Raw genomic sequence first — 536,331 nt, 5'->3', positions numbered from 1 at the left:
GCCTCCGGGGTGGCGGGGTGGTGGGGGGGGGGGGATAACGGGGCGATAAAGGGTTTTCGCCCCGGGCACGGCGGCCAGAGCGCCCCCTCCCCCCCAGAATTGCCCCCGGGGTTCCGCCAGCGAAAAGTGATTTGCACTGCGCCCATAACGCCATGCACGCTGACCCCTTGTCACTATGCGCTGAGCCCTTTGCACCCCGCGAGTGGTGATGCCGCCGACAGTTTCTCGGTGGTGACAGTGGCGCCCCGGCCTCCCTTAAAGGGGAGGTGGTAGCGCGGTGGCTGCCATCTTTCTTACGGTCGGCCGACTTTGCCAACATGCAGCCCGACACCCCCTCTTGGGTGCCAGGCCGCTGGCCCAGCCGACACCCACCCTGGTGGCCCAATGGACACCACTAAAGTGGCTGCAAAGTTCGCAGCAACCCTCCCCTTTAAAAGAAGGGGAGGGACATTGTGAGGCATCAGCACGATGCAGGGCGAACGCTCCGTTACCACCAACAACATTTCTTTTTACTAAAAGAGTCCAATTCCGTGCCGGCGCAAAGAAAATCCAACACATCGAATTGACTGCCCCAAATTGCAGCCGGTTAATCAATGTTCTCAAGTTACCAACCCTCCCAGTGCAAACATTTCTCCCTATCTACACTATCAAAACAATTCATAATTTTGAACATCTATATTACATTTGTCCTTCACCTTCTCTGCTCTAAGGAGAGCCTTCTCAGCTTCTCCAGTCTCTTCACATAACTGAAGTCCCTCATCCCTAGTACCATTCTTGCAAATCTCCCCCGCACCCTCAAGGCTTTGACATCTTTCGTAAAGTGTCCAGAATTGGACACAATACTCCGGCTCGGGCCTAGCCAGTGATTTAGAAATGTTTAGCATAACTTCCTTGCTTTTGTACTCTATACCTCAATTTATAAAGCCAAGGATCCATATGCTTTTTTAATAACCTTATCAACTCATCCTGTCACATTGAAACCCCCAGGTCTCTCCGCTCCTGCGCCCCCTTGTACCGTTTACTTTATATTGCCTCTCGACATGAGGAAAAACATTTCTATGCAGCGAGTGGTTAGGATCTGGAATGCACTGCCTAAAAGGGTGTTGGAGGCAGACTCAATTGTGGCACTCAAAAGGGAATTGGATAAGTACCTGAAATAATAAAAATTTGCAGGGCTACGGGGAGAGGTCGGGGGAGTGGGACTAGGTGAAGTGCTCTTACAGAGAGCTGGCATGGGCTGGATGGGCCGAATGGCCTCCTTCTGTGCTGTAACCATTTCAGTGATTCTATGATTTCTCATTCTTTCTTCGAAAATGCATCACTTCACCCTTCTCTGCATTAAATTTGTACTGGCTTCTGTGAGAGTGTAGTTTGAGGCAAGCAATTACTCTAATTCCACCAGCTAGTGTCTACCACAACACAAAGAAATATGGTCAAAGGTCAGGGCTTCGGTTTCCAAATCCTTTATTATGCGCGGTGGACTGTATGAATACAAAACAAGGAAAACAACACTCGGTTTCTTGCAGTACACCATCAGGAGCGATACAATAATCCAAGAACAATCCGATAAAGCGGCAATAAAGAGAAAAATACTTACTTAACTGTGGTTCTGGAAGGGTCACATTAACAGGGGTCTGGCCCCTAAATTAACAATAAAGTGAACCTCGGGAGTAAAATGTCTGCTCTCCCATGTGTCTGCCACTGTCCCCCGAATCCAAAGGGTTCTGTGGCGGTAAAAGGTAAACCAAACTACGGTGTCTCAGAGAGACCACCACAAAATTTCATCTGCCACGTGTCAAGCTAGAGGTTTGGAGTGTTGCAAATGTTTGCCCCCTGCAGCAGGAAGTGAGATTTGGAAGGGGATTGTGGGTAGGACAGTTTACATGGAGGGGGAGGTTTAGGAAGGACAGGAGGGCAGTGAATCCGGAGGGAGGGCATGGGGAGCTGAGAGTAGAAACTGAGGATGAGGAGTCTCTCAGTACAGATGAGTTTTATTCTCGGTGCGAAGTGAAACCGGGTGCTGGAAATGTGAACTAAAGGCAGCAATGGGAAAGCACACATTCTGAAACAGAACGATAGATTAGTATTTCAGGTGGGACCGAAACATTCTCTGTTCTCATGGATTGTCTCATTAGCATAACTTTTGTATCCCTTGTGGGGTGGGGGAAGAAATGCACAGGCCTGTGTGTGTAGCTAAATCATAAACACATTCTTTTTGAATTTGTGTGTGATGTTGTTACACTGAGCAACCAGAGGAAATCTTCCTCCAGCACAGCCTCTGTTGATCAGTGTGATATAGTTCACAGAAGGAGCAGTAGAGGGCACTCTTTACCATCATGTTCCTTAACAACTGTAATACGATTATTATAAGCAGATACACTTCATCAAAAGACACTGTCCTGAATGGGATGACATTATGATAAACATGCTGTTGACTATAGAATGTCAATGCCAAGTCTGATAAACATAAGTTTTAAAAGCTAATCAGCACAGATGTATGGAATCGAAACATTCTGATAGCAGTTATCAGGAAAAGGTTAGAGGCCGTTGATTTATTGGAAAAATGTTATTAAATACTAGTGCCGGGAATTTCCTCAGGGCTTCTCCAGCTCTTCCGCCATAGCTTTGGCACATGTTTGCCAGAAACCCTACTGATGGGTGTAAACAGGGATTCTGCCGAAATCATGGCAGCAAAGCGGGAGAAGTCCTGAAAAAAACTCTCAGCGCAGTTGAATCTCAGTGAATTTTGACCCTGGATAATTGTGAGATTTGCGAGCTGACTGTGCTTGGTTCGGGCACTCTGTAGATCAGGGCCAGTGTTCTCAGTCTGGCGTGATGATTGGAGCCTTGTGTTGCCAGCAATAACATGTAACCACGGGAGAAATTGGACAGAGTTCGCTCCAGTTCCGTATTAATAGCATCGCTTGTTGGATAACACGTGTGCCATGCAAGTGGGCGTACGGGGCAGGAGAGAAGCACTCAGCACTTTTTGTGCACACAGAACTGAAAGCCTTGTTGGTGTGGTAGCTGCTGAGATCTCGGCACTTGGAACTGCTGCTAGCACCAGGAATGTATGCTCTCCTGCCCCCCCACAACAGGGTCGAGGGTGATGGAGATATAAAAAACATGGACAGCCAGATGTTTCCTATTTGCTGTATGCATAATATCTTATTGGCACTGACTCGAACAGGATGAACGAGGAACAGCAAAGTTGAGCTTCTGTGCAGTTCTGACAATGTTACATGTTAATTATACTGGAGTGCCACTAATGGTCTATTGGATATGTGCAACAATTGTTTTGGTACTAAGCCACGTGGAGCAGTAAGCTTCCTGCTTCAGAATGTGGTGGGTTAAAGCCCCATTGCAGGCCTCCAGCAACATAAGCTGGGCTGACACTCTAGTGCAGTACTGAGGGAGCATGGCACTGCCCATGAGACATTGAAGTGAGACCTGATCTGCCCTCTCAGGTGGGAAGTAGTAAAAGATCCCACGGCACTATTCAAAGAAGAGCAGGGGGGGATATGCGCAACATCCTGGTCAACATTTCATCATCATCATAGGTAGTCCCTCAGAATCGAGGAAGACTTGCTTCCACTCCTGAAGTAAGTTCTTTGGTGGCTGAACCGTCCAATACGAGAGCCACAGACTCTGTCACAGGTGGGACAGCCGTTGAGGGAAGGGGTGGGTGGGACTGGTTTGCCGCACGCTCTTTCCGCTGCCTGCGCTTTATTTCTGCATGCTCTCGGCATTGACACTTGTTGAGACATTTATCACCCAGCCAAATACTGCCAAAAACAGATGCACTGGTCACTTATCCTATTGCTGCTTGTGGGACCTTGCTGTGTGCAAGTTGGCTGTTGTGTTTGTATCTACATCACACCACAGTGGTTACACTTCAAAAATAATGCATTGGCTGTGAGACGCTTTAAGATGTCCAGAGGATGTGAAAGGGGAGATATAAATGCAATTTCTTTCTTTTGTTTCTTCCCAATCACCCGTCTATACTAAGTTCGCAAAACACAGCCTGTGGGGCAGTAGGCACATTACAATCGGCTCCATTCCTCTGCTACTAAAGAGAAAAAACATGAACTCCATTTTCCTCTCAGTATCCCACTCAGTCCATGTCTGCTCAGTAGCTCGCAACGACAAGTAAAGAAAGTAAAAAAGAGAGACCTTCACTTACCATTCAGCTTGAGCAACAGATTAAGCCCCTCCCCGATACAAAAAATAATCAAAAAGGCTGTTGGAATATTGGCCATTATCTAATATGGTTGGAATGCCAAAGTGAGGATGTGATGTTTCAGTTATACAGAGCGTTGGTCAGAGCGTAGAGCATGAAACGAAAGAAAGACTTGCATTTATATAGCACCTTTCATGACCTCAGGACATCCCAAAGTGCTTCGCAGCCAATGAAGTAATTTTGAACTGTAGGCACTGTTGTAATGTCGGAAACGCAGCAGCCAATTTGCACACAACAAGGTCCCACAAACATCAATGCGATAATGATCAGATAATCTGTTTGTAAGGTGTTGATTGAGGGGTAAATATTGGACAGGACACTGGGGGGTTACTCTCCTGCTCTTCTTCGAAATAGTGCCACGGGATTTTTTACATCCACTTGAGAGGGCGGACGGGATCTCGGTTTAATGCCTCATCGCAAAGCCAGCACCTCCAATGGTCCAGCACTTCCTCAGTACAGCTCTGAAGCGTCAGCCCAGATTCTGCGCTCAAGTCCCTGGAATGAGACTTGAACCCCCCAAGCTTCTGACTCGGAGGCGAGAACTGAGCCATGGCTGACAAAAATAAGGCAAATTTGATGTCGAGTGCACTTAATAGAACACAAATCAGATGAAGTGATACTGCACCTCATCCTCATCTGGATGCCCTGGTCAACATTTATCACTCAACCAAACACTACCAAAAACAGATGCATTGGTCACATATCTCATTGTTGTTTGTGGGACCTTGCTATTGCAAGCTGGCTGCTGTGATTGTCTACGTCACCAGTTCAATATCACTTCAAATCATCATCATCGTAGGCAGTCCCTCGAAACGAGGATGACTTGCTTCCACGACAAAAAAGGTTGAGTTCACAGGTGTTTCAATGAAGGACCCGAACTACATCCTGAAGGGTGGAAGATGCCTGTGTGTGTGGTGGCCGTTGCACACCAGCCACCACACGGGCTTGACAAAGCAAGGTCTTGGTTCAATGGCAAGGATTACCCAGGACGACTGGAGACCAGCTCTGCTGCACGGAGCTAGTGCACACACACATCGCAGTGTGGGCTGGCCTGTACTGCCCCTGGGTCCCTGGCCCCGAACTCACGCCTCCCCTGGGCCCCGATCACCATCCCTCTATATAATTCATCTGGAGTACTGTGTGCAGTTCTGGTCACCATATCACATCAAGGACATCATTGCACTAGAAAAGGTACAGCAGAAAGGGCTAGCCATCTGACAGCCGGTATCAGGCCCCTGAGCTACAAGGAGAGACTGCAGAAGCTGAGTATGTTGCACGAGAGAGGACTGTGAGGAGACTTTATTGAAGCTTTCAAGGTCTTTATGGTATCAAGCTGAAGCCTGAGACATTGAGCCCTGTGAATTACAGAGAGTATGGTGCTCAGAAGGAAGGTAGATGGACAGAGCAGTTATAGCCATTTCACACAGAGGGAGAATGAAGTGTGTATTCAGTTTTTGAACTTTGGGGCTGGGCCCGATGCACCAAAGTGGCAAACTGTTATCCTGTACACTCCTATATATAGTCAATATCCAGTATGTTAGTTCGCTCTCCTTTCCATTGATCCCGTGTTTGAATTTAGTGACATGCAGTGAGAAGGGAAGTATACCCTAATATAGTGGTCAGTCTAACCCGGGCCTGCAAGAACCAGACATGCTCCTCATTAACATACTTTACAACAGACATTGAAGGGAAACTTCCTGCTAAAAACGAAGTCAATCCTGAGGATTTTTAGCAATGAAAGAAAAAGCAAATGGCCTAATATATTTACCTTTCGTAAATGAGCAACACTGTAGTATAGAGTAATTATGCATACAACTAAAAGCATATAAAGAACATTTCAAAGAGATTAGCTTTAATGAGCTGCTTAATCTGTTTTATAGAGGAAGCTCATTTAAAAGCTTGTGGGGATGCATTCCAAGAGATAACTATTATACCCTAATGAAGACTTTGGAAATGTGTTTTTCATTAAGGCAGTTCAAGATTCAAAGTATCTAGTTTCCCATCTGATTTTTTTCCGGCCATATCCTCCTCGAACCACCAGCAGAGAGCTGCCTGGTCTTTGCTTGGTACATACAGCCTGACTGGGTGTGACTGAACCAGGGATTATCTGCACCGCAGTACTCCACAACACTGTGCTGGTGTTCCAGTGCTGCGGTGTCGTGTATCCGCACACTGCCCTCGATTGAGAAGTTGACTTAAAGGCCTAGAAATTTGTCTCGGGCGGTGGTGCTGAACGGGCTTATCGATTGGCCGCCCGTTACACGCAGCGTCTGATCATGACTGCGCTGGAACTGAATATCAGGCACTCTGTGCAACGGACGGCCAATGTGATACCGCTGGTGTGGCGCCACCGACCTAGACAGAATTCTACCACAAAAACTTTACAGATTTCTTCAAATTAAGGCAGTTTACACACATTAATAGTCAATGAGCCTGTGGAAAATCTACATTGAATAGAAAGTAATATAGGGGCCAAAATTGATCAACTTACCACCCACTGCCGCTGACATTTCTCTGCAAGATCCGCCCAGTGCCACTTTCGAGGTGGCCTCGAGCAGGCAGGAGGGGAGAACCGCCTGCTGATGTCAGCGGACGGCCGAGTGGCGCAACTGAGCTCCCGCCCGCTGAGCTCCCATATTGATGCGATGGGAGTTGGCAGGGGTCGGTGGCAGAACGGGGGTGGACCGCTGCGAGGAGGCTGGTCCCTCCCCAACGGTAAGTCTGAAGATCCTGAAAAAAAGGTTCGTGAACATTTTTTTTTCCCCCCACAGCGACTTACCCGGATGGGGTCCCCTGAAGGTATTCCGACAGTTGTAAAAAATTTTTCCTGATGATTTTTATTTTCAGCTGTCCTACCCTCCGTGGGCCCGGCTCCATTCTCGGTGGCACTTGGGCGGCAAGCGCCTCTGCCACTGAGAATGGGAGCTCCCGCCCGCTGCCACCCAGATTGGCATCGTACAGCGTTCATTTGCCGCCCGCTGACCTTCGAGGGACCTCGACACTGAAAACCCTGCTGAAAGTACTGTCCGGTACCTCGGCAGCCATCGGCAGCACTTTGGGCGGCACTTGGGCGTGTGGAGGCCTTGACCAAATTCGGCTCCATAGAAACAATGGACGACCATGAAGATATATTGTCAATGTTCCTTCTGGGAGGCTACATTTCACAGGACTCTGAATATGGGCGATGACATTTCAGAAACCATCATTTGTACAAAGCTCAGGAGCAATACCATTTAAGTGATGGCAGCGTTGAGGAGGTGCGTGGAGAGGCAGTCAGGACTTCGGCGAGAGGCCTATAAAAGGCACAGCAGGGAGTCCGGGGCCCAGCGTCGAGGAGGTGCGTGGAGAGGCAGTCGGGACTTCGGCGAGAGGCCTATAAAAGGCACAGCAGGGAGTCCGGGGAGCAGCATCGAGGAGGTGCGTGGAGAGGCCCAGCTTGTACAGCTACAGGGAGAAGGCAAAAAAGAAATAGAAAGAAAACGAAAGGTGACGTCACAGCCAAGGGGGTAAGTGATTGGCTGGTGATTGGTAAGTCGTTTTTCTTTTTCTTTTTCTTCTATATCAGTAAGTAAACTTTTAACATTGTTGTTGCCAATTTAAGTGTATCTAAGGGTTAAGTCATGGCAGGAGAGCACGGACACGTGTTATGCTCCTCCTGTACTATGTGGGAACTCAGGTACACTTCCAGTGTCCCTGATGACTACGTGTGCAGGAAATGTATCCGCCTGCAGATCCTGACAGACCGCATTGCGGCACTGGAGCTGCGGGTGGATTCACTCTGGAGCATCCACGACGCTGAGAATGACATGAATAGCACGTTTAGTGAGTTGGTCACACCGCAGGTAAAAGGTATACAGCCAGATAGGGAATGGGTGACCAGCAGGAAGAGCAGTGCAAGGAAGGTAGTGCAGGAGTCCCCTGCGGTCATCCCCCTGCAAAACAGATACACCGCTTTGAGTAGTTGAGGGGGATGACTCATCAGGGGAGAGCAGCAGCAGCCAAGTTCATGGCACCATGGCTGGCTCTGCTGCACAGGAGGGCAGGAGAAAGAGTGGGAGAGCAATAGTGATAGGGGATTCATTTGTAAAGGGAATAGATAGGCGTTTCTGCAGCCGCAACCGAGACTCCAGGATGGTATGTTGCCTCCCTGGTGCAAGGGTCAAGGATGATTCGGAGCGGGTGCAGGACATTCTGAAAAGGGAGGGTGAACAGCCAGTTGTCGTGGTGCACATTGGTACCAAAGATATAGGTAAAAAACGGGATGAGGTCCTACAAGGCGAATTTATGGAGCTAGGAGCTAAATTAAAAAGTAGGACCTCAAAAGTAGTAATCTCAGGATTGCTACCAGTGCCACGTGCTAGTCAGAGTAGGAATAGCAGGATAGCTCAGATGAATACGTGGCTTGAGGAGTGGTGCAGAAGGGAGGGATTCAAATTCCTGGGACATTGGAACCGGTTCTGGGGGAGGTGGAACCAGTACAAACCGGACGGTCTGCACCTGGGCAGGACAAGAACCAATGTCTTTGGGGGAGTGTTTGCTAGTGCTGTTGGGGAGGAGTTAAACTAATATGGCAGGGGGATGGGAACCTATGCAGGGAGACAGAGGGAAATAAAATGGAGTCAGAAGCAAAATATAGAAAGGAGAATAGTAAAAGTGGAGGGCAGAGAAACCCAAGGCAAAAAACAAAAAGGGCCACATTACAGCAAAATTCTAAAGGGGCAAGGTGTGTTAAAAAAACAAGCCTGAAGGCTCTGTACCGCAATGCGAGGAGTATTCGGAATAAGGTGGATGAATTAACTGTGCAGATAGCAGTTAACGGATACGATGTGATTGGCATCACGGAGACATGGCTCCAGGGGAACCAAGGCTGGGAACTCAACATCCAAGGGTATTCAGCATTTAGGAAGGATAGACAGAAAGGAAAAGAAGGCGGGGTGGCGTTGCTGGTTAAAGATGAATTCAATGCAATTGTAAGGAAGAACATTAGCTTGGATGGGTGGAGCTGCAGAATTTCAAAGGGCAGAAAACGCTAGTGGGAGTTGTGTATAGACCACCAAATAGTAGTAGTGAGGTTGGGGGCAGCATCAAACAAGAAATAAGGGATGTGTGCAATAAAGGTACAGCAGTAATCATGGGCAACTTTAATCTACACATTGATTGGGCTAACCTAACTGGTAGCAATGCGGTGCAGGAGGATATCCTGCAGTGTATTAGGGATGGTTTTCTCGACCAATATGTCGAGGAACCAACCAGGGAGCTGGCCATCCTAGACTGAGTGATGTGTAATGAGAAGGGACTAATTAGCAATCTTGTTGTGCGAGGCCCCTTGTGGAAAAGTGACCATAATATGGTAGAATTCCTTATTAAGATGGAGAGTGACAAAGTTAATTCAGAAACTAGGGTCCTGAACTTAAGGAAAGGTAACTTCGATGGTATGAGGCGTGAATTGGTTAGAATAGACTGGCAAACGATACTCAAAGGGTTGACGGTGGATAAGCAATGGCAAATACTTAAAGATCACATGGATGAACTTCAGCAAATGTACATCTCTGGAGTAAAAATAAAACGGGGAAGGTGGCTCAACCATGGCTAACAAAGGAAATTAAGGATAGTGTTAAAGCCAAGGAAGAGGCATATAAATTGGCTAGAAAAAGCAACAAACCTGAGGAGTGGGAGAAATTGAGAATTCAACAGAGGAGGACTAAGGGTTTAATTGAGAGGGGGAAAATAAAGTACGAGAGGAAGCTTGCAGGGAATATAAAAATTGACTGGAAAAGCTTCTATAAATATGTGAAGAGAAAAAGATTAGTAAAGACAAACGTAGGTCCCTTGCAGTTGGATTCAGAGGAATTTATAATGGGGAACAAAGAAATGGAGACCAATTGAACCAATACTTCGGTTCTGTCTTCACGAAGGAAAATACAAATAACCTTCCGAAGCTACCAGGAGACAGTGGGTCTAGTGAGGAGGAACTGAAGGATATCCTCATTAGGCAGGAAATTGTGTTAGGAAAATTGATGGGATTGAAGGCCGATAAATTCCCGGGGCTTGATAGTCTGCATCCCAGAGTGCTCAAGGAAGTGGCCCTAGAAATAGTGGGTGGATTGGTGATCATTTTCCAACAGTCTATCGACTCTGGATCTGTTCCCATGGACTGGAGGGTAGCTAATGTCACACCACTTTTTAAAAAAGGAGGGAGAGAGAAAACGGGTAATTCGAGATCGGTTAGCTTGACATCAGTAGTGGGGAAAATGTTGGAATCAATCACGAAGGATGAAATAGCAGCGCATTTGGAAAGCAGTGACAGGATCAGACCAAGTCAGCGTGGATTTATGAAAGGGAAATCATGCTTGATGAATCTTCTGGAATTTTTTGAAGATGTAACTAGCAGAGTGGACAGAGTAGAACCAGTGGATGTGGTGTATTTGGACTTTCAAAAGGCTTTTGACAAGGTCCCGCACAAGAGATTGTTGTACAAAATCAAAGCACATGGTATTGGGGGTAATATACTGACGTGGATAGAGAACTGGTTGGCAGACAGGATGCAGAGAGTCGGGATAAACGGGTCCTTTTCAGAATGGTAGGCAGTGACTAGTGGAGTGCCGCAGGGCTCAGTGCTGGGACCTCAACTCTTTACAATATACATTAACGATTTGGATGAAGGAATAGAGTGTAATATCTCAAAGATTGCAGATAACACTAAACTGGGTGGCATTGTGAGCTGTGAGGAGGCCGCTAAGAGGCTGCAGCATGTCTTGGACAGGTTAGCTGAGTGGGCAAATGCATGGCAGATGCAGTATAATGTGAATAAATGTGAGGTTATCCATTTTGGGGGCAAAAACACGGAGGCAGAATATTATCTGAATGGCGGCAGATTAGGAAAAGGGGAGGTGCAACGAGACCTGGGTGTCATGGTTCATCAGTCACTGAAAGTGGGCACACAGGTACAGCAGGTGGTGAAGAAGGCAAATGGTATGTTGGCCTTCATAGCTAGGGGATTTGAATATAGAAGCAGGGAGGTCTTACTGCAGTTGTACAGGGCCTTAGTGAGGCCTCACCTGGAATATTGTGTTCAGTTTTGGTCTCCTAATCTGAGGAAGGATGTTCTTGCTATTGAGGGAGTGCAGCGAAGGTTCACCAGACTGATTCCAGGGATGGCAAGACTGTCATATGAGGAGAGACTGGATCAACTGGGCCTTTATTCACTGGAGTTTAGAAAGATGAGAGGGGATCTCATAGAAACGTATAAGATTCTGACGGGACTGGACAGGTTAGATGCGGGAAGAATGTTCCCAATGTTGGGGAAGTCCAGAACCAGGGGACATAGTCTTAGGATAAGGGGTAGGCCATTTAGGACTGAGATGAGGGGAAACTTCTTCACTCAAGAGTTGTTAACCTGTGGAATTCCCTGCTGCAGAGAGTTGTTGATTCCAGTTCACTGGATATATTCAAGAGGGAGTTAGATATGGCTCTTACGTTTAAGGGGATCAAGGGGTATGGAAAGAAAGCAGGAAAGGGGTACTGAAGGAATGATCAGCCATGATCTTATCGAATGGCGGTGCAGGCTCGAAGGGCCGAATGGCCTACTCCTGCACCTATTTTCTATGTTTCTATGTTTCTATGTTTCTATGTTTCTGTACCCGTTTAATGTTTATCTTTTTCAGATATTAATCTTCTTCCCATTTTAAAAAACTATTATAGATTCTGTGTCCACCATTGCTTGTTGTCGGGGATTTCATACTAGAACAGTCATCTGTGGGAAAGAAAATTCAACTAATCCTTCTCTTCATATATAAAGAAACAAAAAATGCTAGAAAAATAGAGTTAACATTTCAGGTCGATGACCCTTCGTCAGAACTGGTGAATGTTCGAAATGAACAGATTCTTAAGGAGCACTGAAAAGGGGGAAGGGAGGAAAGAATACAAGGGAAGGTCTGTGATAGGGTGGAAGGCAGGCGAGATTAAAGAGACAAAAGGGATAATGGGCCGATTTGAGATGGTTTCATTTCGAACATTCGCCAGTTCTGATGAAGGGTCATCGACTGAAACTGGAGGGTTGGCATCCTGAGGACATAGATCTAAGATAACTATATAAAGAACTGGGAGGTGGGGGTTGGGGGGCGGGGAGAGAACGAATGAATTGGATTTATATAGCGTTTTCATGACCATCAGACGTCTCAAAGCGTTTTACAGCCAATGAAGTACTTTTGGAGTGTAGTCACTGTTGTAATATGGGAAAGGATTTTGTATCTGTGAAAGGGTGGAGGAAGCAGTTTCAATAGTAAATTTCCAAAGGAAATTGGATGTATATTTGAAAAGGAAAGATTTGCAGGGTCATAGGAAAAGGGCAGGGGAGTGGGACTAATTGGAGAGCTCTTTCAAAGAGCACAATGGGCCAAATGGCCTCCTTCCGTGTGGTATCATTCAATAATTCTATGTTCTAGGTACAATACTTCTGTCACTGACTATCTGCCTCCTCTGCCCACCCATGGAGACAGCTCACCTTGATGGGGCTAAAATTCCAGCCTCTCCGGGTCCGTACAAAGGCCTTGTAAAAGCTGGTTTTCAGTGCGCAATGCACATACACCGAAAAACGGCTTTTCCATTCTGTCAAGATATCTCTTCACCAATCCTCCATATCCCTGCAAGGAAGAGATTGGGTTATTTGCCCATCTCTTGCCCAGCGAATGTCCTTCAAACACTTATGCCTGGTGAAAGCAGGTGCACAGCCTACTTTTACTAGCATAAGAGTTTTAAAACATATAAAAATTAAATTAAAAAAAACATGTTTATGTTAAAAACCCTGTACAGTAAGGTAAGTTTATTTTAAACCGTATCAAAACACATTAAAAATTCAAAAATATTTTTTTTTTCTAAAAAACTTAAATTTCAATTAATTTTAAATATGTGAAGTGTTTTATTTATTTATTATGTTGTGTTTCTTGTCTTGGGGTTTATTCTCATTGATAGTAATGGGAACTTGGAGAAATAGAATTCCTATTATTATCAATGAGAATACTGCTGAGTGATTGGTGGTCCAGGACCATGTGACTCCAACTTTTTCGTGCGTACGAGGAAGTCCTCTCCCCGTACGCTACACATTGCATGAAGGCCTCCGACCGCAATCGAAGGTGCCGCTGGGATCACCAGCTACTTTCGCGAAAAATGTTTGGGTTGGAGGCGTTCGTCCGAAGGAAGACTCCAACCTGAATTTTAGCCCCGATATCTTTCTGCTGTCTGGTGGATAGAAGGTGTTCCTCCTCCTACCAACCTCCTCCACTAATACCTTTAATGCAGTGCCAGAAAATTGGAGAGACCGTACAGTACCTATTATTGTCTACCACCTTCAAAAGAAAGTTGGCTGCAGCCAATGTGCACCGCCCCTTTAAGAGATTCAGGCTGCCTTTAAATAGAAACATAGAAAATAGGCCGTTTGGCCCTTCGAGCCTGCACCGCCATTCAATCAGTTCATGGCTGAACATGCAACTTCAGTACCCCATTCCTGCTTTCTCGCCATACCCCTTGATCCCCCTAGTAGTAAGGACTACATCTAACTCCTTTTTGAATATATTTAGTGAATTGGCCTCAACAACTTTCCGTGGTAGAGAATTTCACAGGTTCACCACTCTCTGGGTGAAGAAGTTTCTCCTCATCTCGGTCCTAAATGGCTTACCCCTTATCCTTATGCATGATATTGACACCACCATTCGATGAGTTGTTAATATACAGCCCAAATAGCACCAGCAATCCCCCCTATTTTATTTTAATTAATCAGGGGGACCAATTTAGGGGTTTAGTTGCTTCCATGTGATCGGGCGGGCTCTCTGAGCATGGTGCCCATTCTGTGCACAGAAATGGACTTAAACCAATTTCTACCCCATGGAATTTGAAAGAAGGCAGAAACAGAGATAGCAAAAAAATTAGCTCCAAACCTTTGTGCAATTTGATAAGAATTCCCCATTCAGTGCGTTTTTGATATAGAAAGTTTGGGGCACTTGATTGTGAAAGAGCATAAATTCAACTGATGCTGCACAAGTTTATACATTAATAACGACAGTTAATACAAATTAATGTTCTCAAGCGACTTGTTCTCTCACCCCTGAAAGGCACTGGTGACCAAACTTGCAGAGCCTTCTAATATTACTGTGCAGATATGGAACTAAAGGCAGCATGAAGTTCTCTCTTTAATTCCAGGATACTATGATGCTTGCCACAGAGCGTTACGCTCAGCATATGGCCCATCAATGCACTTCATCTGTAGTGTTGCTGGTGTTTTCTCAGCACTGGAAGAAATCTCTTCACAATGTGCTCAGCATGATCCATTGACAGTTCCGACAGGGATGTTGAGGAAAGTCATTATTTACAAAACTTATCACTGCTAAGAAACTATTTTGTGAACAATAAATGTACTTTTGTGCTAAAAAATGTAATAAGCAACCTGGGGGCAGTGGCATATCTCAAAATTATACAGCTTATGACACCCAAAGCCCAAAAGGCACAAGCCATTGTTTGCACATTACTTCCTCTTACTGACCAATGTTCCACCAATCCCCATCAGCTATTTTATTGCTCATTCAATTACAACACCTAAAATATTCTATTAATTAGAATTAATCTTTCTTCAATTGATGAAGAAAACATTGTTCTTGTATTTGATTTATCAATTAAAAAAAAATCCATAAGCAATGACTTGGGCAGATTTACTTTCTATATCTATTCTATATTAACTGTCTTGCAGGGAAGTTTTGCTACAGTTATACAGGCCACACCTGGAATACTGCGTGCAGTTTTGGTTTCCATATTTACGAAAGGATATACTTGCTTTGAACGCAGTTCAGAGAAGGTTCACTAGGTTGATTCTGGAGATGAGGGGGTTGACTTATGAGGAAAGATTGAGTAGGTTGAGCCCCTACTCATTGGAATTCAGAAGAATGAGAGGTGATCTTATCGAAACATATAAGGATATGAGGGGGTTTGATAAGGTGGGTGTAGAAAGGATGTTTCCATTGATTGGGGAGACTAGAACTAGAGGGCTTAATTTTAGAATAAGGGGCCGCCCATTTAAAACTGAGATGAGGAGAAATGTCTTCTCTCAGAGGGTTGTAAATCTGTGGAATTTGCTGCCTCAGAGAGCTGTGGAAGCTGGGACAGTGAATAAATTTAAGACAGAAATAAACAGTTTCTTAAACGATAAGAGAATAAGGGGTTATGGGGATTGGGCGGGGAAGTGCACTTGAGTCCATGATCGGATCAGCCATGATCATATTAAATGGCGGAGCAGGCTCAAGGGGCCGTATGGTCTACTCCTGCTCCTATTTCTTATATTCTTATGTTCTTATATGTTCTACTGTTTCAGCTTTACGGTTCAACATCCTGTTGGTTTTGCTTATGCTGCTTTGCGTTGATTGGACATACTGAGACTTCGCGGTCGCTTTGGCCTCCATCTGTAGCTATTTCAACACCACTCATGGAGTACTTGTGTCACTTATTTTTTTCTTGCTACCTGCAAAACTGTACATTTGTCTGGCATTGCTCTGCCTCGGTTAATAAGGCCATTAAAAAAGCAAATCAAGCGGTGAGGTTCATTTCTAGAGGGATTGAATTGAGAACCAGGGAAATTAAGTTAAATTTATATCGAACCTTGGTTAGACCATACTTGGAGTGCTGTGCACAGTTCTGGCCTGTATATTATGAGAAGGATATAGAGACACTGGAGAAGATGCAAAACTATTCACAAGCATGATGGCAGAACTGAGAGGTTATAACTATCAGGAAAGGCTGAACAGGCGGGGGCTCTCCAGAAAAAGCAAGGCTGAGGGGTGACCTGATAGAGGTCCTTAAGATAAAGAAAGTGTTTGATTGGTCGACAAAGAGAAAATGTTTCCACTTCTGGGGAAGTCCAAAACTCGAGGTCATAAATATAAATTCATACGGGAATTCAGGAGAAACTTCTTTACCCAGAGTGGTAAGAATGTGGAACTCACTACCACAAGGAGTAGTTGAGGTGAATAGCATTGATACATTTAAGGGGAAGCTAAATAAATATATTGGGGAGAAAGGAATGTTGATTGGCTGAGATGAAGTAGTGTTGGAGGAGGATCTTGTGGAGCATAAACACTGGCACAGACCAGTTGGGCCGAATAGTCTGTTTCTGTGATGTACACTCAATGTAACTCAATATGCTACTTCCTGTAGCACACTTTGGGCTTGATTTTCGGGTCATTTGCGACCAGTTTAGCGCCTGGGCGATGCGCTAAAATGACTTTCTTTGGTGCTAAATGAGGTGCAAAAGATTTCTGCCCGGGCAGAACTTTCAGCAGTGGTTTTGTGGCAGCACTAAAATTTAGCACCCGCCCGATGTTTTCACCATTTGGATGACGTCAATCGTCGTGCAACGCCAGCACCCTGGGCAAAACTTTTGAGAATATTGCCCGATTTAGCGTTCGCCTGGGGACCAGTCACACCCAGATCGGACCCAGGGTGCACCTGGCATTAATGGTGCCATCTTGAAAACGGAGCAGAAGTTCAGTGCATAAAAGGGTTGGGAGAAGAAGGCTGCGTTTTTTCACAGTGGACTTTTATGTGAGTTTTAATGCGTTTTAAAGAAGATTTAAGGACTTTTTAAAAGATGGGGGCTATATTATGTCAGTCATTATTCCTGGCTGCTGTATTTATGTGACGTCGAGCTACAAAAAGGTTTATTGCTGATCAGTTTCAACATAATCGAAGAGGTAGCAGATGTATGGGGAGGAGGCCTTACCCCCAATATGTTTACAGGGAAACTCGCTTATACCTCCAGCTCTCTGAGGCACAGTGCGTTAGAAGGCTGTGCTTTCAAAAAGAGGTGGATATATGCCAACCTCATATCACGGAGTTATGCCAACTCATAAAGGCAGACCTACAGTCTACCAGCGGCAACATGACTGCACTGCCCATCAAGGTGAAGGTGACTGTGGCACTTGCCTTCTATGCCTCCGGCTCCTTTCAGGCACCAGCGGGGGACATAAGCTCCATCTCGCAGCACGCTACACATTGCAGCATTTGCCAGGTGACTCACTTTTAGAATGGAAGCACGTCTTCCTTGATTTCGAGGGACTACCTATGATGATGATGACTGTACTGTACGCACGCAGGATGGACTTCATAAAGGTATCAATGACCAAGGAGACCCAGAATGAGAGCGCTGTAGATTTTGGACAATTTGCTGGCTTCCCCAAGGTTCAGGGTGCCATTGACTGTATGCACATCACCCTGCGAGCACCTTTACTCAATCCAGAGGTTTACCAAAACCGAAAGGGATTCCACTCCCTGAACGTACAGATTGTCTGTGACCATACTCAGCGCACCCTGGGAATCAATGCCCAATATCCAAGGAGCATCCATGATGCTTTCATCTTGCATGAGAGCACTGTCTCAGGCATGTTCCAGCGTCAACCACAAGGCTAGAGCTGGATGCTGGGGGACAAAGGTTACGGCCTCGTCACCTGGCTCATGACCCCCCTCCAGAACCTTCAGACAAAAGCCGAGCATCACTATAACGAGAGCCATGCAGCCACACACAACATCATTGAACAGACAATTGGAGTGCTCAAGCAGTGCTTCTAATGCCTGGGTCACTCTAGAGGCTGCCTACAATAGTCCCCTCAGCAGTTCATTGTGGTGTGCTGCATGCTACACAACTTAGCCATCATGAGGGTACAGGATTTGAAACTGGGGACTGCAGGAGTACCTCAGACGAGAGGGGAGGAGGAGGAGGAGGAGGAGCCTGGTGAGGAACCCATGCAATCATTACCCCCCCACCACAACCAAAGGGGAAGCATCGTGCAGCTTTTGCCACTGCAAAAGCCTTGTGTCAGCAGTTCATAATTGAAAGCTTTGCTTGAAGAGTGAATGGCAGGTTTAACCATTGCCTGGATACTCTATCCCACCATGTTGACTATTCCCTCTCTTATTCTGCAAATGAGACACCACACAGGAATGGTTAAGGTGAACAAAAAATTTATCAAACATTGCAAGCTTGTTAAACGTAATTTTGAAACAAATAAAATTTATTAAACATTGTGAACTTTAACAGAATTTGTAAACTTTGGAAATATTCATAAAATAACAAAAAAACAACAACCCCTGCCCCAACTGTGTTTTACCACTGGCTCTTCCCCCCTTCACCCTTATCCCCCTCCCTCGCATAATGCCCCTACCCAAGGTGGCACCAAGAGTTCGTGCAGCAAGGCGGCCAGAGTCCTGCTATACTGGGGGGAGAGATATTGCAGACGCCATGTGGGGATTAACTGGAGAAGCTCGGGGTATGGAAGGCCCGGCTTCTGACTGGCGAGTCTCTTGCTCGGCCTCGCCAGTCACGGGTGGTGTGGGTCTTGGTGTAACACTGAGGACTCCAGTGTCACTGGTGGTGTGGGTCTTGGTGTGACACTGAGGACAGTGTCACTGGTGGTGTGGGTCTGGATCGGATACTGGGGACAGTGTCACTGGAGGTGTGAGTCTGGGTGTGACACTGCGGACAGTGTCACTGGAGGTGTGGGGCTGGGTGTGACACTGCGGACAGTGTCACTGGAGGTGTGGGGCTGGGTGTGATACTCGGGACAGTGTCACTGGAGGTGTGAGTCTGGTTCTGATACTGGGGACAGTGTCACTGGTGGTGTGGGTCTAGGTCTGATACTGGGGACAGTGTCACTGGTGGTGTGGGTCTGGGTGTGTCACTGGGGACTCCAGTGTCACTGGTGGCGTTGGTCTGGGTGTGATACTGGGGACAGTGTCACTGGTGGTGTTGGTCTGGGTGTGATACTGGGGACAGTGTCACTGGTGGTGTGGGTCTGGGTGTATTACTGGGGACTCCAGTGTCACTGGTGGTGTTGGTCTGGGTGTGATACTGGGGACAGTGTCACTGGAGATGTGGGTCTGGTTCTGATACTGGGGTCAGTGTCACTGGTGGTGTGGGTCTCGGTCTGATACTGGGGACAGTGTCACTGGAGGTGTGGGTCTGGGTGTGATACTGAGGACAGTGTCACTGGAGGTGTGGGTCTGGGTGTGATACTGAGGACAGTGTCACTGGAGGTGTGGGTCTGGTTCTGATACTGGGGTCAGTGTCACTGGTGGTGTGGGTCTGGGTGTGATACTGGGAACTGCAGTGTCACTGATGGATGCCATCAGTAGCACGTGGGCATTGACAGCCTCGCAGTTCGCACGGACAATCTGCAACCCGACCTCCATTATGCTCGCAGTGAGTGTATCGATACTCGCGGGTCTAGCAAACCAAGACCTAGCTCTGTCAAGCCCGTGTGGTGGCTGATGTGCAACGGCCACCATGTGTTAAAAAAATCCTCGCACAGGCATCTTCCACCCTTCAAGATGTAATTTGGGATTGGGAATATTAGATCCTTCATTGAAACACCTGTAAACTTATCCCTTTTTAGCGTGGAAGCAAGTCATCCTCATTTCGAGGGACTGCCTATGATGATGATGACTCGTGGGAATCCTACCCAGGACATCAAGGAGCTATCATGTGAGCTGGACGCTCTCCCTGGACAGTGCCATCATGTCCAGTTGGATGTCTGCTTGTCTGTCAGCTGACCGACTTTGCCGACTCACCCCCCAGAGAGACGGCATATAGGATTCGACCCCAGAACTGCGTTTCTGCAAGCCATGAGACCCAGGAGCCTCAGAGGTCTCAAAGCCCGGGGATGTTTGATCATCGGACAAGGTGTTGAACAGTGATAAAAGAGGTGTCGACTGCATCTGCCTCTACATGACAAATTTCTGCATGCCAGATTCCAGTTCCAGCCGTTTCCCTCCCCATTTCCTATTCTTATGGATTCGTGATGGGGCCTTATGCCTACCACCTTAGACCTTATGCCTCCTCACCCCCAGAGTTGAGATGCACAACGTCACAATCCCTACTTTATGAACCCTGACCTTGCACACACCTGTGACACCACACCATGTGATCCTTGCCCCCTGACAACTCCACCCTTATTCCCTGCCCACTTACCTGTTACAGCTCCTTTTCCAAGGTATCGTTCTTCCCGCCAACTGTTCTTCATGTTGGCTAAACCACCGTGGAATTGTTAAACAACAAAAATTCTTTACAAGCACTTAGACTCATTGTAAAATCCTGATGACCTCCTATTCCCCAGGAACCAACCAAGAAAACCTGTCTCCGAGCACATCGCTCACAAGCTTCTTTCCAAATCATTTCAACAGCCTTGTGCATCTGTCCCTCACGTAAGAACACCCCCCACTCACCCACACACGTCTGCCAAGAGTATCAAGACTGATCACCTGGGTATGCAGCCTGTAATGCCTTTCAAGTCTGAGAAATGGCCATATATGACTACTCTCAGTTGTCCCGTTTTTAACCCAATTTTCCATCTCGTGCCACACTTTACCTCCAATCCCACGACTCCTTATCGTAGCCATTAATCGCCAATGTTGAATCTTGTCAGAAGCTTTCTGAAAATCCAGCACAGCTTAGTTCAATCTGATCCACCCGTACTAATTGCTTTAATTGGTGCTTCACTTATTATGCCCTAATCCGTTACAGCTGGGTTAAATTCCATGAGGTAAAAGTGGACGTCGAGTAATTATCATAAAGATTGCCCTTTCACTAATGGAAACATATTGCAGTGAGCACTAAATATGCGGTAAGATCTCTGCACAAAAAATAATCCAGCAATAATTTTTTCCACGTTTGAAGTAACTGGAAGTTCTATAATTTTTTTGCATGATTTATATGTTAGTTACTTATTCGGTAATTTCTAACACAAGTTGTTTCCAGATGATATCCACTGAATATGAGATTTATCTAACAGATAGGCTAAATGTCAAATGCATTCACAGTTTCATTGCTCAGATCAGCCCATTAAAGAAGTATTGTATCCAGCAGGTTCCCAAAATGTACTCTGGTAAATCAGCATAAATTACATTGCCAACCCCAAATGAACTAAACTTTTAGTTGTTGATTACTTAGCATTCTTGTGTGGGTGAGGGTTGGGGAGTTTACCACAACTGTATATACGAGCAGCCAGAGTACCCAATTGAGAAACCACAACGCAGCATATCTTTCAACCGAATATATTTCAGGCACTCAATCCAACAGTATGCAATTACACAGTAATAATCTTAAGGCACTGATTAGTGAGGAATGTTTTGAGGATTATGCACCACACCCAAAATTTGTAGTCTGAGTTTTTCGGTTTGTTTTAGGATGCACCATGGTCAACATTCTAAGCAACATAGTCATGGGTCCCATCTCCCGAAAGAAAAATACAAAGTAGACATTTCAAAATCTTTTTTTGAAATCTCTGTTCTGACTAACCAATTTCCTCTCATCCGCTGCAAAGACACTTACAGCACTTACCATGCAGCACACAGCTGGCACATGTAGCATCAGTATGGTCAATTTAGCATGAAACTTGGCTGCACATCCTTGCAGGCATGCTGCAATGCTGAGCTACGAGGACGATACTGTAGAGTGACAGCTTCCTTCCTCATGCAGCACCAACTTCATTTTACCCCCATGAGCAACGGGTTAGCTGTTGACCTACTCCAGTACTAGTCCTCAGAGTTATGCTGGCATCTAGGGTTCTCTTTCTCTTCAATTTTGCCTGCCTCTTAATCCTATGCTGCTTAAACCCTGGCAAAGACTGTTAAAGAATGCTGTTTGGGACCCACCAAAGACTTTCAGCATTTTGCCTCCTTTCTGTGACACTCCTTTTAATTGGCCTCACCCTTTAAATTCGACCTTCGCACAAGTTTCCTATCGTCCTTTCTGCCTCCTCAACTCATCTGAGTTTGCAACTGTTGCTGTGAATAATTATGCAAATGACCATACATTGTAGAATTGAGTGCTATTAACACTTAGGTGGAGAAATTCGGCAGCTTAGCACCTCCCATTAGCGCCTGCTGGGAGAGGTAACGGGTCGCTAAGGGATTACCGGGCACAGTGAATTCACCAACATCTGCGAACTTCCCTAACGGTTGTGTGCCGGTGCTACAACTTGCCACCTCGCTCTCTTGTGCCCCGTAGATCGTGACGTAATTCGGTGTGCAGCACCCCGGTTGTGATATTCGCTCCCGTCCCCTGCTGCATCGCCGGGCGTCAACAATGGCAGCTGCAGGAGGCGTTGTCACCTCGGCTGGTTGCCTGGGGAACGATATTTAAAGGCAGCTGTGGTCAGATAGGGCAAACTTTATTCTTCGCAGCAGTCTAGTGCCAGCTGAATGTTTTTGATGGCTGAGTGCTGTGCAATTCCTCAGCCCTTCACTCTCTTAGAGTGCTTGGGGGTGTAATGGAAGTCGCGCAGGTCCCGTTACCCCTCAGAAATAAAAAGCAGACTGTTGCAACCCATCATTGCCCTTCCCTTTAAGCGAGGGAAGGAGCCTCGATTCCAGCAGCACTGCACATTGCTCTGCGCTCTGCCACTACCACCCTTCTCACACACTTTAGCACTCTTAGACAAGTGGTAGCGCTCGATTTAGAGCTCCACCTCCCTCTTGGAGCGCTAAAGCTGAGGGTTCCCGGGATGGAAAAAGGATTATCGTCTAACGATTCTTCTCTTACTTTTCAAAAGTTAGCGCCCCAAACGGAATTTCTAACCCTTAATATTTCATTCGTTGGAGACCACTTTGGAAAATGGGGCTGCCTCGAGAGTAGCATGTGCTGAGCCTGCTCTGCTCAGGGTCCCTGGTGTGGATGAGACCTTCCAAGCGGCCGCCAACAAATAGGTAAGCAAACTTGCTTTTTTTCAAAGCTTGATGTGGATCCAGGAGGAGCAGGAGTACCGCTGCCAGGCCACAATTGGTCCCCTTCCCATTCTCCTTCACCCACCGCCCCATCACCACCGAGACTTACTTGAGGGCCGTCTGCCTCGCCAGCAAGGCAGGCATCCCAAATTGGAAGGGTTGGAATGGCAAGCTGCCCCTGGAGGTGAGACAGACACCGACAACTCACTCAAATGATTCAAATCAGTTTCGGGCGAGACGGTTGGGATGTCGATTGTGCGCCCAAAAACGTGTTATTACCAATCTTTACCCCATTCTGAACCATTTAGAAATGACTTCCGCCTGTACACTGAAATCAGCCCCACATGTCTGGACTGATTAGGCAGTATTATCGTAACACTTTCTCCACGGTTTAATTGCCTCCTGCATGTTCCGTAACCTCACCCTGAAAAGAGATCTCACTCTGCATCTCAGCGACCAGGATGGCAAAGCTGTGAAGTGGTACCAAGAATGGTGCAAGGGAGGCTGGTAGATCAAGCACTAATTTAAGACACTTTCCAATGAGTAAAACAGCTACATAAGGCAAATCGTATCTGCTAGGTAATTGTGCTCAAACCACCTTGGTCTACAAGTTTTATACTCAATTCTTCAAATATCATCTATTGCTATCTTATCCTCGACCCCTGTTATTTTGTAACCAATGACACTCAGCACAATTTCCAAGTCAAGGTAAAGCATTTATTTCCTAGATTGTGTTGTGTGTGAATGTTGGCACTTTGAGTTGGTATGGTAATGTCTTGATGCAAATACTGTATTTCACATTTTAGACATCTAGCTCACTGCTACTTTTAAGTGCTTCTCTTATGGAAGCAATGAGTGAGTTGGCTGGCTGCGGGGTCTCTCTGACAGTCTATCGACATTCTGGTGTCCCCAGCCTCCCTGGGCTACTCATTTCTACTTTCCTGCATTCGCGTCCACTGCATCTGGGATTGTGATGCTGATTGGCATTGACTGACAAGGTACTTCATTGCATGCTTGTGCACCCAAGACTTCTGGTGGGGGGTGCGGGTGGAATGGCTATCAGCAGGGATGTCATTTTTCTTGCAGGGGCCCCCGTTCAAAGGTTCAGTCTGGGGACCGGATCCGCTCGGGCCCCTGACTATGCAATGGCATAGGTTGCACGACTCTAACGCCCCTGACTGCTTCCCGTGCCTCCCCCCGGCCCCACCACCGTGATTTCACCGATGGTGGGAAAGGTCCATACTGATCAGTCATGCAGAAACAGAGTAACTTAGGCTGAGAGCTCAGCAAGCCGGGAGTGACCTTGGTTTACAAGATGTCAGTTACACCTCAGTTAGAATACTGTGTCCAGTTGTGGTCTGCTCAAATGGTGGGTGATACGGAGACTTTGGAAAGGATGGAGCGAAGAGCCACTAGATTAATTCCCACTTGAAAGCATCTTAGTTACCAAAATAAGAGCTGGGACTCTACATTTTAGAGAAGCATAGACTTAGGGATGATTTGATCAAGGTTCATAAGATGATCAAGGAGCTAGAATAGTGGATTATTATTAAAGATGTAATAGCAGCGCATTTGGAAAGCAGTGACAGGATCGCTCCAAGTCAACATGGATTTATGAAAGGGAAATCATGCTTGACAAATCTTCTAGAATTTTTTGAGGATGTAACTAGTAGAGTGGACAAGGGAGAACCAGTGGATGTGGTGTATTTGGACTTTCAAAAGGCTTTTGATAAGGTCCCACACAAGAGATTAGTGCGCAAAATTAAAGGGCATGGTATTGGGGGTAATGTTTTGATATGGATCGAGAATTGGTTGGCAGTCAGAAAGCAAAGAGTAGGAATAAAAAGGTCCTTTTCAGAATGGCAGGCAGTGACTAGTTGGGTACCGCAAGGTTCAGTGCTGGGAACCCAGCTATTTACAATATATATTCATGATTTAAACGAAGGAATTGAATGTAATATCTCCAAGTGTGCAGATGACACTAAGCTGGGTGGCAGTGTGAGCTGTGAGGAGGATGCTAGGAGGCTGCAGGGTGTCTTGGACAGGTTAGTTGCGTGGGCAAATGCATGGCAGATGCAGTATAATGTAGATAAATGTGAGGTTATCCACTTTGGTGACAAAAACAGGAAGGCAGAATATTATCTGAATGGTGACAGATTAGGAAAAGGGGAGGTGCAACGAGATCTGGGTGTCATGGTACATCAGTCATTGAAAGTTGGCATGCAGGTACAGCAGGCGGTGAAGAAGACAAATGGCATGTTGACCTTCATAGCGAGAGGAATTGAATATAGGAGCAGGGAGGTCTTACTGCAGTTGTATAGAGCCTTGGTGAGGCCACACCTTGAATACTGTGTCCTAATCTGAGGAAGGACATTCTTGCTATTGAGAGAGTGCAGCGAAGGTTCACCAGACTGATTCCCGAGATGGCAGGACTGACATATGAAGAAAGTCTGGATCGACTAGGCTTTTATTCACTGGAATTTAGAAGAATGAGAGGGGATCTCATGGAAACATATAAAATTCTGACGGGATTGGACAGGTTAGATGCAGGAAGAATGTTCCCAATGTTGGGGAAGTCCAGAACCAAGGGTCACAGTCTAAGGATAAGGGGCAATCCATTTAGGACCGAGATGAGGAAAAACTTCTTCACTCAGAGAGTTGTTAACCTGTGCAATTCTCTACCACAGAAAGTTGTTGAGACAAGTTCGTTAGATATATTCAAAAGGGAGTTAGATGTGGCCCTTACAGCTAAAGGGATCAAGGGGTATGGAGAGAAAGCAGGAATTGGATACTGAAGTTGCATGATCAGTCATGATCATATTGAATGGTGGTGCAGGCTCGAAGAGCTGAATGGCCTACTCCTGCACCTATCTTCTATGTTTCTATGTTTCTATGGACATGTTGAACAGATTGCTGGCTCATGCAGTGAATTCCTTCAAGCAAGAGCAGGACCTGTTACTGACTGGGGAAGAGGTCACCTTGTACAAGAGGAAGGTATCATGTAACCTTGATCAGGGTCAGGGTGGTTTATGGACTATTTTGATCACTTAAGGAGGACAGGCAGAAATGTTCCAGATTTTTCTCACTCCAAGTTAGCTTGGGTTGTTTTTCATCTCACCTGAGCGGTCACATGACTCGGGAGTGTATATATTGTGATACACTAAGCATCACAACTGGAAAAGCCACTAGGTCTTCTCCTCCCTTCCATTTTCTGTATGTTTGTATGACCAATGCTACCAATGCTGGCAGGTTACATGGACTGGATGCGCCCGAGTTAATTGCACAGGTTGCATGGCCCTAACACCACCACTGGACATCAGTATCTTTAAGTGTGTGCCTCTTCTATCTGAACACTTGCAATTTATCCTGCAACTTCAGGCCAAACAAAATAGCTGCTTTAAAGCAGTGATACCCAAACTACAGCAATTTGGTGAGTGATCGGCCGGCCGTGCCTATGCAGTGCGATTTCAAGTGTTCCTGATTATAGTGATCCCTTCTCCTATAGTTTTTCCCACAGGCTGAAGTAACAATATACTGAGTAAACCAGCTGAAGTACATTCTCCCAGAAACCTTTAGGAATCCATTGTTTGCCCGTGTTAAATACACAAACAGCAATTTCCAGGCTATTATCTTGTTTAATTATCGTGTTTTACAACCGAAGCTTGACAGATAGAGCCATGAAGAGTAAAAGAAAGAACTTACATTTATATAGTGCCTTTCATGACCTCAGGATGTCCCAAAGCGCTTCACAGTAGTACTTTTGAAGTGTACTCGCTATCGTAATGTAGGAAATAGCACAATTTATAAAATTGCCAAACTATTCAATTGTTCTTAACAGAAACAAAAGTAAAATTCTACATCAATATTACATCAGCAAAAGAGAGATTGGGCCTCGAAATTCGATTGCGCCCAGTATTGCGTGCACAGAGGCACAGCGAGGACAGCGCACACCAATTAATGTGCATACAGGTAGCATAAAATATTCATGCTGCCTGCTGATTTTAGTGCGCAGGGGATGTCAGTGCTACCCATAGTACTGCACGCCTATTGGGGTTGGGGACAGGCATAGATATTGGGTGTCTATGACACCAGCAAGCACCTCTTAAAGAAGAAGGAATAGGTTGATTAACAAATTGCTGACGGATGGAGTGAGTGGGCAGCAATGTTATCTGATACTTCAATGGAGGCCTTGTGCAGGAAGTGGAGAAGAGGAAGGACATCCGCTTTCCCCTAGGGAGCAGGAAGACTTACAGGCACCCTCTTCACAGATGCCAGGAGCAACAAGGATATAGCCATAATGCCGTAACAAAATCAATGATGTAACTAGAGATGTTAAGGTGAGAAGACTGTTCTCATGCTTTCTAATCTCATCCACATCACTCACAGCCTCATTAATCACAACACTCACAACGCTGCCATTCCCCACTACCCTGCACTGTCCTGCAATCACCGCACCACACGTCACTGAACCTCCTTCTCCTCATGCTCAACATACTCCCCACTATTACACCCCTCACGTACCCACAACTCACATCCCATATACACACACTGTCAGCTATTCCACCATGACAGCCACATTCTCCAAACTCCTCAAGGACTCTCACTCACACACTTCACTCTTTCTTGCAGGAGAAAATTGCAAACAACACCAGAGGAGGAAGAGCCCATCAGCACACCCTCTCCCCTCTTGAAGAGAGCTGCCAGGTCATCGTGGAAAGGGGCAGAGCAGAGGTCAGAGCCACTGGCGATGCTGAAGGAGACTCCGTGCAGGGTTTCTCTTTGTCTCTTCTGACTTCTCCCCCATCCACCCCACACACAAGCTGCAGGTCCTTTCAGCACCCACTTCTCTCTCTCTGCTCTCACTCACATCACAAGCTAACCCTTCTCACTCTCTTTCATCTCAGCTGCTGACAATGTCGATGCCCCTCCGTCCATGGAGGAAGGGGTGCACTGTGCACCGTCACTGTGTCTGACCTCCGCAAGCACCAGCTCACATACTGACACCACACTGACTTTAGAGGCTGGATTAGAGGAGGGATCAGCATGTGGTGACTTACCGGGCACAAGTGCGTAGGAGCCTGGGCGGGGGTGGGGGATAGGTCAGCACAGGTGCCAGCTCACTGGAGGACGTTGTTGTACACTAGTTCTGCTGCAGAGGACTTAGATGCTGACGTTGAGGGCCCAGGCTACTGAAGAAGGCTCATGGAAATACATTGGCAAATGGTTAGTGCGCTGGACAACACGCCAGAGAGCTTGTGCATAATGTCGTGGAACATGGAGGTGTCCAGCTCCAACAATGTCGCAGAGCTTTGCGCCGAGCATGGAGATCATTCTGTTCATGTGGTCAGTTCCAATAACAAACTGCTTCCTTGAACGCTGAAACAGTTACCAGCTTTGCTTTGGTGGCTCACTATTAACAGGTTATCACATCACTCCTGAGCTGTATTCTGCAGTGGAGCCCAAGGAATCCTGGAGGTGCCATCCAAAGAGTGGCCTTGCCTCCTTGGGAGAGGATCATGCTGTCCACTCTCAGGATGACAGTGCCTGCACCTTGTCCACCCACTCCCCCAGTGCCCTTGCAGTTGCCTGTCAGCCAGCAGGTTCAGAATGCCACGGCCCAGATCAAGAGGCTGCTATCTGAAGCTGGGCCCTCCAGGCCCAGAGCGGCTTGAGGTCGCCCACCACAGCCATGGAAGTCTCCTTAATGGAAGTTCAGCAGCCTTCCATCTCCTAAACTAGGGAGACATCTCGTAGGAACACTAGGATAGGAAAACGATCACACAAGACAGGCATTAAGGGCCTGATTAATGATTATTTTAACAATGCTGACCCAATTTGACAATATTATTTTGATAAATTTGTTTTTTCTTCTGGCTTTGTTGTTTCTGTTTGTCTTTGTAGTGAAGTAAGGGCAAGTCCCATAACTCCGGAGGGTTGGAAAGCAAACAGATGCTGGTTGTAAGGAAAGTGGTAAGGACAGTCGGAATGCTGGGGAATGCGGAATGGGAGGGATGATTTAGGTGAAGTGCTCCTTGATGAGCTGGTCTCTGAGAGCTCGGGCAAATAGGGTGGTCGCTGCCTCTCCTCCTCCCCCTCCTCCACCATCTTCTGCAATTGTTGCTGCCCGGGTGGTGCTAAGGGTTGCTCCCTCATGATGGTGAAGTTATGGATCATGCAACAGAAAATGGCAAATCTGGGTACTCACTCAGGGGTGTACTGCAAAGCTCCTCTGGAACAGTTCTGCCAGTGGAGGCGTTACTTGACCATGCTGATGGTTTGCTCAATTATGTTCCTTGTGGCAACATGGCTCTCATTGTAGACCAGCTCTGCAGCTATGCATGGGTAGTTGAAAATAGCTATGCCAAACTGGTGAAGCTGCAACACAGAACTAATAGTTATGCCAATCTGGTGAAGCTACAACACAGGACTACATACATGCTAAACAGCGGAAGCAGCATGCTATAGACAAAGCTAAGAGATCCCAGAACCAACGGATCAGATCAAAGCTCTGCAGTTCTGCCTCATCCAGTCGTGAATGGTGGTGGACTATTAAACAACTAACGGGAGAAGGAGGCTCCATGAACAGCCCCATCCTCAATGATGGCAGAGCCCAGGATATGAGTATAAAAGACAAGGCTGAAGAGTGCGCAATCATCTTCAGCCAGGAGTGTCAAGTGGATGACCCATTTCAATCTCTTCCTGAGGTCCCCACCATCACAGAAGCCAGTCTTCAGCCAATTCGATTCACTCCATGTGATATTATCAATTGGCAGAGCGCACTGGATACAGCAAAGGCTATGGGCCCCAAAAACATCCCGGCTGTTGTGCTAAAGACTTGTGCTCCAGAACCAGGCCGTGCCTCTAGCCAAGCTGTTCCATTACAGCTACAACACTGGCATCTACCCGACAATGTGTAAATCTGCTCAGGTATGACCTGCCCACAAAAAGTTGGACAAATCCAATCCGGCCAATTACCGCCCTATCAGTCTACACTCAATTATCAACAAAGTAATGGAAAATGTCATCGACAGTGCTATAAGGTGACACTTACTCACCAATTACCTGCTCATCGAAGCTCAGTTTGGGTTCTGCCAGGACTACTCAGTTCCAGACCTCATTACAGCCTTGATTCAAACATGGACAAATAATCTGAATTCCAGAGGTAAGGCGAGAGTGACTGCCCTTGATATCAAGGCAACATTTGACTGAGCATGACATCAAGGAACCCTAGTAAAATTGAAGTCAATGGGAATCAGGGGGAAACTCTCCACTAGTTGGAGTCATACCTAGCACGAAGAAAGATAGTTGTGCTTATTGGAGGCTATTCATCTCAGCCCCAGGATATCGCAGTAGGAGTTCCTCAGGGCAGTGTCCTCGGCCGGACCATCTTCATCTGCTTCATCAATGACCTTCCCTCCAACATAAGATCAGAAGTTTGGATGTTCGCTGATGACTGCACAGTGTTCAGTGCCATTTGCAAATCCTCAGATAATGAAGCAGTCCATGCCCACATGCAGCAAGACCTGGATGACATTCAGGCTTGGGGTGATAAGTGACATGTGGCAGGCAATGATTATCTGCAGCAAGAGAGAGTCTAACCATTGCTCCTTGACATTCAACAGCATTACCATCTCCGAATCCCCCACTATCAATATCTTGGGGGTCACCATTGACCAGAACTTCATTTGACCAGCCACATAAATACTGTGGCAACAAGAGCAGGTCAGAGGCTGGGTATTCTGCAGCGAGTGTCTCACCTCTTGACTCCCCAAAACCTCTCCACCATCTATAAGGCACAAGTTAGGAGTGTGATGGAATACTCTCCACTTGCCTGGATGAGTGCAGCTCCAACAACACTCAAGAAGCTCAACACCATCGAGGACAAAACAATCCGCTTGATTGGCACTCCATCCTCCACGGTAAACATTCATTCCTCCTACCACCGGCATATCATGGTTGCAGTGTGTACCATCTACACGATGCATTGCAGCAATTCGCCGAGGTTTCTTCGGCAGCATCTCCCAAACCTGCGCCCTCTACCACCTAGAAGGACAAGGGCAGCAGGCGCATGGAAACACCATCACCTCCACGTTACCCTCCAAGTCACACACCATCCTGACTTGGAAGTATATAGTCGTTCCTTCATCGTCGCTGGGTCAAAATCCTGGAACTCTCTCTCTAACTGTGGGAGCACCTTCACTGCAGCGGTTCAAGTCAGCTGCTCATCACCATCTACTTAAGGGCATTTAGGGATGGGCAATAAATGCTGCCCTTGCCAGCAACGCCCACATCCCAGGAATTAATAATAAAAAGAACTGCAAAAAGGTAATAATAGAAAAAACGTGAGTAATATCAAGGCCAACACTAAAGGTGTTTACCTGTCTATTAAGAAAAAGAGAGCGGCTAAAAGTAATGTGGGCCTTTTAAAGGCAAACACAAGGGACATTGTAATTGAAAATCAGGAAATGGCAGACTTGCTAAATACTTACCTTGTATCAGTCTTCACTGTAGAGGATGAGGATCAATACCAGAGATACGAGGCAAAGAAAATGTAAACCAAATGGACGAATTTATTAGATTTAAAAGAAGAAAAAAATTGGTACTGGAGAAAATAATGAGACTAAAGAATAACAAATCCCCAGGACTTGATGGTTTCCACCCCAAGGAATTTTTAAAAAGTAGGAGAGTAAAATGTAGATACTTTAGTCATGATCTTCCAAAATGCTCTGGATTCAGGAATTTTCCCCTTGGATTGGAAAATTGCCAAAATCACTCCATTATAAGTTGGACAGGAGAGATGGACTAAAAAATTTTAAGCCTCTAGGTTTACCATCTGTTGTGGGAAACTTACTAGAATCTGCTATTAGGAACTGAGCACTTAGACAAACATGAACTGATTAGAGAGAGCCAGCATGGATTTGTAAAGGTAAGTCACGTCTCGCAAAATAGTTGCATTTTTTGAGGAGGACATTAAAGTGCGGAACCTTATTGAATGCCTGTCTATGGATGTTATTTATAAGGACTTCCAGAAGCGATTCAATAAGGTTCCACATAAGAGACTGTTAACAAAAATGAGAGCATGTGGGATTGGAGGCAACCTATTAACATTTGTAGGAAATTGGTAAGGAGGTAGCAGACAGAGTAGAATGCATTCAAATTGGCAGGATGTGACTCGTGGTGTTCCCCAGGGAGCTGTACTGGGGTCCCAGCTTTTCACTATATTTATAAATGACTTAGATAAAGGAATAGTGAGCCATCTATATAAATTTGCTGATGACACTAAGTTAGGTAGCAAAGTAACGAGTTTAGATGGGACATTGATAGATTAAGTGAGTGGGCAAAACTGTGGCAGATGGAGTTCAAAATGGCTAAGTGTGAGGTCATCCACTTTGGACCTATGAAATATAGATCAGAATATTTTCGAAATGGTGAGAAGTGAGGAACTGTGGAGGAACAGAGAGCTTTAGGAGTCCATGTAGAGAAATCACTAAAAGCTAGTGGATAGGTACAAAAAATAATTTAAAAGGCTGATGGAATGTTGGCTTTTATCTCAAGGGGGCTGGAATACAAAGGGTGTGAAGGTATGATGCAGTTGTATAAAGCTCTGGTTAGACCCCATCTTCCTGCCCACCCTATTGTGGGCTTTGTAGGCTGGGTATCGTCCGAATAATGAGCGCTACTCGACTGAATTGATCGTCGATTCTCTGAAAATTGAATTTTTCTTAAGCTTTGATTTAGAACAGACAAGCTCTACACAGGGAACAAAAGGCTAAATCTCACTCAGAGGTCACAAGGATGAATAATGTGGGAACGGTAAATGTCCCACCAGTACAGTTGGGACCACAGTGCTAGGGCTGCACAGAAGGCATGTTACCTTGCATGCAACCTGAGCACAATTGACTTCATTAGCTTGATGAGCACGAGTGAGATGGAAAAATGTTTCATTCCTTAGCAGTCAACTTGAGCAAAAGATTGAGCCCCTTCCCCAATTTAAAAAAGTAATTCAAAAAGTTAATGAATAATGGCCATTGTCTAATAGGGCTCATAGAATAGTACAGCACAGAAGGACGCCATTCGGCCCATCGAGACTGTGCCGACTCTTTCAAAGAGCAATCCAGTCAGTCTCACTCCCCTGCTCTTTTCCCATATCCTTGCAATTTTTTTCTACTTCAAGTTTTTTCAAATTTCCTTTTGAGGACGACTATTGGATCTGTATCCACCATGCTATCAGCAGTGCATTCCAAATCCTAACCACTCATTGCGTAAAAAAACATTTTTCCTGATGTCGTCTCTGGTTCTTTTGCCAATCACCTTAAATCTGTACCCTCTAGTTATCGACCGTTCAGCCATTGGAACAGTTTTTCTTTATTTACTCTATCTAAATCCTTCATGGTTTTAAACATCTTTATTAAATTTCCTCTTAGCCTTCTCTGCTCTAAGGGGAATAACCTCAACATCTCCAGTCTATCCATGTAACTGTAATCCCTCATCCCTGGAACCGTTCTAGTAAATCTCTTCTGTACCCTCTCCAAAGCCTTCACATCCTTCCTAAACTGTGGTGCCCAGAATTACACAAAACTCCAGCTGGGGCCGAACTAGTGGTTGGAATACAACAGTGAGGAAGTGATGCTTCAGCTATACAGAGCCTTGGTCAGACTTCAACTGAAGTACTAAAAGGCATGAAAAGAAGGAAAGACTTGCATTTCAGAGAAACCCAAAGTGCTTTACAGCCAATGAAATAATTTTTCAAGTTAGTCACTGTTCTAACATAGGAAACGTGGTAGCCAATTTGCACACACCAAGGGCTCAAGTTTCGGACTCCCGCTAGAATGGCGCACATCGGAGAGTCCCGCCTAATTTATAGAACAAAAACAGGAGCTGCTGGGGGCGGAGCTACAGCCCTGCGCCAAAAACAGTGTCGGCAGCTGCGTGCGTGCGCAGTAGCTCCCGGCCCTCCCAGCGCGTCCTATCTCCGGGCAACGACCCGATCCCAGGCCGAAAGGACGTCGCCCCTATCCCCAGCTGAGTGGCCTAACACTACTTACCTCGTCGTTGGCGGGGCCCGCCCGCCCGGCCTCTCGCAGAGGGCGGGCCCCGGCCGAAGAGTCGGCAGGGCCCATTCAGCTTCTTCTCTCCTCCCCTTTAGCTTCTTCTGTTCCCCCCCCATTCATCTTCCCCCCTCCCCCTCATCTCCACCCCCCAGTCATCTCCCCCCCACCCCCGTTCAGCTTTTTCTCTCCCCCCTGTTCATCTTCCCCCCTCCACCCCATTTATCTTCCCCCCCGTTCATCTTCCCCCCTCCCCCCATTCATCTTCCCCCTCCCCCCCATTTATCTTCTCCCTCCCACCCCTCTCTCTTCTCTCTGCCCCCCTTGCCTCTTCTCCCCGGTGCTGCAGTAGGTGAGTAGAATTATTTTTTTATTTATTGAGTGATTTATTATTTTTAATTTTTTTTTATGTTTTTACTTTTTTTGATTGATTTATTGGTTGATTCATTGATTTATTTATCATTATTATTGATGATGGCTCTTTATTTGTAAAAGTGAAGTGTTTAATGTTTGTAAACCCCCCCACCCCATCTCTCGATCCTGATTTATAAGTGTAGGCAAGGTTTTTCTGAGGGTACAAAAATCTACACTTACTCCATTCTAAGTTAGTTTGGAGTAAGTTTTCGCTGCCTAAACTTGCAAAACAGGCGTAAGTGGCTGGACACGCCCCCTTTTGAAAAAAATCTATTCTAAAATGAAACTATTCTAACTGACTAGAACTGGAGCAAACTAAATGCTGAGAATTGCAATTTCTAAGATGCTCCATTCTAAACTAGTTGCTCCAAAAATATAGGAGCAACTCAGGCCAAAACTTAAGCCAGGTGATCATTTTAGTGATGTTGGTTGAAGAATAAATATTGGCCTGGACACCGGGGAGAACTCTCATACTTTTCTTTAATATTGCCATGTGATTGTTTACATCCACCTCAGATAGCAAATGTTTAACTTCTCATCCAAAAGAGGTTGACTTTTGGGCACCAAGCCTCAGAAGGATATATTGACCTGTGAAGGGGGTGCAGCGCAGATTCAACATAATGATACCAGGCTTAATGGTTTAAATTATGAGGACAGATTCTATAAACTTGGCTTGTATTCCCTCGAGTTTCAATGATTAAGGCATAACCTAATCAAGGTCTTTAAAATGAGAAGAGGTTGAAATACAGTAAACAAAAACTATTACCTCTGGTGAGGGAATCCAGAACAAGGGGACATACTCTTAAAATTAGAGCTAGGCTATTTAGGATTGAAATCAAGGAGGTACTTTTTTGAACAAAGTTTGTTAGAAATCTAGATTGTGCTCTGTCAAAAGCTGTGGATGCTTGAAATTTTCAAGGCTGAGATCCACAGATTTTTATTTGGTAAGGGTATCAAAGGAATATGGAACAAAGGCAGGTAAGTGGAATTGAGGTACAGATCAGCCATGATCTAAGTGAATGGTGCAACAGGTTCAAGGGGCTGAATAGCCTAATCCTGTTCCTAATTTAATAAAAACAGATGGATATTCATAAAGGATAAAAACAACTCTTTGATTGGATTGCATTTGGATAATTTTCCCTGCTGTCCAATATGCTCCACATAAATTGTAGGGGGGTGATTTCTCATCATCATCATAAGCAGTCCCTCAGAATCGAGGAAAACTTGCTTCCACTCTTAAAATGAGTCCTTAGGTGGCTGAACAGTCCAATACAAGAGCCACAGTCCCTGTCACAGGTGGAACAGATAGTCATTCAGGGAAAGGGAGGGTGGGACAGATTTGCTGCACGCTCTTTTCGCTGCCTGCGCTTGGTTTCTACATGCTCTCGGCAATGAGACTCGAGGAGCTCATCACCCTCCCGATGCACTTCCTCCACTTAGGGCGGTCTTTGGCCAGGGACTCCCAGGTGTCAGTGGGGATGTTGCACTTTATCAGGGAGGCTTTGAGGGTGTCCTTGTAACGTTTCCTCTGCCCACCTTTGGCTCGTTTGCCGTGAAGGAGTTCTGTGTAGAGCGCTTGCTTGGGAGTCTCGTGTCTGGCATGCGGACAATGTGGCCTGCCCAGCGGAGCTGATCAAGTGTGGTCAGTGCTTCAATTTCTACAGGGGTACCCGAGCATATCTGTTGTAACTCCAGTGGAAGAGTCATGGAAACTCCCGGAAAAATGGTATAAACGATGCTCACATTTTGTTTCCAGGGTTTCCACGGCTCTTATGCTGAAGTTACGGTTGACTTTTGGCAGAAGCCATGCATAAATTCACCCCCTGTGTGTTACTACCCATATAACCTGAAGAGTATGCAAAGCTTTTTGTGCTACCTTTTTCTGTGAGTTTTGAATCCATCCTCTTCACCTGAAGGCCTTGGACTCCTTGCCAAGCTTTGGCTCCACAGACACTGGCTGCCTTCTCGCTGAAATAGCCACTTTCATGTGTGAGTCTGTAGAGTGAGTGCCAATTACTTGGGGCATCACAGCTAATCCTGACCTCGAGCCCAGCTTATAAATTTCCAGCAGGGATGAGTGGGTAGCAACCAAGAGCAGGAGCCCTGGCCTCCCACAGCCAGCATTACAAGGCCAGTTGTAGTAAACCTACCACCACAACAACATATTTAGCACAGACCAGAACGTTGATTTTTGTCTCCAGAACAGATAAGGCAGGCAATGGGTGGGCCTCCGCTCTGCCCTGTCCAATAACATTGGCCCAATCAATTTTAGTGGGTGCGGACTCATTTCGATACAAACCAACGCTAATTGTGCTGCTTATAACTCGCTAATTGGGAGAGTGGGAAATTCGGCAGGTCTGTCACCACTTAAAGTAAGCCTGCAGATTTTAAAGGGGAGGTGTACTTTTCACTGGTAGTCAGTGGACAGCGTGTTACTGGGACAGCAAGCAGCAATATATCAGAGCACCCCAACTCTTTGATACAGCCATGGAGGTGCACTTGGAATCTGAGGAATAGGCAGTCAGTCCTCTTCCCTTCAAATGAGCACTGGAAATAGGCATGTCAGTGCAGCAGAATAGTTCCTAAGATCTGACTACAGTCAGAAAGAAATTTATTGACCATACCAGGATTATCACGGTAAAACCCCTCTTCACATCTCTCTCACACTCGACACAGCCTTGCAACGCCATACTTTAGCCCAGCACTAATAATCCTTCCCCTTCCCCCGTCCCACTGTCAAAGCACAACGGGGCATTTCAATGCATCTCCTTCTGCTGGAACTCACTACTTCCCCCTCTTTCGCCACCGCCCCCACCCCCCCCCCCCCCCCAGCTGCTTCTTCCCTCAGCATTCAAACTATGTTAGGCCACCTCATACATTTTCAAGACCGTTCCACGGGGCCACCCTTACTCCTACTCTTCTTTCAGGAGAAGCTGGCACACAATCAAATGGAGACTTCAGGAACTGGAGGAGGTCTCATTGCATTGCAAACTCTGACACCAAATGGGGACACAGCCATTGACATTACTGGCAGAGGCAGGACACACAGCATTGGAGAGAGCGAGCCTGAGGGCCTTGCTCAGTAAGGTGTTTGGCATTTATCCTTCCTTTAGTCCTTTAACTTAACACGTATGCACACATGTGTGCAACTCAGACCCTGCTGCTGCACGGCCCAAGCCGTTACCCTTCCAAGCACAAGAACACAAATCAGCCCCCCACATAGTATAGATAGTGAATTATAGGGGTCCCTATAATGCTATATCACTGTGAATAGGGTGATTCACAGAGCACGTGAGCTGGAGTAGGTGCACGGGGAAAGGACCACCATGAAATGACTCATCAGAAGGCAACCTCACGTCTTAGCTCTGCTGAAAAGGACAGAGGTGCAGACATTAGGAGTCCAGCGATTCCCTGCACCGGCGATTGCAAAATGTATTGGACCGCCTGCCGGAGAGCTACTGCAGCACGTTAGACAGTGTGTAGGAGTCCACTACCAACCTTTGTGGGGTTCTTGAGCATTGGAACATGAGTGTATCACTACGTGCCCTGTACCTAGTCAAATATAGTGATGTCCAGAGTCGAACAGAGAACCCTTGTCACTGTATTGCACTTTACTGGAATATATCTTGGGCCACCACATGATCGCCTTGATTTTGGAAGATGGAAGTATGTACACTGTATCAGATCGTGGCTCAGGTTGCAAACCAGCTGACAAATGTATTTAAGATTAAACAGGTAAGTAAACAGTACTCAGCACAAGCAGTATATTTACACTAAATACCAACTTTAATATGCTCCTTGAAATGTCAAAACAACAAAAATACTTCTGCACGAACACTTGCCATAAAATTGATTCTTAAAACATGGATTCTCACTTACGACATGGTGGAACATTGACATAGATTGTTTGACAGCTGTGTACCCCGAACAGCCTCTGATTGACCATTGACTAGGAGCAGGTCAGCCAAAGATTTGCTATTCAAAATCGTTTGAAGATATATTGAAACAGCTAATACTAAAAATGTATTTCTCTCAACTACACTAAATTGACAGCCATTCACAGGTTGTCAATGACATATAAATGTTGAATTAAATAGAATGGTTTGCTTATTGATCTGCGGCAAACGCTTTAAATGATCTTTTATATGGATCGGCATGCAAGTACAATGATAGCAATCATTTATTCATAACCGAAGCCTCACTGAGTTATGTCATTTGCCAAGTTTTGAGTTTGGATTATTTTACCACAAAAGAAAATTGTAAAGGAGGTTAATTTATACATAGGGGTTTTAAAACAAAGGCCCGGTTCACATCAGCTGCAAGGCCTGCCCATTTGCCGCCCAAAAGACTGCCGATGGTCACCAAGAGACCGGGTGGTACATTGCCTGAAAGATTCCTCAAAAAGAGGTGGCAGTACTGCCCGATAGCCAAAGAAAAGTTTACGCCGTCAATCTGGGCGGGAGTTCTCAAAGTCGGTGGCAAATGAGCTTGTCGCCCAAGTGCCGCCAAGGATGGTGTCGGGCCCAGGGAGGGGGGAACTCTGAAAAGTAAAAAACATTACCAAAAAAAACACCGGAACACCTTCAGGGTACCCCTTCCAGGTAAGTCGCTGTAAAAAAATAATTTCAAAGATGTTCGCTAACCTTTTCTTTCAAATCTTCATACCTACCATCAGGGTAAGAACAGCCTCCACATAGCGGTCCTTCCCCCTGCTGGCGCCGACTCCCGCCGACTCCCACCGCACCAATCTGGCAGCTCAGCGGGCGGGAGGCCACTTACGCGACTTGGCTGTCAGAGGTCGTCAGCGGGCGGTTCCCTCTCGCCCGCTCCAGACCAAGTGGAAACTGGGAGAGAGAGGAAAACGGCAGCAAAACTCGGCAGCAGTCGGCGGCAGCAGGAGGCAGTGGGCGGTAAGGCCACCAATATCGGAGCCATAGTGTATTCACAGAAGTGTAAAAGAAAAAGCACTGAGATGATAGATGAGTACAATGTTAATGAATTAGACATTAAAGTTGTTTCCACTGTCTCAGTAATTGGTAAACACTTCACACCCATTGGGCTAGATTTTCAGATTGCGGCAAAAACAGTAATTTTTCGCCAAAATTACCTTTTTCACTGCGCTACTGTTTTTTGGCTCAAATTTCGCATTGGTAAAGTCAGTGTTGCACGAGGATTCACAATGCAAAACGTGAGTTTCGGCAACTTTAGCACTGCGAGAGAGGCCTTGGGAGGAGGGAAAAACAAAAACAAAAAAATTGCAAAAAAAACATTCACAAAACATTCACAACACCCTTACCTATTAAATCACTGAAAAAGAATTAAAAAATAAAAATTTTAACTTACCTTTTTTGCAGGTCTTCATACTTACCGCTGCTGGCAAGGCTTGGCCCTGTCCGTATTCTGGGAGAGGCGTACAGCTCCGGAGAGAGCCGAAAGTACGACGGTAACGAAATCCGCGGCGTTGCACGTTGTTTCACGCCGGCGCTCCTCTCCCTGGCGGTACGTGGAAGCGCCACTGCAAAAAGGTGCCGAAGATCCCATCGAAGCCGCAGAGGGTCAAATCGCAGCGAAACCCAGTCGCAAAGTCATCGAAAATCTAGCCCATTGTGTTGAGAGGTCCCTGGTCCCGTGTGCTTGGCATAAACCCTCCCTTCTGCTTGTGAACATCAGGAGATATAAATAGGGCGAGAAACATACACCAACAGTCAACTTTTTAATCGGGAAGCTGCTAAGGCAGGCCTTTGCCCAGATTCAGACAGTTAGAATGCAGAAATTATTTTGTTTCAGTTAAGCAAGATGACATGGGGGAGCCTATTGTGTTCGTTAAGCACCAGTCATGGCTCAGTGGTAGCCCTCTCTCCTCTGAGTCAGAAGGTTATAAGTTCCAAGTCAGAGACTGGAGCATTAAATCTACACTGACAATCCACTGCAGTTCTGAGGGAGTGCTACACTGTCAGAGGTGCCGTTTTTGCAGATGAGACATTAAACCAAGGTCCTCTCAAGTGGACATAAAACTTTCCATGGCAGTACTTCAAAGAAGAGTAGGGGAGTTCTGCCCCGTGTCCAAGCCAATATTTTCTCTCAACCAACATTACTAAAAAACAGATTATCTGGTCATTATCACATCACTTTTTGTGTGACATTTCTCTGTACAACTTGGCTGCTACATGTCCTACATTACAACAATGACTACACTTCGAAAGTACTTAATTCACTGTAAAGGACTGCAAACCTGAGGTAGTGAAATGTTCTATATAAAACCGTCTTTCTTTTCAGTTATTTTGTGTTACGACACAAAGGCAAGTTGCACTGATTGAATTAAATAAGTCTGTTGTTCTATCTGTCCACTTGCTATCTGAGAAATAAAACAGCATAATGATTCGTACCTGGCCTCCTCTTACCCAGTCTGCCATCCACCTTCAAAAAAAATTGGGGGAATGCATTTGGATGCACGTACAAAAGACACGAGTATCCAGTTCAGTCAGAAGGGAATCCTACTGTTACACCCCTAGGTTATGCTATCATATAGTTAGACTGCTGTAACTGAGAAAATATCTAAGGCAAGACCCAAATTTGTAGCAATGGGGGGAGATTTGAACTGTTGGGGGGGCCGACCAATCACCCATACCGGGAGCAATGCGGTCAGGGCTATTTCAAAGCCCAAGCGGGATTTAAACAGAACTGGCAAACTATGGGTGCCAAAGAGCATTCAGATACCGTTCACCAGATTGAGCCCATCATTATTTCAGGCTGTTCCAATATCGGCCCATGGCAATATTGGGCCATCACAATATTGGCCAATCATAATATTGTCACGTCACAATATTGGGCCATCAGAATATTGGCCCATCGCAATATCTGCCCGTTGCAATAATGGCCATCATAATAGAGGGTTATTGCTATAATGGGCCATCGCAATATCAGGCTGTCACAATATCGGGCCGTCACAATACTGGCTATTATTCGAACATTATTTGAACTCTTCAATGAGATTATTGCATTGTAATCACTACCAGCTATGCGTTATCCTTTAAAGAACGTTGTCATTTTCACAATACGGTCAACTTACCAACATTATCAGTAAAGTTACAGCATCAAAATATAAGGTAAGAAATGTAACAGAAGAACATAAGAAATAGGAACAGGAGTAGGCCATACGGCCCCTCGAGCCTGCTCCGCCATTCAATAAGATCATGGCTGATCTGATCAAGGACTCAGCTCCACTTCCCTGCCCGCTCACCATAACCCCTTATCCCCTTATCGATTAAGAAACCATCTATTTCTGTCTTAAATTTATTCAATATCCCAGCTTCCACAGCTCTCTGAGGCAGCGAATTCTACAGATTCACAACCCTCAGAGAGAAAACATTTCTCCTCATCTCTTTTTTAAATGGGTGGCCCATTATTCTAAGATCATGCCCTCTAGTTCGAGTCTCCCCCATAAGAGGAAACAGCCTCCCTGCATACACCCTGTCAAGCCCCCTCATAATCTTATACGTCTCGATAAGGTCACCTGAATTCCAATGAGTAGAGGCGCAACCTACTCAACCTTTCCTCATAATCAACCTCCTCATCCCCGGAATCAACCTAGTGAACCTTCTCTGAACTGCCTCCAAAGCAAGTATATCCTTTCGTAAATATGAAAACTAAAACTGCACGCATTCCAGATGTGGCTTCACCAATACCTTATATAGCTGTAGTAAGACTTCCCTGCTTTTATACTCCATCCCCTTTGCAATAAAGGCCAAGTTACCATTGGCCTTCCTGATCACTTGCTGTACCTGCAGACTAACCTTTTGTGTTTCATGCAGAAGTACCCTCAGGTCCCGCTGTACTGTGGCACTTTGCAATCTTTCTCCATCTAAATAATAACTTGCTCTTTGATTTTTTTTTTTGCCAAAGTGCATGACCTCACACTTTCCAATAATCCATCTGCCAAATTTTGCCCACTCACTTAGTCTGTCTATGTCCTTTTGCAGATTTTTTGTGTCCTCACACATTGCTTTTCCTCCCATCTTTGTATCATCAGAAAACTTGGCTACATTACACTCAGTCCCTGCTTCCAAGTCGTTAATATAGATTGTAACTAGTTGGGGTCCCAGCACTGGTCCCTGCGGCACCCCACTAGTTACTGGTTGCCAACCAGAGAATGAACCATTTATCCCAACTCTCTGTTCTCTGTTAGTTAGCTAATCCTATATCCATGCTAATATGTTACCCCCAACTCTGTGAACTTTTATCTTGTGAATTAACCTTTTATGTGGCACCTTGTCAAATGCCTTCTAGAAGTCCAAATACACCACATCCGCTGGTTCCCCTTTATCCACCCTGTTCGTTACATCCTCAAAGAACTCCAGCAAATTTGTCAAACATGGCTTCTCCTTCATAAATCCATGCTGACTCTGCCTGACCAAATTTTGCTTTTCCAAATGTCCTGCTACTGCTTCTTTAATAATGGACTCCAATATTTTCCCAACCACAGATGTTAGGCTAAACTGGTCTATATTTTCCTGCTTTTTGTTTGCCTCCTTTTTTAAATAGGGGCATTACATTTTCAGTTTTCCAATCTGCTGGAACCTCCCAAGAATCCAGGAAAATTTGGTAAATTACAACCAACGTTTTCACAATCCCTGCTTCTACTTCTCTTAAGACCCTAGGATGCAAGCCATCAGGTCCAGGGGATTTATCTGCCTTTAGTCCCATTATCTTACTGAGTACTACCTCCTTAGTGATTGTGATTGTGTTAAGTTCCTCCCCCGCTATAGCCCCTCGACTATCCTCTGTCAGAATATTGTTAGTGTCCTCTACCATAAAGACTGAAACAAAATACTTGTTCAGAGTTTCTGCCATCTCCATGTTCCCCATACTAGTTCCCCGGTCTTGTCCTCTAAGCAACCAACATTTACTTTAGCCACCATTTTCCTTTTTATATACCTGTAGAAACTCTTGCTATCTGTTTTTATATTTTACGCTAGTTTACTTTCATAGTCTATCTTCCCTTTCTTAATCATTTTTTTTAGTCGTTCTTTGCTGGCTTTTAAAGGCTTCCCAGTCTTCTGTCCTCCCACTAGTTTTGGCCACTTTGTATGCCCTTGTTTTTAATTGGATACCATCCTTTATTTCTTTATGGCTATATTTTCTCTTACACTCTTTTCTCCTCACTGGAATATATTTTTCCTGAGAGTTGTGAAATATCTCCTTAAATATTCACCACAGTTCATCAACCATCCTACACTTTAATCTATTTTCCCAATCCACTTTACCGAACTCTGCCCACATACCTTCATAGTCTCCTTTATTTAAGCTTAGTACGCTGGTTAGAGATCCAACTTTCTCACCTTCCATCTGAATTTGAAATTCAATCATGTTATGATCACTCATTCCAAGGGAATCCTTTACTAGGAGATTGTTTATTAATCCTGTCTCATTATGTAGGACCAGATCTAAGATAGTCTGCCCCCTGTTTGGTTCCGTTACAAAATGCTCAAGGAACCCATCCCTTATGCAATCTATGAACTCCTCCTCAAGGCTACCCTGACCAATTTGATTTGTCCAATCAATATGGAGTTCAAAATCACCCAATTATTGCTGTTCCCTTTTTACAAATCTCCACTATTTCCTGGTTTATACTCTGGCCAACAGAGTTGCTACTGTTAGGGAGCCTATAGACTACACCCACCAGTGACTTTTTCCCCTTATTGTTCCTTATCTCCACTCAAACTGTTTCGACACCCTTATCATTTGAGCCAATATTGTTGCTTGCTACAGCGGTGATTCCATCCTTTATTAATAGAGCTACCCCACCTTCTTTTCCTTTCTGTCTGTCCTTCCGGATTGTCAAGTACACCTGAATATTTAATTCCCAGTCCTGGTCACCTTACAACCACATCTCTGTAATGGCTATCAGATCATACCCATTTGTCTCAATTTGTGCCGTCAATTCCCTCTATTTTGTTACAAATGCTATGTGCATTTAGACAAAATGCCTTTAAGTTTGTTTTTTTACCCTTTTTTCTTGCTTGTTTCCTCTCTCCTTCAAACTCACTTTCTTTATTTTTGCTTTCTAATTCCCTCTTTACTCCCTTCCCAACTGAATCGAGTTTCAGGTTCCCGTCCTTTGCCGAGCTAGTTTAAATGAGTTAGATGAAGTCCTTACTACTAGGGGGATCAAGGGGTATGGTGAGAAAGCAGGAATGGGGTCCTGAAGTTGCATGTTCAGCCATGAACTCATTGAATGGCGGTGCAGGCTAGAAGGGCCGAATGGCCTACTCCTGCACCTGTTTTCTATGTTTCTATGTTTCTAAACCCTCCCCAACAGCACTAGCTAACCCCCCCATGAGGATATTGGTCCCGGCTCTGTTGAGGTGCGACCCATCCGGCTTGTACAGGTCCCACCTCCCCCAGAAGCGGTCCCAATGCCTAAGTCCCTCCCACCATCTCTCCAGCCACGTATTCATCTGCTCTATCCTCCTATTTCTGTACTCACTAGCCGGAGATTACTACCTTTGAGGTCCTGCTTTTTAATCTTTCTCCGAGCTCCCTAAATTCTGCCTGCAGGACCTCATCCCTCTTCCTACCTATGTCATTGGTACCGATGTGCACCACAACCTCTGGCTGCTCACCCTCTCCCCCCAGAATGCCCTGCAACCGCTCAGTGACATCCTTGGCCCTGGCACCAGGGAGGCAACATATCATCCTGGAGTCACGTCTGCGGCCGCAGAAGAGCCTGTCTGCTCCCCTGACTATTGAATCCCCTACCACTATAGCTCTTCCATTCTTCTTCCTCCACCCCTGTGCACCCATGGTGCTGTGGACTTGGTTCTGGCTGCGCTCCCCAAAGCCACCATCGCCCCCACCGGCACTCAGAACAGTGTACCGGTTGGAGAGCAAGATGGACTCAGGGGACTTCTGCACTACCTGCCCAATCCTCCTCTTCCATCTGGTGGTCACCCACTCCCTCTCTGCCTGCACACTCTTAAGCTGTGGGGTGACCGCATCTATAAACGTGCTATCCATGTTGCTCTGTCTCGCGGATGCACCGCAGTGACTCCAGCTGCCGCTCAAGCTCCAAAACATGGAGCTCGAGTTGGTGCAGCTGGAGACACATCCTGCACACATTGTCGTCCCGGCTGCGCGAAGCATCCGGGACTTCCCACATGCCACAGGATGTGCAATCCACGGGACTGAACTGCCCTGCCATCCCTCTGTTACACTCGCAACTATCGAGCAGAACTAAATTCTAAACCTTAGCACAACACATCCAGCCGCTACTCAGCAAACAGCCGATTTAATTAACTGGCTCTCCTTAGAAACAAAGATCACATTTATTTACTGGCAGATGCTACTTACAACAATGCCAAAGTTTTCCTATGAAGGGAAAAAGAAAAATACTCACCAATCCACCAGCCAATCACTTACCCGTTTGGCTGTGAAGTCACACTTCGATTTTGATTTATTTAAAACTTTTTGTCCCTGCACCAGCTGGCTCCTCCGACTGCTGCTCCTCCCGATCTGCCGCTGGCCTTTTATAGGCCTCGATCCTCCCGCTCCCGCTGGCTCCCTCGACTGCACAGGTTGCAAGGCAGGAGCACAAAGGAGTTCAGACTGTAGTGTAAACAATGAGTTTACTTTGAAACACATTCCAGAGAGTGTTAACTATATAATTAATCAACAACAACAACTTCCATTTATATAGTGCCTGTACCATCCCAGCATCCCAAGCTGCTTCACAGCAGCAATTATCAACAGAACATCTTAAAGGAGGAAAGAGAGGCAGAGAGATGGAGAGGTTTAGAATTCCAGAGCTACTGGCTTCAGCGGCTGAAGGCACAGACACAAATGGTGGAGCAAAGAAAATCGAGGATGCACAAGAGGCCAGAATTGGAGGAGCGCAGAGACATCGGAGGGTTGTAGGGCTGGAGGAGATTGTAGAGCTAGGGAGGTGCAGGGTCATGGACGGATTTGAAAACAAGGCTGAGAATTTTAAAATCGAGACGTTGCCAGATCTGGAGCCAATATAGGTCAGCGAGCACAGGGGTGATGGGTGAATGAGATTTGGTGCAAGTTAGAATACGGGCTGCAAAGTTTTGGATGAGCTCAACGGAGGCCAGCCAGGAGTGCATTGGAATAGTCAAGTCTAGAGACAACAAAGGTATGCTTGAGGGTTTCAGCAGCAGATGAGCTGAGACACGGGTGGAGATGGGTAATGTTATGGAGCTGGAAGTAGACGATCTTGGTGATGGAGCTGATATGGGATCAGAAGCTCAGCTCAGGGTCAACTAGGACACCAAGGTTATGCATAGTCTGGTTCAGCCTCAGATAATGGCCAGGGAGAGGAACGGATTTGTTGGCTAAGGAACAGAATTTGTGGTTGGGGCCAAATGGGTTTTGTCTTCCCAATATTTAATGGAGCAAATTTCAGCTCATCTAATACTAGATGTCGGACAAGCAGTATGGCAAATCAAAGGCAGTGAAGGGGTCGAGAGAGGTGGTGGTAAGGTAGAGCTGGTGTTATCAGCGTACATGTGGAACCTGACATGTTTTTGAATGATGTTGAGGGGCAACATGAGAAATAGGAAGGAGCCAAGTGTAGAGCCTTGGGGCTCCTGCAGATGCAACTGTATAGGAGCAGGAAGGGAAGCCATTACCAGTGATTCCCTGGCTACGACTGGATAGGTAGGAATGGAATAAGATGAGGGCAGTTCCACCCAGCTGGACAATGGAGGAGAGATGTTGGAGAGGGAATGCTGTGGTTAACTGAAACAAAGGCTGCAGACAGGTCAAGAAGGATGAAGAGGGATAGGTTACCATGGTCACAGTCACATAGGATGTAATTTTGATAAGGGCCATTTTAGTTCTGTGGCATGGGCAGAAATCTGATTGAAGATGTTCAAATATGGAGTTGTAGGATAAATGTGCATGGATTCCATTCCATTCCCCTCCCTGGCCATTCTCTGGCTGAACCAGATTGTTTGCAACCTTAGTGTCCTATGCATGCCTGAGCTGAGCTTCTGACCCTATAATGCTCTCCATGATAAAGACCAGCTTCTTTCACCTTTGTAATATTATTCTTCCAATACTCTGCTTCTTGTATCCTGCCAAGTTTTGCCCACCCATCACCCCTGCCCCGCTGACTTGCATTGGCCCCTGGTCCTGCAGCACCTCAAATTTAAAATTCTCATCCTTGTGTTTAAATCCCTTCATGGTCTTACCCACCCTATCTCTATAACCTCCTCAAGCCCCACAACCTCTCCCCCATTCCATTGACTGTGGCCTTTTATGCATCACTTTTCCCTTCATCTCGCCATTGGTGGCCATGTCTTCAGCCACCTAGACCCCATGTTTTGGAATTCCCTCCTTAAACTTGTTCATCTCTCCACTTCCCTCTCCTTATTTAAGATCTTCCTTAAAGTCCACCGTTTGCTCACCGCTCCTACCATCTCCTTTGGCTCGGCATCCAGTTTTAGATTTTGCAAAGTGCCTTGTGATGTTTCCCTTTGTTAAAGGCGCTATATAAATGCAACTTGTGGTTCTGTGCTACTTGAAATTGGATGCACGTTTTAAATCATTAATACAGTGAGTGGAGTCCACTGAATTTCTCAGCACTTTAGTAACCTTTTGTCAGGGGTAGTGGTCCTCCCTATTAACCTACCTGTAAATGATATCCATATGTGCCTATGGTACTATCCCAATGCCTTGCACTATCAATTCCCCTGCCCACTGATTTCGTCTTTCAGTGATGACCAGGTGAATTGTATAGATGTTCGTGCAGATACCTTGGGATTATCAATGTTCACTTCAGTCCCTGACAGTAAGGTATGACGAGCTATTGACGAGCTGTGTGTATGTAAGTGTAGTCCTGATGCCCTGGAATTGTCATGTGTTAGTTCTGACCATTCTCTATAAACTTGCCTACAAGCAAGTGATGTCCGGCTGGGATGCAGTGTGGAGTGCAGTGAAACTGACGTCAGTGTCCAATTGCCTTTGCTCTTGCAGGATCAGAGCTGTCCACTCTGGGAGTACTGAAATCTCAAATCAGCCGTCTCCACTCAGCAATCTGACAGGACCATCAACACCTTCGCAGAAAGACTTCTTTTCTGCAACGATCACATCTCCGTGTAGCACAGCCATGAGATGCACATTCTTGCTCGGTGAGTGAGGTCAAATGTATAATGTCACTGGTCGTACTCTTACTGTCAGTTACCGGAGCATGAACCGAGGCAGGGGGGCGTTTAGCAAATAGACAGGTCTCCAGAAGTGTACTAGATAAAAGTTTATTTAATAGTTATTTAATGACAGGAACGCCTGGGTTTCGGATATGACAAAGTGCGTTAAATTTCGAGCACTGAAACATTCATTTCCCTATTTCAAGATATTGCCTTTAATACTTCAGCGACTCTAATAGTCTTATTTGAGCTGCGATTTCAGCGTTTAGCTCTGATTCAGACTATTCTTGCTATCTCGTACATTGGATTACTATAGGTTCCTTAAACCATGTTCCGAAGGGATTGAAGGAAGCCTTCATTGAAACAATACAACTTCCTCGACCTTTCCATCGAAATTGAACAACTTTTAATAGGAAGAAGATTGACGCTTATCCTGGTATTAAATGATTGGAGAACAGTCCCTATAAGTGCATTTTTTTAAAAACTTGAATTTATATAGCGCTTGTCACGACCTCGACAGTTACAAAGCGTTTTACAGCCAATGAAGTACTTTTGAAGTGTGGTCACTGTTGTAATGTGGGAAACGCGGCAGCTAACTGATGCACAGCAAGCTCCCACAAACCACAATGTGACAATGACGGGATAATCTGTTGTAGCGATGTCGGTTATATTTATACTAAAATACATGCAGTGAGCTATTAAGATGAAGGAATGTATTTCCAAATATGCTATTTCCCGCGGACACATCCAATTTAAGCAAAGTGTTGAAGGGCCGCAAGAGCTGGGGCAGCTGTTTTGTGTCGTATTGGTGTAAAGTGGTGTCAGTGATGCTGTTAAATGGATTCATTACAAAATGGAACATCCCTTTTAGTAAATTAAACATTCTGCCGTGATTGAATTAAAATGAGATGTTTGTGTCTAAACAAATATCCCCATGGTTATTCAGGGCAATCATATAGTGCAATAGAAACGCGCAAAAGACAGAGGTAACTTTCTGCAATGGGCAGCTCCCATTAGTCAACCTCACTTAGTAAAGGGCAGATCACATTAGGTGCTGGATGGAATATTTCAGGGAGAACAGCCATTAAAAAAATAACTACGTTTCCCCAATCATAAACCAACCAAGAAAATACCCTGAAGGTTTAATCAGGCAATGGAGACATGCACGTGACTTTTCTCATAATCAAATGTGTCTGGAACTGAGGGAAGTCTTGAACTGGAATTAAATTTTGACTGTGTAATTACTTGAGTTAAATTGGGCTATGCAACATTAGCGGCAATTATATTAACACTTTGCCTAAAATTCCTCTGCCCAATATTTTAATGAAGACCTTATCTGCTCGTTTTAAATGAATTGATATCTTCAGTGAAAGCAGACAAAGGAATTTCATATGTATGCATTGACATATCTGTTACTAATGCTAACACACAGAGTGATTGTAACATAATGGTTTGTGTCAGGAACACCCATTTATAAGTGGCCGCTGTAAAGTGCGGGCTGTTTGGATGTACGGTTCCTTCAGGGTTAAGGTAAGGTGCCGTTCACCTCAGTCAGCTTCTATAGTCGCAAGTGGACATAAACGGCACATCTTCAGGCACACGATTCAAAACTTCTAAGGAATAATGCAAAGAACCCTCTCCCCTCTCCTTAAATTGGTATTTATTTTTGCAAGACTAAAATTGTAGTAAGAACAAGTTAAATTAACAAATTGCAAAAACACTTAAGTGTCTGTTGGGAGAAGAGCATGTTACATTAAGAGAAATTAGTGCATTGTAAATAAATGATTTGATGGCCAGGAGAAAGAAAGTGAACATTAGTGAGCTGTAATAGCTTGCCTTCCCAGAACTACCATAGCTGATCAAAATCAGCACTATGTGAGTGCTTAAACTGCCACCACCGGCTTATCTCTGCTTTGTCCTGTCCACTAATGGTTAGAATGAATATTCCAACAGGCTTTATGCTGGAACAGGCAGACTCCAACTCATTAAACCTGGTTGCAAGAAGTCTCCTAAAATACAACTGCAATATTCGTAGACATAATAGTGGATCATTTATTACAATAATTGAAACCAGAAGTAAACAATTTGACTGCAGAAGTTCTGAAAGAAACAAAATGTGCTGGAAATACACAGCAGTTCAATCAGTGTCAAAAGAAAAAAGAAAAAGTGGTTTCATTTTCTGGTCTCAACGTGTGTCTATTCAGATGTGGACTGACCTGCTGTGTTTTCCCACTATCCACTGTTACTTCATGCAATGTAACCAACTAGCTGCTGAGCACTAATTAAGTAACAATGGTTGATCTCTTGTACTGTGCCAGAAATTCAGTCAATGGTTTGAATGGTGATATTTGTGGTTCTTGCACTCAGGACAGCTGTCGAGATTTATTTCTGTACAAAAGAGGAAGGTGACTTGAAACTGGTCGAATTTAGCATCTAATTTGTTATCTCCATAAAATATTTATTGGAGATGATGGCGTTACATGCTCTATCCTGGCCCTGTTTTTCTGTCAACAGTTAATTTGAAGAAAATATTGAAAGCATAAACACTTCGAACCCAAGTTAAAAAGCAATGGGTTAATTAGCAATCACAGGTTTTGTGTCATTGCAGGAAGTCTATGCAAATACAGTGCAACAATAAACCTGTTTTTTTACCACCTGAAAAAAAAATAGGCAGGTCACATTGCTAAAAATGTTTCTCAGTCAGCCTGCCATCCTTTTGTGGTTGCTACAATGTTCTGAATGCATTTTCAAGGTGCTGAGCCTTTCCCACAGGACATGCATGTTAAGAACATAGATAGTGGGCCATTCAGTCCCTCAAACCTGTTCCACCATTCAATTAGGTCATGCTTGATCTGTTTCTTTACTCCCTCTACCCATTCGGTAACCCTTAATACACTTGCCTAACAAAAATCTATCAATCTCAGTTTTGAAAATTTTTAGTCTTTGAAACCTGCCCTCATAATTTAATCCTTTGAGCCCCGATATCAAGACATTTGGCCATGTCGGATTTATTATTGTCATGATCATCATTGTTATTTGATCAGTGTTTCTGCTATTGTTTCAGCCACCACTTTGTCTTTTGTTTTGTTTTGACAGCTGTCAGAAGTCACTGAGTCGACTTCGATGGCAGTGGAAGCGCTTCCTTGCTGTCATTGCCTTTGTTATAGTTATGGGACAGGTAAAAGCGAGGCATACAAAACAATGCACCTCATTTTTAAGCCATACTCTCGCCAGTCAATGGTGTTCTCTGAAACGCAGAATGCCGCTCCACATGTACAAAGAGATATGCTCTGCATTGTGTGCAGCAGGCATGTGTCTTCGCAGACAAGTGGCACCCCTGGTTTTGAAACATTCTTGATCTCACCCAGCTGCACACACATTCAATCTACATATTGGTGAGAGCAGCATTGGAGGAAAGGTGAAGCAGTTGGATTGGACAGTCTTAATGCAAATGTATATGCTATGATACCATGGACAACACTATTGTTTCAACTGAAGTTTTCATGGTAGAGCTGCCACAGCCTGAACCACCCAGTGAGAGGTGTGACAGCAAAATCTGCAAGTCATTTAACTGAAACATTTTAAAATTGAACTCATGCAACTGTAGATATAAATTTAGCCCAAAGAATCCTGGCACAACAGAAGTACTGGAGCCACAAACCTCAATTGGATTTGTCTAAATATATCACACCAGCTAATTGGAACATGGGATTCTCAGGCATTGTGACTGAGTTCCAAGTTGTAAGTACTTTGAACAAATTTCAAAGGCATTCCTTTACTTGCACACGAGTCTAGTCAAGTTGCTTATGCCCAGCGTGTAAAAACACACGAGGCTGGATTTTCGGTTCTGCTCATTTCGGGGAGGTAATAGCAGCAGGGTAGTAAAGTTTGCACCCGGGAACAATTTGCACCTCAGTCAGCAAATTTAATCAGTTGGGTCCTGAGTGCGGGGCAGAGCGCTAACGGAGATGTTATACATCGCCCTTAGGCCACCTGAGCAACTAAAAATCCCGAACTAAACAGCCGGCCTCGAAGTGCTGTAAGAGAGTCCTGGGGGGGGGGGGGGGGAAACAACTGCAAAAAACCCCACCGAAAACAGTCCCAATAAATAACTCATGCCACCACACCATAACTCGCAAAAAAAACAATCACACTTACCTGAGGTCGACATTACTTACCTCAGTGCAGCCGCTACAGCTCGGACTGCCAGCTTTCACAGGCGGTTCCAGCAGGGCGCTCTACAGAGTGCTATGGATCAGGGCGAGAGCCAAAAATCGAGCCAGTGTCACAACCTGGGGCATTGCACACTGGCTCGTCTCTTCCGGGCGGTAATGCTCTGTGCCCCATCGAAACTGGCCCTGAAAGTCCCGGCACGGCACTGGAAGCTGGCAACCCGCCCGGAAGTACTAAACACCGCTGGGGGGCACTAAGAGTGACGGCAGAAGACCGAAAATCCAGCCCATGGGCTTTATTCTGGAAAAGGGAAATTCAAGCTTAATAAAAGATTCCTATCCCCATCATAGTACTGAAATGGTGGCTATGATTTTCCTTACCTCAGCGGGTCCGTGGCAAGCGACGTGGGTGGTGGGTCCCAACCCTGTGGCTGGCTCCGTCCCGCTCTGGAAAATTATTTTACGTTGATCGGGCTTGTTAAGCTTGCCCAGCACGTTTCCCAGGCCAATTAGTGGAAGTAGGTCTGGTGACCTCATTTGATGACATGTCATCAGTCGGTTTCCTTAAAGGGACCATGGCAACTTTCTTTTAACATTTGTGCTGTCAGTGTTCCACAGCATTGAGGTGCTGCAAACACTGACACTGCAAAAGGCAGAGGGCTGAACCCAGGCTCTCCCATGACTCCCTCTATATGAGCAGGCAAGGAGGTCCTCTTCCCTTCCCATGGGTGGAAGATACCTCCCCAGGAGAGCAACACAGCCTGGTTGCACATTACACAGGAGGGCACAAGCAGAGATGACCGGGGTGCAGTGCCACTAACCGTTCAACGATCTCAGTAGATCATGAAGCGTTGCTACAAAGCCACACTCACCTTCATCCTGCTGTGCCTCTCATTACATTCTCATCACTCTGCCTTCCCTACCCTACTCTGCACATCCTTACTCACACCAACTTACCATGTACCTCCACCCATATCTCTCTATCTATATTATCACAACCCCATCTCACCAGCCACCCTTCATACTCACCCTCATCCTAATCCAATCATACCAACTAGCAACACACAAGGGTAGGCAGTTGGATGTTTTATCCAATGTTCATATAAAGTTTCTGTTAATGTGCTGTCACAGACTCTGAAACATTTATTTTCAACACTTTGCATTCTTGGACAGATTTGTGTGCACTTTTGGAAGTGGCTTATTGAGTTCCAGTGAATGGTGAGATATAACGGTAACCCCCGCAATGGTGGTGAGTGTGAAAGGAATGGCTTGGGCATTGTAGGGATGCTTTATGGTGTTGGTGTGGGTTGGTGTCAACCTAGCGCATCATGTGGCAGCCAGGGTGTACAGAATCAAGTGAAGTAAATCTGGCCAGGGTGAGGCCATCCCTGGCCTCCCAGGCAGTAATGTGATCGAGTGCTGATGTCCTGTGTCATGTGCAGCATCATGTGCTTGCAGAGAGGGTTGTTTTTGTTGGTGCTGCTGGAGTGCCTGGTGATATTGGTGTTGGGGCTGATGGTGGTCTGATTCTGAGGACCAAGGTGAGACAGTATAAAGGGCACCCATGTTGATGGAATAGAAATAATTCTGTCAATAGTGAGAGAGTTCTTCCAATGATGTAAGTGTGGATGGAGAGTAGAAAGTGGAGAGCCTGCAGAATCGAAATGGACTGAGAAACAGCTTGTGGCTGAGGAAAGTGAAGATCTGTCAGGTGGGAGCTTTTACTGTACATTTGAAGCTGTCAAGTAATCAGCTGGAGCAATGGCCACTGAACTCCCGCCTCAGGTCGACAGCCACGGTCGCCGAATAACATGGCTCCCATGGCGAAGAAGTTATAGTGCAACGGTAAGTTTAAAAAGCCTGTTGATGATCTGTCAGCTAGATGTTAATGAGTTTAATTGGGTCACCCGCCGCTGCTTGTTGGGTCAGCTCAACGCTGACAGACCCGACATTGTGAAAGGTGTGTTGTAGTAGGTTGACAGTAAGGTCCTGACCCACTGTCAAAAAATTAAATTTCCCACCCGACCCGCCACCGATTCCGTCCAATGACACCCCGGAAAATTTTGACTGGTGTGTTCCAATGTTATTGCCACAACATTAACAGCAGGAGCTCTCTTGCCTTTTTCTCTAGCGTTCTCACAGTGTGTCCTGCATTCCAAGTGCACCTGGTTGTTGCTGTACATAACAAATTACTGTTGCCTGGATCCATTCAGATCGCATTTTCTGAGAGCAAACATATAGTCACAAATTGATTAAAGCAATGTCAATAGCTTCAAAGCAAAAAGACTCTCCAAGTGTTACCTTCTTATTGTAAACATTGCAGCAGAGCTCACTAAAGTGCAAATTTGATAGGGTTGTTAATATGATTTCATACAACAAGAACAACAACTTGTGTTTAATAAATACATTTTACATTGTCCCAAGGCACTTCACAGGTGTATCTGTATTATAAAACAAGATTTGACACCGAGCTATATAAGGAAAAATTAGGGCAGATGACCAAAAGCTTGGTCAAAGAGGTAGGTTTCAAGGAGCATCTTAAAGGAGGAATGAGAGGTAGAGAGGCAGAGAGGTTCAGGAAGGGAGGTCCAGAGCTTAGGGCCCAGGCAGCAGAAGGCATGGCCACCAATGGTTGAGGGATGCTCAAGAGGCCAGAAGTGGAGGAGCACAGATATCTCGGGGGCGGGGGGGCTGGGGGGTGGTTGGCTGAAGGAGATTACAGGGATAGGGAGGGGATTTGAAAATTGGATGAGAATTTTAAAATCGAGACATTGCTTAATGGGAAGCCAATGTAAGTCAGCTAGCACAGGAGTGATGGGTGAGCGGGACTTGGTGCAAGTTAAAACACGGACAGCCACGTTTTGGATGACCTCAAGTTTACGTAGAGTAGAATGTGGAAGGCCAGCCAGGAGTGCATTGGAATAGTCAAGTCTAGAGGTAACAAAGGCATGGATTAGGGTTTCAGCAGCAGATGAGCTGAGGCAGGGGCAGAGACGGGTGATGTTAGGGAGGTGAAAATAGGCGGTCTTAATTATGGTGCGGATATATGGTCGGAAGTTCATTTCAGGATCAAATATGACACCAAGATTGCTACAGTCTGGTTCAGCCTCAGACAGGGAGAGGAATGAAGTCGGTAGCTGAGAACGGAGTTTGTGGCATAAACCAAATGGCTCCGGTCTTCCCAATATTTTATTGGGGGATATTTCTGTTCAATTCAGTACTGGATGTCGGACAAGCAGTCTGACAAGTTAGGGACAGTGGAGGGGTCGAGAGAAGTGGTGGTGAGGTAGAGCTGGGTGTCGTTCGTGTACATGTGAAAATTGATGCTATGTTTTCATATGATGTTGCTGAGGGGTGAAATGGAGATGAAAAACAAGACATACAGTACATTGTAAATTATTGTGGATACAATCACCTGAATTAGATAAAATCCAGCTGTAGATTAACTTTCCAGCCATAACTTTAGCCTGGGATCATTTAAAATCAATGTTTCGCCTTCCTTCCCATTTAATGTTAGTTTTGTTCTGACGACATATTAAAAGCCTTATTGAAAGATGCGTGTGCTTTTGTTGTAGTTGAATGTATCCAGTAAGTGCCCTATCTGATATTAATTCGTAAAGTCATAATGGTGGAGAAATTGCATAGTGCCCCATTTGGGACACTAACCTTTGTGGTAGCGCAAAAATATCGGCGGGCATGATGCAAGTGAAACCGACGCGAACTTCCGGTTTAGCGCTCTGGGAAGGAAGTGGAGTGCTAAATCAAGTGCTACCACTGCCCTTGGAGCGCTAAAGCCAGCAAGAGGGGCAGTAGTGGTGTAGCGCTGCACAATGTCGAATGCACGCTGCCAGGAATGGAGGCTCCTTCCCTACCTTAAAGGGAAGGACCATCGCTGCAGACACTGCATGGAAACGATGTCCTTCCTCGCCGACAGCAGCCGCGATCCATGACAATCAGCACCAAGCACTCTAACAGAGTGCAGGGCTGAACAGTATTAGCCGAAGAACATGGTGAAAAATGTAATTAAGGGCACGAAAGAAATTTTTACCTTACGCAAGCGGCATTACCTTTAATTGCACTCCCCAAGTGGCCAGCCTCCTCACAACGCCTCCTGCAGCTGTTGACACCCTGCGATGCAGCAGGGGCCGCAACCGAAGTTCGTATCCGGGGCACAACTGGGGCGCTGCACAACCGGATGATGTCACCATGTCCGGGGTGCAGGAGATCACGGCTCTCAGGGTTACCGCCACCGCAAATCCCCACGGCAGGTTCGCGGGCGCCGGTACTCTCCCCGCACCCGGTCACAGAGCCGGTAGCGCCTCATTATCGCCCCCTGGAGTTGCTAGCAGCAGGCGCAAAGGAGGCCAATGTCTAATCTTTTAGGTTTTTCTCGTGACAGAATGCATGAGTTAAATTAAAAAGTAAATTCCGACATATATTGAGACAAATTTGTTCATCCTACAGATTGAGATTCCTTTAAACAGGCTTTGTTTGCTCGAAGATAGTTGGATACTTTGTACTGATTATTTCTTTCAGCCAAGTACCACAATTAACAACTGGACTAATTAAACGACCGTAGATTCAAGTCTCAAGGATATTCATGAGTTTCATGAGTATTTAGCTGAAGAATGGTGAGGGAGTCATGTATTGCTGACTTGCCCAGTTTTCTCCACTTCGTCATGCCTCCTGCCAACCTCAGATGGAGTGGCAGTGAAGGTAACCATGACGATTCTGCACTCTGCCCGTCCCGCTCTCCTGAAAAAGATGGTGGTGAGAGTCGCAGAAGGGAAAAAAATGTGATCTACCAACGGAGAAGCAAATAAACTTTTGAAATGTATTCGGTTTTTAATATATACTTATGCCTTTATTATAGGATTACAGACTAACATAAAGTTAATGTATATGTTAAAAAAGAAAGACCAGATAATATGGACTGGAAATTCCACAACCTTGCGGCGGGTTTCTTGGCGGTATTCCGCCGTTTTTGGCGGAAAACGGTGCGATGAGACATTGCCTGAAGCCTTGCGCCGGCGGTTTTGAAATACTGCTGGGGAGCGGACTGCCAGCGTGCAAGACTGGAAAAAGCACATTCATCAAAAATTTGGCTCAGCGGTGATCCGTAGATAGGACCAAACAAACCGTCAGGGGAAAAACCTGCATTGCAGCCCTTGGAACGGCGGAAGGTATGAAGACCTGCAAAAAAGGTAAGTTAAAGTTTTTATTTTTGAATTCTTTTGCAGCGATTCGATAAAAAAAAGGGGTCTTGTGAATGTTTTGCGATTTTAAAAAATGTTTTGTTTTTTGGAATTTTTTGGGGGTGTTTTCCCCCCTCCCTAGACCCAACTCGCAGCGGTATCGGCCTCGGAGAAAAGTTGCAGAAAATTTGCGGTTTGCACCACAAATCCTCGTGCAATGCCGATTTTTACCGCTGACCGCAGTTTTTTACCGAATGTTAGGCCTCTAAATCAGTTTGGGCAGCATCAGTCCAGTTGGCGGAAAAATACTGCTATGACCAAAAATGGAATTCCTTGCCCTATAAATCTTATTTAGAGGTCAAATAAAGAGAAGTACTTACGTACTTTTCCAATATTTATAAAAAGTAAAGTATGACTAAACAGAACATTTGTTTGAATAGCTTGATCTGGAATTATCAATGTTACATATCCAATTGTTATATGAAGGCTAAGTAAGAGACAATTCGAGCAACAGTGAGGTAGCTTTATGTGATTAACGATTAATGCAATCAGTGCTTTGGGATCAGTCTATAACAGATACTGATATGCAGTATATATTGAGCGTTCATACATTTTAGTGTCCATCTCATGTGAAAAAAGCCTTCTTTTCTTATCCAGGATGTAGTTATCTGTGGATTGATACCTCATATTTTGGATAACTATATAATGCTCTTGGACATTTCTTTGATTGAGTTTCATGTAACAGAGCTTAGATTCTTCAGAAGAGACAGCATACATAATTAGTTAAGAGGAGCAGCATTGCTAGACAGAATTTGAGACTCACTTATTAGCAGAGATTCTCAGAAGGGAAATGTGGACCAGTAAGGAAAAATAGTGAATAATAGGGAATGGCTATAGTCTGATATAGGGCCAAAATATGCAAGGATATGGAATTCTTCCAACAAGGAGTGTTTCTGGTAAATTGAAAACAGGGTTAATTTTAACCTAATCAGCCGGGCAGGAAACTGAAGTGATCAGATCAACCCTCCATTTTACGCAGCACCCAATTTTACTTTCCATTGAAGATTAACTGGTCATTCACCTCAATTATTGTTTGTGGGATTTGCCTATGTAACACTTCACTTCAAAGTAATGAATTGTACGTGATGCTGAGAGATTGCTCAGAGACATGATAAGGTGTTACAACAATGCAAGTCATTTCCTTCCACTGGTGACATTTCCATTTTTCATGTCGGCCCTTCTCATGGCTTCTGTTGTGATCTTGCTATCTGCGCAAAATGGCCAATTCAGAGGCAGTCCGGTAATGTGCGGTAGTGTCGACCACGAACTGGACTGATGCTGCCCAAACTGATTTTGTGTAGGATCTCTACACCCTGCAGACAGGAAACACACTCCTCCTATTAATCTGGATGAATTTGAACTGAGGTAAAAGAAAGAAACAAAGAACTTGCATTAATATTAATCTTCCTGCTATATTTAAGAAGACCATTTGGCCCATCGTGCCTGTGGTGGCTCTTTGAAAGAGCTGTCCAATTAGTCCCACTCGCCTGTTCTTTCCTCACAGCCTTGCAAACTGTTCCTTTTCAAGCATATATCTAACGCCCTTTTGAAAGTTACTATTGAATCTGCTTCCACCACCCTTTGAGACAGTGCATTCCAGATCATAACAACTCACTGCGACAAAGAATTCTACTCATCTCGCCCCCAGTTCATTTGCCAATCACCTTAATTCTGTGTCTTCTGGTTATCAACCCTCCTGCCAGTGGAAACCATTTCTCCTTATTTATTCGATCAAAACCCTTCATAATTTTGAACAATTCTATTAAATATCCCCTTAACCTTCTCTGCTCCAAAGAGAACAATCCCAGCTTCTCTAGTCTCTCCACGTAACAGTCCCTCATCCTTGGTATCATTCTGGTAAATCTCCTCTGAGGCCTCTCCAAAGCCTTGACATCCTTTCTAAAGTGTGGTGTCCCAGAACTGGACACACTTTGCACATGCAATGTGCCTAATGCCAGTTTCAGGCTGGAGCCATAAACAAAATGATGGACGGCGCACTTCTGGCGAGGAATGAGCGTACACACAACTTTCACTATATTGGACCCTTGGGCAACTGTTTCACGTCTGTAAAACAGGTGATCCAATTTCTGAGTACATTCACAGCAGGAAAACATAAATAAACAAACATGACCTCCTCTAAATCAAACAGGTGAAATAGAAGGAGTTTTAAATTATTTGTTCTCTGCAGTGTGCACTGTAGGAGTCAGCAATATTTACAATCTTGTCACCAAATTTTGTGGAAATAGATCAGAGATGATCATGAAAATAATGCCATGTAATTGGCATGAAAAAATTAGAGCAAACTTAGATGTATTGAGACTAGATAATGTGCAGTTGTGAGCATTAAATTAAATGAAGGCGGGAGTAGAGGCTGCCCTAGTGAAAATAGAATTGGAGAACAGCTAATGTGATTGCAATCTTCAAAAAAGGTCGCAGGGAATGATCTCCGTAATTATAGACCAGTTAGCTAGGTCATAATAGTGGCAAACATATTGGCGTCTCCTATAAAGAAAGCAATTAAGGGTCATCTCGAGAGATTGAAGGTAATTAAGCAAAGCCTACAGAAGTGAATGGCAGCCTGTGCTTTAAACTTTTATGAGGATCATTTGAGGATGTAATTAACTTACTGGATTAAGGTAATATTGGTGATATTATATTTTGATTTTTATAAAAAAGATGAAAGCTTTTGGCATTAAGGAGCACAACACAAATTGGACAGAGAATCGACTAGACAATTTGCAGCAAAGATGCATTTTAAATGAGTATATTGTTCCAAATGCTACTGGTGTCATGGAGACTTCCACAGGAGCCAGTCAGGTATGTATAAAGGCTTTAAAATACACGTGAAATGACTTGGCTAACAATATACTCCAGTTCTTGAAGTTTATTTACTCCCCATTGTCTTTACTGATGTCTTTCGTCCTCAACCAGGATTTCAAATGAATGGGTAGCCTGGACCTGATGTCTATTGGCATTTTGAGGAGGCCTGTAAGAGTCCAATCTGGAGGCCTGACGTGTCCTGCTATCCTGCAAAACAACAGCTTGGTGTCAGTCGACTCCTGCTGTAAGACTTGGCAACTGGGCACAGGCGAATCTCACGGTTCTCCACAGATCCTGACAGCTCAGGAAGAGAGTGTCCCCCAAGTGAATCATAGAATCATAGAATGGTTCCAACACGGGAGGAGGCCATTCGGCCCATCAAATCCATGCTGGCTCTCTGCAAGAGCACCTCAGCCTGTCCCACATCCCCGCCCTTTCCCCGTAGCACTGCAAATTTTTAAATTTCAGGTATTTATCCAATTCCCTTTGGAAAGCCACGATTGAGTCTGCCGTCACCACCCTTTCAGGCATTGCATTCCAGATCCTAACCACTCGCTATGTAAAAGAGTTTTTTCTTATGTTGCCTTTGGCGTCGAGTCCGGTGGCGCGCGGAGCAGGCCAGTGCGACGCGGATGCTCCATGTAGCGCTGCCACACTGCAACGCCCCTCCCCTTAAAGGGGAGGGGCGCTGTGCACCCTGCAAGCCCTTTGGTGGCCCCACACGATTGACTGGGCCAGCAGCTCGGCACACACGACAGAGTGCCGGCTGCACGATGGCGGCCCAGTCGACGCGAAGGCTGCCATTGTCGGCCGACTCTTATAAAGATGGCGGCCCGGGGACACCAAAGGCCTCCTCTTTAAGGGGCGTCCCAGCGGCGGATGTCCATCAGCTTTGCAACTTGCAAAGTTGCCGTTGGCATCCGCCTGTAAGCTTTTGTAACTGCTTTCTCAACCTGCCCGGTCACCTTCAACGATTTGTGTACATATACCCCTAGGTTTCTCTGTTCATGCACCCACTTTAGGATTTTATCCTTTAATTTATATTTCCTCTCCTGACACTTTCTACCAAAATGTATCACATCATACTTTTCTGCGTTAAATTTCATCTGCCACGTGTCCACCCATTCCACCAACCTATGTTTTCTTGAATTCTATCACTGTCCTCTTTACTGTTCACTATACTTCCAAGTTTTGTGTCAAAGGCATAAAAGGCAGCATGCAGGGCTCTCTCAAGCCTGTCCTCCTGGGCATTCAGGGCTGCAGTCTATGCAATAATAAGGAGGAGGCACCAACTAGTTTTCAGACACTGTTCTGGCAGGGGACTCCAATGAGGCTGCTATCTACACAATTGATCTCTGCAATGAGGACAAAGTTTTCCTAAGCTTGTTGAATATGAGGCCAGTGGACCAAGTCAACCATGCCATTTGCCAAACTGCCTTCAGACCTTGTACAAAGGCTTGATGTCCGTCAAACATTCTTTTTATTCTAGGACATAGAAACATAGAAAATAGGAGCAGTAGTAGGCCATTCGGCCCTTCGAGTCTGCACCGCCATTCAATATGATCATGGCTGATTCTGTATCTCAACACCATATTCCCACTTTCTCCCCATACCTCTTGATGCCTTTTGTATCTAGAAATCTATCTATCTCCTTCTTAAATATATTCAGTGACTTGGCCTCCACAGCCTTCTGTGGTAGAGAAGTCCACAGGTTCTGAGGACTCATGAGATTTGAGCCCACTGCTTCCTCAGCCAACGGAAGGCATCTCTTCACCTCTGCTGGGGAATGGCTGAGTTATAATCCTCCTCCAGCTATGTATCGCCATGTGAGTTAGCTGCTGTAATATTTCCAACAACCCAGGTGAATGAGAGGTGATAAAAGTGGTGTAATAGAGGGAGAGGGGGAATGCGTGCCGGGGTACAAGGGGCGGGATTGGCCTCATCATCATCACCCTCCTCCTTCATTTTCCACCTCCCCTATTGCTGTGCAGGAGTGATGGAAACAGAGAGCCTGAGGTAAGTGTGGGTGTTTAGTACCCAGAGCATGTGATGAGATACAGATAGCCTGCATTTCTGTCGGTGTTTGGTCCTGTAAATGCTTGTAGCAGCAACAGGTTCTGTTTAGCACCCATTCACCTGCACTAGCCCACTGACCTCACATCGCCAATGCCAGGGCCGTTTGCCCCCACTCCACCCCCATAGCTGCTCGATAGTGTGTTCCTCAAAATCTGACGGCTCCCTTGTGTATCTCACCAATAGTCTGCCTTTGAGTGACAGTTTCTCCTGCTTTAACTATGTGTTAGTGATATCGTTAAGATAGCAGGAAAAATTCCTCTGGTTACCATGGCCTGGAAATTGGGCTGTGACCATTTGTGGGTACGCGAGGGGATGTCGTACATGCTCCCTGCGTCTGAATGGTGAGACCCGCGGCTCTCCATATTTTGGTCCTCGGGCCTCATTGTGAAGGGCCGCCAGTGAAGAGGACTCTGAGTTTGGACCATTGCTAAAGTCGCAGTGGCCCTCAGGTAAGTGTTATCGGGGATCAGTGCTTGAGTCGGGGATTGGGATGGGGGCATGGGTTGGGGATCTGGGCCTAGGTCAGAAATCGTTGGGGTCGGTGTCGGGGATTACAAGTGTCGAGTCGAGAGCAGAGGGAAGATTGGTGTTGGCGATCGGATCAGGAACAGTTGACGGGGGGCAGGGGGAGTGATTGGGTCCCTTTATGTGGGGTCAGGAGGAGCTCTCCTGCTCCTGCTGGCTCCATATTCAGGTAGGTTACGTACCTTCTTTGTTATAGGCAATCCCTAGAGTTGGTTTCCCTAAGTACAGCCAGCACAATTGTGGGTTGCCTCAAGGCAAGCCAATGATACAGATGGGGGTCTCAAATAGTCCCATTATTTACACTTGCAAAGGGCCTAATGCCTGCTTCAGGCATGTGTAAAGGACGCCTCTTGTTTGTCCTTACTCAATATGATAGGCGATGCACTTCCAGTTGGAAATGTGTGCACACTTCCTGGCCGCCATATTGGGCCTTATTAGTCCGAGCAGTGCCCGAAAAATAGACGCTACTCAGACCAATTTCTAGACTTATGTATTTTTGAAATCAAACATGGCAGGAAGATTTACTCTGGTTATTCTATTTTAGGAAATCTGTTTATTTCAGTTAGTTAATGTTTTTCCCTTCATTCAATCTTTACTTTTTAAAAATTTTACACATTTCTGATTACATTTTAAATTCTTCCTAGAACTGTTGTATATTTAAGTGAATTAATGCTATTCTTTTCATTCAATCATTTTATTTCTTTTATTGCACTGATCTGTAGTGCTTTTAATCATTTTTCCATTTTAACAACTTGCATTTATATCATGCATTCAACATAGAAAATGTCCCGAGACGCTTCAGAAAAACATAATCAGACAAAAATCGATGCCAAGCCAAAGAAGGTGATATTAGTATGGATTACTAATGACTTTTAAAGAGAATCTCAAAGGAGGAGTGAGAGGTGGATAGATTTAGGGAGAAAATGCCAGGGAGTAAGGCTTAGATGGCAGAAGCCAGAGTCGCCAATGGTGGGGTCAATGTGAGGGAATGCACAAGAGGCCAGAGTTGGAGCAGTTGTTAATGCTGAAGAGAGGCCAAGTGCTAGAAGCAACCTGTACCATGAAGGAACCTGCCAAACCTGTGATCTCTATCTCCTAGAAGGACAAAGGCAGCAGGCGCATGGGAAAACCTCCACAGGTACCCCTCCAAGTCACAGACCATGCTGACTTGGAAATATATCGCCATTCCTTCAGCATCGCTGGGTCAAAATCCTGGAACTCCCTCCCTAACAGCACTGTGGGAGTACCTTCACCACATGGACTGCAACGGTTCAAGAAGACGGCTCACCTTCTCAAGGGCAATTAGGAATGGGCAATAAATGCTAACCTCATCAGCGACGCCCACATCCTGTAAATTAATAAGTATTTAAATAAATAAATGACATTGTAAGGGCTTGTATGCAAGAAAGTGTTATGATTGTAATTGCAAACATTAGCCCCAGGTGGAAGATTTACAGAACCTCTGAACCATAATACATTGTGAATAAAGACCTTAGACTAGAACCTCCACTTTTTTGCATGCTTAACGCCCACTTAACGCCCATTTTACCGCTGAAATGATGCATAACGCCCAGATATCGCCCAAAATGGAAACTGACAGGCATTTTTTGGAAACTTATCACCGAGCGTTACTTTCCCCATGTGCTTAACGCAGGGAAAAAATATAACCGCCCACCCACTTTTTTTGGGCGGAATCATCAGACTGGGCGAATTCAACGCCCATAATATTGCCCAGTGTTACTTTCTGCACGGATTTAACGCCGAGATTCAATATTAACACTCCTGCCCACTTTTTTTTGTCATAAAGAGCATATTTACAGAAACTAGCGGCCATGAGATCGCCCAGTTTCAATTTCACCACCTCGCACACATATCGCCCACAATATCGCTCGCCCAAAAAAACGTCAAGAAAAAGTGGAACTAACCGGAATTAATCACAGCGTTATGGACGCCATGTTATAGATCACATGTCACATTCTTTAAAAGGCTGCTGTGCTTCAACCTCGCCGGAGTTCGGATGTTCTCTGCAGATCGTTGGGTTTGATGTGAACATCTCTAAAAACATCTTGGCCATACTGTGACCGATTGCAATTGAATAGGTGTCTTCGTCGGAACATTCCTTGTTTGTGACCAATCGGTGGAAAACAGAGAGCTACTGTAATGGGGCCTGTCCTTTCTCACCCTCTCTTGGTAACCAATTACATGCAGCAGACTCGACATCATCTAAGGAACACTCCACTGCATTATGTGCCCAACGTAAGACGTGACAGACTGATCAGGAGGACCAGACGTTACACCCACCGCTAGCATTCTTACCGCAATTTGCCCGACACCACCTGCCTTCGGAGACTGCGCTTCCACAAAGAGGTTATCACTGAGGTATGCCAGCTGATAAGAGCAGATCTGCAGCCTGCCAGCACCATCAGTATTGCACTGTCCGTCGAGGTCAAAGTCACCGCAGCACTGTCGTTCTACGCCTCGGGTTCTTTTCAGGCCACAGCTGGAGACATTTGCGGACTTTCTCAGCATGCCACATATTGCTGCATTAGACAGGTCACTGAAGCCTTGTATGCACGCAGGAGGGACTTGAACAGCTTCCCTATGGCCAGGGAGGCACAGAGTGCGAGGGCTCTAGGATTCTCCAGAATTTCAAACTTCCTCAAGGTGCAGAGGGCAATCGACTGTACGCACATCGCGATGTGGGCACCTTTTCAGGATGCAGAGGTTTTTAGGAACCGCAAGGGATTCCATTTCCTGAATGTCCAACTGGTTGTCGACCACCAGCAAATTATACTGGCAGTGAATGCTCAATTTCCGGGCAGCATCCATGATGCTCACATCCTGTGTGAGAGCACTGTGTCTGACTTGTTTAACAATCAGCCACAATGTCAATGCTGGATGCTTGGTGACAAAGGATATGGCCTCACCACCTGGCTGATGACACTCCTGCGTGACACCCACACCGAAGCCGAGAGGTGGTACAATGAGAGCCACAGAGCAACTCGCAATATCGTGGAGAAAACTATTGGAGTGCTGAAGTAGCACTTTAGATGCCTGGACCACTCAGGAGTCAAGCTCCAATACCACCCTGAGCCGATAGCTACATTCGTGGTGGTGTGCTCCATGCTGCAAACCTTGGCTATCAGGAGGGGACAAGAATTGCCTGATGAGTTGACAGTCCACCTCACCAGAGAGAGGAAGAGGAGGATGAGGAAGCCCAGACAATTAGGCTGATGCTGAAGCCATGCCCCCGCTCCCCCTGTAGACCGCATGAAAGGGCCCATGGTGGCATGATAGCTACAAGAGCCTTACATCTGGAACTCATCAATGAGTGCTTTGCCTGAAAGAATGTTGGTATTATTTACAAGGCTGACACACTGCTGGTTGTGCAGGCCATACATCAATGGTGGACATCACCTTGGTGACAGTTGAAGTTTAAGTTGATTGAAGTTAAGTGTGATTATACTCTTTGATGTTAAGGAATCACCAGTGTGCAACGGTGCAGCTATCTGAGTTAATGTGCTACAAGGTTTTGTTAAATAAAAAACATTTAAACTGAACATTAGTCTGAAATCATCAGTATTTCTGTACAAACCAACCCTCCCCCCACCAACCCCCAACCCCGCCCCCCCCTCCGGCTTCTCCTCCCCACCACCACCCCTTCCCCTTCCACTCGTGACTCTAAGTCGCCTGGCCGAGGAGGTCCTCAGGCACTGCTTCATTGGGGGGGGGGGGCGCGGGGGGGGGGGTGTGTGTGGCTGCTTGGACAGATATGGGAGAGGATGGTCCTGAGGTGGGAACATGCTCCGAGCCAGAAGTAAGATGTTGCTGCTGGTTCTCATGTGTGGTTGGCAATGGGGGTGCGGCACCTTGGGGTGCAGTGCGGTGCTCCGGGACCACTGGGAAACCCTCTGCCACCAGTGTTCCTGGCTACCAGCTCCAGGGCCTCCTCCATCCCTTCCATGTTTTATCTTATATGTTGGACTAAAACTAGGTGCTAACTATGTTCTTGGTGCTTAGTAGGCTTTTTGCTACTGGTGAATCTCTCACATGCCTCCCACAACAGCCAGACAAGCACACACCACACCCACACATGCTTTCAGTGCCTCTGAGCTCCCTCTCTCTCTGTCTCCTCTTCTGCCCATGTCATGATGACCCTTGACCTCCTGAATCGCGGGAATTGAGCGTTGTCATGCCGTTGCTAAAGACGGCCACACTTTACGGCAGAAGGTCAAAAAAATGTTACGCTACCGCCCATTTCATATCACTCACGCTAACGCGCAATTTCAAAATGGAGACTAGGTGTCTTTCTCTGTGAGCCCAACAGAAGGTCTTTCCTTTGGTTGGTCTCATCCAGAAGGATCTGTAGATTGGTGTCTGAAATGTAATGGGCTCACTTCCTTCTGCCACCTACTGAGGCCTCACCGTGATCCGCAAGTGTGTGAAGTTGAAGCCATGGCAAAGTCTTGAAAAATTCATAAATTTGGTAAGAAATCACTGCGGTGAGACATTCTGACAAAATGTTGGAGGAGAAAACGCACCACTTACCTGCAATGGCTCCAAGAATCTGCTGCCATCTTAATTTGGTGCAGGTCTTTAAATCTTCCAGCACCGGTTTCCTCAACACTCCTACACACCACACCCCCCCCAGCAGCGCTTTACCCCCGTGGTGGTCCTGCCTGTTGCATCGGAGTGATCAGTACTCCGTGAATAATGGCTCGATACTCACGAGTCAGATCAATTTGGCCTAAATTTTATGGACGGCTCATATGAGTAATACAAGCATGAGATACATTATTCACTCATTGGGGGCTAGGAGCTCACTAATCGAAGTAATCCTAACGTACAGTTCTCATACGAAGATAAGAATTAGGAGCAGGAGTAAACCATACGGCCCTTTGAGCCTGTTCCGCCATTCAGTAAGATCATGGCTGATCTTTGACCTCAGCTCCACTTTCCTGCCCAATCCCCATATCCTTTGATTCCCCTAGAGTCCAAAAATCTATCGATCTCAGCCTTGAATATGCTCAACAACTGAGCATCCACAGCCCTTTAGGGTAGACTATTCCAAAGAAGGTTCCTCCTGACAGAAGGTGTCATTAAATATTTATGCCTCTCTAGAAACATACCAACTTGCACTGTTTCTGTGAGTTAACTTGGATAATCCCTGAAAACTGGTACGGGGATCATGGCACGCAATCTTTTTCTCGAAGAGATCACCAGGATTGCCGAGGTGTGACCACGGGAGTGTAGCAGTGGCTCCATGGAAGAGGAACCTACTGTCCTCGCTCAGAATGACAGTGTTCCTGCTTTTGTCCCTCCCACTTCGCCAGTGCCCTTGCCTGTCAGCCAGCCATCCCAGACTGCTGCAGCGCAGGCCGAGATGGTGCAGTCTGAAGCCGGGACCTCGAGGCCCAGAGCAGCTTGAGGTCGCTCCCCAAGGCCATCTGCGGACCCCACCATTGAGGCTCAGCTGCCTTTCTCCTCCCTAGCTCCAGCCACTGGGGAGGCAACTCATAGGAGCACCAGAATAGGGAAAGCTACACAAAAGACAGGCGCTAAGAGAATGCAAAAGTTTCATCTTGTTAGGTCGTGAAAGTGGATTTATTCCCATGGTCACTGTCAGCTGAGTCCATGATCAGATCAGCCGTGATCTTATTGAATGGTGGAGCAGGCTCGAGGGGCCAAATGGCCTACTCTTGCTCCTATTTCTTATGTTCTTGTGTATAAAGTGTTGTTAGTCCTGCGACAATCACTCGACATGATTCTAGCCGGGGTAGTTTCAAACAACCAGCTTTAGTATATACTGATATATACAAGGTCAAGTGGAGAATGTTACAATTGGAGAGCGTCTCGGGAATAGTGATCATATTATCGTAAGGTTTAGATTAGTTATGAAGAGGGACAAGCAGACATCTAGAATAAAAATACTTAACTGGAGGAGAGTTAATTTTAGCAAATTGAGGAGGGATCTGGCCCAGGCAAATTGGAGTCAAGGAAATGTAATGGAGCAATGAGCGGCCTTTAAACAGGAGATGGTTCGGGTACAGTCTAGGTACATTCCTACGAGGGGAAAAGGGAGGGCAGCCAAAGCCAGAGTTCCCTGGATGACGAAGGAGCTGGAGAGTAGGATGAAGCAGAAAAAGGGAGAGTATGACAGATATCAGCTTGATATACAAAGGAGGATCAGGCTAAATATAAAAAGTACAGAGGAGAAGTGAATAAGGAAATAAGAGGGACAAAGGGACAGTACGAGAATAGATTGGCCGCTAACATAAAACAGAATTTAAAGGTCTTCTATAGGTATATTAACAGTAAAAGGTTTGTCAGAGGAGTGGTGGGGCTGATTAGGGACCAAAATGGAGAACTATTGGTGGGGGCAGAAGACGCAGCTGAGATACTAAATGAGTACTTTGCATCGGTGTTTACCAAGGAACAGAACTTTGCCAAAGCTATGGTAAACACGGAGGTTGCTGGGATATTGGATGAGATAAAAATTGACAAAGAGGGGATATTGGAAATGCTGGCCAGTCTGGTTTGGATGCATGCTAGGTTGCTGAGGGAAGTAAGGGGAGAAATTGTGGAGGTGTTAGCCACAATCTTCGAATCTTCCTCAGATACAGGAGTTCTGCCGAAGGACTGGAGGATTGCCAATGTTACACCCTTATTCAAAAAAGAAGGATAAACCTGGCAATTACAGGCCAGTCAGTTTAACGTCGGTGGTAGGGAAACTTTCAGAACCAGTAATCTAGGAGAAAATTAAAAGCCACTTGGACAAGCATGGACTAATAAACGAGAGCCAGCACGGATTTATTAAGGGCAATTCGTGTTTGACGAACTTGATTGAGTTTTATGATCACGTAACAGAGGGTGGATGAGAGCAGTGCAGTTGATGTTTGGGATATAGACTTTCAAAAGACGTTTGATAAAGTACCACCTATTCAGCTTCTTAGCAAAATTGAAGCCCATGGAAGAAAAAGAACAGTAGCAGCAGGGATACACAATTGGCTAAGGGATAGAAAACAAAGGCTGAAAAACTCAGCGGCAGTAGTTTTGGCCGGTTTTGAATAAAAAATCGCGGTACCCTCGGTTCCGCCCACTTTTGGCATGGCCCGCGCTGAACACCATCTTGGTAAGGGCGATAGCGCAGGCGGTACGTGTGTGTGCGGCATTATGTAGAGTAGGCAGATCATGACATCAGTCAGTGTGTAACGAGGGAACCCCCCACTAGCACTACTTAAAGGGATGCATCCAACTTAGATTAGTTGCTTATTGATATGCATTGGCACTTACAGAGTTTATAGGAGTACTGGGTTGCTGGAAGAGATTTGCAAACTTATTAAAGTGTACAGAGAGTACTGCTGGAAGTTGGGAAGGCGTTGGCTGCTATTGGACGGCCTCCGGTATAACATTTGCTCCCAGTCATGTGGGCTCTAGTCCCCCTTGTGCTGCAGTATGACAGGGAGATGGATCAGAGGCAGCAAAGAAGGCAAACTGCTCACTGCGGGAGGAGGCGGAGGTGGAGGAGGGCTCTCAACAGGAGTTCTTACCCACCTAGAGTCTTCACGGAGCACTTCTCCCTCCTGCATCTAAGCCAGGAGCAGTGTGTTCGACAGCTCTGCTTCACCAACGAGGTGGTCACAGAATTTTGACTCCTCTTGGAACCAGACCTGCAGCCTCAGAGAGCAGGGTGTCAATGACGCTGCCAATGGTCCTCAAACCAACCGTAGCCCTTAATATTTTTACCAGACTTGAATAGGCAACTTAGCAAACATCTCGCAGTTCACCACCCATCCATCACTTCATCCGAGTGGACATAGAGGCTTTGTATGCTAGGAGAGGAACCTTCAGCAGGAGGAGGCCACACGTGGCTTTACCTGGATATTGGGCTTCCCCGTAGAGCAGGGCGCCATCGACTACACGCACGTGGCTTTGCGGGCACCACATCTCAATGGTGATACGTACTGTAGCTGTAAAGGCTACCACTCACTTAATGTGCTGTTGGTGTGCGACCACGCCCAGTACATCATTCTGGTGAATGCCCGCTATCCTGGCAGCAGTCATGATGCCTTCATCCTGCACCAGTCTGCTGTGCCAACAATCTGCCTGTCACCATGTCGAACCCGAGGGTGGCTGCTCGGCGATAAGGGCTATCCACTGTACACCTGGCTGATAATGCCCCTCCCCAACCCCACCAATCGTGGCCAGCATTCATATAATGAGAGCCTTGCTGCCATGAGGAATGTCATCAAGCAGACCACCGGGGCACTCAAGCAGCAGCTCAGTTGCCTTGACCACTCTGGAGGAGCCCTCCAGTACTCGCAGGAGCGGGTGTCCCAATTCGTGGTGGTCTGCTGCATTCTCCACAACTTGGCCATCGTGAGGGCACAGCCCTTGCCACCATGGGTTCCACGACCACCTCAGGTGGAGGAGGAGGAGGAGGAAGGGAGGAGGCAGCCTACAAATTCACGTTCTGGATGGGGCACCTGTGAACGCATCATCAGACTCCAGTTCAACACAAAAACAAAATACTGCGTTTGCTGGAATCTGGAATAAAAACAGAAAATGCTGGAAATCTCAGCGGGTCAGACAGCATCTGTGAAGAAGAAGCAGAGTTAACATTTCGAGTCGATAACCCTTCATCAGAACTGGAGTGTGTTTGGGAAGAACAGATTCTTAACGAGCACTAAAAGGGGGAAGGGAAGAAAGAAGAAAAGGGAAGGTCTGTGATAGATTGGAAGACAGGAGAGATTTGAGAGACAAACGGGATGGTGGCCCAAATTCAAATGGTAATGCCAGGAGTTAGAAAAACATTAGTCAAGATAGGGTGTGAATGGCGGGCTAATGACCAACTGCCATTAGAGACAAGGAGAAGGGTGGGGTGGGGGAAAGGGAGCGGTTACGCTCTGAAATTTTTGAACTCGATGTTGAGTCCAGAAGGCTGTAAAGTGCCTAAACGAAAGGTGAGGTGCTGTTCCTTGAGCTTGCGTTGAGCTTCGTTGGCACAGTTGGAGACCGAGGACAGAGAGGTCAGAGTGGGAGTGGAGTGGAGAATTAAAGTGACAGGCGACCGACAGCAGGTTCATCATCCACAGAGCCACTGCCACTCCGCCAGGCGGCACCTCAGCAATCCTCGTCATCAGTTGGAGGACAGACTGCTGGACTGCTGTCACACCCTGCAAGCCCCTTTCCAGACTCATAATCTCACCCGCAAGGGCAGCAGTCTGAGCTTGTGTGGCAGCAATCTGATCCTGAATGAGAGCAGTCTGAGCTTGCATGACAGAAGTCTGAGCTTCTACTGCAGCACTCAGATGGTGAGTGGTTCCTGCTTGTGTTACAGTGGAAGCTGAGACATCGGCCATCAGACCCTGCATGATGGTTGGGTCCACAAGTGCCCTACTGGAGTTGTCCATCATTTCCATCCTGGAGATCATAAGCTCAAGCTCTGCGCAGAGCCCACTGCAAAGTTGGTGCCGGACTCCTCCATGCTCATCAACAATGACAACACAGTCTCTGGCAGGCCTGCCAATGCACCAAGCATTTCATTGTGCACAACCTTCTTCTGTAGGTCGTCCCATCGAAGTCCTCATCTGAATCCTGTGCAGCAGCACTCGAGTGTGACTTCAGCCTCCGGCGAGCTGGCAGCTGTGCTACCCTTTCTCCCTGTCCTGGCTGAAGCCCACTCATGCCCGGTGACTCACCAGATGCAGATCTCGCCTCTAAACTACCCTCTAACCTCCGAGCAGTGCCAGTAACTGAGCTGTGGTGGCTGCGAGTGTCAGATCGAGTGAAGGTGTTTCTTCTACGTCGTTACCCACCTCTTCCTCTTCCTCTTGCATCACTGGCTGACCATGTTGCATTAGGTCTCTGAAATGAGAAAGGAACAAGGGTAGGGTTGTGGTGAGGAGGGGGCGGAAAGCAAGACATGCACACTTACACCATCTGCAGCTTGTAAATCAGAAGAGATAGTTGGATGAGGGGGAAGTGGGATGTGAGATGGAGGATTATGTATGAGCATATCGACATCTTCAACACTTTGAGGGCCGCCACTGGCCACGGCCTCAGTCACAGCCACGCCAATTAGGCCGAGGAGCATCTCCTCGACCAGGGTCAGGATATGGATTTGTGCCTGTCCCCCTCTGATTAGCTGCTGTTGCCTACGATTGTGTGCCACCATGTCCAACAAGAGAGAGGGAAGTGTGACAGTGAGTGTGGTTCACTGTGTTTGACTGATGTGGCTGTGATGGTTGAATAGCTGGCAGTTTGTACAAGCTGTGGGATGTGGGTGTGAGGCTTGCAGCAGTGCTAACTGCGTAAGGGTGAGATGGAGCATATGAATGTGAGGTATGAGTTGTGATTGACAGAGATTGCTGGTAGATGAGTAACGCGGGTGTGGTACATTGAGCAGTGTGTGAGGCTAGTGATACAGTTTGTGGGATATGGCATTTGAAGATGAATTCACTGATGTTGACCATTCATGTGAAGTCATTAAACTTCTTCCTGCACTGCATCCAGGTCCTCGGGGCTACATTGCTAGTGTTGACAATGATGGCTATCTGCTCCCATTCCCTTCGCAGTATCTGTCTGGTGGCTCTCCTGTGGATACAGGGCATCTCTTCTCCTGTCCACCTCCGGCACCAGGGCCCCAAATGCTGCATCTGAAAATCTGGGAAGCCTCTCTCTGCCATGTTGTGCTATCTTCACTCTTCATGCATCGCGCTGCCCCTGTTCAGGAGTTATCCAATTTTCAGCCCTATGATTCTATGATTCCAACTGACTTATTTGTAGCTACCTCAGTCTGTACTTTCTAGGAATGCATGTAAGACTATGTTATCAAAGCATTAGTTATTTTATACCCATCAAGTCTGGTACACTCATAACAAAGGATGAAACTGAGTACTGTGTACAATGAGCAAGTGTGACCTTGGCTCATTTAATAAGACTCCAGAGTGCAGATACCTTGTGGGTGTCCTGTTTATATACCGTGCTCCCAAGGGATGCTGGGATCCCTTGGGACTCCAACAGAAGGGCTCTCTGGTGGTCAGGTGTCATACAGGTTACAAGGGGTTAAATACATAACATCACTCCCCCATGAAATCAACAGTACACTTATTTACAAGGTGAGACAATCTGGGGCTTTATGCTCCCTTGTCGATCGTCTTGATGCAAATACGGGTGTGGGTGAGTTGCTCAGTTCTTCACTGGGCTGTTGGGCAGCTGGCCTTGCCGGGCTGCTGGGAATGGTGAGTTTGGCTTCGTGGTCAACCATGATGTCAGTTGCCACTTGTGTGTGTGTTGGAGGGTCAAAGTTTGGATTGTTCGTAGCTGTTGGTGAACCGCAATTTGATTTGGTCCAAATGTTTTCTGTACGTTTGCCCATTGGCCAATTTGACCTGAAACACCCTACTCGCCTCTTTGGCTATGACCGTGCCAGTGAGTCATTTGGGACCATGTCCATAATTGAGCAAAAACACAGGATCATTGATCTCAATAACGCGTGGCAAATTTGCGCGGTCATGGTACACACTTTGTTGATGCCGTTTGCCCTCCACGTGATCATGGAGATCAGGGTGGACAAGAGAGAGCCATGTTTTTAGCGCCCTTTTCATGAGCAGCTCGGCTGGGGGAACCCCAGTGAGTGAGTGGGGTCTGGGGCGGTAGCTGAGCAGCACTCGGGACAGCCGGGTCTGCAGGGAGCCTTCCGACACTCGTTTCAAGCTTTGCTTGATGGTCTGAAATGCCCGTTCTGCCTGGCCGTTGGATGCGGGCTTGAACGGGGCAGATGTGACGTGTTTGATCCCATTGTGGGTCATGAATTCCTTGAATTCAGCACTGGTGAAGCACGGCCCATTGACTAGGACATCAGGCAAGCTGTGCGTGGCAAACATGGCTTGTAGGCTTTCAATAGTGGCTATGGATGCGCTTACAGACATTATTGCACATTCAATCCATTTTGAGTAAGTGTCCACGACAACTAAAAACATTTTGCCTAGAAATGGGCCAGCATAGTCCACGTGGATCCTCGACCACGGTTTGGAGGGCTACGACCACAAACAGCGGCGCCTCTCTGGGTGCATTGCTCAGCTGAGAGCAAGTGTTGCAATGGCACATGCATAAATCTGAGTTGATGCCGGGCCACCACACATGGGATCTGGCTATGGCTTTCATCATTACAATGCCTGGGTGAGTGCTGTGCAGTTCACATATGAACATAAATCTGCCTTTCTTGGGCAAGACCACGCGATTGCCCCACAATAGACAGTCCGTCTGCAGGGACAACTCGTCTTTGCGTCTGTGGAACAGCTTAATCGCATTTTGCATCTCCGCTGGGATGCTGGACCAGCTCCCATGGAGGACACAGTTTTTTACCAAGGACAGTAAAGGATCCTGGCTGGTCCAGGTCCTAATCTGGCGGGCCGTAACAGGGGACTTCTCGTTCTCGAATGCCTCCATGACCATGAGCAAGTCCGCTGGCTGTGCCATTTCCACCCCGATGATGGGCAATGGCAGCCGACTGAGAGCAGCTGTGCAGTTCTCTGTGCCCAGTCTGTGGCGGATTACATAGTTGTATGCCGACAGCGTGAGCGCCCATCTTTGGATGCGGGCAGAGGCATTGGTATTAATTCCTTTGCTCTCAGAGAACAGCGATATGAGCGGCTTGTGGTCAGTTTCAAGCTCAAACTTGAGGCCAAATAAGTACTGGTGCATTTTTTTCACCCTGTAAGTGCACCCCAGGGCCTCTTTTCAATCAAGCTGTAGGCCCTTTTGGCCTTGGACAAACTCCTGGACACATAACCGACTGGATGCAAAATCCCTGATTCGTTAACCTGTTGTATCACACACCCGACCCCGTATGATGACGCATCGCAAGCTAGCACTAATTGTTTACAAGGACAAGCAGTTTGTTTGAACACAACAGATTTCTGGCTTTCTTAAAGGCAGCCTTTTGTGAATTTCCCCATACCCAGTCATCTCCCTTGCACATTAGCACATGTAGGGGTTCTAGTAGGGTGCTTAACCCAGGTAGGAAATTACCGAAATAGTTAAGGAATCCCAGAAACGACCACAGCTCTGTCATGTTCTGTGGTCTCGGCGCGTTCTTGATGGCCTCTGTCTTGGCATCAGTGGTCTGATGCTGTCTGCCGCGATTCTTCTTCCCAAGGACTCGATGTCCTGCGCCAGGAAAGCACACTTCGAGCATTTCAACCTGAACCCCATGCGATCCAACCAACTAAGAACCTCTTCCAGATTCTTCAAGTGCTCAGTGGTGTCCCGACCTGTAACCAGTATGTCATCCTGGAAAACCACAGTGCAAGGAACCGACTTTAGCAGGCTCTCCATGTTCCGATGGAAAATAGCTGCGGCCGACCGAATCCCGAACAGGCACCGGTTATAGATGACCAGACCTTTGAGTGTGCAGGAGAGGCCTTTCAAAGACTCCACCAACTCCTGCGTCATGTCGGCCGAGGTCAGGTCCAGCTTGGTGAACGTCTTCCCTCCAGCCAGGGTCGTAAATAGGTCGTCTGCCTTGGGTAGCGGGTAATGGTCCTACAGCGAAAATCATTACTTTATAGTCCCCACAAGTTCTAACCGTGCCGTCCTCTTTAAGTACCGGGACATTCGGACTAGCTCAGTCGTTGAATTCCACCGGCGCGACGATGCCTTCTTGCTGCAGCCTGTCCAGCTCAATTTCCACTTTTTCACGCATCATATACGGTACCGCCCGTGCCTTGTGGTGGATGGGTCGCGTACCGGGAATCAAATGGATCTGCACTTTCGCCCCCGAGAAGCTTCCAATGCCTGGCTCGAGCAACGATGGGAACTTGCTCAGAACCTGGGCACATGAGGCGTCGTCGACGGACGAAAGCGCTCGGATATCGTCCCAGTTCCAGCAGATTTTTCCCAGCCAGCTTCTGCCAAACAACTCTCCCGGCACAATCCACAGCGGGAGTTCGTGTACTGGTCTGTCATAGGAGACTTTGACTTCTGCACTGCCAATTACAGGGATTAGTTCCTTGGTGTAAGTCCTTAGTTTGGTGTGAATGGGGCTGAGCTTGGGCCTGTGTGCCTTTTTGCCCCTCAGCCTGTCAAAGGTCTTTTTACTCATTATGGACTGTCTTGCACCCGTGTCCAGTTCCATAGATACTGGAATACCATCCAGTTCAACTTTCAACATTATTGGTGGACATTTCGTAGTGAATGTGTGTACCCCGTACACTTCTGCCTCCTTGGTATGAGTCTCCAATTCAGCCTGATCCACAATGGATCGATCTTCCTCTGCAACGTGGTGGTTTGCAGGGTTTTCAGGGTTTGCAGCTCACCTGCACATTCGCTGGAGGTGTCCCATTGTTCTGCAACCGTTGCACGCATAGTGCTTGAAGTGGCATTGATGGGGCCGATGATCACCTCCACAGCGCCAACAGGGTGTTAACTGCCTCGCATTAATGATTGATGGCGGACTCTGGTTCATCTGAGGTTGTGCAGCAGCAGCCGGAGTGAACGTTCTGCCATGTACATTTCTGCTTGAAACCGACGTTACTTTATGCACAGTACTGGCCGAAACTTCTTTACTCTGTGAAATCTGTTTTGTGTTGTCGCTGGTGGACATAAATGCCTGGGCTATCGTTATGGCTTTACTTAGATTCAGAGTTTCTACAGTCAACAGTTTGCGAAGGATTGTCTCATGTCCAATGCCCAGTACAAAAAAGTCTCTGAGCATTTGTTCTAGGAATCCCTCAAACTCACAATGTCCTGCGAGGCGCCTTAGTTCGGCGACATAGCTCACCACTTCCTGGCCCTCTGATCGTTGACACGTGTAGAACCGATATCTCGCCATCAAAATGCTTTCCTTAGGATTTAGGTGCTCCTGGACCAGCGTATACAATTCTTTGTAGGATTTCTCTGTTGGTTTTGCCGGAGCCATCAGATTCTTCATGAGACAGTTAGGAGGATCGCCCTTCACTTGGTAGTGTTCTCGTCCCCTTCCAGCTTGTTGGCCACGCGGTATTGGTCGAGTCTCTCCACAAAGGCCTCCCAATCGTCCCCTTCTGAGAACTTCTCCAAGATATCGACTGTTCTTTGCATTTTCACATGGTTGTTCGTTACCTTGTTGCCAATTGGTACACTCATAATAAAGAATGAAACTGAGTACTATGTACAATGAGCAAATGTGACCTTGGCTCCTTTAACATGACTCCAGAGTGTAGGCACCTCGTGAGGGCCTGTTTATATACTGTGCTCCCAAGGGATGCTGAGATCCCTTGGGACTCGAACAGGTGGGCCCTCTGGTGGTCAGGTGTCATACAGGTTACAAGGGGTTAAATATATAACAAAGTCAAACAAGCGAGTGCACTTATACAAAAGCAAAATACTGCGGATTCTGTAAATCTGATATAAAAGCAGAAAATGCTGGGAAAATTCAACAGGTCAGGCAGCATTTGTGGAGAGAGAAACAGAGTAAGCGTTTCAGGTTGGTCTTTGGTCAGAACTGGATAAAGTTAGAGATGTAACAGATTTTAAGTCAGGACAGAGGCTGGTAAAGGGGGGAGGGGAGGAAAGAACAAAAGGGAAGGTCTGTGATAGGTTGGAGGGCAGGAGAGATGAAATGAGAAAAGGGATGATGGTGCGAGGCAAGAGGAGATGGTAATAGGACAAGTAAAGAAAGAAAAGATGGGCCTAGAGGAGGTGTAACTGGGAATAGCAGAATCAGCAGTTTCAGCTTCCGCATGTAAGAATGGGGGGAGAGGCTATGATCTGAAAATGTTGAACTCACTGTTCTGTCCAGAACGCTGTAAAGTGCCTAATCGAAAGATGAGGTTCTGTTCTTCGAGCTTACATTGAACTTCGTTGGAGCAGTTTAGAAGGCCGCGAACTGAGAGGTCAGACTGGGAGCGGTGATCGTCGAGGGTGGTGTAGGTAGGATTGTGCTCGGGGAGGATGGTAATCGGGGGATGGTGATCAGCGAGGGAGGTATAGGGGAGGGTGATGACTGGGGATGGTGGTGATCGGGGAGGGTGGTGATCGGGGAGGGTGGTGATCGGGGCGATGGTGATCAGGGAGGGTGGTGATCGGGGAGGGTGATGATCGGGGAGATGGTGATCGGGGAGGGTGGTGATCGGGGAGGGTGGTGATCGGGAGAGTGGTGATCGGGGAGGGTGGCGATCGGGGAGGGTGGCGATCGGGGAGGGTGATGATCGGAGAGGGTGGTGATCGGGGCGATGGTGATCGGGGAGGGTGGTGATCGGGGAGGGTGGTGATCGGAGCGATAGTGATCGGGGAGGGTGGTGATCGGGGAGGGTGGTGATCGGGGAGGGTGGTGATCGGGGAGATGGTGATCGGGTAGGGTGGTGATCGGGGAGGGTGGTGATCGGGGAGATGGTGATCGGGGCAATGGTGATCGGGGAGGGTGGTGATCGGGGAGGGTGGTGATCGGAGCGATGGTGATCGGGGAGGGTGGTGATCGGGGAGATGGTGATCGGGGCGATGGTGATCGGGGAGGGTGGTGATCGGGGAGGGTGGTGATCGGGGAGGTTGGTGATCGGGGAGGGTGGCGATCGGGGAGGTTGGTGAGCGGGGAGATGGTGATCGGGGAGGGTGGTGATCGGGGCAATGGTGATCGGGGAGAGTGGTGATCGGGGCGATGGTGATCGGGGAGGGTGGTGATCGGGGAGATGGTGATCGGGGCGATGGTGATCGGGGAGGGTGGTGATCGGGGAGGGTGGTGATCGGGGCGATCGTGATCGGGGAGGGTGGCGATCGGGGAGGTTGGTGAGCGGGGAGGGTGGCGATCGGGGAGGTTGGTGAGCGGGGAGATGGTGATCGGGGAGGGTGGTGATCGGGGAAGGTGGTGATTGGGGAGAGTAGTGATCAGGGAGGGTGGCGATCGGGGAGGGTGGCGATCGGGGAGGGGGGTGATCGGTGGGGGTGGTGATCGGGGCGATGGTGATCGGGGAGGGTGATGATCAGGGAGGGTGGTGATTGGGCAGGGTAGTGATTGGGGAGGGTAGTGATCGGGGAGGGTGGCGATCGGGGAGGGGGGTGATCGGGGGGTGTGGTGATCGGGGCGATGGTGATCGGGGAGGGTGGTGATCGGGGAGGGTGGTGATTGGGGAGGGTAGTGATCGGGGACGGTGTTGATCGGGGTCGGTGTTGATTGTAGAGTGTGGTGTAGGGGAGGGTGGTGTAGGGGATGGAGGTGCAGCCTCCTGTTTATTTCAGTACTTTGACTCGGTTTCCCCTGATGATATTTTCTCCTAGTTCTGAGCGAATGTAAATCACGAGATTTTTTTCGGATTATATAGCCACAATTTGCAGTAGTTTCTTCATAAGTCATGTTGCTTCCAGAATTAATTATTAATGCGGCATATTTAAATATTTAATATTAAGTTGATGGTGTAGTAGATAATATTGGAATCACCAACAAAATACCCGGGGAGCTCGGAGAAGGGAGGTTTTCTCTATTTGCTATTAGTAGTGATATTACAAATGGAAAGATGAAGAACATATTCTGTTTTTGCAACCAGAGGAAGTCTTCCTGGCTGGGTTTATTTGATACAGTAACTTGATACTGTAAGAAACACACAGAGATGTACATAATCAGGCACTGAAACAAGAGAGATGAAATCATGTGCAGATGAGAGACAGTGAGTCCTAACCACTGATTTCTCGTTCTTTCCTTCTTTGGTCATGTCACTGTTATTTGGAAAAGCACCTACATGAACGTTGATGCTCTGTATCTGATACACGCTCTGTTGGAAAGTCTTCTTTAATTTGTCGTGGAGTCGCCCTCTTTCTTCTTCTCATCCTCCTCATAATTCCCTTCAGAAGTTCTCACTCGGCTTTCAGACCGCTGCAAAGTTGTGCATGTGATCTTGTTTCCATTTGCCCTCATGGAACAACATGTCGCTTTCAGAATCCCAAGGTATCTATGGCAGAATATGATAGACCAATGATATCGCTGCACCTTATGTACATTTACAGAGGCACCACCTGCCCTCTCATGTGGACCTAAAAGATACAATGGCACAATTGATAAAAAAGACAGGGCAGGTGTCCTGGCCATCATTTATCGCTCAATCACCATCTCTGAAACAGATTATATATTCATCCATCTCTTTGCTGTGTGTGGGATCTTGCTCTGTTTAAATTGGCTCCTGGCTTTGCCTATATTTCAATGTCAAAATTTCTTCATTGGCTGTAAAGTCCTTAGCGACACCCTAAGGACATGTAAGGCTTTCTATAAAATACAAGTTCTTTCTTTCTTTATTCTTGCTTTTGTCCATATTTTGTCCTCTATGTCCCAAATTACCCTTCCCATGTTTGTTCACCACTCTCACCCAGATAACGTCAGCCAGGTGAGCTCGTGAGTGGATTTCAGTGGAACCATCATCGAATCATAGAAATTTACAGCATGGAAGAAGGTCATTTTGGCCCAATGTGGCCGCGCCGGCCAATGAAGAGCTATCCAGCCTAATCCCACTTTCCAGCCCTGTAGGTTATAGCACTTCATGTGCACATCCAAGTACTTCATAAATGTGGTGAGGGTTTCTGCCTCCACCACCCTTTCAGGCACTGAGTTCTAGGCCCCCACCACCCTCTAGGTGAAGAAATTTCCTCTCAAATCCCCTCTTACCCAATTACTTTAAATCTATGCCCGCTTGTTGTTGACCTCTCTGCTAAGGGAAATAGGTCCTTCCTATCCACTCTATCTAGGCTCCTCATAATTTTATACACCTCAATTAGGTTTCCCCTCAGCCTCCTCTGTTCCAATCTTTCCTCATAACTAAAATTCTCCAGTCCACGCAACGTCCTCATAAAATTGCTCTGTACCCTCTCGAGTGCAATCACATCTTTCCTGTAATGTGGTGACCAAAACTGCACGCAGTACTGGAGCTGTGGCCTAACCAGTGTTTTATACAGTTCAAGCATAACCCTCCTACTCTTGTATTCTATGCCTCGGCTAATAAAAATCAATGCTGTTTCCTCCATGGGAGGTACACTTATGAGACGAGATGCAATGAGATACCCTGCCTAGACACTGGGCTTCAAGGGGCCGAATTTGGTCCAAAATGCCGTCGATGGCCGCTGAGCTACCGGACGGTACTTTGAGCGGGAAATTCATGAAGGAGGTCCCACGAAGGTCGCTGGGTGGCAAATCAGGGACTTCCACCGCCAATCTGGGTGGCAGCGGGCGGGAACTCTCATTCCCAGCGGCAGAGGCCTTGCCGCCCAAGTGCTGCCGAGAATGGAGTCGGGCCAACGGAGGGTCGAAGACCTGAAAAAAAAATCATTAACAAAAAATTAAAAAACATTCGGAAGGCCTTCAGGGGATCCCATCAAGGTAAGTTGCTGTGGAAAACCCAATTGAAAAATGTTCACTAACCTTTTTTCAATGATCTTCATACTTACCATCGGGGACAGACCAGCCTCCTTACAGCGGTCCATCCCTGTTCTGGCGCCGATTCCTGCCCACACCAATCTTGCATCTCATCTGGCAGGAGTCTACTTACGCCAGTCGGCCGTCCGCTGACGTCAGTGGGCGGTTCCCGGCGGCTCTCCCCTCCCGCCCACTCCAGGCCACGTCAAAAGTGGCATTGGGCAGTTCGAGCAGAGGAATGTCTGCGGCAGTGGGTGGTAAGTTGATCAAATTCGGGCCCCATGAGTATAACTTATATGAATCAATGGACTGGACTTTCCTTGTGATTCCACTCAAAATTGAGTGGAGTCACAGCAGAAAATGGGACAGTGAAGCCTACCGGCAGCTATCCACCCTAACTTGGATTTCTCTATCTCTACCCCGACCAGGATCACCACTTGTGGCCTCTTACTTGCTCGCCGCAGGTAAATGCTGATGTGGTGGTGGTAGGGACAGAGGGATGGGCGGAGTGGAGCTTGGGTTCCCATTTGATCTCCATGCCTTCTACCCATTGCCACCACTCTCCACGACCTGCCGGTCGAAAGTGGCAGTAGGCCTGGGGTAGTAGTGGTTAAGGGCCCATAGTCTTTTGTTGGATGGAGAGAGGGCCGAGTTGAGGCTGCTGTTGCCTCGCCATTTCGCTCTGAGCACCTACTTTTGCCTCACCTGAAACTCTTTGTCAAGGCTCTTCTGCCCCTTTAACTGTTGTCCACCACTTTGGTGCTGCAGTGATGGGCCCGCTCAGGCCCAGTGTTTCTCCTTGGCACTGCTGAGCTCCCTCCTGGCAGCAGGAATCCCACCGGATGTGTGGCTTTGCACAAGGGGAAAAATTCAGCCCGATATCCCTTAATGGAACATTGAGCCTTGCAGCAACAATCAATGCCTAGCCAGTATGCCAATTATCATTTGCAAAGATAATTGCTGTAACATGATTGGAAACAGATCGAACTTATGTTGGTAATAATGCTTTTTCAATATTCTCATTTGCAGCAATTTTAATATCTCAAGTCGCCATTAGCACTGGCATCAAGACCACTGATTGTCTCCAGGTAAAGGAATGGTGCATCTCTGACACAAATGGCTGTAAAGGTGTATGGGACTTAATCAAAGAAGTCTGTAACATGACAGGTAATTATTACATGAAAGCTATATTGTAAACATGTTTGTTCTTAATGCTGAGGCTGTAATTTAATAAAGGGGCTTAAATTTTTTATGGGTGTCTTATAATGATGGGATCATATTACAAAGCCTGCAATTTTGCTTATTGCAATTTCCTGACTTACTAAAGTCTGTAATTTCTCCCCAACTTTTATGATCTATATATACCAAAGCTGACTTTAATTTTAAATGGAACACATTTATCATCAGAGTTGGGCTGTGGGATTTGCTGAATCAAAAACAAGTGTCCAAGATTACATAATTGTCACGTGAATTACAGGAGTTAGAAAACAGGGTGTTATTCTACCTTTATAATATTAAATACAAAAATACAAATTACATTAAAAGCCTATCATATAGTATTGCAAATATAACGATTTTATTTTACATTGTTCTGTAAAATCCGTCAATAGTACTGTAAACAGACACTGATTATTCATCAAGTTTAATCCATTAGTAAAATTAGCAGTTTAATAATTCACTTAGCCCCCTGCCTTGCACCAACATCCTTTAAATGTTTTCCTTTCTCAAATCATTTTTTTTTCCCTTTTAAAAGGGTTTATAGATTGTGCTTCCATTACAATTTCTGACAGGTTAATTCTATATTACAGCAATGCTCTGTTTAAAACAAATCACCTAATCTCTCCCTTTGTTCTTTCGGTGCTGATTTTAAATGTATGTCCTCTAATTACCGACACACTGATCTGTGGAAAAATCTTCTTCCTATCCACGACATCTCTTTATAAAGGCTTAAATTAGCACCTTATTGTATTAACACAGCACTGAAATGTTTATAACTACCTCACTAGGTTCATTGAGTAGGTAGTCCTGAGACTGAAAGTGTATAATGACACGCATCAGAGGTAACCCTGAATCTAAGGTGGGATAGAGGGAAAAGAAGTATACTGTCCATTTTGAATCCAGTCCAGAAAGGGCGAGTCCATACCTCTCATTGAAGGCTTTCGAATGTTTTGAGTGAAATGACTGCTGTTGGGCTCAGTGCTGACTACAAATCTGTCCTTACTACAATCTGACAGCTTTTCCCTCGTGGCTCAGTCAGTTAACATATCACTCAGTGGGCAACTGAGGCACACTTCCTCAGGGCTGCTCTCACTCCGCCAATGTAACTCTGGCGGATGTTTGGTGGAAACCTTGTTTGATGCACATGAACCGGTTGTCTGTCAAACCTCCAGCAATGTTCCAGCGGAGGACGTCAGCCAATAGCAACTCAACAGCCAGAGTAAGGATCTGAGCCACCTGCCTCTACTTCTGCTGAAGCGACAGGAGTTGCACCACGTTGATGTGTGAGGAAAAGGAAGAGTAAAGATCTGTAGTTGCACAAGGATATGCACATGAGTGTGTTAGACATTGTTACATTGTGAAGTTTCAGTTGTGTAGTTGATATACATAAATATTATTCTTCTGCACCACTTTCCTGGCTTGCCCATTCTTGGATGCTGGCTGGCAAGTGGCCTTGTCCGTTGTTCTATGATGAATGGGATGACATGAATTTTATTCACAGCCCCAATGCGGGGCTATGAATGGGATGCTTAGTTGTTTGGAGGACTGCTTTGTGTTTGTGGCATGGTGCGGAAGGAGCACAAGTGAATTTTGCATCTGGTTGTTAAATGGGTGAACTGGTGGAACCTAAGTGAACCTTGCAATATTGAGGGCATCCTGGGCAGCAATGTGCACCGCTGGTGGTGCATTGCCTGCATCACCTTCCAGCTCCCGGTCTTCCTCCTCCTCCTCATCTTCATCCTCCTTCTGCTCCCCCTCCTTCTTCTCCGAAGAGGCTCTGTGATCTGCGCCTTGGCCCTCCTGCAGGTCCAAACCTCACTGCTGTGCAATGTTGTGCAGAGCGCAGCGAACCACAACCGTTCTGGTGACACGGCCACATGGCGCAGTCGAATGTCTCGCCAATTCGGAGTCGAATGGCCGTCGCTCGCAAAATTCTCCAAGGTGCTTTTTCCAGCGGTCCCCACTTCCACCCCGCTGCTGCCAACCCCTCCGAAGTGCATCATCAAACTGCGCACCGCCGATCTCCCGCAGCTCAACCTAAAGTCAGGGGGGAAAATCTTCGGGCCGCCGAGCGTTGCCCCTGACAGTTTTTTTCTGTCGGCGCACTGCTGTGGCCACAATTTTATTTTATTTGTCGGCCGACTGCCAGGTCGGCCCGACAATTATGCCCCCGGGTTTGGCTGGGCTGCCAACAGTGCCCGGAAGTTGGCGGGTTGGAGACGGCTTCCCGACACGCTGTCAACTTTACCGGTTTTAGCCACTCACCTGCTCCCAAATGTGCCCCTGCACTTTAAAATCCAGTCCCAGGTCATTGAGTTGGTCACCTGTGGGATGATAAAGATGCAAGTATTATGGCTCACTGGTGTAACTTGTGTACTAATGTATGGAGCAGTGGGATGGAATGATGCCTAAAATTGTTAGGACAAAAAACTGCAGTCACTTGTAGCTTTTAATAGCAGTCACAGAGTCGTATCAATAAGTACTCGGAGAGGATAATCTCGGCCTTCTTTTCCAGAAAATGATCACTGACCAACTAGAAAACCTTAAGAAGAATTTTTTTAAAGTTGCTAAAAATAGAGGGGCTGACTAATAAAAAATAAGGAACAAAATCCACAGTATTTTGCTTTTGTATTGGTGTTTAATTCACTGCCACTTCTCTTCTAGGAATGCCCACCTTGAAAAAGTTTATTTCTTCTCTCCGACGGGATTTCCGTTTGTCTCTTTTACCTTGTTCATCTTCATTGCTTTCTGTTTCCCTTCCATGTTTGATTAGGTATCTACCAAAACTCGCTTTCACAGCCACATCTCTTTCCTCAGCAACTGTCTCTGCCTCCGAGTTAATCCACATGCATTCCAACTGAGATTCCACCCTTCATGCTTTGGATCCACCCAGGATTATGGATATCTCCGAGATATTCAGCGTTCCTCGAACCACTGCTCTTGACCATTTTGAGATCTACACTCAAAGCTATGTGCCGCTACATGCACTCTCTCTAGCTCTCTCTTCTGCGGCACCGGCTCACTCTATCTGAAAGCTGTCCTGGTCCGCAGTTCCATTTCATCCTTCACCTCATCTGGTGCTTTAACAAACAACCTTTTTTCTTCTTTTCAGGTGTCAAGGATCGCAAGCTTCAACAACTCTTGTACACCAATGCCCCACTGGAACCTTCTTCCCTTTCACTTTCCTCTGACCCCATTCCCTTCTTCCAATATCACCTCCCGCCATGTTTTCACCTTCCCCTCTGACCTTACCCTCTCTGACCCCAAACGACCAGTCCTCAGCAAAGACTTGAGCTTTACCCCCTTACGCCCTCACCTCAATTAATTTTGAGCTCGGTACGACGCTGACCTCTTTTTCTGTCGCCCTTGTCTCCGTGCCCACTTGTTCAGCCAGGTGTCTACCCCCCCTGCGCCCCCCCCCCCCCCCAATCGCCCCGCACCTCGCACAGCTGATCCTTTCTCCCGTATTCAGAATTCTCGTTCTACCTGGAGCCTTTAACCCTCTGGTCTCTGATCCTCCCTCGATCTTTTCATTGCGAACTGCCGGCCACATCAATTTCCCTGCTTCCCTCACTCACTCCAACCCAACTCCCTCTGAACTTGCAGCACTCCGCTCGCTCAGATCCAATCCTAACACGGTCACTAAACCTGCTGACAAGAGTAGTGCTGTTGTTGTTTGGCAAACTGACCTCTACCTTGTGGAAGCTGAATGACAACTCTCTACCTACCTCCTCCTACTTCCCCCTGGACTATGACCCCACTACTGAACATCAAGCCATCGTTTTCAAAACTGTCACTGATCTCATCTCCTCTGGAAACCTTCCCTCCACAGCCGCCAACCTCATAGTTCCCCAACCTCACACAGCCCACTTCTACCTCCTTCCCAAAATCCACAAACAGGACTACCCTGGTAGACCCGTCGTTTCAGCCTGTTCTTGCCCCATGGAACTGATTTACATAAGAACATAAGAACATAAGAAATAGGAGCAGGAGTAGGCCATACGTCCTCTCGAGCCTGATCCGCCATTTAATACGATCATGGCTGATCTGATCATGGACTCAGCTCCACTTCCCCGGCCGCTCTCCATAACCCCTTATTCCCTTATCATTTAAGAAACTGTCTACTTCTGTCTTAAATTTATTCATTGTCCCAGCTTCCACAGCTCTCTGAGGCAGCGAATTCCACAGATCCACAACCCCATGATGCTCTGAGAGAAGAAATTTCTCCTCATCTCAGTTTTAAATGGGCGGCCCCTTCTAAGATTATGCCCTCTAGTTGTAGTCTCCCCCATCAGTGGAAACATCCCCTCTGTATCCACCTTGTCAAGCCCCCTCATAACCTTATATACTTTGATAAGATCACCTCTCATTCTTCTGAATTCCAATGAGTAGAGGCCCAACCTACTCAACCTTTCCTCATAAGTCAACCCCCTCATCTCTTCTTCCTATCTCAATTCTATTTTTTCTCCCCTTTTCCAGTCTCTTCCCACCTGCATTTGTGTCTCTTCCGATACCCTCCGTCACTTTAACAGTTTCAAATTTGCTGGCCCCAACCAAGTCCTTTTCACTATGGACGTCCAGTCCCTCTACACCCCCATCCACCACCACCCTCCTCCGTCTGGCTGAACTTGTTCTCACTTTGAGCAACTACTCCTTTGACTCCATTTACTTCTGCAAAATTAAACATGTTGCTATGGGAACCCGCATGGGCCCTAGCTATGCTTACCTTTTCGTGGGTATATGTGCAACATTCTTTGTTCCAGTCCTACTCGTATCCCCTCCCCCACCTCTTTTTCCGGTACATTGATGAATGTATCAGCACCGTTTCCTGCTCTCGCCCTGAACTGCACAATTTCATTCACTTTGCTTCCATTTTCCACCCTTCCCTCACTTTCACATGGTCCATCTCCGACTCTTCCCTTCCCTTCCCTTCCTCAACTTCTCTGTCTCCATTTCTGGGGATAGGCAATCGACAAACATCCATTATAAGCGCACTGACTCCCACAGATACCTGGACTACACTTCCTCCCACCCCGCTTCCTGTAAGGACTCCACTCCATTCTCCCAGTTTCTCCGTCGCATCTGTTCTGACAATGCCATCTTCTATACTAGTGCTTCCGATAGGTCTTCCTTTTTCCTCAGCCAATAATTCCCCTCTACCATGGTTGGCATGGTCCTCAACCATGTCCGTTCCATTTCCCAAACTTCTGCTCTCAAACCTTCCCCTCCCTCCCAGAATCACAATAGGGTTCCCCTTGTCCTCACCTTTCACCCCACCAGCCTCCACATTCAACGGATCATCCTGCACCATTTCCACCATCTCCAGCGTGATCCCACCACCAATCACATCTTCCCCTTCCCTCCCCTCTCAACATTTCGAAGAGACCGCTCGATCCGTGACACCCTCCTCAATCACCTCCAACACCTCCTCCCATTGCCACGGCACTTTCCCGTGTAAGCGCAGGAGATGCAACACCTGCCCTTTTACTTCCTCCCTTCCCACTGCCTAGGGCACCAAACATTCCTTCCAGGTGAATCAGCAATTTACGTATACTTCTTGCAATTAAGTACAGTATACTATATTCGCTACTCACAATGCGGTCTCCTCTATTTGGGGAGATCAAATGCAGATTGGGTGACCGCTTTGTGGAACTCCTCTGTTCAGTCCATAAGCATGACCCCGAGCTTCCGGTTGCCTGTCACTTTAATTCTCCACTCCCACTCTGATCTCTCTGGCCTTGGCTTCTTACACTGTTCCAACAACGCTCAATGTAAACTCGAGGAACAGCAGCTCATCCTTCAATTAGGCACTTTACAGCCTGCTGGACTCAACATCGAGTTCAACAATTTCAGACCAGAACCTCTACCATTATTTTTTCACATGGCAGCTGTTGATGAGTCTGCTATTCCCAATTACACGTCTTCTAGATTCATCTCTTTACTTGTCCAATTACTATCTCCTTTTGCGATGTACTGTCATACCTTTTATCATTTAATCTCTTCTGCCTTTTATCCTATTACAGCCCTTCCCTTTTGTTCTTTCCTCCCCTCCCCGATTTCCCTGTACTTGCATTTGCTTAAAATCTGTTGCTTAAAATCTAACTTTTTCCAGTTCTGACGAAGGGTCATCAGCCTGAAATGTTATCTCTGTTTTTCTCTCTCTGCAGCTGCTGCCTGACCCGCTGAGTATTTCCAGCATTTTCTGTTTTTATTAAAGAAAATGAGCCATTGGCCATAAAAAGTTCTAAAATTCTGTGAAATGCTGTATTCTCTATCTACTATTCTCTATCAGCACAGACCACAGCCATAACATCACATGTGCATGAGTCAAACTGCACAGTGAATGGGACCTAAACACAGAGCGACCCCACAGAGCAAGTGTACTCCCAAGGATTGAGCTAAATAGAGCAGCCAGATACAGAACATTATTGGGAAAGGCCTTGAGAACCTTTTCAGCTGGGAAACATCATGAAATGTAGAAGCCTCAAAGGGGAACAAAATAACCAAAAAATAGAGAGGAAGGAATATGTTCCATCCATTAGCTGAAAACAACACTATAGTCCAGCAATAGTCTCTGACTGAAGAGGCACGCAATCAAAATCAAGCAAAGCTTGATCATTATAAACCTCACACCAGAACAAATGTCACGCATGGATCCAGCTGACGTTCTGTTGCAGTCGGCAGAGGACCTCAGATACTGCTAAGGTGGATTGCTGATCAAAAGAACTAGATTTGCAGTCCCTCTGAATTTGTTGGCATGTGAATTTGACTGGAACTAAATTAGTGACAGGATGGGGAAATGCATCTCCTTTTATTCGGTTTGTTCTTGATTTCATAGACGGAAAAAAATAAGGAAACGATAAAATAAGAAAGTCATAGAACCTTTTCCAAAAAGAGAGATTTCATATGGAAAGACTCTTCTGAAGGCAACTTCACAGAAACGGTAAAAATTGAAAACATGGGCCAGGCTGAGTCATTTCCAATCGCGGTAATTTGAACCATGGTTACTTGGATAATTCAGACTGTACTAAATCATCCACATTCTGGCAAATCTAGCAAATACATTCAAATATAATATTAGTTTAATGCATTGCAGGTGAAGCTTGCACAGTAAAGAATCTCAGCAGCTGTAATATAACCATCCAGTACTTAACTGACAGTTACTCGGCATTTCGGGAGTGTAACTGTCTTGAAGATAAATCATGCGATTTGCTCAGAGAACTTGGGACATAGTGCACCAACCAAGGTAATGCAACACCCAGACGTGTATAATGAGGTGGAATCAATGAATTTGCAAACAGCCTGATGTTCTATCATTTTTAGTAACTGTCAGTGGAAAAATAAGCTGCAAGGCTTACCCAGGATTAACACCTGCTTAAAAATTAGGGGGATTTAGTGCAAACATGTGTTTATACAGGAACAGCACCAATCAAAAAATACACCCCACAATTTAAAACTGTGCAAATTAGGAGTAAACAGGGAATTCAGTTCAGACTATTTCACAGAGTAATAAATAAACATATGGAACAAATTATCAGGAAAGGTCATTGTAATGAGTTAAAGGGACAAGTGCATATGTTTTGGAGAAAGTACGGGTTGAGTATATACTGAAAAGGTTAAAAAAAAGCAGAGTTGAGATTAACTAAAAACAGGTTGGCTTGTTAGGCCAAATGTCCTTTTCCTGTTCCTAAAATTTCCTAGATTTCTATAAAAACGTGACGAAGAGTTTGGCTTTGAAATTGGTCTTTAGAGGTGGCGCAGAACAAGCTGTCTGGGATCGGCCCGTAGTCAATAGCACTGAATATCAGACGCTGTGTATAATGGGCGGCCAATCCCATATCGCCGAGAAAGATTTCTCGGCCTTTGTCTTTTAGAGGGAAAAGTCAAATTAAAACTTTGCAGTCAATTTTGTTAAGGGCTTAAACAGTTGCATCAAAGTTACTGCTGAAATGTATCAATCTATTTTAGCTAACTTTCTAAATGGTGTTTGACATTTGAGCATTTACTCTCCATTTTGTGCAGAGTTCTCCAGGACAGCTCCCATTCATCGAGAGATACAGCCTGACTGGAGTCAACATTTAAGACTGACGACAGTAAATAAACACTTAAGGAAGGACAATGATTGTTCAATAGCTAGGTATCACTGCCTAAAATCCACAAATTGCAGTTCAGTGTATGCAAAATTTAAGAAGATGTGCAAGAACAAGAAAGATAACTGCAGCATCCCGTCTGTGGGACAACAGTGCCTAACTGCATGGCAAGCATTACAGCACACAAAGCTGGCTAACTGTGTCTGTTCAAGACAGGGAAGACTAAAATGTCTGAGAATACGGACCAGCCTTTCCAACAATGCGTGTGTACAAATTGCACACGAAAATCTAAGTACAAGCAGTGACGAAGGAAGGAAAGCGAATAATCCTGGTGGGGGCAGCAGTACGTTAACATCAGTGCCTTCTAACAATTTGAACACAGATCCTTTCATGTTTAGAATCTACTGTTGATTTCTCGGCCAAATTTATGGACATAGTGTTTTCACTGTTCTTTCTATTGCAGGTACAGCTGACTTCATGGAGAGCGGAAAATCAACAACAGAGTCCACTGCTCTTGCCAGATATGATAATGAAAGTAAGAGACAAAAGGGTCTTTCCCATCAGGAGCATATATTGGCTAATTGGCCCTAAAAGATGCAATTTTACACATCCTCATAATCAATAAAGGAAAATTCCACTAGTTACTCCTAATTTTCCTTTGCTGGAATGTAACGTTAAGCCTGGATAGCCATTAGTATGTGTCTCCGCCTAACATAGCTATTTTTCCTGATGGATGCCATGCAGATGAACTCAAGGGGACAGTTATACCACAATTGCTCAGTGCACAGCTGGCACCCCTGAGTTATATTGTTGGCTCCCTCGTTGCTGACCAGGGATCACAGCACTTCATACAGAATTCTATTCACCAGCCTCCAATTGCCAGAGTGAGATTCGAATGTTAAGAGAGAGTTGATGGACTGAATGTACGATGCTAACGTTAAAAATGTAGAAAATTAGGTTTAAACTGTTCCCAGATGGTTCTTTGGACTCCCTGGGAACCTTTTAAACTTGGCTTCAAACTGGAGTGCAGTTATTGAGCATTTGGCTTCAAACCCAACTGGTATAAGACTACCCCTTGGAGAGTCAGGAGCTCACCCTTTTACTATAATACAGTTGGAATAGCAACCTGGCTTCCAAGTTATACTGCTGCCTCCAAAACTATGGCTGCAAATCAGTAAATACTATTCAACTTGGCAAGTGTTGTGTATTCGCTGCTAATGATTTTCTCTACCAGTGTATTCTGTTTACTCTTGAAAACAAAGGTTATATTTGACACCCAAAAATATCTGATCTGATTGTTTCTGCAAAGCTCTTCCTGCTAGCAAAGCAAATTGAACAAATTTGTAGAAAATCATTCTAAGGTTACACCCCACATGTCCTAGCGCAATTTTCTTTCTCTCGTTACAATTCCGGGGACTTCTGAGGCTTAGGCCCCATCACATAGCATCTAATCATTGCTATCTTTGCTCATCCTTATAAATCTCTATTCTACCCAATCATATATTCATCCAGGTTCCTTTGAAGGGTAACAGATGGCACAGCAGCAACTGTGTTATCTGGCCATGTCCTTCACAAACCCGTCACTCTGACAAAAACACTATATAGGATTGCATAGGATATATGGCACAGAAACAGGCCATTCAGCCCAACCAGTCCGTGCTGGCATTTCTGCTCCCGTCTTTCCTCATCTAAATCTATCAGCATACCCTCTATTCCCTTCTCCCTCATGTGCTTGTCCAGCTTCCCCTTAAATGCATCTATACTATTTGCTTCAACCACTCCCTGTGGTAGCGAGTTCCACATTCTCACCTCTCTCCTGGGTAAAGAGATTTCTTCTGAATTCCCTAATTGATTTCTTGTTGACTATCTTTATTGATGGCCTCTAGTTTTGCTCTTCCCCACAAGTGGAAACATTCTCTCTGTTTCCACTCTATCAAAACCTTTCAGAATTTTAAAGACCTCTATTAGGTCACTCCTCAGCCTTTTTTCAAGAGAAAAGAGACCCAGCCTGTTCATCCTTTCCTGATACGTATATCCTCGCATTTCTGGTATCATGCTTTGTAAATCATCTCTGCACTCTCTCCAGTGCCTGTATATCATTTTTATAATATGATGATATCCATTGATAATATGGTGATATCCTTTTTATAATTTGGTGCAATTACTATGATTTTGGAAAGACTGAAAGTGGATTAAACCAAAAAACTTGAATGCCAGACTGGTAAAGGGCGGTTCAATACATCCACTTTATTCCATGGTTTTCTTGCACATACAGCACTTTGGTTGATACAACACCAATGCTCCTCTCATATTGGTTGCAGGTTTTTGCTCATGTTTCTATATATTATTTTCATTTATGCAACCTGAAAATCTCAGGATAATCTTTCAGAGTTACATTATAAATTGATGCAGCATTTTAGTATTCCTTGCTGCTTTTTTTTAGTATTGTGATCTCCAAAAATTATCATTTTAAAAAACTAATAAGAGTTACTTCGGTGATGAAACGATGGAAGCTGTGTAATACAGCATCACTCGGCACATCAACATGGACAATGAATTAGGAAAGGCACACTGCTCTGCTGCAAAATGTATTAAGTGTTAGAAATGAGATTGTTTTCCACCATGTGGTGTAAATATTGCAAATGCTCTTGTAATCCTGGAGATCCCCAAACAAATGCATACACATAACAGTGAACATAAACCTGACACACATAAAATGAAGAGGCACACATGACACATCAAACACTGATGCACATGTAGCCTCTCTTTGAAAAAAATATAACAAACATTTCAGTATTACTACCTCCGGTTTCAAATGGTGATTAATTTTTATTTTGCATCTTGACCTTTGATGTGAAATTTCCAGCACAGAAGCTTCAAAGATGCATCTGATCCTGGTTACAAAGCACCCATCGAGTGCACTTACACTGTGGTGACTGGTCTAAAATGGGGAACTGCAGTTCAGGCTCCAGCCAGGCAGAACCATGTTTATGTTGCCTGGCTGCTACTTGGCTCAACTTTAACTATCTTGCTCAGGAGAAAGCTGTGTGCTGCTGAGATAAAAGACTGTGTAGAGCTCTCTTTCTCTCACAGTAGTTAAAATTTTAAAGGTTTAGAAAGTGAGAGGAATCCAACAGACCCCATTAGCACTTTTGTGAAGCAGGTTTGAGATTGCTCTGGATTTATACTCCGTGGTGTCAAATCAAAGTGGTGTGACACCACCTCCCTCTGGGGAGTTTCACAGGGGTTTTCTAAGGAGTGAGATTCTGCCCTGACCCCAGACTTGCACTACCAGTTGTGCACTGGTACAAAGCCAAAACCATTTTGCACAGATGTTAACCTGCGCTGTAAGAGATGTAATTGAGAAAATGTGCAGGGCTATGGGGGAAAGAGTAATTGGAGAGCTCTTTAAAAGAGTCGACACAGGCACGATGGGCTGAACGGCCTCCTTCTGTGCAGTATGATGCTATGATGGGCCGCGAGACCCAAAAACAAGATTACAGGGAACACTGGTCAAGATCGCAAGGATGCCGGGGACCAAATGGAATGGACCCTGGCATAAAGTTGGCACCGGGCTGGGTCTTTGGCAGCCGCTGCCAGTGCCGGCAAGGAGAGGCAAGGCCACGGCTGGGGAAGCAGGGCTCGGGGGAGCACTCGTGACCCACAAGGATTCCTTAGAAAACTTTAATTTTTTAAGTTACATAAGAACATAACATAAGAACATAAGAATTAGGAGCAGCATTAGGCCATCTGGCCCTTCGAGCCTGCTCTGCCATTCAATAAAATCATGGCTGATCTGATCTTGGCCTCAACTCCACTTTCCTGCCCGCTCCCCATAATCCTTGACTTCCCTATAGTTCAAAAATCTGTCTATTTCCACCTTAAATATATTCAATGACCCAGCCTCCACAGCTCTCTGGGGTAGAGAATTCTAAAGATTCACAATCCTCTGAGAGAAGAAATTCCTCCTCATTTCCATTTTAAGTGGGCGACCCCTTATTCTGAGACTATGCTCTCTAGTTCTAGATTCCCCCATGAGTGGAAACATCCTCTCTGCATCCAACCTGTCAAGTACTCTCATAATCTTATACATTTCAATAAGATCACCTCTCAGTCTTCTAAACTCCAGTGAGTATAGGCCCAACCTGTTCAATCTTTCTTCATATGACAACCACTTCATCTCAGGAATCAACCTCGTGAACCTTCTCTGAACTGCCTCCAATGCAAGTATATCCTTACTTAAATAAGGAGACCAATGCTGTATGCAGTACTCTGGGGGCCAGATTTTCAACTTTTGTTTTTTTTTGTCGAAAATGGTAGTGATACGTGAAAGTTACCATTTACGTTGTGCTATCGTTTTTAGGCCGAACTTTCGGCCTTTAAGCATGGGTTAGGGAGGTGTTCCACAACTATTCACGGCGCAAAATGTGAGTTTCGGCAACTTTAGTCCGGGGTCGTTTGTGCTGCGAGAGAGGCCTTGGGAGGGGGGGGGGGGAAATTCAACAAAACATTGGAAAAACATTTGCAAAACCCTTAGCTACCAAATTGCTGATAAAAAAAAATAAAAAATAAAAACTACCATAAAAAATAATTCTAGAGCCCCCTGGATGTCTAGGGAGGATTAAGAAAAAAAGGGGCGCTTATGTCCTATATCAATGGCTAACTACTATAGAATCTTTAGAGGAATATAGAAAGTTAAGAGGCAAAATTAAAAAGGATATTAGGAATGCTAAGTGAGAGCATGAGAAATTCTTGGCCTGTAAAATTAAGAAAAACCCCAAGATGTTTGATAAATATATTGAGAGTAAGAGGGTAACTAAAGAAAGGGTAGGGCCTATTAGAGACCATGAGGGTAATCTTTGTGTGGAGGTGGAAGATGTTGGGAGGGTTCTTAATGAATACTTTGCATCTGTTTTCACAAAGGAAAGGGGCAATGCAGATAGTGCTATCGAGGAGGAGTGTGATATTCTGGATGAAATAAATATAGTGAGAGAGGAAGTATTAAGGGGTTTAGCAGCTTTGAAAATAGGTACGTCTCCAGGCCCAGATGAAATGCATCCCAGGCTGTTGAGCAAAGTAAAAGAGGAAATAGCAGAGGCCTTGACTATCATTTTCCAGTCCTCTTTGGATCTGGGCATGGTGCCGCAGGATTGGAGGACTGCTAATGTAGTACCCTTGTTTAAGAGGGGAGAAAGGGATAGGCTGAGTAATTACAGGCCTGTCAGCCTAACTTCAGTGGTGGGAAAATTATTGGAAAAAATCCTGAAAGACATGATAAATCTGCATTTGGAAAGGCAAGGAGTAATTATGGACAGTCAGCACGGATTTGTTAAGGGAAGATCGTGTCTGACTAATCTGATTGAATTTTTTGAGGAGATAATCAAGAGGGTCGATGAGGGTAGTGCATACGATGCAGTATATATGGACTTCAGCAAAGTTTTTGATAAGGTCCCACATGGTAGACTGGTCACGAAGGTTAAAGCCCATGGTATACATGGCAAAGTGTCAAGTTGGATCCAAAATTGGCTTGATGGTAGGAAGCAAAGGGTAATGATTGATGGATGTTTTTGTGACTGGAAGGATGTTTCCAGTGGAGTTCTGCAGGGTTCAGTACTGGCACCCTTGCTTTTTGTGGTACATATCAATGATTTAGATTTGAATATAGGGAGTATGATTAAGAAGTCTGCAGACGAAACTAATATTGGCTGTGTGGTTGATAATGAAGAGGAAAGTCATGGGCTGCAGGAGGATATCAATCAACTGGTCAGGTGGGCAGAGCAGTGGCAAATGGAATTTAATTCAGAGAAGTGTGAGGTGATGCACTTTGGGAGGGCTAATAAGGAAAAGTATACACATTAAGTGGTAGGTCACTTAATAGTGTAGATGAACAAAGGGACCTTGCAGTGCTCGTCTACAGAACTCTTTTTGGGAGGAAACTGAAACATTAAATCGTGGCCCCCTGATCTGGGGGATGCACCAAACATTTACAAGGCCCTTTTTTTTTGTTTTTTGGGGGGTTTTTTGTGTTTTTATTTTAGTTTTTTTTTGGGGCATTAAAATCATATTTTTTTTCTCCAAGTGCTCCCTATAAAAGGGGAGGGGTACACTAAAAACCGGCAATTAAAACAAATTAACTTTTAAAATATAAGATCAAATTAAAATTTGGTTGCCGGGCGTGATGATGCACTCCAGTCCCTCCGGTGCCCACACCTCGCGGAAGGCCGCGAGCGTACCGGTGGACACCATGTGCTCCATCTCTAAGGACACCCTGGCCCGGATGTATGCGCGGAAGAGAGGCAGGCAGTCAGGCTGAACGACCCCCTCGACCGCCCGCTGCCTGGACCGGCTGATGGCACCCTTGGCCGTGCCCAGGAGCAGTCCTACGAGGAGGCCCTCGGACCTACCAGCTCCCCTCCGCACAGGGTGCCCAAAGATCAGGAGTGTGGGACTGAAGTGCAGCCAGAATTTCATGAGCAGCCCCTTTAAATAACAAAACAGGGGCTGCAACCTCGTGTATTCGGTAAAAACATGGAACACGGACTCTTCCAGGCCGCAGAAATTGCAGGCGGCCTGGGAGGCCGTGAACCGGCTTAAAAATTTATTGCACGGCACTGCTCCGTGCACCACCCACCAGGCCAAGTCTCCGATAAATAGTGGGAAGACTCCCGCGTAGAGTGCGCTCCATCGGGGACCCCCGCCTCCTTCGCACGGCAAGATGGTACGCCATGGAGTGTCCGGACGGCAGGCGAGGATGGCAAAGTTGAGAGTGTGCAGGAGCAGCCCGTACAGGAAACTCCTCCGCGCGGAACTGAAAGGCACGGAGGGGATTTCCTCGAGGCGGCTCAAGTTGTGAGGCGCTGGCTCCCGAGGGAGGTTCCGGGGTTTGGCGCCGATGAGGAATTCCGTCCAGACGGTGGTCAGTTCGGACGGGATTTCCCCACGTGCTTGAGCCTCCTCGACACACCTAACGGAGCCGGGGCCCAGAGCTGTTTTTAGCGACTCGATGGCATCGGCCGCGCGGTGGACGTTGGCAGAATTTAGGCGCCGCGCCAGCATGTCTGGCGCCATCCAGCCCGCTCCTCCACCATCGAGCAGGTCCCTGACCCTGGTCACCTCACCAGCCACAGCCCTCTCATCCGACCGCCACATAAAACCTCGGTCGTGGAGGTACGGATTCCAGAGCAGCGGCTCCTGCAGGACAGCCGACACTCCAGCCGGTGGAGAGCTGCGCTTGGTGGAGACTTTGTTCCAGACCCTGATGAGTTCCTTGTAAAAGACAGGCAGCTGCTGGAAGGCGGTCCTGACGCCTCCCGAGCTCACAAACAGGAGCTGCGTGTCGTAGTTGAGGCCGTGCTGCTGGCGGAAGAAATACGTCGCCAGAGCACGCCACTTGGGAGGGGGCTCGACGTAAAGGTATCTCTGCAGGGTCTGAAGACGGAAAGTCGCGAGCTGGGCGCTGACGCACACCAACGACTGACCGCCTTCCTCAAGCGGGAGACTCAAGACCACGGCAGAGACCCAGTGCTTCCTGTTGTTCCAGAAGAAGTCCACCAGCTTCTTCTGTATCTTGGTGACAAATGCAGGGGGAGGGGTCAAAGTGACCAGCCGGTACCACAATATGGCGGCCACCAGCTGGTTTATGACTAGTGCTCGACCCCTGTAGGACAGCACTCGGAGCAGTCCTGTCCAGCGCCCTAGTCGAGCGGCGACCTTGGCCTCCAGCTCTTGCCAGTTCGCCGGCCAGGCTTCCTCGTCGGGGCTAAGGTAGACTCCCAGATAGAGGAGATGGGTCGTGCTCCAGGAAAAAGGCCTGAGCTCCTCCGGCAGGGAGTCCACCCACCACTGACCCACCAGGAGTCCGGAACATTTCTCCCAGTTGATCCTGGCAGAGGATGCGGCTGAGTAAATCTCCTGGCACTCACGCATTCTCCGCAGGTCAGCGGGATCCTCTACTGCGAGGAGCACGTCATCGGCGTAAGCCGAGAGGACGACCTCCATGCCCGGCCCTTGCAGAGCCAGTCCCGTCAACCTCGTCCGCAGGAGGCGCAGGAAAGGCTCCACGCAGATGGCATATAACTGGCCAGACATGGGGCATCCCTGGCGCACCCCTCTCCCAAAGCGAAGGGGCGCCGTTAAGGACCCGTTAACCTTTATCAGACACTCCGTGGTGACGTACAAAAGTCGGATCCGGGCGACGAAATGCGTCCCGAACCCGAAAGCGCGCACAGTTCCGAACAGATAGTCGTGATCCACCCTGTCGAACGCTTCTCTTGGTCGAGAGATAGGAAGACGACCGACAGACCAGCCTCCTGGGAATGATGGATGAGGTCCCGGACCAGAAGGATGTTATCGTGGATTGTCCGGCCCGGGACCGTGTAGGACTGGTCGGGGTGGATCATGTGGTCCAGCACGGCGCCAAGGCGAGCAGACATCGCCCTGGCGAAGATTTTGTAGTCTGTGCTGAGGAGGGAGACCGGGCGCCAGTTCTTGAGGCGGAGATCGTCCTTCTTAGGCAGCAGGACGATGACTGCCCTGCGCCAAGAGAGGGGCATCTCCCCGGTCGCCAGACTTTCCCCCAGGACCCGCGCGTAGTTGCCCCCCAGGACGTCCCAGAACGCCCTGTGGAACTCCACGGTCAGCCGTCCAGCCCCGGGGCTTTTCCCCTCGAGAGCCGGTCGAGAGCACCGGTCAGCTCCGCCAGGCTTAGCGGAGCTTCCAGATTTTCGGCGCCCTCCGGGCTGACCTTCGGCAGGTCCTCCCACAAAACTCTACGCGCTTCCTCACTGGACGGCTCCGGAGAGAACAGAGCCCCGTAATATTCACGGGCCCTGTTGTTGACGGCCTCCGGATCCGAGACGAGAGAGCCATTGTCGGCCAGCAGCGTCAAGAGCTGCTTACGGACACTCTGTCTTTTTTCCAGCGAGTAGAAGAAGGGGAGCCGCGGTCCAGATCCCGCAGGAACCGGATCCGCAACCTCACGAATGCGCCTCGGGACCCGGCGAGCTGCAGGTCCTTCAGCGCGGCCTTCTTCACTTCGTACGCCATCCGCAGGGCCAGGTCCTCGACAACTTGACCGAGACGGGCTTCCAGGTCGAGCAGCTCTTTTTCTAGGCGCCCGATCCTGGCCGCCCGCCTCTTGGTCGACCCCTTCACGTACTCTTGACAGAAGACGCGGACGTGAGCCTTGCCCACGTCCCACCATAGCCTCAAGGAGGGGAAGCCCCCCTGCTTCCTTCTTCAGTCGGACCAGAATCGACGGAACGAGTCCTGGAACCGCACGTCCTCCAGCAGCCGGTTGTTAAAGTGCCAGTATGCGGACCCCGTCCTCGCGCGGAGCGAAGCGAGCTCCGCCCACACCAGGTGGTGGTCCGAACACGGCACCGGCCGCATGGAGGCCGCCGGGACGCAGGAAACGTACGCCCGAGACACGTAAAGGCGGTCGACTCTAGACCATCCTAGTCCAGGCCTCACCCAAGTAAAGGCGCTGGAGTCGGGGTGGAGATTTCGCCAGACGTCCACCAAGTCGCAGGACCCGACCAGGTCCCTCAACTTCTCCATCGCCGTCATGCACTGCGGGGCACCGGAGCGGTCCCTCGCCTCGAGGGTACAGTTAAAATCCCCCCCGAGGACAATGCAGTCGCCAACGTCGACGGAGCCAAGAAGAGCGGACACTTCTTCGAAGAAGCGCGTTTGCTGCGGGCCGGGCTGAGGGGCGTACACGTTCACGAGATGGAGCGGCACGTCCCCCAGGCGAACCGTGACGTGCAGCAAGCGGCCTGGCACGGGCTCCTCGACCCCCAAGATCTCCGGCTGAAAATGCGGGGCCAACAAGATGGCCACCCCACTAGAAGTGGTCGTGAGGTGGCTCATGCGGACCTCTCCTTGCCATTCCAGGAGCCACGTGGCTTCGTCTCCCAGAACGGTGTGGGTTTCTTGCAGGAAGCACACCGCATATTTCCCCTCCCGCAGGAGCGAAAAATTGTTAAATCTACGGCGTGCCTCTCTGTCGCCATTGATGTTGAGGCTGGCGATGGTTATCTTCATGACAAAAGCATAGTGCAACCTCTACCTTAACCTATTGTGGGGGGGGAGTGGAGTCGTTTGTTGACCTCCACTCCTTCAGCAGCCCAGCGAGGAAACTTTTGAGCCGGCGCAGCTCAAGGCCTTGCGCCCTTTGATAAGGGCCCGCCCGCGGCCATGGTTTTAGCGGCGGCGCGGACGGACGCAATGAGCAGCCCCCGGCTCGGACCATCTTTCCCGGGCCAGATGGGCTCGGTTGCAGCGACCCTGGCTCTGGACCAAAAAGTCCATGAGTTCCTTTGCAGGAATGAGGGGGGACTCAGCGGCGGGCACGAGGACAATGGACTCGAGATCTTCTCCCTCGTCCTCCACCGAGTCCCTGTCCCCCTCCAGGAGGTCGCCGCCAGCAGCCGGCCCGTCGACCGCACGAGGTACGGCAAACGGCCCGGCCGCTCCATCCAGCCCTGGCTCTGCCCCGATCCCACCCCCAGGATCGTCGGCAGAGGAGTCCCCACTGGGCTCTTTTAAAAGCGGTGCTGGGTCAGGAAGCGACAGCGGAAGGGGTTCATCCTCCGCCCCAGGAGCCGGGGAACACGGAGAGACCTGGCCAAAGAAATTCTCCAGGTCCTCCAAGTACCCCAGCTCCAAAGTAGGGGGCGAGGGTTGTTGTTCTTCCCCCTCCCCGCCGCCACCCCCCGGCCCAGCGTGTACAGAATCATTAAAATTGTTAACATTTTTTGTTTCTTCCGGGCCGAGCGACTCCCGGGGGAAGTTGGTTAATAGCTGGGCGGGCTCAGGTTCGGCCTTTTCGGCCCCGCCCGCCTCAGTCCCCGGGGCGCCCGAGAGGGTCCACCGGCAGGAACGTCCCGCCCACCGTGAGCCCCTTTTCAGGGGCCAGGGACACCGCCCGCTCCAACCCCAGGAAGAACACGGCCTTCCCAGACATCTTGGAGGCTGCGACAATGGCCGAGGGGCCGATTACCCCAGCCATCGCCCGCACGCACTCCTCAATGCTCATTGTGGGGTGAGTGTAGCTCTTGACCCCGTGTTTCTCTGTTATTATTCTGAAAGGTGGCAGGGCAGCAGGAGGCGCAGTGGATGTGGACGCCGCCTGCGCATATGTCTTTGCTGACCCCGCCACCGGCGTGGATGGGGTCGCCATCACGGGGTCCCTTAAAGGGCCACACCCACCCCAAAGTCACAGGCCTTAATGGTCTTAAATGGCCTCGTTGGTGTTTGAACAGAGGGAGCTCGAAAAGAGGCACACCTCTCCCCTAGTTGACAATTGGGGAGTGGCCTTGCTCCCTCTGCTCAGTTGTCTTAATTGTTTTTTTCAATTAGGAGAAAAGGTCTCTCAGAGAGAGAGGGGAGAGACAGAGAGAGTGACAGAGAAAGAGAGAAGTGGGGGTGGGAAAGAGGAAGCTGCGAGGTCAGGTCTCCCCTCACAGCGATGGGTGGGTGTTTTTTGGGGTGCACCCCCGAGATGGCAAAAAACAGTCTTTGTAGATGGTCTTCGGGTGGGGGGAGAAGATGTCTTCACCTGGGGTAGCTGGAGTCAACCAGGCAAACACTCCCAACGATGTTAAATAGGGTAATTAATCAGTCTTCAGCCAGGTAGCTCCAGCTATCCCAGGCTAGGCAATGGGGGAGGGGAGCTTCAGTGGTGTGTGGGGCCTAGTTATTTAGCAACACCCCCACACACACTTCCACACACACACACACCCCCGCGATGTTCCGGCCCTCGAAATGGTCTTCTTTCCTCCCCCCACCGATACAACAAAGTCTTTAGGGGAATGCACCAAAACACACCCACCTTTGATTGATGAAGTTTCTCCCTCCTTCCACACTGGATAGTTGTTGTTCTTTTTCCCCCTCTCTCCAACTCTCTGTAGATGTAATAAAGTTGTTGAATTTTCAGCTCTCCTCCTCTCCCTCTGGATGAATTGGAATTGTAGAAAGCCCCTTCCTCCTCTTCCTGGGCTGTTTCACAGGGCTCACTCCAGGCTTTCCAGGCAGGAGCAACAGCAGGGAGTTCCTTCTCTCACTGCTCCAGGCTCCAAGTGATCAGGCCACGCCTCCAAAGCTCCACCATTGGTCCACAGAACACTTTTTGGGAGGAAACATCATTAAATCGTGTCCCACAAATCTGGGGGGGCACACCAAACATTTCCAAGGCCCTTTTTTTTTGTTTTTTTTTGTGTTTTTGTTTTTTTTTAAAGTTTTTTTTTGGGCACTAAAATCATATATTTTTTTTCTCCAAGTGTCCCCTATAAAAGGGGAGGGGGGCACTAAAAAACCCCAGCAATTAAAACAAATTAAACTTTAAAACATAAAATCAAATTAAAATTTGGTTGCCGGGCATGATGATGCACTCCAGTCCCTCCGGTGCCCACCTCTCGCGGAAGGCCGCGAACGTACTGGTGGACACTGCGTGCTCCATCTCCAAGGACACCCTGGCGCGGATGTACGCGCGGAAGAGAGGCAGGCAGTCAGGTTGAACGACCCCCTCGACCGCCCGCTGCCTGGACCGGCTGATGGCACCCTTGGCCGTGCCCAGGAGCAGTCCTACGAGGAGGCCCTCAGACCTACCCGCTCCCCTCCGCACAGGGTGCCCAAAGATCAGGAGTGTGGGACTGAAGTGCAGCCAGAATTTAAATAATAAAACAGGGGCTGCAACCTCGTGCATTCAATAAAAGCATGGAACACGGACTCTTCCAGACCGCAGAAATTGCAGGCATCCTGGGAGCCCATGAACTGGCTTAAAAATTTATTGCACAGCACTGCTCCGTGCACCACCCTCCAGGCCAAGTCCCCGATAAATAGTGGGAGGACTCCCGCGTAGAGTGCCCTCCATCAGGGACCCCCGCCTCCTCCGGACGACAAGATGGTACGCCATGGCGTGTCCGGACGGTAGGCGAGGATGGCAAAGTTGAGAGTGTGCAGGAGCAGCCCGTACAGGAAACCCCTCCGCGCGGAACTGAATGGCATGGAGGGGATTTCCTCGAGGCGGCTCAAGTTGTGAGGCACCAGCTCCCGAGGGAGGTTCCGGGGTTTGGCGCCGATGAGGAATTCCATCCGGACGGGGGTCAGTTCAGACGGGATGTCCCCACGTGCTTGAGCCTCCTCGACACACCTAACGGAGTCGGGGCCCAGAGCTGTTTTTAGCGACTCGATGGCATCGGCCGCGCAGCGGACGTTGGCAGAATTTAGGCACCGCGCCAGCATGTCTGGCGCCATCCAGCCTGCTCCTCCTCCATCGAGCAGGTCCCTGACCCTGGTCACCTCACCAGCCACAGCCCTCTTGTCCGACCGCCACCTAAAACCTCGGTCGTGGAGGTACGGATTCCCGAGCAGCGGCTCCTGCAGGACAGCCACCACTCCAGCCGGTGGAGAGCTGCCTTAGTGGAGACTTTGTTCCAGACCCTGATGAGTTCCTTGTAAAAGACAGGCAGCTCCTGGTAGGCGGTCCTGACGCCCCCCAAGCTCACAAACAGGAGCTGCGTGTTGTAGTTGAGGCCATGCTGCTGGCGGAAGAAATACGTCGCCAGAGCACAACACCTGGAAGGGGGCTCGATGTAAAGGTATTTCTGCAGGGTCTGAAGATGGAAAGTCGCAAGTTTCTTCTGTATCTTGGTGACAAACGCAGGGGGAGGGGTCAAAGTGACCAGCCGGTACCACAACATGGCGGCCACCAGCTGGTTTATGACTAGCGCTCGACCCCTGTAGGACAGCACTCGGAGCAGTCCTGTCCAGCACCCTAGACGAGCGGCGACCTTGGCCTTCAGCTCCTGCCAGTTCGCCGGCCAGGCTTCCTCGTCGGGGCTGAGGTAGACTCCCAGATAGAGGAGATGGGTCGTGCTCCAGGCAAAAGGCCCGAGTTCCTCCGGCAGTAGAGTGCACCCGCCACTGACCCACCAGGAGTCCAGAAAATTTCTCCCAGTTGATCCTGGCAGAGGATGCGGCCGAGTAAATCTCCTGGCACTCACGCATCCTCCGCAGGTCAGCGGGATCCTCTACCGCGAGGAGCACGTCATCGGCGTAAGCCGAGAGGACGAACTCCACGCCCGGCCCTTGCAGAACCAGTCCCGTCAACCTCGTCTGCAGGAGGCGCAGGAAAGGCTCCACGCAGATGACATATAACTGGCCGGACATGGGGCATCCCTGGTGCACCCCTCTCCCAAAGCGAAGGGGCGCCGTCAAGGACCCGTTAACCTTTATCAGACACTCCACGGCGGCATACAAAAGTCGGATCCGGGCGACGAAATGCGTCCCGAACCCGAAAGCGCGCAGAGTTCCGAACAGATAGTCGTGATCCACCCTGTCGAACGCCTTCTCTTGGTCGAGGGATAGGAAGGCGACCGACAGACAAGCCTCCTGGGAATGATGGATGAGGTCCCGGACCAGAAGGATGTTATCGTGGATTGTCTGCCCCGGGACCGTGTAGGACTGGTCAGGGTGGATCATGTGGTCCAGCACGGCGCCAAGGTGAGCAGACATCGCCCTGGCGAAGATTTTGTAGTCCGTGCTGAGGAGGGAGACCGTGCGCCAGTTCTTAAGGAGGCGGAGATCGCCCTTCTTAGGCAGCAGGATGATGACTGCCCTGCGCCAAGAGAGGGGCATCTCCACGGTTGCCAGACTTTCCCCCAGGACCCGCGCGTAGTCACCCCCCAGGACGTCCCAGAATGCCCTGTGGAACTCCACGGTCAGCCCGTCCAGCCCCGGGGATTTTCCCCTCGAGAGCCGGGCGAGGGCACCGGTCAGCTCCGCCAGGCTTAGCGGAGCTTCCAGATTTTCGGCGCCCTCCGGGCCGACCTTCGGCAGGTCCTCCCACAAAACTCTACGCGCTTCCTCACTGGACGGCTCCAGAGAGAACAGAGCCCCGTAATATTTATGGGTCCTGTTGTTGACGCCCTCCGGATCCGAGACGAGAGAGCCGTCGTCGGCCAGCAGCGTCAAGAGCTGCTTACGGACACTCTGTCTTTTTTCCAGCGAGTAGAAGAAGGGGGAGCCGTGGTCCAGATCCCGCAGGAACCGGATCCGCAACCTCACGAACGCGCCTCGGGACCCGACGAGCTGCAGGTCCTTCAGCGCGGCCTTCTTCGCTTCGTACACCGTCCGCAGAGCCGGGTCCTGGACGACTTGACCGAGACGGGCTTCCAGGTCGAGCACCTCTTTTTCTAGGCGCCCGACCCTGGCCGCCCGCCTCTTGGTCGACCCCCTCGCGTACTCTTGACAGAAGACGCGGACGTGAGCCTTGCCCACATCCCACCATAGCCTCAAGGAGGGGAAGCTCCCCTGCTTCCTTCTCCAGTCGGCCCAGAAACGACGGAACGAGTCCTGGAACCGCACGTCCTCCAGCAGCCGGTTGTTAAAGTGCCAGTACGCGGACCCCGTCCTCGCGCGGAGCGAAGCAAGCTCCGCCCACACCACGTGGTGGTCCGAACACGGCACCGGCCGCATGGAGGCCGCCGAGACGCAGGAAACGTACGCCCGAGGCACGTAAAGGCGGTCGACTCTGGACCATCCTACTCCAGGCCTCACCCAAGTAAAGGCGCTGGAGTCGGGGTGGAGATTTCGCCAGACGTCCACCAAGTCGAAGGACCCGACCAGGTCCCTCAACTTCTCCATCGCCGTCATGCACTGCGGGGCACTGGAGCGGTCCCTCGCCTCGAGGGTGCAGTTAAAATCCCCCCCAAGGACAATGCAGTCGCCGACGTCGACGGAGCCAAGAAGAGCGGACACTTCTTCGAAGAAGCGCGTTTGCTGCGGGCCGGGCTGAGGGGCGTACACGTTCACGAGATGGAGCGGCACGTCCCCCAGGTGAACCGTGACGTGCAGCAAGCGGCCTGGCACGGGCTCCTCGACCCCCAAGATCTCCGGCTGAAAATGCAGGGCCAACAAGATGGCCACCCCACTAGAAGTGGTCGTGAGGTGGTTCATGCGGACCTCTCCTTGCCATTCCAGGAGCCACGTGGCTTTGTCTCCCGGAACGGTGTGGGTTTCTTGCAGGAAGCACACCGCATATTTTCCCTCCTGCAGGAGCGAAAAATTTGTTAAATCTACGGCGTGCCTCTCTGCCGCCGTTGATGTTGAGGCTGGCTATGGTTATCTTCATGACAAAAGCATAGTGCAACCTCTACCTTAACCTATTGTGGGGGAGGGAGTGGAGTCGTTTGTTGACCTCCACTCCTTCAGCAGCCCAGCAAGGAACCTTTTGAGCCGGCGCAGCTCAAGGCCTTGCGCCTTTGATAAGGGCCCGCCCGCGGCCTTGGTTTTAGCGGCGGCGCGGACGGACGCAATGAGCAGCCCCCGGCTCGGACCATCTTTCCCGGGCCAGATGGGCTCGGTTGCGGCGACCCTGGCTCTGGGCCAAAAAGTCCCGGAGTTCCTTTGCAGGAATGACGGGGGACTCAGCGGCGGGCATGGGGAGATCCACCGCCTCACTGGCAATGGACTCAAGATCTTCTCCCTCGTCCCCCACCGAGTCCCCGTCCCCCTCCGGGAGGTCGCCGCCAGCAGCCGGCCCGTCGACCGCACGAGGTACGGCAAACGGCCCGGCCGCTCCATCCGGCCCTGGCTCTGCCCCGATCCCACCCCCAGGATCGTCGGCAGAGGAGTCCCCACTGGGCTCTTTTAAAAGCGGTGCTGGGTCAGGAAGCGACAGCGGAAGGGGTTCCTCCTCCGCCCCAGGAACCGGGGAACATGGAGAGACCTGTCAAAGAAAAGTTCCAGGTCCTCCAAGTACCCCAGCTCTAAAGTAGGGGGGCGAGGGTTGGTTTTCTTCCCCCTCCCCGCCGCCACCCCCCGGCCCAGCGTGTGAATGTATATTAAAATTTTTTACATTTTCATTTCTGCCGAGTCGTGCAAGTCCCGGGGGTAGTTGGATAAAGGCTGGGCGGGCTCAGGTTCGGCCTTTTCGGCCCCACCCGCCTCAGTCCCCGGGACGCTCGACCCGGCGGCAACGCATTCCTCCGCTGGCCCCACGCCCCCCACGACAGGCAGATCTTTCACGCCATCACCGGGAGGCAGAGGCTGGGCAGCCTCGACTGTCTCACCCTCCCCGGGGACAGATTCCTCTCGTCTACGGCGCAGTTTGGGGGCGCTGGTGCGGGACGCGGGACTCGTGGCGGGCACCGACTCCTCCACGGAGGGATGTTGTTCCCCCTCCGCCTTATTGGAGCGGCGCCTCCTTTTGTTCCTGGGGGGGCGCGGAGGCAGGGAGACCTCCATGTCTGCCGAGGCCTCCCGCTCCACTCACCCCTTTTTCTTATCTTGTCCGCGCCCGAGCCCCTCTGTGATATTGGTCAAGGGCTCGGGCACGGGCTCAGGGCACCCCGCACTCGTCGGTGACAGGGTTGGGCTGAGCGCGGTGATCAAATTGTCTGGCGCACTGAGGGGACCCGCCTCGAGATGTTTCGCCTTCCTCCGCGCCTTCTTTCCGATCAGATGCTCTCCCTCCCCTCCGCCGGAAGCCATGAAATCAAAGGCCCCCGACGATGCCCGCGCACCCACAGCTCCCGGCACGCGGACGCTACTAGGGGGAGGGGTGGCGGCTGCGCCAGCCTTGGCCGCCCTCGGTGGTTTGGCGGCCTTGGAGGCGGGGCAGTTCTTACGAACATGCCCCATCTCCCTACAGGCATGGCACCGCACGCCGTCCGACGTCCAGAAGACGCGGTAGGCAGTCCCCTCCTCCACCACATTAAAACTACCCTCCGTCGTCTCCTCCCACGCCAGCCGGACAAAGAGCTGGCGGCGGAAGGAGAACACATGGCGCAGGCTGTTCTCCCTGAGGCCGAGCGGTATGGGGTTGATCCCCGACCTTAACTCCCCCAGTTAGTGTAGGTGAGGGAGGAGGAGCCCAGCGGGAACAAAGGGCGGGACGTTAGAAAGGATGACCCTCTGCTCGGTGGCTTCGAGAGGGTCCACCGGCAGGAACGTCCCGCCCACCGTGAGCCCCTTTTCAAGGGCCAGGGACACCGCCCGCTCCGACCCCAGGAAGAATACAGCCTTCCCAGACATCTTGGAGGCTGCGACAATGGCCGAGGGGCCGACTACCCCAGCCATCGCCCGCACGCACTCCTCGATGCTCATTGTGGGGTGAGTGTAGCTCTTGACCCCGTGTCTCTTTGTTATTAGTCTGAAAGGTGGCAGGGCAGCAGGAGGCGCTGGAGGCGCCGTGGATGTAGACGCCGCCTGCGCATATGTCTTTGCTGGTTCCGCCACCGGCGTGGATGGGGTCGCCATCACGGCGTCCCTTTAAGGGCTACACCCACCCCAAAGTCACAGGCCTTAATGTTCTTAAATTGGCCTCGTTTAAGTGTATGAGCAGAGGAGCTCTCAATAAGGCACACCTCTCCCCTAGTTGACAATTGGGGAGGGGCCTTGCTCCCTCTGCTCAGTTGTCTTAATTGTTTTTTCAATTAGGAGGAAAGGGCTCTCAGAGAGAGAGGGGAGAGACAGAGAGAGAAAGAAAGAGAAAGGTGGGGTGGGAAAGAGGGAAGCTGCGAGGGCAGGTCTCCCCTCACAGCGATGGGTGGGTGTTTCTTGGGGTGCACTCCCCAGATGGCAAAAAACAGAGTCTTTGTAGATGGTCTTCAGGTGGGGGGAGAAGATGTCTTCACCTGGGGTAGCTGGAGCCACCCAGGCACACACTCCCAACGATGTTAAATAGGGTAATTAATCAGTCTTCAGCCATGTAGCTCCAGCTATCCCAGGCTAGGCAATGGGTGCTTCAGTGGTGTGTGGGGCCTAGTTATTTAGCAAGACTCCCACACACACTTCCACACATACACACCCCCCACGATGTTCCGGCCCTCGAAATGGTCTTCTTTCCTCCCCTCACCGATACAACAAAGTCTTTAGGGGAATGCACCAAAACACACCCACCTTTGGTTGATGAAGTTTCTCCCTCCTTCCACACTGGATAGTTGTTGTTCTTTTCCCCCCTCTCTCCAACTCTCTGCAGCAGTATTAAAGGTTGTTGAATTTTCAGCTCTCCTCCTCTCCCTCTGGATGTTGAATTGTAGTAAGCCCTTTCCTCCTCTTCCTGGGCTGTTTCACAGGTCTCACAAAGGCTTTCCAGGCAGGAGCAACAGCAGGTAGCTCCTTCTCTCACTGCTCCAGGCTCCAAGTGACTAGGCCACGCCTCCAAAGCTCCACCTGGTCCACAGATCCCCTGAAAGTAGCAGGCCAGGTGGATGGGGTGGTAAAGAAGGTATCTGGAATGCTTGCCTTTATTGGCCGAGGCATAGAATATAAGAGCAGGGAGGTTATGCTTAAGTTGCATAATACTTTGGTTAGGCCACAGCTGGAGTATGGCGTGCAGATCTGGTTGCTGTATTATAGGAAGGACATGATTGCACTAGAGAGGGTGCAGAGGAGATTTACTAGGATGCTGCCTGGAATGGAGAATCTTAGTTATGAGGACAGATGGGATAGGCTGGGTTAGTTCTCATTGGAACAGAGGAGGTTGAGAGGAGACCTCATCGAGGTGTACAAAATATTGAGGAGCCTGGACATAGTGGATAGTAAGGGTCTATTTCCATTGGTGGAAGGGGTTATTACGAGAGGGCATAGTTTTTGTGGAAGATTTAGAGGGGATTTGAGGGGGTGCTTCTTTATGCAGAGGGTTGTGGGGATCTGGAACTTGCTGCCTGGAAGAGTGGTGGATGCAGAAACCCTCACCACTTTTAAGAGATGGTTGGATGGGCACTTAAAGTGCCGTAACCTGCAGGGTTACGGACCTAGAGCTGGTAATTGGGATTAGACTGGATGACTTTTTGTTGGACGGAGCAGATATAATGGTATAGAATACAGCCAGGGTGATCTCCTGGACTAGTTTCGATTGCCTGGATGGGTCGGAGAGGAATTTTCCCAGATTTTTTCGCCCTAAATTGGCCTGGGTTTTTATCTGTTTTTTGCCTCTCCCAGGAGATCACATGGCTCCAGTTGGGGTGGAGTGTAGATGTTTTTAGTATAAAGGGTGCCGCAGTTGTGTGAGGTGGACTGGTTGGGCTGGATGCTCTTTGCCTTTCCGTCATTGTTCATAGGCTTATATGTAACTTTCAGGGCTGCTGACCAAGGGCCGTGTGGCTCTTTGTTGGCTGGTGCGGACATGATGGGCCGGAATGGCCTCCTTCTGCGCTGTAAATTTCTATGTTTCTATGTTTAACATACCTTTTTCGCAGGTTTTCTTACTTACCGCTGCTGGCAGGGCTGCACCGACAGTTTTGACCTGTTGCTATTCTGGACGTGGTGTACGGGTCTGGAGAGTACCGAATGTACGACGGTAATGCAATCCATGATGTTGCATGTCGCCGTTCCTCTACCCAGTGGTATGTCCCATCCCCGCCGCAAACATCGAGCCCAGGATCACGCCCAGGCTTTGCGACCGGGTTTTCGCCGTGGAGGGTCAAATCGCGACGCAAACCCGATCGCAAAGTCCTCGAAAATCCGGCCCCAAGTGTGTTCTCACCCATGCCCTGTACAGTTGCAGCAGGACTTCCTTACTTTTATACTCCATCCCCCTTGTAATAAAGGGCAACATTCCATTTGCCTTCCTAATTACTTGCTGTACCTGCATACTAACTTTTTGTGTTTCATGTACAAGGACCTTCAGATCCCTCTGTACTGGAGCATTTTGTAATCTCTCCCCATTTAAATAATAATTTACTTTTTTACATTTCCTACCCAGGTGGATAACCTCACATCTTCCCACATTCTACTCCATCTGCCAATTTTTTGCCTACTCACTGAGCCTATCTAGATCCCTTTGAAGATTCTTTGAGTCCTCCTCACAACTTGCTTCCCCACCCACCTTTGTATCCTCAGGAAACTTGGCTACGTTGCACTCGGTCCCTTCGCCTCTTCTGACCACTCCATCACTTCCACCATGGGTTCTGCTGTTGGAGTTCACCCCGTGTGAGCTTCCCGAATTCAAAGTTAAGATGCTGTCACTACTTCAAAGATATCATTGGGTCACGACTTTTCAATGCAGAATACCTGCTGTACTGTCTCTAATATTAGGTTACTGGACCTTGAATAGCAACAACAACAACAACTTGCGTTTGTGGCTTTAACACATTTAACCTTCCCTAGTCACTAGACAGGAGTGATTATCAAATAAAATTTGACACCGAGCCACATAAGGAGATATTATGACAGGTAACAAAAAGCTTAATCAAAAGGTAGGTTTTAAGGAGCATCTTAAAGGAGGAGAGAGCAAGATAGAGAGGTGGAGAGGTTTAGGGAAGAAATTCCAAAGCATCGGGCTTAGGCAGCTGAGAGCAAGGCAATCAATGGGAGCCATGAAAATTGGAGATGCATAAGAGGCCAGAATGGAAGGTGTGCAGAGATCTCAGAGGGTTTTCGGGCTGGAGGAAGTTACAGAGTTTGGGAGCAACTTCCAACACATTGCATTTTGTTACACATTATCAGACATTTGATAAAATAATACCAAGCATCAAATTGTAATGAAGGTGAAGTATATAATGGCCCTGAAATTCCGGTTGGAGGCTTCTTTCGACCGAAGAATTTTTACGAATTTACCTGGTGGTCCCGGGAGTGCCTGGGATTCCGGTGGGGAGGGCTTCTCTGCCTCCGCTGCGATGTGCGCTCCTGTCCTCCAGGTTCAGACGCAGACGGTGCAGTCACGTGTGACTGCTCAGCCAATCAGGTACAGTATTCCACAGCTTTCTCATTAATAACAATGAGAACTCCATATCTACGAGTTCTCATTGCTATTAATGAGAAAAAAAAACAAACACACTAAACACCACACTAAAAAATAAAAAGCACACCTCGCATAATTAAAATTAATTGAAATTAAAGTTAATAATTGTCTTAGAAAAAAAAAGTTCTGATTTAAAAAAAAAAGTTTTTTTAATTATGGTTTAAAATAAACTTACCATAGTGGACAGGGTTTTTTAATTTAATTGTATTATGTTTTTGTGTGTTTTAAAATTCTTATGCCTGTAACAGTAGGCTATGCGCCTGCTTTTATCAGGCGCAAGATTTTTCAGGACATTTGCTGGGCAAGATATGGGTAAATACCGCAATCTTGCCCTTGCGAATGTCCTCGCTCCCAATATGCGGAGGACCTGTCAAGCTGGAGCTTGACAGATCGGAAAAAATGGTTTTCAGCGCATGCGCATTGTGCGCTGAAAATTGGCTTTTGAGATGCCTTCCCGGGTCCGTACATACTCCGTACGGACCCAGGGAGGCTGGGATTTCTGGGCCAATGTATATTTATTTATATAATCTTGAATTTTCTATTGAAATAAAATTAGTCACAGATGAAATGAGTAAAGACCCTGCTATTCCTGGGCCTGAGAGCGTGCTGTGGCAGTGTATACCAGGTGGGCAGGCCAGACTCTGGGTGGGATCTGCTTCCACCAAGTCTGTGCTCCCTTTTTTAATGTAGAAAGCATTCCACCAGAAGGGGGGACGGTACATCATCTGTCCAATCCCATCCCCCATATCCATGAAGAGGAGATGCTACTGGCAGGACGATGGCACCTATCAGAAATCCCAGCATTTAGCCTCCTTTTCTCCCCAAAGCAAAATGCAGCTGCACGATGCAGGCATACATTGGAAAGAAAGGACTTCAGTAAAGGTGAACAGGCTGTGGAAACAGTTTGGATCGGGCTACGGTATAGTAAAGGATGTAAGACTCTAGTGGGAGTTGTCTACAAACCTTCTGACAGGAGTCATGTAGTAGGGGGGGGGATGTATAAATTTGGAGATCAGAGAAACAATGGGGTAGAAATTCCGACGTCCCGGGTAAGTACATAGTTTCTACGGACCCGGGAAAGCATCGGAAAAGCCGGTTTTTGGCGCGCAATGCGTATGCGCTGAAAACCGGCTTTTCCGAATTGTCAAGCTAGAGCTAGACAAATCGTAGCCATCTCAGGAGCGAGGACATTTGTACGGGCAAGATTGCAGGATTTATGCATATCTTGCCCGGCAAATGTCCTCAAAAATCTTGCGCCTGAAAAAGCAGGCGCATAGCTTACTTTTACAGGTATAAGAGTTTAAAAACCTATAAAAAACATGATTAAAATAACATTTTTAAAAACATATTTATGTTAAAATCCTGCCCACTCAGGTAATGTTATTTTAAACCCTAACCCTAACTATTTTTAAAAATCGTCAATTTTTTTTCTTTAAAAAACATGTATAACAACTTTAATTTCTAATAGTATATTGCGTGAGATGTTTTTTAAATGTTTTATGTAGTGTTTGTGCATTTTGGGGTTTTTCTCATTCATAGTAATAGGAGATTCATAACTTACAAATCTTCTATTTCTAAGAATGATAAAATACTTACCTGTGATTGGGTTTCCGGGTACACGTGACTCCTGTGCACGTCCCTACGAGCACGCGCTGCAATGTGCAGGGAGAGGAGGCCTGTGGAGCGGGATCTCAATCAGGCACAGCAGCTTCAGGTAAGTGCACATTTTATGTCTATTATTTAGTGCTTTGCCCGCAGGAAATCCTCGAGAGGAATTTTTAATGTTTGGAATTGAAAAAATGTACCAAAAATAATAATGGTATGGTCATCTTTGTAGCTAAAATTGAGAGATGTGCTTCATTGACAACGCAACTGGCTCTATATTTAGCGTGAGGTAGCAGGGCAGGACAGGGCAAAGTGAGTTAAAGGATCTCAGTATAAGCTGCAGAGAGCAAAGCATGAGCCAAAGTGATTCTCAGCAAGTCAGCTTCCTTCATTCTAAACATGCTACAAGCTGCACAATAACTTTCATGGCTTTAGAAGCAGCTAACATAGACTAATATGATGACATTTTCTCTAATTTTTGTGGTATAATACTCAGATTTGTAATACAAAGCGGGAGGACTCACGGTCACTAACTCATGCCTTCTTACTGCAAGGCACACCATAATTGAGCACTGATAGATTTTTGTTAGGCAAGGGTAGTCCGGGTTACGGAAACAAGTTGAATAGATGGAGCTAAGATACAGATCAGCCATGATCTAATTGAACAGGCAGAACAGGCTCGAGGAGCTGAATGGCTTACTCCTGGTCCTATGTTCCAACATAGAGAAAACTCGGCTGCCCGTGTCCTAACTCACATCAAGTCCCACTCACCCATCACCCCTGTGCTTGCTGGCCTACATTGGCTTCTGGTTAAGCAACGCCTCGATTTCAAAATTCTCATCCTTGTTTTCAAAGAACTCCATGGCCTCACCCCTCCCTATCTTTGTAATCTCCTCCAGCCCCACAACTCCCCCAACATGTCTGCGTTCCTCTAATTCTGCCCTCTTGAGCATCCCTGATTATAATCGCTCAACCATTGGTGTCCGTGCCTGCTGTTGCCTGGGCTCCAAGCTCTGGAACACCCTGCCTAAACCTCTCCGCCTCTCTACCTCTTTTTCCTACTTCAAGACGCTCCCTAAAACATACCTCTTTGAACAAGCTTTTGGTCACCTGCGTTAATTTCTACTTATGCGGCTCAGTGTCAGACTTTTTATCTCGTAATGCTCCTGTGAAGCGCCTTGAGATGTTTCACTACATTAAGGGTGCTATATAAAGCAACACGTTGTTGCTGTTGTTGTTCCAGGGCTGCAGATGTAGCTTTATTGTCTTAAACGGTGCCTTTTTCGTAGTGTGCTAGCTTTCTGACTGTATTCTGTTTGCATTTAGAGCGGAAGCATCCCATGTCTTGCTTGAAAGTAACCGAGCAATGCATTAAGGATCAAAACGTGTGCAACAGGCACTTAACTCCACAGAAGAAGGCTTGTCCACACGCTCGTAAGCATTGCAATCTCAACCATTGTCACAGTGCAATTCGATCCTTTTACACAAAAATCTCATCAGACCTTGCTGAGAGGTTAGTGTTCTGTGGCTGCCATCCATCTGATGAACTTTGTCTACAAGCCAAGGAAATCCTTCACAACAATTCCTGTGCCAATCACATGGACACAAAGCCCACATGTCTACATCTGAGAGAAAAGTGCCTCAGCGAAGATGTATGCAGGTTAGTGCATTATTTAACATATCAAGTATCTGAACAGATCCTCTCAGAATAATGTCAGGCTGTCTCAACTCAACACCGATTGTGCTTGGGTCCAAAGCACAAAACTACCTGTTTCTCACTCCACAATTGCTGCCTGACCTGTTAAGTATTTCCAGCATTTTCTGTTTTTATTTCAGATTTCCAGCTTCAGCAGTAGTTTGCTTTTGTGGTACAAAACTAGCTCTGACTGAGATCGATATAATTGTTGTTGGGTAAGGGTATCAAGGGATTATGGAGCAAAAGCAGATACATGAAGTTGAGTTACAGATTAGCCACAATCTAATTGAATGGTGGAACAGGCCCGAATGGCTGAATGGCCGAATCCTATTCCTATGATTTGACACTAATTGGTTGCCTCGTTCAGAGAAACCATTAGACGACTGATGTGGGAAGTGGACAAATGTCACACTGGCGTAGTCGGCTACGCTTTACTGAGGTTCTGGCTGAGACACAGGCAATGTGAAATTGTTGATCGATGCAGTGCAGACAACTTAAATCACGCGATCCAGATTTCCAAATTGATTGCAAGGCTATTTTTCCCGAAGTGCCAACTGTGGCACTGTGGGTAGCACTCTCGTCTCTGAGCCACAAGGTTGTGGGTTCAAGTCCCACTCAAGCACAAAAATCTAGGCTGACACTCCAGTGTAGTGATGAGGGATATGCCGTCTTTAAACCAGGGCCCTGACTGCTCTCTCAAGTGGATGTAAAAGACCCCATGGCACTATTTTGAAGAAGAGCAGGGTAGTTATCCCTAGTGTCCTGGCCAATGTTCATCCCTCAATCAATACCCCTAAAATGATTATCTGGTCATTATCACATTGCTGTTTGGGGGAGCTTGCTAAGTGCTAATTGGCTGCTGCATTTCCCACATTACAAAAGTGACTACACTCCAAATAGTACCTAATTGGCTGCAAAGCGCTTTGAGATGTCCGGTGGTCATGAAAGGTGATATTTAAATACAAGTACTTCCTTTCTTCCCAGGTGCTATAGTGAAACCTCATTCATTTTTGGGACATCTCCATAAGGCAGCTTTCTAACATAGACTAAAAACCATTCATTTATATGTGTGGCCAATACAGATCAGGGTAGACAACACTTTTTTTATAAAAGGCTGTGTAACAGAGAAACTCATATGAAACTGCACTATTGTGCAGGCATATGTGCACGTGCTAATGGTCCACTTTCACATTGATATCAGATTATTCAGCCCCGTTCATATTATTTGCATGAAAACAGCTAATTTCGGGCTCCACAAGGTTGCTCCATTAAGCACCGTGGCTTATCACTTGTTTGCATGCAAAATGTTTCAAATATCAGCTGTTTTTGCAGCCTCCAGAGCCAAACCCATGGTTGACATATATGGAACAAGTAAGTGCCTTCTCCTTCGAGGCTTGGTTTTAGAGCAAGGTTAGAGCCTGTATCATCTCATAGGCAGTCCCTCGAAATGAGGATGACTTGCTTCCACGCCAAAAACGGATAAGTTCACAGGTGTTCCAATGAAGGAACTAAAATTTCAGGTCCTGAACTACATCCTGAAGTGTGTAAGATGCCTGTGCGTGCATTTTTTTAAACGTGTGGTGGCCATTGCACCCCGGCCACCACACGGGCTTGACAGAGCTAGGTCTTGGTCCAGTGCCAAGGATTACCCAAAACGAATGGAGACCTGCTCTGCTGCACGGATCTAGTGTGCACACATATCGCAGTGTGGGCTGACCTGTGCTGCCCCTGGGCCCCCCTGGCCCCGAACTCGCACCACTCCTGGGCCCTGATCACATCCCTCCACAATCTCTCGCTGCTCCATCACGCCAACCTCGCCACTGCTGCTGTATCTGTTTGGTATTTTAGATAACAATACTGTGTGGGTGAAGAGGTATGCCATGAAATCAGATGCGGGGCACGGACTGCCCAGGGCAGTTACTATCAAAAGCAAAATACTGTGGAGGCTGGAAATATGAAATAAAAACAGAAAATGGTAGAAACACTCAGCAGGTCAGGCAGCAACTGTGGAGAGAGAAACAGAGTTAACGTTTCAGTTAGATGATTTTTCATCAGAACTGGAAAAAAGTTAGAGATGCAAATGGTTTTAAGCAAGTACAGAAGCTGGGAAAAGTGGGAGGGGAGGAAAGAACAAAATGGAAGGTCTGTGATAGGGTGGAAGGCAGGAGAGATTAAATGAGAAAAGAGATGATGTTGCCAGGGAAAAGGGGGTGGTAATGGAGTTGAGGTGCAGATCAGCCATGATGTAATTGAATGGGGAAGCAGGCTCGATAGGCTGAATGGCCTACTCCTGTTCCTAATGTTCCCATGTTCCTAAATCAGATAATAAGTCCGAGATTGTCATGCTGAAGCTGTACAATGCTCAGGTCAGTCTGTGTCTTGAATACTTCATCGAATTCTGACCAGCGACCCACACAAAATGGTATGAGGTAGTCACATCATTTTCTTGTGCTTGATCTTGACCAAAGAGTTACATTGATTAAAAGTTTACATTACTTTTAGGTGTTCAATACAGCCAAAGCTAGAGTAGAGTAGGAGCATAAAAGAAGTTTAATTTCTATCAGTATGGCCTTAAGATTAAAGCAATTTAATATTTGTGTCTTCAGGTCAAGATATGAATTGCTTCAAGCAAAGTGTTGGGGCCATATGACAAGAATATGCCACCAAGAATATGATAAAGACTGCCTTTCAGGACTCAGTTGGGAGGACTGGACCTGCACAGCCGATGCAGAGTGTATGGCAGCGTACATCAGTACCCGTGGCACTCTTCTTCAGGTGGAATGCACATGCAGCGGTGTTGCTAACGATGACCAACCCCTTTGTGAATTGTTCCAGCACATGCTAAACTATCAAGTGTGTTTCAGTAAGTCATGCCATAATTTATTGTTAAGTCCCCCCCCCCCCCGCTCCCCCCATTATTCCCTCTTCTCCTGAAAGTGCTTGGCCTTGGTGGGGTTTGATTTCACGGCTTCATCCTATGAAAAGTGTTGTTAAAATGTTTGAGGAAAGCAGCATCAGGGCGAAAGGGCAGGCAGGGTCTGTTGCCCAAATAAGAGTTCTGTGCAATAATGCACGTGACATAAGGAATAAAACAAATGAATTTTACATGTAAGTTCAGCTTAAAGGGTGTGATGGAGTGGCCATCACTGAGACCTGACCACAAGCTGGGCATTCCTGGGAGATAAATACCAGGTATTAAGGTCTTTAAAAAGGACTTATAAATTGGAAAAAGAGGAGGAGTAGCAATATTGCTGAAGGACACTAGCAGCGTTAGAAAGAGGGTCTATCAGTCAGGCAGTAGGAGTGGGCAGTAGGAACTCTTTGGGTAGAATTGAGGAATAGAAAAAGATGTAAGACTTTGGTGGGCATTGTCTACGGAAATCCAGATAGCTGTGATAAAGTAGGACGATGTATACACACAGAGATCTTGTTGCAAAAACAGAATGGTTATAATGGGAGACTTTCATTTTCACATAAACTTGGAGAAGCAGAACAGCTCAAGTTCCAAATGCAGTGAGGGTGCACTGCCTCGGCCGCTATGTTATTTTTCTTGTCGACCGACTGCCAGGTCAGCTCGACCATTATGCCCCAGGGTTCGGCCGGACGGCCAGCAGGCCGCCTGGCACTCCCAATTGGCCCTGCTGAAACCCTCCCTGGTGGCCCGGTGGACCTAACTAAAATATTTGCAGAGCTCGCAGCGGCCCTCCCCTTTAAGTGAAGGGGAGAGACGTTGTGATGCACCACCGCGATGATGTCATCAGCACAGCGCTGATGACTGACAACTGCCGACATTCCATCCTGCCCCCATTTCCACCCCGCTAGTGACGGCCACCGTGCTCCGCTCCCACTTCTGCCCCCATGATGATCCACTTCCGCTCCGCTGGAAAAAATGGATGCAGCAGCGAGAACACTTCACGAAGGGTAGGTGCGCCCTGTTTCCGGTGGAGAACAATTTCCACCCCATGTATTTGGTAGAATACAAGACCTGTACGTACCCCTAAAGGGCAAGAGCTCTACTTGTGTAATTAAACAACCTTGGTCAACAAGAGAAGTGAGAGATAGTATGAAACTAAAAGAAGAGTTTATATGAATGCAAAGAAGAGTAGAGATCCCGCGGACTGGGAGAGATATAAGGAACAGCAAAAGGATAGAAAGAAAGCAGTGAGAGCTGCAAAAAGGGAATTCGAGATAAGATTTATGAGAGATAGTAAGGACAACACTGAAGGGTATTACAAGTATATTATGAGAAACAGGGTGGCCAAGAGTAATCTGGGCCCCTTAAAGACAGGCGCGGATGATTTTCTAATTGAAAATTAGGAAATGGCGGATTTGCTAAATGCTTACCTTGCCTCGGTCTTCACAGTAGAGGAAGGGGATAAAGTACCGGAGATACGAGGAAAAATAAAAATAAATCAAGGAGAGGAACTTACTCGATTTAATATAAGTTTTTAAAAAATGGTAATGGAGAAAATCATGAAATTAAAGCTAGACAAATCCCCAGGGTCTGATGGTTTCCACCTCAGGATATGAAAAGAAGTGGGAGAGGAAATTGTAGATGCTCTTTGAAAACTCTCGATTTCCTCTCTTGATGCTGGGTCAATTGATAATTTCAAAACTGAGATCGATAGGTTTTTGTTAGCAGCGGTATTAAGGGTTATGGAACCAAAGTGGGTGGATGGAGTTAAGATACAGATTATCCATGATCTGATTGAATGGCACAACAGGCTCGAGGGGGTGAATGCCCTACCCCTGTTTCTATGTTCCTATTTGCCTTCCAACACCTCACCTAAATGGTAATTCTTCATGCTGAACCTAGACAGTGAGCATTGGCAGAGTATTTGTCCATGGAGACATAATGTTCCACCCCGATGCTAAGTTCCTTCAACATCTATATATGTGCACTTTCTCATAGGAGGCACTGGATAACAATCAGAAGTGCGAACCTATGCTGATTATTTCCCCTCCATCGCCCATGAGCACAGATATTAGCAAGCTCTCACACATTGGCTGAAATTAGATAACGTAGAACAAATCAATAATCAAACGTGTGACATTCCTCGTGTACAGAGTTCAATTCCATACAACACTACCTATTACCAGGTAATTTTCTGACCCCTCATTAGCAGTTAGGAGCCTCACATGCTGGAAGGAAGTATCAGAAATCTGGGCATATTTAGCGTTCCTCAAGAAATTGCGGGCCTACTGCCCTTGATTTTCCATCCATTAAAATCCATTGATAGAGATTTATGTGCAACTTTCCATGCACTGTTGACATTAACAACTGACTAAGTGGACAATTTTTGGGACATTTTTATTTGATTTATGAATATTGCTTTTTTGTTGTAGGTTGGTACAAAATGAGTTCCCTACTTCATTCTCCCAAGGGAAATTAGTATTCACTTGTGGTCTACTCTAGCGGGAACTATACTAATGGTGACGTGTAATTAATGGGGCTGGGAGGTCCAGTGCTGACATTTAAAATAAATGGGTTAATGTCCCCATCATCTTTACCCTAGATTCACACTGTGAGTTAAAGAACTTGCATTTATATAGCACCTTTCACAACCTCAGGACATCCCACATTAATGCACAGTCACTGAAATACTTTTTGAAATGGAGGAATAAACCATTTTCATTCAGTGTTTTGCAGTTAGTGCATCAAGCAGCCCCGGGTCAACGGTTGCCCAGGTTAGATCAGCTGCTGCGGCTCAAAGACGTGATTTAACAGAGAGGAGTGCTTCATAATGCAGTTGTGTGATTATTCCATTTCCCAAACCAATTACCCTTATCACAACAGATCAAAATTGAAACTATAGCAGCAGTTAACAAAACACGATGAGCATTTTGGGGCTGGATTTTCGACTTTGAAGTTTTTGGGACGGTAATGGCGGCGGGGCGGGAAAGTTAGCGCACTCAGTAAGTAACATTGGGCAGCTGGGCCCTGCGTCAGGGGGCGGTGTGCTAAGGGAGACGTTGTACACCTCTCTTGGGCACTAGCATGGGAAACCGCTGAGCTAAAGAGCTGGGCAGGGAACACTCCGAGAGATGCCTGGGGCGGGCGGGGGTGGTGGGGAAACTAAAAGAAATCCCACAAAACTTTTCCCAAAAGATTGCCCACGCCACTACAACACAAATCGCAAAAAGAATTAAATGAAAAAACAATCACACTTATCTTAGGAGTCCATTATTTACCTCTTCACCGATGGGATGGTTGGACCATCTGACTTCTCAGGCGTTCACTGCGAAGTGCGTTTTGGGGCGGACGGGTCGGGCCAGAATCAAAACTCGCGCCGGTGTTGCAACCGGGGGCATTGCACACCGGCGCAGCTCTTCCGGGCGATTCTGATCCACGCCACCACAAAACCAGACCCGAGGATCGCTGTGGGGCACTGGAGACTGACCGCCTGCCCAGAACACCTCACCGCCGCCATTGCCACCGCTGTGGGGCGAAATGTAGTGTGAAGATCCGAACATCCTTTATATTGTAGACAGTAAGAACTGAAGTTTCCCCAAGTTTTTTTTTAAATTTCAAAATATACTTTATTCATAAAAAAATCTGTACAGTACATTCAAAGGCATTTCAGTACATTTAGCTGCGGTCAGCAATCCCATACACTATATTTGGGTGCTGACGGCAGTTCCGTTCGTTACATTTCCTTGTTTTCCAGTTCAAGTGCAATTCGGTACAATACGGGATACATTGTAGTACATTTGAACAAATTACATTTCATCTGTTGCAATACAGTACACGGAATGGGTGACGGTACATTTACCTTTTCAGTTGTTTCATCTGAAACCATTAATCATGAGAGAGAGGAAACTCATTCCATCCAAACTGAATTTTCTAATCCACTGGTTAGGCCTCAGCTGGAGTATTGTGGTGTCCAATTCTGGGCACCACATTTCAGGAAGGATGTCAAGACCTTGGAGAGGGTACAGAGGAGATTTACTAGAATGGTACCAGGGATGAGGAACATCAGTTACGTAGACAGACTAGAGAATCTGGGATCATTCTCCTTAGCGAGAGAAAGTTAGGGGAGATTTAATAGAGGTGTTCAAAATTATGAGGGGTTTTGATAGAATAAATAAGGAAAAACTGTTTCTACTGGCAGGAGGTTCCAGATTTAATGTAATTCGCAAAGGGTCCGGGGGTTTGGGGGGGGGGGGGAGATGAGGAGACTTTTGTTACTCTGCGAGTTGCTCTGATTTAGAATAGCAAAAGGATGGTGCAGGCAGATTCAATAGAAACTTTCAAAAGGGAATTGGATATACAGTATACATAAAAAGGAAAAACTTGCAAGGGTTACTGTGAGTTACTGTGCCACCCAGTCTTTTTGACATTTATTTATGACTGTGTTTCTTTATATCAACGTTCTGAAGTAGTATAATTTGGCAGGATTCTGTGCCAAACCAGCAAAACTATTTTTAATGTATCTTTGATCAATATCACTTGTTGTTATTTTACATTAGGCATTTTAAGACATATTATTACATAGAATTTTTTTTTAAGAAGGGACATAATTCAATTTTGCTGTTAATAAAATTCTACCGAACCATCAAGCACTCGCAAAAATCAAGGATTAGGCTTCTGTAAACATTTTCATTTCACGTGTCTGACACTTCAGTTGTTCATTTAGTGGCATGATTCTAAAATCTTTATATTAAAAAATTAGGGAAATTTAATAGATTAGAAAATAACATGGCTACAAAACTGTCAGACAACCATAGATCGTATTCAGATAAGTACTGCAGTACAATTTAGAAAATAAATCTGAAATTTCTTTTATTGCCTCAGGAAAAGATGATTAAAACTTCCTAGCTGCACTTTCCAGCTTTCCTTGAAACCAAAATATAAAGAATTGCATAAATGTTAGCACCAACGCAAGATATTCAGCCCATCGTACCAGTGCTAGCTTTACATTGGAACTGTCTGCTTTAATCGCTGTACTTTTAATATTTTTATTATTTGATAGTTTCCACAGCTCCTTGTAAAATAATATGGTGGTGAATTCCTGCAGGGGTTCTCCCAATCGTTTGCTGTAACGTGGGCGGAGGAGATGTGGAAAACCCAGAGGATTATCACATACTAAATGATTAAACATAAATAGGCAAGGACAATACGGTATTATAGATTGGTGTCAGCTTTGGTTCACTGGTAGCATTCTCACCTCTGAGTCATGAACGCCAATAGGTTCAAGTCCCACTCCACAATCCAATCTAGACTGACACTTCAGTGCAGTACTGAGAGAGTCATCCAGATAAACTGAGGTCCCATCTGCCCTTTCTGGCATTATTAGAGCAGGGGAGTTCTCCCGGTGGCCTGGCTAATATTTATCCCTCAAACAACAACTAAAACAGATTATCTGGTCATTATCATATTGTTATTAGTGGGACCTTGCTGTGTGCAAATTGGCTATCGCGTTTCCTACTTTACAAGACTCACCACTTCAAAAGAACTTAATTGGTTGCAAAGCCATTTAGAACATCCTGAGGTTGTGAAAGATGCTGGTGGGGGAGCACCGACCCCTTACTGCTCAGCGGTGACCCCTTGTCAACCCCGCGAGAGCGCGGCCGCTGCCTGTTGGTGCCCCCGACAGCTTAAAGGGGAGGGCACACCGCCGCGGCTGCCATTTTGTTTTAATTGTCAGCCGACTCCTGAGTCGGTCTAACAATGGCGGCCGCTGGTTCGGCTGGCCTGCCAGCACGCAGCCTGGCACCCCCCTCTTGGATGCTGGCCACTAGCCCGGCCAAACTCCTTCCCGGTGGCTCAGTTGGCTCCACGGCAGCCTCACTAGTCCTCACAGCATCACTCCCCTTTAAGTGAAGAGAGAGACGTTGTGCCGTGTCACACTGATGTCATCACCGCCACGCTAACGTGGCTAATGCTGCGGTAATGGATACCACCCCAATACCGCCTCCAACAGCTCCCAAAATAGCTGGGAGGCAGTTTCTTGAACGAACAGTTGAATTCCCCACCTCTTCCTGCCAGCTCTAAATTTACGGTGAATTCAAAAGTGCCCTCCCCAATTTCTTGCCGAGGGCAATTTCGACCCCGCTATATAAATGCAGGCTATTTCTTTCTCTGTAATAATATTTATTTTTAAGTTTTTAAAATGAGCACACAGATACACAAATTGAGTTAAGAGAAGGGGAACTGAAATGATAATGGCGATGATTTAGCAAAAAATATCATCTAGACATTATGATAACAATCGTTAGCTACTGTTTCATAGGAACACATAACTGTTGACATTTTTGACACTGGCAAAGATAACTATTTTGCCAACACTTGTGCCTGGAGTGGAATTGGGCACATTTGTCTTAAATGTGATTAAGGGTCCAAGGTCCATAACGTGGGACACCACAAGGTTAAAGTGAGGAGGCGAGAAGATAAAATACATAAGAAATTGTGGTTAGAGGATATTAGACATGAATTTTTAAAGAAAGAAAAAAGGAACAGAAGAAGGTTCTTGCCTGGATATAGCACCCTTCCTAACCTCAAGTCGTCCCAAAATGCTTTAGAGCCAATGAGGCACTTTTTTTAAAGTGTAGTTACAATTGTAAATTAGGAAAACAAGCAGTCAATTTGCACACAGCAAGGCCCCACAAACAGCAATGAAATAATGATGAAACAATCTGTTATAGATTGTAATAAAAGAGAAAGACTGAGTGAGGTTAAAAAGTTCTGCAAAGATAAAGGGGGCAAAATTGCTCCGTGCCTGGATCGGGATGCATAATTTGAATTAAATAAAAGTGTATCACCCAGCAGGAAGAAAGGTTACAGACCTGGAATTTGGGTCTTCAACTGAGAAACGTTGTCGGGGCGGTAGCAGGTTGAGAGAGGGGCGGAAGCACGGTGATGTTACTCAGTGCCACGCTGACGCGTCACAATGTCCTTCCCCTTCTCTTAAAGGGAAGGCGGGTGCAAACTCTGCAGCCGCTTCCGTGGCACCCACTGGGCCACCAGGGAGGGTTTCGGCCGGGCGAAAGGTCTGGCACCCAAGAGGCTGCCATTGTCGTGTCGACTGCAAAGTCGGCCAACAAAAAAAAAGATTGCGGCCATGGTGCAAGTCCCTACCCTTTAAGGGCAGAGGCCCCGCCCTATCCACCACAGTTATGTGACCCGCAAAGCTGTCGGTGGCATCGCTCCGCGCCAACCTCGCTCCCGCTCGACAATTTCCGCTGCAGGGCGTAAAGGGCTCGGCGTGGAGCGATAAGCGGTTGACGCTCACGGCGGTGACGTCATCGCAGTGTGTGCCGCTGTCCGGGGTGAAAAGTAAGGGACACAGCGCAAACCTGGTTTCCCCACCGCCATCCTGGGGGAAATTCCGGGTGGGTTGCTTCTGCCACCTGCCCCCCCCAGCCAAATAGTCCTCATCGCCTTTCCGCCCCAAAAGGTTTTATAGGTTTAAAGCCCTGAGAAATAATCAGTTCAGAATTAGATCTGTGCACTTAGTCATTTCTACAGAATTATAGTCCAAACATGGTGAACTCTGCAGTGTGTGACATGTCACCTTGATATGACATTGCCAGGAAGAGAAATCTGAGGCTATGAGAAAACACTTCCAAAATTTCACATAACTCAATCATTATTATGCGATAGAGAGGGAGCAGCATTTAAATATTGGGATATGATGGATTCAAAAAAACAGGTAAAATTGATGAAGTATTTTTGTATTGGAAAGTATTGGATGGTACAGTCAGTTAGCTGAGAATATTGGCTGGGACAGTCTGATAGCTGAGAATAAAAGATGGAATCCCATGAGCTCGGGGTTACAAGGCCCAGAATATGACATGTACCAGATGTCGAAAAACAACTGTTAAATTATTTGGAAGATAATTTTTTCTCCAATTTCTATTGAACCCTTAGCATGCCGTAGGTGTGTTTACTCATCTGGCCATAGTCTTGGTCAATGATGAGTTTACTTATCCATTGACAACCCCTTCATGTCTGGATATGGACTTCCTGACCGTGTCTGTGTTGAAATCTTTGACCTGGAAAGTTGCTCCATTGAAAGTTTTCAAAACTGCTCTCCTCTCCCAAAATGAACAGTGGGAGCAAGGTGGCAGAGAAAAATCGGTAAGAGAAAGATTAAAATTTTAATGGCCCAGATTTTGCTGAAGCGGGGCTTCTCAGGGCATAGCCCGTTAGTTAGATTTGTTCGTGCAGGTTTAGGCTTAACATTTTTTTGCCAACAATGTTGCAGCAAATACAAGTTGATAATACTGCAGGGAGGGCAACATATGTGCTATGGTAGCATAGTAATCCAGAGGCCTGGACTAATAACCCGGGGGCATGAGTTCAAATCGCACCACCGCAACTGGGGAATTTAAATTCAGTTAATTAAATGGTGACCATGAAACTACCAGATTGTCATAAAAGCTCATCTGGTTCCCGAATGCCCTTTAGTGAAAGAAATCTGCCGTCTTTATCTGGTCTGGCCTATATGTGACTCCAAACCACATAGCAATGTGCCCTCTGAAATGGCCTAGCAAACCACTCAATTGTACCAAACCACTACCGCAGAAGGACAAGAAGGTGGCTCACATCACTTTCTCAAGGTAAATTAGGGGTGGCCAATAAACGCTGGCCTTGCCAGCGACACCTAGATCCCATGAACGAATAAAAAAAAGAGAGCCACAAAGGAATAGTAAGAACAAAAAATTAACATTTGAAATTTTTTAAATCTCCAGAAAAATTCACAACCTGAGGGAATGAGGCTTCACACCTGTAATTGTTCACTTTTTGGGCAAGAGAGGTTGCTTGGCAGTCATTAACAATTATCGCGTTAGTTAAACGTGTACTTACACTGTTAATTACTAGACTTAACTGTCTGTGGTGAGTTTAATAGGGAATTTGTGTGCAAATGCAGCAATTTCATGTAAGTCACAGGGAGATTAAACGTGAGATGTCGTTTTGGCAGAGCGGCATCAATCAGCCAGCAACTGTGGCGATTTGCATATCACGGGTTGTCTCTTCCTCCTCATTAGTTGCTGTCCGATTCGCGCATTAATAACAGCGTGCGTCATTCAGGTGCCGTTATTTTTTCAGATAATTCTGGCCTGATATTTGTTAAACGTTTGAATAGATAGGAAAGAACACATCAGTTTGGAAAAGCATGGTTAGTGTTGCAATATAAACACAGGATAGCTAGAGAACAGGGAATAAAGAGAACCAGCAGCTGGAAGGGATAATAGGCAATCATGTGCTTTTACATATTTATTTTGAATATTGTTGATACTACAGTAATAAAGCTATTCCTGTTGATGAAATGTTTTTTTACTATAATACATGTGTTATTTCCAGTGTCACATTGTATGAGCTGGAAACTTGCAAAAGAAGTCAGCTCAGGGAGTTAGCGACTTGTATGGAACGGCTGGCAGGCCAAGGGTTGGAGGAGCACTTATATTAACTGTGACATCCTCTCAGGAATGGTCAACGTATCAGCATTGTAATTATGTCATTAGACCCTTGTGCAATATCATATCTTTGATGACTCAAGGATAATTACAGTTTCTATTACTTTAGTCTGAATAAATCATTGGCACTGTGGGCCTATGACAACCAATTTATTTCACTGAAAACAAAAGTAAATGTTAATTTGATTATTAACATTTGCCCCCGTTACTTGTGCCTTTATCTTTTCGTTGCAGCTCAGGTTCCTAGTCCAGCTGTTGAAGCTGACAAGAGTCAAGTAGAAGAAGAAGTGATTGTAACAAGGTCCCCGATGATGATAAGTGGTATGTGGATTCATCAAAAATTTCTCCTGACTATAACACATATGGAACTTACTATTGAACATAAGAACAAAAGAAATAGAAGCAGGAGTAGGCCATTTTGGCCCCTCAAGCCTGCTCCACCATTTAATAAGATCAGGGCTGATCTGATCATGGACTTAGCTCCCCTTCCCTGCCCGCTCCCCATAACCCTTATCGCTCAAAAATCTGTCTCTGCCTTAAATATATTCAATAACCCAGCCTCCACAGCTCTCTGGGGCAGAGAATTCCATAGATTTACAACCCTCTGAGAGAAGAAATTCCTCCTCATCTCAGTTTTAAATGGGCGGCCCCTTATTCTATGGGCCCAAATTTCCCCAACTCCTTTTTCTGGCGCATTCACCTGAGGTGCGCCACTTTTGTCCGCCTCCAAGCGCGCCGAAAATCTTCCTCCCAATTCTGGCTGCTCCCCAGCCTCTCCTCGGTGGTGGTGTAGCGTGACCAATGGATTGGGGGCGGAGCCAGGTCCCGGCATTGAAAACAGTGCCAAGACCTCTGCACAGGCGCACTAGAGTGTGCGCGCATGTGCATTAGCTCCTGGCAGCCCGAATCTGTGCGACATTCTGCAGGCTGTGTGGGAGGGGCCCGAAGCACGCCGTCCCTAGCCCTGGCCGAATGGGCTCCCTCAGCGACGGCCCACTGCGTTCCCTAAGGTAGGACTACTATTTTTTATTTGTTATTTATTGATTGATTGCTTATTACTTTGGTCTTGGTGCTTTAGGTGTAGGGTTCCTTCTGTTTTTTATTTGTTAATTAATTGCTTATTACTTTTTGTGCTTTGTTTAGTGCTTGGTGCAAATGTACTGCTTTGTTTAGTGCTTGGTGCTTTAAATGTATTTATGCTTCTTTAATGTTGTTATGAAGGTGTTTAGTGCTTAGCAAGGTCCCCTTTGCCCCCTATCTCTGGCTGCCTGCGCTGATTTCTTAATTCACCGCAGGGTTTTTCAGAACGTACACTTACGCTGGCCTAAGTTAGTTTGGAGTAAGTTTTAGCTGGCTAAATTTGCTTACATGGCCAAAACAGACATAAGTGGCTGGTAACGCCCTCTTTTGGAAAAAAAACTAAACTTAAAAGAAAACCTAACTAACTCACTTATACTGGAGCAACTTAAATGGGGAGAATTGCGATTTTTAAGTTACTCCAAAAAAATCTAGTTGCTCCAAAAAAAACGGAGCAACTCCTGGGGAAACTTGGGCACGTACGTCCCCTAGTTTTAGTTTCCCCATTGCATTATTAAACTAAGCTATGTTGACCATTGTAGCTGCAAGATTTTATTTATGATAAGGTGAAGGATGCCACAGGCACCAGCTCTCCAGTTCTGCTGCAGAGGACTCAGATGTTGACTTCGAGGACCTAACCCACCGAAGAAGGCAGATGGACATACACCGGGAAATGTTAGGTGCACTGGGCAGCCTGCCAGCGAGCTTGAGCATAATGTCACAGAACATGGAGAAGTGCGGCATAGAAACTCAGCAGCTATCAACAGCCCAAGCTGTAACTATTGGGGAAAGACTTTGTGGGAGCACCAAGATAGGGAAACGATCACACAAGACAGGCACTAATGGCTTGTACAAGAGTGATTAGGCAATATGATTTACTAACGCTGACAGGATTTGTTTTTTAAATTTGCTTTTTGATCTGGATTTGGTGTTGGTATTTGTCCTTGTATTGAAGTGAGAGCATGACCGATAGATTTGATGTGAAAGAAAGCAGTTGGATGGCTGTTGTAAGAAGAGAAGTAAAGATTGTGGGACTGCTGGGGAATGGGAAATGGGAGAGCTGGTTTAGTTGAAGCTCTTCTCGATGAATTTCTCTCTGAGGAGCTCTGGTGGTCTCTGCCTCTCCTCCTCCTTCTCCTGCACTTGTTGTTGCCCAGATGGTTTAAAGTCTCATCCTTCATGATGATGAAGTATGCAGCAGATGACCTGATATCTGCTCAGGGCTGTACTACAAAACTCATTCAGATTGGTCCAGGCAGCGGACGTTTTGCTTGAGCGCGCCGATTGTTTGCTCGATGTTGCTCCTTGTGGCAGCATGGCTCTTGTTCTAGGCTAGCTCTGCATCTGTGCACAGGTTCCTGACAGGTCTCACGAGCCATGGCCCGGAGGGAATAGCCTTTGTCGCCCAACAGCCAACCTGTAACTTGGTGGGCTGGCTGGAATAAAGGAGGCAGAGTGGAAGGCACAGGATGAAAGAGTTCTGACTGCTGCCAAGACACTGGGCACAGACCTGCATGATGCACGGCCTGTGGTCGCAAACCAACTGGACCTTGATGGAGTGGAATCCCTTTTCAATAATAAAGGTGCCAAGCTGGAGAATGCAATTTCTTATTGCCCAATAGCCAGCCTGTAACTTGGTAGTGTGCTTGGAATAAAGGTGGCACAGAGGGCTGGCGCTGAAGGACAAAGTCATGACTGGGGCCAGGATAGCGGGCATAGGCCTGCATGATGCCCGAATCGGATCCTGGTGTGGCACACGTTGCATGCATCGAATAAAGCCGCTGGCTTTGACAGCCACAGGCAGTGCTGTCCATGTCATGGTGTGAGGCTCGAAGTGTGGTTGCAGCAGCTGACATAGCTCGGTGACAGCCTCCTACGTGAAGCAAAGACGCCTCACACACATTGGTCCTCAGTAAAGTTCACGCAGGTGAAGTGCTCCCTGAATATCCACTGTGGATATGGCCTCCTGTTCATTGCCCTCTTCCTGTCCCTCCCACCTGTCATCTCTGTGGTGTCTTCTCTGCAGCTCCCCCTCATCCACCAGCCCCATAAGGCAGCCCTATGGGCAGTCCTCTCTGTTGCCAGACTATTTGTGAGGCAAAGAGCAACAACAGCACAGAAGCATAAAAACCTCGCTCTGTACAGACCGAGTGAACTTTGCAGAGTGATACAACACACCAAAAACATTGCAAAATAAAGCACCAGCCAGAAGTAATTAACCAGCAACTAACCTGTAAGTACCACACATGAGCCCTTTAAATAGCGTTGGTGAGTGGGGGGGTCTCACCGCCACTTAGTGCTGCGTTGTGCTGAGTGAGGTCAGCACGTGGCGAGTAAAGTGCTGTGGCGATCAAAAAATGGAAAACGGGTCCTGCCAGAAACACAGGACCCTAATTCACATAAATTATTGGAGAGCTTAGAATGTGTGTACTCCTGCCGCCAGCACAACCTCCTCTACCAATATGGCAGGCGCCGCACCTCCGGCTGGAAGTGTGTGTGAGCTTTCTGCCCGCCATATTGGGGGCTTAGTACGTCGCTCAGTTCCCGAAAAACAGGCGTTGCGCAGCCGAATATCTGGGCCAGTATGCCTACAACAACAACCTGCATTAATATAGCGCCTTTAACGTAGTGAAACGTCCCAAGGCACTTCACAGGATTATGATAAGATTTTAAAAAATTTGATATCGAGGTCGCATAAGTAGAAATTAAGGCAGGTGACCAAAAGCTTGGTCAAAGAGGTAGGTTTTAAGGAGTATCTTGAAGGAGGAAAGAGAGGTGGAGAGGTTTAGGCAGGGAGTTCCAGAGCTTAGGGCCTAGGCAAAAGAAGGCACAGCCACCAATGGTTGATTATAATGAGGGATGCTCAAGAGGGTAGAATTAGAGAAGCGCAGACATCTCGGGAGGTTGTGGGGCTGGAGGAGATTATCAAGATGCCTACAGCGATAATGCATTACCATTTTAGGATGGGAAATGCCAGTATCATGGCTCAATTTCTTAGTATTGGCTGTTAGACAAAAATATAATAGTACTCAGATTAAAATAGGAAATACTATATTGCAAGCAAATAATACATTGACCATAAATAAATGAATTTGAGCATTCATGCTTATTAAGTTACAGAGCCATTTGCAAAACAATTGCAGCAATCTAAAATGCCATTAACAATTGCCTTGTCTCATCGATTTAATACATTTATACTCGTATAAACTGGAGCGATAATTAGCAATTTGCTATCATACATTTGCAGTGGATAGAAAATAATGATTATATGGAAATGATTACATGAATGTAATCTCATTGTGAGGTTCAAATAATGTCATAAAGCATCAGAGTAATTTATATCTGTTAACCTGAACCCCTCAGGGAGATTGCAACCCTGAAATCACTCCAAATTTCTTTTTTTTTAAAATAGTATAGTTGTTGCCGTGTGGTTCCCACAGGTAGCCTGGGGTCCAGAGTACAGGTTGTGATTTTAGCTGCAAATCTGTCCTACCCCCTTAAGGTACAGCTCAAGTCTCCGTGTGAGGAAGTGATCTAAGTAACCAGATGCAGGTAACTTGAGCTGCTGGTAAACTCCAGGGGTGCTTTAGAGGTCATCGTAGCTGCTTGTACGTTTCAGGGGCCAGTTCAGAAGAATTCCGCATTAAATGACTGGCACAAAGTGTGACACTTGAAGGTGTAACAACTGGATTGCGATGGATGTGAAATACTTTTATATGTATGGATTTATGTTGGATAGTTGATTATGAGATTTATTCCATTCTGCGTCTGTTGCTTTGACTGTCACAGTAGTGGGCATTGTAGCAGATGACCGCCAGTATGTTCTACCCTGTTGATCCATGATTGCACCCACACTGAAGGATTAGCAATACCTCTGCTTCTCCATGACCACGTCCTCCTAGTACCGAGCCGGCCCACCATCATCCCTCTCATTCAGGGCTCCCCTAACCCCAGTCCCACCCAATATCAATCTGTAACTGGTCTTCCATCTCTCTAAAGCTCTCAACAGGCTCATCCCCTCCATGAATAAAAATTTAGCGCCCAGCGAGATAGTCAGCTAAATATCCCGGAATTGAGGCCTTTGAATCCAAAACATCTGCGGGGTGGTATCGGAGCCATAATTCACCTCCGCGGGGTGATAGCGGGATGGTAGAGGGGGCGAAAGCGCAGCGTGTCGCAGATGGCGTCAGTGCAACATGGATGTGCCGCGTTGCGCTGACGCATCACATCGTCCCTCCCCTTTTAAAGGGGAGAGCCACTGCGAACTCTGCATCCGCTTTCCTGGCGCCCACTGGGCCGCCCATGAGGGGGTACCGGGCTGCATGTTGGTGGCCCGGCAGAAGCAACGGCCGCCGTTGTCATGCCGGCTGCAAAGTGGGCCAATAAAAAAAAAGCAACAAACGCAGAATGGAATAAATCTCATAATCAACTATCCAACATAAATCCATACATATAAAAAAAAAGATGGCGGCAGTGGCGCAAGGCCCTCCCATTTACGGGCGGCCGGGGCGCCCCAGCCACACCACAGCTTTGAGACCCGCAAAACTGCCGGTGGAATCGTCCCGCGCCAACCTCGCTCCTGTGAGGCAATTTCCGCCGCGGGGCGCAAAGGGGTCGGCGTGGAGCGATAAGGGGTCGGCGCGCACGGCAATGATGTCATCGCTGTGTGTGCCACCGCCCGGGGAAAAAACTATGGGGTGCGGCTCAAAGCCGTTTTCGCCACAGCCGTCCCCGGGGGCAATTCCGGGCGGGTCGCTTCCGCTGCCTGCCCCGGGCCAGAAATTCCTTGTCGCCCTGTTAGTGCCACCCAGTGCCTACCTAAGTTCCAACTCATCCAAAACTCCATTACGCGCACCTTGTCTTGCACTAAATACCACTTGCCTGTTGTCACTTCCCTGGCTGACAAGCACTGGCCCCCGGTCTCTCGTTGCATTAATTTCAAATTCCTCCTTGTTTTAAGATGCTCCCCCTGTCTTTTCCCCAATTACCCCTGCTGTGCCCTCTGGCACCAAATCCCAGCTTACACTCTCCACTCTTCTGTTCCTTTGCTACACAAAGGCACTTCAGTGACAGTAACCTCAGCAGTCCTGGTGGCCGAAATTCAGGCACGCCAGAAAGCTGGCGCACCTATGATTTTTTAACCTGGTTTTTCCGCCGGGAGCGATGAGGCGGCCGTCCGATTGATTTTCAGGAATTGGAAGATTTTTTAACATTGGACCGGAAGTTGGTCATAATGGGGGCACAAGTGCGGCGGTATGTCAGGCTGAGGGGCAGAAGTTGGGACGGGATTGAGACACCGCCATTGTCAATCAGCGGCGGAGCGGTGGTGACATCACTGCGCGTGTGCGTCACCACGCTCTCTCCCCTCCGTTAAATGGGAGAGAATCGGGGATTTTTTAACTTCGGCCACTGGGCCACCAGCGAGAGTTTCAGCCAGGCCAGCGGCCTAGCACCCAATAGAGGGTACCAGACTGCCTGTTGGCAGCCCGGCCAAACTCGCGGGAACAATAGTCTGGTCGACATGGAAGTCGGCCGGCAAAAAAAAATAAGATGGCGGCCGCGGCATTTGGCCCGCACCCTTAATGGCTGCCACACCGCCAGGGAAGAGAGAGAGAGCAAACAAGGTGCACTGACAGAAAAAGTTGTCGGGGGCACCGTTCAGTGGCTCGTGGATTATTTTCAGCAAATTCGGGGTGGATTGAAATGGAGATGCGGGATAGCAGCGGTGCGTGCTTTGATGATGTGCTTGTGGCAGTTGGCAGCAACGGGGCGGAATTGGGGACAAGGCCGAAAAATCACCAAGCTGAATTTGGGTCGAGGTGGCCAATGGACTGGACAGCGGAGGCCACTCGATTCCGCCGCATGGCCTCCGCAAAACGTCGGTAACAGGCCTTATATGGACCCTGAATTTTGGCCCCCTGGTCTTAAACACAAGACCCATCCCCCAAACCTTTATTTTTTTTCTATTCAAAAGCATTCTTGAAATATATTGCTCCAATCATTCCTCCAAACGTCTCTCCAAATTCTTTTTTATCTCTTTATCCTCTGGGAAGAACATGGAATGTTTACCATTTGATGGGCACAATATAAATGCACTAAAGCTATTAACAACTGAAACTTTGGGCTGATTGTAATTTTCGGTGGTGGTGGATTGTCCGCCTGGTTTATACCCCGCCCAATTTTCCTTTCCATTAAAGTCACAGGGAGATAAATTAACCACCTTTGCGTATCCCTTGAGCACCTCAAGGGGGCGATAACGGGGCGCCAAGTGCTTACCGACCAGGCACGGTGAAATTACCCACTTCCATGGCGGGTTAGCGCGGGTGCTAATACTTACCGCCTCGATCTCTTGCGCCCCGTTATCGCCCAGGATGTAAAATTTGCTTCTGCCCCCACAGTTTCGCCGGGCGTCAACAACGGCAGCTGCAGGAGGCGTAGTCACCTCGGCTGGCTGCTTGGAGAGCGCTAATTAAAGGCAGTGGTCATCAGGTAGGCCAAAATGTAATAATGTCCCCAGTGTGCTGTATTTGGATTGTTTTCCAGCCCGCGATAGATCAGCCCTGCACTCTCTTAGAGTACTTGAGGCTGCTCTGCACGTATTGCAGGTGCTGTCGAGGACCATTCCCAGCCTTGGCGTTCACTGACCTTTAAGGGAGGGAAGGAACCTATAAAACCAACAACACTGCACGGAACATTGTGCAGCGCTCTGCCGCTACCACCCCTCTCGTTCCCTTTAGCGCTCTTAGTCAAGTAGTAGCGCTTGATTTAGCGCGCCATTCCCTCTTGGAGAGCTAAACTAAACAGAATCAGTTGTGTAGTGCCTGGTGATACTTACCGCTCCCGCAAAAGTTATCGCCCCATACACAATATCTAGCCCATAGTATCTACCACCGCCAAAAGTTTAAATCTGCCCTATACTCACTGTAAGCTTGTTCAGGGATTGTGAAATATCACAGTCAATATCCATTGTACCAACTTAAAATACCAGACTGAGGTAACTTCCTCAAATTATACAAACTGGGTTGTATTCCCTAGAATTTAGAGGGTCATGTGGTGCTTTGATCGAAGTTTTCAAGATATTAAGGGGAACAGATAGAGTAGATAGAGAGAAACTATTTCTGCTGGTCGGGAGTCTAGGATTAGGGAGCAGAGTCTAAAAGTTAGAGCCAGACCATTCAGGAGTTAAATTAGGAAACACCTCCACACACAAAGGTGGTGGAAGTTTAGAATATCTTCCACAAATGACAATTGATGCTGGATCAACTGTTAATTTTAAATCTGAGATTGACAGCTGTTTGTTAACCAAAGGTATTAAGGGATATGGGCCAAAGGTGAGTATATGGAGTTAGGTCAAAGATTAACCATGATCTGATTGAATGGCGGAACAGGCTCGAGGGATTGAATGGTCTACTCCTGTTCCTAAATTTCTCTGTTCCTAATTCACAGCCTTAATGCACAATTGCAGGACAGCAAAATTATAAGTGGAGATGTCCTGTGGCACAGAGGAAAGTTCAAAGAGAAGCTACAAACTTCAGAAACGCTCTCAAGAATCATGTTGTACCTTTTATGGTCTATTTTAAAATGTATCAATTTTATCCGGATATCAACTTTGAAAATAATTCACATGCAATGCCAAGCAGTGAGAAACAACATCACATAATACCTATCATTATATTTAATCAAAATGACAGCCAATCACTCTCATGCAAGTTACAACTTGGAATCGTGGCTCTCAAATGAAAGCTAGTGAGTACCTCTGGCTCGGATGTTTAAGTGGTAGCATATAACCTACAATTAATTTGTCTGCAAATCACAATCTCTGCTTTAAGGGCACTTGTGCCATTTAAATAGCACTAGATGCTGTCACTCTCCCTCACTGAATGGTAATACCAATAATACTACAGCTGACAATTGCTTTCTTTTTTATTCGTTCACTGGATGTGGGCGTCGCTGGCAAGGCCAGTATTTATTGCCCATCACTAATTGCCCTTGAGAAGATGGTGGTGAGCCACCTTCTTGAACTGCTGCAATCTGTATCGTGAAGGTACTCCCACAGTGCTGTTAGGGAGTTAGTTCCAGGATTTTGACCCAGTGACGATGAAGGAACAACGATATACTTCCAAGTCAGGATGGTGTGTGACTTGGAGGTGATATGTCCTTACTATACAGTATAAATGCACACGAGGTCCATACTTGAGAGAAGATCACTCTGTGACCAGTTACCTTTATTACCAAGAACTCAAGAGACAGACGTTGGGTGGAGCTTCCCCTTTTATACCGGAAAGTCCAGGTTAGGAGTGTCTCCCACAAGTTCACCCCCTGTGGTCAGTGTTCTCAAGGTGTACAACTTAGGTCAGCTTATACATGGGTTACAATGTCAGTTGAATACATGACAGGAGAGAAACGTGGAGATGGTGGTGTTCCCATGTGCCTGCTGCCCTTGTCCTTCTAGGTGGTAGAGGTCACGGCTTTGGGAGTTGCTGCCAAACAGGCCTTGGCGAGTTGCTGCAGTGCATCTTGTAGATGGTACACACTGCAGCCACGGTGCACCAGTGATGCAGGGAGTAAATGTTTAAGGTGGTGGATGGGGTGCCAATCAAGCGGGTTGCTTTTTCCTGGATGGTGTTGATCTTCTTGAGTGTTGTTGGAGCTACACTCATCCAGGCAAGTGGAGAGTATTCCATCACAATTCTGACTTGTGCCTTGTAGATGGTGGAAAGGCTTTGGGGAGTCAGGAGATGAGACACTCGCCGCAGTATACCCAGCCTCTGACCTGCTCTTGTTGCCACAGTATTTATGTGGCTGGTCCAGTTATGTTTCTGGTCGATGATGACCCCCAGGATGTTGATGGTGGGGGATTCGATGATGTTAATGTCAAGGGGCGATGGTTAGACTCTAGCTTGTTGGAGATAGTCATTGCCTGGCACTTGTGTGGTATGAATGTTACTTGCCACTTATCAGCCCAAGCCTGAATGTCGTCCAGGTTTTGCTGCATGCGGGCATGGACTGCTCCATTATCTGGGGAGTTGCGAATGGAATTGAACACTGTCCAATCATCAGTGAACATCCCCACTTCTGATCTTATGATGGAGGGAAGGTCATTGATGAAGCAGTTGAAGATGGTTGGGCCGAAGACACTGCCCTGAGGAACTCCTGCAGCGATGTCCTGGGGCTGTGATGATTGACCTCCAATCACCACAACCATCTTCCTATTGGCACAAAAGCAAAATACTGTTGATGCTGGAAATCTGAAATAAAAATATTAAATGCTGGAAATACTCAGCAGGTTAGGCAGCATTTGTGGAGCGAGAAACAGAGTTAACGTTTCAGGTCAATGAGTTCTGATTAAAGATCATCGACCTGAAACGTTTAACTCTGTTTCACTCTCCAATGATGCTGCCTGATCGGTTGAGTATTTACAATACCTATTAGCAATTGGATAATGTGTTTTCAGAACAGTAAACATTGATTTTCATTGGTCAATAATTCTACAACTTTACTTCAATTCATGGAGCAATTCATCAAAGTTCAGGCTGTCAAAGGACATGATCGAGGACAGGCAGTGACAAAGGCGACAATGGTTAATCAAATACAGTAAGTACAGAGAAGTACATAGAAGTTACAACACAGAAACAGGTCATTCAACCAACCATCCTGTGCTGACATTTACCCTTCACACGAATAAATAGTCCTAATCACATTCACCTGGCCTGTTCCCATCTCCCTTTATCGTCTTTTCCTTCATCCTATCCAGACTAACCTTGAATTTTGCCATAGTTTCTGCCACAATTACTCACCTTGGAAGTGAATTCTAGTCACACAACTCTCTGTGTGAAGACGTTTCTCTTGTTCTCTGTTCTAAATCTCCTACATTTCAGGTCGATGTCTTTAATCGGAACTCATTGACCTGAAAAGTTAACTCTGTTTCTCGCTCCACAAATGCTGCCTAACCTGCTGAGTATTTCCAGCATTTTATATTTTTATTTCAGATTTCCAGCATCAACAGTATTTTGCTTTTGTGCCAATACGAAGGTGGTTGTGGTGATTGGAGGTCAATCATCACAGCCCCAGGACATCGCTGCAGGAGCTCCTCAGGGCAGTGTCCTAGGCCCAACCATCTTCAGCTGCTTCATCAATGACCTACCCGCCATCATTTCAGAAGTGGGGATGTTTGCTGATGATTGGACATTGTTCAGTTCCATTCAATGGTACCTCGGTCTGGACCAGCCCCACTCCTCCCCTCAACTACTGTTGAAAGGTGGAGCCTGTTTCTAGCCACCCTGTCCCATCTTTTCATAATTTTAAACACTTTTGTCAACTCTCTTGTCATATTTGTATTTCCTCATAGCAAGCAGTAATCCTAGTGATTCTGCATTGTCAATTTGAAATCATGTTGTGGCCATGTGTTGAAATAGACTCTTTGAGCTTGAAGAAACTTTCCCACAAGCCAGAAATGAACCGACATTTGCTGAAGGAGGATCTCAGACAGAAGAAATATCCTGGCAAGGGGAACATATTTATTTCTAAGTCAAGATCAGGACGTGCCAATGTGGCAATGAGGAATATGTTATTTTTACATTACACAGAACATTGTGAGGCTCAAAAAAATGCAATGTGTTTTTCTTTTAAATGCATTATTACCAGAAGAGTTGACCAGAAATGTCAGACCCACACAGGGCATGGGGAGGGGGAAGGCACTCGGGAAATGGCACCCACAGGAAGTGCTGAAGGACTGGATTCCATACTCTGCAGGGCATCACCACAATTAGCACATACAAGAACCAGCAGTCTCCACGTAGAAGCCTAGAATCAGCAGCTGGACATTTGCTGACTAAAATGTTTTCCTTTCCAAGCAATTGTTTTCTAAAGATGAATGGCAAACCTTAACAGGAAGTCCAGAGTGATCCGAAGTGTGCCAAAATTTAGAGATTGTAACATCTGAATCTTGCGAGTCAATTTCAGTCATTCTAATCTGAGAAGAAATCTTTTCCTTTCAAATAAACAGAAGAAGAATTTGCCATTTTTCGAAGTCATAAAACTTTGTTTACTTTGCTGCAGTTAGCAACTTCCTTAAACTATAAGAACTAGGGGGCGTAGTCTCAGGATAAAGGGTCAGCCATTTAAAACTGAGATGGGGAGGAATTTCTTCACTCAGAGGGTGGTGAATCTTTGGAATTCTCTACCCCACAGGGCTGTGGATGCTGAGTCGTTGAGCAAATTCAAGGCTGAGATAGATAGATTTTTGGACCCGAGGGGAATCAAGGGATATGGAGATCAGGTGGGAAAGTGGTTTTGGGGTTGAAGATCAGCCATGATCTTATTGAATGGCGGAGCAGTCTTGAGGGGCCAAATGGCCTACCCCTGCTCCTATTTCTTTTGTACTTACGTTGTTAGCAATAGCTAAATGTTGCCACTTCCAGTGACTAAAGTCACTTACAAGTAATGCAGATAAATGGAATTTAATAACTAGATGCATTAAATAATTCATATTGATGCTATGATAGCACATTGAGGGGTGTTTCATTAAGGGACATTAGGGGCAAATTTATTTGTGCCCCCAAGCTGAGTGTGATTTTAGTATCCGCTCAACCTTTACCCCTACATTGGTTCCTGGTCCACCAACACCTCAATTTTTAAAATTCTCCCCTCAGATTCAAATCCCTCCATGAGCGCACCCCTCCCTATCTCTGTAAATACTCCCGTGTACAACCCTTCACGAACTCTGTGTTCCTCCAACTCTTGACTCTTGTGCATTTCCCACTCCCTTCGTCCACCATCGGCGGCCGTGCCTTCAACCATCTAGCTCCTAAGCTCTGGAATTCCCTCCCTAAACCTCTTCATCTCCCCACCTGCATATCCTACTTTAAGACCCTCTTTGATTGAGCTTTTAGTCACCAGTCCTGATATCTCCTTTTTTGCCTGGTTCAATTTTTGTCTTATTTTACTCCAGTGACCTACAGTACAGATGCTATATAAATGCAAGTTGTTGTTGTTGTTTAAATTGCTCCACCTGAGCCACCCTATCTCTGCACTCTCCTCTAGCCCTATAGCCTCCTACAAACTCTCTGTTCCTCTGACTCCAGCCGCTTGTGCATCCTGCCCGGATTTCTCCCTACCGGTGAAAGCTGAGCCTTCAGCTGCCTGGATCCCACTCTCCAGAATTCTCTCCATGAACCCCTCTGCCTTTCTACTTCTCTATCCTCCTTTAAAAAAATCTCCTCAAAACTTTGACCAAGCTATTCATCACATCTCATAATCTTTCCTTTCCTATGGTGTTTCTTTCCCATATGCTTTCTATAAAGTGCCTTGCAACGTTTTTTACGTTAAAGGGGGCTATATAAATGGAAGTTGTTAGATCTTTTCTGAAGAGAATGGCTGTCCTCTTATTCGTCAGCCTTTATTACAGATGAGCAGCTTCAGGCCATTTTGTGCAGTCTAAAGCCAATTTCTAATCCTAACCATGTTTTCTAAATTGGTTCAGCTCTCCAAAGCCAAATTTTGGATCATTAAAATCAGAAAGATAAAGTATTTGAATCTGACCACCCAGACCACATCTGAAGCAGAAACCAACGCCAAAGATCTGAAACGGAATCCCAGCATTTTTATATCCTGTATTCCTTGAACATTAGGGTCTCCACACGATGAACGTAGACATATACCCAAGGGATAACTTGAACCAACTTTAATGTATATGGAAAAGTCAGCTTAACTGTTGAACTACAATTAGCTTTCTTAAAGCTCTTTACTCTCCCTGCTTCATCGCATCACAGAGAGTTGCATCCCTTCTAACCAGCTGCTCACAGCACAGATTGGCCTCAGGTACTGCTCCACAGTTACATCTCGTTTCCGTTGGAGCAAAATAGTGGCAACGATGGCTGTCAGGTTATTAAAAGAGTTCTAGAAAGTCTGATGAGATATTGTAGTCCTGTTCAGCAGGTCCCAGGGGACAGACCTTCTTGCTCCAGGACTCAGTACAGTTCAAAACCATACAGACCAATGGAGTTCATGATACTGCCTTGTTTCACGCTAGTTTTTTTTACATATTGTAGCATTTAAGAGAGGCGGCCCAATCTCACTCTTCCATGAGGTTATCTCTGTAGTGGCACAAGAGTGGCCAAGCTTTCATAGCTGCACTGGGAACATGAGCTGCAAGAGCAGCAACTCAATATTCCCAGTCAATTCAAAGAGCTGGAATAGAATGCTGGCAGTGAGGGCTTGAAGAAGGAAGAGGAAAAAAGAACTTGTATTAATAAAGCACTTCTCATGAACGAAAAAAGAAAGACTTGCATTTATACAACGCCTTTCACGACCACTGTACGTCCCAAAGTGCTTTACAGACAATGAAATACTTTTGAAGTGTAGTCACTGTTGGAATGTAGGAAGCTCAGCAGCCAGTTTGCACTCAGCAAGCTCCCACAAACAGCAATGTGATAATGACCAGTTAATTTATTTTAGTGATGTTGGTTGAAGGACAAATGTTGGCCGGGACAGCGGGAGAACTCACCGGCTCGTCTTCAAAATGTGCCACAAAAGCTTGTACGTCCACCAGAGAGGGCAAACGTGACTTTGCTTTAATGTCTAATCCGAACGGTCAATGCTGTGAAAAGGCCTTTCTGGCCAATCCTCCAGTACATAGCGAAGATTCACACACCACTTGTCCTAGATAATGCCATTGTCTGCACTCTGTTCCTAGTCTGCAGGTAAGTTTTAGCACAGAGCTAACCAATACTTGTTAAGCCATGCTGCTAGATCTCTTGTCCGTTTGTGTTGTAGTTTGGTTGACCAGCTTTTACCATGTCCGCAGAGGGCAGAAGACAGCATAAGACCATGACTTTAATTCTGAGATTTCCTTTGCTAGTGATTTAAAAAATAAATACCTCAGTAACCAATGCTTTAACATCATGAGATGACAGAAGTAAATGAACCTCTGTTTTAAAAACCAACAGGTTGGTAGCAGTTTACATTCTCAGATCGCTCACTCACAAAACTAAGTTGTCTAAGCCAAAACTGAATGGATGACATCGCTAGCCATAGGGTTTTATTTTTGATTTTCTGTGTGCTAGCAGCTACCAAGGTCAAGTATTTTTCTTATACTCAGCTGTATGTTCTTACAATCCCAAAAGGAAATAATAGAGCTATGTATTCATTAAAGTCCCTCGAGACAAACATTAATGTTAAGGTCTCCATTTTACCTTGTTGCATAGGGCAAATTCTATTTACCAACAAACAAATGCAGTTTAATCTTAGTGGAAACTCAAAACTATGATTGCCATGTTTTCATCTTTCACCCTCCCCCCACCTGTAATGTAAGCACCTGTGAGTATGCTCAGAGTTTGTAGAGCTGTTGACTTTGGGCACCCTGTGTGGAGGGGAGCAGGTAGGTCCGAAGGCCTCCTTGTAGGACTGCTCCTGGGCACGGCCAAGGGTGCCATCAGCCGGTCCAGGCAGCGGGCGGTCGAGGGGGTCGTTCAGCCCGACTGCCTGCCTCTCTTCCGCGCTTACATCCGGGCCAGGGTGTCCTTGGAGATGGAGCACGCGGTGTCCACCGGTATGCTCGTGGCCTTCCGCGAGAGGTGGGCGCCGAAGGGACTGGAGTTCATCGTCACCCCCGGCAACCAAATTTTAATTTGATTTTATATGTTTTAAAGTTTAATTTGTTTTAATTGCCGGTTTTAGTATCCCCCTCCCCTTTTAGAGGGGGCACTTGTAAATTCATGGTTTTGGTGCCCAAAAAACCCCCCAAAAAACACAACAAAATCAACAAAAAACCCCACAAAAAACCCCCAAAAAAGGGCACTTGTTTGAAAGTGTTTGGAGTGTCCCCCAGATCAGGGGGCACTTGAGTTAATGTTTATTTTTCTCCAATCAAAAGAGTTGTAGAGCTGTTGAGTTGTAAGTGGCTCAGCCAGTCACGTGATGTTCAGAAGGCTCAATAAAACCCCAGCCAGTTGGGTTCGGGAGATCCACAATGAGGCAGGTGGTTGTAAGCCTGGCGAATGAACTGGTAATGTAGTTGTTAAACCTTTGCTAATAAACCAACTAGTTCTTAATAGCAATGTGTTGCTATGAATTCTTAAGCAAAGAACCCATGAAGCAAATACAGTGCACTGCCATTGATTTTCACTCAGCAAAAGTACACACACAACCGTGTAAATATAATTCACCTGAAGTGACAATTACCTGTTTACCTGAGTTTGTCTTTTTCAAAGGAAGAAAACCTTCTGTTTATGACATTAAATGGAAATGTCCGTTAAGTCTTGTTAAAAATGAAAGCAGGGAACCATGACTATCAATTTTTTTATTCAGGTAATTTTAAAGTTGATATTTCCCCTCCACAACTAAAGGATAAAAATGTTCAAATTTTGCTAAAGACACAAATCCTGTCCCTGCGCATCTGAGGCATATGTCTGTCCTTGCTCATGGGAAAAGGAAAATACAGCTTTTAGAATTTAATCAAGATTGTTGCAACCATCATTTCTTTAATGAACTTTTGATTATTAACTGCATATGAAAATCTAATAAAAACCTGTAATGAAAAAAGAAGGCCTATCAGAAGTCCTGTACAGGGGTTAGAAAAAGTTAAACCAGGTGTTGGTTATTTTCGCACAAGTCTGTAAACTATGAAATAAACTGACTCTGTGGCAACCTGCCCAACCTCTATCACTTAGGAGAAGGGACTCTTTGTTAAAGACAGCAGTCTTACATATAGCAAATTGAAACATGTTCAAGATAAATCATTGCGCTTTTTACTTTGAACCTAATATTGTTCCATCTTCCTTTCAGTTTTACTACCATTTAAATAATTATTTTCTGAAAATTTATTATCTTTATAAAGCATTCTTGCTTTAAGTGGATTGCGTTGCCTGAAGGTAACTGGAAAAGGTCAAAAGGTGACAGCATATGATATGTATTCAGTATGCCAAAGTAACAGACAGTTCCACTGTCTTCATTATGGATAGACCAAGGGATTGAGAGGCCGTTGAACTCATGGAACTGGATTTCACATTGCTTCTTGGTAATAGGTTTTCCTGTGTTGGTGCTAATTTCATTATCTTTCCCTCACAATGAAAAAGAACATTGCTGGGGTTAAGAAAACAGTTTCACAGCCTGCAGTCAATGGCATCCCACATGTGGATACGCAAAAGATATTTCCAAAAGTTTTTGCTGAAGTAGAACATCAAGCAATGAATGGTAAATGACGACATCTCATCAGTGGCGTAACGTGCTTATGATTCATATTCAGATCCATGTAAGAACTTTGGTTAGCTTCAGAGGGGATAGTAAGAGCATTATATCAAAAGGCAATGACAATCGGCAAAACTAGTTTATAAATCTAACCACAATAAAAATTCACCATTCACCTTGTGTTTTAATACCAGATGAAATGCAAAATTGATTCAGTATCTTTTTTTTCCCAGGTATAATGATATGTGCGATTACTTATGTCTGTGGAGTCACACTCGTCATTGGAATTGTCGTTATTGTCATTTTGTGCAAAACAAGGTGAGCAACTATTACCGTTCTATAGTCTGAAAGTAGTACTTCTATCTGCACTGAAAGCTGGTACGAGTATTCGATGCTCGCCGCTATTGTTGGTTTAAGCTATTTTCACCACCTGTTATGTGTACAACACATGTACATGTACAAAATAAAACATGGATATACAATTACTGTTAGATTTATCAAGCCGATCTCAGTTAAGCCTTTTATGTCAATTATTGTCAAGTTAATCAACGTAGTGTGATACATGGCTGAATCTGTTAATCTCTAAACATTTTTATTTATGATCTGCCCATCATTTCCATCATTGTCTCAAGAATGATTTGGGGGAGATGCTTATTATGCCAAATATATTTAGATATTAATGTTTACAGACACTTTTGGAATAAAACATTACAGATGGTCCCTTAATGCTTCAAGGAAAGTTACACGATTATCACTGTGCTGTTAGTAGAACTTGTTAGATATGACTGAGCATAAGATTGATTGCTACACTCTGCAAGCCTCATGCAATTGCTGTGCTTGCAGTACACTAACTAATTTACCCATGAACATGATTGCAACCATTGATTGCTTAGGCTAGAAATTGCAGTGCTGAATAGCTAAAGAATGGAGGGTGAAAAATTCAATGCATTTGCATCTCCCATTAGCACCCCGTGGGGGCACTAACGAGGTGCAAATGCATTACCGCCCGGGCACGGCGCTGACAATGACTCCTGCCATGTTGGGCGGGAGTTTAGCGGGGGTGCTACGGCGTTGCACCCCAATCTCCTGCGCCCGGAGATCATGACATCATCGGCACGCGCATCACCCCATTAGCGGCCTGGCTCTGAAATTGAGTTTAACCCTCTGCAGCAGCGTCGGGCAAAAAACACCGGCAGCTGCAGGAGGCGTGGATCGGGCGGCTGGCTGCTACCAGGGCGATAGTTAAAGGCGAATGGCTGTGGTAAGTAAAAACAAAACTGACCTTCATTCTCGTGGTTTTCACCCTTTTCTTCGTAGGGTCCTGGCCGCGATCGTTCAGCCCAGCGCTCCAACCCCGCTCCCTAGGTGGTGCAGTTGGGTGCTTTTTAATTTGCAGAGCCTGCAGCGTGGGCCCTTCCCTTTAAGGGAGCAAAGGGCCCTTTGTACCCGGCAGAACTGCCGGCCCATTGTGCAGCACTGCTGATGCTCCAAGATGGAAGTGGAGCGCTTGATTTCAATTCGGACTCCCAATTAAGACTGTAGGAGCCCAAATTAAATATGTTATTAAGTGCCCCGCCTCTCCACGGTGGGACACTCGGCTGCCCCGATATTCTCCGCTGGTTGATATCCGAGAATTTCACATTTTCATCCGACGCGCTCCTGCCGGTTGTGTGGGTATTCATATCCTTCCGGGAGCGCTAATCCAAAATTTTGAGAGGGAGGAAACTTTAGCGCCTGGTGCTAAGTTTCCCACCTCTCATATGTTATGAATTTCTCCCTCAAATAGTTTTCATCATTTCTTACGAATGTCCATCTACAGACAATTCTCCATTGGTGACATAAACAGGAAACGGAGCAGCGAGTACCATGAACCAACATCAGCAAATTACATCCTCTGTAGAATGGTTGAAAAGGTTTGAGGATGTTTCAGTACGATGTGTTGTGAGCTGTAAACATTAATAATCTCAGCTCCAGAGCACATCCCTGCCATTAGTTGCTGCTAGGATATATTGGCAACAATATTAATACCTCCACGACTGGTGGGAGAGAGTTGGATGAAAATCTGAAATTCGCAGATATCGACAGGCGGAGAATATCGGAGCATCCGAGTATCCTACCATGAAGAGGCGGGACACTTAATAACAATTTAATTCGGGCTCCTACCGTAATTGGGAATCCGAATTGAAATGAACTACTCCAGCAGGGGTTTCCCGGGGGGGGGCACGGGAGAAAGTGACTAGTGAAATGGAGGCAAGCTTGCTCGTCAGTTTCTCGGTGTGGTTAAAGGTCAGGAGGCCTGGTGCCAATAAGGGCTCAGAACTCACAGCTGCTTTCTCAGTTCTCTCTGGGACATGGTTTGGTGAGAGTACTTGGTGTGAGAAAGTGATTTGGTGAGATTGGAGTTGTTCATACAGAGAAGTTCATGGTGAGTGACACCATGGCTTCGGACAAGGTAGAGAACGAGCAGCAGCAGCAGCAAGGGTTTGCTGTGGAGGGAGCTGCGGCTGGCCAGTGGAGAAGGGAGCAATACTTATGAAAAAAACACCTTGAGTGACAACCTCATGTCTGCCGAGGTTTCTGCAAGTCTCAGCGGAGGTGAGAATGGCTGAAAAATGCCATCACAGTTATGATTACTGAGAATAACTTGGAGTAATTTGAAACAAATTATAAGTGTAAACCTGGTATCTATTGCAACCAGTAGGTTTGTCACTCCCCAGTTTTCACCTGAATACAACAGGATAGGTTTGGATTCTGTGGGACGTCTTACCCTTTTCATATTGGGCCTGCGATTTTATGCACATTAAATTTAAGTGGAGTGGAAAATCTTCTGCGCAGTTGTCAGACCTGCCAGGTTACTTGTTTTTCAGTCTTTGCTTAACACCAGCTTGAATAGGAAATGATAAATAATTTTTTTTAAAGAAAACTGATTTACGAACTTATTATTTATTATACTTAAAACTATGTATTGTATTTATGATAAAAGTCACTGTCACAGTTGCCACTGAAGAACGAGCAAAAATAATTTTCATTATAATATAATGTGCAAGGGATGCAATGCTGCTGCCATCCAGCAATACTTTTGGATCTGAATTATAGCCTTGTCATATTCATGGGAATGGTGACATAGTGGTTATCTTACTGGACTAGTAATCCAGAGGCCTGGACTAATAGCAACAACTTGTATTTATATAGCGCCTTTAAAGTAGTGAAACGTTCCAAGGCACTTCACAGGAGTATTATGTGATAAAGATTTGACACCGAGCCACATAAGTAGAAATTAATGCAGGTAACCAAAAGCTTGGTCAAAGAAGTATGTTTTTTTAAGGAGCATCTTGAAAGAGGAAAGAGAAGTAGAGAGACGGAGAGGTTTAGGCAGGGAGTTCCAGAGCTTGGGGCCCAGGCAACAGAAGTCACGGCCACCAATGGTTGAGCGATTATAATCAGGGATGCTCAAGAGGGCAGAATTAGAGGAGCGCAGACTTCTCGGGCTGGGGGGGGGGGGGGTGCTGGGGGGCTGGAGGAGATTACAGAGATAAGAAGAGGCGAGACCATGGAGAGATTTGAAAATAAGGATGAGAATTTTGAAATCGAGGTGTTGCTTAATATAGGTCAGCGAGCACAGGGTTGATGGGTGAGCAGGACTTGGTGCAAGTTAGGACATGGGCAGCTAAGTTTTGATCAACTATAGTTTCCATAGGGTGGAATGTGGGAGGCCAGCCAGGAAGGAATGTGTTGGAATAGTCTAGTCTAGAGGTAAATAAAAGCATGGTTGAGGGCTTCATCAGCTCTCAATCTGGTTAATGATCCGGAGATGTGAGTTCACATCCCACCATGGCAGCTGGGAAATTTAAATTCAGTTAATAAATAAATCTGGAATTAAAAGCTAGTATTTGTAATGCTGATCATGTGACTACTAGCTTGTTGTTAAAAACCCAACTGGTTCACTAATGTCCTTTTAGGGAAAGAAATCTGCCACCATTACCCAGTCTGGCCTATATATGACTCCAGACCCACAGCAATGTGGTTGACTCGTAACAGCCCTCTGAAATGGCCGGGCAAGCCACTCAGTTAAGGCCAATTAGGGATGGGCAATAAATGCTGGCCTTGCCAGCGACACTCACATCCAGTGAATGAATAAAGGAAAAAAAAGTTTGACCAACACTCTTGTGTATCAGTGGTGCTGCTCATTCAAAGCTTTGTGTAGAGCCTTGGTTAAAAAGCAATATCATGTTTTGTTTAAACATAAGAACATAAGAATTGGGAGCAGGAGTAGGTAATTCGGCACCTCGAGCCTGCTCCGCCATTCAATAAGATCATGGCTGATCTTTGACCTCAACTCCACTATCCACACATCCCTTGATTCCCTTAATATCCAAAATTCTATCGATCTCTGCCTTGAATCAAAGACTGAGCCTTCACAGCCCTCTGGGATAGAGAATTTCAAAGATTCACCACCATCTGAGTGAAGTAGTTTCTCCTCATCTCTGTCCTAAAGCCGACCCCTTATTCTGAGACTGTGATCCCTGGTTCTAGACTCCCCAGCCAGGGGAAAGATCCTCACTGCATCAAGCCCTGTAAAAATTTATATGTTTCAATATTATCTCTCATTCTTCTAAATTCTAGAGAATATAGGCCTAGTCTACTCAATCTCTCCTCATAGGACAATCCCCCATCCCAGGAATCAGTCTGGTGAACCTTTGTTGCACTCCCTCAATGGCAAGTATATCCTTCCTTCGGTCTCACCAGGGCCCTATATTGCAGTAACACGTCTTTACTCTTATACTCAAATCCTCTTGTAATAAAGGCCAACATTCCATTTGCTTTCTTAATTGCTTGCTTTACCTGCATGTTAACATTCTGTGATTCGTGTACAAGGACACCCAGGTCCCTCTGAACACCAACATTTCCCAATCTCTCACCATTTGAAAAATACTCTGCTTTTCTATTTTTCCTACCAAAGTGGATAACTTCACATTTCTCCACATAATATTCCATTTGCCATGTTCTTTCCCACTCACTTAGCCCGTCCAAATCCCCTTGAAGTCTCTTTGCATCCTCTTCACAACTTACATTCCCACCTGGCTTTGTATCATCAGCAAACTTGGATATGTTACATTTGGTCTCCTCATCCAAATCATTGATATAGAACAAATAGTTTATTTGTTGTTTGCACACTTTTAGCAGAGTCAAGGAGACTGTAAAATGAGCTGTTGTACAAGAATACCTCCCAGAAGACCAACTGAGTTGGTGAGCCCTCTCTTAGAGGTCAATTTTGGCCAGGAGTTACTCCGTTTCTTTTGGAGCAACTTGATTTTTCTGGAGTATCTTAAAAATCCTAATTTTGCACATTCAGTTTGCGCCAGTGTAAGTGAGTTAGTTAGGATGTTTTAAGTTTCATTTTTTTCCTCAAAAGGGGGCATTACCAGCCACCTACACCAGTTTTGGCCATTTAGGCCACTTTGGCTCGATAATAGTTACTCCAAATCTATTTAGGCCAGCGTATGTGGCCCCTTCAGAAAACCCTTGCGGAGAGTTAAGAAATCAGCGCAGGTAGTTACATCGAAGGCCAACAGAACTTAATGACTTGACTAAAGAATGTGAATAGGATCAAACAGCTATACAGGACATCATATGACAAACTTCGCAAAGTTAATTTACTATACAAAAGAAGCATTCATGGAAGCTTAAACTACAAAAATAAAAGAAGTAAAAGATGGTTGAATTAAATTGCCCTAGTCTCACAACTAATGTAAACAACTATTTGTTTGCAATGATTATACTGGGCCAAAATTGAGCCCATATTATCTAAATAAAGTCTACTTCAATAAATAAGATATTCTCTCAGAGTTCCTCATTCATTTATGTTCTTCTTTCACAATAGCACCAGGTGAATAGGCTTGACAAATGGTCACCGCTATACACAAGAGACAAAACATATTTACATAATTTTTTCCAAATATTCACAAGTCCAGGAAAATGACAAGCCATTAAGAAAGTTCAAAAATAGCTACAGTGCATAAAGTTTCAAACCTGAGGTTGATTGCACCGGGAGGCCACTCGGCCAGGGCTGCGGCGGACAATTCGGGTCCCACACACACAGCAGCTGCAGCACGCACACAGAGAGGCTGGGGGCGAGGAGCTACTGCACATGCGCGGACAGTCCACTGCACATGTGCAGACGTCCCTGTTTGCAGCGCAGGACGCTGGCTCTGCCCCCGACCCGACTGGCCACGCTGCGCGAAGACTGAGGAGAGGCTGGACAGCGGCCAAAGTGGGGAACGGTTTTTTTCGGCGCACTTATCAACGGAGAAAGGCGGCACATCTCTGGTAAATGCACTGAAAAAATGGGTGAGCCAAATTTGAGCCCTTAATATGTCGTGGTATCTACCATCAAAACACAACATTTATCCCCTGAACAGGTTGTTCCGTTTTCAACAGCTGGTCAATGTATCTGATTGGCTGTAGTCATTTCCCACTTGGTGCACTCACTGACAAAATGCCATTCGATTGCTGAGTATCCGGTCCAATACTCGCTAACTTCAGCACCGAACTGGGTGCTGAATGACCATCACATTACATCACAGCAAGCAATAAGTGAGGTAGGCAGTAGAGTACGACTGCAGATAACAAAGGCAAACTGCTGTTATTTGTTCTTTGCTGGATCTCTACTTCTACATCTCCAGCTAAAATGATAAGTGATGCCGTGAGAATGCAGGGTGCCAAGTCCAGGAATTCTGACCCCAGTGCTGAGCCAAGCACTCAGTAACATCGGCGCTTTATTAGTGTGCTATATTTTTCTCTCAACAGCTATCACTTCATACCTGTTATGAGATGAAGAGTGTAAGAGGGCAACTCACCTGGGAGGACAGCTTGGTGGAGCTTCTGTGGTTGACTGGCTGCTACAAGGCTATCTCCCTCCACTAGGGGAAGTCTGGGCCTTTCCCACCACTTCCTAGGATCTTTAGCCACATTCCAAACAGTGACCTCGGGAAACGACGTTAAGTGCGGAGGAAAGAAAGTAAATCCGCCAGGAGTCCAGGCCTTATCCCTGTTGGCATTTGTATGTAGCGGGGGGGGGGGGGGGGGGGAAGGAGCAGCCAACAGTGATCCAACATTGCTGGGGCACAAATAACGGAAAATGTGGCATTTAGCAAATCAATCAAAATGTTGGGATGTGTGAAAAGGTCAACACTGAGCCGAAATAGTGAGATAACCCTGCCACTTGATCAAATCATTGATGCGACCACACTTAGAATACTGTGTACATCTCTGGTCACCCCAGAACAAAATGGATATTCCAGTTATTGAAAGGATACAGAAGAGGGAAATAAGAATAATTTAGGGGATATAGGGATTGGATTACAAGGAGCAATTACGTAAATTGGGTATGTTCTCACTGGAAAAGAGAAGGTTGAGAGATGATCTGGTTCTAAAGGAACTAAATAATGTAGACCATGACAAGCTGTTCCACATTGTCTAGAACAGGAGACCCAGAAAATACCACCTGCACAATGGCATAAATTGAAAATTAATCTACGGAAATTTTGGGCTCGAATTTGATGAAGGCCTCTGCCCGCCCAAGTGCCTCCCAAAGGACCGCGATGGCCGGCGAGGTCCCTGACGGTTCTTTGGGCGGAGTTTTCATGGACCAGGTCCTTCGAAGGTTGGCGGGTGGCAAAGCAGCAACATACGCCGCCAATCTGGGCGGGAGTCGGCAGGAGGTCTCATTCTCGGCAGCAAATGCGCTTGCCGCCCAAGTGCCGCCGAGGATGGAGTCGGGCCCAGGGAGGGTCAAACACACAAAAAATAAAAAGCATCAAAAAAACAAACATCTGACGACCTTCCGGGGACCCCATATAGGTAAGTCCCTGTAAAAAAAAAAATGTAAATAATGTCACTAACCTGTTTTACCCCATCTTGACACTTACCGTTGAGGACAGAGCAGCTTCCATGCAGCGGTCCACCGCTGACCTGCCGCTGAGTTCAGCCAATTCCCGCCCGCACCGATCTGGCATCTCGGCGGGAAGGAGTGTACTTGCGCGCATCGCCCGTCCGCTGACGTTGGCAGGCGCATCCCGGTGGCTCTCCCCTCCCGCCCGCTCTAGGCCATGTCGAAAGTGGCACTGGGCAGTTTGAGCAGAGGAATGTGGGTGGCAGTTGGTGGTGAGTATGTCAATTTTGGCCCCAGGGAAGCAGAAAGTGTTGATTCATTCAGATGGAAATGAGAGAGATTTCTTTCAGAAAGTAACATTTTAGGTTACAGTATTTGAGTAATTTGAGACCTGACATGTGGTCAGTGTAGCATGCCTGGAAGGAACAGATGACTTTGGATTTACGGTTCCCAAAGTTTTCCACACTGGGATTTTTCTCGCCTCATGTCTGGGTCTGTTATAGACTCATTGACCAGATATTGATTACTATGATTAGACAACAACTTCAGTATCAGGCTTTTGATAAGGTCCCACATGGCAGACTGGTTATGAAAGTAAAAGCCCATGGGATCCAGGGCAAAGTGGCAAGTTGGATCCAAAATTGGCTCAAAGGCAATGGTTGATGGGTGTTTTTGTGACTGGAAGGCTGTTTCCAGTGGGGTTCCACAGGGCTCAATACTGGGTCCCTTGCTTTCTGTGGTATATATCAATGATCTTGATTTGAATACAGTGGGTATGATTAAGAAGTTTGCAGATGATACTAAAATTGGTTATGTGGTTGATAATGAAGAAGAAAGCTGTAGACTGCAGGAAGATATCAATGTACTGGTCAGGTGAGAAGAACAGTGACAAATGGAATTTAATCCAGAGAAGTGTGAGGTAATGCATTTGGGGAGGGCTAACAAGGAAAGAGAATACACATTAAATGGTAGGACACAGAGAAGTGTAGAGGAACAAAGGGACCTTGGAGTGCTTGCCCATAGATCCCTGAAGGTAGCAGGCCAGGTAGTTAAGGTGGTTAAGAAGGCATACGGAATGCTTGCCTTTAATAGCTGAGGCATAGACTACAAGAGCAGGGGGGTTATGCTTGAACGGTTTAAAACACTAGTTAGGCCACAAGTAGAGTACTGCGTGCAGTTCTGGTCACCGCATTACAGGAAAGATGTGATTGCACTGGAGAGGGTACAGAGGAGATTGAAGAGGATGTTGCTGGAAGTGGAGAATCTTAACTATGAGGACAAATTGGATAGGCTGGATTTGTTTTTCTTGGAACAGAGGAGGCTGAGGGAAGATCTTATTGAGTTATATAAAATTATGAGGGGCCTAGATATAGTGGATATAAAGGGCCTTAGCAGAGGGGTCAACAACAAGGGGCATAAATTTAAAGTAATTCATAGAAGGTTTCGAGGGGATTTAAGGGGAAACGTCTTCACCCAGAGGGTGGTGGGGGTTTGGAACTCACTGCCTGAAAGGGTGGTAGAGGCAAAAACCCTCACAACATTTAAAAAATACTTGGATGTGCACTTGAAGTGCCGTAACCTGCAGGGTTACGGACCTAGAGCTGGAAAGTGAGATAGGCTGGATAGCTTCTTGTTTGCCGGCACAGGCACAATGGGCCGAAATGACCTCCTTCCGTGCTGTAAATTTCTATGATTCTATGATTCTATGATCATTGTATCATGCGAATTCCAGGATGGCAGAAGAACTAGATGGAGCTTGGTCTTTCCTCATCTAGCAATTCCTATGTTCCTATGATGTTGTCCTGTTATTTGCAACCCATTATATTGCACCCGGCAATATTTGGTTGGAAGTATCAGACACCTAGAAATACTTCTGGAAGAATATCCTGGAAATGGTGTGGGTGGCAGGGAGCTAACAATAAGTTTCCTTGCCTAATTTTGCTCTCTCGCTCACCCAAAGGTGGGGCCCATATCTCTACCTACATCGTAAAATTGGAAACTTATTAGGCAGCCTATTAGATTGTATCATTCCTTTCTAGTCACTATCTCCTAGTGTAGAGGCAGGGAGGAACGCTGTATCTGCAAACAGCTTCCAACAATATCAACCAGTCTATTGGAACTAGATGAAAAGTGGTAATACACACGCACACACACTCACACATGCACATATGCACACACTCAGCAGTACACAAATATTGGTTGCCTTTGTGAATGTTGATCACTTTAACACTGTAGCTGTACTTACTCGAGGTGTACTTACTGCTGATTGGGTTTCAAGCTTTAGTTCGATTTTTTCTGACCATTGAGAGCTCTAAAGAGATAAAGATGAAATATCTTCAATTTCTCTCTCTGAGGTACATTACTCGGAAGTTGTAATGGCTTATCTTTACATAAACCACACACAGAAATAAATCAGGGTTCCTACTCCAGCTAATATTGTTCAGTTAGGAAGCCTCCAATTAAGTATTTTAATTCACTGACAATGATTGTCAAACACTTCAGCCAAGGTCCTGCTCCCTGATCCTACCTGAAATCGGCCTTAGAGAGGGTGATTCCAGGCATGAGGGACTTCAGTTACATTGATAATCTGGAGAAGTTGGGGTTATTCTCCTTAGAGCAGAGAAGGCTGAGAGGAGATTTGACAGAGGTGTTCAAAATCATGAGGGATCTAGACAGAGTAGATAGAGAGAAACTGTTCTCATTGGCAGAAGGGTCGAGAACCAGAGGACACAGATTTAAGGTGATTGGCAGAAGCACCAAAGACGACATGAGGAAAAATGTTTTTATGCAGCGAGTGGTTAGGATCTAGAATTCAGTGCCTGAAAGGATGGTGGAGTCAGATTCAATCATGGCTTTAAAAAGTGAATTGCATAAGTATGGGAAGGAAAATAATTTGCAGGGCTATGGGGAAAGGGCAGGGGAGTGGGACAAGCTGAAGTGCTCTTGCAGAGAGCCGGCATGGGCTCGATGGACCAAATGGCCTCCTTTTGTGCTGTAACCATTCTATGATTCTATGAATGGATCCTCATACCTCCACTTTTTAATGCAAGAAGGTGGCCAGCGGAGGAATACTGGGACCCACACATATCCATTTCCAGAGGTGCACAAACCTGGCTTGAGTCAAAGGATTAGTACATGTGAACAGATGGCACGTGTAAGATATATACATTCCTAACGAACAAAAATATCAGATAATTCCTCAGAAGCACCGCAAAAACCGTGGGGTTGAAATTACCCCTTTTTGCGATGCCCGTTAGCACCTACGGGGCGTGCTAATAGAGTGCAAAACAGTTTTCGCCCAGGGCGGGCGGGCGGGCGGGGGAGGGGGTGGGAGGCGCTACCGGATCCCGAGCAATTGCGAGGGAGTTAGCGGAGGCATTACCACGGTAGTATCACGCCCCGCTGGTGGCGCTCTGGGCTGCCACGCAACTGGCAATAACGTCATCGCTGTGCGCAGCGATATCTTAGCGCCAGAAAACTGCTTTCAGGCATGCTGCAGTGATGGCCTATGGGAACGGTGCCTTTTAGTGACACTGAGGGCCATCCTCATTGAAGCCGCCCTGTGAACAACCAGCTGCCCTTCAGCAGCCAGCAAACTGAGCATCAAGTGTTGGGGTGCACCGTCACCAAAGTCTTGGGTTTCCCTTCCCTTCACTTTCTTCCTGGTATATCTACATCTGCTCTTCCCTGTGCTCTTGGGTTGAAATTTCTTGATAGCTTTTCCTAAAGCATAAGAATTGTCCCGTCTACTCTGACATTTCCCTTTCTCTGTATCCCTTTAAATGAACCTAAATGCAATTTTCCGCTCGAACCATTGATGTGGATACATCCAAACCTACGCTTGAGGCTATGTCTAATTATGATAATGAGCTGACCACAGAAAGCAGTCTCTTCACTTTGGGTCAGCTGCTTCAGAGCATTCAGCTGAAAACTGCCCCCACCCACCCGCTTCACTCTCGGCCCACAACGTCAGCTCTCGGCAACCCCCGCAGCAGCCGGCACCATGTTGGAATGTGCTGGCGCATGCACGAAGCCGCCCTTCCCGGGCTCGGCTCGGACCGTGTGAGCGAGGCTGCGGGACAGGGTGTCCTCGCTGCTGCTGCTTGCTGCTGTACTGCTGTGGGTGCAAGGGTAACCTCATTCCCCCCGAGCTCGCTGCTAAAATGCAACCGCCAATTACTTTCTCAGGCAGCAGACTGAAGAGGATTTTTTCAAAGCCTGCCCAACAAATCAAAAAAAGTATCACCCAGTCTGTGCTTGCATTTATATATTGCCTTTCACCTCAACCTGTACAACATTATACCCCTTATCTTGCTATCTTTTTACTTGCATGCCTATAAAGCATGCCTATTAAAGCGGGAGATCGTGGCGGAGGTGCGGTGAGTGTTTTTGTGGCGGAGGAGCGGCGAGAGATCGTGGCGGAGGTGCGGCGAATGAGGGTACGGGGCCCAGAAGAGCCGAGGGCCCAGGGGCAGCACGGCCCAGCACACACTGCGATATGTGTGCGCACTAGGTCCGTGCCGCAGAGCAGGTCTCCAGTCGTCCTGGTTAACCCTTGCCACTGGATAAAGGCCTAGTTCTGTCAAGCCCGTGTGGTGGCTGATGTGCAACGGTCACCACATGTTAAAAAATCCACGCACAGGCATCTTCCACCCCCTCAATAGGAGTTCAGAACCTGGAACATCCTGGGTCCTTCATTGAAATATCTGTGAACTCTTGTGGAAGCAAGTCAACCTCGTTTGAGGGACCACCTAAGATGATGCACTGGTAGATGGTTTCGAGGAAAGCATGAATGTTCTTCTTGAGGTTGTTTCACAGCACTTTGATCTCAGTTTCTTTTCTCAGTATAATTAGCTGCCCTGTTCCCATCCCCATGAATCTCTAAAACAAAAGCTAAATACTGCAGATGCTGGAATCTGAAATAAAAACAGAAAATGCTGGAAATACTCAGCAGGTCAGTCAGCATCTGTGGAGAGAGAAACAGAATTAACATTTCGGGTCGATGACAGACCTGAAACGTTAACTCTGCTTTCTCTCCACAGATGCTGCCTGACCTGCTGAGATTTCCAGCATCCTCTGCTTTTATCCCATGAATCTCTGTATCACTTAGTAGCCCCTACTTTTTTGTGGCCAGGTACTGCTACTTCCGTTTACTATGTTTAATCCATTTTGCATACATAGTCCTTTCACAGGAGCTTATAGTCTTATTATCCTTTGGAAGCTGCCAGAGTCTTAATTGCAAGTGCTTCAAAGCCTGTTGTGCTTACAAACAGTTTGTGATTCCAGGTCCATTGTTACTTTGGAGCTTTGAGTGCTTTCTGGTTAATGTGTGCATCAAAGTGATTAATTATGTGCCTATTCCACTGCTGCGTCTTCAGTTTTGGTGGGACGATGGGGGGGGTGCGGGGGGTGGAGAGATGGTGGTTTAACCCATCTGCCCAGCAGGGGGGCAGTTAAAATGGAGCAGGCCACTTACCCATTGGATGCCCACTCTGATCCTGCCAACAGCAATTTTAAATTGCAGGCACCAAGGAAACCAGCCAAAGACTTGTTTAAATCTACAGATTGGGTCCTAATGCCATCATCAGGACCTGATTATTAACCCTCGGCCTGCACGGAGAAACCCCTGTGGTTTCCTCACAAGACCAAACCTGCCGGCAGCCAGCTTTTAGCTTCCTTGCAGGCCAGGAGGAACAGCAGTGCTTCCCTCCCCATCTCCCGATTGCCTACGCACCCCTCCCCTCACCCCACTTACCCGAGCCTGCAGCAAACCAGACTCCCCACTCACCCTTTCCTCCAACAACTGTCTGTTCCACCTGTGACAGAGACTGTAGTTCTCGTATTGGACTGTGCAGCCACCTGAGAACTCACTTTTAGAGTGGAAGCAAGTCTTCCTCGATTTTGAGGGACTGCCTGTGATGATGATGTTGGGGTCCGTTCCCTTGGATCCTCCTGCCCGCCACTCACCTTATTATTGCCCCCCGGGTTCAAGCAGCAGTCCATTCTGGAGAACGTAAATGAGGCCCGGACATTAAAATAGGCAGGGCCTCCCCTCTACCACTCCCGGATGGACCATCCGCTTGCTAGGCCGCATTCCCATCCAAGAGTTAAAATCGACCCCGTGGATTAAATCCTGATTACCAATGTTAGAAATACATGAATATTACTTCCAACCACATGTTATTACCTATAGTAGGATATTATATCAGTATTCTTGCTTTGCTCCTACTCTGCCTCAACTCTTGACACTGCAATTCTGCCATGCACTGAAGGGAAAATTAGTTCGGGTTGGAGCAGGTATTCACGTAGCATTAAGCAAAACAACCCACTAAAAATACCTGCGACGTGTCATTTTATTTTAGCGCCTGTGCAAATATCTGATTTAGGCGCTCGTGAATAATGCAATTGTGCTTCTTTGCAGAATGTGCCAGATATCTGAACAGACTGTGAAAAACTCTGGTTGTTAAATGAACATGAATATCCTGAAGTTTTGGCAATGTTGGAGGAAACATTTTGGTGAAGAACATCTCGTCTCATGACATTGTGTTTATCCCAAATCTGTACGGTATGCATGTGTGAAACTGTACTTGGCTGTCAAGATTTCCAAGTACACTGACATAGCTTGTTTGATAAACTGAATTTGCATTTGATGTAAGGGATGGCTTAATGGATTAAATTGAGTGATCCAGAGCTCCTAGCAGAGAGCCTTGCTTGACAGGTCAGGAGTTGGAGAATCGGTGTGACATGCTACCTACCTCCGACCCATACTCCCATTGAGAAGACTCCTCACTGTGAGCGCGGGATCACTGAATTGACTCCGATGTGTACAAAAAAGTTCAGTAGATGTACCATTACTCTATTGTTTTTTTGTAAAATACAGCATTAGTACTGAGAAGTAAGTAATTTATTGATAACTCCAAAATAATTCTAATAAATATGCTTTAAACCAAACGGCAATATATGTTTGTGATGTCACAGAAGCATTTCTGAGTCACATTTGGGTCACATTAATTTTGACTTCGCCTGCTAAAGACATCAGCCGACAAATTCAGCCGCGGACTGCTCACTTTTCAGGCGCTAAATGGCCTACTAAGTCCCCAATATGGCAGGCAGGAAGCTCAGGCAGTCTTCCAGCTGGAAGTGTGCCTCCCGCCATATTGGTATAGAAGGTCATGCTAGAGGAGGAGCGTACACCAGCAGCATTACAAGCTCTCAATGATTTATGTAAATTAGGGTCCTGAGCGTCATTTCCCATTTTTGATCGCCCCAGCACTTCAATTGCCATCTGCTGGCCTCGCTCAGCACAACGTGGCACTAATCAATGGGAAGGACCCCTCACCAGCGCTATTTAAAGGGTTCATGTGGTATTTACAGCTTAGTTGCTGTTTTATTATTTTGGCTGATGTTTTTGGTGTGTTGTATAAGTTCACTTTGTCTAAACAGAGTGAGGTTTTACTGGTCTTGCACTGTTGTTGCTCTTTGCCTCACAAATAAAAGCCACCACAAAGCAAACTTCCCAATCCAACCTTATACATCTGTCCATCCAATATGACATCAAGAAATCAACTCATCACCCTTATACATTCTCTTCGTGACTGTCTTGTGTGTACCTTTGCCTATCTTACTGATATGGCTGCAGCATGGCAGGTGGAAGGCTGCTGACTTTCAGTGGGGGACACTATAAATGGCCTTGCTGGTCGACCTTGAGGAGTTGGTGGCTGGGAGTGGGAAATCAATCTTCTTCTTCTTCGTCTTCACTCTTCTCTCCCTCTTCTTGGTCAACCACTGGCTGGGCAGGCTGAATTTCTTTGGTGTGTGAAATGAAGAAGGCATAAAGGTGGAGTTGTGCTGAGGGGAGGGCGGGAAAGCAAGAGGTGCATCCCAGAAGGAGGATAACGTATACGTATACCCGCATCTTTTATCCTTTTTGCACCGCTGCTGGCCAAGGACTCAGCCATGCCCCTGCCAAGAATGGCCTGCACCATCTCCTCCAAGGGGATGAGGTCAGGCTAGAATGTGAGATGTGCCTAGTGATTGGTGCAGATTGTTGGTAGGTTAGTGATTGGGGGGAGGGGGAGTCGTGCATTGAGCAGTGTGTGAGGCTAGTTGTGCAGTTGTTTTTAAGGGACAACTTTTGAAGATGCATTCACTGACCTTGATTACTAGTCCGAGGTCATGAAGTTTCTTTGGGCACTGGAGTCAGGTCGTGGGGGAGACACAGCTGATAGTGACGGCCTCGATGATCTGGTCCCACATCCTTCTTTTTAGAGGGCATCCTGGCCCCTGTGGGTAGAGGACCTCTCTTATAGTGTTGACCCCCTGCACAAAGCGGGAGTGCTGTGTGCGAGACCCTGGGTGCCCCTTCCCTGGCTTGCTCAGCCATTTGTGTTAGAGCTGAAGCACTTTTCCCAGTTATTGCGGTTCGTAAAATAATTCAGCTTTATGAGCTGAATAATCTCATTTGGGACTTCTTTTTAATGTTAAACTTTTTTTGAAAGGTATTGCCCCTTTAATTCATAGCCCTTTTAAGTACCCACAATTCCTTGCGGGCTCCACAGCCTTACTCCCAGAAGCTGTGGGAAGCTCAACTGACACTTCAAGACCGGAACTTCGCCTCGGAGCTCTCCACTAATGCCACCAGGAGGGCGTTGCACACAAGGTTAGCACTGCATCATCATTCTCCAGCCCCTCAGACGAATTCACTTAGTTTAGTGTGGCGGCCATTAACTCCAACTTTCGTGGCTAACACCAATTTTTAGCCCTTTCTCTTTCTAGCACTGTAACATTCTCCTTAATCAAAACTGCTACCCCTCCTTTTTTTTCTTTCCCATCTTTCCTGAATACCTTGTAGCCAGAAATATTAAGCCTCCAATCCTCCCCTTTTTTGAATCAGGTCTCAGTTATCGCCACTACATCATATTCCTATGTGGCTATTTGTACCTGCAGCTCACCAACCTTATTAACCACACTTTGTGCATTTACACACATGCACTCCAAACCTAATTTAGACCTCTTTGTATTTTCCATGATCTCACCTAATTCTGTATTATTTCTGGCTTTAACTGTCTCTCCCAGTCCTCTTGAGCCGTGTTTCTACTTTTTAGTACTACATCTTGCTGCCCCACTCCCTGCCGAATTAGTTTAAACCCAACCCCACAGCACTTGTCCCAGCTCGGTTCAGGATATTGCTCCCAGCTCTGTTCAGGTGCAACCCGTCCGATGTGAACACGTCGCTCCTGCCGCAGAACTGGTTCCAATGTCCCAGGAATCCGAAGCTCTTCCTCCTGCACCATGTCTCTAGCCACGCATGAACCTGTCATATCTTCCTATTTCTACTCTGACTAGCGCGTGGCACTGGGAGTAGTCCAGAGATTACTACATTTGAGGTTCTCCTTTTTACCTTCCTCCTTAGCTCCTTAAACTCTGACTGCAGGACCTCAACCCTATTCCTCCCTATGTCGTTGGTCCTGACATGGACCATGACTTCTGGCTCTTTCCAGATAGAAACATAGAAAATAGGTGCAAGAGTAGGCCTTTCGGCCCTTCGAGCCTGCACCACCATTCAATGAGTTCATGGCTGAACATTCACCTCAGTACCCCTTCCCTGCTTTCTCTCCATACCCCTTGATCCCTTTAGCCGTAAGGACTATATCTAACTCCCGCTTGAATATATCTAACGAACTGGCATCAACAACTCTCTGCGGTAGAGAATTCCACAGGTTAACAACTCTCTGAGTAAAGAAATTTCTCCTCATCTTGGTCCTAAATGGCTTACCCCTTATCCTTAGACTGTGACCCCTGGTTCTGGACTTCCCCAACATCGGGAACATTCTTCCTGCATCTAGCCTGTCCAGTCCCGTCAGAATTTTATATGTTTCTATGAGATCCCCTCTCATTCTTCTAAACTCCAGTGAATACAGGCCCAGTCGATTTAGTCTCTCCTCATATGTCAGTCCTGCTATCCCGGGAATCAGTCTGATGAACCTTCGCTGCACTCTCTCAATAGCAAGAACATCCGTCCTTAGATTGGGAGACCAAAACTGAACACAATATTCCAAATGAGGCCCTGTACAACTGCAGTAAGATCTCCCTACTCCTATACTCAAATCCCCTAGCTATGAAGGCCAACATGCCATTTGTCTTCTTCACTGCCTGCTGTACCTGCATGCCAACCTTCAGTGACTGATGTATCATGACACCCAGGTCTCGTTGCACCTCCCCTTTTCCTAATCTGCCACTATTCAGATAATATTCTGCCTTCATGTTTTTGCCCCCAAAGTGGATAACCTCACATTTATCCACATTATACTGCATCTGCCATGCATTTGCCCACTCACCTAACCTGTCCAAGTCACCCTGCAGCCTCTTAGCATCCTCCTCATAGCTCCTCACAGCTCACACCACCTTAAGATGAAATGTTAAGCTGAGGCCTGGTCTGCTCTCTCAGGTGGATGTAAAATATCCCATGGCTCTAATTCGAAGAGGAGCCAGGGGCGTTCTCCCCAGTGTCCAGCCAATATCTTCCCCTTGTGTGTCAGCCAGTGGCTCAGTGGGTAGCACACTCACCTCTGAGTTAAAAGGTTGTGGATTAGTCAAATAGTCCCACTCCCGAGACTTGAGCACAGAAATCTAGACTGACACTTCAGTGCAGTACTGAGGGAGTGCTGCACTGTTGGAGGTGCCATCTTTCAGATGAGGCCCCGTTCTGCTCTCTCAGGTGGTTTTAAAAGATTCCATGGCCACTTCGAAGAAGAGCAGGCGAGTTGTCCCCGGTGTCCGGGCCAATATTTATCTCTCAATCAACATCAATAAAATAGATGATTTGGTCATTATCACATTGCTGTTTGTGGGACCTTGCTGTGCGCAATTTGGCTGCCATGGTTTCTACATTACGCAGTGACTAGACTTCAAAAATGTACTTCATTGGCTGTAAAGCACTTTGGGACATCTGCTGGTCATGGAATGCACTATATAAATGCAAGTCTTTTCTTTCTCAATTAACACATACAAATAGATTATCTGGTCATTATTACATTGCTGTTTGTGGGATCGTGCTGTGTGCAAATTGGCAGCTACGTTACAACAGTGACTACAGTTGACTGTAAAGCTCTTTGGGACTTCCTGCAGTACAATATAAATACAAGTCTTTCTTTTATTTTTCTTTATTGCAGAAAGAAACCTTAAGCAGTTAAGATCAAATAGTCTTAGAAGTCTAACTGACAGCACTGCACATGATTTAATAATAAACCACGTAAATTAGGAATAATGTTTGTTTTTAAAATTTCCTCCTTCTCTCCTGAGGGCAACGTTTAATGTTGGGCAATACCTCAGTGCCTCACCCAAATGGCATGTGTGAGCCTTAATGGACTCTGTGTGTGTGTGTGTGTGTGTGTGTGTGTGTATAATGGGAATGGGGAGAGGAATTGATTGTCTTCACAGACATTCATTTTGTAACAAGAGTCACTGAACAGTGATCAGGAGCAGGAACCCGAACCGATTTCCCCAACCTAACGGGGTATGGTAACATAAGAGATTATGTTACTGGATGAGTAATCCAGAGGCCTGGACTAATGATCTGGTGACATGAGTTCAAATCCCGCCACGGCAGCTGGGGAATTTAAATTCATTTAAATAAATCTGGAATAAAAAGCTAGTATCAGAGTGATGGTGACCATGAAACTACTGGATTGTTGTAAAAAAACCCGTCTGGTTCACTAATGTCCTTTAGGGAAGGAAACCTGCCATCCTTACCCGGTCTGGCCTATATGTGACTCCAGACCCACAGCAATATGGTTGACTCTTAATTGCTCTCTGAAACTGCCCAGCAAGCCACTCAGTTATATTGAAGAAGGTGGCTCACCACCACCTTCTTGAGGGCAATTAGAGGTGGGCAATAAATACTGGTCTTGCCAGCGACGCCCACATCCCATGAATGAATTTAAAAAAAAATCTACCCAGGGCAGGTATGCCCACTGATTTCCCCAGAAACACCAGCTACCTCAGAATCAACTAAACCTATAACCTGGAGCCTTCTCCGAGCACCTTTTGACATCTGTGGCAAGAGGCTTTTGCCATTTTGTCAATTTTCAAAAGAAGCTCATTTATTATTTTACTGACATAATTTGTCTAATAGTGCTTCAAAACAGCAGAAACATTTGTTTGATTGTGCTTGAATGACATGTTATCGTATCAGATGACTAACAGTTTTAGTGCAGGGTAATAACGGTAAAAGTGATGTGTAGCTATGGTGACTGAGCACTGCCGCATTATCCACACAATTTTTTTCCATATAGCCAGATTAGAAATCTCGATAAAAGCTAAATAATCATTCTCAAATGGTTTTAAATGAATACGTCGAACAAAGTCAACCCCGCAATACAAAGACAGACGAACACATGATTCTGTTTACTGATGCTTTCAATATGGCTTGGTACGATCTATTGAGTACAGCAAACACTGAGGGAATAAAATGTTCCCCTTTGTGATCATGGAAAAAAGTCTCACATTACACTTTAATGCTTAATATGTTTCTCAATACCTCAGGAATACTGGAATTGATCTGTTAGGCTGATCTCTGGTTTGTGTTATACTTGATGCCCGGTATGTAGATTGGCCAGCAGTGTTTTACAGATGGTGGTTTATGACTATCATGTGCTACTGCTGAAACAACAAGCTCCTCATATCATCTGCTTAACATTGTACGCACATTACCTGACCACAGACCCATTCTACCTCATCTAGCTTACAATTCATTTTGACATTCACATGTTCCAAATAATTCCCAAGAAAAACACCATTTTAACGGCATGCTCAACAGGGAACAACCATTACATGAATAATAAACTGCTTTCTGCATTGGACAGTAAAACTCATACATGACTGCATTAATAGGTTTGCAAGTAAACACTGCACAAGTCACATTCATTGCCACCGCTTTCTGACAGTTCCAGTGCCAGTTACTGCTGCTTTATATTTTTTTAATGTCATCTCATTGCACACACCATTTCCTGGTTGAAGGAGTATATAAGAACATGCCCCCAAGCCTCAACCAGTGTTGCTTTTCATCCCGTTGTTAAGGGAGGCGGGGGAAAAGAAGGAAGAGAGTAGCTAAAGTAAACATTGGTCCCCTAGAGGATGAGACTAGGGAATTAATAATGGGAAACAAGGAAATGACAGAGACTTTGAACAAATATTTTGTATCAGTCTTCATGGTAGAAGACACTAAAAACATCCCAATATTGGATAATCAAGGGGCTATCGGGAGAGAGGAACTTAAAACAATCACTATCACTAAAGAAAAAGTACTCGCTAAAATTATGGGACTAAAGGTGGACAAGTCCCCTGGATCTGATGGTCTTAAAAGAAGTGGCTGCAGAGATAGTGGATGCATTGGTTGTAATCTACCAAAATTCCCTGGATTCTGGTGAGGTCCCAGTGGATTGGAAAACCGCAAATGTAACGTCCTTATTTTAAAAAAGGAGGCAGGCAGAAAGCAGGAAACTATAGACCGTTGGGAAAATGCTGGAGTCCATTATTATGGAAGCAGCAGCAGGACATTTGGAAAAGCATAATACAGTCAAGCAGAGACAGCATGGTTTTATGATAGGGAAATCATGTTTGGCAAATTTGCTGGTGTTCTTTGAGGATGTAACAAGCAGGGTGGATAAGGGGAAACCAGTGAATGTGGTGTATTTGGATTTCTAGAAGGCATTCGATAAGGTGCCACATAAAGGGTTACTGCACAAGATAGAAGTTCACGGGGTTGTGGGTAATATATTAGCATGGATAGAGGATTGGCTAACTAACAGAAAACAGAGAGTTGCGATAAATGAATAATTTTCCTGTTGGCAAATGGTAACTAGTGGGGTACCACAGGGATCGGTGCTGGGTCCACAACTATTTACAAGCTATATTAATGACTTGGATGAAGGGACCAAGTGAAATGTAGCTAAGTTTTCTGATGATACAAAGATGAGTGGGAAAGCAAGTTGTGAGGAAGATACACAAAATCTGCAAAGGGATATAGATAGGCTAAGTGAGTGGGAAAAAATTTGGCAGATGGAGTATAATGTGGGAAACTGTGAGGTGATCCAATTTGGCAGGAAAAATATAAAAACAAATTATTATTTAAATGGAGAGAACTTACAGTACCTGGGGGTCCTTGTACATGAAACACAAACAGTTAGCATGCAGGTACTGCAAGTAATCAGGAAGGCAAATGGAATGTTGGCCTTTATTGTAAAGGGGATGCAGTATAAAAGCAGAGAAGAACTGCTACAACTATAGAGGGTATTGGTGAGGCCACACCTAGAGTACTGCATACAGTTTTGGTCTCCTTATTTAAGGAGGAATATACTTGCATTGGAGACAATTCAGATAAGGTTCACTAGGTTGATTCCTGAGATGAAGATGTTGACTTATGAAGAAAGGTTGAGTATACTCATTGGAGTTTAGAAGAATGAGAGGTGATCTTATTGGAACATATGTTACTGAGGGGGCTCGACAAGGTATATGCAGAGAGGATGTTTCCCCTCATGGGGGAATCCAGAACTAGGGGGCATAGTTTCAAAATAAGCGGTGGCCCATCTTATTAAAATGTATAAGATTATGAGAGTACTTGACAGGTTGGATGCAGAGAGGATGTTTCCACTCATGGGGGAATCTAGAACTTGAGAGCATAGTCTCAGAATAAGGGGTCGCCTACTTAAAATGGAAATGAGGAGGAATTTCTTCTCTCAGAGGGTTGTGAATCTTTGGAATTCTCTATCCCAGAGAGCTGTGGAGGCTGGGTTATTGAATATATTTAAGTTGGAGATAGACAGAATTTTGAGCGACAAGGGAGTGAAGGGTTATGGGGAGCGGGCAGAGAAGTGGAGCTGAGTCCATGATCAAATCAGCCATGACCTTATTAAATGTCAGAGCAGGATCGAGGGGCCAAATTGCCTACTCCTGCTCCTATTTCTTATGTTCTGATGTAAGAGAAGGTGGAGTGAAAGAAAAGATATTTCTGGGTGATTCTCACTTTGATTTCTCCTCCATTCTGTGCCTTCCTGGTTAGTACAATTAAACTCAACAACTTACTAGGGTAGATCTTGAAGTCAATGGAAATAAAATTCGGGAGAGATTTAAAACTGGCTGCCGATTCGCTATCGCCCATTTTGTACGAAGTCAAGATCCGCCCCTCTGTGTGACGAATCAGAGCAGCACTTTGTGCCATAGTTCAACAACGCATCAATGTTCTGTGGTCAAGTATATTTTTTGCTTATGAACAGTAGCACTACTCAGCTCAGTGGTGCCACTGAACTACTGAATTCTTTGGTAATGCTTCCAGAGCTATTACCAGGATTTGTTCAGTTGTGACAGGGATAGTGGTCACACAACGCTCAGCAAGTACAGACACTGTTCATCTACAAGTCATTTAAAATATATATATACATGTATATATATATATATATTTTCTGGCCTCCAAATACTTGCAAACTGGGTATTGAAGTTTTGGTTACAATCTCTGACAATCTTTTCTATAAAAATGTAAAGACAGTGGCCCTGAAATTCAGCAAGGGTTCTGCTCATCTCCCGCTGTAACTTGGGCAGAAACCTCAGCAAGATGGCCATTTTAGCCTGAACTGTCCAGCGGTAGGTGGGTGGCCAGTTAAAATGCCTCCGGTCACTTAGCCGCCAGAATTCCACTCGAATCTCAGCATTTTCTATTTTAACGGAGGCTTCCGCACAAGCAGCTAAGCCGCTCGGCCAAAGTCGGTGGGGTCCGAATTGACACATGCTAGTAGTGGTCTGATCATGATTTCGGACCCCGACCACGTTTTTAACTGCGGGGAAAGCCGGCATGAAGAGGATCGGGAAGCTGAAGCGGTTCAACAGATAAGCTTTTTACTTTCCTTTGTGGGGCCAGGAGAAGCAGGAAAGCTCCTTCGGACCCCATGAGGAAAGTTTCAGCTTTACTTGCATTGGACTTTTCCCCTTTCCCAATGGAATGCCAATCCTCACACTTATCTGAGTGTTAGTGGGCTACCAAGGTCACTCAATTTTCCATAAGCTGCCACCCATGTTAGTGGGCCCGTGGTTAAAATGGCCATGGGGCAGGTAAGAAACTAACGGAAATGGAAGCTGGCTGGTGGTTAAAATCATAGAATCAGAGAATGATACAGCACAGAAGGAGGCCATTCAGCCCCATCGTGTCTGTGCTGGCTCTTTGAAATAGCTATCCAATAATCCTACTCCCCTGCTCTTTCCCCACAGCCCTGCAATTTTTCTACTTTAAGAGCCGAAATTCCTCTGTTGTTCGCCTCCGAGGGGGCGCTAATGGGGTGCGGAAATGTTTTCACCGGGATGGGGAGAGAGAGGAGGGGGGGATGCTACTGGCTCCCACGAAATTGCATGGGAGTTAGCGGAGACGCGAATGCAGTGGCGTCACGCCCCACTGGTAGCAATCCGGGCTACCGCGTCGGCGATGATGACATCATTAGCGTGCACGATGACCTATTTCCTCCCCGCTGCGGGAATTGGCCAGCACCCCTTGAGGCCGCCGTGGGCGATGCCTGCGCCAGAATCGCGGGTCGCGAACCAGGGCGCGCACCCATCGCGGGGCGAAAGGAGAGATGCGCTGCACCACGGCACCCCTCAGCCCCGATGGTCCAACGGAGACCATCAAAGGGTCTGCAAAGCTCGCAGCATCCCTCCCCTTTCACAGAAGGGGAGGGGCCTTGAAACATGTCAGCAGTACATGGAGAGACCGTGTAGCGCACCGCGATGCGCCCGGGTGGCGCCCCCCCTCCCCCGATCCTGCCCCAAAAGGAAGCGGAACGCACGACATTGCGCTTCACTTCCTGTGAGGGGCAGTAACCCAAATTTCGCTTCCGGGGCGGGACGTCTGCACCAGGAGCAGAATGTCCGGCCCCAGAGAAGTTACCGCCCCCAACCGGGGCAATAGCCAATTTTGCCCCCAAAGTATTTACCCAATTTCCTTTTGAAAGTTATTATTGAATCTGCTTCCACGGTCCCTTCAGACAGAGCATTACCAGTCATAACAACTCTCTAAATAAAAAAACAATTCTACTCATCTCCCTCTGGTTCTTTTACCAAGTACCCTGTAAACAGCCATTTTCAGCCGCTCTGCCCATTTCACTCGGGCTTTGGCCAATCTCCCATCAGAGTTACGGCAGGAAACTGGTAGAATCCCTGCAGAGTCTCGGGGGTGGCATTTTCTTCCATGACTTGGCACTGCAGCCCACCTTGAAAAACATGGTCTAAGCTGTGGTGGATAGGACTGGTGGACCTGATTTAAAGCCTGATTTTATCTCGGGCCAGATACCGTGCATGCGGGGTATGGGTGGGAAGAAAGCCCCCATGACGGTGTCGGCGTGAGGCCCAGGCCATTTTAACTTCTGGGCCTCATAAACATTTGAAGGATGGGCTGCCCTTCCGATCGCCTGCAGAATCACGCAGCTCGCCCGCATGACCCAAATAATTTCCGGCGCATTCCCCAACTCTACTTAAAGCAAGAATGCACCTCTTAAAGCCAGGTCTTGTATCCCTTGCTGGCATATTTAATTGAACAACTGTTGAAAACTTGTGGGCTGCAGAGATCAGTCAAAGGGCTGCCTTGCAGTTTCATGATGTATGCCTGGAGGTCCTTGTGTAGAAAGTGAGTGTCAGGAGGGAAGTACTGTTCCCAGTGGCCATTGGCACATCCCCAAGACCACTGCCAAACATGCCTAGACAGAGGTGGCTGAGACTGTCAATGCCAACAACATCAACCCCTGGACATGGATTAGCAACATAGGAAGGAGTGAGCCATTCAGCCATTTCAAGCCTGTTTGTACTTCAACTGCACTTGCTCGCCTTAGCTCCATATCCCTCCATACCATTACCTAACAAAAATCTACCGACCTCAGCTTGGAAAGCTCCAGCATCCACAGCCCTCTGGGGGAGAGAATTCCAAATTTCTACTACGCTTTGTGTAAAAAAGTGCTTCCTGATTTCTCTCCTAAATGGCCTAATCTCACTTTAAGATTATGCGACCAAAATTGTCCACCGCCCCAAACGAGTCGCACCTACCGTTTTCCAACGGTTCATCCGCCCCAATGCATGGGACGGACAATCCGGAAAAATTCAGGTGTTGATGCTTTTTTTTTTAAGCAGGGTGGAAGTGGCCTCTTCGTGGGGGCGGGGCAGAATAGCCGACAATCGAAGTCATCAGCACCGCGCTGATGATGTCATCATGCTGGCGCGTCACAACGTCCCTCCCCATCAGTTAAAGGGGAGGGCCGCTGTGAACTCTGCAGCCACTTTAGTGGCAAACACTGGGCCACCAGAGAAGGATCCGGCCGGGCCAACAGCCTGGCGCTCAAGAGGCTGCCTCTTGGCGGCCCGGCCAAACCCGCGGCCATTATTGTCGGCCCCGCCTGGCAGTCGGTCGCCAAAAAAGAAATAACATGACGTCACCGGCAGCGCCACCTCCCCTTTAAGGGTGGCCAAGCCACAACAAAAGGGACCGACAGCAAAAGCTGTCAGTGGCACTAACCAGTGGCAACGCCGCTCCCACGGGGCATTTCCGGGAAAGGGACAATTTCCCGCGCGGCAATTTCGGGAAGGGGTTGCTGCTGGTCGGTAAGGGGGCGACGCGTGCACGCCGCGGGGGGAAACAGGCGGGAGCGGTCCCCTACACCGCTCCAAACCTGAGGAAGAGCAATTTTTAAAACGGTGGCCCCTCCGTGGAGACTCAGCGGCCATTCGGCACCTACCCGTGTCTGCTGCTTTCAGGCGGCCACTGGCTTTATAGAAAGAGGCACATTTGGCCCCGATGTTCCCTCATTTTTGATTCCTCCATCAGAGGAAATAGTTTCTCCGTATCTACCCTGTTGAATCCTTTTAACATCTTAAACACTTCGGTCAGGTTACCCCTCCATCATCTATGCTCAAGGGAATGCAATCCAAAGTTATACAACCTCTTCTGATTATTTAACCCTCTAAGCCGCAGTATTATTCTTGTGAATCTGAGCTGCGCCCCCTCTGAGGCCAATATATCCTTCCTGAGGCACGGTGCCTAAACCTGAACACCTTACTCCAGGTGGGGTTCAGTGACCTCACAAGCAGCAAGGATAAGTCTTGATCCCTCTCGACATCATCTGACAACACATCTCTCACCCCCTCCCCCACTACTCTCAACTATTGCCTCCCCTCCACCACATGCCTCTCTTACTCATTCCATACACACTCACCTCTTGCTTTCCTCTCGTCACACCACACAGCAGCGTCATTCTCAGCTCACATACTACCACTTGCACAGCCCCCAGCTACGCCCATCACTCCTTCCACACTTCACATCACATCTATTTCCCTTTAAGCTCATCACCTCCCCATCCTCATTCCATCTTGCTTCTTCAACACATCCGCTATGTGCAAATGGCCCGCGCACCTCCACTTATCTTCTCAACACACACTCACTCTCGCCCTCTCTTTTTGTGGGACACGACAGCGTATAGTGCCACCGAGAGGAACAGGATGGATGGAGGAGTCCCCAAGATCATCGCACTCACACAGGCAGAGCAAGAGGCTGTGGGGATCATTGGCTCTAGCAGGGTCATGGACATCAAGCCTGGAGAAGCTGGTGGTGGACCCAAGCAGGGAGTCTGCGCATTACTGTATCCCTTCATTGAGCTAAGCACAGATGCTGCAAGCTTGGCAACTTCAACCTGCTTTCTCCAGACTGTTACCTGATCCTGTGCTGCTTCTCGCTGACATCCTACCCTCACTCATCTCTTCATCCTACCAGCCTGTTGCTACCTCCTCTCAGTTTTCTCTTCCTTCAAGCATCTTCTCAACACCAAGAGGCTCCTGCAGAAGAATAGGCCTTGGAGGAGGACAGACACCCCTCACCACCTCTCCCCCTGCCTCCGCACCACACACCACCCCACCCCCCCCCACCCCCCGGCACTACCTCAGGCATTGGCACTCTGCGTGAGCTAGATAGTGAGCTCAAGTGTTGGTACATGATGAAACCCCCAATACCAGTGGGCAGGAGCAACCAGTGGCAGTGACAGTCCAGGAGAGACCTCATGAGAGCAAAGCCCTCTCCTAGCTCTGCTGAGCCAGATGGAGATGAGGCCTTCTAGGGCCTATCCATGAGAAGAAAACTGCTGGCCTCACACAGACAGCGGTACGAGGTATTGTAAGGCGTGCCAAGGAGTTTCCCCTCTATAGCTGGAGGAGTCAGCATCCTGCCTCTGTGGTGTCAATTTGGATGGTATCACCACTCTACAGTCTACCCTGGATAGTGTGGTCACATCTAGGGATGTTGCAGATGGGTCCACATAGCAGGAATGCAAGCTAACACGATTTGCATCTTTGGTGGAATTTGAAGGGCTGGTGATCTTGTGCAATCAGCTGTTCCACCGACTCTCTGTGGAAGTAATGAGCCCCAAGGGAGTGGCAGTGGGGCGATGGGAGCAGTACGTGATGTTCTCTCTCAGGATGTCAGCACTTCTGCACATTCACCTTACCATCAGCAATACCCGCTATGGTGTCCACCAGTCAGCAGGGCCCGATTACTACAGCAATATCCGAGGTGCAACCGCCTGCAGCTGGACTCTCTTGGGCTTGAGCACCTAGGAGTCATTGGCCAAGAGTAACACAAGAGGCCCCACATAAGGAAGAGTAGCCTTTCACCAACTCTGCTCAGACCAGTGGGGGAGCACCTCATACAAGTTGGAAACCTTCTTTAAAGAAAAGCACTTGATCACCAGTGTTAGAAATGAATGGAAGGCAATTGTTATACTTTCCATTAGATTAACTGCATTTATTGCTTTTGGAACTATGGTCTGCAGAGTGGTTTCACAGCAGCTTTGTCGATATGTGATTTGTATAGAAGTTGTCTGAATGGTTCTTCAATGCAGGATGTGGGAAGTGGTGAAGGACTGCTATGCAGAGGGGCTCCATAAGTTTTCAAGGCAGGCGTGTGAGAATCTCTGACACCTCTGGCTGTATGGCAGTGATATTCTCCATCTTCTCCTACTTCCTCACCATCCCCCAGATCTTCCTCATCGAGTGACAACTGCTGCTCTTCCTCCTCCAGATGCAGGGTTCTCTGTAAGGGAGCACTGCACTGTCGGCAGTGCCATCTTTCAGATGAGACGTTAAACCGAGGCCCCGTCTGCTCTCTCAAGTGGATGTAAAAGATCCCATGGCACTATTTCGAAGAAGAACAGGGGAGTTTTCCCTGGTGTCCTAGCCAATATTTATCCCTCAATCCACATTGTTGTGTTCCTAACACAGATGAGACTGCACACAGGGAGGTTAAAGTAACAGTGACCTGAGTCTTTATTAAGTCACTCCAGAGTGAGTAGCAGGCGTTAGGGACCAGCTTATATACAGTGCTCCCAAGGGATGCTGGGATCTCTTGGGACTTCAGGGGATGCGCACCCTGGTGTGCTGTGGAGATCCGAGATGAATGTCTCCCTGCCTTTTTTGGGCAGCACTATGCGGTTACCCCACAACAGGCAGTCTGCCTGAATGGACTGCTCGTCCTTTCGCCGCTGGAACAGCTTGATGAGCTCTTACATTTCAACGGGGATGCTGGCCCAGCTCCCATGCAATACACAGTTTTTTACTAGGGACAGCAGAGACTGGTCCAAATCCTAATCTGGCGGGCCGTGACAGGTGATTTATCATTTTCAAACGCTTCCATGACGATCAACAAGTCTGCGGACTGTGCCACCATCAACAAGTTTGCAGGCTGCGCCATTTTCACACCCGTGGTGGGCAATGGTAGCCAACTGAGAGCATCCGCACAGTTCTCGTGCCTGGCCTGTGGCGGATGGTATAGTTATAGGTTGATAGCGTGAGTGCCCACCTTTGTATGCGGGCTGAGGCATTAGTATTTATCCCCTTGTTTTCAGCGAACAGGGATATGAGGGGCTTGTGATCAGTTTCCAGCTCAAATTTCAGGCCAAACAGGTACTGATGCATTTGCTTTACCCTGAACACACATGCTAATGCCTTTGTCAATTATGCTGTAGGCCCTCTCGGCCTTAGACAAGTTCCTGGAAGCATAGGCGACAGGTTGCAACTTCCCCGCAACGTTAGCTTGTTGTAATACACACCCTCCTCTGTACGACGATGCATCACATGCTAGCACGAGTCTTTTACACAGATTATACAATACAAGCAGCTTGTTGGAGCATAAAATGTTTCTGGCTTTCTCAAAAGCAATTACTTGTTTTTTTTTCCCCATACCCAGTTCTCAACTTTATGCAATAACACATTTAGGGGCTCTAAGAGGGTGCTTAACCCCGGTAGGAAGTTACCAAAATAGTTGAAGAGTCCCAGGAACGACCGCAGCTCCGTGATGTTCTGTGGCCTGGGCATGTGCCTGATAGCCTCTGTCTTGGCGTCTGTGGGCCAAATGCCGTCCGCCGCAATCTTTCTCCCCAAAACCTCCACTTCTGTTGCCATGAAGACGCATTTTGAACTCTTCAACCGCAGCCCTATGGATTCCAGTCGCTGGAGGACCTCCTGCAGATTTTGTAGGTGCTTGACAGTGTCCCGACCTATGACTAATATGTCGTCCTGAAAAACAACCGTGCGTGGTACCGACTTGAGTAGGCTCTCCATGTTTCTCTGGAAGATCGCTGCAGCTGACCGATTTCCAAACGGGCATCTGTTGTAGATGAACAGTCCCTTGTGCGTGTTGATGCAGGTGAGGCCCTTTGAAGACTCCTCCAGCTCCTGCATCATGTAGGCTGAAGTCAGGCCGAGCTTGGTGAACGTCTTGCCCCCTGCCAGCGTCGCAAATAGGTCGTCTGCCTTAGGTAGCGGGTATTGGTCCTGTAGCGAGAAATGATTAATAGTTACTTTATAATAGCCGCAAATCCTGACCATGCCATCACTTTTGAGTATTGGAACAATTGGGTTGGCCCACTCGCTGAATTCCACTGGGGAGATGATGCCGTCGCGTTGCAGCATGTCTAGCTTGATGTCCACTCTCTCCCTCATCATGTGAGGTACCGCTCGCGCCTTGTGGTGATAGAGTCATGTCTCTGGGACCAAGTGGATATGCACCTTTGTCCTGGAACAGTTTCCAATGCCTGGCTCAAAAAGGGAAGGAAATTTGTTAAGAACCTGGGTACATGAGGCCTCATCGACATGTGATAGTGCTCGGATGTCATCCCAGTTCCAGCTGATTTTGCCCAGCCAGCTCCTTCCAAGCAATGTGGGGCCATCGCCCTGGACAATCCAGAGTGGCAGTTCGTGCACCGTGCCCTCGTAGGTGACCTTCACCATGGCACTTCCCAGGACAGTGATGAGCTCTTTGGTGTATGTTCTCAGTTTCGTGTGGATGGGGATCCGGGCTGGTCTAAGTGCCTTGTTGCACCACAATCTCTCAAACATCTTTTTACTCATGATGGATTGGTTAGCACCAGTGTCCAGTTCCATGGCTACGAGTAAGCCATTCAATTTTATGTTTAGCATTATAGGTGGACATTTCATCGAAAATGTGTGCATCCCATGTGCTTCAGCATCTGCCTCCTCTCTCTGAGGCTCAAAATTGCTTTGGTCCACCATAGACCGATCTTCCTCTGCCACGTGGTGGTTAGCAGGTTTTGCAGAGCTTACAGCTCATCTGCAAGCTCGTTGGAGGTGCCACATTGTTCCACAGCTCTTGCAAACATACCCTTTGAAGCAGCATGAATAGGCTGAATGGAAGCCTCCACAATGCCAACAAGGTGTGAAATGCCTTGCATTCATCCTTTGTTGCGGGCTCTGAGTCATCTGGGTCACCTGAGACCTGCTGGCAGTTGCAAACTCGTGGTTTCTGCCCTGTACATTTCTGCTCGCGAACACAGTTCCAGTTAATTTATGAACATTGCTAGCACTTGTGTGCTGAGAGATTTGTTTGTGTTATCACTGGTGGACATAAACGTCTGTGCTATCGCAATGGCCTTACTGAGGCTCGGTGTCTCTACAGTCAAAGGTTTTCGTAGGATGGTCTCGGGGGCAATGCCCAGTACAAAAAAGTCTCTGAGCATTTGCTCCAGGTAGCCATCAAACTCACATTGTCCTGCAAGTCACCTTAGCTCGGCAACGTAGCTCGCCACTTCCTGACCTTCAAATCGCTGGTACGTATGGAACTGATACCACGCCATCAGCACGCTCTCCCTCGGGTTAAGATGCTCCCGAACCAGTGTACATAGCTCCTCATACGACTCATTTGTGGGTTTCACCGGAGCCAGAAGATTCTTCATGAGGCTGTAGGTCGGTGCCCCACAGACTGTGAGGAGGAATGCTCTCCTTTTTGCAGCGCTTCCTTCTCCATCCAGCTCGTTGGCTACAAAGTACTGGTCTAACCATTTGACATAGGCTTCCCAGTCCTCACCCTCCGAGAACTTCTCCAGGATGCCCACAGTTTGCTGCATCTTTGCGTTGGATTCGTGTACTCGTCGCCAGTTGTTGTGTTCCTAACACAGATGAGACTGCACACAGGGAGGTTAAAGTAACAGTGACCTCAGTCTTTAATAAGACACTCCAGAGTGAATAACAGGCCTTAGGGGCTGTCTTATATACAGTGCTCCCAAGGGATGCTGGGATCCCTTGGGACTTCAGATGATGCGCTCCCTGGTGGTTGTCTGTGGGACCTTGCATGTGTGCAAATTGGCTGCAGCATTTCCCACATTACAACAGTGACTACACTCCAAAAATGATTTGAGATGTCTGGTGGTCGTGAAAGGCGCTATATAAATCCAAGTCTTTCTTTTCTACTTGAGCAGTCCTATTATGTGCTCTATAAGGATCAAGGTGGTGCTCTGGCTTTGATTGTATCTGTGCTGCCTGGGGGTATTTGGGTTGCTCAGCTAGATCTGCTGGGGTATCTCTTGTCTCCCAGCAGCCATCCTGTCACAGTTCTCCCAGGGTCAAAATGCAATGGGATCAGAGAATAAAAGCATCATGACAGCTCCGTGGGTATAGAAACATTGGGCTAGACTTTCCACTTCACATCGCCCATCTATGGCCCATCTATGGCCCAAAACGGATCTCTATCGCCCATTTTGAGCAAAAAGTGGAAACTAGGCCCAAAATATCACCGGAAAAACAGGTGTCTAAGTGTCCACTTTGATCGCTGAGAAGATCGCCGCAATTATAGCCCACACAAGGCCCATATCAAGTTTCAGCACCCAGCATGCACTTCGCTGGGCCGATGCAAGGCCCAAAAGAGTGCTGAGAAATAGTTGCTTTTTCTAGGCCTAAGAGAAGGATAATGGGCACTACGGACGCCATTTTGACTTCAGAGGAAGGGTGGAGGAGTCGTTTAGAGAGTTAATTTAAAGATAATTGTACTCAGAATATTGGAATATTGGAACAGGGAATAAAAAGTGGTATTATCCAGTTATTTTTGGAAAAACGCTTTTATATATTTTGGAAATAGCTTTTACATAGTCAAGTTATTTACTGATATTGTTGGGGCCTATCAAACTGACTGGTATAGAGGGTACAGAGAGTGCAGAGTACAGTGATTAGATATTGTTGAGAGATACACACTGCTGCTTTTGACCGATGACTGAAGCTCTTTACGCTCGTGGAGGGACTTCATAAGCTTCACAATGACCAGGGAGACACAGACCGAGAGAACTTTGGGTATCTCGAGAATAACAGACTTCCCCAAGGTGCAGGGAGCAATAGACTGTATGCACATGGCCCTCAAAACACCCTTAAAGAACGCGGAGGTCTTTCGTAACAGAAAGGGGTTCCACACGCTAAATGAGGAGATTCAGATGTTGATTTACAGTTGGGGTTAATCAAAAGTTTCATTTGCGTGGGGTTTCCTTGTGGTCTTGCCTGCACTGGCCTATCATCGGAATTTATGCTAAGTTTAAATATAAAATTTAGTGTAAGTAAAGTACTTGTATAGTAAAAGAATAAACAAATATGGATTAACAACTGTATAGTTGATAACTAATGTAACTAAGAAAGAAGCCACACACAATTTATTGAATTAAAGAAATTTTTTTTATTAACAAATATAAAAAAATGAATTTTTAATAAACTTTAATAAACTTTTTAATTATACCCACCTTCCAACCCCTCGCCCCCTGCACCAAACCACCTCAAATCCGCAAAATCTTAACAATTAACAATTAACAAAACAAGAACAATTGAACAATTGAACATTGAATGAATAAACTTTTAGAAACACTCCCCCCTCCCTACCTGCGGCCACGTTTCCCTCCAGGTCCTGTCCCACCTCGTGTTCGTACCCCACCCATCTGTTTTGGTCTACGCAAACTGACGCCAAGACGTCGTGCAGAGTGGGACGGCAAGACTTCCTGCCGTGGTGGAGGTGACGGAGCGGAAGCGGAAGCCTGAGGCTCCACTTCCGAGTCCGGAGGAACTGTGTCCTCCGTACTCGCTTGTGTGCTCGGGGTCTCACTGCGAGCAGACACGACACCTTGGGGTGCAACGCCATGTCTAGCCAGCAACGCATGCCGTAGGGTATTGGTTGCGGCTTTCTGCTGCCGAATGGCCTCCAATGTCTCCCTTGCAGTCTGTGCTTGCTCGGACGACCAGTTGGAGAAGTTCGTGCAGAACTCGCTCCAGGTTGCTGGAAATTGGCTCCAGTTCGCGGAGAACTGGCTCCAGTTTGTAAAGAATCCCGCGAAACCCTGGATAAGGTTGCGACCAATCGTGACCGTCTCCTTGCACAGGGATAATAAGCTCTCAGTCTGGCCCTCCATGGTAGGCGATTGCTCACCCCGCTAACCGGACCTCCATGGGGTTGGCGTTTGCAAAATTATGCACCTTGGCATCGCCACCTGCACACCGCTTGGTCCCGGTGCATCAACCAGCTCAATCGAGATGGCCACAGGTTGTTCCCCCACCACAAAAACAATCTCATCTTCTTCCTCCTTCTCCTCCTCCTCCTCTTCTTGCTCCAGCTCAAATTGTGTTATGACTTGAGTAGTAACATCCTCCTCCTCTGTCTCTTCCTCCTGCGAGCTGTTGGAAGGGTTGGTATTTGCGGATGTCTCCGCTAAATCAACAGGCTCAACGGACACTTGACTTTAGAAAGATGAATGAAATTTCTAAACAACTTATAAAAATACATTTCAATACATATCAATATTTCAATAACCCAAAACATTGCAATACTTTTCAAAACCCCATATGCACAAGGGTTCACCAGGGCTAACATGGCCTCATTCGTAGATCAAGAGTACTTCAAAATTATTGAATTATAATTGCACAACATTACATGCGTAACTACGATATTTTTAGTATGTATTTAGTAATGTTTGACACATTGCACAGTTCCCATTACTCAAGACTCAAGGGTGGGCTCGGCCACACCACGGGTCGTGACCGAACTGCTTTCAGGCCCCACCAAGGCCACCGCAAGCTCCTCGTATTGAGTTAATACGTGCACTGTAGCGGAGCCGCCACCCATCCCCCTTTGCTCCGTACGGTTGATAGTTATCTTCTTCTGTAAATGATAAGATAACATTGCACGACATAAGCTAATGGACTTGACAATAAACATTTAAGACTGACAGATTACAATGTTCAATTATTAATTAACATTGCAGTGCATATGAATAATTTTCATTCTATAAGATTCAACTTAGTGTTAGGGTGAATAAATTTATTTATAATTTAATTATTTTATATTATAAAAAAATGACATTGAAGATTCTAATTAAAATTTATAAACATCAAGTAAATAATACATATGTATGATTTTAAATATGACTTTTAAATATGATTTTAAATATAGAATATAAAATGCAACTTACTCTGGCTGCTGCCAGCAGGCTGTTCCATCTCTTACGGCACTGGTCAGCAGTCCGCACTTCATTAGATGCCGATGTTACAACAAAATCTCGATCCATATTTTGCAATATGCATGGGGTGGAGTTTTCCCATGCCCACCCCGTGTCATGTCCTCCCACCTAGTAATTACTACATTTACAAGAGCCTCGTTGGCCTCCTCGCTAAAGGCTTTGGCCCTTCTCCTTTCACTCTCTCTTTCTCTTTCTCCCTGCTTCGACATTGTTTTAAGATATTAGATTTGTCAGATATGTCAGATTTGTAAGATTTGTAAGATTTCTCAGTTTTTATCCTTCAAAGATACCTTCTAAGCACAGAGCAAACACACAATCCTCTCTCCTTCTCTCTCTCCCACTCTCTCTGACCCTCCCTGTGCTTCTGAGTATGTGCGATGATCCCTGACCTCTCCCAACGAGGCAAAAAAAATCAACCAAAAAAAAACAACCCACACATGCGCACAATAGCATTGCTAGGGAAGCTTTTTTTTTCTATGACTTCCGTTTTCTTTGGGCGATCGTAGATCGCCGAAAAATCAGATTGCCCATTTGACACCGCCAGGGTAAGGCCGAGTGGAAAATCGCAAAAAAATGGGTGATGTTCCGGCGATCAGCTCGGCCGAGACATCGCTGGAACATGGCCCATTTTTTTGGGCCTTGGCCACCTAGTGGAACGTCTAGCCCATTGAATCATGCAGCACTGACGGAGGCCATTCAGTCTATCAGGCTGTGCTGGCTCTTTTAAAGAGCAATTCAATGAGTTCTGCTCCCGCTGTTCTTTCCCTATTGCCCTATAAAAAACTAGCAAGGAACCAATCTGCTGCTGTAAGACTGACCTCCACGAAGACAGCACCAACAGCAGCTTTGTAAAAATGTCCTTAAGATCATCCATCCCACAATCTCAGGTAACAATGGGCACAGGTTAGTCATCAACAGCTTTATAACCACTGTTATCGGAAAATAATATTTTGCTTTTGTTTTCATTCTTTAAGTCCTTGAAAATGTGTAATAATATATTGATTCACAATGTAAACACTAAGATTAGTTAAATGGATAAAATTGATTCTAAAATGATTTTTTAGACACAGATGTACACAGTCAGAGTTAATTACTTAGTTAATTAATCTAGGATCTGCCCATCACAAAATATGGTGTGCAATCTGATTGGGAATGAGTCAAAGGCTAGGATTTTAATTTGGAGGCGGGAAGGGAGCAAGGTAGCAGGCGGGGGCTGGAAAGTAGTCGGGTAACCCGGGAGCACGGGATTCCCGCAGGCCCTGTCAAATTTAACGGAGATGGAGATGCTGGCTGGCCGTCAAGTGGGTAAGCCTGTGGCACCAGGCTGCAGTAACAAGGGAGGGAGAATCGGGGGAGGGTGATCGGAGGCCGGAGGAGGATCGGGGCCGAAGGTGTATCAGAGCCGCAGGAGGGGTGAAGCCGGAACAGGTTTGGGTCAGGAGGATCAGGGCCAGAGAGGGGAGGTCAGAAGGCCAGAGGGGAGATCAGAGTTCAGAGGCTTCATGGGGGTCGGCGGGGGGGGGGCAGGGGTCGGAGGTCTTGGGGGGTTGGAAGCTTTGGAGGGAGATCGGATCTGAGGCAGATCGGAGGCCTCAGAGGCCAGTCTAAGTCCTTGGGGGGAGATCGGAAGGGCTGTGAGGGTGTACGATCTTGGGGATTTGAGAGCCAGGGTGCTAGATCCAGCAGGTAAGTGGAAAGGCGCTTATTGCCTGGATCCAGCAGTCCTCGCCTCCTTTTCGCTGGCAGGTTTCGCGAGGCCTGAGAAACCCGGACAGCCAGAGATAAATTTGAAATGGTGGATCACCTTGAGGCATGGAGCCACATTATAATATTTAAAAGGACAACCCGCCTCCTGGGAGAAGTTTGGCTGCCCACCATTGTCCCGCCTCTTCTAAAACCGGGGGTTGGCGGCAGGTTAGGGTCGGGATTCAGTTTATTAATTCTTCAACAACCTCCCGACCCCAACCCACCTGTGTTTTGGGTGTTAAAATTCCCTCCAAAATGTGGGTAGACTTGCTGGCCCCAAATATTAAACTCTCCATCTGGTTCAACACTGTGGTAAATATTACAGGAACTCGAAATATAACAGTTGGTCTCATCTACAAAATGTTAGTCAACAGCCGAAAGAAAGTTCACAGAGACCAAACTTTATCGAGGAATAGGGATTATTTTGCAGTTTGTGAACCTTTATTAAAGGGACACTGAACAGTTGAAGTGGTAAGGAAGCCAGACATCTTGGGAACTGAAAGCCATATAGGTGAGTGCCAACAAGATGGAAAGAAAGAACTTGCATTTATGTTGTACCTTTCAAGACACCCCAAAGCACTTTTCAACCAATAAAATACTCTTAAAGTGCAGCCACTGTTGCAATGTCGGAAATGTGACAGCCAATTTTCACAAAGCAAGCTCCCACAAACAGCAATGAGACAATGACCAGTGAATCTGTTTTTTAAGTGATGTTATTTGGGGGATAAATATTGTCCAAGACACCAGGGAGCACTCCCCTGCACTTTTTCGAAATATGGCCATGGGATTGTTTAGAGAGGGCAGACACATACTGGGATTAACATCTCATTGAAAAGAGTCCCTTAGTCCTGCACTGTAGTGTCAGCCTAGATTATGTGCTCTCTGAAATGGGACAAGTAGGATTAAAGAGAAAACAGTCTTTGGATTTCCAGCACAAGAAGTAAAAGAATGTCAAGATTGCTCATGTTATATTATGGAAATAACAAGAGTAAATCTCAATGGAAAGAATAGCAGTAATCTTGCAACATATCAAAGTAAATTTTGGAAGACCCAATGTTGCCAGTCAATATAAATCGGAAATTCATGTGTATGCTTCCTGTGATTTTCCGACAATTAGAATGAAGGGATAGCAAAACATAGGTAGGTACCCGTGAATTTCCAATCCATGTCTGCAGGCATGTGGTGCAAAGTCTTTTGCAAAATTTTCTCCCTGAAATCAGAGAGCAGCAGCTGTTTCAGGAACAAAGATCGGAGTAAGAATGATGAAGTGGAGGATAAATCTGACATGGACTGTGTGTTAATGTCTATGTGTTTCTATGTGTCCTAACTCCTAAGTCACCATCACCCATAGTCCCTGTGTTCGCTGACTTACATTGGCTCCCAGTTAAACAATGCCTCGATTTCAAAATTCTCATTCTTGTTGACAAATCATTCCATGGGCTCGCCCCTTCCAATCTCTGTAATCTTTTTCAGCTTCACAATCCCACAAGATGTCTGCGCTCCTCAAATTCTTGACCATCCCTCATTATAACTGCTCAACCATCGATGGCCATGTCTTCAGCTGCCTGGGCCCGAAGCTCTGGAACTCCCTCCCTAAACCTCACCGCCTCTCTACCTCTCTTTCCTCCTTTAAGACGCTCCTTAGAACCTACCTCTTTGACAAAGCTTTTTTCTTTGTGACCCGGTGTCAAATGTATCTGTTTTATCTTGTAACACTGCTGTGAAGCGCCTTAGGATGTTTTAGTACATTAAAGGCATCATATAAATAAAGTTATTATTAGTTAATTATTATATTTAAGGGTAGTTATAATGTTGATGGCAAAGAAAGTGGTGGCAGAAACTGGGAGAAATGCTGAACAGTCTTCAATTGAATCGAGAGGGCAAAATGAACTGTGTACTGTAATTATTTTCAGTAGGTAATGCACATTTTTCTCTGTCACACAATAAAATGTCATGGGGGTAGAAATTGGTATGAGCGGCACCCGCTTTCTGAACATAAAATGGGTGCAAAGTTTACAAGTTTGGTAGTGGGACAGTCTGTGCCCAATCTCCGCAGGATTTGGTCCCACTGCTGCATACATTCGCCGGGACCATTTTTTAGGAGTTACTAATGTCTGCTGAAGAACTCATTGCTGAAACTAGTCCCACTTAGGATTCCTTAGCGACCCCTGTGGCCACCAACATAAGATAGGTTTCAGAATACTTTTTTCAAAAAAAGCCTTCCTGTGAAGCTCGGAGAAGCTGGAGTGACTCCCCCCCCCCCCCATCCCCGACTTTCAAAAATGTTTGTGTACATATACTGTAAAATAGTGTGCATTACATCAAAAAAAACAATGGTAATCGTGAATGATTCACCCACCAGATTGAACTAGATTAAGTTTGCAAATGTTCTCCATAGAATTGAAGCAATTGCTTCAGATTGAGCTATAGCTGGTGTTCATATATGACATGTGCATAATACTATATTGTCACAGATATACTATGTGGTGTAATATATTGTAATAGTATGGTATGTGCTTTTAGATTGTCTAAAACTGCATTCATGAAACTTGGTAGAGTGTATATATGAGGATAGATATGCTGCCAAATGCTCAGGTTAGAAATATGTGGGAGAAATTGGCCTGGTTTGTGTCGTGAGATAATGTATATCGCCCTCTAGCTAGGAGGTATCGATATAATGTATAGCGCCCTCTAGCTAGGAGGTATAGGGAGCTGTATTGAGAGAGCATCTGTGAAGGAACGCCATCTTAAAGCTCCACATGACTGTCTGAGATCTCCCAAATAAATAGAGTTAAGTTGAACCATAAGTGTTCAAGAGTGTTCAAGAGACTATAAAATACAGTTTGTGCCTCTCGTTAGCTCCTGCGAGGGGCGGTAACAGGGCGCTAAGGGGTTACCGACCAGGCACAGCGAATTCACCGACGCCTGCGAACTTCCCTGGCAGTTTTGTGCTGATGCTAACACTTACCGCCTCGCTCTGTAGCGCCCGTAGATCGTGACATCAATGCGCAGGGCCCCATTCCCGCGCCAGATGCAATGTTCGTTCCTGCCCCCTACAGCATCTCCGAGAGTCAACAACGGCAGCTGCAGGAGGCATTGTCACCTCAGCTGGCTGCTTGGGGAGCGCTAACTAAAGGCAGCTGTGGTCAGGTAGAGCAAAATTTATTAATCTTTTGCTTTTCTTGGACTCGGCGATTCATTAGCCCTGCAGCTTCTTAGAGAGCGTGGGATGTTATGCAGGTCGCACAGGTCCCGTGGCCCCACAGAGATAGGATGAAGATTGAATCAAACCAACATTGGTCCTTTCCTTTAAGTGAGGGAAGGAGCCTGTACAGAGGGCAGCGCTGTACTGAACATTGCTCAGCACTCTGCCGATACCATCCCTCTCACTGACTTTAGTGCTCTAAGGGAAGGGATAATGCTCGATTTAGTGCTCCACTTCCCTCTTGGAGTGCTAAAGCGGAAGTTCCAGCGAACAAAAAATCTTTTCTGCCTGGCGCTACTTTTGCGCACCCTGAAAAGTTATCGGGGCCGTAATGGACCCTTTCTATAAAGCCCGTGGCCACCAAGTTGCCGCGGAGGCCGCCATTTTGAACATTGCCCGCCTTTACATTTGGAGCGGTGTAAGGGACCACTCTTCCTGTTTTCCCGCTGCTTCGTGCATGTGCCGACCCCTATCCGACTGGCGACGACCCCTTCTTGGAATAGTCCTGCGGGAAATTGCCCCTCTCCGGAATTGCCCCACTTATGGATGAGAAATAGGAAGGGGCCAAGGATGTATTCTTGGGGAAGCCCCGCAATAACGATACAGGAGTGGGAAGAGAAGCCATTGCAGGGGATTCTCTGGCGACGATTAGATAGGCACGAATGGAACCAGGCGAGTGCAGTTCCACCCAGCTGGACGATGGTGGAGAGGCTTTGGGAGGGGGATGGAGTGGTCAACCGTGTCAAAGGCTGCAGACAGGTTGAGAAGGACGAGGAGAGACAGTTTACCTTTGTCACAGTCACAAAGGATGTCATTTGTGACTTTGATAAGAGAGCCGTTTCGGTACTGTGGCAGGGGCGAAAACCTGATTGGACGGATTCAAACGTGGTGTTCCGGTAAAGTTGGGTACGGATTTGGGAGGCGACAGCACGTTCAAGGACATTTGGAGAGGAAAGGGAGGTTAGAGGTGGGGTGGGAGCTTGCAAGGACTTCGGGATCAAAGGGTTGGCTTTTTGAGGAGAGGGATGATAACGGCAGATTTGAAGGAGAATGGTACAGTACCTGAGGAGAGAGAACCGTTAATAATGTCAGCTAACGTGACAGCCAGAAAAGGAAGTTGGATGGTCAGCAGTTTAGTGGGAATAGGGTCGAGGGACCGGGAAGTGAGTCTTATGGACAATATGAGTGTGGAGAGGTCATGAGGGGAGATCAGAGAGAAACTGAAGAAAGATGCGAGTTCAGGGCTAGGGCAGGGGGAACCTTAGAGGCAGTGTGGCTTGGTGGGCTTGTGGAAGGAAGGGAAGTGGCAGAGGCAGCTGATCGGATGGTCTCATTCTTTGAGACAAAGAAGTCCATGAGCTCCTCACACTTGTTATCAGAGCTGAATCGAGGAGACAGGGGAGAAGGGTTTAAGAAGATGGTTAGCAGTAGGGAATAGTAGCTGGGGGTTATTAGCCGAGGCATATAATATAAGAGCAGGAAGGTTATGCTTGATCTGTATAAAACACTAGTTAGGCCACAGCTAGAGTACTGCTTACAGTTCTGGTCACAACATTACAGGAAAGATGTGATTGCACTAGAGAGTGTACAGAGATTTATGAGGATGTTGCCTGGAATGGAGATTATTAGCTATGAGGAAAGATTGGATAGGCTGCGTTTGTTTTCCTTGGGACAGAGGAGGTTGAGGGGAAACCTAATTGAGGTATTTAGAGAATGAAGTGAGAGAGTCAAGCAGTGTTTCTCTCTTACCCGTTCCCCCCAGTCCGATACTGAAGCACAGGCTGACCTGCCTTTTGAAAGCCTACACAGAACTTCCCTGGTCATTCAACTGCTTTATGCCAATGATAATGCAAATACACAGACCCAGGAAACTCGAGTACCTGCCTCTAGAAGTCACCGGCAGTAGTAACATGGTTTTTAAATGGGCTCATTTCAGGGTATATCTCATTACAAGGAAATTCTAAGCCATTGGGGTGGATTTTACGGCTCCTCTCCGCTCCGTTTTTCGCCTCGGAGTGGCGGGAATGGGGCCGGTGAGGTGTTCTGACTGGGCGGTCAGCCCCGCAGCGATCCTCGGGTTCGGTTTGGCATTGGCATTGAGCAGCACCGCCTGGAAGAGCTGCGCCCGGTGTGCAACGCCCCTGGTTGCAACAGAGGGGCGAGTTTGGACTATTGCCTGACCCGTACGCCGCAAAACACGCTTCACACTGACCACCACATAAATCAGGGCGGTCCAACCATCCTGACAGTGGAGAGATAGGTAATGGACTCCTAAGGTGAGTGTGATTGTTGTTTCTTTGGAGTCTTTTTGCGATTTGTGTTTTGGGTTTTATTGATTTTTTTTTACCACCCAGGCGTCTATTGGAGCGCTCCTAGACCGCTCTTTAGTTCGAGACTTTCCCATCCTAAAGCCCTAAGAGAGGTGTACAATGCCTCCCTTAGCGATCTGCCCCACACTCAGCTGCCCAAACTTACATACTGGGGCGCAAACTTTTCCCGAGCACAAACTTTCCCGCCCCAACACCATTAATGTCCCAAAAACATCAAAGCCAAAAATCCAGTCCAAATCTATCAAGGTTGCCTCGGCACTTCCAGTTAAAGTTTTTAAAAAAACATTCAACTTGACACTTGAACCTATGAAATCGCTCTGTGATTGATTGCACAAGCTCTCCAGCTTGTTAATACCATGGCCCCACCACAACCGTGGCGATGCTGGATGCTGGGATGAACAGGTGGGAAATTGGAGTCTCTAAAAAATTAGCTGGGACCTGACAGAACAAATCTCTGACCCATTCTTCACACCTGACCAACTCTGTTCCATCAAACAAATGGTGGCGAGAGGGATAAAAATTGTGGCTCCCATATCCAAAATGGCCCTCCAATGTTGGCTCCTGCTGAAGTCCATTCTTTTGTCTTGTCATCTCGGGGGGCTGTGCCCCCCTCAACTGATGGGAGATCACGAGCTGAGGAGGTTCACAATTTCCCGGCGTGCATTCCTGACATGTGACAGGAAAACCAAAGCATTCTTAATGGAACTGGTTTCAGTTAAGGCCAGAGGGATTCGTTCCTTCGAGATTGATAGATACTGTTCATCAGCAGGGCCATTTCTCAGACTATGTGGCTTTGCAGCGGAACTACTTGATTCTTGCTTAGGTCCAACCCCACTTTAAAATATATAAATCAACAAAAGCTAATGCGTAAAGCAGTTATACTAGTTTGTTAACTATTACCAAAATGTGCATATGGATGACATTATTTAATAATAATGGACATGCATTTCTTCGACTCCCATGTGAGAATATTGCATTTCAAAGTTGACTGTGATCTTGGCATACTGGGAGAAGAATATTATCTAGTTGAAGAATCTAATGTAACACATGTGTTGTATGGATGTTTATTGATTTAACTTGAGAATTGTAACTCTTAACCTAGCTTAAGGTTTAATTGATAAAAAGTACTTCAACAACTTGATGGCATGTTGGCAAAAAGCAATTGTCTTGATTTGAAAGACCTGCATTATTCTTTCTAATTGATCAGTAAATACTACACAATAAAATTTGTTGGTATTCATTACTCATAATTATTCAGCGAATGATATAGTTCCCCTGACTTTGTGCCTTCGGCAGGGTTTAGCCCTCTGCACCGCACAGAAATATATTCCAGAATGTCTCTTTAAAAACATTCAGAGCAATGCATCTCTTCATTACTTTCTCATCGAGTGTACAAGGGTTCAGATCTATGAACTCATTCATCACTTCCACTTCCTCACTATCAGTGCCCATGTTGTTCCACTTAATTCATCTTTCTGTGGTCTTTGTCACACAGTAAGCATCATTTTGAAGTTTGAAAAGCTGAGTCACCTGTTACAAAAGCAAAATGCTGCGAACGCTGGAAATCTGAAATAAAAACAGAAAATACTGGAAATACTCGACAGTTCAGGCAGCATCTGCGGAGAGAGAAACAAAGTTATCGGACTGAATTTTAGCACACAAAAATGGATTTGGGTCACATGATAACATTTAAAAAATCTGAACACCGAACCCCAACCTACCCACTTCTGGGTTTTACGGAGGCGGAACAAAGGGTAGACAGCCAACCTGCTCCCAGGAGGTGGGTTGGCAATTTAAATATTGGATGTCGTTATTTGCACTAGAATATTGCTCTGATTGGGTCTTCGTGATCACATGACCTGTTTGCTGATTGGTCCCCTTGGAGGATAAGACACACCCAGCAGTTCCTCTGGAACGTGTATTAGAACCGCCCAGCCCAAGTTGCCAGTGACTTTGCAAAGTGTAATTTGAGTCATTCTGACTGCCGACTCCAGACAGGATAGAGCTCTTCCCTGCCCACCCAAGTTCCTACCCCACCCCAGCTTGCTGACACCCCTGTGATATATTTGCTTCATGGGTTCTTTGCTTAAGAACTCATAGCAACACATTGCTATTAGGAACTAATTGGTTTATTTGCAAAGCTTTAACAATCACACTACACATTGCCAGTTCATCCACCAGGCTCACAACCACCTGCCTCATTGTGGATCCCCTGAACCCAACTGGCTGGGGTTTTATTGAGTTTATGAACACCACATGACTGGCTAAGCCACTCCCAACTCAACGGCTCTACAAATCAGTGAGCATACTCACAGATGCATATATTACAACTCCCAGCCCAAGTTCGCGACTCTACCAACCCAAATTCATGCCCCCCCAGCCCAAGTTCATGCCTGCCCGGCCCAATTTCATGCCCCCCCAGCACAGGTTCATGCCCCCCCAGCCCAAGCACCTGCCCCATCACAGTCCAAGTTCCTGACTACCCCCAGCCCAAGTTCCTGCTCCCCCCAGCCCAAGTTCAAGTCCCCAGTCAAAGTTCCTGGCACCCCCTCCAACCCAAGTTCATGCACCCACAGCCAAAGTTCCTGACCCCCCAGCCCAAGTTAATGTCCTATCCCAGCCAAAGTTCCTGACCTTACACTCATCCCTAGTGTTGTCACTTTTGGATTTAATCCATTCCAATTATGTCTCTTATCTCACCCTTTCCCACATTCCCCCTCTTCCCCCAGTCTCTCTCCATCACCCCAGTCACTCTCTCTCTCTCTCTGACCCACTCTCTCTCTCTGCCCCACTCTCTCACTGTTCCCCAGTCTCTCTCACTCTCTCCATGTCTCTCTCTCCCTCCCCCAAGTCTCTCTTTCTTTCTCTCCTCCTCCCCCCCCGCCCCAGTCTCTCGCTCACCCTCCCTCCAGTCTCTCTCTCTTGCTCTCCCCCCCAGTTTGTCTTTCTTTCTCTCCCCCCCAGTCTCTCTCTCTCCCCAGTCCCTCTCTCTCCCACCTCCAGTGTTTTCTCTCCCACAAAAGGCTGCAAAAATATCCGTGTAGATAATCACAGCAATATTCTCGGCAAAAGACCTGAAGAAAGTCCAAAAGCCCGAGAAACAGCTCAAGTGATTCAGCTGCATTTCCAGCGTCCCCGTATGTCACACTGCGCATGCGCGACCGAATCGAGTGCCCATGCGCAAAAAGGGGGCGGGGTCCAATGCGTGCATGTGCAGAAGGACACACAAAAAACGACTGCAAATAATCTCTCTGTTAAATCTTTTAATGAGGCGGGTATCCTCTGATTTCCCCAGCTTAGCAGGTTTTACAGTGGGCCTCGGGAAACCCGACAGCTGAAGTGAGGCGAGCACAGCTTCGGAGTGAAGGTATGTGCCTTCACAGCACTACTTTTGGGCCAGGAGGAGCAGGAGTGCAATCCCCGGCCCACCAAGCTCCCCCCATTAGACCACCCCCCCCATACAAAGGCCCCCAAGGTCGGGGATCGGATACCCATGGTAACAGTCACCCCCCCCACCCATCCCTCCCCCACAGGTTTGGGGATCAGACGCTTCTCATCTCGGAAACAGATCCCTGCACCAACCCCACAGGGTCGGGGATCATACCCTCCCCCCTGAGTTTGGCTCCACCCCCTCCCCACCCCCCCGGGGATCATGAATTGGATCTACCAGGTCCTGCGGCCTGCTCCAGAATTTTCTTTTTCAAACAATTGGTGGTAAGAATAATTAAAATATTAAAAAGCAAGTAATTGGAAAAGGCATTTTGATACATCCAATCCACTTCTTCCATGTTCCAGCTACTCCATCATGTACTATATTCCACCCATTTAATCTCTTGAGGAAAGTTCAACGTAAATACTCACAGATTCCCCAAGCTAATGACCTAAAACGGAGTGCTCCTCGTCTGACTGGAAGCCAGGCCTATCAATCAGGCTGACACCCGAGTGGGGAACAGTGTGGCTTCCCATTCCAAGCTCTGCCCCCCCCTCCCCACCAACCCCCACCCAACCCCAGCTTCAAACCCACCCCTGTTAATATCCAGGCCACCATTTCAGGTCGGTGACCTTTTTCATCAGAACCAAATCACCTATTGTTGCCTTCAACAACCAAATTGTTATTTATCATCATCAGAACAAAACATTCACTATGAATAGCAACAGGAACTTGGTGCATTTATACAGCAAATGAATTAATTCAGTTCAGCTGCTCCCAGAAAACTTCTGGCCTAACCGTGTCATTAGCAGAGTTCTGGGATTAAATCGCATACCATCTGATCTGTGCCATGGAATAAGGTATGTTGAGCGAACAAAAACATTCAAGAAATAAAATAATGTTTTAAAACTGAAATGAAATAAGAAGCTTGCTCCTGTGCTTTACCATGAAGTGCGAGCAATCTACCTTAATTCATTAATTCATTGCATAGGATTCTGAGAAAAACAGTAAGGTGATTCAATAACTTGGAGCTTTAATTTAAGAAGAAAGATTAACAGAACTGGATTTGTTTTCTTTAGGGAAAGAAAGATTCAGAGGAGATGTAATCCAACATTTTAAATGATTAGGTATGGACAACATTTCAATTGGTTCCATTGGTAGCACTCCCATTTCCGAGTCGGAAGGCTGTGAGTCCAAAGTCTGAGCACATAATTTTGTCTGATAATCCAGTGCTGTACTGCCAGAGGTACTATCCTTTGGATGAGACATCGAACCAAAGTACAGTCTATCTGTTCAGGCAATCATCAAAGACCTCAAAGTGCGATTTGGAAATGCAGGCAGGAATTCTGACCAACATTCCTGCCGCAATCGACACCACTAAAAAAACAGACCAACTGGTCCTAAAAACATGGGGGACAAGTTTTGGGGGATCCTGATACAGAGTTTTGCATGCCAGGAACACACTTTGGGAATTCAAACATGTGCTTGATTCCTTATATGCAATCACAGTGCGCAAATTTGTATTGGCAGAACAAAAGACAAAACTTACTCCCATTGTGGCTTTCAGGACTTTGCCATATTCAAAATGGCTCCCACATTTGCTTCCATAAAAACAGTCAGTACAGTTCAAAGTAATTCATGTGAAGTGTTGGGACGTTTCCAACAGATGTGAGAAGGTGCCAAATAAATGTAAGTGTTTCTAATTTGTAACGATAGAGCAGCATTGGAGAAGTTATAATTACAAAACTAAGAAAATAGGTTTTAAGATTGTTATATCTTCAGTGCAACTCATAAACACACACAACCTGTAAGATGGCTGCTAACATCAGGGACCCCGAGGCAGTTGACCTGTTCCCTCTTTATTGTTGTAAACAGCACTGGCTGCAGTGTCATAGTGGTCCACCAGATGGAGTTATATATATTACTCTTCTCCCTCCTTAATGAAGAAGTAATCATAACAAAATAATCATCATACAGAACTTGCATGGTTATACATAACAAAAGAAATGGACTTATTTTGCCATATTTGCAAATCACACTTAACCACTTGTTTTCTGTTTTGAAGATGAAACCTTCGCTCTCGAACAGAACCTTCCAAACATGGTGTCAAATTTAGACTCATTCGAGGCTGATCCTGAGGAAAGTTTTCCTCCAAGGGATGCCCTTGATTTCCATTTGAACTCTTTCTAATTTCAGACTGTTTATCTGCCTGACTCGGACTCAGACTTAAATTCTGACTTCTTCTTAGATTTGTTTCCAGTACATTGGATGTAGGATATGCTACTGGTGTATCAAAACTATCTGATGAGTCAGAAATAATTGAATCATTTCCACCTTCAACTACTTTCACATCTGTAGGTAAAATATGATAAATATGAATAAACCTAACCTGTCCATGATCAAATATCTTGACCAAATATGTGCAGGGGCCACATATCTTCACCAGTAGTCCTGGTAACCACTTTAACTATTTATGGTGATGGTTCTTCACTCTCACCTTCTGGTTTAATTTCACACTTCTCTCTTTTACTCTACCTCTATCATGATTCTCTTTCTGTCTAATTGTGTCTCTTCTACGGACTGTGCCAAGTTTGGTTTTAACAACTAGAATCTGATTCGTGGCTGTTGTTTGAGCAACAACTCTGCTGGTGTTCTACCAATAGTTATATGAGTAGTATTACGATACGTAATTAGAAAATCAGCCAATTTGTGATCCAATGACAACTGTCGTTTCTTGAGGGTATATTTTACAATTTGTACTGTGCGCTCTGCTGCACCATTTGAAGCAGGGTGGTACAGTGGAACCTTGGTATGTTTCACACCATTTTTGCTTGTGAACTGTGCAAATTCTTCCAAACAAAATTGTGGTCCATTTATCAGAAACAATTTCTTCTGGGAGGCCAAATGAAGAAAATAATCTTTGTAAGATGTCTTATGTTTTACTTGTTATTTTCCACATTGGAAACACCTCGACCCACTTCAAATGGCTATGAATCACAGTGAATAAATGTTGTCCTTCTAGCTCAGAAAAATTGGTATGTAGCCTTCGCCACACCCTGGGAGGCCATTTCCATGGCTGTAATGGTACTGATGGTGGTTTTTTGCTTACCAATTAACATGTCGTACACGGACTGATGATGTACTCTATATCTTTATCTAGACCTGGCCACCATAAGTAACTGCGTGCAATACTCTTGGTCAAGCACATTCCCAGATGCTGGTCATGGAGGTCTCCTAATAATTTCGACCTTAATTTATTTGGTATAACCAATTTTGCACCCCACATGATACAATCTTTATCGACTGATAACTCATTCCTACAAATGAAGAATGGATGAATATCTTTGTCTGTTACCTGATTTGGCCAGCCATTTGCAATATAATCATACACCTTTGACATAACTGAGTCATTTTTGGTTGCTCTACCAATCTCATCAATGTATGAAAAATAGAACACTTCTACCTTATCGGGTGTAACTTGTGATGGGGAAGGCAATCTAGATATAGCATCAGCAAATTTTTCAGGGTTTCATACAGCTCGGGCCCTGCTTCAGTTAAGAAAATAGCCCGTTGTCGTTCCAACACCACCCAGTTATGGTTTTCATCATTGGGGACTTTGATGATATTATTTGCGATGAAAAACATTTCTTGCCGCTCCACATACGCTCCAATACTTTCACGGTCACGTTGAAACTCCCCCAAATGCCCTATTATTCTCATAGGTACAGCCATCTGCACTCTGGTAGTTTAGACAAGTGTGCTTGTAACTTACCTTGGATTTGCAGCTGTTAATCAAAACAGAGAAGCTCTCAAAGTCTCTCTGTTGGTTGGCTGAATCATCCACCAACAAAAATTGCAGCTTTGTTTTCCGATTATCCCATTCTCATTGCCATTTGTTATATCTTCAGTACAACTCTCAAACACACACATCAGGGAACCCTAGTCAGGTGACCTGTTCCCTCTTTATTGTTGTAAATAGCACTGGGATCTCTTCACAGGAGTCCTCCCCTTATTTATTGGAGACTTGGCCTGGAGGGTGGTGCACGGAGCAGTCCCGTGCAACAAGTTTTTAAGTCAGTTCACGGGCTCCCAGGCCGCCTGTCATTGTTGCGGTCTAGAGGAATCCACGTTCCATGTTTTTATAGAGTGTGCGAGGTTGCAGCCCCTCTTCAAATATCTGAAGGGGCTGCTCCTCAAATTCTGGTTGCACTTCAGTCCCACACTCCTAATCTTTGGGCACCCTATGCGGAGGGGAGCGGGCAGGTCGGAAGGCCTGCTCCTGGGCACGGCCAAGGGTGCCATCAGCCGGTCCAGGCAGCGGGCGGTCGAGGGGGTCGTTCAGCCCGACTGCCTGCCTCTCTTCTGCAGTTACATCCGAGCCAGGGTGCCCCTGGAGATGGAGCACGCGGTGTCCACCGGTACGCTCGCGGCCTTCCACGAGAAGTGGGCGCCAGAGGGACTGGAGTGCATCATCACCCCCGGCAATCAAATTTTAATCTGATCTTAATGTCTAAAGTTTAATTTATTTAAGTTGTCGGTTTTAGTGCCCCCCACCCCCTTTTAGCCAGGGGGCACTTGTTTAATTTTTGTTTTTAGTGCCCTCAAAAAAAAAACAAGTGGGCACTTGAAAAGTTTTTGGGGTGTGCCCCCGCCCTCCCCCCGCTCCTCCGCCTTTAATCAGGGGGGCACTTGATTACTGATACAACTAAAATAGTTGTAAACAGCACTGGCTGCAGTGCCACAGTAGTCCACCAGATGGAGCTATATATATTACAAAGATCAGCAAAGTATTTTCTCTACAGGTTTTGGATGTGTGGAATAGATTCCAAGATAAAACAGTTAATTCTGAGATAATTAACCTTTTAGAAAACACAAGTTGCACAAATATCTAATTCATGGATAGACAGTGATAAGGATAAATACAGGCAGAGAAAATTGAACACTGTGTGAAACATGAGCTAATGAAAATGCCAAGCCAAGAAAGACAACTGGTCTGGGATGTATGATGTGGGATGTATGGCCGGACAGGTATTATGGAGTTTTAATTGTTTAACCTTCGAGGCAGGGAGAATCAACTTAGCAGCTCCTTTCCTAATGAGGTGAATTAGATTGCTCAGCATCCAAGATAAAGTGTGCTGTATTCACCAGGATGGAACGAATGGTCTTTTCTTTCTCCACACTTTTTATGGTTTTTGAAAAGTTACAAAGGACAATACGAGGTTAATATTAGTATAAGCTTAACCCGATGACAGATGCAGAATGACTTTGAGTTGTTTCTGGAGTTCCGCCCAATAAAACCTCTGTTCCATAAAGCCAATTAGAACCAATGGTGAAGTGAGCTTGACTGAGCTTTAGATAATTGCCAACTTGTCTTTAGAAGCACATTTGACTATAATCTACACCGGTATGCTTTCAACCACCTTACTTTCAGTTACTTTCAGGGTTGTATGCAAACCTCCTCTTTCCCAGTAGATGCATCATTAGCCTTCGGACTTTTGACTGGCACTCAATAATAGTTGATGATATTTTCCAATATCTGCTGTGAGCTTCTTTATCAGAAAATAGTTCCTTTCTGAGCTTCTCTTTTTATTTGGATCCTTTTCTCTTTTTTTTCTTTCAGCAATAAATAATGTGTGGATCTGGTCATTTGAATCTCCTTGGTACCACTGCACAATTGCGTTCTCAATTCTGGCCTCATGGGGCAAAATTGTGCGAATGAAATCTGCACACAGGCACAGGGAAAATTTTATGTAAAATTGCAAAATGTGAGTAATGGCCCATGGCTTTGAACAGGGACTTTTGTTTCGATACAGTGAGAACCTTGGACTGTGACTCTGCAGGATGTTGCATTCTAACATCAATGTTATTTTAAAACCATCTTGGACAATGGAAAAGTAATAGTTATAAAAATCTAAGTACAGCCAATACTATCAGAATGATTACCACTTAAAGCATCAATGTCATTGAACATAAGGTTGTCCAGCAGATAGCCCTATCTTCCAGTGCATGCAGTTGTAATTTCTAAATAGAGAAATCTAACAGTTCTTGTAGGAAATTCAAATATTCAGAGCACCTCCTCACTGGCTGAGTATGGTGTAGTATTGAGTCATATAGATATGCCCAAATCCCTAATCTGTGCTGAGCTACTTGAACTCATCTGACACCACGGGTGTCTTCACAAACATTGGTCTCAGTCCTCCAAGCTGAACTTGGATGAGAAAAGGCCAGGATTCCTGCTACCAATTATTTTGTTATTGCCAGGATATGTGTCACAGACAAGGCCGACAATTTATTGTGAAGCTGGAAGCGGGCCTTGTTCGTGAACCAGGAGCAGGCTCGAGGGGCTAGATGGCCTACTCCTGTTCCTAATTCTTATGTGAACCACTGCAATCCTGGTGGTGAAGGTTCTCCCACAATGCTGTTAGATATGGAGTTCATGGATTTTGACTCAATTGCTATCCAATAACTCTTTATGGAAGCTTGTATATATGTGGACATAAGTTTAAGACAAGGAAAGAATGTGATGCACCCAATTTGCAGACACTCCGGAGTGGGAATTCGGTTGAGCCTCTGTTACGGCGTTAATCCGGGCGAAGCGGTAATTTTTTCACCGGGAAATGGTTTGTGTCTCCAGCTGCAAAATTCACCTGCTGGGCCCTGAGTGTGCAGCGGAGTGCTAAGGGAGGCATTCCACACCTCTCTTAGGGCGCTAAGCTGGTCAAGCAACTGAAAATACCGAGGTAAACAGCCGGCCTCGGAGCTCCCTAAGAGAGCCTTCCATTGGAAAATAAATCTGAAAAAAACTATCCAAAAATATTCCCAATACATCACTGATGCCGCCTCAACATTAATCGCAAAAATAAAAAAAATAAAAAATAATTATACTTACCTCAGGTTGACATTCCTTCCCTCACTGCCGCGCCATTCAGCTGGAACCGCCCGCTGTCACGGCCGGTCCCATTAGGGCGCGCTGTGGGGCGCTACGGATCGGGCGCGAACCAAATATCGAGCAGGTGTCACAACCAGGTGCATTGCACACCGGCTCGCCTCTCCCGGGCAGTACTGCTCCGCAACCCGGCCCCGAATGTCCCGGCAGGGCGCTGGAAGCCGGCCGCCCGCCCGGAAATGCTTACGGCTGCCATTACCACCCCGGAGGTGGCAACAAGCGGAAACTCCAGCTCTCGGTGTCTCAAATCACATGTGAAATTTGCAGATACTTGGAACCCCAACTGCTTGGGGCACAATCCTGGCAGTTACACAAGGATTGCACCCACAAGCACCCTCCAGTGCTGACCCTGCCAGAGTATGGGGGGAGCTTAAGAAATATGCATGGGGAACTCACCCACCCATCAGCAGACACAGGCCAGTAAACAAACACGGAAATTGCTGCAAACCAGCAGCATCTGCGGAGAGAAAAGTGATCACGAGTCAGGTGTGAACATCTGGTTACCTGAGGCTGTTCCGGGAGAGGTGGGCTGCCTGATTTCTCCCAAAGGGAATTTTGTGGTTCTTTCAGCTGCCCTTGTAAGGGGAGCTGCTTTGGATATCCAGGCCACATCCCAAGCCCAGACTTTCCTCCTAACCTGGTAGGCACCACTTGCACCCTTCAGGAGGCTGGTGTGATTCATGCTGCTCAGCATACCACTGTCCACACCCCTGTATATATATACACGCTTAGGTCCTTTCGAGGCAAAAGAGGCAGAAATTCTCAACGTAGGGACTCCCCGCCCTCAGCCCCGCTCCAGTGCTCTTCTTTGCTCCAAACAAACTCATTGGAAATTCTGCCACTTGATAATGGCCGTTCTACCAGATTCCTGTCACAGTTGCCGAGGGAATCTGCTGAAACAGCTGAGCAATTTCATGGCCTCACTGTCTACATTCACATGGAAAGAATAGGTGACCTACCCGAGCCTGCAGCACCTGTGACAATGTATGGCCCACTGGAAAAGATAGGAGAAAATTGGAGGAACATTCTAATATTTATTATTCATGTACATTGATTAAAGGATTTGAATCCTGTATGTTAATATTCAATTTAAATGAAATATTTATTTTTTGAGTTACTCATCAGTAGCTATTAGCATATTAATAATTCAAGTCTGCTGTCTTTCAGTGTTATTTATCAAAATGATAATTACTTACCTCAGATGTCTCAGACTGCCCATCTGACCTCAAGTCAGATGAACTTACTCAAATTGAACATTGAGAAAACTGAATTTATCTATTTACCATCACCAAAATGTTCCCGAGCCTGGCCCAGACTCGATACCCATCCCTGCAAGTTCCTTGGGCTGAACAAGACGTCACAAAACCTTTGCGCCTTGATTGTCCCCTAAGCTGAACTGTAAACCCCGCACAGCGTATCCATCATCAAGACTTAATTCCAAATTCCGTGGCATTGCTGGCCTCCACTGAGACCCTTATCTATGTTATTTTGTCAACTGAAGACTGACTAGGGCAGAGTTTCCTTCATGTTGTGCCTGGAGAACACTCAGTACTCAGGAACATTGAGAGGAAATGGCGGGCAGCCAATCATCACATAAGAACATAATAAGAACAGAAGAATTAGGAACAGGAGTAGGCCATCTAGCCCCTCGAGCCTGCTCCATCATTCAACAAGATCATGGCTGATCTGGCCGTGGACTCAGCTCCACTTACCCGCCCACTCCCCATAATCCTTAATTCCCTTATTGGTTAAAAATCTATCTATCTGTGACTTGAATACATTCAATGAGCTAGCCTCAACTGCTTCCTTGGGCAGAGAATTCCACAGATTCACAACCCTCTGGAAGAAAAAGTTCCTCCTCAACTCGGTTTTAAATTGGCTCCCCCATATTTTGAGGCTGTGCCCCCTAGTTCTAGTCTCCCCGACCAGTGGAAACAACCTCTCTGCCTCTATCTTGTCGATCCCTTTCATGATTTTAAATGTTTCTATAAGATCACCCCTCATCCTTCTGAACTCCAACGAGTAAAGACCCAGTCTACTCAATCTATCATCATAAGGTAACCCCCTCATCTCCGGAATCAGCCTAGTGAATCGTCTCTGTACCCCCTCCAAAGCTAGTATATCCTTCCTTAAATAAGGTGAACAAAATTGCACGCAGTACTCCAGGTGCGGCCTCACCAATACCCTATACAGTTGCAGAAGGACCTCCCTGCTTTTGTACTCCATCCCTCTCGCAATGAAGGCCAACATTCCATTCGCCTTCCTGATTACCTGTTGCACCTGCAAACTAACTTTTTGGGATTCATGCACAAGGACCCCCAGGTCCCTCTGCACCGCAGCATGTTGTAATTTCTCCCCATTCAAATAATATTCCCTTTTACTGTTTTTCTTCCCAAGGTGGATGACCTCACACTTTCCGACATTGTATTCCATCTGCCAAACCTTAGCCCATTCGCTTAACCTATCTAAATCTCTTTGCAGCCTCTCTGTGTCCTCTACACAACCTGCTTTCCCACTAATCTTTGCGTCATCTGCAAATTTTGTTACATTACACTCTGTCCCCTCTTCCAGGTCATCTATGTATATTGTAAATAGTTGTGGTCCCAGCACCAATCCCTGTGGCACACCACTAACCACCGATTTCCAACCCGAAAAGGACCCATTTATCCCGACTCTCTGCTTTCTGTTAACCAGCCAATTCTCTATCCATGCTAATATACTTCCACTGACTCCGCGTACCTTTATCTTCTGCAGTAACCTTTTGTGTGGCACCTTATCGAATGCCTTTTGAAAATCTAAATACATCACATTCATCGGTACACCTCTATCCACCATGCTCGTTATATCCTCAAAGAATTCCAGTAAATTAGTTAAACATGATTTCCCCTTCATGAATCCATGCTGCGTCTGCTTGATTGCACTATTCCAATCTAGATGTCCCGCTATTTCTTCCTCAATGATAGTTTCAAGCATTTTCCCCACTACAGATGTTAAACTAACCGGCCTATAGTTACCTGCCTTTTGTCTGCCCCCTTTTTTAAACAGAGGCGTTACATTAGCTGCTTTCCAATCCGCTGGTACCTCCCCAGAGTCCAGAGAATTTTGGTAGATTATAACGAATGCATCTGCTATAACTTCCGCCATCTCTTTTAATACCCTGGGATGCATTTCATCAGGACCAGGGGACTTGTCTACCTGAGTCCCATTAGCCTGTCCAGCACTACCCCCTAGTGATAGTGATTGTCTCAAGGTCCTCCCTTCCCACATTCCTGTGAAGACCAAAGCAAAATAATTGTTTAACGTCTCAGCCATTTCCACATTTCCCATTATTAAATCCCCCTTCTCATCCTCTAAGGGACCAACATTTACTTTAGTCACTCTTTTCCGTTTTATATATCTGTAAAAGCTTTTATTATCCGTTTTTATGTTTTGCGCAAGTTTACCTTCGTAATCTACCTTTCCTTTCTTTATTGCTTTCTTCGTCATTCTTTGCTGTCGTTTGAAATTTTCCCAATCTTCTATTTTCCCACTAACCTTGGCCACCTTATATGCATTGGTTCTTAATTTGATAGTCTCCTTTATTTCCTTGGTTATCGACGGCTGGTTATCCCTTCTCTTACCGCCCTTCTTTTTCACTGGAATATATTTTTGTTGAGCACTATGAAAGAGCTCCTTAAAAGTCCTCCACTGTTCCTCAATTGTGCCACCATTTAGTCTGTGTTTCCAGTCTACTTTAGCCAACTCTGCCCTCATCCCATTGTAGTCCTCTTTGTTTAAGCATAGTATGCTCGTTTGAGACACTACTTCCTCACCCTCAATCTGTATTACAAATTCAACCATACTGTGATCACTCATTCCGAGAGGATCTTTTACCAGGAGATCATTTATTATTCCTGTCTCATTACACAGGACCAGATCTAAGACAGCTTGCTCCCTTGTAGGTTCTGTAACATACTGTTCTAAGAAACAATCCCGTATGCATTCTATGAATTCCTCCTCCAGGCTACCCCGTGTGATTTGATTTGACCAATCGATATGTAGGTTAAAATCCCCCATGATTACTGCCATTCCTTTTTCGCATACCTCCATTATTCCCTTGATTATTGCCCGCCCCACCGTGAAGTTATTATTTGGGGGCCTATAAACTACGCCTACCAGTAACTTTCTCCCCTTACTATCTCTAATCTCCACCCACAATGATTCAACATTTTGTTCATTAGAGCCAATATCGTTTCTCACAACTGCCCTGATATCATCCTTTATTAACAGAGCTACCCCACCTCCTTTCCCTTCTTGTCTATCTTTCCGAATCGTCAGATACCCCTGTATGTTTAATTCCCAGTCTTGGCCACCCTGCAACCACGTTTCTGTAATGGCCACCAAATCATACCCATTTGTAATGATTTGTGCCGTCAACTCATTTACTTTATTTCGAATGCTGCGTGCGTTTAGGTAGAGTGTTTTAATACTAGTTTTTAAACCATGATTTTTAGTTTTGATCCCTCCTGCAGCCCCTTTACATTCAATGGCCCATTTTGTTTTTTGCCTTGGGTTTCTCTGCCCTCCACTTTTACTCATCTCCTTTTTGTTTCCCTCTGTCTCCCTGCATTGGTTCCCATCCCCCTGCCATATTAGTTTAACTCCTCCCCAACAGCACCAGCAAACACTCCCCCTAGGACATTGGTTCTGGTCCTGCCTAGGTGCAGACCATCCGGTTTGTACTGGTCCCACCTCCCCCAGAACCGGTTCTAATGCCCCAGGAATTTGAATCCCTCTCTGCTGCACCACTGCTCAAGCCACGTATTCATCTGAGCTATCCTGCGATTCCTACTCTGACTAGCACGTGGCACTGGTAGCAATCCTGAGATTACTACTTTTGATGTCCTACGTTTTAATTTAGCTCCTAGCTCCTTAAATTCATCTCATAGGACCTCATCCCTTTTTGTTACCTATATCGTTGGTACCAATGTGCACCACGACAACTGGCTGTTCACCCTCCCTTTCAGAATGTCCTTCACCCGCTCCGAGACATCCTTGACCCTTGCACCAGGGAGGCAACATACCATCCTGGAGTCTCGGTTGCAGCCGCAGAAACGCCTATCTGTTCCCCTTACAATCGAATCCCGTATCACTATCGCTCTCCCACTCTTTTTCCTGCCATCCTGTGCAGCAGAGCCAGCCACGGTGCCATGAACTTGGCTGCTGCTGCCCTCCCCTGATGAGTCATCCCCCTCAACAGTACTCAAAACAGTGTATCTGTTTTGCAGGGGGATGACCGCAGGGGACCCCTGCACTACCTTCCTTGCAATGCTCTTCCTGCTGGTCTTCCATTCCCTAGCTGGCTGTGGACCCTTCACCTGCGGTAAGACGAATTCACTAAACGTGCTATTCACGTCATTCTCAGCATCGTGGATGCTCCAGAGTGAATCCACTCTCAGCTCCAATTCCTCTACGCGGTCTGTCAGGAGCTGGAGGCGGATACACTTCCCACACACGTAGTCGTCAGGGACGAGTTCCCACATGGTACAGGAGGAGCATAACACATGACCGAGCTCTCCTGCCATGACTTAACCCTTAGATACACTTAAATTGGCAACAACAATGCTAAAGTTTACTCACTGTTATAGAAGAGAAAAAAGAAAAACTACTCACCAATCACCAGCCAATCACTTATCCCCTTAGCTGTGACGTCACCTTTCTGTTTCTTTCTACTTCTTTTTTGCCTTCTCCCTGTAGCTGCACAAGTACGCCTCTCGCCGACCCCAGACTCGCGCTGCTCCGAGCTCCCGCCTCCTCGACTGACTGCTCGAAATGCCTGACTCCCGCAGGCCTTTATAGGCCTCTCATCGACCCCGGACTCGCGCTGCTCCGAGCTCCCGCCTCCTCGACTGACTGCTCGAACTGCCTGACTCCCAGTGGCCTTTATAGGCCTCTCGCCGACCCCGGACTCGCGCTGCTCCGAGCTCCCGCCTCCTTGACTGACTGCTCCTAGCTCCTTAAATTCATCTCGTAGGACCTCATCCTTTACAACAGGTCTTTCCCTCTATGATAATAAAAGCAGAAAATGCTGAAAATCTCAGTGGGTCAGGCAGCATCTATGGAGAGAAAGCTGAGTTAACATTTCAAGTTGATGACCTTTTGTCAGAACTGGAGAGTGTTCGGAAAGAATAGATTCTTAACAAGCACTGAAAGGGGGAGGGGAAGAAAGAACAAAAGGGAAGGTATGTGGTAGGGTGGAAGACAGGAGAGATTAGAGAGACAAATGGGATGATGGCTCAAATTCAAATGGTAATGCCAGGAGTTAGAAACACATTAGTCAAGAGAGGATGTGAATGGTGGGATAATGACCAGCTGCCAGTAGTGACAAGGAGAAAAAAAGAAACAAGCTCTGAGGGGGGAAAGAGAGCCAAAGATTGGCAGCGACTACACTCTGAAATTGTTGAACTTGATGTTGAGTCCAGAAGGCTGTAAAATGCCTAAACGAAAGATGAGGTGCTGTTCCTCGAGCTTGCGTTGAGCTTCGTTGGAACAGTGTAGGAGACCAAGGACAGAGAGGTCAGAGTGGGAGTGGAGTGGAGAATTAAAGTGACAGGCGACTGGAAGCTCAGGGTCACACGTGCGGACTGAATGGAGGTGCTCCGCAAAGCGGTCACCCAATCTACGCTTGGTCTCCCCAATCTAGAGGAGACGACACCGTGAGCAGTGAATACAGTATACTAAATTGAAAGAAGTACAAGTAAATTGCTGTTTCACCTGAAAGGAGTATTTGGGGCCCTGGATAGTGGGAAGGGAGGAGGTAAAAGGGCAGGTGTTGCATCTCCTGTGCTTGCACAGAAAGGTGCCGTGGGAAGGGGAGGGGGTGCTGGGGGTGACTGCGAAATGGACCAGGCTGTCGTGGAGGGAGCGGTCCCTTCGAAATGCTGAGAGGGGAGGGGAGGGGAAGATGTGATTGGTGGTGGGATCACGCTGGAGGTGGTGGAAATGGCGAAGGATGATCCGTTGAATGTGGAGGCTGGTGGAGTGAAAGGTGAGGACAAGGGGAGCCCTGCCATGGTTCTGTGAGGGAGGGGAAGGGGTGAGAGCAGAGGTGTGGGTAATAGAACGGACATGGTCGAGAGCCACGTTAACTCTACTACACTACTCTGGGTGTTCTGCTGCTTCCCCAATGCAACGTAAGTGGATCTGTGTCCGTTTTAGGTGCAGTCCCAGTGTAACCACTGTAATACGGCTCAAGGTGGCATTCCCAGCCTCCTGCCTTACTTTCCTCTCCCTTCGCCCATTGGGTGCCCAAGAGAAGCAGTGCCCAGAAAGCCTGGCCACGGAGCTTGAGCTAATTAGTTATTCAATGAGTCAGTACCAAATTTCTCCCCCAATGACTCGGCATCCACAGCCCTATGGGGTAGAGAATTCCAAAGATTCACCACTCTGAGCGAAGAAACTGCTCCTCATCTCAGCCCTAAATGGGTGACCCCTTACCTGAGACTGCCCCTTAGTTCTAGACTCTCCAGCCAGGGAAAACAGCCTCTCGGCATCTACCCTGTCAAGCCCTGTAAGAATTTAATACATTTCAATGAGATCACCTCGCATTCTTCTAAACTCCAGAGAGTATAGACCCAATCTACTGAATCTCTCCTCATAGGACAACCCTCTCATTCCAGGAATCAATCTAGTGAACATTCATTGCACCCACTCTAAGGCAAGTATATCCTTCCTTAGGAAAGGAGACCAAAGCTATACACAGTACTCCAGGTGTGGTCTCACTAAAGCCATATATAATTGTCAAAATTAAAAAATTTACTCATAATTCTTTGCTGGTTCCTATTTAAGGGGGAAAGGGGGGTTCGACACTCAAACAACGTGTTTGAAAGACCAAAAGCAATGATCAAAGATAAAAGTGGACAGCTGACCAGGCCTGGCACTTCCTGACTCCTGTACTCCATCCTCCTTGCAATAAAGGCTAGCATACTATTTGCCTTCCTAATTGCTTGCTGTACCTGCATGCTAGCTTTCTGTGATTCGTGCACATGGACACCCAAATCTCTCTGAATCCCAACATTTACTGGTATCTCATCATTTTAAAAAATATTCTGCTTTTCGATTCTTCCCACCAATTTGGATAATTTCATATTTCCCCACATTATACTCCATCTGCCACTTTCTTGCCCAATCACTTAACCACTCTATATCCCTTTGCACCTCTTCACAGCTTATTTTCCCACCTAGCTTTCTATCATCAGCAAACTTGGATTTATTAGATTCGGTCCCCTCATCTAAATCATTGGGCCAGAAATTGCAGTCGGAGGCTTCCCGCGGGGAGGTGCCTCCGACCGCAAAAAAATTAAGAAAGTACCTGGTGGTCCCGGAGGAACGAACACTTGCGTTCCGAGGCCTAGATGCGCAGCTCAGCGCAGAGGTCCATGCATTTCAGGAGCGTATGCGCATCACTGGGATCACGTGGGTCTGGACCACAAATACACATGGAGTATTCTCATTGATAGCAATGGTGTGTTGCGCTTGTATGGAGCTCCCATTACTATGAATGGGCATACCCCAAAAATACAGCAATACAATACATAAATTTAACAAAACACCTCACTTAGTTAAAATTAATTTTATTTTTTGGAAATTGTTTTAATATGTTTTAATAGTGTTAAAAATAAACTTACTTTAATGGACAGGGTTTTTAATATAAAAATTAGGCATAACATTTATTTTTTCTATCTTTTAAAACTCTTAAGCTGGTAAAAGCAGGCATCAGAGTTTTAAGGACATTCGCTAGGCAGGAGTTGGGAAAATAGCCCAATAAATAGCCCGCAAAGGCCCTTCTCCCGGGGATGCATGTGATTTGACAGATCACAAGTGCCGGGTTTAGGCGCATGCGCAGTGCACCCCTAAACCCAGAACTTGCAGGGCCTCTTTGGTCGCATGTGCACATCGCACGTGCCTGGAGAAGCCACAATTTCCAGCCCATTGATATAGATTGCAACACTCCACCAGTTACACCCTGCCATCCTGAAAATGTTCCATTTATTCCTATTCTCTGTTTTCTGTGCGTTAACCAATTCTCAATCCATGATAATATATTACCCCCAATCCCATGAGCTCTAATCTTGTTTAATAACCTCTTGTGTGATACCTTATCGAATGCCTTCTGAAAATTCAAATACACTACATCCACTGGTTCCCCTTATTTACCCTGCTAGTTACACTCTCAAAAAACTCTAATAGATTTGTCAAACATTTTTCTCTTTCTTAAAATTGTGTTGACTCAGCCTAATATTGTGATTTTCCAAGTGCCCTTTTACCATGTCCCTAATAATAGATTTTAGCATTTTCCCTATTACTGATGTCAGGCTAACTGGCCTATAACTCCATGCTTTCTCTCTCCCTCCTTTCTTGAACAGCGGAGTTACATTTGCTACCTTCCAATCCACAGGGACCACTCTAGAATCTGGGGAAGTCTGGAAGATCAAAACCAATGCAACCACTATCTTTGCAGCCATCTCTTTAAAAACCCTAAGGTGTAGACCATCAGATCCAGGGGATTTGTCGGCTTTTAGTCCCATTAATTTCTCCAGTACATTTCCTGTACTAATATTAATTACGTTTAGTTCCTCACTTTCATTAGATCCTTGGTTCCCTACACTTTACTGATGTGGAACCAAAATAAAGGCTCAACACATGTCTGATAAAGAATCAAAAATATGTTTATTTGCAAATACCTAAAGCTTGGCCAAGGGAGAACAGCTAGAGTTCCTCAACTCTTCACCAGCTGACTCATCCCTTGACTACCGGTGTACAGTATTTAAAGCTGAAACCCCCAGTCCATGTGAGTCACCTGTTCCATTACATTGGGGACTTTACATTTTTCAGCTACAAAGCAACAAGCCAGGTTTCCTGCTAGTCAACACCTAGCCTAACCGCAAGTTAGCATCCTATGCCTATCTTTGTTAAGCTTGCCACCACATCCTCTTGCAGTTGGCCTACCATTTTAATAGGTCTAGCTAGTTGTTGCTGGGAAAATGCAACTTGACATACTTGCTTGTCCATTTCTGAACACATTTCCCAGACTGCAACTCTATATTACTACGATGGGCTTCTAAAAGTCCCACTTCAATCTCCCCTTTGGTCCCTGGCTAACCCCAGCCCATGAGACCACTAGAGCTAAACTAGCTAATGCTTTAGACTTCCTGCCCTGCTTGTGGTGATATCTGCCGCCATTTGGGAGGTCTATCATTTAACCGGGGTTTAAATTCCCCATGTATCAACAGTCTATCTTTCTCTTGCATACGAGTGATTGCTTTAGCTTGCTGCCTATGTCTACGCTTCCTACAAGCTGCACATGTCATTATCAGCCAGCACAGTGCCAAAATCAGTTGAACTGCTGCCAATATGTGAGAAATGATACGTATTCATGGATGGATATTCACATTCAGTCCCCAGTTCCATGCCTTCTCATACCAGGGGGTACGTTGAATGTCTTTTGCAATGTCCTTGCCCAGTTCATGCAACTCCTGTTTGAGCACGTGATATCATTTTATGCTTGCCAGCAGAGGATCCTTTATATCTCTCAGGTCCTTGGGCAGGTGAGGTATTGGTGCAGCCAGTTCACTTTCATATTGGTACAAATCTTGTTTAATTTCATCAGTCAGGTTCAAGGTAATAGTTTCTCAAGCATGGATATATATCATTCATGCTCTTCCAATTGTTACAGGTAGCCTTGGGTGAAGCAGAAGTTGGGGTTAGTGACATTACATTGATAAATACCATAGTCATAAGTTGGTTGGTTGGTTACCACACAGTATTCCCCCTTTCCGCGGTAGGCTGAATGGGTGTATTCGGATTCTGATGGGCTTATTTCTAAGACACATCCAATGGTCTGATTAAATCCGCACCCATCCTCGCTTCCCCAGCCTACTGGATGTGGACATATAGTTAGGCTTCCTATCCTGCGGCACCCTGATAATGAGACCCCTCTCATGGTTCTGTTCCGTTTGATCGCATATTGATCCATTGGGTAGTACCGCATGTAGTTCTCACCCCGGATTAGCCCCAAGTTTTCTACCTCAAACTGGTGGTGTGGTCCGGACTCCCCCTTTGCCATTACCGGAATCATTAGGACCATCCCCACCAGGGCAGAATATAAATCTGTGCATCCGCCTGTCACCGGAAAGACTCTTGTCATTCCTTTCATGGTGCACGTGTCCAGTGACCCTGGGTACTGTGTTAGGTGGAACAGGTGGGTGCTGTTAATCCATTCCGGGACTTCGCCCCTGTGTATTTGGTCCATGGTCTCCCTGACCTGCCCAATCATCCATCCCCCGTAAGCATGGCAGAGGTCTCATTGAACCTCTGCTTTTTCCGCATTGAATTCTCGGTCAATCAAGTGATTAATGGTGGCAGCATGGCCCTCCAGGACTGTAATCCCTTTGACTAAGCTCCTGCTGCCCCATCGCCTTCCCGCGCAGCCCCTTTGGCTGCGTCTGTCTGCCTCTGCAGCAATTTCCTGGCTGTGTCTTTCCGATTATTAGACCACATTCAATTCATAAGGTCCTATTGTACTGCATCGCGACGCCTAATAATGTGGGTTGGGTTCCCTTACCCCGCAAAAGTTTTTGTCTGGTCCGAGGGGAGTCTCGGCACTCTCTTGCCAGAATATACCAGTCAGGTAGACTCCATTTCTTTTGATAGTCCGGGTCTTCATAATTCGGGTGCAGCTCATCACCTTCAGCCCCATGATTTGAATTCTGGCTGATCATCCGGCCCCGCGCTGGTTGCCACAGGGGCGAGTGCCAAAGTATAATCAGTATCCTGTAAAATCAAACTTCCCCCTAGATTGGGTATTCTGTTAGAGTCATTTTAGCTGGGACCAGTGTTTCCACCATCCTACTCCATTCATATTCACACATGCACACGTGTCGCCACTGATCAATATCTCGTATGGTCTCGACCACCGCGGCGCGAATCTGGTTCTTCCCGGTAGCCCCTTAACCATTACTTTCTCCCCCACTTGGGGAAGACCTACCGGGGACTCTAACTCTTCTTGCTCGTTGTGGCCTGCTTGTCGTTCTCTGACTTCCTGTCTCATATCCTTAAGTTGCTGACTTAACTCCATTACATATCTCCTAATCTGATCCCGCAATGGGCCCACATCGGACTCTCCTGTGATTATACCTTCAGGTAATCGCATTGCCCGACCAATCATGAGTTCATATGGAGTTATTCCTGTTGTCCAGTTAGGGGTTGCCTATTGTCTCATCAGGATTGCAGGCAGCAGCTCAGCCCAAGCCTGTCCGGTTTCTTGGATGGCTTTTGACAGGGCTGTCTTTATTGTCCAATTCATCTGTTCCAGCATCCCCAAATTCTGCATGTGGTAGGGGATGTGAAATTTTTGTTTAATGCCCAATGTGGTGCATAATAATTTTACCACCTGCCCTGTGAAGTGGGTTCCCTGATTGGAGTCTATTTGGGTGGGGATGCCTCAGCGGGGAATCACCTCCTTGGCTAAGAGATGAGCTATTGTGGTTGCAGTACAGTTTCGGATAGCAAAAGCTTCCACACACCGTGTAAACAAAGCCGTTATTACTAGACAGTACTTCTTTCCTCTAGAGCTTGGCAGTGGTCCCGTGAAATCAATTTGTATATTCTTCCATGGCCCTCGCGGCCGTGGTTGATGGGCCATTCTGATTTTAATGGCCTTTCCTGGATTATGTTGGGCACATGTAATACATTGCTGGCGATATTTAGCAATGTCTCGTCCCATGCCTGGCCACCACCAATCTCTAGAGACACTACTGATCATGGCATTTCGCCCGGCAAGTTTAATGCCGTGGTGCAGTTCCATGAGCATCTTTCTTGTACAAGTGGGGGCTGCCACCTTACCGTCCTTTCTCCACACTGCGTCTGGATTTGGTGCCCCTCCCTGTCTTTTCCATTCTGTCTTTTCTTCATCACTTACATCTGCATGTAATTTTATAATGTCAGTATCTTCTTTAGTAATCATACTACTTACTGATTCCTCCCTCACTTCGGACAAAACTGCTGCCTCCTGTTCCACCTTATCCGCAGCCTCATTACCTCTCTGGATATCATCCACCACTTGATGGTGGGCTTTGACCTTTATTACCGCCATCGTGGTGGGTTTACTAGCTGCGTCTAATAGCAGACTAATTCGGCCTTGATGTTTGATGGCCTCCCCGCCTGAAGTGACGAACCCCTGCCTCCTCCAGGCGGTCATGTAGTCATGGACTACTCCAAAAGCATGGCGGCTGTCTGTGTCGATATTTGCCCGCTTGCCTTTAGGTAATAGGAGGGCTTCTGTCAGGGCAGTGAGTTCTGCCACTTGTGCGGAAAGTCCTCTGTCCAGTTCTCCACTTAGGACAGTGTCAAGTGCTCCATTGACCACCACCCATCCTGTATGTGGGGTCCCTTGGATATATTTGCGGGACCCGTCCACATAAAGGGTTAAATCGGAGTCCTCGAGTGGGATCTCACTTATATTTACGGGTGAGTCTTTCCACTCTCGGGCGTGGCACTCCTAGGGTTCACCTGTGGCCAGGAGACCCTCTGCACGGTTCTCCACTGTGTCTCTGACTATGTTCACGCACTCATCATGGGGGAGTAAAACTGCCTCCCATTTAGCCCTGCGTACATTGGACGCGGATCTTAGTTTCCTGGTGTTGAGCATTTCTACCAGAGCGTGTTTCGTGTGCAGTACAATCTCCCCGGTTATCACTACCGGTTCACTGACTTTCACTGCCCACATTGCACAGTCCAGAGCCGCCACATACCGGGACAGACCGGCCACCACTGGTGACTGTTGGGTCGAATAATAGGCTACAGGATGCATCCTGTCCCCTTGCATCTGAGTGACCACTGCCCCATAGAATCCTTCCTCATTTTCGCAGTAAATGTGGAAAGGTATGTCCATGTTTGGAAGTCGCAGGCCGGGTGCAGACATTAAGGCTTCCTTCAGCTTACCATATGCTGTTTCCTGCTCCAGGCCCCACTCTGCACTTTCTAGAGAGAGTTTCCCCCCTTTCACCAGTTTCTGTATTGGTTCTGCAATTGCTGCGAAGTTGGCTATAAAGTTTCTGCAGTAATTAAAGAGTCCCAGTACTTTCCATACCCCTCAGACTGTCTTTGGGCGGGGCATGATTCTGATAGCTTCCTTCCTATCTTGAGACATTGTTCTAGTCCCTTGTGATATCTCATGTCCCAAATATTGTACCACTGGCTGTCCGATTTGGGCTTTCTTGGGATTGGCTTTAAATCTCACCCTTTGTAGGGTTTCTAATATTTCTATGAGAGCGCCCGTGTCACCGTTCATCCTCCGAGGCAATCAGCAGATCATCCACATACTGGAGGACTGTGTTTCTGTAAGGAGTTAGGTTCACCTTTTCTAGGGCTCGACTCATAGTCTGGTGAAATTTTGCCGGGCCACTGTGGAATCCCTGTGGCACCCATGTCCAGGTATACTGGCAGTCCCCTACAGTAAAGGCAAACTTGTTCTGTGATTCCCAAGCCAGAGGTATGGACCAAAATCCATTGGCAATGTCAAGCACTGTGAATATCTTGTGTTCGGGTTTCAATCTGTTAAAGATTGTGTCTGGGCTGGCTACAATGGGGTGCTGACGAGGTGTCACTTTATTCAGAGCCGTGTAATCTATAGTCAGCTGGTATGAGTCGTCTGACTTCTTTACCGGCCACACAGGTGAATAAGTGGTGCTCTCAGCTTCCCGGAGTATGCCACTGTCCTGCAGATCTTGTACAATTTGTTTGACTGCTTCCCTGGCTTCAGGCTTGATTGGATATTGTTTATGAGGGGGGTGTTTGGGTCCCGGGACAATGATTGGGTCGGTTTCTACCAGTCCACAATCTTGTTTGGACCATGCCCACACTCCATCAATCTGCAGACACATGGGATCATACCCTTTTAATGCATCCCAATCCCTGGTGAGAAGTTGTATGCTCCCCACCTTTGCATGGCTGTCCAATTTATTTTGGTCCCCGAAGGTCGTAGTTTTGTGCCCATTTGGACTTCTCCAAACTATTTTCTTCCCCTGGGGATCAATCAACGCTCCTAATTGTTCTCGGAGGTTGATTCCTAATATTGTACCCTCATTATTGAGACATATAGAAAATTGCATGGGGATTAGAATCCCTGCCACGTCCAATAATATTACTTTGCTTGGGTGTGCTCTTGTGGCAGATCCCCCAACCCCTGTGATTAAAGCTGTCTGTTTGGTTGTGGGTAGGGGAATATCTGTCATTGAGACAGAGGCGCCTGTATCCACTAATATGTCACATAACCGGCCCACGAATATAGAAACAATGCTGTAATGTGGATGCGAGGATCGCCCTCGTTCTGCGCGGGGGCCGCTAACTTTCAGTCCCCTGCCAGCTCCTTAAGGGCCTGGAGAGACTGATCCTAAAATTCCTTCTACCCCAGGAACAAATATTCTCTTCAAATTAAGAAAATCTCCAGTATTCAAAAGGTATCGCCCACTGAATTAAAACAGAGTTCACAGCTGCCTGTGAAAGAATTAACTTCCTTTGTTTCGAAAGCCGACAAACACAGACACCATCAATCAATGTCAACTTTCAGTGCAAAGTTTGTAGCCTTTTTAGTTTAACCTCTCTGCTTTTACACTTAAAGAAAAATATAATCTTCCCTTTTCTCCTTTTCATTGAGTCATAACTATCCATTATTCACAATACGTGCGAGTCACTAAAATGAGGACTTTCTCCTCTTTGTTTCTTTTCTAACTCCCACCACTTCCTTTGTGCCGTGGGTGAGTCATCTGGTCTCAAATTTTGTTTAATCATTATTTTTTTTTTATCTACTAGGTACCATGTCAGAGATACCTCTGGTCCCAACTCAAGTTTCTCACTTCCCATGACGATATGTTGTCAGCGGTATGTCCCTTACTTACTCGCCCTGAGTGAGACCGATACTTGCAACATATACCAATTATCAATTTAAAAAACTGTCGTACTATAATTATACCGGCTTTCTTGCCTCTCTTAGTTTTCTCTTTTTGCCACCAAACGTTTTGCTCGGCTGGTTCTTGTGACGGGTCCCACCCGTCCTTTAACATTTTGTCGATTAACCCCTTCATTATAGAACCTAGTAAGCGACCTGTCCGGGCCCCAATCTAGTTCTTTAACTGTTGCCATTATATGGTCTGACCGTCTACGTCATTTGTCTACAGTATTTAAAGCCAAAACTCGCAGTCCATGTGCATCACCTGTTCCATTACAGTGGGAACTCTACATTTTTCAGCTACGAAGCAACAAGCCAGGTTTCCTGTTATTCAACACTGAGCCTAACCGCAAGTCAGCACCCTGTTATTCTATGTCTATCTTTGTTACGCTTGCCACCGCATCCTCTTGCAGGTGGCCTACTATCTGATTGGTTCAGCTAGTTGTTGCTGGACCAATGCAACTTGACATACTTGCTTGTCCATTTCTGAACACATTTCCCAGACTGCAACTCTATATTACTACGGTGGGCTTCTAAAAGTCCCACTTCATTATGACATGTTCTTCTACTGTCAAGTCAGGTGCACAATAGTTTTGTTTAATATCTCTGCCATTTCTTTATTCCCCATTATAATTTCCCCTGCCTCTGCCTCAAAGAGAACCACACTTACTTTTGCTAATCTCTTCCTTTTTACATACTTGTAAAAGCTCTTATAATCTGTTTTTACATTTCTTGCTCGATCATTTTCATATTCTATTTTCTTCCTCTCTAACACTTTCTTGGTCATCCTTTCCTGATTTTTAAAATGCTCCCATTCCTCAGGCTTAGTACTCTTTTGGCAACATTGTAAGCCTCTTTTACTCTAATACTATCCTTAACATACTGATGATGAAGGTTTTCCTGTACACAATTCATGAATTGCTCCCCCCCATCCTTTCCCATTAAACTGCTTTTTACCCAGTTTATATTAGATTATCACGATATTGTTTTCACATCTTTTAGAATTTTGCTTGCAGATAAGTCCTCCATTGCCTTCCCATTATTTGCTGTGCTATAGTGTACGCCCATTAGCATAACAGCATCTCTTCTGCTCCTTTACTCTAATCAACTAAATTGTGTCCTTGGACCCTCAAGCCCATCCCTTACTTTGATCTATACCGCAGATCCGCCTCTTTTTTACTTCCCTATTCCTCCTGAATATATTAGAGCCAGGACTGTTAAGTTCCCATTCCTGGCTCACCCTTTATTGCCAATATATCATAATCCCTGTGGCACCTTGTGAATATAGCTTACCAACATTATTTTATCACACTCTGTGCTTTATGTGCATGCACTCCAACCCTACTTTACTCTACTCACTTGTCTGATCCCTCCTATTTCAAGACTACTCTTTATTCTAATGTTGTTTGTCTCTCCTAGTCCTCTAAGTACCTTGTTTCACCTCTCTGATGCTTCATTCTGGTTCTCCTTCCCTTGTCAAATTAGTTTAAACCCTTCCCCACAGCACCAGTTAAACTCCCTGCAAAGACATTGGGGGTGAAATTGCCCCTTGTTAAAGTCCCGTTAGCACCTCCAGGGGGGCACAAACGGGGTGGAGGAGAATTTTTGTCTGGGGGATGGGGGCTCGACTGCCTCCCGGGGAATTGCCCTGGAGTTTGTGGAGGCACTTGGCAGCGCCTTGCCCCATGATTAGTGTCCCCGGGCCGCCGTGCAACCGCCGATGATGTCATTGCCGCGCACGGCGACCCCTCACCACCCCTCACCGACCCCTGACCGCCCCGTGCGAGAAATTGCCCCGCGGGCTGTGGGACTGGTGCAAACGAATGTCAATGCCAGTTTTGCGGGTCACGAAGCTGGTGGACATCCACTCGCGGGACTAGTAAAAGGGGAGAGCACCAGCGGCTCTCGGGTCAGCTCCATGATGGCGGCCCTAGCATGGTCTGGAGCATCCATGTAGTGCGTTACTCACCGTCCCAGTAGCGTCCCAGGAACTGCTCCCAAAGGAAGTGGAGCGCGCGAGATTGCGCTCCGCTTCCTTTGAGGGTGGTAAGTCGAATTCAGTGGCGGGGACGGGAATTAGTATGGAGAACATGTGGGACTGTATCAGTCTTTACAGTAGAGGACATTAAAAATATCCCAATAGTGGATAGTCAAGGGGCTATGGGGGGGAGGAACTTAACACAATCACAATCACTAAGGAGGTGGTACTCAGTAAGATAATGGGACAAAAGGCGAATAAATCCCCTGCACCTGATGGTTTGCATCCTAAGGTCTTAAGAGAAGTAGTGGCAGGGATAGTGGGGCGTTGGTTGTAATTTCCCAAAATTCCCTGGACTTTGGGGAGGTCCCAGCGGATTGGAAAACTGCAAATGTAATGCCCCTATTTAAAAAAGGAGGCAGACAAAAAGCAGGAAACTATAGACCAGTTAGCCTGACATCTGTGGTTGGGAAAAATGTTGGAGACCATTATTAAAGAAGCAGTAGCAGGACATTTGGAAAAGCAAAATTCGGTCAGGCAGAGTCAGCATGAATTTATGAAGGGGAAGTCATGTTTGACAAATTTGCTGGTATTCTTTGAGGATGTAACGAACAGGGTGAATAAAGAGGAACAGTGGATGTGGTGTATTTGGGCTTCCAGAAGGCATTTGACAAGGTGCCATTTTAAAGGTTACTGCACAAGATAAAAGTTTACGGGGTTGGGGGTAATATATTAGCATGGATAGATGATTGGCTAACTAACAGAAAACAAAGAGTTGGGATAAATGGTTCATTCTTAGTTTGGCAATCAGTAACTAGTGGGGTGTCACAGGGATCAGTGATGGGAGCCCAACTATTTATAATCTAGATCAACGACTTGGATGAAGGGACTGAGTGTAACATAGCCAAGTTTGCTGACGATACAAAGATGGGAGGAAAAGCAATGTGTGGGGAGGACACAAAAAACCTGCAAAAGGACATAGACAGGCTTTAAGTGGAAAAAAATTGGCAGTTGGAGTATAATGTTCGAAAATGTGAGGTTATGCACTTTGGCAGGAAAAAATCGAAGAGCAAGTTATTATTCAAATGCAGAAAAATTGCAAAGTGCTGCAGTACAGTGGGACCTGGGGGTACTTGTGCATGAAACACAATAGCTTAGTATGCAGGTACAGCGAGTGATCAGGAAGGTCAATGGAATCTTGGCCTTTATTGCAATAGGGATGGAGTATAAAAGCAGGGAAGTCTTGCTGCAGTTATACAGGGTATTGGTACGCCACAACTAGAATACTGCGTATAGTTTTAATTTCCATATTAAAGAAAGTATATACTTGCTTTGGAGGCAGTTCAGAGAAGGTTCACTAGGTTGATTCCGGAGATGAGGGAGTTGACGTATGAGGAAAGTTTGAGTAGGTTGGGCCTCTACTCATTGGAATTCAGAAGAATGAGAGGTGATCTTATCGAAACATATAAGATTATGAGGGGGCTTGACAAGGTGGATGCAGAGAGGATGTTTCCACTGATAAGGGAGACTAGAACGCGGGGGTATAATCTTAGAATAAGGGGCCGCCCATTTAAAATAGAGATGAGGAAGAATATCTTACCTCAGAGGGTTGTAAATCTATGCAAATCGCTGCCTCAGAGCTGTGGAAGCTGGGTCATTGAATAAATTTAGAAACATAGAAACACAGAAAATAGGTGCAGGAGTAGGCCATTCGGCCCTTCGAGCCTACACCGCCATTCAATCAGTTCATGGCTGAACATGGGCAGTACCCCATTCCTGCTTTCTCGCCATACCCCTTGATCCCCCTAGTAGAAAGGACTACATCTAACTCCTTTTTGATTATATTTAGTGAATTGGCCTCAACAACTTTCTGTGGTAGAGAATTCCACAGGTTCACCACTCTCTGGATGAAGAAGTTTCTCCTCATCTCGGTTCTAAATGGCTTACCTCTTATCCTTAGTCTGTGACCTCTGGTTCTGGACTTCCCCAACATTGGGAACATTCTTCCTGCATCTAATCTGTCTAAACCCGTCAGAATTTTAAACGTTTCTATGAGATCCCCTCTCATTCTTCTGAACTCCAGTGAATACAAGCCCAGTTGATCCAGTCTTTCTTGATATGTCAGTCCCGCCATCCCGGGAATCAGTCTGGTGAACCTTCACTGTACTCCCTCAATAGCAAGAATGTCCTTCCTCAAGTTAGGAGACCAAAACTGCACACAATACTACAGGTGTGGCCTCACCAAGGCCCTGTACAACTGTAGTAACACCTCCCTGCCCCTGTACTCAAATCCCCTTGCTATGAAGGCCAACATGCCATTTGCTTTCTTAACCGCCTGCTGTACCTGCATGCCAACCTTCAATGAATGATGTACCATGACACCCAGGTCTCGTTGCACCTCCCTTTTTCCTAATCTGTCACCATTCAGATTGTCTCTCTGTTTTTACCACCAAAGTGGATAACCTCACATTTATCCACATTATACTTCATCTGCCATGCATTTGCCCACTCACCTAACCTATCCAAGTCACTCTGCAACCTCATAGCATCCTCCTCGCAGCTCACACTGCCACCCAACTTAGTGTCATCCACAAATTTGGAGATACTACATTTAATCCCCTCATCCAAATCATTAATGTACAATGTAAACAGCTGGTGCCCCAGCACAGAACCTTGCAGTACCCCACTAGTCACTGCCTGCCATTCTGAAAAGTACCAATTTACTCATACCCTTTGCTTCCTGTCTGCCAACCAGTTCTCAATCCACGTCAGTACACTACCCCCAATCCCATGTGCTTTAAATTTGCACATTAATCTCTTGTGTGGGACCTTGTCGAAAGCCTTCTGAAAGTCCAAATACACCACATCAACTGGTTCTCCCTTGTCCACTCTACTGGAAAATTCCTCAAAAAATTCCAGAAGATTTGTCAAGTATGATTTCCCTTTCACAAATCCATGCTGACTTGGACCTATCATGTCACCTCTTTCCAAATGCGCTGCTATGACATCCTTAATAATTGATTCCATAAGACAGAGATAGACAGTTTCTTAACCGACTAGGAAATAAGGGGTTATGGGGAACGGGCAGGGAAGTGGACCTGAGTCCATGATCGGATCAGCCATGATCGTATTAAATGGCGGAGCAGACTCGAGAGGCTGTATGGACTATTCCTGCTCCTATTTCTTCTGTTCTTAGCTGGGTGCAGGAAGTCCCGGCCCCAGCTGGTTACCGGCCCTAATCGGGGCGCATGGCAATTTCACCCCCATTGGTTCCAAGCACATGACATTGGTTGTAATCCTGCATTACTAGCTTTGAGGTCCTGCTCTTTAGCTTTCACCTGAAACGCTGTCTGTGGGACCTCAATCCTTTTCTACCTCTGTCAGTGGTTCCAACATGGACTATGACTTCTGCTGCTATTTTGTAGCTGTCTTTATTTTTTAAATGGTCATTGTTTGTACTGCATGTACAGTACTGTAGTTTTAGCCTACTTGTCCAAAGATAGTATCAGTTGGCCAAGTAAGCTTGTTAATGTGGTACTTAGCTAATTGATTAATTTGGACACATGGGCTTTTGACACCAGTTCCGTCAGATTCAGCTGCACGAATGTGGGAAAACAATGTGTTTTAGCCCTTACGGGAGACAATTAACTGGATCTTGGACATCATGGAAAAGACTTCTTGGAATGAGGGAATTTCCACACTTGTGGCGTCGGATGCTTGCTCCTTTTTTAGGTCATCGCTGATATTGTCACAGGCTATGGCACTTGGGCGGGTGTAGGCATCAATGAAATCTTGCGACTCAGTGAGGGATTCAACAATAGAAAAATGAAAGCAAAATCACGAAATATCAGAACTGGTCAGACCTGAAACGTTAACTCTGATTCTCTCTCCACAGATGATACCTGACCTGTTGAGTATTTCCAGCATTTTCTGTTTTTATTCCTTAATCGGAAGTTAATAGAAACATAGAAAATAGGAGGAGGAGTAGGCCATTCGGCCCTTCGAGCCTGCACCACCATTCAATAAGATCATGGCTGATCATTCCCTCAGTACCCCTTTCCTGCTTTCTCTCCATACCCCTTGATCCCTTTAGCCGTAAGGGCCATATCTAACTCCCTCTTGAATATATCCAATAAACTGGCATCAACAACTCTGCGATAAGGAATTCCACAAGTTAACAACTCTCTGAGTGAAGAAGTTTCTCCTCATCTCAGTCCTAAATGGCTTACCCCTTATACTTAGACTGTGTCCCCTGGTTCTGTACTTCCCCAGCATCGGGAACATTCTAACGGCATCTAACCTGTCCAGTCCCGTCAGAATCTTGTAAGTTTCTATGAGATCCCCTCTCATCCTTCTAAACTCCAGTGTATAAAGGCCCAGTTGGTCCAGTCTCTCCTCATATGTCAGTCCGCCATCCCAGGAATGAGTCTGGTGAACCTTCGCTGCACTCCCTCAATAGCAAGAACGTCCTTCCTCAGATTAGGAGACCAAAACTGAATACAATATTCCAGGTGAGGCCTCACTAAGGCCCTGTACAACTGCAGTAAGACCTCCCTGCTTCTATACTCAAATCCCCTAGCTATGAAGGCCAACATAGCATGTGCCTTCTTCACCGCCTGCTGTACCTGCATGCCAACTTTAAACGTCTGATGAATCATGACATCCAGGTCTCGTTGCACCTCCCCCTTTCCTAATCTGCCGCCATTCAGATAATATTCTGCCTTCGTGTTTTTGCCCCCAAAGTGGATAACCTCACATTTATCCACATTATACTACATCTGCCATGCATTTGCCCACTCACCTAACCTGTCCAAGTCACCCTGCAGCCTCTTAGCGTCCTCCTCACAGCTCACACCGCCACCCAGTTTAGCGTCATCTGCAAACTTGGAGATACTACATTCAATTCCTTCATTTAAATCATTAATGCATATTGTAAAGAGCTGGGGTCCCAGCACTGAGCCCTGTGGCACTCCACTAGTCACTGCCTGCCATTCTGAAAAGGACCCGTTTGTCCCGACTCTCTGCTTCCTGGCTGCCAACCAGTTCTCGATCTACATCAGTACATTACGCCCAATACCATGTGTTTTGATTTTGCACAACAATCTCTTGTTTGGGACCTTGTCAAAAGTCTTTTGAAAGTCCAAATACACCACATCCACTGGTTCTCACTTGTCCATTCTACTAGTTACATCCTCAAAAAATTCCAGAAGATTTGTCAAGCATGATTTCCCTTTCATAAATCCATGCTGACTTGGACCGATCCTGTCATTGCTTTCCAAATGCGCTGCTATTTCATCTTTAATAATTGATTCCAACATTTTCCCCACTACTGATGTCAGGCTAACCCGTCGATAATTATCCGTTTTCTCTCTCCCTCTTTTTTTAAACAGTGGTGTTACATTAGCTACCCTCCAGTCCATAGGGACTGATCCAGAGTCGATAGATTGTTGGAAAATGATCACCAATGCATTCACTATTTCTATGGCCAGTTTCTTAATTACTCTGGGATGCAGACTATCAGGCCCCGGGGATTTATCGGCCTTCAATCTCATCAATTTCCAAACACAATTTCCCGCTTTATAAGGATATCCTTCAGTTCCTCCTTCTCACTAGACCCTCGGTCCCCTTGTATTTCCGAAAGGTAATTTGTGTCTTCCTTCGTGAAAACAGAACCAAAGTATTTCTTTAACTGGTCCGCCATTTCTTTGTTCCCCATTATAAATTCACTTGAATCTGACTGCAAGGGACCTACGTTTGTTTTCACTAATCTTTTTCTTTTCACATATCTGTAGAAGCTTTTGCAGTCAGTTTTTATGTTCCCAGCAAGCTTCCTCTCATACTCTATTTCCCCCCCCTAATTAAACCCTTTGTCCTCATCTGCTGTATTACAAAATTCTCCCAGTCCTCAGGTTTGCTGCTTTTTCTGGCCAATTCATATGCCTCTTCCTTGGATTTAACACTAGCTTTAATTTTCCTTGTTAGCCACGGTTGAGCCACCTTCCCCATTTTATTTTTACTCCAGACAGGGAGGTACAATTGTTGAAGTTTATCCAAACTCTTTAAATTTTTACCATTGCCTATCCACCTTCAACCCTTTAAGTATCACTCGCCAGTCTATTCGAGCCAATTCATGTCCCATACCATTGAAGTTACCTTTCCCCAATTTCAGGACCCTAGTCTCTGAATTAACTGTGTCACTCTCCATCTTAATAAAGAATTCTACCATATTATGGTCACTCTTCCCCAAGGGGCCTCGCACAACAAGATTGTTAATTAGTCCTTTCTCATTACACATCACCCAGTCGAGGATGGCCAGCCCTCTAGTTGGTTCCTCGACATATTGGTCTCGAAAACATCCCTAATACACTCCAGGAAATCCTCCTCCACTGCATTGCAACCAGTTTGGTTAGCCCAGTCAATAGGTAGATTAAAGTCGCCCATGATAACTGCTGTACCTTTATTGCACGTTTCCCTAATTTCTTGTTTGATGCTGTCCCCATCCTCATTACTACTGTTTGGTGGTCTGTACACAACTCCCAATCGCATTTTCTGCCCTCTGGTATTCCGTATCTCCACCCATACAGATTCCACATCATCCAAGCTGATGTCCTTCCTTACTATTGCATTAATTTCCTCTTTAACCAGCAACGCCACCCCACCTCCTTTTCCTTTCTGTCTATCCTTTCTAATTGTTGAATACCTCTGGATGTTGAGTTCCCAGCCTCGGTCACCCTGGAGCCATGTCTCAGTGATGCCAATTACACTATATCCGTTAACTGCTATCTGCACAGTTAATTCGTCCACCTTATTCTGAATACTCCTCGCATTGAGGCAAAGAGACTTCAGGCTTGTTTTTTTAACACACTTTGCCCCTTTAGGATTTTGCTGTAATGTGGCCCTTTCTGCTTTTTGCCTTGGGTTTCTCTGCCCTCCACTTTTACTTTTCTTTTTTCTATCTTTTGCTTCTGCCCCCATTCTACTTCCCTCTGTCTCCCTGCATAGGTTCTCATCCCCCTGCCATATTAGTTTAACCCCTCCCCAACAGCACAAGCAAACACTCCCCCTGGGACATTGGTTCCGGTCCTGCCCAGGTGCAGACCGTTCGGTTTGTACTGGTCCCACCTCCCCCAGAACCGGTTCCAATGTCCCAGGAATTTGAATCCCTCTCTTCTGCACCACTCCTCAAGCCACATATTCATCTGAGCTATCCTGTGATTCCTGCTCTAACTAGCACGTGGCACTGGTAGCAATCCTGAGATTACTACTTTTGAGGTCCTACTTTTAATTTAGCTCCTAGCTCCCTAAATTCATCTTGTAGGACCTCATCCCATTTTTTACCACTATTGTTGGTACCTATATGTGCCACGACAACTGGCTGTTTACCCTCCCCCTTCAAAATGTCCTGCATCCGCTCCACGACATCCTTGACCCTTGCACCAGGGATGCAACATACCATCCTGGAGTCTCGGTTGCGGCCGCAGAAACGTCTATCTATTCCCCTTACAATAGAATCCCCTACCACTATAGCTCTCCCACTCTTTTTCCTGCTCTCCTGTGCAGCAGAGCCACCCATGGTGCCATGGACTTGGCTGCTGCTGCCCTCCCCTGATGAGTCATCCCCCTCAACAGTATCCAAAGCGGTGTATCTGTTTTGCAGGGGGATGACCGCAGGGGACCGCTGCACTACCTTCCTTCCACTGTTCTTCCTGTTGGTCACCCATCCCCTATCTGGCAGTGTAACCTTTACCTGCGGTAAGACCAACTCACTTAACATGCTATTCACGTCATTCTCAGAATCTTGGATGCTCCAGAGTGAATCCACCCGCAGCTCCAGTGCCACAATGCGGTCTGTCAGGTGCTGCAGTTGGATACACTTCCCGCATATGTAGTCGTCAGGGACACTGGAAGCTTCCCTGACTTCCCACATAGTACAGGAGGAGCATAACATGTGCCCGAACTCTCCTGCTATGACTTAACCCCTAGATTAACTTAATTTGGTAACAGTAATGCTAACAGTTACTTGCCGATAAAGAAAAGAAAAAGAAAAAACTACTCACCAATCACTAGCCAATCACTTACCCCCTTGGTTGTGACATCACCTTTCGATTTCTTTCTACTTTTTTGCCTTTTCTCCCTTATGCAGCTGCACCAGCTGGGCCTTTATAGGCCGCTCCGATGTCCCACAACTTACGCCTCGCCGACCTCCGCAGCCTCTCGACTGCCACTGGGCCTTTATAGGCCGCTCCGCCGTCCCACAACTTACGCCTCTCCGACCTCCGCAGCCTCTCGACTGCCACTGGGCCTTTATAGGCCGCTCCGCCGTCCCACAACTTACGCCTCTCTGACCTCCGCAACCTCTCGACTGCCACTGGGCCTTTATAGGCCGCTCTGACATCCCCGAACCTCTTGCTGGGACGTCATACTTCGTTTTCTTTTCTTTCCAGTTTGGGGAGTCAGCACTGGTGGGGAAAACAAGACAAAGCAACACCTCCCACTCCCACTTACCAAACTTTTACCTGTGCACTTTGACCTGCCACTGCACTCCGAGCAAGACGGCACCAAGCCCCCTCTTTTTATACTGTTCCAGGCTGACTCACCACTGGCCTGTTTAGGGAACCAGTTTTTGCTAGCTGTCCAATTAACTAAGCTAGCTTGCTTGTTTATCTCTGCTTAAACCTACAAGAATCCTATCTGTTTAATATTGCAGTTTTACTTAAACTTGTAATATTATTTTACCTTTAGAAGCTACTAGAAACTGTCACTAGTAATTTACACCAACCTTGAAATGGTTTAAAAGGGATTAACCCTTAAAGTTCTCCCACTTACAAAACTCGTACCTTTGCACTCTGACCTGTCGCTGCACTCCGAAGGAGACAAGCCCCTGCTGAAATGGGGGTGAGCAGGGCGAGGGAGGACAGCAGGGGAGAGGGGGCAGCTATGGCAGGCGGCTCCCCGCTTCCTTCTAGACTTTTTGACAGTGGACAGCTTGATTTGCTGTAATGCACAGGCAATCCAGCGGCAAGTGTCCAGCACATTGACTTGGCAGGTGATTTCACTGGCAGATGATGAGGGTTACGAGGTGGATGGTGGCAACAGAGTTGAGTAGATGCTGGCGGTAGTGGGTCTTGATGGTTTTTAATATATCTCTACTTATCTGTACTTATCCACGAGTCCTAGTGCTGTGCTTGAACTGCTGTGACCTTAGTCTCTTTATTCTAACTCAGAGTGAGGCAGCAATGTGGTGCCCAGCCTTTTATACAGCTCCTGCCTGGACCTCCCACAGTTGCACCCTCTAGTGGTATCAGCATAGTATATACAGAGTATACATATATGGCAGTTTTGATCATGCCGTGGTTAAGGGGTTTTAGAATGGAGATGTTGCTGGGTGGGAAGAGCACAAGCTTGACATTGGAAAGACGGGGATCAGCAAGATAAGTGGGGGCATTGTGCACAAACAGAATGACTGTGTGTTTTTGGCAGAGTATTTGACTGTTGAAGTCCTTAACCCAGGAAGTGAAGATCGCACTAGTCACTGAGGCCTTATTGTTGTGCTCCCAGATGACTGGAAGGGTGGATTAAGTCCTGGCTATGAAAACACCTGGGCTTAGCAGTACAGCTGTTGACCAGAGGCTCGGTAAACTCCCCCATCACTTTGCAGACGAGGCCGGCTGTGATGTCGACTTTACACTATTCAGCAGAGATGCTGAGGGTTTTGTCAGGCAGGGCCCGGATAAAGAGATAAACATGCCAGTCTCGTCCATGTATTACAGATGTCCTTTGGTTCATATGATTTGACCATGGACACAAGGTGCAGCTTCCAGTCACTGACAACATTGGGATCGATGCTGGCCCTCTTGCCCACAATGACATGGAAGGAGATGAAGTGACGGTGGTAGAATGACTCTAACTACGCATTGAAGGCTTTGAACATGATGGTATCGAGGGACTGCACGTACGGGAAGGATTTTTGTTGAAGGAATGGACCGGAGATGGGATTTGATTTTGATCGAGCACAGGGGAACCATTCCCACACCATGGTATTCACTGTTGATGGGTCAGATCTGCAGCAGGGTGTTTTCTGACAGTAGAGCAGGGGTATTCCTATGCATCAAAAAGCTCATATTTACGCTTCAGGATGCTGGACCCTTGAGTTTTTCCACATGAGAAGGTTTTTGCCAACACATGGGGGCTTTGGCTGGAGTTAGATATTTTGAAAGGCTTACATTTATATAGTGCCTTTTATGACCTCACGATGTCCCAAAGCGCTTTATAGCCAATGAAGTACTTTTGGAGACAAAAGCAAAATATTGCCGATGCCTAAATCTGAAATAAAAACAGAAAATGCTGGAAATCTCAGTGGGTCAGGCAGCATCTTTTGAGAGAAAAACAGAGTTAACGTTTCAGGTCAATGACCCTTCATCAGAACTGGCGAATGATCGGAATGGAGTACTGAAGTTACATGTTCAGCCATGAACTCATTGAGTGGCGGTGCAGGCTCGAAGGGCCGAATGGCCTACTCCTGCACCTATTTTCTATGTTTCTATGAATCTTAAGGAGCACTGAAAAGGGGAGGGGAGGAAAGAACAAAAGGGAAGGTCTGTGATAGGGTGGAAGACAGGAGAGATTGGAGAGGTGATGGGCCGACTTGAGATGGTAATGGCAGAAGTTAGAAAAGGATTAGTCCAGATAGGGTGTGAATGGCAGAATAATTACCAGCTACCATGGGAATCGGAGAGAAACAAATTAGACAAGATCGAGGGGGTAAGGCCGTTTTTTTAAAAAAAAGGGAGGAAAGGGAGCAAAATATGGGCAGGGGTTATGGTCGAAATTGTTGAACTCAATGTTGAGTATTTTTGGAGTGCAGTCACTGTTGTAATGTAGGAAACGTGGCAGCCAGTTTTGCGCACAGCAAGCTCCCACAAACAGCACTGTGATAATGACCAGATAATCTGTTTTAGTGATATTGATTAAAGGATAAATATTGGCCAGGACACCCGGAATAACTCTCCTGCTCTTCTTTGAAATAATGCCATGGGATATTTTACATCCACCTGAGAGAGCAGATGGGGACTCAATTTAATGTCTCATCCGAAAAACGGCACCTCCAACAGTGCAGCACTCCTTCAGCACTGCAATGGAGTGTCAGCCGAGATTTATATGCTCAAGTCTCTGGAATAACCACAATCTTCTGATTCGGAGACGACAATGCTACCAACTCAGCCACAGCTGACGTTTTTGGTCCAGTGATCATTCATTATGCTTGGTTTAGCAGCCACTTTCTCAAATCTTTCTGCTAAATATTTTCCCAACAATCTTGAAGAGCCAGCTGTGATTAAAATCAGCACCTAATCAGATGCAATAATGCTAAGAACTTAAGTGTGGAAGCAGATATAACAATAAAACTCTATCTGCACAGTGAAACCTGTTCCTAACACTCTCTCAGATGATCGACAAAAGTATTGCGTGAGATCGGGTGTGTGCGCATCTTTGGGTCCGCGTGGGATCAGATATATGCATGTCTTCTGACGTGTGTTGTCAACAAGGTTGAATTCGAAAGCAGGGACAGTGGGTGTGGGATATTCAAACGCTGGGACTGGCAGGGACAATAGGTGTGGGGTATTGGAATCCCCGGGGATAGGCAGGGACACAGAGGAATCCAGTAACAATCCATCGTTTATCACAATCTTAAGACTCAAATATCGTACGCTCTTTGAATATTTTAAAGTGTGACATCAGGTTGTTATTAGTGGAAACGGGCTTGGTACATTGATGGCCATCCGTAAGTCGTAATTTGCGAGTGTCATGGTTTCAGTGCCTCTTGTATCTTTTGCAATGCAAGTTACTTGGGACTCTCATTTTTTGGGCATGTCCGTTTATACAGGTTTCACTATACATCATTCAGTCCCACATAAATTCTTTTAGGTTTCTCCTCTAGTTGTAACAGTCTTCTCTAGTTCCCTGTTCCCACAAAATGGATACAATTTATGTTGTAAATGTAATTAGTCAACATTTCGCCCTCCTCTTTTTCACAGCCTTCACAATGATTGTAACCAATCATTATCACATAAAATACATACGTCGGTACCCTACCCTGTGACAGGTTTAATGATATTACAAATAACAGTCATCACCCAAAGTGGCAGATTAAATAAGTTGATGCCTTTATTAGAAAGCATACATTAGATCATACATTCAATGCCACTCAAACACAATTGTTTTAAATATTTAATTTAAATCTTACACATAATTGCAAAAGTTTAAAGCTTTCACATCAAATGGATTAACGCTCAAAGTTTTAAGGCCTAGATTTATACATTTGAAGATTCTGACCCAAATGACATTGATCTCACAGGAACTATTCCACTGAACAAAGCAATGAGTTGATCAAGTAGTGTAGGAAGCATGGCGGTCATTCAGCACATGGCAGCAGTGTTGGAACAATGCCCTGAGAGTAGGGTTAATGACAAGAACGTGAAAATAGGTGGTTCACATTTAGGGCACTGTCCTTAGAAAAAGTGTTTGGCAAATCTTCTTTTGTTTGTTTAAAAACATCTGACCTAACAGCACAAATTTGCATTGAAATGTATAATTATGTCACTTGCGTAAACTATTAAATATTTTGCATGACTCAGGTTATAAGTGCAATACTCCAAAACAGAGAACATGTCGCTAACCCTTTGCAGCAATCAGAAACCCAATAATTCTGAGGGACAGGATAAATTTTCATTTAGAAATACACAGATTAATCAAGGACAGTCAGCATGGATATGTTTAGAGAAGGTTGTATTTTTTGGAAGAGGTAACAAGGAGGGTCAGTGATGATAGTGCATTTGATGTAGTGTATATGGATTTTAGGAAGACTTTTGATAAGGTCCCACATGGCAGACTGGTCATGAAAGTAAAAGCCCATGGTATCCAGGGCAAAGTGGCAAGTTGGATCCAAAATTGGCTCAGAGGCAGGAATCAAAGGTTAATGGTTGATGGGTGTTTTTGTGGCTAGAAGGCTGTTTCCAGTGAGGTTCTGCAGGGCTCAGTACTAGGTCCCTTGTTTTTTGTGATATATATCAATGATTTAGACTTGAATGTAGAGGATGTGATTAAGAAGTTTTCAGATGATACAAAAATTGGCCATGTGGTTGGTAATGAAGAAGAAAGCTGCAGACTACAGGAAGACATCAATGAGCTGGTCAGGTGGGCAGAACAGTGGCAAATGGAATTCAGTCTGGAGACGTGTGAGGTAATGCATTTGGGGATGGCTAATAAGGCAAAGGAATATACATTAAAAGGTAAGACACTGAGAAGTGTAGAGGAACAAAGGGACCTTGGAGTGCACGTCCACAGATCCCTGAAGGTAGCAGGTTAGGTAGATAAGGTGTTTAAGAAAGCAAACAGGATACTTGCTTCTATCAGCCGAGGCATAGAATACAAGAGCAGGGAGGTTATGCTTCAACTGTATAAAACACTAGTTAGGCCACAGCTAGAGTGCAGCGTGCAGTTCTAGTCACCACATTACACGAAAGGTGTGATTGCACTAGAGCGGGTACAGAGGAGATTGCCTGGACTGGAGAATTTTAGCTATGAGGAAAGAGTGGATAGACTGAGGTTGTTTTCTTGGGAACAGAGGAGGCCGAGGGGAGACCTTATTGAGGGGCCTAGATAGAGTGGATAGGAAGGACCTATTTCCCTTAGCAGAAGGGTCAACAACCAGGGGCAGAGATTTAAAGTAATTGGTAGGAGGTTTAGAGGGGACTTGAGGGGAAATATTTTCACCCAGAGGGTGGTGGGAGTCTGGAACTCACTGCCTGAAAGAGTGGTAGAGGCATAAACCCTCACCACATTTAAAAAGTACTTAGATATCCAATTGAAGTGCCATAACCTACAAGGCTACGGACAAAGAGCTGGAAAGTGGAATTAGGCTGGATAAGTCTTTGTCGGCTGGCACAGACATGATGGACCGAAATGGCCTCCTTCTGTGCTTTAAATTTCTCTGGTTCTTTAATTGGTTGTAACAATAACTCATCTGGTTTCAGTGCCATATATGATAGCTACGGTTTGCCTCCTAAGGGTTGAAACTGATACTTTTCAGTTGCCCAATCTCCTGGTGACTCCTATAAGGTGGAGGCGCACAGCACTTACTCTATTTAGGTGAAGTCCTCAGAGAATTTCCAGAATAAATGTTGCTGGAGTATTGGTGAAGTCTTGACAAAGTGTCCCAGAAAGTCTCCCGATGTGTTTCAGAGATCCTCTTCACAGCTCCAGCAGCAAGTGAATATGAAATGGTGAGTATCCCTTTAATTAGAGCTTGAAATCGACATCAACACCGTGTTTACTCCCAAACCACTGATCGCTGTTAGGAGAGGTCGTTAGGACAAGTGATAGCCATCAAAGTGCTGTGCAGATGCTTCAATGAGTGCTAGCGGGCAATTTAAGTGGCAATCAGCTCCTTAGCGAGCCTCTGGGCAGCCGTTCCTCGTACAGGTTCCAACTCCTTTACCAGCATTGGCTAAACCAGCATTTCAGCTCAAGACCCCATCTTAGCCCCCATAGATTTCCCATTGTTTTCCCCTCATGCAGTTGGTGAAACACAGAATCATAATTATTTCAGCCAGAATAATGGTCAATGCAAAGCACCTATGATAATATCAGTTTTACACCACTCAAGCATCTGATGAGCTAGTTAAGTAGTATGAACCTCGGGACAGGCTTGAACAGGCAACTGTGCTTAATAGAAATTTGCATCATCCAGGATAACAGAGCAGCACGTTTGTAAAGCCCATTTTGTCTGGTGGAAGCAATCTTGGAAAAGGCAGCAATTTTACAGCTCTCTTGGTTTACGACCACTGTGGACTAAGGGCCTGAAAGCAAGTAGCAGGCAGAGGTAAAGCAGTCTCCACTACCTCAAGGATATGAAATAAAATGAGGAAGAAGCTTAATGACGTCAAGAAGGCAACCAAGCTTTAGTAAGATGAGCGCATCAATCCATCTTACAAGGACAGTAATTAAAAGGAAATCCAGCTCTGTTCTCACACCTTCTAGTGTATGGCCCAGAAATTTGGGTCCGCCCATTTCATGCTGGGGTGGGGACAGATGTTATGGCCCATGTGCCTGAATGGAGGCTCCGCCAATATTGGGCCTCAATAAAGCCGGCGAGGCGAGACGAGCCCGACGGCAAAGAGGATTGCAAGATTGGTCCATGGCTAGCGTCACAGCGGCCTTCAGGTAAAACGGTCGCAGGGCTGGGTTGGAAATCGGGGACAGGCATTGGGGTCGGGTTGGGGTTTGAGGACGGTGCTGGAATTAAGGCCTTGGGTTGGAGTCGTGATTGGGATCGGGGGCAGGGCAGGCAGCCAGGGGTCAGGTCCGGGGTCACAGCCAGCGAACTTCCATGGCGATTTTGCTCTGGCGCTCACAATTACCGCCTCGCTCTGTAGCGCCTTGTAGATCGTGACCTCATCCGGTGCGCGGTGCCCCGTTACCGTCCCGGATGCAATATTCGCTTCCGTCTCCTGCAGCATCGCCGGGCGTCAACACCGGCAGCTGCAGGTGGTGTTGTCACCTCCGTTGGCCGCTTGGGGAGCGATACTTAAAGGCAGCGGTGATCAGGTAGGGAAAAATATATTAATCTCCCCAATCTGGTGTCATATGCTTTGTTTGGACTCTGCAATTTGTCAGCTCTGCAATCTCTTAGAGAGCTTGGGGCTGTTATGTATGTGGCGCAGGTCCCATGGCCCCACAGAGATATGATGAAGTTTGAACTAAACCAACATTTGCCCTTCATGTTAAGCAAGGGGAGGAGCCTCCAAAGTCAGCAACACTGCACGGAACATTGTGCAGTGCTCTAATGATACCACCCCTCTCACTCCCTTTAGCGCTCTAAGGGAAGTGATAACACTTGATTAAGCAGTCCACTTCCCTCTTGGAGCGTGAAAGCATAAGTTCCCGTCAGCTGCACTCCCGCAAAATTTATGGTCCCAAATGGGGCGCTACGCAATTTCTAGCCCAACGTTAATAAAATGAAAGACTGATTGACAGTTTTATCTCCAAGAACTGCAGAGGAACTCAGTGGTGAAGAACGATCCTCACAGAGTGCATCAGGCAGAAAAATCATTAACATGGTATATTTAGAGAAGAAGCTTCCTTCAATAGCAAATACAGGAGGAATACTGGAGGGGTAAACAATAAAGAGAAACTCTTCTTATGTGGGAAAACTGCATGGTCACCCTGACAGACCACTACTGGGCAGAGCGGATGCTGAGCCTAGCGGCCTGCCACCACATAATGGTGTGTGCATGATATACAATGCGATCGGTGTTACTTTAGTATATGTGCAGATAACAATGAGTATATCATGACCATTCATAATGCATTCAGAGACGTGTGCACAATCATACCATTTCTGAAAAGTGGATGTTGCTCTTTTTATGAGGATGTCTCGGGTGCTCTCTTTATAAGTGAGGGGCGAATAGCTACAGGTGACTTGGCAGCCCAAGAGCAACCTGCTCCACAAAAGCTGCTTTCATCACTACCACAGGCATATTATCACACACATTACATAGGTATGAAAGCCACCTCCAAGTGAAGTTCTGACCCTGGTAGTGAAGCGGTGACGGGGTTAGAGGTGCTGGAGAGTTAAGCATGTTTTCAGCAGAGGCTTAGCATGCCTATTGGTACTCGTGTGGTGTGGAGGGATACTGAACGCCTTCCAGGTCTTTGAATAAAGAATGCAGCAATGCAGGGAGCGTGTTTGGGTCCCTGCTTCAGTCAGTTGTAAAATGTATGGTAGATTTGCAGGAGTGCAACAACCAAATGGCTACCCCATTGCGGAAAGGTTGTTCAGACTGCAAACTACCATGGGGTATGTGCCAGTGACTGCGGCATCCGAACTTGGGCCTTACTGCTGCAAACTAGTGGTGGCTGAGCGCAGGACTTTGGTGGATGGTTTGGGGATAATGATGATATTGATGAAGAGAGAGATGGCTTTGTCTGAAGCCCAACCAGAAGTTGCACCTGGAGACCTCATGATCCACGTTCCTCCACCCCAGCCTTCTGTAACTAACCCCCCACATCACTGACTTCCTCATTCCTAGACACCAGCTCAGATGCTTTCACCTGGAGGCAATTAGATAGTGACTACGTGATAACTGTGATTCACAGAGCACAAGAGCACTGGAGGAGTGAGAAGTTTGTGAGCATGTGCCACCTTCACAGCAAAGGCTGAGGAGAAGGTTGCCTATGGCTTCAAAGTTGGGCACTGCAAACTCATGCCTGCCAGGAGCAACCTGCTATGACCTGAGGGCCACTTCGGTCTTGTGACTCTCTGGCAGAGCATGAGCAGCCAACCACCTCTTACGATCCTGGCCCTCAGGTTGAGCCGAGGAGAGGAGTAGAATTAGTGAAAGCAAGACATGTGTCAGCAACCAGTGAAGCATTGTGGTAATAATGGTTAGCTTGGTTACACTTTGGAATTCCTTGTATCACAATATAATGTGCTCTGACATGGCACATGTTATTCATGGAGGTTAGAGTCATAAAGGAAAGGAGGCACTTACTTAGTACTGATCTATTCATTCAGCTGATGAAGGGGAAAAAGAGGGCTCATGCAGGGGAAAAGAGAGCTGATGTGTTGTCACGTTGTAGGGTGGATATTGGATTGAAGGAATGTCTCTTGATTGGAAAGTGGTGGAGAAGTTGATAAGGTATCAATGGTGGACTGTGTTACACAGAAGAGCAGGCTTAAGTGATGATGTTGTTGAAGCCGTCACTGAGGGGTCCGCTGAGTGCAGGTCATCGTAACGCTCTTCTCCAAGTAGATCGAGCAGCATCAATCCTTGAATGGTGAAGATATGAAGGGCATAACTGTTCATGACACAGGATCTGGAACAGACTGCAGAGTCCCTGCTGACCTGCCCAGCCAGTGAAAATGTGCCTTTAAGAGATCATCCTTTTCCTGACCAATCTTGAAGAGCCATGTGCCTCATTGACGTACCCCTCCACTGCTGTTCATGCCAATCTTACAACAACAACAACTTGTATTTATATAGTGCCTTTAACGTAGTCAAACATCCCAAGGCGCATCACAGGAGCTTTATCAAACAAAATGTTACACCGAGCCACATAAAGAGATATTAGGACAGCAGGAGGTAGGTTTTAAAGAGCTTCTAAAAGGAGGAGAGTGAGGGAGAGAGGTGGAGAGGTTTAGGGAGGGAATTCCAGAGCTTGAGGCCTAGACAGTTGAAGGCACGGTCACCAATGGTGTAACGATGAAAATTGGGGATGCACAAGAGGCCAGAATTGGAGGGCAGAGTTCTCTGGGGGGGTTGCAGGGCCAGAGGAGGTTACAAAGATAGAGAAGGGTGAGACCATGAAGGGATTTTCAAACAAGGATGATAATTTGAGATGTAATTTTCTTCCCTGAAGAGGACAGGGAGGTCTGAATTTCAAAGGATTAAAGCATCGTTATAATTTCTAGCATATTGGTCATTGACATATAGGCTCCTCTGCATGCTGTCACAAAAGTGTTTACATTGATTGAAGTGGTGGAAGGGGGTTTTCTGTGGGAGCTCATAAAGCAACATGAGTGCTATTTATTGCATCCTGGAAGCTGCAACCTCATAACAATGGATTGTCTTCTCTCACTGCTGCCATGTGATGTGAAAGGTGATGAATATACCATCTCGACTGCAAAATGCATCAGTCACCTGGACAAAGGTATGTCCATTCTGCACCATATTACAGAGATCTCTCATGGCTGCCTGAAATAAACCTGTGCCATAAAGGTTGAGCGTGGTGGTCACCTTCATAGCCACAGAGCGCACTGCCGGCTGAAGGTTGTCATGCAGTAGGTAGCAAATCAGAAATCGGGGTCATCCTCATAAACTTTAGATGCTACTAAAAAATGTCCATTCCTACAATCTTGTTATTGCCTGACAGAGTGCCCTCGTAATGTGTCCAAAGCAAAGGAGATTGTATTCCCAAGGTGGCTGCCAGCAAAGAAGGCACCCCTGCATGGCTCGCTCAGTGTCTACTCTGGAGCTTTCCCCATAGGAGCACTCCACAGTCAACAGAACATGCTGGATACTAAATGTTCGCTGTCAGATATCAGTCAAGAGGCTTGGCAAAGCTAGGAAACTTCCTAAATCAAAAGTGTGCAGAGAACAAAACCAAATCAGGGGGTGGCAACTTTGTGAATCAGTAGTGATGTAGAGCGATTAGGAGATTCTGACATGAAAACTTTATAGCCTTCAACAACAACAACTTTTATTTATATAGTGCCTTTAACGTAGTAAAATATCCCAAGGCGCTTCTCAACAGTGTTACAAGACAAAACACATAAATTTGACACCAAGCCACATACGAAGAAATTATGACAGATGACCAAAAGCTTGGTTAAAGTGGTAGGTTTTAAGAAGCGTCTTAAAGGAGGAAAGAGAGGTGGCGAGGCGGAGGGGTTTAGGCATGGAGTTCCAGAGCTTAGGGCCCAAGCAGCTGAAGGCGCGGCCACCAATGGTTGAGCAGTTATAATCAGGGATGCTCAAGAGAACAGAATTTGAGGAGCGCAGACATCTTGGGGGGTTGCGAGGCTGACAAATGACACCATAAAATAATCGGCAACCATGTGATGAGGCCCAGCTCCCAGATCTGAGCTTCCATCAAATGAGGCTCTGCACCAGGGGTGGAACCTCCCAACGTTGACTGTAATATTCGCAGAGTGTCATTTCAAAGATGCATGTTCTCATTCTGTTACTAATCTGTTTGCATCAAAGCTCTGTAGGCCAGAGAGTACTGCACAGTGTTAAAGTCTGAGTGTGAGGCTAGGGAAAGGTGTTTGTGTGCCTGTGTGTTCCTCTACACAGAGTTGGTGAGTAAATGGAATGTAGCATAAGATTGTTAGCCCGATGCAAAAAGCTATCTGGAGGAAGGGTCATTTAGTTACTGGACACAACTTTTTCTGGCTTTGTTACTTAAATTTCAGACTCGGTCTTTGACCCTTGATTGTATAGATTTGTTATTATAGAAGCTATACTGTCAGAAGGATGCTATATTACAATAGTTGGATGTTGACTGCTGACACCAAATATTAGTGGTTCGTGTAGCCATGTTTCATCTGACTATGCTCACACAAAATGCAAAACACGAGGCATCGTACCACGTTATTTCAAGTGCTCCAGTGCAACACTGAATTTAATATTAACATTAAATCATATGGCTTAAGTACTTGCAGCTTGGAATGTCTGTTGAGCTCCATATCATGAGTCCGTATCATGGCTTGTAACAGGCTTGTGCCACTTTTGAGTTGGTCTTCCTGTTCAGTGCTTTACAGATAAAGTGACCAGCTTCCATTAACTTGCATAAATCTATTCCCTAGAGTCAAATAAAGGAACAAAACGCATTTAAAAATTGGCACAAACAATAAAAATGTACAACTTTTCCACTGGCAGTCATTTACCTGAAAATAGATACAAAAATCAATATGGAAACTAAACTGCAAAGAAATATTAACAGAAAGGAAACTGGAAGGTCAGGACTTTTGTCAGTTCATCAAATACAGGACTGCATTTGAGCTTTACAGCCCTGAATTTCTGAGGGTTGTCCCAATCTCCTGTTCCAACTTCAATGAGCGAAACCCCTGGAGAAACGGTATAATTGGTTATCTTTAGTTGTTAATGCATGGCTTCTGCAGAAATTATGTTTTTTAAGTTCAATTAAATATTTCTACATTTTTTACCGTTTTTTTTCAAGATTTAGGGTTGCGGACTGGGCTTTAGAAACCTGCAGTGTTTTCCTTAAGCCTCTCCTGTTTCTCTGCTTTGAAGACAAAGGAGGAGTGAATCAAAAGGTCAATCACAAGTAAGCTCGGCTGAACAAACTCTAGCCTCTGGCGGCTACCCACTCATAACCACACCTTCCTGTTTGCAAATCCTTACAAAGCAGTAAGTTAGTTGTGCCAATTGCCAGGCAGTGTGGAGACAGTTCATTGGGGAGAGCGATCCAAGCCCATTGCCAAATGAGTCTTGCCATCATAGCTCCCTTGGGCAAAAAACTCAACTCAGCCACTTTCTGGCATTTAAATGTCCTCTGCAGCTACACAGGCTCAAACTCTGCTATTCCATTTCACTGGCATTTCCCAACCTTGTCCAAATCATTGCACACACATAACATAACATAAGAATATAAGAATTAGGAACAGGAGTAGGCCATCTAGCCCCTCGAGCCTGCTCCGCCATTCAACAAGATCATGGCTGATCTGGCCGTGGACTCAGCTCCACTTACCCGCCCGCTCCCCGTAACCCTTAATTCCCTTATTGGTTAAAAATCTATCTATCTGTGATTTGAATACATTCAATGAGCTAGCCTCAACTGCTTCCTTGGGCAGAGAATTCCACAGATTCACAACCCTCTGGGAGAAGAAATTCCTTCTAACTTGGCTTTAAATTGGCTCCCCCGTATTTTGAGGCTGTGTCCCCTAGTTCTAGTCTCCTGACCAGTGGAAACAACCTCTCTGCCTCTATCTTGTCTATCCCTTTCATTATTTTAAATGTTTCTATAAGATCACCCTCATCCTTCTGAACTCTAACGAGTAAAGACCCAGTCTACTCAATCTATCATCATAAGGTAACCCCCTCATCTCCGGGATCAGCCTAGTGAATCGTCTCTGTACCCCCTCCAAAGCTAGTATATCCTTCCTTAAGTAAGGTGACCAAAACTGCACGCAGTACTCCAGGTGCGGCCTCACCAATACCCTGTACAGTTGCAGCAGGACCTCCCTGCTTTTGTACTCCATCCCTCTCGCAATAAAGGCCAACATTCCATTTGCCTTCCTGATTACCTGCTGCACCTGCAAACTAACTTTTTGGGATTCATGCACAAGGACCCTCAGGTCCCTCTGCACCGCAGCATGTTGTAATTTCTCCCCATTCAAATAATATTCCCTTTTACTGTTTTTTTTCAAGGTGGATGACCTCACATTTTCCGACATTTTATTCCATCTGCCAAACCTTAGCCTATTCGCTTAACCTATCTAAATCTCTTTGCAGCCTCTCAGTGCCCTCTACACAACCCGCTTTCCCACTAATCTTTGTGTCATCTGCAAATTTTGTTACACTACACTCTGTCCGCTCTTCCAGGTCATCTATGTATACTGTAAACAGTTGTGGTCCCAGCACCGATCCCTGTGACACACCACTAACCACTGATTTCCAACCCGAAAAGGACCCATTTATCCCAACTCTCTGCTTTCTGTTAGCCAGCCAATTCTCTATCCATGCTAACACATTTCCTCTGACTCCGCGTACCTTTATCTTCTGCAGTAACCTTTTGTGTGGCACCTTATCAAATGCCGTTTGGAAATCTAAATACACCACATCCATCGGTACACTTCTATCCACCATGCTTGCTATATCCTCAAAGAATTCCAGTAAATTAGTTAAACATGATTTCCCCTTCATGAATCCATGTTGCGTCTGCTTGATTGCACTATTCCTATCTAGATGTCCCGCTATTTTTTCCTTAATGATAGCTTCAAGCATTTTCCCCACTACAGATGTTAAACTAACCGGCCTATAGTTACCTGCCTTTTATCTGCCCCATTTTGTAAACAGAGGTGTTACATTAGCTGCTTTCCAATCCGCTGGTACCTCCCCAGAGTCCAGAAAGCTTTGGTAGATTATAACGAATGCATCTGCTATAACTTCCGCCATCTCTTTTAATACCCTGGGATGCATTTCATCAGGACCAGGGGACTTGTCTACCTTGAGTCCCATTAGCCTGTCCAGCACTACCCCCCTAGTGATAGTGATTGTCTCAAGGACCTCCCTTCCCACATTCCCGTGACCAGCAATTTTTGGCATGGTTTTTGTGACTTCCACTGTGAAGACCGAAGCAAAATAATTGTTTAAGGTCTCAGCCATTTCCACATTTCCCATTATTATATCCCCCTTCTCATCTTCTAAGGGACCAACATTTACTTTAGTCACTCTTTTCCGTTTTATATATCAGTAAAAGCTTTTACTATCTATTTTTATGTTTTGCGCAAGTTTACTTTCGTAATCTATCTTTCCTTTCTTTATTGCTTTCTTAGTCATTCTTTGCTGCCGTTTAAAATTTTCCCAATCTTCTAGTTTCCCACTAACCTTGGCCACCTTATACGCATTGGTTTTTAATTTGATACTCTCCCAACAGTGACGATAAAATCTGACAATCCTCTTATCACCAAGCTTCCCTTTCGTGCATGCTATTATGTGCCCTTTTAATCCTACTTCTCTTACAGTGGTAGCATAGAATCATAGAATAGTTACATCACAGAGGGAGGTCCATTGAGCTCGAGCCAGCTCTCTGCAAGAGCACCGCAGCTAGTCCCACTCCGCTGCCCTTTCCCCATAGCAATTTTCTTTTCCTTCAGGTGTTTATCGAATTCCATTTTTAAAGCCTCGATTCAATCTGCCTGCAACACCCTTTCAGGCAGTGCATTCCAGAATCTAACCACTCGCTGCGTAAAAAAGTTTTTCCTCATGTCGCCTTTGGTTGTTTTGCCAATCATCTTAAATTTGTGTCTTCTGCTTCTCAACACTTTCACCAATGGAAATAGTTTCTCTCTGTCTACTCTGTCTTGACCCATCATCGTTTTGAACACTTCTATAAAGTCTCCTTTCTACCTTCTCTGCTCCAAGGAGAACAACTCCAGCTTCTCCAGTCTATCCAAGTAACTGAAGTCCCTCATCCCTGGAAACAATCTCATAAATCTTTTTTGCACCTCTCTAAGGCCTTCACATCCACAGAGTCTCCCTTTAGGATGTACTGTTTAGATTATATTGCCTCTCCTCATTCTTCCTACCAAAATGTATCACTTCTCACTTTTCTGCATTAAATTTCATCTGCCACGTCTCCGCCCTTTCCATCAGTCTGTCTATGTCCTCTTGAAGTCTATCACTATCCTCCTCACTGTTCACTAAACTTCCAAGTTTTGTGCCAATGGCAAATTTTGAAATTGTGCCCTGTACACCCACATCCAAGTCATTAATATATATCAAGAAAAGCAGTGGTCCTCGAACCGACCCCTGGGGAACACCACTGTATACCTTCCTCCAGTCCGAAAAACAACTGTTCACCACTACTCTCTGGTTCCTGTCACTTAGCCAATTCCGCACCCATGCTGCCACTGTCCCTTTTATTCCATGGTAGGAGGTTCTGAGGTAGCTGGCTGATGATTTCCATCAGAAACCTTGAGGTTTTGGGGTGGTACCTTCATGTGTTGGGTTGTGGTCTCCTTCCCCTTTAAGAAGAAAGCAAGCCAGAATTCAGCAGACATGAGGGTGAGAGCCTTCATTTAAGACTTTGCTTTAAACAGCCAGCAAACAGGATCAGCGAGGCCGGAGACCGTCTGGCTGCCACTGCCATTTGTCTGAGGTAGGACGCCCACTTTTGGCCCCGGCTGATCTTCCTGCTCTCTTCACCTGGCAGGAAATCCACAGCAGTTTCTCCCTTAGGTCACCAGTTAAAATTGCAGTTGGGTCCTGATGACATCATCAAGAACCAATATGCTTACGTATAGAAGGATCTTGGCAGCTGTGGGTAGGTGTCCTGGCTGCTTGCTCAGTAGAGCAGGTTAAAATTTGGAATGATGAGTTGCTAGCATCTAAGTAACATGGGTGATTTTTAACTGCTTTCCGGCAGGCAGGTAGGGTTAAAATGACCTCTATTGTGATATTTGGTAAGCAAATGTGACAGTCAGTTTGCAGACAACAGGGGCTTATAAATAGCAATGAGATCAATAAATAGGGCTAGATTTTCCATTATTTTTGCATGCATAACGCCCACTTAACGTCCACTTTACTGCTGAAATGACGTGTAACATCCAGGTATTGCCCATTTAGCCACAAAATGGAAACTGACACCAATTTTTCGGACACTTATTGCTGAGCGTCACTTTCCCCATATGCGTAACGCCGGGAAAAAATAATACCGCCCGCCCACGTTTTTGGGCGGAATCATCAGAATGGGTGAAACCAACGCCCATAATATCACCCAGCAATAGTTTCCGCACGTAATTAACGCCTAGATTCAATAATACCGACCGGCCCACTTTATTTTGTTGGAAAGATCACATTTGCCAAAATGAACACCCAGGAGATCGCCCAGCATCACTTTCACCACTTGGCACACATTTTGCCCACAATATCGCTCGCCCAAAAAAGCGCCCAGGAAAAGTGGAACTGTTCTGAATGAATCACAGCGGTGTGGGCGCCATTTTTGAAATCGCAGGTCGCTTCATTGAAAACGCTGCTTCAACTTCAGGGGAGTTTGGATTTACTCTGGAGTTCTTCTCAGGTGAAGTGACCATCTCAAGAGACATCATTTCAGACTCTGGACGATTGGGTTTTACCGTAGGTGCCTTTTAGTGTGGAAATTATTACTTCTGATCAATTGCTATTATACTTTCATTGGAATGGGGCCAGCCATTTCTCAGATGCATCGATTAATTCGCAGATGCTGCAGAATGCAAATGGCACAACGTCTAATGAACACCATTATGTGCCCAGTCTAACACATGCCAGAATGAGGAGGAGGTCCAGACCATACACACCGCACACTCACTGGGAGAAGAGGTCTTACCTCGACGTGTTCGAGCACAAGGTGGTGATCACTGAAATATGTGAGCTCATCAGGCCAACTATGCAGCCTGCCATCAGGACATCACTGTCGGTCGAGGTCAAGGTTACCGCGGCACTGTCTTTCTATGCATCCGGTTCCTTTCGGGCCTCCGCGCTCGACATTTCCCCTCTGTCTCAACGTGCCACCCATCGCTGCATTAGACAGGTCACAGAAGCCCTGTACGCGCTTAGGATGGACTTTATCAGTTTCCTCATGACCACGGAGGCTCAGACTGACAGGGCTGGAGCATTCTACCGCATTGCTAAGTTCCCCAGGGTGCAGGGAGCACTACAGTGCACTCACATCACCATGCGGGCACCTTCTCAATACCCAGAGTTTTTTCATAACAGAAAAAGATTTCACTCCCTGAAGGTCCACCTAGTTGCTGACCATAATCGGATAATAATGGCAGTGAATGCCAAATGACTGGGCAGCTACGATGAGGCTCACATCCTGTGTGAGAGCGCTGTCTCTGACATGTTTAAGAGTCAGCCACAAGGACAATGTTGGATGCTTGTTGACAACCGATATGGTCTTGCCACCTGGCTGATAACCTCCCGCCCCCCCCGCGTGACACCCACACCGAGGCCGAGAAGCGATACAACAAGAGTCACAGAGACACACGCAATGTGATCCAAAAAACAATAATTGTGCTTAAGCAGCGCTTTAGATGCCTGGAGCACTCAGGAGGGGAGCTAAAATACAAGCCTGAGCAAGTAGCTAAATTCGTAGTTGTGTGCTCCATGCTGCACAACCTGGCTATCAGGAAAGGATAAGACTTGCCATTTAGGACGGAGATGAGGAGAAACTTCTTCACCCAGAGAGTGGTGAACCTGTGGAATTCTCTACCACAGAAAGTTGTTGAGGCCAAATACACTAAATATATTCAAAAAGGAGTTAGATGTAGTCCTTACTACTAGGGAGATCAAGGGGTATGGCGAGAAAGCAGGAATGGGGTACTGAAGTTGCATGTTCAGCCATGAACTCATTGAATGGCGGTGCAGGCTCGAAGGGCCGAATGGCCTACTCCTGCACCTATTTTTTATGTTATTTTCTAAGGGACTGATGGTCCACCTCAGGAGAGAGAGGAAGCGATGACGAGGGGCTGGACGCTGACCTAGGGCCAGACAATCAGGCTGACTATGCAACCATGCCCACACCCTCCTCCAGACCGCAGGAAAGGGCCCGTGGTGGCTACATAGCTGCAAGACTCTTACGTCAGGAGCTCATAACTAACGATTCACCTGAAAGAACGTTGCTGAGATTGACAATGCTGACACACTGCAGTGTGTGTGCAGCTCTGACATCAATGGTGGGCATCACCTTGGTGCCAGTTAAAGTTTAAGTTGATTCAAGTTAAGTTTTATTTAACCCTTTCATGTTAAGGAATCACCAGTGTGTAATGGTCCAGCTATCTGAGACAATGTGCAACAAGGTTATGTTGAATAAAAAACATTTTATACGATCATTGGTCTGAACTCATAAGTATCAGAGACAAAAACACCCCACTTTTTCGACCATTGACATCAATCAAATGGTCAACATATCGAGCAAGACGGAATACAAATGCAAAGCAGGAGGGTGGTCCCCTCCCCCTTACATTACAACAAATTGCATACACCTGCGGATATGCACCTCACTTTCCTTACCCCCTCCCCTTCTTCTCCCCACCTCTACCCCTTCCCCTCCTCGCTCCACGCCGCTTGGCCGAAGAGCTCCTCAGGCGGTGCCTCATTCGGGGAGATGAAAGCAGAGGCGGTGGTTGCACGGGTACAGGAGCGGGGGGTGCAGAGGGGGCAACATTCTCTGATGCAGAATTAGGATCTTGGTTCTTGCTCTCATCTGTCGTTGGCACTGGTGGTGCGGAACCTGGGGTAGAGTGCTGCGCTCCGGGACCAGTGGGAGGCCTATGCCAGCAGTGTTCCTGGCTATCATCTCCAGGGCCTCCGCTATCCGCAGAATGTACTCAGTCATGGTGGCCAGCTGTCGGGATATGCCCCCCAATGCATCGAGGATCTGGTCACCAATGTCTACATTCCTCCTGGACAACTGTACCATCTCTCCGCTCTCATGTGGACCAGACCTGCCGCATCCACGAAACCTCCGCGGGGTCGGCACCATCCTGGGGACAAATGGGGTGCTCTGTGGCGAGGTGCTTCGGCCTGGTACCTCCAGAGTGGAGGCGGGAATGGCCGGAGGAGCACTAGATGGCCTCGGGGTGGTATGCCTTTGGGAGCCCTGCGATGCAGGTTCCTCATAGTCCGCGCTCTCAACCGTAGAGAACAGAACCAGCAGATTGATGGGTGAGAATCGGACCTCCTTAGCAGCAGATGTAGGATCGTCCGGTGAGTCCGGCTCCGCCTCCACCTTCTAGCCTCTATGGTCTTGCCTGGGGCCGTACTGCTGGCTGAGCTGCAAAACACAAATGAGGTTATTAGAGGAGAAGGAGGTGCTAGGGTCACAAGGTGAGTCCAGCGCTACACACAGCATGTGCACGACAAAAGCACCATCGCTATCAAAATCATCACAGACATCACATTTCATGACCATCAACACATTCTGCATTGCAATGATTCTCATGAGGCCAGCATTATTTATAGGACAATTTTAGAACTCATCTATCATATATTATTGTTCGGATATGAGTGGATGTGGCATCTATTGACTTTACATCATGCAATGGTGTAAACGTTACTCACGTGGCATCACTTCAAGGTCTGCAGCTCCTTGCGTGGCCGTGTGAGCACCTGCTCCTCCATGTCAGTGAAGTCGCTGGGGACTGGTGGCCCCCCACCCGTTCACCTCTGCACGGACCTCATCATCGATAGCTTCTTCTGTAAAGGGTGACAGGACGACATGGCATGAGATGATTGCATGATATCATTGCTAGGTACTGTCACAGAAACTGATACAACACATAACCGACAGATGTAATCAAGATTATTATGATAATTATAATTTTTTACCTAAATACGTGTACCGTGACCAGAGGCTTTGAGTACAACATTCCCGGTAAAAGTGAAAGACCTCACATCTGATGATAGTCACTCATGACTCGTACAAATCAAATTATATAAATACATAAGTACATGTAAATAAATATAATACTTACTCTTGTGGATCCGACAAAGTCGTTCCATCGTTTGCGGCATTGGTTGCCCTCTCGCACCTCGTGGGTCGCTGATGAGACCATCTCTTCTAACTTGGCCCATATCTTCTGGTAGGCCTTTGGGATGGGCTTCCCATGCCCTCCCTGAGTCAAATCATCCCAGTGTGACTCAACCTCCTGCAGGAGGGAGGCATTTGCCTTGTCCAAGAACCTCCTCGCTCTTTTGCACCCACCAATGTGCTCCTCTCCCAGCTCACTGCTCTCGCCAGCGTCGGTCTCCACAGTGTGCTGTGTTGCCTCCTCCTCTCCCTCCATTATAGGCACCAAATTCGGGCAAATATCTGGCTGGTAACAGCTAATTTTTGTTTCACAATTTGCTCTAAAGCTCGAAACTCTCCCTCCTTCTTCCCAAAGCAGCCACACCACAGCCACACATGCCTTCAGTCCCTCTCAGCAAACTCTCTCTCTGTTTCCTCTTATGCGCATGTCATGATGACCCTTCACCTCCTGAATTGCGGGAATCGAGCATTGCCATACCGTTGCTAAGGACGGCGACACTTTACGGCAGAAGGTCAGAGAGATTTAACGCTACCACCCATTTCATATCGCTCTCGGTAACGCCCAATTTCAAAACTGAAGATTAAGGGCTTTGAGAATGGGCGACAAGCCGGCGATCTGAAAACCCATTTTTACCACCAACGCCGGAAATAATGTCCATTTTTGGGCGATCTGCACAAAAGTATAAAATCTAGCCCATGATTTAAAAAAAAAATTCATTATTGGGTTGTGGGAATCGCTGGCATTTATTGCCCATACCTAGTTGCCCTTGAGAAGGTGGTGGTGAACTGCCTGCTTGAACCACTGCAGTCTGTGAGGTGAAGGTGTTCCCACAGTGCTGTTAGGGAGGGAGTTCCCGGATTTTGACTCAGCGACGATGAAGGAACAACGTTATATGTTCAAGTCAGGATGATGTGTGGTTTTGAGGGGAATTTGGATATGCACACTGCCTTTGTTCTTCTAGATGGTGAATGTGCTGCCTTGGCCATCCTGCAGATAGTACACACTGCAGCCATGATACACTGGTGGTGGAGGGAGTAGATGTTTAAGCCAGTGGATAGGGTGCTGATCAAGTGGACTACTTTGTCCTAGATAGTGTTGAGCTTCCTGAGTGTTGTTGGAGCTACACCCATCCAGGCAAGTGAAGAATATTCCATCACACTCCTACCTTGTTCCTGGTAGGTGGTAAAGAAGGCTTTGGGGAATCAGGAGGTGAGTCACTCACTGTAGAATAGTCAACTTTGACCCGCTCTAGTAGGCACGTGATTTATGTGACTGGGCCAGTTCAGTTTCTGGTCAATGGTGACCCCAGAATGTTGATGGTGGGAGACTCAGTAATGGTAATGCCATTGAATGTAAAGTGGAGGTGGTAATGCTCTCTCTTGTTGGAGATGATCATTGCCTGACACTTGTGTGGTTTGAATGTTACTTACCACTTATGAGCCCAAACATGAATGTCATCTGGGTCTTGCTGCATGCGGGCATGGACTGCTTCATTATCTGAGGAATTAGAATGGAACTGAACACTGAGCAATTATCCCCATTTCTGACCTTATGATGGAGGGAAGGTTATTGATGAAGCAGCTGAAGATAGTCAGGGCTAAGACGCTGTCCTGATGAACTCCTGCAGCGAATACCTGGGCTGAGATGTTTGGCCACCATTGTCATTTTTGCCAAGTATGACTCCAGACACTGGAGAGCTTTCCCCTGATTCCCATTGACTTCAATTCATATTAGGTGTTAAGCTCATAATAAAGTCATGTAACTGAGTACTGTAGACAATGAGTAAGTATGACCTTAGCTCCTTTATTTAAACTCCAGAGTGCCAGTATAGCATGGTAGGCCTGCTTATATACAGTGCTCCCAAGGGATGCTGGGATCCATTGGGATTACAACAGGTAAGTGTTATCTATTGAGAAAGAGTCAGACTAAACACTGTGACCTCAAAGTAAAGTGTGACCGTAGTCCTTTATTGCAGGTCTCCAAGGAGCCTCTCCATCCTGTGAAGCCTCCTTAAATACCTGTGCTCCCAAGGGATTATGCGATCCCTTGGGACTCCAGGGGATGAGCCCTCTGGTGGTTGTACAGAGTATATAGAAGTTTACATATATAACAACACTCCCCCCTGCCTCTCCCCAAAGTCAATAGTGTAACTATTTAGAATGTGAGTCGATCTGGGGCCCTTCTTGCCCTGGTTGATCGTCTCAGTGTGAAAGCTGGTATTGGTGAGTCATTTGTTGGTCCCTCGCTGGGCTGCTGTGCAGCTGGCCTTGCTGGGCAGCCTGGTGTGGTGGGTCCTGCTGGGCTGCTGTGGATGGTGGGTCTGCTTTGTGGCCAACCGTGGTGCCGGTTGCCCCTGGTGTGTATGTTGGGGGGTCAAAGAAGGTAGGGTCCAAAGTGGGTTGCTCAGGATTGTCCGTGAATCTGAGTTTGATTTGGTCCAAGTGTTTCCAGTGAATGAGTCCATTTGAAAGTTTGACCCGAAACACCCTGCTCCCCTCTTTGTTCACGACAGTGCCGGGAAGCCACTTGGGACCTTGTCCATAATTCAATACAAATACAGGATCATTGATTTCAATCTCGTGTGACACATTGCATGCATGTTATGCACTTTGTTGAAGCCGCCTGCTCTCTACCTGTTCATGTAGATCAGGGTGAACTAACGAGAGCCTTGTCTTAACTGCTCTTTTCATGAGCAGTTCAGCAGGTGGGATCCCCGTGAGCGAGCGGGGTCTCGTGCGGTAGCTAAGGAGGACTCGGGATAGGCGAGTCTGCAGTGAGCCTTCCGTTACCCTCTTCAAGCCCTGCACTGCTCTCTCTGCCTGACCATTGGATGCTAGTTTAAATGCGGCAGATGTGTCATGTTTGATCCCGTTGCGGATCATGAATTCTTTGAACTCAGCATTGGTAAAACATGGCCCATTGTCGCTCACCAGGATATCGGGTAGGCCGTGTGTGGCAAACATGGTCCTCAGACTTTCAGTAGTGGCAGCGGACGTGCTAGCTGACATTATATCACATTCAATCCATTTGGAGTACGCATCTACAACCACAAGGAACATTTTATCCAAGAACGAACCTGCATAGTCGACATGCACTCTAGACGAAGGTTTGGAGGGCCAAGACCATAAACTTAGCGGCGCCTCCCTGGGTACATTGCTTAACTGCGAGCAAGCATTACGTCTGTGCATGCAGGACTCTAAGTCCGCATCGATACCGGGCCACCACACATGGGATCTGGCTATCGCTTTCATCATTACGATGCCTGGGTGGGTACTATGGAGGTCACTGATGAAGGTGTCTCTGCCCTTCTTGGGTACTACTACTCGATTGCCCCACAGAAGGCAGTCTGCCTGTATAGACATTTCATCTTTGCACCGCTGGAACGGCTTTATCTCTTCCTGTATTTCCACTGGGACACTGGACCAGCTCCCATGAAGTTTTTGACTAGGAACAATAAGGGGTCCTGGCTCATCCAGGTTTTGATCTGCCGGGCAGTGATGGGTGATTGCTCACTCTCAAATGCTTCCATAATTATGGCTAAATCTGCGGGCTGTGCCATTTCCAAACATGTGGTGGGCAATGGCAGCCTACTGAGAGCATCGGCGCAGTTTTCTGTGCCTGGCCTGTGGCGGATGGCATAGTTGTATGCAAACAATGTGAGCACCCATCTCTGGATGCGGGCCGATGCATTGATATTTATCCATTTACTCTCGGAAAACAGGGATATAAGTGGCTTATGGTCAGTTTCCAATTCGAATTTTAGCCCAAACAGATATTGATGCATTTTCTTTACCCCATAGACACACGCTAACGCTTCTTTTTCCATCATGCTGTAGGCTCTCTCAGCCTTAGACAGACTCCTGGATGCGTAAGCAACCGGTTGCAGTCTCGCAAAATCATTAGTTTGTTGTAATACACACCCAACGCCATATGATGACGCATCACATTCTGGTACCAAACGATAACATGAATCATACAACACAAGCAATTTGTTTGAGCATAACAATTTTCTAGCTTTTACAAAGGCATTTTCTTGGCTTTTATCCCATGCCCATTCATCCCCTTTACGCAGTTAAGATGTGCAGTGGTTCTAACAGTGTGCTGAGATCCAGTAAGAAGTTACCAAAGTAGTTCAGGAGTCCTAGAAACGAACGCAGCTCCATCACGTTCTGTGGCCTCGGTGCGTTCTCGATTGCCTCCGTCCTAGAATCGGTGGGCCTGATGCAGTCCGCCGCGATCCTCTTCCCCAAGAACTCCACTTCAGGCACCAGGAAAACACACTTCGAGCGTTTTAACCTGAGCCCCACATGGTTGAGTCGACTAAGAACCTCCTCCAGGTTCTGCAGATACTCGACTGTGTCCCGACTTGTGACCAAGATCTCATCCTGGAAGATCACGGTGCGCGGGACCAACTTCAGTAAGCTTTCCATGTTTCTCTGGAATATCGCTGCCGCTGATCGAATTCCAAACGGGCACCTGTTATAAATGAAAAGACCGTTGTGCATGTTGATGCAGGTGAGGCCCTTCAATGATTCCTCCAGTTCCTGCGTTATGTAGGCTGAACTCAAATCCAGCTTCGTGAACGTCTTTCTTCCCGCCAGCGATGCAAAGGGGTTGTCGGCCTTTGGTAATGGGTATTGGTCCTGCAGGGAGAAACGATTGATAGTTACTTTTTAATCGCCACAGATTCTGATGGTGCTGTCTCCTTTGAGGACTGGGACAATAGGACTGGCCCACTCGTTGAACTCGATCGGTGAAATTATGCCCTCTTGTTGCAGCCGGTCTAGCTCGATCTCAACCCTTTCTCTCATGTACGGTACTACTCTCGCCTTGTGATGGATGGCTCGCGCCCCCGGAATTAGGTGGATCTGCACTTTTGCTCATTGGAATTTCCCGATGTCTGGTCCAAACAGTGAAGGGTACTTGTTTAAGACCTGGGCACATGAAGTGTCGTCAGCGGGCGACAGTGCTCAGACGTCGTCCCAGTTTCAGCGTACCTTTCCCAGCCAGCTCCTGCCGAGCAGCGTGGGACCATCACCCGGTACCACCCAGAGTGGTAGCCTGCGCACCGCTCCATCATAGGAGACCTTTACGGTAGCACTGCTGATTACAGGAATCAGTTCTATTGTGTAAATTCTTAGTTTTGTACGAACTGGAGTTAAGACTGGCCTTGAGACCTTGCTGCACCACAATCTTTTGAAAGTCTTTTTGCCCATGATGGACTGGCTCGCACCCATGTCCAGCTCCATTGACAACGGGAGTCCATTTAGTTCAACATTCAGCATTATCGGGGGATACTTTGTGGTGAATGTGTGCAGCCCATGTACCTCTGCCTCCTCGGTCTGAGGCTCTGGTTCATCGTGATCCTCCATGGATCTGTCCTCCTCTGCAACATGATGGTTTGCAGGATTAACAGGATTTGCAGCTCGCCTGGAGGTGCCCCATTGTTCCATAGCCCTTGCAAACGTACCCTTTGAAGCGGCATGAATGGAAACGCTGATTACCCCCGCAGCGTCAACGAGATCTTAATGGCCTTGCATTCATCACCCATTGATAGTGGACTCTGAGACATCTGCGGACGTGCAGCTGCAGGCATGTGTGACCTGCCCTGTACATTGCGATTTGAAAACAACATCACTTTGTTCATAGTACTTGTAGCAGCACTTGTGTGCTGAGAGATTTGCTTCATATTGTCACTGGTGGTAATGAACGCCTGGGCTATCGCTATGGCCTTACTCAACGTAGGGGTCTCTTCAGTCAGAAGTTTGCGAAGTATGGTTTTGTGGCCAATGCCAAGTACGAAAAGGTCTCTGAGCATGTGCTCCAACTGTCCTTCAAATTCGCAATGTCCTGCAAGGCGTCTTAGCTCGGCGACATAACTCACCACTTCCTGGCCTTCGGACCTCTTGTAGGTGTAGAACTGGTACCTTGCCATCAGAACACTTGCCTTCGGGTTCAAATGCTCCCGGACCAGTGTACACAAATCATCGTACGATTTCTCCATGAGTTTCGCTGGAGTAAGCAGATTTTTAATGAGTCCATACTTTGGTGCCCCACAGACGGCGAGGAGGATTTCCCTTCGTTTGGCAGCATTCTCTTCTCCATCCAGCTCATTGGCTATGAAGCATTGGTCGAGTCGCTCCACAAAGGTTTCCCAATCATCTCCCTGCCGAGAATTTCTACAGGATGCCCACTGTTCTCTGCATCTTTGGGTTCGTTATCTGTATCTCGTCGCCAGTTGTTATGTATGGAGAAAGAGTCGGACTGAACACTGTGAGCTCAAAGTAAAGTGTGACCTTAGTCCTTTATTGCAATTCTCCAGAGTGCCTCTCCAACCTGTGAGGCCTCCTTAAATACCTTGACTTCCAAAGGATTATGGGACCCCTTGGGACTCGAGGGCATGAGCCCTCTGGTGGCTGTACAGAGTATATACAAGTTTACATGTATAACAGTAAGCCCTCTGGTGGCAGTATGATGCAGGTTGCTTCGGGTTGCATACATAACATCACTCCCTCCCAAAGTCAATAGTACACTTATTTACAGGGTGAGACGACATGGGACTTTTCGCTCCCTCCTCGATTGTCTCGGTACAAATGCGGGTGTGGGTGAGTTGTTTGGTTCTTCGCTGGGCTGCTGGGCAGCTGGCCTTGCTGGGCTGCTGGGGATGTTGAGTTCAGCTTCGTGGTCAACCGTGATGTCGGTTTCCACTTGTGTGTGTGTGTTGGAGAGTCAAAGTTAGTGGTGTCCTCTTCGAGTTGCTCATGGCTGTTTGTGAATCGTAGTTTGGTTTGGTCCAAATGCTTTCTGCAAGTTTGTCCATTGGCAAGTTTGACCTGAAACACCCTACTCCCTTCTTTGGCTATGATGGTGCTAGCAAGCCATTTGGGATCATGTCCATAGTTGTGTACAAATACAGGGTCATTGACTTCAATATCGCGTGACAAGTTTGCGCGATCATGGTACATGCTTTGTTGATGCCGCCTGCCCTCGATATGATCATGGAGATCGGGGGGGGACAAGAGAGAGCCTTGTTTTGAGTGCCCTTTTCATGAGTAGCTCGGCTGGGGGAACCCCGGTGAGCGAGTGGGGTCTGGTGCGGTAGCTGAGCAGGACTTGGGACAGGCGGGTCTGCAGGGAGCCTTCTGACACACGTTTCAAGCTTTGCTTGATGATTTGGACTACCTGTTCTGCCTGGCCATTGGATGCGAGCTTGAATGGGGCAGATGTGACGTGCTTGATCCCATTGCGGGTCATGAATTCCTTGAATTCAGCACTGCTGAAGCACGGCCCATTGGCGCTGACAAGGACATCAGGCAGGCCGTGTGTGGCAAACATGGCTCGTCGGCTTTCGATGGTGGCAGTGGACGTGCTTACAGACATTATTACACACTCAATCCATTTTGAATAAGCATTCACGATAACCAAAAACATTTTGCCTAGAAACGGGCCTGCAAAGGATCCTAGACCACGGTTTGGAGGGCCATGACCACAAACTTAGTGGTGCCTCCCTGGGTGCCTTGCTCAGTTGAGAGCAAGTGTTGCATTGGCGCACGCAGGACTCCAAATCTGAGTCGATGCCGGGCTACCGCACATGGGATCTGGCTATAGCTTTCATCATTACTATGCCTGGGTGGGTACCGCGTAAAACCATATGATTACCCCACAAAAGACAGTCCGCTTGTATGGACATTTCATCTTTGCGCTGCTGGAACGGCTTGATCTCTTTATGCATCTCCGCTGGGACGCTGGACCAGCTCCCATGGAGGACACAGTTTTTTACCAGGGATAGTAAAGGATCCTGGCTGTTCCAGATCCTGATCTGACGGACCATAATGAGTGACTTTTCATTTTCAAATGCATCCATCACCAAGAGCAAGTCTGTTGGCTGTGCCATTTCCACCCCGGTGATGGGCAATGGTAGCCGACTGAGAGCATCAGCGCAGTTCTCTGTGCCTGCTCTGTGGCGGATTACATAGTTGTATGCAGACAGCGTGAGTGCCCATCTTTGGATGCGGGCAGAGGCATTGGTATTAATCCCTTTGCTCCCTGAGAATAGCGATAAGAGCGGCTTATGGTCAGTTTCTAACTCAAACTTAAGACCAAACAGATACTGGTGCATTTTTTTCACCCCGTAAATGCATGCCAGAGCTTCTTTTTCAATCTTGCTGTCGGCCCTTTCGGCCTTGGACAAACTCTTGGATGCATAGGCGACTGGTTGCAATGTTCCCGATTCGTTAGCTTGTTGTAACACACACCCGACCCCGTATGCAGACGCATCGCAAGTTAGCACTAAACGGTTACATGGGTTATACAGAACAAGCAGTTTGTTGGAATGTAACAGATTTCTGGCTTTCTCAAAAGCAGCCTCTTGTGATTCCATACCCAGCCTCCATACCCAGTCGTCTCCCTTGCGTAGCAGCATATGTAGGGGTTCTAGTACGGTGCTTAACGCGGGTAGGAAATTACCTAAATAGTTGAGGAGTCCCAGGAACGACCGCAGCTCCGTCACGTTCTATGGTCACGGCGCGTTCTTGATGGTCTCTGTCTTGGCGTCGGTGGGTCTGATGCCATCTGCCGCGATTCTTCTCCCTAAGAACTCGACCTCTGGCACCAGGAAAACACACTTCGAGCGTTTCAACCTGAGTCCCACGCGATCCAGCCGACTTAGAACCTCTTCCAGGTTCTTCAAGTGTTCGATGGTGTCCCAACATGTGACCAGTATGTCTTCCTGGAAAACCACGGTGCGCGGAACCAATTTTAGCAGGCTCTCCATGTTCCTTTGGAAAATTGCCGCGGCTGATTGAATCCCAAATGGGCATGTATTGTAGCTGAAAAGACCTTTGTGTGTGTTGATGCAGGTGAGGCCTTTCGAAGATTCCGCCAGCTCCTGCGTCATGTAGGCCGAGGTCAAGTCCAATTTGGCGAACGTCTTTCCTGCAGCCAGGGTCGCAAATAGGTCATCTGCCTTGGGTAGCGGATATTGGCCCTAAAGCAAAAAACGGTTAATCATTACTTTATAGTCCCTACAAATTCTGACCGTGCCGTCGCCTTTGAGAACTGGAACAATCGGACTGGCCCACTCATTGAACTCCACCGGCACGATGATGCCCTTTCATTGCAGCCTGTCCAGCTCAATTTCCACTTTCTCTTGCATTATGTACGGCACCACGCGTGCCTTGTGGTGGATGCGTCGTGTACTGGGAACCAAGTGGAACTGTACCTTTGCCCCCGAGAAACTTCTGATGCCTGGCTCAAACAACAACGGGAACTTGCTCAGAACCTGGGCACACGAGGCGTGGTTGTCGTCCCAGTTCCAGCGGATTTTTCCCAGCCAGCTTCTGCCGAACAGTGTGGGGCCATCTCCTGGTACAATCCATAGTGGTAGTTCATGCACTACTCCATCATCAGAGACTTTTACTGCTGCACTGCCAATAACAGGGATCAGCTCTTTGGTGTAAGTTCTTAGCTTGGCATGAATGGGGCTAAGCTTGGGCCTGTGTGCCTTGTTGCACCACAGCCTGTCGAAGGCCTTTTTGCTGATGATAGTCTGACTCGCACCCGTGTCCAGTTCGACTTTTAGCATGATCGGTGGACATGTCGTGGTGAAGATGTGTACCCCATACACTTCTGCCTTCTTGGTTCGAGTCTCGTTCAGTCTGATCCGCCATGAATCTGCTCTCCTCTGCAAGGTGGTGGTTTGCAGCTCGTCTGCACATTTGCTGGAGGTGTCCCATTGTTCCACAGCCTTTGCACACACAGTGTTTGAAGGGGCATTGATGGGCTCGATGATCACCTCCGCAGCGTCAACAAGGTGTTAACTGCCTCGCATTCACACTTGATGGCGGACTCTGAGTCATCTGAGGTCATGCAGCTGCAGGCGTGTACGTTCTGCCATATGCATTCCTGCCTGAAAACGACGTTACTTTGTGTACAGTACTGGCCGAAACCTCTTTATGCTGCGAAATTTGTTTGGTGTTATCGCTGGTGGACATAAATGCCTGGGCTATCGTTATGTCTTTGCTCAGGTTCGGTGTTTCAACAGTCAATAGTTTGCGAAGGATAACCTCATGGCAATGCCAAGCATATAAAAGTCTCTTAACATTTGCTCAATGAATCCATCGAATTTGCAATGTCCTGCGAGGTGCCTTAGTTCGGCGACATAGCTCGCCACTTCCCGGCCTTCAGACTGTTGACACGTGTAGAATCGATACCTTGCCACCAAAACGCTTTCCTTTGGATTTAGGTGCTCCCAGACCAGCATACACAGTTCTTCATATGATTTGGTTGTTGGTTTCATCGGAGCTATAAGATTCTTCATGAGGCCATAGGTTGTTGCCACACAGACGGTGAAGAGGATCACCCTTCACTTGGCAGCGTTCTCGTCCCCTTCCAGCTCGTTGGACACGAAGTATTGGTCGAGTCGCTTCACAAAGGACTCCCAATCGTCCTCTTCAGAGAATTTCTCCAGGATACCAACAGTTCTCTGCATTTTCACGTGGTTGTTCGTTATCTGGTCGCCAGTTGATAAGCTCATAATAAAGTCATGCAACTGAGTACTGTAGACAATGAGTAAGTGTGACCTTAGCTCCTTTATTTAAACTCCAGAGTGCCAGTACAGCATGGAGGCCTGCTTATATACAGTGCTTCCAAGGGCTGCTGGGATCCCTTGGGACTCCAACAGGTAAACCCTCTGGTGGCGGTATGATGTAGGTTGCCTAGGATTGCATACATAACATTAGAACTCCTTGGTGTCACACTTGGTTAAATATTGCCTTGATGTCAAGGGAAATCACTCTCACCTTACTGCTGGAATTAAGCACTTTTGTGCATGTTTGTACCAAGGCTGTAATTAAGTCTGGAGCCAAGTGGTGCTGGTGGAATCCAAACTGAGCATTGATTTTGGTGGAGTTGGTTGAGTGAAAAATGTTGGTTAGGACATCAGGAGAATTCCGCTAATCTTCTTTGATCAGTGCAATGGTATATTTTACATCCATGAATAGGTATGTGGAGCCTTAGTTTAAAATTTCATCCAAAAGACAGCACCTCCAACAATGCAGCACTCCCTCAGTACCCCTGATTGGTTCCCTTCTCATGGAGCTTTAATTCTGCATACATTTCTGAAGTTATAACAGGAAATTACGATGAGACTTAAGATGATGGCGTCTTGTGTCCTATTTCCCGGTGCAAGCAAAAGTTCTCATCTTTGTTTTCAAATCACTCCATGGCCTCACCCCTCCCATCTCTGTAACTTCCTCCAGTCCTACAACAATGCCCCCAAAAGTTCGTCGCTATCCTCCACCTGCTCCACGACGACATGCAGGCTGTGATCCTTACCAACAGACCCAATCCACGTCCAGACCGAGGTCAAACAGGGCTGCGTCATCACCCCAACCCTCTTCTCAATCTTCCTCGCTGCCATGCTCCACCTCACAGTCAACAAGCTCCCCACTGAAGTGGAACTAAACTACAGAACCAGTGGGAACCTGTTCAACCTTCGCCATCTCCAGACCAGGTCCAAGACCATCCCAACCTCTGTCGTCGAGCTACAGTACGTGGACAGACGACACCTGCGTCTGTGCACATACAGAGGCTAAGCTCCAGGACATTGTTGATGTATTTACTGAGGTGTACGAAAGCATGGGCCTTATGCTAAACATCCGTAAGACAAAGGTCCTCCACCAGCCTGTCCTCACCGCACAGCACTGCCCCCCAGTCATCAAGATCCAAAGCGTGGCCCTGGACAACGTGGCCACTTCCCATACCTCGGGAGCCTCTTATCAACAAGAGCAGGCATTGATGATGAGATTCAACACCGCCTCCAGTGCACCAGTGCAGCTTTTGGCTGCCTGAGGAAAAGAGTGTTTGAAGACCAGGCCCTCAAAACTGCCACCAAGCTCATGGTCTACAGGGCTGTAGTAATACCTGCCCTCCTGTATGGCTCAGAGACATGGACCATGTACAGGAGACACCTCAAGTCGCTGGAGAAATACCACCAATGATGCCTCCGCAAGATCGTACAAATCCCCTGGGAGGACAGACGCACCAACATTAGCATCCTCGACCAGGCCAATATCCCCAGGATTGAAGCACTGGCCACACTTGATCAGTTCCGCTGGGCAGGCCACATCGTTCACATGCCAGACACGAGACTCCCAAAGCAAGCATTCTAGTTGGAACTCTTTCATCTCAAACGAGCCAAAGGCGGGCAGAGGAAACGTTACAGGGGCACCCTCAAAAAGTGCAACATCCCCACTGACACCTGGGAGTCCCTGGCCAAAGATCACCCTAAGTGGAGGAAGTGCATTGGGAGGGCGCTGAGCGCCTCGAGTCTCATCGCCAGAAGCATGCAGAAATCAAGCGCAGGAAGCGGAAAGAGAGTGCGGCAAATCTGTCCCACCCTCCCTTACCCTCAACGATTATCTGTCCCACCTGTGACAGAGACTGTGGTTGTCGTATTGGACTGTACAACCACCTAAGAACTCATGCTAAGAGTGGAAGCAAGTCTTCCTCGATTCCGAGGGGCTGCCTATGATGATGACAACAATTGACATCTCTGCGCTCCTCCAATTCTGGTCTCTTGTGCCTCCCCGATTTTCATTGCTCCACCGTTGGCAGCCGTGCCTTCAGCTGCCGAGGCCCTGAGCTCTGGAATTCCCTCCCTAAACCTTTCCGTCTCGTTCCCTCTCTCTCTTCCTTTTAGATGATCCTTAAAGCCTACCTCTTTGACCAAGCTTTTGGTCACCTGTTCTAATAGCTTCTTATGTGGCTTAGTGTCAAATCTTGTTTTATAATGCGCCTGTGAAGTGCCATGGGATGTTTTAGTACATTAAAGGCGCCATATAAATGCAATTTGTTGAAGAATTTACCCATTGTCCCCATATACTTGTAATTGCTTCATACTAGTGCATAGCTACAACTGTGACACTAATCTGGCATATATAAGTGAATCTTCAGCACCCGCTGTGTGAAATAGTTGTATCTGATCTGCCCATAAGAGGGAGACGCTCCCTGAATGCCACCTACATGCTCACATTCCAGTCGGCAATGTATACTAAAGAATTTGCTGCAAATTCTAGGCATTGAGTATGCTAGAAGATGCATTTTTGACAAAGAACGGTAACTTATGGTCACAATAATGAGGGAGAGAATGAGATCAGAACTTTAAATTTAATCGCACAATCAGATAGATGTGTGAGTGAACTATCGGGGGGAGCAGTTCCACTCGTGCTGTAATCGAGAACAACATGAATAGATACGGTGAAGCTCAGAAACGGGAGGGTGAATAGACAGATCAGATACAACTATTTCACACCGTGGGTGGTGAATATTTGGAATCGACTCTCCAGGGAGGCAATCACACTCAGAACATCAGTTAATTTAAGAGGGAGCTGAAATGGGGAATAAGTGAAATATTTACTCTGTTTTTGAACTCTGGGGCTAGCCTGATGGATGGAATATATCTTTTCAGTTTTGTTCTGTTCCTATTTTACTGCTGATCATTTTTGTGCTTCTGATACTGCCTATGAATTACTGACACACCGATCTGTAACTTGGAAAGTTTATAGACAGCAAGGCTGTAATTCTCCTTACCTTGGTGGGTCTGGTGCGGGAGGCCGCCATGTCGGGTCCCGACCCTGTTACTACCTTCATCTCGCTCCACAAAATGACTTTCCAATAATGGGGCTTGTAAAGCCCACCCAGGACGTTGCCTGGTCTAATTAAATGGAGCAGGTCTGGTGACGTCATCGATGAGGCATTTTCAGACAGGATATTTAAAGGGACCATGGCCACATTGTATTTGACAGTTCATCTAGGAGTGTGCAGTCAGTACAATCGCTTTTCACTGCTGTACACAGGGCAGAAATGACCGCATAGAGGCAGAGGGCTGCACCCAGGTTCTCTGATGACTCCCTCCAGGGAGTCAGAGCATACAAGGAGGTCCTCTTGCCTTCTAATTTGCGGAAAAGACCGCCCCAGCAAACAAAAGGAGTCTGGCTCCAGATAGCCAAGGAGGTGAGCCGCAGGGACATCATGCGGAGGACCTGAGTGCACTGTCGTAAATGCTTCAACAGTCTTGTGAGAAAGGTGAGTACAAAGCCACACTCACCTTCATCCAGCTGTGCCTCTCATCACATCCCCATCATTCTGCCTTCCCTAACCTACTCCTGCACATCCTTACTCACACCAACTTACCTTGCATCTCCACCCATGCCTCTCTCTCTATCTACATTATTGCATCCCCATCTAACTAGTCACCCCTCACACTCACCCTCATCCTAGTTCAATCATGCCAACTAACAAAACACAAGGAGGCCACTTAGCATTGCCAACCCACTCCATCATGATCTCCCTCTACAGATGTAACCCATTCATTCCTTACACTCATTCCATCACTCTAGCTTAACTTTCTCTTCTTTCCCTTCTTGCAGGAAAAGAGAGCCCACTATAAGAGGGAGAGGGAGAGAACTGGTGCACGACCAGCATCACTCACACCCTGACCACTGCAGAGGAGGTGCGTTGGAACTGTCGGGAGTGTCGGAGCAGCTGGAGGTGGGGGACAGAGAGAGGGGGACATCTCAGCAACCTGGTGACAGAATCACTTTTCATACAGATACATGGCATACATGAGTCACTCATATAGGGACTGATGTCATCAGCCATTAAATAGTCATTATATGCATAATGGTATCTGTTCCCAATGTACATATGACATATCTAACTCACCTCTCTATTGTCCCACAGGTCTATCAAGAGCCCCATTGCCACTGTCCAGGAGGAAGAGGAAGATGATTCCTCAGAGGAATCTCCAGCCTCTGAAGGTGCACCGTCACCAGACATAAGCGCACCCAGCACCAGCACAGATACACACACCTCGGTGGGTCCCTAGTGTAGTGTTGTCACCTGGTGTCTCACAACTCACAAGTGAGTAAGAGCAGATGGTGAAGACAGGGACAACAATGGAGACGCATCGTCGGAGGGCACAGGACACTCCCAGCTCTGCTCAGCTGCATGCAAACTCTGAGCCTCGGGTGCCATCCAGAAAGAGGGCGATCCTGGAGCTGCTGGAACAAGTGCAGGGGACTCGGACAGGTTTTGCAAGTGCGATGACTGCCAGTGTTCCGAGAATGGAGGAGTCCTCCTCTAACATGAGCACCACCGTGTTGCAGGCAATGGCGATTGTAGGCTCTTCCATGGATAGGATGGCCACCAGCATGGAGCAGCTAATGTGCCAATTGCAGGAGCACATGATGTCTATGCAAAATAGATGGGTATCTAAGGAGAATAGATGGCTATCTATGGAGAATAGATGGCTATCTATGGAGAATTGATGGGTATCTATGGAGAATAGATGACTATCTATGGAGAATAGGTCTCGATCTACGGAGAATACTTGGGTATCTATAGAGAATAAATGACTATCTGTGGAGAATAGATAACTATCTATTGAGAATAGATGACTATCTGCGGAGAATAGATGGCTATTTATATAGAATATATGTGTATCTATGGAGAATAGATGGGTATCTATGGAGAATAGATGGGTATCTATGGAGAATATATGGCTATCTATGGAGAATATACGGGTATCTATGGAGAATATACGGATATCTATGGAGAATAAATGACTATGGAGAATAGATGACTATGGAGAATAGATGTGTATCTATGGAGAATATACAGTATCTATGGAGAATAGATGGCTATCTATGAATAGATGGCAGAGACTCATAGACATCCTCTCTAGGAAGGATGTCAGTGTAGACCTGGGTCCTCATGGCCCCACTGCTGTGCAGCAAAGTGCTCTCCAGCACCTTGCTAGCAGGGAACTGCGGGTGACCCATGAGAGAGGGATGATGGTGAGAGGGTACATGCAAATGGGGCTCCTCTCCAAGTGCTCACACTTCTCCCCCATTGTACCCCCCCCCCCCACCGCCCAACCCCTCAGTCAGAGCCCCAGATGCCTCCCCGGACAGCGATGGTTGAGTCTGCCATTGCACAGTCGCAGGAGGAGCAGACTTTGGCGGGGCCCTCACAGGCTCCAAAATCCTGAGGACGAGCGCCAAAAGGGTCTAAACAGGTGCAGCAGGGAAGTAAGGAGGCTGCCTCTCCCTCTGCTGAAGCCACAGAGATAGCATCACATGTGAGAGAAAGATGCCACACAAGTAGGTTCACAAGGGTAGTTACATGGGTGTTTTGTTCAATGATATTGTGAACTTTCTGTTAGTTTAATGTTTATCATAAATTTCTTTATTTTCAAAACTTTCTGGTCTTGGACACATTTGTGTGCACAATGGGAAGTGGCTTAGTTAGTTGGAGTGATGCGTCAGACCTAACTTTGCCTCCAGCAATAATGATGACTGTGAAAGGAATGGATTGCCCATTGCAGGGATGCTTTATGGTCTAGCTGTGGATGTTGCCAACCTGGCCAGGCATGTGACAGCCATATAGGTGTACTGCATAAAGTTAAGTAAATCTGGCCATGATGAGGCCAGTCCTGGCCTCACAGGCAACAATGTGCTTGCGTGCTAGTGCCATATGCTTATATGGTTCCTCCAGCTCTTCTTCCTCTTCGTTTTCCACCTGATGCTCCTCCTCCTCCTCTTCTGAGGAGACTGTGTGCTCAGTACATTGCTCCTCATGCAGTGCTAATAACCGCTGCTGCACTATGTTGTCTATGTTGCATACTCGGCCTCAGTACTTGGCCTCCTCAAGGGTGCCATAAGCCACGTCTTCAGTGGATAGTCCGTGTCTCTAAGATTCAGCCGGAAAGTCTACTTGGAGATGCAAACAGCTGAGGGAGAATGGACTGGCGCAGTACGAAAGAGTCACAACAGGTACCAGGGAATTTGGCACACACATGCACGATGTTCTTCCTTTGGTTGCAGATGTGCTGCACATTTAGAGATTGGAAGCCCCTGTGGTTGACAAACACTCCTGGGTTATGACGAGGTGTTCTGATGGCCACATGTGTGCAGTCAATGATGCCCTGCACCCGTGGAAAGCGAGCCACAGCAGTGACTACAAGAACATAAGAAATAGGAGCAAGAGTAGGCCATTTGGCTCCTCGAGCCTGCTCCGCCATTCAATAAGATCATGGCTGATCCGCTCCCGGCCTCAACGCCACTTCCCTGCCTGCTCCCCTGCCGAGCAAATCCTCAGTAACTCTGGCTTCATCGGTGGCAAAGTTGACATAATTGGCTGACTTATCAAAGAGGGCATCACAATCTGTGTGATGCATCTGTGGGCGGCCGACTGCAAGATGTCGCAAATGTCTGCTGCAGATCCCAGGAAGGAGCCTGAGGCGAAAAAATTGAGGGCCCTGCTGACTTTGACAGCCACTGATAAGGCATGCCCACCCGCTCCTCTGGGCTGCAGGTCTTGGTCCAGCAATGTGCAAATGTCTGTGGTGACCTTGTTCCCGACCTGCTGCCAAAAAAAAACAACTTTCCCACCCAACCCGCCACTAATCACATCCGCTATTAGCACAGAAAATTCAGCCCCAAGAGAGGGGTATTCACCAATTTCTCATAAACAAGATACTACTTTCCTAATTAAATGAAATGGACAGAAAATCAGAGGGACGAATCACTTGAATTTCCATTATCCACTTACAAGATGCGAAGCTCTGTGCCAGGAGCACTTAAGATGAAAATGTACCACAAACAACCCACAGGTAATTAGATTTAGCAATGCATTTTACTGGACCTTGAAAAATTCGCCCCCTCCCCCCACCCACCTCCCATTCAGCAAGATTGTTTCCTGGAGATTGTTAATGCAATATGATTCATATGTGCCTCCCCACTAGTGGAGCCCAGGTGATTCCCCAAAGGGAGGAAAGTGAAATGAAAAGCTTACTGAAGGCTGCCGTCATGCACTTCTTAGCAACGGGTTACAGAGCAGCACCTGCAGAGGCCCTGGGAGAAGATTATCTGGCAGACCTTGTTGTATAAGAAAGCTATGTAACAGAGCGATCAGAGGAAAGGCAAAGGGAGCAATGTATAAATATTGTGCCTGAAAGTGAGTTCAACCCTCAAAAACTGAAGTATCTAATTTGATTCAAGTCCTTTCAATGAGTCATCCAAATGGGCATTTAAGTAGAGTTAATTCATGTTCGTGTTCGGATCTTTGTACGATTATACCAGCACAATATGCCTGCACGAGATCTGCACGAACTACTCCTATTCAGCTGCACCTTATGGGTGTAAATCGGAAATTAAATTAAGTTATTAAATTAAGTCAAAATAGGATTGAGACTTAATTTGTCAATGCAAGTGTAAGTGTAGCTAACGTGATCTCAGAAAGCCTATTTTGTGTCACATTTATTTCTTGATTTCAGGAGTACAAAATAAAATTTAATTTTACTAACTTTCTACATTTTCTTGATTTGAAGAATCTGTGCAATAGGTGGAGTGCAATTAGATGCTGAAAGCCAGTTTCCATTGTATCCACACCGATAAGATCACATATCAAATTAAATATTATAACTATAAAATAACCAAGATAAAAGACAATGGTTACAAAATCATGTGTAGTGCCTGCCCAAATTTCTGATATGACTTCTGATGGGTGATGTTACATATGCAGACTATAAATATACTCTCTGTGTAGTCACTGGCACCACTAGAGGGTGCAACTGGTGGAGACCGGGGTTTCCTGCCCCTGTGGCAGAGACTGTTCACTAGAGGGCACTGCGGTGGGAGACATGAGGGTCACCTGCATAGGTGTGCAGGGCCCAGTATAAAAGGCTGCCCACCATGCTTGTGCCTCACTCTGGAGTTACGAATAAAGGACCAAGGTTTGAGTACAACACACTGTCTCGTGGAGTCATTCATAAGTGCATTACAGACATAACAGGTGAGTTCCCTGTCAGAACAGAGAAGTTGGAAAATTACCCCTGTAAATCCAACTTGTAACAAGGTAGGCAAGGAATATCAAGGAATGCCAAGTTCAAGTATTCTAAATCAAACAAGCAGTGAGCCTCTCAATAACATGCAATCAGGTCAGAGCATGGTTAGAATGATCTGTCTGAAACTTTGATATAGAGAGCCCTTTTGCAACTATTCAATGAAGCTCATCATTTAGTGCTAGTTATTCCATGGGCTGCTGCGAAAGATATTGGCTTGGACCTTCGCCATAAGTGCCTCACAAGTTTGGGGTTAACGCATGGACTGCGCATGTGCGAACTATCTGGAAATGTCAAGAATCTTCTTAACAGATCCTCTGCCAGCATAGGAAATGGACCTCCGCTGGCAGAGAGTATGGACTATTTACCCAAATCTTGCCCAGCGAATGCCTGTGAAAATCTTACACCTGGTAACAGCAGGAGTAAGGCCATCTTGTACTAGCGTAAGGGTGGAAATAAATATTAAAATTATTTTTTTAAATCATTTTAACATTCATAAATCTGTAAAATAGGTTATTTTTGTGTTATTTTTGGCCCCTTAAAAAATGTTTACATTTATTTTTCAAAGAATTAAAGCTTTGTTTGAAATGTTGAATTAAATTGTATTTTAATTAATTTTAAACGTAATGTTTTTTTTTGTTTCAGTGTTGCTAAAGTGTATTTTTTGGGTGATTCCTATTAAGCTTATGGGGATTCTGTACGTAAATGGAATCCCCATATGCATAATGGGATTCCTCTTCCTGATTGGTTGGGCCGGCCCAAGTGATCCCTGGGACGCTTGCGAACCACCTACCAGGAGTGTGAGTCTCTGTGTATCCAGGATCATCAGGTAGGTTTGTAGATTTATTGCGGTTCGGAGGCATTCACCCGTGGGAAGCCTCCGACGGCAAACTCAGGCCCATTATAATGCTTGTCACAGGGCATCTTGATAGATGGAAGCACATGATTTTGTGAAAAAAATGACTGTGATCTGTAATTTGACACTGCTAAAGTTAATGCAATGTATTTTGTAAGCTTCTAATAATGAAAGAAAAGTAACAGAATGAAAATATTCAGCTCATCGAAGTTCCTAAGTCTAGTACCCTAACTCTTCCATTATATAATCCAGCTGTGTTTTAAATCACCTAGACCCAGAATTTGGGCACTGGATTCTTTCCCTGTGCCGGGATGGTAAAGGCCAAGGCTCCACAGATATAATGGAGCCAATGCGGAGTTTTTAGTCCGCTAGTAGGGTGCAAGATGCGGCCACAGATAGCATTGCATCAGCCCTTTGGGTCTAAGCTTGGGGCCAGGGCAGGGTTCGATGCCAAGGCCAAGGCCGGGGCTTGAGGCCAGGATCTGGGGTCGGGGCTGCAAATCGCAGGGGGCGGGCGGCGGGGAAGCATGAGCGTCGGCTGGCCAAGGAAGTGAGATCAGGCGGCCGGGTGTCGGGGCTGCAAGACGGGGAGATCGATGACGGATCTGGGAATTATGAGGGCCAGGGATCGGGGTTGGGAGTGGAGGGAGATCAAGGGTCGGGGGGGAGAAGACCAGTGGTCAAGGCAGGATCGGGGGATAAATTGCAGGGGGAACCAATTGCGATGGGGTGTGGGGAGGAGGAGAGCGGCGATGATCGGTTCCTTTAATTTGGGGTTGGGAGGAGCTCTCCTGCTTGACATTCAGGTAAGTTACTTACCTTCTATATTGCAGGTAATCCCTAAGCCTCAGGACAAACCAATCTTGGAGAGGGCCTTCAAATAGGCATGAGGCCCCCTATGAAGAAAGGTTGAGCAGGTTGGGTCTAAAATCATTGGGGTTTAGAAGACTAAGAGGTGATCTTATTGAAACATATAAGATTCTGAGGGGCCTTGACAGGTTGGATGAGGAGAGGATGTTACCTCTTGTGGGGGAATCTCGAACTAGGGGGCATAGTTTTAGAATAAGGGGTCACCTATTTAAAATGGAGATGAGGAGGAATTTCTTCCCTCAGAGGGTCGTGAATCTTTGAAATTCTCTGCCCCAGAGAGCTGTGGAGGCTGGGTCATTGAATCTATTTAAGGTGGAGACAGATAGATTTTTGAAGGATAAGAGAGTCAAGGATTATGGCGAGTGGGCAGGGAAGTGGAGTTGAGTCCATGATCAGATTAGCCAGGATCTTATTGAATGGCGGAGCAGGCTCGAGGGGCCAAATGGCTGACCCCTGCTCCTATTTCTTATGTTCTTATGTCATCTGCACATGCAAAGGGTTTAAAAGGTGCATATTATACCTTGTATCGCGGGTGATACACTTCCAACTGCAAATGTGCACCGCTTCCTACCCACCATATTGGTCGTCTGATTACTGGCACTGTGTAGACCAATTTCTAGGCCTTATGCTTTTGTCTTTACTCCCCAGTCTAACGGATTGTTCCAAACATATATAATTTCTTTCTGACCCCTTCTGGCATGCTAGATTTCTGTTCCCTTCTTCCTGATATTTATACCCAGGGAAGTTGGTGTTCCCATGGCAATAATCATGAAAACTGATCTCATAAATCACTGAAGAGTTGTGTTTCTCTCCATAGATATATATCCTTAAAAAAAAATTATAGAAATAAAATTTGCACCGTTTAAATATTTTAGGAAGAAGTCCAAGGGCCGTTTATTTTATAAATATTATACAGGACTAATTTGAAAATCAACTTACCGTACGAATACCCAAACCACTCAGCATGTACACAACATCTTCGGTGGAAACGTTCCCTGAAGCACCATGAGCATAAGGGCAACCGCCAAGTCCAGCAACGGAGCAATCCACTACACTGATCCCCATCTGTAAAAGAGCAGAATATAATTGTATGCATTGCATTGCATTTTGGTTTTGAAACTTCATTCTCTGGATGTGGGAATCATTGGCAAGGCCAGTATTTATTGTCCATTGGCCCAAGATTACGCCTCTCGGTCTCCCGCCACAGCTGTTGCTCAAATGGGGGCTTCCGTGTCAGCTGTGGCTCAGTTGGTAGCATTCTTGTCTCTGTCAGATGGTTGTGGGTTCAAATCCCACTCCAGAGACTTGAGAACAAAAATCTGCTCTCAGGTGGATGTAAAAGATCCTCTGGTACTATTTCAAAGAAGAGCAGGGGAGTTATCGCTGGTGTCCGGCCAATATTTATCAGCATCACAAAAAACAAGTTATCTGGTCATTATCACATTGTTGTGTGTGGGAGCTTGCTGTGCACAAATTGACAGCCGCATTTCCTACATTACAAAAGTGACTACACTCCAAAAGTACTTCATTGGCTGTAAAGCATTTTGAGACATCCGGTGGCCGTGAAAGGCGCCATATGAATGCAAGTCTTTCTTTACTTTTATTTCACACCCAATTTTCCTATATGGACTCCACCCATGTGATGCTCTACACCCAAGAGTAAGACATCGTCTTGATATCTCAGGTAATCATCAGAATCAGACTCTAGTATCATCAGTAGACATATTTTTCTTTCAGATATTAACTACAATAATCAAGCAGACAATACATACTGGAATAACCCACCCCTCCAGTTCTTACCTCTAGTCTAGGTATGTCAAGCTGCTCAATGTCTCTACCAAGCCTCGTCCTTATATATCCTTACATAAACTGCAAATCCACTGGGAGGATAGACGCATCAATGTCAGTGTTCTCCCTCAGGCCAACATACCCAGCATCGAGGCACTGACCACGCTCGATCAGCTCCATTGGGCGGGCCACATCGTCCGCATGCCCGATACGAGACACCCTAAGCAAGCGCTCTACACGGAACTCCTACACGGCAAGCGTGCCCCAGGTGGGCAGAGGAAACATTGCAGGGACACCCCCAGAGCCTCCTTGATAAAGTGCAACATCCCCACTGGCACCTGCGAATCCCTGGCCCAAGACTGTCCAAAATGAAGGAAGAGCATCCGGGAGGGTGCTGAGTACCTCGAGTCTCGTCGCCGAGAGCATGCAGAAACCAAACACAGACAGCGGAAGGAACGTGCGGCAAACCAGGCTCCCCACCCACCCTTTCCTTCAATCCCTGTCTGCCCCACCTGTGATAGAGACTATAATTCCCGCAGTGGACTGTACAGCCACCTGAGAACTCGTTTTCAGAGTTGAAGCAAATCTTCCTCAATTTTAAGGGACTGCCTATGATGATGATAAACTGCTTCCTTCTCGTTTCATCATTCTTGGCTAATTTAGGCAAATGTGCGGGTCAGCACATCACCCCCCCCCAAAAAAGAACCCTGGCCACTCGTGATCTATTAGCAAAGCCAGACATATCAGGTACATATTTCTAACAGAACCATACAGTTTGGGAAAGACAGGATAGAAGCAGAGGTCGTCAGACAGTTCACAAAGGAAGATAGTGTTTGAAGCAGATGATCTAGTTAGTGGTTAATTGCATCAGATGCTCGTACCAAAAAGAGACAAGGAGGGGGGAATTTTTTCAGACATGAACGAGTGGCTTGGAAGCAGATGGGTAGATAAATTTGGCAAAAAAAAAAATCAGGTCTACAACTTGCTGACTTCTGGGTTTTACTGCAGTGCGTTTGGCTCATACGAGCAACCTGATGGCTGAAGTTGGCGTGATCAATATCGCCAGCAGGTGGCCAATGAAGACATCATTAAGCTGATAATTGGATGCAAATGAGGGCCTTTTCACAGGAATTCAAATTTCCATTGGATTTAACGCCTCCAGCACGGGTGTCAGGTGCACTTCATGGGGGTCTTTCAACTTCGGATAGCCCCAACTGAGCAAATGCTCAGTTCTGCCAGCAGTTTTGTCAGTTCTCTTTGGCGAATGTTTAGCAGAGAGTTCTTGTCACCATGCAGGTATTGGTGAACATTGGAGGCTTTCAAACCGACACCAGTCGGGTAGGAGGCGGCTTTAATGTTCATGGCAGCACATCAGAAGGGAAAGACCATCACCATACACGGTGGCGACGAGGTGCTTTGGTCCAAGGTAAATAGGGACACGGGAGGGAGGGGCGCGGGAGGGAGGGGTGCGGAAGAGAGACCGAGATTACTTCAAATTTGGCTCATGACACGTGTGAGGAACCCCACCATTGAGGCATAGCAGTGATACAACGAGAGCCACATGACCACCAGGTGTGCCATAGAGGAAGCCATCTGAATCTCCTCCAATGTCTAGCTGGATGGGACTGCACATGCCTTATCCTTTCTCATCTATCCAGTCGGAGCCAGATAATCATCTGCAATGGCTTCTTTTCGCGCCCCTGCGCCATTACCTCCGCAGTCCCCCAAGGATCTATCCTTGGCCCCCTCCTATTTCTCATCTACATGCTGCCCCTCAGTGACCTCATCTGAAAACGTAACGTCAGGTTCCACATGCACGCTGATGACACTTCGCTCTCTCAACCCCTCCACTGTCTCTGATTTGTCACCATGCTTGTCTGACATCCGTACCGGATGAGTCGAAATTTCCTCCAACTAAACATTGGGATAACTGAAGCCATTGTCCTAAGACCCTACTATATACTCCATTCCCTAGCCACTGACTCCATCCCTCTCTTTGGCAAGTCTCTGAGGCTGAACGAGACTGTATTTGGCACCAAAATGAGCTTTCAACCACAAATCTGTGTCATCGCTAAGACCACCTATTTCCACCTCCGTAACATCATTCTACTCCGCCCCTGCCTTAGCTCATCCACTGCTGAAACCCTCATTGATGCCTTTGTTACGTCTAGACTTGACTATTCCAATGCACTCCTGGCCGGAATCCCATTTTCCACCCTACATAAACTGGAACTCATCCAAAACTATGCTGGTCGTATGCTAACTAGATACCAATGCTCATTCATCCATCAGCCCTGACCTACATTATTTTTGGATGGTGTCTGGCAATGACCCAATTTTAAAATTATTATCCTGGTTTCAAATCCCTCCATGGCCTCGTCCCTCCCTCTCTCTGTAATCTCCTTCAGCTCTATAAGCCTTTGATGTTCTCCTCCAATTCTGGACTCTTGCACTTGCCCGATTTTAATCACTCCACCATTGGCATCCGTGCCTTCAGCTGCCTTGGTCCTAAGCTACGAATTCCCTCCCTAAAACTTACCACCTCACGACCTCTCTCTTCTCCTTTAAGTCGCTCCTTAAAACATACCTCTTCAGTCCTGATATCTCCTTATGTGTCAAATTTTGCTCGTGAAGCGCCTTGCGACATTTTACTATCTTAAAGGAGCTATATAAATGCAAGACGTAGTTGTTGTTTTTGAAGCTGTGCTTCAGTTACTTCGATAGATCTGGAAACGTCCTACAGAATTCACCAAGGAGGGTGTCCAGTGTAATAGTGGTGTGCTGCATGCTGGACAGCATTGTGCAGCAGAGGGAAATACAGATGGATGGAGGAGAACATTAAAGAGGAGGAGGAGGAGGAATATGAAGATGGGGCATCCATTGCCAAACTAGTCATGTATGTTGCTGCCCCGAATGCCAAGGATTCTGTAATAGCCCAAAGATTCAGCTGTGGTGACTCACACAGGAAAACATCACAAATTAAATCCTACGCTCTGGTCCCCCACCCTGCCTGTTGCACTAAACAATTCTTCAAACATGCATCCATCCATTGCACATCCTTGGGTCCTGCCATGTGTTGGGTGATGAAGCAGTTTGTCGGGTACTGACTGAGAGGAGGCAAAGAGTGAGAAGTGGAAGCTCTTTGAGTTGAGTTCCCACTTCCAAGTCCACTTTCGCCATCATCCCTCTCCTGAGCCAGCACCACATCACTCCCACCACTCTGCTGCAGACCAGCTTGGTGAAGATCATTTGAGCTTTGTAAGGTGACGGATAAGGTATCTGTCATTCTGATTAAAGTGGCAGAAATGTTGGCATCCAAAATCTACATGGCTGTACAGTATACCTCTTGCATTGTACTTCTCAATGATAGACCCCGGGGCTCAGCATCTCTGCTCACCTGAGCAGAGCTTGGAGAGGATTGTGCTCCCTAATGCAGACTCTCCATAGCTGTCCCTACCATCAGAGTCTGCTCATGCTCACTTGTGGGTTGTGAATCACCAGGTGAAAACTCATCGAACTGTGTAAGTGGACCCACTGAAATGCGAGTATCTGCGTTGATGCATGGCTGTACATCCTGTGACAGTGCACTCTCAGGAGGAATGAGGTCCTCTGAGGAATTATCCTCATGCATGTCCAGTGACACTTGCTGTATGTGTGAAGGTCCGGGAAGACAAAAGAAAGGGATATGAATTAGCTATGGCAAAGTCATGATCTTGACAATCACCATATTCAATCTTCTCATAGTTCAGTCATCAATGAAATGAAATATGTGTGTCAGAGATATTTGTAATTCTGTCCTCAGCTATCTGACAGATGCCTGTCTCTTCATTTCCAATGGAGAGGGACACAGATGTGCTACTTATCTCCAGGATGTTCTCCTCTGCATCTGTGAGCTGGACTATTTGTGGCAGGCCATCTCAGTCATCTTCTACTTCACTGCAGTTTGCTATCTCTTCTGCAAAGGGCGAAAAAGCATACCTTTGTATGAGTGAAGGTCAGGTACTCACCCGAGGGATGCAGTGAAGTTGTGGATTCAAGTCTCACTCCAGAGACATTTTATTCAAAAATATAGGCTTGCAGTTCTGAGGGAGTGCTGCACTGTCTTTCGGATGAGATGTTAAACCAAGGGATCCGTCTGCTCTCTCAGGTGGACGTAAAAGACACCAAGAAATTATTTCGAAGAAGAGCAGGGGAGTGATCCCCGGTGTCCTGGCCAATATTTATCCCTCAATCAACATAACAAACTCAGATTATCTGGTCATTATCATCACATTGCTGTTTGTGGGAGCTTGCTGTGCACAAATTGGCTGCCACATTTCCTACATCACAACAGTGACTACACTTTAAAATAGTACTTCATCGGCTGGAATGCACTTTGGAATGTCTGGTGGTTATGAAAGGTGCTATATAAATGCAAGACTTTCTTTCTTTCACTATTTGACCTTAACACTCGCTAATTAACCTTTTCCATAACCCTCCACACTGCAGATATTTTCAGAAAACTTCTCCTAAAACCTGGTCTACCTGAAAACAAGTGTATCCCCAATGATCTCTTTTCAGCATGCACTAAATCCCCTTGGTCCTCCTTACTCTCAAATTCTACCATGCACCATGTCCCGAGATGTTTCTCCTTTCTCCATACTACTCAACATGTACTTAAACACTGGCAACGCACCAGCTTCCAAGTACAGCTAGTCATTTTCAAAAAGGTTTCTCTTTGATTTCCATGACCTAATAAATCTGAAGTTTGAATTATTATTGACCCTTCCTCCATTTGAAAGGCTTACCAAGGCTACTGCTGGAATTGATTTATTCCCTCAGCAATTTCTTGTGGCACTCTATAGACTCCATTTGCAAATCACTTCCGATTCATGGCTACTTAAAATCACAGAATCATACAGAACAGAAGTAGGACATTCAGCTCATTGTGCCTGTAGTTTATGTAGACACCTTTCGTAATGACTCCACGAGGCAGGGTATGGTGCTTTAACTGTGCAGACCTGCAGTCCTTTATTAGTAGCTCTTGAGTGTTGACAACAAGATGTGTGTTCCTTTTTATACTGGGTTACCTGCCATGTGCAGGTAACCCCTGGGTCTCCAGCAACAGCACTCTCTCTCTAGTGTACCGGTAAGGTGTGTACAGTACAAGGGTACATTCAATGTTGCATGACAGTGTTACAGACATCGCACAGTGAACAGGCATGCCTACACAACAATACACCCCCCTGAGCATTTTTCATATCCTAGTTGTCGTGACCAGAGGAGGTGATCAGTGGTGGGCTATGGGGGGTTGTGGTGAGGGTTGTGTGGTTGCCAGGTGTGACCCCTGAGCTTGAGGCTGGCCTTGTACATTTCCCCTCCCTCACACACAGACCTCGGGGAGGTAGCCATGGCAGCAGTGGGTGGTGTGTATACACTGTGATGTGGGTAGTTGTGGGGTGGTGGGCAGGGCCACAAGACTGGGTGGGCTCCTTGTCCACCAATGGGGATGAGGGTCAGGTCATCCCAGGGTTTGCCAGGGAAGCTGCAGGGTATTGGCCTCATGCTCCTGGTGTTGGCCCTGGTGGCCAGGGGCTGTAGGGCTGGTCTGGTGCCGGTTGCCATTGGTGGTGGCTGGGCTGCCCATTGACCACTGTCCCTGTAGTGGGTCTGCTCCCACTGCATGTGTGTGTGTCCTGCAAGGGACATCACATTTGTTCCAAAGATCCAAGCTACATGGTCAGGTAGTCTGCTGGACCTGGGAGCCTCCCACAGGGGGATTCCATTGGCATTAGCATGGTCCCTGTAGGATCCAATGTCCTTTGGCAGTGTCCTACCGGTATACATGGCACCTTGGCTCTGATCACACATAGGCGAGCCTGTATTACACATTCTAGCACTCGCATTACTTTTGGATGTCCTGGTTTCAACAGACATGGTTACATTAGGCATTTCACAATCTCTATCTTTATTGTTACGCATAATAAACGTGTTCTTAACCTTACTGACACCTGCATTCATCTCATTAGTCACATTAGTTAAACCAGCATCACAATCCATAGTTACATTGCATATATTTTCATACTTGCACCCTTTAATTGCATCTTTAGCTTTAAAGTCCGTATGCTCAAATAGTTGGAACTTCCCCTTTAAATATTTTTGGTTACTTGTCACCTTTAAGGGAGCTTTCAAATCCGATTAGCCGCTTGATGTCACATGATGCTCCTCCATGTTGACTCGTGGCATGGAGGAGGCCATTTTGAATGCAGGTCTGCTGCTTGGTGTGCTGCAGCCATTTTGTGGTGCTCTTTTCTTCCACGTTCTTGTGGTGCTGCAGCCATTTTGTGGTCTTGCTGCAAGCAGGCTGTGGTGCTCTTTTCTTCCACATGCTTGTGGTGCTGCAGTCATTCTGTGGTCTTGCTGCAGGCAGGCTGTGGTGCTCTTTTCTTCCACAGCACCACTTTGCCTGATGTGGACCCGGTTCATCCAATTCCTGCCCAGCAGCGTGGGACCATTGCCGCTACAATCCACAGGGGGAGTTTGTGCAACACGCCGCCCAGGGAGACCTGGACGTCTACACTGCCAATGATTTGGATTTTACCTTTGGTGTAGGTGAGCAGCTTTGCCTGGACAGGAGACAGTTTTGGTCGAGTGGCAGGATTCCTCCAAATTTTTTCAAAGGTCTTTTGGCTCATCACAGACTGGCTCGCCCCATGTCGATTTCCATGGAGACTGGGACTGCGTCGATGTCCACTTCCATCATCCACGGAGAACTTACGATGGAGCTGGTAAAGATTCCATTCTCCTTTCCCAGGGTTAGAGCAGCTTCATCTCCATCTGTGTCGGAGCCCCGGTGATTAGCCAACTCATCAGAGACAGTGAATACAGCCTTTTCTGCACATTCTCTGAAGGTGCCCTTTTTCTTTGCAGCCTTTGCATGCATAGTCTTAGTAGCAGCACTGGTGGGCCCTGTGGTTTCCTCCACAGCGCCAGCACGGGGCCATCCGGTTTGCCCCATGTGGCGGACTCAGGGTTGCGGGACTCGGGGCAGCATTTCTGCCTTTAGAAGTGTCCATGCGCTGCACTGTGCTCACCGGTTTAGAGGCCTGGGGTCGCTGGCCGAAACCATGTAGGCCTGGCTCACTTGAATTGCTTTCTGCAAGGTGACAGTGATGTCAGCCGAGAGCAATTTGTGTAGGAGGCCTTCGTGGCTGATTCCGATGACAAATATGTCTCTTAGTGCTTAATTAAGGTGGTTGCCAAACTCACACGGTGCAGCTAGTCTTAAGTGTGCAGCATACTTGGCAATTTCTTGGCCCTCAGGTCGTCGGTAAGTGTAGAACCGGTGCCTGGCTGTGAGGATACGTCCTTTAGTTGTTCCTGTATGATTGTTACAAGTTCCTCATAGCTCTTGGTGGTTGTCTTCTCTGGGGCTAGTAAGTCCCTGACGAGACCGTAGATGGTGGGCCCACAACTGCTAAGCAGGATAGCCCTGTGTTTGTTCAGTAGTGTGTCCCCGTCCAGATTGTTGGCTATAAAGAAGTGTTCCAATCTTTCCACAAAGACATCCCAATCTTCCCCCTCTGTAAAATGCTGAAACTTGCTAAGGTTAGACATGTTGAGCGTGTAGTTCGTGATCTCGTATTCCCGTCGCCAGTTGTAGTGTATGTAGGCACCTTTAGTAATGACTCCACGAGGTAAGGTATGGTGCTTTAACCAGCAGACCTGCAGTCCTTTATTAGCAGCTCCTGAGTGCTGACAACAAGCTGTGTGTTCCTTTTTATACTGGGTTACCTGCCGTGTGCAGGCAACCCCTGGGTCTCCAGCAACAGCACCCTCTAGTGTACCGGTAAGGTATGTACAGTACAAGGGTACATTCAATGTTGCATGACAGTGTTACAGACATGCCTACACAACAGTGCCTGTGCCTGTTATTTGAAAGAGTTATCCAATTAGTCCCACTTCACTGATCTTTCCCGTAGCTCTGAAAATGTTTCCTTTTCAAGTGTGTGTGTCTACACATATATATCCACTTCCCTTTTGAAAGTTACTGTTGAATCCGCTTCCACCATTCTTCCAGATCACAATGGCCCAGAAATTCCTCTCGAGGTCTTCCCGCGGGCAAAGCACTAAAGAATGGACAGAAAATGTGCACTTACCTGAAGTTGTTGGGCCCGCTCGAGAGGCCTCTCGTGACTATGCGTCGCAGCGCGTTCACATTGGGAGGTCCGTGGGAGTCACGTGGGCCTGGACACCCAATCACAGGTAAGTATTTTCTCATTCATAGTAACAGGAGATTCGTAAGGCCGAATCTCCTATTACTATGAATGAGAAACACCGTAAAACACACAAACACGACATAAAACATTAAAAAAAAACACCTCACATAAATACACTAATAGAAATTAAAGTTGTTATAAATATTTTTTAAAGAAATAAAATTTGCCGATTTAAAAAAAAAAATTAATTCTGTTTCAAAATAAATGTAATGTATTGGCCAGAGTTTTTTAAAAATATGTTTTTTTAATTTAATTTTTTATGTTTTAAGTGTGTTCTAAAACTCTTACTCCTGTAAAAGTAGGCTATCAGGTGCAAGAGTTTTGAGGACATTTACTGGGCAAGATATGGGCAAACCCCGCAATCTTGCCCGTACAACTGTCCTCACTCCCGATCTGTCTAGCTCCAGCTTGACAGATCGGAAAAGCCGGTTTTCAGCACATGCTCATTGCGCACTGAAAACCAGCTTTTCCGATGCCTTCCCAGGTCTGTAGATACTTCGTATGGGCCCGGGACATTGGAATTTCTGGGTCAATAACTCGCTGAGTAAAAAGAAATTCTCGTCATCTCACCCCTACCTCTTTTGCCAATTTGTGTCCGCTGGTTACCGACCCTCCTGCCAGTTCTTCCCTATCTACTCTATCAAAATCCTTTATAATTTTGAACATCTCTATTACATCTGCCCTTAATCTCTCTGCTCTGAGGATAGCAAACCCAGCTTCTTATAATACAACTAAATGTAATTTAAATCTTGCAAGCAATTGGTAAATTGGCAGATGGAATATAATGTGAGAAAATGTGAGGTTATCCACTTTGGCAGAAATAATAGAAAAGCAAATTATAATTTAAATGGAGAAAAATTACAAAGTGCTGCAGTACAGAGGGACCTGGGGGTCCTTGTGCATGAAACACAAAAAGTTAGTATGCAGGTACAGCAAGTAATCAAGAAGGCAAATGGAATGTTGGCCTTTATTGCAAGGGAGATAAAGTATAAAAGCAGAGAAGTCCTGCTACAACTATACAGAGTATTGGTGAGGCCACACCTAGAGTACTGAGCACAGTTTTGGTCTCTGTATTTAAGGAAGGATATACTTGCATTGGAGGCTGTTCAGAGAAGTTCACTAGGTTGATTCCGGAGATAAGGAGGTTGACTTAAGAGGATAGGTTGAGTAGGTTGGGCCTATATACATTGGAGTTCAGAAGAATGAGAGATGATCTTATTGAAACTTATAAGATAATGAGGGGGCTAGGCAAGGTGGACGCAGAGAGGATATTTCCACTCATGGGGGATACTAAAACTAGGGGACATATTCTTAGAATAAGGGGCCGCCCATTTAAAACTGAGACGAGGAGAAATTTCTTCACTCAGAGGATTGTAAATCTATGGAATTCTCTACCCCAGAGAGCTGTGGAGGCTGGGTCATTGAATATATTTAAGGCGGAGATAAACAGATTTTTGAGCGATAAGGGAGCAAAAGGTTATGGGGAGCGGGCAGGGAAGTGGAGCTGAGTCCATGATCAGATCAACCATGATCTTATTGAATGGCGGTGCAGGCTCGAGGGGCCAAATGGCATACTCCTGCTCCTATTTCTGATGCATAGGCATCATATAATTTCCTATAATTTCCTACATAGGCATCAATGAAATGTGCAATGGATCAACATTTTCAAACAAAAAATATAAAGTGTATCAATGCCTAAATAGGCTCTTTGCCTCACACATGGGACACTACAAATGCAAGTTTAGCTCAATGCGGTTAGTGCCTTTCTTCATTAAAACTGGTTAATTATTTCATGAATTAATTAAGCTATATAGAAAATACAACCTGTAGATTGAATTAAAACTGGAATCGCTCATTTGTTGTGCCCCCCCCCCCTTTAATCAGGGGGCACTTGTTTAAAGTATTGTAACTAAAATAGTTGTAAGTCATGACCGGTTACAAGCTTTGAAGGAATTGGGGACTCCATTACATTTTCAATTGGTGCATGTGTGATGCAGAAAGAAACAGCAGATGGCAGTGTTAATTAACTACAAAGTTCCTGTGAACTAGGTCAGTGTAACAAATGCGCTTGTGATTCAAAAGCAGTTTTAAAACATCTTATTTGCATTAAACTATGTTTCTACCTATGCAAATTTTTTTATTGCAAGAATTGCACTGAAGGATCATGGTAGATTCAATTTCCTCATCTCTTCATAACAGAGTAGCTACCAAAATGTTACATGTACCAGGTTCAACCACCCAAAGAAGTACTAATTCTTAGGAGATTTATAAGGCAGGATTGTTCTCCCATCACCACCTTCATTTTTGATGGCAACTGGGCAGCCAGAATTAGGACATTAGACAAAGTGCTGCACATGGTTTATGTCCCAGTGCATTTCCCGGTGGGCGTAATCTCGTACAAGGACACCGGACGTGGAATGCGACCTGGTATTCCCCAGGGATCTATCTGTACTGGAGCCTCAGCTTTTCCCCTTATGTAGCAATAACTTGGATGAGGAAATAGAGAGTTGCATATCCACATTTGCAGATGATAAGTCAGGAGGCAGAGTAAGTTGTGTAGATGGGGAGCGGAAGTCACCAAAGGTCATAGACAGATTAAGCGAGTGGGCAAAACTGTGGCAGATGGAGTTCAATTGGATGAAAATGTCACTTTGGATCCTAGAAGAACAAATTGGAATATTTTCTAAATGTTGAGACTAGAAGCTGGGGAGGAGCAAAGGAGTATTTGTATCCAGATACACAAATCACTAAAAGCGAGTGCACAGCTACAAAAAGTAATCAAAAAGGTTAATGGAAGTTTGGCCTTTATCGGAAGGGGTTGAAATACAAAGGGAAGGCAGTTATGCTTCAGGTTTGCAGAGCCCAGTTCAGATCCCATCTGGAGTATTGCATTCAGTTCTGGGCACTGCCCCTCAGGATGTATATATTGGCCTGAGAGGGATTACAGCGCAGATTTACCAAATTTATACAAGAGTTTAAAGGGTAAAATTATGAGGACAGGTTACAATGTTGTATTTCCTTGTGTTTAGAAGGTTGAGGGGTGATCTAATTGAGATGTTCAAAGTTATAAAATAATTTCATAAAGTAGATACAGAGAAGTTATATCCTCTGGTGGGTGAATCCAAAATAAGGGTGCATAATATTACAATTACAGCTAGGCCATTCAGGAGCAAAATCAGAAAGCAGTTTTTCACACAATGGGTAGTGGAAATTCTATTCCCCGATATATCAGCATCTCTTGAGGTGCAGATCAACCATGATCTAATTAAATGGTGGAACAGGCGCAATAGGTTAAATGGCCTACTCCTTTTCCTATTTTCCCATCCTGCAACATAGTGCGATACTCTAGGGGCCTGAAATTCACTGTCCCCGGAGGGACAGCTACCGCGGAGTTTGGGCGTTGGATCAAAAAAAACGATCGGCCAGCGCGGTCAGGTACTTCTCCCTCCCTGAGCCACATTCAGCTCGGGGAGGATTTGAGCGGTGTTCACTTCCGCTGGAAACGGCGCGGTGAAGCCGCTGTAAAGGTGAGCTCCCAGCGGAGAGGGAAGCAGTGTGCGGGTCGCTGAAAAGCCACCAGGACAGCAAAATTCACCGAGGAAAAGGTAGGACTTTTCCTGGCAGTGCCCCCGGCGAGGTTTTCAATGCGGTGCTCGAACGCGACACCACTGGGACCCTTTTGATAAGTAAATAGTTTGATTACTTATTAGTGTTTTTATTTCATTTTCCAGCATGCATCCACAGTATTTATCTTTTTGATCTAATTTTATTAATTATTGGTGCTTTTATTTCATTTTTCAGCAGCCGCAGTGTTTATCTTTTCATATAGTTCTATTAATTGTTTTGGCTCCATTAAACCTGCTGAGTGCTGCTCAGAGGTTTGCACATACCCCTGTACTTTTATACAACTTTCGGGTCTGACTCTTTAGTGGAGTCCTGTGGGCTGCAGAGACCTGCTTGGCAGGGTCCACCCTGAGGATGGGAGGAGTGTTGGGAGGGAGACACCTGGTACACCTGCTCAGAAGCAAGGAGGAGAAGGCGTCGCCATCAGCACCGTGCAGAGAGGCAGCGGGCAAAGGAGGCAGCAGCCACGATTCGTTCATTCTGCACCGGACCAGAGTGTCCTCCGTCTTCACTGGCCCGAATCAGGATTGCGGTTGGCTGCTTGGGATCAAGGGATATTCTCTGTACTTGGCTGCTCGCTCCACTGCGGAACCCCAGGACAGTGCCAGAGCATGCATACAATGACGCTCATTGTGCCACCAGGTGCATCATCGAGCAGTGAACAGGCATCCTTGAGCAGAGGTTCCGGTGCTCTGGTGGCACTTTGCAGTACTCTCCTCAACAGGTCTCCATAATCATCGTGGTCTGCTGCACAACCTGGCCATCATCAGGGGACAGCCGCTGGAGGTCCAGCCAGCAGTACCACCTGAGGAGGAGGAGGAGGAGGAGGTGCAGGAGGAGGAGGATCCCTGTCACCCCAGAGCTAGGAGGCGTCAACCCATCGTCACTCTGGAAGGGCCGGCTGCAGACTGGCCAGCACCCTCCTGGGAGGATCGTCCTCACATATACGGAGGTGCCTGACACCTCCCCTGCAATCCCCCTCCATGCATTATGTACTGGTGGTCTGCCAGGTCTCCCCACATCAGGAAACCGTATTCTTCTTCTGACTTCCACACCGTCCACCAGTGTCTCCAGCTCCATATCAGTGAATCTGTTGGCTCTCCTTGCACCTCTTACACCAGCTATCCTTCCAACCTCCTTCCAAAAAGGCCAGGGAGCAGCTGGCTCATTAGAAACCCTTACCTGCATGCTGAATTTCTCAGTGGTGATAACGCTCAAATTAAGACAGCCACACCACTGAAAAATCCACATTGGAAGGGTTCCTTGGTGTTGGAACCCATTTGTTCTCTTTTGGAGCTGAATATGGGGTGGCCCAGCCACGAAAAGATTTTGGCGCTAATGGTCCCAAAAAGATGGGGGGAGCACCAGATTTCCAACAGTCCTGAATTTCGGGCCCTAGAGCTCCACCAGATTTATCCAGGCGCCTTAAGAGAGACTTCAGAATGCCTATAGTTTGGTCTAACACCACTACTTGTAGCGACATGGACCTCATTATACAGGTTGAGCGCCCAGATTCCGGGTACTTCTGGATTTTGGAACGTCTTTGCCTGGGTCGAGGTAAGTGGGGTCTGGCAGCCGAGGGGAGGGGGGAGCCGGGGCCGGGGGGAGAATGGGGGGAGTCAGGGCCGGGGGCAACATGACCTCACCCTGTCAAGGGCCGGGGCAGGCGAAGTCACAGCGAAGTCGGACCGGAGATCGAGCCACAGAGGGCTGGGGAGAGGTCAGGCCGCTGAGGGCCGGGGCGAGGTGGGGCTGGGGCGAGGTCAGGCCATCGAGGGCTGGGGCGAGGTCGGGCCACCAAGGGCCAGGGCGAGGTCGGGCCAGGGTGAGGGTGAGCCACCGAGGGCTGGAGCAAGGTCGGGCCGGGGCGAGGTCGGGCTGCCGAGGGCCGGGGCAAGGTCAGGGCGGCCGAGGGCCGGGGCGAGGTCAGGGCGGGCGAAGTCGGGTCGCTGAGGCGGGGGGGGTCCGGATTTCGGAACATTTTCCGGTTTGCAGATGACCCCACCACGGATCGGCCCGGTGTCCGGATTCTGGAAAACATTCCAAATTTTGGAACTCCAGATTTCGGATGCTCAACCTGTATCTGTTGACCTCCTCCTTCCATGAAAGGCTTAGTGGAGTCATGATTGCAGAGGGTAGCCCTGATCATCAATCAACCATGCTCATACTTGGCTCCATGTCATGAAGACTGCTATTTGGGTATCTGGCATTCACACGCTAGATAAGGTAATTATTGCAGGCTAGTAGCTCATTAATCAAATCATAGAATTATAGAATCATATAGCACAGGCCCATCATGCCTGTGTCTGCTCTCTGAAAGAGCTACCAATTAGTCCCACTCCCCCGCTCTTTCCCCAGATTCCTTTCTTTTCATCTTTTATTAAGTTTATATCCAAATCCCTTTTGAAAGTTACAATTGAATCTGCTTCCACCACTTTCAAATGGTGCATTCCAGATCATCATATCTTGCTGAGTTAAAAAAATTCTCCTCATCGCCCCTCTGGCTTTTTTTACCAATTATCTTAAATCTGTGCCCTCTGCTTGCTGACCCTACTGCCAGTGGAATCAATTCCCCCCTATTTACTCTATCAAAACCCCTCATAATTTTGAATAACTCTATTAAATGTCCCTTTTTCCTTCTTTGTTCCAAGGAGAACAATCTTAGCTTCTCTAATCTCCCCAACCAACTGAATTCCCTCATCCCTGGTTCCATTCCAGTAAATCTCCTCTGCACCCTCTCTAAGGCCATCCTTTCTAAAGTGTGGTGCGCAGAATTGGACACAATACTTAGAGCTAAGATCCAACCAGTGATTTATAAAGATTTACTACAATATCCTTGTTTTTGTATTCTGCCTCTATTTATAAAGACAAGGATCCCATATGCGTTTTAACAGCTCTATCAACTTGTCCTGGCACTTTCAAAGATTTGTGTATGTACACCCCCAGGTCTCGCTGTTCATGCACCTAAAATTATACCATTTAATTTATATTGCCTCTCCTCCATCTTCTTTCCAAAATGCATCACTTCACACTTCCCTGCATTAAATTTTATCTGCCATGTGTCTTCCCATTTCACTAGTCTGTCTATGTCCTTCTGAAACCTGTTACTATCCTCCTCACTGTTTACATTTCCAAGCTTTGTGTCATCTGCAAACTTTTAAATTATGTCCCCCATATTCCCAAGTGCAGGTCATTAATATATATCAAAATGAGCAGTGGTCCTCATATCAATCCCTGGGGAACCCCACAGGATACTTCCCTCTTGTCTGAAAAAGAACCGCTTACCACTACTCTCTGCTTTCTGTCCCTTAACCAATTTCAGATCCAGGCAGCCACTGCTCCTTTAATCCCATGGGCTTCAATTTTGCTAACAAATCCATTATGTGGTACTTGATCAAACGCCTTTTCAAAGTCCATAAACACAAGATCAACCACACTAGCCTCAGCAATCCTCTCCGTTACATCATTTAAGATCTCAATCAAGTTGTCAGACATGATTGCCTTTTCAAATCCATATTGGCTTGCATTTATTAAAGCATGTTTCCAAGCGACAATTAATTTCGTCTTGGTTTATGGTGTCGAAGTTCCCCCACCACCGATGTTAGGCTAACTGGCCTTAGTTAACTGATTTATCTCTCCCCTTTTTTGAACAAGGTTGTAACATTTGAAATCCTTCCGTCCTCTGGCACCACTCCTATATGCAAGTAGGAGTGAAAGATTGTGGCCAAAGCCTCTGCTGTTTTCACTCTTACTTCCCTCAGCAACCGAAGATGCATCCTATCTGGACCGGATGACATTTCTGCATTGAGCGCTGCCAACCGTTTAAGTGTTTTCTCTATTTTTATCCTATCTAACTTCCTTACTCGCTCCTCCTTTAGTGTGACATTGTCAGCATCCTCTTCTTTTGTGTAGACAAGCGCAAAGTATTCATTTAATACTTCCTTCCATGTCCTCTGCCATCACAAGAAGATTTATTTTTGATCCTGAATCGGCCCATCCTTCCCTTGACTATCCTTTTACTCTTTATAGGTTTATAAAGGACTACAGTATTCTGTATTATGCTTGATTCTCCAATGTTTTATCAACCTGACATTTAGCATAAGCTGATGGAAGGTCATCGACCTGAAATGTTAACTCTGTTTCTCTCTCCACAGATGCTGCCTGACCTGCTGAGTATTTCCAGCATTTTCTGTTTTTATTTCAGATTTCCAGCATCCGCAGTATTTTGTTAGTGTTTAATTCACTGCCACTTCTCTTCTGGGAATGCCCACCTTGAAGTTCTGCTCTTCCCTCAGATGGGATTTCCGTTTGTCTGTTTTACCTTGTTCATCTTCATTGCTTTCGGTTTCCCTTCTCGTGTTTGATTAAGCAAAACTCTCTTTCGCAGCCACATCTCTTCCCTCAGTAACAGTCTCCGGCTCCGACATATTCCACGTGGATTCCAACTGAAATTCCACCCTTTGTGCTTTGGATCCGCCGAGGATTACAGATATCTCCGAGATATTCAGCGTTCCTCGAACCACTGCTCTCGTATCCTGAGATCCACACTCAACGCTATACCCGCCACATGCAAACTCTCGACCTCTCTCTTCAGCAGCACCGACTCACTCTATCTCTAAGTTGTCCTAGTCCACAGTTCCATTTCATCCTTCGCCTCATCCGGCATGGTAACAAAAAACGTTTTTCCTTCCTTTCAGGTGTCAAGGATCGTAAGCTTCAGCAACTCTTGGACACCAACGCCCCTTCAGAACCTTCTTCCCCTTCACTTCTCTCTGATCCCATCCCTTCTTCCAATCTCACCCCCTGCCGTGTTTTCACTTTCCCCTCTGACCTTCCCCTCTCTGACCCCAAACGATCAGTCCTCACCAAAGGCCTGAGCTTCATCCCCTTATGCCTCCACCTCAATGAATTTTGTGCTCGGCACAATGCTGAGCTCTTTTTCCGCTGCCTTCGCCTCCGTATCCACTCAACATAAGAACATAAGAAATAGGAACAGGAGTAGGCCATATGGCCCCTTGAGCCTGCTCCGCCATTCATTAAGATCATGACTGATCTGACCATGGACTCAGCTCCACTTCCCCGCCCGCTCTCCCTAACCCCTTATCCTCTTATCGTTTAAGAAACTGTCTATTTCTTTCTTAAATTTGTTCAATGTCCCAGCATCCACAGCTCTCTGAGGCAGCGAATTCCACAGATCCACAAACCTCTGAGAAGAAATTTCTCCTCATCTCTGTTTTAAATGGGCGGCCCCTTATTTTAAGATCATGCCCTCTAGTTCTAGTCTCCCCCATCAGTGGAAACATTCTCTTTGCATCCACCTTGTCAAGCCTTCTCATAATCTTGTACGTTTCGATAAGACCACCTCTCATTCTCCTGAATTCCAATGAGTAGAGGCCCAACCTACTCCACCTTTCCTAATAAGTCAAACCCCTCATCCCCGGAATCAACCTAGTGAACCTTCTCTGAACTGCCTCCGAAGCAAGTATATAGAAACATAGAAAGTTACAGCGCAGAAGGAGGCCATTTCGGCCCATCGTGTCTGCGCCGGCCGAGAAAGAGCCGCACGGCCCTTCGTCAGCAGCCCTAAAGGTTACATACAAACTCATGATCAATGACGGAAAGGCAAAGAGCACCCAGCCCAACCAGTCCACCCCACACCACTGCAACATCCCTTATACTAAAAACATCTACACTCCACCCCAACTGGAGCCATGTGATCTCCTTGGAGAGGCAAAAATTAGATAAAAACCCAAGCCAATTTAGGGAGAAAAAATCTGGGAAAATTTCTCTCCGACCCATCCAGGCGATCGAAACTAGTCCAGGAGATCACCCTGGCCGTATTCTATTCCCTGCAGTACTTACCATTATATCTACACCGACCAACAAAAGGTCATCCAGTCTAATCCCAATTACTAGCTCTAGGTCAGTAACCCTGCAGGTTACGGCACTTTAAGTGCCCATCCAACCATCTCTTAAAAGTGGTGAGGGTTTCTGCATCCACCACTCTTCCAGGCAGCGAGTTTCAGATCCCCACAACCCTCTGCGTAAAGAAGCCCCCCTTCAAATCCCCTCTAAACCTTCCACCAACCACCTTAAAACTATGCCCTCTCGTAATAGCCCCCTCCACCAATGGAAATAGACCCTTACTATCCACTATATCCAGGCCCCTCAATATTTTGTACACCTCGATGAGGTCTCCTCTCAACCTCCTCTGTTCCAATGATAACAAACCCAACCTATCCAATCTGTCCTCATAACTAAGATTCTCCATTCCAGGCAGCATCCTAGTAAATCTCCTCTGCACCCTCTCTAGTGCAATATCCTTTTGTAAATATGGAAACTAAAACTGCATGCAGTATTCCAGGTGTGGCCTCACCAATACCTTGTATAGCTGCAGCAAGACTTAAATGCTTTTTTTATACTCCATCCCCTTTGCAATAAAGGCCAAGATACCATTGGCCTTCCTGATCACTTGATGTACCTGCATACTATCCTTTTGTATTTCATGCACATGTACCCCCAGATCCCGCTGTACTGCAGCACTTTGCAATCTTTCTCCATTTAAATAATAACTTGCTCTTTGATTTCTTTTTCTGCTAAGGTGCATGACCTCACACTTTCCAATATTATACTCCATCTGCCAAATTTTTGCCCACTCACTTAGCCTGTCTATGTCCTTTTGCAGATTTTTTGTGTCCCCCTCACACATTGCTTTTCCTCCCATCTTTGTATTGTCAGCAAACTTGGCTACGTTACACTCAGTCCCTTCTTCCAAGTCGTTAATTTCGATTGTAAATAGCTGGGGTCCCAGCACTGATCCCTGCGGCACCCCACTAGTTACTGGTTGCCAACCAGAGAATGAACCATTTATCCCGACTCTCTGTTCCCTGTTAGTTAGTCAATCCTCTATCCATGCTAATATATTACCCCCCAACCTCGTGAACTTTTATCTTGTGCAGTAACCTTTTTTGTGGCATCTTGTCAAATGCCTTCTGGAAGTCCAAATACACCACATCCACTGGTTCCCCTTGCTATTGAGGGATTGCAGCGAAGGTTCACCAGACTGATTCCTGGGATGGTAGGACTGACATATGAGGAGAGACTGGATCGACTGGCCCTGTATTCACTGGAGTTTAGAAGGATGAGAGGGGATTTCATAGAAACATATAACATTCTAATGGGACTGGACAGGTTAGATGCAGGAAGAATGTTCCCGATGTTGGGGAAGGTCAAAACCAGTGGACATGGTCTTAAGGATAAGTGGTAAGCCATTTAGGACTGAGATGAGGAGAAACTTCTTCACTCAGAGAGTTGTTAACCTGTGGAATTCTCTACCGCAGAGAGTTGTTGATGCCAGTTCAGTGGATATATTCAAGAGGGAGTTAGATGTGGCCCTTACTGTTATGTATTTTATTGTTATTATCCTCGTTGCCAATAATATGCCTTTACTATATGGCACAAATGTATACGAGGCCCATACTGGAGAGAAGGTGACTAGTCACCTTTATTCCAGTACTGAAGTGATGAAGGTGGTTGGAGCTTCCCCTTTTATACCTGAAAGTCCAGGTTAGGAGTGTCTCCCACAAGTTCACCACCTAGTGGTCAGTGTTCTCACGGTGTACAACTAGGTCAGTTTATACATGGATTACAATGACAGTATAATACATGACACTTGCGGCTAAAGGGATCAAGAGGTATGGAGAGAAAGCTGGAAAGTGGTACTGAGGTGAATGATCAGCCATTATCTTATTGAATGGTGGTGCAGGCTCGAAAGGCCAAATGGCTTACTCCTGCACCTATTTTCTATGTTTCTATGTTTATCCACCCTGTTCGTTACATCCTTAAAGAACTCCAGAAAATTGGTCAAACATGACTTCCCCTTCATAAATCCATGCTGACTCTGCCTGACCGAATTTTGCTTTTCCAAATGTCCTGCTACTGCTTCTTTAAAAATGGTCTCCAACATTTTCCCAGCCACAGATGTTAGGCTAACTGGTCTATAGTTTCCTGCTTTTGGTCTGTTTTCTTTTTTAAATAGGGGCATTACATTTGCAGCTTTCTAATCTGCTGGGACCTCCCCAGAATCCAGGAAATTTTGGTAAATTACAACCAATGCATCCACAATTCCTACCGCTACTTTTCTTAAGATCCTAGGATGCAAGCCATCAGGTCCAGGGGATTTATCTGCCTTTAGTCCCATTATCTTACTGAGTAACATCTCCTTAGTGATTGTGATTGTATTAAGTTCCTCCCCTCCTATAGCCCCTTGACTATTCACTGTTGGAATATTGTTAGTGTCCTCTACCATAAAGGCTGATACAAAATATTTGTTAAGAGGCTTCTCTGGCCAGGCGTCTTCCCCCCTCACACAGCTGACCCTTTCTCCCGTTTTCAGAATTCTCGCTCTACCTGGACCCCTCTCTCCGGCCTCTTATCCTTGCTAGATCTTTTCATTGTGAACCGCTGATGGGACATCAGCCGTCTCAATTTCTCTGCTCCCCTCACTCATTCCAACCTACCTCCCTCTGAACTTGCAGCATTCCGCTCTCTCAGATCCATTCCCAACATTGTCATTAAACCTGCTGACAAGAGTGCCGCTGTTGTTGTTTGGCGAACCGACCTCTACATTGCGGAGGCTGAACGCCAACGCTCTGACATCTCCTCCTACCTCCCCTACCATGACCCCACTACCGAATATCAATCCATCATTTCCAAGACTGTCACTGACCTCAAGGCTGTAGTAATACCCGCCTCCTGTATGGCTCAGAGACAAGGACCATGCACAGCAGACACCTCAAGTTGCTGGAGAAATATCGCCAACGATGTCTCTGCAAGATCCTACAAATCCCCTGGGAGGACAGGCACACCAACATCAGCATCCTCGTCCAGGCTAATATCCCCAGCATTGAAGCACTGATCACTCTCGATCAGCTCCGCTGGGCAGGCCACATAGTTCGCATGCCAGACATGAGACTCCCAAAGCAAGTGCTCTACTCGGAGCTCCTTCACGGCAAACGAGCCAAAGGTGGGCAGCGGAAATGCTACAAGGACACCCTCAAAGCCTCCCTGATAAAGTGCAACACCTCCACTGACACCTGGGAGTCCCTGGCCCAAGATCGCCCTAAGTGAAGGAAGTGCATCCGAGAGGACGCTGAGCACCTCGAGTCTCAACGCCGGCAGAAATCAAGCGCAGGTAGCAGCAAGAGCATGCGGCAAACCAGTCCGACCCACCCCTTCCCTCAACGACTATCTGTCCCACCTGTGACAGAGTCTGTGGCTCTCGTATTGGACTGTTCAGCTACCAAAGAACTCACTTCAGGAATGGAAGCAAGTCCTCCTCGATTCTGAAGGACTGCCTATGATATGATGTTGATGACTGACCTCATCTCCTCTGGAGATCTTCCCTCTACAACCATCAACCTCATAGTTCCCCAATCCCGCACAGCCCACTTCCACCTCCTTCCCAAGAGCCACAAACAGGACTGCCCTGGTAGACCCATCGTTTCAGCCTGTTCTTGCCCCACAGAACTTATTTCTTTCTTTCTTGACTCTTTTTTGTTTTCTCCCCTTGTCCACTCTCTTCCCATCTATTTCCGCGACTCCTCCGATGCCCTCTGTCACTTGAACAGTTTCCAGTTTCCCGGCCCCAACGGTCTCCTTTTCACCATGGACGTCCAATCCCTCTACACTTCCATCACCCACCAGGAAGGCCTGAGGGCGCTCCGCTTCTTCCTCGAGCAGAGACCCAACCAGTGCCCATCCCCCACCCTCCTCCGCCTGGCCGAACTTGTTCTCACATTGAACAACTTCTCCTTTAACTCCATTCACTTTCTCCAAATTAAAGGTGCTGCTATGGGAACCCACATGGGTCCTAGCTAAGCCTGCCTTTTCATGGGATATGTGGAACATTATTTGTTCCAGTCCTATGCAGGTCCCCTCCCTCATCTCTTTTTCCGGTACATTTGATGACTGTATCGATGACGTTTCCTGCTCTCGCCCTGAACTAGAAAATGTCATTCACTTTGCATCCAATTTCCACCCTTCCCTCACTTTCACATTGTCCGTCTCTGACTATTCCCTTCCCTTCCTTGACTTCTCTGTCTCCATTTCTTCTGATAGGTTATCGACAAACATCCACTTAAAGCCCACTGACTCCCACAGCTACCTGAACTACAATTTCTCCCACCCCGCTTCCTGTAAGGACTCTATTCCATTCTCCCAGTTTCTCCATTTCCGTTGCATCTGTTCTAACGATGCTACCTTCCATACTAGTGCTTCCGATATGTCGTCCTTTTTCCTCAACCGAGGATTCCTCTCTACCCTGATTGACATGGCCCTCGACCTTGTCCATTCCATTTCCCGGACTTCTGCTCTCACTCCTTCCCCTCCCTCCCAGAACCACGAAAGGGTTCCCCTTGTACTTGCCTTTCACCCCACCAATCTCCACATTCAACGGATCATCCTCTGCCATTTCCGCCATCTCCAGCGTAATCCCAGCACAAAACACCTCTTCCCCTTTCTTCCTAGCATTTCAAAGGGATCGTTCCCTCCGCATCACCCTGGTCCACTCCTCAATCACCCCCAACACCCCTCCCCTTCCCACAGCATCTTCCCGTGCAAGCGCAGGAGATGCAACAGCTGCCCTTTTACCTCTTCCCTTCCCATTGTCCAGGGCCCGAAAAACCCCTTCCAGGTGAAACAGCGATTTAATTGTACTTCTTTCAATTTAGTATATTGTATTCGCTGCTCACGATGTGGTCTCCTCTACACTGGTGCGAGGAAACACAGATTGGGTGACTGCTTTGCGGAATACCTCCATTGAGTCCGTAAGCGTGACCCTGACCTTCCAGTCGCCTGTCATTTCAATTCTCCGCTCTGCTATCACTCTGATCTCTCCTTCCTTGGCCTCTTACACTGTTCCAACAAAGCCTAACGTAAGCACCAGGAACAGCCTTTTCGTGAGATATGTGGAACATTCTTTGATTAGGCACTTTACAGCCTTCTGGACTCAAAACCGAGTTCAACAATTTCAGATCATAACCTCTGCCTCTATTTTTTCACATGATAGCTGTTGATGCTTTTCCTATTTCCATTTACGCTTCTTCTGGACTCATGTTTTGTTTCTTTATTTGTCCCATTACCATCTCTCTCTGCTTTGAACAATCATAGCATTTGCCATTTAATCAATCCTGCCTTCCATCCAATCACAGGCAGGAGAGGGGGAAACAGTGGCATTTGACAGCATAAGAATGTGGTGTTTCATGGCACAGGGAGAATACAGGATTTGGCAGCATGGGGAGGAAATGGGATCTTGCAGTATTGGGTGGGGAACGTGGGACTTGGCAGTAATTGGTCCAATGTTTAGAGAATTAGTCAGTTTGACAGTATGGGGAAATGTCAGGTTTGGGAACACAAGGAATGAACAATAGGGTCTGGCAACGTGGGGGAGGAGCATGGGGTGTGACAGCAAAGGGTAGTGAGGGAGTACCAATAGCACTGGGTAACAGTAACTGATTACATACCCACACCACACACAGTAACAAAATAAAAAAATAACTCTGCCCTTCAGATGCCTCAGGTGTTCAAGGCCAGCAGCATTCAAGGCCCGCCCACAGCAACACGCTACCCGCCGACAGTAACACGCTACCTGCCGGCAGTAACCCACAGTAAATAGTTACCCGCCCAGAGTACTATATTTGACTGATCTCAGGCATCGGTAGAAATTGGACCTGGAGCTTGCAGAAACATTATAATAAGCTTGCCTGAGCCCAGGAAGTGTGCTGGGGTCAGTGGTCATAGGTCAGAGCTGGCCAGGATACCATTAAACTATAAAATTCCAGCTCACAAGTACATTGTGGGCTACATATTATAATCTTGTAAAATCCCGCAGTAAAATCAGTGGGCCTGAGGCATACTGGATGCCCATTTACTTTAAGTATCAGGATATGTTCTGGTTCATGTGAGCCACTGGAAGATGTCTCTTCGAATGAGTATGAGTTAAGAGTGTTGGAAGACAGCCCAACGTGTTTATCTATTAAAGATCTATGATTTAAAAAAACAGATTACATACAACAACTAAATAGTGTGTGCCTGAATTGTCACAAGGTGAAACGGCAGAAGCTTGACTAAGAACAGCCATTTTTCTAGGGGCTCCACTGATTTGCTGTTGAACATTCAGCAGGAGGTCAGGAATAGGCTGTGGAACTCAGAACCTAGATACCTGACTGCCTGTGTTGTACCCCTCTAATTTTTTGCTCACTCCGTATTGTAATTTCAAGTTCAGGAAAAACAGTCCTCTATGCCAGTGTCATTTTCTGCATTCTCATTGTTGAGGCTTTCCGGAGCTGCGTTTGATTAACTGAATTGCTTAATTCATGTTACCTTGTGCTAGATGGTAAGGGTCTCTGGAAAACTCATTTTCATTATCATTATATCCTGATGTTTAATATAGAGCACATATGTAGCCAGAAACTTTATAATTGAAAGCAGCTTCTTGCCACGATTTCTTTCTCAATAGCATATTCCAGACATAACTGCCAGTGGATGGCAGATGGGAAGTTACTGGAAGTTCTCCAGACCTCTCACTTGCTCTTACATATCACAGTACACCACATATTCAAAGATGCAGCAGCCTTCCCCCAACAAGAATGAGCTGGTTTGCTCTAGTTATTACTCATATATATTTGTGCTGAACTCTGCGGCCTAGAAATTGAAGGTGTTAGCGCCGGCCATTAAGGCCAGTCTTGATTTTAAAAATGGCTGGTGCTGCACTTCCACCTGCTACCACTTGGTATCATGGAGGCCACCATTTTTGGCTGGGTGGCAGCGTGGCGATGTCCGAGCTTGCTGGGAATATGCAGATTGTGACGTCAGTGAGTGTGCAATGCTCACCTGATGCCCGATCTGCCAATTTCGATTTTGGATTTAGAAGGATGAGAGGGGATCTCATAGAAACATATAAAATTCTGATGGGATTGGACATGTTAGATGCAGGAAGAATGTTCCCGATGTTGGTGAAGTCCAGAACCAGGGGTCACAGTCTAAGGGTAAGGGGTAAGCCATTTAGGAGCGGGATGCGGAGAAACTGCTTCACTCAGAGAGTTGTGAGCATGTTGAATTTTCTTCCACAAAATGTTGTTGAGGCCAGTTCATTAGATATATTCAAAAGGGAGTTAGATGTGGCCCTTGCGGCTAAAGGGATCAAGGGGTGTGGAGAGAAAGCAAGAATGGGGTACTGAGGTGCATGATCAGCCATGATCATATTGAATGGCGGTGCAGGCTCGAAGGGCAGAATGGCCTACTCCTGCACCTATTTTCTATGTTTCTATGTTAATGACGACCAGCTGTCAAGTTTTCACAAGCAGGAAGGAGAATCCAGCAGCGTTATTTAAAGGGATCATCAGCAACAACTTGCAGCTGATATGCGTTCTCAGTTTGACTGGCTCTGAGTAACTTTCTGTAACTCTAGCAACTTTCTAAAAGTTGTTTCAAGTTCCTAAGGCGACAGGGCATGTTGGAGCAGGTAGAGAAGCCTTAATACTTATTTAAAGGCTTCTGCTCACACCACTTGCTCACAGTCATAGGAGCTCTACTTGCAGTCACCCTCGCGCTCGAGTGTCTTCGGGAGAGGGAGCGGAGGCAGCAAAGAGGAGATTCACACAGAGGGAGGAGAAAGGGGGGTGCCAGGAGGGCTCTCAGCAGGAGGCCTTAACCACCTAGGGTAACACACTTTCATCCTGCATCAGTCTGGTGTGCCAGCAATCTTCCATTCACCACGTTAAACCCAAGGGTGGCTGCTTGGAGACAAGGGCTATCCGCTCTGCACCTAGCTCATGACTCCCCTCCATAACCCCAACACTCCTCTCCAGCACTCATATAATGGGAGCCAAGCGGTCACCAGGAACATCATCATGCAGACCATTGGGCTGCTAAAGCAACGGTTCCACTGCCTTGACAGCTCGGGAGGAGCTATCCAGTACTCACCGGAGCAGGTGACCCATTTTGTGGTGGTCTGCTGCATTCTCCACAACTTAACTATCATGAGGGTGCAGCTCTTGCCAGCAGGATGAGGGAGAGGAGGAGGAGGAAAGGACGAGGCAGGCAGCAAATCCTCCTTCCGCACGGGTTGCCCATGAACATCTCATCTGATTCCAATTCGAGTAAATGGAACCCCAGATCCCAATTGCTTACCACATCCCCATCATACCATCCCTCTGTAATGGATCATCACAGCATCCTCCTGGACACTGGTTGACAGGCAGTGGGAAGGGCAATGGCAGAATGGTTGTAGTCTGCTCCACAGACCTACTGCCACACCTCAGAATTCCTCGCTATCTGTAGGAGGACTTTTGCAACCTCTGGCCAGCCCCTTTCGAGACAAGTGGCTCTCTGGCAGGCCCACCTAAGATTTCGGCGTGCATGCCTATCACCCTTCTTCTGAAGGCTGCCCCATCGAGGTCACCATCTGAGTCATGTGCAGCAGAACCCGTAAGCGAACTCGCCCTCCGGGGAGCTGGCCCCTGAGCTACCCTTTCCCCCAGCCTGGCTGCAGCCTCACTGTGTGCAGATCCCGCATCCAAACCACCCTCTACATTCCGCGCGGTGCCAATTTCTGAGCTGGTGCCTGCCAGTGTCAGATGTAGTGACGGTGTGTCTTCTTTTCCATCCCCACTCTCCTCCATGACTTCGGAGACAGGCTGGCCTGCTGGCAGTTCTTGGATATCTGAAAGCAGAAAGGCACAAGAGTCGAGTTACGGTGACGGGAAGGGGTGGTGGGGAGCAAGATATCCATGCATACAACATCAGCAGCTTGTCGGTAAGAGTGATTGTGGATAGCAGGGGGGGTGGGATGTGAAAAAAAGTATCAGGAATAACCACACCGTCATTGTCCGCAAGGGCTTTATCTTTGCCCGTGGCCAGGCCTCGGTAGCTTCCCCTCCAATGATGTTGAGCACCATTTCCTCCGGGCCTGTAATGTAACTTGGCGCCCCTCCCATCTGCTGTGCACCACCTTGGCCTGAAAGAGAAAGAGAAGTGTGTGAGTGTGTGTAGTGCAATGTGTTTGGATGATGTGCCGGCCATAGCTGTCAGTGTGAGCAAGGTGTGGGTGTGAGTGTTGCAGCTGTGGTAGGTTGTGAGGGTGAAGTGAAGCCATGATTGTGAGGTATGAGTGGTGATTGCAAGAAATTGTTGGTAGGTGAGTGATGGAGGTGTGATGCATCGAGCAGTGTGTGAGGCTTGTGGTGCAGATGGTGGGATATGGCACTTGTTGAACTCACCTTGACCACGCGTGTGAGGTCATTAAACTTCTTTCGGCACTGGATCCAGATCCGCGGAACGACACTGTTGGCCGTGACATGGGCAGCTATCTCTTGCCAGAACCTTCTGCAAGTGGGTTTCGATGGCTTCCTGCCACCCTGCGGGAACAGGACACACCGCCTTCTCTCTACTGCCACGACTAAAGCCTCGCAGGCCACATCCGAGAACCTTGTAGCTCTTTCTCTGTGCTGCTGCTGAGCCATGTCTTCAGACTCCAATGACAATGAGGTGCTGCTGCATCAAAGCACCTCCCCTTTAAGTCGTGGAGAGAGACTAAACCAAACTTTACTGGCCATTAGACTGCACCCGATATTGACCTGTTGAGCGCTAAGCCAATCATCGGCACTGAGATCAGCACTCCAATCATGTAAATGAGCAGGCGGCACGAATTTTGAGTGCTGCTTGCACCACTTTGAACAGGCGCAGCCAAATAGCGATGGCCCATGACACTGCCCATTTCCTGGTCATATCCAATTTCTAGGCCTGCATTTCCTTTCTTTCATGTGCAGAAATGCATCTAATACTAAAAACATTAAAAATATTTTGTCCAAAGCCCATAGATAAAATCAAAATATTGGTATTGGCATATGAGGTACAGTAACAGAAGATAAAGATCATTAATCAGATACCCCTAGTTTAAAGATAATTCATAGGGTGCTCATCTTTTTACAATTGAGTAAACAAAAAGGAGAAAATATTGCCATAAATTCATTCACTGAAATATTTTCACAGAATTTGCTGCTAAATATCTCAACATGATCCTTAAACCACATATGTCAGGAAGTGGGAGAATACTCCAAACTTCCGCTAGCTTGTCAAATACATAAACAGGATTTAACATTGCAGAGGAGGTAATATTTCTTTCAATGTCACAGGCGCGAATACAGACATCCCAACAGAGGAACACACCTCACTGACCAAAGCAATACCCCACAGAGTTCACATTCCCCTGCACTGCAGAGTCATTAGCAGGGATTGCCTTACAAAAAATGGTGGGCATTCAAACCATTAACATTCATGGGAAAAAAAATCACAATCCTCGGCCTGCGATTGTGGGCTCTGCTCTCGCTGGAAGGACAAGATTGGCACCATACACTGGGGCCAAAATTGCTCCCCTACTAAAAGTAGGTGCACCTACCATTTTGCAGTTGTTTCACCACCCCAATCCGGGAGAGTAGAGCGATTTTCAGCACTTTCTTTATTTTTGTCCTTCCGGCTGGTGTTGAGGGGCGGAAGTGGTGCTGCAGTGGGGTGGACGTTGGGAGTTGTCATCAGCGTTGGCGGACGTGCCGCGTCGCAGTGACACATCCCAACGGCCCTCCCCGGGCTGTCTGTTGGCTGCCCGGCCGACCCCATGGCCACCATTGTCGGCCCGACCTCACAGTCGGACGACAATTTAAATAAAATGGCGACCACGGCAGTCCACCCTCCCCTTAATGGGCAGATGCGCCACCCAGCCACAGGCAGCTTCCCGCAGGGGAACGCTGTCGGGGGCAGCGAGCGACGGCCGATCCGCTCCCGCAGGGCAACTTCCCACGGGGCAACTTCCCACGGGGCAATTTCCCACGGGGCAACTTCCCACGGGGCAACTTCCCACGGGGCAATTTCCCACGGGGCAACTTCCCACGGGGCAACTTCCCACGGGGCAACTTCCCATGGGGCAACTTCCACGGGGCAACTTCCCATGGGGCAACTTCCCACGGGGCAACTTCCCATGGGGCAATTTCCCGCGTGAGGTGAAAAGGGGTCACCGCCGGTCCTGGGGGTCGGCGTGTGAGTGATGGGGCGGGAACACACATGGCGCGGTGACAAGCACCGCTGGGAATTAAATGGTGGGCAATTTCTCAAATGTCGGTGACTCCGCGACGACTAGCTGGAGAGTCATTACCGACCCGTGGCCGCCTCTTTGAGGAGGTCACAGCTCTTAAAGTAAGGGGCAATTTCAGCCCCACTGAATTTACAAAACAAACATCTACTTTTCACATGATGCAGATCTTTGCAACATTTGGTTTTCGGTTATTTCCTGAACAGCAATAACCATTATGAACAAATCAATATTTAGCATAATTTGTCTGTATTTCCTACTCCTTGAAAACACCATCAGAGAATTTATTCTCATCGTGGCTAAAAGCTGGCACAGACGCAGAGATGACGTATATATGTGAATATTTTTATAGCGCCATTAACAGCATCAAATCCACAATTATAGTCACAAAGGAGGCAGACATACACAAGCACCTCCACTTCTTCGGTACTGGTACAAAGACAATGCAATTGTTTCAAGAAATTGCCACCAGAATGCAAATACTGATAAATATTGAATCATGTTTATAACCTATTGAAACAGAATCCATATCATACAGATTAGTTGGAGCTCAGGGGTCAATGCACTGCACGGTAACCCTAACATACAGACAAAGGTGATCTCTTGTTTGAACCCGAGTCTGTGCTGTTAGCTGATCTCTGCCAGATCAGCCAGGGATCCCACCCCTGGTCCCTTTCCAATGGTACCTTACAGGATGGCAGTTGGATGAAGGCAGTATTCTGATGCATTCCTCCGCTTAAAACAAGAAGCTAGTTTGTTAACACCCAGAAGCCGAAAACCCTCAGTACCGATGGTGTGTCTGAGTTGGAAGTCGGGCACGGGAGGTCCAACACAGAGGCAAATTCTGGCTGGACCCAAAAATGCTACATCTGCACCCAGAATGCAGTGTACTGCCGTATCTGACTGGAAATGGAACCTCTGAGCTTGAGCTATAATATGATGTTCAGCTCATTGCCACGATGTCTTGGTGCTCCCATTGCATAACAAATCAAACGCTAGAGGTAGACATTTGTCTCGTGCGCTAGTACAAAATGGTCACTGTCACCTCGACCGCCCGTTATACGGCCCCGACTGATATTGAGTTCCACTGACTTCACTGGAGCTGGCTATCTGACGGAGTTTAGCACTGCTGCCCAAGGTGAATCTCTACCCTGGGAGCTCGAGGGGTGGGTTATCTGGGCCCAGCAGCTCTCAAAGGGCTTTCAATTGTCTTTAAAGCTCTCCTGATACTATGGGAGACATGGTTGCAGCAAAGCAACAAATGAGAACTGCTGAATTTAACAAAGAAGTGTGGGGGCCGGCGGGGGTGTGGGGGGAGACCACCAGAGAAGCCTGGTTGGAGATGGCTCAGAGTCAATAATAAAACAGAAAATGCTGGAAATATTCAGCAGGTCAGGCAGCATCTGCTTCATCAATGCTGTTTCATTTGTACATCAAACCTGAGAGCAGGCGAGAAATAAAACTGCTAGTTTCAGAAAGGTTGCCAAGGTAAATGTTCTCATATTTTGTTTAATTTACAAGGTTACTTTATAATACACCTAACAGCACTTCATTGTACGCTTGGTGGAGTTTGACAGTGGGAGAATTCATAGCATGGTGACAACTGTTTCCAAATACACAGGCATGCCCATGTTTTAGGGCAGTAAGTGTGCTGCCATATCAGTACATTTGCTGAGTTACCCATTACATGTGGTAAGCACCAAACATCAAGCGGTTGCTCAGACAAATTACCTCCATGCTGCATGGTCACAAAGTCATGTAAGGTTGTGCTGAGTTCAACAGTTGGATGGCGGACATCTCCTTTCATATTCTTCACTCCAATATATGTTCCTGTTTTGAAGTGGATGCAGGAGAAGACCACACATGACAGGCAACAGCTAAAGCAACGTAGAAGAGGACCCCCCACATCTAAGGCCACAGACTCCTTATGGTAAGTGCGCTCTGGAGATTCCGAGTTTACAGACCATAGAGGGAGTGGGGGTGAGGAGGGGGGGGGGGGGGCAGGGGGTGAGGTTGGCAATCTCACCAAGCTCGTGTCTAGTATCATCATTTAATTTTCATCCGTGATCTCTTAATCACTTACTCATCCAATTGCTGGCATACAGTGCTGCAGCATAGCACCTAGAATATCATAAGAACATAAGAAATAGGAGCCGGAGTAGGCCATACGGCCCCTCAAGCCTGCTCCGCCATTCAATGAGATCATGGCTAATCTGATCATGGGCTCAGCTCCACTTCCCTGCCAGCTCCCCATAACCTCATATCCTCTTATCTTTTTAGAAACTGTCTATTTATTTAATGTCCCAACTTCCACAGCTCTCTGAGGCAATGAATTCCACAGATTTACAACCCTCTGAGAGAAGAAATTTCTCCTCATCTCAGTTTTAAATGGGCGGCCCCTTATTCTAAGATCATGCCCTCTAGTTCTAGTCTCCCCCACCAGTGGAAACATCCTCTCTGCATCGACCTTGTCAAGCCCCCTCATAATCTTATACGTTTCTGTAAGATCACCTCTCATTCTTCTGAATTCCAATGAGTAGAGGCCCAACCTACTCAACCTTTCCTCATAAGTCAACCCACTCATCTCTGGAATCAACATAGTGAACCTTCTCTGAACTGCCTCCAAAGCAAGTATATACTTTCGTAAATATGGAAACCAAAACTGCACGCAGTATTCCAGGTGTGGCCTCACCAATACCTTATGTAGCTGTAGCAAGACTTCCCTGCTTTTATACTCCATCCCCTTTGCAATAAAGGCCAAGATACCATTGGCCTTCCTGATCACTTGCTGTACCTGCATACTATCCTTTTGTGTTTCATGCACAAGTACCCCCAGGTCCCGCTGTACCGCAGTACTTTGCAATCTTTCTCCATTTAAATAATAACTTGCTCTTTGATTTTTTTTCTGCCAAAGTGCATGACCTCACATTTTCCAACATTATACTTCATCTGCCAAATTCTTGCCCACTCACTTAGCCTGTCTATGCCCTCCTGCAGCCTCTTTATGTCCTCCTCACACATTACCCTTCCTCCCATCATTGTATCGTCAGCAAACTTGGCTACGTTACACTCAGTCTCTTCTTCCAAGTTGTTAATATAGATTGTAAATAGTTGGTGTCTCAGCACTGATCCCTATAGCACCCCACTCATTACTGATTGATTCATTCTCTGGTTGGCATTTATCCCGACTCTCTGTTTTCTGTTTATCAGCCAATCCTCTATCCATGCTACTATATCTTGTGCAGTAACCTTTTGTGTAGCACCTTGTCAAATGCCTTCTGGAAGTCCAAATAAACCACATCCACTGGTTCCCCTTTATCCACTCTGTTCGTTACATCCTCAAAGAATTCCAGCAAATTTGTCAAACATGACTTCCCCTTCATAATATCATGCTAGGTACATTCAGTTTCAAGAAGTGTCTTACTGCCAGCATTCGAAAATATGTTCTTCGCGTCAGTCAGTGAGCTGAAGAGGCAAGCTTCTATTTTGCCAGCGTGCTGAGCACATGTGCAAATGATTGTAGTGCCTTTGAAGATACAAATACTTCAGTAAAAAAATGTTTTACTGCAACCTGCCTTAAGATTTCTTGCCATGTTTTAGAATTTTTTGATCATTTTTCCACAGAAAGGACTTGGAAACAGCAGTTATTTTTAAGCATTTGGTTTTAAAACAAACTGGATTTGCTCAGATTTAAAAAGGAAGGTCTTATGCTTCAGGCGTTTGACAAACGTTTATTAAAGCCAGAAGTTGATGCTGCAAACTAGGCTGATCAGGAACAGTAGGGGAACGGTTATCTTGTCCCAGCGATTTCCAACAAATATTCACACCTAGGGGGATGGAATGAGCTTGGAATGATATTAGTTTCAAAGGCAGGGGGGCCTGGCAGCAACTTTGATTAGCAACTCCTCTGGACAAGAGATGCGGTCAGCAACCCAGCTCCAACTTCATTGGAGGATGGACAATAGGGTAACAATGATCCACACATGCACAGCAGCTATATAGCAGGCCTCAGAACCTGGTAACATGGGTTGGTCTATACCTGGCGCATATCAACAGCATGGGCACTGAGTTTTGCATTATTCCATGTCGATGTCGAAATGTCTGAGTTCCTGGGCAATGATAGTAGTACGATATTCCAGTCTGTTGCTTTTGGGGTTCTCCATGAGGGTCCTAATGTTCCAGGTCCCGAACTGCATTTTAAAGAGTGGAAGATGCCTGTGCATGAATTCTTTTAACGTGGGGTGGCCATTGCACACCGGCTACCACATGAACTTGACAGAGCAAGGCCTTGATCCAACGGCAAGGGGATCCAAGACGATTGTAGACCAGGCTGTGCTGCATGGGCCTAGCACACACACATACACTTGTTCCTACTGACCCCCTCCCTCCCTCTCTCCCTCAGGTCCTCTCTCCCTGGTTTTCAGAGGTCGCAGTGTAGGTGAGCGCATTAATCTCGGAACAGCTTGCGAATTTGTCCATAGAATACTGACACTGTACCCTGGGCCCCCCGGGCTCCAGCTCCAGCGCGCTGTTCTCCTACACTTCTCTGCTCTCTCTCCGGCCGCTCACGCTTTGGTCATTGGTTCTTTACGACAGACCATGCGTATTCTGCCCTCGTGTCCTGACCTCGCCGCTGGCCTTGACCTCCTGACCCCACCGCTGACCTCGCCGCTGGTCGCGACCTCCTGACCTCACCGCTGGCCTCGACCTCCTGACCTCGCTGCTGGCCTCGACCTCCTGACCTCGCCGCTGGCCTCGACCTCCCAACTTCCCTGTTGGTCCATACTGTACCTTCACTGGGTTCTGACCTCCTTTGGTCCCGGCCTCACTGCTGGTCTGTACTGTACCTTCCCTGGGTTCTGACCTCCTTTGGTCCCGGCCTCATTGCTGGTCTGTGCTGTACCTTCCCTCGGTCCCAGCCTCACTGCTGGTTTCTCCAACTCAGCGATTCGGCTCCGATTCTTAGTCCGACGGCATCGGGCGGCGAGCATCGGTGACATTTTATAACCAGCGTAGGAGGAAACAGTGAAAATAATCCCGGGAACCAGGAGAGGGAGCGGGAGCGGTCGTTTCCATGGCCGCCAGCTGAGTCCACCTTTACTCTTATACTTCAACATCATCGTCCTGAGCGAGACATGGCGGGCAGGAGAAGGTCAGCTCAAGGAACAAGCTGATGGATACACCTTCTTCTGGAAAGGCAAACCAGAGGAAAAATGTTGTCTCCATGGGGTTGGCTTCACCATCAAAAATGAGCTTCTTTGGCATCTTAGAGATTCCCCCTCTGGGATAAACGAACGCCTCATGACCCTTCGGCTCACTCTAACCCGGAACCAGGCACTACGGTCATCAGTGTGTATGTCCCAACCATGGAAGCTATGGACAAGGCCGAAGAGCAAGGCCGCACTCCAGCCTTGAACAATTCCTGTCCCGAGTCCCAACGAGCGATAAGCTGATTCTCCTTGGCGACTTTAATGCCAGAGTTGAAAAGGACACAGACTTATGGAGGGGTGATTGGCAGGGATGGCATAAGGAAATCCAACTCCAATGGTATCCTCCTCCTGACAAAATGCTCAGAACATGGTCTTGTCATAACCAACACCTTGTTCCATCAGAGAGACAAGTACAAGGCCTCATGGCAACACCGTCGCTCCAAGCACTGGCATCTGCTAGACTACGTCATTGCCCGAGCGAGGGATCGCAGGGACATCCGCATAACTCACGCCATGACAGGAGCTGATGACTACTGGACTGACCACCGCCTAATCCGTTCTGTTATCTCCATCAACGTTGCCTCAAAATGGCGGTGACAACAGAAACGCTGCCGCAGAAAAATCAACAATGAAGCACTCAAAGACTCTGCAAAGAAAGCCCTATTCCGCCAGCGCCTCACAGCCAACCTGACGACCTCCAATGAACCAGAGCCGCAGAGTGTCCATAGTGCCTGGTCTGCCCTCAAGTCCACCATAATTAGTACCCGTGAAGAAACTCTTGGCCACTCTACCAGAAAACATCAAGAATGGTTCGATGAGAACGACCAGGAGATCCAGGAGCTAATAAACTGCAAACGCAAGGCATTTTTGAATTGGAAACAACACCACAGCTCAAGTGAAAGAAAGCTGAAGGCCGAGGTCCAACAAAAAACTCGTGACCTAAAGAACAGATGATGGGTGGAAAAAGCGCAGGAGATCCAGAAACTAGCCGACAATCACGACGTGCGTGGATTTTTTCGCGCAGTCAAGACCATCTACAGTCCAAGCACTCAAGGTCCTATTTCACTGAGAGCTAAGAACGGAAAGGTTCATCAAGGACAGAGAGGCAGTCAATGCCCACTGGAAGGAGCATTTTGAAGATCTCCTAAACCAAGTTTCTATCTTTGATGAGACCATCCTTGACTCCATCCCACAGCATGCTAACCGTCACCACCTTGGCACAATCCCAGCCCGGCATGAGGTTTAAAAGACCATCCACCAACTGAAAAACAACAAGGCCTCAGGAGCAGATGGAATCCCCGCCGACGTACTAAAGCATGGCGGGGAAGTACTCTTAGCGCGAATCCATGACCTCATCTCTCTCATCTGGAAGTAGGAGAGCATGCCAGGGGATCTCAGAGATGCTGTAATTGTGACCATCTTCAAGAAAGATGAAAATCCGTTTGCGGTAATTACAGAGGAGTTTCCGTGCTGTCTGCCACAGGGAAAATCATCGCAAGATTTCTCCTCAATAGTCTCCTCCCAGTGGCTGAAGAGCTCCTTCCAGTGTCGCAATGCGGATTCAATCCACTAAGGAGCAACGGATATGATTTTCACCACGTGACAAATCCAAGAAAAATGTAGGTAGCAGCATCAACCTCTACAGATGGCCTTCTCTGACCTCACAAAGACCTACAACTCTGTCAACCACGAGGGATTATGGAGCGTCCTTCTCAAATTCGGCTGTCCTCAAAAATTTGTCGCCATCCTCCGCCTGCTTCATGATAACATGCAAGCCGTGATCCTTACCAACGGATCCACCACAGACCCAATACACGTGCAGACCGAGGTCAAGCAAGGCTGCGTCATTGCACCAATGCTCTTCTCAATCTTCCTCACTGCAATGCTTCATCTCACTTTTAACAAGCTCCCCACTGGAGTGGAGTTAATTTATAGGACAAATGGCAAATTGTTCAACCTCCGTCACCTCCAGTCCAGATCCAAGGTTGTTCCAACCTCTGTCATTGAATTACAATATGCAGATGACGCTTGCTTTTGTGCGCAGTCGGAGGCTGAACTCCAAACTATCGTTGACACCTTCACTGAAGCCAATGAGAGTCTGGGCCTTACATTAAACATCCTTAAGACAAAAGTTCTCTAATAACCTGCCCCCGCCACACAGTATTGCTCCCCAATTATCAAGATCCATAATGAGACCATGGACAATGTGGACCACTTCCCATACCTTGGGAGCCTACTATCAGCAAGGGCAGACATCGATAACGAAGTCCAACATCGCCTTCAGTGCGCCAATGCAGCCTTCGGTCTCCTGAGGAAAAGAGTGTTCGAAGACTAGGATCTCAAACCCGGCACCAAGCCCATGGTCTACAGAGCAGTAGTGATACCCACCCCCCTATATGCTTCAGAGACATATACTATGTACAGTAGGTACCTCAAAGTACTGGAGAAGTACCACCAATGCGGCCTCCGCAAAATCCTGCAAATTTATTGGCAGGATAGACGCACCAATGTCAGCATTCTCTCTCAGGCCAACATCCCCAGCATCGAGGCACTGACCACGTTCAATCAGCTCCAATGGACGGGCCACATTGTCTGCATGCCCGATACTAGACTCCCGAAACAAGCGCTCTACTCGGAGCTCTGACACGGCAAGCGAGCCCCAGAAGGGCAGAGAATGTGCTTCAAGGACATCCTCAAACTCTCCTTGAAAAAATGTCACATCCCCATCGACACCTGGGAATCCTTGGCCCAAGACCACTCAAAGTGGAGGAGAAGCATCCGGGAAGGCACCGAACACTTTGAGTCTCTTCATCAGGAGCACACGAAAGCCAAGTACAAACAGCGGAAGGAGCGTACGACAAATGAAGCACCCCACCCACCCGCCCCTCCAACCACCACCTGCCCCACCTGTAACAGCGACTGAAGACCCACATTGGTCTCATCAGTCACCTTAGAACTCATTTTATTGCGGAAGAAAGTCATCCTCGACTCCAGGGGACTGCCTAAGAAGAAGAATATCAGCTCAATGAGAAGACGAAACTACCAAAACATGTCAAGCCAAGCCAATGCACCTCACAGATCACATTTAAGTCCAGGTGGCTTCTACATCCTGGGGCCAAAATTGCCTCTGCACTCACCGGTGTGGTCATTTTTTCTCGGCCCCAATTTTGGGGCGGAGACGCGAGCAACATTCAGCTCTTAGTTGATTTTTTTTGGTCGGGGCACTGTTGCTGTTGTCAGCGGTGCGGAAATGCTGATGAGTCAGAGCGGCCGTCGCTCTGAGTCTTCAGAGCTGCGCTGATGATATCACAATATCCCTCCCCTTCGGTTAAAGGGGAGGGCCGCTGCCAAATCTGCAGCCATTTTAGTGGCAAACACCGGGCCACCAGGGAGGGTTTTGGCTGGGCCAGTGGCCCGTTACCCAAGAGGGGGTGCTGGGCTGCCTGTTGGTGGCCTGACCGAATCCATGGGCACCATTGTCGGATTGGCCTGGCAGTGGGCCGACAATTAAAATAAGACGGCAACCACGGCAGGGCGTCCTTCCCTTTAAGGGCGCACACAGCTTCCTGCCAGCAAAAGCTGTCGGGGGCACCGACCGGCAGCGGTGCCGCTGCAACCGGCGGTGACACCGCTCCTGCACGGCAATTTCCTGCGGGGGTCAGAAAGGGGGTCGGTGTGGGGTCGGCATGTGCCCGATGGGGCAGCTGCACAGGCGGTGCGGAAACCCGTTCCCGCCACTCCCGGCCCAGGGACAATTTCGGATGGGTCGGTGAGGCCTATCTGCTCCATTACCGCCCCATGGAGCGGAAATAGAGCTTAAAGAGGGGGGCCAAACTACATCCTAGGCACTGGAAGAATTTATGGCCAATGATTCATGTGCACCAACATTTCCGACTGAAAGCTATTGTTGCTGAGGTCTTTGACATACAATCTGAAAAACAGCTGATAAACAGCACCTCTCACATTTGCACAACATACCACGGACATAAATACACCTGAACACCATCATCATTTTGCAGCAGCCCATAGAAAGCAGAAAAAACTGCTGAAAAAAAAACAGTAACTACAACACAGTCCTGCAAATGGGGCTCTCCAGATGACCGTCTAAAACTCTCATTTGCGGAAACATCAGGGAAGCTTTGCTTTGTTACAGGCACCAGTGCAGTGAGTGGCAGCTTCACTGGAGACTGCAGCAGATTCTCATCTGAGAATCAGCCAGGGCCTTCACCTCCACAGGAGCAGAGACTGCAGCAATAGGGGAGACAATATATGAGTTTTGGGCCTCTCTGAAGACTTCTCCAAACTTTGCAGCTGCTTGCCAGTCTCAAATAACCATGAAATGCAGCTGTTGAGCTATCAAACCCCATTTGTAGGCAGGCCCTGTCAGATCTGAATCCCTACATTTAACTGCTGAAGGAATGTCGAGTTGGCTTCCTGGCCAACAGATCATAGCTTCTGCAATGCTCTCTCCACTTACTATACGTCAATCATGCAGATTAATACACCAAGTGTTCCCTCCTGCAACTCATCAAGTTAATCACCCAACCACCACCCCCCACCACCACTCCCAAAGTAGATACATCTATGTTGCTGCTTGGCACTGTAGGAATGATAGAAATATAGGGACATAAGAGCAGGAGCAGGCCAGTCAGCCCCTCAAGTGCTGCTCCACCATTTAATTAGATTATGGCTGACCTGTACCTCAGCTCCATTTACCCATCTTTGTTCCATATCCCTTGATAGCCTTACCGAATAAAAATCTATCCATCTCTTGTTTTGGATTCCCCCACCAGAGGAAAGTGTTTCCTCACTAAATCAGGTGATCTGGTCATTATCACATTGCTGTTTGTGGGACCTTACTGTGCGCAAATTGGCTGCCACGATTCCTGCATTGTAACATTGACTACATTCCAATAAGTACTTAAAAGCGCTTTAGGATGTCCTGAGGTCATGAAAGGCACAGTATAAATGCAAGTCCTTTCTTTCTTCACTTCCTCACTTTTATATTCCAATCCCCTTGTGATGAAGACTAACATTCCATTAGTCCATTTGATTATGGTAAGTACTGCAGGGAATAGAATACGGCCAGGGTGATCTCCTGGACTAGTTTCGATCGCCTGGATGGGTCGGAGAGGAATTTTCCCAGATTTTCCCTCCCTAAATTGGCCTGGGTTTTTATCTGGTTTTTGCCTCTCCCAGGAGATCACATGGCTCCGATTGGGGAGGAGTGTAGAATGTTTCAGTATAAGATGTGTCACAGTTGTGGTGAGGCGGATTGGTTGGGCTGGGTGCTCTTTGCCTTTCCGTCATTGTACATATGTAACCTTTAGGGCTGCTGACCAAGGGCCGTGTGGCTCTTTGTCGGCCGGCGTGGACACGATGGGCCGGAATGGCCTCCTTCTGCTCTGTAAATTTCTATGATTTGTTTTTGCACCTCTGCACTAGCTTTTAGTGATTAATGTACATGGTCACCTAAATCCCGTTGTTCTTCAACAGCTCCTAGTCTCTCACCATTAGGAAAATATTCCGATTTGTCTTTCACCGATCTGTAGAGTTTGACCTCACACCTCACATTTTGCGAGTGCTTTTGATCGTTGTACGTGCTTTACTTCCTTGGTTACTGCTTATTGTTTATCTACTAAAATGGTGTGTAACACGGGTGAAAACGCCAGACGTCAGCACCATGGAAACACCAGTAACATTGTATGGAAAGGGACGCTGTTGCCATGGTCAGCTCAACCAATCGCAATAACTGCTCCAGATCAGCAGAAGTAAGCAATCCCAACCAATAATGAGCAGCTCCAACAGAGCACATCACGGCAAGAGTGAAGCAGCATCCAACCGTGTCCTAGATGGAAAGCAGGAACGGCTTCATTGTGCAAATCAACATTCTCAGCAATCACTCCGATTAAGTCAAAGTACTGCTCTCAATTACTGTACAGAAACCTAGAAGCTGCACTAAGATGTGCTGTGTCTGATAAATTCATACCATCATTTCAAACTTTGGTGACAGAGAAAGGCTGCAAAGTTTTTCACTAAATGCTGGTAAATGTTTGTTAAGTAAATATACATGTGAAGTACATTTAACTATATTGGGTGAAGGTGGGATCTACTAAAATTAATGTATGTGTCTAAAACAGTGTTGCAGTAGCCATGTTTGTGGCCAGTGAGCGATTTCAATTGAACAACGCTGATTTAGAGAGGGTTCTTGGTCTGGAAGGGAAACTGGTAGTGAAGTTGTAAGAGCACAGAATAACTTGCCAGTGTTACAATGCAAAGGCTTACATAGAATTATATAGAATATACAACAGTCTGTTTGGCTCAACTGTAAGAAATGTGTTAATACTGATTTATTTTATATTGGGGGAAAATTGCGATGGGAGACTTCCTTCGTACGAAAGCCTCCGACCCGAACAAAATCTACGAAAGTACCTCATAGACCTGGAGGAACGTAGGATTCCGGTCGGAGGCCGAGATTTGCAGCACAGCGCACAGTGCGATGTCTTTCAGATACATACATACATACATGCTGGAGTCACATGGGCCTGGACCACCAATCACGGTGCAGTATTCTCATTGATAAAAATGGGAACTCCGTTTGTACGAGTTCCCATTACTGTCAAAGAAAAAAACCCCTAAAATACCGAAACACAGCATAATAAATAAATAAAACACCTCATATATTTTAAATTAATTGAAATTAAATGTAATTAAATGTTTTAGAAAAAATATATTATTTTTTGGAATTTTTATTAACGTGTCTTAATAGGGTTAAGAATAAACTACCTTAATGGACAGGGCTTTTAATATAAAAATGAGTGTTTACATTTAATTTTTATATGTTTTAAAACACTTATGCTGGTAACCATGCGTAAAAGTTTGAAGGACATTTGCTGGGCATGAGATGGGCAAATAGCCCAATCTCCCGCGTGGATGTCCTTCTCCTGAAGAGGATCTGTCAATACAAATACTTTGCAGATCAGAAAAGCCAGTTTTTGGCGCATGAACATCGCGCCCCGAAAACCGGATTTTGCGAGGCCTCGCTGGGTCCATGTGCACTTCGTACGGACCCATCAAGGCCAGAATTTTCGGCAAATTAATTTCTTTAATTTCTGGCTTTTGCGGTTTCTGTTCGAAGTCCGGAAATGTCAGTTTTGTTTCCAGTGAAATGTTCAGTGGGAATTAAAAGTTCCTAGCCCATAGACATCTCCGCTGTCCTCCTAGGGATTAACTCCTTCAAGGACAGAGATGTGCAAGGAAAGTGATAACTCGATGTAGGAGCGTCTTGGGTCCCTGTAATTGTTTTCCATTGAATGATTCTTGGTTAAAACGGAAGTACAGCTAATTGGATGAGGGAATCCAAATTCTATCAGCCTGCTTTGTCTCCATGCCCTCCCATTCCTCCTCTCTGCAATCATCCACTCAACCCACTCTTGAGTGCTGCCACGGTCTCTGGCCTAACCTCCAATTCCGGCCAAGCACTCCACAGCCCTCCACAGAATGCTGTGATGGAAGATGATGTGCGGTTCTCAATTCAGGGCAGACTCCACCTCTTCATCTTGGGCATCCAGAGGATCAGAAGAACATGTGCTGGACCTTGTCTCCATATGATTGCACCTGTTATGTGTGGCCTACTCCTGCAAGTAAATAGAAAAGGGCCAAATGTTGGAACTCTTTAAAAAAAATCATACCTGGGATGTGGATAACAGGATCATATTTGTTGTCCATCTTTAGTTGTCCTAAGAAGATGGTGGTGGACCTTCTGTTTGAGCTGCTGTGGTCACCGTGGTGATGGTGCTCCCACAATGGTGTTATGGGTAGAGAATTCCAGATATTTGACCCAGTGACAATGAAGGAATAGTGATATAGTCCAAGCTATAAGACTTGGAGGGAAACCCGGAGGTGAGATGTTTCCACAGCATTTCTCTTCTTGTCCTTCTCAGTGGTAAAGGTTGCAGGACAAAGAAGTGCTGGCAAAGTACCTCTATGTTTAGGATCTCTTGCATAGGATAGTTTCAATATTCCTGGCCCCTCTCTGTCCTGAAGTGTATTGCGCCTGCATCCAATTCTGGTGTCCCAGACCTAGCACCCAGCAGTGGAGGATACTGGAGAACATCAGGTAGAAGGTACCAAAGGTCAAAAATGCCTGTAAGTTATTAAAGGAAGCCCTTATATATTCAGGCCCATCTTTGGCTTGCTGCCAGGCTCCCTCAGACACCCAAATCTGACGAGGGTCCAAGCACTTTAAGAGGCACCCATGTATTTGGGTACCCCATGGCTGTACAATTGGGAAATTGAGATGAGAGAGCTTGAGTGCCTCCTCCTGTCTTATTTGTATGTGCTTGATGGGCCTCTTCCTAGTGCAGGCACAGTCTCAGCTTCCCTTCCATTCTTAGGGCAGCCCCTGAAATCCTAGGGCAATATAAAGGGTTGAATAGTTTGTAGTCATTTAGATAATGAGTTGTATTATTGTGGAATCCACACATTAAAAATAAAGCCTGTCCTCATGGGGATTAACGTATGTGGAGTGTTTCATTGAATGTCTCGAACTAAATTAGAAATAGCATAAAAGCTAATAAAGGTAAGGAACATGACCCCCCCAATAGCTTTAAGGGCAAGCCGGAGCCTTTCAAGTGTTTTATGTGCCAGGTCTCCCACGCCTCAATCCCAGTCCGCAAATTATCAGATAGATGCAGGGAGCACTTTGGTATTAGGTTAATGAGGTGAGTTTATTTGCAGCAGAAGTCAGCCAACAACACTGCAGGCACACACAGCACTGAAACAGTACTGGTCCTGTCACCACTTGGCCAGGACCGTAATACCTGCCCAATGACTTTTCCTTTACCGTAGCAGCTCTGTTCCACTCTTAAAAATATGAAACCTCAACACTTAGCAAAGCTACTTCCCTAACATAACATCAATGAAAGAAAGTCACTCTTCCTTTGAATGTTTTTCTGAACCTAGAAATGAGCACTGTAGTACTATTTAGGAGAAATTTCTCATATCTGTAATCTCCTTTGGGCTGATTTGGCAATTTAGCCTTGCTACAATTTGAACTTTTGATCACTCAGCAGATCATTTATTTTATGCGCAACATGAAAGTTAGCTGCCATAGACAAACACTCTCACTCGCTCCGAACTCAAGCGTGACCTAATGTGTTAAATAATCGGGCATACAATGGAGCAGAAATTCGACAGCGCCACCTTTGGGGCGTTAATTTTTTAAAGCTGGAAAAATTAGGGCCAGGCGCTAATTATTTTCAGCTTTCTGTAGATTCAGTGTTAGCGCTCTAGAAAGGAAGTGGAGCACTAAATCAAGTGCTCCACTTCCTTCCTGTAGCGCAAAGGAAGCAGGCGGGGCGGTTGTGGTGCAGCGCTGCACAATGTCCCGTGCAACGCTGTTGCGTTCCGAGGCTCCTTCCCTCCCCTAAAGGGAAGGCCATCGCTGCAGGCTCTGCATTGGGACTAGTGAGCTGGCCCCCGATGGCTTTCGTGATTCGGCCCAATCAGCCCCATGCACTGCAGCTAACCGATCAGGGCCAAAGAGGAATCGAAAAAAATTGAAAATAATAATTTGAACAATTTTTGGACTTACCTCGGCAACCTCCCCTTTAATTTTCCCGAAGCGCCCGGCCTCCCAACTATCGTCCCCTGCAGCTGCCGGTGTTTTCGCCCGCCGATACTGCAGGGGGCAGAACCAAAGTTTGGGTCCGGGGTGCTACCAAGGCGATGCGCAAGGCAATGATGTCACAATCTCCGGGCGCAGGAGATCGGGGCGCAGCGTCATACTGCCGCCGCAAACTTCCCGCCCAAGTTAGCGGGAGTCATTCATCTCGTCATGCCCGGTCGGTAAGTGGTTAGTGCCCCGCTATTGCCCCCCGGAGGCGACACTGGGAGGTACTAAGGAGGCCAATTTCTAGGTCAATAAAACCAGTTTGTCTCTGGATTTATGTGTAAGAAATCTACCATCCAGCCACATCACATAAGAGAATGATTAATATCAGTCCTGCCAGACACTACCAAACAGTTTTTAGTTAGAGTCACATGCAGTAGCTACAGTTACTCCAGTTGTGAGCTGGTACCGAACCATACTGTACAGTATCGAAGCGGCTCTCATCAAAGTCACAAATTACATCCTTTGTGACTGTGACAAAGGTAAACTATTCCTCCCTGTCCTTCTCGACCTGTCTGCAGCCTTTTACATGGTTGACCACTCCATCCTCTATCAACGCCTCTCCACCATCGTCCAACTGGGTGGGACTGCACTCGCCTGGTTCCATTCCTACCTATCGAATTGTAGCCAGAAAATCACCTGCAATGGCTTCTCTTCCCACTCTCACATCGTTACCTCTGGTGACCCCAAGGATCTATCCTTGGCCCCCTCCTATTTCTCAGCTACATGTTGCCCCTTGACGACATCATCCAAAAACACAGTGTCAGTTTCCACATGTACGCTGACGACAACCAGCTCCACCTCACCAACACTTCTCTTGACCCCTCCACTGTCTCTAAATTGTCAGATTGCTTGTCCGACATCCAATATTGGATGAGCACAAATGTTCTCCAATTAAATATTTTGAAGACCAAAAGCATTGTCTTTGACAATGGCTTTGGTCTCCACCACAATCTGCGTTCCCTAGCCACCAACTCTATCCATCTCCCTAGCATCTGTCTGAGGCTGAACTAGACTGTTCATAACTTAGCTGTCATATTTGACCCTGAAATGTGCTTCTGGCCATATATCCACAGCATAACTAAAACCGCCTATTTCCATCTTTGTAACATTGCCCGACTCCGCCTCTGCCTCAGCTCTTCTGCTGCTGAAACCCTCACCCATGCCTTTGTTACCTCTCGACTTGACTACTCCAAACACACTCCCGGCTGGCCTCCCACATTCAACTCCACGTAAACTTGAGGTCAACAAAACTTGGCAGCCCGTGTCCTAACTCGCACCAAGTTGCATTCACCCATCACCCCTGTGCTTGCTGACCAACATTGGCTCTCAGTTGAGCAATGCCTCGATTTCAAAATTCTCTTTCTTATTTGCAAATCCCTCCATAGCCTCGCCCATTCCTATCTCTGTAATCTGCTTCATTCTCACAACCACCCCCCCTCCCCGAGATGTCTGCACTCCTCTTATTCTGTCCTCTTGAACATTCCTGATTATAATCGCTCAACCATTGGTGGCTGTGCCTTCTGTTGCCTAGGCCTCAAACTCTGGAACTCCCTGCCTAAACCTCTCTGCCTCCCTACCTCTCTTTCCTGCTTCAAGACGCTGCTTAAAACCTACCTCTTTGACCAAGCTTTTGGTCACATGCCCTAATTTCTTCTTGTGTGGCTCAATGTGAATTTTATTTTTGTCTTATAACACTCCTATGAAGTGCCTTGGGATGTTTTACTACGTTAAAGGTGCTATACAAATACAAGTTGTTGTTGTTAGTGACAGCTCAAATAACACAATAGCTTTGAACCAGTACACAAGATGGTTCAACAGAAAAAACAGTTCGTTGAGTTCCTTTGAGTAGCTTTCCATGTGCAACGTTCAAGTTATAGATAGTGGAATAATTCTCAGCAGTTTAGTAGCAATCTGATCCTTCCCCATTGCAGTCTTCCTTGGAATTCCACAGGCATTCCTGTACCCTGTATATGGAATTTGCATCTTACCTCTACATCCATTGTAGCTATTTCAAACCCCAAAACTAACCAGTGTATCAAGATTTCAGTTCTGAAGAATGGCCTGCACCCAAAAATTACCTTGTCTGTTCTTTTCGCATTACCTTGTCTGTTCTTTTCGCATTACCTTGTCTGTTCTTTTTCACATGTTTCCAGCATTTTCAGTATTTGTGTCACGTTTGCAGTAACTGTGCTCTTCTAAACTTCTTGATATACAGTCTTGACTTTGAGAAGCTGATCTGTGAGACCAAGGCATTTCATTGCACAATGAACAACCTACTTCATAACACATACATAAATGTATGGCTGTGAAAAAGAATGAAAATAAAGAACTTGTATTTATATAGCATTATTTACAACCTCAGGATGTCCTAAAGCACTTTACAGCCGATTAAATACTTTTGAAGTGTAGTCACTGTTGTAATGTAAGGAAATGCAGCAGCCAATCTGCGCACAGCAAGTTTCCTCAAACAGCAATGAAATAAATGACCAGAACATCTGTTTTAGTAATGTTGATTGAGGGACTCCTTCCCTGCTTTTCTTCAAATAGTGCAAGGGGACCTTTTACCCCATTGGTTAAATGTCTCATCCAAAATGCAGCACCTCCAACACTGCTGCACTTTCTCAGTACTGCACTGGAGTGTCAGCCAAGACTATGTGCTCAAGTTTCTGAAGAGAAGCTTGAACACAATGGAAGGAATTTTTCGGGGGAGGGGGGGAGGTTGGGTGGTCAGTAGGCAGGTTTGGTGGCAGGTCAGAGGGAATTTATTTTTGGCAACTGGGCAGGAACCCACTGTCAACTCGCCACCATGTTACTTTCCCATATGTCAGGTCTGTCAGATCAGACTCGACATGAAGCAGTGAAGGAGGAATGTAGGTCATTATGACCTGGTTAACAGCCCTTTAAACAATATTTTAATCTCACCATACCATTTTACCAGGTTGTCCACGGGTTCTCCAGTGCTCGGGGATCACGTCAGGAGTTGTGAGACCATGAATTCATTTCTTTACTTGACAGCTGCGAATGTGCTATAAAAGCTTCCACCTTACAGCTGTTCACTTTCCAAGATCAAATGTTGTTGCTTACTGTGATTGGAAGGCATTATGCAGGTTGCAAGTGTTTGGAGCAAACTCTCTATCCACAGTCACCTCATTGGAACAATCTCTCCCAACATTGACAGATCGCGTCTGTCATCTCAAGTTCACCTGCCATCTATTACATTACCATGAGTGCCCTTGAAACTATCTCACCTTGGTCCTCGGAATACCATCACGATCAGCCCCAACACCAGCAGCACCAGGCACACCAGCAGCACCAACAACAATAGCAACCGCCTCTGCAATCACTTGATGCTGCTCAGGACACTGGGCATCAGTATCTGACCACATTGTTGCCTGGGAAGCCAAGGATGGCCACACCATGGGCAGATTTACTTCACTTGACACTGTACATGATACAGCAGGTTGGCACCACCCCACACCAACACCATAAAGCATCCCTACAATGCCCAAGCCATTCCATTCACACTCATTACCATTGCAGGGATACTGTTATGTCTCACCATTCACTGCAACTCACTAAGCCACTTCCAAAGGTGCACACAAATCTGTCCAAGAAGGCAAAGTGTTGAAAATAAAGGTTTCAATGTTTGACTGCACATTAACGGAAACTTTACATGAACATTGGTGAAAACACCCATGTGCCTACCCTTGTGTGTTGTTAGTTGGTATGATTGGATTAGGATGAGGGTGAGTGTGAGGGGTGGCTAGTGAGATGGGGAAGTAATAATGTAGATAGAGAGGGATGAGTGGAGGTACAAGGTAAGTTGGTGTAAGGATGTGCAGGAATATCATAGAATCATAGGCCCCAAGTTTCCACATGATTTGCTCCTGATTTTTAGGAGCAACTGGTAGAGAACGGACTATCTTAGAAATCGCAATTCTCCACATTTTTTTTTCTGCAGTTCTAGTCAGTTAGAACAGTTTCACTTTGGAACAGAATTTTTTCTTGAAAAGGGGGCGTGTCCGGCCACTGACGCCTGATTTGAAAGTTTCCACAGTGAAGTTAAAGCACATGGGATTGGGGGTAGTGTGCTGACATGGATTGAGAACTAGTTGTCAGACAGGAAGCAAAGAGTAGGAGTAAATGGGGACTTTTCAGAATGGCAGGCAGTGACTAGTGGGGTACCGCAAGGTTCTATGCTGGGGCCCCAGCTGTTTACACTGCACATTAATGATTTAGACGAGGGGATTAAATGTAGTATCTCCAAATTTGCGGATGACACTAAGTTGGGTGGCAGTGTGAGCTGCGAGGAGGATGCTATGAGGCTGCAGAGCGACTTGGATAGGTTAGGTGAGTGGGCAAATGCATGGCAGATGAAGTATAATGTGGATAAATGTGAGGTTATCCACTTTGGTGGTAAAAACAGAGAGACAGACTATTATCTGAATGGTGACAGATTAGGAAAAGGGCAGGTGCAAAGAGACCTGGGTGTCATGGTACATCAGTCATTGAAGGTTGGCATGCAGGTACAGCAGGCGGTTAAGAAAGCAAATGGCATGTTGGCCTTCATAGCGAGGGGATTTGAGTACAAGGGCAGGGAGGTGTTGCTACAATTGTACAGGGCCTTGGTGAGGCCACACCTGGAGTATTGTGTACAGTTTTGGTCTCCTAACCTGAGGAAGGACATTCTTGCTATTGAGGGAGTGCAGCGAAGGTTCACCAGACTGATTCCCGGGATGGCGGGACTGACCTATCAAGAAAGACTGGATCAACTGGGCTTGTATTCACTGGAGTTCAGAAGAATGAGAGGGGACCTCATAGAAACGTTTAAAATTCTGACGGGGTTAGACAGGTTAGATGCAGGAAGAATGTTCCCAATGTTGGGGAAGTCCAGAACCAGGGGACACAGTCTAAGGATAAGGGGGAAGCCATTTAGGACCGAGATGAGGAGGAATTTCTTCACCCAGAGAGTGGTGAACCTGTGGAATTCTCTACCACAGAAAGTTGTTGAGGCCAATTCACTAAATATATTCAAAAAGGAGTTAGATGAAGTCCTTACTACCAGGGGGATCAAGGGGTATGGCGAGAAAGCAGGAATGGGGTACTGAAGTTGCATGTTCAGCCATGAACTCATTGAATGGCGGTGCAGGCTAGAAGGGCCGAATAGCCTACTCCTGCACCTATTTTCTATGTTTCTATGTTTCTAAAACGTACTCCAAACTAACTTAGAATGGAGTAAGTGAAGATTTTTGTAGGCCTGAAAAAACCTTGTCTTCACATTAAAAAATCAGGCGCAGGTTACAAATTAGGCGTCCGGAACGAAGTGGGGGGGGGGGGGAAGGCATTAAATTCTACAATAAATCCTTATTTATACTTATACCAATATTATACAAATAAATCCAACCTGAATAAAAATTTATAAGCAAAGAAAAGATTAAATAAACCATCTTCCTACCTGTGTGAAAGTGCTTCAGGCAGGGAGAATGCTGCAGGAAGCCTCACAAGTTGAGGCAGCCGTTCCCGACGGCAGCGGGGGGGGAGGGAGTGAGGGCCCGACTGACCGCAGCGGGGGGGAGGCAGGGAGGAGGCAGCCGTCCCCGACGGCAGTGGGGGGAGGCCGTCGGGAAACGGCTGCCTCAACTTCTGAGGCTTCCTGCAGCCTTCTCACTGCTGCAAGAAGCCTCAGTGCTGATCATGGAAGGGCAATGTGCTTTTATTAAAAAATCTTCAAAATCAAACAGCTACGAAGAACTACAAAAATGGCCGAGTGCCAATGTTTCCTTCACACTGCGCGTGCGCGAACGCTCCAACGCGCACACGCAGCGTTGCCGGCACGAAAAAAACTAATTTAAGTGGTACCCGCCCCCTCCCACTTACAAAATCGGTGCGAGTGGTGGGCTCCGCCCCCTGGGCACCACGCCAAGCTGCCATGGATCTGCAGGGCGCTCCAGAATCGCGCGTTTTTTTTCAGGCGCCGTTTTCGGCGCGAAAAACGGGCGCCCAGCTTGGAGGGGCGCCCGTTTTGTAGCGTGTGGAAACTTGGGGCCATAGAAATTTTCAGCATGAAAAGAGGCCATTTTTGCCCATCGTGTCTGCACTGGCCAACAAAGAAAGAGCTATCCAGCCTAATCTCACTTTCCAGCTCTTGGTTCATAGCCCCGCATGTTACAGCACTCCAACTGCACATCCAAGTACTTTTTAAATGTGGTGAGGGTTTCTGCCTCTACCACCCTTTCAGGCAGTGAGTTCCAGACCCCCACCACCCTCTGAGTGAAGACATTTCTCCGCATAGCCCCTCTAAGCCTTCTACCAATTACTTTAAATCTATACCCCCTGGTTGTTGACTCCTCTGCTAAGGGAAATAAGTACGTCCTATTCACTTTATCTAGGCCCCTCATAATTTTATACACCTCAATAAGGTCTCCCTCAGCCTCCTCTGTCCAAAGAAAACAAACACAGCCTATCTAATCTTTTCTCAGAGCTAATATTCTCCAGTCCAGGCAATATCCTCATAAATCTCCTCTGTACCCTCTCCAGTGCAATCACATCTTTCCTGTAATGTGGTGACCAGAACTGCATGCAGTACTCTAGCTGTGGGCTAACCAATGTTTTATACAGTTGAAGCATAACCGCCCTGCTCTTGTTTTCTATGCCTCGACTATTAAAGGCGTATTCCGTATGGCTTCTTAACCATTTATCTACTAACCACCTTATCTACCTGCATGCTACCATCAGAGATCTGTGGACATGCACTCTGTACTCCCAGGTCCCTTTGTTCTTTTACACTTCTCAGTGTCCTACCATTTAATGTGTATCCCCTTGCCTTGTGAGCTTTCCCCAAATGCATTACCTCACACTTCTCGGGAAGATTCCATTTGCCACTGTTCTGCCCACCTGACCAGTTAATTGATATCTTCCTGCAGTCTACAGCTTTCTTCTTCAATATCAACCACAATGCCGATTTTAGTATCATCAGCAAACTTCTTAATCGTACCCGCTACATTCAAGTCTAAGGGCTAGATTTTACACTTTTGTGCAGATTGCCCAAAAATGGGCATTATTTCCGGCGTGGGCGGTAAACATGAGTTTTCATATCGCCGGATTGTCGCCCATTTTCAAAGCCCGTAGTCTCCATTTTGAAAAGTGAGCAGTACCGCGAGCAATCTGAAATAGGCGGTAGCGTTAAATCTCTCTGACCTTCTGCCGTAAAGTGTCACCGTCCTTAGCAACGGCATGACAATGCTCGTTTCCTGTGATTCAGGAAGTCAAGGGTCATCATTACATGCGCATGAGGAGACAAAGAGAGAGGGAGCAGAGAGGGAGTGAAGGTGCGTGTGGGTGTAGTCCGGGTGCTTGTTTGGCTGCTTTGGGAGGTAGGAGGGAGAGTTTCGAGCTTTATAGCAAATTGTGCGAAAAAAGTTAGCTGTTACCAGACAGATATTTTCACGAATTTGGTGCCTACAATGGAGGAAGTGCAGGAGGCGATACAGCACGCTGTGGAGACTGATGTTGGTGAGAGCAGTGAGCTGGGAGAAGAACAATTGGGAGGACGAAAGAGAGCAAGGAGGTTCTCGGACAAGGCAAATGCCTCCCTCCTGAAGGAGGTCGAGTCACGCTGGGGTGATTTGACCCAGGGAGGGCGTGGGAAGCCCATCCCAAAGGCCTACCAGAAGATATGGGCCGAGATAGCAGAGGTGGTCTCGTCAGTGACCAATGAGGAGCGTGAAGGCAACCAATGCCGAAAGCGAAGGAACGACCTTGTCGGATCCGCAAGAGTAAGTATTACATTTATTTACATGTACTTATATATTTAAATAATTTGATTTGTAAGAGTCATGAGTGACTATAATCAGATGTGAGGTCTTTCACTTTTACCGGGAATGTTGTACTCAAAGCCTGCGATCATGGTGCACGTCTTTCGATAAAGAATGATAATTATCATAATAATCATGATTACGTCAGTCGGTTATGTGTTGTATCAGTCTTTGTGACCATACCTAGCAATGATATCACGCAATCATCTCATGCCATGTCATCCTGTTACCTTTTACAGAAGAAGCTATCGAGGAATAGGGCCGAGCAGAGGCGAACGGGTGGGGGGCCACCAGTCACCAGTGACATCATTGGCATGGAGGAGCGGGTGCTCTCACTCGTGCGGACCTCCCGGACAGCCAAGCAGGCAGCTGCAGACCCTGAGTGATGCCACGTGAGTAAAGTATACACCGTTGCATGATGTAAAGTCAATAGATGCCACACCCACTCGTATCTGAACAATCATATATGATAGATGATTTCTATAAATAATGCTGGCCTCATGAGAATCATTGCAATGCAAATGTGCTGATGGTCATGAAATGTGATGTCTGTGATGATTTTGATAACAGTGGTGCTTTTGTCGTGCATATGCTGTGTGTAGCGCTGGACTCACCTTGTGACCCTAGCACCTCCTTCTCCTCTAATAGCCTCATTTGTGTTTTGCAGCTCAGCCAGCAGCGTGGCCCAAGGCAAGACCACAGAGGCCAGAAGGTGGGGGCGCGGGGCCCGACTCTCCGGACGATCCTACATCTGGTGCTGAGGAGCTCCGATTCTCGCCCATCAATCTGCTGGGTCCGTTCTCAATGGATGAGAGCGCAGACTTTGAGATCGCCAGGCTGCAGAAGGCATTCGACCCCAAGGCCATCTGGTGCTCCTCCGGCCATTCCCACCTCCATTCTGGAGGTACCAGCCCCAAGCACCTCGCCAGAGGGCACCCCAGGTGTCCCCGGGATGGCATCGACCCCGCGGAAGTTTCATGGATGCAGCAGGTCTGCTCCACGAGCGCCAAATGAGAGGGACGATATGGTAGAGTTGTCTAGGAGGACCGTAGACATAGGTGACCAGATCCTACAGGCATTGGGGGGTATATCTCGACAGCATCTCCGGCACCATGACTGAGTACGTTCCACGGATGGTGGAGGCCCTGGAGGCGATAGCCAGGAACACTGCTGGCACAAGCCTCCCAGTGGTCCCGGAGCGCAGCACTCCACCCTTAGGCTCTGCAACCCCAGTGCCAACGACACATGAGAGGCAGGAGCAAGATCCTTCATCTGGATCCGAGAATGTTCCCACCTCGGTACCCCTGCTCCCAAATCCGTGCAACCACCGGCTCTGCCTTCATCCCCCCCAATGAGGCACCGCCTGAGGAGCGCCTCAGCCAGGTGGTGTGGAGCGAGGAGCGGAGAAGAAGGGGAGGGGGGAAGGAAAGTGGGGTGCATGTCCGCAGGTGATGGCTGTGTTATATCTTCATCTCGGTGTATGCAATTTGTTGTAAGGTATGGGGGGAGGGGGACACCCTGTTGGTTTGCATTTGTGTTCTGTGTTGCTGGACATGTTGACCATTTGATTGATGTCAATGTTCTAAAAAGTGGGTTGGGGGGTGGGGTGTTTTTGCCCATGATACTTATGATTTCAGACCAATGGTCGTATTAAATGTTTTTTATTTAACATAACCTTGTTGCGCATTGTCTCAGATAGCTGGACCGTTACACACTGGTGATTCCTTAACATGAAAGGGTATAATTAAACTTAACTTCAATCAACTTAAACTTTAACTGGCACCAAGGTGATGCCCAGCATTGATGTCTCAGCTGCACATGCAGCATTGTGTCAGCTTTGTCAATAACAGTAATGTTCTTTCAGGCAAAGCGCTGATTTATGAGCTGCTGATGTAAGAGACTTGCAACTATGTAGCCACCACGGGCCCTTTCCTGCGGTCTGGAGTGGGGTGTGGCCATGGTTGCATAGTCAGTCTGATTGTCCGGCCCTAGTTCAGCGTCCAGCCCCTCGTCCTCCTCTTCCTCTCTCCTGAGGTGGACCATCAGTCCCTTCTGGCAATTCGTGTCCCCTCCTGATAATCAAGTTGTGCAGCTTGGAGCACACAACCATGAATTGAGCTACCGGATCAGGGTTGTATTGTATCACCCCTCCTGAGTGCTCCAGGCATCTGAAGCGCTGCTAAAGCACACTAATTGTTTTCTGGACCACATTGCGGGTGGCTCTGTGGCTCTCGTTGTATCGCTTCTCGGCTGTGGTTTGGGTGTCACGCAGTGGGGTATCAGCCAGGTGGCTAGGCCATATCGTTTGTCACCAAGCATCCAGCATTGTCCTTGTGGCTGACTGTTAAACATGTCAGATACAGTACTTTCATGTAGGATGTGAGCCTCATCGAAGCTGCCCGGAAATTTGGCATTCACTGCCATAATTATCTGGTTGTGGTCGACAACTGGTTGGACCTTCAGGGAGTGAAATCCTTTTCAGGTGCGAAAAACCTCTGTGTCCTGAGAAGGTGCCCGCATGGCGATGTGCATATAGTCGATTGCTCCCTGCACCTTGGGGAAGTTAGCAATTCAGTAGAATCCTAGAGCCCTCTCAGTCTGAGCCTCCTTGGTCATAGGGAAGTTGATAAAGTCCATCTTATGCGCGTACAGGGCTTCAGTGACCTGTCTAATGCAGCAATGTGTGGCATGCTGAGCTATAGCGCAAATGTCGACCGCGGAGCCCTAAAAGGTACGGGACGCATATAACAACAGTGCCGCGGTGACCTTGACCTCGACGGACAGTGATGTCCTGAAGGTGCTGGCAGGCCGCAGATCTGCCCTGATGAGCTGGCATATCTCACTGATAGCCACTTTGTGGAACCGCAGTCTCCGAAGGCAGGTTTTCTCGGATAAGTCGAGGTAAGACCGCTTCGCCCTGTAAGTGTTGGGGGTGTATGGTCTGCACTTCCTCATCAGTCTGGCACTTCTTAGATTGGGCACATAATGCTGTGGATTAGACGTTGTGCCATTTGCACTCTGCAGCATCTGCGCCCATTCAATAAAAGTATAATGCCGATTGTTCATAAGCAATAAATGTCCCCAGTAAGACACCTACAGTAAAATCCCATCATCCACAGTATGATAAGATGTCTGTTCAGATGGTCACATCACCTGAGAAGAACTCCAGAGTACATCCAAACTCCCCCGAAGTTGAAGCAGCCTTTTCCATGAAGCGACCTGCGATTTACAAAATGGCGCCCACACCACTGTGATTAGTTCAGATCAGTTCAACTTTTTCACAGCGTTTTTTTTCGGCGAGTGAGATTGTGGATGAGATGTGTGCGAGATGTTGAAAGTGACACTGAGCGATATACCGGGCGATAGTTTCGGCAAATGTGATCTTTACGACAAAAAAAAGTGGCCGGTCGGTATTATTGAATCTCGCCGTTAATTATGTGCCGAAAGTAATGCTGGGTGATATTATGGGCGTTGGGTTCGCCCATTCTGATGATTCCGCCCAAAAAAAGTGGACGGGCGGTATTATTTTTTACATGCCGAAAGTAACGCTCGGTGATAAGTGTCCGAGAAACGGGCGCCAATTTCCATTTTGTGCCTAAATGGGCGACATATGGGCGTTACACCTCATTTCAGCTTTAAAATAGACGTTAAGTGGGCGGTATGCATGCAAAAATAATGGAAAATCTAGCCCTAAATCATTGATATATACCACAAAAAGCAAGGGACCTAGTACTGAGCCCTGCAGAACCCCACTGGAAATAACATTCCAGTCACAAAAACACCCATCAACCATTACCTTTTGCTTCCTGCCTCTGAGCCAATTTTCGATCCAACTTGCCACTTTGCCCTGGATTCCATGGGCTTTTACTTTCATGACTAGTCTACCATGTGGGATCTTATCAATAACCCTGCTAAAATCCATATACACTGCATCAAACGCCCTACTCTCATCGACCCTCCATGTTACCGCCTCAAAAAATTCAATCAAGTTAGTCAGACACGACCGTCCCTTAACAAATCCATGCTGATTGTCCTTGATTAATCCGTGTCTTTCTAAATGAAGATTTATTCTGTCCCTCAGAAATTTTTCCAATAATTTTCCCACCACCTTGGTTAGGCTGACTGGCCTGTAATTACTTGGTCTACCCCATTCTTCCTTTTTAAACAAAGCACGAAAGCAGTCCTCCAGTCCTCCAGCATCACACCTGTAGCCAGAGAGGATTAGAAAATGATGGTCGGAGCCTCCGCTATTTCCTCTTTTGCTTCTCTTAACTGCCTGGGCCTAGAGATTTATCCACTTTCATCCGGGCCTGGGGATTTATCCACTTTCAAAACTGCTAAATCCCTTAATACTTCCTCTCTCACAATGTTTATCTAATTTAATAAATAGTATCCACCATTCCTCCTCCCTGATTGCAATGTCTGCATCCCCCTCTCTTTTGTGAAAACAGACGCAAAGTATTCATTAGGAACCATACCCACGTCTTCCGCCTCCACAAACAGATTACCTTTATTATCTCTTATCGGCTCTACTCTTTCTTTAGTTATCCTCTTACTCTTAATGTATTCTTAAAACACCTTTGTGTTTTCCTTGATGTTACTTGCCAAAATGTTTTCATGCTTTCTCTTTGCTTTCCTAAATTCCTTTTTAATTTCACCCCTGCACTTTCTATACTCGTTTAGGTTATCTGCAGTATTTAGTCCTCGGTATCCGTCATAAGCTTCCCTTTTTTTCTTTATCCTACCCTATGTGTCCCTTGACATCCAGGGGCTCTAGATTTGTTAGTCCCACACTTTTTCTTTAAGGGAACATACTTGCATTGAACCCTCCGGATCTCCTCCTTGAATGCCTCCCACTGCTCTGATACTGATTTACCTTCCAGTAGCTGTTTCCAGTCCACTTTGGCTAAATCACATCTCAGCTTAGTAAAATTGGCTTTTTTACCAATTGAAAACTTTTATTCCTGGTCTATCTTTGTCCTTTTCCATAACTATCCCAAATCTAACGGAATTATAATCACTAGCACCAAAATGCTCTCCCACAGATACCCCTTCCACCTTACCAGCTTCATTCCCTAAAACTCAGTCCAGAACCGCCCTTTCCTTTGTTGGGCTTGCTACATACTGGCTAAAAATGTTCCCCTAAATGCATTTTCGGAATACCGCACCGTCAATACCTTTCACACTAATTTTGGCCCCAATTTTGCCCAGCACTGGGCACCGTTTTCTCAGTGCTGAAGCTCAGTTAAAAGATTCCCCAGTGTCGGGGCACCGACGTCTACTACCAGCGGCAGAATGTTTTGCGGCAAATATTCTGCCGCTGATGTACTTGTAAAAGAAGGTTGCGCGCCATTTCTGGGCATAAGGCAAACTTTCCCATGAACGAAATTTTTCAAACCGGCGCAGAGAACCTAGAAGCACCATAGGAAAAAAACCTTACCTGCAGTTAGAGAATCCGCACTAGGAGCACTCCTATCCCCGGCCTAAGGGACTCCCTGTAACTTATAAATAAACTTTTAAGGAATTTAAAAAGCAAACACGAACTATATGCAAGTATAAAAAAAAAATAAATGTAAACTTACCAATAATGCTGTTCCTGCCGAAGGTTCTCCACCCATGCGGCCCATTGCTATCCCAGGCCGAAGGTCTACAAACAGTTTTTTTTTTCCCCACATGCGTGTTGCGCATGTGCAATTAGTTAGCCGTTTTTTGGGGGGCCGGTTTTGGAACACATGCGCTGTGCATTTCAGATTGACTCGGGTAGCGCCGGCGTCAGTACGCTGGAAGAAAACTTTGGATTTTTATTTTCAGTGCCGAGGGGCCAAAACAAAACTGTCACCTGGTGAGTGAGCACCATCATTTTTAATTCAGGAAACTTGGGCCCTTTATCCCAGTTAAGATTAGGATAGTTGAAATCCCCTAGTATTACTGCTCTATTGTTTTTGCACTTCTCAGAAATTTCCCTATATATTTGCTCTTCGACCTCCCTCCGACTGTTTGGGGGTCGACAGTACACGCCCAGCAGTGTAATCGCCTCTTTTTTGTTCTTCAATTTGACCCTTATGGCCTCATTTGATGACCCCGCTCACATATCATCCCTCCTCATAGCTGTAATTGTTTCATTAATCAATTCTGCGACTCCCTCCTTTTTTACCCACTCTTTCCCATCTGAAAACCCTGTAACCAGGAATGTTGAGCTGCCATTCCTATCCTTCTTTCAGCCCTGTCTCAGTAATAGCTATATCATACTCCCATGACTCCATCTGTGCCCTCAGCTCATCTGCCTTATTCCCTATACTCCTTGCATTGAAGTATATATCATTTAGCACTGCCAAACATCCTTGTTGTCTATTTTCTAGCCCTTGTTTCCTCTGTCTTCCAAATTCATTTTCTATTTTTTACTTTCCAATTCCAACTGGGGAGTGGAACCTTGGTATGTTTCACACCATTTTTGCTCATGAGTGGTGCAAATTCTTCTGAACAAAATTGTGGTCCATTATCAGACACAATTTCTCCTGGGAGGCCATATGAAGAAAATAATCTTCGCAAAATGTCTAATGTTTTACTTGTTGTTATTTTCTGCATTGGCAACACCTCTACCCACTTCGAATGGCTATCAGTAACAATGAATAATTGCTTTCCTTCTAGCGCAGCAAAATCTATATGTAACCTTTGCCATACCCTGGGAGGCCATTTCCATGGTTGTAACAGTACTGATGGTGGTTTCTTGCTAACTGATTGACATGTTGTACATTGACTAACGATGCACTCTATATCTTTATCTAGACCTGGCCACCATAAGTAACTGTGTGCAAAATTCTTGGTCACGATATAGTTGCAATTACAGAGACATGGTTGCAGGGTGACCAGGGTTGGGAACTGAATACCCAAGGATATTTGATATTTAGGAAGGACAGGCAAAAAGGAAGAGGGGGTGGTGTGGCGTTGTTAGTAAAGGATGAAATCAGAGCAATAGTGAGAAAGGATATTGGCTCAGAAAATCAAGATGTAGAGTCAGTCTGGGTGGAGCTAAGGAGCACCAAGGGGCAGAAAACATTGGTGGGAGTTGTCTATAGGCCTCCAAACAGTAGTGGTAGCATAGGGGATGGCATCAAACAGGAAATTAGAGATGCATGTAGCAAGGGTACTACAGTAAATGTAGGTGACTTTAATCTACATATAGACTGGCCAAACCAAATTAGTAATAATACTGTGGCAGATGAATTCCTGGAGTGTGTACGAGATGGTTTTTTTAGACCAGTATGTTGAGGAGCCTACTAGGGAACAGGCTATCCTAGATTGGGTATTGTGTAATGAGAAGGGTTTAATTAACAGTCTTGTTGTGCGGGGTCCTTTAGGGAAGAGTGACCATAACATGATTGAATTCTTTATTAAGATGGAAAGTGAAGTAGTCCAATATAAAACTTGAGTCCTAAATTTAAACAAAGGAAACTACAAAGGTATGAGGAATGAATTGGATATGATAGATTGGGAAGATTCATTAAAAGGCATGACGGTAGATAGGCAATGGCTAATATTTAAGGAACGAATGCATGAATTGCAACAGTTATAGATTCCTTTCTGGCGTAAAAACACAAAAGGAAAAGTGGCCCAACTATGGCTAACAGAAGAAATTAGGGATAGTATTCGATCCAAAGAGGAGTTTTAAAACGTTACCAGAAAAAGTATCAAGCCTGAGGATTGGGAGCAATTTAGAATTCAGCAAAAAAGGATCAAGAGATTGATCAAGAGGGGAAATAGAGTATGAGAGTAAACATAAACAAGGAACATAAAAACTCACTGCAAAAGTTTCTACAAGGATGTAAAAAGAAAAAGATTAGTGAAGACAATTGTAGATCCTTTACAGACAGAAACGGGAGAATTTGTAATGGGGAACAAGGAAATGGCAGAACAATTAAATAAATACTTGGGTTCTGTTTTCACGAAAGAGGACACAAATAAGGTCCCAGAAATGCTAGGGAACCAAGGGTCTAGTGAGCAAGGAATTAAAGAAAATGATTACTAATAAGAAAATAGCGCTGTTGAAACTAATGGGACTGAAGGCCAATAAATCCCCAGGGCCTGATGATCTGCATCCTAGAGTACTAAAAGAGGTAGCCATGGAAATAGTATATGCATTGCTCTCTCAGGTGGACGTAAAAGATCCCATGGCACTCACGTCATCCTGAGACACGCAGCGCCAGCTGCTCCGTCTCCCTCTCCCCTCCCGCCGCGGCCAGGCCCTGCTTGGGCTCACACACTTCGCGCACGAGCTGCTCCTCTGTCCGCCTGTCAGCGCGCTCAGTTACCATCAGCAGCCCGGGGCTATTGGAGGGAGCAGCGTGCAGCAGCCCAGCCCAGAAATTGGCGCGGTCCCGGCCTGCAAGATCATCAGCAGGTGGGCCATTGGAGGGAGCAGCGTGTGGCAGCATACCACTGCAGGGAGCAGAACATACTGCTGCAGGAGGGTGACGGCTACGAAGTCAGGTCACTGATTTCAGTGCAGGCAGGCACAGCAGGAGGAGCAAAGGAGCGGCACGAGTCCATAGAGAGAAGTGACCGGGGCCCAGGAGAGGTGTGAATCTGGGGCCCAGAAGAGGCGAGGGTCCAGGGGCAGCACGGGCCAGCCCACACTGTGATATGTGTGCGTGCTCGGTCTGTGCAGCAGAGCTGGTCTCCAGTTAGTCTTGGGTAATCCTTGCCACTGGACCAAGACCTAGCTCTGTCAAACCCGTATGGTGGCTGGAGAGCAATGGTCACCACACATTTAAAAAATCCAAGCACAGGCATCTTCCACCCTTCCCGATGTAGTTCGGGATCTGGAATATTTTAGTCTTTCATTGAAACACCTGTGAACTCATCCCTTTTTGATGTGGAAGCAAGGCATCCTCACTTCGAGGGACTGCCTATGATGATGATGAGATGTATTGGTTGTCATCTTTCAAAATTCTATAGATTATGGAACAGTTCCTGCAGATTGGAGGGTGGCAAATGTAACCCCACTATTTAAAAAAGTAGGGAGAGAGAAAACGGAGAACTACAGACCGGTTAGCCTGACATCAGTAGTAGGGAAAATGCTGGAGTCGATTATAAAGGATGTGATAACGGCACACTTAGATAATATCAACAGGATTAAACAAAGTCAACATGGATTTATGAAAGGAAAATCATGTTTGACAAACCTACTGCAATTTTTTGAGGATGTAACTGATAGAACAGATAAGGGAGAACCGGTGGATGTAGTGTATTTGGATTTTCAGAAGGCCTTTGATAAAGTCCCACATAGGAGGTTAGTATGCAAAATTAAAGCACATAGGATTGGGGGTAATGTATTGGAATGGATTGAAAATTGGTTAACTAACAGGAAACAGAGAGTAGGAATAAACCGATCTTTTTCGGGGTGGCAAGCAGTGACTAGTGGGGTATCGTAGGTATCAGTGCTTGGGCCCCAGTTATTCACAATATATATAAATGATTTGGATGAGGGAACTAAATGTAATATTTCCAAGTTTGCTGATGACACAAAACTAGGTGGGATTGTGAGTTGTGAGGAGGATGCAAAGACGCTTGCAAGGCGATTTAGATAGGTTGGGTGAGTGGGCAAACACATGGCAGATGCGGTATAACGTGGATAAATGTGAAGTTATCCACTTTGGTAGGAAAAACATAAGGACAAAGTATTATTTAAATGGTGATGGCTTGGGAAGTGTTGATATACAGAGGGACCTGGGTGTCCTTGTACACCAGTCATTGAAAGCAAACATGCAGATGCAGCAAGCAGTTAGGAGGCAAATGGTATGTTGGCCTTCATTGCAAGAGGATTTGAGTACAGGAGCAAGGATGTCTTACGACAGTAATACAAGGCCTTGGTGAGACCGCACCTGGAGTATTGGTCTCCTTAACTAAGAAAGGATATACTTGCCATAGAGGGAGTGCAGCGAAGGTTCACCAGACTGATTCCTGGGATGGCAGGACTGTCGTATGAGGAGAGATTGGGCCAATTAGGCCTGTATTCACTAGAGTTTAGAAGAATGAGAGGGGATCTCATTGAAATGTATAAAATTCTGACTGGGTTGAATAGACTGGATGTGGGGAGGATGGTTTCCCCTGGCTGGAAAGTCTAGAACAAGGGGTCACAGTTTCAGGATACAGGGTAGGAAATTTAGGACCGAGATGAAGAGAAATGTTTTCACTCAGAGGGTAATGAACCTGTGGAATTCTCTACAACAGAAGGCTGCAGATGCCAAGTCACTGAATATATTTAAGATGAGATGGATAGATTTCTAGAAACAAAAGGCATCAAGGGGTATGGGGAAAAAGCGGGAATATGGTGTTGAGATAGAGGTTCAGCCATGATCATAGTGAATAGCGGTGCAGACTCGAAGGGCCAAATGGCCTAATCCTGCTCCTATTTTCTATGTTTCTAAGCACATCCCCAGGTGCTAGTCATGAAGATCTCCTAAAAGTTTGGATCTGAATTTATTTGATATAACCACTCTTGCACTCCATATAATGCAATCTTTATCATGGACAATTAATTCCTATGAATAAAGTATGGATGAATATCTTTCTCTGTTACCTGGTTTGGCCTGCCATTTGTGATGTAATCATACACTTTTGATATAACTGGGTCATGTCTTAGCTCTACCAATCTCTTCAGCTATGACTGGCAGTTCATCAATATATGAAAAATAGAAAACTTCTTCCCTATTAGATGTAACTTGTGATTGGGATGGCAATCTAGACATAGCATCAGCATTACTGTACTCAATTTCACATGTATATACTGACAAAATTAAAGGCCATCTCTGCATTCGGGCTGCAGCTAATGTTGGAAGTGGGGCTTTAGATGGAGGATTGCTGTCAGGGGCTTATGGTCTGTAATGATGGTAAACTTACGACCATACAAGTATTTGTGGAACTTCTTGACCCCAAAAATTAATACCAATGCTTCCCTTTCGATTTGTGCATAATTACGCTCACTGGCACTGAGTGCGTGAAGCAAAAGCAATTGGTCTCTCCTCCCCACTATGTCATGATCATAGGCAGTCCCTCGGAATCGAGGAAGACTTGCTTCCACTCCTGAAGTGAGTTCTTTGGTGGATGAACAGTCCAATACGAGAGCCACAGACTCTGTCACAGGTGGGACAGGTAGTCGTTGAGGGTGGGACTGGTTCGCCACACGCTCTTTCCGCTGCCTGCGCTTGATTTCTGCATGCTCTCGGCGTTGAGACTCGAGGTGCTCAGCGCCCTCTCGGATGCACTTCCTCCACTTAGGGTGGTCTTGGGCCAGGGACTCCCAGGTGTCAGTGGGGATGTTGCACTTTATCAGGGAGGCTTTGAGGGTATCCTTGTAGCATTTCCGTTGCCCACCTTTGGCTCGTTTGCTGTGGAGGAGCTCTGAGTAGAGCACTTGCTTTGGGAGTCTCGTGTCTAGCATGCGGACTATGTGGCCTGCCCAGCGGAGCTGATCGAGTGTGGTCAGTGCTTCAGTGCTGGGGATGTTAGCCTGAGTGAGGACGCTGATGTTGGTGTGCCTGTCCTCCCAGGTTTTTGTAGGATCTTGCAGCGACATCGTTGGTGATATTTCTCCAGCAACTTGAGGTGTCTACTGTACATGGTCCATGTCTCTGAGCCATACAGGAGGGCAGGTATTACTACAGCTCTGTAGACCATGAGCTTTGTGGCAGTTTGGAGGACCTGGTCTTCAAACACTCTCTTCCTCAGGCGACCGAAGGCTGCACTGGCGCCCTCGAGGCGGTGTTGGATCTCATCGTTGATGCCTGCTCTTGTTGATGGGAGGCTCCCGAGATATGGGAAGTGGTCCACGGTGTCCAGGGCAGCGCCGTGGATCTTGATGACTGGGGGGGGGCAGTGCTGTGCGGTAAGGACAGGCTGGTGGAGAACCTTTGTCTTACGGATGTTTAGCGTAAGACCCATGCTTTCGTACGCCTTAGTAAATACGTCGACGATGTCCTGGAATGCGCCCTTTGTATGTGCGCAGACGCAGGCGTCATCCGCGTACTGTAGCTCGACGACAAAGGTTGGGGTGGTCTTGGATCTGGCCTGGAGATGGTGCAGGTTGAATAGGTTCCCACTGGTTCTGTAGTTTAGTTCCAATCCAGCGGGGAGCTTGTTGACTGTGAGGTGGAGCATGGCGGCGAGAAAAATTGAGAAGAGGGTTGGGGCTCTCCCCACTATGCAGTACATGAGCGATCACTGCCCCAAATCCATACGGCAAGACATCACATGCTAGCTTGATCTCCTTAGATACATCATAACAAGGTGCTCTCTACCAACTGGCTTTTACACTCCTTGAATGCTGCGTCACATTCTTCTGACCACTTCCAATGGACTTGTTTTTTTCAACAGCTCATTCAGTGAATGTAACACTGTAGCCAATTTGGTAGGAACTTCCCATAATAGTTCAAAAGACCCAAAAATGATTGAAACTCAGTGACATTATTGGGAGTGGGTACATTTCTAATTGCATCCAGCTTTCCCTTGGTTTGCGACCGGGTTTTCGCCACAGAGGGTCAAATCCGGCGTTTTACATGTTAACTAAATTGATCAGAGTAAACAATGAAAATTACATGGCTGCTACCAAATATAATGAATTATACAATCAGCCAATTAATCATGTCTATTGTCTTGAATTATCTTTTCTTGACATGCATGTGCTTAAAGTAAAAATGGAAATGGTAGAAATACAGACAGCAATGTGGAATGTGTACACAAGAATGTGACTGATGACTACATTTAGACATTCAAAGTTCTGTCTGACAAGCTTTGAGAGATCATTGTTTTGATTGTCACTTGCTTCTAATATCTGTCAATAAATTTACTCATAATCTTCACTTTTTTTGCATTGGCTTTCATTTTATATTTATTATGACGACTATGGCAGAATTTATTTGTGGAAGTACTTCTAAGGAAACAAAGAAACGCATAGGGGCTGAACTTGCCCCTCTCCTTAAGACCTGTTACCACCGCAAATCGGCAGCCACGCTGCGGAGTGGAGTGGCTGCTGACTTCTCATGGAATGGCCGCTGCTAACGCAATTGCCCTTCCGAGTTTTCCCGGCGGTGCCCAGATCCCACCTCCCCTTACTGCTTCGCTGCTACCGATCCATCTTAAACGCATCATCACCGTGCACACCGCCGATCTGCCCCACACCCGCCACCGACGGCGACATTCTCCTCCGAAAATCTTGGGCCTGCCCGGTGGTGCCAGCACAACTTTTTTCCTCGTGATCCAGTGAGGCTGTGGCCTTCTGCAGTGGCGGGGCGGCTTCCCTTAAAGGGGAGGGCTCACTGCCGCTGCCGCCATGTTTTTTTTGTCGGCCGACTGCCATGTCGGCCCGACAAATATGCCCCCGGGTTCGGCCGGGCTGCCAACAGGCAGCCTGGCATCCCCTCTTGGGTGCCAGGCCGCTGGCCCGGCTGAAACCCTCCGTAGTGGCTCAGTGGGCCGAAGTTTTAAGGTCACGGAGACTCTCCCCTTTAAGTGAAGGGGAGAGCCGTGGTGATGCGGCGCCACGATGATGACATCACGGTGGTGATTCCGCTCCGCCCCCAACTTCCGCCCCCCAGTTGCTGTCACCGCCATGTCTTTGCCCCTCATGTGTAGTCACTGCCCCCATTTACACCAACTTCCGGATCAAGACAAAAAAAAACAAAGTGCTGAATGTCGCACAAGAGTCGACCTAAACCGGAGCTGCGGTAAAAAAACACCGAAACGGAGGGCGGCGGGGGGGGAGCGCCCCGTTTCGGACCGGGGGGTGGGGGCAATTTCTACCCCATACTCTTTAATTTCTGCAGCAGTTCTTTGCAGGGTGTTTAAACAAACTAAGGCTATTTGTACCACAATCTCTTTATAAAGTTACAATGATACATGTTCATATAACACAGATGTTCATTTTATTTCCACTTTTTGACAAGGAAGACCGTTCAGCACAAAATTTTCTATCTGCTTTTAATAATGTTAGATTCACGACGATTGCTCATAATAAGAGCCTTCATTTTCATGATTATATTCATTTCCAACAATGCATGACAATCTATAACTAAAGGATTTGTTGAGAGCCCAGTTATAAAATATCTGCAGTAAAAATGCAACTCACCCTACAAAGCAGCAGGGTAATTTTGACAGTGCAAGTAACCATTAACTATAAAAATTTGATACTCAGGCACTTATTTCTTTTCCTACTTCAAACCATGCTCGAGAAATACAAATAATTAATTTTATGCCATTCCCAGCGGATTATTTACAATGAGATACAAGGCTTCATATATTTCACAGTAAACATTATCTACCCAAAAGGATTTTTTTTTACCCCTGGAATCTTCAAAGATTAAACAATCTACACATCAGTATGTTTACCACATGTCCATTTTATTACCATGAGACTGTTCGAGATGATTTCCAAGTTCTTTTACTGAGCCAGATGTCACAGATCCTAGAGTGAAATGAAATTAACGCAGTAGCCTTCAAATGACCTCAACTCTATGTTTGTTTTATCAACCATCAGTGTTAAAGTATACAGGGCAGTTCTTGCTGAATATCCTCATTCTAAGGCCACTTTGCCAGCAATTACCAAAACTGCTGACTTTGTTGAACTGTCCCTCAGCAGCAGAACCTCATGTGATTTCTCTCACTCTGGGCTTTTAATTGCTGTTTGCATTGGCAAAGAAAATGCACCAGGTCTGGTTTGTGCTCTGTACTTCCGGTCCTTCCTTTCACTAACATCAGCATAGGATATTGTACTCGGCACAAGTTGTGTTGTGTAAATATAAACCGGTAATTTATCCTGTCACTCTACAAAAGTTCAAGCTGTAATTGCATGAGGTTGGGCGACTGAGACGAACTGTTCTCTGAAATACTTTCAACTGTTACACTCTAGAATTATTTATTTTTCTGTGAAATTCCGACGTGAAATGAATGAACCACAGCAGAAATTGTGGTTGGATTAATGAAATGAAATATATATATTTTTTAAAATAGCAACTATAGTAAAGTACCTTGCTGCCAAAGGACGGTTTATCTATGTGAAAATACTACTCAGATCACAAAACGCTGGCGTCCTCTAGTTTACATTAACCTTTATCTCAAACTGCAGGCACCCTTTTGCCAATGGCTTCAACACAAATGCACAGTTTACATTATATTTTCCATTCTGGATTGCGATAATTATACTTTGTAGTTAATGATGAACAGTTGCAATTCTGTTTTAACTCCCTGAATGTGGGTGGTACAGCTGGATACCCAGAACGCTCAGTTCCACATATACATAAATAGCACCCCATGCAGAGCAAATAATCTTTGCAAGGCGATCACTGGTTGTATATATAATTTTACATACTTACTTCTTTAATTACATGGTCGCCACAAGTACAGTGGCCACAGATCTAGCTTCTGCTTACTGACAAACTCAAGCCTCCTCATTACAAACTTGTGGGACACAGTAAAATGGTTCTTGTTTAAGGATTTATTAAGGGCTGATGTTTGAGGTCCCATTTTGACTTTAATTGAGACCATGAAAAAGTTGCCAAGTTTCTGAATAACAGAGTGCGTTTTGATGAGGTTTCACTCTTTTTTTTTTCTTTCCATTCCAATCCAACACAGGGCAAGCCATGATCTTGTCACAGGAGAGTTTACATCAAAACTTTCCTCCTCTCCCCTCCCCACCTCTTCTTAAGGTGTTTTACTTGTTGCTGGGGTCACGTTCCAGGAGCACCCAGGGCACTTTGGTATCTGACGGAGATGGCTCTGCTTCATCAGGGGGATGTTTTAACTCTTCGCCTCCCCTTCACCTCCCCCCCCCCGAGCCCCCACACGCACAACAGGTCAGCGGGGGGGGGGATAAATTGATAAAAATGTGAAGCACGACCCTAACTCACTCCGAAAGAGTCTACATGCAGTTTAAACGTGGCAGGATTGGGGCGTCCGAGTAACCCCCCTCTGGAGAGGCGGGTCAGTGACTATAATGTTTAAACGCAGATATGTTTCTCGGTTTCTGGGAGCCCATCCAGGGCTGCGGCCTGGATTTCCCAGGGCTCGGGAAACATGTCAGCTGAATGGAGGCAGGAGCTGCCAGATCCAGCAGGTAAGTGCTTTTCCTGCACGGCTTGTGGGCCAGAAGGAGCAGGAGTGTTTCTCCCCCTCCTTCGCCCCCCTCCGGCCCCTCAAGCAAACCCTATGCTGCGATCTCTCCCTCCACAAACTCTCCCAGCCACGAACTCTCTCCCTCCCCGCTGCCACACTCCCAGCCCCTCCCACCAACCCTCAATTTTCTCCGATTGCCGCAGGTCACCCCCAAACAGAGCAGCAAAATTCTAATGAGGTCCTGCCATTAAATTAGGCAGACCCTCCGCCTTCCCGCTATTTCCAGGTTTCCCTGCCACAGACACGAGTCCCCGCTCCCTTCTGCCTCCCCATAAGTATTGGAGTGGGGGGGAACACTGTGTGTTTATTGTGTAATCCACCACTAGTCAACGGCCATGCTTAAAGAAAGAAAGACTTGAATTTCTAAAGCACCTTTCATGAACATCAGATGTCTCAAAGCACTTCACAGCCAATTAAGTACTTTTGGAGTGCAGTCACTGTTGTAATGTAGGAAACGCATCAGCCAATTTGTGCACAGCAAGCTCCCACAAACAGCAATGTGATCATGACCAGATAATCTGTTTTTGTTCTGTTGATTGAGGAATAAATATTGGCCAGGACACCCGGGATAATGCCCTTGCTCTTCTTCAAAATAGTGTCAAGGGATCTTTTACATCCACCTAAGAGAGAGCAGACAGGGCTTCGGTTTAATGTCTCATCTGAAAGATAGCACCTCCAACATGCAACACTCCCTTCAGCACTGCACTGCAAATGTCAGCATAGATTTATGTGCTCAAGTTGCTGAAGTTGCACTTGAACCCACAAACATCTGACTCAGAAGCGAGTGTGCTACCCACGGAGCTACAGCTGACACACTTAAACCTGTCTTCACTTGATGTCCACAGATGCATGTTTCCAGCAGGGCGATCTGGATATTAATCAATACTGGAAGCTCTGGTTGGCCTGCCTCTTGTTAACCTATGGGTACTGAAGCCAAATGCAGCACATGTACCATCACCCTAGTTGATAGCAGCAAATTGTAGTACAGGCTAGGAATTGAACTCGGACCTCCCTGGTTTTTATGGCTCGTTGAGACAGCAAGGGAGGTCCATTTTCAATAAAGTGACTAAAGTTCATTCCAATCTAATCAAAAACAACAGCAAACTATTTAATAAAGAGGGACTAGTAGAAAAAGGAACATGAGACTAAATTTTGAAGGCAGTAATTATTATTTTTTTCACTGGTTTTATCTTGTAAAAACATAATTGATGTTCTTAATCTTTGATAAATGTTGCCCGTGAACACAGTCTAACTGAGATGACATTTGGGGTCAACATTTCCTGTTATTTCAGTATCACCCAAGCTATAGTTTTTTTTCAAAAATAATAATAACTATATGTGTATATTGTGTATTGCTGCTGGATAAATGATCAAAACAGCTCTCAAATTTAGATGTATGAATTTTCCCACACCTCAGGACAGAAAATAGTAGCAGAAAAGTGTATCGCTTGGTCTCTATCCCACTTGTGCATTTAAGTCCCAAGTAAATGACATGGGAATGATACAATAATGCTGCTTGTGTCATTTTCTGGGGATACCTCTGGGCAGAGGCCAGCTCTGAAGATCACCCATCAGAAAGTGGGCAGTCATAGGGGCTCCATAGGTGTCTGAAGATTGGAGAATGTGTAATGGGGCAGCCAGTCACTTCCTCTTACCTCAGGTATGGCCATTTTAGCTGTTCTTTGGCTCAGGAGGGTTGCACTATGGAGGTAGAAGTCATTTGGGCTGCAGGTTACACTGTAAATTTTTGCCAGGAAGGGGTAAAGGAAGGTTATGCGCTACTTCCATTTTAAGGTCCCCACCCTGCCTGATATGTCCTTACTATACAGTATAAATGCACACGAGGCCCATACTTGACAGAAGGTCACTCTGTGACCAGTTACCTTTATTACCAAGACCTCAAGTGATGAAGGTGGGTGGAGATTCCCCTTTTATACCGTAAAGTCCAGGTTAGGTGTGTCTCCCACAAGTTCCCCCCTTGTGGTCAATGTTCTCAAGGTGTACAACTTAGGTCAGCTTATACATTGATTACAATGATAGTTGAATATATGACATCACCTCCCCCGCAAAGTCTTATTGGGATCACAGGTTAAGTCTCTCTGGTGGTTTACGCTCCCTTATAGGGTGCCTGAGTTGGGGCTCCGGTTGTTGGGTGCTGGCCTGAGTTTCTGCTGTTTGCGGTGCCTCAGGCCTGTCCGGACTGCCCACAGTGACTGGGCTCTCCTCCACTTGGTTCCGGTGTTCAGTCACCTGTGGTGGAGTAAGCGCTACGTCGTGTTCTTCCTCTGCTTCTTCTATGGGGTTGCTGAACCTCCTTTTAGTTTGATCCACGTGTTTGCGGCAGATTTGTCCATTGATAAGTTTAACTACCAAAACTCTATTCCCCTCTTTGGCAATAACAGTGCCTGCAAGCCATTTGGGCCCTGCAGCGTAATTAAGGACAAAAATAGGGTAATTGACATCAATACATCGCGCCCTCGCATTCCTGTCATGGTAGTCACATTGTGACTGACGTCTGCTCTCAACAATTTCTTTCATAGTAGGTTGTATAAGGGCTAACCTGATTTTGAGCATCCTTTTCATTAGCAGCTCTGCGGGTGAAACCCCTGTGAGTGAGTGTGGTCGGGATCTATTGGTCAACAGGTGGCGTGATAAGCGGCTTTGTAAGGAACCCCCTTGGATTCTGAGCATCCCCTGTTTGATTATCTGCACTGCTCATTCCGCCTGGCCGTTTGAGGCCGGCTTGAACGGTGCCGTTCTGACATGGTTGATTCCATTGCCTGCCATGAAGACCTGGAATTTAGTGCTTGTGAAGCACGGGCCATTGTCGCTGACCAAGACATCCGGTAGACCATGGGCAGCGAACATTGCCGGTAGACTTTCTACCGTGGCAGAGGATGTGCTTAAATTTAAAATGGCACACTCAATCCATTTGGAGTAGGAGTCTACTACAACCAAAAACATTTTTCCCATGAAAGGACCTACGTAGTCCACATGGATGTGAGACCATGGCTTGGCGGGCCAGGACCAGGGGCTAAGGGGGGCTTCCTTGGGTGCGTTGCCCAGCTGAGCACACATGTTGCACCTGCAAACACAAAGTTCCAGGTCTGTATCTATCCCTGGCCACCAAAATTGTGACCTGGCAATTGCCTTCATCATGACAATGCCCGGGTGCTCATTGTGAAGTTCTCTGATAAACACCTCTCTGCCCATCTGGGGCATGACTACTCCGTTTCCCCACAGTAGGCAATCGGCCTGAATCGAGAGTTCTTCCTTGCGCCTATGAAAGGGTTAAAATTCCTGTACGTGGCTGCCTAGTCCCCATTCAGGACACATTTCTTAACTAAAGACAGTAGCGGGTCTTTATTTGTCCAGACTTTAATCTGACGGGCTGTCACAGGTGAGCCTTCACTTTCAAAAGCTTCAACAGCCATGACCATCTCACCACCTCAGTGGTGGCTAGTGGGAGCCTGCTGAGCGCATTGGCACAGTTTTCAGTGCCCGGTCTGTGCCGAATTGTGTAGTCATAGGCGGCTAACGTGAGTGCCCACCTCTGTATGCGGGCCGATGCATTCGCATTTATGGACTTGTTGTCAGCCAAAAGGAACTTTAGGGGTTTGTGATCTGTCTCCAGCTCAAATTTCCTGCCAAACAGGTACTGGTGCATTTTCTTTACTGCATAGATACATGCGAGCGCTTCCTTTTCTACAATTCCGTAGCCCCTTTCTACTTGGGACAGGCTTCTGGAGGCATAAGCTACCGGCTGTAACCTACCATTGGCATTCACATGCTGCAATACAAACCCGACACCATAGGACGACGCATCGCACGTTAAAACAAGTTTCTTACACGGATCATATAACGTTAACAGTTTGTTGGAGCATAACAAATTGCATCAAAAGCCCTTTCCTGGCTGCCCCCCCAGACCCATTCACGACCTTTGCGTAGGAGCATGTGTAGCGGCTCTATCAGCGTGCTCAATTTGGGAAGAAAGTTACCAAAATAGTTCAGGAGCCCCAGGAACGAACGCAGCTCCGTCGTGTTACGGGGTCTGGGTGCTCTCTGGATCGCTTCCGTTTTGGGTGCAGTAGGTCTGATCCCGTCCAGTGCTATCCTCCTCCCCAGGAATTCTACCTCTGGAGCTAGGAAGATGCACTTCGCCTTTTTCAGTCCCAGCCCTACCCGGTCCAGTCTGCGTAGCACCTCCTCCAGGTTGTGGAGGTGCTCTTCAGTATCGCGACCCGTGATGAGGCTGTCGTCTTGAAAAACCATCGTCCTTGGAATTGACTTGAGGAAGCTTTCCATATTTCACTGAAAGATCGCGGAGGCCGAACGAATCCCGAACGGACATCTGTTATGCTCAAACAACCCCTTGTGTGTCGTGATGGTGGTCAGCTCCTTCGACTCACTTGCCAGTCCTAAGTCATGTAAGCTGAGGTCAGGTCCAATTTTGAAAAATGTTTGCCACCGGATAGCGTTGCAAAGAGGTCCTCCGCTCTCAGTAGCGGGTACTGGTCTTGGAGTGATACCTGATTGATGGTGGCCTTGTAATCGCCACATATCCTGATTGAACCTTCCGCCTTGAGCATCGGCACGATCGGGCTCGCCCAGTCACTGAATTCGACTGGCGAGATGATGCCTTCCCTCAGCAGGCGGTCCAATTCGCATTCTATCTTTTCCCGCATCACGTACGGCACCACTCTGGCGTTGTGGTGTACTGGCCTGGCGTCCGGGTTTATGTGAATCACTCCCTTGGCCTCCATGAAAGTGCCGATGCCGGGTTGAAATAATGAGTCAAATTTGTCAAGGAGCTATGAGCATGATACTCGCTTCACAGAAGAAACTGCACTGACATCGCCCCATTTCCAGTTTATGACAGCAAGCCAACTCCTCCCCAGTAGTGCGGGACCGTCCCCCAGGACAATCTAGCGTGCCAACTTGTTCTCCGAATCTTTGGGGGTCACGACTACCGTGGCGCTGCCTAGCACTGGAATGATCTCCTTTGTATATGTTCGTAGCTGTGCGTCAATCGGCAATAATTTTGGACACCCACAACCTTTCGAACTGTTTGATACTCATCAGGGACTGGCTGGCCCCCGTGTCTAGCTCCATTAATACTGGGATGCCATTGAGGAGCACTTTCATCATTATCGGTGGCGTCCTGGTATATGAACTGTTTATGTGCTCCACATGAACTCGCTGAACTTCACCTTCCAGCGATTTCCCCCAGTATTCATTTGGCCTCGTAGGGCTTACATCAGGCCCATCCTCCTCGTACATCAACCTGGCTGCAGGCTTCCTGCACATACGTGCCAAGTGACTGCTGACGTTGCAGTTTCTGCAGGTATATTGCTGATACTGCAAGCTCTAGCTGGGTGTTTGCCTCCACAACTCCAGCATGAGCTGGAGGCCCCATTGTTGGAAACAAAAGGTCCATTACGAGCCGATCGTCTCTGACTGTCTCTGTAACCTGTCCTTAAGTGCACCATTAACAGGTGTTGATGGCTCCATTACTGGCCGCATTGTCCATTGCGATGGCATGAATTGCTGTTCAGCTAGCCATTGTCTCTGTTGAATTCCCCCTTTGGGTTCGACTACATGCTCGGGCATGTCCGATTGCCCTTGCCTGCCTAGAGAACTGTGTGCCGCATTAATAATGTTGACTCCCTGGTCATTTGCCGCATTTGAGCCGAGATTTTTGTCATGCATCATTCTGGTCTCTTCCTCCTGAGATAAATGTCTGGGCTATCAGAGCCGCCGCTTCCAAGATCAAGTCTTTGGTCTCAATCAGTTTCCTGAAAACCCCAACGTGCCCGATGCTCTCAATAAAAAAAGTCTCGCAGCATCTCCGCTCTGCATGCATCTGGGAACTTACATAGGCTCGCCAGTCGCCGGAGATCTGCCACGAAGTCTGGAATGCTTTGCCCTTCTCGCCGCCGGTGCGTGTAAAACCGGTGTCTCGCCATGTGCATGCTGCTTGCCGGTTTAAGGTGTTCCCCGATCAACTTACTGAGCTCTTCGAATGTCTTGTCCGCCGGCTTCTCTGGCGCTAGACGATCCTTCATCAGGGAGTACGTCCTGGATCCACAAACCGTCAGGAGATGAGCCCTGCGTTTGTCGGCCGAATCCTGTCCCAACCATTCCCTAGTGACAAAACTTTGCTGTAGTCTCTCAATAAAGTCGCCCCAATCATCACCAACACAGTACCTGTCTTCTGTGCTGCTAATGGCCATGCTCGCATGGTTTAAATCTCAGTTTCTCGTCGCCAATGATATGTCCTTACTATACAGTATAAATGCACACGAGGCCCATACTTGAGAGAAGGTCACTCTGTGACTAGTTACTTTCATTAGCAAGACCTCAAGTGATGAAGGTGGGTGGAGCTTCCCCTTTTATACCTGAAAGTCCAGGTTAGGAGTGTCTCCCACAAGTTCACCCCTTGTGGTCAATGTTCTCAAGGTGTACAACTTAGTTTAGCTTATACATGGGTTACAATGATATTTGAATACATGACACTGCCCATGCCCGATCTGGACTGCACAGCAATTCCAAAGAAGTAGTCTCACTCAGCACTCAGCCCAGAAGCACATCCGAGACCATCAGAGATTAAGTCGGTAGCATCCAAAAGATGCACTGACTGACTTATGCAGGAACGAGAGGGGGAGGAAAATAGGCTCATAATTCTCAGTCCAGACAGATCTTCATTCTGTACTTAGCTTCGTGATAAAAGCAACTAATCAGTTCAGATAACAGGAAAAGCTTGGCTACAAATTAGTTTTTCAAAACTGGCATACATACAAGGTATTAAGGTATGCTTCAGGGTCGATAGCATTCCTCAGCAGACACTTGTCCCTTCACACAATTAAATATGGAAGCAAATTGCAGCCTGTCACATTACTGTTGCTGCCCAGTTTTGAAAAGCGTTCCATAGAAGATCCAGCTGCGGTTTTTATTTTTGATTGTATGCGTTATGAGATTTACAGATTTGAGGGCTAAATTAAAAAACTACACAGCCATCTCGCTACTGTTGCCATTGGGAGAGGTACAGAAATTATGTTAGGGGAAAATTATAAAGTGGTTATTTTGCAAAGCTTTCCTTTCAATGTATGTTATATCTGGCTATCTCATAACGCATAATTTGAATGTTCTCGTGAGTAATCTCTTATCTTTCATCCTGACTCAAGGTAACATTTAAATGTGTTATTCCTGTTGAAAGCAAGATAATTGGATTAAATCTGATTTTTATTATTGCAAGACTGCCTTTGCTTGGAAATGGTTGTCTAAGTGTATGTTTCAATAGAAAAGTACCAAATATTGAACATAAAGATATGGCACAAATTGGCACAATCAGAACACCATCATTGATAGAACTGAAAAGAATACACATTTTCAGTTATATTTTCTTAAGAAACTGTGCTGTAAGGGATAAGATGCTTTAACCCTCAAAACTATGAGCAATTAGGAACTCTGTTGCATCATTGCAATCTTTTAACAGTGAGCTGTGTAGATTGGGTCTTTGATAATTCTGAAACTTACAAAGAAAGAAGAAAGACTTAAGGGGCCAATTTTCCACATGGCTGATTTTTGACACAGTTGTAAAGATACGTCTGATTTTTTATTAGCTGACTGCGCCAAAAAAAGTTTCAAGTTTCGGCGGAATAAATTTTCAATTGGGAGTGGCGCAGATTGTCCTTAAGCTCTGTGGCTGGACCTTAAGGTTTGTGCCGATAAACTGAGGTTGCCAGGGTAAAGAGGGACACACTGAAGGGCTGAGGCTACAAAGTGAAACATACAAGATGCAGCAAGACATAAGCAATTGTAGAGACTCCGGTGCTGCTGCTAATCTGGGCCGAAAGGCCCCCCTCCCTCCCCCGGTGCTGCTACTATCCCGGGCCAAAAGGCCCTCTGGTACCGGTGCCACTCCAATCCCGGGCCAAAGGCACCCCACCTCCCCCGGTGCTGTATCTTCTTCCCTCCTTCCGAAACCTAACTCAGCTCCGCTAAAACAATGGCGTCTTCTCTGTGCCGATTTTCTTAAGTGTAGGTAATGTTTTTCAGAACGGTGCACTGTGCTGTTTTTGAAAAAATCCTACTTGGCCAAACTCGCTTAAATGGCCAGAAATGGCGCACCCGGCACCCCCAGTGATGTCAGAAAATCAGGAACTAAAAAGATCGGCAGTAAGTAGTTTATGATGGCGCAGAAACTTTGGCAACACTTGGAGATTTTAGTCAGCTCCAAAAAAAACAGCGTACGCCAAAAGAATGGCGCAGAATAGTGGCGAAAATAGGGCCCTTTCAGTTGCAACACAGAGGACTGGAGGGTTGCAATGTTATACCCCTCTGCAAAAATGGGGAGAAGGATAACTACAGATGGTGAGAAAACTTTTAGGGACAATAATCTGTGACAAAATTAATTGGCATTGGGACAAACTTGGGTTAAATAATGACATGGATTTGTTAAAGGCAAATCGTGTTGGTCTAACTTGACTGAGTTCGTCAATGAAATAATAGAGAGGATTGATGAGGGTAATGCGGTTGATGTGTACATGGACTTTCAAAAGAGGTTTGATAAAGTACCATATGTCATGTTTGTAACCTTCACACAACTGTAACCTTTATGTAACGACACTGTACACTGTATACACCTGAGTAATGCACACCTTGACCACAGGGGGTGAACTTGTGGGAGACACTCCTCACCTGGTCATCCAGGTATATAAAGGGAAGTCCCACAGAGGGTCATCACTTCTTGGTCCTGGAAATAAAGGTTCAGGTCACGTAGTGACCTTGTCTGCAGTACATGCCTCGTGTGATTCTATAGCAGGGTGTAAGGACACTACATTTGGCGACGAGAAATGGGAATCAACGACCCACGAGGTTGGCCACCGGTAGCACAGAGGAACGGTACTGTGTTGGTGAGGACTGGGACGACTTTGTTGAGAGGCTCCAGCAGAGCTTTGTCATGAAGGACTGGCTGGGAGAGGAAGTGGCTGGCAAGCGGCAGGCGCATCTACCGACCAGCTGTGGATCCAAGACATATGCAATGATGAAAGACCTGCTCGCACCCGAGAAACCGGCGGACAAGTCCTTTGAAGAGCTCAGCACTTTGATCGGTGAGCACCTCCAACCGGCAAGCAGTATACACATGGCCCGGCACCGGTTCTATACACACCAGCGTCGGGAGGGACAAAGCATATCAGACTTCATTGCGGACCTTCGGCGTTTGGCCAGCCTCTGTAAGTTCACAGACGCCTGCATGGGGGAGATGTTAAGGGATTTCTTCATTGAGGGCATTGGTCATGCTGGGATTTTCAGGAAACTTATTGAGACCAGGGACTTGACTTTGGAAAGGGCAACGTTGATAGCCCAGACCTTCATGGCAGGGGAAGAGGAGACCAAGATAATTTACACGTGCAGCCCTGGTTCCAACGTGGTGATGGACCAGGGAGTTAACATTGTAAACGAGACTCAGAACTCCGCAGGCAGGCAAGGGCAATTCAACACCGTCCAGGCAGCAACAGACTCTAAGGTGGGCCAGCAACAGAGACAATGGCAGGGGGATCGGCAATTCATGCCATCACAAGGGACAATGCGTCCCGGGATGGGCCCATTGACACTCAGCAACAGAGTGCTCAGGGGTAATCAAAGAGACAATCAGAGAGAAATGCCTGTTAACAGTTCCTTTGTTCACAACAATCTCAGCCCATGCTAAAGGTGCGATGGCAGACAGACTGCGAAAACCTGCAAGTTTCAACAATTTATCTGTAGAAACTGTAACTTCAAGGGACATCTGGCCAGAATGTGCAGAAAGCCTGTAGCGAGGCTAGTTTACGAGGCAGAGGAACCAGACAAGGGGTCTGCAAGGCAGGGTGATGCTTGGGGCCAACCTATGGATGCTGAAGTCCAGAGGGTTCATGTGGCAGACGTCCACAGCTCGTATACCAAAATGCCACCCATGATGATGAAAGTCCTATTAAATGGCATCCCGGTACACATGGAACTGGACACAGGAGCCAGCCAGTCACTTATGAGTGCCCAACAATTTGAAAAGCTATGGCCACACAAAACTAACAGGCCCAAATTGGAACGCATCGACACGCAGCTACGGACGTACACCAGAGAGATCATCCCAGTACTAGGCAGTGCAAACTTGGTGGTCACACACAATGGATCGGAGAACAGGCTGCCACTTTGGATTGTCCCAGGGAATGGTCCCGCGCTCTTGGGGAGGAGCTGTCAGCCGAGATGAACTGGAAATGGGGGGATGTACACGCCATTTCATCTGTGGAGTGAAGTTCATGCTCACAGGTCCTACAGAAATTCGAGCCACTTTTTCAACCAGGTGTCGGGACCTTTAAGGGCACCTAAGTAGTGATACACATCACCCCGGACGCCAGACCAGAGCACCACAAAGCCAGAGGCATGCCGTATGTGATGCATGAGAGAACTGAGAGTGAGTTGGACAGGCTACTAAGAGAGGGCATAATTTCGCCTGTTGAATTCAGTGACTGGGCAAGCCCCATCGTTCCTGTCCTGAAAGCGGATGGCTCGGTCAGGATTTGTGGCGACTACAAAGCCACCATCAACCGAGTGTCACTACAGGGCCAGTACCCGCTTCCGAGAGCGGAGGATCTTTTTGCCACGCTGGCAGGTGGCAAGCTGTTCACCAAGTTGGACCTCACCTCAGCCTACATGACTCAGGAACTGGCTGATGAATCCAAGCTTCTGACCACCATCACTACGCACAAGGGGCTATTTGTTTACAACAGGTGTCCATTCCGCATTCGTTCAGCGGCCGCTATCTTCCAGAGGAACATGGAAAGCTTGCTTAAATCCATCCCTGGAACAATCGTATTCCAAGATGACATCCTGATTATGGGTCGAGACACCGAGAAACACCTCCGCAACCTGGAGGAGGTGCTATGCCGACTGGACCGGGTAGGCTCGTGACTAAAGAAGTCCAAGTGTGTGTTTTTGGCCCCAGAGGTCGAGTTTTTGGGCAGGAGGGTTGCTGCAGACAGGATCTGGCCTATCGAATCCAAAACGGAGGCGATCCGTCGCGCGCCCAGGCCTGTCAACACATCAGAGTTGTGTTCATTTCTGGGACTATTGAACTATTTCGGGAATTTTCTGCTGAACTTAAGTACATTGCTGGAGCCACTACACGTGCTCCTGCATAAAGGTTGTCAGGAACGGGCTTTTAATCGGGCGCGGAATCTACATTGTTCTAATAAGTTATTGACCCTGTACGACCCCTGTAAGAAATTGGTTTTGACATGCGATGCATCATCCTATGGGGTTGGGTGTGTGTTGCAGCAGAGTAATGGTGAGGGCCAACTCCAACCCGTGACTTATGCCTCCAGGTCGCTCTCCCAAGCAGAAAGGATGTACGGGATGGTCGAAAAGAAAGCACTCACATGTGTCTACGGGGTGAAAAAGATGCACCAGTACATTTTTGGCAGAAGGTTCGAGTTAGAAACGGACCACAAGCCATTAATATTCCTTTTGTCCGACAGCAAGACTGTCAATGCCAATGCATCAGCTCATATACAGCGATGGGCTCTCACGCTGGCTGTGTATGACGGTACCATACGGCACCGGCCAGGCACCAAAAATTGCGCTGACGCACTCAGCAGGCTCCCACTGGCAACCACCGAGGGGGTGTCCGAGCAAAGCGCGGAAATGGTCATGGCCGTTGAGGCTTTCGACACCGCAAGCTCCCTCATCACAGCCCGCCAGATCAAAATCTGGACCAACAGAGACCCTCTCCTATCCCTGATAAAGAAATGTGTCCTGACTGGGGATTGGGCGCCCACACACGGAGTATGCCCTGAGGAGGTCAGGCCGTTCACAGACGGATGGACGAGTTCTCCATCCAAGCTGCCTGCCTACTATGGGGCAGCTGGGTAGTCATGCCCCAGAAGGGCAGGGAGGCATTCATCAGGGAACTCCACAGCGAGCACCCAGGCATTGTGCTAATGAACGCAATTGCCCGGTCACATGTATGGTGGCCGGGAATTGACTCAGACCTGGAACACTGGGTTCACAGGTGCATGACGTGTGCTCAGCAGGGTAATGCCCCCAGGGTGGCCCCACTCAGCCCGTGGCCTTGGCCCACCAGGCCATGGTCATGTACTCACGTAGACTATGCGGGCCCGTTCATGGGAAAAATGTTCCTGATTGTTGTCGCTGCATACTCAAAATGGATCAAGTGCATCATATTGAATTCGTGCACGACATCCACCACCGTGGAGAGACTGCATACGGTCTTTGCGACCCACAGCTTGCCGGACATCCTGGTTAGCGATAATGGCCCGTGTTTCACTAGCTATGAATTCCAGGAGTTTATGTCGGGTAATGGTATCAAACATGTCAGGACAGCACCGTTCAAGCCGGCTTCCAATGGCCAGGTGGAACGTGCGGTTCAAATCATAAAACAGGGCATGCTCCGGATTCAAGGACCCTCCCTTCAGTAACGCCTATCGCGCCTCCTGCTGGCCTATAAGTCCTGCCCGCATTCGCTCACGGGAGTCCCGCCCGCAGAACTACTCATGAAACGCATGCTTAAAACGCGGCTGTCCCTCATTCATCCAGCCCTGTCAGACATTGTTGAGGGCAAGCGCCAGTCCCAAACTGAGTGCCATGATCGCATCGCAGTGGGGAGATGCATGGAAGGTGATGACCCTGTATTTGTTCTCAATCATGCTTTGGGACCAAGTGGCTTGAGAGTACTGTAATTGGCAAAGAGGGGAATAGGATCATAGTGGTCAGACTTAATAATGGGCAGATATGCCGCAAACATCTGGACCAAGTAAAGAAAAGGTTCAGCATGGACACTGAGGAACCTGAGGAAGATCATGAGATGCTACCCACACCACTGCCAGAGAACGAGCAACAAGGACATTCATCAGCATGCACAGTCCCTGCAGCCAGCCCGGACGGGCCGGAATCACCTCAGGCGATAGAGATGCATGCCAAGGCTCAATCACCAGAGCCCCAACTGCGGCGCTCCACGAGCGAGCGTTGACCACCTGAAAGACTCAATCTTTGACCCAAAGACGTTGGGGGGAGGTGATGTCACATTTGTAACCTTCACACAACTGTAACCTTTATGTAACGACACTGTACACTGTATACACCTGAGTAATGCACACCTTGACGACAGGGGGTGAACTTGTGGGAGACACTCCTCACCTGGTCATCCAGGTATATAAAGGGAGGTCCCACGGAGGGTCATCACTTCTTGGTCCTGGGAATAAAGGTTCAGGTCACGTAGTGACCTTGTCTGTAGTACATGCCTCGTGTGATTCTACAGCAGGGTGTAAGGACACTACACCATATAATCGACATGTTAGCACAATCGAAGACCACGGGATTAAAGGAACAAATTGGCTAAAGGTCAGAAAGCAGAGAGTAGTGGTGAACTGGAGGGACAGGAGGTGTTCCCCAGGGGTCAGTATTAGGACCACTGCTCTTTTTGATATATATTATTGACCTGGACTTGGGTATACAGGGTTATAATTTCAAAGTTTTCAGATGACCTGAAACTCCGAAAAGTAGTAAATGGTAGCCGACTGAGAGCATTCGCACAGTTCTCGGTACCTGACCTGTGGCGGATGGTATAGTTATAAGCTGATAGCACGAGTGCCCACCTTTGTATGTGGGCTGAGGCATTAGTATTTATCCCCTTGTTTTCAGCGAACAGGGATGTGAGGGGCTTGTGATCGGTTTCCAGCTCAAATTTGAGGCCAAACAGGTACTGATGCATTTTCTTTACCCCGAACACACACGCTAATGCCTCTTTCTCAATCATGCTGTATGCCCTCTCGGCCTTAGACAAGCTCCTGGAAGCATAGGCGACAGGTTGCAACTTCCCCGCAATGTTAGCTTGTTGTAAATCACACCTGCCTCCGTATAACGACGTGTCACATGCTAGCACAAATCTTTTACACGGGTTATACAATACAAGCAGCTTGTTGGAGCATAAAATGTTTCTGGTTTTCTCAAAAGCAATTACTTGTTTTTTTTCCCATACCCACTTCTCACCTTTGCGCAAAACACATGTAGGGGCTCTAAAAGGGTGCTTAACCCCGGTAGGAAGTTACCAAAATAGTTGAGGAGTCCCAGGAACGACCGCAACTCCGTGACGTTCTGTGGCCTGGACGTGTTCCTGATAGCCTCTGTCTTGGCGTCTGTGGGCCGAATGCCGTCCGCCGCAATTTTTCTCCCCAAAAACTCCACCTGTTGCCATGAAGACGCATTTCGACCTCTTCAGCCGCAGCCCTATGCGATCCAGTCGCTGGAGGACCTCCTCCAGGTTTTGTAGGTGCTCGACGGTGTCCTGACCCGTGACCAATATGTTGTCCTGAAAAACCACCGTGTGTGATACCGACTTGAGTAGGCTCTCCATGTTTCTCCGGAAGATTGCTGCAGCCGACCAAATTCCAAACAGGCATCTGTTGCAGATGAACAGTCCCTTGTGCGTGTTGATGCAGGTGAGGCTCTTTGAAGATCCTCCAGCTCTTGCGTCATGTAGGCCAAAGTCAGGTCGAGCTTGGTGAACGTCTTGCCTCCTGCCAGCGTCGCAAATAGGTCATCTGCCTTAGATAGCGGGTATTGGTCCTGTAGCGAGAAACGATTAATAGTTACTTTATAATCGCTGCAAATCCTGATCGTGCCATCACTTTTGAGCACTGGAACAATCGGGCTAGCCCACTCGCTGAATTCCACTAGGGATATGATGCCCTCGCGTTGCAGCCTGTCCAGCTCGATTTCCACTCTCTCCCTCATCATGTGAGGTACCGCTCGTGGCTTGTGGTGAATGGGTTGTGCCTCTGGGACCAAGTGGATTCGCACCTTCGCCCTGGAACAGTTTCTAATGCCTGGCTCAAAAAGGGAAGGAAATTTGTGAAGAACCTGGGTACATGAGGCCTCATCGACATGTTATAGCGCTCGGATGTCATCCCAGTTCCAGCGGATTTTGCCCAGCCAGCTCCTTCCAAGCAGTGTAGGGCCATCGCCCGGGACAATCCAGAGTAGCAGTTCGTGCACCATGCCCTCGTAGGTGACCTTGACCATGGCGCTGCCCAGGACAGTGATAAGCTCTTTGATATACATTCTCAGTTTCGTGTGGATGAGGCTCAGGGCTGGTCTGAGTGCCTTGTTGCACCATAGTCTCTCAAACATCTTTTTACTCATCATGGATTGGCTAGCGCCAGTGTCCACTTCCATGGCTACGGGTAAGCCATTCAATTTTACGTTTAGCATTATAGATGGACATTTTATCAAAAATGTGTGCACCTCGTGTACTTCAGCATCTGCCTCCTCTCTCTGAGGCTCGAAATTGCTTTGATCCACCATATACCGATCTTCCTCTGCCACGTTGTGGTTAGCAGGTTTTGCAGAGCTTGCAGCTCATTTGCAAGCTCGTTGGAGGTGCCCCATTGTTCCACAGCTCTTGCAAACATACCCTTTGAAGTGGCATGAATAGGCTGAATGGAAGCCTCCACAACGCCAACAAGATGTGAATTGCCTTGCATTCATCCTTTGTTGGGGACTCTGAGTCATCTGGGGCACCTGGGGCCTGCTGATAGTTGCAGACTCGTGGGTTCTGCCCTGTACGTTTCTGCTCACAAACACAGTTCCAGTTAATTTATGAACATTGCTAGCACTTGTGTGCTGAGAGATTTGTTTGGTGTTATCACTAATGGACATAAACGCCTGTGCTATTGCAACGGCCTTACTGAGGGTCAGTGTCTCTACAGTCAAAAGTTATCGTAGGATGGTCTCGTGGCCAATGCCCAGTACAAAAAAGTCTCTGAGCATTTGCTCCAGGTAGCCATCAAACTCACATTGTCCTGCAAGTTGCCTTAGCTCGACGACGTAGCTTGCCACTTCCTGACCTTCAGATTGCTGGCATGTGTAGAACCAATACCTCGCCATCAGCACGCTCTCCCTCGGGTTAAGATGCTCCCGAACCAGTGTACACAACTCCTCATATGACTTACCTGTGTGTTTCACCGGAGCCATAAGATTCGTCATGAGGCTGTAGGTCGGTGCCCCGTAGACTGAGGAGGACCTCTCTCCTTTTTGCAGCGCTTCCTTCTCCATCCAGCTCGTTGGCTACAAAGTACTGGTCTAGCTGTTCGACATAGACTTCCCAGTCCTCACCCTCCAAGAACTTCTCCAGGATGCCCAAAGTTTGCTGCATCTTTGCGTTGGATTCGTATTCTCGTCGCCAGTTATTGTGTTCTTAACACAGATGAGGCTGCACACAGGGAGGTTAAAGTAGCAGTGACCTCAGTCTTTAATAAGACACTCCAGAGTGAGCAACAGGCCTTAGGGGCCAGCTTATATACAGTGCTCCCAAGGGATGCTGGGATCCCTTGGGACTTCAGGGGATGAGCTCCCTGGTGGCGGAACATGGGAGTGCATGCTTTACAGATACACAACAGTCTTCACGGTAGAAAACACTAAAAACATCCCAATAGTGGATAATCAAGGGGCTATCACTATCACTAAAGAAGTAGTACTTGGTAAAATAATGGGACTAAGGGCAGACAAGTCCTCTGGACCTGATATCTTGCATCCTAAGGTTCTAAAAGAAGTGACTGCATCGATAGTGGCTGCATTGGTTGTAATCTTTGGCAGAAAAAATAGAAAAGCAAATTATAATTTAAATGGAGAAAAATTGCAAAGTGCTACAGTACAGAGGGACCTGGGGTCCTTGTGCATGAAACACAAAAATTAGTATGCTGGTACAGCAAGTAATCAGGAAGGCAAATGGAATGTTGGCCTTTATTGCAAGGGGGATAGATTATAAAAGCAGAGAAGTCCTGCTACAACTGTACAGGGAATTGGTGAGACCACACCTCGAGTACTGTGTACAGTTTTGGTCTCCATATTTAAGGAAGGATATTCTTGCATTGGAGGCTGTTAAGAGAAGGTTCACGAGGTTGATTACGGAGAAGAGGGGGAAAGGTTGTGTCGGTTGGGCCTCTACTCATTGAAGTTCAGAAGAATGAGATGTGATCTTATCGAAACATGTAAGATAATGAGGGAGCTCGACAAGGTGGATGCACTCAAAGGAGAAACTAAAACTAGGTGGCATAGTCTCAGAATAAGGGTCGCCCATTTAAAACTGAGATGAGGAGGAATTTCTTCTCTCAGAGGGTTGTAAATCAGTGGAATTCTCTGTCCCAGAGAGCTGTGAAGGCTGGGTCATTGAATATATTTAAGGCGGAGATAGACAGATTTTCGAGCGATAAGGGAATAAAGGGTTATGGGGAGCGGGCAGGGAAGTGGAGCTGTGTCTATGATCAGATCAGCCATGATTTTATCCAATGGTGGAGCAGGCTCCAGGGGTCAAATGGCCTACTCCTGCTCCTATTTCTTATGTTCTTGTGTATTTTGCGATGATGTCGCCGAAGGGCAGCATGTAGATGAGTAACAGGAGGGGTCAAGGATCGATCCATGGGGGACACCAGAGATAATGGTGTGGGAGCAGGAAGAGAAGGCATTGTATGTAATTCAATGGCTATGACTAGATAGATAAGAATGGAACCAGGCGGCTGCTGTTCCACCCAGCTGAACAATGGTGGAGAGGTGTTAGAGGAGGACGGTGTGCTCAACCATGTCAAAGGCTGAAGACAGGTCGAGAAGTACAAGGAGGGATAGCTTATCTTTGTCACAGTTACATAGGATATCATTTGTAACTTTGATAAGAACTGTTTCAGCACTGTGGCTGGGGCGGAAACCTGGTTGGAGAGATTCAAACAAGGAGTTCCGGGAAAGATGGGCATGGATTTAGGAGGCGATAGCACGTTCCACGACTCTGGAGAAGAAAGGGGGTTTGGAGATGGGGAAAGCAGTTTGCAAGGATGGTAGGGTCAAAGGTTGGTTTTTGAGGCGAGGGGTGATGATGGCAGGTTTGAAGAGGGGTACATTACCTGAGGAGGGAGAACCATTAACAATATCAGCTAACATGGGGGCCAGGAAGGGAAGTTGAGTGTTCAGCAGTTTAGTGGGGATAAGGTCAAAGGAGCAGGAAGTGGGTCTCATGCACAAGATGATCATGGAGAGGTCATGTGGGGAGATCGGAGAGAAACTGGAGAAAGATGCGAGTTCAGGGCTAGGGCAAGGGGGAACCTCAGAGGAAATTTGGCCTGGCGGGGTCGGGGAAGGAATGGAAGTAGCAGAAACAGCTGAATGGATGGTCTCAGTCTTAGTGACAAAGAAGTCCATGAGCTCTTTGCACATGTTGGTGATGAGGCTGAGGTTGACTTGAGAGAGGGGTTTAAGAACACAGTTTTCAGCAGAGATTAGAAGCCGGGGGTTATCTTGCATTCCAGGATGATCCAGGAATAGTGAGCAGTTTTGGCAGACGAGAGCAGGACCTGATAGTGCTTTGTCTGGTCCAGCCAGATCTGATCACAGAATCACAGCCCACAATGAACTGAAAGAGCCCCTGTGAGTGCAGCAGCTTTATTCAAGTCAGATCTCCTTTAGTTTCAGCACACTGATCACATAGCACCCAATCCCACCAGGGTTCCCTGCCGACCTTGCGACCTGTGTGAAACCCGCGCGACACTCATTAAAATCACACCGAGGTCATAGTTGCATCAGAGGACCCTGATTTATATATATATTCAGGGTCACTACAGCGGGAAACTCCTCAACCCCAATACTCGCTGCTGTTAATATAGAGATGGCTGGGAACGCAGCAGGTAGTGGGCGGGATCGCTATATCCGGAATTTAAACCCCTTGACCAAACCTTTCCTGCCCGTCGGTCGGGCAGGGGCCGAGGTTTAAATCGTTTCTGCAGTTTCCGCAGATTAGTTTTGAACTAGCCCCATTCAAGCGGAACCGCGTCCCCTGGTTCTACTGTCTGGAGAACAGCTACAAAAAAGATTTTCCATAAATGTGAAGTGACAATTTAAAAAATATATCTAATTACATGGAAGCACAGAGCACTTCTTGTGGAATTTACTCTTTGAAGTAAGTAGATATAGCATACATTAACATATAGAGGGGCCAAAATTGCCCCTTTCTATCAGGCCTGTGGCCGCCTGAAAGCGGCAGCCATGGGTCGGTGCGGAATGGCCACCAAGTCTCTGCGGAAGGGTCACTATTTTTTAAATTGCCCTTCCTCAGGTTTGGAGCGGTGAAGGGGACCGCTCCGCCCGTTTCCCCCCACAGAGTGCACGCGCTAACCCCTTACTGACCGGCAACAACCCCTTCCCAAAATTGCCCCTCGGGAAATTGCCCTTTACCTGGAATTACTTTTGCCATCGGCACCCTGTCTGTGGCTGGGCGGTGTGGCTGCCCTTAAAGGGGAGGTGGCACTGCCGGCGAGGCCATGTTATTTTCTTTTGGCCCAGTCGGGCCGACAATTATGGCCGCGGGTTCATCCGAAACCCTTCCTGATGGCCCAGTGTTTGCCACTAAAGTGGTTGCAGAGTTCACAGCGGCCCTCCCCTTTAATTGATGGGGAGAGATGCTATTATGATGCGCCGGTGCGATGACGTCATCAGCGTGATGCAGGTGACTTCGAGGGTCGGCTACTCCGCCCCGCCACCACTTCTATACCGCTAGTGATGGCCACTCCGGTCCACCCCCACTTCCGCCCCGATGATGAGGCCACTTTGGTCCCACTCCAAGAAAAAGCACGAAGTGCTGAATTTCTCCAGTTTGGCCGCCCCATGCATTCGGACAGCTGGAACACTTCAAGAGCGGTAGGTGTGATTAGTTTTGGGCAGTGGGCAATTTTGGCCTCAGATTGTGTGGAGGATATGTCTTGCACCTTAAGTTCTTGCTTAGCACCCATTAAAGGGGAAGCATGCACCTTTTCTTACCTGCAACTTCAATCGCACAATATGTTAATTGCCCACATATGAAGCCACTCAGTCACAGAGGGATTCAAAAATGTTTGAGAGGAGAATAGAGTAGAAATGAGCTCAAGGAATCTTCAAACAGAATTCAGTAATGAAGATTGCAACATGGGGCTCACAGCTACTGGGCATTTTAGAGGAGGAAAGGCAGGAGTAAAAGTCCCAGGAGATTTGAGGGGATAAGAGATGAAACAGTTGTTCTCACTTCTACCCCATGCAGCATGGGAATGTCAGCTACTTATGCATAACAAGAACAGTATATACAGAGGATATATCACAATGATGGATTATTACCAGCTGCTGCAGACAGTCCTGAAGCAATATCCAGATGGCACTGTCATTGGGACTAAATATCACCACCTGTACCTCTACAACACTGGGTACATTAAACCCCCAGAATATAGACATCACCAAAGTCAGTTTTCAATGCACCACTGAATCAAGCAAGAGGCTTGTTTGAACATGCATCACCAAACATTAACAGCAACATGCAAGGTCAACTGGGGAAGGGAATTCCATGTTGTGAAGTTGTGTGACATTCTCCAAGTGCAAGTTCTCCTGATTGCACAGATGTGACCGGTCTTGCACCTGTAGATGATGCAATGCTTTTTATGAACAGAAAAGGTTGTGTGCCCGCCGTCAGGATGTAATGCACTTGAGTCTGTTCTCCGACGAAGAGTCACAGTGCACGCACACTCATGGAACCCAAAATTCTCCCCCTGCTCCTGCTGTGACAGTTGCTGGCCATTGCTTCTTCACACGCCTCTTGCTACGGACGGTGGGAGAGATGGGGTCCGGGTTGCTGGAGGATTTCCTTCACAATCACCCCATTTCGTGCCGCTTCCCAGAGCTGCAGTGGGGAAGGTGTTGGTAGGCCCCGGGAAATGGCACTAACAGCCGTGAGGTCTCTCCTTGTAGGAATTTCCTCTTCCTCCAGTCTGGCTCTAACATTTACCTGCTGACGGCCCTGCTCTCGGCCAAGGCCTTTAGTGAAAAAACAGTTCCAATCTTTTAGGTGCTTCTGTCCCTTGAAGGCACCTCTGGTGTTGCAACAGCAACCCCATTGTAGCACCATCAACATAACCTTGGCAGGCAGCAGGAATCCCACCGGCAGCTTGCTTTGCATGTGGGATGACCCTAATTCAGGGAAATGGACTGCAATCCCAGCCAAAGAGGATAATCCTGCTCTGCTGTTTGTTGATTTTAAAAAAAAACTTATCTTCAAAGACTAGCAGAAATCAAAGGAAGTTGTCAACACCAAGTTGCTAAATGTTGGGAAAGACATGGGGTAATCAAGGAGAGCCAACATGGATTTGCTCAAGGCAAATCGTGTCTAACTAACTTGATTGAAGTCTTTGATGAGCCAACAGAGAAAGTTGATCAAGGTAGTGCAGTAGATGTCGTATATTTGGATTTTCGACAAAGTATCACACAATAGGCTTGTTAAGAAGATGAAAGCCAATGGAATTAAGTGGAAAGTGGTGGATACGGAATTTGGCTCAGTGACAGGAAGCAGACACTCATAGGTGGCGGTGGATGCTTTTTTTAGACTGGGAGGTGGTTTTACAGTAATGTTCCCCAAGAGTAAGTTTTGGGTCCATTATTCGTTTTGATTTTTATAACAGACCTAGACTGGTGTAGAGAGCAGCACTATAGAGTTTTCAGATGGTATGAAACTTGGCAACGTAGTAGTGATGAAGATAGTTAGAAACATAGAAACGTAAGAAATCCACAGCGCCGAAGGAGGCCATTTCGGGCCGTTGTGTCCGCGCCAGCTGCCCCAACCAGATCCATGTGATCTCCTGGGAGAGGCAAAAAACAGATAAAAACCCAGGCCAATTGGGGAAAAAAATAATCTGGGAAAATTACTCTCTGACCCATCCAAGCGATCGAAACTAGTCCAGGAGATCACCCAAGCCGTATTCGATTTCCTGCAATACTTACCATCGTATATGCACCAGTCTAATCACACTTACCAGCTCGAGGTCCGTAATCCTGCAAGTTACGGCACTTCAAGTGCCCATTCAGGCACCTTTGAAATGTGGTGAGTGTTTCTGCATCCACCACCCTTCCAGGCAGTGAGTTCCAGACCCCCACAACCCTCTGCGTGAAGAAGCTTCCCCTCAAATCCCCTCCAAACATTCCACCAATCACCTTAAAACTACGCCCATTCATAATTGACCCCCCTAGCAAGGGAAATAGGCCCTTGCTATCCACTATATCCAGGCTCCTCAAAATTTTGTACAACTCAATGGGGTCTCCTCTCAGCCCCCTCTGTTCCAATGAGAACAAACCTAGCCTATCCAATCTGTCCTCATAGCTAAGATTCTCCATTCCAGGCAGCATCCTAGTAAATCTCCTCTGCACCCTCTCCAGTGCAATCACGTCCTTCCTATAATACAGCAACCAGAACGGCATGCAGTGCTCCAGCTTGGCCTAACCAGAGTATTATACAATTTCAGCATAACCTCACTGCTCTTGTATTCTATGCCTCGGACAATAAAGGCAATAATTCCGTATGCCTTCTTAATCATCTTATCCACCTGGCCTGCTACTTTCAGGGATCTGTGGACAAGCACTCCAAGGTCCCTTTGTTCATCTACACTTTTAAGTAGCCTACTGCTTAATGTGTCTACCCTGTCCTTATTAGCCTTTCCAAAGTGCATTAACTCACACTTCTCCAAATTAAATTCCATTTGCCACTGCTCTGTCCACCTGACCAGTAGATTACTATCCTCCTGCAGTCCATGACTTTCCTCTTCATTATCAACCACACAGCCAATTTCAGTGTCATCTGCAAATTTCTTAATCATACTCCCTATATTCAAATCTAGATTATTGATGTATACCACAAAAAGCAAGGGACCCAGTACTGAGCCCTGCAGAACCCCACTGGAAACATCCTTGAGACACAAAAACATCCATCAACCATTACCCTTTGCTTCCTACCTCTAAGCCAATTTTGGATCCAACTTGCCACTTTGCCCTGGATCCCATGGGCTTTAACCTTCATGACCAGTCTACTGTTATGTGTGTAACCCTTAGCAACTTGTATCACACCACCACCAGAGGGCCTACCTGTTGGAGTCCCAAGGGATCCCAGCATCCCTTAGGAGCACTGTATATAAGCAGGCCTCCCACGCTGTACCTGCATGATGGAGTCTAATTAAAGGAGCTAAGGTCACACTTACTCATTGCATACAGTACTCAGTTTCATCCTTTATTATGAGCATAATAATTGGCGACGAGGTAATGAACAACCACGCAAAAATGCAAAGAACTGTTGGTATCCTGGAGAAGTTTTCAGAAGCGGACGATTGGGAGGCCTTTGTGGAGAGACTCGACCAATACTTTGTGGCCAATGAGCTGGAAGGGGACAAGAACGCTGCCAGATGAAGGGCAATCTTCTTTAGCGTCTGTGGGGCAACAACCTATGGCCTCATGAAGCATCTCCTAGCTCCGGTAAAACCAACAACCAAATCCTATGAAGAATTGTGTACGCTGGTCCGGGAGCACCTAAATCCGAAGGAAAGTGTTTTGATGGCGAGGTATCGGTTTTACACGTGTCAACGGTCTGTGGGCCAGGAAGTGGCAAGCTACGTCGCCGAACTAAGGCGCCTTGCAAGACATTGAGAATTTGATGGATTCCTTGAGCAAATGCTAAGAGACTTTTTTGTGCTTGGCCAAGAGGTAATCCTTCGCAAACTATTGACTGTTGAAACACCGAATCTGAGCAAAGTCATGATGAAAGCCCAGGCATTTATGTCCACCAACGATAACATAAATACATTTCGCAATATAAAGAGGTTTTGGCTAGTATTGTGCAGAAAGTGACGTCGTTTTTGAGCAGGAATATACATGGCAGAATGTACACGCCGGCTGTTGCATGACTTTAGATGACCCAGAGCCCGCCATCAATCATTAATGCGTGGCAGTTAATGCCTTGTTGGCATTGTGCAGGTTATCATCGGGCCCATCAATGCCACTTCAAGCACTATGCGTGCATCAGCTGCAGAACAATGGGACACCTCCAGCGAATGTGCAGATGAGTTGCAAACCCTGCAAACCACCACGTTGCAGAGCAAGATCGATCCACGGTGGATCAGGCTGAACTAGAGACTCGAACCAAGGAGGCACTAGTGTACAGGGTACAGACCTTCACCACGAAATGTCCACCGATTATGTTAAAAGTTGAACTGAATGGAATTCCAGTATCCATGGAACTGGATACGGGTGTGAGTCAGTCCATCATGAGCAAAAAGGCCTTCGACAGGCTGTGGTGAAACTAGGCACACAGGCCCAAGCTCAGCCTCATTCATACCAAGCTAAGAACTTACACCAAAGAGCTGATCCCTGTAATTGGCAGCGCAGAAATCAAAATCTCCTATGATGGAGCAGTGCACGAACTCCCACTATGGATCGTGCCTGGGATGGCCCCACACTGCTGGGAAAAATCCACTGGAACTGGGACGACATTCGAGCGCTTTCATCTGTCGACGACACCTCATATACCTAGGTTCAGGGCAGATTCCCATCATTGTTGGAGCGAGGCATTGGAAGTTTCTCGGGAGCGAAAGTGCAGATCCATTTGGTTCCCGGCACATGACCCATCCACCACAAGGCACGGGTGGTACCGTACATGATGCAAGAGAAAGTGGAAACTGAGCTGGACAGGCTGCAGTGAGAAGGCATCATCACGCTGGTGGAATTCAACGAGTGGGCCAGTCCAATTGTCCCGGTATTCAAAGGTGACAGCACGGTCAGAATTTGTGGGGTCTATAAAGTAACGATTAACTGTTTTTCGCTGCAGGACCAGAACCCGCTATCGAAGGCAGATGACCTATTTGCAACCCTGGCTGGAGAAAAGACATTCACCAAGTTGGACCCAACCTTGTCATACATGACGCAGGAGCTGGAGGAATCTTCGAAAGGCCTCACCTGCATCGACACGCATAAAGGTCTGTTCATCTATAACAGATGCCCGTTTGCGATTCGATCGACCGCGGCAATTTTCCAACGGAACATGGAGAGCCTGCTAAAATCGGTTCCACGCACCGTGGTTTTCCAGGACAACATACTGGTCACAGGTCAGGACACCATTGACATCTGAAGAATCTGGAAGAGGTTCTAAGTCGGTTAGATCGTGTGGGACTCAGATTGAAACGGTCGAAGTATGTTTTCCTGGTGCCAAAGGTCGAGTTCTTGGGAAGAAGAATCGCAGCAGATGGCATCAGACCCACCGACGCCACGGAGGCTATCAAGAACGCGCTGATACCACAGAACGTGATGGAGCTGCGGTCGTTCCTGGGACTCCTCAACTATTTTGATGATTTCCTACCTGGGTTAAGCACCTTGCTAGAGCCCCTACATGTGCTACTGCGCAAGGGAGACGAATGGGTATGGGGGAATTCACAAGAGGCTGCCTTTGAGAAAGCCAGATATCTGTTATGTTCAAACAAACTGTTTGTTCTGTATAACCCATGTAAACGATTAGTGCCAGCTTGCGATGCGTCGTCATACGGGGTCAGGTGTGTGTTACAACAGGCTAACAAATCGGGGGTTTTGTAACCGTCTATGCGTCCAGGAGTCTGTCCAAGGCCGAAAGGGCCTACAGCATGATTGAAAAAGAAGCTCTGGCGTGCGTTTATGGGGTAAAGAAAATGCACCAGTATTTGCTTGGTCTCAAGTTTGAGCTAGAAACTGACCAGAAGCCGCTCATATCGCTATTCTCAGAGAGCAAAGCGATTGACATCAATGCCTCTGCCCGCATCCAAAGATGGGTGCTCACGCTGTCGGCATACAACTATGTAATCCGCCACAGACTGGACACAGAAAACTGTGCTGATGCTCTCAGTCGGCTACCATTGCCCACCACCGGGGTGGAAATGGCACAGCCTACAGACTTGATCATGGTAATGGATGCATTTGAAAACAAAGTCACCCGTTACGGCCCGCCAGATCAGGACCTGGACCAGCCAGGATCCTTTACTGTCCCTGGTAAAAAAAACTGTGTCCTCCAAGGGAGCTGGTCCAGCATCCCAGCAGAGATGCAGGAAGAGATTAAGCCATTCCACAGGCACAAAGACGAAATGTCCTTACGGACGGACTTTTTTATGGGGTAATCGCGTGGTCTTGCTCAAGAAAGGCAGAGAAACGTTCATACGCAACCGACACCGCACCCACCCAGGCATTGTAATGATGAAAGCCATAGCCAAATCCCATGTGTGGTGGCCCGGTATCAACTCAGATTTAGAGCCATGCGTGCGCCAGTGCAACACTTGCTCTCAACTGAGCAATGCACCCAGAGAGGCACCGTTAAGTTTGTGGTCGTGGCCCTCCAAACCGTGGGCTAGGATCCACATTGACTATGCGGGCCCATTTCTAGGCAAAATGTTCTTGCTTGTTGTGGATGCTTATTCAAAATGGATTGAATGTATCATAATGTCTGTAAGCACGTCTACCACCATTATCGAAAGCCTACAAGCCATGTTTGCCACACACGGCCTGCCTGATGTCCTAGTCAGCGACACTAGGCCATGTTTCACCAGTGCTGAATTCAAGGAATTTATGACGCTCAATGGGATCAAACATGTCACATTTGCCCCATTCAAGCCTGCATCCAGCGGCCAGGCAGTACGGGCAGTTCAAACCATCAAGCAAAGCTTGAAATGCATGTCGGAAGGCTCCCTGCAGACCCGACTGTCCCGAGTCCTGCTCAGCTACCGCACCAGACCCCACTCGCTCACCGGGGTTCCCCCAACTGAGCTGCTCAAAAAGGGCGCTCAAAACAAGGCTCTCTCTTGTCCACCCTGACCTCCATGATCACGTCGAGGGCAGGCGGCATCAACAAAGCATGTACCATGATCACACAAACTTGTCACGCGATATTGAGGTCAATGACCCTGTGTTTTTACTCAATTATGGACATGGTCCCAAATGGCTTGCTGGCACTGCCATAGCCAAAGAAGGGAGTAGGGTGTTTCAGGTAAAATTGGCCAATGGACTAATGTGCTGAAAGCATTTGGACCAAACCAAATTGAGGTTCACTGACAGCTACGAGCAACCCGAAGAGGACACCACCAATTTCGACCCTCCAACACACACAAGTGACAACCGACATCACGGTTGAGCACGAAGCCGAACTCATCACCCCCAGCAGCCCGGCAAGGCCAGCTGCCCAGCAACCCAGTGAAGAACCAACCAACTCACCCACACCTGCATTTGTACCGAGACGTTCGACAAGGGAGTGAAAAGTCCCAGATCGTCTCACCCTGTAAATAAGTTTACTGTTGACTTTACGAGGGAGTGATGTTCTGTATGTAACCCTTGGCAACCTGTATCACATCACCATCAGAGGGCCTACCTGTTAGAGTCCCAAGGGATCCCAGCATTCCTTGGGAGCACTGTATATAAGCAGGTCTCCCACGCTGTATCTGCACGCTGGAGTCTAATTAAAGGAGTTAAGGTCACACTTACTCATTGCATACAGTACTCAGTTTCATCCTTTATTATGAGAATATCTACCATGTGGGACCTTATCAAAAGCTTTGCTAAAGTCCAATACACTACATCGTACGCACTGCCCTCATTGACCCTCCTGATTACCTCCTTAAAAAATTCAATCAGGTTAGTCAAACACGTTCTTCCCTTAACAAATCCATGCTGACTCTCCCGAATTAATCCTTTCCTTTACAAATGTAGATTTATCCCATTTTTCAGGATTTTTTCCGATAATTTTCCCACCACTGAAGTTAGGCTGACAGGCCTGTAATTACGCGGCCTATCTCTTTCTCCCTTCTTAAACAAGGGTACCACATTAGCAGTTCTCCAGTCCTCCTGCACCATGCCCAAATACAAAGAGGACTGGAAAATGATGGTCAAGGCCTCTGCTATTTTCTCTTTTACTTCGCTCAACAGCCTGGGATGCATTTCATCCGGGCCTGAGGACATATCTACTTTCAAAGCTGCTAAACCCCATTAATACCTTCTCTCTCACTATGTTTCTTTCATCCAGAATTTCACACTCCTCCTTGATAGCAGTATCTGCATTGCCCCTTTCCTTTGTGAAAACAGATACAAAGCATACCAACATCTTCCGCCTCCACTCAAAGATTACCCTCATGGTCTCTAGTAGGCCCTACCCTTTCTTTAGTTATTCTCTTGCTCTTAATATTATTCTTTGGGTACTTTTCCTTAATTTTACTAGCCAAGAATATTTCATGCTCTCTCTTAGCATTCCTAATATCCTTTTCAATTTTACCTCTTAACTTTCCATATTCCGCCAAAGATTCTACAGTATTTAGCCATCGGTATATGACATAAGCTTCCCTTTTTTTCTTTATCCTCCCTTGTAAGTCCCTAGACATCTGGGGTCTCTAGAATTGTTATTCCCACCCTTTTTCTTTAAGGGCACTTGTTTGGCCTGAGCCCTCCAGATCTCCTCCTTGAATGCCTCCCACTCTTCCAATCCACTGTGGCCAAATCACTCCTCAACTTAGCAAAGTTAGCTTTTCCCCAATTTGGGACTTTCATTCCTGGTCTATCCTTGTGCTTATCCGTAACTGACTTGAATCTGACTGAATTATGGTCACTGGCACCCAAGTGCTCTCCCACTAATACTCCTTCCACCTGGCCAGCTTCATTCCCCAAAACTAAATTCAAGACCACCCCATCTCATGTTGGGCCTGTTACATACTGACTAAAAAAGTTCTCTTGAATGCATTTTAAGAATTTCACATCCTCTATACCCTTTACACTATATTTGTCCCAATCAATATTAGGATAGTTAAAATCCCCTACTTTTATTGCCCTATAGTTTTTGGACTTCACGGCAATTTGTCTACATATTTGCTCCTCTATCTTCCCTGCACTGTTTGGGGGTCTATAATACACGCCCAGCAGTGTGATCGCCCCTTTGTTATTTTTCAGTTTGACTCATACTGTCTGATTTGATGATCCCTCTAACGGCAGTCGGGAGCAACGTCGGAGGTGTGTGGAGAGGCGTGAGTTCCGGGGTCGGCGAGAGGCCTATAAAGGCCCAACGTGGCGGCAGTCGGGAGCAGCGTCAGAGGTGTGTGGAGAGGCGTGAGTTCCGGGGTCGGCGAGAGGCCTATAAAGGCCCAACGTGGCGGCAGTCGGGAGCAACGTCGGAGGTGTGTGGAGAGGCGTGAGTTCCGGGGTCGGCGAGAGGCCTATAAAGGCCCAACGTGGCGGCAGTCGGGAGCAGCGTCGGAGGTGTGTGGAGAGGCGTGAGTTCCGGGGTCAGCGAGAGTCCTATAAAGGCCCAATGTGGCGGCAGTCGGGAGCAGCGTCGGAGGTGTGTGGAGAGGCGTAAGTTCCGGGGTCGGCTAGAGGCCTATAAAGGCCCAACTCGGCGGCAGTTTGGAGCAGCGTCGGAGGTGCGTGGAGAGGCGTGAGTTCCGGGGTCGGCGAGAGGCCTATAAAGGCCCAACGAGGCGGCAGTTGGGAGCAGCGTGTGGAGGTGCGTGGAGAGACGTGAGTTTCGGGGTCCGTGGAGAGGCCTATAAAAGGCCTGCTGGTGCAGCTACAGGGAGAAGGCAAAAAAGAAGTAAAAAGAAACAGAAAGGTGACATCGCAGCCAAGGGGGTAAGTGATTGGCTGGTGATTGGTGAGTAGTTTTTCTTTTTTCTCTTCTATAACAGTGAGTAAACTTTAGCATTGTTGTTGCTTATCAAAGGGTGAAGTCATGGCAGGACAGCTCGGTCACGTGTTATGCTCCTCCTGTACCATGTGGGAACTCAGGGACGACACCAGTGTTCCTGACGACTACGTGTGCGGGAAGTGTATCCGCCTCCAGCTCCTGACGAACCGCGTTGCGGAGTTGGAGCTGAGGGTGGATTCACTCTGGAGCATCCACGATGCTGAGAATGACGTGAGTAGCACGTGTAGCGAGTTGGTCGTACTGCAGGGAAAGGGTCCACAGCCAGATAGGGAATGGAAGACCAGCAGGAAGAGCAGTGCAAGGAAGGTAGTGCAGGGGTCCCCTGTGGTCATCCCCCTGCAAAACAGATACACTGCTTTGGGGACTGTTGGGGGGGATGACTGATCAGGGGAGGGCAGCTGCAACCAAGTTCATGGCACCATGGCTGGCTCTGTTGCACAGGAGGGCAGGAAAAAGAGTGGGAGAGGGATTCAATTGTAAGGGGAATAGATAGGCGTTTCTGCGGCCGCAACCGAGACTCCAGGATGGTATGTTGCCTCCCTGGTGCAAGGGTCAAGGATGTCTCGGAGCAGGTGCAGGACATTCTAAAAAGGGAGAGAGAACAGCCAGTTGTCGTGGTGCACATTGGTACCAACGATATAGGTAAAAAAAAGGATGAGGTCCTACGAAACGAATTTAAGGAGCTAGGAGCTAAATTAAAAAGTAGGACCTCAAAAGTAGTAATCTCAGGATTGCTACCAGTGCCACGTGCTAGTCAGAGTAGGAATCGCAGGATAGCGCAGATGAATACGTGGCTTGAGCAGTGGTGCAGCAGGGAAGGATTCAAATTCCTGGGGCATTGGAACCGGTTCTGGGGGAGGTGGGACCAGTACAAACCGGACGGTCTGCACCTGGGCAGGATCGGAACCAATGTGCTAGTACTGTTGGGGAGGAGTTAAACTAATATGGCAGGGGGATGGGAACCAATGCAGGGAGACAGAGGGAAACAAAAAGGAGACAAAAGCAAAAGACAGAAAGGAGATGAGGAAAAGTGGAGGACAGAGAAACCCAAGGCAAAGAACAAAAAGTGCCACTGTACAGCAAAATTCTAAAAGGACAAAGAGTGTTAAAAAAACAAGCCTGAAGGCTTTGTGTCTTAATGCAAGGAGTATCTGTAATAAGGTGGATGAATTAATTGTGCAAATAGATGTTAACAGATATGATGTGATTGGGATTACAGAGACGTGGCTCCAGGATGATCAGGGCTGGGAACTCAACATCCAGGGGTATTCAACATTCAGGAAGGATAGAATAAAAGGAAAAGGAGGTGGGGTAGCATTGCTGGTTAAGGAGGAGATTAATGCAATAGTTAGGAAGGACATTAGCTTGGATGATGTGGAATCTATATGGGTAGAGCTGCAGAACAGCAAAGGGCAAAAAACATGAGTGGGAGTTGTGTACAGACCTCCAAACAGTAGTAGTGATGTTGGGGAGGGCATCAAACAGGAAATTAGGGGTGCATGCAATAAAGGTGCAGCAGTTATAATGGGTGACTTTAATATGCACATAGATTGGGCTAACCAAACTGGAAGCAATACGGTGGAGGAGGATTTTCTGGAGTGCATAAGGGATGGTTTTTTAGACCAATATGTCGAGGAACCAACTAGGGGGGAGACCATCTTAGACTGGGTGTTGTGTAATGAGAGAGGATTAATTAGCAATCTCATTGTGCGAGGCCCCTTGGGGAAGAGTGACCATAATATAGTGGAATTCTGCATTAGGATGGAGAATGAAACAGTTAATTCAGAGACCATGGTCCAGAACTTAAAGAAGGCTAATTTTGAATGTCTGAGGCGTGAATTGACTAGGATAGATTGGCAAATGATACTTAAGGGGTTGACTGTGGATGGGCAATGACAGACATTTAGAGACCACATGGATGAACTACAACAATTGTACATTCCTGTCTGGCGTAAAAATAAAAAAGGGAAGGTGGCTCAACCGTGGCTATCAAGGGAAATCAGGGATAGTATTAAAGCCAAGGAAGTGGCATACAAATTGGCCAGAAATAGCAGTGAACCCGGGGACTGGGAGAAATTTAGAACTCAGCAGAGGAGGACAAAGGTTTGATTAGGGCAGGGAAAATGGAGTACGAGAAGAAGCTTGCAGGGAACATTAAGACGGATTGCAAAAGTTTCTATAGATATGTAAAGAGAAAAAGGTTAGTAAAGACAAACGTAGGTCCCCTGCAGTCAGAATCAGGGGAAGTCATAACGGGGAACAAAGAAATGGCGGACCAATTGAACAAGTATTTTGGTTCGGTATTCACTAAGGAGGACACAAACAACCTTCTGGATATAAAAGGGGTCAGAGGGTCTAATAAGGAGGAGGAACTGAGGGAAATCCTTATTAGTCGGGAAATTGTGTTGCGGAAATTGATGGGATTGAAGGCCGATAAATCCCCAGGGCCTGATGGACTGCATCTCAGAGTACTTAAGGAGGTGGCCTTGGAAATAGCGGATGCATTGACAGTCATTTTCCAACATTCCATAGACTCTGGATCAGTTCCAATGGAGTGGAGGGTAGCCAATGTAACCCCACTTTTTAAAAAAGGAGGGAGAGAGAAAACAGGGAATTATAGACCGGTCAGCCTGACATCGGTAGTGGGTAAAATGATGGAATCAATTATTAAGGATGTGATAGCAGCGCATTTGGAAAGAGGTAACATGATAGGTCCAAGTCAGCATGGATTTGTGAAAGGGAAATCATGCTTGACAAATCTTCTGGAAATTTTTGAGGATGTTTCCAGTAGAGTGGACAAGGGAGAACCAGTTGATGTGGTATATTTGGACTTTCAGAAGGCTTTCGACAAGGTCCCACACAAGAGATTAATGTGCAAAGTTAAAGCACATGGGATTGGGGGTAGTGTGCTGACATGGATTGAGAACTGGTTGTCAGACAGGAAGCAAAGAGTAGGAGTAAATGGGGACTTTTCAGAATGGCAGGCAGTGACTAGTGGGGTACCGCAAGGTTCTGTGCTGGGGCCCCAGATGTTTACACTGTACATTAATGATTTAGACGAGGGGATTCAATGTAGTATCTCCAAATTTGCGGATGACACTAAGTTGCGTGGCAGTGTGAGCTGCGAGGAGGATGCTATGAGGCTGCAGAGCGACTTGGATAGGTTAGGTGAGTGGGCAAATGCATGGCAGATGAAGTATAATGTGGATAAATGTGAGGTTATCCACTTTGGTGGTAAAAACAGAGAGACAGACTATTATCTGAATGGTGACAGATTAGGAAAAGGGAAGGTGCAACGAGACCTGGGTGTCATGGTACATCAGTCATTGAAGGTTGGCATGCAGGTACAGCAGGCGGTTAAGAAAGCAATTGGCATGTTGGCCTTCATAGAGAGGGGATTTGAGTACAGGGGCAGGGAGGTGTTGCTACAGTTGTACAGGGCCTTGGTGAGGCCACATCTGTAGTATTGTGTACAGTTTTGGTCTCCTAACCTGAGGAAGGACATTCTTGCTATTGAGGGAGTACAGCGAAGGTTCACCAGACTGATTCCCGGGATGGCGGGACTGACCTATCAAGAAAGACTGGATCAACTGGGCTTGTATTCACTGGAGTTCAGAAGAATGAGAGGGGACCTCATAGAAATGTTAAAAATTCTGATGGGTTTAGACAGGTTAGATGCAGGAAGAATGTTCCCAATGTTGGGGAAGTCCAGCACCAGGGGTCACAGTCTAAGGATAAGGGGTAAGCCATTTAGGACCGAGATGAGGAGAAACTTCTTCACCCAGAGAGTGGTGAACCTGTGGAATTCTCTACCACAGAAAGTTGTTGAGGCCAATTCACTAAATATATTCAAAAAGGGAGTTAGATGAAGTCCTTACTACTAGGGGGATCAAGGGGTATGGCGAGAAAGCAGGAAAGGGGTACTGAAGTTGCATGTTCAGCCATGAACTCATTGAATGGCGGTGCAGGCTAGAAGGGCCGAATGGCCTACTCCTGCACCTATTTTCTATGTTTCTATGTTTCTATATCATCCCTCCTCACCGCTGTAATAGTTTCTTTAATCAATACCGTGACCCCTCTCCCCCTTTTTACCCCCCTCTCTGTCTTGTCTAAAAATCCTGTAACCAGGAATATTGATCTGCCAAACCTGCCCCTCTTTCAGCCATGTCTCTGTAATGGCTATAAGGTCATACTCCCAAGTGTCTACCTGTTCTCTTAGCGCATCCACCTTATTCGCTATATTCCTTGCATTAAAGTATATGCCATTTAGCACAAAAAGACCTCCTTTATTACTACTTACTAACGCTTATTTCTTCCGTCTTACAGATTCGTTTTCTAAATTCTTGCTATCCAATTTCTGCTTTACTTCCTTACCTATTGAATTTGTTCTCAGGTTCTCATCCCACTGCCAAGTTAGTTTAAACTCTCCTTAACAGCAGTAGCAAAACTCCCCGCGAGGATATTGGTCCCGGCGCTGTTGAGGTGCAACCTGTAGAGTTTGTACAGGTCCCATCTCCCCAAGAAGCAGTTCCAATGCCTCAAGAATTTAAAGCCCTCCCTCCTACACCAACTCTCCAGCCACGTATTGTAGACTTCAGGCGAACATAGACAGGATGGTGAAATGGGCAGATGCATGGCAGATGGAGTTTGATTTGGAGAAGTGTGAAGTGATGCACTTTGGGAAGACTAATATGGAAAGACAGTATACTATAAATGGCATGATTTTGAAAACTGTAGATGAGCAGAGAGACGTTGGTGTTCATATACACAAATCCTTAAAGCTGGCAGGGCAAGTTGATAGGTGGTTTAAAAAGCATATGGGTTACTTGGGTTTATAAATAGAGACATAGGGGCCGGAATTGCCCCGCGCTGGATTTGCAGCGCATTATTCAAATGAGTAGGTCGAGTTGCGCCGGCACTGGAAATGCCAAAGCTGGCACGGATTTGCCTTCTTTTGCCGAAAAAAATGGTGGTGGCGGTAACCGTGCCTTCTATCTGCACTCCTGGGGCGCTGTCACGGCACTTGTGCGGCACGACGCTCAGCAGCCACTGCGAGCTGACCAGCACCTTCAGTGCCACCCACTGGATCACTAGGGAGGGTGTTGGCCAGGCCAATGGGCGAACTAGCGGCCGCCATTTTTGGGCTGACTGAAAAGTAAGATGGCGGCGGCGGCATATCCCCTCTAAGGGCGGCCGGGGCGCGACATCCACCGCAGCTTCTTGCACTGAGGAGCTGTCGGTGGCTTCGCCCCGCACAGACCTCACTGCCACGGGGCAACTTCCCCTGGGTTGGTGTGGGGCAACAAGGGGTTGGCGCACTCATGCAGGAGAATTCCCCTGCTCTTCACTGAATAGTGGCATGGGTTATTTTTATGTTCACTTGAAAGGGTAGACAAGCTCGCAGTGAGATATTTCACCTGAAAGATGGCAGCAGTGACAGTGCAGCACTTCCGCAACGCAGTACTGAGTGTCAGCCTCGGTTAAGTGTGCAAATCTGGGTGTGGGGCTTAAATCCACAACCTTCTGACTCAGAGGCAAGCGAACAACCACTGAGCCACGGCTGAACAACTAAAACGTGACCGGCAATAATAAAGGAAAAGGAAATATCAGATGCAGGTACAATTCTGCAGGTAAGTGAAATAGCACCAGGTGCCCAAACAGACCCACAGGCAACATTATAGCATGCCTGCAAGAAGGTGGAGCCATTTTCCAAATCACAGCTAACCATACTGTTATTGGGAGTGCCAGCGCGAAACTGTGTGGTAGCTGCAAATGCGAGTGCTATTCTGTTCCAATCCATGGCAATCTGTAGCTCTGAGAACCTTTGGTTGAATAACAGTGGTTGTAACGTGCATATGCTCACAGGTTTGTAGAGCTATTGATTGCCAGGTTTTTAGTGTCCCCCTCCCATTTTATAGGGGGCACTTGTATAATGAATGTTTTAGTACCCCAAAAAAAAAACACAAAAAACACAAAAAAAAACAAAACAAAACAAAAAAGGGCCTTGATAAGCGTTTGGAGTGTCCCCCAGATCAGGGGGCACTTGATTTAACTGGTTAATTTTGTTTCCAACCAAAAGAGTTGTCGAGCTGTTACTCCTCGTAGGACTGCACCAGGGCACGGCCAAGGGGGCCATCAGCCGGTCCAGGCAGTGGGCAGTCGAGGGGGTTATTCAGCCTGACTCCCTGCCTCTCTTCCGCACTTACATCCGAGCCAGGGTGCCCCTGGAGATGGAGCACGCGGTGTCCACCGGTACGCTCGCGGCCTTCCATGAGAGGTGGGCGCAGGAGGGACTGGAGTGCATCATCATCCCCGGCAACCAAATTTTAATTTGAACCATTTGTTTAAGTTGTCGGTTTTAGTGACCCCCCGCAACCCCCCTCACCACCACTTTTAGCCAGGGGGCGCTTGTATAATTTGTGTTTTTAGTGCCCTCAAAAAAAAACCAAAAAACAAGGGGGCACTTGTTTGAAAGTTTTTGGAGTGCACTCCCCCCACCTTTAACCAGGGGGCATGATTAACGTGCACAAATAAAATAGTTGTATGAGGAGAAGCCAATCAGAAAAGGCCCTGGAATCAAGAGCCAATCCTGGGGCTTTCTGAGAGACAATGTACTTAAGGACTATAAAGACCCAAGCACAGATTGCTGGGTCTCTCTTCTTCTTTCCTGAGCACACGGCAAAACAGGAAAAACCATCCTCTCAAGACCAGCCCAAACAGCAGGCCGTGTGCTCAGCCAGCCAGCCAGAGAAAAGTGAAGTATGCCTTTCTATAATCTGTTGTAACTAAGTCGATCCGTAAGATAGGTGATGAACTGCTGATAGATGTGCACGTTTGTGTGTTTAATAAACTATTCCAAATTGTTTTGAAAAATCAGTCTTGCTGTCAATTTAATGCCAGAGATTTAGAAATCTTACAAAATTGGGGTCTCGCTTTGATCATTCTTTTGAACAATTGGAAATTTCGGGAGTGGCGATTCTACCCTGTGTTGCGAAGTATTAACTATAAATGGTTAAACGGATCAGGAGAAGTTGTGTCTTAAGGAGCAGTCATCTCGATAGGTGGAACTGTTTAAGTGGGGACCCACCAGTAGTTAAATTCAAAAGACACCGGATGAAGGGATCGGTCATGAACAGAAAGCCAGCAAAAAAAAATGTTGAGATAGTTTATCAGGAGAAGTTGTTCAAAAAGGTACCCATAAAAGACAGAGTTACAGGCACAGGCACCGTACTTCCGTAAGGGCCAACATGCGTCTTTTGGGAGCTCCTGGCATTTATCCAGGAGAAAGTAGAACAAGGAGAGCTAAGGCCAAAATGGGCAAACGGTCTCTTGGCATTCAGCACATTTTATTGTGCCTGGAGAGATGAGGAATTAAAGAGGCAGGAGGCCAAATTGATACAAGATTTAAAAGAACTACAAGTAAAAGAGATTCAAAGTGTGAAAGAACAAAGGGCAAAGAGATACAGGATTTAAAAGGATTGCAAGTAAAAGAGATACAACTAAAAGAAAAAGAGATTCAAGGTATAAAACAACAAAAGGAAGAAGGCCTTCAACTTGTGAAGCAGTTAAAAATGGGAGAAATACAGCATTTAAGATAAGAAATTGGGCAATTAAACCACAGTATTAGGCAATTAGAAAGAGGGGCCGAACAGGCAGCTTTGTTACTACAACAACAAAGCCTCTCAAATTTAAATGCCACAGCAGCCTTCATTGAAGCAAGTGAAAACAAATTAGAGTTAAAAAAATATAAATTGGAAAACTTGTGGCTCCAGCAAGAGATAAAAGATGTTAGGGGCGCATTAAGGGAAGTAATTAAGAAGTTACGTAGAGAGGCAGACCTCTCCCAGTGTCAACTAGAAATAGCGAGGCTAAAAAGTAAGTTAGGGGAGCAGAAGACCCTGGTATCTGCAGTAACACAGGGAGCCACAACAGAGACAGCAGAAGGGGACAAGGGGGAGACAGACTGGGAAGAGGAAGGCAGTCAGTATAATCCCCAGGGTGGTGGTGTAGGATGGGATACCTTGGAGACACAAGAGCCAATCATAGCCATAGTAACCACTTCTTTGCAACATAATACGCATGGTCACATCACCAGTAAACATACCGACTCATGGCCCATATCTAGTGCTGATGCCACAGCGTGTAGCCATGAGTTGGGGCCCATTAATGATGGGGACGACCCACTGGAAGTTAATAGGAGGTGGGCAAACTTCAGGATGGGTCACCCCGAGTTGGAATAGAGAGACTTAACATGAGTCCTCCTCTTGGTCTGTTCCATTTGTCTAAAAGAGAATCTGCCAGATGCAGTGCTCCAGCCTGGCGCAGCGGCCGATGCACTCATGACCGAGATCCTAAAGCATTTGGGGATCCAAAACTTGAACTTAGTGACTCTGCTTAATCAGACCAAGCAGTGCCCAGAAGAGACCTCTAGAGCCTTCAGTAATCACCTGTACGATATCTATCAACGTACCCAGAACCAGGCAACTGCAAATGCTACAATAGAAAAGAATCAGGAACAATTTAAATCGATGTTCCTGACCCAACTCCACTCTTTAGTTAAAACCACCCTGGGCATAGCCATGAGGTCCACCAATCAGTGGACAGATATAGAGACCAGCGCTCAAATAGCCTTGGAAATGGTAAAAGACCAGTGAAAGGTGAAGTCACCACCCACTGCAAATAAACCAGTGTCAACGATGGAGGGATCTCTAAAATACCCCTTTAAGGGACAGTGCTTTAATTGTAAGAAGTTAGGACACCTAGCAAAAGACTGCAGCAGACCCAGACCAGCACCGAACCATGATGCAACACATTGATACCTCCCAAGGGACGAACCCAAACCCTCTGGGTTGGAACAACAATTGGCTCAGTTAGTAATCCTTCTGAAGAAGGACAAATCCAAGCCCTCTGGGACAGATCAATGATTGGATCAATTGATAGCCCTCATACAAACCCAAATTGCCATGGGGAGGATGCAAAATCATTTACCGGTGCACACAATCATTGATGTACACTCATTAGAGAGACCCATTCAAGAATCGACCCTATGACAGGGTTCGACCCCCAAAGATTGGTCGGAAGTGGGGTTCCGACGTGATGGTAGCGGGGGACCAGTAGTCCTTGTTGTCTTAAAAGGGGGCCGGCAGCAGATTATGCTTATTGATACTGGCTCAGCTGTTACCATCATCCATACCCCATACCCTGAACTCCATGCAGCGGCGGCAAGGGTTGTATGACCCTTAAAGTGTTTAACGGTGATACAACCACCACGTATACAGGGAAGGCCACTGAGCTTCAGTTGGGAGGCCTCACCTGTAAGGTCCCAGCACCGGTGCTGATGACCATCCCGGATGGAAGGGGAATTGTAGGGACTGATGTGTTGGATCAGTATGGCGCAGTGATGGATTATAATCAGGACTGTGTTTGGGTGGGATTGCGAGATAAGGCAGGAGTGATAGAAATTTCAGATGCTTACTCGGTTTTTGCTATTAAAAAGCCATCTGAGTATGACCCTCCAGGGAGCGAAAATGAAGCCGTGGCAAAACTAATTCAGGAACACCTAGCGGTGTTTGCCACATGCAAGCATGACTGTGGAAAAATGGCAGGCGAAGAATCTATTGAGGGACCTCCCACTCATTCACTAAACAGTACCCCATCCCAAGGGAGAGTCACCCTTCCATCCGAGACACCATAAAATCCCTAGTCGAGCAGGGTGTTGTTAGGACAGGCACTTTCACGACCAATTCACCCACATGGCTGGTTAAAAAGCCTGATAGCAGCTGGCGACTGACTATTGATTACAGAAAGTTAAATTCTGTAACACCAGGCTGCTCACAGGTAGTAAGAGAAACTCCCACCATATTATCTCAAATTCCTGCTGGTTCCAAGTACTTCTCGACCCTCGACATCGCCAATGGATTCTGGAGTATCCCTGTTAAGAGGGAAGACCACTACAAATTTGCATTCACATTTGAGGACCAGAGCTACACCTGGACATGCCTGCCTCAGGGCTTCCACAATGCCCCCACGATATTCCACAAAAGAATGGCTGCAAGTTTAAAAGAGTTATCCCGCCCTACCTGCTTGCTGCAGTACATAGACAACCTACTGCTGGCAACCGACAGCATGAAGGAGCATCTGTCCCTTTTGCACGAACTTTTGACATTGTTGGCTTAGGCGGGACTAAAGGTGAATCCCCATAAGGCTCAATTAGTAAAAGAATGGGTCACCTTTCTAGGAGTATCCATTTCTCCAGAGGGATAAGAACATAAGAACATAAGAAATAGCAACAGGTGTAGGCCATATGGCCCCTCGAGCCTGCTCCGTCATTTAATACGAGCATGGCTGATCCAATCATGGACTCAGGTCCACTTCCCTGCCCGCTCTCCATAACCCTTTATTCCCTTATTGTTTAAGAAACTGTCTATTTCTGTCTTAAATTTATTCAATGTCCCAGCTTCCGCAGCTCTCTGAGGCAGCGAATTCTACAGAGCCACAACCCTCTGAGAGAAGAAATTTCTACTCATCTCAGTTTTAAATGGGCGGCCCCTTATTCTAAGATTATGCCCTGTAGTTCTAGTCTCCCCTTGAGGATGTAACTGGTAGAGTGGACAAGGGAGAACCAGTGGATGTGGTGTATTTGGACTTTCAAAAGGCTTTTGACAAGGTTCCACACAAGAGATTGGTGTGCAAAATTAAGGCACATGGTATTGGGGGTAATGTACTGACGTGGATAGAGAATTGGTTGGCAGATAGGAAGCAGAGAGTCGGGATAAACGGGTCCTTTTCAGAATGGCAGGTAGTGACTAGTGGGGTACTGCAGGGCTCAGTGCTGGGACCCCAGTTCTTTACAATATACATTAATGATTTGGATGAGGGAATTGAGTGTAATATCTCCAAGTTTGCAGATAACACTAAACTGGGTGGCAGTGTGAGCTGTGAGGAGGACGCTAAAAGGCTGCAGGGTGACTTGGACAGGTTAGGTGAGTGGGCAAATGCATGGCAGATGCAGTATAATGTGGATAAATGTGAGGTTGTCCACTTTTGTGCCAAAAACACGAGGGCAGAATATTATCTGAATGGCGGCAGATTAGGAAAAGGGGAGGTGCAGCGAGACCTGGGTTTCATGGTATATCAGTCATTGAAAGTTGGCATGCAGGTTCAGCAGGCAGTGAAGAAGGCAAATGGTATGTTGGCCTTCATAGCTAGGGGATTTGAGTATCGGAGCAGGGAGGTCTTACTGCAGTTGTACAGGGCCGTAGTGAGGCCACACCTGGAATATTGTATTCAGTTTTGGTCTCCTAATCTGAGGAAGGACGTTCTTGCTATTGAGGGAGTGCAGCAAAGGTTCACCAGACTGATTCCCGGGATAGCAGGACTGACATATGAGGAGAGACTGGATCGACTGGGCCTGTATTCACTGGAGTTTAAAAGGATGAGAGGGGATCTCATAGAAACATATAAAATTCTGACGGGACTGGACAGGTTAGATGCAGGAAGAATGTTCCCAATGTTGGGGAAGTCCAGAACCAGGGGACATAGTCTAAGGATAAGGGGTAAGCCATTTAGGACTGAAATGAGGAGAAACTTCTTCACTCAGAGGGTTGTTAACCTGTGGAATTCCCTACCGCAGAGAGTTGTAGATGTCAGTTCATTGGATATATTCAAGAGGGAGTTAGGTATGGCCCTTACGGCTAAAGGGATCAAGGGGTATGGAGAGAAAGCAGGAAAGAGGTACTGAGGTGAATGATCAGCCATGATCTTATTGAATGGTGGTGCAGGCTCGAAGGGCTGAATGGCCTACTCCTGTATCTATTTTCTATGTTTCTATGTTTCTATCAGTGGAAACATTCTCTCTGCATCCACCTTGTCAAGCCTCCTTATAATCTTATACGTTTGGATAAGATCACATCTCATTATTCAGAACTCCAATGAGTAGAGCCCCAACCTACTCAACCTTTCCTCATAATTAAACCCCCTCAACCTTGGAATCAACCTTGTGAACCTTCTCTGAGCTGCCTCCAATGCAAGTATATCCTTTCGTAAACATGGAAACCAAAACTGCACACAGTATTCCAGGTGTGGCCTCACCAATACCCTGTACAATTATAGCAAGATTTCCCTGCTTTTATATTCCATCCCCTTTGTAATCACCCCCCCCCCAACTCTCACAAGGTGGAGATAATACAGTGACTGCCATTACCTACTTTCAAAAGAGTCCTACGATCAATCTTGGGTTTGGTGGGGTACCAAAGGAACTTTATCCCAGGCTTTGCAAAGTGTGCAAAGCCCCTGTATAATTTAATAAAACTGCAGGGTGATGACATACACCCAGCATGGACTGATGCTCACACCCAGTCCGTGGCTAAATTAAAAACTGCAATGATACAGGCCGCATGTCTGATCCCTCCTGATCCCACGCAGCCCTTCCATTTGGAGGTCGGGGCCACAGAATAATGCCTCACTGCAGTTCTGTGCCAAACACGAGCTGATTCACGACAGCCCATTGCATATGCGTCTAGAATCCTGCAGGGGGCAGAAAAGACGTATACCGCATGCGACCGCCACCTACTGGTTGGTACATCACTTTGGGTACTGATGAGGAGGGTGACTCACCAGGGGAGGGCAGCAGCAGCCAAGTTCATGGCACCATGGGTGGCTCTGCTGCACAGGAGGGCAGGAAAAAGAGTGGGAGAGCTGTAGGTAAAAAAAAGGGATGAGGTCCTACAACACGAATTTAGGGAGCTAGGAGCTAAATTAAAAAGTAGGACCTCAAAAGTAGTAATCTCAAGATTGCTATCAGTGCCACGTGCTAGTCAGAATAGCAACCGCAGGATATCTCAGATGAATAAATGGCTTGAGGAGTGATGCAGCAGGGAGTGATTCAAATTCCTGGGACATTGGAACCAGTTCTGGGGGAGGTGGGACCAGTACAAACCGGACAGTCTGCATCTGGACAGGACCGGAACCAATGTCCAAAGGGCAGTGTTTGCTAGTGCTGTTGGGGAGGAGTTAAACTAATACAGCAGGGGGATGGGAACCTATGCAGGGAGACAGAGGGAAGTAAAATGGGGGCAGAAGCAAAAGATAGAAAGAAGTAAAACTGGAGGACAGCGAAACCTAAGGCAAAAATCAAAAAGGGCCACGTTACAGCAAAATCCTAAAGGGGAAAACTGTGTAAGAAAGACAAGCCTGAAGGCTCTGTGCCTCAATGCAAGGAGTATTCGGAATATGGTGGATGAATTAACTGCGCAGATAGCAGTTAATGGGTATGATGTAATTTGCATCATGGAGACATGGCTCCAGGGTGACCAAGGCTGAGAACTCAACATCCAGGGGTATTCAACATTTAGGAAGGATAGACAGAAAGGAAAAGGAGGCGGGGTGGCATTGCTGGTTAAAGAAGAAATTAATGCAATAGTAAGAAAGGACATTAGCTTGGATAATGTGAAATCGGTATGGATGGAGCTGCGGAATACCAAGGGACAGAAAACGCTAGTGGGAGTTGTGTACAGACTACCAAACAGTAGTAGTATGGTTGGGGACAGCATCAATCAAGAAATAAGGGATGCATGCAATAAAGGTACAGCAGTTATCATGGGTGACTTTAATCTATATATTGATTGGGCTAACCAAACTGGTAGCAATGCGGTGGAGGAGGATTTCCTGGAGTGTATTAGGGATGGTTTTCTGGACCAATATGTCGAGGAACCAACCAGGGAGCTTGCCATCTTAGACTGGGTGATGTGTAATGAGAAAGAACTAATTAGCAATCTTGTTGTGCGAGACCCCTTGGGGAAGAGTGACCATAACATGGTAGAATTCTTTATTAGGATGGAGAGTGACACAGTTAATTCAGAAACTAGGGTCCTGAACTTAAGGAAAGGTAACTTCGATGGTTTGAGGCATGAACTGGCTAGAATAGATTGGCAAAGGATACTTAAAGGGTTGACAGTGGATAAGCAATGGCAAACATTTAAAGATCGCAGGGATGAACTTCAGCAATTGTACATCCCTGTCTGGAGTAAAAATAAAATGAGGAAGGTAACTCAACCGTGGCTAACAAGGGAAATTAAAGATAGTGTTAAATACAAGGAAGAGGCATATAAATTGGCCAGAAAAAGCAGCAAACCTGAGGTTTGGGAGAAATTTAGAATTCAACAGAGGAGGACAAAGGATTTAATTTAGAAGGGGAAAATAGAGTACAAGAAGAAGCTTGCCAGGAACATAAAAAGTGACTGCAAAAGCTTCTATAGATATGTGCAGAGAAAGATTAGTGAAAACAAACGTAGATCCCTTGCAGTCGGATTCAGGTGAATTTATAATGGGGAACAAAGAAATGGCAGACCAATTGAACAAATACTTTGGTTCTGTCTTCACGAAGGAAGACACTAATAACCTTCCAAAAGTACGAGGGGACCGAGGGTCTAGTGAGAAGAAGGAACTGAAGGATATCGTTATTAGGCAGGAAATTGTGTTAGGGAAATTGATGGGATTGAAGGCTGATAAATCCCCGGGGCCTGATAGTCTGCATCCCAGAGTACTTAAGGAAGTGGCCCTAGAAATAGTGGATGCATTGGTGATCATTTTCCAACAATCTATCGACTCTGGATCAGTTCCTATGGACTGGAGGGTAGCTAATATAACACCACTTTTAAAAAAATGAGGGAGAGATAAAGCGAGTAATTATAGACCAGTTAGCCTGACATCAGTGGTGGGGAAAATGTTGGAATCAATTATTAAAGATGAAATAGCAGCGCATTTGGAAAGCAGTGACAGGATCTGTCCAAGTCAGCATGGATTTATGAAGGGGAATTCATGCTTGACAAATCTTCTGCAATTTTTTGAGGATGTAACTAGTAGAGTGGACAAGGGAGAACCAGTGGATGTGGTGTATTTGGACTTTCAAAAGGCTTTTGACAAGGTCCCACACAAGAGATTGGTGTGCAAAATCAAAGCACATGGTATTGGGGGTAATGTACTGACGTGGATAGAGAACTGGTTGGCAGACAGGAAGCAGAGAGTCGGGATAAATGGGTCCTTTTCAGAATGGCAGGCAGTGACTAGTGAAGTGCCGCCAGTTCTTTACAATATACATCAATGATTTAGATGAAGGAAGTAATATCTCCAAGTTTGCAGATGACACTAAACTGGGTGGCGGTGTGAGCTGTGAGGGGGGCGCTAAGACACTGCAGGGTGACTTAGACAGGTTAGGTGAGTGGGCAAATGCATGGCAGATGCAGTATAATGTGGATAAATGAGAGGTTATCCACTTTGGGGGCAAAAACGCGAAGACAGAATATTATCTGAATGGTGACAGATTAGGAAAAGGGGAGGTGCAACGAGATTTGGGTGTTATGGTTCATCAGTCATTGAAAGTTGGCATACAGGTGCAGCAGGCAGTAAAGAAGGCAAATGGTATGTTGGCCTTCATAGCTAGGGGATTTGAGTATAGGAGCATGGAGGTCTTACTGCAATTGTACAAGGCCTTGGTGAGGCCTCACCTGGAATATTGTGTTCAATTTTGGTCTCCTAATTTGAGGAAGGATGTTCTTGCTATTGAGGGAGTGCAGCGAAGGTTCACCAGACTGATTCCCGGGATGGCTGGACTGACATATGAGGAGAGACTGGATCAACTGGGCCTTTATACATTGGAGTTTAGAAGGATGAGAGGGGATCTCATTGAAACATACACGATTCTGATGGAATGGGACAGGTTAGATGCGGGTAGATTGTTCCCGATGTTGGGGAAGTCCAGAACCAGGGGACACAGTCTTAGGATAAGGGGTAAGCCATTTAGGATTGAGATGAGGAGAAACATCTTGGAATTCCCTGCCGCAGAGAGTTGTTAATGCCAGTTCATTGGATATATTCAAGAAGGAGTTAGATATGGCCCTTACGGCTAAAGGGATCAAGGGTATGGAGAGAAAGCATGAAAGGGGTACTGAGGTGAATGATCAGCCATGATCTTATCGAATGGTGGTGCAGGCTCGAAGGGCCGAATGGCCAACTCCTGCACCTATTTTCTATGTTTCTATGTTTACCTTTATTACTGGGTTACAGGCTACAATCCTGCACAGCGGACACACACCTCTGAAACTACTGATGAAACCTAGAGATTCGCTGGTGTCCTCACAGCGCCTCAGCAATATTATATTGGAATTTATGGAAAGAGACATTGATACCACTTCCAAACCTACCACATTGCTGCGACAATTTCTGATCGATAAAGGGGACCTCATGAATGTCCATTACCCCTGATTAACTTTGAGACCCATCCTGTGCAGAAAGAGCCGATACAGGGTGCCCCAGATGTCTACACCGATGGGTCCTCACATCACATTGAAGGATCCCCTACACTGGGTATGCTGTGGTATTGCCAAAAAGAATCATTCAGCGAAGATGCAACAGACAGTCTTCACAATATGCAGAAATCACTGCACTTCTAACTGCTGTGAAGGAAACCTCAGATAGACCCGTGAATATTTGGTCTGATGGTGCCTGTGCTATAAACATCATGCTCTCCTTGCCCCGAGAACACAAAAATGACTATCGTACGATAGATGGTAAGGCCCTGGTCCATGGGCCCTGGTTACGCCTGCTCTGGTCATACCTTAAACAGCGATCCCAGTCCTGCTTCATCGGAAAGGTAACAACCCATAGAAAAGGGGGTCCACATAGTGAAGGAAATTCCAGAGCAGACAGAGCAGCCAAGGATGCTGCGATTGATGGGGAGATAGAGGATATAGTTGTTGAGCCCCAACAGACCACATAGATTTAAAATCCCTGCAGCAGCAATACTGGTCATATGCTGTTGTAAGCACCTGACATGAGGAACCAACAGCCTGGGCTCCCAATACCATACTAGCCATTGCCCCTGACTCAGATGAGCAGTTGCTGATGTTCAAAAGAAAGCCAGTGGTGTGTGTTCCACCAGAGGTGGGTCAGGAACTACTCTCCCTCTTTCACTCCCACCCCACAACAGGGCACTATTCGGCCCTGGTAACCTTCTATAAGGTAGTATTCACAGCTTGGTGGCCTTCCATGAGGAAAATAATCAACCAATACATGGCACGATGCCTACCGTGCCTGCAACACAATCCTCCTGCATGCACTAACCGAGCCTTGCTTCAAAGCGCACCCCCACCTCAAGGGCTATGGACTCACCTCCAGATAGACTTCATTGGGCCACTTCCACAGGTGCAAGGCAATTTTCAGCATGCCCTAGTGGTGGTGGATCAGTTCACTAAATGGATCAAAGCATTCTCCTGCCGCTCCAACACCACAATCACAGCAGCCAAAGCACTATTGAATTACGTGTTTTGTAGGTGGGGAGTACCAATACAAGTAGACAGCGATCAAAGTTCACACTTTATCGGTAAAATTTTTACCCACCTGCAGGAAATGTTGGGGATAAAATACAAATTACATATTGCTCACCACCCCCAGTCGTCCGGAGGGGTCGAAAGGGGGAACAGGACCCTCAAGTTAATGTTAAGAAAATTGTGCGTGGACCACCCCATTCAATGGGCTAACATGCTGCCAATGTGCTTAATGGCAATGAGGTCCCCACCTCATAGAACAACAGGGGTCTCCCCATATCAGGCCATGACGGGGAGGTCCATGAGAATGCCAGACCAGCTAACACTAACAGGGATGAGTCCCCTGACAATGAAACCATGTAGTTCCAAGTGGCGAGAACAAGTGGTAGATCACACCGATCAGATCAATCGATTTGTGGCCACCAAATTGAGGAGGTCAAAAAGACAAATTAAAAGGTACTTTGACAAGAAAGTACGTCCTTTTGAATTTGGGAGACTCAGTAATGATTCCAAATTATGGGAAAAAGAAGCATGCCTCTTGTTATGTATGAATAAAGAGTCTGACTAGATACTGTGAGCTCAAAGTAAAGTGTGACCTTGGTCTTTTATTGCAAGTCTCCAGAGTGCCTCTCCAGCCTGAGAGGCCTCTTTAAGTACCTGTTCTCCCAAGGGATTGTGGGATTCCTTGGGACACCAGGGGATGAGTCCTCTGGTGGCTATACAAGGTATATACAAGTTTACATATATAACACCTTTGAGCCCAGGTGGTGGGGACCACATACAATGATAGATCGATTGAACCCCGCGATTTATTTGATTCAGTTACCGGGGAAAAGGAGTGTAAAGTACAAGAAGTGGTTTCACATTAATCAGTTAAAAACTGCCAAAGAGTAAATACTGCACGGATCTTGTTTCCCACAGACCATGTTACGGATCCTCACAATTGTCGGGACGATACTGGCCATGACCGAAGCCGAGGGAAGATGGAGAAGCGGGAGCTGCAGCATGACTTATGAACATCATCAATCGTCAATGTGCTTTGAGAAGCGACGGTGCACTGAAGATACGGGAAGGGGAGTGTCTCCATTGGAGATGTTATTGTACTATAGTAAATCTCCTACGTGTGGCACACACCTTACGAGGTGGGGACCGAGTCAGGCCATCCACTTTTCTCTCTCTCTAAGTTTAAAACTCATTAAACAGCAGTCATCTACCTCACAGAAACAGAAACAGCAGAGCTATCAGAACCCCCACTCATGTTTATGATATGTGAGCCCTGAGGAGATAAACCAGAAGTCAATAAGGACTTCCCCCTCAAAGTGGGGAGTTTGTAAGAATAAAGTGTTTAGTAATGACAAAATTGATTCTGTATATATATATAAATGTTAAAAAAAGAGATTATACAAAAAGACAGTTTTGAAAGAGAAAAAATGGTTGTTCACAGACTTCCAGCATGTTCTGTTTGTATATTGTCTTAATTGGAAAGTCATTAACCCAATCAAGGGATGGCAAGGGGTATTCAACATTCAGGAAGGATAGAATAAAAGGAAAAGGAGGTGGGGTAGCATTGCTGGTTAAGGAGGAGATTAATGCAATAGTTAGGAAGGACATTAGCTTGGATGATGTGGAATCTATATGGGTAGAGCTGCAGAACACCAAAGGGCAAAAAACGTTAGTGAGAGTTGTGCACAGACCTCCAAACAATAGTCGTGATGTTGGGGAGGGCATCAAACAGGAAATTAGGGGTGCATGCAATAAAGGTGCAGCAGTTATAATGGGTGACTTTAATATGCACATAGATTGGGCTAACCAAACTGGAAGCAATATGGTGGAGGAGGATTTCCTGGAGTGCATAAGGGATGGTTTTCTAGACCAATATGTCGAGGAACCAACTAGGGGGGAGACATCTTCGACTGGGTGTTGTGTAATGAGAGAGGATTAATTAGCAATCTCGTTGTGCGAGGCCCCTTGGGGAAGAGTGACCATAATATGGTGGAATTCTGCATTAGGATGGAGAATGAAACAGTTAATTCAGAGACCATGGTCCAGAACTTAAGGATGGCTAATTTTGAAGGTATGAGGCGTGAATTGGCTAGGATAGATTGGCGAATGATACTTAAGGGATTGACTGCGGATGGGCAATGGCAGACATTTAGAGACCGCATGGATGAACTACAACAATTGTACATTCCTGTCTGGCGTAAAAATAAAAAAGGGAAGGTGGCTCAACCGTGGCTATCAAGGGAAATCAGGGATAGTATTAAAGCCAAGGAAGTGGCATACAAATTGGCCAGAAATAGCAGTGAACCCGGGGACTGGGAGAAATTTAGAACTCAGCAGAGGAGAACAAAGAGTTTGATTAGGGCAGGGAAAATGGAGTACGAGAAGAAGCTTGCAGGGAACATTAAGTCGGATTTCAAAAGTTTCTATAGATATGTAAAGAGAAAAAGGTTAGTAAAGACAAACGTAGGTCCCCTGCAGTCAGAATCAGGGGAAGTCATAACGGGGAACAAAGAAATGGCAGACCAATTGAACAAGTACTTTGGTTCAGTATTCACTAAGGAGGACACAAACAACCTTCCGGATATAAAAGGGGTCAGAGGGTCTAGTAAGGAGGAGGAACTGAGGGAAATCCTTATTAGTCGGGAAATTGTGTTAGGGAAATTGATGGGATTGAAGGCCGATAAATCCCCAGGGCCTAATGGACTGCATCCCAGAGTACTTAAGGAGGTGGCCTTGGAAATAGCGGATGCATTGACAGTCATTTTCCAACATTCCATTGACTCTGGATCAGTTCCTATGGAGTGGAGGGTAGCCAATGTAACCCCACTTTTTAAAAAAGGAGGGAGAGAGAAAACAGGGAATTATAGACCTGTCAGCCTGACATCAGTAGTGGGTAAAATGATGGAATCAATTATTAAAGATGTCATAGCAGTGCATTTGGAAAGAGGTGACATGATAGGTCCAAGTCAGCATGGATTTGTGAAAGGGAAATCATGCTTGACAAATCTTCTGGAATTTTTTGAGGATGTTTCCAGTAGAGTGGACAAGGGAGAACCAGTTGATGTGGTATATTTGGACTTTCAGAAGGCTTTCGACAAGGTCCCACACAAGAGATTAATGTGCAAAGTTAAAGCACATGGGATTGGGTGTAGTGTGCTGACATGGATTGAGAACTGGTTGGCAGACAGGAAGCAAAGAGTAGGAGTAAATGGGGACTTTCAGAATGGCAGGCAGTGACTAGTGGGGTACCGCAAGGTTCTGTGCTGGTGCCCCAGCTGTTTACACTGTACATTAATGATTTAGACGAGCGGATTAAATGTAGTATCTCCAAAGTTGCGGATGACACTAAGTTGGGTGGCAGTGTGAGCTGCGAGGAGGATGCTATGAGGCTGCAGAGCGACTTGGATAGGTTAGGTGAGTGGGCAAATGCATGGCAGATGAAGTATAATGTGGATAAATGTGAGGTTATCCACTTTGGTGGTAAAAACAGAGAGACAGACTATTATCTGAATGGTGACAGATTAGGAAAAGGGGAGGTGCAACGAGACCTGGGTGTCATGGTACATCAGTCATTGAAGGCTGGCATGCAGGTACAGCAGGCGGTTAAGAAAGCAAATGGCATGTTGGCCTTCATAGCGAGGGGATTTGAGTACAGGGGCAGGGAGGTGTTGCTACACCTTGGTGTACAGGGCCTTGGTGAGGCCACACCTGGAGTATTGTGTACAGTTTTGGTCTCCTAACCTGAGGAAGGACATTCTTGCTATTGAGGGAGTGCAGTGAAGGTTCACCAGACTGATTCCCGGGATGGCGGGACTGACCTATCAAGAAAGACTGGATCAACTGGGCTTGTATTCACTGGAGTTCAGAAGAATGATAGGGGACCTCATAGAAATGTTTAAAATTCTGATGGGTTTAGACAGGTTAGATGCAGGAAGAATGTTCCCAATGTTGGGGAACCAGGGGTCACAGTCTAAGGATAAGGGGTAAGCCATTTAGGACCGAGCAACTTCTTCACCCAGAGAGTGGTGAACCTGTGGAATTCTCTACCACAGAAAGTTGTTGAGGCCAATTCACTAAATATATTCAAAAAGGAGTTAGATGAAGTCCTTACTACTAGGGGGATCAAGGGGTATGGCGAGAAAGCAGGAATGGGATACTGAAGTTGCATGTTCAGCCATGAACTCATTGAATGGCGGTGCAGGCTAGAAAGGTCGAATGGCCTACTCCTGCACATATTTTCTATGTTTCTATGTTTCTATGGCACCGGTCCCCCAGACAGACACATGTATGAGGAGAAGCCAATCAGAAACGGCCCTGGAATCAAGAGCCAATCCTGGGGCTTTCTGAGAGACAATGCACTTAAGGACTATAAAGACCCAAGCACAGATGGCTGGGTCTCTCTTCTTCTTTCCTGAGCACACGGCCAAACAGGAAAAACCATCCTCTCAAGACCAGCCCAAACAGCAGGCCGTGTGCTCAGCCAGCCAGCCAGAGAAAAGTGAAGTATGCCTTTTTATAATCTGTTGTAACTAAGTCGATCCATAGGATAGCTGATGACTGCTGATAGATGTGCCTGTGTGTGTGTTTAATAAACTATTCCAAATTGTTTTCAAAGAATCAGTCTCGCTGTCAATTTAATGCCAGAGATTTAGAAATCTTACACCATGAAGCAAATATATTACAGTGACCATCTTTTTGGTTGCAATATGAAATACACAAACCAGCCTGCATTGTGCATTGAGCCAAGTAGTTATTCAACAGTTCACATTCATGAGAGATTTTCCTTTTCATCTCTTGCCTTGGGATATCAGAATTACAGTGTATCTCTGGAGAATCCATGTTCATGGCAAAAATTCATTAAACAGCCACTGCAATTCATCAGTGTGACATATGACTCTCACTGTATTTCTCCTTCGAAATCACTGATTTCACTCTGGGTGCCTGTTTCTGAGCTGGTATGTGCTGCAAGTGCTGTGGATGGGGTGAGTGTTGCTTTACCAATGTTCAGGCCTTGTTCGCCTTAGACTGAGGCCTTTCTTTGGGGAAAAAATTGCACAATATGAAAATAAGGGCATTGGCAAACGTATTGCTGTGCCAATAGTGTAAGTCATTGGTACAGTGAGCGAGCGTTTTTCATAAAACAGGACCATGCCATCTCCACTAACGCCAGCATCATTCAGACTATGAACAGAAGCCCAGCCGGTAACTTACATGTTGGTCTCCTCATAAGAGGTAAGGGGCTTCACTTGCCATGTGCCACCTTTAGATCACTGCCTGTGGCCACATGTTGTACAGAGATTTCTTCTGCAAATGAAAGAACAGTATCATTTGAATGAGAAGGTATTTGCTGGGTAATAGTGATGCCAATCTCAGAGTGTGCATTTTGTTAGGTATCTAATCACTTGAAATATTAAATGCCTTGCTGGGTGAAGATAGAAAAGGTTTCACTATAGATAACAATCACAAAACGTACACACTCGCTTTCTTACATATTCTTGCTCCATCAAGTAACTGAATAAATTTGCCAAAACAATACTCTTCAGTGAGCCTTCTTGGATAAGCAAGGCTGGCATCTGAAAACACCTGAATCATGACTCCTGGCATTGTCAGTAATCGGTGGACATAGCCATGTTTCGGAATATAAAGTCACTGGCACTTGTGTGTGTTACTTACCTTGACATTCCTCTTCAAATGGGAGGCTTTCGTGCACACATCGGGGTGGGGTGGGGGAGGGGGATACGAGGATGTGTCTAAGAAACTCCCTCCCATGTCTGTTGATATACTCTCATTACTTGTGGGTGTCTTTCAGGCCCATAGAGGGCATTCTCACGCCTTCCACCATAATCTGCAGGGCGTCATTGTGAAGCAGTCTTTCCTGTTTTGCGTTGCTCCCTTCATCAGTTCAGAAATTCACTCAGTGTCATAGCTTGATTAATATATATGTGCCCCCGGAGCTAGTTGCCAAGTGATTTAGCTGCATTTTGGAACTGAATATTGACTGTCCCCACACTTGCAAGGTATCACTAATGTACCCTACTTTGTGAGAAGGGTAGAATGTAAAGTCAGATACCACTACATTTGTGCTAAAAACTAGCACATACAGGAATTTGCTATAAATACATCAACCAACATGCTAAAAATATTGCGTGGAGGGATTTCAACCGTGTTGTGTTTACGTACATGGACTTTCAGCACGCATTGCTGGATGGAACCTTTGCTGACATTTCTTTTCCTAGTGCAAAGGCACAGAGCCCAACTGTAGTGAAACTAGAGGCTCTTCCTGGCCCCCAAGATTGACTCAATCAGGATGTACCAGGATTAAAGCTGTGACTTTCCAGTTTCTCCAGTGACTCAGTGAATAAGTGCCCTGTGGTACTGAGTTATAGCGACCTGAAAAATCTCCCGACTGATGTCTGATCTGTGCTAAGTCAGTTAGGGCAGCAATGGAGACATTATAATTTGGTTTCAATGCTTCTAGGCTAGGAAACAGGAAAACGCACCCGTGTTCCTACTCCTGATTACATCACTATATAGCCCTTAATGTTTTCTTTTTCATTTTAATAATGGTTTTTGAATTTTTTACTACACAGATAACAGTGATAATTACATACACAACAGATTTATATCACTGTGGAATGAAGTAGGAATAATGCTGGTGATAGTAGTAGGATTATTACATACACCTTGTGTGGAGTTATGTGTTGTTTTCAGTTATATTTTTGCATTTGATTGATGAAGTGCTCGAGCCCTAAAGCTTACAATGGAGCAGAATCCTGACGCAAGTGCTGTGAGCGTTACTGATTATATGCAACGCAAAAGCTTTTGTGCAGCCTCCAGTCTCACGTAACACCAGTCACCCTCAGGATGGGTTGCCTGAGATCGGGGCAGATGGAGACGGTTATATCATCACATCTATCAATACATTAAACAGTGAACCTTTCACATTCCCTCCTTTGGAACCTCGCTAAAATCCTCTGTCATTTATACTATCTTACCACAAAAACTTATAATCTGCCTGGAGGTTTGGGCTGCTATTCAGTTCAACCCAAAGCTTTCAGTGCTCAGTTCTTTTTCTCATATCCTATTATCATGTGTTTCTGTTGTACAGGGATAATGAAAGGATCCTTTTTCTGACAGCCTGGCACAGGCTCATCATACAGTTCAACAGCTTACAGATAGATAAAGCAGGAGCCCTTAAGGGTCTATTTTACCCTGAACTTGAATGCAGTGCGAATGACATAGAGCTGTCATGTTCACAGACACTGAATAGGTGAACCTTTGTCTAAATCTTTTACATCTGATGAATTCCCTGAAAAGCATTGTTTCACTCTTGGGGAAAGGAAGCTGTGAAAGAAACACAAAAGCCTCACAAATAAAATGGCAATTTAAGCCACGAGTTCATTACAAGGCCTATTATTTTTAAATGAAATCGTCTAAGGCTTCCTGTACCCCTTTATTCTAGACTTTGCAAATGCACATTGATATGAGCTATTTGAATAGAACAAAAAAAACAGATCTCCTCTAAAAATAATAACCCTCTCCCTAATTTGCAATTAATAATGCCCCACTACATAACATTTTACTTTATATATTAGATCTTTAACAGTTTAAGAAGCTTATTTTACCAAGTAAAGTATTTCAGAAATTGAATAATAAATACACCAGTTACTGTAAACATAATTTAAAATGTTATTTTTTAATCCCTAATATTTTTGCCATTTCCACACAAAAGGCTCTCACCGCTACATCTTGTCATCTTGTCCATTCAGGAAAAAATTGAGATGCGAACTTCACTACAACCAGCATTAATGGTCAGCTAGCGAACTGCCAGTTTTCCCCTTTTTGCCAGTACATGATTTGCAGTCCAGTGACTGATGAAATTCCCTGCCACTTGTGGCGGCTAAGCCTGAGTGATGGATAATATGGAATGCCAACATGTGACTAACTATAGTCTCAAAGTTTTAAACGTTCAAACGCCTGAACTTTATTTCCCTGCCCACATCTCCGGAACGCTGCAAAAGATCGATCTAATGAAGTTCTCACAATTCTTCTCCAAGCACATCTGCATGAATGTGGGACAAGCCCTCATACAAACAATTGTATTGCACATTTCCTCTTAACGGTCAGTCATTATGTTGAGCATGTCTCATATTGCACCTGACCCACAATAATATCTTTGAACTAGGGATTAGTCTTGGTATGCATGAACGTATTTAGCTGCACAGTTATGCTTGAAACTCATGTTGGCTGCATATAGACTTGGAACCCAAATATTTGCTTGACAGGTGATGAACTATTGGCCTGCCACAAGCTTTTACAAAGTGGCAATTTAAGGAATGAATAACCAATCAGTGACATTGAACCATTATGGAATATATATCATTCTAATTACCTAAAACATCAATATCAGTACTCGCAGATCTCCTGTTGTGTGGCTCATGGTGAGTCAGAGGAGATGCTGTTTTCTAACAATAGGGATGTTCATGCCCTGTGGGGAATAACATTAGAACTGATTTACGATGACTCAGTGGTCTAGAAATTCACCCAAGCAACGCCTGTTTTAAGTGACCTACTAAATCGCCAATATGGCAGACAGGAAGTGTGCCGTCTGCCATACAGGTAGAGCAGATTGTGCTGGCAGTAGGAGCAACGTCAGCCGCATTCTAAGCACTCAATAATTTATGTAAATTAGGGTCCGGCATTTCTTACAGGTCCTGTTTTCCATCGTCGATCGCCCCAGCGCTTCGCTCACCACATGGTGACCTCACTCAGCACAACGTGGCACTAACCAGCAGCAAGGACCTGTTGCCTGGTGTTGTTTGCAACCTTCTCCTGCAAGAAAGAGTGAAGTGTGTCAGTGAGAATCCTGTGAGGAGTTTGGAGAATGTGGCTGACATGGTGGAATAGCTGACAGTGTGTGTGTGGGATGTGAGTTGTGGGTAAGTGAGGGGTGTAATAGTGTTGAGCATGAGGAGAAGGAGGTTCAGTGACGTGTGGTGCGGTGATTGCAGGACAGTGCAGGGTAGTGGGGAATGGCAGCGATGTGAGTGTTGTGATTAATGAGGCTGTGAGTGATGTGGATGAGATCAGAAAGCATGAGAACAGTCTTCTCACCTTAACATCTCTAGTTACATCAGTGCTCCTGGCATTCAAATCCTCAGCCATCTCTTCCCACTGCGCCTCAGTAGATGCATGGAGGGTTTCCTGACTCCTGGGGAGGAAACAGATGTCCCTCCTCCTCTCCAGATCCTGCACCAAGGCCTCCAGTGCAGTGTCAGAGAACCTTAGTGCCACTCCCTGCTTCAGCCATTTCTTCCCGAACTTGCTGCGCTGTTTTAAAAGCTAGAATGCACCAAGAGACACTGATAGTCTTTAAGTGGCATCCTGGACAATATCGGCATCTCCTGATAGGCATGCGTCAGTGGATAGCACCGACTGTACACGCTAATCTTTCTAATCAGCAGGCAGCACAGATATTGTGTGCTGCCTGCATTGGTACCACATGGTGAGAGTAGTCCATTTCTGGCCGCGATCCGATTTCTGGGCCAGTAAGTCAAATTCCATGTGTATTAAATGGCATTCTGGGATTGTTACTGGTATTGAACATCACACCTCTGCCCATTATTCCGTGACAGCCAAAAATGAACGGTGAACAGAGTGCGCAGCATGATCCCATCTTAAATAAACAGAAAATGACGCAAGGAGCCATTTCAATGATTATAATGGAGCTGATGCGAAGGCAGCAGGACAGCACCTCAGGACTTCTGTAAGGAAACCTGGAAGGTCTCAAGCAGTATGGATCGAGTCCGCTGAGCCAAAACTCAACCCCGGTGCCGGATTTATTTAAAGTCCAGTCATACAGCTATGCAAGACTTCATGAAGCAGATTATCATTTAAATATACCTTCTTAAAACTGTTATAGGAGTCATGAAAAAAAACAAAACCGATCGTGGGTGAAAGAATACTGTTGTGAAAGGATACCAGGGCATTCCAAAATCCCTGGTACATACATTCCAAATACTTGTTATCAGTGTTTTAAATTCGAGTTGACCCTATCGTACGTCTTTTGTTGTTGTTGTTCACCTGCATCACCTTTAAATATTTTTCGTATTTTGTCAGTAGATATTGGTTTCCGTATATCGGATCTGATGAGAAACATTCATTCTCAAGCATGTGTCCATCAGGGAGCACCACAACGGTGATTATTCCAGCAATTGGCTTCACCTCACATTACAAAGATGGGTGGGAAAGCAAGTTGTGGGAGGACACAAAGTGCAAGGGGATATAGACAGGCTAAGTGAGTGGGCAAACATTGGGCAGGTATTTGGAGCAGAATGTGAGAAAGTGTGAGGTTATCCACTTTGGCAAAAAAAATAAAAAAAGCATATGATTATTTACATGGAGAGAGATTACCAAATGCTGCAGTACAGAGGGACCTGGGGCGGGGAGGGGGGGTCACTGAATATATTTAAGGTGGAGATAGACAGATTTTTGAATGATAATGGAGTGAAAGATTATGGGGAGCAGGGAAGTGGAGCTGAGTCCATGATCGGATCAGCCATGATCTTATTAAATGGTGGAGCAGGCTTGAGGGGCCAAATGGCCTACTCCTGCTCCTATTTCTGATGTTCTTATGTTCTTATAACAATCCTTGGCATGATACAATTCCTTGTATCCATCACTGCCTGAATGGATTACTAAATAAACTGGTCTTACCTGTAAAGCTACAAAGACGTTGGCCAGGGCCTGACCATATGTGTCATGGCAATGAACAGCAAGAGCACTTTTAGGAATTTCTTGCATCACTGCTTCCAGCATTTTCTTCACATTACCAGGAGTTCCTATACCAGTTGTGTCCCCCAGTGAAATCTCATAGCAGCCCATGCTGTACATTCTTTTGGCAACCTGGGGAAAAATTGATGAATTATGATACAGTATTTTACTTTTCACGTCAACAATAAAAGCAACACATTTCCAGGAAGAGTGAAGAGAAACCTAGTAAGTTTGAAAATAAAAATGTACATCTATAAGATAGCGATAGATGTACCTGATCCAAACGGCTTGCATTCACAAGCTTCAAAGGAGGCGGATGCTGAAATTAGCAAAACGTTATGTAATATTTTTGTAGGTTTAATACCCTCAAAAGAGATTTGAGCTCAAGAGAATGGTTAATATTTCCAAAATGCTTTTTAAAGGCGAAATGACAAATTCAAAAATCAGAGATCACTAAATAGTCAGATGGAGAGGCTCTGAAACATTTTTGATAGATTGAGTGGGTGAACAGTTGAAAGAAATCTAATTTGGTAATGAACAGTCAGCATGGATTGAGAAAATGGGAGATCATGTTCTTTGCACTAGAGGGAATTTCATGGTGGACAGGGGAAACCCAATTAATATTACTTTTTTAGATTTTAGGAATCTTGAAAATAGGTTCCACATTTGCAACTATTGGTGAAGGTAAGGTATATGCAAGTAGTTATATAACTGGCTTATACAACAGAAAACAGGATAAACACAAAAAGGAGAACTTTTCAGGCTAGAGAGTAGATATAAGTGGGGTATCATAGGATTCAAAAATTGGAAAGGTTGCTATTTTAATATATTAAATATTTGGAAGTTTGCAGATGAAACAAAAAAAGGAGACAGATTATATAATGTGAAGAAAAACTTGCATTCAGGTAACAGTTGTCATGGCTTCAGGACAATGAAACACTTTTAAAGTGGTCACTGTTGTAATGTAGGGCTGCACCACAAGGTTCCACAAGTAGCAAATGAGATCATCTGTTTTCAGTATTGCTGGTTAAAAGATAAATGTTTCCTAGGAGATCAGGTGAAAGCCCCTGCAATAATTAATTCCCCAACTTTGGTGTGTAGATTTCTCGCTCCTCCGCTAATCCTAGAAGCGGACGCATTGGAACTCCCCTACTCGTCTTCAACTATTGTTATGGGATCATTTACATCTACCTGCGAGAAGATGGGGGCGGGGAACCAAATTGCCCCCCCTGACTAAGTGTAGGCGCATGCACTGTTCCTTAAGATTTTCTCCGCCCCAATCGGAGAATCGACCGATATTCAGGTCTTGTATCTTTTTATCGGTCGGGACGATTGTCGGGTAGGCCGACGCATCACCACGTCTCTCGCCTTCAGTTAAAGGGGGGAACTGATCTGAGCTGTGCAATCAGGTTAGTTTGGCCCACTGGGCCACTAGAAAGGGTTTTGGCCAGGCCAGCGGCTAAACTGACTTCGGAGTTGGCCGACAATGAAATTAAAAATAAAATAAAATGCACCACCCAAGCACACGCAGAGAGAAAGCTGTCAGTGGCACTGACTGGCAGAGGCACCGCTCCCACAGGGCAATTTCCCATGGGGTAATTTCACGCGGGGGGGACGGAACGAGGGTCACCGCCGATCGGTGTGGGGGTCAGTGCGTGCCCAACGGGTGGCAGCACGGGGGTGCACGGAATCCCGTTCCTGTCGTTCCCGGTCCAGGGGCAATATAGGATGGGTCGGCCCATCCACCTGCCCCCGATCGGTAAGGCCTCTCCATTCCAGTACCGCCTCTTAGAGACAGTAATGAATCTTAAGGAGGCGCAATTTCGGCTCCAGAGTCACAACAATTCATGACCTTCAACAGGCAAATTACTAGAGTTGAGCTTGAACCCACCACCTTCTGGCAAAAATGCTACCACTGAGCCAAGGCATTGCAGTGAGATACAAAAAGAATTTAGATGAACTATACAAGTAAATGTATCCAAGGAGGGATTTCTAAACCCCAAGAACAGGTGGGTTAGGAGCAAGTGGGGGGGTTAATATTTTAGATTTATCAATCGGGAGCGCCACCCGGCTTCTTGGTTTAGTGGAGGCGCTTTTGGATAGCAGCGCAAAACTTATACACCAAAGTCGGGGATTTAATTATTGCAAGTGGGAGGGTGGTTATCGGTGCAATTAATGTCATTAGGAGACGTTAATGAAGTCTATGCAAATTGGTTTTAACATTGTCCAGGTTTTCCAACATTTGGGAAATGGAGGCAGCCTTGAGCAGCAGTTCAGGTGGGTATTTAAACTTGTCACTGTCTCATCTGAATCAAAGCTCACTTATTGCAGCTGGTGTCTCAGGTCCCTCTGGCAAACGTTTGACATAGAATGCTTGTGTATACTGCTATTTTTAACCTTGGAGGCTTCAGACTGAGAAGATCAGGATGTGAGGCACGTTGGATGTGTTTGACAGCATACTGAAGACAGAGACCATCACCATCCATGGCAGCATTGATGTACTGTAGTGGGATCACCTCGTGCACAGGAGAGAGGGGGGCATGGGAGGGGCATGGGAGGGAGGTGCACAGGAGGGGCATAGGAAGGAGGGGCATAGGAGGGAGGGGCACGGGAGGGAGGGGCACAGGAGGGAGGGGCACAGGTGGGACACGGGAGGGAGGGGCATGGGAGGGAGGGGCACAGGAAGAAAGTGCACAGGAGGGAGGGGGCACAGGAGGGAGGGGCATGGGAGGGAGGGGCACAGGAGGGAGGGGCACGGGAGGGAGGGGAAAGGGAGGGAGGGGCACGGGAGGGGCACAGGAGAGAGGGGCACAAGAGGGAGGAGGACGGGAGGGAGGGGCACGGAAGGGAGGGGCATGGGAGGGAGGGGCACAGGAGGAAGGGGCACGGGAGGGAGGGGCACGGGAAGGGCACAGGAGAGGGGGCACGGTAGGGGCATGGGTGGGAGGGGCACGGGAGGGGCACGGGAGTGTGGCACTACACATAACACCGGGCGTACAGATAGAGACTGAAGTTCCTTGATCTCTCGGAAGAGCAGTGCTTCCGCAGAGTATGGTTGTCACGTCAGGTGGTGGCAGACTCCTGCAGCCTTGTAGAGAAAGACTTGCTCCCTGCTGGACCTGGTGGCCACGTATTACCAGTGGCTGTGAAACCTTTTCCTCTCCGGATCCTTCCTCGGAGCTTCCGGAGACATACCGAGGGTCTCCCAGTCGGCTGCACGTAGTTGCATCTGGCAGGTCACTGCTGTTTTTTTTTCCAGGGCCAGCAATATGTCAACTTCCTCTGTGATGCCAAAGCCAGAATGAGCGGGCACATAGTTTTGCCTCTCTGGGCTGAATTCAAACAGGTACAGGGCGCCATCGACTGCACACACATGGCAATCCGAGCACCATCACAACAACCAGGAGCTTTTATAAACCGCAAGCGATATTCGTCTGTCATTACATGGCTGGTGTGCAAATACAAAACGAGGTACATGCAGCTCTGTACCAGATTCCATGGGTACTGTCATGATGCCTTCCTACTGAGGCCTTTACCAAAGCCTTTGACACTGTTAACGGCGAGGGTCTATGGAGCGTCCTCCTCCATTTCGGCTGTCCCCAAAAGTTTGTCACCATCCTCTGCCTGCTCCACGACAACATACAGCCGTGATCCTGACCAACAGATCCACCACAAACCCAATCCACATCCAAACTGGGGTCAAGCAGGCGCGTGTCATCGCGCTAGCCCACTTCTCGATCTTCCTCGCTGCAATGTTCCATCTCACACTCAACATGCTCCCTGCTGGAGTGGAACTAAACTATACAAACAGTGGGAACCTGTTCAACCTTTGTTGCCTCCAGGCCAGATCCAAGACCGTCCCATCCTCTGTCTTCGAGCTACAGTACGTGGACGATGCTTGCTTCTGCACACATCCAGAGGCTGAACTCCCAGTCATCGTCAACATCTTCATTGAGGCATACGAAAGCATGGGTCTTACACTAAACATCCGTAAGACAAAGGTCCTCCACCAACCTGATCCTGCCACACAGCACTGCCCCCCACTCATCAAGATCCACAGCACAGCCCTGGACAACGTGGACCACTTTCCATACCTCGGGAGCCTATTATCAGCAAGGGCAGACATCGACAACGAGGTTCAGCTCAGCCTCCAGTGCGCCAGCATAGCCTTCGGCCAGCTGAGGAAGAGAGTGTTCGAAGATCAGGCCCTAAAATCTGGCACCAAGCTTATGGTCTACAGGGCTGTAGTGATACCCGCCCTCTTGTATGGCTCAGAGACGTGAACCATATACAGTAGGCACTTCAAATCGCTGGAGAAATACCACCAACGATGTCTCTGCAAGATCCTGCAAATCCCCTGGGAGGACAGATGCACCAACATTAGTGTTCTTGATCAGGCCAACATCCCCAGCATCGAAGCACTGACCACACTCGACTAGCTCCGTTGGGCGGGCCACATTGTTCGCCTGCCCGACATACAAGTCCCAAAGCAAGCGCTCTACTCGGAACTCCTACACGGCAAGCGAGCCCCAAGTGAGCAGAGGAAACGTTTCAAGGATACCCTCAAAGCCTCCTTGATAAAGTGCAACATCCCCACCGACACCTGGGAATCCTTGGCCAAAGACTGCCCTAAGTGGAGGAAGAGCATCTCGAGTCTCGTTGCCGAGAGCATGCAGAAAACAAGCGCAGGCAGCGGAAGGAGCATGCGGCAAACTTGACTCCCCACCCACCCTTTCCTCCAATGACTGTCTGTCCCACCTTTGAGCTTGACTGTAATTCCCGTATTGGACTGCACCTGAGAACTCACTTTTGGAATGGAAGCAAGTCTTCCTCGATTTCGAGGGACTGCCTATGATGATGATGGTGTGCAAACACAAAAAGAGGTACGTGCAGCTCTGTACCAGATTCCATGGGTGCTGTCATGATGCCTTCCTACTGAGGCTGTCCACCAATTCACACCTTAATGTTCTAGGAAGCAGACTTGTGCACTGGCTAGTAGGAGATGAGGGATACCCCCTTCAAACTTGGCTGATGACACCGGTGAGGAACCCCACCATTGAGGCGCAGCAGCGCTACAACGAGAGCCACATGACCACCAGGTTTGTCAAAGAGAAAGCCATCAGATCATAGAAAGTGCACCTTAGGTGCCTAGTTAGGTCTGGAGGCACCCTTCCGGTCTCGCCTGCGAGGATCTCTGGAATAATCGTGGTGTGCTGCGTCCTGCACAACATTGCGCAGCAGAGAGGATTGCAGCTGGAGGTAGACGAAGGGGCTCATCACTCATCTTCAGATGCGGAGACATGGGGGAGGAGGAGGATGATGAAGATGCGGCACCCATCGCCAGGCCAGCCGCTGACATTGCTGCCCGGGATGTCAGGGATGCCCAAATTTTGAGAAGGTTCAACTAGTGTGAAACATAACAAAAGAAATCCTGCCATCACTAGGACCAACCCCGTCTCCCATTTGCAGCAAACAGTCCTTCACTCACTCATCTCCCTTTGCACATCCGCCCAATGGGTCCCATCCTGTGTTGACGTTCATCATGAAACAAGTGAAAGTGCGAGTTGACACTCGGAATGTAATAATGGGCACGACACGGAAGTGCTGCTAATCAATACATTTTATGTGGCATTGTAAAAAAAGGAATCTTAACAGCATCACGTTTTGACAAAAACCCATGTGCAATACTCTTGAATTACAAATTCTTGAACTAACGCTTCCTACCGCGTCTATATGGTGCATTCCATGTGGCTTCAGCAGAGGTAGAGGGCTGAGATGCTCTTGGCCGACATCCTCTCGGTTTCGGAGCCCCTGAGGGCCCCAGCAAAAACTGCACCTGCGCAGGGGCAGACTTGACCATCGGGAGACAAGGCAGCATATGTGCTACTGGCTGGGAGGCGGGGGCGGGGGACAATGGGTGAGAAGTGGGAGCACTTTGCGTGGAGTCCCCTCTTCCATATTCCCTTTCACCATCATCCTTCGCCTGAACCAGTGCCACATCACTCCTACAACTTTGCTGCAGACCACCTTGGTGGAGATCTGTGACACATTTTAAGGCCACGCATAAGGTTTAAGACGACTGACAAGTTGGCATAGAAAGTCTGCACAGCCATGGTCATGGCCTGCATGGACTCATTTGAGATCTGTGCCTGAAGCTCAATGGAGGCGGCGACTCTCTCCATTGCAGACATTCTCGCAATTCCCTGCGCCACCAATCCACCAGCGATCCAGTTGGGCTCCTCCATCCTCTCTGCTATTGTGGAGAGTGTGAACAGCATGTCTGTCAGTACCTGGATAAGTTGCTGATATGCCTCTATCATTCTCCTTCTCAACCATAGCCCCAGGGGTTCAACATCAGTGTCCAGCTGAGCAGAGCTTGGAGAGGTTTGTGCCCTCCGACGCAGAATCTCCATACCGGTCCCTGCTACCAGTGTGTGCTCGTGCTCACTTGTGAGATGTGAATCACTAGATGAAAATCCAACTAGCTGTCTAAGTGGACCCACCAAAGTGTGAGTATCTGCACTGATGCATGGCTGTATGATCAATGACTGTGCACCCTCGGAAGGAATGAGGTCCTCTGAGGAATCATCCTCATGGATATCCTGCAACACTTGCTGTAGGCATGAAGGACTTGGAAAACAAAAGAAAGGGATATGAATTAGTCGTGGCAAAGTCACGGTCTTGACAATCACCATACTCATTCTTCTTATAGTTTAGTCATTGATGAAATCAGCATATGTGTATTATACATACTTGTAATTCTGTCATCAGCTATCAGTGAGATTCCTGTCTCTCCATTTCTGATTGAGAGTGTAATGTATGTATGTCTGGGTTTACCAGCCACCAGGGGGAGCGACCGTCGGAGGTCATTGGGCCACAGACACACACATGCAGCCCTTGTATATAAAGAAAGCCTCCATGTTTAATCCTCACTTTGAGAGCTAATGAAGTAGTCAGGTCGCACCTGATTGAGTTCACGGTACTAGGCCTTTTGAGTTATTGCATGCGCAACATTTGGTGATGAGGCACAATATGAACTTTCACAGACAGAACAAAAAAATGAGCACCGTTGGAATCCTGGAGCAATTCGTGGAGGGAGAAGACTGGGAGGATTTTACAGATCGCCTCGACCAGTACTTCGTGGCCAACATGATGGATGAAGATGCTGACACAGTTAGGCGCAGGGCGGTTTTCATCACGGTTTGTGGTCCAAAAATCTATGGCCTCATAAAGAATCTGCTCTCACCTGCATGTCCAACGGAAAAGACCGAAGAGGAATTGTGTGCTCTGATTCGGGACCATCTGAAACCTAAAGAAGGCATCATTATCTCGAGATATCGCTTTTACAATCATGTTCATTCTGAGGGCCAGGACGTGGCGGAATTTGTTGCTGACCTGAGACGTCTCGCTGGGCCATGTAAGTTTGGAACTGCGTTGGAAGACATGCTGTGCGACATCTTTTTAATAGGCATAAACCACGAGGTGATCCTGCGGAAGCTGCTGGCTGCGGAGATGCTGGATCTGAGCAGGGCCATCACGATCGCCCAGGCTTGCCTGACCACGGTCGATAGGACAAAGCAGATATCCTCGCAGAGTAGGAACTCCACGGCAAGTACTGTGCACCAGATTGTGTCGTCGGTGGGCAGAGCTGCACCTGGCAGGGCCTACCCGACTGTGTTTGCGAAACCTGTAACTGCTCGAAGTCTGCCATTGGGCACGAGTCCGATTTCACCCTGTTGGCGTTGTGGGGTCAATTATCGGCCTCATCAGTGTGTTTTCAGACAGTATATTTGTAGAGGCTGTGTGAAAATGGGGCACCTTCAGTGGATGTATGCAAGTGTGCTGCGACACACCGCGTGGATGATGATGACTGATCCGGAGCGGATCCGGCAATACGACCCGAGATACCTGAGGAGGAAGAGTACAGTATACATTCGTTCCTGACAAAGAGCCAACTGATAATGATTGAAGTAAAATTGAACGGTTGCCGGTATCGATGGAATTAGATACGGCACGCGTCAGTCAATTATGAGCCAGAGGACTTCGAAAAACTGTGGGACACCAAAGCCATGAAACCCAAGCTGAGTCCAGTAAATGCAAAATTGCATAACTACACCAAAGAGCTTATATCACTGATTGGCAGTGCAGCAGTCAAGGTGTCATACGATGGGGCGGTTGATGATCTATCGCTGTGAATCGTTCCAGGCAATGGTCCAACGCTGTTCAGCAGGAGTTGGCTCGAAAAAATAAGAGGAACTGGAACGATATTAAAGCTTTGTCATCAGTGGCTGATGCTTCGTGTGCTCAAGTGCTGAGCAAATTTCCCTCGCTCTTTGAACCCGGCATCGGCAACTTCACGGGAGCCAAAGTGCAAATCCACCTGGACTCGGATGCAAGACCCGTCCATCACAAAGCCTGGGTGGTCCCGTACATGATGAGGGAGAAGGTCGAAATCGAACTGGATAGACTCCAATGTGAAGGGGTCATTTCACCGGTTGAATTTAATGAATAGGCTAGTCCCATTGTTCCTGTGCTGAAGAGTGATGGCACTGTCAGGATTTGTGGAGACTTACAAGATTACGATCAACCGAATTTCGAAACAGGATCGGTACCCGTTACCAAAGTCTGATGACCTGTTTGCAACGCTAGCCGGCGAAAGTCATTCACCAAATTGGATCTGACATCGGCCTATATGAAACAAGAGCTTGTCGAATCATCGAAGAAACTTACATGCATCAATACACATAAAGGGTTGTTCATTTACAACAGGTGTTCTTTCGGAATTCGCTCGGCTGCAGCCATATTTCAGAGAAACATGGAGAGTTTACTGACAAGGTCCCACACAACACATTAGTGTGCAAAATTAAAACACATGGTATTGGGGGTAGTGTATTGATGTGGACAGATAACTGGTTGGCAGACAGGAAGCAAAGAGTGTGAATAAACGGGTCTTTTTCAGAATGGCAGGCACTGACTAGTGGGGTACCGCAAGGTTCAGTGCTGGGACCCCAGCTATTTAAAATATACATTAATGATTTAGATGAAGGAATTGAATGTAATATCTCCAAGTTTGCAGACAACACTAAGCTGGGTGGCAGTGTGAGCTGTGAGGAGGATGATAAGAGGCTGCAGGGTGATTTGGACAGGTTAGGTGAGTGGGCAAATGCATGGCAGATGCAGTATAATGTGGATAAATGTGAGGTTATCCACTTTGGTGGTAAAAACAGGAAGGCAGAATATTATTTGAATGGTGATAGATTAGGAAAAGGGGAGGTGCAACGAGACACGGGTGTCATGGTAGATCAGTCATTGAAAGTTGGCATGCAGGTACAGCAGACGGTGAAGAAGGCAAATGGTATGTTGGCCTTCCTAGCGAGAGGATTTGAGTATAGGAGCAGGGAGGTCTTACTGCAGTTGTACAGGGCGTTGGTGAGGCCACACCTTGAATATTGTGTACAGTTTTGGTCTCCTAATCTGAGGAAGGACATTCTTGCTATTGAGGGAGTGCAGCGAAGGTTCACCAGACTGATTCCCGGGATGGCAGGATTGACATATGAAGAAAGGCTGGATCGACTGGGCTTGTATTCACTGGAATTTAGAAGAATGAGAGGGGATCTCATAGAAACATGTAAAATTCTGACAGGATTGGACAGGTTAGATGCAGGAAGAATGTTCCCGATGTTGGGGGAGTCCAGAACCAGCGGGGTCAGTCTAAGGATAAGGGGTAAGCCATCTAGGACCAAGATGAGGAGAAACCTCTTCACTCAGAGAATTGTGAATCTGTGGAATTCTCTTCCATAGAAAGTTGTTGAGGCCAATTCATTAGATATGTTCAAAAGGGAGTTAGATGTGACCCTTACGGCTAAAGGGATCAACGGGTATGGAGAGAAAGCAGGAGAGGGGTACTAAAGTTGCATGATCAGCCATGATCATATTGAATGGTGGTGCAGGCTCGAAGCGCCGAATGGCCTACTTCTGCACCTATTTTCTAAGTTTCCAAGTCCGTCCCTAGAACCGTCGTGTTCCAAGACGATATTCTGGTCACGTGTCGTGACACTGCCAAACACCTGCACAACCTGGAAGATGTTCTACGTCGTCTGCACAAAGCGGGGCTCAGGTTGAAATGTCCAAAGTGCGTCTTTATGGCACTGGAAGTTGAATTCCTGGGAAGGAAGATTGCTGCTGACGGCATCAGGCCTATGGACTCGAAAACAGAGGCCTTCAAAAATGCACCTAGACTCCAGAATGTGACGGAGCTGCGTTCATTCCTTGGTCTTCGCAACGACTTCGGTGATTTCTTACCTAAATTGAGCACATTATTAGAGCCACTGCACATGCTGCTCAGAAAAGGTGACAACTGTGGTTGGGGTGTATCTCAAGACAGGGCCTTCAAGAAGGTTAGAAATCTGCTTTGTTCCAACAAATTGATGGTACATTATGACCCGTGCAAGCGTTTAGTATTGGCCTGTGACGCTTCATCACATGGGGTTGGTTGCGTGCTCCAACAATTCAATGAATCTGGCAAACTACAACCCGTTGCATACGTGTCGAGAAGCATGTCTAAAGCGAAAAGAGCCTACGGCATGTTAGAGAAAGAAGCTTTAGCCTGCATATATGCAAAGATGCACCAGTATCTGTTTGCACTTCGTTTCGAGCTTGAAATCGATCACAAGCCACTCATATCTTTGTTTTCAGAGCATAGGGGTATCAATACCAATGCTTCGTCCCGCATACAGAGGTGGGCGCTAACATTATCTGCCTATGATTATGTCATTCGCCATAGACCTGGCACCGAGAATTATGCCGATGCATTGAGCCGTTTACCGTTGCCCACGCCGGAGGTGGAAACGCCACAGCCCCCGCAGACCTACTGTTGGTCATGGATGCCTTTGAGAGTGAAGGGTGGCCTGTCACTGCTCAACGAGTTAGGACCTGGACCATCCAGGATCCGATCTTATCGGTTGTAAAACGTTGTGTCCTTAGTGGTAATTGGTCAGCCATTCCTAGGGAAGTGTATGATGAGACCAAACCTTACAACCGTCACAAAGACAAACTATCCATTCAATCTGATTGTTTGCTATGGAGTAATTGTGTTGTTATGCCCAAGAAAGGCAGGGAGAGATTTGTATAAGATTTACACAGTACCAATCCCAGTATTGTGATGATGAAGGACATTGCCAGGTCTCACGTTTGGTGGCCTGGCATTGACTCTGATTTGGAATCATGTGTGCATCAGTGCAACACTTGCATGCAGTTAAGCAATGCACCAGTAGAATTTCCGCTAAGTCTGTGGTCGTGGCCATCCAAACCATGGTCGAGGATCCACATCGACTATGCGGGTCCTTTCCTGGGCAAAATGTTTTTGGTGGTGATGGATGCGTATTCCAAATGGATAGAATGTGTAATCATGTCATCCAGCACATCCACAGCCACCATTGAGAGCCTTCGTGCCATGTTCACCACTCATGGTTTGCTGGACTACTTGTGAAAATCCACCTGAGAGCTCTCCCTCTCCCTTTGCAATTTGCGATCTCTTCTCCTGTAAGGGGAGAATAAACAAGCCTGTGAGTTAGTGAAGGTCAGGTACTATGCGAGAGATGCAGTGCAATCGGTGAGGGTGACCATGAGACACATGCATCACATTGTATAAGGATTGGTATGAGTGTCAATGATGCATCGACAAATAGGGAAGTGAGGAAGTGCACAGAAAGTGAAGGCTGGGTGCTGCTGAAAGTTGAGTGGGTGTAAGGAGTGATGTGATGGAGAATGCCTACCAAGAAAGAATGAAGAGGATTGGGGACTTAGACCACAGGATGTGGGTGAATCAGCAAAGGTACTCACTTTTCCTTACCTGGTTAGGTCATTAAACAGCTTCTTGCACTGCATCCAAGACCTGGGCACAATACCCCTGCTGTTCACCTCCTCAGCCACCTCCAACAATGCCTTCTTGGTGAGTTCTGCAGCTTTCTTCCTCCCATTGCTGGGGTAAAGTATATCCCTCCTGCTTCTGACCGCACCCAGCCGCATTTCCAGGGATGCATCATTAAATCTGGGTGCTGCCCTTACTCTCTGTGCACCCACCCTAACCACCTCCAATTTCCATTTGTGCTTTGTCCCATTAAATACAGCTGAGATTGCATCATGCAGGCACGCATCACGCCCGCTGTGCAGGTTGGAGACCCAAAACATGCAAGTCAAAATTAAATTGGTACAATTGAGTTGGGATCACACATTCCGACCCGCTCAGTGGATTTCCGCATTTTGTGCACACAATTCCACCCACCTCCTAATTGAAGATTTTAAAATGATGACGGGAATTAGTAAAGTTGCTCACTATGATAAAGAATTCAAATACCAGGCCAAAAAAATTAAAATTTAAAAAGTTAGCAGGAAGAAAGACAATCAGACAAAATGTATCGCCAAGGAGCAATGGGGTTGTGGAATAAAATACCAGGGAAGGCCATTCAAGTGGACAGTATGCATGACTTCCAGAAAAAATTGGAGATGAAAATTTCTCTGGTTCCTATGTCATCTTCATCATCATAGGCAGTCCCTCGAACCGAGGATGACTTGCTTCCACGCCAAAAAGTTCACAGGTGTTTCAATGATGGACCTAAAATTCCAAGTCCTGAACTAAATCTTGAAGGGTGGAAGAGGCGTGTGTGTGGATTTTTTTAATGTGTGGTGGCCGTTCCACACCAACCACCACACGGGCTTGACAGAGCTATGTGCAGTTCCTATGTGCAGTGACACTGAATACATTGCTGCTGAGATTTCCTCTGTTGAGTGTTTCTAGGGAAATCATGAATTCTTTTACATGCACTTCTGGAGAGAAGTGATTCAAGTATATGGTGAGCAGGAGGGTTTGAAATTAATGGAATGTGAATGGTCCAATGGTCTGTTCCTAAAAGTTCTTAGGTTGGATTTTTGACTTTGCTGATTTCGGGGCGGTCATGGTGAAAGGGCGGTAATGTTTGCGCCCGGGAACAGTTTGCGCCTTAGTCATCAAAATTGGGCAGCTTGGCCCTGAGTGTGGGTGGAATGCTAAGGGAGGCGTTGTACACCTCTCTTAGGGCGCTAGGCCGGCTGAGCATGGGAAAATCCCGAGCTAAAGAGCTGGCCCGGGAGAGCTCTAAGAGAGGCCTGGGAAGGAAAGAAAAAACTTGAAACCAAAACGTTCCCAATCCACAGCTCACACCACAACAACATAAATCACACAAAAAATAAAAGAAACATACTTACCTGAGATGGACATTACTTACCTCACTGCAGCCAGTATAGATTGGACTGCCCGTTATTTCAGCCAGTCCCAGCAGGGCGCGCTGCGGGGCATACGGGTCGGGCGAGAGTCCCAAAGCGAGCCGGTGTCGCCCCTTATATTTTAAAGGGCCAATTTCACAACCCAGTTCTCCCAACATGGAACAACACTCGCAAGGAGCACAAGTTTGGAACTGCAGGCCTACACTGCCTCATTTTACATCCATTTACATTAATGGATGCAAGATCATAAGAACATATGAACATAAGAATTAGGAGCAGAAGTAGGCCATTTGGCCTCTCGAGCCTGCTGCACCATTCAATAATGTCATGTATCTCACACTACTGTATATAACTGTATCTTACCATGCTATACATGACTGTAACTAGATATGACCTGTAACCACAAGCTTACTTTACCACCAGGGGTGCACCTGCAGGAGACACTGCATACCTGTTCCACACAGGTATATAAAGGCAGGTCTCAGGCAAGTGTGGCACTCGAGAGCTGTGAAATAAAGGTGCAGGTCCAGAGTGACCTTGACTTCAGCATGTGCCTCGTGTAAGTCTATACTGCAGGGTCAGGACTTTACAGTGGCGACGAGTTACGGGATCACAGAATCCACAGAATGGCTACCAACGGCTCAGATGAGAAATACAATGCTGGAGACAATTGGGAGGACTTTATAGAAAGGCTCCAGCAAAGCTTTGTAACCAAAGACTGGTTGGGCGATGATAAGGCAGACAAGAGAAGAGCCCATATCTTGACCAGCTGTGGCTCGAAAACATACGCCTCAATGAAGGACCTGCTGGCACCCGAGAAACCAGCAAGCAAGTCGTTTGAGGAGTTGAGCACACTGGTGAGAGACCACCTGAAGCCAGCAAGCAGCCTACACATGGCCAGACACAGGTTCTACAACTACAGACGCTGTGTGGGCCAGAGCATACCCGACATTGTGGCGGAACTTCGGAGGCTGGCTAGTTTATGTGAGTTCTCCGATGAACTAAGGAGAGAAGTACTGAGAAACTTTTTTATTGAAGGAATAGGCCACGCAGGCATATTCCCAAAGTTTATAGAGACCAAGAACTTGACCCTAGAGGCAGCAGCACTGGTCGCACAGATGTTCTTGGCAGGAGAAGAAGAAACGAGATTGATCTATACTGCGGGTACGACAACTAACGAAACATCAGAACAAGGAGTTCACAGCGTGAAACAAGCCGCTACCCCCACACACAGACAAAGCAGGAGAGCAGGCCGTTAACAGCAGGCAGTGGCGCCAGAAGCCATCAAGGGCCACATGAACGGCCGTTCACACCTCATCAACCCACAATGCGAGCAATTACCTACAGACTGAGAGAAGCTCAAGAGAGATCAGCCAGACGCAGCTCATCCTTCGGAAACAATGGAAACGGGCTGTGCTGGAGATGTGGGGGAAGGCACTCAACAAGGGGTTGTCGATTTCAGCATGCTGTTTGCAGAAACTGCAACTATACAGGGCATCTGGCTCGCATGCGCAGAAAAACAGCAGCTCGGCTGGTATACGAATCGGAAGGGTCGGAAAGCGGACCAGAAGATGGTGGGGACAGTGCCTGGGACACCGAGGTACAGAGGGTCAACATGATCAATGTCCACTGTTCTTACAACAAGACGCCTCCAATAATGATGAGGGTCCTACTCAACGGGATACCCGTCAACATGGAACTGGACACGGGAGCTAGTCAATCTCTCATGAGCGTCCAACAATTTGAACAGCTGTGGCCGCACAAAAGCAACAGACCAAAACTCATAAGGATCGACACCAAACTAAGGACCTATACCAAAGAAATCGTCCCAGTCCTTGGCAGTGCCATGCTCTCAGTCACATACAAAGGGACGGTGAACCGACTTCCCCTGTGGATTGTCCCCGGAGATCTCCCAGCACTGTTGGGGAGAAGCTGGCTGGCAAAACTAAATTGGAAATGGGATGATGTTCACGCCATGTCGTCAGAGGAACGGACCTCCTGCTCAACAGTTCTAAGTCGTTTTGAACATCTCTTTCAGCCAGGTGTGGGCACCTTCAAAGGGGATAAAGATAAAATCTACATCACACAGGATGCCAGACCGGTCCATCACAAGGCTAGAGCTGTGCCTTATGTGATGAGGGAATAGATTGAACACGAACTGGACCGGCTTCTGCGGGAAGGCATTATCTCATCCGTGGAATTTAGTGACTGAGCAAGTCCCATCGTCCCCGCCATAAAGCCTGATGGATCCGTACGAATCTGTGGGGATTACAAGTCTACCATAAACAGAGTCTCCCTACAGGACCAATACCCGCTGCCCAGAGCGGAGGACCTATTTGCCACATTGGCTGGAGGAAAACTTTTCTCAAAACTAGATCTCACATCTGCGTATATGACGCAAGAACTGACCGAAGAGTCTAAGCTACTCATCACCATCAACACACATCGAGGCTTTTTTATGTACAATCGATGCCCATTCGGCATCAGGTTGGCAGCTGCTATATTCCAGCGCAACATGGAGAGTCTGATCAAGTCCATCCCGGGGGCGGTTGTGTTTCAAGATGACATACTCATCACGGGCAGGGACATCGACTCCTATCTCCGCAATTTGGAGGAAATACTAAGTCGATTGGATCGGATAGGCCTAAGAGTTAAGAAATCCAAGTGTCTGTTACTCGCGCCCGAGGTTGAATTTTTGGGCAGAAGGATTGCCGCTGATGGAATCCGCCCAACAGAATCCAAAACCGAAGCAATTCGTCTGGCACCCAGGCCCTGGAATATCTCAGAACTGCGCGCCTTTCTCGGGCTACTCAATTACTTTGGGAACTTTATGCAGAGCTTGAGCATGCTGCTGGAGCCTCTCCACGTGCTACTCAGAAAGGGGTGCAATTGGTTTTGGGGGGACGCCCAAGAATGCGCCTTCAATAAGGCACGCAACCTTCTATGTTCCAACAGTGTTTTAGCCTTTTTTGACCCAGGTAAAAAGCTAGTTCTTACATGTGATGCGTCAGCGTAGTGGTCGGGTGCGTTGTACAGCATGTCAATGATGCGGGTAAATTACAACCCATTGCTTATGCCTCCACGTCACTTTTGCGGGCGGAGCGCGGGTACGTTATGGGTGAGAAGGAGGCGCTCGCGTGCGTGTATGGTGTCAAAAAGATGCACCAATAACCTTTCGGGCCAAGTTCGCATTAGAAACTGACCAAAAACCCCTCACGTCCCTGCTAACCAATGCAAGGCAATAAACGGCAACGCCTCGGCGCGCATTCAGCGGTGGGCACTCATGCTGGCGTCTTACGACTACACAATAAGGCACAGATCAGGCACAGACAACTGTGCCGGCGCGCTTAGCAGGCTACCCCTGGCGACCACGGAAGGGTCTGACGAACAGGATTGTGAGATGGTCATGGCAATTAATGCCTTTGAATCCACAGGTTCGCCCATGACGGCTCGCCAAATCTGAGCCTGGACGACCAGCGACCCCACATTATCCTTAGTTTTAACTGGTGACTGGGCAGAGGCTCGCGATGCCTGCCCCGAGGAGATCAAACCTTTCCATCGGCGCATGCATGAACTATCACTACAGGCAGACTGCCTGATGTGGGGCAGCCGAGTAGTTATGCCCTTGCGAGGCAAAGAGGCGTTTGACCGGGAGCTCCACCGCGAGCACCCGGGGATCGTTCTTATGAAGGCCATAGCCAGATCCCACGTCTGCTGGCCTGGCATTGACGCGGACTTGGAGCTCTGTGTCCAGCGGTGCACCATTTGTGCCCAACTCAATAATGCCCCCAGGGATGCCCCCCCTAAGCCCCTGGTCCACCAAACCGTGGTAATGGGTGCATGTAGACTATGCGGGCGAATTCATGGGCAAAATGTTCCTCGTAGTCGTCAATGCATTTTCAAAGTGGATCGAGTGCACCATTTTAAACTCGAGCACCACCTCCACCACTGTGGAGAGCCTCAGAACCATGTTTGCAACGCATGGAATTCCTGACATATTGGTCAGTGATAATGGTCCATGCTTCACCAGCACAGAATTTCAAAATTTCATAGTTGACCACGGCATAAATCACATTAAGACTGCACCGTTCAAGCTGGCCTCCAATGGCCAGGCAGAGCGAGAAGTGTTAGGAACACAATAACTGGCGACAATTATACGAATCCAACGCAAAGATGCAGCAAACTGTGGGCATCCTGAAGAGGTTCTCGGAGGGTGAGGACTGGGAAGCCTATTTTGAATGGCTAGACCAGTACTTTGTAGTCAACGAGCTGGACGGAGAAGGAAGCGCTGCAAAAAGGAGAGCGGTCCTCCTCATGGTCTGCGGGGCACCGACCTACAGCCTCATGAAGAATCTTCTGGCTCCGGTGAAACACACAGATAAGTTGTATGAGGAGCTGTGTACACTGGTTCGGGAGCATCTTAACCTGAGGGAGAGTGTGCTGATGGCAAGGTATCGGTTCTACACGTGCCAGCGATCTGAAGGTCAGGAAGTGGCGAGCTACGTCGCCGAGCTAAGGTGACTTGCAGGACAATGTGAGTTTGATGGCTACCTGGAGCAAATGCTCAGAGACTTTTTTGTACTGGGCATTGGCCACGAGACCATCCTACGAAAACTTTTGACTGTAGAGACACTGACCCTCAGAAAGGCCATTGTGATAGCACAGGCGTTTATGTCCACCAGTGATAACACCAAACAAATCTCTCAGAACACAAGTGCTAGCAATGTTCATAAATTAACTGGAATTGTGTTTGCGAGCAGAAATGTACAGGGCAGAAACCATAAGTCTACAACTGCCAGCAGGTCTCAGGTGACCCAGATGACTCAGAATCCGCAACAAAGGATGAATGCAAGGCAATTCACACCTTGTTGGTGTTGTGGAGGCTTCCATCCAGCCTATTCATGCCGCTTCAAAGGGTATGTTTGCTAGAGCTGTGGAACAATGGGGCACTCCCAACGAGCTTGCAGACGAGCTGTAAGCTCTGCAAATCCTGCTAACCACCACGTGGCAAAGGAAGATCGGTCCATGGTGGATCAAAGCAATTTCGAGCCTCAGAGAAAGGAGGCAGATGCTGAAGTACATGGGGTGCACACATTTTCGACGAAATGTCCACCTATAATGCTAAATGTAAAATTGAATGGCTTACCTGTTGCCATAGAACTGGACACTGGCGCAAGCCAATCCATCATGAGTAAAAAGATGTTTGAGAGACTGTGGTGCAACAAGGCACTCAGACTAGCCCTGAGCCCCATCCACACGAAAGTGAGAATGTACACCAAAGAGCTTATCACTGTCCTGGGCAGCGCCATGGTCAAGGTCACCTACGAGGGCACGGTGCATGAACTGCCACTCTGGATTGTCCCGGGCGATAGCCCCACACTGCTTGGAAAGAACTAGCTGGGCAAAATCCGCTGGAACTGGGATGATATCCGAGCGCTATCACATGTTGATGAGGCCTCAAGTACACAGGTTCTTAACAAATTTCCTTCCCTTTTTGAGCCAGGCATTGGAAACTTTTCTGGGGCGAAGGTGCCGATCCACCTGGTCCTAGAGGAGCGACCCATTCACCACAAGGCGCGAGCGGTACCTCACAAGATGAGGGAGAGAGTGGAAATCGAGCTGGACAGGCTACAACGCGAGGGCATCATCTCCCCAGTGGAATTCAGTGAGTGGGCCAGCCCGATTGTTCCAATACTCAAAAATGATGGCACGGTCAGGATTTGCGGTGATTATAAAGTAACTATTAATCGTTTCTTGCTACAGGACCAATACTCGCTATCTAAGGCAGACGACCTATTTGCGACGCTGGCAGGAGGCAAGATGTTCACCAAGCTCGACCTGACTACGGCCTACACAATGCAGGAGCTGGAGGAGTCTTCGAAGGGCCTCACCTGCATCAACACGCACAAGGGAATGTTCATCTGCCCATTTGGAATTCGGTCGGCTGCAGCGATCTTCCAGAGAAACATGGAGAGCCTACTCAAGTCGGTACCACACATGGTGGTTTTTCAGGACGACATATTGGTCATGGGTCGGGACAACGTCGACCACCTACAAAACTTGGAGGAAGTCCTCCAGTGACTGGATCGCGTAGGGCTGTGGCTGAAGAGGTCAAAATGCGTCTTCATGGCACCAGAAGTGGAGTTTTTGGGGAGAAAGATCGCGGCAAACGGCATTTGGCCCACAGATGCCGAGACAGAGGCTATCAGGAATGCGCCCAGGCCACAGAACGTCACGGAGCTGCAGTCGTTCCTGGGACTCCTCAACTATTTTGGTAACTTGCTACCGGGGTTAAGCATCCTCTTAGAGACCCTACATATGTTATTGCGTAAAGGTGAGAACTGGGTATGGGTAAAAAACATTTTATGCTCCAACAAGCTACTTGTATTGTATAACCCGTGCTAGCATGTCATGCGCGTCGTGCGGAGTCAAGTATTACAAGCTAACGTTGCGGGGAAGTTGCAACCTGTCGCCTATGCTTCCAGGAGCTCGTCTAAGGCCGAGAGGGCCTACAGCATGATTGAGAAAGAGGCATTAGCATGTGTGTTCGGGGTAAAGAAAATGCATCAGTCCCTGTTTGGCCTCAAATCTGAGCTGGAAGCCGATTACAAGCCCCTCATATTCCTGTTCGCTGAAAACAAGGGGATAAATATTAATGCCTCAGCCCGCATACAAAGGTGGGCACTGACGCTATCAGCATATAACTATACCATCCGCCAAAGGCCAGACACCGAGAACTGTGCGGATGCTCTCAGTCTGCTACCATTACCCACCACGGGCGTGGAAATGGCACAGCCTGCAAACTTGTTGATGGTGGCGCAGCCCGCAGACTTGTTGATGGTCATGGAAGCCTTTGAAAATGATAAATCACCTGTCACGGCCCACCAGATTAGGACTTGGACTAGCCAAGATCCTCTGCTGTCCCTAGTAAAAAACTGTGTACTGCATGGGAGCATCCTCGTTGAAATGTAAGAGCTAATCAAGCCATTACAGCGGCGAAAGGATGAGCTGGCCATTCAGGCAGACTGCCTGTTGTGGGGTAACCGTGTAGTGCTACCCAAAAAGGGCAGGGAGACGTTCATGTCGGATCTCCGCAGCACACACCCGGGTAGAGTAATGATGAAAGCGATAGCCAGATCCCAAGTATGGTGGCCCGGTATCGACTCTGACTTAGAGTCCTGTGTAGGACAATGCAGCGTGTGTGCTCAGTTGAGCAATGCGCCCAGAGAGGCACCACTAAGTTTGTGGTCTTGGCCCTCCAGACCATGGTCGAGGATCCAAGTCGACTATGCGGGCCCGTTTCTCGGTAAAATGTTCCTGGTGGTGGTGGATGCTTTTTCAAAATGGATTGAATGTGAAATAATGTCGGGAAGCACCGCCTCCGCCACCATTGAAAGCCTGAGGGCCATGTTTGCCACCCACGGCCTGCCTGACATACTGGTCAGTGACAATGGGCCATGTTTCACCACTGCTGAATTTAAACAATTCATGACCCGCAATGGGATCAAACATGTCACCTCGGCCTCGTTTAAACCAGTCTCCTTTGGGCAGGCAGAGCGGGCAGTACAAACAATCAAACAGAGCCTTAAACGAGTCACAGAAGGCTCACTCCAAACCTGCCTGTCCCGAGTACTGCTCAGCTACCGCACAAGACCCCACTTGCTCACAAGGGTGCCCCTGGCTGAGCTACTCATGAAAAGGGCACTTAAAACCAGACTTTCACTGGTTCACCCCAACCTGCATGATCAGGTAGAGAGCATGCGGCAACAACAAAATGTAAACGATGGTCGCGCCACTGTGTCATGGGAAATTGATCTGAATGACCCTGTGTATGTGCTAAACTATGGATATGGTCCCAAGTGAATCGCGGGCACGGTGATAGCTAAAGAAGGGAGTAGGGTGTTTGTAGTCAAACTAGACAATGGACTAATTTGCAGAAAGCACCTGGACCAAACGAGGCTGCGGTTCACAGACTGCCCTGAACAACCCACAGCAGACACCACCTTTTTCGAGCCCACAACACACACTCAAAGGATCAACGACACCACCCCGGACCAGGAAATCGAACCCACCACGCCCAACAGGCCAGCAAGGCCAGTTTCACCTAGCAGCCCTGCAGGGCAAACAATACGCCAGCCCAGCAAGGGCACAGCCAAAACACCAGAACAGACATTTGTACCGAGGCGGTCCACCAGGGAAAGAAAGGCTCCCGACCGCCTCATCTTGTAAATAGTTTTCACTTTGACTTTGGGGGCGGGGGGGAGTGATGTTGTATATCTGTAAAGCATGCACTCCCATGTTCCGCCACCAGGGAGCACATCCTCCGAAGTCTCAAGGGATCCCAGCATTCCTTGGGAGCACTTTATATAAGCCGGCCCCTAAGGCCTGTTCCTCACTCTGGAGTGTCTTATTAAAGACTGAGGTCACTGTTACTTTAACCTCCCTGTGTGCAGTCTCATCTGTGTTAGGAACACAACACAAAGGGGGAGAAATTTGGTCGTGTCTCAGTTGGGGCGGTAACCCAGGCAGAGCGCCTTAAAGAATTTTGCGCCTCCCGCCAAGACATTTGTCGGAATTGGGCAAAGAGCTGAAGGTGGCACAAAATCAGCTGTTACACACTTTTCCGAGGGGGGGGTGGGCAAACGAAAATGCCGGTGCTAACTTTAATCGATACATTGCACATGCACTGATCTCCGATTGCGATCCCGGGAAAAGTCGACTCTTAAAGGCGCGGCACGTTAAGTATGCGCATGCGCAGCTCTACCTCATCACTGACCTGAGAGCGGGAAAATGGAGGAGCAGGGAGGAAGGCAGATAGCCCACCGCTTCTCAGCCACGGCGCTTGAGGCCTTGTTGGAGGCTGTGGAGTGGCGCAACAATGCCCTACATCCTGGAGGGGGACAAAGGCCATCGCCACAGGGGTTCAGGAGGCTGTGGAGGGAGGTGGCCCAGCATGTCTCAGCCCGCGACATGGTGAAGAGGACAGCGACTCAATGCCGCAAGAAATACAACAACTTCACTAGGGTCATTTACATTAACCTTGCAATGCATTCATGTGAACCTCACTGTCTTACACAATGTAAATGCTTTACATTGCCCACCCCTTCTCTATGTGTACCAGGCCATGCTCCTCATTGCTGGAGATACCCTAACAGCTCTCTATCGCCTCACCACACATGCCCCGCCCATCCAAGCGTCTCTCACCATCTAGCTTCCGACTCAGCCTGAGGACACACACCAGCACCTTTTAACTCTCCATATGCGGTCAGAGGCCTTCAGCCTCATACTTATTCGTATCTCTTTATCCCCAAATCCCAACTTTGACACAGCCACTTTACAATGCCATGCAGGCTGAGATGCAGAGATTCACACCTCGGGGCGTTAGTATCAAGCCACTGACTGGATGTGGCACACGAGTAGCTGCAGAGCCACTGACAACTTCTTGTTTTGATATTTGCCGGCCAAACCTGCCCTCAACAGGAGGGAGCAGGAGCGGATGGAAGGAGGGGAGCCAGACCTCCAGGACCTAACCGAAGAATGAGTGTGCCCCCTAATGGGCCCACCAGTCAGGTCGGTGGCAGCTCCCACACGACAGTGACGGTTTGTGAATGAGATGGCCGTTTTCTGTGAGAGCCCTGACCCTGAACCCACATGCCTTGCAACATGTAGCTCCACAATAATGATGCCCCCTCTTTCTTGCCTTCCTGCCACCTCCCCAACTGCTAGCCACACTTGTGTCGCTTTGTGCTGACAGATGAGCCGTAGCCTGCCCTTCAACTGGCGTCCTCATACGAGGGGCAGGATGAGGAGGACGTGAAGACGTTTGTGGCCACAGACTGGGACCCGTCCTCAGTGCCCACGAGTGGGGAGGTCAGCTCGGTGGAGGAGGGCACGTCCTCGGGGTTTCCAGATTCGGACGCTCCTGCCCCACTGGCCTGCAGCAAGGAGCTGCGAGAGGGGAAGCTCAGGTGACAGCTCTCTGGAGGGTAAGTTGGCCCAGAGGTCCTGCTCAGAGTCAGGCAGAAGACAACCTGAATTGGGAGGCTCTGTCCAGGGCGTCGTCGCAGATGCACCGAGAGATTAAGGGTACATTGGGGAAGGCACAGAGAGTGGATGCACTTGCTGTGAGTGTGGCGTAGGCTGCCTCCGCATGGCCCATGCCTCCCAGCAGTCCATTGAGACCATCCTTGCCCGGCTAAACTGGGAAGCGGCCTCAACAAGCGACAGTGGAGTCACAAAGGTGATGGGCGTACCATGTTTGACTTGGCAGTAGCCATGACATCACAGGCCGAAGCCACGCAAGGTCTTTATCAAGTCATGCAGTCACTGGTTGCTGGCATGCACTCTCAGACTGCAGTGTTTCAAGCACAGTCTGCTCTGGTGCAGTCTCAGAGTGATACCATGCGAGCAGTGACTGCTGTCATCCTCTCTCTCATCCCCACGGTCCGATGGGGAACAGACAGAGCCACAGCAGCACAGAAATCTGTGCTCGCACATATTGCTCCTGATGCTCTGACTCTGCCCCGGAGGACTGGCAGTGGGCCGCTGGAAATGGAAGGTGCTGTCCTTCCTCCTGATGACATCATTCCGGCTCCCACCCTTTGCACCCACCACGGCCTGCACCCCAGCCATCCCACACTGCTGCCGCTCATTCTGAAGCAGTGCAGTCAGCTTTCCATGGCCGGAGGTGGCCCAGGGCATCCACATAGGTCATCTGTCCTGACTGCCTCATATACACAGCGGCCCTCGAGCAGCTTTGCTGCGGGCACTAAGACCACATTGAGGAGGAGCAGTAGGCGAGGGAGTGGGATGAGGCTGAAGGGTGGGAAATGCCATCATAAGAGCCACTGAGCAAATGTCTCCCCATGGTGCGTGTGTTAAAAATTAATCAAGTCTCATGTTTGCTTGTTTTATTTGAAGGGGCGGGGGCTCCATTTTGTTTCCTTTGAGGGTGTGGGGTTGTGGGGTTGGTCCAGCAACGTGTGTTAAATAAACTCTTACTTTGACTGTCTCCTTCAGCCTCTGGTAATGACTGTGGACTTGTGAATGAAATGTGGCATTATCGTGGCACAACGCATGATCATTATTAGCTGCATCCCTCAGCTCCCTCCATTTAAGAGAAGCATTCCCTTATGAGCCAACACCGAATAGCCCTGCCACCGCCAACATTGGCACGCTGCCTCCCCCGTGACTGCTGCTGGTCCTCGTCGTCTTGCTGGACATTCGGAGCCTCGGCAGGCTCCTGGCCCTCCTCCCCCTCCCCCTCCTCCACTGGCAAGGCCTGGGCCCTCATGATGGCCAAGTTGTGCAGCATGCAACACACCACAATGAATAGTGAGAATGTTGAGGGGAGTATTGAAGGTTGCCTTCAGAGCGGTCCAGGCATCGGAATCGCTGCTTCAGCAACCCTATTGTCTGCTCTATGATGTTGCGTGTGGCCGCATGGTTCCCATTGTAGCGTTCCTCCAGCTCTGTGGTGGGGTTGCGGAGCGGGGGTTTTAGCCAGGTATCCAGGCCATATCCCTTGTCCCCGAGCAGCCAGCCTCGGCCTTGCCGTGGTGGCTGAAACAGTCGAGGCACAGTGCTCTCCTGCAGGATAATTGCATCATGTGCGCTTCCAGGATAGCGAGCATTGACTGTGACGATGCGTTGCGTGTGGTCACACACCAGCTGTACATTTAGGGAGTGGTATCCCTTTCTGTTTCTGAAGCCCTCTGCATTCTCAAATGGTGCTCCCAAGGGTACATGTGTGCAGTCAATTGCTCCTTGCACCCTCGGGAAGCCCTCTATCCTGGAAAAACCATATGCCCGCTCATCCTCTTTCTCCCTGGTCATCGGGAAGTTAATGAAGTCCATTCTACGTGTGTAGAGAGCCTGTTTGACGTTGCGGATGCAGCAATGTGCTGCGATTTGTGAGACGCTGCATATGTCCCCTGATGCAGCCTGGAAGGAGCCGGAGGCATAGAATGTGAGCGCCACTGTGACCTTCACTGCGACGGTCAGCGCAGTCCTGGTGCCGATGTGAGGTAGCAGGTCTTCCTGCAGGAGACGGCATATCTCTGTAACTACCTCCTTTTGGAAGCACAGCCTTCTGACACACTGCTCCTCGGACAGGTCCAGGTCCAAGCGTTGTTGCCAGTAAAGCTCCAGCGTCTAGGGGTTCTCCTCCTTTGGCTGCCGACATGGCCAACAGCCCTTCTCTCTTGACGCCGCCTTGCTAGAGCATGTAGAATGCGATGCTGGTGAACTAGTAATGCCCCCATTAAAGTTTTCCAAAATACTTTTTCTCAAGCTAAACTGTTATGTCTGTCTGTCGCTGCAAACTCAGAGACTCATGCAGCATGCTCCGTGTAAACGTTGCACTGACTGTGACCTCCGAGGGAAACGTTTCCTCATCCCTTTAAGTAGCCACCAGTTAACGACTCTGCAAGCCTGTACCAACTGTTTTTCCAGACGTTGTCATTGGCGGGTGCTAAGTGAGGAGGCCGCACCTAATTTAGCGAGCTGGGCACAAGTGTAGGCATTTCATCAGGACTGACGTCATGATCAGAGTGTTTGTCAGCAGCCAAGCACTATCGGTTTGCCCCCCCCCCGCTAAACCTGTAATAAGTTTTCAGGCGAGGCACTAAAAGCTGCGCGCCCGGTCACTAAGCTCTAACACTCGCATTAACATGCCCTCTGGGCACTAACTGAGGCTATAGACAACTGAAAATCCAGCCCAAAGTATTTATTTAATTTCTCTGCCATTTCCTTATTCTCCATTATAATTTCTCCTGTCTCAGCCTGTAAGGGACCCACATTTGCTTTTGCTAATCATTTCCTTTTTACATACCTATAGAAGCTTTTACCATCTGTTTTTTATGTCTCTCGCTTGTTTACTCTCATTCTATTTTCCCTTTCTTTATCAATTTCTTGGTCCTTCTTTGCTGAATTCTAAAATCCTCCCAATCCTCAGGCTTACTGCTCATTTTGGCAACATTATAAGCCTCTTCCTTTGATCTTAGATCAGACTCTGTGGATTCACAATTTCCCGCCAGTGGCAACTACGAATGTCGGGAATACCTGACTGTGGAATCAAACCTCGACATTGTGATGACACACGAGGAAAAAGAGAACGGTATTGAACAAGCAGAAAGAATAACTGACAAGTTTTAAGCAGATAAATTCCGGAGCGCCCATTTTAGTTGCTAACACCACGCACACAAATGGGGAGGTCCGAGAATCCTTGGATATTGGGCCTCGGACCAAATTATAATAAGTACGGCAGAGGTAAGCTGTTATACTATGAATTGGGGCCTCAGACAAGGATCGGAGGACTGGAAATGGAGTTCGGGCCTCAGACAAGGATCGGAGGACTGGAGATGGAGCTCGGGCCTCAGACAAGGATCGGAGGACTGGAGATGGAGCTCGGGCCTCAGACAAGGATCTCGCGACCGGGAGCGTCGGCAATCAGGATGGCGATGGTCCCGGAGGAACGAACACTTCCTGTCCGAGGTCTAGATGCGCAGCCTAGCACAGAGGCGCACGCATCCCAGGAACGTAAGCGCATCGTGGGATCACGTGGGCCTGGACCACCAAACACAGTGTAATATTCTCACTGATAATAATGGTGAGTTCCGTTTGTACGAGCTCCCATTACTATCAATCGTACACACCCGGAAAGGCCGCAATTTAGGGCCCAAAATGTTTTAGTCTCTCTTAAATTCTTGCTGTGGACATTGCTAACAATGATGGACTACCTATTAAATCTTTGTACACTAGTAAGGTGCATTCTGACAAGTTTCTTTCCAAATCATTTACATTTCCACAAATATAATTGTTTATAAGAGAAGTTTACACAAACACCATAATTAGTAAAATACAAGCTATATAGCTTACCTCTGCAACCTTAGCTGGTGCAATGCTTCCTTCGTAAGGACATCCTATTACACAGGACACATACCTGTTGTTTGAACAATAAAACAAGTTTTGTTTTGCTTCCATTATTACTACAACCTTATTAATTGCCACTGAAAAAAAATTGATGATTTATTGTAAAAATCAAAGCAGAAATCCTTGTAAATCTAAGTGTAAGGGATTAGTAATACTTTGACATACTTTATAAACAAACTAAGTTTCTTTGCTGGAACTTATGAACTCTGATATAAATGCATTGTATCATTACAGGGCTAGATAGAATAGGTATATTGGGCTCAATTTTCCCCAATGCTGTTTTTTGGCGTACTTGAAGCGTTACGTCTATTTTTTGGGGGCCCAACTATGCCAAAACACAGAAATCCAACTGTCCCCGTTTGAATTGTTGATTTTGGCGCTGTGTAGCCTGTCCGTTAGCTTTGGGGGTGGAGCCTAAAGATCGGCAAAAAGATCGGGTTGCCAGGGTAACGAGGGACTCACTGCAGGCTGAGGCTGGAAAATGAAACATACAACACATTCTGGCCAGCTCACAGCAAACAGCACAAGCACCCTGCACATTGCAGCAGCTTACCAGCATGAAATTATTAAAGAGTTTATGCCAAAAGGTTATCCCTCCCTCCCCGCCCCCTCCCAGTGCCCAGTGCCGCTCCTAACCCTGGCCAAAAGGCCTCCCCCCTCCCTCCCCCTGCCACCCACCCACCCCCTTCTCTCCTCACCCCCTCTCTCTCCCTCTCTGCTGCTGCTGTCCCGGCCATGGAACTGCATCTTCTGCGTTGATTCTCTAACCTGCGCTAATTTTGTTAACTGCCCAGGAGGTTTTTCCATGTCTTTATAAAATTGGAGTAAATCGGAAAATGGCCAGAATTGGGCAGGTTACGCCCCCAATGAGGTAAAAAAAATCGTAGCCAAAAAGAATCCTACCTAAGTGAATTACGCTGGCGCAGAAACTTTGCGGAAACTTCGAGACTTTAATTTATTTCCCAAAAAATGGTGCACGCCCAAAAAAACAGCGCAGATAATTGGGGAAAATTGTGCCCAATGGCTTAGAAATTAATCTCGGGCGGTGGCGCTAAATGGGCGGTATCGGATTGGCCGCCCGTTATACGCAGCGCCTAATACTCAGACCCACTGACTGCAATGGAACTGAATATCAGGCCCTGCATATAACGGGCGGCTGATCCCATACCAATAAAAAGTTTGATTTGTGATAGATTATCATTCAAAATAAAGCACTGTAATTTAAAGCTGCCAAAACATTTCAGAAATCCTCCTTCAAAAATAAATTTTTACCAAAGAAAAATGCTTGTCAAATCTTCCAGGATTTATTCAAACTGTCGATATGAATCCTACATAATTAATCTTATGTCAGATTTGGAGTAGATCTCTTAAATTGCATTTCAGGGTGATATAGAACTTCCTCTCACCAATTTCACTCCTATTTAAAATTATATTTGGATTTGTAATCACATTTTCTTCTTAGCGTTCAACGACAACCAACATGAACCTTCATACAGAAAGATGCTGTTGACCATAACTGCAAGTGATCTGATTCCAGGTGGGGCCAAGGCGCAAATCATAAGAAATATTCTGTTGAGAACTGATCATCTATAATATCAACCTCTGCGGGAACTACTATCTATGATTATGTCTATCCCATCCTTCCCACAACTCCATCTTTGAATCCCTTCGATCAGGTTTCCACCCCTGCCACAGTACCGAAACGGCTCTCATCAAAGTCACAAATGACATCCTTTGTGACTGTGACAAAGGTAAATTATCCTTCCTCGTCCTTCTGCAGTCTTTGACTTGGTTGACCTCTCCATCCTCCTTCAACGCCGCTCCACCATCGGCTAACTATGTGTGACTGCACTCGCCTGGTTCCATTCTTATCTATCTAATCGTAGCCAGAAAATCACTTGCAATGTCTTCTCTTCCCACTCCCGCATCGTTACCTCTGGTGTCCCCTAAGGATCAATCCTTGGCCCCCTCCTATTTCATCTACATGCTGCCCCTTGGTGATATCATCCGAAAACACAAAATCAGTTTCCACATGTACGCTGACGACACCCAGCTCTAACTCACCACCACTTCACTCGGTCCCTCCATCGTCTCTAAATTGTCAAACATCCAATACTGGATGAGGAGAAGTATTCTCCAATTAAATATTAGGAAGACCAAAGCTATTGTCTTTGGTCCCCACCACAAAATGCGTTCCCCAGCCACTGACTCCGTCCCTCTCCCTGGCACCTGCCTGAGGCTGAAGCAGACTGTTCGCAACCTAGGTTTCATAATTGACCCTGAAATGAGCTTCCAGCCACATATCCACGGCTTAACTAAAACCGTCTATTTCCACGTCCGTAACATTGCCCGCCTCTGCCCCTGCCTCAGCTCTTCTGCTGCTGAAACCCTCATCCATGCCTTTTTTACCTCTAGACTTGACTACTCCAACGCACACCTGGCTGGTCTCCCACATTCTACCCGATATAAACTTGACATCACCTGTGTCCTAACTCGCACCAAGTCCCGATCATCCATCACGGCTGTGCTCGCTGACTTACATTGGCTCCCGGTTAAGCAACGCCTCGAGTTCAAAATTCTCATCCTTGTTTACAATTCCCTTCATGGCCTCGCCCCTCCCTATCTCTGTAATCTCCTTCAGCCTCACAACCCCCCGAGAAGTCTGTCCTTAAATTCTGCCCCTCTTAAGCATCCCTGATTATAACTGCTCAACCATCAGTGGCCGTGCTTTCTGCTGCGTGGGCCCCAAGCTCTGGAACTCCCTGCCTAAGCCTCTCCGCCTCTCTATCTCTCTTTCCCCCTTTAGGCTCAAGTTTCGGACTCCCACTAGAACGGTGCACATCGGAGAGGCCCGCCTAATTTGTAGAATAAAAATTGCGCCGAATACTTACCTCACGATTCTCCGATATCTGTAGGCCCATTTGTAGCTCGGCGCTGCGCAGCAGGAGCTGCTGGGGACGGAGCTACAGCCCGTCCCACCTCTGGGCGACGACCCTATCCCAGGCCGAAGGGACGTCACCCCTATCCTGGGCCGAGTGGCCTGACACATCTTACGTCGTCAGTGGGGCCCGCCCGCCTGGCCTCTCGCTGGGGGCAGGCCCCGCCCGAAGAGTCGGCGGCAGTGGCCGACATCTGCTGCATGTGGACCCCGCCCAAAGTTCTCGGCGGGCCCCGGCTTCATTGGCAGCGGCGGGCCCACCCGGCCTCTCGCTGGGGGCAGGCCCTGCCCGAATAGTCGTCGGCGTTTTCTGCGTGCTGACCCCGCCTGAAGTCCTCGGCGGGTCCCATTCAGCTTCTTCTCTCCCCCCCCATTCATCTTCCCCCCTCCCCCCGGTTCATCTTCCCCCCCCCCTCCCTGGTTCATCTTCCCCCCTCCCATTCATCTTCCCCCTTCAACCCCCGTTCATCTTCCCCCGTTCATCTTCCCCCTCCCCCCGTTCATCTTCCCTCTCCCCCCCTCCTCTCTTCTCCCCCCCTCTTCTCCCCCCACTCTCTTCTCCCCAGTGCTGCAGTAGATGAGTAGAAATAATTTTTTATTTATTGAGTGATTTATTTTTAATTTTTTAATTTTTTTTGATTGATTTATTGGTTGATTTATTGATTTATCATTTATTATTGATGATGACTCTTTATTTGTAAAAGTGAAGTGTTTAATGTTTGTAAACTCCCCCTTCCCTACTCCTATCCCCCCACCCCCACCCCATCTCTCGATCCCTATGCCTGATTTCTAAGTATAGGCAAGGTTTTTCTGAGCATACAAAAATCTACACTTACTCCATTCTAAGTTAGTTTGGAGTAAGTTTTCGCTGCCTAAACTTGCAAAACAGGTGTAAGTGGTTGGACACGCCCCCTTTTGAAAAAAGCCTGTGCTAAAATGAAACTATTCTAACTGGAGCAAACTAAATGCCGAGAATTGCAATTTCTAAGATGCGCCATTCTAAACCAGTTGCTCCAAAAAAATAGGAGCAACTCAGGCCGAAACTTGGGCCCTAACACACTCCTTAAAACCTCCCTCTTTTCTGCCCTAATTTCTCCTTATGTGGCTCGGTGTCAAATTTATTCTGTTGTTTTATAACACTGCTGTGAAGCACCTTGGGATGTTTTATTATGTTAAAGGAGCTATATAAATAAAAGTTGTTGTTGTTATATTGTAATAATGTAAACACCGTCCTGCTTTCCTGTTTGATCATTGTAAAACATTACAAGCATATGTTAGTCACATTACACTACAGTAAGTTGTGGAAATAAATATAAAATATTGGCCCTGAAATTCCGATGTCCCAGGTCCATACAAAGTTCCTACAGACCCGGGTAGGCATCGGAAAAGCCGGGTTTCAGCGCGCAATGCGCATGCACTGAAAACCAGCTTTTCCGTTCTGTCAAGTTTCAGGCTTGACAGATCCTCCGTATCTCAGGAGCGAGGACACTTGCAGGGCAATATTTCCGATATTTACAAATATCTTGCCTTGCAAATGTCCTTTAAAATCTTGCGCCTGAAAAAGCAGCTGAAAGCCTCCTTTTACAGGTGCAAGTGTTTAAAAATACATAAAAACATTCAAATTAAATAAAATAAACACATATGAAAACATACTTTATTGTTAAAAATCCTCCCCACTAAAGTAAGTTTATTTTAAGGCATCTTTAAAAAAAGTCAGGAAAATATTATTTTTTATAAGAACTTTAATTTAAATGATTTTTAAATATGGCGTGTATTTTTCTATTTTTTATTGATTTTTGTGTGTTTGGGGTGGTGGGGGTGGGGGGTTCCCCATTCCTAATAATGGGATCTCCAACTTACGGAGTTCCCATTATTATGAATGAGAAAATACTTGACCTCGATTGGCTGCCCGGAGCCATGTGACTACCGCGCCAGACCTGCGCATGTCCCAACGTGCACATGATCCGATGCGTAGGAGTGAAGGCCTCAGGCTCGGAAGTTTGAGCAGGCGCAGCAGCAACAGGTAAGTGCGCAGTTTATTCCCTTCTTTCTTTAGTTTGCCCACGGGAAGACCTCTAGCGGAATTTCAGGCCCATTATCTGATTGTACTATTGTTAGAAAACTGAATGGCTCTGTTGGTGCACCTTGATCCTCAACATATTGGGCTGGCCACTTGCACAGCAAAATTATTTCCTTGCTAAAGGAGTGTGTTAGTAATTTGAGGATCACATTTCTAAAGGTTAACAAGGTACCCAAGGTATTTCAAGGTAGCAGAATTCACCTGCATGAGATTATCCATTTTATATCTAAACAAGCAAGAATACAGGCTACAATTGTTCATAATATGCCCCAAACTTTTGCCTGTGGGAGTACTGTGAATTACTGGCACTGTCAACTGTCTATATCGATCCCTTTATTAACGACGAACGGAGAAAGGAACAGCTTTCAAGTGGAGAAACAATGTGGGCTCCTTGGCAAAGACCATTAGCAATTGTGTTTTTGACCTCCAGCCTATCTCCTTTGACAATAATCTTAAACTTAATAGTGGAAATCGGAACCATGCCTGAAGAAAGCTTAATGCATTGCTTAATAGGACCAAACACAAGCAAATTGTCCCCAGCAGCCAGTGCCTGAGGCACGACGCTGGCAATGACCACTTGCCTTCTGCTGTTCCAAGGGCTATTTCAAAAACTGACTCTTTAAAATGTTTCTTTCTATTCTTCTTACTAAATTATTTACTTTCTTCTGTAATGCTAATTACCTTGTGGGTCTACCATGCTTGCAAATTGTAACTGCTCTATGTATGCAACTAGATTTGTGCACGTTATATTGTAAACATTTATATGAGGTAATGCAATAGATGTTAATAGTATATATATCTTAACATCTCTAATTTCACAAAAAAACTCTTGCCAATGAAAAGCTCACAATTGTGTAGCATATGACTTTTTCAATAGACAGAATCTATCACAATATGCAGCTCAGATGCTGATATTCCATAGGCATCATAACAACCCCAATATCTACAAGATGAATTGAAGACTTAAGCTTCACAATATCTTAATTATTTTCAAAGGCTCATTAGTAACAGCAATATTTTATAATTGCTTGGCTCATCACAGTGCAACTTAAGATCTGTGTCTCACTAATGGCATTCAAAAACTTTGCAATCAAAATTGCAATTAAATCATAACTGCAAGTGGCCATGTTCCTCTGAAAAATATACAAGCTTGAATAAAAAAAGGAATAAAAATTCAAACTTCACGCAAAATTTTGAAGTGCATGACAATGTCAGATTATACCTTGAATAATTTTTGAAGGCAGCTCAAATATGTAAAATATTCCAACGAAGTTCCTTGACTTTACAGCTTATATAATTCCCTGCATAAGATTTCAAAACTAAAAGCAAAATAAACAGTTTCTTTATTAAATAACAAACATAATTATCAAAAATGTTGTACGTTTCTAAAAGGTCATCTCTAGATTTGTTTATTTAATGTCTTCCTGGTATTTGGCTGCACTGTTTATTTAAGATGCTTTATTAGCACAAGCATTTGTTTAAACACAGTTCGTCAGATTGCAAACTGTCCCAAGAAGGACTGATAAGGTCTTTCCAGACAGATCAAATACACATAAACATCGACCACATATTAACAAACTGCACTTTTTAACAATTTACTATTTGTAGATAAAACCCGGCCAGATGTGGCAAAGCTGGGTAATGAGTATACAGTTTATGACTGGGAGAATTCAACAGTTATTTGGCTTTTTATTCAACACAGATAGAGACAGATGTTTTCCATCTTTATTTTGCTCTTTAATATTTTTACAGTAGGGATCAGTAAACTCCACATAGTGCATGAGCTTAAAACCTATTTTGCTCACTTTTGTAATTGTCGTTTCAAATTTCCTCCTTCCCCTTCTGGTGACCTTGCATCTTGTTGGGATATGGTTCGACAGGTGCCAGCTGGCAAGGTCATTCCTCATTTGCTAGCCTAGATAATGAGGTGCCGAAATTGCCCTCCACCTGAAACGGGGTGGGCACACCACCATTGGCCGTCCGTTACCACCGATATGAATGCGGTGGTAATAAGATCAAAATTGCCCTTTTCTTGGTCATAAGCGAAACGACATCTTAATTCCTGGTGGTAATGACTGTTTGCAGTGGTGTGGTGTATGCACTGTGAAATTCCCCTCTTATCCAGTTGATGCAAAACCATCTGCTCCCTGGCCTTCTCAAAGGGCAGGTTTTGCGGCTGTGTCTACAGTTCGTATTGACCTTTCTTTGCACAGGCTGGCCGCTGCCCTGGAAGCTCAGAATGCTCTCATGCACTCTGGGCAACAGAGCACAGGGCCTCTGATGGCTTCCAGAACGTGGCTGCTACCATGAAATGTCAGCTGCAGGCTGGTGCTGGCTCCGCTGCAGACTGCCACCTGGGCTGCTTGCCCATTATCTGCTGGATAGGTTTGGTGAACCTGACTCTCCTCCTTGGGGGAGGCACTTGTTGAGGGGCTTTGTGTGCCAGCTCTCTTGCTTGCCCTTTGTGGCCATCTCCCTGGCCCTCTCCATCATGCTTCGCAATGATGTCGGCGGCCCTTGCCCGCTGTCTCTGCATCCCTTGCCCCCGACGCCGCCTTCCCCTCCCTGCCTCGGCAGCACGCACAATGCACAGGGGGCATTGGCCTGCCAGCACTGCCCCCATCTCAAGATCCTCCACAAACGCAGCCCTCTCAAAGTGGCCTCCCTCTTGTACAACTGGAAGGCACCTCCAGCGCTCAACAAGCAGTGCACACTGAAGACAGCAGTGCAAATTTATAGAAAACAACGGAGTTTCAAAGGGGGAAAAAACTCCTCAGGATGATTAATAATTCGACATAGAGAGATACGGGCAACTCTCGATTATCCGTACACAGATCCAATGGGAAACTGTTGTAATGGGATTTAAAATTCTGTTGCTAACAAGTGAAACGACGGCTCCAAATAATTTGGAAACATCGCCTTACAGACACTGTGCTCAATTGTATTTGTTTGTTCTCTCTCTCACACACTCTCTCGCTCTCTCTCTCTCTCACACTCGCACATTCTCTCTCTCACACATTCTTTCTCGCTCAGTCACTGTAAAAATCACCCTCCTCTGCCCTTGCTTTGCTGGTGTGTGTGTGTGTGTGTGTGTGTGCGCTGCTGCAGCCGCTGTCTCTCGCGGCCGCCGCTGATGTTGGGAAAGGGGGCAGTGCCGACACCGGGTTCCAGGCACAGAACCTGTACATCCCTGTCTGGAGTAAAAATAAAATGGGGAAGGTGGCTCAACCGTGGCTAACAAGGGAAATTAAGGATAGTGTTAAACCCAAGGAAGAGGCATATAAATTGGCCAGAAAAAGTAGCAAACCTGAGGACTGGGAGAAATTTAGAATTCAGCAGAGGAGGACAAAGAGTTTAATTAAGAGGGGAAAATAGAATATGAGAGGAAGTTTGCCGGGAACATAAAAACTGACTGCAAAAGCTTCTATAGATATGTGAAGAGAAAAATATTAGTGAAGACCAATGTAGGTCCCTTGCAGTCAGATTCAGGTGAATTTATAATGGGGAACAAAGAAACGGCAGACCAGTGGATCAAATACTTTGGTTTGGTCTTCACGAAGGAAGACACAAATAACCTTCCGGAAGTACAAGGGGACCGAGGGTCTAGTGAGCAGGAGGAACTGAAGGATATCCTTATTAGGCGGGAAATGTTGTTAAGAAATTGATGGGATTGAAGGCTGATAAATCCCCGGGGCCTGATTGTCTGCATCCCAGAGTACTTAGGGAAGTGGCCATAGAAATAGTGGATACATTGATGATCATTTTCCAACAGTCTATCGACTCTGGATCAGTTGCTATGGACTGGAGGGTAGTTAATGTAATACCACTTTTTAAAAAAGGAGGGAGAGAAAATGGCTAATTATAGACCGGTTAGCCTGACATTAGTAGTGGGGAAAATGTTGGAATCCATTATTAAAGATGAAATAACAGCGTATTTGGAAAGCAGTGACAGGAGATCAGTCCAAGTCAGCATGGATTTATGAAAGGGAAATCCTGCTTGACAAATTTTCTGGAATTTTTTGAGGATGTAACTAGTAGAGTGGACAAGGGAGAACCAGTGGATGTGCTGTATTTGGACTTTCAAAAGGCTTTTGACAAGGTTCCACACAAGAGATTGGTGTGCAAAATTAAAGCACATGGTATTGGGAGTAATGTACTGACTTGCATAGAGAACAGGTTGGCAGACAGGAAGCAGAGAGTCGGGATAAATGGGTCCTTTTTAGAATGGCAGGCAGTGACTAGTGGGGTGCCACAGGGCTCAGTGCTGGGACCCCAGCTCTTTACAATATACATTAATGATTTAGATGAAGGAATTAAATGTAATATCTCCAAGTTTGCAGATGACACTAAACTGGGTGGTGGTGTGAGCTGTGAGGAGGATGCTAAAAGGCTGCAGGGTGACTTGGACAGGTTAGGTGAGTGGGCAAATGCATGGCAGATGCAGTATAATGTGGATAAATGTGAGGTTATCCACTTTGGGGGCAAATACACGAATATTATCTGAATGGTGGCAGATTAGGAAAAGGGGAGGTGCAACAAGACCTGGGTGTCATGGTACATCAGTCATTGAAAGTTGGCATACAGGTACAACAGGCGGTGAAGAAGGCAAATGGAAGTTGGTCTTCATAGCTAGGGGATTTGAGTATAGGAGCAGGGAGGTCTTACTGCAATTGTACAGGGCCTTGGTGAGGCCTCACCTGGAATATTGTGTTCAGTTTTGGTCTCCTAATCTGAGGAAGGACGTTCTTGCTATTGAGGGAGTGCAGCGAAGGTTCACCAGACTGATTCCCAAGATGGCTGGACTGACATATGAGGAGAGACTGGATCAACTGGGTCTTTATACATTGGAGTTTAGAAGGATGAGAGGGGATCTCATAGAAACATACAAGATTCTGACGTGATGGGACAGGTTAGATGTGGGTAGATTGTTCCCGATGTTGAGGAAGTCCAGAACCAGGGGACACAGTCTTAGGATAAGGGGTAAGCCATTTAGGACTGAGATGAGGAGAAACTTCTTCACGCAGAGAGTAGTTAACCTGTGGAATTCCCTGCCGCAGAGAGTTGTTGATGCCAGTTCATTGGATATATTCAAGAGGGAGTTAGATATGGGCCTTACGGTTAAAGGGATCAAGGGGTATGGAGAGAAAGCAGGAAACGGGTACTGAGGGAATGATCAATCATGATCTTATTGAATGGTGGTGCAGGCTTGAAGGGCTGAATGGCCTACTCCTGCAGCTATTTTCTATGTTTCTATGTAATGTCCATCTTTTGTTACTCTTTGTAGCTGATTGTATTGATTCATTAAAGTTTTAACTTAGAAATGTAAACTCGCCCTAATGATTGTATTTATTCATTAAAGTTTTAACTTTAAAATGTAGACTCACCCTAACGGAAAAATTGTTTAACCGGAATAACCCAATCCCTGAGGGACCCGGATAACCGAGAGTTGCCTGTACTTCAAAAAGAAATGAAGGTGTGAACTCATTCCAGTAGTCTTTCCTCCCCTAACTGGCACGAATTTCTGTTCCATCAACAAGCCTTTAAGAGGCTCCGGCGGTACGCATCTGCAACGATGCAACACTGGAAAAAGCAACTCTTGGGACTGCCGAGCGGCCGCACAACTTCGGAAAGGGAATCTTGCTTTCTTCCCAAGAGCTCGGCGGTGCACGAAGTGATGACGCATTGAGTGCTGTCAATCACCGCTGTGGATGTGAGGGGGAAGAGGTGCGGAGCTACGGACCGTTGCAAGACCGCGTCAGGAGAATCGCGATGTCGGCGGCCATTTGACGGGAGCTCGGCAGCCACTGGACTCCGCAGCGTGGCCACCGGGTTGAGGTGGTGAGGGACATTTTTTTAGAGGGGCAATTTCGGCTCCAGAGTGTTTGTTAGACTATTCAGCTATGGAGTCAAACTCAATCCTATTCTCATTCCAAGGTCAGCAACTGTTTCTAAGTTGCAATGAGGACTACTTCATAGACTGATGGAGTGACACTGGACTAGGCCAATGTCACCAAACTAAAGGACACGTGACAAGTGCTCTTCCCAAAAGGAGGGCAAACCTCATGTGAGGACTCTATCCTAACTAACATATAGAATTTTTAGCACTGACACAGGCCATTGTTTTTGCTCCACACAAGATTCTCGCTACTCTTTTCCTTCTTCCATCATGTACTTTGTGTCAACCAGTGGCTCAGTGGTAGCACCTTTGCCTCTGAGTCAGAAGGTAGTGGGTTCAAGTCCCATTCCGGAGACTTGAGGACATCAATCTAGGCTGAGTGCTGCAATGCTGAGGGAGTGCTGCATTGTTGGAGGTGCTGTATTTCAGACGAGATGTTAAACCGAGGCCTTGTCTGCTCTCTCAGGTGGATGCAAAAGATCCCATGGCACCATTTTGAAGAAAAGCAGGGGAGCTAACCCCAGTGTCCTAGCCAATATTTATCCCTCAATCAACATTACAAGTAGAGATTATCTGGTCAATATCATATTGCTGTTTGTCGTAGTCAACATCTTCACTGATGCATGCGAAAGCATGGGCTTTACACTAAACATCCGTAAGACAAAGGTCCTCCACCAGCCTGACCCCGCCACACAGCACTACCCCCCCAGTCTTCAAGATTCACGGCGCGGCCCTGGACAACATGGACCACTTTCCATGCCTCGGGAGCCTCTTATCAATAAGGGCAAACACCGATAACGAGAATCAATACTGCCTCCAGTGCGCCAGCGCAGCCTTCGGCCGCCTGAGGGAAAGAGTGTTCGAAGATCAGGCCCTAAAATCTGCCACCAAGCTCATGGTTTACAGGTCTGTAATGATACCCGCCCTCCTGTATGGCTCAGAGACATGGACCATATACAGTAGACACCTCAAATCGCTGGAGAAATACCACCAACGTTGTCTCTGCAAATCCCCTGGGAGGACAGTCGCACCAACATTAGCATCCTCAACCAAGTCAGCATCCCCAACAGCGAAGCACTGACCACACTCGACTAGCTCCACTGGGCGGGCTACATTGTTCACATGTCTGACACAAGACTCCCAAAGCAAACGCTGTACTCGGAACTCCTGCACGGCAAGCTAGCCCATGGTGGGCAGAGGAAATGTTTCAAGGACACCCTCAAAGCCTCCTTGATAAAATGCAACATCCCCACCAACACCTGTGAGTCCCTGGCCAAAGACCGCCCTAAGTGGAGGAAGTGCATCCGGGAGGGCGCTGAGCACCTCGAGTCTCATCGCCGAGAGCATGCAGAAAACCAAGCGCAGGCAGCGGAAGGAGCATGCGGTAAACCAGAGTTAGAAAACTCTGTGTGGACCAGGAGGGGTAGGAGTGCTGCCCCCAGCCACTTTGGCCACAATTGGCCGACGCCCCACCATCCCAATAAGTCCGGAACTCTCCTGCTCCCAACGGTTCCTGGCTGTGGCTTCCTGCCGCTGGCTTTCCCGCCCGGCAGCTGGCCAGCGGGAAACACAAGAAGAAAATGATAATGAGGTCTTGCCAAATTTCCGGGTCCGTCCCTCTCACCCACTACTGCGCGCTCTCCCCCTGTAAATATCGGGGCTAGGAAAGGAGTTGCACCCACAAATTGTTTGTGCTGACCAACTGGTAATGTTCAAATATCAGCAAAAAAATCTGATTTTTGAGAGTCACTCTCTGAGCTTGACAACAATGGAAAAAACAGACAGCAGGAAGCTCATGATTTTCTGATTTTTTAAAGCTCTCCATAGAAACTAGAAGGAAGAAAGACACTGCAGAGAGAGAAGGAACCAATGCTAGAGCCTTCAACATCTGGCACTGCAAGAAGAAGCTGATCCACTCTCTCATAAGCTCTATAACAGGTACGGTAGCAAAGCAGTCATGTTACTGGGCTAGTAATTCAAAAGCCTGGACTCATGTTCCAGTCGTTGTGAGTTCAAGGCTCACCATGGTAGTTGGGGAATATAAATTGAATAATTCTGGAATAAAAAGCTAGTAATGGTGACAATGAAACTACCAGATTGTCGTAAAAACCGATCTGGTTCACGAATGTCCTTTAGGGAAGGAAATCTGCTGACCTTATCTGGTCTGGCCTATATGTGACTTTACAGCAAGTTGACTCTGAAATGCCCTAGCAAGCCACTCAGATTACTAATGTGTCGAAATCTTTACCTATAGTCACACAGTAATTGGACATGTGCTTACCATATGTGACTCCAGACCCAAATTATGTGGTTGTCTCTTAACTGCCCTCTGAAGTGACCAAGCAAGCCATTCCGTTCGAGCAAACCGTACTACAGCTGTTCAAGAAGAATGGGCGTGACCACCCTATCAGCAGTTGGGGATGGGCAATAAATGTCGGCCTTGTCAGCAATGCCCATATATATCCCAAGAATGAATAAAAAAACATCAAGGGAAAGAAAATTCCTTTTGGCTCACATAATGGGATGGGTTCAGAGTAGGGGCTTGAATGGCCACATGAGAGCAATGTAATGTTCCAAGCACTCATGGAAATCCAGTGCAAAAATTTAAAATTAATGGCTGTGCTATTATTTGTCTTGCTCCTACAGCAAATGTAATGAACGTGGCTGCCCGGATAAAGAGGGCCTTCATTATTTCCCTTATGCAGGAGTGTGCAGCAAATTGGCTGTCCTGGCAGTAGTCCAGTGGCCAGGAAATTATGCCATTGCCGATTGTACCAGAACAATTTTTCAGTCAATGCTTAGAGTTTTTAAACAACATAAAAAGTTAAAAATCTATATCATATGCAGAGCACAGTATGAATGTTCACTTGGATCATTTTGATTTTGGTCGATAGTGTAAAATGAGATTTGGCGGATTAGCCGCCCATTATACATCTCTCCCGAAATTCAATTCCATTGACTTCAATAGAAATAATGACTGATGGAACAATGGAAATAAGAACGACTTGGATTAATATAGCACCTTTCACGAACATCGGACGTCTCAAAGTGCTTTTCAGCCAATGAAGTACTTTTGAAGTGTAGTCGCTGTTGTAATGTAAGAAACGTGGCAGCCAGTTTGCGGACAAGCGAACTCCCACAGACAGCAATGTGATAATGACCAGATAATCTGTTTTTTAGTGATGTTGATTGAGGGATAAATATTGGCCAGGACACCGGTGATAACTCCCCTGTTCTTCTTCCAAATAGTGCCATGGGATCTTTTACGTCCACCTGAGAGAGCAGATGGGGCCTCGGCTTGTCTTATCCAAAAGACGGAATCTCCGACAGTGCAGCTCTCCCTCAGCACTGCACTGGAATGTCAACCTAGATTTTTTTGTGTTCAAGTCCGTAGAGTGGGATTTGAACCCACAACCTTCTAGATCTCAGAGGTGAGAGTGCTACCCACTGAGCCGCAGCTGACAGTTCAATGAATAGGATCGTACTGCCTCTGTAAAGTGTGAATTAGAAGATTCTTTAAATGAATAAGCACATACTTGGACACGTATGTTAAGATATTAGCTATAATTGTTAAGTATATAAATAATGAAAGACAAAGAAAATAGATCACACATACCCTCGAACTGGAATGTTGCCCTCTTTTGCTGATCTGATCACCTCCTCAAACCGATGCATGCTTTCCTCAATGGAACAATTAGTATTCATTTTGCTGAATGTTTCAGAGGCTGCTCCAAAAACGGCCACTTCTTTCGCACCTGCTTCAATCTGAAGTATAACAATAATCATCATTCCATTCAACAAGTTACACTGAATTACATAGAATATATCATTCTATTATATAATTAATTGGTCATATCCGTCACAACATTCTTCAGTGTTTGAGAATGCATATTTGTCTGTTGATTGAAGCACTCAGATTGTAGAAGAGCATTACATTCATTTGCAACGACAAAACTATCTCCAAAGCATATTATCATGTCACCTCTCATGATTAAAATGAAGCACACCTCTTCTCCTTTGAGAAAGAAAAATCTCCAATACTTTCCCATGTTTTAACTCTCTCCATTTAATCCCTTTGCAAAATTATTCTGTGAATCATCATTATATTTTTCAGACATGAAAAAAACAAATTGTTCAAAGTATTTCTCTCCATGCAACAATTAGTCCTATTCTTTGGAGTAACTTGGCCCCAGGAGCATATAAAGAAAATGACCTTTTATTAAAAAGTTTTATATCTGAATGAAATAAATGATGCTGACTCCTAAAATATAATAGTGCATCTAATTAAAAAATATGTTTAAAATTGTGAGTTATTGCAGAAACTTCCAAGATAAAGCATGTGGAATGTCTAATGAAAATGCTAATTGGGCAACATTTTATTTTATTAATTTAAAAGTAATTTTTAATGTTGAAAATATTTAAAATTCCACAAAGAATATTGTTTAAAGAAAATCTTCAATGTTACAATTAGTACTATAATCAGAGTGGAATGTTCTCTGCCTGAGTGTACATATCCCAGAGAAAACGTAAAGCAGCAACCTAAGCAGCTCTACAGACGGCTGAAGGCTGAGGTCCAACAAAAAACCCGCAACCTAAAGAATAAATGGTGAGTGGAGAAAGCACAGGAGATCCAGCAGCTGGCCGACAGCCATGACGTGCGAGGATTCTTCACCACAGTTAAGTTCACCTACGGCCCAAGTACCCAAGGCCCCACCCCACTGCTGGCCAAGAATGGAGAGACACTCATTAAAGACACCGAGGCAGTCAGGGCCCACTGGCAGGAGCACTTTGAAGATCTCCTTAATCGAGACTCTGCCTTTGACACAAGTTTCTTCGATTCCATTCTGCAGCATGTTATTCGCAACTGTCTCAGCAAGACCCCAGCCCTGCACAAGGTAGAAAAGACCATCCGTCTGCTCAAGAACAACAAGGCATCAGGAGCAGATGGAATCCCTGCTGAGGCATTAAAGTATGGCAGAGAAGCACTATTGGCACAAATGCATGACCTCAACTCTCTTATCTGGAAGGAGGAGAGCATGCCGGGAAATCTCAGAGATGCCGTAATCGTGACCATCTTCAAAAAAGGGGATAAATTTGACTGCAGCAACTACAGAGGAATCTCCCTCCTGTCGGCCACTGAGAAAATTATCACGAGAATTCTCCTCAACCATCTTCTTCCTATGGCTAAAGAGCTCCTCCCAGAGCCGCAATGTGGATAAGGGTACAACGGACATGATCTTCACCGTGTGACAACCACAAGAGAATTGCAGGAAACAGCACCAACCCTTGCACATGGCCTTCTTTGACCTCACAAAGGCCTTCGACATGTTCAACCGTGCTGGATTATGGAGCGCCCTCCGTTTCGGCTGCCCCCAAAAGTTTGTCACCATCCTCCACCTGCTCCATGATGACATGCAAGCCGTGATTCTGACCAACGGATCCATCACAGACCCAATCCACGTCCAGACTGAGGTCAAGCAGAGCTGTGTCATTACGCCAACGCTCTTCTCGATCTTCCTTGCTGCAACGCTCAATCTCACTCTCAGCAAGCTCCCTGCCGGAGTGGAACTGAACTATAGAACCAATGGGAACCTGTTCAACCTTCATCGCCTCCGGGCTAGATCCAAGGTCGTCCCATCCTCTGTCATTGAACTACAGAACGCAGATGACGCTTGCGTCTGCGCACATTCAGAAGCTGAACTCCAAGCCATCGTCAACATCTTCACCGAGGCATACGAGAGCCTGGGCCTTACACTAAACATCCCTAAGACAAAGATCCTCCACCAACCTGACCCTGCCTCACAGCACTGCCCCCCCAGTCATCAAAATCCACGGTGTGGCCTTGGACAACGTGGTCAATTTTCCATACCTCGATGACGAGATCCAACATCGCCTCCAGTATGCCAAAACAGCCTTCGGTCGCCTGAGGAAGAGAGTGTTTGAAGACCAGGACCTCAAATCTGGTACCAAGCTTATGGTCTACATGGCAGTAGTGATACCCGCTCTCCTGTATGGCTCAGTGGCTCTGAGACGTGGACCATATATAGTAGACACCACAAAGCACTGGAGAAGTACCACCAGTGCTGCCGCCACAAGATCCTGCAAATCTACTGGGAGGATAGACGCACCAATGTAAGTGTTCTCGATCATACCAACATCCCCAGCATCGAAGCACTGACCACACTGGGTAGGCCTCATCGTCCATATGCCCGACACGAGACTCCCAAAGCAAGCGCTCTATTCGGAACTCCTACACGGCAAGCAAGTTGCAGGTGGGCAGAGGAAATGTTTCAAAGACACCCTCAAAGTAATGGGCATTCTCCTGTTTGAACTTTTAATGAAGGAAACAGAGTAGTACAGGATGGAGGAAAGGAGAGTGACACGAGTGACAAAGGAGGTTGTGTCCCACAAGATAACATCACCCAACTCCCTATTGCCCCCGCCCCTCCCAAAAAACAAATTACAGGCCATGAAGGTCTCACAGTGGCAATTCCCCCCATTGTATCTCTATCTCATGCACACTTCAATAAATGGCACATCCATCCGGTAGCTGCACCACAAATTTCTCATGTGGGGGTATCTAGAACTAGGGGGCATAGTTTAAGAATAAGGGGTCGCCCATTTAAAATGGAAATGAGGAATTTTTTCTCTCAGAAGGTCGGGAATCTTTGGAATTCTCTGCCCCAGAGAGCTGTGGAGGCTGGGTCATTGAATATATTTAAGGCAGAGATAAACAGATTTTTGAATGATAAGGGATTCAAGGGTTATGGGGAGCAGGCAGGGAAGTGGACTTAAGGCCAAGATCAGATTAGCCATGATTTTATTGAATGGCGGAGCAGGCTAGAGGGGCCGTATGACCTACTCCTGCTCCTATTTCTTATGTTCTTATGCTCATTTCATGTAGAATCATGCCTTGTTTCTTTCTCTCTTTTCCTTTCCTTTAGAGTCTACCTCCTTCCCTTTTTTCTTCTTTCTCACAGTCTATTTATGTTTCCTTTTACTTACTTAGTGACTTGCTTGCTTTGTCACAAGTGGCAATAATACTAATAATAATGGGAAGTTTATAGAAGCCATTATCCTTTCCCTATAGTACACGTTTATCACCTTACAGAATTAGTGCTGTATGACTCTTCTTGAAATACCCAGAAAAAATACAATAATCTTAATGTTGCAACAATACCCCTCCACTCAACTTTTAAGTCCCTGTGCTATATATGACCCAAATGCATAATTGGGCTTTGGAATCACAAGAAAAATATTTGTGTTACATTAGGAGACATTTTTGAAAATACTGCCAACTGCATCATAGCAGTATTTCCCACCAGAGCTACTAACCTACTTCAACATTAATTGGACTATCATTTGAAGATCTAAGATCAACTTTCACCAAGTATTTATGAAATAATAATAGCAACATAAATATACTTACTGCAGCATGAAAACCATGGAGATTTGGTGTTAATACAGGATAACATACGTGTGGGCATTTCTTTATTCCTCGCATGACTTCTGTGTGATCTGCCATCTGACAAGAGAAAGTGCACAAATGATGCATAATAATTTTAATTTGTTCCTCACATATATTTAGTGATATAAAGATGTAGAAGTTGAAGGGGAATGCAAATAAAGCCAAGTTGGAGTGGATCAACATCATGCTGAGGACTGACCTGCTCAAATTCATTCCATTAACAGATCAAACTTATTTGCCACTAAATTCGGCTCTGCAGCACCCACTGTTTGGATATATTGGGTGCTGATTCGCTTCCAAAATGGTGTCAGCAGCACACGTACACACTTCTGCTGTGGGCTGCGGCGGACGCCATCTTGGGTCAGGCATTAGCCTGCGCGCAGGGAGCATCCGCCGTTAGAATGCAGAGTAGGCAGGTCATGACGTCAATCAGCGTGCAATGCTGATTTGATGCCAGCGCTGCCAGTTTGGAGCTCAATGCCCTCATTAAAACAGGCACAGCTGAACAAGCCTTCAACAGCAGGAAAGAGCCCTCCCCTTGCCTACTAGCGCTTTTTAAAGGGATCACCACCAACTACTACTGACTGTTGCTGAGTTTGTCGAAGGGTTTGGTGGTTTCGAGAGTTATTTAAAGTCGCTAAAGTCTACAGGGAATGTTGTGACAGGTGCTGAAAGACTTTGTCCTGAGTTCAAGAATTGTGCGCAGACCACTTGCTCCCAGGCATGGGTGCAGTAGTAGGCATTCCCCTTGGCCTACAGCATGACCTGGAGAATGAGCAGGGACAACACAGAGCATGACAAGCTGATGGAAGTGCGAGGAGGAGGAGGAAGGGGAGAAGGAGGCCACATCCTCTCAGAGTGTTCAGAGACCAATACCTACCTGAACCTCAACGAGGAACAGTGTGTCAGGCATCTGTGCTTTTCACGGAGATCCTCACTGAAATCTGCCCCCTGTTGCAGCCACAACTGCAGCCTCAGAGCAGGGCGAGGACCACATTGCCAGTGGCTGTGAAGGTCACGGTGGCCAGGAACTTTTATGAGTCCGGCTTCTTCCAGGCTGGAGCAGGAGATATTTGCAACATCTCCCAGTTTGCTGTCCACTGTTGCATGAGGGAGGTCACTGAAGCTCTGTATTCCTAGAGAGCTGAATACATTTCATTCTCTCCGGCCAGAGAGCAGCAGCCGGAGTGAGCAGGTGGCTTTGCTAGGATTGCAGGCTTTCCCATGGTGCAGGGTGCCATTGATGGCACGCACGTCGCTTTGCAGGCGCCACATGTAAACTCGGAGATGTACCGCAACGGAAAAAGATTCCAATCCCTCAACATGCAGCTGATGTGTGACCATATTCAGGGAATAATGCAGGTCAATGCACGGTCTCCTGGCAGCAGTCATAATGCTGCGTCAGTCCACTCTCTACATCTAACCCACCACAACAAATCAGAGAGCGGCTACTGGGCAGCAAGGGCTATTCATTAATAACATGGCTCATGACTCCCATGCTCAACCCACTATCTGATGTCAGCAGCATTCATACAACAAAAGCCATACTGCCACACGGGATATCATCGAGCAGCCAATTGGTGTGCTGAAGCAACGCTTCCACTACGTGGACCACTCTGGAAAAGCCCTGTAGTACTTGGCTGAGCGGGTGCCCAGATTCGTGGTGGTCTGTTGCATGGTGCACAACTCGCCATCATGAGGGCACAAACACCAGCCATACAGCGATCAGCTGAGGAGCATGAGGAGGAGCAGGAGGAGGTGGAAGAGGAGGAGGAGGAACAACGGCGTCAACCCCTACCGTTCCTTTCTGGCCGGGCTGTCTGTGACTGACTCATCTGGCTCCATTACCTGTAAACGCAATCTCACTTCCCCCTTCAGCAACAGTCCCACACCATACCCTCCCTCTGTCACTGACCATCACAATGCAAAAATAAAAGCCAACACAAAATAAACATTCCAAACCAAATTTATTAATGAAATCATGCCATATTGCATACTGTAATGTATTTGCTTCGTGGGTTCTTTGTTTAAGAATTCAATGGCAACACATTGCTATTAAGAATGAATCGGTTTATTAACAAAGGTTTAACAATCACACTACACATTACCAGTTCATTCACTAGGTTCACAACTTCATACCTCATCGTGGATGACCTAGACCCAACTGACTGGAGTTTTATTGAGTCTTGTGAACATCATGTGACTGGCTAAGCCACTCACAATGCAACAACTCTGCAAACCTGTGACCATACTCACAGATGCATACAGTACACATACAAACATAAACTAATCCTCCTTAGTACCTGTGTTTCACGTGCCTTTTCCCGTCCTACTGCTACTACACAGTGCAATCCCAGTAGCTGCTGCATGGCTGGTGGAAGGCTTCTGACTTTGTGGGGGAGACAGCAGATGGACATGGATGGCGACCTCAAGCAGCTCTGGGCCTGGAAGGCCTGGCAGCAGACTGCACCACATCGGCATGGGTGGCAGCGGTCTGGGCTGGCTGGCAGGCAACAGCAAGGGCACTGGCGGAGTGATAGTGGTGGGAGGACAAATGCTGCCATCCTGAGAGAGGACAGCAGGTTTGTGTTCCACGGAGCCACTGCCACTCTCCTTGGGTGGCGCCTCAGCTATCCTAATAATCTGTCGGAGGATGGATTGCTGGACTGCTGTGACACCATATAGGCTGCTTCGAACACTGGTAAGCGCAGCTATGATGTCAACAGTCAGAGCTTGTGTGGCAGAAAACTGAGAATCCATTGCAGCACCCAGATATTGGGAGGCTTCTGCTTGTGCTACAATGGAAGCTGAAACATCAGCCATCAGACCCTGCATCATGGCTGCATCCGCAAGTGTGCTAATGGAATTGGCCACCCATGCTGGAAAGGATGGTCTCCAAACTCTGTCAAAGCCTCGTGCCCAGTTTGTGCCAGACTCCTCTATGCTCCTTGACATTGCACGCAGGCTTTCTGGCAGGCCGGACAATATGTCAAGCAGTTAATTGTGTATACAGCGTTCTTCTGTAGCCTGCCCCGTCAAATTGGTCATCTGAGTCCTCTGCAGCAGAACTCATGTGTGACCTCACCTTCTGGTGAGCTGGCACCCACACTACCCTTTCCCCCTGCCCTGCCTGCAGGCCACTCATGCCCGGTGTCTCACCATATGCAGATCCCGTCTCTAAACCTTCCGCTAAAGTACACAGAGGGTCAGTATCTGAGTTGCAAGTGTGAAATCGAGTGACACTGCATCGCTGCCTTCTTCCAGTTGTTGCTCCTCCACCACTGCCTGGCTAGGTTGTAATTCTTGGATATCTGAAAGGAGAAAGACACAAGGGTAAGGTTGTGGTGAGAGGAGAGGGGGGTGGGGGGTAGGGACGGTGAGAAAGCAGGAAGTGCACGCTTACACCATCTGCAGCTTGTAAATCAGAAGAGATTTGGGATGAGATCGAAGTGAGATGTGAGAAGGAGGATTAGGTAGAGGAAACCATCATCTTCCAGTATTTCAGCCCAGCCACTGGCCACGGGCTCAGTGATCACCGCTCCAATAATCTCCAGCGCCGTCTCCTCCGTGAGGGTTAGGTTATGCAGGCACGCCTGTACCCCTGCTGGTAACTCTTGCTGCCTCCAGTTATGAGCCACCTTGTCCTGCAAGAGAGAGGGACGTGTGTCAGTAAATGTGGTGCAATGTGTTTGGGTGATGTGCCTGTCATGGTTGAATAGCTGGCACTGTGTACAAGGTGTGAGATGTGGGTGTGAGGTTTGTAGTAGTGTGTGAGGATGAGGTGAAGCTATGAATGTGAGGTATGAGTTGTGATTGCTAGAGATTGTTGGTAGGTGAGTGATGGGGGTGTAGTGCATTGAGCAGTGTGTGATGCTGGTGGTGCAATTGGTGGGATATGGCATTTGAAAATGCATTCACTCACTTTGCCCACTCGTGTAAGGTTAGTGAACTTTTGCGGGACTGGATCCAGGTCCTTGCGGCTTGACCTCTAGCATTGACCACCAGGGCTAGGTGCTCCCACTGTATTCTTCAAGTTTGTCTGGAAGGCTTCCTGACCCCCTTTGGATAGATGACCTCTGTCCTTCTGTCCATCTTCTCCACAAAGGGTTCCAGTGCAGCGTCTGAGAACCTTGGAGCATGCTCTCTGCCCTGTTGCGCCATAATTCAGTGTTCTTCCTGCTCAGACTGTCTTCCCCAGTCACTTTCAGCACCTGCTTCAGCCAGAGAGCACCTTCCCTTTAAGAGGTGCAGGCTGGCTTTAAGTGGTGCTAGCCTTGCACAAATATGGGTCCCCTGCTGAGTGGCTGATCCATTGAACAGCGTATTTAGCACTTCCTCACTGCTGCAATCATTTGAATTAGCAGGCAACGTGAAGATTAAGTGCTGCCTGCATCGGATTCAACGGGTGCAAGCTAATTGTGCATTGCGATACCTGCGCCTGGTTTTGGGAGCTATCGAAATTAGCCCCCAGAAATGTCCTCTCTCTTTTATTGCACTGCAAACTCTCTGCAACCACGTCAAATACCATTATGTTAACTCCATATACTGTTGCTGTTTCCTGGTTTGCAGGTTTAAGTCATCCTCGACTCCGAGGGACTGCCCAAGAAGAAGAGGGTTGCAAAACCCATTCCCAAACCATTGCTGCGCTGAATATAATTATCAGGAAATAAAAGGGACAAATTCAGTGCGAAGGTGTTCTTCAAGAGGGATCTCACTGGAGAGAAATACAGCTGGAGATAGGCCTTTGGCTCTTTAGTCCTAGTTCTCCAACGTGCACGGCTCTGGGAGCATGGACTTGCTGAATTTCTTCCAGAAAGGAAGTTGATTCTCGACCAGTTGGCCCCATTCACATGAGGTGCCACCTTCCCACCATGACCTCATACTCTGGCAGGGTTAGCGCTGGAGGACACCAGCGTGTACAATTCTTGCATGACTACCAGAATTGCGGGCAATAGATTTTCAGGCCCAACGTATTAAAAAGACTATTTTTCTTGTCTGGTTGGAAGTTTGAAATGAGCTAAGCTGATATATTAATGAATAATCTGCTGTATTAACGTTTTTAAAATGTGATAATATATCAACATCAATGAAATCTAATGTTTCCATAAAATCCAAGGCCTCAGTTGTGACTAAGTCATTAGCTCAGTAACTCTGCTATATGGAAAAACGCAATCCTGAAAAATATAGCAGTTCAAACCACTACTTGATATTCTCAATGGTACTCTTACTTGCATTTTGTGCTCATTTAGTGCTTTACATTTTTTGAATGCTGGTAAATTATTCATCAACGTCAAAATTAATGGGGCTAACATATGAAGGTCTAGGATAATCTGTCAACTCGAAAAGCTGAATACCATCCAGGAGAAAGCACTCCGATTAATCAGTAACACATCCACCATCTTAAACATCCACTCCCTCCACCACCAGCATACCATGGCTGTAGTGTGTGCTATCAACGAGATACAGCACAGCAAGTCACCAAGGCTTCTTCAGCAACACCTCCATAACCCGAGACCTACACCACCTGGAAGGACAAGGGCAGCAGGTGCATGGGAACACCATCACTTCCAAGTTCCCCTCCAAGTCACACTTGAAAATATACATTGCCATTCCTTCATTGTTGCTGCGTGTAAATCCTGGAATTCTGGCTTCCTAACAATATTGTACAAGTACCTTCACCACAAGGACTGTAGTGGTTCAAGTAGAAGGCTCACCACAATCCCAAAGGCAATTCAAATGGACAATACATGCCGGCTATGTCACATCCTAAGAATTATTTTTTTTTAAATGAGTTACTTCTCTTAGAAGAGAAGACAAAAAGTGATGAACAAGTAATACCACATTGCTTAACTTTTAAACAAATGTAGTTGACAATGGTGGGTTACTTTTGCACTCCAAGCATAAATATAGGGTGCAGCAAATGCAACAATAACAAGCACAAATGAATCAAGATTTGAGGAATCAAAACTGCCATTTATTTTGCCAAGTTGAATGCCAAGTGAAGAATCTGAAGATTGCGGGGATGGTGATGTAAGTGTTCAGCATGCCAGATGGCATGAAGCAAATATTTTATGGAAACAAAAGCAGAAAAGATATTTACAATCAAAACAGACAACATTTTAGTAAACAAACACCACATAAAAGTTGTGATCAATTGGTTTGCAGATGATACAAAAATTGACCGTGTGGTTGATGGTGAGGATGAAAGCTGTAGACTGCAGGAAGATATCAATGGACTAGTCGGGTGGGCAGAAAAGTGGCAAATGGAATTCAATTCGGAGAAGTGTGAGGTAATGCATTTGGGGAGGGCTAACAAGGCAAGAGAATACACAATAAATGGGAGGATATTGAGAAGTATAGAGGAACAGAGGGACCTTGGAGTGCATGTCCACAGATCCCTGAAGGTAGCAGGACAGGTAAATAAGGTGATTAGGAAGGCATACGGGATACTTGCCTTTATTAACCGAGGCATAGAGTATCAGAGCAGGGAGGTATTGCTTGAACTGTATAAAACACTAGTTAGGCCACAGCTGGAGTACTGCGTGCAGTTCTGGTCACCACATTACAGGAAAGATGTGATTGCACGAGAGTGGGTACAGAGGAGATTTACGAGGATGTTACAAGGACTGGAGAATTTTAGCTAAAAAGAAAGATTGGATAGGCCAAGGAAGTTGAGCTTCTGTCTGTACACCCTGTGAGGTGGGTAAAGCCTCCTGCAAGCATGTCCCCTCTGTTGCTGTCTTCTCCTCCTGCTGCTCCTTCTTCAGCATGTCCTTGCTGCTGCCGGCTCCTCTTCCACCTCCTCCTCTTTACTCCTTGAATCTTAAGCAGCAGTATCCAAAGCACAACCCAAAGCAAACTGTTCACAGAATCACAGCCCACAATGAACTGAAAGAGCCCCTGTGAGTGCAGCAGCTTTATTCAGATCGGATCTCCTTTAGTTTCAGCACACTGATCACGTAGCACCCAATCCCACCAGGGCTCCCCTGCCGACCTTGCGACCTGCGTGAAACCTGTGCTGCACTTGTTAAAATCACATTGAGGTCCTAATTGCATCACAGGACCCTGATTTACATATATTCACAAGCTTCCCACCTCTCTACAGTGAGAGACCCGGCGACCCCGATACTCGTTAATATAGAGACAGCTAGGAAAGTGGTGGGTTAGGGGTGGGATCTGCACTTCCGGAATTTTAACCCCCCTCGACCCGGCCCGTTCGGTTAAAATCTCCCATGTCTCTGCAATGTTGCCAAACAACCTTGCTGTAAGGATCGCAGAGGTAGCCACAGGTGCACTCACTACAGCTGAAGAATTGGGTAAGACTATGGAATTTTTCAAATCTTCAATGTTGTAACAATTATTACATTATTTTTTGTCACCTTTTCCATATTATATGCTGATTAACTTGTACTTTTCAGCTTTCCCACTTCGATTTTCTCTGTGGCAAAAAGGAATTATATCCCAGATTAATAAGGTTTTCCACCTGAGGTACTTCGTAGCTGAGAAGCTTAGCATGTGTGACACACTTTTTTGTTTGGGTTCTCTTTTGTTAAGCAGCAGGATGGAAGTCGTTTGCACTTGAAGAACAATGGGCTCTTCACTCACCTTGCACTTCATGGTTTACTTAATTCAGGAATTTGCTGCTGCCAAATCATCATCATAGGCAGTCCCTCGAAATCAAGGGAGATTTGCTTCCACTCCAAAAATGAGTTCTTAGGTGACTGAACAGTCCAATACAGGAATTAGTGTCTTTCACAGATGGGACAGACAGTGGTTGAAGGAAAGGGTGGGTGGGGAGTCTGGTTTGCTGCATGCTTCTTTCGCTGTCTGCGCTTGATTTTTGCATGCTCTCGGCGACAAGACTCGAGGTGCTTAGCACCCTCCCGGATGCACTTCCTCCACTTAGGGCAGTCTTTGGCCAGGGACTCCCAGGTGTCGGTGATGATGTTGCACTTTATCAAGGAGGCTTTGAAGGTGTCCTTGAAACGTTTCCTCTGCCCACCTTGGGCCTGCCTGCCATGTAGGAATTCCGAGTAGAGCACTTGCTTTGGGAGTCTTATGTCGGGGATGCGAACAATGTGGCCCGCCCAACGGAGCTGGTCAAGTGTGGTCAGTGCTTAGATGCTGGGGATGTTGGCCTAGTCAAGGACGCTAACATTGGTGCATCCCAAGGGATTTGCAGGATCTTGCGGAGACATCGTTGGTGGTATTTCTCCAGCGATTTGAGGTGTCTATTGTATATGATTAATCAGATCAAGGGCAGTCCTGGATGATCTAGAGATGAGCAAGTGAAGGGAGAAATGATGGAAGAGGAAGAAGAATCACAAGGGCACAACAACAACCTGTATTTATACAGCACCGTTAATGTAATGAAATATCCCAAGGCGATTCACAGGAGTGTTATGAGACAAAAAATTTGACACCGAGCCACATAAGGAGGAATTAGGGCAGGTGACCAAAAGCTTGGTCAAAGAGTTATCTTTTAAGGAGCGTCTTAAAGGAGGAAAGAAAGGTAGAGAGGCGGAGAGGTTTAGGCAGGGAATTCCAGAGCTTGGCCGAGGGAACAGAAGGCACGGCCACCAATGGTTGAGCGATTATAATCAGGGATGCTCAACAGGGCAGAATTAGAGCAATGCAGATATCTCGGGGGGAGTGTGAGGCTGAAGGAGATTACAGAGATAGGAAGGGGCAAGGCCACAGAGGGATTTGAAAACAAGGATGAGAATTTGGAAATCGAGGCGTTGTTTAACCGGGAACCAATGTAGGTCGGCGAGCATAGGATTGATGGGTGAAAGGGACTTGGTGCGAATTAGGACACAGGCAGCCGAGTTATGGATCATCTCTAGTTTATATAGGAATTATTCGATGCAAAAAGACCAAGGTCCATTGCATGATGCAATGATAATGGAGTTGTTGACCAATCATAGCCATCAATCTCTAGCAATTAGTCTACAACAGACCCTGACATGAGGTAAGGAAAATGTCCTATGGGGGAGAGCTTTGGGAGCCATAGGTCCAAAGTCACTTGTTCCTCCCAGGCAAGCTACACTCACATGTCAGGTCTCCAATTGCTCATATACTGTATCTTAAAATACTGTTTATACCTCACCAGGTCACCTCATTCCCGGCAACTGAGGTGACAGATCCAGTCTCAGGTGTCCAGCTTTTAAAAGGAGGTTGTTTACAGAGCATGAAAGATTGGTTGATTTATTTGAGCATGTACCCAGGAGCTTACAACACATGGCAGCATGCGAGGACGAGGCGATAACCTGTATATGTGGGTGCCCAGACATGGCATGGGAAGCATGCAATAACCTTGGAGGAAGTGGCAATTCCAGGGCCAGCTGCAGAAAAACAACTCACAATAGACTCTTACGAATGCCGAGACGGCTGCTATATATAGGCCTTTGGGCTGCAATCTGAGCTCCTCATTGGGCAGGGTAGCTGATGAGCTGGGCCCGAATGATGCACGAGAGTGGTTAGAATATGGAACTTGCTACTGCAAGGAATAGTTGAGGAGATCAGCATAGATGCATTTAAGGGGAAGCTAGATAAAGACGTGATGGAGAAAGGAATAGAGGGTTATCCTGTAGAGAGTTAGATGAAGAGGGGCGGGAGGAGGCTTGTGTGGAGCATGAAAACCGACATGGACCAGTGGGACTGAGTGGCCTGTTTCTGTGCTGTGCAGTCAATGTAATTTTATGTATTTCTGTGACTTTGACCAGACAGTCAAGACTGTACTGTCGACAACATCAAAGCTTTAGCCAGGCCAACAACTACAAATTTTTGTTCTGGTTTCTCTTGCATCTGGTGTGCCACAAAAAACTTATGATCACATCGGGCTTCAAGTAAAATCCATATTGAGGCCCCAATATTTACAGGGAGGCGGGCAGGGAGCAGGAGGGCAGTTTTGCGGTCTGGAAACCCTTTCCCAGCCTCTTCAACGCAGCAGTCCTCGCCTCCCTTTAGCTGCCGGATTTCCCGAGGCCCAGGAAATCTAGATGGCCAGCGCTAAAGCTGGGACAGAGAAAGTATGTGAGGCACGCAGACTGGGAGCGAGCTGTCAGCCCACTCCCCCCATCCCGCCTCCATTAAAAACGGAAGTGGGCAGGTTCGAGGCAGGTTGGGGTCGGGTTTGAAATTTTGTACATTTTAACTTCCCATCCATTTTTGGGGGTTAAATTGCCCCCTGGGTCTCAGGTAAGACACCACCAAGTCTGTGAGCAATCTGCTGAAGAGCAATCGAACCAGGTAAGGCAATTACCACAGATGCATTATTCCATTTATTAAGGACAGTCAAAAAAAATAGTTTGCCTTTTGGAAGACTAACTGGGTGGCTATACTAGTTTAAATTACAAAGTTGATGCTCAACTTACAGATCTCATCTGGTGATTAACCTTTCCAAAGGGATGTGCATTCAGCACCAACCCACTGCCCTTTCTCTGCAAACATGGAGCTAGAAAAGTCTGGACTCTGGTAACATATATTCAACATAGTATGGGCAGGCAGGGGAGGAATTTGTGAGCTCCTGGTTCCACCAAGTCTCCACCCTTCCTTTTGTTGTTTGTGAAATTCTGACGGGGGTGGGGAGGAGGGAGGGGGCTCTTCTTTCGACCAATCACCACACATCCCTCCTTCCCGTGCAGGAACATGTGTTTTAAAAGCACCGCCCCAAGTTTTCTACTGGACATACATTTGGGGTGCAAGACTCGAATTATGTTTTTTTTTAATTCATTCCGGGATGTGGGCACCGTTAAGTACCTTGAGAAGGTAATGGGGAGCCACCTTCTTAAACCGCTGTAGTCCTCAGGTTAAGGTACTCCCAAGGTGCTAGTAGGGAGAGAGTTCCAGCATTTTCACCCAGCGATGATAAACGGAAGGCGATATATTTCCACTGTCAGGATGGTATGTAACTTGGAGGGGAACTTGGAGGTGATGTTGTTCCCATGCGCCTTCTAGCTGGTAGAGGTCGTGGGTTTGGGAGGTGCTGCTGAGGAAGCCTTGGTGAGTTGCTGTCGTGCATCTTGTAGATGGTACGCACTGCAGCCACGGTGCATCAGTGGTGGAGGGAGTGAATATTTAAGGTGGTGGATGGGGTCCCAATCTCGCGGGCTGCTTTGTCCTGGATGGTGTTGAGCCTCTTGAGTATTGTTGGAGCTGCACTCATCCAGGAAAGTGGAGAGTATTCCATCACACACATGACTTGTGCCTTGTAGATGATGGGGTGTCAGGAGGTGAGACACTCGTCGCAGAATCCCCAGCCTCTGATCCACTCTTATTGCCATAGTATTTATGTGGCTGGTCCAGTTAAGTTTCTGGTCAATGGTGTCCCCAGGGGTTCCATGTCTGAGCATCATTAGCACCTCTAATTTCATGCATTTGCCCAAGGTCTTGTTGCCCCGCAATTTTCAACATGTGTCGTGCAATGTCATCACTGTGCTCTTGTAGGACCAAGTACATGGCACACTCCTGCAAACTGCCCAGCCACTGGAATTGGCCTTTGGCTTGGCGCTTACCCTTTTAGAGTGATTTAGGTGACCTTGTTTTGGGTTTCTTTGCTTGCTGATGTTGTTGTAGCTTGGGGGCACAGATTCCCACATTCTGCAGTCCTGCCACTCTGCTTGTGCTGACATTTCCAATTCTATATTTATTATCTTTAATCAACGCCCTGTGAGCATCCTACAGCCCGGTACACTCCCCCTGCAGCTGTCCCTGTCATCGCCTATGTTATCTGGGGTTTTTCGGCTTTTTCGCTGTTTATCGGCGTTTCTCGGCTTTTTCCGTGTTTTTCGGGGTTTTCCGGCTTTTTCCGTGTTATACCGTGTTTTTCTTCAACACAGTGAGATTTTTGAAATTCTAAGTAGAACTCTCTTCTCTCTCTTAGGCAGTCCCTGATGTGGTAGTCAAGTAGATAATAACTCATTTAAAGACCTGGGGGAGAAATACGGCTCATTTTCGCCTCCTGTAAACACTCCACAGGGGGGCGTTAACGGGGCACCAACGAGTTTTCGCCCAGGCACAGTGCCGATAATAATCCCGCTAAATTCTGTGGGAGTTTAGCGGCAGTGGTAACCGGTAGAGGTACGTTCCGCTGCACCGGCAGTAACGACGTCATCATCATTTTCGAACACATTTTCGGGAGTGCCTGAAATCAGGAGCACCTCCTGAAGCTGCGCTGGTCGATGACAGAGACAGCTGCAGACGGCGCGTACCGGACTGTAGGCCGCTCATGGGGTGCTGCTTAAAGGGGAGGTGGCTGTTGTGTATGGAGAAGGAGTCAGACTGAACATTGTGAGCTCAAAGTAAAGTGTGACCTTAGTCTTTTATTGCAGGTCTCCAGTGTGCCTCTCCAACCTGTGAAGTCTTCTTAAATATGGGATCCCTTGGGACTCCAGGGAATGAGCCCTCTGGTGGCTGTACAGAGTAAATACAAGTCCACATATATAACAAAATTCCCCTCCAAAGTCAATAGTGTAACTATTTACAACGTGAGTCGATCTGGGGCCCTTCTTGCCCTGATTGATTGTCTCGGTGTGAAAGCTGGTGTTGTTCAATCATTTGTTGGGCTCTCGCTGGGCTGCTTTATAGCTGGCCTTGCTGGGCTGCCCGGTATGTTGGGCCCTGCAGGGCTGCTGCAGATGATGGGTTCTGCTTCATGGTCAACCGTGGTGTCGGTTGCCACTGGTATGTGCGTTGGGGGATCAAAAAAGGTAGGGTCTAAGGTGGGTCGCCCAGGGTAGTCCGTGAATCTGAGTTTGATTTGGTCCAAGTGTTTCCGGTGAATTAGTCCATTTGAAAGTTTGACCCGAAACACCCTGCTCTCCTCTTTGGCCACGACAGTGCCCGGGAAACCACCTGGAACATTGTCCATAATTTAATACAAATACAGGATCATTGACTTCAATCTCGCGTGACACATTTGCTCCATCACGGTATGCACTTTGTTGAAGCCGCCCGCTCTCTACCTGTTCATGTAGATCAGGGTGAATTAATGAGAGTCTTGTCTCAAGTGCTCTTTTCATGAGCAGTTCAGCAGGTGGAATCCCAGTGAGTGAGTGGGGTCTCGTGCAGTAGCTAAGCAGGACTCGGGATAGGCGAGTCTGCGTGAGCCTTCAGTTACCCTCTTCAAGCCTTGTTTGATGGTTTGCACTGCTCTCTCTGCCTGGCCATTGGACGCTGGTTTAAACAGGGCAGATGTGACATGTTTGATCCCGTTACGGGTCATGAAGTCTTTGAACTCAGCATTGGTAAAACATGGCCCGTTGTCACTCACCAGGACATCGGGTAAGCCGTGTGTGGCAAATATGGCCCGCAGGCTTTCAGTGGTGGCAGCGGATGCTAGCCAACATTATCTCACATTCAATCCACTTGGAGTACGTGTCTACAACCACAAGGAACATTTTACCCAAGAACGGGCCTGCATAGTCGACGTGTACCCTAGACCACGGTTTGGAGGGCCAAGACCATAAACTTAGCAGCGCCTCCCTGGGTACATTGCTCAACTGTGAGCTTGTATTACATCTGTGAACACAGGACTCTAAGTCTGCATCGATACCGGGCCACCACATGTGGTATCTGTCTATCGCTTTTATCATTACGATGCTTGGGTGGGTACTATGGAGGTCACTGATGAAGGTGTCTCTGGCCTTCTTGGGGACCACTACTCGATTGCCCCACAGAAGACAGTCTGCCTGTATAGACATTTCAGCTTTGCGCCACTGGAATGGCTTTATCTCTTCCTGTCTTTCCACTGGGACACTGGACAAGCTCCCGTGAAGCACACAGCTTTTGAATAGAGATAATAAGGGGTCCTGGTTTGTCCAGGTTTTGATCTGCCGGGCAGTGACCAGTGATTGCTCACTCTAAAATGTTTCCATAACCATGGCTAGATTTGCAGGCTGCGCCATTTCCACCCCCATGGTGGGCAATGGCAGCCTACTGAGAGCATCGGTGCAGTTTTCTGTGCCTGGCCTGTGGCGGATGGCGTAGTTGTATGCGGACAACATGAGCACCCATCTCTGGATGCGGGCTGATGCGTTGGTATTTATCCCTTTACTCTTGGAAACAGGGATATAAGTGGCTTATGGACAGTTTCCAATTCGAATTTTAGACCGAACAGATATTGATGCATTTTCTTTACTCCATAGACACACGCTAACGCTTCTTTTTCAATCATGCTGTAGGCTCGCTCAGCCTTAGACAGACTCATGGATGCATAAGCAACCGGTTGCAGTTTCCTGAAATCATTAGCTTGTTGTATTACCCGACGCCAGGTGACGATGCAGCACATGCTAGTACCAAACACTTACATGGATCATACAACACAAGCAATTTGTTTGAGCATAACAATTTTAGCGCTTTTACAAAGGCATTTTCTTGGGTTTTGCCCCAAACCCATTCGCCCCCTTTTCATAGTAAGACATGTACTGGTTCTAGCAGGGAGCTGAGACCTGGTAAGAAGTTACCAAAGTAGTTCAAGAGTTCCAGAAAGGACCACAGCTCCGTCACGTTCTGTGGCCTCAGTGCGTTCCCGATTGCCTCTGTTTTCGCGTTAGTGGGCCTGATGCCATCCGCTGCAATCCTCCTTCCCAGGAACTCCACTTCAGGCACCAGGAAAATGCACTTCGAGCGTTTTAAACTGAGCCCCACGCGGTTGAGTCGACTAAGAACCTCCTCCAGATTCTGCAGGTGCTCGACCTGTGACCAAGATGTCATCCTGGAAGACTGCGGTGTGTGGGACCAACTTTAGTGAACTTTCCATGTTTCTCTGGAATATCGCCGCTGCTGATCGGATTCCAAACGGGCATCTGTTATAAACAAAAAGACCTTTGTGCGTGTTGATGCAGGTGAGGGCCTTCGATGATTCCTCCAGTTCCTCCTCATGTAGGCTGAAGTCAGATCCAGCTTCATGAACGTCTTTCCTCCCGCCAGTGTTGCAAAGAGGTTGTCGGCCTTTGGTAGTGGCTATTGGTCCTGCAGGGAGAAACGATCGATAGTTACTTTGTAATCGCCACAGATTCTGATGGTGCCGTCTCCCTTGATGACTCGGACAATAGAACTGGCCCACTCGCTGAACGCAATCGGTGAAATGATACCCTCTCATTGCAGCCGGTCTAGCTCGATCTCTACCCTTTCTCTCATCATGTACGATACTGCTCTCGCCTTGTGATGGATGGGTCGTGCCCCTGGAATTAGGTGGATCTGCACTTTTGCTCCTCAGAATTTCCCGATGCCTGGTCTGAACAGCGAAGGGAACTTGTTTAAGACCTGGGCACACGAAGTGTCGTCAGTGGGCGACAGTGCTCGGACGTCGTCTCAGTTCCAGCGTATCTTTGCCAGCCAGCTCCTGCCAAGCAGCATGGGACCATCACCTGATACCACCCAGAGTGGTAGCTTGTGCACCGCTCCATCATAGGAGACCTTTACAGTAGTTCTTAGTCTCGTGTGAACTGGAGTTAAGACTGGCCTTGAGGCCTTGTTGCACCACAACCATTCGAAAGTCTTTTTGCCCAAGATGGACTGACTCGCGCCCGTATCAAGCTCCATTGACACCGGGAGTCCATTTAGTTCAACATTCAGCATTGTCGGGGGACAATTCGTGGTGAATGTGTGCACCCCATGTACCTTTGCCTCCTCTATCTGAGGCTCTGCTTCGTAGTGATCCTCCGTGGATCTGTCCTCCTCTGCAACGTGGTGGTTTGCAGGTTTATCAGGCTTAGCAGCTCGCCTGCACACTCGTTGGAGGTGTCCCATTGTTCCACAGCCCTTGCAAACGTATCCTTTGAATCAGCATGAATGGAAACAATGATCACCCCCGCAGCGCCAACAAGGTGTTAATGGCCTTGCATTCATCACCCTTGATGGTGGACTCTGAGTCATCTGCAGACGTGTAGCTGCAGGTATGTGTGACCTGCCCTGTATGTTACAATTCGAAAACAAAATCACTTTGTTCACAGTACTTGTTGCAGCAATTGTGTGCTGAGAGATTTGCTTAGTATTGTCACTGGTGGCAATGAACGCCTGGGCTATCGCTATGGCCTTACTCAAGATTGGGGTCTCTACAGTCAAAAGCTTGCGAAGTATGGTTTCGTGGCCAATGCCAAGTACGAAAAAGTCTCTGAGCATGTGCTCCAAATGTCCTTCAAATTCGCAATGTCCTGCAAGGCGTCTCAGCTTGGCGACATAACTCGCCACTTCCTGGCCTTCAGAACTTTTGTCGGTGTAGAACCGGTACCTCGACATGAGAACGCTTTCCTTCGGGTTCAAATGATCTCGGACCAGTGTGCACAAATCGTCGTACAGTACAATTTCTCCGTGGGTTTTGCTGGAGTGAGCAGATTCTTCATGAGGCCATACGTTGGTGCCCCACAGATAATGAGGAGGATCGCTCTGCATTTGGCAGTGCTCTCTTCCCCATCTAGCTCGTTGGCCACGAAGTATTGGTCGAGTCGCTCCATAAAAGTTTCCCAATCATCTCCCTCCGAAAATTTCTCCAGGATGCCCACTGCTCTCTGCATCTTTGGGTTCGCTATCTGTATCTCGTTGCTAGTTGTGTATGGAGAAAGAGTCAGACTGAACACTGTGAGCTCAAAGTGTGACCTTAGTCTTTTATTGAGAGTGCCTCTCCAACCTGTGAAGCCTTCTTAAATACCTGTGCTCCCAAGGGATTATGGGATCCCTTGGGACTCCGGGGAATGAGCCCTCTGGTGGCTGTACAGAGTAAGTACAAGTCCACATATATAACAGTGGCGTTTGCACAAATAAAAATTGGCCTGTTGAATCGTGGATCACGGGGTCCATGCTGCGATCTTGCAGTCCGGCACTCCATTTGAATGCCAGGCTGAAGCGACGGCACCCCACTCCCTGATGGTCCAGGTAGGGGCCCGTAGAGTCAGCAGCATGTCCCTCCCCTTTAATGAAGGGGAGGGCCCCTTCTACGCAGTAGCACTACGCGTCCCAGCGTGTGGCGCTGCACCGCTCGCCTTTTTCACTCCACTTGCTCTCGGGGGCGGTAACCCCAATATTGTGAGCAGGGCGGGGGGCCTCCACACCTGGCACAGGAACTTCAACCTCGCGGCTGTTACTGCCCCCAAATGGGGCGCTACGCAATTGCCCCCCATGTTGTTTGGAGTGAGGTAAGTTGACAGTCATTTTACATTTAACATTCGATATTGATGAAATAACCATGCATATATATAATATATATATAATGTAAAAGGAAAACTGGCAAGCATGGTAGGCATGGCCTCTTTAACTTGAGAAAATAAGGCTATATGCCTTTACTTACATCTTGCATGAACCTGGAAATCTCCAAGCTTATAAAAATCACACAAATATTCAGAAAATAATAAATAAGAAACACTGAATGGTGTTGAAATCTAATACATTTGATTTGAACTAAAACAGATGATTCAGAATCCGTTCAGAATGTGTGAAATGTTTTTGTAAGCTGAAATATGTTTCGCATTAAGCTACAGGCTAAAATAAATCTCAGATCAGTTCACGTGCAATTTCCCTTTTAATGTACAATTTATAAATACAGCAAAAAGTAAACATTATGTGAAGGAAAGCGAGTGTGGTAAAACTGAGCGAAAAGAGAGCAAACAATGCTAAGAAGGACTGATGTTTAAAATGGCTTTCATTAAATGTGTGTATACTTTAAAAATCTACAATCGACTCCTCTTAATATTCTATAAAACCTGGTTAGGTTTCGAGATTACCGCATGAATAGAACTTGGAAATAAATGGTTTTCTTGTGGGAAAACCTGTATTTGTTACTGCAATGTAACAGGCTACAAACAGGAGGAAGGCAAAGATGAATTCAACTTCAGAGATTGCACCCTCTTCCTGCTGTAAATAAACATTTTGCTCTAGTTATTAAGGGCAGCAACATTTTAAATGTGTTTTAAAAGGAATGGGCCCCGAACTCTGATGGCCTGGTAGGGTGTACAACAATGTACCCTGTCTGCAACGCTTTGCTCTGCGCAGTCCCTTTAAATTTCTCGCATGTGCAGTATTTACAATGTAAAAGCCGGTGAGCAGTCTGCGCGGGTTCTTTCAGATAACTACGTGGTCGCGCGCGCACCTTAGCGGGAACATTGGTGTACAGCCAGCAGATCTAACCAGCTCAGAATTTCGACGTAAAGACGATGCGTCAGGTTTACATCACCTTTAAATTCTGCCCTGAATTCCGTTTGGAGTGAGGAAGTTGCAAGATATGCCCAGCCACGCAAACAATGGGTTCAGACCAGGAGGGCATCATGAGCTGAATCTTCCTCTACAAACACACACCCAAAATCAGGTTGCACTGCAGTGGAAAACAAGGCAAAATCGAGCAACGAGGTCTACCATTAGCTCCTCGTCCCAACCGTAACTTCTTTCCCCGTCTCCCTTGGGATCGCCACTGGTCGTACCTGGCCAGCCGGCTGCAGGTAGATTCTGGCAGGGGATGGGGTATGGCTTCTTGGCCTACTTCAAACCTGTCCACGCTCCTCCTGCTGCTCCTTGGGACCGTCTGGTGAAAGGTGTTGGTAGGTTCGGGCTAACAGTTTTGTAACTGGAGGGAGAAGAACTATTGGAGGCCTTCTCTCCTGTCAGTTTGGTTCCCACAAACTTACATTTGTGGGCCTCGAAGCCAAAAGATTTTTTTTTCTTTTCAGCGCTCCTCTGCCCTGTTCCTCTTTGCTTCTTTGGGTGGTGCAGTAACGGTATGGGTTCAGTACACTCTCATTCTTCTTTACAGCATTGGTGTGCTCCCTGTTGATGCCAGCAATCCAGCTGGGTGTCTACTCTGAATGCAAAATAAGCCCCAACACTGAAAATGTTCTTTATTTTGGAGGGTCTTATCTTCATAGGATTGAAGTCCGGGGATTAAAAGGCAACGGCAGTATGGATATGAAATTGGCAACGAGACAGAAAGCCGAGTGTTGCTTTCAGACTGGAGGCAAGTATACAGTGGTGTTCCCCAGGGGTTTAGGGCCACTGCTCTTTGTGATATATGACCTGGACTTGGGTATAGGGGGCTTTCATACTTTCAAAGTTTGCAGATGACACAAAACTCAGAAATGTAATAAACAGTAAGGAGGATTGTACCAGACTTCAGGAGGACATAGACAGACTGGTGAAATGGGCAGACACATGGCAAATAAAATTTCATGCAGAGAATTGTAAAATGATGCATTTTGGAAGGAAAAATGAGGCGAGGCAATACAAATTAAATGGTACAATTTAAAGGGGGTGCAGCAACCGTGAGACTGGGGCTTCACATACACAAATCTTTGACAGTGGCAGGACAAGTTGATAAAGCTTTGCTAAATCTTTATAAATCACTGGTTGGGCCTTAGCTAGAGCATTGCAGGCACCGATTCTGGGCACCACACTTTGGCCCCAAGTTTCCACATGATTTGCTCCTGATTTTTAGGAGCAACTGGTGTAGAACGAGTGTCTTAGAAATCGGAATTCTCGTCATTTAGTTTGCTCCAGTTCTAGTCAGTGAGAACAGTTTCACTTTGGAACAGAATTTTTTTTTCAAAAGGGGGCGTGTCCGGCCACTTACACCTGATTTCAAAGTTTCGTGAGTGAAAACTTACTCCAAACTAACTTAGAACGGAGTAAGTGAAGATTTTTGTACGCTCGAAAAAACCTTGTCTACACTTTAGAAAATCAGGCGTAGGTTACAAATCAGGCATAGGGAATGGTGGGGGGCGGGGGGGGGGGGTTTAAAGGGAAGTTTACAAACATTAAACACTTCAGTTTTACAAATAAAGAGACATCATCAATAATAAATAATAAATACATCAATAAATCAAACAATAAATCAATAAAAAAAAATTAATAAGAAAAATTTTTTTTTTTTCAATAAATAAAACATTTTCTATTTACCGACTGCAGCACCGGGAGCCCTCCAACAGCGTGCTGGGATGCCCCCCCCCCCCCCCCAAAGAGTCTCTGTCAGTGTCTCTATCTCTCTGTCTGTCTGTGTGTGTCTCTCATTCTCTGTCTGTCAATGTCTGTGTTTCTGACAGCGAGGAGGGGGGTAGAGGGAGAGAGGGGGGGAGCGGAGGGAGGGAAGGGGGAGGGATGGGGGAGGGAGAAGGGGGGAGGAGGGGAGAAGGGGGGAGGAGGGGGAGGGGGAGAAGGGGGGAGGGGGGAGAAGGGGATAAAGGGGAGAAGGGGGAGAAAGGAGATGGGGGAAGGAGATTCGGGGGAAGGAGATGGGGGGGAAGAAGATTGGGGGGAAGGAGATTTAGGGGGGGAAGGAGATTTGGGGGGGGTAAGGAGATTGTGGGGGGGGAAGGAGATTGGGGGGGGGAGGAGATTGGGGGGGGAGGAGATTGGGTGGGGGGGGGAGGAGAAGGGGGAGGGAGGCTGAACGGGCCGGGCCCGAGATTTCGGGCAGGGCCCGTCCCCAGCACCAGATTTACTGGTAGGTGGCGTTGGGTCGGGTCGGGGGGAGCGCGGGTCGGGGGGGGTGTTGGGAGGGAGGTCGGTTCGGTTCAGGTCGGGGAGAGGAAGAGAGAGGGAGGTCAGGTCGGGGGGAGGAAGGTCAGGTCGGATCCAGTCCGGTGGCGGGGGCGGGGGGGGGGAGCGCGAGTCGGGTCGGGTCGGGTCTGGGGGCGGGGGGGGAAGCGGGAGTCAGGTCGGTGTCGGGTCGGGTCCGGGGCGGGGGGGGAGGGGAAGCGGGAGTCAGGTCGGTGTCGGGTCCGGTCCGGAGGCGGGAAGCGGGAGTCGAGTCGGGTCGGAAGGAAGCAGGAGCTGGCCGTGGGAGGAGCCTTATGCACGCAGCCCCAGTGAGGCCATTGGGCCAGGGCTAGGGGCTGCGTGCTTCGGGCCCCTCCCACACAGTTTTGGGCGCCTGGAGCTACTGCACATGCTCGCCCACTGTAGCGCGCATGTGCAGAGGTCCCGGCACTGTTTTCAGCGCAAGGACCTGGCTCCGCCCCCTACAGCTCCTGCTGCGCTGTGCCGAGGGCCAGAGGACCTGCAGGGAGCTGGAGAATCTGGAGGTTTTTTTAGGCGCACTTTGTGGCGCGAAAAACGGGCGTCCAGGTCGGGACTGCGCCGTTCTAGGCGCGGCTCGAAACTTGGGCCCTTTATGATGGATGTCAAGGTCTTAGAGAGGGTGCAGAGAATATTTACTCAAATGGTAACAGGCATGAGGGACTTCAGTAACATGGAGAAGCTGGGATTGTTCTCCATGGAGCAGAGAAGTTTAAGTAGAGTTTCAACAGAGGTGTTAGAAATTATGCTGGTTTATGATACGACCAGTTTCTACCAGAGGACACAGATTTAAGATAATTTGCAAAAGGGCCAGAGCAGAGATGAGAAGAAATCTTGTTACACAGCGAGTTATTATGGTCTGGAATGCACTGCCGGAAAGGATGGTGGAAGCAGATTCAATAGTATCTTTCAAAAGGGTTCTCGATAAATACTGGATAAATCAATTTGAAGGTCTATGAGGAAAGAGCAGGGGAGTGGGACTAATTGGATTATTTTTGCCACCGGCACAATGGGTCAAAATAACCTCCTTGTGTGCTGTAAGATTCAATAATTAATTGGGAAGTGTCCCTTGAGATTATTTCTCATCTGGGGAATTCCCATGCAGTATGTACCAGGAGGATTTTGTGTTGAAGTTGCTGAAGCTATCACCATAGGATCCTCTGCACGATAGAGAAGCCCTCTCTGAAACTGCCATTAAAGATGCTCACTGGTCCTAAAGATGCTGGTCGCACCTCCTCAGCAGCTTTCCCCATCAGCGACAGCAATGTCTGGCCGCCTGCCTAACCATGAGCAGCCCTCAGGTAAGTCCTTGGAGGGGGTGGCCATCGCGACACCTGTGGAGTAAGGGGAGCATTCTCACTCCTCCAACTCCACAGCAACGTTTCATTTTTTTATTTTTCCACCTAGGAGTGAAAGAATCCAGAGGCCGGACCCCACCCTGCTGATTGGCAACACATTCCGAAAAGGGGTCGTCTACAGACATTAGGCCCCTAATTTACATATTCAATGGAACAATACCGGTTTTACGTGGCTTTCCGGGACGCTTATAAAATGGGCAGACAAATTTAGCAGTGGGATCAACACCTTTGCAAGATGGGCAGACTGCTACATTGGTATGTTTTACACCTGAAAAACAGGCAAGAAGTGGACTAATTTCTACCCCAATTAGATGTCCATGCTAAAGCTGTAATATAATTGCCCTTGTATTAGGAAAAACAATCATTTCTGTCAACACAGATATAATTTTTCTATTCTGCTTGCATGGTCCCCAATCTAGTGAGGTGGAAAAATACCAGTACTCATTAACACTGTCCCACTGGCCCAAGTTAGTCATTCATCATCCTTATATATCATATCAGTTGAGAGTTCTTGAGCTGGACTCTGCTCCATAATCCCACCTAGAATGATGGTGCAATAGTGGCGCAATAGCCCTCGAGCATTGAGGACTATCGCCATCTCACTATCCCAACCTCAATTTCATCTCACGCCCTTACCTGGATCATCGCTGGCCACCAATTTTCCAGCACTTGCAAATGCCAACAAGGAGAACTGGGGGAATGGGGGGACGGCGGGTGGCAGGGGTCAGAGTCCCTGGCCCATTTTTCTCCTATTCACCCCAGTTGTCGTTGCGTTCTGGGACCACCATGCGGAACATTGCAGTAGGCCTTGGGTAGCAGTGGTAGTGGTCCCAAGGTCGGAGTCGAGTCGAGGACTCCCATGCAGGCCCCGTCTTAATTCCCCGTGTAATCCTCAGTGCCTGCTGTTGATCTTCGGGGCTCTTCCACCTTTTTACATGCCCGGCCATCTCTTCTGATGCTGCGGTGGTGGACTCTCTGCGGCAACCCTGGCATTTTGCGGGGGTGGCGGGGGGGGAGAGAGAGTGGGTGGGGCAGGGGGCTAGTCTGTGGTGGCAGGACCCCACTGTGCATGTTCAATGACCCCTGACCCAGGGAAGTAGGTCAGTGTCAGGGCCGAGTTGGAGAGGTGGGGAAGGAATCCCGGCTCATCACGACTCTGCCACAAAGAGGAGAATCCAGCCCTTGTCTTTGCAATAAAAATATGAGCTTTCTAGGAAGTAGCACATTTCTTTCCAAAGTCAATAATTGGCATCATAGAGAAAGCACTGTGGAAACATAGGAGTTTCACTCATAGGAGTTACTAGAAGGTTCTTAAAATATGCACATTTAACGAAAATGAAATAGATAAGCAGGGCATGTTACAGCTGCGTAGTGAGATGTTACTGTGTTGGAACCATTCTCTGCTAGTGAGAATCTTTATATTTTCATATGAAAATGTTCCCCTTTTGCACCAGAAGAAGATGCTGTGCTCTTTTTTCAACAAAATGTACAATTTATGTGTTCAATATCGATTGGTTGATGTATTGTTACTGAAAATGGACGAAACTAAAAACATGAGGAGTGATGAGGGCTGTTGCAGCTTGCAGGCCTGCAGCTCCTCATCTTCCATTCATTCAGTTTAACAGATAGAAAAGCAAGGTCCTCGGGCTTCTGATTTCCTGACCATCGCTACCTGCGAGTGCCGTACGGTTTACCAAGCTGAATGTTTTTATTATTACTAGTCGATCTCCTGCAGTCTCACACAACGAGAGGGTAATTTTGACTTTGTGTGACCGTGTAAAATGGTCGATAACGAGTCGGCAGCCCCTTATTACATTCCTCCCCATTGCTATTTCCATTGGGCTGCCGATTCACTCTCACCCGTTTTACACCATCGCACAAAGTCAATCTTATCCCCCGAGAGTCGAGGCTAACTGCAATCTTCAGTTGTGACCTACCTCTTTGACCATCTGCCTTAATTTCTTCTTATCTGGCTCGGTGTCAAATTTATTTTTTTGCCTTATTACACTCCTGTGAAGCGCCTTGGAACGTTTTACTACATTAAAGATGCTATATAAATACAAGTTGTTTTTGTTGTTGTTGAGACACAGTTAGAGGCTGGGGGAATAAATCATCATCATAGGCAGTCCCACGAACGAGGAAGACTTGCTTCCACATGGTGTTTCAATGAAGGACCCGATATTCAGTCCCGAACTCCAATTGAAGGGTGGAAGATGCCTGTGCGTGGATTTTTTTTAATGTGTGGTGAACATTGCACATCAGCCACCACATGGGCTTGACAGAGCTAGGTCTTTACCAATGGCAGGGGTTAACCAGGACGACTGGAGACCTGCTCTGCTACATGGACCTAGTGCGCTCACATATTACAGTGTGGACTGGCCCATGCTGCCCCTGGGCCTTCGGCTGTTCTGGGCCCTGTACCCTCATTTGCCGCACCTCCACCACGATCTTTAGCCGCTCCTCCGCCACAAACATTCGCCGTACCTCCGCCACAATCTTTCATCGCTTGTCCGTCACGATCTCTCGCCGCTCTTCCACCAGAAACAAACATCTCCTAGTAGATAGTCAGGAAAACCCCAATTGATAAACCAGAGCAGTGTTTAAACTGGCCTTTCCCTTTAATGCCATTCCATGTGGGAAAGTAGTCTTTCCCATCCTGAGATCAAATTGCGGCTAATTGGGAGGGAAGTTTCTATAGATTGGCAGATGCTTGTAAATCTCTTGAAAAGGTCATCAAGGTCAGAAATACCAGCAGGAAATGACCGGCTTTCTTCCCTCTTTTCACTTACTTATGACACTGAAATATGGGGCTAGACTTTGCTGGCTATCGCCCAAAAAATGGGCGATGTTCCAGCGATGGTCAATGTGTCAGTCTTACTGATCGCTGGAATATCGCCCATTTTTTGGATCGCGATTTTCCACTCGGCGATAGGCCAGCGAAGTGAAATGGATGAAGTGAAACGTCAGCGATGTTACGTGGGCCCAGCAAACGGCCAGCAATGTGGACGGCAAAAGATTCCCTAGCAACGGCCTTCTGCGCATACGATTTTAAAGGCCATTGATGAGGGGGAGAGACAGAGAGAGAGAGAAAGGAGAGGAGGAAAGCAGTAGAGAATAAAGGATCGAGAATACAGAGAATACAGAGATAGGATATAAAAGCAGTTTTAAAGAGAAAAAATGTCATCAGTCGAAAATGTGGAGGGGAATCGGAAGAAGACAAAGCCTTTTTCTGACAAGGCGAATGAAGCCCTCGCCCAGGAGGTGCACTCCAGGTGGGCCGAATTAACCCAGGGTGGCAGTGGAAAACCTCCAACCCGGGCCTACCACAAGCTATGGAGCGAGATCTCCAATGTGGTCTCCACGGCGTCCAACGAGGCGAGTGGCTCGGACCAGAGCTGCAAATGCTGGAACAGCCTGGTGGCGTCAGCAAGAGTAAGTACAGATTTAATATTGTATTGATTTAATTAATTGTTGTAAATGTTGTAAATTATTTACATACATACATACATAAATGCATACATGCATACACATATATATATATTCCCTGCTAATGTCTGGACAGGGCTATGAACCTGTGCCCTTTTTAAGTCTCTCTGGCTGCTGCAGTATAGAGAGATGTATCAAGCTGTTGCTCCTAAACATGCTGAGCTTTGTTACAATGGTGCATCAATCGTTGATCCTATTTGCATGTAACGTTTTAAACTTTTGTGTATCCATGATACTACCGAGTCAACCTAGTCAATTAGCTTATGTTATGCTCTTTTCACGTTTGCAGAAGAAGATATCTAACAACAGGTCAGAGCAGAGGTGCACCGGCAGGGACCCTGCCCAGCTCCAACCGCTGACCGACCTTGAGGAGCGTGCAGCCGCGCTTGTGGGCACCCACAGTCGCTCGGCCACCACCCGTGCTCTTGTGAAACCCCGCTGTGCATCTCGTGAGTAATGTGTCAAACAGTTTTAAAAATGTAACGTCCTGTAATTATAATGCAATATACAAATGATGTCATGTCACGTCATGTCATGCAGCCTTTGTGCATAAGAAGCAATAAGAGCGCAGGGGATACAGCCGCAACAGCTTTCTGGGGCAGTGAAATCCACATGATGTATTAATATGCAACGTCCCTCGGTAATGTGTACCCTTATGTTCTAATAAGCTCAATAAGCTCAATTGTGCTTTGAAGGTCAACCAGAGGCGCAAGTGGAGATAGGAACGGAGGACGAGGAACCGGAGGAGGAGGAGGAGGAAGAAATCTCCACAACTACAGAACCGGAGGAGGAGGAGGAGGAACACAGAGGGGAGTGATCCACCTTGGACGTCTCTATTGAGACAGAAGAGGCACCAGGACCAAGCGGCGTGCAGCCGGCAACGCCAAGGCGCATTATAGTACACACGCTGACCCGACGGAGGTCGGGTCAGCGAGGTCTGCACTCGGCTCCCACGGACGGTCGGTTGGAGGGCTTGATCTCCCTGTGCGAGGAAACGGTCGCGATAAGTTGCGAGCATCTCCAGGCTTTTCACAACTTCACGCGGGGCTTTGCACAGATGCTTGCTGAGCAAACGGAGGAAGCGAGGCAAAATCTGGCACAGTTGCGCGAACAGACCGCCGCCACCAATGCCTTGGGCATGCACTTTTGGCTGCGCACGGCGCTGTACCCCAAAGTGCCGTGCTCGGTCGCAGGAGTACCAACCCGAGCACTCAAGCAAGTCAGGAGGAAGAACTTCCTTCTTTCTCGGAAGACGATCCCCTCCAACAGCCCCCCAACAGCCAATCCTGCCACCATTACCCCCACCACAGCAGGAAGGCTTTCCGTTGCCCACTGCAAGCCAGACTCGTCTCGGTTTCCGGGGACCAAAACAGACAGGTGGGGTTAAGATAGGGGGAGCTGGGGGGTGGGGGGGGGGGGGGGGGAAACGTGGCTGTAGGTAGGGAGGGAGGGGGTGTTATTGTTGATATTTTTATTGTTATTAATTTTATTGTTAATGTTGTCTTCTTTTTTATCTTGTATTGTTACTGTTGGTTTATAGTTGGGGGGGGTTTGTGAAAAATTAAAATTCTTGTTACATTAATAAAATTTTTTATTGAATTTAACAATTGTTGTGCATTGTCTTATAATAATGTAAGTTAAGTTAAGCTAAACATTAATGCAACTGTTGTACAATAATGGCCAAGCCAGGGCCGAGCAGGCAAGGCTAAAACGTAAATCAACGCAAATGTAACTGTTGTCTAACCATAACTATAACTGTAAATGTAACTGTGACTGTCCCCAATGTAAGTTCATGCAAAGTGTTCATTTATGAGCTGCTGGAGCAACAGCTTTGTAACCATGTAACTCCCACTGAGTTTCTCCAGTTTTCTGGGGGGTGGGGTAGTGGGACCATGGATTCATCGCCAGGCTGATTGTCCTCTCCGAGGTCATCACCAGCCTCCTCCTCCTTCTCCTCCTGCTCTTCATCGTCTGCCTCTTCCGCCTCCACTCCTTCTGGAGGTGGACCAGCAGCCACATCTGACTTTTGTTGTCCTCTTCTTACAGCTAGGTTATGCAACATGCAACACACCACAATAAACTCAGCGACCGGGTCAGGGTGGTACTCTAGACTGCCACCAGGGTGGTCCAAGCATCTGAAGCGCTGCTTGAGCAATCCAATTGTCTTTTCGACGATGCTGCGTGTCGCTATGTGGCTTTCGTTGTAACGCTTCTTCGCTTCCGCCATGGGATTACACAGCGGGGGTCATGAGCCAACTGGCAAGGCCATATCCTTTATCCCCCAGCTTCTGGCTGATTGACAAATAGGTCAGGGATAGCACTCTCACGCAGGATGTGCACATCATGGATGCTGCTTGGAAAGGTAACATTTACTGCCATGATAATTTAGTTGTGGTCAACAACGAGCTGTACATTCAAGGGAGTGGAATCCCTTTCTGTTATGAAACACCTCCGGGTTCTGTAAAGGGGTTTTCAGGGCGATGTGCATGCAGTCTATTGCTCCCTGCACCTTGGGGAAGTTTGCTATTCTCGAGAAACCCAAAGCTCTCCCGGTCTGTGCCTCCCTGGTCATAGGGAGGCAAAGTCCATCCTGCGAACATAAATGGCTTCAGTCACCTGTCGAATGCAGCAGTTTGTGGCGTGCTGAGAGATAGCACGGATGTCGCCAACTGAAGCCTGAAAGGATCCAGATGCATATAAGGATAGTGCCGCAGTAACCTTTACCTCAATGGGCGAAGTGGTCCTGATTGTGCTGGTAGGCTGCAGATCCCCCTTGATGAGCTGGCATATCTCATAGATGACCTCTTCCGGAAGTGCAGCCTCCTAAGATACGTGTTTTCAGACAAGTTGAGGTAAGATTGCTTTTTCCTGTACCTTCATTGGCTGTATGTTCGCCTCCTCTGCCTCCGCATTACTCTGCCACCTCTTCGATTGATCCTTTCAGATGCCAGCGTGTGAGCAGTTACAAGTAATGGCAGAGAAGCCATAGGTCACTATCACTAATATTATCACTTGCTATAAATGTCCTTTTTAGTAAAAGAAAATGCCTAATCTACTTAAATAAAAGCTAATATTATTATAATTATTAAATATAAGTATAAATGTGAGTGGATCTATCTGTAAAAGACCCTTAAATAACTCACAATTCATAAGCTCATGTTTTTTAGCAGCCTCCTCCCTCCGACATTCAAAATGGCGTCCGTATGCTCAGCTGTGTGAGGAAGGCCCGGGAAAAGCAACTATTCTCCAGCGATGTTCTCGGCGAGCGATCAGCCCGGCAATGTGTGGGTGACGTGCCGAAAGTTGGGCTGGGCGATGTGCGGGCGATCATCTCAGCGATCACCTCGGCAATGTGAGCCGGAAGTTGGGGCGAGAATTTTCCGGCAATGTTCCAGCCTAACTTTCCACTTTTCAGTCAAAATGGGTGATAGCAGGCCATTTTGGGCAATATGTGGGCACTAGGCCAGCGATGTGAAGTGGAAAGTCTAGCCCCATGATGAGATCTGAAGTGCAATGAACTGAAAACTTATATATAGCTAGATTTGGCTTCAAGCTTTTCAGTGTTTATTGTTCAGTTTTGTGGTTTGTTTTTTTTAAGGTGATTTATGTTTTTTTACCAAATTCAAACTTTTAATATTTTTCCTTTGTTTATTAAAATAAAGTCAAAATTGGCGCCAAAGGTTGACCTGGAAAAGGAACACGAGCAAAATTAACCCTTTGGAGGAATAAATGGCCGATTGCGCGCAGACCGTAATTCAATCCCCATTTTAAAGTCGCAGGGGCAGATTTATCCTTGCGGCGGACTTTGGGCGGCCAGCCCATGGAGTGTGCCTGATCGGCCAGGCAAGAGGCCATTTCCACAGCTGGGGCTCATTAGCATTCAGCCGACAGTCAAACAGATATTAGGTTTTTAATACATTCATCGATCAGAATCTTTTTTTAACCAAGATGCATTTGTTTTGAAATTGTTCTGTTTTCACCAAGTTCAACACATAAGCTTAGGGGCTTGACCATTGTCAATTTCAGTATCATTGTGATAATTTGTGACTCTTGATTCTCCTTCCAACTGAATAAATCCAACCGATTGTGTAAACCTATGCTTGCATAACACCTTAGCAATTATTACACAGTCAAATTAATGTATTTTTCTACATACCTGGGGCACCCACTTTGAAGATACAAAACTGGTGGCTTCAATAACAGATAATCCTGTTTCTGACAGAAGGTCGATCAACTTTATTTTGACTTCTGTTGGTACAATCACCTGAAAAAAATTAATTCAAATATAGTCAACTGCCAATATTCATCAAATGTTCATCAACTATGATTCCACAGATGGTGGGTTGTTGAGCTTGGAAAATGTACTGGAGAGACACCAAGCCAAAAAGAGACTAAGGGTCCAAAATTGCCCCGCACTCCGATCGGGGGCTTGTCCCCGAAGTCTCGCCCCCGACGCAGAATTGGGCAGGTGCGGCGCTCCAAGGTAGTGGAGCGCTGTCTCTGGTGCTCTGCTTCTTTGGCGGAGCGTCCCACGGCGGGAGTGCGGTGCCGCACTCAGAAGGCCAGCGCTACGCGGAGCATCTTTGTAGCTGCTGACGCGCTACAACGCCTCTCCCCTTCATTTAAAGAGGAGGGCCACTGCTCACTCTGCAGGCCCTTTAGTGGCCAGCCATTGGGTCACCAGGGACGCAATCGACCGGGCCAGCGGCCCAGCACCCATAACAGAATGCCGGGCTGCATGATGGCGACCCGGTCGATGAGAGGGCAGCCATTGTCGGGCCAACATAAGAGTTGGCAAACAAAATAAACTGGCAGCCCGGGACGCTAAAGGCCTCCTCCTTAAGGGGCCCCCCAGCGGTGGATGACCACCAGCTTCACACCCCACGAAGGGGCAATTTCTCCCACAAAGGGGTTGGCGCAGTGCAGTGCCCCCCAAACTTCCGGGGCAATTTCCCCCACAAAGGGGTTGGCACAGGGCAATGCCCTCCAAATTTCTGGGGCAATTTCCCAGGAGGCGCAAATGACCCCCCCCGCCTTCCCTCGCCTGGGCGAAAACTTCATTGCGCCCCATTAGCACCCCCCAGAGGCGCTAATGGGGCTATAAAAAGCGGCAATTTCTTCCCCCAAGTGCTTCCCAAATAGAAACATTAGTAAAGAAGCCAACATTTTTTGACACCCATACCACCAGCCGGGTCTTGCACACACTGCGGTAGCAGATTAGAATGTTGCACATGCACTGCTTGTGTTTTTCCAATCAAATGGGTCTGTTTTTCTTCACTAGCTGCCTCACAAGGTGCAGGTCTCAATTTATTTTGCACAGTGTCATTAGATTAATTAGTCATGTGGACATGATGTGCCCTCACCACTGCCACACCCGAGATCAGCTGAGTAGCACAAGCCAGGGATCAAACTTGGCTCAACATCAATGCACTTATCCAGTCAGTCATCAGGAAGCTGCTATAAAATGCTCCTATCTTGATAAGGTAAAGAAGTATTTTACTCTATTAGGTAAAGTGGGCATTGCATGCTGGTAAGATATCAGATTGTGGGTGTGCTCGATTTTCCACCATGCACTCCACCCAGTTGGTTATTTAATGGCCAAGTGCTAATCTGCCTGAAGTTTTTATCTTCCCTTTCCCACACAATATTTTGTGTCTTTACACCTAACAGGTAGCCACTCAGCTAACATCAGCTCCCAGTCCCTCAGCAAACTCCTAAATAAAAGCTAAAAGGTCGATTGGAACATAGGAATAGGAGCAGGCCATTCAGCCTCAAGCTCATTCTGCTGTTCAAATAGACCACGGCTGATGTGTATCTGAACTCCATCGACCCGCCTTGGTTCCGTAACCTTTAATACTCTTGCCGAAAAAAATCTATCAATCTCAATTTTGAAATTATATAATTATAACTATAAAACCAAAAATACATAAAACACAAATTAGAAAAGAAATTATGATAGAATATGAATAACTGTTTGCCTTGGCTATAGATTCACGAAATAAGCTGATTACGCTGCATTCATTTTTTTTGATGAAGGAAACATACCTTTTCATTCTGTAGACCATCCCTAGGTCCAACTTCAACTATCTTTACAAATTCAGGAAGGGCTGGTGTAGCATTGCTCTAGAGGTAAAAAAAAAACATTGAAGCAAAAGTAAACAGTTGATCAAGCAAAATTCTGTCCTTTTCTAGAATTCAGTGTAGTCGCAAGGCTTGTGGATTAATTTTCCTCGCCTACTCCCTGTTGTGTGCCAGACAGATACAGTGAAGAAGAAAATCCTCCCTGTAATCTCTGGACAGAAGACAATGCATCATGCCTTTGGTTACTAATATTATCTTCTATGAAAATACCATGGGGGTGAAATTGCATAGCGTCTCATTTGGGGCGGTAACTTTTGCGGTAGCGGAAAAGATCCCCATTTGGGTTGTCATGCGCTCTTTCCGCTGTTTGCACTTGCTCCCGGTGAAGAGACTCGAGGTGTTCGGCGCCTTCCCAATGCTTCTGCTCCACTTTGAGCAGTCTTGGACCAGGGATTCCCAGGTGTCGGTGGGGATGTTACACTTTTTGAAAAAGGCTTTGAGGGTGTCCTTGAAGCATTTCCTCTGCCCGCCTGGGGCTCTCTTGCTGTGTCGGAGCTCCGAGTAGAGCGCTTTTTTGGGGAGTCTCTATTGACCATACTATCAAGCATGGTCAGTGCTTCGATGCTGGGGATGTTGGCCTGAGGGAGAACACTGACGTTGGTGCGCCTATCCTGCCAATGGATTTGCAGGATCTTGCGGAGGCAGCGTTGGTGGTACTTCTCCAGTGTGTTGAGGTGCCTGCTGTTATTAGTCCATGTCTCTGAGGCATATAGGAGGGCGGGTATCACTACTGCTCTGTAGACCATGAGCTTGGTGACGGATTTGAGGTCCTGGTCTTCCAACAATCTCTTCCTCAGGCCACTGAAGGCTGCACTGGCACAGTGAAGGCGATGTTGGACTTCGTCATCGACGTCTGCCCTTGCTGACAGTAGGCTCCCGAGGTATGGAAAATGATTCACGTTGTCCAAATGATCAGGAAGGCCAATGGTATCTTGGCCTTTATTGCAAAGGGGTATAAAAGCAGGGAAGTCTTGCTACAGCTATATAAGGTATTGGTGAGGCCACATCTGGAATATTGAGTACAGTTTTGGTTTCCATATTTATGAAAGGATATACTTGCTTTGGAAGCAGTTCAGAGAAGGCTCACTAAGTTGATTCCGGGGTTGAGTAGGTTGGGCCTCTACTCATTGGAATTCAGAAGAATGAGGGGTGATCTTATCGAAACGTATAAGATTATAAGGGGGCTTGACAAGGTGGATGCAGAGAGGATGATTCCACTGATAGTGGAGACTAGAACTAGGGGGCATAATCTTAGAATAAGGAGCCGCCCATTTAAAACTGTGATGAGGAGAAATTTCTTCTCTCAGAGGGTTGTAAATCTGTGGAATTCGCTGCCTCAGAGAGCTATGGAAGCTGGTACATTGAATAAATTTAAGACAGAAATAGACAGTTTCTTGAACGACAAGGGGATAAGGGGTTATGGGGAGCGGGGGGGGGGGAGAAATGGAGCTGAGTCCATGATCAGATCAGCCAAGATCTTATAGAATGGCGGAGCAGGCTCAAGGGACCATATGGCCTACTCCTGTTCCTATTTCTTATGTTCTTATGTTCTTATGTTAAGGCCTCTGTCATGGATTTTGATAATCGGGGGGCAGTACTGTGTGGCGGGGGCAGGTTGGTAGAGAATCTTTGTCTTACAGATGTTTAATGTAAGTCCCATACACTCATACACTTCGGTGAAGGTGTTGGCGATGGTTTGGAGTTCGGCCTCCAAGTGTATGCAGACGCAAGCGTCGTCTGCATAATGTAATTCAATCACAGAGGATGAGATGACCTTGGATCTGGACTGGAGGTGATGGAGGTTGAACAGTTTCCCATTTGTTCTGTAGATTAGCTTCACTCAAGCGGGGAGCTTACTGAAGGTGAGGTGAAGTATTGCAGCAAGAAACATTGAGAAGTGTGTTGCTGCGATGACACAACCTTGCTTGACCCCGGTCCATATGTGAATTGGGTCTGTGGTGGATCTGTTGGTCAGGATCGCAGCTTGCATGTTATCATGAAGCAGGCGGAGGATGGTGACAAACTTTGGAGGGCAGCCGAACTTGAGGAGAAAGCTCCATAATCCTCATGGTTGACAGTGCCGAAGGCCTTTGTGACATCAAAGAAGGCCATGTACAGAGGTTGGTGCTGTTCTCTGCATTTCCCTTGAATTTGACGCGCGGTGAAGATCATGTCCATTGTGCTCCTTAGTGGGTGGAATCCGCATTGTGACTCTGGGAGGAGCTCTTCAGCTACAGGGAGAAGGCAATTGAGGAGGATTCTTGTGATGGCTTTCCCTGTGGCAGCCAGCAGGGAAACTCCTCTGTAATTATCGCAATCAGACATTTCCCCTTTCTTGAAGGTGGTCACAATTACGGCATCTCTGAGATCCCCTAGCATGCTCTCCTCCTTCCAAATAAGATAAATTAGTTCATGTATTTGCACCAATGGTGCTTCACCGACATGTTTTAGTCCTTTGGTGGGGATTCCATCTGCTCCTGAGGCTTTGTTGTTCTTCAGCTGTCAGACGACATTTCAACCTCATGCCAGGCTGGGGTTCTGTTAAGGTGGTGGCGGGTAGCTTGCTGCGGGATGGAGTCGAGGACACTCATGTCGAAGACAGAGTCTCGGCTATGGAGATCTTCCAAGTGCTCCTTCCAGCAAGCACTAATTGCCTCTCTGTCCTTGATGAGTACCTCTCCGTTCTTGGCCCACAGTGGGATAGGACGTTGGATGCTTGGGCCGTAGGTAGTCTTAACTGAGCTAAAAAATCCTCGCACGTCGTGGTTGTCAGCTAGTTATAAGACCCAAAAATTCAATTGCTTTTGCAATTATGTATTTAATTCTCGAAGTCTTTATCCACACACTTCAGTGCCTTTCCATTAAGTGCATCTTCTAGAAAGGTTGATCTTATAGATAGAAAGAAAACATTTGGAAATAAATAACACCTTCATGATCCCAGGATGTCCCAAAGCGCTTTACTGCCAATGTCTTAATTAATATATCAACCAGAGTACATTAACACCTGATTTCAGTCTATACATTTTGATTTCACTTTATTCTACTTTAGGAGTAATTAATTTTTTTTAAATTCAATTTCAGTGTCTCCTCCTCTCCCTACTGCAATGCTGAGCCGATGATTCTTACTGTTATCAGACTAGGAGTGAGCAAAATATGCACTTTTTGTCATTATTCACACCAATTCCCGTTCATCGATCACCCCTGTGCTCGCTGACTCCTACTTTGGCTCTCAGTTAAGCAATGCCTTGAATTTAAAATTCTCATCCTTGTTTTCTAATCCCTCTATGGCCTCATCTCTCCCTATCTCTGTAACCTCCTCCAGTCTTACAATCCTCCAATTCTGCCCACTTGAGCATCCCCAATTTTAATCGTTCCACCACTGGCGGGCGTGCCTTCAGCTGCCAAGTCCCTAAGCTCTGGAATTCCCTCCCTAAGCCTCTCTGCCTCTCTATCTCTCCTTCCTCCTTTAAGACGCTCCTTAAAACCTACCTCTTTGACCATCTCCTTATGTGGCTCGGTGCCAAATGTTGTCTGATAGCGCTCCTGTGAAGTGCCTTGGAATGTTTTACTACGTTAATGGTGCTATATAAATACGTTATTGTTGTTCTTTTATGTAATGTTATGCTAAGCAAAGAGAAAATTATGGTATTATTAGTTGTCTAGCAAAAGATTGACTTCCTGTGACATCAGGAAATAAAAGATCCCATAGCACTATTTTGAACAAAAGCCGAGGAGTTATCTCCGGTGCCCTGGCCAATATTTATCCCTCAATCAACATCACTAAAACAGATTATCTGGTCATTATCACATTGCTATTTGTGGGAGTTTGCTGTGCGCAAATTGGCTGCCATGTTTTCCACATTACAACAGTGGCTAGACTCCAAAAGTACTTCATTGACCGTAAAGCACTTTGAGATGTCTGGTGATCATGAAAGGTGCTATATAAATGCAAGTCTGACTGTCATCATCAAATGCATTGGCAATAATAATGTAGTTCTGTAAACTTACAGTCATGTATTGGTAATGAGTGCCTTAATTGATCTTTCTGTCAAATGAATTAAGCACAGTAATTTATTGCTATCAATAAAATATTCAATTCATTATATTGTCATTTTCAGCTTATTTACCATTCAGGTATTACTATGAGGGGGCACTGTCGGCCATCAATTTTTCTTCACTGTGCAACAGCGATGAGCCACCTATCCTAATTGACCAGTTATGGTTAACCAAACTACTGAGCATGCCATGTTCCATCACTTCCTGCACAGCAATTTCCCTGCTGTAATTAATATCATCAATTTGAATGATTAACTTATGCAAGCAAAAATTGTTTCACCCAACCATCTTCAGCCAGAAGTGCTGAGTGGGTGATCCACATCGGTCTCCTCCTGAGGTCCCCACCATTACAAAAGCCATTCTTCAGCCAATTCGATTCACTCCATGTGATATCAAGAAGCGACTGAGCGTACTGGATAAAGCAAAAGCTATGGGCCTCGACAACATCCCGGCTGTTGTGCTGAAGAGTTATATCCCAGAACTAGCCATGCCTCTAGCCAAGCTGTCACAGTACAGCTACAACACTGGCATCTACCCAACAATGGAATTCTTTGAGGTGTAATGAGCAGGGTGGATAAGGGGGAACCAGTGGATGTGGTGTATTTGGATTTCCAGAAGGCATTCGATAAGGTGCCACATAAGAGGTTACTGCACAAGATAAAAGCTCATGGGGTTGAGGGTAATATATTAGCATGGATAGAGGATTGGTTAACTAACAGAAAACAGAGAGTCGGGATAAATGGGTCATTTTCCAGTTGGCAAACAGTGACTAGTGGGATGCCGCAGGGATCGGTGCTGGGTCCTCAACTATTTAGAATCTACATTAATGACTTGGATGAAGGGACTGAGTGTAATGTAGCCAAGTTTGCTGTTGATACAAAGATGGGTGGGAAAGCAAATTGTGAGGAGGACACACAAAATCTGCAAAGGGATATATACAGGCTAAGTGAGTGGGCAAAAATTTGGCAGATGGAATATAATGTGGGAAAATGTGAGGTTATCCACTTTGGCAGAAATAATAGATAATAAAATTATAATTTAAATGGAGAAAAATTGCAAAGTGCTGCAGTGCAGAGATATATTTAAGGTGGAGATAGACAGATTTTTGAGTGACAAGGGAGTAAAGGGTTATGGGGAGCGGGCAGAGAAGTGGAGCCGAGTCCATGATCAGATCAGCCATGATCTTATTGAATGGCAGAGCAGGCTCGAAGGGCCAAATGGCCTACTGCTGCTCCTATTTCTTATGTTCTTAATGTGAAAAACTGCCCATGTATGTCCTGTCCACAAAAAGCAGGACAAATCCTATCTGGCCAATTAACACCCTATCGGTCTACTCTCAATCACCAGCAAAGTGATTGAAGGTGTTGGTAACAGTGTTATCAAGCGGCACATACTCACCTGCTCACTGATGCTCAGAGTGGGTTCTACCAGGACCACTCGGCTCTAGATCTCATTACAGCCTTGGTCCAAATATGGACAAAAGAGCTGAATGCCAAAGGTGAGGTGAGAGTGACTGCCCTTGAAATGAGGGCAGCATTTGACCGAGTGTGGCATCAAGGAACCCTAGTAAAATTGAAGTCAATGGGAATCAGGGGGAAAACTGGCCACTGGCTGGAGTCATATCTAGCACAAAGGAAGATGGTTGTAGTTGCCCCTGGACATCAGTGCAGGACTTCCTCAGGGTAGTATCCTAGGCCCAACCATCTTCAGCTGCTTCACCAATGATCTTCCTTCTATCATAAGATCAGAAGTGGGGATGTTCACTGATGATTGCACAGTGTTCAGTTCCATTCACAGTTTCTCAGATAATGGAGCAGTCCATGCCCACATACAGCAAGACCTGGATGACAGTTAGGCTTGGGCTGATAAGTGGCAAGTAACATTTGCACCACACAAGTGCCAGGCAATGACTTTCTGCAACAAGCGAGAGTCTAACCACCACCCCTTGATATTCAAAGGTATTACCATCACTGAAACCCCACCATCAACATCCTGGGGGTCACCATTGACCAGAAACTTAACTGGACCAACCACATAAGTACTATAAGAGCAGGTCAGAGGCTGGGTTTTCTGCACTGAGTGTCTCACCTCCTGACTCTCCAAAGCCTTTCCACCATCTACAATGCAGCTCCAACAACACTCAAGAAGCTCGACACCATTCAGGACAAAGCTGCCCGCTTGATCGACATCCCATCCACCATCTCAAGCATTCACTCCCTCCACCACCGGCGCACCATGGCTGCAGTATGTACCATCTACAAGATGCACTGCAGCAACTCGCCAAGGTTTGTTTGGCATCACTTCCCAAACCTGTAATCTCTGTCACAAAGAAGGACAAGGGCAGCAGGCACATGGGAACACCATCACCTTCAAATTCCCCTCCAGACTTGGAAATATATCGCCATTCCTTCATCGTTGCTGGTTCAAAGTCCTGGAACTCCCTCCCTAACAACACTGTGGGAGTACCTTCACCACAGGGACTGCAGTAGTTGAAGAAGGCGGCTCACCACCACCTTCTCAAGGGCAATTAGGGATGGGCAATAAATGCTGGCCTTGCCAGCGATGCCCACATCCTGGATTTTAAAAAAACTGTGTTCACATAAAATATGAGGCCTCATTCCCCAAAAATTTCTTGCAATCTCTTATGTTTTTGTCTTATGGTAATTACAGCGACATCTCCCCGAACACACACACACACACACACACACAATTAATATTTTGAGAAATATCCGTGGTTCAGTTGGTGGAGTTGTCAATTTGAGCTTCTGTTCAGTAATAATTCTTGATATCAAATCACCCTGGTTACATCAAGTGTTAATATAAGGTGGGAGAGAGTTAACTGGAGCTGCAGACTGGCTGACAGTGGGTGGCAATGAATGACTGGAGCGTCCTACCTGCAGTCCTAATGGGAAGCGAGTGTTCCCAATGGGGAGCCAATCTATGCTCAACCCGGAGCTCAGGCATTCTTTGAAGGTGGAGGAAACGTTCCCCATGGGCGCGGGCCGCCCGGCTCCACCACCCGCCCCTCTCTTAATGCGATCGCCGGCGAAACAACTCCGAAGAAGACATGGGGGGAAAAAAAATTAAACCTGTATGCAACAAAAAAAACACCCGAATCACTGAAGGAGCGACGTGGTGTTGACGGACCGATGGCGAATAAGCATCCAGGTACCGCTGGAAAGCTCTTGCTTTCTGCTCCCCAGTGCAGATGCTGCACAAACACTGCATCAGTGCCCGCCCAGTCTATGCGCCTGAATCATCATCGTCTGGGAAATTCATCCGGACCTGGACAGTAACACATACACATACGTGGTGGAAAATGCCCATCAGCTTCCACGCAATGAATGTAATATTTCCCAGGACAGTATATTATATAACATAAACTGTTATTTTTTTAAGTGTATTTAAATATCGTTGAAACAGTGGCCTAGAAATGTGGCCACAGTGTCCAATTTTCAATGTTAAATGGATTACATAGGATTTACAGCACAGAAACAGACCATTCAGCCCAACGAGTCCATGCCGGCGTTTAAGCTCCACTCAAACCACCTCCTGTTTTTCCTCATCTAAATCTTTCAGCTTAACCCTCTATTCCTCCCTCCCTCATATGTGTCATGTATGTAACCACAATGTAACACCACTGTATTACTGTATACACACAACCCAGATGCACACCTTGACCACAAGGGGTGAACTTGTGGGAGACACTCCTTACCTGATCTCCCAGGGATATAAAGGGAGGTTCCATGTAAGGTCATCACTTGTGGAGTGCTGTGAATAAAGAGTTGAGGTCACAGAATGTATTGAGACACAATTACGGACTTACACCAAAGATATCATTCCGGTGCTAGGCAGTGCAATGTTGGCTGTCACACACAACGGGTTAGTGAATTGGCTGCCGTTCTGGATTGTCCCGGGTAATGGTCCCGCACTGTTGGGGAGGAGCTGGTTAGCCGAGATGAACTGGAAATGGGGGGATGTTCACGCAATGTCATCTGTGGAGCAAAGTTCATGCTCACAAGTCCTACAACAATTTGATTCACTATTCCAACCTGGCGTCGGGACTTTCAAAGGCACCAAAGTAGGAATACACATCACGCCGGACGCCAGGCCAGTACACCACAAAGCCAGAGCGGTGCCGTATGTGATGCAGGAAAAGATCGAGAGCAAATTGGACCGGCTGTTGAATTCAGCGACTGGGCGAGCCCCATCATTACCGTCCTAAAAGTGGATGGCTCTGTCAGGATCTGTGGCGACTACAAGGCCACCATAAATCGGGTGTCCCGACAAGATCAATACCCGCTCCCAAGAGCGGAGGACCTTTTCGCCACGCTGGCAGGCGGCAAACTGTTCACCAAGTTGGACCTCACCTCAGCCTATATGACCCAGGAACTGGCCGACGAATCTAAACTACTGACCACCATCACCACGCACAAGGGACTGTTCGTTTATAACAGGTGCCCATTTGGTATTCGATCAGCGGCCGCGATCTTTCAAAGAAACATAGAAAGCTTGTTTAAATCCATTCCTGGAACGATCGTATTCTAGGACAACATCCTCATCCTCATCACGGGTCAAGACACCGAGGAACACCTCCATAACCTGGAGAAGGTGCTACGCTGACTGGACCGGGTAGGCCTGCGACTCAAGAAATCTAAATGTGTGTTCTTAGCTCCTGAGGTTGAGTTGCTGCAAATGGAATTCGGCCAACCGAATCCAAAACAGAGGCGATTCGACGAGCACCCAGGCCCTGCAACACATCGGAGTGCGTTCATTTCTGGGACTGTTGAACTATTTCGGGAACTTTCTGCCGAACTTGAGCATGTTATTGGAACCGCTACACGTGCTCCTGCGTAAGGGTTGCGATTGGTTTTGGGGGGACTGTCAGGAACGAGCTTTTGATCGGGCGCGAAACCTACTTTGTTCAAACAAGTTGTTGACCCTGTACGACCCCTGTAAAAAATTGGTTCTGACATGTGATGCATTGTCCTATGGGGTTGGGTGCGTGTTGCAGCAGGGCAATGCTGAGGGTCAACTACAACCTGTGGCTTATGCCTCTAGGTCGCTCTCTCAAGCAGAACAAGGAAATGGGATGGTCGAGAAAGAAGCGCTCGCATGTGTCTATGGTGTAAAAAAAATGCATCAGTACCTCTTTGGTAGGAAGTTCAAATTAGAGACGGACCCCAAGCCATTAACATCCCTGTTGTCAGACTGCAAGGCTGTCAATGCCAATGCATCAGCCCGCATACAGCGATGGGCTCTCAAGCTGGCTGCTTATGACTACTCCATCCGGCACCGGCCCGGCACTGAAAATTGCGCTGACGCGCTCAGCAGGCTTCCACTGGCCACCACTGAGGGGGCAGCGGAGCAAAGCGCCGAGATGGTCATGGCTGTCGATGCCTTTGACAGCGCAGTCTCCCCCATCACAGCCCGCCAGATCAAAATCTGGACAAACAGAGATCTCCTTCTATCCCTGATTTAGAAATGTGCCCTGACTGGGGATTGGGCACCCGCACACGGAGCATGCCCTGAGGAGGTCAGACCGTTCCACAAACGGATGGATGATCTCTCCATCCAAGCCAACTGCCTACTATGAGGCAGCCGGGTAGTTATGCCCCAGAAGGTCAGGGAGGCATTCATCAGGGAACTCCACAGCGAGCACCCAGGCATTGTGCTGATGAAGGCCATTGCTCGGTCACACGTTTGGTGGCCTGGAATTGATTCAGACCTGGAACACTGTGTTCGCAGGTGCATGACGTGTGCCCAGCTGGGTAATGCCCCCAGGGAGGCCCCGCTCAGCCCGTGGCCCTTGCCCACCAGGCCATGGTCACGCATTAATGTTGACTACGCAGGCCCGTTCATGGGAAAGATGTTCCTTATTGTGGTAGATGCGTACTCGAAATGGATTGAGTGCATCATTCTGAATTCATGCACATCATCCACCACCATGGAAAACCTACGTGCAATCTTTGCAACCCATGGCTTGCCGGACATCCTGGTTAGTGATAATGCTTCACAAGCTACGAATTCCGGGAGTTTATGTCAGGCAATGGCATCAACCACGTCAGGACTGCACCGTTCAAGCCGGCCTCCAATGGCCAGGCGGAACGTGCGGTCCAAATCATTAAGCAAGGTATGCTCAGAATTCAAGGATCCTCCCTGCAATGACGCCTATCGCGGCTCCTGCTGGCCTATAGATCCCTACCGCACTTGCCTACGGGAGTCCCACCCGCAGAGCTACTAATGAAACGGACACTCAAAACCCGGTTGTCCCTCATTCACCCATTCCTAACCGACATAGTTGAGGGCAAGCGCAAGTCATAAAATGAGTACCATGACCGCAATTCGAGGGGGAGATGTATAGAAATAAATAATCCTGTATTCGTCCTCAATCACTCCATGGGGCCCAAATGGCTTGAGGGTACTGTAATTGACAAAGAGGGGAATAGGGTCCTCATGGTAAAACTCAACAATGGTCAGATATGCCGTAAGCATCTGGACCAAATCAAAAAAAGGTTCAGCGTCGACACTGAGGAACCTGAAGAAGACCATGAGATGGAGCTCACACCACCGCCAGTGAACGAGCAACAAGAGCAATCAGAAGAATGCACAGTTCCTGCGGTCAGCCCGGACAGGCCAGAATCACCACAGGTGACAGACACTCACGTCAGTGTCCAACAAACAGAGCCCCAACTGCGGCGCTCCACGAGGGAACCTGAAAGACTAAACCTATGATCCCAACAAGACTTTGGGGGGGGAAGGTGATATCATGTATGTAACTATAATGTAACACCACTGTATTACTGTATACATACAACCTAGATGCACACCTTGACCACAAGGTGTCCCTCGCAGGGTCATCAATTGTGGAGTGCTGTGAATAAAGAGTTGAGGTCACAGAGTGACCTTGTCCCCAGAATGTGCCTCGTGTGGTTTCATGCTGTAGAGAAAGGACTTTACAATATGCTTGTCTAGCCTCCCCTTAAATGCATCTATAATCTTCACTTCAACCACTCCTTGTGGTAGCGCGTTCCACATTCTAACCACTCTCTGGGTAAAGAAATTTCTTCTGAATTCCCTATTTAATTTCTTGGTGACTATCTTATATTGATGGCCTCTAGTTTCGCTCTTCCCCACAAGTGGAAACTCTCTGTGTTGACGCCATCAAAACCTGCCCAAATGTCCCAATGTGGCGACCAGGAATTGCACACATTTCTAGCTGAAGGTGCGGCACCCGCCATATTGGTGTAGGTGGATAGGTTGGCGGCAGGAGCAAAGTGTATAATATTTTATTTAAATTCGATTTATCTGCCCTTTCCCAACCCTTTTCTGATTTTGGTGCATCCCAGTGCCTAACTCATCAGGCGATAAACTCATGGTGCTAACCAATAGGGAGGCCCCTTCATTAGTACTATTTACATGGGATTATGAAGTACTTTCAGGTCAATTGCTGTTTTGTCATTTTATGTTGCTGATTAACTTCAGGTTGTTCTTTGGTGTGTTTCTGACACGGGAAACAGAATTTTGACCAGTGTTAAACTGTTATTTGCTACCTTAGAAACAGTTTGACTGCAATCATGGGTGGTCTGGTAGGGCTGCCTTTGGGGCTGGAGGAGGAGGGGGAGTAGCAAGAAAGACAGCAGAGAGCAGGAGCAGAAGCCACAAGAGGGAGGAAGAGGAGGAGGAGTGGGGAGGGTCACTGCGAGGGAGGCCATACCCACAGAGGGCCTATAGGGAGCACTTCACCTATAAGAACATTACTGAGGACCAATGCATGAGGTGCCATTGCTTCATGTAGGAAGCTGTCACTGAGCTATGTCACCTGCTGTAGCCACCCCTCGAAGCTCGCACATGGACAGCTCTGCCTGTGGCTGTCAAGATCACCATGGCTCTTAAATTTTATGCAACGGACACCTTTCAAGCTGCCACAGTTGACATCTGCAATGCCTCACAGTTCGCAGTAGACCAATGTATCAGAGAGGTCACCAAGTCTCATTACACCACCTCCTTCCCTATGACCAAATCGAAGCAGGACGAGAGCGCAATAGGTTTCAACTGCATGGCAGGTTTCCCCAGGGTTCAAGGTTCCATAGATTGTACACAAATTGTCTTGCATGCTCCCTATCATCAGCCTGGTATTCTTATCAATGAAAAGGGATTCCACTCCCTCAGTGTACAGCTGGTTTGTGACCACAAGCAACACATCACACAGATCTGTGCCCACTATCCTGGAAGCAGTCATGACTCTTTCATCGTACTCCAATCCTCTGTGCCACCTTTACTCCAACCAGGCTGGCAAGTTACAGACTGGCTGTTGGGAGACCAGGGCTATCTTCTCTGGGCATGGCTCATGACTCCCCTAGGAACCCGCGCACAGCTACAGAGCTGACATAGAACGAGAGCCATGATGCCACAAGAAATAACATTGAGCAAACAATCGACGCTCTCAAGCAACTCTTCTGCTGCCTGCATTGTTCTGGAGAAGCTTTGCAGTACACCCCTGAGCAGGTATCCAGATCTGTTGGCATCTGCTGCATGCTCCACAACTTCGACATCATGAAGGACCAGCCTTTACTACCACCTGGCCAACAACAAATACAGTAAGAGAAGCTCACAGCGACCAAATCGTGTTTCACCTAAATTATCCCTCCCATCCCCAATACAAGAAACGTCCCACAATGCAGACCAGCATTCAATTGTCTATTTTAAGTTCAGCCTTATGATCTGACCCTCATCTCATTATAAATATAAACACCAACACCAAATCCAGAAAAAAATAATTTAGCAAACAACTCAATTGCAACAGTGAACAGATTTAATCACAAATTACCCTTGTGCAAGCCCTTGGGGCTGAACTTTCTGGTCCTTTGCGCTCCGGGTTTCTCTCCAGAGAAGCATGAAAGGTGGCATTCATGTCTCCTGCGCCCCTTCGCTCTTCTCCGGTCTGTTTTTGCGGCGAAGCTCAGCAGCGCCCCCGGGAAGAGCTGCGCCGGGTGTACAACATCTCTCGTTGTGACACCAGCAGTACTTTGGCCTTTTGCCCGATCCGTCCACCCAGAAGTGCGCCCACAATGACCGCCTGGGAAATCAGTGCGGTCCAGCTCAGCCGGCGGTGCAGAGGATGGTAAAGTCCTCCGAAGCTATGTGCGAGCGAGTGTTTGTTCTTTTAATTTTTTAAAACAATTTGTGTTGTGGTGATGTGGGCAATGTTTTGGAAATGTTTCTGTGGTTTTTTTTTAAGGTTTCCCCCTGCTCCCCCCACCACTGCCCCCCCCACCCCCACCCCGCCACCCCCCAGGCCTCTCTCGGAGCGCACACGGCTCGGCAGTTTAGTTTGCGAGTTTCCCATTTTTGCGCCACGAAAAGTGTACAACGCCTCCCTTTGTGCTGCACCCCCTGACGCAGGACCCAGATGCCGAAACTTCCTTACCAAAGCGCAAACTATTCCCGGCTGGTAACTTTCCCGCTCCGCCTCCGTTTTTGCCCCGAAAACAGAAAATCCAGCCCTTAGTGCTGTCTTCTGTGCTCATTTAATTAGCCTGGTGCTGTTACAATGTGTTTCCCCAGTGGCTTCAGCTTGGGAGGTGGCGGGCTGCTGAGCTTCTATTGATGACACTTCAACTGGCCATGGTGGGCAGGCATGAACCAGAGCAGTCTGGATGTACGGCACTAACAACGGCACTGTCAAAGTGGGTGGTGGGGGAGCAGACATGCTGTCCTGAGAGGGGACAGGAGGAGTCACTGCCACTCTCATGGGTCTGTGCCGCAGCACTCTTATGGCTCTGCTCGTGAGCAGAGTGCAGGAGTGAGGTGATGCTCCAGAAGCTCCTGTCAACCGTGGCCCCCAAAGCCAAGGTGGCAGCCATTTGAGCATCCATGGCATCTGTAGGAGCCGTCAGGAGAGGCTGTTTCATGGTGCGTCACACTGTCATATTGGTTGAACTGACTGCTCAGTCCCTGTTGGATGGAATGGTCTCCATGATCTGCGCAAAGTCCTGACACAAGTTGGAGTCGGACTCCTCCATGCTCCGGAACAGCAGAAGCTCGTTGGCAGGCTGCCCAGTGCACCCAGCATTACCTGCCGCAGGGCTCAATGCTGGGACCCCAGCTCTTTACAATATACATTAATGATCTAGATGAAAGAATTGAGTGTAATATCTCCAAGTTTGCAGATGGCACATAATCTGGGTGACGGTCTGAGCTGTAAGGAGAACGCTAAAAGGCTGCAGGGTGATTTGGACAAGTTAGGTGAGTGGGCAAATGCATGGCAGTATAATGTGGATAAATGTGAAGTTATCCACTTTGGGGGCAAAAACTCAAAGGCAGAATATTATCTGAATGGCAGCAGATTAGGAAAGGGGGAGATGCAACGAGACCTGGGTGTCATGCTTCATCAGTCATTGAAAGTTGGCATGCAGGTACAGCAGGCGGTGAAGAAGGCAAATGGTATGTTGGCCTTCATAACTAGGGGATTTGAGTATAGGAGCAGGGAGGTCTTACTGCAGTTGTACAGGGCCTTGGTGAGGCCTCACCTGGAATATTGTGTTCAGTTTTGGTCTCCTAATCTGAGGAAGAACGTTCTTGCTATAGAGGGAGTGCAGCGAAGATTCACCAGACTGATTCCCGGGATGGCGGAACTGACATATGTGGAGAGACTGGATCAACTGGGCCTTTATTCACTGGAGTTTAGAAGGATGAGAGGGGATCTCATAGAAACTTATAAGATTCTGACGGGACTGGACAGGTTAGATGCGGGAAGAATGTTCCCAATGATGGGGAAGTCCAGAACCAGGGGACACCATCTTAGGATAAGGGGTAGGCCATTTAGGACTGAGATGAGGAGAAACTTCTTCACTCAGAGAGTTGTTAACCTGTGGAATTCTCCACCGCAGAGAGTTATTGATGCCAGTTCATTGGATATATTCAAGAGGGAGTTAGATATGGCCCTTACGGCTAAAGGGCTCAAGGGGTATGGAGACAAAGCAGAAAAGGGGTACTGAGAGAATGATCAGCCATGATCTTATTGAATGGTGGTGCAGGCTTGAAGGGCCGCATGGCCTACTCCTGCACTTATTTTCTATGTTTCTATGTTTCTATGTTTCTTAGTTAGCCCTTGCCCTCAAAGTGAGCATCTGAGTCCTCTGCAGCAGAGTCCGTGTGTGACCTCACCCTCAGATTTGCTGGTACCAATGAAGTCCTATTCCTTGCCCAAGCTCTTGCACACTTGCAGCTGATGATTCATCCCTCCTCTAGTCCTAGCATTTAAAGTACATGTGGTGCCAGTTTCTGAGCTGGTGCTTGCTCGGGTGAGATCAACTGATGCTGCATCATCAGAAAGGCTGGCATCTTCTTCTTGTATTGGCTGAATAGCGTAAGCATTTTTAGCAGCTGAAATGAAAGAGAGTGAGAAGGGTTTGATTTTGTGTAAATGGTGAGCAGATCGAGGGCAGTTTGTCACGCATGTAGGATGAGATAGAAGTAGGAAGGGTAAAAGAAGATAAGGCGATGCCACCTCCAGCATTACCAATCGACAAAGTCGTGATCCTGCCCCTGCCCATGATGGCCAACAAATTTTCTCCAAGGAGGCGAGAATGTGTGCAGATGGACTCGGCCTCCTCCACTGACAGCCTTCTATCTGGAATTGTGGGCGACCTTCTCCTGCAAGAAAGAAGGGAGCGTGGTAGTGACAGACTAGTGAAGTGTTTAGAGAAAGTGTTGGTAGGCTGTGTGTATGATGTGAGGTGTAGCGAAGTGAGGGTTGCAGTAGTGCTCAGTGTGAGTCTAACGAGATGAATGTGCAGTGAAGTGTGGTGTGATGATTGGAGAAGAGTTAAGGGAAGTTGGGAAGGGGAATGTTGCGAGTATTGTGAGTAGTGAGAGTGGAGGTGGTGGTGGTGAGTGCAAGGAGTAAGAGATTAGTATTCTTACTTTGAGCACTCTGGTGCGGCCATTGAGTGTTTTCTGGCTTTGGAGCCATGTCTTTGCGGTTAAACTCACAGCATCGACCATGTTAGTGGTGTCTTTCCACTGGCAATGGAGTTCTTCCCTGCAGGGCTTTTGGTCCCCTGAGCAGAAGAGGATCTCTCGCCACCTATCCACTGCCTGCCCCAGGGCTTCCAAGGCAGCATCAGAGAACCTTGATGCCCTCTCAGTGCGTGCTGCAACCATTTCTCTCCATCCAAGTGTTTCCCTGATGTCTGCAGCCAGAGTGCACTTTCTCTTTAAGATGTCATAGAATCATAAAATCATACTGCACCGAAAGAGGCCATTTGACCCACTGTGCCTGTGCTGGTTCTCTGAAAGAGCTATCCAATTATTCCCACTCCCCTGCTCTTTCCCCATAGTCCTGCATTTTTTTATTTTTATGTATGTATCCAATTCCCCGTTGAAAGTTACTATTGAATCTTCTTCCACCATCCTTTCAGGCAGTGTATTCCAGATCATAACAACTCGCTTCGTAAAATAAATTCTCATCTTCCCCCTGGATTTTTTTGCCAATTATCTTAAATCTGTCTCTTCTGATTACCGACCCTCCTGCCAGTGGAAAGTTTCTCCCTATCTACTCTATCAAAACTCTTGATAATTTTGAACAACTCTATTAAATTTCACCTAAACCTTCTTTTGCTCTACGGAGAAAAATCTCAGCTTCTCTAAGAATAAAGGAACACAGGAACAGGAATAGGCCATTCAGCCGCTCAAGCCTTTTCCATCATTCAATTAGATCATGGCTGATCTGTATCGTAACTCCATCTCCTCACCTTTGTTCATATCCCTTAATATCCTTGCCTAACAAAAACTTATTCATCTCAAATTTTAAATTTTCAATTGACCACCAGCCTCAACAGCTTTTTGGGGGAGAGTTCTAGATTTTCACTATCCTTTGTGTGACCGAGTGCTTCCTGACATCACCGCTGAACTTCCTAGCTCTATGCCCCCTTATTCTGGACACCCACACAAGAGGAAATAGTTCATCCCTATCTACCATTTCAAATCCTTTAATCATTTTAAACATCTCACTTAGAGCACCCCATAATCTTCTATTCTCAAGGGAATACAAGCCTAGCCTATGCACATGTCCTCAAAATTTAACTGTTTTAGCCCCAATTTAGTATACTGTATTTGTTGCTCATGATGCGGTCTCCTCTACATCGGGGAGACCAAATGCAGATTGGGTGTTTGCTTTGTGGAACACTCCATTCAGTCCACAAGCGTGACCCTGAGCTTCCGGTCGCCTGTCATTTTAATTCTTCGTCCCACTCCCACTCTGACCTCTCTGTCCTTTGCCTCCTACTCATCATCATCATAGGCAGTCCCTCGCAATCGAGATGGACCTGATTCCACTCCTGAAGTGAGTTTTTTGGTCCAATGGGAGAGCCACAGACCCTGTCACAGGTGGGACAGACAGTCGTCGAGGGAAGGGGTGGGTGGGACTGATTTGCTGCATGCTCCTTCCGCTGCCTGCGCTTGATCTCGTCACGCTCTCGGGGTTGAGATTCAAAGAGCTCAACGCCCTCCCAGACGCACTTTCTCCAGTTAGGGCGGTCTTCAGCCAGGGACTCCCAGGTGTCAGTGGTGATGTCGCACTTTATCAGTGAGGCTTTAAGAGTGTCCTTGTAACGTTTCCGCTGCCCACCTTTGGCTCGTTTGCCGTAAAGGAGCTCCGCATAGAGCATTTGCTTAGGGCGTCTCGTGTTTGGCATGTGAACTATGTGGCCTGCCCAGAGAAGCTGATCGAGTGTGGTCAGTGCTTCAATACTGGGGTTGTTAGCTTGGACAAGGACACTGATGTTGGTGTGCCTGTCCTCCCAGGGGATTTGCAGGATCTTGCGCAGACATCGTTGGTGATATATCTCCAGTGACTTGAAGTGTCTTCTGTACCATTCCTTTGATCCATACAGAATGTTGAGTGTTACCACAGCCCTGTAGACCATGAGCTTAGTGGTAGTTTTGAGGGCCTGGTCTTCGAACACTCTTTTTCTCAGGCAGCCGAAGGCTGCACTGGCGCACGGGAGGTGATGTTGAATCTCCGCATCAGTGTCTGTTTTTGTTGACAAGAAGCTCCCGAGGTATGGAAAATGGTCCTCGTTGTCGAGAGCCGCGCCGTGAATCTTGATGACTGGGGGGCAGTGCTGTGCAGCGAGGACAGGCTGGTGGAGGACCTTTGTCTTACGGATGTTAAGCGTAAGGCCCGTGCTTTCATATGCCTTGGTGAATACATCGACTATATCCTGGAGTTCTCTACACAATTCCAATGAAGCTCAACAGAAGCTCGAGGAACAGCACCTCAGCTTTCGATTGATCACGTTACAGCATTTTGGACCCCACATTTAGTTCAACAATTTCAGATCATATCCACTGCTCCCGTTTTTTCGGACAGCGAATGCTGATGATGATTCTATTGTTATTTACACCTCTTCTAGACCGATGTTTTGTTTCTTTACTTGTCGCATTACCATCCCCTTTTGCCTTGTACCATCAACTCTTTTGTCATTTAATCTCTCCTGCCTTCCACCCTATCACAAACCTTCCCTTTTGTTTTTTCTTCCCCTCCCCCCTTCCCCGGCTTCTATTCATTCAGGAAGGATAGAATAAAAGGAAAAGGAGGTGGGGTAGCATTGCTGGTTAAGGAGGAGATTAAGGCAATAGTTAGGAAGGACATTAGCTTGGATGATGTGGAATCTATATGGGTAGAGCTGCAGAACACCAAAGGGCAAAAAACGTTAGTGGGAGTTGTGTACAGACCTCCAAACAGTAGTAGTGATGTTGGGGAGGGCATCAAACAGGAAATTAGGGGTGCGTGCAATAAAGGTGCAGCAGTTATAATGGGTGACTTTAATATGCACATAGATTGGGCTAACCAAACTGGAAGCAATACGGTGGAGGAGGATTTTCTGGAGTGCATAAGGGATGGTTTTTTAGACCAATATGTCGAGGAACCAACTAGGGGGGAGGCCATCTTAGACTGGGTGTTATGTAATGAGAAAGGATTAATTAGCAATCTCGTTGTGCGAGGCCCCTTGGGGAAGAGTGACCATAATATGGTGGAATTCTGCATTAGGATGGAGAATGAAACAGTTAATTCAGAGACCATGGTCCAGAACTTAAAGAAGGCTAACTTTGAAGGTATGAGGCGTGAATTGGCTGAGATGGATTGGCGAATGATACTTAAGGGGTTGACTGTGGATGGGCAATGGCAGACATTTAGAGACCGCATGGATGAACTACAACAATTGTACATTCCTGTCTGGCATAGAAATAAAAAAGGGAAGGTGGCTCAACCGTGGCTATCAAGGGAAATCAGGGATAGTATTAAAGCCAAGGAAGTGGCATACAAATTGGCCAGAAATAGCAGCGAACCTGGGGACTGGGAGAAATTTAGAACTCAGCAGAGGAGGACAAAGGGTTTGATTAGGGCAGGGAAAATGGAGTATGAGAAGAAGCTTGCAGGGAACATTAAGACGGATTGCAAAAGTTTCTATAGATATGTAAAGAGAAAAAGGTTAGTAAAGACAAATGTAGGTCCCCTGCAGTCAGAATCAGGGGAAGTCATAACGGGGAACAAAGAAATGGCGGACCAATTGAACAAGTACTTTGGTTCGGTATTCACGAAGGAGGACACGAACAACCTTCCGGTTTTAAAAGGGGTCGGGGGGTCTAGTAAGGAGGAGGAACTGAGGGAAATCCTTATTAGCCGGGAAATTGTGTTGGGGAAATTGATGGGATTGAAGGCCGATAAATCCCCAGGGCCTGATGGACTGCATCCCAGAGTACTTAAGGAGGTGGCCTTGGAAATAGTGGATGCGTTGACAGTCATTTTCCAACATTCCATTGACTCTGGATCAGTTCCTATGGAGTGGAGGGTAGCCAATGTAACCCCACTTTTTAAAAAAGGAGGGAGAGAGAAAACAGGGAATTATAGACCGGTCAGCCTGACATCGGTAGTGGGTAAAATGATGGAATCAATTATTAAGGATGTCATAGCAGTGCATTTGGAAAGAGGTGACATGATAGGTCCAAGTCAGCATGGATTTGTGAAAGGGAAATCATGCTTGACAAATCTTCTGGAATTTTTTGAGGATGTTTCCAGTAGAGTGGATAAGGGAGAACCAGTTGATGTGGTATATTTGGACTTTCAGAAGGCGTTCGACAAGGTCCCACACAAGAGATTGATGTGCAAAGTTAGAGCACATGGGATTGGGGGTAGTGTACTGACATGGATTGAGAACTGGTTGTCAGACAGGAAGCAAAGAGTAGGAGTAAATGGGTACTTTTCAGAATGGCAGGCAGTGACTAGTGGGGTACCGCAAGGTTCTGTGCTGGGGCCCCAGCTGTTTACACTGTACATTAATGATTTAGATGAGGGGATTAAATGTAGTATCTCCAAATTTGCGGATGACACTAAGTTGGGTGGCAGTGTGAGCTGCGAGGAGGATGCTGTGAGGCTGCAGAGCGACTTGGATAGGTTAGGTGAGTGGGCAAATGCATGGCAGATGAAGTATAATGTGGATAAATGTGAGGTTATCCACTTTGGTGGTAAAAACAGAGAGACAGATTATTATCTGAATGGTGACAGATTAGGAAAAGGGGAGGTGCAAAGAGACTTGGGTGTCATGGTACATCAGTCATTGAAGGTTGGCATGCAGGTGCAGCAGGCGGTTAAGAAAGCAAATGGCATGTTGGCCTTCATAGCAAGGGGATTTGAGTACAGGGGCAGGGAGGTGTTGCTACAGTTGTACAGGGCATTGGTGAGGCCACACCTGGAGTATTGTGTACAGTTTTGGTCTCCTAACCTGAGGAAGGACATTCTTGCTATTGAGGGAGTGCAGCGAAGGTTCACCAGACTGATTCCCGGGATGGCGGGACTGACCTATCAAGAAAGACTGGATCAACTGGGCTTGTATTCACTGGAGTTCAGAAGAATGAGAGGGGACCTCATAGAAACATATAAAATTCTGACGGGGTTAGACAGGTTAGATGCAGGAAGAATGTTCCCAATGTTGGGGAAGTCCAGAACCAGGGGTCACAGTCTAAGGATAAGGGGTAAGCCATTTAGGACCGAGATGCGGAGGAACTTCTTCACCCAGAGAGTGGTGAACCTGTGGAATTCTCTACCACAGAAAGTTGTTGAGGCCAATTCACTAAATATATTCAAAAAGGAGTTAGATGAGGTCCTTACTGCTAGGGGGATCAAGGGGTATGGCGAGAAAGCAGGAATGGGGTACTGAAGTTGAATGTTCAGCCATGAACTCATTGAATGGCGGTGCAGGCTAGAAGGGCCGAATGGCCTACTCCTGCACCTATTTTCTATGTTTCTATGTTTCTATGTATACATTGCTTAAAACCTGTCTCTCACTTTTTTCAGTTCTGATGAAAGGTATTCCATTTTAAACATTCTCTGTTTCTCTCTTCACAGATGTTGCCTGATCTCTGAGTATCTCCAGCATTTTCTGCTGGATATATGGCTCTGTATTAATATTTTGGCTAAGTCATTAAAATAGTGAAAAGTTGAGGTAGCAGTATTGATCCCTGGGGGACAGCACTAAATTATTCCTACTCCCTGTTGCATACCTCCTATCAAATTCCCCACCAATGTCAATATGTTGCCTCCAATTCCATCGGCACTCATTTTCTTGAGTGGAAACTTATCGAATGCCTTCTGAAAGTCCGTATAAATAATATCCATAGACACTTCCTTATCTATCACTTTACTTATCTCCTCAAAAAATTCATCTAGCTTTGTGAGACATGACAAAGCCTTTACAAATCTAAGCTGGCTTTCTCTAATCAGCTCCCATTAGTGCAATTTCTCATTCACTCTATTGCTAACAACAGATTCTAGTAAGTTCCCTCAACGGACATTAAACCAATAAAGAAAGAAGAAAGAAAAAAAGACTTGAATTTATATAGCGCCTTTCACGGCCACCGGACATCTCAAAGTGATTTACAGCCAATGAAGTACTTTTGGAGTGTAGTCACTGTTGTAATGTGGGAAACGCAGCAGCCAATTTGCGCACCAGCAAGTTCCCACAAACAGCAATGTGATGAAGACCAGATAATTTGTTTTTGTTATGTGTTTGAGGGATAAATATTGGCCAGAACGCCAGGGATAACTCCCCTGCTCTTCTTCGAAATAGTGTCTTGGGCTTATAATAGGTGTAGGGGAGGACGAAAACCCCCTCATTTTACTCAGAAGGAAAGGGGCTGTGGGATCAGTCTGTGCTGTGAATTGAAACCGATGGAAGGAAAACTTTGGAACACAAATGGAGACCCCCCCGTGTTTGGACTCATAGGAAAGGGAATTTAATTTGGAACTATCTACCAGAAAGTTTGAAATCCTAAAGTGCACATGGAAGAAACTATGAACTTTAATCGAATTTGGGATTTTTTTTAAAGGTCTGCAAGAAAAGGGGTGGAGTCAATATCAAAAGGGCCAGTTTGGACATTGGAACTAATCAAATTGTCTGGGAACTGTATACCCTCGAAACTTGCCCCTTGAAAACATTAGCATTTAAACAATGCCACATACATATTCCAACACCTTTTTCATCAGGCATAGAAATATCTGGCTCAGGCCAGACTAGCACAATGGCTACAGGAGGCCAATGCAATCAACACCCACTCAAACCTTGAGTAGGTTAAGATCAGTGGGGAAAAAAACCTAAAAACCTCAAACTGTTGCATTTTTCAAAATCAAAAGTCCACCAATGAGAAGAATCGACTTCAGCAGGAGAGGCGGACTGGATAATCTGGCTATAAAAAAAGGGGTTTCTGACGTAGTGAAGGAGAGGAGTGATGATTTTCCCTGCCCTGGTGATTCAACAACCACAACCACAGGCCTCTCGACACGGAAGGAAAACCAGTGTCCGAAGACACTGAAGATAGAAGAAACAAACCACCAGACTGCAGAAGGCACAGTAGTGAGTATAACCTCTGGTCCCCAGAACTCCCAACTCAGTTAGGCCAGGAAAGGTGGGAGGTTGGGCATTGTACTGCTAAACTGGTGTAAAGATTTTCGTTGTGTCCGTTTAGTGGGATTTAGGGGGATTGTTTTGTTGGTGTATTGCTGTTTGTTGAGTTACACCTTGCCAAATAAATTGGAAGCCTAAAGTTCCTCTTGGAATCACCTTGTCTCAGTTCTATTGTATTACATCTCCTGATCGTGAGTCTTATGTCAGAACCGTGTAAGGGAAGCTAGGAGCGCCTCGAAAATGCTCAACTGTGTGTCACAGGCTAGGGAAGAAGGGGTTAGGAGTGTTTGACACTCACAGGTGCCTCACAGGCTAGGCATAAGCTGTGGGGACGCACGAGTCTCAAAACCCCCTTCATAAGCTGTGGACACAGTCTCTCCAGGGGTGCTCTTGCAGCACTCAGGGTACCTCACAGGCCAGGCATAAGCTGTGAGGGCAGAAGCCCAGAGAGAGACACCCAAGGCACAACAACAACCCTGTGAAAACCCCTTACAGAACATGGCGACCACGAAGGGACATAAGCAAACAGGAGATGTTAATATAACAGATGAGGTGATAAGAGAGGAAACTAAAATGGAGGAGAGAATTTCCTCATATATTTTTGGCAAGGTGAACCTCACCAAACCTTGGGTACAAGCCCTCACTCGGGCAGAGCGCCCAGTGGATGCTGCTGCTCAGTGGACAGCAGGGAAGGACCACAACCACAAGGTGGAAAAGGCCATCTGGCTTATCTGCCTCACCCGCCAAGTCCGAAAGCTCGACCAGCGGGTGAAGGACTTGGAACAGAGTCTTCAGAAATCAGAGGAGCTCTCTGCTATCCGGGCTGTGGTTGGGGACAACCTGCTGGCCGAATTAGCTGGGGAGCAGCAAAGGAACCGGCAGTTGGAGGAGACCTTCCGAAATAGCCGGGACTATCTTCAGTGTCAGGTCACTGAGGCCAAGGGTAGTGAGGGGTCCCTCCGGGAACAGAATTCTCGGCACACCCAGAAAATTTGGGAACTGGAGAATAAATTAAAAGACGTACAGGCAGCCTATAAAGTGGCCAGTAGCAGTGAGTTCGCAGATCACGGTCCCTGCCAGGAGAGGATTAAAACTCTCACCCACGCTTTATCCCAGGCAAAGGGGATGGTCGCCCTGATAGGACCTGGAGGGTCCACAGGGGACAAAGGAGAGTATTGGGGGGTAGAGGAGAATCCAAAGGCAAGAGACGCCCGACCGCCTCCTGAGGCACCGGTGGTTTGTCCGGTGGGGTACCAGGAGGAGCGGGGCGCGCAGGTAGTAGCATACCCAGGGCTGGGGGCAGGACCAATGTGTCCCGCTCAGCAGCAGGGATGTGAGGCTCCAGCCGAGGGTCAGTTAAAGGCTGGATCAGGCGACCAGGCACTGCCTGCTGCACCAGGTATGGTGGGACAGCCGGAGGTAGAGGGACCAGCGCAGAAAGATCCTGAACCAGGGCGGATGTGCCCGGTCAGGCAGCGCAAGTACGGCCCTCCACAGGGAGGTGGCCAAGGTCAGGGAGCGCTGGAGAGCGACTTTATTATTCCCCATGGAGTTCAATCACTCAGGGCCATGGTGGCCCATTTGGCCAAACTCACTCGCAGCGGGGACCCGTCTATCCACTTCATGGAGGTGATGCAGGCAGGGGAAATTAATGGGTGCGACGAGGAAGAGACAGCCAAGCTGCTGCTCTTCTCTCTGGACAGCAAATTGTACCAGGCCCTACCGGCAGAATGCCGGAGAGGACAGCGTACATTTACTGAGGTCCAGAGGGCCGTCCTTGAGGCTATGGGCTTCGATGACGGCAGTCCTTTCGAACGGGTCGAAAGAACAAGGCAGCTCGCAGGGGAAACCCCGCAGGCGTTTGCGGACAGGCTGTGGGTGGTATACCACGCAGCCTGTGGGGAGCTCCTCGACCGGGCGAATCTTTCCGCGGTACAGACTGGCTGCTGGCTGAGGATGCTGGTGGCAAACTGCTTGCCCCGGCTCAAGGCCAGGGCAGAACTGTGGTTCGATTCCCGGGACCCCAACCTCACCGAGGAAGCAGTGGTCAGGCAACTGGCACTGGTCCAACGGAATGGAGGAGGGGAGGAGGAGAAAACCTCCAAAGGTCGGGTAAATGAAGTAAAGCCCAACTCGATTCCCAAAAGGGAATGGCACCAGGAGGGTGGCCGCTCGATTGATAAGGAGGGTGTGTGCTACGGGTGTGGGAAAGCTGGGCATTTTAAAAGGGATTGCAGGAGCCCAGTAAAGAGATATGGGGGGAGAAGTCCTTCAGGAGCCGCCCAGAGTGGGGGAAGTGGAGTGAGCTCCTCACTATCCCTTGACCAGATAGTAGCTGCTGTGAGGACAGCGCTGGAGGGGACTGGGAAGGTAGCCACGGCAACAGGCAGGGAAGCACCAGCAACCCTGCCAGTACAGAGGCCGTGACTAGCCCAGACCCAGCCTGTATACCTGTGCCCACTAGAATACGACCCCTGGGGACGACCCTGGGTCAAGATGGAGGTTGAGGGTGTATTGGGTACCTACCTTTTGGACACTGGTGCTTCCAGCACGATAGTCCATTCGGAGGACCCCGCAACCTCACCTCTATCAAACGGGGTGCCGTATCAACTAGTTGGGTTCACAGGTAATGAGAAGGCTGGGTTTTTCTCAGTCCCGCTTGCAGTTCGTTTAGGAGCACTCCAAACACAATGGAAGTGCGTCCTGATGAACTGGGAGCAGGTGGGAAAAGGGATTTTGGGGGCTGATTTTATCATCGCTCGCCAGATCCTAGTAGACTTGAGGAATCACTGTCTATGGGGCACAGTGGGCACGGGAGCAGAGGGAGAAGTCATGGTTATTGATAAGAAACAGGGAAAAGGGACTCTGTGTACAATGAAGCCAAAAGGGGGTTACGACCTGGAGGTTCTGGTCAGTAACACCCCGGCCGAGTACCGGGACTATGTGCAAGCAAATCTTGCAGCATTTGCCACCCATAAACACGACTGTGGGAGAGTCACAGGAGTGGAGGTTCGAATAGATGGGGATCCCATGTCGCGCCCGCAAAAGCAGTATGGCTTTCCCCGAGAGGCAGAAGCAGACTTGGAGACAGCTTTAAGCTCGCTTGTCGAGCAGGATGTTTTGAGACCCATAGCCACCCATGTCAACTCCCCGCTTTGGCCGGTTAGGAAACCAGATAATTCTTGGAGGGCTACGGTGGATTATAGGGTGCTCAATAAAAACATCCCAGCTTGTGCCCCCACAGTAGCGGCGGTTGCGGATCTGATAGGGGAAATCCCTGCATCCGCAACCACGTTCACAGTGTTGGACATATCCAACGGGTTCTGGTCTATCCCTGTACGGAGGGAAGACCAGTACAAGTTTGCCTTCACCTTCCGGGAACAGCAGTATACATGGAGCTGCCTCCCACAGGGCTTTCATAATAGTCCCAGCATCTTTCACCAATGCATGGCGAACTGCTTAAAACGCTTCAGCCAGCCACACCAGCTGGTCCAGTATGTGGACGACCTGTTGTTGTTCACAGACAGCAGTGAGGAACACGGTCCACTGCTGGCCGAACTGCTGGTATTACTGAAGGAAGGTGGTTTTAAAGTTAACCCCAAGAAAGCCCAGATAGGTCTAGGAGAGGTAAAATTCCTGGGCCTGACGATAAGGGCAGGAGAAAGGGCCATTGATGAGGCTAGAAGAAAGGCAGTGCAGGAACTCCCTGTCCCTAGGGATGTGTCGGGGGTAAGGTCTTTCCTGGGAATCACTGGCTACTGTAGGGACTTCATAGAGGACTATGCAGCAACTGCCGCCCCTCTGCTCAGACTCCTACATAAGGGGATCGAGTGGGAATGGGACAAGGACTGTGAGGCAGCATTTGTCCGTCTTAAGAGAGACCTGCAGGTAGCACCAGCCCTAGGGGCAATTGATGGGGGGGAGGAATTCTTCCTGGAGGTGGCAGCCAGTGGCGACAGCTTAAGTGCAGTGTTGCTCCAGGGGCGAAACGGTCAGCTGAGACCAGTGGTGTACTTCTCCAGGGTCCTCACGGAGGTAGAAAAGGGATACTCCAATTGTGAGAGGCACTTGCTTGCCACCCACTGGGCAGTAAAGAGAGCTCAGATCTTTACCGGAATATCCCCCATTACACTCCTCACCCATCATACCCCGACGCAGATGCTGTTGGACGGGAGGATTAAGGACGGGACAGTGAGCAGTGCTAGAATCACTCGCTGGACCCTCCTCCTCTCCCAAATGACTTTAAAGGTCAAGGGCCTCTGCGAGCCCAGGCTCGCAGCAAATTTAATCTATCCAGGGCAGCCGCATCGATGCTCTGTGGAGGGGGTATGGGACATTAACTTTGGATTTCGGGCAGGGATACACCCCACAGGCCGCGAGATCTATGTTGATGGCTCCAGTTCAGTGTCCGCGGGTACAAGACTCACGGGCTGCGGAGTTTGGGATCCCAAGGCAGGAATTTCCTTGGCTCTTAAACTCCCATGCACCCTGAGCGCCCAGCAGGCGGAACTCTCGGCGGTGATGTATGTGGTCACACACCCCGAGGAATTCCCTACCCCATACACGATTTGCTCGGACAGCATGTTCACTTGCAATTCATGTACAGAGTATCTGGCGATTTGGTCACGCCGGGGGTACACCTCTGCGGATGGGAAGCCCCTTGTGACCAAACCCCTGCTAGAAAAGATCGTGGCTGCAGTGGGAGAAACCGGGGATGTATATATCCATAAGGTAAAGGCCCACTCCAAAACTGAGCCACGGGGGGAAGGTAACCAGCAGGCAGACCTGCTGGCAAGGGAAGGTGCTCGCACAGGTCGCCCATGGGACCCATACGAGGCAGGCAGGATAGCAGCAGCAAGAAGCAAGCCAGGGACACAAGGGAGCGTAGGGGCGGCTGTGGCCCTGGACCTTAAAGTAGTCCAGATGCAGGATCCGATCCTGAAGGCTGCCTTGGCTGCTATCAAAAGGGGGGAAAAGGCAGAGGGCCCATACAGTGCTGTAGATATTGCTGTGCGGGAAGGCATGTTGTTTAAAGGGGACAAATGGGTAGTGCCGCCACAACACCGGAGGGAATTCCTTCAGCTGGCCCATGAGGGTCCAGGTGCGGGACACCCTGGGCCAGAATCTACCTGGCAACGGGTAGAAAAGGCAGGGTGGTGGCCAGGCCTCCGGGAAGACGTTCGCAACTTCTGTGCAGGCAGTCTGGTTTGCGCTGCAAACAATCCAGACCCTCAGAAAAGGAAGGCGTCTATAGGACACGTCAGGCGGGTAGAGGGACCATGGCAGTCGATCCAGATCGACTACATCGGACCCCTACCGGCCGCCCAGGGAGGTTATAAATACTGCCTTGTCCTGGTGGATGTGTTTTCCAAGTGGGTGGAAGCCTTCCCTTGCCGAACAGCTACCGCGGTGGGGACTGCAAAAATCCTGGTGAGGGAGGTGTTCTCTCGGTGGGGTCTACCTCAAATCGTGGAGTCCGACCGAGGAAGCCACTTCACCGGCCAGGTGATGCAGGCCACCCTAAAGGTGCTGGGGATAAGAGCCAAATGGCATGTCGCCTACAACCCTCAGTCCTCAGGCCCCGTAGAACGCCTGAACCGGACCCTAAAGGAAAGGCTGCGCAAGGAGACGGGAGACTCACCAAACAAGTGGGTGGAGGCCTTACCGTTGGTCCTCATGGGAATCCGGGCCAGTCAGTCAAAGAGCACAGGGTACTCACCCCATGAGCTGATGACGGGCCGGATCATGAGAACCCCAGTGCATGTGTTGGCGCCGGTTCTCACCGAAGGGCAGCTCCGAGAGGTGAACCGGGACCGGTTTGTCAGGAACCTGTTTGAACACCTGAAACAGATTCACTGGCAGGCTGCTAGTAACATGGGCAGACAGCATCAGAGTAACCGATTGCTGCTAGAACCCAGCAAACACCACGAATGGGAGATAGGGGACCAGGTAATGGTGAGGAACTATGCTCGGGTCGGGGCTTTTGAAGCATTATATGTGGGACTATACAGCATAGTCGACAAGGCTAGCCCTATGGTCTATGCGGTTCGACTGCCTCGCCGGGTGAAGTGGTATCACATTAATCAGTGTAAATTGTTTGACCCCAAAAGAGGTAAAAAACAGAGGGGACGAGCAAGGGAAGGGAATCAGGCACCGGGGGAAGAACAGGCCCCGGTGGATTTGGAGGCTCCGGAGGAGGCAGCGGGCCCCGAAGCTCTACAGCCGGGGCTGGTTCACTGCTCCTGTAAGGCTATCCCACCACTGGGTAGAGGTTCCCAGCCCACTAACAGAAGTAGGGAGAAAGGCTCTACCATTAGCAAGGTTCAAGGGGAAGCTGAACCTCCCATGGTGGATCAGCTGGGGCTAGCCCAAGAGGTGGAGGAGATGGCACTGCAGCCCATAACGTGGGACTCTGCACCGACAGTAAGGAGGAGTAACAGAGTGCCACAGCCCAGGGCGCCGTGGTCCCCTGTTTACTTAGCCCCCCGCCCCAGACTAATACGGCGAAAGACAACAGGGAGGGTGCTCTGTTGCGCTAGCAAGGGTCTCCCACCGATCATCCGGGGCTCGGGACGGCCTTGGAGGGCAGCACAAGACTCATTTAGGGGGACCATACGAGCCCCTCAGCGGAGGACATCCTGGTCCCCAGGGTACGGTCAGCCAAGTGGTCGACGACGCCTGTACAGTGACAGGATATAGCCTGGCCACCCGGGGACGGGTGGCGGTGTATATATTTTCACTTCCTGTTTTGTTACTTTGTGTTGTGAGTATATGTGTTTAGGTAAGGCAGTGACGGTTGGGTACAGCATTTTTGTGTTTGGAACATGTTAAGTGGGCCGAGCCTGGAGAGGTCTCTCAAGGCAAGGCCATGTTCTTCTTGCCTTTCAGATGTCAACACCTCCCTACTGGCCGTTAGTGATGCTGGTATCGCTAAGGATCTGCACCGGGCACCGAGGGGACACCGAGGACTCCCTAGTTTTCGGATGCTCCGGGGGCAGAGCGCCGACAGTGACCACAGGAGAAGGGACTCCGGTGGCGGATGGCCGGGTCACCTACTCCCATGAGGGGAAATGGCCTGGGTGGTTGGGATCGAACTCCACCAAGTACTCCAACCATAAGGACTTTACCTACGGAGAGGCCTCCATCCCCTGCCCGGAGATCACTGTGGCCACTTCCAGAGTGAGAGTGACAGAAGGCAGGAAGGTATGCCTAACTTGCCGAGGGGACATACCTCTGGGACGGTGGTGGTGGCTCAGAAAGCTCAAGAGGAAAATGAGAGACCGACACTCGGACTGGGAACGTCTGGATAATGATACCTACTGAACCATCAGTGGGTCATCTGGCGGGGTCACGGTGTGCTGGGAGAAATGGTGGGCGCACGACCAAGGAATTTATTTGTGTATGTGGGGATCCACTCGCGTGTGTTCAGAGGGGGTCTCCATTGCTTTTTATAGGTGGTGGCAGGATGTCGGGGATGGGGTGGTATGGGATCGCAGCGGGGAGGCGTGTGTGATCCCTAATCCCCGGGTACCAGTAAATGCCACTGAACTTGTAGTTCAGGAAAGGAAGCCCCCACCCACGGCCAAGCCCACCGTCCCACACGAGTGCCCGACAACAACCAGGGGGCCGGGGAATGGTTTAGTGTTGGTCCCTACCGAGAAACTATTTTATCAGGGGGTACACTACGCAGTGGCATCAGTGGTGCTAAATCTGACAGAAGTCCGCTTACCTACATGGTGTTCCCGGGAAACCGAGCTGTTATACCAGGCTCTGCTGCGGGAGATGTTCCGGAAGTTCTATGAACTGGACTTCGGGGATGTCAAAGTGACAGACTTGTATAAACAGTGGGATAGGGCCGAACCGGGCAGGCAGAAGCGTGGCACTTTAAATGACATTCTTACGGGGTTTAACACCGGGGCGTCCGCCATAAACAGTTTGGATAACATGCAGCTGGCCCTCCAGATAAATGGGTTAAAGAATCAGCTGCGCAAAGTCCTGGGGGACGAGAATACCGTAGTGGGATCCGCGCTCCACGAAGAGGTGGCAATGACAGTTCACTTAAAGGAGATTATCTCTCAATTGGAGGCACAGGCCAGGGCTGTAAACGCCTTGATTCGGGAGGATAGAAACGCCTCCGATCAAGCCGCCCAAAATGAGGTGTGTGTGCTCTATGGGGCCTGGTTGCTGGGAGAGGGACGGAGTAACCTCGAGGATCTGAGACAGGGACAGGTCCCCTCCTGGATCAGCAACCAGCACTTAGCAGCACTGCACCCTTACGATAATGTTTTGAGTCCTTGCCAAATTCGTGTAGCATCGGAAGCCTACCCGGTACCGGTGGACTGTGGAAAGTCAAATCATACCATCATGGGTGTGGTGGTCAGGATGGGACGACCAGCACCCCTGTACCGAGTGGAGAATGTGGGAGTCATTCGTGGAGGGGTGCATGTTCGATTCCAAGAGGTCCCACCTTATGTCACAATGTGGGAGCACACTGTGACAGGTACAGACCTCTCGGGTTGTCGGAGCAGGGGAGCACAGGTGCCCCCAGCACTTGAACGCTTTTGCAAGGCCACAATGCGGGTTCAGCACTGCTGGGGCAGAGCCTATCAATTGCACAATGGAGGTAATGGCCCCTAACCATATGCCTCCACAGGTAGCATATGTAGGCGGTGGGACATATTGTGTCACCACAAGTGCCCAACGGTATGAACACGGACCGGGAAGGTGGTGTCCAATTCCGTACAGCAGCTTTTGCTTTAAACCCAGGGCAGAGGTTCAAGTGGCACACACCAGAATCGCACCCATCCCTGAACCTTCCACAATTCACCTCACGGTACAAAACAACCTCAGCCATCTACAACAATATGTCGCCCAGTTTGGCTATCCCATTGCCCCACTACCTGAGAAACTTACAGCCCTCCTCCAGGCAGTGGATTTGTCTCAAAAACATTTTTACACCATGGAGCAGAAAACTGAAATTCTAGCAGGGGAGATTGCCCAGATTAAACCCCCAGCATGGTGGGATTTGGGAATACGGGCAGACATACCTGCATGGATCCGGGTGGGATCGCATGCCTTAGTAATCGGTCAACTCCTGATTGTAGCTTATCTGCTAGTTACAAGCTGTAAGCTCAGGAGAAAAAGAAAAAGAACGCAGTTCCTCAGGCTACTACACAGCCAGGAGAGCCGTTGCTAAACACTCAAGGCGTGTAAACAAAGCTTGACTGCGACACTTAGGCGGTTTTGTTATTCCCAGGGATGACTGCGTTTTCATACATGGCTCCTGGGGAGTTTGCAGGGCAGGTTTTTTTGTTTTACGTTTGAGACCGAAATGAGACTCAATGTACAATTACTGCTGTAACCTTAAGTACATATATGTATGTTGCTGTCGTGTATTGTAACCTGTTGGATTTCTGTGTTTAGTACCGCGTTAAAAGGAATTACGATATATATCGACGGGATCAGTTTAGAGTTAAACTGGGGAAAGTTGGGCAATTTGGGAGACCTAGGGTTTTCTCACCACCCTGAACTTTGACACACTCGAGTGGTGTCTGACTGTGTCAGATGGGGGATTATGTAGGGGAGGACGAAAACCCCCTCATTTTACCCAGAAGGAAAGGGGCTGTGGGATCAGTCTGTGCTGTGAATTGAAACCGATGGAAGGAAAACTTTGGAACACAAATGGAGACCCCCCCGTGTTTGGACTCATAGGAAAGGGAATTTAATTTGGAACTATCTACCAGAAAGTTTGAAATCCTAAAGTGCACATGGAAGAAACTATGAACTTTAATCGAATTTGGGATTTTTTTTAAAGGTCTGCAAGAAAAGGGGTGGAGTCAATATCAAAAGGGCCAGTTTGGACATTGGAACTAATCAAATTGTCTGGGAACTGTATACCCTCGAAACTTGCCCCTTGAAAACATTAGCATTTAAACAATGCCACATACATATTCCAACACCTTTTTCATCAGGCATAGAAATATCTGGCTCAGGCCAGACTAGCACAATGGCTACAGGAGGCCAATGCAATCAACACCCACTCAAACCTTGAGTAGGTTAAGATCAGTGGGGAAAAAAACCTAAAAACCTCAAACTGTTGCATTTTTCAAAATCAAAAGTCCACCAATGAGAAGAATCGACTTCAGCAGGAGAGGCGGACTGGATAATCTGGCTATAAAAAAAGGGGTTTCTGACGTAGTGAAGGAGAGGAGTGATGATTTTCCCTGCCCTGGTGATTCAACAACCACAACCACAGGCCTCTCGACACGGAAGGAAAACCAGTGTCCGAAGACACTGAAGATAGAAGAAACAAACCACCAGACTGCAGAAGGCACAGTAGTGAGTATAACCTCTGGTCCCCAGAACTCCCAACTCAGTTAGGCCAGGAAAGGTGGGAGGTTGGGCATTGTACTGCTAAACTGGTGTAAAGATTTTCGTTGTGTCCGTTTAGTGGGATTTAGGGGGATTGTTTTGTTGGTGTATTGCTGTTTGTTGAGTTACACCTTGCCAAATAAATTGGAAGCCTAAAGTTCCTCTTGGAATCACCTTGTCTCAGTTCTATTGTATTACATCTCCTGATCGTGAGTCTTATGTCAGAACCGTGTAAGGGAAGCTAGGAGCGCCTCGAAAACGCTCAACTGTGTGTCACAGGCTAGGGAAGAAGGGGTTAGGAGTGTTTGACACTCACAGGTGCCTCACAGGCTAGGCATAAGCTGTGGGGACGCACGAGTCTCAAAACCCCCTTCATAAGCTGTGGACACAGTCTCTCCAGGGGTGCTCTTGCAGCACTCAGGGTACCTCACAGGCCAGGCATAAGCTGTGAGGGCAGAAGCCCAGAGAGAGACACCCAAGGCACAACAACAACCCTGTGAAAACCCCTTACATAGGTTTATAATTTCCTATTTCATTTCTCCTATGCTTCTTAAGTAATGGAGTGGCATTGGCAATTTTCCAATCCAATTGGATAATTCCTGAATCAAGAGTTCTGGAAGTTCATGACTAAAGCATCTGCAATTTCCTCTCATAGTTTTAATACCCTGGGCTGGGAACCATCAAGTCCTGGAGATTTGTCTATCTTTAGTAGCATTATTTTCTCCATTACCATGTTTTTACTTATATTAAATCTAGTAAGTTTCTCCACTTGATTTAGTTTTAGTTTTCCTCATTTCACTGGTACTTTATCCTCAACCTCTACTGTGAAGACTGATATAAGGTAATCATTTAGTAAGTCTGCCATTTCCTAATTTTGAATTACAATATCACCTGTGTCTGCCCTTACATGGCCCACATTATACTTAGCCACCACCTTTCTCTTAATATACTTGTAAAAACTTTTAGTGTTGACTTTGATATCGCTTACGGTGTTTGCTCTAGGTTTTGGTTGGGAAACAGAATGGTGCCTCTGTTCCATCCTGCTGGTCTCTTCATGCTAGGTTTGGCTGGGGGTTTGAGAATGTCCAGTAGCCAGTGAAGATTCCACCCAATCACGAGCTCAGCGGGTGTCTTACCCGTTAGCGAGTGCTTTGTTGAACGGTATGTGCGGAAAATGGTTTGAACTGCTTCGTCGAATGTTTGGCCTGCTGTGAGGTTGGCTTTCAAACCCTCTTTGATGATACGGTTAAAATGCCCAAAACCTCCGTTGCTTTGAGGATTGTACCGAGCAGTAAGGCGATGCTCGATAGCATGACGAGTGAGGAAATCTGCGAACTGGTCGGACACAAACCGTGGTCCATTGTCAGTGATTATGACTTCTGGGAGGCCCCACTTCATGAACATATGCTGCAGAATAGTGAAGATCATTGATGGTGTCACTGAACTTGTTGTAGTGATTTCTGGCCATTTAGAATGCATGGCATGTACTACAACAAGGAAACGCTGGTGTTGTGGAACTACTTCAACTGGACCGAAGATATCCAACTGACCATGGAATGGGCTTCATTGGCGCTGGTTGGATGGCTGTGGCCTTTTTGCTCAGACTGCATGCTTCGCAGTGTGAGATAAACTCCTCGATGTGAGTGTCAATCCCAGGCCACCATACTGAATCATGACATCTCTGCTTCATGCGGACAATGCCAGGATGTCCACTGTGTGCCAATGAGAGAACGCGCTGTTGAAGTGACTTGGGAATTACTGCTCTATCCTCTATCACCACAAGCGGCAAATTCATTGCGAAGTCTGTGAAATGTTTTCAGCGCTTACGGAATTTGCTTAGACCACTCCATCTGGAGGAAGTGGCACATGTGCTGGAGTGTAGCATCACTCTGTGATTCGGTTTTGAGTTTGTCGCAGGAGACAAGGTTTCTGAGTGATGATCGACGTGACATATGTGTCGTTATCAGTGAACAAGTCAGCACCAGAGTCCGAAGCAGGTGTTGAGCAGCTGAGGATGTCAGCTATGTGGTTGCAACTGCCAGCGATATACTGTACATCAAAGTTATACTGATGAAGGCGATCTGACCATCGGCTGTTTTGTAGCGGTCTGTGCTCAGATCCAGTTGTAGCGAGTAGCGTAGTTAGCGCTTAGTGATCCGTACGGAGGATAAATTTCCTGCCATAGAGATAGATGTGCCAGCGTTCACATGCGTAGATGCAAGTGAGTGCTTCACGTTCCCCTGTAGAGTATTTACCTTCTGCAGATGAGAGCGTACGAGAGGCGAAGGCGACTGGGTGTTCCAGGCAGTCAATCCATTGCGAGAGCACAGCATCATGGCAGTGCCTGATGCATCCATGGTGATGTACATAGTGGCATTCGGATCAAAGTGCATGAGGATAGGAGGGGATGTGATTTTCTCCTTAAGCGAGGTGAATGCCTGAGCCTGGGAATCTGTCCATTCCCAAGGGACGTCCTTGCACAGCAACTTGTGCAGTGGTTCGACAATGTGCGCGTAATGCGGGACGAACTTCAGATAGAAGTTGCAAGTGCTGAGGAATGATAAAAGTTCTTTGATGTTGGTAGCCTCCTGCATTCGCTGGATCGCATCAATGTTGTCAAGCGTCGGCTTGATACCTTGTGCTGTGACTCTGTAGCCCAGAAAGATTATTTCTCCAGCAGTGAATGTACACTTATCGGCATTAAGTGTAATGTTATGTGTAGCAAGTCTAACCATAACTACTTGAAGTCGCTGGTCATGTTCTTCCATTGTCTGTCCATGGACGACGATATCGTCAAGCAGATTGAGGGCTCCCTCTATGCCTGCTAGCATAGTAGTGACAATCTCCCGAAATACACTTGGTGTAGAAGATAATCTGTAGGGCATGCATCAATACTGGTACAGACCATCATGCGTCATGAATGCCATGAGCGGTTTGCTGTTCTCCGCTAGGGGTATTTGCAGGTAACTGTGGCGCATGTCGAGTTTCATAAAGACTATTGAGCCGTGGAATTCTGAAGTCAGTTCGTCGATGGTAGGAAAAGGGTACTTGTCAGGGATGATGGCCTTGTTGACCTCTTTCAGGTCAATGCATAGGCGGATCTCCCCATTTTTTCGGCAAGCAATGACTAAGTTCGAGATCCATCAATGATTCCCTGAGATTCGAGTCGCGTTAATTCTGCAGATACTTGGTCACAAACCGCGACTGGGAGACGGGCGAAGTCGCTGTGTAACCGGTTTGATGGAAGGGTCAATGCAGGGACGATGGCAGAATTGTGTTGTCATTCCAAACTTTGTAAAGATTGTGGGATACTGTTTGTCAAAGTCCACCATGTACACAGGTGTGCCGGTTGAGTCGTAAACTTTGAACCCAATCTTGTCAAAAAGGTCAACACCCATGATGCTTCGTCCCTTCGCGACATAAAAGGAAAAGTTCTCCAATGTTATGTCCTTGTAGTATACGGGGACAGATCTGACCGCAAGTACCTCAATTTTGGAGTCGGAGTACGCATGTAAAATGGAAGTTGCGGGTTGCTGTCGATAGTGCGTGAAGTGGGTTTTGTAAACAACCTCACTCAATATGGAGATTTTGGAGGCAAATGGACATGCCATCAATGTTTATATCACAGTCCTTGAATTTTCCCGAACCGATACTGGGTTCATCACTATCAGGGTTGTCCACATGTCAAATATGTTGCGATGAGTGACAGACACTCGCAAAATGGTTCATTTTACCAGATGCAGAACATTTCTTCCCACGTGCAGGGCAGTTAGGATTCTTTGCTGAATGTGATTTGTCTCCACAGTTAAAGCAGTGGAAGTTAGGCCCATGATTCGTAGTGGGTGGCTTATTACTAGCCCTGGGTCTCTGCTGTGATTTCCAATTTGGACGAATGCCTTGCACATGGACTGTAGCTGCAGTCTGCTGCACAGGGGGAGCAGGGGATCTGATCGCTTTTGAATCGGAAAGCGCTGATTCAATTTGGATGACCAAATTAGTTGCTTTATCTAATGTCAATTTATCATCCTCCATTAGCAAGCGTTCCCGAATGTGGGGGATCGTTGTTTTCTCAATCATTTGATCCCTGATCATTTCCTCTGTGAGTGCTCCAAAGGTACATGCAGCGGCCAGTTCAGTTAATGTAATGATGTACTGTTTGATTGGTTCACCGTTCCCTTGCCCCCTTTTACGAAATTCGTATCTCTCCATCACGATACTTTTCTTTGGTCCAAAATAGTTCTCTAGGGCGCTAACTGATTTGTCGTAGGACTCCTCTGTGTCTTAGATTTGGACAAAGATGCGTTGGCCTTCGAGCTGAGGCAATGGATAAGTATTGCATGGCGGCGAGCTGGTATTACATTGTCACCGTCTAACCAACTCACCGTGATGTATGTAGAAAAACTTTTTATCCATCTCAGCCATAGAATTGGAGAGGAAAAGCAGGGGGTTAGGAAGGTTAATTTAAGTCATCCTTGTTGCCAAATTATCTTGTGTACGCGTAAATAACTGACAAACTGAGCCAGGAGCAATGTAACTTAACTTAACTGTGCTTTTATACAACCCAAACTGGTGTCCCAACCCGGCATGAACCAGCATGAGTACAGCAACTGTGAATAGCTCCGCAGGGTCCTAATGCCCATCCAGTGAGCTGTAACAAAACAAATAAATAGAGTATGAACACAACAACTTTGTTTATTTACACTATGATAAAAGTTATCGTAAAATATGTTTTTTTATTAGAGATCTTGTTGAATAATTTACAATAATGTTAAGAGAATTATTTTGCCCTGAACTTGCTCCATATAGATCCTGTATTCAAGTAGATTTTCAGATATTCAACAGGCTAAAGCTTAATATTCTTTCACAGAATTATTTATACATGAAACAAGATGAGACAAATTAAATGGTTAATGCATCATTATATCATAACTTGATTTAATTAAGTTTTAAATCTCCATGGTGATGACAGGGTTATTTTTCGTGTTTGTATGCATACCTCATTTGACCCTGGTCCTTGTACATTTTCTGGTTCTTAATGGTCACATTGTAGCACAAGGTTATTATTTTTACAAATGTTAACAGCATTTATAAAAACAACCATTAACCTGTACTCGGTTCTTTCAAAGCAATCATTGTTCATCCAACTTTCCAGTTTCCATTCCTCATGAGGGGCTCCAGATGTAATAAGGATTAATTCTTGCTCCATTTGTGCTCTGTACAACTACTGGAATTTTATTACTAACTTCAGCCACTTTTTAACAAACTCATCACTGGTCTACAGTTATCAGGTTTGCAACATCTTAAAATGCAATTAAGTGCCCTGCCTTGTAGGTCTGATTTAATTTAACTGTATACTATAAGATGTTGTACAGATAGGATCAACAAATAATTCAAAAGGTAAGTTGAACATTTTGCCTCAACTTGACAAAGTATTGCCTAATTAGGTTAAAACTCATCTACTATTTGTTGAATGTAGCACCTTGTCAAAAAAAAACCCCACCAAAGTTGGCTGCTTGGTAGTTGTAAGCTCCTTATCATGGATTACATGTTCAAAGTGTATATCTGTCATGTATGTACATGCTGTTTGTAGCCACCAGATGATGTCTTTGTTGGAGGCCACTGAGCAGCACGCACATGGTGAGTCAGGCATCTTGGGCCTTAATAAAGCAGAAGCAAGGTAATACCTTGCTTAGCTAAACAGTACTCAGTTTGCACACTTATTGCATAAATAACAATCTCAGATAGTAGTTTAACATGCATATTTCTATTTGGATAGCTTGTACCAGTTTTATCTGGGCAGTTAGATGGAGCAACAGCAGAAGTTAAAGGAGGGGAGCAAAGCCATGATCAAGAAAGTAGGGTTTGAGGGAGGAAGGAAGAGAGGCAGAAAGGTTTTACAGAGAGCGTGCCAAAGTGTGAGGAAAAGCAGATGGAGGTTTGAAGGTAGAGCAGAGGAAGGAGAGGATGCAATAGAAATGAGAATTGGAAGTGGGGACGGTATATGCTGGCATTCAGTGCTGGAGGCAGTCATTAAGGGTAAGGCCCAAGAGGGATTTGTAGATGTGGACTAAGTTTTTGAATTTAATACCTTGGTGGACAGAGAACAATGGAGGCTAATGAGGACGTGAGCAACAGGGAATCAGAATTTGTTGTAGGATGGGATGAAGACAGCAGAGTTTTGAACAAGTTGGCTGTAGTTTGGGAGGTTGGCAATAGAGTATTGGAGATAACGAGCTTGGAAGTCATGAAACCAAGGTTGATAGTTTCAGCAGCAGTGGGGTTGAGCTAGAGATTGGGATCTTGCTAGAATTAGATGGTATTGATGATAGATTGAATACCGGGATTGAAGCTAAGCTTAGGATGAAGGGTCATCAACCCGAAACGTTAACTCTGCTTCCTCTCCACAGATGCTGAGATTTCCAGCATTTTCTGTGTTTATTCCAGATTCCAGCATCCACGGTATTTTGCTTTTGTATTAGCTTAGGATCGCACTGGACACGGAAGTTGTACACTGTCAGATGCAGCCTAAGGAAGTAGCCAGGAAAGGAGATGGAATCGGCAGATAAGTTACAGTGGTTTTGGTTGGAACCAAACCAAGTAGCTTCCATCATACCAATGTTATGTTAGATAAAATTGTAGATTATCCATGACTTAATGCTAGACAAGCACAATGGTGGTCAAAGGTGGTGGTGAAAAGATGCAACTGTCATGTATTCAACTATCATTGTAACCCATGTATAAGCTGACCGAAGTTGTACACCTTGAGAACACTGACCACAAGGGGCGAACTTGTGGGAGACACTCCTAACCTGAACTTTCAGGTATAAAAGGGGAAGCTCCACCCACCATCTGCACTTGAGGTCTTGGTAATAAAAGTAACTGGTCACTGAGTGACCTTCTCTCAAGTATGGGCCTCGTGTGCATTTATACTGTATAGTAAGGATATATCATTGGTATCAAGAAACTGGGATTTAAACCATGCGAGCATGGCCACTAGCAACACAGAAGAGAGGTACTGTGTTGGTGATGATTGGGACGACTTTATTGAGAGACTACAGCAAAGTTTTGTCACTAAGGAATGGTTGGGACAGGATTTGGCCGACAAACGCAGGGCTCATCTCCTGACGGTTTGTGGATCCAGAACGTACTCACTGATGAAGAACCTTCTAGCGCCAGAGAAACCGGTGGACAAGACGTTCGAAGAGCTCAGTAAGTTGATCGGGGAACACATTAAACTAGCGAGCAGCATGCACATGGCGAGACGCCAGTTTTACACGCACCGGCAGCGAGAAGGGCAAAGCGTTCCAGACTTCGTGGCAGATCTCTGGCGAGTGGCGAGCCTATGTAAGTTCCCAGATGCATGCAGAGCGGAGATGCTGCAAGACTTTTTTATTGAGGGCATCGGGCATGCTGGGGTTTTCAGGAAACTGATTGAGACCAAAGACCTGACCTTGGAAGCGGCGGCTCTGATAGCCCAGACAATTATCTCAGGGGAGGAAGAGACCAGAATGACTTATGGCAAAAATCTTGGCTCAAATGCGGCAAATGATCAGGGAGTCAACATTGTTAACGCGGCACACAGTTCTCTAGGCAGACAAGAGCAATCGGATATGCCCCAACATGCAGTCGAACCCAAAGGGGGAATTCAACAGAAACAATGGCTAGCTGAACGGCGATTCATGCCATCGCAATGGACAATGCGGCCAGTAATAGGGCTATCAACACCTGTTAATGGTGCACTTAAGGACAGGTACAGAGACAGTCAGAGACGATCGACTGGTAATGGAACTTTTGTTTCCAATAATGGGGCCTCCAGCTCATGCTGGAGGTGTGGAGGCAAACACCCAGCCAGAGCTTGCAGATATCAGCAATATACCTGCAGAAACTGCAATGTCAGCGGTCACTTGGCGCAATTGTGCAGGAAGCCTGCAGCCAGGTTGATGTACGAGGAGGACGGGCCCGATGTAAGCCTTACGAGGCCAAATGAATACTGGGGGAAATTGCTGGAAGCTGAAGTTCAGCGCGTTCATGTGGAGCACATATACAGTTCATATACCAGGACGCCACCGATAATGATGAAAGTGCTCCTCAATGGCATCCCAGTATTAATGGAGCTAGACACGGGGGCCAGCCGGTTCCTGATGAGTATCAAACAGTTCGAAAGGTTGTGGGTGTCCAAGGCCAAGAGGCCAAAATTATTGCCGATTGATGCACAGCTACGGACATATACAAAGGAGATCATTCCGGTACTAGGCAGCACCACGGTAGAGTCGTGACCCACAAAGATTCGGAGAACAGGTTGCCACTCTGGATTGTCCCGGGGGACAGTCCCGCACTACTGGGGCGGAGTTGGCTTGCTGTCATGAACTGGAAATGGGGCGATGTCAATGCAATTTCTTCTGTGGAGCGAGTATCATGCTCACAGGCCCTGGACAAATTTGACTCATTATTTCAACCCGGCATCGGCACTTTCATGGGGACCAAGGTAGTGATTCACATAAACCCGGATGCCAGGCCAGTACACCACAAGGCCAGAGCAATGCCGTACGTGATGTGGGAAAAGATAGAATGCGAATTGGACCACCTGCTGAGGGAAGGTATCATCTCGCCAGTCGAATTCAGTGACTGGGCGAGCCCGATCGTGCCGGTGCTCAAGGCGGATGGGTCGGTGCTCAAGGCGGATGGGTCGGTCAGGATATGTGGCGATTACAAGGCCACCATCAATCGGATGTCACTTCAAGACCAGTACCCGCTACCGAGAGCGGAGGACCTCTTTGCGACGCTATCCGGTGGCAAACTTTTTTCAAAATTGGACCTGACCTCAGCTTACATGACCCAGGAGCTGGCGAGTGAGTTGGAGAAGCTGACCACCATCACGACACACAAGGGATTGTTTGAGTATAACAGATGTCTGTTCGGGATTTGTTCGGCCGCCGCGATCTTTCAGCGAAATATGGAAAGCCTCCTCAAGTCGATTCCAAGGACGGTGGTTTTTCAAGACGACATCCTCATCATGGGTCGCGATACTGAAGAACATCTCCACAACCTGGAGGAGGTGCTATGCAGACTGGACCGGGTAGAGCTGTGATTGAAAAAGGCGAAGTGCGTCATCTTAGCTCCAGAGGTAGAATTCCTGGGGAGGAGTGTAGCAGCAGACGGGATCAGACCTACTGCGTCCAAAACGGAATCGATCCAGAGAGCACCCAGACCCCGTAACACGACGGAGCTGCGTTTGTTCCTGGGGCTCCTGAACTATTTTGGTAACTTGCTTCCCAAATTGAGCATGCTATTAGAGTCGCTACATGTGCTCCTATGCAAAGGTCGCGATTGGGTCTGGGGGGGACAGCCAGGAAAGGGCTTTTGATAGAGCACGCAATTTGTTATACTCCAACAAACTGTTAACGTTATATGACCCGTGTAAGAAACTTGTTTTAACATGCAATGCGTCATCCTATGGGGTTAGGTGTGTGTTGCAACATGTGAATGCCAATGGTCAGTTACAGCTGGTAGCTTATGCCTCCAGAACTCTGCCCCAAGCAGAAAGGGGCTACGGGATGGGAGAAAAGGAAGCGCTAGCATGTGTATGTGCAGTAAAAAAATTCCACCAGTACCTGTTTGACAGGAAATTTGAGCTGGAGACAGATCACAAACCCCTAACGTCCCTTTTGGCCAACAACAAGGCCATAAATGCAACTGCATCGGCCCGCATACAAAGGTGGGCACTTACGTTAGCCACCTATGACTACACAATTCGGCACAGACCGGGCACTGAAAACTGTGCCGATGCACTCAGCAGGCTCCCACTAGCCACCACTGAGGGGGCAACTGAGCATGATGCTGAGATGGTCATGGTTGTTGAAGCTTTCGAAAGCGACGGTTCACCTGTAACAGCCTGTCAGATTAAAGCTTGGACAAATAAAGACCCGCTACTGTCTTTAGTTAAGAAATGTGTCCTGAATGGGGACTGGGCAGCCACGTTTGGAGCATGCCCGGAGGAGTTTAAATCGTTTCATAGGTGCAAGGATGAGCTCTCGATTCAGGCCGATTGCCTACTGTGGCGAAACTGAGTAGTCATGCCCCAGAAGGGCCGAGAGGTGTTTATCAGAGAACTTCACAATCAGCACCCGGGCATTGTCATGATGAAGGCAATTGCCAGGTCACATGTTTGGTGGCCAGGGATAGATGCCGATCTGGAACTTTGTGTTCGCAGATGCAACACGTGTGCTCAGCTGGGCAACGCACCCAGGGAAGCCCCCCTTAGCCCCTGGTCCTGGCCCGCCAAGCCATGGTCAAGCATACATGTGGACTACGCAGGTCCTTTCATGGGAAAAATGTTTTTGGTTGTAGTAGACGCCTACTCCAAATGGGTTGAGTGTGCCATTTTAAATTCAAGCACATCCTCTGCCACGGTAGAAAGTCTACGGGCAATGTTCGCCGCCCATGGTCTATCGGACGTCTTGGTCAGCTACAATGGTCCGTGCTTCACAAGCACTGAATTCCAGAACTTCATGGCAGAAAATGGAATCAACCATGTCAGAACGGCCAGGTGGAACGAGCAGTGCAGATAATCAAACAGGGGATGCACAGAATCCAAGGTGGTTCCCTACAAAGCCGCTTATCACCCCTCCTGTTGGCCAATAGATCCCGACCACATTCGCTCACAGGGGTTTCACCCGCAGAGCTGCTAATGAAAAGGATGCTCAAAACCAGGTTATCCCTTATACACCCTACTATGAAAGAAATTGTTGAGAGCAGGCGTCAGTCACAATGTGACTACCATGACAGGAATGCGAGGGCGCGATGTATTGATGTCAATGACCCTGTTTTTGTCCTTAATTACGCTGCAAGGCCCAAATGGCTTGCAGGCACTGTGATTGCCACGGAGGGGAGTCGGGTTTTCGTAGTTAAACTCACCAATGGACAAATCTGCTGCAAACACATGGATCAAACTAAAAGGAGGTTCAGCAACCCCATAGAAGAAGCAGAGGAAGAACACGATATAGAGTTCACTCCTCCACAGATGACCGAACACCGGAACCAAGTGGAGGAGAGCCCAGTCACTGTGGGCAGCCCGGACAGGCCTGAGGCACCGCAAACAGCAGACACTCAGGCCAGCGCCCAACAACCGGAGCCCCAACTCAGGCGCTCTACAAGGGAGCGTAAATCACCAGAGAGACATAACCTGTGATCCCAATAAGACTTTGGGGGGAGGTGATGTCATGTATTCAACTATCATTGTAACCCATGTGTAAGCTGACCGAAGTTGTACACCGTGAGAACACTGACCATAGGGGGCAAACTTGTGGGAGACACTCCTAACCTGGACTTTCCAGTATAAAAGGGGAAGCTGCACCCACCGTCCGCACTTGAGGTCTTGGTAATAAAGGAAACTGGTCACAGAGTGACCTTCTCTCAAGTATGGGCCTCGTGTGCATTTATACTGTAGTATATAGCATATCAGGTGTCATCAGCTGACCCCATATCTATGGATGATGCCATTAATGGAAAGCATGTATAGAAACATTAGGAAGGGGCCAAGGATGGAAGCTTGAGACACACCCATGGTCAGGGTATGGGGCAGCAGAAAAGTCATTGGAGGAGATGTGTTCGCAATTTTGTAACAAAAAGGAATAAAACCAAGCAACAGCATGGAGGTGGTCCAAAGTGGAGATATGGTGGAGGAAGATGTTAATCATTTGCAAAGTAATGGACAGGTTAAGGGAAACAAGAGCGGCCATGTTCATCGTTACAAAGCATCTCTTTGGCGACCTTGAGCATGACGGTCTTGGTGTTTTGGGTGAGGTAAGCACAGGATTGGCAGTGATCATTAGCTTGAGGACATTGGCGAGGAAAGCAAGGTTAGAGATGAAGCAACAGTTGGAGGACAATAAGGTCAAGGGTAAACCTTTTTGAGGAGTGAGTGATGACATCAATTTGATGGGTGGTGGAACACAACCACAGGAAAGGAAGCAAATAGTGAGGAGCCTCAGGCAGTCGAGTCGATAGTCTTGTCCTTCAAGATGAAAAAGTCCATGGGCTAGATTTTCCATGTCTTTTGCATGCTTAACGCTCACTTAACGTCCATTTTACCGCTGAAATGACGTGTAATGACCATATATCGTACATTTAGCCACAAAATGGAAACTGACTGGCATTTTTCGGAAACTTAGCGCTGAGCGTTACTTTCCCCATGTGCGTAACGCCAGGAAAAGATATTACCGCCCGTCCGCTCACCATTACTTTCCCCACCTCGCACACATATCGCCCACAATATCGCTCGCCCAAAAAAACACCCAGAAAAAGTGGAACTGTTCTGAATTAACGCCAGCAGTGTGGCTGCCATTTTTTAAATCGCATGTCGCCTCAGTCAAAAGGCTGCTTCTACTTCGCGGGAGTTTGCATTGACTCTGGAGTTCTTCTCAGGCGAAGTGACCATCTCAACAGATATATTTTCAGACTCTGGACTATTGGGCATTTACTCTAGATGTATTTTAGTGAGGAAATTATTGCTTCTGATCAATCACTGTTATACTTACATTGCAATGGGGCCAGCCATTTCTCAGCCTGCATCGATTAATACGCAGATGCTTCAGAGTGCAGATGGCTCAATGTGTGATGCACTTCATTATGTCCCCAACTGAGGAGGAGGGCCAGACCATACACACCCTGCATGTACAGGGAAAAGAGGTCATACTTCAATGTCTCGGGCCACACTTGCCTTCGGAGATTGCGATTCCACAAGGTGGTGTTCAATGAAATATATGATCTCATCAGACCACATATGCAGCCTACCATCGGTCGAGATCAAGGTCACCGCGGCACTGTCTGCCTATGCGCCCGATTCCTTTCGGGCCTCCGCGGTCGAGATTTGCCCTCTGTCTCACCATGCAACCCATCACAGCATTAGACAGGTCACGGAAGCCCTGTACGGAGGCTCAGACTGACAGGTTTGGAGCATTCTACCGTATTGCTAAGTTTCACAGGGTGCAGGGAGCAATACAGTGCACTCACATCGCCATGCGGCCACCTTCTCAGGACACAGAGCTTTTTCACTCCCTGTCGGCCACAACCAGATCATACTGGCAGTGAATGCCAAATGTCCGGGCACCTTCGATGAGGCTCACATCCTGCGTGAGAGCGCTGACTCTGACATCTTTAAGAGTCAGCCACAAGGACAATGCTGGATGCTTGGTGATAACCAATATGGCCTAGCCACCCGGCTGATGATCCCCCTGCATGACACCCACACCGAGGCCGAGAAGCGATACAACCGGAGCCACACGCAATGTGGTCCAGAAAACAATAACTGTGCTGAAGCAGTGCTTCAGATGTCTGGACCACTCAGGACGTGAGCTACAATACAACCCTGAGCAAGTAGGTAAAGTCATGGTCCTGTGCTCCATACTGCACAACCTGGTTATCCGGAGGGGCCAAGAATTGCCAGAAGGGACTGATGCTCCACCTCAGGAGAGAGAAGAAGAGGAGGACATGGAGCTGGACGCTGACCTAGGGCCAGACAATCAGGCTGGCTATACAACCATGCCCACAACCCCCCTCCAGATCACAGGAAAGAGCCCGTGGTGGCTACATAGCTACAAGACTCTTATGTGAGCAGCTGATGTCTGAGTGATTTGCCTGAAAGAACGTTGATGTGAGTAACAACGCTGACACACTGCCGTGTGTGTGCAGCTCAGACATCAATGGTGCCCATCACCTTGGTGCAGTTAAAGTTTACATTGATTGAAATTAAGTTTTATTTAACTCTTTCATGTTAAGGAATCACCAGTGTGTAACAGTCCAGCTATCTGAGACAATACGCAACAAGGTTATGTTCAATAAAACATTTTATACCAACATTGGTCTGAAATCATAAGTATTACAGGCAATAACACTGAACCCCTGCCCACACCCCACTTTTTCCACCATTGACATCAATCAAATTTCAACATGTCCAGCAACAAAGGGAAAGCAGGAGCGTGGTCCTCTGCCCCCATACATTACAACAAATTGCATACACCCAGATGGAGATATAACACAGCCATCACCTGTAGACATGCACCTCACTTTCCTTCCCCCCTTCCCACCTCTACCCCTTCCTATCCTCGCTCCATGGCGTCTGGTCGAGGAGCTCTTCAGGGGGTGCCTCATTGGGGGGGGATGAAGGCAGAGGCGATGGTTGGACAGATACGTGAGCAACGGGGTGCCGAAGGGAGGAACATTCTCTAGTGCAGAAGCAGAATCTTGGTCCTTGCTCTCATCTATCATTCACAGTGGTGGGGCAGAATCTAGGGGTGGAGTGCCACACTCTTGGACCACTGGGAGGCCTGTGCCAGCAGTGTTCCTGGCTATCGCATTCAGATCCTCTGCCATCCATGGAATGTACTCCGTCATGGTGGCCAGCTATCAGGATATGCCCCCCAATGCTTCGATGAGCTGGTCACCAATGTCTATAGTCCTCCTGGACAACTGTACCATCTCTCCGTTCTCATATGGCGCTCGTGGAACAGACCTGCTGCATCCATGAAGCCTCCGCAGGGTTGGCGCCGTACTGGTAATAAATGGGGTGCCTTGTGACGAGGTGCTTGGGGCTGGTACCTCCAGAGTGGAGGCGGGAATGACTGGAGGACAACTAGATGGCCTTGGGGTGGAATGGCTTTTGGAGCATTGCAATGCAGGTTCCCTGAAGTGTGCGCTCTCATCTGTGGAGAACAGACCCAGTGGATTGACGGGCGAGAATCGGAGCTCCTCAGCACCAGATGTAGGATCGTTCAGAGAGTCGGGCCCCATGCCCCCACCTTCTGGCCTCTGTGGTCTTGCCTGGGGCCACGCTGCTGGCTGAGCTGCAAAACACAAATGAGTTTATTGGAGGAGAAAGGGGTGCTAGGGTGACAAGGTGAGTCCAGCGCTACACACAGCATATGCACGACAAAAGCACCACCGCTCTCAAAATCATCACAGACATCACATTTCATGACCATCAACACATTTGCATTGCAATGATTTTCATAAGACTAGCATTACTTCTATGACAATTTTAGAAATCATCTATCTTATATGATTGTTCGAATATGAGTAGGTGTGGCATCTATTGACTTTACATTAGGCAATGGTGTAAGCTTTACTCACGTGGCATCACTTCAGGGTCTGCCGATGTTTCCCTGGCTGTCCGGGTGTGCTTCCCCACGAGTGCGAGCACTCGTTCCTCCATGTCTGTAATGTCGCTGGGGACTGGTGGCCCCTGACCCGTTCGCCTCTGCACGGACCTCATCGTCGATAGCTTCTTCTGTAAAAGGTGACAGGATGACATGGCATGAGATCATTGCATAATATCATTGCTGAGTACTGTCACAGAAACTGATACAACATATAACCGACAAATGTAATCATGATTATTATGATAATTATCATTCTTTACCTAAAGACGTGCACCATGACCGCGGGCTTTGAGTAAAACATTCCTGGTAAAAGTGAAAGACCTCATATCTGCTGATAGTCACTCATGACTCTTTACAAATCAAATTATATAAATACATAAGTACATGTAAATAAATGTAATACTTACTCTTGCGAATCCCACAAGGTCGTTCCATCGTTTGCGGCATTGGTTGCCCTCATGCACTTCATTGACTGGCAATGAGACCACCTCTGCTATCTCGGTCCATAAATTCAATTAACTAAACTGGCACAGGAAAAGGTTGCCGAAAGCGCTTGGCCTGCAGTACACTTTGTTAGTGAGTGTAACATTTGTCAAATCAGCAATTCTTAAACTGCTGCAGCTCAATGGGAAGGTTGTTGTTGTGGCAGAAAATGGTCTAATTGTCCACAATGGCACAGTGGAGGCACATGGGAACACTACCTTTTTTGATGCTGAGGGTTTGGACATCCTGCTACAATAAGCGCACCAAAAGGAGGGTGGTCCTATTGAGTGCTGAGGGCTGATAACCATCCTCCAGTAAAATCACAGGTGCTAGCTGAATGCAGTGAGGTCACAAATCAAGTCAAACATAGTCATTGCTGCTTTCAGTGTCTATGGTTGAGCAGAAAGCTATGGATAGAGCCAAATTGCCTTTTGGAAAATTGGATGACCTGCAAATGGGTCAGTACATAGGAACTTAGGAATTACTAGACCAACGTCCACCTATTTCACCTTCTACCATAGAAACATAGAAACATAGAAAATAGGTGCAGGAGTAGGCCATTCGGCCCTTCGAGCCTGCACCACTATTCAATAAGATCATGGCTGATCATTCCCTCAGTACCCCTTTCCTGCTTTCTCTCCATACCCCTTGATCCCTTTAGCCGTAAGGGCCATATCTAACTCCCTCTTGAATATATCCAATGAACTGGATTCAACAACTCTCTGCAGTAGGGAATTCCACAGGTTAACAACTCTCTGAGTGAAAAAGTTTCTACTCATCTCAGTCCTAAATGGCCTACTTCATATCCTTAGACTGTGTCCCCTGGTTCTGGACTTCCCCATCATCGGGAACATTCTTCCCGCATCTCACCTGTCTAGTCTCATCAGAATCTTATAAATTTCGATGAGATCCCATGAGATTCCCTCTCATCCTTCTAAACTCCAGTGTATAAAGGCCCAGTTGATCCAGTCTCTCCTCATATGTCAGTCCCGCCATCCCGGGTATCAGTCTGGTGAACCTTCGCTGCACTCCTTTAATAGCAAGAACGTCCTTCCTCAGATTAGGAGACCAGAACTGAACACAATATTCCAGGTGAGGCCTCACCAAGGCCCTGTACAACTGCAGTAAGACCTCCCTGCTCCTATACTCAAATATCCTAGCTATGAAGGCCAACATACCATTTGCCTTCTTCACCGCCTGCTGTACCTGCATGCCAACTTTCAATGACTGATGAAGCATGACACCCAGGTCTCGTTGCACCTCCCCCTTTCCTAATCTGCCGCCATTCAGATAATATTCTGCCTTCGTGTTTTTGCCCCCAAAGTGGATAACCTCACATTTATCCACATTATACTGCATCTGCCATGCATTTGCCCACTCGCCTAACCTTCCAAGTCATCCTGCAGCCTTTTAGCGTCTTCCCTACAGCTCACACCGCCACCCAGTTTAGTGTCATCTGCAAACTTGGAGATATTACACTCAATTCCTTCATCTAAATCGTTAATGTATATTGTAAAGAGCTCGGGTCCCAGCACCGAGCCCTGCGGCACCCCACTAGTCACTGCCTGCCATTCTGAAAAGGACCCGTTTATCCCGACTCTCTGTTTCCAGTCTGCCAACCAGTTCTCTATCCACGTTAGTACATTACCCCCAATACCATGCGCTTTGATTTTGCACACCAATCTCTTGTGTGAGACCATGTCAAAAGCCTTTTGAAAGTCCAAATACACCACATCCACTGGTTTTCCCTTGTCCACTCTAGTAGTTACATCCTCAAAAAATTCCAGAAGATTCGTCAAGCATGATTTCCCTTTTGTAAATCCATGCTGACTTGGTCCGATCCTGTCACTGCTTACCAAATGCGCTGCTATTTCATCCTGAATGATTGATTCCAACATTTTCCCCACTACTGTTGTCAGGCTAACCGGTTGATAATTACCCGTTTTCTTTCTCCCTCCTTTTTTAAATAGTGGTATTACATTAGCTACCCTCCAATCCATAGGAACTGATCCAGAGTCTGTTGGGTGGAGCTACGGAATACCATCCGGTTTTTACTGGTCCCACCTCCCCCAGAACCGGTTCCATCCTGGTTGTTGCATGATCCAGCAATAATGGAGTTGTTGACTTTGTTTTTAATTCATTCTCGGGATGCAGGTGTCACTGGCAAGTTCAGCATTTATTGCCCATCCCTAGTTGTCCTTGAAATGTGGAGGTGGGTGTTCTTCTTGAACTGCTGTAGTCCGTCTGTTAATGGATAGAGCCAAATTGCCTTTGGGTAGGAAGTTCCAGGATTTTGACCCAGCGAAAATGAATGAATAGCAACTAATCATGGCAGTCAATATCTATCAAATAGTTTACAACAGACTCAGACATGGCGATGAAAACCCCAGTGGTGGACAGCTTTGGGAACCATAGGTCCAAATGCACCTACTCCTCCCAAGCATGCTACACTGACCATATGGCATGTCTCAAATTACTCATATTCTGTATCGCGAAACATTATTTTCCGAAAAAAAACAATATCATGCTATTCCTACTGGGTATGTCAAGGACTTCCACTACACTCCAAAAGCATAGGCAGTCCCTGAGCTATGTCATCTATTGGGGGCTGACTTACAGGCAACTATTATGGACTGGGATGGCTCTTCCCGTAGCTCTGAAAGCACCTTGGCATTTAACTTCAATGCAACAGAATGCTTCCAGGGCACACAGATAAGCCAGTCTGCAGTTCATATTTGTATATAATAAGTGGTGATGTCAAAAATAACACCCTTCCCCTTCAAGGTGTAACCATATATGCTAAGATCGATACACTGAACTCAACATTTCTCCAGATATCATAAAATGGCTTGTACATTTGCTTCCAGGTGCAACTAACCTGGGAGACTGCAAGCATTTCACCTGAGCTATCTGCAGCAATCCAGTTTGCACTTCTGTTTGAGAAGGTGAATGACCTTCAGCTCCCAGAATACTGCTCACTTTTGATTCCCCTCTTGTCACAAGACCTCCAAAAGATCATTGCTGAGCATATTTGTTCAACTCTATACATCCACAACTCCCTTTGGTCAGGAAAAGAGTGCAGTTTGCCTTCTCAGTGAGCTTCTGGCTTGTACAAATTTACAATTCCCAGCCAATCAAAATACAAAGGTGTGCCGCTCATTTGCATTTTCCATGCAAATGAACAAGATACAAATGAAGGGGAGGATATTGCCTCACTAAATTCAGCAAAGCCTCCCTGACCTACTGCTGGCATGGGTAAGCCCACACCGAGGCTGCAATTTTGCCTACCGGGTCGGAAGTGAGGTAGGTGATGTTGGAGGTGGGTTCTAAAACCGCTCCTGGCTTGTTAAGCTGTCCAGCGAAGTTCCCGGTCAATTAAAAGGAAGCGGGTTTAATGACCGTGGGTGGCTCTGCTGCACAGGAGGGCAGGAAAAAGAGTGGGAGAGCTATAGTGATAGGGGATTCGATTGTAAAGGGAATAGATAGATGTTTCTGCGGCTGCAACCGAGACTCCAGGATGGTATGTTGCCTCCCTGGTGCAAGGGTCAAGGATGTCTCGGAGCGGATGCAGAACATTGTGAAAAGGGAGGGTGAATAGCCAGTTGTCGTGGTGCATATAGGTACCAACGATATAGGTAAAAAAACGGGATGAGGTCTTACGGGATGAATTTAGGGAGCTAAGAGCTAAATTTAAAAATGGGACCTCAAAAGTAGTAATCTCAGGATTGCTACCAGTGCCACGTGCTAGTCAGAGTAGGAATTGCAGGATAGCTCAGATGAATACGTGGCTTGAGGAGTGGTACAAAAGGGAGGGATTCAAATTCCTGGGATATTGGAACCGGTTCTGGGGGAGGTGGGACAAGTACAAACCGGACGGTCTGCACCTGGGCAGGACCAGAACCAATGTCATAGGGGGAGTGTTTGCTCGTGCTATTGGGGAGGAGTTAAACTAACATGGCAGGGGGATGAGAACCTATGCAGGGAGACAGAGGGAAATAAAATGGAGGCTGAAGCAAAAGATAGAAAGGAGAATAGTAAAAGTGGAGGGCAGAGAAACTCAAGGCAAAAAATAAAAAGGGCCACTTTATAGCAAAATTCTAAAGGGGCAAAGTGTGTTAAAAAGACAAGCCTGAAGGCTCTTTGCCTCAATGCGAGGAGTATTCGGAATAAGGTGGATGCATTAACTGCGCAGACAGCAGTTAACGGATATGATGTAATTGGCACCACGGAGACATGGCTCCAGGGTGACCAAGGCTGGGAACTCAACATCCAAGGGTATTCAACATTTAGGAAGGATAGGCAGAGAGGAAAAGGAGGTGGGGTGGCATTGCTGGTTAAAGAGGAAATTAATGCAATAGTAAGGAGGGACATTAGCCTGGACGATGTGAAATCAGTATAGGTGGAGCTGCGGAATTCCAAATGGCAGAAAACGCAAGTGGGAGTTGTGTACAGACCACCAAACAGTAGTAGTGAGGTTGGGGACAGCATCAAACAAGAAATGAGGCGTGAATTGGCTAGAATACACTGGCAAAGGATACTTGAAGGGTTGACAATGGATAAGCAATGGCAAATATTTAAAGATCACATGGATGAACTTCAGCAAATGTACATCCCTGTCTGGAGTAAAAATAAAATGGGGAAGGTGGCTCAACCATGGCTAACAAGGGAAATTACGGATAGTGTTAAAACCAAGGAAGAGGCATATAAATTGGCTAGAAAAAGCAACAAACCTGAGGACTGGGAGAAATTTAGAATTCAACAGAGGAGGACTAAGGATTTAATTAAAAGGGGGAAAATAGAGTACGAGAGGAAGCTTGCAGGAAACATAAAAACTGACTGCAAAAGCTTCTCTAAATATGTGAAGAGAAAAAGATTAGTGAAGACAAACGTAGGTCACTTGCAGTCAGTTTCAGGTGAATTTATAATGGGGAACAAAGAAATGGCAGACCATTTGAACAAAAACTTCGGTTCTGTCTTTACGAAGGAAGACACAAATAACCTTCCGAATATACTAGGGGACAGTGGGTCTAGTGAGAAGGAGGAACTGAAGGATATCCTTATTAGGCGGGAAATTGTGTTAAGGATATTGATAGGATTGAACGCCGATAATTCCCTGGGGCCTGATAGTCTGCATCCCAGAGTACTTAAAGAAGTGGCCCTAGAAATAGTGGATGCATTGGTGATCATTTTCCAACAGTCTATCAACTCTGGATCAGTTCCTATGGACTGGAGTGTAGCTAATGTAACACCACTATTTAAAAAAGGAGGGAGAGAGAAAACTGGTAATTGTAGACCGGTTAGGCTGACATCAGTAGGGGGGAAAATGTTGGAATCAATCGTTAAGGATGAAATAGCAGCACATTTGGAAAGCAGTGATGGGATCGGACCAAGTCAGCATGGATTTATGAAAGAGAAATCATGCTTGACGAATCTTCTGGAATTTTTTGAGGATGTAACTAGCAGAGTGGACAAGTGAGAACCAGCGGATGTGGTGTATTTGGACTTTCAAAAGGCTTTTGACAAGCTCCCGCACAAGAGATTGGTGTGTAAAATCAAAGCACATGGTATTGGGGGTAATGTACTGACATGGATAGAGAACTAGTTGGCAGACAGGAAGCAGAGAGTCAGGATAAACGGGTCCTTTTCAGAACGGCAGGCAGTGACTAGTGGGGTGCCGCAGGGCTCAGTGCTGGGACACCAGCTCTTTACAATATACATTAACGATTTAGATGAAGGAATTGAGTGTAATATCTCCAAGTTTACAGATAACACTAAACTGGGTGGCGGTGTGAGCTATGAGGAGGGTGCCAAGAGGCTGCAGGGTGACTTGGACAGGTTGGGTGAGTGGGCAAATGCATGGCAGATGCAGTATAATGTGGATAAATGTGAGGTTATCCATTTTGGGGGCAAAAACACGAAGGCAGAATATAATCTGAATGGCGGCAGATTAGGAAAAGGGGAGGTGCAACGAGACCTGGGTGCCATGGTACATCAGTCACTGAAAGTTGGCATGCAGGTACAGCAGGCGGTGAAGAAGGCAAATGGTATGTTTGCCTTCATAGCTAGGGGATTTGAGTATAGGAGCATGGAGGTCTTACTGCAGTCGTACAGGGCCTTAGTGAGGCCTCACCTGGAATATTGTGTTCAGTTTTGGTCTCCTAATCTGAGGAAGGATGTTCTTGCTATTGAGGAAGTGCAGCGAATGTTCACCGGACTGATTCCAGGGATGGCTGGACTGTCATATGAGGAGAGACTGGATCAACTGGGCCTTTATTCACTGGAGTTTAGAAAGATGAGAGGGGATCTCATAGAAATGTATAAGATTCTGACGGGACTGGACAGGTTATATGCGGGAAGAATGTTCCCGATGTTAGAGAAGTCCAGAACCTGGGGACATAGTCACAGGATAAGGTATAGGACATTTAAGACTGAGATGAGGAGAAACTTCTTCACTCAGAGAGTTGTTAACCACTGGAATTCCCTGCCGCTGAGAGTTGTTGATGCCAGTTCATTGGATATATTCAAGAGGGAGTTAGATATGGCCCTTGCAGCTAAGGGGATCAAGGGGTATGGAGAGAAAGCAGGAAAGGGGTACTGAGGGAATGATCAGCCATGATCTTATTGAATGGCGGTGCAGGCTCGAATGGCAGAATGGCCTACTCCTGCAATTATTTTCTATATTTCTATGTTTCTATGACGTCATTTGATGACGCATCATCAGCCGGTTTCCTTAAAGTGACCATGGCCAAAATTATTTTGGCAGTTGTGCTGTCAGTGTTCTACAGCATTGAGGTGCTGAAAAAGCATAAGAACATAAGAAATAGAAGTAGGCCATTTGGCCCCTCGAGCCTGCTCCGCCATTTAATAAGATCATGGCTGATCTGATCGTGGACTCAGCTCCACTTCCTTGCCCACTCCCCATAATCCTTTACTCCCTTATCGCTCAAAAATCTGTCTATCTCCGCCTTAAATATATTCAATGACCCAGCCTCCACAGCTCTCTGGGGCAGAGAATTTCACAGATTTACAACCCTCTGAGAGAAGAAATTCCTCCTCATCTCAGTTTTAAATGGGTGGTCCCTTATTTTAGCTCCCCCTATGAGTGGAAATATCCTCTCTGCGTCCACCTTGTCGAGCCCCCTCATTAAATTATATGCTTCAACAAGATCACCTATCATTCTTCTGAACTCCACCTATCTTCATAAGTCAACCCCTTCATCTGCGGAATCAACCTAGTGAACCCTCTCTGAGCAGCCTCCATTGCAAATATATCCTTCCTTAAATAGGGAGACCAAAACTGAACGCAGTATTGTAGATGTGGCCTCACCAATATACTGTACAGTTGTCGCAGGACTTCTCTGCTTTTATACTCTAACCCCCTTGCAATAAAGGCCAGCATTCCATTTGCCTTCCTGATTACTTGCTGTACCTGCATGCTAACTTTTTATGTTTCATGCACAAGAACGCTCAGGTCACTCTGCACTGCAGCACTTTGCAATTTTTCACCATTTAAATTATAATTTGCTTTTTTATATTTTCTGCCAAAGTGGATACCTTCACATTTTCCCAAATTATACTCTATCTGCCAAGTTTTTGCCCACTCACTTAGCCTGTCTATATCCCTTTGCAGATTTTTGGTGTCCCCCTCACAATTTGCTTTCCCACTCATCTTTGTATCATCAGCAAACTTGGATACATTACACTCAGTCCCTTCATCCAAGTCATTAATATAGATTGTAAATAGTTGATGCCCCAGCACCGATCCCTGTGGCACCCCACTAGTTACTGTTTGCCAATCGGAAAATGACCCATTTATCCCGACTCTCTTTTTTCTGTTAGTTAGCCAATCCTCTATCCATGCTAATATATTGCCCCCAACCCCGTGAACTTTTACCTTGTGCAGTAACCTTTTATGTGGCACCTTATCGAATGCCAAATACATCACATTCACTGTTTCCCCTTATCCACCCAACTCGTTATATCCTCAAAGAACTTCAGCAAATTTGTCAAACATGATTTCCCTTTCATAAAACCATGCTGGCTCTGTTTGATTGAATTATGCTTTTCCAAATGTCCTGCTATTGCTTCCTTAATAATGACTCCAGCATTTTCCAAATAACAGATGTTAGGCTAACTGGTCTATAGTTTCCTGCTTTTTGTGTGACTCCTTTTTTAAATAGGGACGTTACATTTGCAGTTTTCCAATCCGCTGGGATCTCCCCAGAATCCAGGGAATTTTGGTAGATTACAACCAATGCATCCACTATCTCTGCAGCCACTTCTTTTCATGACCCTAGGATGCAAGCCATCAGATCAAGGGGACTTGTCCGTCTTTAGTCCCATTATTTTGCCGAGTACTACTCCTTTAGTGATAGTGATTGTATTAAGTTTCTCCCTACCTATATCCCCTTCATTATCCACTATTAAGATATTTTTAGTGTCTTCTACCGTGAAGACCAATACAAAATATTTGTTCAAAGTCTCTGTTATTTCCCTGTTCCCCATTATTAATTCCCCAGTCTCATCCTCTAGGAGACCAACATTTACTTTAGCCACTCTTTTTCTTTTTATATGCCTGTAGATACTCTTACTATCTGTTTTTATATTTCGTGCTAGTTTACTTTCATAATCTATCTTCCATCTCTTTATTATTTTTTTAGTCATTCTTTGCTGGCTTTTAAAAGTTCCCCCATCCTCTGGCCTCCCACTAGTCTTGGCCCTTGTATGCCCTTGTTTTCAATTTGATACCATCAAAAGACTGACAATGACTGCACAAAGTGCATGGCTGCAACCAGGCTCTCCCATGACTCCCTCCATATATATTATGGAGGGAGTCACAGCACGCAGGGGGTTTCTCTTCCCTTCCAATGAGCAAATGAGACCTCCCTCATGAGACCAACATAGCCTTGTTGCACATTGCATGGGCAGATATCGTCATGAGGATCTGGCTGCAGTGACGCAAATCTTTCAATGATCTCAGTATATCACAAAACATTACTGCAAATCCACACTCAACTCATCCTGCTGTGCCACTCATCACAACCTCATCATTCTGCATTCCCTACCCTACTCCTGCACATCCTTCCTCACACCAACTTACCTTGCACCTCCACCCATCCCTCTCTATCTATCTACATTATCACTTCCCCTTCTCACCAGCCATCCCTCACACTCACCCTCATCCTTGTCCAATTATACCAACCAACAACACACAATGGTAGGAACTTGGGTGTTTCAACCAATGTTCATGTAAAGTTTCTGTTAATGTGTTGTCAAAAATTGAAATCTTTATTTTCAACACTTTGCCTTCTTGGACAGATTTGTGTGCACCTTTGGAAATGGCTTTGTGAGTTGTAGTGAATGGTGAGACATAAGGGTGCTCCCCGCAATGGTGATGAGTGTGAAAGGAATGGCTTGGGCAATGTTACGATGCTTTATGATGTTAGTGTGGGATGGTGCCAATCTGGCGCATCATGTGGCAGCCAGGGTGTACAGCGTCAAGTGAAGTAAATCTGGCCATAGTGAGGCTATCCCTGGCCTCCCGGGCAGCAAGTGGTCAGGTCCTGATGCCCTGTGTCCTGACCAGCATCAAGTGATTGCGGGGAAGGTTGGTGTTGTTGTAGGTGTTGCTGGTGTGCCTGGTGATGTTGGTGTTGATCATGTTGGGATTCTGAGGACCAAGGTGAGATTTTTTCAAGGGCATCGATGCTGATGGAATAGATGGCAGCTGTAATGTCAGAAGCGATCTGTCAATGGTGGCATAGGTTGTTCCAAGGAGGTGACAGTGGATAGAGAGTTTACTCCAAACACTTCCAAACTGCATAAATCTGAAAAGTGTCTTCCAAATCCTGAAGGCTCCAGCTCCTAAGGTTGGAAAGTGAACAGCGGTGAAATGGTAGCTTTTATACCACTTTTGCAGATGTCACCTATTCAGAAGAATGGAGAGTCATTGAAAACCCGACCTACTTACCTGACATGATCCTGAACACCGGAAACCTCGTGAAAAAGCTAGAAAAATAGTAAGTCGATGGTAAAATCTTGTTTAAGTACATTTAAACAAGCTCTTAACTATTTAAATTGGCTCACCCGCTGCTTAGTGTAGGGTATGTACAACGCAGGCAGACCCGTCACTTGGGGAAACTGACATGGAGGCAGGATCATAATCTTTTATATTTTGACAGCAGTCCCGCCTCCGAACCTGCTCTCTGAGCAGCAGCAAAATCTCGGCCCATGTGTGAGCGCAACTCTAACTTTGTGACTCTCATAAAATCATGACTAACAAATTGATATGGATTAAACATCATTATTATATCAGAACAGAGTAGACTTTGCAAGTTATCGCTCCAGATGCAGAGATTTGTATAACAGGAGAGCATGTTGGAAATATGGATGCAGATGTTAGTGCCTATTGCATCAAAATCCATCCATTTTCAGATGAGCACTCCTGGATCAGTTTCATGAGAAGGGAGTCAATATAAGGAATACGGAGCAGAGGTCAGTGCCCACTGCATCATTTTCTGTCCATTAGAATTAGCTGGGACAGTGAGAATATATTATTCTTTTTACATTGTGTGCTCACATTAGTTAGATAAAGAAGGAACCTTTTTCTACTAATTTCTCCCTTTATTCCTGCTCCCCTGAAGGCAGGGGCTAGAGTAGTTCATACAGTATTGTATTACTTTGTCGCCCCTGATCCCGACAGTCAAGCTCTTAACCAGACATTTGTCTGGTTCCTTTATCATCAAGGCTGTTCTACATATTCCTACAGTATGTGGAGGGAACCTTATAATTACTATTACTGTTTCAGCCTTGCTAATTTAATCCTCATATCACTGACAACAAGTACTTGAAGATTAGCTTAAAAATGTATGCTATTTGAGAATGCGGCATAGTTAGATGTCTTCAGGCGAATATTAACCGTAAGTTTAATATGCATTCACTATGAGTCCCTGTCAGGAAAGAGCCCATGCACTCCATGGCATTGTTTGCCACTAAACTGAACACATGGTTTTGAGCCTGTAACTTATCATCGCCTATGGCATGGTTCTTACACTGTTGAAACCAAAGGAATGTCATCTGCGGAATACAACTGGCCTGGATTGAATAATGCGGATTAGGAATGTTAAAGTGATATCCTGGAGTGTTTCGCCAATTGCCATGGAAGACAATGTTCAAGTTTGCTCGTTTTGGATGATTCATTATCAGTTCTTCATCTACCTCAAGAGCTTAACATTCAGCACCTGTGAGGGATACAAAGGACAATTTGTGCACCTTGTATTGTGTTTGAGCAGCAGCAGAGTTTTCTCGTCATCAGAATATCAACTGACAGCAGAAAAACTCATAGCTCTGTAAACACTTCATTCCATTACCAGCCTGGACCGGGCAACTCTCCTCCATCTTCTCTGTCCCCACAGGCTCCTCCGTGCATCTGTCCAGGGGCAGCAGAGCTTCCTTCCTCATTTGTCTGCTGAGGGGCCTGATGCTGGCCATTCCTCCATAGGAACAGGGGTAGGCCATTCATCCTCTCGAGCCTTCTCTGTCATTCAGTTAGATCTTGGCCAATCTGTACCTCAACTCCATTTACCCACCTTAGTTCCTTCTTCATTGATACCCTTACGTAACAAAAATCGACTGATCTCAGACTTGAAAGCTCCAATTGTCAGAGTATTCGTAGCTATCTTGGGGAGAGAATTCCAGATTTCTACAACACTTTGTGTAAAGATTGCTTCCTGATTTCCCTCCTAAATGGCCTGGATCTAATTTCAATATAACAGTCTCTTTTTCTGGATTCTCCCACCAGAGAAAATCTGTATCCACCTATTGAATCCTTTTAACATGTTAAACCATCATCATAGGCAGTCCCTCGAAATCGAGGAAGACTTGCTTCCACTCTAAAAGTGAGTTCTTAGGTGACTGAACAGTCCAATATGGGAATTACAGTCTCTGTCACAGGTGGGACAGACAGTGGTTGAAGAAAACACCTTGATCAGGGCACCCCTAAATTTTCTATACGCAGGGGAATAAAAGCCAAGTTTAGCCAAGTTTATGCAACCTGTCCTCATAATTTAACCCTCTAGGCCCTGGTATCATTCTGGTGAATCTGTGCTGTACCACCTCCAAGGCCAATATATCCTTACTGAGGTGCAGTGCCCAAAACTGAATGCAGTACTCCAGATAGGGTCTGCTCAAGGTTCCGTACAACTAAAGCATAACTTCCCCCCCTTTGTATTCCAGCCCCCTTGAAATAAAAAAAAGGCTGTGGACACTGGGGAAATAATTGGAGCTTTTGAGACTGAGTTCGATAGATTTTTGTTAGGTAAGGGCATCAAGGGATAAAAAAGGCAGGTGGAAACATATTGTAAATTAGTCTGTATAAAGCCAAAGAAGAAACATGTGCAGAACCAGAGGCAAAGGGCAGACCCTGAAGCTCTCAACGATGCCTAAGAGAAGCCGTATTTTCGGGGAAGCATTTTAACGGGAGACCAGAAATGCAAGGGAGCGAGAAAGAGATGGAGTGTTCACGTGCCCAGGCTCATGTTATGGTGCTGTAGCCCATCGCATTGTGGGCTTCAGCTGAATATTCACGCCACCGATCCACAGATGTGATCTTGTCATTACACAAATGACAAAATGAAAGGTGACGCAGGCTAAAATTCAAAGATTGTGTTGCTGCAGGACTCACAAAAAACACAACTAGCACAGCATGAACGATGTGAATTTTACTGATCCTAGATTCCCAAAACAAGCACAGGACTAATCTGTAGACTTTCCGATTCAGACGAGCAATAATAATGTTTTATTTCATTAAAATTCAATAACATTCTGCATGGATATTGTCAAAGATATTGAACAGAAAGGACCAATTAAAGTTGGAAATAGTGCAGGGCTATTTACAAACCAAAATCTTTAATAAGCCGTCTATGCTGCAGTAAACCATAGCAGTCAAAGGAAGATTGTGCGCAATCATAGTCTGCAAGAATACTCACCTCTTGTTTTTCCCTTTCAGTAAGTCTCAGTGATTCTCTGGGTAGCACTTAGCTTTCATGAAAAAAAATCCTTTAGATTGTAAAATGCTGCATACGGTAATAAGTATGGCATGAGTAAAGAACCAGACATTGGATCCAGCTAATTAATCTGAATTTTACACAATGGAATTTAAAGCTAGATCAGCACGTTAGTTTTTTCAAAAATCAAAAGTAACATTACTATTACATGGTTTATTTAAAGATTGCATGTGATTGAAGCGCCTTTAGTATTCAAAATGTCCAGAATGCCATGGTGAAGTCATGTTCGCAATAACCATTGCATGGTGTGATATGATATGGTTTTGCCACTGTTGTTCCCCACATGGTGAGTTCCTAATCATAGCCAAGCTGACTAAGGAGGGTGCAGTTGGAGGTAAGACACTTACTGAGGGAGGTTCTCAAAGGGCATCAATCTGCACCTCTCATACGCACTTTTTGGCAGGTCATTCGAGAGTGACATTGGCAAGAGCCGAGGATCAGTTTCCTGCAATCCTCGTGGTCAGGAAATGAAATGTTATCCAAGGGGGACTGAAAAGGTCAAGAAGAAGCTAACTTACAAAACATTGAAAGGAAAATGAAAGAAACATGCTCAAAATTATTTTTACAGATGTTGTATGACGAAAACTTTTGCTTATTTTGAAGGCTCTAAAGAACATTCTTTATGTTAATCATTGTATCATAAAGGGTAGAATTATGCCAGTCAGACTACTGGTTTCAGATCAGAGTCAGACTTCCTGTAAAGAATGCCGTTTTACTGTACGTTTTGCTGGTAATGCTGTATGTGGCCTTTAGTGAACAAACTAAGAACATGTATGGTAACATTGAATTGTTCAGATATTTTCAACTAAGATCACAGTATAACAATATATCTCTTGCTACTCCTCAAATTACGATTCCATACTTCAAGGGTTCAGAGAATACCCAGGTTTGATGCTGGTCTGTGCTGAGTTAGCTAATCTCAGGCAGGGCAACAGTCGACGTTCTGATCATCATCAGCATAGACAGTTCCTCGGAATCGAGGAAGACTTGCTTCCATTCTTAGCATGACTTCTTAGGTGGCTGTACAGTCTCTGTCACAGGTAGGACAAATAGTCGATGAGGGATGGGGTGGTTGGGATTGGTTTGCCACACGCTCTTTCCGCTGCCTGCACTTGATTTCTGCATTCTCTCAACGACAAGACTCAAGGAGCTCAGCGCACTCCCGGATGCACTCCCTCCACTTAGGGCAGTCTTTGCCCAGGGACTCCCAGGTGTCAGTAGGGATGTTTCACTTAATCAGGGAGGCTTTGAGGGTGTCCTTGTAACGTCTCCTTTGGCTCGTTTGCCGTGAAGGATTTCCGAGTAGAGCACTTGCTTTGGGAGTCTCGTGTCTGGCATGCGAACTATGTGGTCTGCCCAGCGAAGCTGATCGAGTGTGGTCAGTGCTTCAATGCTGGAGATGTTGGCCTGGACGCTAACGCTAACATTGGTGCATCTGTCCTCCCAGGGGATTTGTAGGATCTTGCAGAGAAATCGTTGGTGGTATTTCTCCAGTGACTTGAGGTGTCTACTGTACATGGTGAATGTTTCTGAGCCATACAGGAGGGCGGGTATTACTACCCTGTAGAACATGAGCTTGGTGGCAGTTTTGAGGGCCTGGTCTTCAAACACTCTTTTCCTCAGGTAGCCAAAAGCTGCACTGGTGCACTGGAGGCAGTGTTGAATCTCGTTGTCCATGCCTGCTCTTGTTGATAGGAGGCTCCCGAGATAAGGGAAGTGGTCCATAATGTCCAGGGCTGCGCCGTGGATCTTGATGACTGGGGAGCAGTGCTGTGCGGCGAGGACAGGTTGGTGGAGGATCTTTGTCTTACTGATGTTTAGCATAAGACCCATGCTGTCGTACGCCTCAGTAAATACATCGACTATGTCCTGGAGTTCAGCCTCTGTATGTGCGCAGATGCAGGTGTCTTCCGCACACTGTAGCTCGACGTCAGAGGTTGGGGTGGTTTTGGACCTGGCCTGGAGACGGTGAAGTTGAACAGGTTTCTACTGGTTCTGTAGTTCAGTTCCACTCCAGCAGAGAGCTTGTCGACTGTGAGGTGGAGCATGACAGTGAGGAAGATTGAGAAGAGGGTCGGGGCGGACATGGGTTGGGTCTGTGATGGATCCGTTAGTAAGGATCTTGGCCTCCATGTTG

The 536,331-nt window shown here is 46.9% G+C and overlaps 2 protein-coding genes across 2 annotated transcripts; one reads left to right on the top strand and one right to left on the bottom strand.

Annotated features, from left to right (window-relative positions):
• Nucleotides 1-83,084: 83,084 nt before the first annotated feature.
• On the top strand, nt 83,085-131,978 carry gfral (GDNF family receptor alpha like). Its single transcript, XM_070884171.1, is given in 10 exon segments — nt 83,085-83,103; nt 83,876-84,013; nt 91,161-91,315; nt 92,089-92,497; nt 92,624-92,689; nt 116,837-117,170; nt 119,813-120,069; nt 129,861-129,947; nt 130,922-130,934; nt 131,861-131,978. Coding segments are annotated over 10 exon segments (1,596 nt in total).
• A 106,528-nt stretch (nt 131,979-238,506) lies between these two features.
• Nucleotides 238,507-479,146, bottom strand: hmgcll1 (3-hydroxymethyl-3-methylglutaryl-CoA lyase like 1). Its single transcript, XM_070884340.1, has 9 exons — nt 479,048-479,146; nt 472,002-472,079; nt 470,113-470,220; nt 440,575-440,670; nt 436,762-436,910; nt 422,178-422,241; nt 394,983-395,171; nt 268,633-268,758; nt 238,507-238,608 (listed from the first exon to the last, which is right to left on the bottom strand). Exons 1-9 carry the CDS (start codon nt 479,144-479,146, stop codon nt 238,507-238,509), a joined length of 1,011 nt encoding a protein of 336 aa, XP_070740441.1.
• Between the last annotated feature and the right edge of the window lie 57,185 nt (nt 479,147-536,331).

Source organism: Pristiophorus japonicus, chromosome 7 (genome assembly GCF_044704955.1).
Source record: "Pristiophorus japonicus isolate sPriJap1 chromosome 7, sPriJap1.hap1, whole genome shotgun sequence".
Classification (NCBI taxonomy): domain Eukaryota; kingdom Metazoa; phylum Chordata; class Chondrichthyes; family Pristiophoridae; genus Pristiophorus; species Pristiophorus japonicus.
This window is presented reverse-complemented; position numbering and strand designations above follow the sequence as displayed.

Bases quoted from the DNA above. Each gene is read 5' to 3' on its own strand.
- hmgcll1 (XM_070884340.1), bottom strand. From the start codon at position 479,146: ATGGGGAACGTTTCCTCCACCTTCAAAGAATGCCTGAGCTCCGGGTTG. The intron at 436,911-440,574 runs GTAAGTATATTT...GTTATACTTCAG, and splicing joins TCCATGGTTTTCATGCTGCA to ATTGAAGCAGGTGCGAAAGA. The intron at 238,609-268,632 runs GTAAGTTGATTT...ATTTGACTCTAG, and splicing joins GTGGTTTGGGTATTCGTACG to GGAATAGATTTATGCAAGTT.